The sequence below is a fragment of the Ursus americanus genome, chromosome 23, assembly GCF_024610735.1.
Source record: "Ursus americanus isolate L20-20 chromosome 23, mUrsAme1.1.p, whole genome shotgun sequence".
Lineage (NCBI taxonomy): Eukaryota > Metazoa > Chordata > Mammalia > Carnivora > Ursidae > Ursus > Ursus americanus.
In genome coordinates, this window is record NC_142149.1 from 5042169 (window position 1) to 5504834 (window position 462666).

General features: G+C 51.9%; 19 protein-coding genes, 5 long non-coding RNA genes, 1 other non-coding gene and 1 pseudogene across 62 annotated transcripts; 16 read left to right on the plus strand and 10 right to left on the minus strand.

Annotated features, from left to right (window-relative positions):
- Positions 1-5956: 5956 nt before the first annotated feature.
- Positions 5957-61354, plus strand: UBE2O (ubiquitin conjugating enzyme E2 O). 2 transcript variants are annotated; one of them, XM_045813943.2, is made up of 18 exons: positions 5957-6440; positions 47614-47673; positions 47777-47887; positions 49896-49993; positions 50417-50480; positions 51113-51256; positions 51686-51795; positions 51939-52089; positions 52330-52802; positions 53198-53352; positions 53609-53721; positions 53804-53932; positions 54602-54691; positions 55718-56414; positions 56675-56811; positions 58703-58906; positions 59004-59061; positions 59203-61354. In XM_045813943.2, exons 1-18 carry the CDS (start codon positions 6042-6044, stop codon positions 59871-59873), a joined length of 3864 nt encoding a protein of 1287 aa, XP_045669899.1. In that variant the 5' UTR covers positions 5957-6041; the 3' UTR covers positions 59874-61354. The 2 variants fall into 2 exon arrangements, with proteins under 2 accessions (XP_045669899.1, XP_087710199.1); XM_087854073.1 differs by having other exon boundaries at positions 51939-52014.
- Positions 61355-62255: 901 nt separating this feature from the next.
- On the minus strand, positions 62256-68014 carry SPHK1 (sphingosine kinase 1). 6 transcript variants are annotated; one of them, XM_087854074.1, is made up of 7 exons: positions 66760-66907; positions 66550-66640; positions 64515-64718; positions 64014-64166; positions 63837-63931; positions 63633-63748; positions 62256-63348 (listed from the first exon to the last, which is right to left on the minus strand). In XM_087854074.1, exons 3-7 carry the CDS (start codon positions 64522-64524, stop codon positions 62559-62561), a joined length of 1164 nt encoding a protein of 387 aa, XP_087710200.1. In that variant the 5' UTR covers positions 64525-64718; positions 66550-66640; positions 66760-66907; the 3' UTR covers positions 62256-62558. The 6 variants fall into 6 exon arrangements, with proteins under 6 accessions (XP_087710200.1, XP_045670240.1, XP_087710201.1 ...); XM_045814284.2 differs by lacking the exons at positions 66550-66640; positions 66760-66907 and adding an exon at positions 67892-68014; XM_087854075.1 differs by lacking the exons at positions 66550-66640; positions 66760-66907 and adding an exon at positions 67571-67692.
- A 32-nt stretch (positions 68015-68046) lies between these two features.
- LOC148107918 (uncharacterized) lies at positions 68047-79714 on the plus strand. Its single transcript, XR_015721236.1, has 3 exons — positions 68047-76231; positions 76648-76798; positions 78759-79714. It is a non-coding gene; the product is annotated as an uncharacterized LOC148107918 (long non-coding RNA).
- Positions 79715-91091: 11377 nt separating this feature from the next.
- On the plus strand, positions 91092-116692 carry PRPSAP1 (phosphoribosyl pyrophosphate synthetase associated protein 1). Of its 2 annotated transcripts, none has more exons than XM_045814145.2 (10): positions 91092-91433; positions 95251-95303; positions 99024-99090; positions 104706-104878; positions 106200-106315; positions 106773-106828; positions 107408-107553; positions 114423-114493; positions 115292-115438; positions 115942-116692. In XM_045814145.2, exons 1-10 carry the CDS (start codon positions 91264-91266, stop codon positions 116098-116100), a joined length of 1158 nt encoding a protein of 385 aa, XP_045670101.1. In that variant the 5' UTR covers positions 91092-91263; the 3' UTR covers positions 116101-116692. The 2 variants fall into 2 exon arrangements, with proteins under 2 accessions (XP_045670101.1, XP_087710203.1); XM_087854077.1 differs by lacking the exon at positions 91092-91433 and adding an exon at positions 91929-91999.
- On the minus strand, positions 103673-104009 carry LOC148107919 (Nuclear RNase P). The gene has a single exon (XR_015721411.1).
- Positions 116693-119185: 2493 nt separating the features above from the next.
- On the plus strand, positions 119186-153003 carry QRICH2 (glutamine rich 2). 3 transcript variants are annotated; one of them, XM_087854078.1, is made up of 27 exons: positions 119186-119710; positions 119857-119949; positions 121227-121286; positions 121655-121765; positions 134669-135725; positions 135852-136061; positions 136167-136696; positions 136997-137486; positions 137628-138086; positions 138492-139211; positions 139722-139901; positions 140562-141632; positions 142200-142285; positions 142876-142973; positions 143467-143581; positions 145482-145736; positions 146688-146810; positions 146894-146968; positions 147154-147318; positions 147420-147541; positions 148041-148106; positions 148377-148478; positions 149187-149390; positions 149687-149834; positions 150219-150306; positions 151038-151172; positions 152785-153003. In XM_087854078.1, exons 1-27 carry the CDS (start codon positions 119186-119188, stop codon positions 152952-152954), a joined length of 7458 nt encoding a protein of 2485 aa, XP_087710204.1. In that variant the 3' UTR covers positions 152955-153003. The 3 variants fall into 3 exon arrangements, with proteins under 3 accessions (XP_087710204.1, XP_087710206.1, XP_087710205.1); XM_087854080.1 differs by lacking the exons at positions 137628-138086; positions 138492-139211; positions 139722-139901 and adding an exon at positions 136932-136946 and having other exon boundaries at positions 119186-119801; positions 119834-119949; positions 134669-135742; ... (2 more) ...; positions 137067-137186; positions 139902-141632; XM_087854079.1 differs by lacking the exons at positions 135852-136061; positions 136167-136696; positions 136997-137486; positions 137628-138086 and having other exon boundaries at positions 134669-135550; positions 135677-135742; positions 138407-141632.
- Positions 131590-132712, minus strand: LOC123803139 (cytosolic 5'-nucleotidase 3A-like; annotated as a pseudogene).
- On the minus strand, positions 146427-149297 carry LOC148107920 (uncharacterized). The gene is made up of 3 exons (XR_015721237.1): positions 149162-149297; positions 148014-148315; positions 146427-147297 (listed from the first exon to the last, which is right to left on the minus strand). It is a non-coding gene; the product is annotated as an uncharacterized LOC148107920 (long non-coding RNA).
- A 2634-nt stretch (positions 153004-155637) lies between the features above and the next one.
- Positions 155638-161356, minus strand: UBALD2 (UBA like domain containing 2). The gene is made up of 3 exons (XM_045814321.2): positions 160961-161356; positions 160535-160597; positions 155638-156792 (listed from the first exon to the last, which is right to left on the minus strand). Exons 1-3 carry the CDS (start codon positions 161078-161080, stop codon positions 156475-156477), a joined length of 501 nt encoding a protein of 166 aa, XP_045670277.1. The 5' UTR covers positions 161081-161356; the 3' UTR covers positions 155638-156474.
- Positions 161357-176465: 15109 nt separating this feature from the next.
- On the plus strand, positions 176466-249472 carry RNF157 (ring finger protein 157). Of its 3 annotated transcripts, XM_087854082.1 has the most exons (20): positions 176466-176812; positions 196903-197021; positions 223553-223641; positions 226354-226500; positions 226949-227066; positions 227712-227778; positions 228045-228088; positions 228457-228504; positions 230633-230704; positions 231187-231346; positions 231493-231605; positions 234118-234356; positions 235087-235195; positions 237148-237259; positions 237704-237891; positions 238173-238238; positions 239269-239317; positions 241004-241114; positions 244806-244846; positions 246606-249472. In XM_087854082.1, exons 1-19 carry the CDS (start codon positions 176725-176727, stop codon positions 244844-244846), a joined length of 1980 nt encoding a protein of 659 aa, XP_087710208.1. In that variant the 5' UTR covers positions 176466-176724; the 3' UTR covers positions 246606-249472. The 3 variants fall into 3 exon arrangements, with proteins under 3 accessions (XP_087710208.1, XP_045669780.1, XP_087710209.1); XM_045813824.2 differs by lacking the exon at positions 244806-244846; XM_087854083.1 differs by lacking the exons at positions 176466-176812; positions 244806-244846 and adding an exon at positions 196299-196408.
- Positions 249473-250692: 1220 nt separating this feature from the next.
- On the plus strand, positions 250693-255514 carry FOXJ1 (forkhead box J1). Its single transcript, XM_045813825.2, has 3 exons — positions 250693-250790; positions 251325-251994; positions 253746-255514. Exons 2-3 carry the CDS (start codon positions 251497-251499, stop codon positions 254511-254513), a joined length of 1266 nt encoding a protein of 421 aa, XP_045669781.1. The 5' UTR covers positions 250693-250790; positions 251325-251496; the 3' UTR covers positions 254514-255514.
- Positions 255515-262836: 7322 nt separating this feature from the next.
- Positions 262837-266332, plus strand: LOC123803207 (uncharacterized). The gene is made up of 3 exons (XR_006782781.2): positions 262837-265062; positions 265443-265557; positions 265769-266332. It is a non-coding gene; the product is annotated as an uncharacterized LOC123803207 (long non-coding RNA).
- A 1923-nt stretch (positions 266333-268255) lies between these two features.
- LOC123803109 (uncharacterized) lies at positions 268256-272008 on the minus strand. Of its 2 annotated transcripts, none has more exons than XR_015721238.1 (3): positions 271787-272008; positions 269330-269475; positions 268256-268390 (listed from the first exon to the last, which is right to left on the minus strand). It is a non-coding gene; the product is annotated as an uncharacterized LOC123803109 (long non-coding RNA). The 2 variants fall into 2 exon arrangements; XR_006782751.2 differs by having other exon boundaries at positions 268287-268694.
- A 105-nt stretch (positions 272009-272113) lies between these two features.
- EXOC7 (exocyst complex component 7) lies at positions 272114-288584 on the plus strand. Of its 9 annotated transcripts, XM_087854084.1 has the most exons (22): positions 272114-272258; positions 272452-272517; positions 273842-274026; positions 274221-274326; positions 276779-277001; positions 278416-278583; positions 280972-281064; positions 281978-282046; positions 283014-283159; positions 283419-283571; positions 283823-283921; positions 284218-284280; positions 284537-284603; positions 284788-284988; positions 285304-285342; positions 286095-286160; positions 286427-286547; positions 286769-286864; positions 287590-287653; positions 287884-287925; positions 288036-288169; positions 288410-288584. In XM_087854084.1, the coding sequence occupies exons 1-22, from the start codon at positions 272199-272201 to the stop codon at positions 288510-288512; spliced, it is 2364 nt and encodes a 787-aa protein (XP_087710210.1). In that variant the 5' UTR covers positions 272114-272198; the 3' UTR covers positions 288513-288584. The 9 variants fall into 9 exon arrangements, with proteins under 9 accessions (XP_087710210.1, XP_045670146.1, XP_045670148.1 ...); XM_045814190.2 differs by lacking the exon at positions 284788-284988; XM_045814192.2 differs by lacking the exons at positions 284788-284988; positions 285304-285342.
- A 919-nt stretch (positions 288585-289503) lies between these two features.
- Positions 289504-292743, minus strand: ZACN (zinc activated ion channel). The gene is made up of 9 exons (XM_045814199.1): positions 292647-292743; positions 292440-292564; positions 292250-292294; positions 291999-292105; positions 291604-291773; positions 290760-290884; positions 290424-290634; positions 290150-290314; positions 289504-289691 (listed from the first exon to the last, which is right to left on the minus strand). The coding sequence occupies exons 1-9, from the start codon at positions 292741-292743 to the stop codon at positions 289504-289506; spliced, it is 1233 nt and encodes a 410-aa protein (XP_045670155.1).
- Positions 292744-293975: 1232 nt separating this feature from the next.
- GALR2 (galanin receptor 2) lies at positions 293976-296512 on the minus strand. The gene is made up of 2 exons (XM_045814461.2): positions 296144-296512; positions 293976-294845 (listed from the first exon to the last, which is right to left on the minus strand). Exons 1-2 carry the CDS (start codon positions 296509-296511, stop codon positions 294050-294052), a joined length of 1164 nt encoding a protein of 387 aa, XP_045670417.2. The 5' UTR covers position 296512; the 3' UTR covers positions 293976-294049.
- A 4850-nt stretch (positions 296513-301362) lies between these two features.
- On the plus strand, positions 301363-332329 carry SRP68 (signal recognition particle 68). Its single transcript, XM_045814086.2, has 16 exons — positions 301363-301546; positions 303295-303361; positions 305239-305352; positions 307535-307730; positions 309321-309403; positions 309881-309990; positions 310352-310434; positions 311953-312093; positions 320738-320836; positions 323277-323341; positions 326807-326960; positions 327612-327706; positions 328715-328844; positions 330287-330362; positions 330999-331051; positions 331523-332329. The coding sequence occupies exons 1-16, from the start codon at positions 301369-301371 to the stop codon at positions 331748-331750; spliced, it is 1872 nt and encodes a 623-aa protein (XP_045670042.2). The 5' UTR covers positions 301363-301368; the 3' UTR covers positions 331751-332329.
- A 144-nt stretch (positions 332330-332473) lies between these two features.
- On the plus strand, positions 332474-357437 carry EVPL (envoplakin). Of its 2 annotated transcripts, XM_087854085.1 has the most exons (23): positions 332474-333082; positions 337220-339145; positions 343448-343547; positions 343898-344052; positions 344156-344282; positions 345072-345197; positions 345376-345414; positions 345550-345711; positions 345799-345906; positions 346086-346181; positions 347081-347206; positions 347656-347802; positions 348012-348166; positions 348338-348435; positions 348708-348880; positions 350171-350349; positions 350444-350582; positions 350705-350898; positions 351253-351403; positions 352481-352564; positions 352672-352782; positions 352892-352984; positions 353747-357437. In XM_087854085.1, the coding sequence occupies exons 2-23, from the start codon at positions 339015-339017 to the stop codon at positions 357185-357187; spliced, it is 6135 nt and encodes a 2044-aa protein (XP_087710211.1). In that variant the 5' UTR covers positions 332474-333082; positions 337220-339014; the 3' UTR covers positions 357188-357437. The 2 variants fall into 2 exon arrangements, with proteins under 2 accessions (XP_087710211.1, XP_045670046.2); XM_045814090.2 differs by lacking the exons at positions 332474-333082; positions 337220-339145 and adding an exon at positions 339156-341144.
- A 332-nt stretch (positions 357438-357769) lies between these two features.
- CDK3 (cyclin dependent kinase 3) lies at positions 357770-361789 on the minus strand. Of its 3 annotated transcripts, XM_087854087.1 has the most exons (8): positions 361652-361789; positions 361003-361128; positions 360640-360873; positions 360437-360557; positions 360174-360344; positions 359978-360079; positions 359520-359723; positions 357770-358469 (listed from the first exon to the last, which is right to left on the minus strand). In XM_087854087.1, exons 2-8 carry the CDS (start codon positions 361116-361118, stop codon positions 358344-358346), a joined length of 1074 nt encoding a protein of 357 aa, XP_087710213.1. In that variant the 5' UTR covers positions 361119-361128; positions 361652-361789; the 3' UTR covers positions 357770-358343. The 3 variants fall into 3 exon arrangements, with proteins under 3 accessions (XP_087710213.1, XP_045670048.1, XP_045670049.1); XM_045814092.2 differs by lacking the exon at positions 361652-361789 and having other exon boundaries at positions 361003-361254; XM_045814093.2 differs by lacking the exon at positions 361652-361789 and having other exon boundaries at positions 360640-360717; positions 361003-361226.
- On the minus strand, positions 361751-382444 carry TEN1 (TEN1 subunit of CST complex). Of its 5 annotated transcripts, none has more exons than XM_045814101.2 (5): positions 382142-382434; positions 374853-374998; positions 373265-373385; positions 369816-369970; positions 361751-362152 (listed from the first exon to the last, which is right to left on the minus strand). In XM_045814101.2, exons 3-5 carry the CDS (start codon positions 373351-373353, stop codon positions 362031-362033), a joined length of 366 nt encoding a protein of 121 aa, XP_045670057.1. In that variant the 5' UTR covers positions 373354-373385; positions 374853-374998; positions 382142-382434; the 3' UTR covers positions 361751-362030. The 5 variants fall into 5 exon arrangements, with proteins under 5 accessions (XP_045670057.1, XP_087710215.1, XP_087710214.1 ...); XM_087854089.1 differs by having other exon boundaries at positions 374853-374945; positions 382142-382279; XM_087854088.1 differs by having other exon boundaries at positions 374853-375015; positions 382142-382278.
- Positions 369968-380243, plus strand: LOC123803003 (uncharacterized). 2 transcript variants are annotated; one of them, XR_006782732.2, is made up of 5 exons: positions 369968-370993; positions 374612-374733; positions 375438-375518; positions 377857-377960; positions 378671-380243. It is a non-coding gene; the product is annotated as an uncharacterized LOC123803003 (long non-coding RNA). The 2 variants fall into 2 exon arrangements; XR_015721239.1 differs by having other exon boundaries at positions 377857-380243.
- Positions 382445-382505: 61 nt separating the features above from the next.
- Positions 382506-407046, plus strand: ACOX1 (acyl-CoA oxidase 1). 4 transcript variants are annotated; one of them, XM_045814003.2, is made up of 14 exons: positions 382506-382756; positions 383039-383198; positions 387565-387725; positions 396754-396861; positions 397832-397951; positions 398097-398212; positions 398598-398767; positions 400058-400220; positions 400657-400847; positions 401323-401502; positions 401614-401719; positions 401867-402010; positions 402141-402347; positions 402993-407046. In XM_045814003.2, exons 1-14 carry the CDS (start codon positions 382648-382650, stop codon positions 403041-403043), a joined length of 1986 nt encoding a protein of 661 aa, XP_045669959.1. In that variant the 5' UTR covers positions 382506-382647; the 3' UTR covers positions 403044-407046. The 4 variants fall into 4 exon arrangements, with proteins under 4 accessions (XP_045669959.1, XP_045669958.1, XP_045669961.1 ...); XM_045814002.2 differs by lacking the exon at positions 387565-387725 and adding an exon at positions 394583-394743; XM_045814005.2 differs by lacking the exons at positions 382506-382756; positions 387565-387725 and adding exons at positions 392312-392341; positions 394583-394743 and having other exon boundaries at positions 383058-383198.
- Positions 407047-407550: 504 nt separating this feature from the next.
- FBF1 (Fas binding factor 1) lies at positions 407551-429277 on the plus strand. Of its 6 annotated transcripts, XM_045814171.2 has the most exons (31): positions 407554-407753; positions 408248-408310; positions 408840-408925; positions 409478-409505; positions 410313-410354; positions 412194-412287; positions 413271-413331; positions 413896-413946; positions 415382-415523; positions 415974-416051; positions 416598-416717; positions 417020-417158; positions 417294-417427; positions 418027-418126; positions 419207-419683; positions 420820-420918; positions 421269-421357; positions 421582-421640; positions 422392-422547; positions 422672-422772; positions 422900-423106; positions 423827-423934; positions 424020-424159; positions 424247-424365; positions 425202-425324; positions 425410-425595; positions 426028-426204; positions 426283-426420; positions 426510-426627; positions 427326-427435; positions 428075-429277. In XM_045814171.2, the coding sequence occupies exons 3-31, from the start codon at positions 408923-408925 to the stop codon at positions 428156-428158; spliced, it is 3483 nt and encodes a 1160-aa protein (XP_045670127.2). In that variant the 5' UTR covers positions 407554-407753; positions 408248-408310; positions 408840-408922; the 3' UTR covers positions 428159-429277. The 6 variants fall into 6 exon arrangements, with proteins under 6 accessions (XP_087710217.1, XP_045670124.2, XP_087710216.1 ...); XM_087854091.1 differs by lacking the exon at positions 408840-408925 and having other exon boundaries at positions 407551-407753; positions 427825-429277; XM_045814168.2 differs by lacking the exon at positions 408840-408925 and having other exon boundaries at positions 407553-407753.
- Positions 429278-431218: 1941 nt separating this feature from the next.
- On the plus strand, positions 431219-437000 carry MRPL38 (mitochondrial ribosomal protein L38). Of its 2 annotated transcripts, XM_045814322.2 has the most exons (9): positions 431219-431378; positions 431485-431664; positions 433796-433930; positions 434010-434218; positions 434737-434809; positions 434890-434935; positions 435905-436063; positions 436304-436440; positions 436638-437000. In XM_045814322.2, the coding sequence occupies exons 1-9, from the start codon at positions 431312-431314 to the stop codon at positions 436772-436774; spliced, it is 1143 nt and encodes a 380-aa protein (XP_045670278.1). In that variant the 5' UTR covers positions 431219-431311; the 3' UTR covers positions 436775-437000. The 2 variants fall into 2 exon arrangements, with proteins under 2 accessions (XP_045670278.1, XP_045670279.1); XM_045814323.2 differs by lacking the exon at positions 435905-436063.
- A 1952-nt stretch (positions 437001-438952) lies between these two features.
- TRIM65 (tripartite motif containing 65) lies at positions 438953-443294 on the plus strand. The gene is made up of 6 exons (XM_045814397.2): positions 438953-439410; positions 440673-440768; positions 441016-441249; positions 441336-441510; positions 441609-441674; positions 442147-443294. The coding sequence occupies exons 1-6, from the start codon at positions 438991-438993 to the stop codon at positions 442719-442721; spliced, it is 1566 nt and encodes a 521-aa protein (XP_045670353.2). The 5' UTR covers positions 438953-438990; the 3' UTR covers positions 442722-443294.
- Positions 443295-454413: 11119 nt separating this feature from the next.
- Positions 454414-458961, plus strand: TRIM47 (tripartite motif containing 47). The gene is made up of 6 exons (XM_045814430.2): positions 454414-455142; positions 456219-456314; positions 456603-456833; positions 457011-457209; positions 457660-457734; positions 457998-458961. The coding sequence occupies exons 1-6, from the start codon at positions 454456-454458 to the stop codon at positions 458636-458638; spliced, it is 1929 nt and encodes a 642-aa protein (XP_045670386.2). The 5' UTR covers positions 454414-454455; the 3' UTR covers positions 458639-458961.
- Positions 458962-462666: the final 3705 nt, after the last annotated feature.

Below are 462666 nucleotides of genomic sequence, written 5' to 3' on the forward strand. Positions count from 1 at the left end.
GTGAGGCACCTTTTTTCAGCCAAGGACAATCCTTGCAAAGGCACCAAAGCCATGATGCTCGGCAGCCAGTGCCTGGCAGCTGGGGGAAGGGCTCCTGGGATCGGAAGGTGGACTCGGGCTGTGCACGCAGTATCCACTGACGCCCATCTCCCCGACAGGCTTTATAAACCCCAGGAACACAGAGACCAGGTTGAAAGTGGGGCATGTGCCCCCCAGAGTAGGTGTCTATCAACTTAGGTCTTGATTCTTCTGTTGAGGAGGATGGCATTTAGCTTCTTGACTTCCTGTGGATTTATTTTGAAGTCTCATTTGCATAAAGAGCCTGGTTTCACTGCATGGCTGAGTGGCGCCCCATCCTTATTTGGGGTTCAATATCTGACATATGACACAGGCTGTTTCCTCAGGAACCTTCCAGACCTTTCTGGAACGAAGGCGTCAAAGGCAGGGAGGGATCGCCACCTCCTGGAGAAAGAAGGGACCTACGGCTCCCGGAGCATCTGGAGCCCTGCGGTCCCATAGAAAGTTCACGTGAGCCCCATAATGGGATTTTCAGTTTTGTAGTCGCCACGTGAAAAAGAGCCAAAAGAAACAGGTGAACTTGATTTTAATACTATATTTTATTTAACTTAATATATATAAAGTATTAACATTTCAACAAGTAATCGATACAAAATTAAGAAGATATTTTTAGACTCTTTTTTTTTTGCAAACAAGTCTTCAAAATTCGGTGTATATTTTACACTTACAACACGTCAATTCCGACAAGCCACATTTAAGTGCTCAAGAGCTACGCGTGGTTAGGGGTTACCACAACGGACAGCACAGAGCTAGAGGCTGGAGGCTGAGGAGAGAACCAGTGTGTGTGTGTGTGCGCGCGCGTGCACATATGTGTATGTTCCTCTCCGTATTTGGAAACACGGAGAGCAGGGGACTTGAGGAAAGACAGAGGTGTCCCGGAGACTGGCTGACACATGTTGAACCACTGGGAGAGGTTGGCTGGTTTTGTTCACTCAACGAAAACCTCCGGAGCACGCACTACGGGTCAGACCTGTGCTGGATGCTGGGGTGCAGAGGTGGAGAAGGACGCACAGAGGGGAATCAATACAACCGCGCAGGTATTACCAGGTGAGTGGGGTGAATAATCAGGGGAACGGGGTGCCTGGAGGATAAGGCAGCCCGATCTGGGTTTTGTGAGATGAAAAGGAGTTCTTTAGGTAGAAACAGGAGTTGAAGTTGAGGCATAAAAACTTCCAGGCAGATGGTGAACAAGTGAAAAGGCACCAGGCACCAAAAATTGGGGTCCTGGAGGAAGCAGCCGGGGCTGGAGCATGGGGCACATGTGCAGGGAGCAGAGCTGGAAGACAGGGTTAGAGGTAGGTATTGGGGATCAATTCTGGAAGGGCTACCTGTGTCATCCTCTGCTGGACCAGGAGAAGCCCAGAGAGATGGTAAGCCAAGAAGCTGGGTGATCCTGTTTGCATTTTCAATGTCCCTGGGAACGAGGTGGTGGATAGATTAGGCGGCAGGGGTAGGGTAAGGGGGCTACGGCGGCGGTGTGTGCGAGAGATGGGGATGAACTCATACGAGCAGGTAATGTTTATCAGGCCCCACTAACTGAACAGACCTCACGCAAAGGCACCATACATTGACCATGCCAGTTACACTGCCAACAGCCCCAGGAAGTGGGTACTATTATTACTCCTATTTCACAGAAAGGAAACTGAGTCTCAGAGACGTGAAATAGCTTGCCCAAGGTCACATAGTGAGTCAATGGTATCTCAGGCCTCAAACCCAGGTCCATCGATTCTGGACCCCCACTCCTAGCCGTGGCACCACACTACCTCCCCCTGGAATGGCCCCCAGTGGAGAAGCTCTGGACGGGGGGGCGGGGCTGGAAAGAGGGTAGAGGGGGCATGACCTGGGCTTCGATCACATGTGGAACTTCAGATCAAGGGTTAATCCTCAGGTGGCCAGCTTGGGACCCAGGTAAGTGATGCTGCCATCACCTTGGATAAGGGGTCTGGGAGAAGACATGGGTTTGGGGGAAATGGGTTTGTAACATCTGGCTGGTCATCCAGGAAGTGCCCATGAGTTGGTGCGGAGGAGAAGGCCCCGGTGATCTGGGAGTTGGTGGTGAAGAGGGCGGATGGTGGAGCGACCGCAGCGCTATTGCTCTTCAAGCTGGGCCGATGGATGAGCTGTCCCTGGCCCCCGTACCCAAAGGAAGGAGGGAAACTGGGTGCACCTGCCAAACCTGGGCTCTCACTTATTGCTCAACCTTTTCACTGGTGCCCCCAGCATAAAGTAGTCTGCCCCGTGGATTGCAACCATTCCTGAGTCAGGAGTGAGAACGGCTCAGGGCTGGCCCATCTGGGTCCTGATCCTGACTGTACTGCAGGCTGATCTTGGGCAAATCCCACGGTTCTCCCAGGGCATCAACACAAAAAGGGGTAAGGCTCCAGGGGCAAGAAGGACCCCTTTAATTCCAAAAGCCCAAGATTCTTGAGCAACTGCCAGCTGGAGGCTCAGGCAGGGGCATTTCTCCGGGCTAGCGCTAGCGATGGGGGTGTGGGACAGCTCCCCGGGGAAGCTCCCCTCCCACTCCACCTTCCTAGCTGAAGACCCCAGTGCTGAATGCACCCTAGAGCCTCCAAACACGCACTCTCTGGGTCCATCTAGGTTCTCTCCTACAGGGAAGCATGGAGAGGCCAAGCAGGCTGGGGCTCCCCCATGGGGCAGTGTGAGGCCCTGAGGCCCATGCACACTTCTTAAACCCAGTGGCCGCTTAAGATAGGGATAAGACAGGGCCTGCTTCCCAGAGATCAGGTCATGTTGCTGCCAGCCCTCTTGCCTCCTGTACCCTGCCAGCCCCTTAGCAAGGGGAGTGGCCAGACCGGCTCAGTTTCTTGCAGGCATATTTGTAAATAAGCAAAATTCCCCTGAGAAGAATCTCTATTCCCCAAGAAGGGCTGGGTGTTGGGGCCATGAGAGGAGGGGTTTCTCCACTGGGGAATGAAGGGTTTTTTTTTTTCATTCAGCAACTATGAAAATACAAACTAAGCCAATGCTCCCATCCCAGCTCACCCCACTCATCAGCTTGGATGTGCAGACTGTGGTTGGGGCTTGGGGACTGGGAAGGAGTCAAACCTCAAACCTTGACTGGAGCATCTCAGGTCTGAGTGAGGTGGGGAGGAATGTACTGAGGCTTTCTAAAAGGACTCTGATGCAGCTCAAACTGGGGGTGACAAAAAGGGCTGAGAAATAGCACGGGCAGCTCCTAGGGGGAGGACGGGAAACTGACCAAATGGAGGGACAGGAATCTCAGGCCTTCGACACCCCCTGATATGGCACATCACTGAGCATCAAGACTGGGCCAGGCTCCGTACTAGGCACTGGGGCGACACACATACCTAGAACAAAATCCGCATGCTCAAAAGGGGTTTAGTTAGTAAGGGAGAGATCAGCATTTGAAACCAAGGGCTCTTACCTATAACCTAGCAGTTTCCTGGGGGAGGGGGTCAGCACAGCGTGGGCTTCACAAAAGGGGGGCCCATACTTGCTCTCTCACAGAGGACTAATCTATGTAAAGGTGGCTAATCTATGTAAAGCACTTAGTATAGTACCTGGTATTAAGTTACAGCTCAATAACTGGTAGCTATTATTAGCCATTATTACAAGAAGCCGCAGAATAAACATGGCATATCTTCCTGGAGTGCCAATTTTACTCAACGATTAGGGAGGAAGGACATTCTTTTTATATTAAAACGAACACAGCCATAAGCTGCAGTAGAGGGCAAAACTCACTTGGACTTTTGACATCAACGATTTGGGGCCCGCATTGCCCTGCCCCTTCAGCCTACTTCCTCGCCCCCTCCCCCTATCCCTTGATAGACACAGGAACTAGAGAATCCCCTGCACTTGGAGTCAGGAAAACTGGATTCCAACTTGGCTCCGCAGGTTACCACGCTGTGAACTTAGGCACTGAATTCCCGGACCCTGTTTCCTCATTGATAGAACGGGGTTACGTACACCTGTAACAGGGGCGCCTGGCTGGCTCCGTTGGTGTAGCCTGTAACTCCTGATCTTGGGGCCATGAGTTCAAGCCCGGTAGGGCTTTTAAGCTTGCTTAAAAAACAAGCCAAAGAACAAAAAACAAACAAAAAACCGCACACCTATATCCACAATTTTGAGAACAAGATAATACATGTGAATGTGTCTGGCACAGCACCTGGTCAATAATAGGTGCTCCATAAATGTTAGGTTATCAGGACACTAAGGAGACAGGGCTAAAGGGGCATGGTAGGTGGAACCGAAGCTACTACGTTATTGCTGTTAAGCCTGCCAGGTCTTTATGGGGGAGGGAGTGGGGAACAGAGTCCCTCCCAGCAGTGATTCCGGATGGCCACTCTGCACATTGGTCTGGGATGGAAAGGCTGTGGTTTGTGAGCCCAGCTTTGCCCAGAAAGAGTATCCTAATTGCCCCTCAGCACACTTAGACACAGTTTTTTCTAGACCTTAGTATGTGAGTTTTCTAAGGCCTGGGTCCATTGACAACCACCCCAACCCCAACATTTCATCAATATTCTCGAAGTGCTTGGCTCAGGACACATTATATACTCAGGCTGCCTTCTGTGCTTCATGTATGTTCTTATGACTTTTCTGGGAGTGTAGTTTTGTAGCCTTGGCAGTCCGTAAACTACTCAAAGAACAGGGATCCCGCCTTTTTAAAAGAACCCAAATACTGTAATATGGAACCATCTTACCAATCTATCTTTGATGGTCTTGCAGAAAGATGTGGAAAAAAATGATTTTGACTGAGAAAGGTTAGGGCCATAGCCTGAGTATTCATAATTTCCTCCCTACAACCCATTATGAATCTGTCCTCTGAGAATGTTATCTAAATCTTTTGGAACTTACTTAAGGGACACGCTAGTATAATTACTTTTTATATTTTAAAATGGCAATATGGAGCAAACTGTAAGTATAACAGTTCTGTCTGTCTAGACTTTTAGTCTAGGAAGGGAGGGTTGAAATATTATAGTAATGGTTAAGCTTTATGGAGGGAACTGTATGTCAGGCACTGTTCTGTTTCTCTCAATCCTCCCAATTGCCCAATGAGACGTATATGGTATTATCACCCCTATTTTACTGATGAGAAAATTAAGGTGAAAAGAAGTTTATCAGCTTACCTACCTTTATAAGATACAGCAACAAGAATTGGAATCCATGGCTCCCACTCCTAACTACCTCACCGTCCCACCTCGCACCATGTTTACTAAGCCTCATGGAGATTTGAGCCCCTCTAGATGGTTTTAAAGCCAAACCATAGAGGCCACTAATGCTTGCTTATCTTTCTGATCTTTCTCTGGACCTCCTTCACCAACCCCTTGACCCGTCCCTGAGGGGTCATGACCTTCCAAGCTTTGCATGTAATTTCCTAATATAATACACTCTAGATATGCTCTCTCTCTCTATCTTTTATAGTCTTGCTTACAAGCTGCCTCGGAGTTGCTTTTTAGCTATTTAATATGTATATGTTTTGTCTCTCCAACTAGGTTGTAAACACCTAGAGGACAGGGACGGCATCTTGCTCTTACCCCTCCCAGTGCGTAGGACTAGGCTGGAGACGCCAAGGAGGCTCATTAAATGTTGTTGACAGTCTCCGGGCCATCCTCCGCCCCACCTCGGCCACTCCCCTTTTCCTCGGTGCCCATTGCACTTCCTCCTCCCGGGTCCCCACCCAGTCCCGCTCCCCTAACTTTTACCCCCTCTGGCCCCGCCCCTCCCTCGCGGAGTCCACTGTTCCCCCGCCCCCGGCAGCATCTCCAGCGTCCCCTAGCGACGAGGCAAGAGCTCCTAGCAACCGCATCTCGGTTCCCTGACGACGGCGGCACGCAAGGCCACGTCAGCGCGCCGTGGCCCCGCCCCCGCGCCGGCTGGCCCCGCCTCCCCGTGCCGCGTTCGCCGCCGCCGCCACCGCTGCCGCCGCCGCCGCTGCTACCGCCAGCACCGCCGCCGCCCGAGACTCGCGCAGAGCAGTTATGGCGGATCCCGCAGCGCCCGCACCCGCAGCTCCGGCTCCCGCCCAGGCCCCAGACACGGCCCCGACCCCGGACGCGGCCCCCGCCCCGGCGCCCGCCCCGGACTCGGCCTCCGGGCCGTCCTCGGACTCCGGCCCCGAAGCCGGCTCGCAGCGGCTGCTGTTCTCTCACGACCTGGTGTCGGGCCGTTACCGCGGCTCGGTGCACTTCGGGCTGGTGCGCCTCATCCACGGCGAGGACTCGGACTCGGAGGGCGAGGAGGAGGGCCGCGGGAGCTCGGGCTGCTCCGAGGCGGGGGGCGCGGGCCACGAGGAGGGCCGGGCCAGCCCGCTGCGCCGCGGCTACGTGCGCGTCCAGTGGTACCCGGAGGGCGTCAAGCAGCACGTGAAGGAGACCAAGGTGCGGCGGCGGGCCGGGGCCGGGGCGGGGGCCGGGGCGGGGGCCGGTGGCCGACGCAGGGACGGAGTTGCTGCAGGAGCCCTAGGCCTGGGAGGGGAGGCGCGCGAGGCGCTGGCCGGAATGGTGCAACTGCAGTGGGCCGAGGCGGGAGGACGAGCCTCCGCGGAGGGGACGCTCCGGTGCAAAGTCATTGCACCAGCCCCGGGCCACCGGGCCCCGGGCTTCCCCACGCGAAGGGACTTCCAAGCCTTGCGGCGCTGTGGTGTCGGCCTCAAGATTCTGTTCGTGGACCCACTACAGTGGGGAACTCCTCAGGCTCTGAGGCACACTCGGCATTACACCAGTGCGGCGTTTTGCTGACCCGCGAGGAGCTACATGCTGCATTGTGCATCCAGAAAGCAAGGCCGTGCCGGGTCCGTGCGGGGAAGGGTTGTGGGCGTTCCAAAACAAAGATAGAGGCGAAAATCTCGGGCGGCATAAGAACCCAAGAAGTTCCCTAGATGACAGAATGCGTTATTATGGGTAAAGAAACCGACCCTCCTCCCCTTTTCTTTACCTTGTTGCCTCGTTTTAATTGCTGCGGAGAACTTTGTGAGTAAAATCATTAATAATCAGGGCCGTGATATTAATAGTACGGGGTGGGGGGGATGTGACAGCTGCGACTGGGATTCATGACTCCCAAGTGCAGTTGGACTTCTGGAAAAAAAAAATACTATGGAACCATGGATGGAGAAGAGCCACCCATTTGGAAACTGAAGGTTTTTTTCCTGACCTGAGGCTGTCAAGCAAACATCAGACTCCCTTATGGTATTGGGGTGAGGCTGGTGAATATTGGCAGTTTTACAGACAAAGGGGTTTATCATCTTAAACCTGAAACCTTGAACCAAGGTTGGTTTGGTGGCTTCTTCTCCTGTCTTGTTTTCCTGAGTGTGAATTCCTATCAGTGATTCACACACACGCACACACCCCTGTATCTTTCACCCTTCTTCATCTCCTCCTCCTTCTTCCCTTCAAGAAAACATTTCTAAGCAGGAATCAGGCCTCGGCTGTTGACAGGTCTGATTTCATGGGAGGGCACTTGAGAAGTTAATCTGGGTTTCTCACACCCTGGGAGACAAAGGCCACAGAGGAATAGGGCTTCTTGCCTCCCTACAAAGGGGGTCTGTGGTAACAGCTCTGGCAGGGGAAAAGGCCCCACTCCCAGGATGAGCCTGTGATCCACTTCCTAGCGGTAGAAGTGACTTGATACCAGCAGGGTCTTTCTCCTTGCCAGTGTGCACGCATTCACAGACACAGAAATCAACATACGGAACCCCTGGCTTCCCCTCAGAGCAATGCAAATTGGGCATTAGCTGCTCTGACTCGGGAAGAAAATTGTGCAGAAGTATGTGGAAAATTGTACTTTATATAGTGGAATGCTTGTTAAAAATGACCACCGGTGGTGGTACGTCGGAAAGAGAAGAGTTTTGCTCTTTATACAGTGTTTCTGCATTGTCTTAGCTAACGAATGGTTGAGAATGTCTTTCTGTGGGTTTTTGAAAAATGTTTTCCCCCAAGCATCTTCTCCAGAGGTTGGTGACTTTTGGAATGCAGCTCATTTCACTGTGTCATGGCCTCCTGCCCTGGGACTCGGCGGGCAGGCCACGCTCCGCTGCCGGGAGCTGCCATGTTTATCAGTGGTGGTTCCTGTTCATCTTGACTTTGGTGGTTAACTTTATTTACAATTATGTTCTGTCTGCGTCCTCCCGCCGGGTGTAATTATGCCAAGTTTGACTTAAAATACCTATCTAGGAATTAAATAGAAAATAATTTTGGGGTGCCTGCGTGGCTCAGTCGGTGAAGCACCTGCCTTCGGCTTAGGTCATGGTCCCAGGGTCCTGGGATCGAGCCCTGCATGGGGCTCTCTGCTTGGTGGGGAGCCTGCTTCTCCCTCTGCCTGGCACTCTGCCTACTGGTGCTCTCTGTGTCAAATAAATAAATAAAATCTTTTTTAAAATTTAAAAAAAAATTTTAAGGCACCAGCTTGGATATATTTTGAAGCTGCTCTCTTGTGATTTGCTTCGAATTTGTTGAAATCCATTGTAGCTCCAGTGGTGGTGTTTCTTTGCCACTGGAGTGTCTGTAGCTTCGGAGCTTAGCAGAAGCTAAGGGGCATAGGAACTCTAGGAAGTGGTGGCGTGTAGTGTCCATTTGTGGCTGGCAAGACCCAGTTCTTCTTTTAGGAATTAAGAGTAGGTTCGTTTGGGGGTGTGTACCTGATAGGTAGCTGTAGGTCACCATGAACCCTAGGCACAGATGACCCCGACCAGGGTGCTGGGTGGGACTTTGCAGTTTAGGAAGTGGTGGGAAGATTTTTTTTTTCTTCTCATCTCTCACCCCTTATAAATCCGTGGAGGTGACAGTGTGTTATAAAGAAAAGACCATTAGACCAAGGCTGAGCATTTAGGCTCTGAATCCTGCTTCATCACGAATTTGGTTATGAGATTTGAGAATTCAGTTACTGATAGAATAATGTGGTGACAGGATTGAGAAACATACTTCTTTTTAAAGCTGCCACCTATTGGAATTTTTTTTAATAGTGCCCTTTTAATGTGGAGTGTTTAGTAGGCTGTGGAGTATTTTTGTAGTTTTCAGGTTAATTTGTTGGGCAATGAGTAAAGGCTTAATAGTAGTCTTTTAAGTTTTTAATGAACAAATTCATAGAGATGAAGAGACTGGCCCACAAGGTCTACCCCCTCCTGGCCACTTCACTGAAAATTATCAACAGGAATAAAAAATAAGTAGGGGCGCCGCCTGGGGGGCTCAGTCAGTTAAGCGTCTGCCTTCGTCTCAGGTCATGATCCCAGGATCCTGGGATCAAGCCTCACATCAGGCTCCCTACTCAGCGGGGAGTCTGCTTCTCCCTCTGCTGCTCGCCCTGCTTGTGCTCTCTCCCTCTCTCTCTCTGTCAAGTAAATAAATAAAATCTTTTAAAAAAGAAAGAAAATAAGTAGCTCTTCCTTGAAACTGCAGAATTTATGGTCCAGTTCCTGAGGCTTCCAGCAGGCAAAGTTAAACTTCTTTAGGACTTTAAACAAGCACGTACCTTGTGCTCCTTCCTTTCCTCAACCTCCTGTCCCCTTCAGCGTGGTAGCTAATTTACCCACTTGCAACTTTCCCCCAGGTCTTCTGTGTGACTTGCCCCTTCCCCATCAGTGGCCGTCCTCGAGTAACGTTTTGGAGTAAAGCCAAATGCCGACGGTGTCTTTGTGTTCCTGAGCGCTGGCTAGATGTGGTCGGTCCTTCCGGTCTCCACCTGTCGTGGTTGGACAGAATGGCCCCGTTAGGAAGAGAACAGACTGCTGTCTGTCAGTCCAAGTTTGGGGCTTCCTGTTTATGCTTTAGTTTTCCCATCTCTTGTGCACTGTCTTCTGCTTCAGGTTGCCACAGCATCCAGAGCCTCCTGATGTGAGATTTCATGTCCCTAAATTAAAGCTGTGTCTGTGATCACTCTGCTTTTCCGAGGCTCTGTGTGTGGCATCCCTCATGACAGGTCCCTTAGGAATTGGCTTCTCAGTTTATTTTTGGCTTTTACTCAGGCCAGCATTTCCCTGGGGAAAACTGTTTGGCTGTAGCATCATAGCATGTGAAGGTCCTTGCTTCACTTGTCCAGGTGCTGGACCCATTAAAAGCAATTGTTCTTAGTGATGTAATAGGAGGAAGTTACGTAAGGTTAACCAAGATTCAGGACCGAGTGCATCTAATTGCATTTTATTCAGATAGGATCGCAGCACTTGCAGACTCGCACAGCTGTTCTGTGATTTTATTCTTTGTCCTTTGGTTCTCCCCTTCTAACTCCTGGGACCCAGTGCTTTGATGGCGTCTCTGTCTGACTTGCCACTTCGCTCAAGGGCACTTTCACCAGGTGAGGGATGTGTGTTTGTGTCCTGTGATTGGAAGTCAAAACCCCTGGGTGCTCTTCCCAGCCGTTACCTACTCTGAATGACCTTGGCCTAGTCACTGCCTTACTTCTCTCTGCAGTACAAGACAAGCTCTGTCTTTTCTAGCCCCTGAAACGAGCCTGAACCAGAACTATGGCTGGGTGGGGTGGCCACTTGGCTCTGAGCAGCGGCCATCCTGGTGTCCGTCAGACAGAGCCAGCCCCGTCCCTTCAGGAGGTCGCTTCTGTGGGTCACGAGTGCCGCGCCTGCAGAGGCCAGAGGTGCTCCAGAGGGGTTTGTCTCAGTGGTGGAGGGATTCCTGCTAATCGATCACGTTGTTGCTCGTGATCTGGTGGGTTGTACATAGGACTTCTTACTAAGCCTGTCCTAGAAATACTCATGAACTTCCCTCCTCTGTTACTTTATGCACGTTTAAAGTAACACCTGCCAGGGGCGCCTGGGTGGCACAGTCCTTAAGCATCTGCCTTCGGCTCAGGGCGTGATCCCGGCGTTCTGGGATCGAGCCCCACATCAGGCTCCTCCGCTAGGAGCCTGCTTCTTCCTCTCCCACTCCCCCTGCTTGTGTTCCCTCTCTAGCTGGCTGTCTCTCTCTCTGTCGAATAAATAAATAAAATCTTAAAAAAAAATAAATAAATAAAGTAACACCTGCCAAAGTCCGCTAACCTCGGGGGGGGGGGCATGTGGAATGAAAACATATGTATGTGTGTGTATATTTTCCAGCATTTGGAAGAACATCTTTTTAAATTCCCAAGAGAATAAATGACAAGGATGGTAGAGTACTGCTTTTGTATTTTAAAATAATAGCAAGGACAGACATTATGTAGTGTTACTATGTGCCAGGCACTGAGTGCTCTCTGTGTATTACTCAGTGCTCCCAACAACCCTGCGGATTAGGTGCTATTATTATCCGTGTGTTTCGGAGGAGGAGACTGAGGGGCAAAGAGGTCAAATAACTTGTCCGATGTCACACTGCTAATAAGCGGAGGAACCTGACTACAAATTGAAGTAAATGTAGTTTGCTGTCACCTGAGAATGTTTAAGTTCAGAATTCATAGATCATTACTGTATCAGGCACCCTGATTAAACATGAGTCACAGACCCTGTGGTTGGCATTCATCATCCAGTCTTTAAACACTGGAAAGTCTTCGTGGAGAGGCTGTAACCACAGGTAAGGAGAGAGGAAGGAGCAGGGTGTTGGGATGGGTGGAAGGACCGGCAGATCACGCTGGGGAGCAGAATGGGAGAGACGCTAGCTTGACACTTGGCCGTGGGCTTCTGTTCTGCATCTTTTATTCCCTGACCCCGCAGTCATTCTCAAGATCATTGCCAGAAAGCACATTTTATATCTAGAGAACCTGTGAGTGCCCCTTAGATGTTGAATGAAAGCAGTCTCTGTGTGATTCAATTCCAACACTGGTTTATTCCCCCTCTCCACCCCGACCAAAAGCCCGAGGAACTGGCATTTCTCGTTGTCTTAGAAGTGGTCAGTGTTAGGAAATCCAGCTTCACCTCCTGCCCCCAAAGACCTGTCCCCTCTCTTGCTGCTGTTGTCACGCTCCCGCTGGGAATGCTGAGTCATGAGACAGGTTCAGAAGGACTCCTTGGAGAGAGGCGGAGTGCCACTCAGTTCCTTCCCCTTCGGTTGCTCCGAACTGACTGTGCTCTCCACCTTGTTTTTATTTTAGGACATTAAAGGTCCTTTTGCACCCTCCCCATCCCCACTTCGTTGTTATTCCTGCTTTTCTTTTTTCTTTTTTTTTATTTTCCCGTTCCATCTAGACAAATTTTGCTTTTTTACTGTTTTACCCAAGGGCCTCATGGAGTCCAGTGGAACCTCTGTGGGGCCAGTACTTCACGAAGGGGTGCGGTTATGGTATGTGACCTGAATCACCATCACAACAGTGCTGGGTCCAGGATTGGTGTCAGCTGCCCCTGGTGGTCCCCTCACAGTTGGATTTGGGGTGATCTCTTTTAAGAGCCATCCTGTAGTTTTAACCGGGAGGACATATCTGTGCTCCTGTTCCGTTTCCCTGCCCAGAGCTTAGCTTGCTTCTGCATGGGGGTGGGAGGGTGCTGATTGAAATGGATAATCAAAAGACGGAAATGTGCCTTTTTATTTACAGGTTGCTCTCACTTATATTTACGAGGATTTTGGTGTTTCAAAACTGTAGCTCCTTCCGAGGCCCTGCCTGTGCGGTGGCGGGCGCCGAGCTGAGAAGGTCGCGCTCTCGAGGCTGTTGCGTAGCCGATGCTTGCGGCTCTAGTGAGCAGGGCGCACATGCAGAATTGCTTCTGTCTCTGACATTTCTGCCGGCCTCAGGGGGCTGTGTCAGGAACCACCTGACATATGTGTGGTTACAGACAGGGAGGAGAAAACATTTACTGGAAATTTTTGTAGTTCAGAATAAAATTGAATCACGTTAATGGATAGCCCTCTGAATTTATCTACCCCAAGGTTATTTGCCCTTGTTTTGCTTTGAGGTTGAGGATTACCTGTCCTTCAACCCAGGGCTGACCGTGTTGAATGAATCCTTTGGTCAGTTTTGCCCACAGATATACTGTGTTCCTCTGAAGCAGGATGGTGAAAAGCATGTTTTCGATTCAAACACTAAGGCAGGGGCGCCTGGGTGGCTCAGTAGGTTAGGTGTCTGCCTTAGGCTCAGGTCACGATCCCAGGGTCCTGGGATCCAGCCCCGCGTCCCTGTCCGTTGGGGCTCCCGCCTGCTAGACAGTCTGCTTCTCCCTCTGCCCCCAGCCCATTCGTGCACTTGTGCACGGTCTCTCTCAAATATCTTTTCAAAAAATAAACATGAAGGCAAATGATACACTGTTCAGAAGTACTCAGCTAGGCAATGTGTACTGGGATAAATGGCCTTTCGGGGTTAAATCTGGTTGACTGTTTGGTCCAGGGATTTGTATATTTTGAGAATGAAACATTTAATTTTTTGTAGGTAGCTCAAAGGAATAAGACGCTAGATCACTTTTGGTTTAAATCGATAGTGGAGCTATATCTGGTGACGATTCATTCTAGCTATGGCAGTTTAAAAATTTTTAAATTTAAGAGACTGAGAAGTGCTGAAAGAAAGAAAGAAAGGGAAGAAGAAGGAAAGAAGAAGTCGTCAGTCCTATCCAGTAATAAAATGGAAGCCCGCAGCTAGCAGGAGCGCTCTCCTGCCGCCCTGAAGTGTTGTTCATTTGCGTCCTGCCCGGGAGAGCTGGGCTTGCACACCCAGCAGCTCTGGTGACGCTCTTCCACCTTGTTTCAGCGTTGATCTTTTTTGTGGGAGCTGCTGCTGTGGCGATGGTCGGTGACGCTCTTGTGACCGGCGTGTTCACAGGACGACTTGCTGGCCCTCGCAGGTGCAGGTGGGAAGGAGCAGACACACATCTGTGTCTTGCGTGGCTTCCAGGAGCATCAGGAGCAGACGTACTCCGTGCTGAAAGCATCCCCTTATTTGTCTGCTCCGTTTAATTACTTAAGGGAGTTTGAGGGCCCTGAAGGTTGATGATATCATCTTCAAGCCAAAGAAGAAAGAGCGTCTCTCCCTACGCCCAGCATGCTTTGGGGGCACCCCAGCACTCTGCCGGTCGCAAGGGGTGTCTGCTCCATTTCCTCACGACCCACAAGACCCTTCTCCTCTCCCTTGCTTCTCTCACCACTGGGTGCCAACGGCTCTCCTGAAGGTCACAGAGGACTAGTGGATTCCCGGTTACTGCATTTAGCGACGTTTCCCTAGTCCTTGTCCTCTGGGTCCTTCAGCCTTGTTGATTGTGGTCAGTCCTGCCCTTGTACCGGAAACTTTCTTCAGTTTCTTCCTTGTACCAGACGGTACTGAATTTTTCTCTTTAGCCTTTTTGTCTTTTTCCTCTCCTCTCTGTGAGACTTCTTCCCATATTATGTTCTCATTCCCCTCACCGCCCTCCTGTCGGTTCTTCAGTGCTCTTGTTCACCCGCGTGTTGCAGCCGGTCCCCACCTTCCCATGGCTTCCACACCTGCACCACGTTCCCCGCCCCTTACCTGACAGCTCCCTCCTGTCATCTAGAACTGCAGACGTTGTGGCTGTAAAGTCTCATGAGTGTAACTGCCCTTCTCACCCCCAGGTCCGTGGCATTTGAAAAAAATTCCTTTTTCCAACTTTTGATTATGAAAAATCTTCAAACATGCAGAGAAGTTGAAAGACTAGGGCAGTGAGTACTGATTACCAACCATCATGAGTCGGCAGTTACCATTCTGTCATCTGTGCTTTACCTGTACCTGTGAATGTGTGTAAGCACACTTTTTCCTGAGCCACTTGGTAAGTTAGAAGCAGACGTGGTGGCAGACACCTCTAAATACTTAAGCTGGCATCTTCTAAAATTCAGAATATTGGGGATCATCTTAAATGTGCCTTCTTGGGCCCCCATTCTCATGTAAGTGTGCGGTTCAGTGGTATTAATACGTTCATAATGTGCAGCCATCACCATCCTCTGCCTCCAGACTTCTTGTCGTCTTGTAAAACCGAACCTTGATACCCGCTAAACAAGAACGCCCTGTTTCCCCCCACGCCAGCCCCTGGCCACCACCGTTCTACTTTCTGACGCGACCTATTATTTCATTTAGTATAATATCCTCAAGGTTCATCTGCGTTGTAGTACAGGTCAGAATTTCCTCCGTTTGAAAGGCCGATGAGATTCCGTTCTGTCTGCCGCTTTTGGCGTATCCATCCATCCGTCAGCGGACACGTGGGGCGCTCTCCCATTTCAGCTGTCGTGAAAAATGCAGCTTATGAACATGGGTGTACAAGTCTCTCTTCGAGATCCTACTTTCAGTTCTCTTGGGTATATCCCCAGAAGTGGAATTGCTGGATCATATGGTAATTTTATTTTTACTTCTTTTTGAAGAACTGCGATCGTGTTTTCCACAGCAGCTGCACCACGTGCCATTCCCACCAGCAGTGCGCAAGGATCCCGGTTTCTCCACGTTCTAGCCGACGTTGGTGATTTTCTGATTTTTTTACGGTAGTCACCCTAATGGGGGTGAGGTCGTATTTCACCGTAGTTTTGATTTGCGCCTACCTAATGACGTGTGATGTTGGGCATCTCTTCAGGTGCTTCTTGGTCATTTAAATACTTTCTTTGGAGAAATGTTTAAGTCCTTTGCCCATTTTAAAATGGGGTTGTTTGGGGGTTTTTTGTTGTTAAGTTCTAGGAGCTCTCTCTAATTCTGCATATTAATCCCTTGTCAGATATTTGATTTGCAGATATTTTCTCTCATTCTGTAGGTTGCCTTTTTACTCGGTTGATAGTGTCTTTTAGTGCATTATAATGTTTTTTAACGTTCATGAGTCCAGTTTGTCTGTTCCCTTGTTGCCTGTGCCTTTGGCGTCCGGCTCGCATTCTAATTTGTCATCAAATCTTTGTTCGAATTGCCTCTTGCCTCCTCTGCATTTCCGTTCTGCAACATGGGCTCACTCTCTGATGGTCTCGTGCGTGGACTGATCTCGCCTGGTCTCCCTGCCTCTAGACCCTCCTTCAGCCCAGCACGCAGCACCACAGGCTGACCTTCCAGAAGACTGCTTGGATTGTGTCAGGACCCAGCCTCCTGACGTGCCTAGCTTGTCACTCAAGGCTCTTCGCCCTCGTTTCACACTCAGTCTCCTGCCCTTTCGGATGAGACTGCATCTCATCTGCTTCCCCCGTTCACTTGTGCCCTTCTCTGCCTCTAATGCCCCATGGCACTTCCATGACACACTTGAGTTCTCTCTCCCTGGCTTGAGAAGCTTCTTGAGAAACCAAGACAGTGACTGCTTATATTCGGTGGAAGCTTATATTCTGAATGGCTCACATGTAGTTTCATGGGAAGCATTTGAGTTAATGACCAGATCCTTCCCATTCGCCTACAGAGAGTATTCTTAGCCTTTTCCCAGACACTCCGTGGTCTGTGCTGGAGCTGTGTGGTCACCTGGCCAGCTGACACTTCCCCTTAGGATAGTAGGTAAGTTGACCATGTAATTTATTGTCCAGGCTGGGCTCTTTTGAGAGCACTATGAATAATTGCTCCAGGACTGAGACACGTGGGTGTCCCGACACTAGTAAGAGCAGATTAATCCAAGTACACCATGTTGTGTTGAGGGTTTCAGCAACTTCCGTCACGAAGCTCCCAGGCAGAGTAGGAGCCCAGTAGGCGAGGATAAAGCTAGCCAGAGCCGGTGTCTGCTGTGGCCGAAATGCAGCTGTGTCGGCGGCTAAAACGTAGCAAAAATTGAGACACTACTGGCCGCAGGCTCCCCAGGAGCCTGGGCTGGGATGAGAAGGAAGGCTGTGTCTCGTGAAGCCAGAGAAAAGTCTCCCTGGTTGGTGCCATTCTGGGTTTCCTTCAAGTCCCCAGTGCAAGCGCCGAATGATCTGGAAGAAGCACCAGTTTCACATTTAGAAGCTGTCCAAGTTCTAGCGTCCATAGTAACTTCAAGACCCACCCTCTCTGAGCCTCAGTTTCTCAGCTTATAGGATGGGGATAACGCCCATCTTTCGAGGCTCTCACGAGGAGTCCCTCTCACAACCTAGCTGAAAACACTCGCCAGACCTGCATTCACGCGTGTGAGTTCGTGAATGGAGATGGTTGAGTGTTTAGTGGGAGGCTCCTCTGCTGGAGACGGAATGCCGCCCCAGCGGCGCAGTAACCGGGTGCGTGGTTTAGGCTTTGCGCTCCGCCTGCCTCAGCGCTCTCGGGGTGCCCTGCCGACCGCAGCCTGGAGTCGGCGTGCTTATGCCTGGCCTGTTACTGGAAAGGAATCGGGCACCATCGATTTGACACTGCTCACCAGTGGTGGCGGGAGGGTGGGGAGAGCACAGATACGTGAAATCTAGACCAGCACTATGAAAGGCTAGTGTGTGTGGCCTCACCTAGGGCTCTTGTTAATGCCGGCTTCTGAAACAGGCTGGGATGGGCCTGAGAATCTGCCTGTCTCACTGTTCCCTGGGATGCTGGTTCTGCTGGCTGGGACTGACCTACAGGTCCTTCAAAAACCCAGTTAATGTCAGCAGGTTCTGTTTATGTGTGCCCCCCCCCCCCAATTTTATTGGGTGAACTGGTTTGAGGTTTTGTCTCCCCTCTGCCTTAGTCTTCTGGTAGCAGTGTTAATGCCAGAAATTTATCAAAAGTGGGGGCGACATGACGAAAGGGACATTGAGTGCCCCTAATAACCAGGTAGTGCTTTAAGATCATAGTGTTCCTGTTAGAAAGACCTGCTTCTCCCCTCCCCCCTCCACCCCATTGCCTACTGACCAATATTAATACACAGCTGCTGCTGAGAGTTTCATTGGATTTCATTTCTTAGGATGAAAATATGAGAGTTGTTCCGAGTATAGTGCAACTAGTCCAAGAGGAAAATAATTGAAATTTGCTCTTTTTTATCCATCCAGTATCAGTGGGTCCCTGCTGTGTGCCAGGCAGTGTAACACACGCTTTGCATTATCGTCTTCTTCCCTAGCGCGGCCAGTGCCCGCATTTTAGAGGGGGAGAGCCTACAACCTGGAGAATGCCTGTAACTTGCCCAAAGCCACACGGCCAGTGAGGGGCAGAGCCTGGGTGTCTGTGCTGCCGGAGCGCGGGCTCTCTCCTCGGGCTGCACAGCCACCCCCTGCCCCCGGCGGGGTGCTGTGGCCTCCAGAGAGCACCCGCACACAGGCCCTGCACCCTAGATCAGGGGCCAGCATTCTTTCTGTAAAGGGCCAGATAGTAAATATTTTAGGCTTAGCACGCTATACTGTCTCCTTCACAACCAGTCAACTCTGCCATTGTAGCGTGAAAACATTCAGAGGCAATAAGTGAGCGAACGGTCATGGCTGTGTTCCAGTAAAATCTTATTTAAAACAGGCAGCAGGCTGGATTTGGCCTGCAGGCCATAGTTTGCCATATTCTGCTCTAGAAGAGTCCTGCCCAATGGAAATAGAATGTGAGCCACATCTGTAATTTTAAACTTGACAGGAGCCACATTGGAAAAAGTAAATAGAAACAGATGAGGTTACATTCAATAAGTTGTACTCGACCCATTACATCCAAGATAGCATATCTACATGTAATCAGTGTAAAAATTACTGTTACGTTTTAAAGATTTTATTTATTTTGTTTTATTTATTTTTTAAGTAGGCTCCATGCCCGACGTGGGGCTCGAACTTACGACCCCGAGATCAAGAGTTACACGCTCTACCAAGTGAGCCAGCCAGGTGCCCCTAAAAATTATTAGTGAAATATTTGCAGTCTTCTTTCTGTAGCGGCTCATGTATTAGCTAGCGCTGCTTCAGAAACCTAGTCTGGTGGGAGAGGAAGGCCTCCCTCCAATCCCTCGCTCAGCTTTATTTTCTTCAGAGTATCTAGCATTATTTGAGATCCGATTGCTTTGTTTGCTTGTTCACCGTTTCCCTGACCAGAAGGTAAGAGGGCAGAACAGGGGCGCCTGGGTGGCTCAGTCGTTAAGCGTCTGCCTTCGGCTCAGGGCGTGATCCCAGCATTCTGGGATCGAGCCCCACATCAGGCTCCTCTGCTGGGAGCCTGCTTCTTCCTCTCCCACTCCCCCTGCTTGTGTTCCCTCTCTCGCTGGCTGTCTCTTTCTCTGTCAAATAAATAAATAAAATCTTAAAAAAAAAAAAAAAAGAGGGCAGAACAAACCGTGCACTGCTCTTCATGCCTGAACAGAGCCTGGCCCAGAGCTGGTGCCCGGGGACCCGTTTCATGGGCGAATGGGGTGCTCATGAGGCAGGAAGTGCCGAGTCCCATCTGAAGGGCACAGACAGCGTTTCTGAGGGGGTTGGTGGGAGAGAAGTAGGAAAAGCTTTCATGCAGGCAGCTTTTGAGCTAGGCCTTGAAAGGTGAGAAGAGTTTGGAACAGCAGTGGCGGGACGGAAGGGTATCCTGAGCGGGAAGGTGAACACGAGCAAAGCCAGATGCAGGATGTTTGCGTGACATTTGGGAGAAATCCTTCACTTAGGCCTTAGAACTCCTTTACACTTACCCATTATCAAAGATCCCGATGAGCTTTTATTTATATGTATCAATATTTACAGGTAAGAAATTGAAACAAAACTTAAAACCCAAGAATAAGCAAGCACTCACTGTTGCCCTCAGAGCAGTGACAGCATTACACCGGGCAGCCTCTGGGACGTTCCGGGGAGACCGGAGAGGATGAGAGCGGGAAAGGCAAATGCCATCCGGTAGGCCTGTGGAAACGTTTGACTTTGGACCTCCTGAAAGGCTCTCAGCGTCCCTGGACCACGCGTCGAGGGCTGCTGAGCTGGCGGTAGGGCACGAGGAGAAGGCGGGCGAGCGAGGGGACCAGTTAGCGGGCCTGGATCTGATCCTTGCTTGTGCCCCGCTGTGCTCTGGGCGTGTGGTAAGCACTTCACGTGGGCGGGCTCTTTAGGCCTCTCTGGGCGCACCCTGTGGAGTACGGGCTACTATTTTATGTGTCTTACAGAGGAGGCTGCCCAAGGTCACGTCCTAAGTGAAGAGTTTGGGTGAAACCCAGGCAGCCACCCCCATAGCCACGTGGTCTGCTGCCCCTTGGAGACTTCGCGTCACACTGGTTCTGTGCTGTAAAGGTCTTTGGATGACAGCCTCGGGAGTTTGGGTTTGTGTTGTTGTTGTTGTTGTTGTTGTTTTTCCACGTTTCTACTTCAGAGTTCGCAGCGCATAATCTGGCAGCAGTTCAGACGAAGGAGGAGGTGGGGGAGCTGGAAAGCCTGGGGCCAGTTAGGACGCTTTTTCAGTGCAGGCAAGTTATATCTTTTGTGATATATCTTTTGTGTAATTTGCGTGACACCACACACACCCCCACCCCCACACACACCCCCACACACGGCGCAAGAATGTTGAAAGTGCTGTGTTTTCATACAAAATGACCCCTATGTGAGGCGCCTGGGTGGCTCATTTGGTTAGGCGACTGCCTTCGGCTCAGGTCATGATCTCGGGGTCCTGGGATTGAGCCCCATGTTGGGCTCCCTGCTCAGCAGCAGGTCTGCTTCTCTCTCTCCCTCTGTGATCTCTCTCGCTCTCCCTCTCAAATAAATAATCTTAAAAAAAAAAAAAAAAAAGGCCCTACATGTGAATCAACAACTCCATCCAGTATTCGGTGGACCTTAGCAGCGACCTTCTCCAATGCCAGAGGGAAAACTGGTGTGTGGACTTAGTGATCGCTTTGAGGGGCTTTTTAAGGATAATTGTGATGATGCCCAGTTTGACCCCAGGACCTCACTCCCAAGTACAGTTAGAACCATTGAATCAGAGCAGTAATGGCACTTGGAGTTAGAGCAGTGGGATGGGGGGGGGGTTGCAGAAGGCTTCTCAGGCAGGGTGGCGGGCACAAGCCATGAGGGGCATTTGGGGAGCAAAGGGAAAGCAGGTATAACACTGAAAGGGCTGGAGCAGTGGGTGTCAGCATGCTCAGGGCTCTCGGGTGATCAGGAAGGAGTTAGGGAGCCATTATGTTTGGTTTTTATTGTAGTAAAATATACATAATAAAATTTACCATTTTCAAGTGTGCAGTTCGGTGGCACGAAGCACACTCACGCTGTTGTGCAGCCAACCCCACCATCCATCTGCAGAAGCTTTTCATCTTTCCAAACTGAAGCTCTGTCCCCATTAAACAATAACCTTTAGGAAAGTAGCCAATGGTCACTGTGGACGAGTGGTCTCCTGACGTACAGGGAGTGGGGGCGAGAAGCTGGGCAGAGACTCAGGCTTCTGGAGTGCATGCCCAGGTGATAGTCCTGCCAGTAGCAGTGTGGACAGAGAAGTGGGAGGGAGAGTCAGTTTGGGAAGCACAGTGTCTTAGATGCTTGGAATCGTCTGTGGGAAGAGAGATGCCTGCCTCGGAAATGTGTGTTCAGTCTGTCTCCCGTCTTTTTTTTTTTTTTTTTTTTTTTTAAAGATTTTATTTATTTGACAGAGATAGAGACAGCCAGTGAGAGAGGGAACACAAGCAGGGGGAGTGGGAGAGGAAGAAGCAGGCTCATAGCTGAAGAGCCCGATGTGGGGCTCGATCCCGCAACGCCGGGATCACGCCCTGAGCCGAAGGCGTTTACCGCTGTGCCACCCAGGCGCCCCTCCCGTCTTTCTTTTATTCTTATTGTTGTCCTATTTCATGCCCTCATAATTGCATTTTTAAAATGAACACTTTTTAGATTTACAGAAAAGTTGCAGAGATCCTAGTATTCCCTTTACCACCTTCCTCTAATGTTGTGGGGTTTTATTTAAATAAAGATTTTATTTATTTGAGAGAGACAGAGCATGAGCAGAGGAAGAGGGAGAAGCAGGATCCCCGCTGAGCAGGGAGCCCCACATGGGGCTCGATCTCAGGACCCTGAGATATGACAGATATGACCTGAGCCGAAGGCAGGTGCTTAACTGACCGAGCCCCCCAGGCGCCCCAGCTCCCTCTAATGTTAGCATCTTAAGTAACACAGTATGTTTGTCAAAAGTAAGAAATTCCCATTGGTTTCACTCTATAAACTGTACCGCGCACTTTTATCTGGATTAGTTCTCCACCGAAGTCCTTTTTCTGTTTTGGCATCCAATTCACTATACTACATTGCATTTCGCATAATTGCTTTTTGAATGTTGGAAAAAACCCTTCTAATTGATCTCTCACTTTATCTAATTCTCAGTTCGTCCTCTGCCCTAAGAGTTATCTTTCTGAAGAATTTTGTTAACAGCTTTGGATTCCAGAGAGTAGAGGTCAAGCAAGATGCTTTCTAAAATGAGGCAGTCAGAAGCGATCCGTAACCATGAATAGTACTCAGACTAGAGGGATGGCGGCTGGCAGCCGGAGCAGCAGGTGGACAGGCGAAGGCAGAGTGTGGGAGTGTAGGGCCCGACAGTCAGGGAAGTAGGGAAAGTCTGCAGGCTCAGGGCCTGATGATCTGACACTGAAGGAAAATTGATGGGATTATTCTCTTATTTGTCTTAGATTTATAGTTGTTGGGTGTTTCCCCTCTGATTGCAGGTTATCCGATCTGTTGCAGGTGTGACCCATCCTTGACAACCTCTGCAGGTGTTCCCTGAAACTCTTCAGGGGCTACTTGTCATTTTCCCTCACTTTGACGTTATGCTGATGCTCAAGGGCTCAGACCTAAAGAATCATTCTTGGGGGGCGCCTGGGGGGCGCAGCGGTTAAGCGTCTGCCTTCGGCTCAGGGCGTGATCCTGGCGTTATGGGATCGAGCCCCACATTAGGCTCCTCCACTAGGAGCCTGCTTCTTCCTCTCCCACTCCCCCTGCTTGTGTTCCCTCTCTCGCTGGCTGTCTCTATCCTGTCGAATAAATAAATAAAATCTTTAAAAAAAAAAAAAAAAGAATCATTCTTGGGTTGTATTTTGAAAACAGAAAATACCAGGGGCTCCTGGGTGGCTCAGTTGGTTGAGCGTCCAACTCTTGGTTTCAGCTCAGGTTGTGAGATCGAGCCCCACATCAGGTCCCACGCTGAGCAGGGAGTCTGCTTGAGATTCTGTCTCCCTCTCTCTCTGCCTCTCCCCCCTGCTCATGCACACTCGCTGTCTCTCTCTCTAATAAATAAATCTTTAAAAAGAGAGAGCACCACCAACAAAAACTCGTTTGCCCCTTGCCCTTGCTTCAGCACCAGGGTTTTTATTCTGAGCCTTCTGCTGAAGCCGCAGTAGACGTGGGGTTCAGGCCTTTGCAGCCCGGCTTTGTCTTTGTCCCGCCGAGGCAGCACTGCTGTCATCTCGCAGAGACTTGCTCAGCCCTTGGGGTCCTTTCTCCTGTTGACCAGCTCACCCGGGTACTGTCGACGTGTTCGTCGTGCTCTCTGTGCCGACTCCTGATTGTACTTGTCTGTACCTAATCGAGTGGCTTCCCTTAGTAGCAGTTTTGGTGCCACTGCCTTCGCACCTCTCAGGTGTAACGTTTGTGAAACACGCACAGATGTAGTGTGTCAGGCCAGATATGACTGCCCTGTTTCTGGAACACGCCTTTGGTCCTGTCTATGGCGTTCGTAAGTTAGATGTTCATAGGTGAAGGTGTTTCTGTGCCATAGCATTTTCATCCTATTTCAAAAAAACATTTTGGTAGCATGCTTTTTTTTTCCCCCCTTAAGATTTATTTATTTATTTTAGAGGGGGTGGGGGGTGGGAGAGAGGGTCATGGGTTTTTTTGTTCTTTTTTTAAAGATTTATTTATTCATTTGAGAGAGAGAGCCAGGGAGGGGGGCGGGCAGAGGGAGAGGGAACAGACTCCCCACAGAGCCAGATTCGAGACTAGACCCCAAGACCCCAAGACTATGACCTGAGCTGAAATCAAGAGTCAGACACTTAGCTGACTGCACCACCCAGGTGCCCCTTTGGTAGCATGCTTTTTGATGAATGCCTTTAATTCCATCAGATGGATAAACCCAAGTTTCTTCAACTAGTCTCCTCTTTTGACTAGCTAAAATGCTTCCAGATTTTCATAGCTTTAAATAATGGAACTACCATCTATACTGGATACTTTTTTATATCTTTGTCTACATTCTTTAGGTTTCTCAGGATAAATTCCTAAAAGAGAATTACTGGTCAGGGGATAGGAATACACTCTTAAGACTTTGGATTCATTTTACCAAACTGTCATCCCTCAGAGTAGTACCCATTTACACTTCCATCTTAGAATGCCTATTTTCCCAGCGTGATGGTGAGTTTTTTGGTGACTGACGCAAGAGTCCCAGCTAGTAGGCAGCGCCTGGAGGACCAGAACTCAGGTCAGCCCACTAGGCGTTTTTCTGGCTGAACTCTGCTGTTGCCAAGAAACAGGCCCTTCTTGTGGCTGGGGTGTCCCTGGGCTCTGCAGGACTGCAGGCCGGTCTGTGGTGCCTTAGCCCAGGCCTATGTTCCCCCAACAGAGGGCTGGGCCAGGGCATGGTCAATAAGCCAGGGGGGCAGGGGTGGCTCAGACATGGGCTGGCAGTTGCGGAGGTCAGACTCTAAGAGGGCCCTCTGCAGGGTCCTCAGAATCCCTGTCTCTTTCACGTGGCTCCACTGTGGCATTTCTCAGATGACACAGTCACAGTGGGACGATGACTGTCCTGTCCATCGATGCCTGAGGTATGTTGGGGTCTCCATCCTCTCCGTCTGTCCTGTAGACCCTGGCACCTCAGGCTCTCCTCTCCTGTGCTGGTGACATCAGAGGATGTGGGAGTTTCCAGTTATCAGGTGCCCAGTGAAGGCGGGGTCTTGGGCAGAGCCCCGAGATGATTGGCATTGGCTGTATACTCTGTTTGAGGGTGTGTCTGGACCCACAGTGCTGGTACGAGAAGGGAGGGTTTGATTTGACTCCTTTATTTTATAGTCCAGGAACCGAGGCCCCAGGAGGCTGAGCGGTTCAGGTTATGGTTGATGGAAGCCACAAATGGACAAAGACACTCGGACTTAGGAAGGAAAAGTTCACAGGACAACCATCTGATTTCTAGGAGTAGAAGTAGAGGGGGTTAGCAGTGCTGAGTCTAGTTTTATGATGATTTAGTTACTGTTGAGACAGGGTCTGGTATTTGATGACTTAAAAAATAAAATCTGTAATACAGAGGATACAGGGGATTTACACTGCGAGGCAGGAGACATACTCGAGAACTTTCTGCTCAAGGCCGCAGAACCAGGCCCAGTTGCTAATTGCAGCTTAACCTTAGGCTTCCCTGAAAAAAACACACACACATACACAACACCAGCTTTTTTGGGATATAATTTACATACCATAAAATTCACCCTTTAAAATTAAACAGTTCAAATAGCTTTTAGTATATTCAGAGGTTTGCGCACCCATCACTATGCAAAATTAGAACATTTTCGTCGTCTTCACCCATGAAGGACAGCCTCTACCTGTTGGCCGTCGCACTGAGTTCCCCCCACTTTCCAGCCCCCGGTAGCCACGTTCTGTGTTGGTGTGTTTGGGTTTTTGTCTTTGTGGGTTTGCCGACTCTGTATATGTCGGATGGAAACATGTAATATGTAGCCTTTTGTGTCTGGCCCCCCGTCGACGAGCACGTTTCAGGTTTCCTTCGGCTTGTGGTGCGATCTGCCCGGCACTCCTCTCTGTGGCAGCCACTGTGTGGATCGGCCACTTGTGTTGATCAGTGGACGGGCACATGGGTTGTTTCCACGTGGGGCTATTTTGAATCATGTTGCTACGAGCATTTCTGTACAGGTTTGTGGGGGGTATATTTTCGGTGCTCCTGCGTATCGTGCCCGGGAGTGGAATTGCTGGGCCGCGCGGTGGCTCGCTGTTGAACCTTGTGCGCGACTGCGGCGTGTGAGGCTTCCAGTTGCTCCTCATCGCCAGCCACACTTGCTCCGAGGTCTGCATCACAGCCGTCCTGGTGGGTGGGGAGTGGGGTAGCCCTGTGTGTGGTGGGCGTTTCCCTAACGACTGATGACCTTGAGAGTCTTTTCACGTGCTTAGTGGCCATTTGTAAATCTGCTCTGGAGAAATGTCAGTTCCAGAGATCATCTGCCCACTCTTTAATTGGCTTATCTGTTGCTTGCGTAGTAGAGCGTGCCTTTGGGTCTTCTCTCTGTCCTTCAGAGTCGGGCAGGTGGGCCCCTTGCCGTGGGAGGTGCTCTCTGTGTCACTGGGGTCTCTGCCAGGCGAGTTGAGTTACACTGAGCTCTAACTGCCTTTCCTATTTAAATATACTCTAGAGGATTTGAGATTCTTATAAACTGAAAGGGCTCTTAATTCTAGATCTTTCTAGAACTAAGTTTTAATTGTTTGACATGTGGGCCTCCCCCGTCCCCAAGAATAAGAAAGGGGCTGCTAAATTGGGCTTGCTCGGCAGTGGGGCAAGCTTTCGGACGTTTACCAGTCACGTGAACTGTGCATAGAATGCCAGTCACAGCCAAAGTCTCACAGAGGCAGGGCCTGGACCAGCTAGTCTCCCCTTCGGCTCTCTTTTGTGCGGCACGTGATGGAATGCCCCTTGCTCGGCATGAGTGTGCTTTGGTAACCAAGTCGTTTCTGTGGCCGTGGGGCAGGTCTGAGACCCGGCCGTGCCGAGGCGCACGAGCAGGTGCCGTGCGTGTGGCAGACGGCACCTGGTAACGGAGGCCGGTGAGTCTTGGCTCCTGGCACTTCACAGATCCTCCGTCCTCCGGCAGGGTGGCTGTCTGCTGAAGGGCACATGTGCTGCTATTTATGTTTTGTGACTTTCTCAGTGATTGTTTTTAGTTTAGCATTTAAGAATCTAATTTAATTTTGTAAGCGTGTGAAGTGTTGATTCCCCATGCCTGTCGCATGACATTGACAGACAGTGAGTCTCTTCCACCCAGAGCCCAGCTTTGCCCTGGATCAGGTCTACCTGTCGTGGTTGAATCCCAGCAATCTGTGCAGTTTAAAGTTTCTTGGACATTTGTAACAGAAAGCCACGTGTTTGCGCAGTGGGTGGCCCCTTCAGGAGACGGCGGGGGGGGGGGGGTGTCTGATGGAGTTGTGGTTTCTTTGCCCGCCCCACCATTGTGCATTTTAGAATAGCAGTACTGGGAGGGCCCCTCAAAAATGAACTGGTCTCTAAATTTAAAGTAGGTGAATGTTGGAACTAAGGATTTCTAATCTTTTTATTATTTTTTTGAGAGAGTCTGTGCCCCAGTGGAGGCAGGGAGAAGGAGAATCTCAAGCCGACTCTGCGCTGAGCACGGAGCCCATCATGGGGCTTGAGATCACGACCTAAGCCAAAATCAAAGAATCAGATGCTTAACTGACTGAGCCAGCCAGGCGCTCCAGATTTTTATTTTTTGAATTTGTGATTTCTTGTTTTTGTTACCTTATCATCTTTCCATCTTCAAGTATGTCCCATAGTTGTAGGTAAGTATTTTGCAAATTTAAGGTTAAAGATCTCTGGTTGACATCCTTTAGGTCAACATGGTAGGTTGATCACATGAATTTATTTCCACTTCCTCCAGAAACTCTTTTAAATGACAGTAAATGAATTTTTTTTTTTTTAAGTTTCTTTACTTAGGTAATCTCTACACCCAGCATGGGGCTTGAACTCACAACCCCGAGATCAGGGGTCTCCTGCTGTACTGACTGAGCCGGCCGGGCGCCCCAGGAAATGAATTTTTTAACTGTGTAAACCTGTGAGGACAGAGAATGGGAGGGAAGACCATAGACAAATATTTCAAGTTTTAGAAGATGGAGGGTGAACAAAGACTGAGCAGAGCAGAGGAAGCTGAGACGTTGATGCCTGTGGAGACAAAGGAGCAGCCCTGCAGAAAGTCTCAGGGATTGGAAGCACCTGATGTCGCCCCAGGCACAAGTGAGGTTTGGGCCCAAAGACAGAGGGTCATTGAAAGGTTCGCCTCTGCACCTGTGCAGACCCCGCCTGAGCCAGCAGAGCTTTGTGCTCCGGAGCCATTGAACCAGAGAGACTCTGGATTGAGATAGCGCAGACGTAGCAAAGGGCAGCATGACCCTGAGATGAAACACGTCCAGGAAGGTCTGTACACTGAAAGCGGAAGTCTCAGCCGAGTTCTCCGCCTGCTCCCTGAGTGCTGAAACCAGGCCTGAGGCGTGGGATTGGAGGATTCCTCTCTGGAGGAAAATGAAGCGTCAGAGCCAGACCTGCTGTCGGTAGGGTATGGCAGTCCCTCAGAACAAAAGCTAGATTCTATGCCAGCTAATGTGATCCTTACCAATCCAAAGCCTTGCTTGTGTTTGCAAAGCTTCCATCATCTTACTATTGAGGCAACTTTTTTTATTTTCACTTTTTATCTTGGGATAGTTAGCGTCATTCACTGGAAGTCACAAAAACGTACAGAGATGTCCCCTGCACCCTTCATCCAGTTTCCCTCGAGGTTACATCTTACCCAGCCACAGACAGTATCAGAACCAGGAAAGCGACATTGGTGCACATACGATGTGTGTGCGGTTCTCTGCCATTCTGTCACCTGAAGTTTCATGGAGCCGCCACAGCGGTCAAGATACAGACTGTTGGGGGCGCCTGGGTGGCTCCATCGGTGAAGCGTCTGCCCTCGCTCAGTTCATGATCTTGGGGTCCTGGGGTCGAGCCCTGCATTGGGCTCCCTGCTCAGCGGGGACCCTGCTTCTCCCCTTTCCTTCTGCCCCTCCCCCCGCTCATGCTCTCTCTCTCTCTCTCTCTCAAATCAATAAATAAAAATATATTTTTTTTAAAAAAGGTACAGAACTGTTCCCTCACCATAAAGATCTGTTGACTGATTTCAAATAGGAGTGGACAGCCAGGGGTCACTGAACGGATTCAAAAAGCTCCCAACATGAAGAGTAGAGGCTCTAACAAGCAAAGAGAAAGGTGCACCAGATGAAACCCTCAGAACACAGTGAATATCCTCCCAGAAATAAGAGCCAGTATTTTGTTAATGAAATAGAATGCTATAAAACTCAGAACAAGGAGGAGTTCTTGCTATTAAAAAAACATGTTAGGGGAGAGAAAAGAGTTAACAAAGACTCATAGAAAATAGAATGGAAACGTCTGACATCTAGGAGGTCTATAAAGAAAGGAAAAATGAAGGACAGAAATGTATCAAAGAAATCAGGAATGTTTCCAGAATTGATGATCACAGGGTTCCAGGATGGTGAATGGAAAAAGTTACGATTTGCACATTGTGTAATTCCAGAACACTGGGGATGAAGCTTCCAAAGAGAGAAAACAGGTCACATACAAAAGATTAGGAATGAAGATACATCTGATTTTTCAACATCATGGGAAGCCAGAAGGCAGTGGAGTGGATTTCCAGGCTCCCCTGGTAGACGGAGCTAACATAGACCCACTCCTACTCCCTCGGTAATGCCACAGCGCGTGTAATAAAGATCGTAAGTCTGGGACCAAGCTGAGAGGAGAGAGAAGGGATAGCCAGACACCAAAGTCAATGAGGGACTTTAAAACCAGAGCAGAGGAGCCTGCCGAGTTGTTGCGTCTCTGGGAAGCGTTTATTGGACCTTAAAACAGACAGTTTTAAGTAACAGAAGTTTGGATTTTAATGACCATGTATAGAACTGAAATAGAAATCCCCTCAAAGGGCTATTCCCAGGTAGAAGGAGTAAAAGGAATTCAAGAGGATCTCCACTTTGGGACCGGAGAAATGGCGAGAATGTCTGTTTGTTTGTTTATTTTTAATTTTTTTAAAGTTTTATTTATTTAAGTAATCACTATACCCAACATGGGCTTAAATTCACGACCCTGAGATCAAAAGTCACACGCTCTTCCGACCAAGCCAGCCAGGCGCCCCAGCAAGGAAGTTTATCATCGCCTCACACTCTGAGGTGTTGGGGGAGGTCTCCCATGAGCAGTTGGAACATCCAGGTTTGAATTCTGTATTTATAATCCCCCCATGTTTTAGGAATCTCCACACTAGCACCAGCCCGGCACCAGACCGTCAATACCGTTGGAGCTCCTTGCAGAAGGAAGAGCAAAACTTGTGTCGAATGACCCTTCCACCATGCAGGCCACTTGGAATCCTACCATCTCCACAAATGATGAGCTCATGCCAGGAATTTACTAAACATGCAGAAATTATAAGCAAGAGTCAGCTGCTGCAACAAACAGGATTTCCAACATTTTAAAACCCCAGTAATAGGAGAGATTACAATATAAATGTTTAAGTGAGTAAAGGGCTTAAGGAAAGCATGAGACAATATATTTAAAAGGGCTTTTTTTTTTTTTTAAGAACCCAGAAAACCTCCAGAATGAAAACTCTTTTTTTTTTTCTTTAAAGATTTTATTTATTTGTTAGAGAGAGAGACCGTCAGCGAAAGAGGGAACACAAGCAGGGGGAGTGGGAGAGCAAGAAGCAGGCTCCCAGCGGAGGAGCCTGATGCGGGCCTTGATCCCAGAACGCTGGGATCACGCCCTGAGCCAAAGGCAGACACTTAACAACTGAACCAGCCAGGTGCCCCCAGAATGAAAATTCTAATTGAATTTAAAACCCAGTGGAAGTGTTAACGAGCAAAGTAGACACACCCTAAGAGAGAATTACATGAACCGGAAAAGAGTTGTGAAGAAGTGAAGTAGAACTCCGCTCAGAGAGAGACAGTGCGCAAGGAAGAGAACTAACCGGCGAGAGCACAGGATGGGGGGCCCAACCTGTGTCTAATGGCAGTTCCCCCAGGGAGAAAGAGCACCTGAAAAGCAGCTTGGGGGGGGGGAGTACTCCCAGGGCTCAAGAGCGAGGCCCAGCAGAGGTCTAAGTAGTAGCTTAGAAGCCAGACCAGAACGTGGAATACACTTCAGCGTGCTAAGGAAAACAAGCTGTTAGTTTTCAGTAACCCCCTTTTTATTCAGTAGTGAGAACAAAATAAAGGCATTTCACAGAAAGAAAAAACAGAGTTCATTCACTCACAGACCTTCGCTGTACTTCAGGAAGAAGGAAACTAAACCCAGAGAAGGGAGGGGGCAAACAGGGAGAGGGTACAGGACAGGTGGGGGGGGGGTGCGTGGGCGGATCTAAACCAGCGTTAACTTAGGAAGCGGTGAGCATCAATGAACACGTTCTAAGTTCTTTGATCTGTTCGGGAAGAGGAGGAGGGGTTATTGGGGTGCTTCAGCCTTTCTGAGTCAAGTCGAGGTATTAAAGTATTAAGGGTAACCATTAAAAAAGTAGAAATAGGCCTGCAAGCTTTCACACCAATAGAGCCAGAATACTCAGAATTATAAAAACTAGGTCATTCCTCTAGAAGAAAGAGCAAAGAGAAAATATGGTGGGTAGAAGGCCCTAAAGGTAATAGGAATAAACCCACATGATCACAGTGAATATAAACAGAGTAAACATGCCACTTAGGACAGGTTGGAGGACAGTAGAGCAAAAGCCCTCAACATTCTGAGGGCATTCCGAATGTAGGCAGATTACCACAGCAGGGAATTTTTTTCAGGCATACAAGGACTGAAAAACAAAAAAACTGCTTCCCATGGACCCTTTCTCCGGAAGCTGGTGGGAGGTGTGCTTCACCAAAACAAGGGGGTTTTCTGGGATCTAGGAGACAAGAGATCCCTTGTTTCCTTGCTGCAAAGGGAAGTCTGTGTTGGAGAGGCAGGGTGGAACTCCGTAGGAGGACGGTCTCCAGGAGAGACGAAACCCAGAAAACACCTGATGGATTACTTGAGCGTGTTTGGAAAAGTTAGGGATAGGTTTTCGGCAGAATCACCAGTAGACACGCGGGTTGTCTGTGTTGGCAGAGTGCCCCTTGGGTCAGCTCTGAGCTCTGTTCCCTCTGCTGGCATGTCTGTACTGTTGCAGTCAGAGCAGGAGAACTGTTGAAGGACGGGTTCGAGGTCCGGGGCTGTCAGAGGGAGGGGGAGAGACGGTCTGTAGGTAATGTCTGTCGTTAACAAATTAGGAATTAGAGATGTGAGCATACTGTTTATAGATGTGGCTGAATATTCTACCCACCAAAAGTAGAAAGTGGTTCCCTCAGGGGTGCACTATTGAGACAGTAAGATGGCAGGGGGGGTGGATATTTTGTGTTTTTATGCCTTTGATACTCTTTTGTTGTTGTTTTTAGAATTTACTGATTTAAACTAACACCGTTCACTAGCAATGCAGTATAAGTTGGGGCACCTGGGGGGCTCCTTGGGTTAAGCATCCGACTCTTGATTTCAGCTCTGCGCTGGGCGTGGAGCCTGCTTGGGAATCTCTCTCCCTCTCCCTCTGCTCCTTCCCCCCTTCTCTAAAAAAAAGAAGAAATATAATATAAGCTACATATGTCATTTCAGATTGTTTTTAGTGGTCACAGTAGAAAAAGCAAAAAAGGAACAAGTGAAATTAATTTTGATGTTTTATTCAAGCTGGTGTAGATCCAGGACATCGTTTCTGCCCGCGAGGCATGTAACCTGCTCACCAGGCGGTCTGCGCTCCTCATGCTCCGTCTTGGCCTCTGTCCGTGCTCCAGCACATCTTCTCAGTGCTCCGTAGCCAAGAGCGGCCAGTGGCTGGCCTGTGGGACAGTGCAGGTCTGACCCAGGCCCGTGCTGGAGGGTAGCTCCAGACCCCGACCATCCCTCCTTCAGATTCTCCACAGACGTTTGGAGTTGTGCGTTCTCCTGGAAGTTCTGGACTCAAAGACGAATGATCCTGGGCTTCTCTTTACTGTCCTAGAATTTGTTTCCCTCTTTCCTCATAGATCCTGTTTCTAGTGCCACTCTGAATCTTCTCAAAATTCTCTAATCAGAACTGGGCTTAAAATATTGTTGACAGGCTGACAGACTCAGCGCAGTGGGGCTGCCTCATCCTTCCGGGTAGCGGCTCTTGTCATGTGGCTCTTGCCTGTTCAGCACAAGGGCTGCTTCTCAGATTGCGGTTCCCTGTGTAGTGGTTCTTTTTGTGTGGACACCCATCGGAGCTGTCCCATTAGACCAGGAGGCTGCTGGTGTGGGGGTTGGGAGCTGAGCCCTGGGCCGGGCTGATGAGCACAGGCAGTGGGCCCTGGAGCACTGCCCTCCACCAGGAGAAGGCGGCAGAGGTTACAGGAAGCAGACTCGGGGCCTGCTGTTCGGAAAGCCCAGCCTTCCGGAGGTAGCGGGGTTTCTGAACAGAGCCTCCGTGTGCGGGTGGCTGGGCTCTCGTTCCTTCGTAGACGCCGTGCTGTAGGCTGCCCCGTGGGCTCCCTCTCAGGCCTGCATCTTCAGAGTCTTCCTCCGCCGTCTCTCTGGCGGCTCCTCAGGTGCCCCCGTCCTCTACCACGCGGGTTCTTGGCACGGTGCTGGGGCTGCGGTGGGGAGCTGTGCCTGCCCTCGTGGGGTTCGTGTTCTCATGAGGCAAACAGATAGTAACAGATGCAGGGAATGGCGAGTGCTGTGGAGAAGGAGTGCGGGGGGTGTAAGGAATGTGTAGAGAGTGAGGAGGGATAAGTCCAGATGGGGCGGTCAGAGAAGGCCTTGCTGAGTAGGTGACGTCTGAGCGAGACTTGGGTGCAGCCATCTGGAGACATAAAAGCCATGGTGGTTCGCTGGGGCAGCTCCCCCGGCCCCCAGCCTGGCTCGTCAGTATGTGCCTGCCCGTGCACCTGCCTGTCGTCCCCGCCCTTCTTTTGGCTCCGCCGCCGCTGAGGCCCTCTTGTTTCCCAGTGTTGCACCGGCATCAGACGTCTGGCATCCTGGTAGGTGTTTAGTGGGTTGCACGAGTGGCTGGGTGGGGGTCTGTAGTCCATCAAGTGAGCAGGGTACCCTAACTATCAAAGGAAGCAGTCCGTCGTCAGGAGCCCAGACGTGTCTACAGGGCAGGCTCTGTCCCAGCCCGGCCCCTGCGAGAGGAGAGACAGGACTGGAGCTGCAGCCTGAGGCAAGTGGGTTAACGTTAGACGCCCCCGTCACACCTCTCCCTGTGTAGCTGATCAGCAGCTCCTGTACACCGTCTGCTGTTCGGGACGGTTCAGACTCCTGATGAGTGACGTAAACGCAGAGAAACGGTTGGGAAAGCACGGGCAGGGGGCACGAGAGGGAACTCGTTCTTGATGACTCACTAGTTGCCACCCGTGTCCTGGCGCCTCCAGTGGCTTACTCCACGTAGGGGTCTCAAAGCCACTGCGGCAGGCCTGCCTCCACGCTCCCGTGGCTTCGTTGGCCCGTGCAGGACCGTAGTGGGGCCCTTGAGATTCTTCGGCTGCCAGTCTGGTGTTGCCTTCCAGTTCTTCTTCAGATGCCCAGTCTAGCAGCCTGTTGGGCAGCTCCCAGGGCCCAGGGATTAAGGGAAAGAGCCGGCCCAGACAAGGGAGATAGGAGAGCGGAGGTCTCTATTTCGTAGAAGCTGTAACCCGTACCCCAGGAAGTCTCTAGCCCATCTGGCCCTTTGGGTTCAGCTGTGGGGCACTTGCCGCCGTGATTGTCCCCGTTCGCTGGTAGAGGGACGAAGGTGTGTTAGAAGGAAGTCTGCAGTACCCGTAGGTGTTTCCTCCTTGCCTCTTTCTCCAGTGCGTGCTGGTGAGTCCTTCCCGCTGTCCCAGCCATGCCAGTTATGGTGGATTCTGCCCAGGACCCAGCTGCTAAGTATTTGTGCTCAATTTTGTTAGAAATCCTTGCTCGGAGGCAGGCTGCCTACTTCTGGCCTGACCTAATTCTGGTAACATGGAGAGCTGAGGGACAGAAGGCTTGGTTGTCATGGTTGGCGCTGCAGTGGCGAGGCCGTGTCTGCCGCCTCCAGCAGCGGGGTCTGCCTGTCTGTGGGGCTGTCTGTGGCCGTGGCATCGATGGTGTGGATCAGGCCAGTTTGGAAGGCGGTCCGCGGTTCGGCACCATCTGGCTGTTAGGACCGTAGCTGACTGATGCAAGACCCAGCGTGCCCTCCATCCCAGGGTCTTGTGTGTCTTCCTCCCTGGCTTGCTGTGCCTTTACGAAGCTCCTGCTTCCCTGCGCGCGGGGGGATGTTTGCAGCACCCACCCCAGTTTGTCTTGGAAAGATGTCATTTTAGAATTGAGGAGAGCAGAGAACCGTCAGCGTTTGGCATAGTCATTCTGGGAAGGACCGAGAAGTCTGCCTGCCCTCCGGGATGGATTCAGCTTACCTGCTGTGGGGTGGCTCAGCTGTGTGTCTGGGGAGAGGTGGCCGGGTGGGGGTGGGGGGTGTCTGTACAGTCTTCTCGGCTCTGCACTCACAGGTAGGAAAAAAAACAAAACTCCGTGGGAAGATCGGCCACCCTGAGCCCCACACACTCCACCCCTACTTCAGTGAGAACCTGGCCCCTCAGCAAAGAATTGGCCTTGGATCAGGGCCCTGGTGGGTTATTTTTACTGCCTTTTCCTACCATATTTGCATTTTTAAAAATAGCAGTGCTGAGTGGATCCCTTTCAGTCTGAGTCTGCTTCAGAAGGTGGGGTGCATTTTGCAGAACGTGGCTGTTGATTAGCAGCTGCTTCTCAGTGTTGGGGAGCGCGGCCCGAAGGAGATGTGGCTTGTGGGTGGAGGGAAAGCTGGATGTCACAAGCCACTGTGGAAATGAGGTGTCAGCTCTTTGCTGACTGAAGATGACATCATCCGGGTGACGTCATGTTTCTGTGGGCTCCCAGGAGGGAAGGTGAAGAAAGGGAGCAGGCGCACCTCTGTAAGCTGAGGTCCGGGGGGCCGTCCTGGAGGATTTGGACCAGACAGTGACGTGCCCTTCGTGCCAGGGCAGTTCTTTCTCAGATTGGGAGCTCTTACGTGTGGGCGGGGCCACATTTTATGTACCAGCTCGTGCCCATCCAGAAACATGTCCTAAAAATCAAGTTCTCGTGGCAGCCTTCCTGCCGGGCAGTCTTGGAGGTGGCAAAACCGTGTGCCCCAGGTGTCTGAGGATGCATGCTGGCAGAGTCTGCTCTTTGCCACCTTGGTGGCAGCTGGCCTGGGTCAGGTCCCTTGTCTCTGGTCACTGGGGTTTCGTGCTAAATGCTGTCACGGAGCCTAGGGCTTTGTTCTTGGCATCGTCTGGTAACTGGCCTAGACTAGGATCTGGACCCCCTGAGCAGAGGTTGGTCAAAGGGGGGGCTGCGTTGCCTTGATGACCTGGTAACCTGTGTGTCTGTTGAAGAGCTGAACAACAAGTGTGTCAGGGCAGAGCGAGGCAAGGAGAGGTGAGCAGGCAGAATTCACTTTAATTATTTTAATCACCTTGTTTTTACATCCTCAGATTTATATGTTTAAAATATTGTTTTTTTTTTTTTTTTTAAGATTTTATTTATTTATTCGACAGAGATAGAGACAGCCAGCGAGAGAGGGAACACAAGCAGGGGGAGCGGGAGAGGAAGAAGCAGGCTCATAGTGGAGGAGCCTGATGTGGGGCTCGATCCCGTAACGCTGGGATCACGCCCTGAGCCGAAGGCAGGCGCCTAACCGCTGTGCCACCCAGGCGCCCCTAAAATATTGTTTTAATTAAAAACAGCGTCCCTAAGTCGTTGGGGCTCTATTTTGTTGTAGAAGAAAGGGAAACTTATTGGTTGGAACAGAACTATTTTAACCATACTGATTATCAGACTTACCCAGGGAATGTTAAGAAGCACATTTCTGGCTTCATCCAGAGATTTATTCAGTAGGTTTTGGGTTTAAAAAAAAAAAAAAAGGAGTGTGTGTGTCTGTGTCTGTGTGTGTGTGCGCGCGCGCATGTGTCTGTGTGTGCGCGCGTGTGTGTGTCTGTGTGCGCGCGCGTGTGTGTCTGTGTGTGCACGCCTGTGCGCGCGCGTGCGTGTGTGCGCGCGTGTGTGTCTGTGTGCACGCGCGTGTGTGTCTGTGTGCGTGTCTGTGTGCGCGTGTGTCTGTGTGTGTGCACGCGTGTGTCTGTGTGTGTGTCTGTGTGCGCGCGCGTGTGTGTGTGCGCGCGCGCGTGTGTGTGTCTGTGTGTGTGCGCGCGCGCGTGTGTGTGTCTGTGTCTGTGTGCGTGTGTGTCTGTGTGTGCGTGTGCGCGTGTGTTTATTTGGATGGGGGAGAGGCAGAGGGAGAGAGAATCCCAGGCAGGCTCCTCGCCCAGCACAGCCTGACGCAGGGCTCGATTTCACAACCCAAAGATCATGACGTGAGCCAAAGTCAAGAGTTGGGCACTTAACCAGCTGAGCCCCCGGGAGCCCAGAGTCTGTTGTAAAGAGCGCTGAGGGTTCTGATGAATACCTGCCTTAGAGCTTAGTCCTCCTCCCCAGAGACCTGCTGAGGCCGCCTCCGTCTTTCCTCTTACTCTTTTGCTATTTCAGCACTGCTAAATTAAATATCTAGACTTCCTCCACTCTATTTTTATGGGGCCATTTGTTGGTTTCCACCAGTTGCCCTTCAAAGACCAGCACGGTAGTGTGTGGTCAGCCAAAACACCACCTTGCAGCTGCTGATTGTAAGGCCTGGTGTCTAAAAGTGGGTGTCCTGTAGTGCAAATAAATCGTGATCTCTTGCTCTCAGGAAACATGTCCTCCTTCAGGTCTGTGATCATATGAATTCTGACTGAGAGAGGTCCTTCCTACGTGGAAACTAGAGGGGCCCACAGGAGGGCAAGAAGTTTCAGGCCTAATTGTACAGAAAATGTTGGGAGGCCTAGGTTCTGTGTGCTGCTGTCTGTGCAGCGTGGGTGGGGAGGCTGTTCTGTCCAGAAGATGGGACAGCTCTGTGACTAGCCCTGCACGTTTCCTGTCTGAAATGGGGAGAAGCCCTTCCCCGAGGCAGTGGGGGGGGGCGGGTGAATGAGGTCTGTGAAGCACCTAGACACGCCTTCCTCCTCTTCCAACCCCTCTCCCAGCACCCCATCCCCAGGCTGAGATGACCTCCTGCTGGACGCCCTTGGTCCAAGCAGGGCTGTTTCCTCCTGAGCGCCAGAGCCTGGGTAGCGCTATCTGCCAGTGTTAGCGCGGTCCCTGCACTCCCAGCCGAGAGCAGTCTGTCCCATAGTCTGATTCACGCTCCGCCGCATCTCTTCGTCACTGGGTGGGTGTGTCCGCACTCATTAAAAGGAGGGGAGAATTTTGACCATATGAACAAGAACGTGGTTATTTGCATACTATAAGATTTCCTGTGGGTTTTCTTGAAATCGCTCCCCAATTTATAAAAGCCAGAATGGCATCTAAATCAAGATGCACCCTTAGGTTAATTTTTGCATCTTGTTTCAGTCTCGGTAAACACCATTTCGTGTGTTGGCTTTTTCCAGCTGAGCTGTAAATTCCTCGGAGGAGAACCTGTCAGGAGCCTGGTTGAGGCTGTGCCCTGGCGCACCCGGCAGGGGGCTTTCTCAGACCGGGTGGACCAGGGACATCTCTCCATTCAGCCTGCTTCCTGGCGGGCCGCCCGTGTGACCCCTTAGCGGTGACAGCTTCGGGCAGGTGGTGGCAGCCAGGCCCCTGGAGATGTTGCAGGGCCCGAGCTCAAGCCAGAAGAGCCTGGAGCTTGTGCAGCCCAGGGCCGTCGTGGCGGATGAGGCATCTCACGCCCAGGGAGGTAAGAAGGCGTCCTCAGTGCAGGGGCTGCGGGCATGCTCTCGCTGTGACAGTAGCGGGGAGGGATTCTTCCCCCAGTCTCGGCGCTTCTGCTGTTCCGTTCCCGAGTATTTTCAGTCCCAGCTCAGTGAACTGTCCCATCCTGACATGAGTTGCTGTGGGTGAGCTTTGGGTAATTGGCGTCGGAGAGGTGGGCAGTCAAGGTTCTTCAGACTTACCAACCAAACCAAGAGGTAGCCTCAGCCCCCAGGAGCCATTCCGTCTGTGCCGGAGTTGCCAGGCCATTTGGTGCCCAGGTGATGATGTGCGGTACCCCAGGGTAGGTGTTCATTTCATCGGCCTTGAAATAGTAACCGCGGGTGCTGGGGAAACAAGCAGAGGTTGGTGTGGGTTCAGGGAGGTTGTTTCTTCCACGCCGGTTCCCTTGTAGTTGAGAGCGAGCCCAGTCTGCCCCACTGGACTCGGAGACTGTCCCTTTGAGCTACTTCTCCGCCCTTGTTGCCTTTAAGATGCCAGTTAGAATAGCCAGGTTGAGGTCGTCTTTTCAGAATGCCCTCCTGGGGACTGGACGGGGACAGGGCCCTCCCTCACTCTATCCTGATACCATCTCTGTTAAGACCCTCTGTTATGTACAAGGTACCGTGCACACAGGGCTCCCGGAGACCAGAGACTTTGTTCCCTTATGGATTCCCAGGCCTCAGGGCCAGGTGGGGCCTGAGAGTCTGCATCTCAGGGAGCTCTGGGAAGGTGGTGGGGCTGCTGTCAGAGGCCACCCTGTGAATGTCAGCACAGCTCTCATCGCTCCAGGGCTATGCCCGAGGGCCACACTGTAAGCCATGCGTGCCCAGTGAGGAAGGACAAGCTAGCAAAACCAGGGCTCTGGAGTCCTGTGGCTGGGGTGGCCTTGGGCAGCTCACCTAGCTCTGCAAGCCTCCGGACTCCTCTGTGGAGTGACAGCATGGGTAATGGTGGTGCCCCTGTGGAGGCTGTGGGGTGTGGGAGAGGCAGAGCACGTCGGCTCCTCCCTGTACCGTGTGAGTGCAGTAAAGGCCTGTCATCGTAGCCTGAGCTGACATGACACCAGAGGGTGTAAGCGGGTTGGAGGTCTAGAAGGCAGTGTTGCCCTGAGCCCTCTCTACGCCTGGACAGTGGGCCTGCTGCCTGCTTATACCTGGGATGCCCTGCGGCCCCAGCACAGCAGCCCGGCCACGAGAGCAGAACACACAGTCCTGTTTACTGTTTACTTTTCTACCTTCTAGTCCTACTTCTTGAGGAGGGAGGTTTCCTCCTAAAGCTTCGCATTTGTACCGTCCCTTCAAATCCAGGAGGCCCCGGGCTCTTTTGTCTTTTTTAAGGTCAGGTCGACAAGCCTGGGACCAAGGCGAGGGGGACAGGTTCTTTGTCCATGCCGCCTCTGGCCCCGAGTGCATGAACTGCCCCCCAAGCATCACGGCATCCGCAGAGACCCAGCTCTGCTGTCCAGGCTCCAGCTGACCTGCTGCCAGCCGCAGCTCCCCAGGCCTGCCCCCTCACTTAGCAGCATTTGGACTCTGTCCTCTTGCTCTGTCCCCTGGGGCAGGCTGTGCCTCTAGGCCATTCCAGCGAGCTGGCAGGCTGCAGCTGCATTTTCCAGGCAATGATGCAGTCATGCTGCGTTGCCCAGCCCCGACTGCAGCTTCTGGTCTATGGTGTGTGATCAGAGAGGGGGGTCCCTGGGGGCAGAGAGTACAGAGGCCTGGCCAGTTTTCATCTGAAGCCGAGGCGGTGGTGGACATCCCTTGCCTTAGTTCTCGTGCAGCCTGGCCCTTCCCGCCCTCCCGCACCTACCATCCAGAAGCAGGAACTTGTGTCTCCCCAGCCAGCTAAGCAGGACCCGTACTTGTGTACAAATGTTTTCACGTATTTTCATTTTATTCCCCCGTGTAAATGTACAATCTTCAAATACAAGGCACATTCCTACAGATTTTTCTTCTTGTCTCTTTCTGAATCTATAGGAAACACTAAAAAATTATAGAATTAATTGACCTGAGTCTACGGTTTTAGCAGAACTTCTGTTGAATGGTTCTGTACCACATGATTGACAGAATTTTCTAGTTAGGGGCACTGACCTTTGTCTTTTCTTCCATACCGCCCAGACATTTCCAGCTGTCCTCTTTCCTCCCCAGGCATGTGAGGCCCTCTGGACATTTGTGTTTTGCTGGTAAAACCTTCTATCCTCAGGTGGGCAGCTTGCTGATTGTTGTCGGGGGTTGTCAGGGCCTAGCCACATGACGGTCAACTGCTCTGAGAATGTCCTTACCCTGGCATACGCGAGAATCACTGACCAGTCATATCCCCGGACCTGATGTGAACTGGGAACTCGGGCTTAGGAAGAAGCCAGAAGAGGAGCCCAGCTTCACCCACAGTGCCACTTCCTGCCCCCTCCAGTTTTCCTGTCCTGAAAGCCACCACACTGACGTCTGTAAGTGACGCCGGGAAGAGTTCAAGGTGCCCCACCGCCACAGTGTCTATGTGTGGACACATAGATCCTGGGTTTTTTGTTTGTGTGCTTGTTTTTGGCTCCAGACCAACTTCTGTTGAGAAGTCTGTCTCCCCTTGATGTAACTGGCCAACACCCTAGCCAGAGAGCGAACCGTCAGAGCTGGGCACGGGGACTGGGCAGATAGGTAGGTAGGGCGGGGGCTCTCAGACTTCTTGAAGGTGACCCGCCGTAGAATATGCATTTTACATCCTGACCAGGGGCACATGTGCATTGTGTTGCCCGGAACAGTAAGTAGCCTTACTGTGTGTCATGCACGTAGATATTTTCCTTTTTTTTCCCCTTAGTGTTGGCCGTGACCCCCAAATGGATTTCATAACCCACTAATGGGTCACAGCCCACAGTTTGAAAAACACTGCTCTAAGGAGCTTTCCATTCTAGGATTTCCGAAACTTTTCCAGAATTCCTCACTGCGGCATAAAGCTTTCCAGTCGGCCTAAGCAGCTTCTCTGCCCACCCAGTTGCATTTGCATTGTAGGGGAGAGGGTTAGGGTCTCTGTACCAGGTCCTTGTAAATTCTTTAAAGACAGTGTGCACTCCTTATTTTATATTTGTATGTTCTTCGCTAGCCCTGAATCTTCAGGAAGCGCTAGAGAAATTAATTGACCTCAGTTCTAGGTTTCAGCAAAGTTTCTATTGAATCGTTTCATCTGTTCTCACACCCACCAAAACAGAGTCGGGCTGAGGGGCTTCTCAGCCGAAGGAGCATCTGTATGTGCGCCCACAAGCATGCCCCCCACCCCCACCTCCTCGCTTCCTACCACAGGGCTGCTGGGCTGCCCCTCCCAGTGCGGTGCAGTGCGCGCCTCGGACCGGACCCACGGGCTGCGTGGCTAGGCCGTTCAAGGCCAGGGACGGACAGTGTCAGAAGTGTCTGTGACCTCATTTGAAGGGGTGGGGGTCTGGTTAGGAGGCCCTGGAGTCTCCAACACAAGTGGAAGCCCCATTGACCTGTTTCATCTTTCTCCAGTATGTCTTGGACTCACTCCACTCAGGCCGTATGGCCGGTGGGAGGGACAGTGTTTTGCAGGTTGTTCCTACCCCTTGGGAAGTAGTAAGCCTACAGAAATTTCCAGTGCTGTTGTGACCTCATATTCCTTTCGGGACTCTCTTCTTTGAGTCCTGGCCTAGGTAAACAGCCTCCTTCCTACATGTGTCTGCTGGGCCACTTTCCCCTCCTCCCCAGGCAAAGCAGCAGGATAGCTTGTTTTTCTTTTCCAAGGAAAGATTCTGGTTTCCTTGCTGAGCACCGTGAGGCCCCTGAGAGGTCTCCCCGAGGCCTCGGGCCTGGCTCAGTCCAGCGAAGTTTAGTGAAACCTCACTCTGAATGTAAACCCAAACTGGGACCACTGTAGGCTGTCCCCAGCTTTCCCCTTGCTCACCAGGGGCACAGTGTGGGGCTGGCCATCAGCTGGTCCTTGTGAGCTGAGACTTCATGAAGCCCCCCTGGGTGTTTGGCATGACGCTGAGCCTTTTGAGTTTGAAGCTGTTCCCAGTTGTGAGTTGTAGGTCTGGTATTGAGAACATCACTAACTCCTAGGAAGGACCAGCTTTCTTCCTCTGGTGGTACTGGAGAACCATCTCTTCTGTTTGGCCTTCCCCAGAGTCCAGCAGGAGATGACATTGGTCAGGTGCATGGATTCCAGCCTTGACGCAAAGGCTTAGGCACCTTTAAGCCCCTCCTTGCCTCTTGTTGGGGACTTCCTGCCACTTCCCCTCTCACACCAGTGCTGGTGCCGCTGACCAGGCATGAAGCCACCTTTTCTCCCTAGAGCAAGTCTTGGCCTCCCCTGAGAAGGCCAGCCCTTAGGGCCCCGCAGTCCTGCAGATGTGACGTTCAGATCCACTTGAAAGTAGCTTCTTGTATCACCTTCCTTGTATTGTCAACGTATCAGTCAGCCTCAGTTGCTTTTTTCTATTGGTGAAACCTCTTTATACAGCGAATTTGAGTTCCTCCAGGTCCGTGAAGAGCTATGTTACGAGGGAGGGTCTGGACCCCGGGTTGCAGGACCCGCTCTTGTTCCTGCTCTGTTTTCCGTGGTGGGTCTCGAGACGGCAGCTCAGGGGAGCAGTGTGCACCTCGGGCGGGGGCAGGGAGAGGAGAGTGGTCCTCCCGGGCAGAGAAGAGTGCATGGAGCTGACCTGGGGGGTGATGGAAGCACCTGGCCTCGCTGCCATGTCGCCTTTTCCCGCGGTTTTATTGCTTCCCGACGACGTGAGGCACCTCAGGAGCTCTGCCTTCCGAATGCATCCAGGGGGATCCTTTTCCCTGCCGCTCTGGTCTCTGTGCCACCATTCTGGGGGCAGCCTCAGGGCTCCTCGTCGCAGCGCTGCTGGTGCTTTGGGCTGGATAATTCTTTGTCATGGTGCGGGGGGAGGGGGTGTCCTGTGCACTGTTGGGTGTTTGGCAGCTACATGCCAGAAACCCCCCTCCCCAGTGGCGACAGCCAGAAATGTGTCTGGACATGCCGAATGCCGGCTGGGGGACAAAGTTGCCCCCCCGTTGAGAACCGCTGTGCTGATTGGTCTCCCTACCCCTCTTTACGGCATGTTCTCCACACAACAGCCAGGGGATCCTTTTAACATGAGTGTCATTTGTGCTGTCTGCTCCGAGCCCTGCAGGGGCCTCCATCTCCATGACGAACCTCAAGTCCTTCCTGCCCTTCTTTCTATCTAAGGCCTGAGTGAACCAGCCTCATCTCTGACTGCTCTCCTGGCCGATCGTCAAATTCGCGGGGCATACGGGTCTTTATGGCAGCCCTCTCTCTGCTTGGAAAGCTCACTCCCATCTCATACTCAGATCTCTGGTCAGATGTCACCTTGGAGTGGCCCTTCCTGACCAGCTATTTAAAATAACTCACTCATGCTCTCCCCCATTCCGTCTCTCACCCCTGCCCGTGCGAGCACTGCCTTGTTTTTCTGAATGGCCCTTGGCGCCACCTGACCTGTGCGTGTGTGCGTGTGTGCACGCGTGTATGCTAGAATGTAAGCTTTGTGAGAGCAGGCACTGTCCCCCCGGCGCCTGGCACGTGGGGGGCACATGTCATCATTGTTCGGGTGAGTCACCTCCTCCAGAGCAGTGCCAGCATCCCTGTCCCTGGAGGCCAGAGGTGTCGGATGCTCGTTTCCAGAGCAGACAGGGGCAGCAAAGGATGGCCCACAGTCATGTCCCAAACGGTCTCAAGTAACGCAGGCCCCCTTTAAAAGCCAGCCGTAGTTCCTTCTCCCTGAGAGACACGTTAACATTTTGGTGTGGGATCTTGGTTTTTTCCGTTCAGAATCCTCGGACAGCTACACTCTCCCTCAGGAAATGTTGATAGTCGCCACCTGAGAGCCTGTTACGCATTCTAGAGCCAGTAATGACCGTTGAAATCTATCCATCCCCCACCTCAGATCCCACCCTGGTAACAGGTTTTGTTTTGTTTTGTTTTGTGTTTTACCTGCACTCAGGGTGCACCTGACAGAAAAACATGGCTTGGTTTGGGGACTAGTTGAGCTCCAGAACCTGGCGTTTTGGTGGGGCAGGCACCGCGCCCTCTAGTACTGGCCTCCGGGCCTCCGGCACCTGCTGTCTGGGTGCCTGATCGCTTCCTCCTCAGTCCCAGAGATGAACAGAGCGTTGAACGCCTTTATAACCGGGAGAGGAATCACTGTCTTTTACAACGTGTGCAGCCGCCAGCGATGTGTTTTACTCTGCTCTTACTCTGCAGCTCCGGGGAGGGACGAGCTTGTTCCGTGGTTCAGAGAATGGCCGCTGGAGCCAGACGGCCGGAGCGCAAGTCGAGGTCCACCTGTGTGGAGCTGCATGACCGCGAACAAGTTTCTTGTTTTCTCTCCGTGTCAGTTTACTTCTTGTAAAATGGGGGTGACAGTAATCGTATACTTCATAGCACCGTGGCTAAAATACACAGAGTGCTGAGAAGACTGCTGGACTCGTAATAAGCACCAGTTGCTGTAGGCAGAGGACTCCTGAGGTCGTGAGCCCCCAGGAGCACAGCGGTGCCCTCCAGAGTGGGGATATGGGGAGCCTTCGTGAGGCAGGTAGCACATGGTGGGAGCGGGGAGAGGAAGGGGCTCTTGGAAGGAACTGTGCAGCGGAGAGGCACACGGATGGGAGAGGACTGGCTTGTGGACGAAAGTGGTGCCCTGTGTGGGTGGGACATCGGGAGTTGGGAAGGAAAGTGGTGAAAGATAAGGGAAAGCCTTGCAAACTGTCCAAAGTTCTTCTAGACACTCTTTTCTCGTTTTCTGGAATTCCCAAGGGAAGGCAATATAGTCAGAAGAGTGGCCACCACACCCCTTTCTCCTTGTTGCTTCACTCTGCTCCGCTCCCAGCATTGTCAGGACTTTGGAGAAATGAAGACTTAGTAGAGCCTGAAGACCAGGCCTCGCGGTGGACTGGACTCTGGCAGAAGGCCAGGCGCAGGTCCGGAGAGTCACGTCCAGAGGACAGTGTTTGCTAACCAGGCCCTCTCTCCTGAGAACACCGTGAGCTGCTACCCTGCCTCTGGCCTTGCAGTGATGCCAGCCTTCACTAGTGCATTGTTCCTGTTTCGGCCTCAGAGCGGGAGCCTCAGTTTCCCCTGTGCACTCAGGAGCAGTGTCCCATAGCCAGGGTGCTGTGAGTCTGGGCAGTGTGCCATCCATTCAGGATCCGTGCGTGGGCCACTCCCTTCCCTGCAGCTCTGGCAGGGACCGACACAGACCCCCAGGTGGGGACACGATCTGCAGACTCAACTTGGGGCTTTTCTTAGGGACCCCTGAGCAGGCAAGGCAGCCTGTGCCTGAGACCGCAGCTCCCACCAAGGATGGCATCCCCCTGCCACGCACAGTGCAGTGCCTCTCCCATCTGATTTCCTGGCCCTGCGACTTTGGTTTCTATGGCAATTTGGAAAGACATGCAGTTGTGGGTTTTTGAAGTCGATAATGGGAGCAGAGGTTTGAGATGGGGTGGGGCAGCACTGAAAATACCATGTCCCAGACCAGAGCTTCAGGCACAGAGGGTTCCAGAATAGGAAGTTCTTCGAGTTAGAAAAGTGGCACCATCATCCTGGCAGGCCCTTAGCAGAGCTCCACGTGGCCCCTCCCAGACTCTGGGATCTTTGAGCAGAGCGAAGAAGAGCCTGAACTCGAAGGATCTCCAGCCTGTGGCCTGGGGGACAGTGGAGTCAGGTGCAGTGATCACATCTGGCATTTGCTGAGCACTTACTGTGTGCCCGGCTCTCTGGGATCATCTGTGCTTTCGTCGCCTTATTAATCCGCTCACCCGCTGCAAGATGGCTGCTCCCACCCCGTTTTGTACATGTGGGCGTAAGCGATTTGCCTGAGGTTTCAGAGCTGACACGTCTAAGTGTCTGGCGCAGGGACCCCTGAGTTTAACACCTGGGCTCACTCTTGTCTGGATCATGGGCTTATATTCCCATGCAGGAAAAGCTCTGTCACTTGTCGATGATGGCCCATTGCTTCCCCCTTTACTTTTTTGGGGATTTTTAAAGTTTTATTTATGTAAGTCGCCTCTACACCCAGCATGGGGCTTGAACTCATGACCCCAATATCAAGAGTCACATGTTCTTCTGACGAGCCCGCCGGGCACCCCTCCCCTTTAGTTTTTTGTAAGTCATATCCTCCTGATAGCAGGGTTGTCTTAGCCATCATTGCCACAATTTCGGGGACCTTGAGCCAGTGTCTTCCTTGTTAGTATCTCCGTTCTCCTTCCATGGTGGTCACCTTTCTATGCCCCAGGCCAAGTGAGGGCAGTGACCTCGAGGAGTCTTAGGTTGGCTGTTGTTTGAGAGAATGGCTCTCGCTTCCCTGTGGTGTGGGGTGTTGGAGGTGCCCGTCCAGAGGAGGTGGGCAGGCAGTGGCCCCGGTTTATGGAGCCAGCAAGGAAGACACGCTGGCCTGGTGGAGAACCGTCTTCCGCCTGGGCCGTTGGAGGGGGCCCCAGTGCCTGGCAGAGGGAGGGGACGGCTCTCGAGAGGCCCAGCTGTCCTCTCCGAGGCCACTGCTGCGGAGTGTTCGCGGAGGGATGGGTCAGGTGCTCGCCGTGCGTGTGGCTGGGCTCCAGAGCTGGCCATCCTGAGGGTTAGCCCACGCCCGCAGGCCTCTGCGGCGCGGTAGATAAGGAGCGGGCTGCCGCTGGCCAGGAAGGATAGCCCGGATTAGAAGGTCGCGTCGGGTGATAGCGGGCCTCAGGGTGACCGGCGCAGCCCCGTGTCGTGCTCCAACTCCACCCCCTGTACTCAGCGCTCAGCGGCAGGGGCCGGGCAGGCGCTTGGAGAAAGTAGAAAAAGGATTTCAGGGGCGCCTGGGTGGCGCAGTCGTTAAGCGTCTGCCTTCGGCTCAGGGCGTGATCCTGGCGTTCTGGGATCGAGTCCCACATCGGGCTCCTCCACTGGGAGCCTGCTTTTTCCTCTCCCACTCCCCCTGCTTGTGTTCCCTCTCTCGCTGGCTGTCTCTGTCAAATAAATAAATAAAATCTTAAAAAAAAAAGAAAAAAGAAAAAGGATTTCACTCTTGGCAAAGTGCTTTGCTGTATGAGGGGCTGTGGAACCGTTCGTTTAAATGAGGCCTTCTGCGAACTGCCATTTAGCCCCCCTTCTCCATGTGGTCGCAGTTACCTTCATCATCCTACTGTTTGCCTTTGGAGGGGGAGGTGGTGCCTGCAGTTCGGCCTCTCGGTCTGGGTGCGATCAGAGCGGTGTGTGGCGCTCGCCGAAGCCGCACTTGGGATTTGTGCGTTCGGCTGTATGCATGTCAACACCTGGGTAAGAAGTTGGGAGGAAAATGCAGCTTATAGCGACGTTAGAGGCTATTGTGTCACACCGTGTTCTCTTTCTCAGCTGAAACTAGAGGACCGCTCCGTGGTGCCCCGGGACGTGGTCCGGCACATGCGATCCACCGTGAGTCTTGGTGCGGGGGTGGCCTGGGGATTGTCTGGGCCGGGTCTCCCCTGCTGGCTGGCGCTGTACGCCTGCTTGGGCCTGGATGCCTTCTCCTCCCCAGGACAGTCAGTGTGGCACCGTGATAGACGTCAGCATCGACTGTGCCGTCAAGCTCATCGGCACCAACTGCATCATCTACCCCGTCAACAGCAAGGACCTGCAGCACATCTGGGTGAGCAGCCCCGCCCGCCCGCCTATTCGGATGTCCCCCCGGCTCTCCGGTGGGCGCCCGCGCACCAGTGCTGCTCCTTCCCAGCTCGCGGGCAGGCCCCAGTGGCGGCCGCGCTTGTGTGTTGCCCGAGTGGCGCCTCTTGCGAGAAGGCTACTGCGACGTGAGGTCGGGACACATTCCTGTGCGTCCAGCGTAGTTTGCTGGTGTGGTTTTCATTACCTCGCTTCCTTTCTTCTCTAATGCTCCCTTTTGAAAAACAAATTTCTTCCTTAATTTCTTTTTTAAGTGATTTCAAGCTCGGGAAAAGCTGTGAGTTCCTGTGCTCCCTGCGTCATCGGGTTCCTTGGCTGTGCGCCTTTGCCTCCATTTGCCCTGTCACCTTCCTCCTCCCTTCCCCACATTTCCTTCTCGCTCCCTGCTCTTCTCTCTGAAACACTGGGAAGCAGGCTACAGACAGACGCCCCGTGGCCCCTGAACACTACAGTGTGGACTTCCCGCAGACAGGAGCGCTCGGCCCCCAGTTTAGGAAGTCAGCACTGGTGCGCTGCTGTCCCGTCCACAGACCCTGTTCAGCTGTCCCAGCAATATCCTTTCTCCCCCTCTGATCCAGGATTCCATTCAGGAACACACTTTGCATTTCATTGTCAGCTCTTTGATTCCTCATCTGGAACGGCTCCCCAGTCTTGCTTTGTCCTCCACACCCTGGTACATTCCACTGGCTGACCCTGAGCCTGGAGCTCTGTGATGTCACCTCCCGACCAGACTCAGGCACCTGCATCCTCAGCAGGACCGCCCAGCGACACCTTGAGCCCTTCCTGGCCCGCATGTCCAGTGGCCACAGCGGGGGTGGGGGTGGGGTGGGGTTGTTCACTCTGGTCCTTGTCATGTTGGTGTCGCCACACATCCCCATGAAGTCGCCTCTCACGCCTTTGGAAGTGATTCTGCTTCGTGAGGAGATGCTCCGGGATTGCGCCAATAACCTGTCACATGTGAAACCCCGATCCGCGGGCCCAGCCTCTGTTAGCCACCCCCCGCCCCCGAGGCAGCCAGTGCTCTGACGGTCACTGAGGGCAGCTGTATGAAGCCGGTGTTCCTCGTTTTCAGGAGTCGGTGTTCTGTGTGGAGGAGCTGCTCCTTCAGTCTCATTCATTTATTCATTCATTTTTAACATCTGTGTGGACTCAGAGATTCCTGTTTTGTCCAATCGGTTATAACCCATGTGTACCATTATTTGTTTTGTTGCTTAAATTTTCCCAGATTGGGCCAGTAAGAGCCCCTTCGAGCTGACATCCGTGTCCCTTTGACATACCCCCATCTTTTTTTTTCTTTTTTCTTTTTTTCTTTTTAAGCACTTTCTTACTTTCTACCTTTCCTGACCCAGCCCTGGAATCATTTGTCCAAAGAGCCTTTGTTCTGTTCAGAGGAGAACAGTATTTTAGAAACTAAGATCCGGGTGTATGCTAGGTGTGGTCACTGCTATGGGGCCTTTCGGGACAGCACTGGGACACATGTGTGCACACACGTAGGCACATGTGCGTTTGTCAGTGCCTCTTTTAACACGTACAGGAGAATATGTGAGTTCCTCTCCTTCCGCCTTTCTGTATCAGTGAGCGCCCTCCCCAACAGCGAGGAGCTGGGCTCTCGATAGCCTCAGTTAATTAATTAGTTATCACTTTACTTATTTGTCCATTAACCACCATCCACCTGCCGCCTCCATAGCCCACTCCCACCCAAGAGTCCTGTGTCCTTGGAGGCCCCAAGGCCCCCGCACGACTCTCTCGTTGCCACGTGGCAGCCCCACGCCGCCGCCGCCTCCACCCTGGGAAAGGGAGCTGGGGTGCAGCACAGAACTCTCGGGGGAAAGCCGGTTCCTTAGGCCAGTGGCCGACTGGCCCAGGCAGGAAGCCGTCTGGATCCCTCCTCCTGTGTCTCGGGGCAGCGAGGAATGGGCGCGCTGCACACCAGTGTCACCTGCCGTCCCTCACATCCTCGTTCCGTTGGTCTGCAGCCCTTCATGTACGGGGACTACATTGCCTATGACTGCTGGCTGGGGAAGGTCTACGACTTGAAGAACCAGATCATCCTGAAGCTGTCCAACGGCGCCAGGTACGCGGCGCAGCGGACGGGGCCACGATGGGCAGGGGCCGCCTGGGGAGGGGGCCGACGACGGTGTTTTCTCCCAGGACCTGTGATGACCTGTGCTGCAGGCGCGCCGGGCCTGACCCTGGGCTGGTCTCCATTCGCCCTGGCCTCACTGAGAGTGTCTGCTAGGAAAGACACTTGTTAATGGTAGTGAGCACTCCGTATGGGTTAGGGTCTCGTTTGTTTTGGGGGAGTTGCTTGTACGAGTGCGGAGGCTGGGCTGTGGGGGGGTGGTGAGTCACCCCGTTTTCGGGCCTGCCGGCATATCGATGCCTCTGAATAACTCCTTTGGATACTGGTCAGCACCACAGTGTGTCCTGGCGGCCGCGCCTCCCCTGAGACTCTGTCATTGTGCCCAGCAAACCGAGCCCCTGTTCGCTGTTTCAGGTGCTCCATGAACACAGAAGATGGCGCCAAGCTCTACGATGTGTGCCCCCATGTCAGCGACTCTGTACGTGTGCTCCACCCAGGCAGGCTTCTTGGGGGGACAGGAAGGAGGACTGCTTAGCAAACAGCTTGGCGCCAGTGCGGGCTAAGCAAGTGCTGCTTCTCGGCAGAGTGATTTCCTCCGGTGGGGGGGGGGGGGGCACACACCAGAAGGTCTCAAAGTCTGGGTGTAAGCAGAAGGGATTAGAACTTTTGTTTGCATTTTGTTAACTTGATCTCATCCTTTAAAAAATAGCCATTCGTCAGTGTCAGAGTCTGTGCACTGTGTTGTTACACTGTGATGCTTTAGAACAGTCACGAGGGACCATTTATAATAAGTATGCGGGGTGGGGGTCACAAGGTCAAACAGGTTTGGGAACTACTGCCCTCTAGAGCCCTCGAAGTGTCACCCTAGACCAACAACACATGGCCTGAGAGTGTGTTAGAAGGAGTCAGATGTGCATTCCGCATGAGCTCTCTGGGTGATTTATATGCGCTTTCGGTTTGAGAGGCGCTGCTCTGGAGTCCTGGGGTCTGTGTCAGCGTGGGGGGGTGGGGAGCATGCAGGTGTGAGGTGAGGGAAGGGGTGGATGCAGAGAGCACCGGCCCAGGAGGCGCCACTCACAGGGACTTTTCCTCTGGCCCCAAACCCTGCAGGGTCTCTTCTTTGATGATTCCTATGGCTTCTACCCGGGCCAAGTACTCATTGGCCCTGCCAAGATCTTCTCTAGCGTCCAGTGGCTGTCAGGGGTCAAGCCTGTGCTGAGCACCAAAAGCAAATTCCGAGTGGTGGTGGAAGAGGTAGGGGCTGGGGTGGGGTCGTGTCCTCAGCCGTCACGCCCTGGAGCCGAGCTTCTGCGCACTCCTTCGTCGGCGGCTCCGAGGGCTCAGCCCTGCTCCTTAGCCCTGCTGATCTGAAAGGGCTCTGAATAAAGGGAAGCCAGGGTGTGGTCATGGGGTGACTGCTGGGCAGATGACCCCTCGCCTGACCGACCCAGACGGAGCAAGGTGGGACGGTGGGGAGGGGCAGATCCGCTGGGCCCTGATGGTGGTGATCCCTGGGGTGAGACTAGATGTCACAAGTGGAGCCTGCTCTGGGGTTGTCATCCTTGGGGCTGTGCTATGATGACCCGCTTTCTGCTCTGGAGGTCAGGTGGGCTCTGGGCAGCTGCTTAACTAAGAGAGCTGTTCGGCTGCTGACTAAGGCCCTGTCCCACCCACCATCCCCAGGTGCAGGTTGTAGAGCTAAAAGTCACATGGATCACCAAGAGTTTCTGTCCAGGGGGCACGGACAGCGTCAGCCCCCCGCCCTCTGTCATTACCCAGGAAAACCTAGGCAGGTGAGTGGCTCCAGCGTGCCCACTCCAGCAACGCCAGCGGCGTGCCCTGAGCAAGTCTCTGGGCCAGAGTCGTAGATGCGGCGGGGGGGGGGGGGGGCTGAGATCATCCTCGGCCCCGTCCCCACTTCTCCTCTCCCTCCCAGGGTGAAGCGTCTCGGATGCTTTGACCATGCTCAGCGGCAGCTTGGGGAGCGCTGTCTGTATGTCTTCCCAGCCAAGGTAGAGCCGGCCAAGATTGCCTGTGAATGTCCAGAAAAACACTGCGCCCAGGGGGAGGGCTCTATGGCCAAGAAGGTATGTCCTTGGGGTTGGGATCGGTGGGCGTTTGAGGAACTGGCCTTGAGCTATTTCCACAGCCAGGAAGGACAGTCTGTGCTTTAGGCCTTGGGGGGCAGCCCTGATCACCCTTGCAGGCCACCTAGGTGTGTATAGCTGCTCCCCTCCCCCCAGGCTGCCTGGTGTCCCACATGCCCAGGGTGGGGCCCTGGTGGCCCTGCGGCTCCACAGCCCCGGTCCTCCCTGCTCTGCCCTCAGGTGAAGCGCCTGTTGAAGAAGCAGGTTGTGAGAATCATGTCCTGCACCCCGGACACCCAGTGCTCCAAAGACCATTCCGTGGAGGACCTGGGAAAGAAAGGAGGGGCCAAAGCCAAGAGTGAAACGGGGTCTGTCAGCCCCGAGGAGACGCCCGATGGGTCCGCCAGCCCGGTGGAAATGCATGACGAGGGCTCAGAGGAGGCCCAGGACGCGGGGGAGCAGCTGCCTCCCTTCCTGCTGAAGGAAGGTGGCGACGACAGGCTGCACTCAGCAGAGCAGGACGCGGATGATGAGGCTGCTGATGACACGGATGACACCAGCTCAGTGACCTCCTCTGCCAGCTCCACCACCTCCTCCCAGAGTGGCAGCGGCACAAGTAGAAAAAAGAGCATCCCCTTGTCCATCAAGAACTTAAAGCGAAAACACAAGCGGAAGAAGAATAAAATCACTCGTGACTTTAAGCCGGGGGACAGGTAAACCCAGAGGGCACCCTTTCCCTCCTGGCCGAGTGTCCAGCTGAGGCTGTCCCTTTGGCGCCTGCACACACACAACGCACACGCACGTGCACACACGCACATGCACGCCCAATCTGCAAGCCCTCTGCAGGCTCGGGGGCACCCAGCCGAGGCGATATAGGTGCCTGGGGTTGGCCTGGGTGGGAAGGAGAGATCTGGGAGTGGGGCAGCAGGTGGCATGGTGGCACCGGCCCGAGTCTGGCCTCTGGGACCACATTCACTGAGCTCTCCCAGATGAGACCTTTCTCAGAGGCTGCCGGGCACAGAAGGTGTGGGTGAGCACATGTGGACCTGTTTCTCTTCCTTCCACCTGTTTTGTGTGGCCTGGCTGGCTGCTTGCGCCGCACCTGCAGGGTGGCCGTGGAGGTGGTGACCACCATGACCTCGGCAGACGTCATGTGGCAGGACGGCTCCGTGGAGTGCAACATTCGCTCCAACGACCTCTTTCCCGTGCATCACCTGGACAACAACGAATTTTGCCCCGGAGACTTCGTGGTGGACAAGCGAGGTAGTGCTGGCTCCAGAAGGCCGCCCGGCTGAGGGCCTGGGCCAGGCTTGGGAAGGGTGGGCCAGGGGTCTCGGGGGCAGGGAGGAGACTCCCCCTTGGAAGGTGACTCACTTGTTCCAGTCCTGGGACAGCCTTTTCTGGCCTCCCCCAGCCTCGCCACAGAGCATCGGGGTTCTGTGCCCTGCCGCGGTTGAGATGTCGGGTGGCGGGCGGCACCACCAGGGCTCCTTAGACGTTCCCTCCTCTGCTTCCCCAGTCCAGAGCTGTCCAGACCCCGCCGTCTATGGTGTGGTGCAGTCTGGGGACCACGTGGGCCGTACCTGCATGGTGAAGTGGTTCAAGCTGCGGCCAAGTGGGGATGACGTGGAGGTGAGTATGTGCGGCCCTCGCTTCTTCACGGTGGGCTGGGTGCAAGCCCCCTGGGCTCGTGACAACCCATCCTATCCCCCAGCTGATTGGAGAAGAGGAAGATGTGAGCGTCTACGACATTGCTGACCACCCTGACTTCCGGTTCCGCACAACCGACATCGTCATCCGCATTGGCAATACTGAGGATGGAGCGCCTCACAAGGAGGATGAGGTGTGGCTCCCTGCCAGTTTGGGGGGTCTCTCCCTGCTCCGCCTCCCCCCTGCACGGCCTCTCGTGCAGCATCTGCAGTCCCTGGAGATGCCACCAGGTGGCTCCAGGAGACCAGACCTGCAAGTCCTCTGGGCTCCACATCTAGCTCAAGGGCCTTCCCCGGGAGAGCTGCCTGACTGCCTCCCCAAGGGTTCGCCTGCTGGTCAGGATCAGGCTTCACATAGCTGCTCCCTGAGCCCTGGTGGCTCCATTTAGTTCAACTGTCCTGAGAGCTATAGGGCACAGGAGAGGCTTGGGGAGGTGGCATCTGAGGTGGGCCCTGGTGAGGGGATGGGAACATTGCATGGGGTCAAGCAGAGGAAGAGTAGGAAAATATGTCCCATGCAGGGACCCCATCCTGAGAGTGTCAGGAAGTCCGGTGAGAGGAGAATGCTAGGAGTAGGAAAGGAAAGGAGTTAGTAGGGGCTTGTATCCTCGACCGCCCATGTTGGAACTGGAGGGTCCCACGCTTGAGCTGCTCACCACATGTGGCCTCTGGCTGGCACCCACGTCCCTTCCCTTCTCACGGCCTCACCCTTGTCACCCATTGCCAGGGCTCCCTTTTGGAGGTGCTCTGGCCCTCACCCCTCAGCTGCTCCCTTGACCCTGTCTGTCCTGTTTGTCCTGCAGCCATCAGTCGGCCAGGTGGCCCGTGTGGACGTCAGCAGCAAGGTGGAGGTGGTGTGGGCTGACAACTCAAAGACCATCATTCTGCCCCAGGTGAGCCCCTGCCCAGACCAGTTGGCTGACAGCTGGGGCAACTGGGCTGGGAGCCATGGCCTATCCCCTGTCCCTGCTCAAGGGACAGGAGGACAGGCTCTCACATCTTCCTGGTGAGGGTGTCTTCTTTTGGGTGTTTTGATCTCAGGGAGAGCCTGAGAGGAAGGGGGTATTACATGCCAAGCTCTGGGGTGGGGGTGGGAGGCAAGAAAGCAGAGGGGCAGCCCACACTGGCCCCTAGTCTTGCCCCTCCCGGAAGGCTCCCCAGGTTGCCAGGTGTGTGCAGATTGTCACAAGCCCTCCGGGTTTGCCCGCATCCCCATCTCACTACGCTGAGAAACACAGGTTACTTCCTCTAGGAGATAGAGCCTTTCCCCTGAACACTTCTAGGAAAACTTCCCCAGATCAGGAAGAGAAAGGAGAAGAGCTGGCCCCAGTCCCAGCCCCTGCTGGTGGGTTCTGAGCAGCTAAGGTGTTCTCAGTACCATTTCTTTGCCCCCTTGTTTGAGCTGATCCTTACTTCCCAACTCCCCTCTCCTGGCCCCTTCAGGGGGTGGGGGAGGGAGTGGCTCACCCCTTGGTCCGGGCGGCCATTCCAGGAATACGGGAACAAGATGTGACGCAGGCCGGCTCTGCCGAGCCTCCCCGTCCTATCGCATGTTCTCAGCTCCCGGCGCAGCCGCACAGAGGTGGCTGACCCAAATCCTCAGGGTAGGGTTGGGTTTGCCACCAAGGGCTTATGGTGACCAGTACACATGGGGGCAGAGGAGGCTGGAACAGCCCTTGGCTGCTGGCTGGGACTTCAAGCCCTGCGGTGGGTGTGGGGCAGGCAGAGGCACCTCCCAGAGACCCAGGGGCCACCTCACACGGAGAGGCCCAGCTGCAGAGTCCAGAGCAGGAAAGGGGGAAAGGGTGGAAGGGGCCTGATGAGGCCTCAGTGCACCCCGTCACCGTCAGCTCTGAGGGTCGGGGTCTGCCCCGGAGCCCGGCAGAGCCTCTGAACCGCCTGTGCCCGTCTGCCCCCAGCACCTGTACAACATTGAGTCCGAGATCGAGGAGTCAGACTACGACTCGGTGGAAGGCAGCACCAGCGGGGCGTCCTCGGATGAGTGGGAAGATGACAGTGACAGCTGGGAGACCGACAACGGGCTGGTGGAGGAGGAGCACCCCAAGATCGAGGAGCCCCCCATCCCACCTACCGAGCAGCCGGCAGCCCCGGAAGAGGACAAGGGGGTGGTGATCAGCGAAGAGGCTGCCACGGCCGCCATTCAGGGGGCTGTGGCCATGGCTGCACCCGTGGCTGGGCTGATGGAGAAGGCTGGCAAGGACGGGCCCCCAAAGAGCTTCCGGGAGTTGAAGGAGGCCATCAAGATCCTGGAGAGCCTCAAGAACATGACCGTGGAACAGCTTCTGACAGGCTCCCCCACCTCCCCCACCGTGGAGCCTGAGAAACCCACTCGGGAGAAGAAGTTTCTAGATGACATCAAGAAACTGCAGGAAAATCTCAAGAAGACTCTGGACAATGTGGCCATTGCAGAGGAGGAGAAGATGGAGGCAATGCCGGACACAGAGCGCAAGGAGGACAAGCCCGAAGGGCAGTCACCTGTGAAGGCCGAGTGGCCCAGCGAGACCCCGGTGCTCTGTCAGCAGTGCGGCGGCAAGCCTGGAGTCACCTTCACCAGTGCAAAGGGCGAGGTCTTCTCAGTGCTGGAGTTCGCGCCCTGTGAGTTCACCTCGTCTGTGCCAGTCCCCTCCCAGCACCCAGCTGCCGTCTGAGGGGAGGAAACCATTTCCCCAGTGTGGTCACTGGGGCGGATGCCCGGCTAGTGGGTGCGAAGCGTGTGGGGTTACTCGCCTGCCTGGGGGGCGCACCCAGCAGCTGCTCCCTCCAGGCCCACGCTTCCCAAGGGCGGCAGCTGTCTTTCCAGGTAGAGCTCTCGGGTCTTGGCGTTAGGGATTGACCCTTCTTTTTTCCCCTTCTAGCAAATCACTCTTTTAAGAAAATTGAGTTCCAGCCGCCGGAAGCCAAGAAGTTCTTCAGCACAGTGCGGAAGGAGATGGCGCTGCTGGCTACCTCGTTGCCCGATGGCATCATGGTCAAGACTTTCGAGGATAGAATGGCAAGTAGCTGGGAGCGGGCTGGTGCGGGCGCTTGGTGCCCCGGAGGCAGCTGGCTTCGGGCTCCTGGAGCCCCAGGACTGAGCAGCACCTGAGAGGCCACCCACACCCCTCACAGGGCAGGAGACAGGCTCAGTCGGGGGAGGAGGAAGAGTCCCACTTCCTTTTAAAAGTTAGTTTTAAAGTACACAATTATTACCTGAGTACTCTTTTTTTGAAATATTAGAACATTACAGAAAAAGCTAACGTTGCCCTTGACCAGTCCTCACCCAGCCCCCAGGCGTCATGACTTTAGGAGTTTTGGGTCTCACAGAAGACCTGTTTTTGTAATTTCTCATTCTCCTGCGTCACCAGGAACGGTATTTTGTGTGACTTGTCTTACGTGAACAGCCCTCATTACACACGTCCTCTGTAGTTGCTTTTTTACTCAGTGGGGTCATTTTTGAGGCCTTGGTGTTGGTGCGTCTTGATCTAGTTCATTCTCTTGGCTACAGACTAGTACCCCCCCCCCACGTGGCCATGGCCCACTGCATTCTCCACTCCTCTCTCCGCGGCCTGGGGTTGAGTCATGCTGCTGGAGGCGGTGTGGGTGCTTCCTCGTTCCAGGCACAGGCCAGCCCGGTCCATCTGTCACCCATTTGGTCAACACCTCCACCGGGCCCCTGCTGTGCGCTGTGCGAGACACTGAACTGGAGTCTGACCCGGGCCCCAGCTGCAGCCCAGCCCTGGTCAGAGGGGCCACAGGACAGAAGAGAGGCGCTGCTTGGGTTCTTTTTTTTTTTTTTTCCTTTTTTAATTTAATTAATCTATTTTTTAAGATTTTATTTATTTGACAGAGAGACAGCGAGATAGGAAACACAAGCAGGGGGAGCAGGAGAGGGAGAAGCAGACTCCCCACTGAGCAGGGAGCCCAACATGGGGCTCGATCCCAGGACCCTGGCAGACGTTTAACGACTGAGCACCCAGACACCCCTCTTTATTTATTTAAATTCAGTTAACATAGAGTGCATTATTAGTTTCAGAGGTAGAGGTGAGTGATTCGTCAGTGGTATGTAACACCCAGCGCTCATTCCATCACGTGCCCTCCTTAATGCCCGTCACCCAGTTACCCCATCCCCCACCCCCCACCCCCGCTGCTCAGGGTTCTTAGTGACACTTTTGCTTTTTCTTGAGTTTTAGTAAAACTTTTGAAAATTCCAACCTGTCTCAGCTCTGCTGAGAGAAGAAGGAAATGGCATTTTTTCCAAGTCTCACTTGGAGGGACAGGGAAGTAGTACTTATCTTGAGGCCCGAGGGTGGCACCAATAAAACATGCATGAGAGGATTCCGTCCTTCCAGTCAGTCCTCTGCCCTCGCTGTTTTTACATCACGCAGTGCCACACGCATTGCTCTCAGCAGTTGATGCCACCCCCCCCCCACGCCTGATACACAGGTTTCGAACATCTGTGGGGAGTCTCCCCGATGACTTAATGACCTGAGTTTGTTTGGTGGTCTGCCAGCATTTCCACTGGAGTTCCAGATCCTCTGTCCCTCTGGTTCCCTAAAAGCGAGTGTAGCCTTGCCACCCTGGAATGTTCTTTCATCTTCTGACTAGTTGTAATTGTTACTGGCCTGGGAGGGAGTGGAGGTCAGGCAGGTGTTTTAAGGAATCAGACTTAAAAGTCATGATTTACGATGAAAAACACCTGGTAAAATAAAACCGAGTTTGGATAATTCCATTTATCCCAGGAGTTAAAAGATGCCGCGTAGGCTCACACAGAGTTGTTTCCATTTAGCTTCTCTGTAGCTGGTGTGTGTGGAATCCCTGGGTGCTGTTCTCCCCCCACCCCCCTCGGATCCACACAGCCATCATGTGCAGAAGCCCCCACCAACCCCAGCCTTCCCTCCCTGCAGGACCTCTTCTCGGCCCTAATCAAGGGCCCCACTCGCACCCCCTACGAGGATGGCCTCTACTTGTTTGACATCCAGCTCCCCAACATCTACCCGGCCGTGCCCCCCCACTTTTGCTACCTCTCCCAGTGCAGTGGCCGCCTGAACCCCAACCTGTATGACAATGGGAAGGTGTGTGTCAGCCTGCTGGGCACCTGGATTGGAAAGGTGAGTACAGTGCCAACACCCAGCCGGGGTGGAAGGACAGCTGGTCGCGGGCAGGTGTCTGGGACAGAGGTGATCGTGCTGTTTGTGTGTGTTTCAGGGGACGGAGAGGTGGACGAGCAAATCCAGCCTTCTCCAGGTGCTCATCTCCATCCAAGGTACGGTGGGCAGGGTGGGGGGCGGTGGCGGGGAGAGCTGCCGGAGGGTGCGGTGACACTGGCCTTTATGTCCTCCACGTCCCACCTGTAGGGGTCCTCAGGCCAGTCCTAATGGGCTCCCCCCATCCCCTGCCCCCCCAGGTCTAATCCTGGTGAATGAACCGTACTACAATGAAGCAGGCTTCGACAGTGACCGGGGCCTGCAGGAGGGGTACGAGAACAGTCGTTGCTACAACGAAATGGCGCTCATCCGCGTGGTGCAGTCCATGACCCAGCTGGTGCGGCGGCCCCCCGAGGTCTTCGAGCAGGAGATCCGGCAGCACTTCCGTACTGGTGGCTGGCGGCTGGTGAACCGCATCGAGTCCTGGCTGGAAACGCACGCCCTGCTGGAGAGGGCCCAGGCGCTGCCCAACGGGATCCCCAAGGACAGCAGCTCCCCGGAGCCGCCTGCTGTGGCCGAGCTCTCCGACTACGGCCGAGAAGAACCTGAGGACGGAGGGCTGGCCCCCGGAGAGGCCTCCCAGGGCTCAGACTCGGAGGGCGGTGCCCAGGGCCTGGCCTCAGCTAGCAGGGACCGCACAGACCAGACTTCGGAGGCCGCGCCAGATGCCCCGGCGCCACCCAGCGTCAAACCAAAGAAGCGGAGAAAGAGCTACCGGAGCTTCTTGCCCGAGAAGAGCGGCTACCCTGACATCGGCTTCCCTCTCTTCCCACTGTCTAAGGGTTTCATCAAGAGCATCCGGGGTGTCCTGACGCAGTTCCGAGCCGCTCTGCTGGAGGCGGGCATGCCTGAGGGCACAGAGGACAAGTAGCCGCCTGCCCTCGAGGAAGGAACATCACGTGGGGAGAGGCCAGCTGCTGCCCGCTCACTCCCTCCCCTGGAATCGCCCGTCTTCCCGTTTTCTCCTTTGTCCCCAATGCAAAGCCCCTCGTTGCCCTCTCCCCAAGGTGAGTTTGATGCTGAAGTGCAAGAAGAAGTTTCTTGAGATGCTGCCGTTTCTTTGCCGAAGCAATCTTTCAACAGGCCGGTCCCCTGTGGCGAAGAGAATCTGAAACCTGTTGCTGATTTTCCACTTGTCACCCAGGCAGAGAGTCCCAGCGCTTGCTCCCTTGCTGTCCCCATCTCGGGTCAGAGGTGGGGTCTTTCTAGGGCCTGACATGGGGGTTCTCTTTGGGCCCGCGCACCGTGCAGCCCAGCAGCAGGACGAGTGGATGTGCCTTGCATGAAGTGTGGGTTGCTCCAGCAGTTCCCCCAGTCCCTGTCAACCTCTCCAGCACCCCTGTAGCTTCCCCGTTCCCAGGCCCCCCTGCTGCCACCGCCACCGGCCCTCCCTTGTCCCCCCAGCTGGGGAGTTGTAGCTGCTGTCACCAACTCCTGGCTCTGCTCTGGACCATTTCCCACAGGATAACCCTCAGGCCTGTTGAACTTGCTCTCTAAGAGAGGTTGGGACCAGGCTGGGTTCAGGGGGACACGCAGGAGAGGTGGCGGCCCTCCCATGTGACACGGAATGAGGACCGGGGAGCTGCTGGAAAAACAGCGGTAGGTGCCTTGCTCTGGCATTCTGGCCTCGCCCGTTGGGCTGGGCCCGCCGCAGGTCCGCTCCCTGCTCAGCCCCACCACGGGGCCCCAGGAGGCCAAGCAGCAGCACGCACAAGGCCGGGGCCAGTGCTAGGGCCTCTCTCGCACACTCTGCCCCTCCCGCTATCAAATGCTAACCCCGGGAGGTGGCCCGTAGCTCACTGAACATGGAAGGAAGGCACCAGCCCCACGCGGCCTCCCGTCGCTTACAAACTCTGCAGGCTCCATCCGGGGAGAGAGAGGGGGCCGACGGGTTCTCCTCCCTCGCAGAGACAGGCCCAGAGGTTTACAAGTTTTCTAAGCTTTTGATAATGTGAAGCTCCAGGTTAAGAGGATGCTGTTGAGCACATCGCAGCTATGTAATTTTTGGTGTATGTATGTAATATTTAAGGTTGAAAGAAAATAAATCTCAAAAGCAAAGATATTAACTCTTATTAGAAAAAAAGACAAAAAAAAAAAAAGAAGCCAAAGCATGATGCGTCGTGTCCGCCTTAAGCCGGCTGCACACCTGTGCCGTGAGCACCGGCGGGCCGCAGCCGCGGGAGGGACGAGCCGCGGCACGTGGAGCCCTGAGTCCGGATCTTGTTTGAGAACCATCCAGAGTGGCTGGTGGGGCTGTGCTTCCCAGTGCGTTGTTCATGTGGAGATGTGAATGCCTACTGCTTAAGATATCTGTATAAAGTGCTGTGTGATTAAACTTTTTTTTTACTTGCATTTTTTTTGTTTGGCTCATTACAATGTACAAAACAGACTAGGTGGCGCCATTAAACCTGCCTCTGCCGTTCCTCTGGGCTCTGCTGCCTTTCTTGCCCTCCGGGGCACCTCACCGTCCCTCCGCGCTGCTGGGAAGGTTCACGGCGCCAGCACCTTCCACCCCAGCCACTCCGCGTCTGTGCCTTGCATCTACAGTCGCGGGCATCCTGGGGGCTGGGAGCCGGGCTCTCCTTCTCGGGGTGCGCGCTCTTGTTCGGGGGCAGGGCTTGTGTTCCATTCCTCCAGATGCTGGGGAGGGGGGGCCCGCATAGAAGCACCTGCCCTGGCCTTTAAGCCAAAATGGTTACCAGGTTGGGGGCCTGGTATCCGCCCCTCCCTGCTGCTTCCTTTTAACTCCCGCCCCAGGAGGACCCGGCAAGGTAGGACAGAGGAGGCTGGGGGAGCCCCAGAGCCCTCACTGCAGGGATAACAACTCCTTTCCAAGAGGGAACAACGGCCTGCCATCGTGACTTTGTTGCTTCTTGCTCATTTCCCTAATGCCCCTGAAATCAGAGACCTTTTCCCTCCTCAGTGAGACCAGCTGGCCGTGTGGCCCTAAGTAAGACATACTAGCCCTGAGTTTGTCTTCCACGTGGGGTTAGGCAGTTGGCGGAGCTCCCTGGCTTCTCCCAGGCCACAGGTGGTACAGTCATTGGGGCAGGACCCTAACCCCTGCAAAAAAAAAAAAAAAAAAAAAAGCCTGGACTAGCCCTGGTCCTGTGCTCACCACCAAAATGACACCAGAACTTAGTATCATGCATTGGCCAATCCAAGGCCCACCACTGGGCATCGCTAACCGGAAGTTGTAGAGCCCTGGCAGGAGCAAGACCCACTCCCTCCCCAACACCTAGGATAAGACCAGTAGGGTGGGAATGTCACTTTATTTGTATTAGATTCATTGGGTTGGGCTCCCAGAAACAAAGCGGGAGTGGCTTCCATAGGCAGGGAGGCCCAACCAGCAGGGCTGGCCCAGAACCTCGTTCTGGCCTTTGCTAGGCAGAGCCTGTTCTTCCAAAGCACAGCCTCCACCTTCCCACCATCTTCAGGGGTCCTCCCCCTCACCACATGAGCTGTGAACAGGCCCTCCGGTCCTGGGGGAAAATTGTGGAGGGTCCCTGAGCTCCGAGCTGACCAAGTAGGCTAAGGCACAGCAAGGCCCACGGAGTCATAAGGGCTCGCCTGGAGGTGGTCCCTGCTGAGGCTTCTGGCTGGGTGGGGGCTCCATGCAGCCACTGACCATCCAGACGTAGTCTGGGTGCACCTGGCCCTGCACAGCCTCGCTGACCATCAACTCGCCATCCACAGCAAACACACCCTTTCCGTCCTTGGGCTCCAGGCGGAAGGCAACCACAGGCACGTACACCAAGTAGGGACAGTCATAGTCCATGTGCCTCCCCTTCTCCATGGCCAGGAAGAGGCGCAGCAGCATGGCCCGAGACACGCCTGCCCGCACATAGAAGAGATGCATGGTGCCGGCCGCACATCGGCCCATGGGGGCCGCAAACATCTCGCTGCCCAGGTGGGAGTGCAGCAGCGCCAGCACGAGCACGAAGTCCTGCTCCGGGACCACAGTCCAGTGCGGGGGCACCGGCTCCTCCAGGGGTACAAGGTGGGCATCCGTGGGACCCTGCTGATCCTGGCGCTCCACGGCAGGGGGGGCGGGCACCTGGGAGACCACCCTTTCTGCAGGGAGGTAGGCCAGCGTGCCCTGGTAGACTCGCAGGGCTGCCAGGCGCAGGAAGGTGCCCAGAGTGAAGCGCATCTCCCCTAGACGCCGAAACTTCTCACTCTCCAGATCCACGTCGGCGATGAAGCCCCAAGCCAGGCTCAGCACGGAGAAGAGGCGCAGCCCTGAGGCTGTCCTCAGTGACAGCAGGTTCATGGGCGCCAGGAGGCGGCGACACAGCAGCAGCGTGCAGTTGGTCAGGAGGTCCTCATTAGTCACCTGCTCGTAGCTGCAGGGGAGAGAGGTCAGACGGAGCCGGGCAGGAGGCCTCACGCATCTGCCCCTTCCTCTGCCTGGGGACTTGTGGCAGGCAGAGTGACACTGGGTCCCTAGGGCGTCAAATGACAGATGGAGCAGCTGGAGTCACCCAGAGAGGGCCCCAGAACTGAGAGCAGAGGCTCCAGAGAAGAGGGAATAGAGGTTACGCCAGTATATGGGAACTCAGAAAAGAAAACCTGGCAGGAGAGTGGCACTGAGGGGAAACTGAGGCCCACTCTGACCCTAGGCTCTCACCCAGCATAATGGTTCAAAGAAGCTGCCAGTGCATTGCCAGAGCCAGCTGGGAGGCTACACAGGGGCTTCCGGATGGCAGTCTCCCAGTCTGGCCGCTCCATGAGCCCGTTCACCACCTGGTGGAGCACAGGGGTGGGGGTGGGGGGCTCAGCCTGGGTAGCAGGTCCCCCAGCCCCACACCCAGTCCCTCCCCGCGGGCCTCACCTCATGCATCAGCCCGTCTCCAGACATGACCACCAGCGCATCCCAGCGCCCCAGCTCCTCAACCCGCACCAGCTCCCGTGCATGGTTCCGCCGCTCTGTGGAGAGACAGGGTGGCCACAGGGGTCTGGGGGGCGCTGGCAGGGGGTGCTCCCTGCAACCCCTCGGGGAGGCACTCACCAGTTAGCATGAGCGTGAAGGAGACATCGGCTTGGACCAGCAGAGGCTGCACGTGGCTGCGGAAGAGCTGCAGCGCCTTGCCCTTGCCTCCGCGCGGGTTTAACAGGACCAGCACGCGGCAGGGCCGGGGCAGCAGGCTCCTGGCGCCGCCCGCTGGAAAAACAAGCCCCAAAGGCCGCGTCCCCAACCGGCCACTAGGGGGCCGCGGATCACAACAGGAGTACTGGGGTGGAAACGTGGGGCCTGAAATCCCCTGCTAACTGATCCAACAGAGCCTGGCAGGAGGCAGCAGCCTCCAGTGGGGAGCTCCAGGAGGTAGCACCGTGCCCTCGATACCCCGGTCTCTCTCTGGGCCAAGCCAGCTTCTGGCTTCGTCGGGAAAAGTGTTTCGAGTGTCCCAGCCCCTCTCTTCGGCCCGGCGGACTCAGCCCATTCTTCCCGGCAAGGGAGGAAGAGAACCGCCCCCAACACACAGCCCTTCCCCACCGGGAGACCACAAACCTGGATCCATAACCTCGACTCGCAGCTCCCGCTGCCAGGGCGTCCCCAGCGCTGTCGCGGAGCTGCCCGCGGCGGTGGCTCCTGCTTTCAGCTCCTTATCGGTGCTGCCCAGGCGGGCGTCGCGGTGCCGGCTGAGGGGCTCGCCCTCCCCGCCCGGAGCCGGGGCCGTGGAGGCACCCGCGTCATCCCCTGCGGCTGCGGGATCTGAGGGAGAGGAGACAGAGCTGGCGGAGTCCGGAGCGGCCCCCTGAGGTGGGGAGCGCCCAGCTAGATCCTCGGACCACGCGCGGCGACCCGCGCGCTCGGGCATCGCCTAGTCCTCCGAGAGGTCCAGAGAGCCGAGGTCTAGTGCCACCACGGGCGCTCCTGTCCTAGAACTGAGGCCCCACCCGCAGAGGCGAAGGGTCTCTTCCTGGGGGCTCTCCTCTCAGGGGCGTCGGGTTCCGGCCCGACGATGAGTCAGAGCCCCGCGGCTCTCTCGGTCGCACCAGCTTCTCACCCCCCCGGGACTGCCAGGGGGAGGGAAGGCAGTTGCGTAAAAATGCCAGAACTTGAGCGGACATCGCAGGGCACGAAGTTCGGCGCGAGCGATCGCAGCCCCGAGCCGACCCGGTGGCTGGGTCCACTACCCCGAGCTCCAGAGCGGCGGGGGTCGCCGCACGCGCCTCCCAAAGCCCGGTAGCGCTGCCGGGACGCGCGCCTCGCTTGTGGGAGCAGCGCCGGGGTCGCGCGAGGACTGAGCCCGAGTCCCGCCGCCGGCCGCCGCCTCCCTCCGAGGAGCGCCGAGTGGACGCCTAGGAGCCACGAGCCGCGAGAAGGCAGGGCGGGCGGCCCTACCCAGTCGGTCCGGTTTGCTGGGGAGGTGCCACCTCCGTTCCCTACAGTGGCCTAGGGCAGAACTCGGCTCGTCCCGGGCTCGGCCCCGCGTCTGAGCGACAACCGGAGCGCCGGACTAATGCTGACTGCACAGCCTCTCCGCCTCTGGCCTCAAACTTTTAGCTCAACTTCGCCGCCAGGAGCCGCGGTGCGGAGAGGGCGCTGTGCCTCTGCGCCCGGCCTGGCCACACCCCGCGCTCCCCGCGCTCGCGGGGGTGGAACCGGCGCCTGGCGCGGCCTGGGCCTGCCCGCCCCCGGCATCACCGCAACGCTTTTGGCACGGCCAGCGACCGCGGCTCGGCCACGCGCAGACGCTTGGCTGGGTCCCGGGACGCGGCCACGCGCGCCGCCGCTCAGACTGGGCGACCGGCGAGAAGGCGGCGCCGCCGCGGGGCCGGAGTCGGCAAGGCGCAGAGCCCCGGGTCCGGCCACCAGCGGCGTGCCGCGAGCTCAGCGTCCCCAGCGCGCGAGGGTGAACGCGCAGCGCAGGCCGCGCGCGAACTCGCCGCGGCGCCCAGAGTCGGAGGTCCCGGGTGGGGCGCCCGGCGCGCGCGGCTCAGAGCTCGGGGCAGACCCTCGGCTGCCCCTGGACGCTGCGACCTCCCGCCTCGGGGTCTTCCCCCATCGCGCGCCCCGCCCCAGCCCAACGGAATTCGAGGCCCAGACCCGCCTGGGGACCCCTCCTCTGTGCCGAGGCGTCTCTACTGCCGTGCGCGTTCTCCCCCGAAGGATTATTTTTGGCTTCCTGGCGCCGCAGCTCAGCCGCGCAGTCACCGAGCCTGAGGCAACGAGGCGCCCCCACCCCCGGGAGGGCAGGCGACCCGCCGGGGGGCTGCGGTCCAGAGGAGGGGGGCCTTGTCAAGAACCTTAAAAGTTGGATCTTTTCCTCCGAGGAAACCTTCGAGGCTCACCTGGTCGAGAGAAGCTGCCCCGCAGCAGGCGGTCCAGGCCCACGCCCCTCACCCGCCAGAGGGGAGCCTGGTCTAGGGGTCCCCGTCGGGATTAGAGAGCCACACATGGGGGAGTGGCCCGCCGCCTCCACTGGCTCAGCGGGAGGAGGGAGCCTTCACTTCGACGGAGGCAAACGGGGACGTGTGTGTCAGTGTGGGTGGGTGGGTGGGTGGGTGAGTGATATACGTGTCGGGGGCAAGGGCCTGACCTGAACGTGTCCGCGACCAACTCGAGTTAAGTCCCTGGGGGGTTGTTTGCGGAGACCCGGAGGAGGAAGTTGCCAAAGCCGACTCGGTGACCTGACCAGGTGGGGCCAAAGTTAGAAAAGACCTCACCCCCTGTAGGGGGCGGCGGTGGTCCAGGCCCAGACCTCTGCGTGCGCACGCGCCCACACCTGCCGCCACCGGCCGCTACACACCTCGCTCTTCGCAACGCCCCTGAGAACCGAGAGGAGGCAGGTCCCGCGGCGCCCGTAAGTCGGGCATGCCTCCGTGGGGTCTCTTCCGGGGGCCGCGGGCGGTCCGGCCCCGTTTCCCAGCACCTGGGGGGCGGAGCCCGAGATCCCCGGCCGGGAGGGAGGCGCGGGCTGGGACGCGCGGGCCCGGGGCCCCGCGGCTCGGCGCGCGTCTCAGTGGTGCGCGCTTCCGCCTGGTGAGGCCCCACGGCGGCCCTGGCTGGGTCCTGAGCGTCCCGAGCGCGTTCCGGGAAGGTGACTCAGCGACGCGCTCCAGGGTTGAGAAACTCCCTAAAACTAAGAACGAGGGGAAGGAGCTGGGGCGTCATCACCCTCTCGCAGCGCCGCGGCCGCGGTCTCGAACCTCCGGGGCCCCCCATCCCCACTCCCCAGGAATCCGGCACGCGGAGGGGAGGGCAGCGCTGCAGCCGCAGTGCCGTGGTCACGCGATGCGGGGACGCTAGCGGCGGCGGGAGGAGGAGGCTCCGTGCGGGAGCCAGAGGGCGGGAGCCAGCCCACTCTCCCCTCCTCCTCCGCCCCTTCTCTCTTCCCGTCCAGTGAAGGCTATGGTCGAAGCCTGGATTAAGCGCCTGGAAAATGCGGGACGCGGGGCGGTGCTCCCCGAGATCTCAGCCTTGGAGGGAGGTGGCTGCGGAAAAGGCTAGGGCAGCCTCCCCGTCTCCCCCGCGCGGGAGGGCACTTCAATCAGGCCTGAAGAGCCGCCAATTTAAATCTTGGAGTCTGGAGGGAAACTGAGGCACAGGAAAGGGAAGACCTGGCTGTGCAGGAGTCCATGGTGAGAAAGCTCGCCTGCTCCAGGGTCCCTGTCTTCCAGCGCCCCAGGCCTGAGCCCCTGGAGTCGCCGGGCCAGGCGGGGGCGGGATTGACCAGAAAGCCTCAGGGCGAGGGGAGGCGGGGCAGCCTGCTGGCTTCTTTATCCGGCCTCCGGGGGCCTAGTGGGAGGGAGGTGAAGGGCAAAGCCCTCTGGCCCCGGTTCCAGTACGCACAATGGCTCCTCTGTCCTCCGTGCTGCCTCTTCCCCTGCCCCCCTCACCTCCACGGTCTCTGCTCTGCCCCCCTCATTCTTGTCATTCACCTCCTGGTTCCCAGGCTCCTCTGTGTCTCCAGTGCCGCCCTGACTGACCTCCAGTCTCTCTCCAAAGAACCGTATCTATTTCCAGCAATTCACCCATGGGTGTCTCAGGCCCAAGAGACGGGATTGGGCAAGAACAGGATGCCTGTGGCCCTTTGACCGTTGGGGAACTGAAATCCTGGGAGGTGAAGGGTCTTGCCCAAGCTGCTGAACGAGTTCCCAACCGGGCTGAGAAGCAGACCCAGGAGTCCTGCCCCCAGCCTGGGAGACCCGGCCCACCCCAGGCTTCTCACTGATGTTTGAGTAGCTGTTGACCCGGTAGGTGGCTTGCCACAGAGCTGCCCCAATGCCCCTGCTGTGCAGGGTCTCCCAGAGAAAGAGGAAACATCTTGAAGCTCTCTCCAGGCTTCCTCCCCCAAGTCCTGATGAAGCAACTAGCCTCCGTGCCCAGCAGGCCCACCGTGGGCCTGGCCTCAGGCTTGCCAGCTCCACTTGAAGCTAATCCCTGTCTCACGGGTGAGACTGCCTTTCCGCCTCTTCCAGCCACCCCCCTCTTCCTCAAGGACAGCCCCCTCCCCAGGGAGACACACCTGAGAGCCCCTTTTCTTCTTCGGAGAAAGCAAATGGGAATTTACTGGGCCTGGCTCCAGCTCTTCAGAAACTTGGAGCCAAGGCCGCCAGATGGGAAATGACTTGCTTTTATTAGGATAGGTTCCCGCCATCCCGCGCTCCCTGAAGCAGTCCTCCCTGAGGGTTCAGCTCCCACGCGGAATTGGAGCCATCAGGCCTCCTTTGACCTTGAGTTCTTTCTGCCTGGGAGGCGGCAAGAGCAGGGAAGGGAGGTGTCCGGCCCTGCAAACTCTTCAGACTCGTGTTCTAGGTCAGCCCCAGATGTGGCTTTTCTTTCTGAGAGTTTCCTAGATGCTGGTGACCGTGCCAGGCCTTGGGGGGGGGGGTGCTACATGGGGCGATCCAGGAGGGCAGACTGGTCACACAGGATTCTTGGCTGCTCGAAGGGAGTGTTCAGAGTTTCTGTTTCTGCTGTGGCTCATCGACTCTGGGTGTGTGGGGCGGTCAGCCTCGCTCTACCTTTCGCGTGGCCTCCACGTCCTCCTGGGTGTCCTCGCTGCGGCGGGGAGCACGGGTCTTGTCTGGGATCTGCCTTCTAGCTCGCTGACGTGGTCATTAGCCTGTGGAGCCCCCTCAGTGCGGCAGCCTGTGGCCCCTGCCCACCCCACTCACTTCCGATGCCTGCCCAGCCGCTGAAGACCATTCTGATAGTTTCTTGGGGTGGTTGTAACAAAGTGCCACGAAGAGGCCCAGGTCTGAGATCAGTATGTTGGTGAGGTCAGTTCCTTCTGGGACTGTCGGGGAGGATCTGTCCCCGGCCTCTCTCCCAGCGCCGGTGGTTGGCTGGCGAACTTTGCTGTTCCTTGGGCGGACGATGCATCACCGTATCTCTGCCTTCATCGGCCCGTGGCCCTCTCCCTGTGGAAGATTTGGCTGAATTTGTTCCTTAGGGTCTGCTCGATCTGCGGGAGTGTTCTTTTGCAAACTCAAATTACTCTGGGAGAAAAAACCGAGGAGTCCTTAGGACTCTAGTGTGAACGAATGCATTACAATTTTTTTTAATGTTTCACATTTTCAGTCAAAAAATGTGCAAATACAAGGTGTCCTGAAAAAGGGACGGGATGTGCTCATGCCGGTGTTAGAAGAAAGGGGTGTGTGGAAGCCGGAACCGCCCCCCTCCCTGCGTTGTCAGGGTGCGATCTGTTGGGAGGGGTTGTTTATGTCTGCACGGGCTGCCACACTTCCTTGCACGCACAGGCTTGCACACCGCTCCCTCGACTTTCAGTTCTCGCCTCGTACCTTGACTTACGGCGTCTTTGGCTCCCTGAGAAGATGGGTTTGTTCCCCAATCCTTGGAAGAACAAAACTGAGTGGTGTGTTAGCGTTAGGTTTCCACTGATGCCCAGATTTAGTACCTGACCGCTCCAGAGGTCACCAGTTTCAAATGGATCAGCAGGGCTGCCTTGCCCCGCCTGTTCCAGTTTCTAGAGACCACCTGCATTGTTTGGCTCAGGACCCTTCATTCCAAAGCCAGCTGCACAGGGCCTCAGATCTCAGTCTGACCTCTCCTTCTGTTGTCACATCTCTGACTGACTTTCCTATCTCCCTCTTCCTCATAAGAACCCTGTGATTGCATTGGCCCCACCCAGATGATCCAAGATAATCTCACCCTTCTAGAGCCTTAATGTAGGCCTTCCTAAGCGCCCACAGAGTCCCTTTTGCCATATAAGGTAACATATTCACTGGTGCCAGGGATTATGACCTGGACACTTGGGGAGACTGTTACTCAGCCAACCACGGAGGAGGAAGAGGAGGGAAAGTCTGGGAACTGTGTCCTTTTTTGGCTACAGAGCTTCCTTTTTTAATTTTATTTTTTAAAAGACACGATCCCAGGAACCCAGAGATCATGACCGGAGCCGAAGGCAAGTGCTTAACCAACTGAGCCACCCAGGCATCCCGGCTACAGAACTTTCTGACATTCCCCACTTCCCCAGCACTACCAAGTGAACACAAACCAGGAGCTTTCCCCCCAATTAGCGTCTCTCACGCGGGGGTGAAAACCTTTTTAATGGTATCAACACGTGATTCTGTCGACTTCTGTGGGTAGAGGTCCCTACAAAGAAAACTGGTTTCCAATTTTGAAAATTACCCGAGAGAGAAATTGGCATCTTGGCGAAACACAGTAATTCCAGGATTTCAAAACCCCAACTTTTCACCTGAGGAGGGGTTGGGAAGCAGACCAACCCGTCCTCTTTCGGCCTGGCAGAATTCCCCACTCAGCTTTTCAGGAAGGGTTTGCCCCAGGGCGTGGGCCCCCTGGGTACCGAAAGGAAGCGTGTGGCCCTCTCAGCTCCTATCATGTGATCTGGCAGTCCCGCTGCTGCTGCTCCGTGGCAAGGCAGAACCAGACCAGCCATACGGAAAATCGTGGCTAGGAACATTCCACAGGCTGTCGCTGACATCAGCTCCGGTCTGGGCCTAAAGCAGCCTCTGGCCTGGTCTCCAGTGCCCAACCCCACATCCTGGATACTTGCAAGGGGAGAGAGTGTCCCTTTCTGAGGCCGCAGGCAGCCCTCCACCCCACCCGACCATGCCCACGTGCTCATTTATCCCGGTTTGGGGACCCCGGGCATCCAAGGGAAGAAGAACTGTCAAACTGCCTTAGGCAGTTCCCCAAAGGAAACCGTCTGGGAACCAGGAAGAGGGCCCCGGCACCTCCGCACGGGCGCAGGCACGCCGCCAAGCAGCATCCAGGCCAAGGGGATGGGTGTGTCCACGGCTTTCCGGGGGCTTTTGGCTGTGCACTGTTTTCCACTTTCACATCTCTCAAACGCTGAGATGTGTCCTTGGGTTGTTCCCAAAGCAAACAGACAGTGGGCTGGACACAGCCCCAAGCTGGACATCGTGTTTGCACTTAGTGGTCTGGGGCTGTTCCTCCTACCTAAGGGTGGGCCCCGTCTGCTGGGGGAAGGTGAAGTGCCTTCTCACCCAGGCCCGCAGAAGCACGCTCCGCCTCTGGGCATGCCTGCTGGAGGCACCCCACTGACCCCTGGTGGCCACCCGGGGGATGCGTCCCTCTCCTCTTACATCCAAACCCTGCAGCCACTCAGGCTTCCTCCTCGTAGATGCCATTTGGGTGGTAGAAGCTTGGGGGCAAAAGAGGGGCACAGATGCCCTACTTCGCCCAGCTGCACAAAGACACGGATGCTGGAGCGGGGCTTGCCTACCCCTGCTGCTCATTATCCACATCCTGAAAATAGAAGTGCCCCTTCCCTGGAGGCTTGCCTCTTGAAGGTCAAACCTTTCGATTCTTTTCCAGACACAACCCTGCTAATCTAAGCAATGATTATACAGGATGGGCTGGACAGCTGGGGCCGAGGAGGGGAGCTGGGGGCAAGGGGCACTGTAACCTAATTGCACACGTGTGCCCCTAAGCCTTTGTGCGTCAAGGGGAGTGATTTGGCGGATCCGATGGGAGAGCCATTTCCAGAAGCAGAGTTCCTTCTTCTCTCTGCTCACCGCCCTGAAGGCCTGGCCGCGGCCACGTGACTAGCATCTTGAGAATGAGTTAAGATGTCATTTCTCCTTCAAGGCAGCCTCAGATGATCCTGGCAGCCTTCTCTGAAACTCACTTTCAAAAGGGAGTGGGGAGCTAACCTGTCAAAGCTTACAGACTAGTTAGTGACATTGTTTCGTAAAAGCAAACCAAAACTGGATTGGGCCTGGAGAGCGCTCCTGAGCCTTGGGGAGCTTATAGGAAGCCGCAGAACACCTCTCGTCTTTTGTCTTCTTGTCTCCTTCCTAGCACTGCAGTCCCCGCGGGCCTGCACACGGAAGTCCTCCAGAAGTGCTTGCGGGCTGACCTCTCTGACCGCATCCCCCTGGCAGGTGCAGCAGAACGGCCAGAAGGGGAGCCACACCTGGGTGCCAGGTGGCCCCTGCGCTGATGCAGAGCTCCGGAAGGGCACGGTCCGACACCCCACCTCCTCCTGGCTGGGCACGGCAGGCTGACGGGTCCCGGGAGGGAGGGACAGATGGCTCCGATGCAGAGTTAAAAGGGTGCATCAGTCTTCCCGACTCGGATGGCCTAGGAAAATCCATAGCTTCGGAACTTGGCATTTGCAAACAAGCACAAAGATCCTACCATTTTAGGCTGAGTTCCAGGTGCCATGTGACAAGTATCCGTGACGACGCGGTTCTCAGATGGAGAACTGTGAGCACTTAAGGAGGGAAAACACTCAATACCTGCAAAGTCTGATTAGCATGGGATCGGGTCTGCCTCCTTCGGCTCTTGGCAGGCACCCGTGATAGTCCCAAGGGGAGAGGCATGTTGAGTCCTCAGGGGTGGCTCTCTCCGATTTGCAGCCCTCAGCGTTGCGGGAGCCACACGGGCTGGGGCAAGACTGAGTGGGAGCAGGGAGCCACAGCGAACCCCAGGACACCGAGGGCCATGTCCCTGCAGAATCAGGCATTTCTGAAATGCTGGAGACCCTGAGGGGAAAGGGGTGGGGGCTAATTCTAATTCTAGACCAAGACCCACAAGTCGCAAGTGCTCAATAAAGACTGGTGGGTCAACCATGAAAAAAATGGACCTAACAGAAGTGGGAAACAAAGCTGGGTTTACCCACCAGCCCTTGAGAAAAGGATCTTTTAAAATGAGGTTCCTCGGGGCAGCTGGGTGGCTCGGTGGGTTAAGCTCTGACTCTTGGTTTCATCTGAGGTCACAATTTCATGATCTCAGGGTCCTGAGATTGAGCCCTCTCTCTGCGCTCCGCGTGAAGTCCGCTTGTCCCTCTCCCTCCCCCGCTGCTCTTCCCCCCACTCCTCCTCAAGTGCTCTCTCTCACATACATACATAAAATCTTATATTAAAAAAAAGAATATGACATGAAAAAAGCCAGGTGCAAAGGCCACCTCTTGTACGCACAAATCCGAATCTTATTCTAAGTAGAGGTCAAACCCTGTGTGGGGCTCGAGCTCAGGACCATGAGATGAAGAGTCAAACATTCTACCAACCAAGCCAGCCAGGCACCCCACAGAATGGGCGAATCTGTAGAGACCGAAAGCAGACGGTGGCCGCCCGGGGCTGGGGTAGGAGGGACCCAGGAGTAGCTGCCTGATGGATGTGGGTTTTATTTGGGGGAAGAAGATTTTGGGAGCCAGATGGAGGTGGCCGGTGCACCGAATGCCAGCGAATTGTCCATTCTGTGTTCTGTGCATTTCACCTCCAGTTTTCTTAAATAAGAGACTTGAAAGAAAGGGCAGTGCCCCCTCTCAGGATCATTCTCAGGTGATGCACGAAACCTCCATTTTTAAAGCTGCAGCTGAAATTCTGATGCTGGCGTGTTAAGGAACACCGTGGGAGGGGAGGGGGGAGCCTGCGCAAAAGGAGAGCTCAGGTGAGCCTGATTAGATCAGGGAGAGAGTCTTGGTCAGCGAGGAAGTGCGCGAGGAAGTGCGGCGACCCTGATGTCTTCTCCAGCCAGTCCCTCCCGGGCACGGAGTCACTGGAGCCCAGTCCTTCGGGCTCATGTAACTGCCCGGGTACTTCCCTCTGCTTAGAAGGACGAGGGGTGCAGTCAGCACTGCGGTGACATTAGTGGGAGGGATTTTACCTCGTGGGAAAAGCAGTGTCACCCGCGGAGGCCCTAAGTGCTGATCTTTCGTGGACCCTCACTCCTATTTTCTTTTTACTTCTCTGTGCTTCTCCCGGTAGGTGTGCAATGCGTGTGCTGGGTTCCTTCTTGAAGTACAAATACCTACAGGAAAGTGCACAGATCATAAACATTGAACTCACGAGCCAACACACCCATGTTAGTAAAAACAAATACATCCTAGAAACTCCTCGTGCCCCCTTCCAGCCCTGCTCCCTTCAAGGATAACCACGTACTTGGTGTATTTCTATATTTGGGAAAAAAATACTTAAAATTTAACCAAAGTAAAAATACATTAGAGATGGGGAGAAAATTTTTTTAAGTAGGCTCCCCACGCAACATGGGGCTTGAACTCATGACCCCAAGATCAAGCATCACTTACTCTACTGACTGAGCCAGACAGGCACCCCTAGAGATGGAAGAATTTTAAATCCAGCCTTTTTTTGGTTTTGGTTTTGTTTTGTTTAAATCCATGAAGGCTCTACCAACTGGCACAGATGCGGCAAGTGCTGAGGTTTCTAACTGGGTTTGGCCTTGGGATATTCCTAATGGAAAACAGAGAGGAGGCAAGAGGTAATAGCCGCCAGGTCTGCTGATGGCCTGAGCTAATTACCAGTCACGCCCGGGGCACTTAGCATGGAGGCCCCCAAATGAGGCAGCACATTGGAACCCCCCTGGGGATCTCCTAATGTGTAGACAAATTTGGGAACCTCTGACAGCATAAAAGGGGGATCTGTAGCCTGTTTTCCAAGCAGGGGGGCAAGCTCAAAGAACTCGCCCATTTCTGTAAATGCCACAGAAAACTTCTTGGAGGGCATCCTGAACTGTCCCGGTCCCAGTGACTACTCATGTTTAGGGATGAATCAGGCGCAGTGCAGAAATGTTGCATACTGTCACAGTCTCTCCCCACATCCTCCCAGACGCTGGCGTGGGAATGTGGGGAGGGTGACAAAGCTGGCTGCCGCCCAGGCTCCGGGAGAAGGGGACCGGGGTCTCTGGAGCTATTACAGTCACCCCCACTAGGTGGTGTCAAAGCAGGAGCGCCCGTGCAGGAAAAAGCTCAATTAAATCTTATTTCCCCGTTGAATGGTAATACAATTTTATAAATGCTTTTTCTTCATGTCTAATTGGTATTTAATTACCAGGGGATTCTCTTCTCCCTTGTGTGTCCATGAAAGATAAGGTTACCTTCCCATTAGGAGGAGGACTTGAAGACTTCACCCCGCTGGCTAAGCCTCCGATGCCAGCTTTGAATTTCCCAGCCCCCTCCCCCTGGCCGCACAGTACTTTCCGACACGAGTCAGATTTCTAACAACCTGACCGTGTTTTGGAAGAGCAGTTTGAAATTTACGGAGGAATGGAAAGGAGGAAGACCTTGTCAGCGGGGAAGGGAAGGGAGGTGCTGAAATGCTCTCACATCAGAGGTTACTTGGCTTATGAGTTGGTAAGCTGGCACTTGGGCTTGTGTGGGTGTTTGCCTCCTGTCTTTCCACCAGCCATGCTATCCCATGTGCGTGAACCCTTCCTGGGCAATCACTAGATAGACAATTTTTCATCCAAGGAAGGAGCATATGTGTCTGAAAGCACTGATTCCCTAGGGAAGTGTTCCAGTTATCTGTGTCTGAGCAATAAATCACCCAAAAACTTAGTGGCTTGAAGCAATAATTTATTGGGTTCACCGTGGGTTGACAAGGCTCAGAGGGGTGGTTCGCACTTGGGGACTCATGTGGTTACAGGGGCAGTGGGCTAAATGTCTGAGATGGCTCTCTCATGTGGTGACAGTTGTGGCTGGCTGTCAGCGAAGTGGCCAGCTGGGGCTGTCCGCCAGAGTGGCTCCCTGCGGTCTCTCCATGTGACATGGCCACTGGGTTACAAGAGGGGTCGTCAGGAGCAATCATTCCAAGAGATCCAGGCAGAAGCTGTGAGCCTTCTTGTGCCCCAGCCTCAGAAGTCCCAGAACCTCACGTGTACCACATTCTACTGCCCAAGCAAATCACTGAGTCCTGCTCAGATTCCAGGGGAGGGGATTAGGGCCCCGCCCCATGGCGTGAGGAGCAGCATCGGTTCCCAGAGAGGGAAGGAACTGATGGCGGCCATCTTGGAGAGTCTTACCTCAGGAAGTAAGAACTGGTGCAACTTTTTTTTTTTTAAAGATTTTATTTATTTATTTGAGACAGAGAGAGGAAGGGAGGGAGCACAAGCAGGGGGAGGGGCAAAGGGAGAGGGAGAAGCAGGCAGGGAACCCCAACGCGGGGCTCGATCCCAAGACCCCGGGATCATGACCTGAGCCCAAGGCAGACGCTTCACTGACTGAGCCAGCCAGGCGCCCCAGAATTGGTGCAACTTTAGAGAACTGCTTTGCCCTTAAGGAAGCTGGTTTGTAGCTAAAGAACAGGCTTGTTAAGAGGCGCCTGGCTGGCTCAGTCAGTGGACCTCGGGACTCTTGATCTTTGGGTTGTAAGTTCAAGCCCCAAATTGGGTGTAGAGAAAACTTAAAAATAATTTTTTTTTAAGATTTTATTTATTTCTTTGCCAGAGAGAGAGAGAGCACAAGCATGGGGAGCAGCAGAGGCAGAGGGAGAAGCAGGCTCCCCCCTGAGCAAGGAGCCTGATGTGGGGCTCCAACCCAGGACCCAGGGATCATGACCTGAGCTGAAGGCAGATGCTTCACCGACTGAACCATGCAGGTATCCCTTAAAAATCTTTAAAAATCTTAAAAAAAAAAAAAAAAAAAAGAATAGACTCCTTCAAATATGTTTTCAGAAACCCGGGTGCCCTGTTAATCCAGGCCCCGGCATCCTTGATCTTTTTACTTTAACTGAAACCAGCTGTCTCTGCGTGACAACACTTATCCCTAAGCCGGCTCTCTCTGCTGGAGGCTGCTGACTTTCCACTTCCCTCTTAACACAAGTGGTTAGCCTTTATGAAGCTCTTAATTTGTGCCGGGCAGTGTGTGCTAACTTTCACTAAGGAGCCACTTTCACTAAGGAAATGCGTCTTGTTGACGTGCACGTGAGCAAAAGGTTTTATTTCTTTTTTCTAACAGCCACCCCCAGCTGCGCTCTGTCAAAATCCCCGTTCGCGATGGGCAGAGAGCTCCCCATGGCGGCCTCAGTCTGCCTTCCAGACATTTCCGGTTGTTAACACAGCCTCACTCTGGGGTTTAACACTTGTTCTTTTAAAAAGTGAAAGTTTCCTCAGATTACCCCCCTGTCCTTCCCTTCCGCAGGCCAGGCCTGAGGCCCCAGCGGGAAGCAGCAGGGATACGTATGTCTCTCGTATCGCTGCGTCCCCCTCTTCTGTGCTTGCTTCTATGAGGTTGAGGCCAAGAGGAGAGAGAGGGAAGCCAGTTGTGTTCCCTGTGGTGACTGGCGGGTGGCTGTGATGTGCTCGTCCCGGGCTCTGGGTCTTCCCTGCTGATCAAGCTCATTCTCTACAGCAGGGTTGCCCGTCCTCAGCACTATTGACATTTCTGGGGTTGGAGCATTCTTTGTCGTGGGGGCCTGGCCTGGGCGAAATTTAGCAATATCCCTGGCCTCTGCCCACTAGAAGCCGGTAGCTCCTCCCCAGCTTTGCAACCAAAAATGTCTATAGGCATTGCTGATGTCCCTTGGGGGCCAGCCGACCTGGCTCAGAACCAGTGCCCTGTAGACGTGATGTGGACAAGCGGGGCCCCCGCAGGCCTGCCCACGAGACACTCTCTCCCAAAGGGCTCCCCTGAGTTACACATTCTTGCACATCGTTGTGTGACAATATGCAGAGCTTTGCCAATCAGGAAGGCTCACCCCAGGGGCGCCTGGGTAGCGCAGTCGTTAAGCGTCTGCCTTCAGCTCAGGGCGTGATCCTGGCGTTTCGGGTCCCACATCGGGCTCTTCCGCTATGAGCCTGCTTCTTCCTCTCCCACTCCCCTGCTGTGTTCCCTCTCTCGCTGGCTGTCTCTCTGTCACATAAATAAATAAAATCTTAAAAAAAAAAAAAAAAAGGAAGGCTCACCCCAGCTTTGGGATCTAAGAGTTTTATTGGGGTTTCATTGTGTAGGCACCTTGATTAAATTATTAGCCATCGATTGAATGGTTAATAATTTATGAATAGCATACATTTATGAATAGCAGACATTCCTATCACTCGGGAAATTCCAAGGATCTAGAGGTGACCTCTCAGGACCCGGGGACAAAGGCCAGCCAAGTTCTTGATTACACAAAGGGTTTATAGTGTCAGTGCCAAGGGACACCTCCCAGCCAGCCCACCGGCTGGTAGTCTTCTGAACTGAAAATGCGGGGTGCATTTTATTCGTGGTAGTGGGGTCTGGTAATTCTTGGAAAACAGGAAAGATCCCATCGGGCACCTCCCTCCACCTTGTCATACACGTACCATCTTATAGCCCTGAGGCAGGTGTTGTCGTGGTCACTGCTTTACAGATAAAGAAACACAGGTGCAGGGGCGCCTGGGTGGCACAGCGGTTAAGCGTCTGCCTTTGGCTCAGGGCATGATCCCGGCATTATGGGATCGAGCCCCACATCAGGCTCCTCCGCTGTGAGCCTGCTTCTTCCTCTCCCACTCCCCCCTGCTTGTGTTCCCTCTCTCGCTGGCTGTCTCTATCTCTGTTGAATAAATAAATAAAATCTTAAAAAAAAATTTTTTTAAAAGAAACACAGGTGCAGGACGAGGGAGTGCTCCAGGTGAAGCTGCGGAACCAGGACTGAGTGCAGGTGCTTCGGACCCCAGAGCTGCCCCCTCACAGGCCTGACAGGCACAGCGTCCTCATCCCACCAGCTCCCCACACAGCCTCCAAAAACATCTGTCTTCCTCCTGCAAAGCCCTCCCTGCTCTGATGCTGTGCTGTGGGCATGAGACGCTCCCCCTCGTCTCATCTGGGACATCTCTGGTCTCCGGTCACAATCTTCTCAGCTCCCACTCCTTCTGAGAACGTGGAGGACCTTGGGATCTGAGAACTGGACCCCTGCCACAGTCTCTCTCTGGCCTAGAACATTCTGCGTCCTCAGCTGACCTCAGCGCCCACTCTCATGGCTGCAGCTAGACCACACCGCTTCTCACATGCTGAAGTCCATTCTGCCCATCTGTCCCGTTTTCTCCCTCCTATGGCCACACTTTCATTCAGGCCTACCTTTATTTTTTAATTTATTTTTAAAGCTTTTGTTTCTTTTAAATATCTCTACACCCGACGTGGGGCTCAAACTCATAACCCTGAGATCAAGAGGTGCATGTTTCCACCGACTGAGCCAGCCAGGTGCCCCCTGGCCTATCTTTTTTTTTTTTTTTTAAGGTTTTATTTATTTGTCAGAGAGAGAGAGCACAAGCAGGGAAAGCGGCAGGCAGAGGGAGAAGCAGGCTCCCGCTGAGCAGGGGGCCCGATGTGGGACTTGATCCCAGGACCCCGGGATCATGACCTGAGCCGAAGGTAGCCGCTTCACTGACTAAGCCAGCCAGGAGTCCTCTTTCTTTTCTTTTTCTTTCTTTCTTTCTTTCTTTCTTTCTTTCTTTCTTTCTTTCTTTCTTTCTTTTTCTTTCTTTCCCTTTCTTTCTCTTTCTTTCTTTCTTTCTTTCTTTCTTTCTTTCTTTCTTTCTTTCTTTCTTAAAGATTATTTATTTTGGGGCGCCTGGGTGGCTGTTGGTGAAGCATCAGTCTTCAGCTCAGGTCATGATCCCGGGGTCCTGGGATTGAGCCCCGCATTGGGCTCTCTGCTCGGTGGGGACCCTGCTTCTCCCTCTGCCTGCCTCTCCCTCTGCCTGCCTCTCCCCCTGCTTGTGCTCTCTCTTTCTCAAAAAAATAAATAAAATCTTTAAAAATAAATAAAAATAACGTAACAAACATGATTCCTTTTCCCGATTGCCTCCTGACAAAGAAATATGTATAAACATTTCCCACCTCCCTTCAGTTAATAGCTCATATATGCCAGACCCTGTGCTAACTGCCTGACGTGTATTAACAAGCTTACCTGTCACAATACCCTTCTAGGTAGGAATTATCATTACCGCTGCTGTATAGGAGAAAAAAGGAGGCAAAGGAAGACCTAATTATTTGCTCAAGGTCACACAGCTGATAAGAGTTGGCTCCCAGAGTCTGGCTCCCAAGACCACGCCCACTCTGTGCACCGTGCAGCCTCTCGGAGAGTCCCTGGGGCAGTAAGAGACCCCACCCCGATGATGTCCCAGTTTATGAATGGACCACAGCCATTGCTGGATATTTGTAGTGTTTGGGGGTTTTCGCTGTTGAAGAGCCGAGACCTCTTGAACCTGAAACGTGGCACACTTAAGCCAGGCACCTTGTGACTTTCTCAATTACTTGGTCTGTGACTTGTTATAACCTGTGTCCTTATTGTTCATGTCCTACCTTCTCAGGCTCTTCTGCCCCTGGCCTTTTTCTTCCTTCCATGTCTTTCTCTCTGATCCCATCTTGCCAGTGCTGCTTGAAATCTGGTGATATGGGCAAGGAATCATCTCCTCTTTGGCAGGAGCTTCTGCAGAAGCTCTAGAAGGCGTTAGAAAGCGCCAGAAGGTTTCTACTTGAACTTGTATGGATATCTGTGAGACCCTGTAATGCCTCCAAACGCCTCCAGCAAGAGTGACTGAAAACCCCATGAGAGGCGGGTTCTGTCCTACGGAGGACTCACTGTGATTCCATTTCAGGTTTTCCGGCGGCCATCCCAGCAGCTGCTCCCTACCACTGTCCTTGCTGAACTTGGGAAGGGTCACTCCCTGCGTGCTTGGCTCTGTCTGCTCAGTATTCTGCTCTTGCCCCCAGCATGGTTTCTGGTGTCCTATAGAGAGAATCAGCTCCGAGATCCAAGTTGGTATTATTTTTAGAAATAAAGATCCTTCCGTCTCAGCTTGCTGAGGCCTGTTCAGAGAAAGAAAACAGGCAAAGGCTTCCCATTTTTCCAGAGTTCAAGTTGGAGTGGTGTAATGTGGAGGCAAAACTCCTGAATCATTGCCTGAACTGTTCTCTTTTGTTCCAAAGATGACCTTGCCTTCCAAATAATTCATCCATTGGGGGACAGGGATGAGCAATCCTGAACATACCTCTCTTTGTCTTATTCAGACCCTTCTCAGACAATTCTTCCTGCCCAATCTGAACCTGCCCCCCCCCCCTTGTCTTCACGTTTTTAGAACAGAGGAGATCATGTTTCTACTGTTCCGGCTGAACGGGCAGTGCATTTAACAGCAGTATCATTGTTTCTTTAGACTTGAAGACTTGAATATGGAAAATGCCACCTTGTGCTGAGCAGAGCGGTTTCGTTCTTGCAAGAAACATTCAGCAGGTCTGCAATCTCAAGGATTAGACAGGTCTTACAGAGAAACAAAAAAATTGAAACTGGTCAGGTGAAGTCTCACTTCACACTTTGAAGAGGACATTCTTTACAAAATGAGCAGAGGGGGGCACCTGGGTGGCTCAGTGGGGTAAGCATCGGACTCTTGATTTCGGCTCCGGTCATGATCTCAGGGTTGTGAGATCAAGCCCCACATCGGGCTCCATGCTGGGTGTGGAGCCTGCTTAAGATTCTCTCTCTCCCTCTAACCTCTGCCTGCCCCCCTCCCCCGGCTCACTTTCTCTCTCTCTAAAAAAAATTTTTTTTCAAAAGAGACCCCCCTTTCTCCTAATTTCAGACCCTGTATCAGAGTTCTTTAGAGAAACAGAACCAACATTATATATAATATAAACATTATATCTGTATCGTTGTTTGTAGATAGACTTCCAAAATCTGATGGGGAAAGGCTGGCCGACTGGAGACTCGGGGAAGAGATACAGTCTGAGTCCGTGGACAGTCTGCTAGCAGAATTCCCTCTTGCTCCAGGAGGTCAATCTCTGTTCTATTCAGGCCTTTCGCTGATTAGATGTGGCCCATCCACCTTATGGGTAATCTACTCAAAATCCACCAATTTAAATGTTAATCTGATCCAAAGTGTCCGGCCGGCCCAGTTGGTGGAACGTGTGACTCTTGATCTCAGGGTTGCGAGTTTGAGCCCCGTGCTGGGTGTAAAGATTACTTAAAAATAAAATCTTAAAAAAAAAAAAAAAAACCCTTCATAGAACTATCTAGAATGATGTTTAACCAAATACCTGGGCACCATGGCCCAGCCAAGTTGATACATCAAATGAACCATTGTAGACCCCTAGGAATTTACACAAGCAAAAGAGAAATGAGCAGAAGTTTCATAGGTATAACCTCGTCTCAGCTCGAGGTCGCCCAGCAGCAGGCACCGGGACAAGAACGTGTGAGTAGTTTCCGTGGGAAGGGAAACCAGGGAGCAGCAATAGGGGAGACAGGAAGAGAAGGAAGATGGCACAGGGTGGGGGGCCGTGTGACTGAGCAGGTTATGGCCCAGGACAGCGGGGGGACTCAGAGTTATCCTAGGGAGTGGCAAGGAGCTGGGCTTTCACTCCCTGCCTCTTCTCTGGGCTGCCCTGTGACTCACTGGACCAAGGCCTGCGGGGACTGCAGTCCGAGACAGGTGCGCGAGTGGTCAGAGCGCCCAGGACGGGGCAGCGCTTGACACTGCTGCTCGAAACACGGGGGAGATCTGTCAGCTCTCACTTCATCTCCACAGAAATACGCACAGATCATTTCTCTTCTCTTTTCTTTTTTTCTTTTTTTAAAAGTAGGCTCCACACCCAGTATGGAGCCCAACGGGGGGGCTTGAACTCACGACCCAAGATCAAGACCTGAGCCGAGATGCTTAACTGACTGAGCCACGCAGGCACCCCCCACACAGATCATTTCTTTTCTTTCCTTTTTTTTTTTTAAGATTTATTTATTTTATTTTGAAGAGAGAGAGCGAGCAGGGGGAGGGGCACAGGGAGAGAGAGAATCTCCAGCAGACTCCCCACTGAGTGCGGAGCTCCACGCTGACACCAGCCTCGATCTCACGACCCTGAGACCCTGAGTCAGACCCTCAACCGACTGAGCCCCCCAGGTGGCCCCACACAGATCGTTTCTAAATCAGTTTACTTGCGGCATGGTTCAAGCCACGTTGCATGTGAGCACCGCCCAACTCATCCGGGATTCCTTAAGAAGCTGCCTTTTTGAGAGCTGCCAAATATTCCACCGCGTGGAGGTGCCGTAACTTCGGCGGCCGTTGCGTGATTAAGAGCCGTTTGGGGAGCCTCTCACTTTCCTGCGGCTAAATGGAGTAGCTGCTCTTCAGTTCTGGGTTCTCTCTCTGGGCACCGAGGAGCGGGCCGTGCGGTCACTCAGGGCAACCCCCAAAACGCTGCCGGCGGGGGGCATCGCCCCGGAGCCACACACGATGAGTACTGTGAGGTGATGTGAGCATCACCGCTCCTCAGAAGGAACGTTCCTACCTGGGAAAGAGGGGACGACAAACCAGACCAAGGCCAAGCCCGCCCGTCAGACATGCCGCCGAGGCCTGACACCCCACCGAGGGCTCGGCCTGACCATCAGCTGCCCCGAGGCATCCTGGAATTGCCGCAAAGCCCAGGCGGTGCTGGGAGATGGGTCCGCGGGAGTGCTTGGTTCTCCCCTTTCCGACAAAGCATTTATCAAACACCGTGCACCAGGGGCTCTGCCAACCCGGCAGGACCCAGTAATGGGACCACGGGGCAGCAACCTCTCAAGGAGCTCCAGCACCAGCAGGGGCACCATAGAAGGACTAACTGGTTACACCCGAGCTCTGCTCTCCCCTCTTGCTGAGCACATGGCTGCCCAGCTTGAAATGACCGTCTCCGGCCTCCTTCGCAGCTGGGCTCACCCCATGACTGAGTTCTGCTAATGGAATGTGAAGAAGGGGCGCCTGGGTGGCTCAGTCGGTGAAGGGTCTGCCTTCAGCTCCGGTCATGATCTCGGTCCTGGGATCGAGTCCTGAGTTGGGGCTCCCTGCTCAGCAGGGAGCCTGCATCGCCCTCTCCCTCTGCCCCCTGCTTGTGCTCTCTCTCAAATAAATAAAATCTTTAAAAAAACGATGGAACGTGAGGAAGATTTACGTGTGGAACTTCCCTCACAGCTATCTATCTAAAAGAAATTGCCTTGGCCTGGACTCCCCCCACTCCTCCCGAGGGATGGCAGAGGGGGCTGGGGAGCACCTGGGGAGCCACGAGCTGAGACTGGCGGGGCCACCCGCTCACCTGGATCCCTGGATGGCTTTGTGGAGCAGAGCCGGCCCGACCCTCCCGCGTGTTCCCCGAGAGACGAGAAACCCGAGTGTTCTTTAACCCCGGCCCTGTCTTCGGGGGTCCGTCTATGGCTGCAGCTCGCCGTCTGCCTTCATTAGGAAAGACTCAGGCAGGCAAACGGTTTCGATACGATGAGCCACACCGGACAGTGAGGGGGTGAGGGGAAAACGAACGTGTTACGGTCCAACTGGGAAGAGAGAAACCACTCTGAAGGTTCAAGATAGAGGGAGTGTCATGTCACCGATAGGTGACAGAGATGCAGGAAGAGGCTGAGAAGCCAACCCGGGGGCAGGGGGCAACCTGGTGCGAAGCAGCAGCCGCCGGGGATGAGGGCAGAGCCCCGGGCGCGAGGCACAGGCTTGGTGCCAAAAGCATGGAGGTCGAGTCTAATAGGCCCTGGAGACCTGGAGAAGGTGCAGCGGACGCGACGCTGAGGACCCCAGCGGAGCAGAGAGCAAGGAAAGGCGTACCCTGGCTTCTTCCTTCCTTCCACCCCCAACCTCCTGCCAGCACCTCCCACTGGCTCAAAGCTGGCACAAGCCAGCCGCCTCGGGAGCCCGGAGGGTCGGCCCTGCAGTCCTACAGAGGGTGGGGACACGAGGCCGGGGCCGGCGAAGGAAGGGAAAAGCCAAAGCAGAGTGTTCAAGCATAAGAAGGAGCTTTCCAGTTGGATAATCCCAGGAATAGGCCTTTTCAGCCCAGATGTCACGTCCAAAGACAGTCGGGACTTCTGGGTCCACCCAGGACAGAGAAGCTGGTATCAAGCCTCCACTGAACGAAAGCTGGGCAGATCTGTACATGCGAAACTCCTGTTAGTTATCCGGCCCTAGAGACCACCCAGTGAAGGGCAGGCTTGAGCTCGGTGAAGATCCGTAAGGGGAGCAAAGAAACGGAAGTTTCCAGTTCCCCGGCCTTTTCCCTGAGGGCGTCTTCACGTCCACACTGGGCGCCGGGGGCAGTCATGTCCAAGCAGAAAGCAGCGGTTTTAACTTAAACGACCGATATCAGAATCTGGGCCGCCAAAGTGACTGGGACGTTAGGGGGCAGTTTCCTGGAGAGGTCAGAGCTGCACAAATCCATGAACAAATTCTTCTCCAGGGGCTGACTGACTCCTAAATGGTGCATGTCCCTGGCCGGGCTCCACGTAACCCAGCAGAGAATAGCATGAGATACCTGGGACAGGGTGGAAAGGTCTATCGAATGTGGAAGGGAGACCCGGAAGGAGAAGACAGAATGAGACAGAAGCAATCTTTGAAGAAACTTGGCCAAGAATTTTCAAATCTGATGAGACATCAAATCATAGGCTCTGGAAACTCCGTGCACCTCAACAGAATAAATACTCGGAGGTCTCTCACCAAACGGCATTGCCTGAGAAGTCAATAATACATCACTAGAAATTGCGCCAAGTTTGAAAATCAAGCAACACACTCCTACAAACGGAACAAAAAAGAAATCACAGTGGCAATTACAAAGATTCTCAGCTACGAGAAACTACGAAACCACGTTATTTTCAATAAATGGCAGACTGCTCAGAAAGCCACAAACCCAGAGTGTGGCCCCAGGTGGGAAAGCAGGAGATGGGCCTGGAGACTTAGGCCAGATCCGGCTGACGAGTTTGGGCTCGTAGGCAGTGGAAAGCCCTGGAGGCCTTTAACCAGGGGATCTGGGCACGGATGTGGTGGGCAGGCTAAAAACAGCGGAGGAGAAGAAGGATGGAAGGTGGACGCAAGGGGACCGCTGCCCAAAATAAGAGACCGGCAGCTGTTAGCCATTCTCACTCACGGAGTCCACACATACATTCGAACACCTACTTTGTGCCAGGCCCTGGGACAGGCACTAGGGATATCTGCTCCCAGATATAATTTGGGAGCCATCCAGATGCCACATTAATTATTTACATAGAAAATAAATTCGGGGGGGACACCTGGCTGTCTCAGTTGGTGGGGTGTGTGACTCTTGATCTTGGGGTTGTGAGTTCAAGCCCCATGTTGGGCATAGGGATTACCTATGTTTTAATTTAATTTAATTTTTAATTTTTTTTTTAAAGAGAGAGTGAGCAAGCTTGCAGTGGGGGGGAAGGGCAGAGGGAGAGAGAGAATGTTAAGCAGGCTGCATGCCCAACATGGAGGCTGACACGGGGCTCAATCTCACGACCCTGAGCTCATGACCTGAGCTGAAATCAAGTGTCAGATGTTTAACCGACGGAGCCACCCAGGCCCCGAGATTACTTAAAAAAAAAAAAAAATCTTGGGGCGCCTGGGTGGTGCAGTCGTTAAGCGTCTGCCTTCGGCTCAGGGCGTGATCCCAGAGTCCTGGGATCGAGCCCCACGTCAGGCTCCTCTGCTGGGAGCCTGCTTCTTCCTCTCCCACTCCCCCTGCTTGTGTTCCCTCTCTCACTGGCTGTCTCTATCCTGTCAAATAAATAAATAAATAAAATCTTTAAAAAATAAATAAATAAAAATTCAAAATTAAAAAAATTCTTAAAGAAAAAGAAAATAATCTGGGAAAAACTTTCAACAGTATAATCCAAATGTTCGTTTTTATTTTTATTTTTTTAAAGATTTTATTTATTTATTTATTGAGAGACAGAGAGTGCGCTAGCGTGCATGAGGAGGGAGGGAGAGAGAGAATCTCCAGCAGACTCCCCAGTGAGCACGGAGCCCAATGCGGGGCTTGATCTCATGACCCTGAGATCACGACCCAAGCTGAAATCAAGAGCCAGATGTTCAACCAACTGAGCCACCCAGAGCCCAAAATGTTCGTTTTTAACCAAGCGTCGCCTTATAACAGAACATGGCTCTGCTGTTCTTGATCCCAAGCTGAGATTAACCACCTCGCCTGAGGGTGCTTCTGGTGAGAGCAGGTACCCAAACCCCAGCGTCGTCCTGGGACAGTCTGGGAGCGCCGCTGTTTCGGGTGGCCATGACAGGGCTCCCAAATGGTTATTTCAAATTCATCTTGGGTGGGAAGTTTGTAGGAACTCTGGCACTGGGGCTTTGGGAGGGCGAATACTTCCCACGTTAGGTTTTGCGATTTCTTATCAGAGACTCCTACAGTCCAGATGGGCTGGCTGCACCTGATGGATCCAGAGAGAGACCCAGTCCAGAGATAGCGATGCAAGGATGAACAGGGTCTGTCCCTGCCGTGTGGAGTTAAGTCTGGTGGGGAGATAATCACCCAACCAGTGGGGACCAGTTGGGGACAGGCTAAGCTGCTCTACCAGCCGATCTCGACCTTACCTGCGTGTGTAACAGAGCAGAGGTGGGTGGTCAAGGGCTGGCCCAGTCAGTTCGGCTTCCGGAGGTCAGCTAGCCACCCAGGTGGGGGGTTGGATCTTCCATCCTCAACACGTGGCCTCCGTCTCTGGATCCATAGTGGATGTCCCAGGGGTTGTCATTTCCTGACAGTGGAAGATCACGGGGAGGAGAGGCCTGGGCACTGCACACGTCACTTCTGTTCTCCCTCGACTGGCCAAATGTGGGCATGTGGCTGTATTAGCTGCGAGGAAGGCTGGGCCAGGCCCCCAGCTGGGCTGGTTCTAACACTAAAAGGAAGAAGGGAGAAAGGATACAGGGTCACGACTGGTGGTCTTTACAAAATATAACTTTGCAAGTGTGACCAGTGTCTAAGCGAGAAGAACATATTGCTGGGAGAGCCAATACCAGGGGACTTTCATGTGGTCAGAGAGGTCTGAGAAGGCTCTCCAGGGCTGAGGATGAATAAGAGCGGAGTGGGTGGTAAGGTGGGGAGAGAACAGCACATGCAAAAGCCCTGTGGCAGCCGGGACGAGGCCAGGGCAGAGCTAGACGACACCAGTCAGGTGACACCAACTGGACGAACAAGAGGATTAAACTGAAGACACAGGCATGGGCGAGATCACAAGGGGCTTTGTCTTTATTCTAAAAGTGACAGGAGGCACAGATAGGGTTTGAGGGGGCATCACTAACCCATCCGTATTTGTAAAGCTCGCTCTGGCTTATGTGGAGAATGCATTACGAAGTATTTTCCAAACTTGTTGAATCACAAGCATCGGAAAGAAGCATAGACTCCGATCCATCAGGTGATTCTCGTGACAGGTTAAGTGGAGGAGGTCCCGGATGAGAAAGAGATCACTGTGAAGGAACCCACAGGGAGGCCCTGCTGACCCTAGTGACAGGCCTGCGGGGCTGGGAGGGACGCCGGAGGTATTCGGAAGGTGAAAAAGACAAAGCTTGTTACCCTTCTCCAGAACCCCCTTCCTCTGCTCTCCGTTTGTGTGTGTGTGTGTGTGTGTGTGTGTGTGTGTGTGTGTGGTTTGTTCGTTTGTTTGCCGTCTGCACTAAGCAGAATAATAGCCCCCAAAGATGCTGACATCCTGTCCCCAGAACCTGTAAAGAGGTTACTTTATATGGTGATAGGGACTTTACAGATGTGAAGTGAAGGTCCTCGAGAGGGGACATTATACCGCATATCCCGTTGGGGCCAATGAGCGTCCTTATCAGAGGGAGGCAGGAGTGTCAGTGTGGGGAAGGACATGACGGAAGCACAGATCAGAGAGAGAAAGATTTGAAGATGCTGGTTTTCCAGAGGGGGGCCACGAGCAACGAATGCATATAACCTCTAGAGAGTGGAAAGGCAAGGAAACAGACTCAACCCCAGAACCTCTAGGAGGAATGCAGCCCTGCCAGCGCCTTGATTTTAGGATTCAGGACCTCCAGACTTGTGTCGTTTTAGCCCACTGTGTTTGGGGTACTTTGTTCCTGCAGCAAGAGGGAAAAATACAGCTGCTAACATACTACAAAAGTTATTCATTTATTATGTTTGTTCTTTTTTTTTTTTTTTAACTCTCTCTTCCCCTGCTAGATTGTACCCCTCCAGGGTAGGAGTTTTGTCTTTTTATTTTTTTCCTTTACTCAAGCATCCCAAACACCTAAAACAGGCCTGGCAAATAGCAGGTGTGGAGTAAATGTTAACACATGCGTAAGTGGATAGATGTAGAAAGCGAGGGAAAGAAAAGAGCGAAAGGTGATAAATCATGGGATTTATTGGCTGGGAACCTCGAGGTCATGTTCACTCACAGAGGGAATAGAGGAGGTACAGTTCAAGGAGACCTGAGAAAATGAACACGGTACGGGGGTTCTGGGGGATACAGATAGGAAAATGTGAAGGGAAGTGGTTTCCTTTTGTTTCAGAAGGCAAGAAGGCGTGGGGCGGGCGCCTGGCTGGCTCAGACCGTAGAGCGTGTGACTCTTGATCTCAGGGTTGTGAGTTTGAGCTCCACATTTGGTGTAGAGATCACTTAAAAATAAAAGCCTTTTTTTTTTTTTTAAGGTGACAAGGCTTATGGTTAAATAATTTGGGGGCAGCTAGGTGGTATAGTCGGTTAAGCGTCTGACTCTTGGTTTCGGCTCAGGTCATGATCTCAGGAATGTGGGATGGAGCCCCACATTGGGCTCTGCACTGGGTATGGAGCCTGCTTAAGATTTTCTCTCTCTCTCCCTCTGCCCCTTGCCATCCCCCTCCACTCAAGCACTCTCTCTCTAAAATAAACATATAAAATCTCTCTTAAAAATAAAAATAAAAAAATAATTTGGCTTAGGCTATTTAGCTCATGTGCTTTTTAAAATTATTTATTTATGATTATTACTTTTTTATTTAACTTGTCCAAGGGGAGGGTGGGGGTGGGTGGGGCATTCTGGATTCTGGAAAGCCAGCAGAATGTGAATCAGGCTGCTGTGGGCCCCAGGGTAGTCCAGTTTCCGAGCCCCGAAGCTTCAAGATTGTGAGCCTTCCCGAGATGATGAGTCACAATCTATTGTTCCCTCAGGCCCAAGGTCACAGCAGGCAGAGTCCCTAAAAGATATTTTCAGAAGATGGTACTGTGTGTGTTGAGAAGCACAACACCGGCCTCCCTCCCCCAATCCTGGGGCAGCTTATAACTAGTGAGCCAAAGGCTTCCCCTCCTTTCACTTCTTGGGTCTTATTCAACATGTACTGATTGCATGCGTCTGGAACCCATAACACTGCCCTAGACCCTGGGAAATCTGAACCCCAAAATAGACACAATCTTGCCTTAAGAGGGTTTACATCCTCGTTGGGAAGACAGACGGTCAATACAACACAAGCGACTCCGCATGGTACCATACATGGTACAGTCCAGGGGCGGAGGGTGCCTTACTGTGATTGAGGTGATCTCGCAAGGCTCTGCGGAGCAGATGCTACTCCGAAGTCTTTGAGGGACGGGAGCACGAGGAAGAGGAGAAAGAAGGGCTTCCATGATTGAGAGCAAAGCAATAACTGGCAGGAGTCCTTTGACCCGTTCAAGGAACTTTGCCTTAGGTGCAGATACGAGGTTAGAGTCTGTTTGGGGAATAAAGATCAGACTCAGGTCTACACATCACCTCTGGGGCATGGCAAGGAACCCGCGGAAAACAACCCCGCCTCCACTTTTCAAATCAATCCCAGCTGGGCGCTCCTCCAGTCTCGTAGGGCGCTCGGGCTGTGTCACCATAGAGGCGCAGAGCTAGAGCGTTAGCCTCCCAGGACGCAGACATTTTGGATCCTGGCAGAAAAACTGGCAACGGTTGGGACCGCTATCAAGTCAGGTCGCACCGTCCAAGAACATGAGAGCAAAAGAGCTCCTGTGGGAGCGACAAAAGCAAGCGGCGGAGAGATTCGTGAGGCTTCCCTGGGCAGGACAAACTTTAGAAGAGTTGCCCACCACCCTGCCCTCATCTGAGATGGCGGCTCCGGGGACGCTCTAGCCGGCGCCTCGCAGAGTCCCAGAGGGGGCGGTGTCCTCGCCGCCGGCTCTGAGGTGGCTGATACGCTGGTCGCAGCGAGCGTGGGTTCCGCCCCAGCCCTTGGCGGCCTCGGGTACGGGGACCGTGAGGGTCTCGGGCTTCTCCCCTCCCGTTCCTGGGGTCTCGGCGCCTTCCCTAGACGGACCCCCCAGCCTCGCGGCCGCCTCGGTCAGAGCCGCTCCGGGCGCCAGTCGGCCGTAACCGCGCCTCGGGCCGGACGATGCCCAAGAAGCTGCTGCTGCTGCCCCCGCTCTCCGCGTCCTCGACCCTCCGCGCCCCGCGAGCCCGCCCCGCCGCCCGCCCAGCCATGAACGCCGCCCGCACCGGCTACCGAGTCTTCTCGGCCAACTCCACGGCCGCCTGCACCGAGCTGGCCAAGCGCATCACCGAGTAAGAGGGCGGGGGCGGGCCCTGGCCGGGGGGCTTCCCGGCGCCCCTTCCCTCCGCGTCGCCCTGCACCCGGGCCGCGTCCTGCGGGTTCTGGGCCGGACCGACCCTTGCGGGTGGCCCTTCTCCAGCGGGGACGCGTTCGGCCGACTCTCTGACCTCTCCCCGCGCCGGGTTCCTTGCACCGCTCGCCCTCCCTCACCCCACTCCCACTTCCCGGGTGGGGGGAAGGCAGCCGTCACCCCCGGAGGGAACGCCTGGCCGGGGGAGCTCTGGGTGCGGCTCCTTGTCCCACGGTGAGAGTTGACCTCGGAGACCGGTCGTCGCCACTCCCAGGTCTCCCCGGTGGGCCCGAGGCCCGCAGGTCCAGGAGCTGTGACACGCACGACCGGGCCTGGCGGCGCCAGGGGACTACTACGGTTGGGGGGCGGCGGCACTGGGGGGGGGGGGGCGGCTGCAGGGCCTTGCCGGTGGAAGGCGCAGGAGGCACTAACGAAGCAGAGGTGGAGGGGAGGGCCGTAGAACAAGGCAGCTCCAGGGGAACAGATTGGTCTGAGTTGGTGGAAATGGTAAGTCTAACCGTTTTTCTAAAACTAAGTCGACTTTAGATTCCATCATTTGAAGTAAAGTCTTTGCCTTTCCGTGTGTTTTTAACCCAAGGAAGCCTGTGATCTCAAGTGGCTTCTGGGGTCTGACAGCTCTGAGATGCCTTCCCAGTCTTGCCCCTTACTACCCTGTGGCACTGGGCAAGAGTACTTTGATTTTCCTGCATTTCATTGGTAAGATAAGGACAGTGCTATCTACTGCACAGGAACATCGTGAGCATGAACAAAATAATGTAGATAAAGCATGTAACAGAGCAGAGGCTCACAGTGGCCCTCTGAAGAATACCTCCTTTCTAGTTGGCTCTGTTGGAGAGTCCCAGAGCTCTGATGTAAAGGAAGGGCCTTAGGAGCCCTTTCCAGATAAACTTGGGACAAATGTAAGATATAAAATGAATAGCTTGTTGTTTTTTTTTTTAACATTTGAAGTCTTTTTTTTTTAAAAAAAGATTTTATTTGCTTATTTGACAGAGAGTGCGCGAGCAGGGAGAGGGAGAAGCAGACTCCCGGCTGAGCAGGGCTCATCCCAGGACCCTGACATCATGACCTGAGGCAAAAGCAGCCGCTTAACTGAGCCACCCAGGCGCCCCAAAGTCATTTTTGTATCTTAAACAATTTACATTAGAGTTCCTCTGGATTTTTCAGAGTTGATAAATAATTGGAAGTACCTGTTTCTAGATTCTAGATGGAAATGTAGAAGAGAAAGTTTGGTCATATTTTCGTAGTAATACCTATGTTCTCTTCAGTTGGAGTTTTAAGTGAGATCAGAGGAGTAAATCCTTTTGCAATCTACTGCCTAGTTTCTGTTTCTAACCCCTGATAAATGTCTGGCTTTTTGAGGCCAACTAAAATGCTAACTTTAAATATAAAGCTCATATTTGTTTATTTTGGGTCAAATTTTTACCACAGTGACCTTGCTGAGGAAGGAGAGCACATTTAAAAGGTCAATGGTTTTGCTTTTTTAAATATTAGGTTCTTCCCTACCTTGTTCCAGAAATGTTTTAAATTACTGTAAATAATATTTGTAAATACTTCCTTTATCTGTTTCATATCTGGAGTTCCTGAGTAAGATTTTATTTGAAAAAAGGCCTTTACCACCAGGCAAATTTTGAAGGTCCCTGAGGTTGTGATATTTTATTTCCATGATTGTTTTTGGATCTGAATTTCCAAGCAGGGACTTTCAGGCTTTTTTGGTTATGCACTTTAATCAATAAAAAAGTTAGGTGGGTTCCATTCCCAGTTACACGTGTGTTAGAATTAACCTCTACTATCCTTCATCCAGCTTCAATTTAGCAGCTTTTTGTTACTCTTATTTCATTTACTTTAACCATCTCTCACCTTTTTTTGGCTGTAGTTTTGTTTTTCTAAGTAAGCTTTATACCCAACATGGGGCTTGAACTCATGACCAGGAGATCAAGAGTCACATGCTCTACTGACTGAGCCAGCCAGGCACTCCAAGGAGTTTTTTTTTTAATTATGGTAAAATATACATAAAATGTACCATTTAACCATGTTTAAGTGTATAATTCAGTGGCATTAAGTACATCTATAGTGTTGTGTAACTGTCACCAGCATCCATTTCCAGAACTTTTTCATCATGCTGAACAGAAACTCCATATCCAACTGACTCCCCAATCCCTTCCCCCCCAGTGTCTGGTAATTTCTGTTCTACTTTCTGTGTCTGAATTTGCCTATTCTAAGTACCTCTTATAAGCGGAATCATGCAATATTTGTTTTTTTTGTGTCTGACTTATTTTATTTAGAATAATTTTTCCAGGGTTCATATTATAGCATGTATCAGAATTTAATTCCTTTCTAAGGCTGAATAGTATTCCGTTGTAGGCCTGACTGGAATAAGTTTGTTTGTTTATATTGTGTACACTATTTGTTAATTGTTTATTTATCAAGAGAAATATTTCATACCCCAGGATTCATGTTTCATAGTTGGGGAACACAGGTCAGTGGCAAACTTCCATGGAACGCAACCCAAAGAAATTCTTTATGTTCCAACATCACTTTGCACTCCAAAAGACACTAGCCTTCTTTTGTTTGTTGTTGTTTTTAAGATTTTATTTATTTGTTTGACAGAGAGACAGACCCAGAGAAAGCACAAGCAGGGGGAGCAGCAGAGGGAGAGGGAGAAGCGGGCTCTTGCCTGAGCAGGGAGCCTGATGCGGGGCTTGATCCCAGGACCCTGGGATCATGACCTGAGCTGAAGGCAGCCGCTTAACCGGCTGAGCCACCCAGGTGCCCCAATACTAGCCTTCTTCATCTCAAAATCTACCATGGAATTGTGATTTCTGTAGAAATCTGCATATGTCTCTTTTTTTTGGTTCAGCCACAGCAGACTCAAGAAAGCTGCAACCCACCGGGGTACAAGAATGCTCAACAGTCTGAAATGGCAGATGCTTGGCCAGAAGGCCTTGCCTCTGAGGTGTTGTCAAAGCCTCAGTGAAAGCCACGGTAGTCCTCCATACGAGCCTCAAACCCCAAGTCCTTGCTCGCTGCTCCACTGCACACCTGGCTGGGGTATTTCTAAACAGATTCCACTCATGAAAGTGGTAATGCTAGCTGATAACTAAAAAAACCTACCACGGGGGTGCCTGGCTGGCTCAGTCCCTGGATCATGCAGCACTTGATCTCCAGGTCATGAGTTCAAGGCCCACGTTGGGTGTAGAGCTCACTTAAAAATAAAATCTTTAAAACAAAACAAAAACCTTTGATGCCGTTAATTCCTTAATATCATTTAGTATCAAGTCCTTGTTCATATTTCCCTCACTCTCTCAAAAAGGGCTTTTTATACTTGGTTTGTTCAGGATCCAAACAAGATTCACACTGCATTTGGTTAATGGCACTGAAGTCTATATGCCTCTGACGATTGAGGCCTTTACCTCTGGCTTGTGGTTTTGGAACTAGTGGTAATAACCACGTTTGTTTGGGAATGATTTTGCAAGACTGTTATGATTCAGAAAACAGTGAACTAGACCTGAAGCTTTGGCCGCGGACCCGGCAAGAGCAGTGTGTCACAGGATGCTGGGCACTTGAAGCTGCTTCTGGAGCGGTAGCCGATCCGATCCGTGGTTCTTAATGCGTTAAACTTTCTGAACTTTCTGTTTTTTGGGAAAGAATGCTGGTCTAGTTGTTTGTTAAACATATACATATGAACTGGAGGGTTTTTTGTTAAAAGAACATTCTTAATTGCCTTTTTCCTCCCCTAGGCGTCTTGGTGCTGAATTGGGGAAATCTGTGGTCTATCAAGAGACCAATGGAGGTGAGTTAAAATGGTTTCTTAAACATTCTTTGTTCTTTATGTTTAGTCAACAGACATGTTTTTAAAAGGCAGACATTACATGCAACACAGAAACATTTTTCTCTTTAACATCAGGTGTAAGTCATTTCTCTCTACTTCCTCCAAGTCTTGATTTCTTTCTTTGTTCTCTTTCTTAGTCCCCTTCCCCTTTTCCCAAGATAATGCAAACGTCCTGTCATTTTACAATGAAAAAAGGAGAGATGTAGAGAATATGTTTTTTCTTCTGTATTGGGCTACACTTGATAAATACCTTTTACATTTATCTGTCTCATTAGGTCCTCAGCTGGCTTCAAGAGCAATCTGGTACCAGGTAGTAATGACTTATTGAAAAACCATCTTTGAGTTCTTTCATCTGCAAATTTTTCTCTCAAGTCTCTTGTAGACTTTCATTCTGGGTTGATAACCCATTTTTGCTGCCGTCTGCATTTCTGTGGAAAATTGTAACATTAATGATAATGCTTGAAAGCACTTTGTTGATGGCCGGTGTCCTAGGAATGCTGCATCATCAGTCTCCCTAGTGGGGCCACGTACTTCCGATTAGAGTGCCCTGTGAAGACAACTTAATAGAAAATAATTTGGAGCTATTTTTGCAAAGTTGAAAGCCTAGGTTTATGATTCTGTGCTTCCTTTTTTCTTTCTGAGATACAACTATGATAAATTAGTAAGACATAATGATGTCCAGGGATCTAAAAAACCAAGGTATTTGAAAAGGGAAAGATAATTTAATGGATAGTTTAGTGGAAAGCACTTACGCCCAGGAGGTTATACATTCCATGCGTGTTATAAGTAGCCCCCAGATATCCTTCAGCCAGCTTCCACACTTAGTAACTTGGTTTTTGGTTGTTTTTTTTTTTTTTTCAAGTTTTCTTTCTTTCTTTCTTTTTTTTTTTTTTAAAGATTTTATTTATTTATTTGATAGAGAGAGACAGCCAGCGAGAGAGGGAACACAGGCAGGGGGAGTGGGAGAGGAAGAAGCAGGCCCCCAGCAGAGGAGCCTGATGTGGGAATCGATCCCAGGACCCCGGGATCATGCCCTGAGCCAAAGGCAGACGCCTAACGACTGAGCCACCCAGGCGCCCCTCAAGTTTCATTTCTTTAAGTAATCTCTACACCCCATGTGAGGCTCGAACTCGCGACCCCAAGATCAAGAGTCCCATGCTCCTCTGACTGAGCCAGCCACGTGTCCCCATACTTAGTAACTTTTTACTTGGTGACGTTAGAAACTTTACTGCCAAGACAGGAGGTGTTGGTATTTAAAAACCTAACGGTGGGGGCACCTGGGTGGCTCAGTCCATCAGGTATCCACTCTTGATTTCTGCTCAGGTCATGATCTCAGGGTGGTGAGATTTAGCCCCAAGTCGAGCTCGGTGGGTGGGGTCTGCTTGAGATTCTCCCTCCCTCTCTCTCTGCCTCTCCCTCTGCTCGCTCCCGCTCTCTCTCACTCAAATAAATCTTTAAAAACAAAAAACAAAACAAAAACCCTAAAGGTGAATGCAGATAGGTAAGCTAGTCTATTTAGCAATAACGATCTTAATTTATTGTGATAGCGTTTGGGAATCTCCTGAAAATAAGCACTAGAGGAGAAGGTGGTTCAATGAAGACCTTTATCAGGACGCCTGGGTGACTCAGTCAGTTTAGCCTCCCGACTCTTGGTTTTGGCTCAGGTCATGATCTCAGGGTCCTGGGATTGAACCCTGCCTCTGGCTCCGTGCTCAGCTGGGGGTCTGCTTGAAACTCTCTCTCTTCTCTCCCTATCTAGGCACATGCTCTCTCTCTAAAATAAATAAATAAATCTTTATTTAAAAAAAAAAATGAAGACCTTTTTCTCAATCCTTCCGTCACTGCTCTAGGTCTCTTCTCCCCACCCCCTCCAGCTGTTGCTGTAGCTTGCTAACAGGCCTTCCTACCTCCATTTTCAGTCTTCCTAGGTCATCCTACTCACCTCCACCAGGGTGTTTCCAAAATGGAAATGTTTTTGACTTCCACTGCTGAAATCCTGCAGGCTTAGCATTCGCACGGGCCCTCTGGGATCTGAACTCTGCCCACTCACTGCTTATCGTCCGTCCTATCTTGCATGTGTGCTGTGACTCACCAATACACCTTCAGTCTGACTGCTTCTCACACCTCCGATGCCGCCCTCTTCCGGCTTACTGTCCTTGCTTGTCGGGACTCCGTCAAAACCAACTAGGGCAGTCTCCTGCTGCCACTGTCGCCCTCCGGTTTTCTTCACTCAGCAGCCAGAGATCACACCCCCTCCCATCCTTGATTCCTCCAGTGGCTCTCCTGTCACCCTTAGAATGAAGTCCAGACTCCTACATGGTCTGGCGCCTGCTGGCCTGACCTCTCTCCTCCTTATTCCGAGCAGGTAACTGGGTAGCCCCCCGTGTGGCATGCTCTGCTCCCAATATCTCTGCATGTTCCATGCTCCCTTCCTCGTACACATTCCAGCTTGCAATGAGGCCGTTGTTCCCACCCCTTTGTTTTCTCTCCTGGTCTTTTTCTTTTTTCTTTTTTTAAGATGTATTTATTTGAGAGAGAGAGAGAATGCACAAGAGTGTGCACGAGTGGAGTGAGGGGCAAAAGGAGAGAATCCTCAAGCATATTCCACACCGAGCAGGAAGCCCAATGCAGGGCTTGATCCCACGACCCATGAGATCACAACCTGAGCCGACACCAAGAGTCAGACGTTCAACCGACTGAGCCACCCAGGCACCCCTCTTTTTGTTTTTTTTAAGTAGGCTACGCGACCACCCAACGCTGGGCTTGAACTCTTGATCGTGAGATAAAGAGCTGCCTGCTCACCCGGCTGACCCAGGCAGGTGCCCCCATCTCCTGGTCTTTTTCTGGCACATCGGCCTGAAAGTCTGCCAGCCTTTGGCATTGAGTCATCTCTCCTGAATCAGCCTTCATCCACTTGGTCCACATCCTCCCCTTTGGGATCCCAAGGACAGGGCCTGACACACAGGAGACCTCGGCATTTGTTGAAAGAAGGATGTTAACCTTTGACCTCTTTATTTGCTGTAGACTTTTCCCCAAGACTGTCATCTTTATTTTGGTGATGGATTTTATTTTTTGAAACTTGAGATTTTCTGTGGACCGGTTGGTATTACTTCTGCCTTTTGGTGTATTTTTGGCTTATTTTCCCTTTAGCTTCACATTTGTTGCATACGTACTTGTCATTCTGAGATCGACTGAGAATTTGTTTTGGTGCACCGGATGAAGTGTTGGTTTAGATTAATCTCCACTCCCTCGAAATGCTGCCTAAGTACTGTATCATGAAGTGCTTTTCTTTCTCTTTCTTTCTTTCTTTCTTTCTTTCTTTCTTTCTTTCTTTCTTTCTTTCCTTCCTTCCTTCCTTCCTTCCTTCCTTCCTTCCTTCTTTCTTTTCTTTTCTTTTCTTTTCTTTTCTTTTCTTTTCTTTTCTTTTCTTTTCTTTTCTTTTCCTTTCTTAGATTTTATTTATTTATTCGACAGAGACAGAGACAGCCAGCGAGAGAGGGAACACAAGCAGGGGGAGTGGGAGAGGAAGAAGCAGGCTCCTAGTGGAGGAGCCTGATGTGGGGCTCGATCCCAGAACGCCAGGATCACGCCCTGAGCCGAAGGCAGACGCTTAACAGCTGTGCCACCCAAGCGCCCCATGAAGTGCTTTTCTTAAACTATAGAACTTTTTTAATTTTTCAGAAACAAGAGTTGAAATAAAAGAATCTGTTCGGGGCCAAGATATTTTCATTATACAGACAATACCCAGGTAAGAGCTCTACTTAGTGTCCCTTTTCCTCTAAAAATCTTAGTGATGTAATTCACTTTGTTATCATGTGAACAGTTGAGTTTTCTTTCACTATAAATGCGTTTGCACGTTAAACTGAATCCTTCCCAGAATCCAGTTGTAGGCTTTTGACATTCCTACTCTGTCTGTCACATTTGTACTATTGATCTTCCCCTCCAAGCTTAGATCACTCCAGGGGAAAAATACCTTCCTTACCTCCAGACCCACTGGGCTCAGTCCACGTCTGCTCCGCTCTGCTAAAAAGCTTTTTGTCTTTAGATGCAGTGCATAACTGCTACTGATTTGTACCCATCAAGACAGGTTTTGCACTGTATGTATGTTTTTATTTATTTATTGTTATGTTCAATTAGCCAGCATATAGTACATCATTAGCTTTTGATTGCACTGTATTTTTTTGCACAGTGGCCCATTTCTAGCTGTATTGTAGATAGCATCTGCCACCGCTTCCCTTAGGGGAAATCCTAGCCTACCTGAGGGTGACCTTCCACGTGGGATTATCTCCTCTCATCCCCTCCCAGGGAATGGGGTAGTTAGGCTATGTGTATCTATGAAAAACGCAGACCTTCATGCCTTGGTTAATGTAGGTTCCTGAGACTGTCAGTAATAAGAATGGCGCTGAATGCCAGCAGCGTGCGCCCGCTTTCGTGTATCATCTCGTCGGTAGACCACACGGGGCTTGGAAGCTATTGTGAGCCTCAGGGACAATGTGACTTTTAAGAGGTAGTATATATGTGGGGAGCCTGGCTGGCGCAGTTGGAAGAGCGTGAAGCTCTTGATTGTGAGTTGATCCCCACTTTGGGCGTGGAGCCTACTTAAAATTTAAATTATTAATTAATTAAAAAAGAAAGAAAAATATGTATTTGGTTTTCCTTTCCTGGTGCTGAGCTCCTAAAATCCTTGGAATTTCCTAAGGGATAAGAGCAATAAGGTGTCTTTTGTTATTTAACAACCCCCGTTTCAGCCTAGATAACTGGGAGAAGGGGGCTCCACATGGGGGCTGGTTGCCAGGAACCAACCAGACCCACCAGCGGTTAAGAGGGATGGAAAGTTCAGCCCCCCCCCCCCCGGGGTGGTGGTGGTGGTGAATCGGTCATCAGTAGCCTATACAGAGGTGCCTGCGGCGAAAACCTGCACGCCTGTGCTCTTTGTCTGTGCTTAGCGGAGGTCGGAGATCCGGAGATCCGCAGGAAGATCCCAGGAAGCGGAATTGCTGGGTGTAAGTAGAAGTAGTAGTATGGGTAGGTGCGGCGCCCTCTAGTCCTCCAGCAATTTGGGTTTTGTGCTGGTTGCCTCCGGGTCACGGCATTCTTCTTGCCTCGTGCTTTGTCTGATGCTGCATCTTGGAAGTTAGGGGAAGACCTGAGGGTCTTGCCTGGGAGTAAAATGCGGGTAGTGAGGGCGCTGGGACATGCCTTGGGCCGCCCTCTGGTGTTGTGCTTACCACCCTGGCTTTTGTCCTTGGCGAAGGGTAGGGCCGCGTTGTCCTCACTCCTGTTGCTGTGCTGCCGGAGTAGCTTCGGGCCGGGCTCACCTTCCAAAACCACTCAGAGCTCGCAGCCTGTCTCTCGACCGCTGCGGTCGGTAAATTTTTGATTGTTGAGGGTGGAATTTAGTTATTTGGAAATGGCAGAAAGCCATTCTGAAGGAAGCGATTATGTTGCCTGAGTGAAATGTGATACCCGAGGAGCTTCCAATTATACTGAGCAAGGGAAGGAGGTAAAATGGATAATGAAGCTTACCAAGTGTTCCTTGAAGGACAGTTTCCCTGTTTATGTTACAAGCTCTAGCGTGTTGATGTAACGTAAGAAGGGTCACTAAAAGCACATGTGTATTTGCGGCAGATGATTAATTCTTGGGGTTGGGGGTCGGGGAAATCCTACACCATCACCGTGTGGTCGGGACTTCCATCTATGGTGTTGGCCTGTCTTTGCAGTCCTGCGTAGTTCAATTGATGTATATAGACCATGTCTGTTTCCTCACATTTGTCTTTGTCTATCAAAAATGATAGTGCTAATATGGTTTCTCTCATCTCTGGAACATAAGAACTAGGAAGATCGGTAGGAGAAGAAAGGGATAAAGAAAGGGGGGTAATCAGAGGGGGGAGTGAAGCATGAGAGACTGTGGACTCTGAGAAACAAACTGAGGGCTTTGGAGGGGAGGGGGGTGGGGGAATGGGATAGGCCGGTGAAGGGTAGTAAGGAGGGCACGCATTGCATGGTGCACTGGGTGTTATACGCAACTAATGAATCATCGAACTTTACATCAGAAACCAGGGATGTACTGTATGGTGACTAACATAATATAATAAAATATTTTTAAAAAATGACAGCACAGTAAGGGTCGAATTTAATATAGGATGTCCTTATCTTAGGGGAAAGAAAAACAAGTCAGTTGGTAAACAATTAAGATTGTCCTGCTTAGATACAAAGGCTACGAGAACTAGCCAGCTTGTACTTGGAACAGTCTTCGGGAACAGATGAACAAAGCAGAGGCTGCCAGCCAACTTCTCTTCACCCTGCTAGCCCACAGATTAACTGCCTGGTGTCCAGTTTGTCTAGTGTCGGGCACTGAATGGAGAAAGCCAATGTGACAAAGACTCTTTTGTCGCCTTCCTGACCAAAGGGGTGGGGTGTGGGAGGCTTTCCTTAGCCTTGGGCTGGAGGATGTTGAATCCCTTGGCATTGGTCATTAGGAAGAGGAAAAAGTAGAAAATGAAACCTCATATGGCAGAAATTAGTAATTAATGAAAGGAAAGTTACACTGAAATCAAGGCCCTTCCGAAATCGTTCATCTTGTTACATAACATCTTACTACCTGGGCCCACCTTGCGGTGTGCTATCAAAACCTCATTGTAGCCTGTGGTTGTGTGTTACAAATGCTGTCACAAAGCCAGCTAAAAGCCCACCACCTGGACAGATACTCTTCCAGAATCTATGAAATTAACTTCAACTCTAAATATATTGTTGCACTGAGATCTGACGTAAGAAACCACGGCCAGTGGAGCTTTTATACTGCCGCACACTGTCACACCAGTGGAAGGTTAAGAAAGCTCTGTATTTTTTTTTTTTTTAATACTTTATTTTTTTTATCTGATGGAGAGCGAGAGAAAGAGCACAAGTAGGCAGAGCAGCAGGCAAAGAAAAAGGAAGGAGCAGGCTCCGCACTGAGCAGGGAGCCCGATGTGATGCAGGGCTTCTGTCCCAGGACCCTGGGATCATGACCCGAGCCCAAGGCAGACACCAGCTGACTGAGCCACCCAGGCGCCCCGCTGATTGTATTTCTAACGTCGTCAGACAGTCTGTATGCAGAAGAGGACTTTTGCTATAGTGTGTATGATGCCCGGTGTTCAGTCCAGACATGGACTCCTGAGTTATTTACACACTGTCCTCCAGGTACTGTGCAGCCTCCCAGCTTAACATTCAGGACCTACAAGGCATCATTTTAGGTGATGTGATGGGGAGGGACACACTCCCCCCTGTGGAATCAAGTATGAAAGTCTTTGGGAGGCAGAGCATTGAGTTAGATGTGCTCCTTCTTGGGACACAGGATTACCGCAGGGGTCCAGTGTGGGTCTCTGGCATTTTCTTGAGATGTGGTCAGCCTTGTTTGCCAGTTTATCTCCACCACTTAACACAGTGCCTGATTCACATTGTTCAGTAAATATTTGTTGAGTGTATGACTAGACTAAAATTGACCAGGCATAATGAACTCCCAGGTATCTAAGAGTGTTTGCTAAGTGTTTTGTCCTGATTTTACCAGAAGATTGTGTGTCCTCTAACCTTTTGATGCCAGACTTGAGACATTATTAATTTGAGAGTATAAGGAGGAAAAATGCTCCAGTGTATTTCAGAGGAAGGAAACAACTGGAAAATAGTGTAACCTGTCAGCAGTCCGAAAGAAATGTCGTAGTTGTTTTGAAGTCAAGTCCTGAATCAATTCTATCTACCCCCCTGGGAGAAATGCTTTTATGACAGAAGCCTGAATACTTACAGAAAATCCAAATTACAAAGATGAGGTTGGGAATTCCCTGAGTTGAATTTGGACATGGAAAACACCGTCAGAGGCCAAGGAGGTCTTTGCAGTGTCTCACTCCCAGGCGCGCTAAGATGGGCAGTCTTGGAGAGAGAGAAAAACAAACCGGAGGAGACCGGGAGGAAATGGTCTCTCTGTCCTTCAGGCTAAAAAGCAATCTCATGATGAGTATTTCATTTAACTACTGAAGCATTATGAAGTCTCTGCTGTGTTGATGGCAAGCTTTCCGTTTTGCTCTAAACGAGGGCAGCACCACTGCTGCGTATCGGACAATTCAGGAACTGACAGCGAGAGTCTACCCCTCGCGTAGACAGACACCAAGACATGGGAAATGATCCTCTTCCTCAGGAAGGCAAGGGAGATCCACTCCTGGCCCAAAAGAGGGGGTGTTTGAGAACTCTTGGATAATCCAAGGAGGAGTGGGAAGAGGCTAGAGAGGGAAGGTTGAGTATTGGAACAGCATCCTGAGGGACCTCAAGACGCTCACCATTTTCTTTCTTTTTCCTCGGAGGATAGGGGAGAGTAGTCTGAATTGGGTTATGAGGCCCCCGGGCAGGGTACCTCACCGCAGTCATTGAACTCACGTCCCTGGCTGGGTGAGTCTGTTCCAAGCTTGGGCTAAGGAGGCATCTGCCAGGCCCATCCCCGAGGCGGGGTCCACTGCGTCTCCTCCCCAGTCTGCCCTCCTGAGCGAAGAGCCACATTCTCTGAAAACTCACCTCCTTGAAACTCAGGGAGGACCCTGTTAGGGCCACTTTTGGCTCTAGTCTCAGACCTTCGCAGGCGACATGGGGTAGAGTGACACAAGGCACTCAGCTCGTGGCCTCCCTGATGAGCTTCCTTCCGCCCTACGGTTTTTGCCTTTTGTAAGGGCAGAGCCCATCTTAGGCTCGATCAGCCGTGGCAAAGGGCAGCAGTCCACATTCATTAACGTCGGAAGTAGCCTTTCCTTTGAAGATCTTCCAGATTCATATTTCTTTGTCTCTCTGGGTAATCTTTGTCGGGCATCTGTGTATCTTGAGAAAAAAGGGATGAGATTTTTGAAAACTGAGTCCCAAGACCCGTCCATCCTCCCCCCTACCCTCTACCCCATGAAGAACAAAGAGAACAAATCCTTTCTGGCCCTGGCAGCTCAGGAGGAGGGCGGTGGGTTTCTCTTGGTATTCACAGGAAGCGAGGGCCTAGTGGGCTGGCCTGAGCCTGCGGTCCCAGCGACGGTGTCAGCGGGTGTTGGCTCGCCCGGGCCAGCGGCTGACGTCTGTTTCACGTACCACCCCAGTGACCGTGTCCCTGACAGAAGATCCAGGCAAAGATGAGCGTGGATAACCGGACTATGGATTTACATAACTGCGGATGAAAACCACAGCTCAAAAGAAGAGCTGATAAGCTTTCCCCTGGATTTGTGAGGTGCCATCACCAGCTGGTGTGATGACAAAGGGCCCACGATGCCCATCTTGGCAGCGCAGGTTGAAATGCTGACGTTTTAATCTTTTTTAACGGTGAATAAGTGAAACTAACCCCAATACACATTTCTACTGTTTCAGGGATGTGAATACAGCTGTGATGGAGCTACTGATCATGGCTTACGCACTGAAGACGGCCTGTGCCAGGAACATAATCGGAGTCATCCCATACTTCCCCTACAGCAAGCAAAGCAAGATGAGGAAGAGGGGTTCCATCGTGTGCAAGCTCCTGGCGTCCATGCTGGCGAAAGCAGGTGAGTGTGGACACAGGCCCTGGGGTTCCCGCCCTGTCACTTAGGACTCTGCGCGTGAGATAAGTCCCTGCCTCAGCTCATTTGGGACCTCTGTTGAAGTGTGGTTCACTAATCCCTTTCTTCCTGTTTCCTTTTGATAGTTCTGGTTAGGATATGTGAGCCAAGGTGTAAACTCTTATGTTCTCCTTTCCTCTTTGTCTTACTTGACAGTGACGTTGTCTCTTCTCTAATCCTGGACTTTGTCATCATTCTGTCCCATCTCATCTTCTCATGAAAACTTTAGCTGCGATCCTGGTGTCAGTACGGGATCTTTTGGGCCTCAGGTGTAGGTTTTCGTATTCGCCTTGTTATTAGCTAGAGTCTGTTGATGTACATAATATTAAAACTGGGTTTTTCTCTTAAAAACTGCTTCTCCAGTTTATATAATCCTCCTTTTTACCCTCCTCTGACTGTCTTTCTGTAGAGCAGCTCATTCTCATTGCTTTTATTCTGTGTTTTTGTAGCGGTAACATACTTTCTGGCCTGTGAGTCAAATGTAATAACATTTGATAATAGTTGGGATTTTATTTGCCTAGCATGTTTAAAACTCTAATATATATTCAAGTCCTGAGAAACATGTGGATTCCATTCTCTCAAAATGTGCAGTGTTTGGGGAGGAACGGGTAGTACTGGTTCTTTGCTCTGGAAGGTTTGCAGTGACCTTTGTCCATTTACAATGTTTTTATACATGTACCTTTTTTTGTTCAGCACAACTGATTATAAGAGTATGTCTTTATTGTTCTATAAGAGTACTTCTTGACTCATCGTTTTATGACGTTTAGAAATTGTTCCAAACTCTTCGATACGGATTTTTCTTCTAATACGCGTATTACTTTGCTTTTGCGTTCTAATTCCTTCTGCTGCAGCCACAGGCCTTTAACATCTCTTCCTAGATTCTTTAATCAAGGCCTTACAATATTTTACACCCATTACTTCTTCAGTGTTTATTAATTCCATATTCATATTTTTGCTTCTGCCTGATTTTTCTTAATTTTCAGGACCAAGCTAGTCATGATAGTAGGGGAGAGCACTTTTCTCTCGGCTTTAGCTCTCTGTCCATGTGGAAGGTTGTAGGCTCTTTTACATGAGGCTTGACCACATTCTTTAGCTCATTAAGTGTTGTGAAGGTTACGGATGAAGTCTGCAACTAATGTGCTTGTTCACCGTACATCCCCTGCTTTCGGTCTTCGGTTAGGAAACAGGAGTGGGCGTCTAGTTTGTGTCCACTGTAGCCATTAACTTGTAGGGGTGAACTTTGTAATTTTTTGTTTTAAAATTTCAGGTTTAACTCACATTATCACTATGGATCTTCATCAAAAGGAAATACAAGGCTTTTTCAGCTTTCCCGTGGACAACCTTAGAGCCTCACCTTTCCTGCTTCAGTATATCCAGGAAGAAGTGAGGAGCCACCAGCAAACACCCCATTGTCCTCAAAAGAGACCCTATGTAGTTTTTCTCTGGTATCAGATTTCAATATTGAAAGGCACATCGGATGATCTTTCCCTTAAGTCTCAATGCCTGAGGCAGCCAGATAGGGTCAGCATGTAGGCCTGGAGGATCATATTTTTTTAAAGACATTAAAAATGGATTTCCTTCTAAGTATCTTTAGCAATTTGCTTATGTTTTCTTAAGTGACGGTGTTAAGAAGTAATTATTTTTTGTCTTCTTGAAGTAGCAGTACTTTTGCAATGATGTTAATTGTTAAGTATTAAGTTTTAAACGTGTCCATGAAATTCTAGCGTTATTTGCTTGCTAGTATGGATCATTGTTATGAGAGGAAAAAGTGTCATACCAGCACCCAGGTGTTACTTTGTGATAACTTCTCAGTATTTTCTTATTTTCCCCTCAAATCTAGATTCCAAATTACAGGAATGCAGTCATTGTGGCTAAGTCTCCTGATGCTGCCAAAAGGTAAGTAAGTTGGACATTCATAAAAATTCCTTTTGGGTGCTTCTCAAGTCAAAATGAGCTGTTTTGGATCTCAGGGTCTGTCGTCATGTGGCCTGGAAAAGCTCATTGGCTCCAGCTTCCCCCCACGTTATTGTCCTGTTCCCCACCAGGGCTTTATCGCTAGTCTCTAAACAATACAAGGCGGTCCCTGAATTACTTGGTTTTCCTGTGGGAGAAAAGGAAGTTCTTCCTTCAGGTTCTCAGGAAAAGGAAAACAGAGGGCTATGAGCGTTTTTCAGGCAGTGGTTTTTAAGAGACCTTTTTGAACGAAGTTCCATCTTCTGAAGATGAGTGTTAAAAGTATTGGACAAAGGGTAGAACCGAAATCATCTAGAATGAGATGCTGGCCCACATCTCAACTCCTGTACCTCTTGAGGCATTTACATTCTGGCCTGGGCCTCATCTTCTAATTTGTCTAAATCATTTGCGTGTCCCTAGATGTTTGAATGATGTTTTCATTTGATGATTGATAGTGATGAGATAGCAACACTTGGGTTTTCTTCCCGTAAATTTCCCTGTTTCTTGGTGACTTTCTCATAGGGCCCAGTCATACGCTGAGAGACTCCGTCTGGGGTTAGCTGTGATCCACGGAGAAGCTCAGTGTACGGAGCTGGACATGGATGACGGTCGCCATTCTCCCCCAATGGTCAAAAATGCTACTGTCCACCCGGGTTTGGAGTTGCCGTGTAAGATGAGCTCTGTTTTTATTTCACTTGTAAATCGAAGAAAGTTTTGAATAATATGAATGGCTAGGAGTTAATACGTATATGGATATATGCTATCTTGGGTGTTTTTGTTGTTGTTTTGGGTTTTTTTTTTTTTTAAGATTTTATTTATTTATTTGCGAGAGTGGGTGAGCGAGAGAGAGCGTGAGCAAGGGGAGGAACAGTGGGAGAGGGAGAAGCAGACTCCCCGCTAAGCAGGGAGCCCAACTCGGGGCTTGATCCCAGGACTCCGGGATCATGACCTGAACTGAAGGCAGACACTTAACCAACTGAGCCACCCGGGCACCCCTTGGTATTTTTTTTTTAATTTATTTTATTTGGGGGTACCTGGTTGGCTCAGTCGTTAAGCGTCTGCCTTCAGCTCAGGGCGTGGTCCCAGGGTCCTGGAATCAAGCTCCGCATCACGCTCCCCGCTCTGCTGGGAGCCTGCATCTTCCTCTCCCCCTCCCCCTGCTGGTGTTCCCTCTCTCACTGGCTGTCTCTCTCTCTCTTTTTTTTTTTTTTTTTTAAGATTTTATTTATTTATTCGACAGAGATAGAGACAGCCAGTGAGAGAGGGAACACAAGCAGGGGGAGTGGGAGAGGAAGAAGCAGGCTCCCAGCGGAGGAGCCTGATGTGGGGCTCGATCCCAGAACGCCGGGATCACGCCCTGAGCCGAAGGCAGACGCTTAACCGCTGTGCCACCCAGGCGCCCCTGGCTGTCTCTCTCTCTCTGTCAAGTAAATAAATAAAATCTTTTTTAAAAATTTATTTTTTTAAAGATTTTTATTTTTAAGTAATCTCTACACCCAACAAGGCGGTTGAATTTACAGCCCTGAGATCAAGAGTCACATGCCCTTCCAACTGAGCCAGCCGGGCGCCCCATCTTGGTATTTTTAGATAACTGAATGGTATTACATTGATTTCCCCTTTTGTAAAAGAAGATGGCGTTACATTCGCAGACTGTTTAAGGACAATTGAACTAATCTGGGTAGCACTTAGCATTCAGAGAGTATGAAATGATTTTAGCTTTAGTGAAAAAGCTGTAGGTGTGAAATCTTAAGCTTTTATATTTTGGTAAGTTGGGCGATAGTAACCATTGATTGTATACCAGGCTTTGGTGATCCAGGTAACTTTGAGCACTTATTTTAGTAATACAACCCTTTGACCTGATACCTGGCTAAGTTATTTTCTTATTTTTTTTTAAGGTTTTATTTATTTATTTGAGAGAAAGAGCGAGAGAGAGAGGGAGAAAGAGTGTGAGTGAAGGAGCACTGGGAGGGGCAGAGGGAGAAGCAGGCTCCCCACTGAGCAGGGATTCTGTGCCCCCCCCCCCCCAACCCCCATGTGGGGCTCAATCCTGGGACTCTGGGATCATGACCTGAGCCGAAGGCAGACGCTTCACTGACTGAGCCCCCCAGGCGCCCCATGACTAAATTGTTACTAATCCAGCAGTGTGGAGGCTGTTTATTTCCATGGAGTTTGAGTGGTAACAACTGGCATTCTATACTGGAAGATGCTTTTTAGAGGAAGGAGATTATTTCTTTTTAGAATCTGTATCTATTTGCCATAGCTCGGAATCATAGAGATTAATAGGGTGGGAAAATACCAGAATGGTTATACCTCAGACAGGTTACTTGAGATAGGCGCCTGTCTAAGGTGTAAACATTCTGATTTTTTACCCTACCAAATTTCCATCACTTCTTTTCAGAGTTTTTTTACAAGGAGGTTTTTATACAAGAGAAACAAGTAATAAACTTTTAATTTAAATATTTGGTGTTGCAGCATTTTATTTTATTTGAGGATTTCATAATCAAAGTTCTTGAATAGGCAATATAGTCCCATATTTCAAAATTTAAAAAGTATGAAATTCTTTACAGTGAAAACCTTTCCTACCCCGCCTAAACTTTTCTCTCCCTACCCCCCTCCAGCTACTCTGATCCCCAGTGTAGTCGGTTTCTTATATCCACTTAGAGGCTCTATTCATATGCAAGCAAATAACGTATTTCTCTTCCTCTATTTTCACACAGCGGTAGTATATTAAACCACATTGTTCTGTCCCTTCCTTTTCTCAGGCAAGAACTCCTTCGTCTTCAGTCTTTCAGATCTCTCGGTCTCTTACAGTTTCATAAGTGTTCTATTTTTGGATAGACAATAATTTTCTCAATCAGTCCCCTGTTGATGAACATGCAGAGTTTTTCTGGTCTTTGACTATAAAAAAGCGCCAATAATGAAAACATCTTTTGAGCCCTTATTATGTGTCACGGGTCTTCTTAGCTCTGTAGCAGAACTTCAGGCTTCGTCTTCACACAATCTTGTAGGTACCTGTGTTGTCCCTCATTCTGCCAGCAAGGCAACTGAGACACAGCCAGGAGCCGGGGAAGCCAGGGGAAGTGGGGTTTGGAGTGAAGCTTTTTATTTTGAACAAATTGCTATCTTGGAGAAAAGTTGAAAGAATAATACAGAATTCCTCTCTACTCTTCAGAGGCCCCCGATTTAACATTTATATACATAGTCTTTTCTTCTGAACCGTTTTGAGATGAGTTGTAGACATAATTTTCCGTATTCCTAAATGCTTCAGTAAATATTTTAAAAACCATACTCTCTTACGTAACCACAGTGTAATTATCAGACTCAGGAAACTGACATTGTTACAATGCTATTACCTAATCTGCAGACCTTATTCATATTTTACCAGTTGTCCCACTGTGTCCTTCAGAGCAAAGGAAAATCGTTTCTTTCTGGCCCAGAACCCAGTAAAGATCACACATGGGACTCGGTTGACCTTTCTCTTTAGTCTCATTTAATCTGGAACGTATCCTCTGTTCTTGGTCTCTTACGACCTTGATACTTTTGAAGAGTACAGGCCGGTTGTTCTATAGAATAGCCCTTTACTGAGGCTTGTTTATTTCTTCATATTGGGTTGAATCAGTTATTACTGTGATCGTGATCAAGTGCTGCTGTTTCCAGTTCCCCTTCTTCCCTCTTCATTCGTTCAGTTACGTCAGAATGGCTTCATGGAGTCTTAATTTATTCAGAGTGGTCTGATCCGTTGCTGCTGTTTATTGTAACGTTCACATTGCCTTAGACTTGGCCAAAGGGAGCCCCTTCAAGCCCCTCCTGTGTTCTTTTGACATGTTCCTGTCATTTTTTGATACTTTCTTATTTCCTGGTCCAACTAGCTGTTCCATGTTTATCTTGTACTTTCCTAGCCCTGGAATCAGTCATTCCAGCGAGCGGCCCCAGTTCCTTTAGCGGAAAGTGGTATTTACAGACCAAAAAGTGGGCTTTGAAGTGTGCGCTCAGTCACCACTCGTTACTCCCTGTGACTAACCTTGACTATTGTTCTTTTGTAAGCGACTCAGTGTATTTACAGGATAAAGACTAAGAAATAAAATTACTGGGTCCAAGGTTATTTTGGTAGATACTGCCAAATTATTGTCATATTTTCTGTGGTGGCGTACGGCAGTGTGTTCCCTCACAGACATGTTGGTGTGCTTACGTTACAACTTCGACAGCTGCCGTAGGGTCATTCTCTGATTCCTTCTTACAGATTTGGCCAAGGAAATGCGTTCTAAAAATGCTAGTTTTGTGTAATTAGACTTTCCGAATGAAATATGCTTTATATTTATAGATCAGTTATGCTTCCACTATGTTTTAATAGTTTACGTCATAGTAATGAGGACGAGGGGCACCTGGGTGGCTCATTGGTTAAGCATCTGCTTTCAGCCGAGGTCATGATCCCAGGGTCCTGGGATCGAGTCCCACATCAGGTTCCCTGCTCAGCGGGGAGCCTGCTTCTCCCTCTCCCTCTGCCCCCCTCCCTGCTTGTGCTTGTACATGCGTGCTCTCTCTCTCTCTCAAATAAATAAATAAAATCCTAAAAAGAATAGTAATGAGGATGAAGAGGTTCCCCGGGTGGCTCAGTCAGTTAAGTGACCTACTCTTAGTTTTGGCTCAGGTCATGATCTCAAGGTCGTGGGATCAAGCTCCCAGTTGGTCTCCCAGCTCAGCACAGAGTCTGTTTGTGATTCTTTCCCTCTGCCCCTCCCCCTGCTTGCCCGCATGCACACGTGCACTCTCTCTCTCTCTTTCTCTCAAATCAAATAAATAGTGATGAGGATGAACATACTGGAGTGCTAGGACAGGACCAACAGTATTCACTCTCGGAATCTTGGCATTTTTTAGAAAGATGAGCTGTTTTATCTTCCCGGAACCCGTGCTTTCAGAGCAGCAGTGGTTCGCAACCAGGGTGGTTTGGCCCCACCCCTCTGAGGGTATTTCACCATGTTCAAAGGCGTTTCTGGTCTCTCCACCCGGCGGGAGGGAGGGTGCCACTGGCGTCTTGTGAGTAGACTCCAGAGAAGCTGCTGAACGTCCTTCCAGTGTAACAGAGTTACCTCGTCCAGAACGTCAGGAGCGCCAAAGTTGAGAAGCCCTGTTTCAGAGTAATTTATTGAAAGGGAAGTTGTATGACTATTTCTGTTCTATAAGATAAAATTCATTCCATCGTGATGGCAAGGGCATCTAATGAACTTGAAAGGATTACATGTCAGTGGTTCTCTAAACACTGCTCAGTGCTTGCCACAGTGGTGAAAATTAAGAGTTTGGATCGCAAAAAGGAGAGAGTCTCACCTTCTTCGGCTTGATTTTCCTGGCTTGTTAATTTTACAAATGAAGGTGTGGTTTTCACCACTAACGTGAAAACAGACATTAGCTCCTTGAGCATCTATTAAATGTCAGTTTTGACTTGCTTGCATGTGGATAGAGTCATGAGCTTGAAAATAATTTCAGTTCCAGTCCTACTGGAGGCTTTATTTTATTCTCTTTTTAATGTCAGTCTGTTGATAAAATTTGACCTTCCATTGAACTAAAAACAGCCCAAAATCAAAATGGATAAGGAATGAGTAATTCCTCTTGGTCTTTCTTGCCCTATATTCTAAGAGGGGCAGGTTTGGTTAATTCACTCTGGGGAGAGAGTAAAAGAGTGTGTAAAACTTAAGTATGGTGGTGAATGCAGCATTATTGTACGTGGAAAATGCCAACTTGAAAAGCAAACGATAATTTCCTACTTCTTTCGAGATTTGAGGTCATTTGATAAATTGACATTTGCACTATAGTAAGTTGATGTAGTTTGTGATTTCGGGCCATAAGTAATGGTGCACAATTCATTTTATTCTTAAACAGATTGGGTTTTGTTTGAGAAAATGAAGAAAGGGAACAGAATCTTAAACAGAGGGTAGTTTTAGCACTCTATCTTTATCTCCAGTACATACCTTGCTTCTACTGAAAAATGAATTTCTAGTGTTTTATTTGGGGGGCAACCTGTTAGAAAATTGGGGACTTTTTTCTTTTTAGCCTGTGAGGTACTATTCATTCCCTCAACCCTATTAATAAAATCTGTTTCTGTTTTTTAGTAGCCACCAAATTGTACGTTCGGTTTTATCCATATCCTAAAACCAGTAGTGAGCAGAGGATGGACATACTGGGAGAGATGCTTGCTTTTTAAAAGCCTTTTAAGCCTCTATCCCAGCCATGCCTGTGGTTTTTCATGCCAAACCGATAGAAGCTTTTTGGGAGAAGCAGAGTTACAGAAAAGTACACAGGAGCACTGTGACATGTTTTCCTCATCAAACCAGAGCTGAATTGTTATTGGTCTTTGTTGAGGGATACTGGCTTGCAGTCTTCTTCTCTTTTTACAAAGGGTAATGGTCAAGAAAAGGGACCACATCTCTTTGAGAAGTGGGTAGGTCAACACAGCCATCTACCCACATGGTTTAATTAATTAATTAATTTAAGAAAAAGATTTTATTTATTTGAAAGAGAGCATGAGCCAGGGGGGAAGGGGGCAGGGGGTGAGAGGGAGAAGCAGGCTCCCCGCTGAGCAGGACTTGGGGCTCGATCCCAGGACCCTGGGATCATGACCTGAGCCAAAGGCAGTCACCCAGGTGCCCCCCACATGGGTTAATTTAAGACAGAATTTAGGGAAGCCTTTTCTAATGTTGGTGGCTTATCTTCTCCCTCTTTTAGGTGACATTTACATGCAGAGCTTTTTTGACTGACCAAGTTCAAAAAATTGCCCTTGTTTCTGGGATGGGAAATCAGGAAATGTTGATTGAGTAATAAAATTCTGTTCATCATCAAAGAGGCGCCCCTCTTTACTTTTTTTTTTTTTTTTAAGATTTTATTTTTGGGGCTCCTGGGTGTCTCAGTCGGTTGAACGTCTGCCTTCAGCTCAGGGCATGATCCCAGGGTCCTGGGATCAAGCCCCACATCGGGCTCCCTGCTCAGCGGGGAGTCTGCTTCTCCCTCGGCCTGCTGCTCCCCGTTTGTGCGCGCGCGCTCTCTCGCGCTCTCTCTGACAAATAATAAGTAAAATCTTAAAAAAAAATTTTTTTTAGATTTTTAAATAGTGTCTACACCCAACAGGGGCTCTAACCCACAACCTGAGATCGAAAGTCGCTTGGTCCACTGACTGAGCCAGCCAGGCACCCCTCTTTTTACTTGTTAATGTGGCTTCTGGAAATATAAAATTTCATGGTTCACCTGTTTCCAAACAGCACTGCTCTAGACAACCTGTTTCTGAGAGACTCCAGGTTCATTTAGGAGAATTTTCTTTTTCCCTTATTTATTTATTTATTTTTTGGTGGGCAGCAAAGCAAGGTTTATTGAGCGACAGTATAGTACAAAGCTCCTGAGGAAGGAGGGGACCGGTTGCCCTTTGTTTTTCCTTGTTTTTTGGTTTTTTTAAATAATTTTTTTCCACCACTTCCAGGGAATGGGGTTGCAATTATATGTATTTAGTGACACATGACTAACTGGGCTCTTGTGGTTTGTTTTGTTTTGCTAGTGATGATGGCCAAAGAGAAGCCACCGATAACCGTAGTCGGAGATGTTGGCGGGCGCATCGCAATCATAGTGGTATGGTCATGTGTCGTCCTTTGCGTGCACAGGTGACAGTGCTGGCTCTTCGTAGGTTGTCCACGTGGGGATTTTATTTCTAGTAAAGATGATGGAGTTAAATGGATCCATCTATCCTTTTCTCACCCAAACTCCTTTAGGACAAGAGGAAATTTTTATGTAGTTGAACATAATTGGGGATTATTATAACCTACAGATGTGAAAAGAGCACAGGATCTCCCGTAAGAAAATTCAACCCCCAGTAAATAACCTTTGTCTTGAGGGGTCTAGGTTCCATCAGAGTAGCTGACCTACTCAACCTTAGCTTTAGAGCCACGAGAGGAACTAAAGATGAGCGGTTCCATTTTCACTAATGAGAGCAGGTGTCTCTTTCTTCATACTTCAACATGACCTGTTTGCTCCCAGCTCTAAATGCCTTTGCCGGGCCTGATTACAATGGCTTGCTTTATTTCTGTGTTCTTGTCCTCTCACTTTGTCTTGAAAAAAAGTAAATGGGACACCAGCTATGTCTGATTAATCAGAAATGTGGAACAGGGAAACGAGTCTTGGCAGTCCAGAACTCTAGCTGTGCATGTCACGCGTGACCGTCAGGCTCTGCAGCTCTTTGTACCAACAGCCACGCAAGGCACGGTCCACACGGTTTTGCTGCCACTGCCCGGTGTTCTTTCTTGGGCCCCGGCAGGGAGCTCTGATCTCCAGCTGGAGAGCCTCTGAAACGAAGTGCAGAGAAGAGCAGAGCGGTGTGTGTGTATAGAGATGGCGGGCAGCCCCTTACTGCTAACTCTGGTCTCTCCACAGGATGACATTATTGATGATGTGGAAAGTTTTGTTGCTGCTGCGGAGATCCTGAAAGAGAGAGGTGCTTACAAGATCTACGTCATGGCCACTCATGGTATCCTGTCTGCGGAGGCCCCCCGCCTGATCGAGGAGTCCTCCATTGACGAGGTCTGTCTGTGTTTAATGGGCCTAGAATTTGCTGCTCTCTTTTCTGTCAGTAATAAAATGGCTCCATCAATGTTGTCTAACCCCTCTCTGGAGGACCTCTGAAGTGGCCTTGGTGGCCAGCAGTGTGTTGGGACAGATGTATAGTTAGGAGTAGATGTTTGTTTTCATCTTTCAGCTTTATGTACTTGGGGATGGTTCGTATTTCAGTACAGCTCGGTACTGTGGTAGCATTTCTGTCCAGACTGGGATTCTTGGGTTCTTCCAGCTCTTACCGTTTCTGCATAAGTAGCCCATGACCTTCAGAATCTTTTGTTTTGAACCATGTAAGCTTTTTCTTGTGTAAAGTCAGTTAAGTTTAGTTTGTAAAAACTGTACTCGGTAGAATACGGTTTCATAGTTTGGAACTTGGGCTGCGGGAACTGAATGGGGGACAGACTTTTCTGGGTGACCACATTGGGGACATATCAGTAACGGTGTTTCTCTTCCGTTGCTGCAACGACTAGGTGGTGGTGACGAACACTGTCCCTCACGAGGTGCAGAAGCTGCAGTGTCCCAAGATAAAGACCGTGGATATCAGTCTGATTCTTTCTGAAGCGATTCGGAGAATCCACAATGGGGAGTCCATGGCGTACCTTTTCCGAAACATCACTGTGGATGACTAGCCGTCACCATTGCCCTGACTGTGGAACTCCTGAGGAAAACGTGTGGAGAGCAGTGCCATCAACTTGTGTGCACAGTGTTTCCTCTCCAGGGAGGACTGGAAATAGCCTGAAGTCAGATAGTCTGTCTCACCACGTTGGGGAGGTAGTCAAAGGGCAGACAGAGCTGATAGATAAATGGCCTTAAATGTCTGCCATCGTCATCCTGTTCCTTAAACAAAAGTTAGACACTTTCCTAAAAAGAATCCCCAAATTTTGTTGATACTGAAAAGGAGTTAAGGCGGATAATCTTAACTCTTTGATATTTGGGTATTTCCACCACAGGGAGATGCGTGTCAGCGTTGAACTTGGTTAGGGAAGCTGAGTGCCCTGGTACTGTTTCCATTCTAGTCGTCCTCTCCCCAGTCAGCCTCACATAAGTCTTTTGTAGAAACCCCTATTTTTATCTCTGAGAAGCTGCTGTAGCTACAGCCACTGAACAACAAAGCCTTTGTGGCATTGCCCCAGCGAGGAGGTCAGATCAGACAGTAGCACCCTACCTCTGGATACCCACGTTGCTCTTCAGTGGCAAATAAAAGAATTTGTTGTCTGGCAAGTCTGTTCGCTACATTGCAGAACCGCCCGCTCTCCTGCCTTCATGGTGGCTGGCTTCTGTCCACACAGTGCAGAAGACAATGGATACAAAATAAAGGGTGTTCCAGGTCCGTGGCTGGTCCCAAACCCTGGACACGAGTCTCCGTCTGTAGGTTCCATCCCCTTCCTAAGCATCGAAGTCAAATCCTTTTCGGAATAATGGATTTAGAAATCTAACTTTTTAAAGAACAGAACAAATTACACTTTTTCCTATGTGATAGGGGACAACGCGTATGCCATTGCTCAGGACTGCACTTGACCTTTCTACCCAGCAATTAAAATACTCTCGTTTATAGCACATTTGTCAGGTAGGCCTTTTAAATGTTCAGCCTGGTCTGTACAGGACTGAATGTAATGGGAAGGAGTAGAGCCCATCTGTTGGGCAAGGAGCTGGAATTGGTTCTGTTCCTAAGGGATAGTAAAGGACAATTCACTTCTTTGTACAATTGTATTTCTCTGCAGGGACGTTTCCTTGACATTTTTATCCCTTACCTAATGACTTGAAAAGTTCCCAAGCCACAGTCAAGACTTTGAGCACATTAGCTTTTTCAAGCACACAAGTTGCCTTCTGTTAATAGTCCAAGTAGGGGAGTTTTGAGCAAGAACTTCATTATCAGATAGCATGGTGGTGGAGGAAGAGCTGTGGACTGTTGCTCAGGAGACCTGTTTCTTACTCATAAGGTCGGGCAGATGTCTAGTTCTTTCTGGGCCTCTCATCAGTTGTAAAAACGGAGGTTTGGAACTGACAGCTGAGGGAGGTCCTTTTCAACTCCAAAATTCCATTTATACATCCAGTTTGTTTTCCTGTGTCTATAAGAACAGAGGTGTTTATATGTACTTATTAGAATATATTTCCTAGGATTAGGATTAGAATATATTCATATACGCCCTTTCCACTGGCATTTAGTGGGTCCTAATATATGCCTGCCTTGATGCCAAGTCTCAGGGCTATGCAGATGAAGTGAGGACTCAGGGAGACGACATTCTGGCCAGTGCTAGTGGAGTAGTAGCAGTAATGGGGTAACATCCTTCCGGAAAGTCACTGAACTGAGAACCAAGACGCTCACATTCCATACCCTCTAGGACAGTGGATGCCCCATCACAGGGCTTTAACTTTGTGATCCAGCCTTTTGTTTTATAGGGTAAAAGCATTAAGTGCGCAAGGCTGGAAAGAATTTGTTCTTTTGATGGTATCAGCAAGCCACTGAGTGTCAGGCGCTGGGAATATGATGGTGAACAGAAATCCCCGGGTGTTAACCCTCTTGGAGGTCCTAGACTGGTGTTTAACTCCACTCCCGGGCAACACTTGGGGACAAGGGGCATGAAGGGTGTCAGTTACATTTTACCGGCTCAGACTAAAAATTGGCATTTGAGAAGTGGTTAAAATAGGAGTCCGTGGTACAGAGTTTTGCATAGGTTTTCCTTAGCTTTCCTGACTATAAACACATTTTACATTTTCTGGAAGAATCTCGTGTAGGGAAGTCAAGCCCCAATTGCTGAGAGCACCAAATTCCTCTAGCCCTGTCTAATCCTGCCTTGTGATGAGCTGAAATGCTGGCACTTGACCAGATGAGTCTGTTTTGAGATAAACTAGGCCAGGGTGGCCCTGTGAAGGTCTTTCATCTGGTGGCTGATTGGAGCTGCCTGGGTGGTGAGGGGTGTTTTCCAAGTTACCCTCCTTCCTGATGAAGCAAAATGAGATCGGAACGGACCCCAAAAGGCCAAGGTCTCAGGACTGCATCCCTAAATAATGGAACTGAGCTCAGGACACACATGGTGTCTCAAATCTGTCCGTCCTTAGTGGCTGAGTGAATGAGAGGCCTTCCTAGGTTAAGGGGCGTCTGGAATCTAGGTGAGCCATAGGAGGCCTCCCCTCCCCAAACTGCTGTGCTCCCATAGCAGTGCCTTGACACAGCCCCATAGCCCCTTTAGGAGCGTTTACTGATGGTAACAATTTGTGGTGCCTTGGGGTATGGCCAGGTTTCCCAAGACCCCGCCAGGATGGGCTCCCCTTGCGAGTTGGAGGGGTAGCTTCGCGTGTGGGCGGTCCCGCAAAGCGCCGTGCCCCTCTGGACCGCGCCAGTTCTTTCGCAGAACCCTCGGGGCGCGCGGGGGCTCGCACAACCGGGCAGCGAACGGGGCCGTCCCTCCCGTTCCAAACGTCCACTGGCCTCCACCCGGCGCGAGGGGAGGGCGGCCCAGGGCTGTAGCTCGGAGACCGGACGACTGGACAGCGGAGGGTAGGCAGGTGTCCGGACCCCGCTGGGGAAGCGGGCGCGGGTCCCCAGAGGCAGAGAGTGGGAAGCCCGGCGGCCAGGCGCCTCCACTCCGTCCTCCAGGCGGGCTGCAGACAGTGACTGGTGCCCCGGAGAGCGCCCAGAGGCGCGGCGGGCAGTGAGAGGGACATGGGCGCCCGGCCGGCCGAGGGCGCGGACCGCCGCTGAGAGGGCGCACGATGCCGCCCGCGACGGCGGCCACCACCACGGTCTCCCTCCGGGAGCTGGCCGACCTGGCCATCGGCACCCCGGAGGTGGGCGCCGTCAACTTCACGGCTCTGCACACTCTCGTCGTGGCCATGCTCCGGAGCCTCAACCTGCAGGAGGTGCGCATCAACTTCCAGTCGCCGTCGCCGGAGCCCAGCCTCACCCTGGAGCCCCCGCAGGCCGTGCTCAGCGCCCCGCAGCTGGCCGTGTCCAAAGAGAAGCCGCGCGCCAGCTTGACCAAGCCGCCGACGGCCGCAGTGGCGCTGGAGAGCCAGGTGAAGGGCCTGGGCGGCCAGGTCCAGGACCTCAGCCGGCAGCTCAAGACCGTCACGAGCCAGGTGCAGGGCATCGTGAGCCACGTGCAGCACCTTACGGCTCCCATCAGCGAGCTGGACGCCCGGCACTGGCTGGAGGAGGAGCCGGCCACGCTGACGCCGGCCCGGGCACGAGCAAGCTCGCTGAAAATCGCGAAGGGCGAGCGGGCCACCGTCTCCCAGGTCTCCCAGGTGAGCGCGGGGCGGGGGGCGGGAGGGGGCGGAGCCCACAGGCCGCTCCTGCGGCCGGAAGGGAGGCGGTGGGAGCGGGGAGGCGCCGGCGTGGTGGGCGCGCCGGGACTGCTAACGGCCCCGTCTCCATCTTGCAGGCCATGGAGCTGCTGCGCGAGGTAGTGGAGGACGTGAAAACCCTCAAAGAAGCCCAGGAAAAGGCGCAGGAGCTCCCCGAGTCGAGCCTTGCGGTGAGGACGGCGGGGACCCCACCTCGCGGAACGCGGAGTCGCCCCTTCTCATGAAGTGCCTGTCCTCGCGACTCCACTGCCCCTTCTCTCCCCGCCCCAGGGATCCTGAACCGGCCCAGGGGGGAGCTGACGACTTCTCAGAATATTCTTTGAGCGAATTTCCTTTAAACAAGAATAAAGAAGGGAGGTGGTGGGTCTTGAAAGACAAAGTGGAGCCCGGGAGGAGGGGCTGGGATGGAGAGAGCTCTGTGGTCACCCCAGCAGGTGCGCAGGCAGCCATTTGAATCTTCGTTTTCTTGGAGAAAGGTGTAGAACCCCCTCAGATGAACAGTAGGGCCCCAAAACACTAGACAGTGGTCCTATCTCAGGCCCTCCGGGAGCCACCCAGGGGCTCAGCTCTGGAAGGAGGACGAGGGGCAGTCAGGAAGAAAAGCCCAGGGAGAGGCTGAGGGAGGCCGCGGGGGGCTTCTGACCCCATTCTGCCCCTCATCCCAGGCCTTGGGCCCCAAGCGGGACTCACTTTTGCCCGGGAAGCTTTTCTTTTCTAAGTGTGTTTTGGGGTTTTAGATTTTTTTTTTGGACTAAAGGCTTGTTTTACCTTTAGATTCCTACTTTTCGGAGGTTTGCAGAAGTCATATGGAACAACTTAAGTTGTAGCAATTTGTTTTGTTTTGTTTTAAGATGATAGTTAGTTGGGAGAGAGAGAGTGCGTGTGAACAAGGGCCCCGCTCACGCAGGGAAAATGGCAGGAAGAGGGAGAAGCAGGCTCCCCTCAGAGCGAGGAGCCGGATGTGGGACTCGATCCCAGGACTCTGGGATCATGACCTGAGCGGAAGGCCGGGTAAGCCACCCAGGCGCCCCTTGTTTGGGTTCTTTTGGGATGCTTTTCTCTTTAAACCACACACCCATTCAGACCCTTGAAGGACCTGATCATTTTTGTCCTTGAGAGGCGAAGCCAGCCTCATTCTGCAGCGCTGGAATGTTTCGTTCGTGGGTAGGATGAATTGAATCCCAAGACCAAAGGTTCCCACCCCTGTGTTAGCATTTGCTCTTGGCACATTGTCCCCCAATACCACCCCACACCTCACTTTCCTGCCTCTTGTTGGCTGGAAAGAAAACGATTTAGCTGATTTAGCAGCCCCCCTCTACTCCCTGCTCCTGTAAGATCCACACACCTTTCTTCTTCTCCCCTGTGAGTGCGTGTGTGTGTGTGTGTGTGTGTGTAGGGGCCATAGGAGAGTCTGTTTTGATCCTCCATCTCTGAACTCTTCTTCCAGAAAGCCCTCCAACGGATTGATGTACTAGAGAAGATAGTCAGAGATCGGGATGAATTCCTGGTAATGTGGGCAAGTTCTGTGACGAAGGGCCCTCAAGGGGGCAGTAGGGGCGGATGTCCAGACTCCCGGCCCAGATGTCTTTGTCCCTCCGAGGTAGGGTGATACCCTCTGCCCCTCTGGGCACTGCCCCTGGATTGAGGGGAAATCCTTCCCATCCCTGCCCGGTGTCCCACCAGGGGCCCACATGGGACAGGAAAGTGGCTGCCCAAGACTCACAGGTCATTTGAAGGACGGTGACTTCTCCTCGGGACTAGGGCAATGGATTCTGTTAGTGCAGTTCTGTTCCTAAAGCTTTCTGGGATTAAATGGGGTGTGTGTGTGTGTGTGTCTGTTTGTCTGTCTGCCTCCATGTTGTCTATTACCATCAGAATCTAGTGAGCCGGAAGATGAGTTTGATGCCTGTTGGAGAAGAAGTCACCATGGTCACCTGGGAGGAGCTGGAGCAAGCGATTACTGATGGCTGGAGGGCCTCACAAGGGGTGAACAAACTGGGGACCTGGGCACTGGTTTCGGGTGGGGCTCCCCGGACCTCTCCCTCCTTGCTACTGCACAGTAGTCCATTACGTGGATGTTCGTAATTCCAGGTTTCCTATTATGGGTGTTCTGAGTGTTTTTTCCAGTCTTACAACAAACCACGCTCCAATGTGACATTCACATTTGCAAACGTATCCGTAGGGTGCATTCCTGGAAAGGGAATGCGGGTTTGTGATTTGGCTCCCTTTTGCCAAACTGTCTTCCACAGATACGGTTCCAATTTAGACCCTCCCCAACAACGTGGGAGAGAACTTGTTTCTCGAGTCCCCACCAGCACTGTCTGTCTGAACCCAGTTTTTTCCAGTTGGAAGGAAAATGGTACCTGAGTGTAGTTTTTTTTTTTTTTTTTAAAGATTTTATTTATTTATTCGACAGAGATAGAGACAGCCAGCGAGAGAGGGAACACAAGCAGGGGGAGTGGGAGAGAAAGAAGCAGGCTCATAGCGGAAGAGCCTGATGTGGGGCTCGATCCCATAACACCGGGATCGCGCCCTGAGCCGAAGGCAGACGCTTAACCGCTGTGCCACCCAGGCGCCCCAACTGAGTGTAGTTTTGATGAGCTTTTGTAGCTTTTCAAAGCTCCTTTACAGTCTGGTCTGAAATGCCTGAGTCCCTTTATGCTTAGTGGACAAAGATGACCAACCTTAGAAATAAAATGTCTTGGGGCACCTGGGTGGCGCAGTCATTAAGCATCTGCCTTCGGCTCAGGGCGTGATCCCTGTGTTCTGGGATCCAGCCCCACATCAGGCTCCTCCGCTAGGAGCTTGCTTCTTCCTCTCCCACTCCCCCTGCTGGTGTTCCCTCTCTGTCTCTGTCTGTCAAAATAAATAAATAATATCTTTTAAAAAAAAATAAAATGTCTTAAGGGGGCCCTGCACAGGATAACTAAATCATTTTTATTTATTACTTTTTAAGATTTTATTTATGTATTTGAGAGTGAGAGGGAGGGGGAGAGAGAGAGTACGAGCATGAGCAGGGGAGGGGGCAGGGAGAAGCAGACTCCCCGCTGAGCAAGGAGCTTGATGCAGGGCTCAATCCCAGGACCCCAGGATCGTGACCTGAACCAAAGGCAGATGCTTCACCAACGAAGCCACGCAGGTGCCCTCCAAATCGTTTTTAGATCCCCACCCTTTCTCCATCTGAATAAAATGGGTATTATCAAATGGCCGTCAGGGACGAGGATCAGCTGCCCTTTTGGTCTGGATAATCACCTTCTGGCTTTGTGCCTCCGGGTTACTCCAAAAGTTTGACCCCCCAGTACCCACAGCAACAGTGGGAAGAGTGGACCTTTTGGCGCCACCAAGTGGCTCGTCGCACAGCCTCCCAGGTTTGCAGGAAAGGAGGGACTTAAATGTATTTTGACTCAAACCCGTTGGTTCAAAGATGCATATTTCCCCTCACATTTTATTGTTTTTAAAAGTTGTTTTCCCTCACGTTTTAGTGTGAAATCAGGTTGTGTCTTTGAGTGGACAGTGTTTTGTAATTAATTGCAGCATATTCCTTGTCTTGCGGGTTCAGAAATTGATGGCGCATTTTAAATGACACCACCTTAGGCTTGCTGAAAGAAGGAGAGCTGGCACGAGGCACTCTTCGGGGGGAAAGTCCTACGAGGTTGACCATCTTGAAGGTGCGAGAGTTGACAAGTCGTCTTAACATGGAGCGAGCACCTGGCATCGCTGCCCCCCAGGTCCCTGGCTTGTTGGTGCAGGGTGTGAGGACAGAGCAGCAGAGGGCTGTGTTCTGGGTTTTCCCAGCTGGAAGCGGGCTGTGCAGTTAGCGTTTGTTGTTTAGAAATCCAGCTGCGTCCGAAGCACCGTTCCTGTTAGGAGGTCAGCTCGGGCGCTCATGACTTCGGTTCCCATGATCCTCAGAAACGACGTGGGTCTCCTCTAACGCCAGTAACGGAAACAGCCAACTTTTCTAAAACCCCATTGTGCCCCTCCCCCACCCCTGTAGCCGTTATGTCCGTGTTCCTAGGATTGCAAACGTGTGTTCTGTAAAACCATGACTTTGCTTTTAGTCACCGCGGTAAGCTGAACTATGTCGGTTTACACAGAGAAGGGGACTCGCGGAGATGAAATAGTAAGGATCGTGAGATGGGGGCTGGTTCTGGATCATCTGGGTGGGCCTGGTGGTGTGATCACAAAGGTACCCGTAAGAGGGAGGAAGAAGATGCCACCGCAGAAGAGGGGAAGGCGATGCGGCCACAGAAGCAGAGACTGGAGCGACGCAGGCACAAGCCAAGGAACACCGGCCTCCCTAAGAAGCCAGAGGAAACGCGGGAGCTGGTGTGCCCAGAGCCTGTGCCTTCGCCAGCCCCGCCCGTGACCTTGACTTCGGCCCAGTGCAACTAGCTCTGGAATTCTGACCCTCTGAGCTGTTACAATGGCAAATTCATGTTGTAAGCCACTAAGCTGTGGGTACATAGCCATTGGGAACATAGTCATACAGTCCCCTTCCTCCTCTTGGAGCACCTCGTGAGTGATGGGCTGGTCTGCCAGGTTTAGCCCCACTCTCCTGCCATTTCCTGTTACTCTTGGTTCTGAGCGTTGGGCAGTAACCTGGACAGCAAGTCCACAGCAGTCGCTTCTGGGGTGCCTTTTCAGACCTGCCTTCGGCATCCTGCACGGTGTCCGTTTCCTTCCTTCCTTTTTTTGGTGGTGGGGGTTTGCAGTGGTTGATTTTCCAGTCCGGTAGGCCTTTCCGCGTGATAGTCAGAACCCTAACATGGTTGCCAAGATTCCCACCTCTGCCGTGCTCACGTAGGATCCCCTCGGCTGTGGGCGGAACCCGCAGACGGGGTGGGGCATCTCTCCCATAATTAGGTTGCTAATAGATTGACTTTGAGCTCATCAAAGGAGGGATCGGGTGGTCCCGACCTAATCAGGCGAGCCCTCCTGGAGGAAGTGAAACCAGAGGACGGCCCTATGGAGGGGGCCGTATGGCTGGGATTGCGAGTGGTCTCTAGGAGCTAAGAGCTCCAGCCTTGAGGAGCTGAGTTCTGGCGACAGCCCTGAGCCTCAGATAAGGCCACAGCTTGGCCTGGACTGCAGGCTGAGGCCCCGACAGTGAACCCAGATAAACCATGACCAGACTCGGACCCACGGAAACTGAGATGATAAACTCGTGCTGTTTCGATGTCTACGTTTGTGCTAACTTGTTCTGCAGCAGCAGAAAATGAATGTAGGACACTGCACTAGCGTGTTTGTTCAGTGGTTTGGGGCAGCTCCGCACCTCAGAGGGAAGTGCTGTGCCCCCCACCCGGGAAGACTCTGACTGGGTGAGGTCCGAAGAGGTTGCACATCTTTCCTGCTTCCTGGGATCTTGTAAGTTCTTTGTGAGTAGTAGGAAATTGCTTTGCTGACATTTCGAGGTCTTCCGGTGTCCAGGGAGTACGTGCTTACCCTGGGGCGCTGCCAGCCTCACCCTGGCCAGCATGCCCTACCAACAGCTGTGTGTTTGCATCTTTACAGAGGCTGGTCAACAGGTGTAGAGCAAGTTGCCGATGACATTTCAGATTAGCAGCACTGGGGGCACCTGGCTGGCTCAGTCAGTAGAGCATACAGCTCTTAGACCTTGGGGTTGTGAGTTGGGAGTCCCATGTTGACGGTAGAGATTACTTAAAAAAAAAAAAATCAAGGAGAAAAAAAAGATTATAATCATTGGAACCTGGATCCGGGCTAAAAAATGATTGTGATGGGGGTCACAACACAGCAGAATTAGATATGCCGGAAAGGGGGCAGTGGGGAAACTGCCAGCTGTGGCTCATGGAGAGACATTCTCCCCCCACATTGAAAAATTGACTTTAAAAAAAAGATACTTCGTTTTTAGAGTTTTAGGTTCACAGCAAAACTGAGTAGAAGGTATAGGAGTGCCTCTCTGGTTCAGTGGGTGGAGCAGTGACTATTGATCACTGCGACGTGAGTTCAAGCCCCACATTGGGCATGGAGCTTGCTTAAATAAATAAAAAATAAATTTAAAGGGGCGCCTGGGTGCCTTAGTGGGTTAAGCATCTGCCTTCAGCTCAAGTCAGGATGTGAGGGTCCTGTGATCCAGCCCCACATTGGAGCTCCCTGCTCAGTGGGGAGTCTGCTTCTCCCTCTGCCCCTCCCCCTGCTTGTGCTCTCTTTCAGTCTCTCTCTCTCAAATAAGAAAATCTTTTAAAAAAAATAAAGAAATTTAAAGAAGTTGAGTAGCAGGTATAGAGGTTTCCCACATACCTTCTTCCCATATGCACATGTGTAACCTTCGCCACTAACAACATCCCCCACCCAGAGCAGTACCTTTGTTACAGCTGGTGAACCTACATGGACACGTAATGTCACTCCAAGTCCAGAGTTTTAACCAAGTGCACTCTTGGTGTTGTACAATTTATGGGTTTGGACAGATGGGTAACGGCACGGATGCACCACCATCCTACCATACGCGGTAGTTTTGCGGCCCTAAAATCCTCTGTGCTCAGCCTCTTCATTCTCCCTCCCCGCCGGCAGCCACCGATCCCTTCCCTGTCTCCATTGTTTTGCCTTTTCCAGAATGTCCTATACTTGGAATCCTACGGTATGATGGCTTCTTTCACTTAGCACCGTGCATTTAAGTTTCCTCGACGTTCTTTCATGCTTCGATATAGCTCATTTCTTTTTAGCGCTGTATAAGATTCCATGGTTTGGGATGGACCACAATTTGTTCATCCATTCACCTACTTGCGGGGCTTCTTGGTTGCCTCTAAGTTTTGTCAGTTATGAATAAGGTTGCTGTCGGCATCTGTGTGCAGGTTTTTGTATGGACATAGGTTTCCACCTCCTTTGGCTAAATACCAAGGACTGTGATTGCTGGTGTATGGGGTGTGTCTAGTTTTGTAAGAAACTGCCAACTGTCTTCCACAGTGGCTGTACCATTTTGCATTCCTACCAACGATGAATGAGAGTTCCTGTTGCTTCAGAACCCTGTTACCATTTGCTGTTGTCAGTGTTCCAGATTTTGACCATACTAATAGGTGTGGCGTGGTATCATGTTTTAATTAGCATTTCCTTGATGACATTCCTGATGTTGGTAATTTGTGTCTCTTCTCTCTTACTCCTCATCAGCCTGTCTAGAGGTTTATCAATTATATTGATTTGCTCAAATAACTTGTTTTTCATTTCATTGAATTTCTTTGTTGTTTTCTGTCCATTGCTGTCTGCTCTGCTCTTCATCATTTCCTTTCTTCTGCTTGCTTTGGGTTTAATTTGCTCTTCTTTTGCTAGTTTCTTGAAGTGCAAGCTGAGACTCTTTTCTATTTCAGTATTGGCACTTAGTGCTATAAATATGTCCCTAAGTATTGCTCTAGCAGCAACCCTCAAGTTCTGGTATATAGTTCAAAATACTTTCTATATCCCATTGATTTCTTCTTTCATCCATGATCTATTTAGCAGGCTGTTATTTTGTTTCTAAATATTTGGGGATTTTCCAGGGATCTTTCTGTCACTAATTTCTAATTTAATTCCACTGTGATCAAAGAATATAATTTGTACAACTGGAGTCCTTTAAAATTGATGGATGTATATTTTATGGCCCAGAATATGGTCTATCTTGGTAAGTGTTTTGTGTGCCCTTGAGAACAGTGTGTCTTCTGCTCTTGGGGAAAGTATCCTGTCATTCGGGTCAAGTAGGTTAGAGTGTTGTTCAAGTTTACTGCATCGTTAGGGTGAAACTGTTTTAACTGTTAACTGTTTTAATTTCCCCGCCCCTCCCAAAAGGTGTTGAAGTCCTAAATCCCAGTACCTGTAAATGCAACCTTATTTGGAAATGGGTCTTTGCAGATGATCAAGTTAAGATGAGGTCATTAGGGTGGGCCCTAATCCAATATAAGTGAGTCTTTATAAAAAGGGGATATTTGGACAGAAAGACGGACACGTACAGAGAGAAGACGATTGTCGGTAGATGGTTGGGAGAAGACAGCCATCAGGAAATGCCTGAGGCCACCAGACGCCAGAGAGAGCATGGAGTAGATTCTCCCTCACAGCTTTAGAGGGAACCAACCCTGCCAACACCTGGATCCCAAACTTCTGGCCTCGAGAGCAGGGAGACAATACATTTCTGTTGCTTTAAGTCACCCGTTCTGTTTGTTATAGCAGCGCCAGAAAATGAATACAGTGTCCTTGCCGATTTTCTGCCTACTTGTCAATTAGCAAGAGAAAGGTATTGAAATCTCCGACTGTAACTGAGGATTTGTTCATAATTCCTTGTAGGTCTGTCAGGCTTTGCTTCACATATTTTGAAGCTCTGTTACTAGGTGCAGAGACATTTAGGATTGTTATGATCTCTTGATGAATTGATCTCCTTATGTTAAGAAATGACTTTTTTTTTTTTAAGATTTTATTTATCTGTGAGAGGGGGAGAGAGAGAGAGAGAGAGAGAGCACAAGCAGGGGAAGCTGTAGGCAGAGGGAGAAGCAGACTCCCTGCTGAGCAAGGAGCCTGATGTGGGGTCAATCCCAGGACCCTGGGATCATGACCTGATGCTTAACTGACTGAGTCACCCAGGTGTCCCAAGAAATGAACTTTTTATCCCTAGTAATATTCTTAGCTCTGAAATCTACGTTGTCTAATATTAATATAGTGATTCCAGCTTTTTTTTTCTTTTGAAAGTGTGAGCATGGTGTACCTTGTCCCATTCTTTTTTCTTTTACCTATTTGTGTCTCGCTATGTAAATTTTTTTTCTTGTAAGTGGCATGTAGTTGGTCTTGCTTTTTTACCCCATCTGACAATTTCTGATGTTTTAAAAAAAGATTTTTTTAATTTATTTGAGAGAGTGTGAGCACAAGTGGGGGGTGGGGGTTGTGCAGAGGAAGAGGGAGAGGGAGAAGCAGACTCCCCACTGAGCAGGGAGCCCAACATGGGGCTCAATCCCAGGACCCTGAGATCATGACCTGAGCTAAAGTCAGATGCTAAACCAGCTGAGCCACCCAGGCGCCCGTGACAATCTCTGCTTTTTAATCAGGCTGTTTTGATCATTTACGTTTAATGTGATTATTGATATAATTAGGGTTGAGTTTGTCATCCTGCTATTAGTTTTCTGTTTGTTCCATCTGCTTTTTGTTCCTTTTTCCTTCTTTTTCTACTTCTTTTGTATTATTTGAGTGTTTTTGTTTTTTAATCTCCTTTGTTGGCTTATTAGCTGTACATCTTTGTTATTTGAGTGGTTGCTTTAGGGTTTATAGATTTATACTTCTTTAACTTAACCACAATCCATCTTCAAGTGATATTATACCACTTCGCAAATAGTATAAGGACTTTAAAATATTTGCAGGGGCTTTTATTTCTGGAATCAGCAAAGTTTTTGTGATGGAATCAAGTAAATATTTTAGGTTTTGAGGGTCATACAGTCTTTGTCACAATTGCTCAACACCGTTGTTATTGTGTGAAAGCAACCATGAACAATACATAAATGAATGAGCTTGCCTGTGTCCCAAAAAAATGTCATTTACAAAAACATGATGATGGGCTGGATTGGCCCATGGGCCGTTGTTTACCAATGCCTGCTTTATGCTGTTGCTGTCATGCATTTTACTTTTACGTTTGTTATAAACCCTACAATACATTGTGCTTGTTTTGTTCAGTCAATTATCTTTCAAAGGGATTTGAGTCAAGAAAAACATTTCCAGTGCTTGTTACCCCTTTGTGTAGATCCAGGTTTCCATCTGGTATCATTTTCTGCCTGCCTGAAGGATTTCGCTTAACATTACCTGTAGTGTGAGTCTTGCCGTTGATGAATTTCGGCTTGTATTTATGTGTTTGAAAACATCTTTATTTTTCCTGTGCTTTTGTGTTTCATTTTGTTTTCTAGTGGCCTAACATATGGTCTGTTGTGGAAAATGTTCTGTGTGTACGCAAGAGTGTTTATTCAGATCTTGATGGGTGGAGTGTTCTACAGATGTCTGCTGGTCTAGTTGGTCTGTGGTTCAAGTCTTTTATTTTGTTGTTGATCTTCTGCCTCTTTGTTCTATCCCTGTCAAAAGTGGGGTATTAAAGTCTGCAACTATTATTGTTGAACTGTTTCTCCCTTTAATTCTGTCAGGTTTTCTTTACGTTTGTTAGGGCACTGTTGTTCGGTTCATATATGTTTTTAAAACTATTATATCTTCCTAATGAATTGACTCTTTTGTCGGTATAAAATGTCTTTCTGTGTCTCTGTTAACAATGTTGCCTGATATTTGGGGCGCCTGGGTGGCTCAGTCATTAAGCGTCTGCCTTTGGCTCAGGGCGTGATCCCGGCGTTCTGGAATGGAGGCCCGCATCGGGCTTCTCCACTGGGAGCCTGCTTCTTCCTCTTCCACTCCCCCTGCTTGTGTTCCCTCTCTCGCTGGCTGTCTCTCTCTGTCAAATAAATCAATAAAATCTTTAAAAAAAAAACACAAAAAAACAATGTTGCCTGATATTAGTACAGCCACTCCACTTCTCTCTTGTTCTTTTTTTTTTTTTTTTTTTTAAGTAATCGCTATATTCAACGTGGGGGTCAGACTCAAAACCCTGAGATCAGGGGCGCCTGGGTGGCACAGCGGTTAAGCGTCTGCCTTCGGCTCAGGGCGTGATCCTGGCGTTATGGGATCGAGCCCCACATCAGGCTCCTCCGCTATGAGCCTGCTTCTTCCTCTCCCACTCCCCCTGCTTGTGTTCCCTCTCTCTCTGGCTGTCTCTATCTCGGTCGAATAAATATAATCTTAAAAAAAAAAAAATTCCCTTTAAAAAAAAAAACAAACCCTGAGATCAAGAGTCACTCGCTCCACCAAATGAGCCAGCCAGGCACCACCCCCAGCTCTCTTTTAATTACTATTTGCATAGTTTATTTTTTCTATCCTTTCACTTTCTACCTGTTTCTTTCATTGACGCTGACGTATGTCTCTTGTAGACGGCATATAGTTGGATCATGTGTGGGTTTTGTTTTTTGGTTTTGCTTTTCATTTCATGTTTATTATCAGTGCTTCACTATAGAACATTTTGTGATGATTAGTGACATGTGGATACCAAGAGTTTTTTCAAACACCAAGTGCCATAATTTTACGGTAAATATTAATGTTCCAAAAACAAAATAATCACACATAACACAATATCAGGAGATGATTATGCCATCAGCATAATCCACCCAAATTATAAAAAGAGCAAAACTTGAAATCACGCATATCATTTCACCATTTCATAAAACTTCTTTTTAACTTCTACAAACTTTGCCAGTATAAAAAAGGCCCTGAGAAACTTTGTGGTGGGGATGCCTGGGTGGCTCAGTCAGTCAAGCATCTGCCTTCGGCTCAGGTCATGATCTCAGGGTCTTGGGATTGAGTCCCACACTGGGCTGCTTGCTCAGCAGGGAGCCTGTTTCTCCTTCTCCCTTTGCTGCTCCCCCCCATCCCCGGCTTGTGCTCTCTTTCACTCACTCAGTCTCTCAAATAAATAAAATCTTAAAAAAAAAAAAAAAAAACTTTGTGATAACATAAACTACAAAATTCATTTTTGGAAAAGTTAGAGGAGTCACTTTTCACATTTTGGCTTTAAGGTTTTTTGGTTTTTTGGCTTTTTAATCTGTCAAAAAATATGGTGAGGAGTGTATTGAGAGAGGTGAAGAAAGAGGAGCTTCCAGTTGATGGGTTCATTGTGCCTGAAGGTATTCAGTAATGCAAAGGAAAACTTCAAGGGCAAGAATATATTATAAATAAAAGTTTTTGGGCAAGATGAATGGATAGGCAGTTCGTGCATCAGTTGTACCCACAGGAAAGAGGCCTTAAAGAATGCTTGTTTACAGAGTCTTCTGTAAGACAGTGTTAGCTACCTCCAATGATTCATCTTTTACTAAAACAATATCCTAAGGGCCCATGTACTTTCCTACAAGCTCCTCTACTCTATTATTTTGCTATCCAGTTTCCAGAATGTGTTCAACATTGGCTAGTCCGTCTGCCATTCTTAAGCCTCCTTGGGAGTCTCCCCGCAGAATTTGTTACTGTCTTATAGTTGATTGAGGTGGTCTTTGTTGCTCAAAGCCCCACCAGGTTTGTTAAATTCATGGAATAGTTCTCCTTTAAGTCCTTCGAACACCCCATGTTCATCAGAATCCATGAAGTTGGTCACAACTCTGACGTTTGGATCATCAACACCAGCCCGAGGGACCCATACCAGCTGAAAATTCGAACACAGGGAGACTGCGTTGTTGAGCTTATCAAAGACATTCTCGTATCCTTCCTTGAACATACATCAGATTCTGCCACAATTTCTTTCAGTTTAGCTTTTGGCAGAGCTTGTTCAACAAGCAAACCCTGTGATTGAGGGTATTGTTTAACCATAAAAGGCTGCTTCTCTTCTGTTTTAGGAACAGGATCAATTTTAGGAGCATAATCTTTTCCCTTTAGCTGCAGTAACGCTTTTTGACCTCCATTTGTAACCAGCTTATAGTTGTCAGTGGTATTATGGCATGTTGGGTATCCTTCCCCTTTGAGGGAAAATCTACTTAGTGTCATGTTGACTCTGTTATTATCTGAAGGGTGCCAGGTCCTTCTTTGATAAGACCACAGATAACTTCCTCTCTTAGCGGGTTCTTGACATGAACTGAACTCTTTGGATTCCTGACCTCATGTGCAAACATACGGCAGGTTCTTGGTTTGGTCACTTATTGGTTATTCAGTTGCCTTAAAGGCGCTCCCAGTTCTTCTGTTCTTGATCGTCCTAGAACAACAGCACAGCGGCAGAGACCGTCAGCACCGTCCAGAGAGGCGGGGCTTGGGTACAGGCATCTCCGCCATCTTGGGCTTCTGCCTTCTGTGTCTCTTCGAGGTGACTATGTCCTGGGCCAGCACCACTCCTGCCACCAGGACACACACCCCGGTGCTTGCTACCGTGTCCTCCCTGGCCATGGCTGCCTAGTCCATGGAGAGGGGCTCATGTACCTCCAGGCTCGAAAAGAAAAGGCTGCACACAGTGAGCGTGGGGCCCCCGGATCATGTTTTTTAAATCCAGTCTTTCAGTCTCCGTCTTCTGATTGGAGTATTTAATTACTGATAAAGTAGGTTTACATCTTCCATTTGCTCTTAGCTTTCTGTTATGTCTTAGGTCTTTTCTGTACCTCCCTTGCTCAATTCTGTCTCTTTTGCGTGAAATAAGTGTATTCTAGTGTACCATTTTAATTCCCTTGTTTCTTTTACTGTATATTTTGTTTGGTTGATTTTTTAAAAAGAGATTTTTATTTGAGAGAGAGAGGTGGAGGGGGGGAGAGGCACAAACAGGGGAAGGGGAGGGAGAAACAGACTCTCCACTGAGCAGAGAGCCTGATGCGGGGGTCTGTCCCATGATCCCAGGATCATGACCTGAGCCAAAGGCAGATGCTGCACTGACTGGGCCACCCAGGCGCCCGTGGTTGATTTTTTTAGTGGGTCCATAGCAGTGTTCAGTGTAGAGCCGACTATTCTCCCCCTCTGAGGCAACACCTTTCTGAGTACTCTCCCCTGAATTGAGTTTTTTCCAGACTGGCTGATAGAAACAGGCACTGTTCCCAACCCTGTGAGAGTCTGGGCACTGTTCCCTCCAGCCTTGCAGATGGCTCTTTTCCCAACCTTGGGTAGTTTCCTCACATATACACGCTGATCATTTCTGTGCTGAACACCCAAGGAGGACCCTCTACGGGTCTCCTGAAGCCTCTCTATGTGTAGCTCCTTTTTTTTTTTTTTTTAAGATTTATTTATTTATTTATTTGAGAGAGAGAACATGAGCCAGGGAAGGAGCAGAGGGAGAGGGAGAGAGACTTCTCAAGCAGACTCCCCGTCCCTGCTGAGCATGGAGCCTGACACGGGACTCGATGCCAGGACCCTGAAATCATGACCTGAGCCAAAATCGAGAGTCAGACGCTCAACCGACTGAGCCACCCAGGCGTCCCTGTGCATCTCCTTTCTTTCTGTTACTCTGTCCCATGAGCTCTTGCTGCCTCAGTCTCCCTGAGTGTTCAGGTCTGTCCCCTCAACTCAGGGAGTCCCTCTCCTGGAACTGTAGCCTAGAAACTCTGTTGAAATGGCAGTAAGCTGAGGCAACAGTAGGGCGCCCATAGTTTGTCTCCCCATCTTGCAGGGATGGCTAGCCTTCACTAACTGATACCCAGCGTCTAGAAAACCACTATTTCATAGTTTTGGGGCTTTTGTTTTGTTTTCATTTTTGAGTCTGGTTGTTACAAACGGGAAGGTGAATCCAATTCCTGTTATTCTGCTTGGGCTAGAAATGGAAACAGTCCATAATTTTTTAACGGATTCTTAGTGTTCTATTTTGTGGGTGTGCCCCTACATATATCAGCCCCCTAGTGATAACCTGTTTTCATGAGCAGTGCTGCAGACTCTACGTATGTCCTAGAAGCCTTTCGCAAGAGTCCGTAGAGAAAAATCTTATCTGTGGAATTTCTGGGCCCAGGAGTTTGTGCATTTACATTTTGGATATATGGCTTACTTGCCCTGTGGTGATACTTTCACCATTGCCAATAGGCCAATGATGGGACAAACTTTATATTTTAAACTTAATAAATTACTCATGTCCTTTATTTGTAGGCCCAGCGATAGTTGGAGTAGATGGCTTGTATTGTGTAGTGTTCCCGCTGTCTTTTACAGGGGAATTAACATATTACGATGCCATCGGCTAACGTGCAGATTTTCAAAGCCTTGGAGACCTATCCTTCAAGAATGTCAGAGTCTTTGTGTCCAGCCTAGTTTTGGGGACCAGAGGGTGTTTTTCTCCAAAAGCCCTAAGTTATCCTAGTCAGATGTCCCAGATTTTCTTCCCTTCGTGTCTTATAGTGAGAGAGTCCTTTCTACTTGTAGTTACTGACTTCTTTCTCCCGCTTCCACCAGGGCTCAGAGACGACAACAGGACTCCCTAAACGCAAAGGGCGCACATCCTTTACATCAGATGATACGCTTCAAGGCGGAGTCCCCATCAGGCGCCCAAGTGCTGACCCGGCTCTGGATTCTCCCGGTGGTCATGGCTCAGATCAGACCTTATCAGGAATCAGTGGCATAGGAAACCCCTCTGAAGGGGTTACCAGGGAGCGAAGCAGAGGGGCCTCTGCTACTGCCTTTCCTGGTAGAGAACAGCACCCAAGAGCCCGTGATGAAGCTGGCCTGGCAAAGTCCCATCACCCGTCTATGTCCCGATTCAGAGTAGAGTCAGATCGTCGCAGGACGAGAGAGCTACCACCGCACAGCTTAGCCCATCTAAGAAAAGATGAACGAGAGGCACACCCTGGTGCAGGTCAACAGGACTTACCCTCAGCCACTGTGGCCAGAGATCAGCATCATCAGGTGTACCCAGATCAGCATGGAGGGGCGGATACAAGCCAGGGTCAAATCTATCCCAGGCCAGATCAGCATGGATTAGGACCACTTGGCACGGATCCGCTTGCATTGCGTCCTCCTAGCACTTACCCACATGGTGTGGTACCCCTCAGCACGGGTCAGCTTGCTATGATGCCGCCTGGAATGGATGTGCAGGGCTTGGTGCTACCTGGCATGGATCAGTATGGTATGGTGCCACCATTGGTACCTGGCACAGATCAGCGAGGACTGCAACTACCTAGTACAGTTCAGCCTGGTATGGTTCCACTTAGCACAAATCGGTATGGCACAGTGCTTCCCGGCATAGACCAACAGCCGGGTGTGGATCAGCATGGATTGCTACCCTTCGGTATAGACCAGCATGGATTTTTCATATCTGGCATGGATCAACAAGGATTGGTACTGCCTGGCATGGATCAACATGGATTGGTACTGCCTGGCATGAATCAGCATGGATTGGTTCCACATCTTACAGATCAACATGGTTTGGTATCGCCTGGTTTGATGCAAGTTGCTGCAGATCAGCAAGGTTTTGTGCAGCCCAGCTTGGAAACATCTGGGTTCATTCAACCTGGTACAGAGCAGCATGATGTACTCCAGCCTGGGGCAGATCATCGTGATTTGGTACTAACTGGTACAGATCAGACTGCTTTGGCCCAAACTGGGGCAGGTCAGCGTGATCTGGTCCAGCCTGGTGCAGGTCAGCGTGGTGCAGGTCAGCCTGGTTTGGTCCAGCCTAGTGCAGGTCAGCCTGGTTTGGTCCAGCCTGGTGCAGGTCAGCCTGGTTTGGTCCAGCCTAGTGCAGGTCAGCCTGGTTTGGTCCAGCCTGGTGCAGGTCAGCCTGGTTTGGTCCAGCCTAGTGCAGGTCAGCCTGGTGCAGGTCAGCCTGGTTTGGTCCAGCCTAGTGCAGGTCAGCCTGGTGCAGGTCAACCTGGTTTGGTCCAGTCTGGTGCAGGTCAACGTGGTGCAGGTCAACCTGGTTTGGTCCAGTCTGGTGCAGGTCAACGTGGTGCAGGTCAGCCTGGTTTGGTCCAGCCTGATGCAGGTCAGCCTGGTTTGGTCCAGCCTAGTGCAGGTCAGCCTGGTTTGGTCCAGCCTAGTGCAGGTCAGCCTGGTTTGGTCCAGCCTGGTGCAGGTCAGCCTGGTTTGGTCCAGCCTGGTGCAGGTCAGACTGGTTTGGTCCAGCCTGGTGCAGGTCAGCCTGGTGCAGGTCAGCCTGGTTTGGTCCAGCCTGGTGCAGGTCAGCCTGGTGCAGGTCAGCCTGGTTTGGTCCAGCCTGGTGCAGGTCAGCCTGGTGCAGGTCAGCCTGGTTTGGTCCAGCCTGGTGCAGGTCAGCCTGGTTTGGTCCAGCCTGGTGCAGGTCAGCCTGGTTTGGTCCAGCCTGGTTTGGTCCAGCCTGGTTTGGTCCAGCCTGGTTTGGTCCAGCCTGGTGCAGGTCAGCGTGATTTGGTCCGGCCTGGTGCAGGTCCGCCTGATGCAGGTCGGCCTGGTTTGGTCCAGCCTGTTGTAGATCCAAGTGGTGCTTATCTACCTGCTTGGGTACAAGCTGATGCATCTCCCAGTGGCTGGGGACAGCCTGTCGCATATCCTTTTGGTCTGGTACAACCTAATGTATATCCATCTGGTTTGGGACAATCTGGAATGGGTCAGCAAGATTCAGCCCAACTTAAAATGGATCAGTATGCTTTGGTGCAGCCTGAAATGGATCGACATGGTTTGGTCCAAGTTGGAACGGATCAGCGTAGTTTGGTTCAACCTGGTGCAGGTCAGCTTGCTATAGCGCAGCCTGGTGCGGGTCATCGTGGTTTAGTCCAACCTGGAATAGATCAGCGTGGTTTGGTGCAGCCTGGTACAGGTCAGCCTGGTTTAGTCCAACCTGGGATAGATCAGCATGGTTTGGTGCAGCCTGGTACAGGTCAGCCTGGTTTAGTCCAACCTGGAATAGATCAGCGTGGTTTGGTGCAGCCTGGTACAGGTCAGCCTGGTTTAGTCCAACCTGGAATAGATCAGCGTGGTTTGGTGCAACCTGGTGCAGGTCAGCCTGGTTTAGTACAGCCTGGAATGGATCAGCGTGGTTTGGTGCGACCTGGTGCAGGTCAGCCTGGTTTAGTACAGCCTGGAATGGATCAGCGTGATTTGGTGCAACCTGGTGCAGGTCAGCCTGGTTTAGTACAGCCTGGAATGGATCAGCGTGGTTTGGTGAGACCTGGTGCAGGTCAGCCTGGTTTAGTACAGCCTGGAATGGATCAGCGTGGTTTGGTGCGACCTGGTGCAGGTCAGCCTGGTTTAGTACAGCCTGGAATGGATCAGCATGGTTTAGTACAGCCTGGAATGGATCAGCGTGATTTGGTGCAACCTGGTGCAGGTCGGCCTGGCTTGGCACAGCCTGGAATGGATCAGCATTTTTTGGTGCAACCTGGTGCAGGTCAGCCTAGTTTGGTGCAGCCTGGAATGGATCAGCGTGGTTTGGTGCAACCTGGGGTGGGTCAGCCTGGTTTAGTCCAACCTGGAATAGATCAGCGTGGTTTGGTGCAGCCTGGTGCAGGTCAGCCTGGTTTAGTACAGCCTGGAATAGATCAGCGTGGTTTGGTGCAACCTGGTGCAGGTCAGCCTGGTTTAGTACAGCCTGGAATAGATCAGCGTGGTTTGGTGCAACCTGGTGCAGGTCAGCCTGGTTTAGTACAGCCTGGAATGGATCAGCGTGGTTTGGTGCGACCTGGTACAGGTCAGCCTGGTTTAGTACAGCCTGGAATGGATCAGCGTGGTTTGGTGAGACCTGGTGCAGGTCAGCCTGGTTTAGTACAGCCTGGAATGGATCAGCGTGGTTTGGTGCGACCTGGTGCAGGTCAGCCTGGTTTAGTACAGCCTGGAATGGATCAGCATGGTTTAGTACAGCCTGGAATGGATCAGCGTGATTTGGTGCAACCTGGTGCAGGTCGGCCTGGCTTGGCACAGCCTGGAATGGATCAGCATTTTTTGGTGCAACCTGGTGCAGGTCAGCCTAGTTTGGTGCAGCCTGGAATGGATCAGCGTGGTTTGGTGCAACCTGGGGCGGGTCAGCCTGGTTTGGTGCAACCTGGTGCAGGTCAGCCTGGCTTTGTCCAGCCTGGAATGGATCAGCGTGGTTTGGTCCAGCCTGGTGCACGTCAGCCTGGCGCAGGTCAGCCTGGCTTGGCACAGCCTGGAATGGATCAGCGTGGTTTGGTACAACCTGGTGCAGGTCAGCCTGGCTTGGTCCAACCCGGAATGGATCAGCGTGGTTTGGTCCAGCCTGGTGCAGGTCAAGCTGGCTTGGTCCAACCCAGAATGGATCAGCGTGGTTTGGTCCAGCCTGGTGCAGGTCAGGCTGGCTTGGTCCAACCCGGAATGGATCAGCGTGGTTTGGTCCAGCCTGGTGCAGGTCAGCCTGGCTTGGTCCAACCTGGAATGGATCAGCGTGGTTTGGTGCAGCCTGGTACAGGTCAGCCTGGCTTGGTCCAACCTGGAATGGATCAGCGTGGTTTGGTCCAGCCTGGTGCAGGTCAGGCTGGCTTGGTCCAACCCGGAATGGATCAGCGTGATTTGGTCCAGCCTGGTACAGGTCAGCCTGGCTTGGTCCAACCTGGAATGGATCAGCGTGGTTTGGTCCAGCCTAGTGCAGGTCAGGCTGGCTTGGTCCAACCTGGAATGGATCAGCGTGGTTTGGTCCAGCCTGGTGCAGGTCAGCCTGGCTTGGTCCAACCTGGAATGGATCAGCCTGGTTTGGTGCAATCTGGTACAGGTCAGCCTGGCTTGGTCCAACCTGGAATGGATCAGCGTGGTTTGGTCCAGCCTGGTGCAGGTCAGGCTGGCTTGGTCCAACCCGGAATGGATCAGCGTGGTTTGGTCCAGCCTGGTACAGGTCAGCCTGGCTTGGTCCAACCTGGAATGGATCGGCGTGGTTTGGTCCAGCCTGGTGCAGGTCAGGCTGGCTTGGTCCAACCCGGAATGGATCAGCGTGGTTTGGTCCAGCCTGGTGCAGGTCAGCCTGGCTTGGTCCAACCTGGAATGGATCAGCCTGGTTTGGTGCAATCTGGTACAGGTCAGCCTGGCTTGGTCCAGTCTGGAATGGATCAACGTGGTTTGGCACAGCCTGGAATGGATCAGCATGGTTTGGTGCAACCTGGTGCAGGTCAGGCTGGCTTGGTCCAACCCGGAATGGATCAGCGTGGTTTGGTCCAGCCTGGTGCAGGTCAGGCTGGCTTGGTCCAACCCAGAATGGATCAGCGTGGTTTGGTGCAACCTGGTGCAGGTCAGGCTGGCTTGGTCCAACCCAGAATGGATCAGCGTGGTTTGGTCCAGCCTGGTGCAGGTCAGGCTGGCTTGGTCCAACCCGGAATGGATCAGCGTGGTTTGGTCCAGCCTGGTGCAGGTCAGCCTGGCTTGGTCCAGCCCGAAATGGATCAGCGTGGTTTGGTGCAACCTGGTTCAAGTCAACCTGGCTTCGTCCAACCAAGAATGGATCAGCGTGGTTTGTTGCAACCTGGTACAGGTCAGCCTGGCTTCGTCCAACCAAGAATGGATCAGCATGGTTTGTTGCAACCTGGTACAGGTCAGCCTGGTTTGGCACAACCTGGAATGGATCAGCGTGGTTTGGTGCAGCCTGGTACAGGTCAGCCTGGTTTGGCACAACCTGGAATGGATCAGCGTGGTTTGGTACAACCTGGTTCAGGTCAACCTGGCTTCGTCCAACCCGGAATGGATCAGCGTGGTTTGTTGCAACCTGGTACAGGTCAGCCTGGCTTGGCGCAGCCTGGAATGGATCAGCGTGGTTTGGTGCAACCTGGTGCAGGTCAGCCTGGTTTGGTGCAACCTGGTGCAGGCCAGCCTGGTTTGGTACCTTCTGGTACAGGTCAGCCTGGTTTGCTGCAGCCTGGAATAGAACAGCATGGTTTGGCCCAACATGGTGCAGCTCAGCCTGATTCAGTGCAACCTGGAATGGATCAGCGTGGCTTGGTCCCACCTGGGGCAGGTCAGCCTAGGTTTGTACCATCTGGTACAGGTCAGCCTGATTTGGTGCAGCCTGGAATGGATCAACGTGGTTTGGCCCAACGTGGTGCAGCTCAGTCTCGTTTGGTCCCACCTGGTGCAGGTCAGCCTGGTTTGGTGCCATCTGATACAGGTCAGCCTGGGATGGATCAACGTGGTTGGGGCCAACGTGGTGCAGCACAGCCTGGTTTGGTGCAACCTGGTGCAGGTCAGCGTGGTTTGGCCCAACCTAGAATGGATCAGCATGGGTTGGTACAACCTGGTGCAGGTCAGCCTGGCTTAGGTCAGCCTGCTTTGGTCCAGCTTAGTGCAGGTCAGGGTAGTTTGGTCCCACCCGGTGCAGATCAGCTTGGTTTGGGGCAACGTGGAGTGGATCAGCGTGGTTTGGTACAGGCTGGCATAGATCCACGTGGCTTTTTTCAACCTGGTGCCTATCCACCTGGTTTGGTACAGCCTGGTGCCTATCCACCTGGTTTGGTACAGCCTGGTGCGTATCCACGTGGTTTGATCCAACCTGGTGCCTATCCAGAAGGTTTGGTCCAATCTAGTGCCTATCCACATGGTTTGGTTCCACCTGGTGCTTATGCTCGGGGTTTTGTCCAGCCTGGTACATATCCACACAGTTTCGTGCAGCCTAGTACTGATCAGCGTGGTTTGGTTCAACCTGGGATAGATCAGCATGGCTTGAGGCAACCTGGTACAGAACAACGAGGCTTGATACCAGCAGGCACAGAGCTTCGTGGCTTTCCAACATTCCACCCAGAGTTTCCAAGATTTTTATCGCGTCCGGATCAGCATGGTGTAATACCTCCTGGCGGATATCAACATGGTCAGGTGTCCCCACTCCTAATCAATCAAGGTTTGGCAGCACCAGGTATTGGCCAAGAGGGTTTATCAGAAGCTTACCAGCAAGGTTTGTTACGTCATGGCACAGACCAGCGTGGCCTAACACCATTAAGCACCCATGTGGGGTCCGCACAGCAAGATCAACAGCATTTGGTACCACCTGGCCCCGATCAGCATGGCCAGGTACAAGCAGGTACAGACCAGCATGACCGTGCATCCTCGATCCCAGAATCCCGTGACCTATTGTATCCTGGCCCTCATGGCCCGGGCGTCCTGGGGGTAGATCCGTATGTCCAGACAGGTTTGGATCCAAAACAAATATATGCCTCAGGCCAACCTGGAATTTCTGTCCGGACTGCTCCAAGCCAAGCAGCCACCTTTGCCAGGAGCACAGACTCTCTTAACTATCTCTACCGAGTCTCATCAGAAAAGAGTGATTTCCAGAGCGAAAGACACGATTCCCTGGATAAACTGGCCCCAAGCTTCCCCGTGGCAGTGGAGACATTTCGTCTGATGGGAGAGCTCTGTGGCCTCTATGCAGAGCTCAAGGAGAGCATGAAAGAGCTGGATGAGGTGCAGGCTGGCCAGAGCGACTTGGAGAAGATCCAGCACCTGCTCGGGCTCATGGGTGGGTTCCACTGGTGCGGAGGAGGGATTCAGCATCCCCAGGCCTCCTCTGGCGGCTGGGCTTCTTCTGGAGTCGCCGCAAATAGCGTGTCCCTTCTTAGCCATTGTGGGCTCTACTCTAGCCTTTGGGGTCCAAGAGATGGAATTAAACCAGTCAGAGCGAAGGCGCCTCAGGAGAGGAGTGAGGCGGTTCCGGTGCCCTGGCAGACTCTCTGGGCAGCAGCTGAGGACGGTGGGCAGGGAGGGAGGACGCCGAAGATTTCAACTTCGCCTTGGTCCATGCACAGCTGTGGGCCCAGAGAATAATTAAGATTTGAGAGATGGGTGGGAAGTGTGGGTCAGTAGTCCCAAGGCCCTTTAGGGTAGTAAGCATGAGGTGGATTTTTTAGAGGGTAAGGACACCCCTCTTTTCTTTCTTCCCATCCCCCTCTCCCCAGTCACCAGGAAAAGCAGAAGTGAGATGTCCTGCTGCTCGTTGGGGTAGCTTCACTGTGGGGGCTGGGAACGGGGATTGGGAGCCTGCTGGAGATCGAACCCTTCTGACTAATAAGGCCTCCATTTTTCACAGTCAAAAAGAGTGTACCCCCTGACCTGGAGGAGCAGCTGAAGACCTTAAAGTCCTTGACCAAAGAAGTTCGGCAGGAAAAAGCAAAAGTAAGTAAGGGCGGGTCCGCCCGCTTTGCCTTTGAGTGCCGATAGTCCCACTTTCCATTTGCATTTTGATGGATCACGCCGGCCTTGCGCTGACGTTATCATCTCATTGGATCTGTACACACCTGTCAGGTGGGCAGTGTGCCTCAGGCAGCATCATGTTCATTTCCCGGATCTAAAACCTGGTGCTCAAAGCTGTTAAGATCGGGCTGGACCAACAGGGAGGCCGGTGCTCCTTTTGTTACGTGGGGCTCATTTCCGACAGAGCCCACTGGCACCGCAGCAGCCTTGGGAGCCAAGTTTGTGGGACTCTCTGGAGCCAGTGGCCATGGCAGGGGGCTACTAGACCTTCAGCTGTTCTCTTAATGCCCGCTGTCCACACCCACGGGACGGACGGACGGACAGATGGATGGATGGACGGACGGACGGATGGATGGATGGATGTCCGGAAGGGACACATTGACACATGGTTCTCGTTAGAGGCTTGGATTAGGACTCGGACTCGGGAAAGAGGCTTGCTCGGGCTGCGGACACATATGCAGAAGGCAAAGAACTCAAGCCTAGCTGACCCTCCTCTTCCGTTGGGTTCATAGCTGGACAGGATGCAGAGGATCCTGGAAGGCAACGGGGAGCAAGGACTAGGAGAAGACACGAAGAATGGCCAGCTGGGCTTGCAGCTGGGAATCCTCAGGTGAAATGCCTCTGCCAAGAACAGCTTGTGTCTGGGCATCTCCTATCCCCAGCCCGGGAGGTGATGGCAGCCTTCAGTTCACTCCCAGTCAGAACTGGGCCCTGTCTTTGACCCAAGTTGTGTCTGCCTTTCAGGAGTAGTTCAAGTGGCTGGTGGGAGTTTCTCAGTTTCTTCGAACAGCTTAGCACCAGGGCTTGGAAGGAAAACAGCTGCCAGTCTCTGTCCCCAGTTGGAGGCTGGAGGAGAGCACTTGCCAGAGCCCCTCAGAGCCCTCTCTTGGTGGTGCCAGGTCTCACCCCCTAGAAACCTCTCAGGCCAGCATGTGGGCACCCACTCCCCGGACAAGCAGCGCCTGGGACCCCCTAGACAGAGCCTGTTGCAGGGCGGGCGGGAGAGCCATGGTGTGCATCTTCCTCTGTCCATGATGGGACTGGTGGGCCTGGGCCCTGGGGTGGGCGGCGGGGCCAGGCGATCTCTTCTGTGCATCTCTCAGAGTTACCGTGGCTGACATTGAGAAGGAACTGGCCGAGCTGAGGGAGAGCCAAGAGCGGGGCAAGGTCAGCATGGAACATTCCGTCTCCGAAGCCTCCCTCTACCTACAGGACCAGGTGAGACCAGGGCTCTTCTCAGAGTCGGCCATGGATGGTGGGGCTACTAGGCTCTTAGCTGACATACAGTTTGCTAATATTTTTGCCCATTCTGTGCGTCGTCTTTCCGCTCTCTTATTAGCGTCTGCCTTTAAGATTTTATTTATTTATTTGAGAGAGAGTGTGAGCCCAAGTGGGGGAGGAGCAGAGGGAGAGGGACAAGCAGACTCTGTGCCAAGCGTGAAACCGGACGTGGGGCTCGATCCCACGACCCTGAGCTCGTGACCAGAGGCGAAATCAAGAATCAGACGCTTAACTGACTGAGCCACCCAGGTGCCCGATAGTGTCTGCCTTTAAATCTTGAGTGATGCTATCGTTGGCCATCCCAGAACGTTCCCATGGAAGAGCATCTGGACCAGGAACAGCCCTCTCTGAGTGCTTGCAGAAAGATTGGATAGGAAAAGCCACTGGGCTAAGGGGACTCATGTCAGGAACCCCTTGGTGATAAAGGCCCCATTTTGGGGGACTCCCACATTGGCCGGGTCACTGACATGTACCATTTCTTGATGACAAAGCCGGCTGTCCAGTGTGGGGTTTGAAGAGCAGAAGATGATGTGTCCACAGCTCACATCTAAGCTTAGCAACCTCCAGGGCTGTCCCAGGGCCACACTCCCCACACAGCAGGCCCGGGCTCCTGCCACAGCCTCTTCAAGGCACCGGCCTCCTCTCTCCCGATTCCCCCGCCACCTCAGCTTCCTGCCTCTGAACACACTGCTGCTTTCCCACGCTGCTGCTTGTTCCGGAATGTCCCTGTCACCCCCACTTACCCAGTGGGCTCCTACTTATCCCTCACAACCCCACGGAAATGCCCGTGGTTTGGAGAGGCACCTTCCTTTCTTCTAGAGAGAATTAATCCATCCTTTGTATCCCACGGGCCCTCTGACAGGCTCTTATGGGCTCTTCAGAAGAGTGGGCTCTTCCAGATGCAAGCATGAGCCTCACTGAGCTCAGGCAGAAGGGAGCCTGGTTGAAAGTGCATCGGTGTGCCGGAGCTGGAAAAGGCAGAACTTCCAGGCCAAGGGGGCGGTCTGGGCGGCGCCGCTCCTTCTCTGTCTCTCCGCGTCGGTTTCTGTGTGTCCCTGTGCCTCTGTGTCCTGTCCTTATCCATTTCTCTGCAATGCTACCGCATCTCCCTCCCACCGTGCTCCCAGTCAGCTTTCCTTTCTCTCGCACGTGGCCCACAGGGGCTGCCTAGGCCCTGCCATGTCACATGCTTCCAAGAGAGGGGGTTTGGTTGGCCCAGCCCCTCTCTGAGCCTGGCAAGAGGTCACACGGCTGTGAGACTGGCTGCCCCAGAACCGGGTGTCGACCGAGGACCAGTCATGTGTGGTGACACACGGGGACTGTGGGAAACAGAAGAGGACGGGAGAGCCAGTGGAAGGCATCTGCTCCTGCCCAGACCGGGAGAGGCCCCTGTAACAGAAGTAGCACCCATCCCACTGATTTCTTGTTACTGACATGCTGGGTGGGGGAGCATGTGTGAGCCCAGCCCTCCCACCCCAGGGCCCAGAGCTGTGTCTGGGTGTCGTAAGACTCCTCTAAGTGTTTGTGGACCAATGGACATCACCACTCAAGGGTTTAGCTAGAGGAGATGTGTCCTCTCATTGAATCAGTGAGCTGGCCGGAGAAAGGTCTAGAAACCTCTGTCCTGTAAGGGTTTTTTTCAGCATCGAGGCTATACTCGCTGAGAACTGTGTTCACTATTTAACAGATGGGCTCTGGGCGCCTCCTACATGCCCTGCATTCTATGAGGCACTGGGGGGTGCAGCGACTGCCCGAATCATGTAGGCGCTGACAGTGTGAACAAAACGTGGCCATGCCTTGTTCAGTGCCCTGCACCAGCCTTCTTGCCCACCCCCAGCTTGACAAGCTCAGGACGATCATCGAGAGCATGCTGGCCTCGTCTTCCACGCTGCTGTCCATGAGCATGGCTCCTCACAAGACCCTGGCAACCTTGGAACCTGGCCAGATTGACCCTGAGGCCACGTGCCCCGCCTGCAGCCTGGACCTGAGCCATCAGGTCAGCATGCTGGTGCAGCGCTACGAGCAGCTGCAGGACATGGTCAACAATCTGGCTGCCTCCCGGCCCTCCAAGAAAGCCAAGCTCCAGAGCCAGGTGACTCCCACTGGCCCGTCTCCTGGTGCGGCCAGCCGTGCCCCACCGCGGGGAGCCGCAGCCCAGAAGCCCACAGAGCGGGGAGCAGCTGATGAGCTTTAACTCATGAAGCCCTTTACTGACCCCACAAAAGTCCCCGGTCCTTTCACTGGGCCACAGCGAGGGCAGCACCAGAGCTAGCTCTGGGGACAAGAGACCATGGGGAAGAGCTGGCTTCTTGCAGGTGGGACGGTGGGACGGCACAGCTGGCTGGGGGCGGAGCCGGGCACTCATGTGCCTCGGGGGACACTGGCATAGCTTTAGGGTTCATTGACTCCCCTTCACACCAGTCTGCCAGCCCCCTTCTCAATTCCCCCCAAAGGGCAGGCTTGCTGGTGGGGGCAGGGAGAGTCACAAGTCCCTGAGTCCTGCCTCTTGGACTCTGGAGTTCAGGTCCAGGCCAGGGCAGGTGGGAAGACTGCAGAACACATCCCAGCTCTTGGGAGCCACAGGGCAGCTCACCACTCTGGAGCCCAATTTCCTCTACTGGTCACCCTCCTGGGTGGGCCAGGTACCTCAAGGCTAGACCATGGGGAGGTGGGGGACTGAAGCTCCCATCCCGTTGGGTGAACACAGAGCAGAGAGCCTCCCCACTATCGGGGGAACTTGGGGAGAGCCAGAATGGGGTCCAAAGTTGGCCTACCTGCTGGGTGATTTTTTAAAAATTTTATTCGAGAGAGAGAGAGAGGGAGGGCGTGTACATGAACAGGGGAAGCAGCAGCAGGAGAGGGAGAAGCAGGTTCCCCACTAAACAGGGAGCCCAAACCGGGGCTCGATCCCAGGAGCCCAAGATCATGATCTGAGCCGAAGGCAGACGCTTCCCTGCCTGAGCCCCCCAGGCCCCTCCGGGTGATGTTGTAAGGGCCGATCTGTCGGGGCCCAGGGAGCCTGCCTTTGTGCCTCCCGCCGCAGGACGAAGAGCTGCTGGGCCACGTCCAGAGCGCCATTCTGCAGGTACAGGGCGACTGCGAGAAGCTCAACATCACCACCAGCAACCTCATCGAAGACCATCGGCAGAAGCAGAAGGACATTGACGTGAGGGGCCCGCAGGGCGGCTGGGGCGGGGGGCGAGGCCGTTCCCATCCTGGCTCCTCATTCTCTGCTCCCTCGCCTCCCAGGTGTTGTACCAGGGTCTAGAGAAGCTCGAGAAGGAAAAGGCCAACAGGGAACACCTGGAGATAGAGATTGGCGTGGTAAGGGCCAGGCCCAGAAGAGCCGCCCTATGTCCCACGAGGTCTTACTGGTCATTCTGTGAAAGGCCAGGAGTGGAGGAGAGCCCAGGGGCGAGCTCAGTGTCCAGGCTTGATGCCTCAGGGCAATGGGGCCCCTCCATGGCGCTCTCCCACCTGGGGGGCACCCCTCCTCTCTTTCTGGGTAGAAAGCCGATAAGAGCGCCCTGGCGGCCAAAGTGAGCCGTGTCCAGTTTGATGCCACCACGGAGCAGCTGAACCACATGATGCAAGAGCTGGTGGCGAAGATGAGCGGGCAGGAGCAGGACTGGCAGAAGATGCTGGACAAGCTCCTGGTGGAGATGGACAGCAAGGTGAGGGCCGCCGGCGGCTCCTGTCTGGATGCTGCAGACCGCCCCACCCCCCGGCTTTCCCAGCACCCACTGGTCACTGCCGCCACCCCCCCCCCCAACAGCTGGACCGCCTGGAGCTGGACCCCGTGAAGCAGTTGCTGGAAGATCGCTGGAAATCCTTGCGGCAGCAGCTCAAAGAGCGCTCTCCACTCTACCAGGCAGACGAGGCAGCGGCCATGCGGAGGTGGGGCACGGACAACAGCGGGGGTGTGGGGGGGCGTGTTGGGTCAGCTCCCACCAGCAGGTCGTGTGCTCTGGGGGAATGGCTGATCCCACCGGACCATCCCACAGTTGCAGTGACAGAATCTGAGAGCTTGAAAAGCCCTTCCAGCTTAGGCCGGTTCCTCCTATGGCGGAGAAAGGGTGGGGAGGGGGACCACCGTGACGGGGATGCGCCCACAGTGTCCAGTGCGGAGTCTGCTCCTAGGGGGCTAGTCCATGGCCGGCTTGAATCCCAGGGTTTCCATTATTGGCCACCAGAGGGCCCCCGAGGTTTACACAGGGCATCCGTCAGCGGCCCTTTGAAACCCCGCTGGCTTTGGGTTAGGACAGGTGGTGCTGGATGGGCGCCTCAAAGCTGCCTGGCGGGCAGAGGGGCCAAGGCCTTCTGCGTTCGCCCTCTCTCCCATTCCCGACCCTCGGGGCAGTGCACTCACCCTCTGCGTGTATCCCACTCCTCACAGGCAGCTCTTGGCACATTTCCACTGCCTCTCTTGTGACCGTCCCTTGGAGACAACTGTGACTGGACAGTGAGTTCACACCTGGCCAACCCCGGCTGGTGGCCATCATGAGGGCGGGCACAGCAGGGCTGTATTCCCTCCCTGCCTCAACTCTTGTCCTTCCTCGTCTCCTCTCCCCGGGGTCCATCCCTGTGTGCCTGACTGCTTGCGAGCCCTCCGTCCTCGCCTCCGCCACACCCTGGACAGCAAGGCTCCTCAGGCACGTAGACTGTGGGGTCCTGGATTTGAAAATGGAATTTCTCACTCTCCAACCCTCCTCCTCTCTCTGTCCCTGCCCAGGTTTATCCCTGTGACTCCTGTGGGCCCAGCCCTGCCTGGGCACCGTTCCGTCCGCCCCTACACTGTCTTTGAGCTGGAGCAGGTCCGGCAGCAGAGCCGCAAGTACGGGGCAGCGGGCTCCCGGGCAGGGCCTCACAGGGGAGATGGGCAGAGGCTGGAGGACAAGTGGGGGGGGTTCCTTCTCCTGGCTGGACAGTAGGGGGCACGGAGTGATTTCTGGGCTAGCTCCTCTGTTCTTCCGAGGAAGAGGAAGAGTGGAGACCTAGTTAGTAACCGTCTGCCTTTGAGTCCCCGTTGGGGGACCCAGTCACTCGGTGGGGGACATTGCCGAGGGTGCTGGCTGGCTGGGGGAGCTCCTCTTTACCTCCTCACACCCCCGGATGCTTCTGTGTCAGCAGCCCCAGCATGGGGGGAAGGGAGGGGTCCAACATCACCCAGCCAGAGGGTGGGCTCAGTGAATGTGGGGGGAGAAGGTGGGGACATGTTGCACACTCCCTCGGACTCCTGCCCTCCTCCCCGCTGCATTTCCATCTCCCAAGGATGGGGTTCGGCAGTAAGGACGGTTTCAAACTGCCGGTTGGAGCCCTCGGGGTTCCAGGTGGGCAAGGCTAAGCGTGCAGGGCTTCTTCTCCCCATTTCAGCTTCTGCCCTGCCCCATCTGTGGTCCCCCGGGGCGCTATGGGAAGGGCTCCTGCCCGCACAGCGTCCTGCTTAAAAAGGTGCAGATAAAGGGGTGGAGTGGGCCAGGGTCTGAGCGTGGGCTCAAGCTGGTGGGGCCACCTTACCCCTCCGTCTGCCTGCTCCCCACAGCCTCAAGCTGGGCGGTACTGCCTTCCCTCGGAGCGACTTGGCACACGTGGAGCGGAGCGTGGGGCGTCTGCGCACCATGCACTCCAAGATGCTGATGGACATTGAGAAGGTGCAGATCCACTTCGGAGGCTCGATCAAGGCCAGCAGCCAGATGATCCGGGAGCTGCTGCAGGCACAGTGCCTGAGCTTCCCCTGCTACAAACGGTCGGACACAGACTGGGCCCCTGGCCACGGGGCTCAGCTTCTGCCCAGCCACAGCCCCGTGAATGTCTCATCCCGTGCTGGGGAAAGCCCTGCCAAAGAGGGAGGCAGGCGGGGGTGTGTATCAGGGGTCTTCATGACGGCCCAGCGGTGTGGTTGCTCTGCTCACCCATTCCCTTGCTCCTGCCCTGGCTCCCGGAGACCCCCGACACAGCCATCCCATCTCTGGCTGGCTGGCCCCCGCCGTAGTGGGTCCCAGGTGACGCCGGCTCCCAGTGACTCTGCCGTCTTCATCGCAGGGTGCCGGAGACGGCCGACTACACGTCCTCGAGCGGGCCCCGGCGCTGTGGGGGCAGCCATACACTCACCTACCCCTACCGCCGCAGCCGTTTGCAGCACCTGTCCCAGGGCCTGTACCCCACCGAGGAGGTCCAGATCGCCATGAAGGTTGGGGGTGCTGCCTGGGAGTGAAGAGAGGGCCCTGACAGGACCCCACATTCTCAGGTCATTCTGGAAATACCACATAAGTCGCCAGAAGGGCGGATGACCAGCCCTCTGCCTGGAGGCTGTTTCTGTCGCAGTTAAAGCCTCTGGTTCTTAGGCTTTGTTGGGAAGAATGCCATCCTGGCCACCTGCCCATCCAGCACCGCCACCCCCACCGCGGGCCCTCCCTTCACCCTGGCACCGCCAGAGCCCCCGGAGGGTTCTGAGCACCGTCGGGTTCTGGGAGTCAGGAGAGGACGTCACTCGGTGCCCCCGGCCCTCGTGGAGGAAGGACCGGAGGGCACGCTCTCGGTGGCGCATGCTAATGGGTGTCCCCCACTCCCACAGCATGATGAGGTGGATATTTTGGGCCTGGATGGACATATTTACAAGGGACGGATGGATACAAGGCTGCCGGGCATCCTGACCAAAGACAGTGAGTGTCCTGGGGGCCCAGAGACTCCTCAGGCTCCTTGCTCAAGAGTCCCCGGGGGTCTGTCCAGTTCCTGGAAGGCCATGGGGCCCCTGGACCCTGGATGCCTTCTTCCTCTGCTACCTCCCTGATTCCAAACGTTCTGAAAGTCCCAGCTGGGTGTTTGCAGTTCGGGAACAGCCACCCGGTCTCAGCCAATGAGCCAGCACTTCATGGCCACATCTTTCTTGTCAGTCTTCCTCCTCGTGCTGCGTCATTGGCTTGCCTGCCTCAGCCTCTGCTCCCAGCACCACCGGGGCCGAGTCCCACCCCTCTTTCGAAACTCAAAATGTTCCTCCTGAGCCCCCCACCACTTGGTGAATTTCCCACCCCCTGATGCCCACCTCCAGTGAGCCAGACTGCATCGTTTATCAGTCCCCACCTGCTCTTCGAGTCCTCTGTGCACCTGTCCAGCCACCTGAACTGTGAGCCCGGGTCGGAACTCACCCAGCACCAGGCCCAGGGCTCATGGGCTTAGGTCCTCAGAGCGTATCTGAGCGGGTGGTGGACGGACCGACATGGGAATGAATGGAGTGCTTAGAAGGGGCATATCCATTTGTTCAGACCGGGAAGGACCTCAGCGGAGGCTGGCTGTGACCAGCGGCCCTGCAGCCCTCTCCCCATCCCCATGAGCCCCCACAGAGCTCTCACTCGGCCTCTCAGAACTGACCCTCCCCTTCACTGTCCCCCACCAGCCTCCGTCTCCGGGATGACCAAGCACAAGGCCAAGCAGTCCCGGCCCCACGTGCACAGGCAGCAGTCCCTCAGCGACAACGGCCAGCTGCCCTCGCGGCCTCAGAGTGCTCAGATGCTGGCTGGCAACAGTCCAGGTAGCTTCCCTTTGGCTGGAGCAGGCTTCCAGGTGGTCTCCCCACTGCCCCCGGGCCTCTCCTGCTTGCCCCGCCAGCCCCCTTTCCTGCCCATGGCTGGTCTCTGCCCTTATTTCCCTGGAGAGAGGAAGCGCCTGGGAGCCGAGAGATGGGATGGGAGGGAGAAGAGAGAAAAATCCATCTTTCCTGAGTTCTTGTTATGTGCCAGTGCTGGGGGGTAGGTGCCGTTACTGTCCCCACCTCCCAGAAGGGGGAATAGGGGCAGGGTTGCAGCCCAAGGCTCTGGCTCCAGGCCTGAGTCCTCCCCCAGCTCACAGGTGCTCCCTGTCCTGGGGCTTGTGCTCAGCTCTGTGCGGCAGCTGGTGGGCACAGGGCCGCAACACGGCCCCCCGAGAACCCCTCAGTCCGACCTTGTCTGCAGAGGAGCTTCTCCTCACGCCCAGGCCTAGATGGTCCCTCCAGTCCCTGTTCTCCCCTGAGGGGCTAAATCCTGCCTGAAAGTCTGGAGGCTAATTGTCCCCCAGGGTCCAGCCATATGTGGGGGCCGGAGAGCGACACTGGCCTGGAGCCACGAGGCCAGATCCCCTTCTGAGCAAGTGACTCTGAGCAAGTCTCCCCTCTTCTCCAGATGTGTTTCCTCAGCTGCCCATGAAGGGCTGCTAGATTGGTGCCGCCTGAGTCGGGGCCCCCACGAAAGGGGATCTAACGAAAGGGGCTGACCTCCTGCCTATAAAAAGTTACGTCCACACGGCACTTTGCAGATGCCTGCAGGAGGTTCAAGGGCCGCCCCCGCTTTCCCCACCCCAGTTAAAGGCCCAGCCCCAGATGCCCTTTACCACCCATTCCAGTGACAGCGCGCGGTGAGTGCCCAGAGGAAGCAGAAACAGAAGTGATAGCACTGGTCCTGACACCTCGCCTTTACTGTGGGTTCTCACCAGCCAGGCACTGTGAGGGGCTTTACATGCATGAACTAATCCACACACCAACATTAAGAGGTAGGGACCACTGTGAGCCTCACTTATGGCTGGGAAAACTGAGGCACAGAGAGGTTAAGATACTTGCCCAAGGTCACACAGCTAGGAAGCAGCAGGAGTGGAATTCAGACCTAAGTTGTCTGCCTCCGGAAGGTATGCTCCTCACAACAGGTAGCAGGCTGGGACAGCCGATTCCGTGGTGGACAGAGTGCGGGGCTGTGACTGCGCTCTTGGGGCACTCGGCTTCCTCCTCCCTGGCACTGTGTCTACTCCAAGGGCGCCTAAAATGTTAGGGGAGCAGGAGAGGGAGAGAGGGCAGGCTTAGGAACAATTCCTGCACCTGTTGGTGTGTACAGTGCCTCAGTAGCCCCTGCATTACTAGAGGACGCATTACTTAAGAGGCAGGCTCTTAGCCACCGACCGAGGGCTTGATCATTTTTAACTCCCAAAGATTAACAAGGAGCTCTGCTCAGGAGCGCCCGCGCGGGCTCGCACTGCCCACCACAGCCCTGCGGACCCCCTCTCCAGCATTCTGCCCCCCGCTCTGCCTGCACTTCGGGCAGGCTGGGGAAGGCCTGGCGGGCTGCCGTGGGTGCGAGAGGAGGGACAGAGCCACCTCAGCCCCCCATGTCTCACAGCTCCTCCTCGTCCACGGAAAGACAGACCCATGTCCTCCGAGGGGCACCTTGCGCAGCCCAACGCGGCCCACCCGCCCAGCCCCAGCGAGATGGAGATACATATGGACGTGCCCCCCGGGGAGGGGCTCGAGGAGCCCACCCGGGGCCCCCGGTCCACCACTGCTCAGTGAGCAACTTTATTAATAAACGTTTAGGAAGAAGCTTGGGGCAGCGAGGCTTCTGTGGTCCTGGCTCGGGAAGGTGGAGTGGAAGGGGGGGCCCCTGAGCGCCCACACCGCCAGCCCAGGTCCAGGTGACCGGCCTGCAATTGGAGAACAGGTCGGACTTGTAGGCTGAGAACGAGACCTCGACCCCCACCCTCCCAAGCAGGCGAAGCTACCCTCCAAGGGTGCTGGGGCTTCCGGAGAAGCAGCAGAGGCCGGACCCCAGATCTGGGCGCTGGCGGGCGGGGGTAGGACCTGCTCTCACCCCTGCCGGCTCTCTCCTGACCTCAGTGGGACCCCAAGGGTGCTGTCTGGGGAGGGTGGCCTGGGGTGTTCTGGAGAGGTTGGGGTTCGTGGCGTCCGTGCATCAGCTGTGCGTGAAGCAGAGGTGAGGGCAGCAGCTCCCCACAGTTCTGCCACCGGCTCGGGCAGCGCCAGGCTCCTGGCACGACGTCCGGGGGGAGCAGGGCCCACCGCCACCTGGGAAGGTTTCTGTTTGCTGTCCTCTGCACTTTACCCTTGAGCAGGCAAAGAGGGTCTGCCTGGCCTGGGCCAGTTCCCTGCTCCCCTCCCCCCTCCCCAGAAAGAGCAGAAGTGTGTTGGGAGAGAGTTAGCCAGGTGACTGCCATTTGCCCAGGGGCCTGGAGGCCTCGCCTTTGTTCTGCCCCAGCCGGCTTGGCTCCACTAGCCCCAAACAGACAAGAGGGCTCACTGCTGTCCTGAGTCCTTTGTGCTAAAGGTCTTGGCGGGTTTGAGGGGACAGAGGAGCGAGGGCGGGGGCTGAGCTCAGTCGGTAGAGCAACTGTATGGGGTGAGCCCTCATGCCCCACTAGAGCCCTAGGGACAAGGGAAAACTGCCCTCCCCCTGAGGCCTCTGAAGTCACAGAAGCAGCTTTTCTGTCTTCAGGTCTGTTCTCATGGGGGCCCCCACCCCCAGTCCCCATCACCCCAACATGGGAAAGGGATGTCTCACGCAAGAGGCCTGCTTTAAGGTGTGAGGGGATGGGGTGACAAATCACACATGAAAGGAAAGTGTGGCAGGAAACTGCCCAGCAAAGGGTTTCTCCCCAGTCCCGTGTGGGCAAAGGAGGGTGGGGTTGGCTGGGGTGTCATGGGGTAGGGCAGGTGCTCCCTACAGGGGGGGGGGGCTTCCCCCCTACTTTCCCCATGGGCTCAGATCCCATCCATCTTCATACAGTGATCTAATGCTCTGGCTAGACAAGAAGGGGAGTAGCTTGAACCTGGGGGCCAATAGGCAGGCCTCTCACCGGGCGCCCTTTTCTCCCGGGGCAGGAGGCAGAGCCAGCTCCAGCCCCTCTGCTCCTGCTCGGGCTTCAGTTTCTCACGCTGCCTGAGAAATGTCAGAAGGTTGCTGGCTCACTGTCCCTGGCCCAGAATCCGAACTCACCAGCTTGGCAGGGAGAAGCAGGACAGCCCAGCCCTCCACACCCAGGCCTCCCCCGCGCCCAGGAAAGGACAGGGAGTGGAGGACATTCCCCAGGCAGCACAGGCTAACCCCCATCCTGGCACCTGGGCCATGCCACCCACCGTCCCCAAGCTGTGGTCCCAGCGTGGCCGCCCACGTGCCCTCCAGGGACTTCCCCTTGCAGCCCCGGAAAGTGCAGGTGGGCTGGCTAAGGGGTGAGGACGGGAGGAGGCCCAGGGGTTTCCAACCAGGAAACAAAACTGAAAGGACTAACCCAGCCTTAAAGTAAACCATCCCTTGTGGAGAGGCTGAGGGCAGCTGGGGCCCGTTCTGCTTGGCTCTGCAGGGGCCGCCGGGTGGGCAAGCTGGAGGTGGCCGGGCTTACTACACAGGGCCCTTCTCAGGTGTCACTCCCACTTTGGGCATGAACCTCCAGCCCCTCCAGCTCCGATATACAGCGGGGTCCATATACAGGGCTCTGACTGCTGAGGAGGGAGAAAACAAGCCCCCCCCCCCGCCGTTTGAAGGGGTCTTGGGGGGCAGGGGGTGCAGGGTAGCATCCCTCCAGCATGAGGCTGGAGGAATCCCAACCCTGGGGCCAGCCACCCCCCCCCCAGCCCCACCTCCCCACCCGCACTGCAGATCATTTGAGAAAGACCCCATTGGGCCAAGAATCGCCAACACTGCCTCCGTTCTAATGGCTGGAGGCTGTGGGGAAGGTGGGAAGGGAAAGGAAGCCAGTCCCTTTGGGGACCCACCCTGTCTCTCTGGATTCTGGACAGCCTTGGTTGACTTCTGGGGGATGGCCGCTCAACACGCATTCAAGGCCAGGCTACCCCAGAAGGCTGAGGATAGGAACAGAAGGGATGGACGCAGTGGGAAGATGCCTGGGGGGCCTGGGCACGGGGGAGGGGGCTGCCATGGGCTGCCAAGTAGAGGCCTAGCTCCCCCCCGCTGCAGACAAGACAAAGGCTCCAGGGCTAAGCTCCAGCCTGTGACAGGCCACACTGCGATGGCCAAGGAGGGGAGAGGGTCACAGAAATCAGTCAGGCCCAGGCCCCCGTCTCCCTCCCATACTCAACTGGACCCAGCCAGTCCTACCAAGCCCCTGGTCTAGACACCCCCCGTCAGAACACCCAGCCCAGCCCCATGGCCATGAAGCCCCACCGTCCCCCAAGGAGCATGCGTTTCCTACCAAGACAAATAAAGGCACCGCAAACTAGGGAAGTTAGAAAAGTCTCTTTTACGTTTTTAAATTAAAATTTCACCCTGGTGAGATGACTGATTTGGGAACTAAATCCAAAGGCAAGCTCTCCACTCTGTCATCCACTCAGGCGGGACACGCAGTGGGAGAGGCAGAGTGGCCTTGGAGAATCAGGACCCCTGCCAGGCAGAGCCTGAGCCTCTGACCCAAGCAAGCTCTTTAGTTATGCACATCGGGCTGGCGACGGGTGACACCAGGAGTGACACAGAGCCGCAGGGCCACTGAGGAGCCAGCCACCAAGTCCAGGTGGGGAGAGCTTGTGATGGCAAGGGGCTTCCACACCTTCGGGCACCTGGCGCTTCTGGGAGCCCGCGCTGTGAACTCCTTGGAGTGGATCCTCGGTGGTCCTCTCGATTCCAGAAGGCGTGACCTCTGAGGGGCAGCTAGCAGACCCCTCGTGACTGCAGGATCACCCCACCAGGCTTCCATGCACCTGCCCTGGGACGAGGGGTAGAGGAAGGGGTGCTGGCCCAAGGGGACGCTCTGGCCCTTCCCTGCTGACCCCAACAGCGCAGCCCCATTCTCACATAACATTAGTTATATTTATATATTCATATATATTATAGTTATATATTAAAAAGAGAAAAAAACTTGTCTGAAGAGAAACTCCTGAAGGACCCAAGTGGCTCAGGAGTTTACTATCTCCCCCCACCCACAAAAATTCTTTTATAAAATCTTCCAGTGCGATCTTCAGGAAACCCCCACCCGCCCCGGCTCCCCCCACCCCAGCCCTCCTGTGTCCCCATGAGCCTGGACTGCCCCCCCAGCTCCAGCCCAGCGCCTGGTGGCATCCAGTCTCATCTCTGGCCATCCATGGCAGCCATGGCTTTCTGCTGGGAGCCCCCTTGCTGTGCTCCGGGGGGCCACGTGGGCTGCGGGTGGTGGAGGTGGTGGAAGCTGTGGGCCGTGGGGGAGGAGGGTGGGATCCAGGCGGCCTGGTGGCTGGGTGGGGACGAGGCCCAGAAGGGGCTGAAGTTTGCAGGGGGGGAGCAGGCCACGGCCGTCATGGGGCTGTTGCTGCTCTGCAAGCCCTCGGAGGCACGAAGCTTGGAGAACATGGCCAGTGCGTCAGGGAAGTTGGGCGGCGTGGCAGGTGTGTTGCTGGGGGTGCACATCTGCGGGGAGAGAACACAGGTGTCGGGAAGGTTACGGGCACACGCCCCCCAACTTTGAGCCATGCCCGCTGGGCCCACAGAGCCTCCGGTGGGGCTCACCCAGGCCGGCCCTTCCTCCATTGCCATTTTCCAGTCCAGGGGCAGCTTCAACAGGACAGAAGCACCCTTCTCACCCTGAGCCAATACCAACAAAAAATAAGGACAAACCCTGGCAATTTTTATCAAAACCAAAGTGTGTTTCCTGAATGCCAGGCAGGGATGCCCAGGGGAGTGTCCGCAGCAAAGGGTTAATTCCAACCAGAAGCCAGGGGTGTCAGATTCAAGCAAGGACAGGAGAGCAGCCCAGGACACCAGCGCTTAGCACCTCGGCCTGGGTCAGGAACCAGCTGGCTCCCTCAATAATCCGCCCTCAGATGTTCCGAGCTGGTTGGTCAGAGGAAGGCAGCCAGGCCCGGGGTCTCCCTCCTCTGCCGACGGAGGAGGAGCTGCGCCTTTCCAGCGTCTGGGCCCAACCCATACTCGGCCCAGCCGGCAGAGCCCCTGTCTTCCTGAGCTCACTTGTCCCAACGCCCGGGCACAGAGGAAGAAACTGAGGCCCGCGGCTCAAGTCAACAGACTGAAATACACCCGCTGCGGACTACAGGCTGCGAAGACGGGATCCCTGGGCTTGGATTCCCAGGGCGGAGATTGCCCCAGCCCTGCAATCTCCAGCCACCTCGGACTCATCTGCGCTTCACGCCTGGGCTCCCCGAGGACAAAAACCAGGGATTTGGGTTTTCTGTGTCCCCAGCATCTCCCCCATGTGTTGGCAGGATGCTGGCACAGTCTCGGCCTGTTCCGTCCCCTTGGCCCTCCTCCCGGGGGTACTTACAGACACCCCACCATCTGCTGTTTTCTGCCACTACCCTGGGAGGGAAACTCCCCAAGCTCTCCAGTATCCCCCACCCGCTCTGATCAGGGACCCCAGCCGGGAAGGGCAAGGGCTGGGGTAGGGTGCTGTACTGGGACCGGTGCTCCCCGTGTACACAGCGCCACCCCCCCCCCCAGCAGCACGGCGGGGCCAGGGGGTGCACCCAGAAGTCTCACAGGACCATGGGGAAGAGGCAGCAGAGAGCAAGGCCTACACAAAGCCTGTTCTGACCTCACAGCGGCTTCTCCCTTTCCCAGGAAGCCACCGGAGTCCTTCTTTGAATTTCTCCTAATTTTAGCAACATCAGCCCCTCCCCCAAGCACGGGGCTGGGGGAGCAAGGTTCTAGGGCTCTTCACCTCGCAGAGGGAGCTTTTCACAGCTCTGCAGTTAAATCCCAGCCAGAAACGGGGAGGGAGGCGAATGTGTCCGGTTAACTGGGCCAGCACCCCATCGGCAACTAGGGAGCTCCAACCATTGTCTTCCTCAGGGGCGGCCACAGGAGTCCCAGCAGGCCTGGCCCCACCCAGACCACTTCCCTCCTCCCTCCACTCTTCCCCGCCCCCCACCCCAGGGCTGACTTCTCGGCAGCAGGAAACAATGAATGGGGGCTGGGGGGAGAGGCCAATTGCATCATAGCATCGTGACTTCCCCAGTTGACCAAGCCAGCGAAGCCTGTCTCAACACCCACCCTGCTGCAGAGAATGGCCCGGCTCGCCGGGACCGGGAGCGTCCCGTGCCCACCAGGCTGTGTGAGCTCAGGCAAGTTCCTTAACCTCTCCGAGGTTCGCTCTACTTTGATAAAAAGCAGGGGTTTGGACCAGATGCTTGCAAAGACCCTCCAGCTCCTGGCTTCTAACAGCTATGGATAGAGCTTGCCTGCCTTGAAGCACACCCAGTGCCCGCCCACTGCACCCTGCTTCCAATCCAGTGCCTCATTTCTCAGCGCCCCCCAATTCAACCCGCCCCCCCAACTGTGTGAATGTACAGTAATTTACCGGACAATCATTTATCAGTTACTCGTGCCCTGGGGTCACTTCTGGTATTGCTATTATGCCATTACTGTTATCTCGTTTTTATTTAACTTTTTCCTTTGATTTATTCTCTCTCAAAAAATTACAGACTCCTTGAAGGCAGGAATAGCATTCTCCACTGTGCTGAAAAACTCAATACAGGGTGTACTGATGGATACGCCGATTATGATGTCTGTTACAAAACCTGCCTTGAGGGAAGCTTTAGGAGATTATAATCCCTGGGCACCTGGCTAGCTCATTGGAAGAGCATGCAACTCTGGATCTCGGGGCCCTGAGTTCCAGCCCCATGTGGGGTACAGAGATTAAATAAATTTTTTTAAAAGTAAAAAAAAAAAAAAGGAAGAAAGATTATAACCCCTTGGGATTTGCAGAGAAGGAACAACAAGGTCTAAAGGGACCACTAGTCCAAGTTCACAGCATCACAGAATGGCTGTGCTGGAAGCCCCTGGGCTTTTGAGAATGGCCACAAGTTGGTGGAGCAAACCTCAAGGCTCTTTTGAGAGATAGGAGGCAGGGTGCTCCCAGCTCCACCGCAAGGTGGGAGCCAGAGCTTTCCCATGGTCAAGTGCAGGGAAGGGTCTCCTAGAGATGACCCCTCGAGGTTTACAAGGAACCTGGCCTTAGCCGCCACAGCCCTGCAGCTCCCCCAATTCTCCCACCGTATTCCAAAACGTTTTTCTCTTCTGATTTATATACAGCATGAGCCATTCCAAGCGAAATGCTGGTTAAAATGTCTACTTGTCTTTTGCAACTAGATGAAAACAGGGCACCAAGGACAAGACACAGCCGAGGAACCATTTGCAGCTCCCCCAGGAAAGGCAGCAGCTCTGAGAAGGGAGCCATGGGCAAGGACACCAAGTGTTAAAAATGCCAAAAATGCACTCAGAAAGCCACAACAGATCTCCTGGGGAATAATGTTTTACAGTCCCTATGGTGGAGCCCAGCCCCGACTCCCCCAGCAGAGCTAATAGGTAACTAGGGGGGTGGGGGGTAGGGAGGGGAAGGCGTTCAAGCCTCTAAAGTGAAAGCGATGTTCTGTGCCCCTGAAAAGCAGGACACCCCACTGGCCAGGAGGGCAAAGGCTCAGGCCCAGGGGGCCAGCTTGGAAAAAAGAAGAAAGCAAATTCAGACCTGAACTGCTCTGTTTCCTGTACTTTCTGTATCTTTACATACTGAGATTAAATGCAAATTCTTGTCCTTATCTTGTCAAAATCCGGCCGTCCTCCACACTGAGGGCACGTCCCTTTTCCAACAACAGGAAAGAGCGAACATACCCCTCTCGGTAGAGCCTGGCTCCCTGAGGCAGGGTGGATTTATCCCTTTCCTGTTCCCTGCAGAGCTGGGTGGTTTGGACGGGGGGCTACCACTCCAACAGCAGGAGGGGGCCCCCGGTAAACCCAGACGCCCCAGCTCCCAGCGCCCTCAGGGCCCTTCACTCGGGCTCCCAGGTCCCCCAGACGAGTAGTTACCATCCGAGCCCCCTCCCCACTCCCGGCCACCCCGCCCTCGCTCCCGCTTGCCCCGGGGAGCGCGCCCCGCACCGGCCTGAGGTCGAGGATACGGCAGCCCCGGAGGCCGGGCCACGAAGTTGGCCGAGCCAGCCGGCCCCGGGAGCCGCTCTTTCCTGGAAGACATTTTGGCTCTTTGTTTACATCGCGGCGCGGCGCTCCCCGGCAACATGGCTGTCACCGCCGGCGGCTGACAGCGGCCCCCGGCCGGCGCCCTCGGCCCCCCGTGGGCTGCGGGCCGGGGAGGACGCCCCCGCTGCCCGCCCGCCCGCCGGCGCCCGCACCCACTTACCATCTGGTGGTGGTGGTGGCTGTTGGGAATGTTGGTTTCTTGGAAAAACGTGCTCAGGGCGGTCTGCGGACAAACAGCGGCAGGGCAACGGTTAACGGGGCTGGGGCGGGAAGCCCCCCCTCATCCCACCACCACCCGGCCGGCCCGGCCCCGCGAGCAGGGCTCCTCCGCGGTGTCCCCTCGGCCGGCCCATTCCGGCCCGGCCCGCGGCGCGCCAGGGGGCGACCCCGGGCCGCGCGCCGGTGGGGGGTGGGGGGTGCCGCCGGCAGGGCCCTCCGCGCCGCCCCCGGGCCCGCGCCCCACGCGAGACCGCGCGGCCGCCGATCGCCTGGCCGGGTGACAGAAATAGAGCTCCCGGTCCCCGGCGGCGCGCGGCCGGCCGCCCCCGCCTCCGCGCCTCCCGGGCCCCCAGGGCCCCCCGCGCACCTCGAACTGCCAGTGGGCCGCCTGCAGCAGCTGTTTCGCCTGGTCGGCCGCGCAGCCCGCGGCCAGCACGAACTGGTTGATCATGACCTGGTGCCGCAGCTCGTCCATGTTCACCGACATGGCTCCGGCCGCCGCGCGATCCCGTTTCGGCGGCCGCGGGAGGCCGGCCGCCCTCGGCTCGCGCTCGCCGCCGCCCGCCCGCGGCCTCCGGACCCTCGCCGCCCGCCGCCCGCCCGGCGAGTGTCCCGGTTCGGCTCCCGCGGCCACCGACACCACAAACAACGGCGCGGGGCGGGGCCGGTGTCCAACGTTCGGGGGCCGCGAGCCGCCGCCGCTGATTGGCCCGCGCCGGTCGGCCTGCGCCCGGCTCCGGTGCGGACGTTCGATTCGAATCCTGCGGCCTGCGGCCCGCACTGTTTCTCTTTTCGCCTGGCCGCGCCCATTGGCGGAGGTCGGCGCCGTGGGGCTGCTCGGCATTGGTCGGCCGCTGTGTTTTGGCTCGTCCGGGCTCCTGGTTGGCCACGGCCGGGAGTTTGGGGCGGAGCCGCGCGCGCTGATTGGCCTCCCGTGGGCCCGTTTGAACTCAACTTGAAAACCTTGAGTGTCTGCTGATTGGCCGAGGGCCCTGTGTTTGCTGTTGTAGGCTTGGGGGTGGTGCGGCCAAGTTCATTCATTACTTCATTGAAACCCAACATGCTCAGCTGGAAAAGCAAGACAGAGTGGCTTTGACTCATTTCCTCTGAAAGATGTGGTCATCTCGAGAAACAGAATGATCGCAATAGAAAACAGAGGCTTTGCAGCTGCTCAAGTCTCAAGATTGTTTATTTTTTTTAAACTTTCAAGCAGCTCCACTTTTTTTTAAGGCTTTTATTGAAATATAAGGTACCCGCTTTCGGCTTCCTTTCAGTCACCACCCCCGCAAAGCCGAACAGTCTCTTCCTAGTTTTTAGACCAAAAACTTTTCTCTTCTAAGATATAAACCAATGTTAACATCCACTAAGTGTAGTTGCAAGGGGGAAAGATTGGTGACTTTCTCAGTCATTACTATCCCAAGCTGGGAACTTCTCTTTTTCTTAAATCGCTTGACCTAGCTGAAGTTTTAATTTCTACCATCTTTTTAAAAATAGTGTTTCTTGGGGCTCCTGGGTAGGTCATTTGGTTAAGCATCTGCCTTCAGTTCGGTGATCCCGGTGATCCCGGGGTCCTGCTCAGTGGGGAGTCAGCTTCTCCCTCTGCCCCCCCCCAAATAAATAAACTCTTTAAAAAAAATAGTGTTTCTGTACCAGCATTGGCTCTCAACCCTAGCCATTTAAAAACAAGATTTGTTTATGTGTGCTCAGCTTCCATCTTCTGGGTAAGGATGTGACCTTCAGGGGCGCCTGTCCGGCTCAGTAGGAAGAGCATGTGACTCTTGATATTGGGGTTGTGAGTTCGAGCCCCACCTTGGGTGTAGAGATTACTTAAAACTAAAATCTAAAAAAAAAAAAAAAATGAGGATTTTACCTACAGGGCTGTGTCTGGGAATTGTAGGGGTGGGGAAAGAACTAGGAGTTTAAGCGGACTGAGGAAGGGGCAGAGAGGTTACGAAGGCAAATATTGCTAGGGATTCACTGTTAGAATTTCTGTTTCTGAAAAACTTAGTAAGTGTTGGATCTGAAATACCAATCACACAGTGTATTGAAATTAGTCAAGGGTCTGCAGAATAGGAGGCTAGAAGAAAACAAGCCACGGTTCTATTTTGACTTTGCCTAAAGTGAATGTCTCTAAGAAGACTTGACCATATAAAAAATAAAATGTAAATAAGGAAAAAATTACACCCGACGTTTATGTACTGATGAAAAACAGCCTCGGGCATTATAAGGAGCTTGTCCCATTTAGTCTTTTTGTTTGTTTGTTTCCTTGCTTGTTTGTTTGTTTATTTTGAAGGGGAAGGAGTCAGCGTTTTGACTGCTTCTTTTGCCCTAATGAAGTGCACATGGGCTGAGCCTGAGTGTGGCTGGAGAGTCAAGCACAGCTTGCAGCCCTTCCCTTCCAGTAACTGCAAGGTGAAAACAAAAGTGAGCAGACGGCAGCTTGTACTGCCAGGGAGCTCTGGCCACAAGCAGCCCCAGAACAAGGAAGTACTGTCATTGTGGGGCTCCAGTTTTCACAAGTACATACAGGTGTCAAGCATGCCACGGCCATGAGTAGACCTGAGCAGAGGCATTTCAGCCTGCAGGAGCCCTTGGGTCTTAATTAAGAAGTTCTCCAGGAAGACCAGCGTCCTGAAAACACCACAATTGCCAAACCCTCCTCCCCCGCCCTGCTGGCTATCAAGGCAGTTTATTCTGAAGGTTTCTTTAATGTTTACCATTTGCAGGTTTACCATGATCACAGCTGTGGGCACCTGGGCAAGGCATAGAGGACCAGGCCCCCAAGCCAGAAGGACTCCGGCTCTGTGGGCATAACGTGACTCTGGGCAGAGAGGGAGAGCAACAGAGCTCTGTCTCAGATCTGTGGCAGTGAGAGGTGGAAATGTTCGGTCAATACTTCGGCCTCTGAGAATCTGCTTGGAGATGAATGGGGGTAGGGCTTCCTCTTCCCAGGCGGGTTAACACAGGAGTGTCCCTGGCCTGGGAGCGCAGGGAGAATGAATGAGTCATGTTTGTAGAGGGCTTTGAGCTGCTGGGATGAAAGCAGCTCTCCAAGTGCGAGGTATTATTAACCGAAGGTATCATTATTTTAATCTGAGAGGACAATGTGCGGCAGGTAAAAGACAGCAATAAAAACATGCCCATTAATAACAAGTCAAACAGCAGTAGCCTCAGAAGGAAGAGAACCTTCGTTCCATCAATGGTCTGAGCTACAGAGCGAGCCGAGACCGGGAAGAGAGACGGTCTCAGCCCGTATTTCCTCCGGGCCCCCGAGAATGTTGTGAATGTACGTCGGGGAGTGGGTGCTGAGACAGCCAACAACGCGGGACCACAACAAACCGCCAACGCCTGCCAAGCACTTCCTGTGAGCCACGCAACTTTCTAAGAGTTAAATGTCAGTTAACTCATTTCGATCTTCCCAACAATCACACGCCAGGCAGGTAAGGCACACAGGAGGGGAGGAGCCTCCCCAAGGTGAGAGTAGAAAGTAGTGGAGTGAGGCATGGGCTCGGGTCTGGTTCCAGAACCCCGCTCGTGGTTATCCCTTGGGGCGCGCCGCCTTCCTTCGTGCTGGAGTAATTGCCTTTTGCACACAAGGGCTGTCAGGGCACTGGGATTTCCGCTGGGGGGACTTGAACATGAGTGAGTCCCCGATGGGGAAAAGGGGGCACCAGCTGACTTGGTACCTTCGTATTTCTTGTTTCTCTACAGCTGCTTCAAGTTGCCAGGACAGAGGGACAGGGAGGTGGCCAGGAGAAGCAGAAAGAAGTTGGGAGAAGGCAAGGGAAGATGGGAAGGATGCCCGTGCCAGGATGAGAAGGCAGCAGGAAGGCCAGCAGCACCAAGGCCCACCGGGCAGGCAGCTGGCTGAGGCTGGGAGGTCCGGCCCAGGAAGGGGGGCTCAGGTGCTGACGGATGGGATGGCTCCCTTTCCGGGTCTTGGACTTGCATTGCTACTGCTGGCTTTCGCTTGCTTGCCGCAACCTGTGTTGTGCTAGGACTTCTCCGTGAAAACTGATGCTATTTCTACTATGTATCGTGGGCTGGGTAGACCTTGCCACTTCGAAGCATTAATTTTTTTTTTTTCTACTCCTTCTCTTTGAAGAGGATGGGTGCTCGTGCAGAAACGCTCTCTCTACTCCAGGCAAATCCCAGCTCACCTCTGTGATAATTGAGATTTATGGCCAGTGAGGATGTACTATGAACCCAGCTCTGCGCTAAATCCTTTGTTTGAATTACCTTATTTCATAAGGTAATTACCTTATTAACAACCCAGGGAAGTGGGGACTGTGCCTAGCCCCAATTAGCAAGTGAGAAAAGCGGGGTTAGAGAGGTTAAGTGACTTACTCAAGGTCACTCAGCTCGGGGTGGAACTGAGCTGTGAACTCAGCTACGTGTGTTTGCCCCAAAAGCTGGTGCACTTAAATATCATAATCTACTTTCTATCCCCGTCTGCCCCCTGGCATTCACCTTATCTTCTCCCTCAGTGTTACTAGAAAGATAGAAAAGCGTGTCTGGGTTGTTGGAAGTAGCAGGAAGGTCAAAGCCATTCCGCCAGTGATGAGTTCATGCTGGTTTACACCAGATTACATTTTCACCAAATGTCACACGTCTCCCAGGGGACAAAGGCCATACCACTCCCAACACGGTTACTGGCATTTCCTAAAAGCTGCACTAGTGGTCTGCACGCTCTGTCCTGCGCCGGCCCGGTGATAAGGTGGCCCCGCCTCCCGTCGCCAGGTGTGTCTCATGGTGGACGAGTCTCTGGCAACCTTTCGAAGGGACACCAGAGGCTGGGTCTTTGCCAATGGGGAGAGAAAGGCCGGGTAGAGAGACAACTTTCTAAGGAAGGTTCTCCTGCTCTGGGGCCTTCAGTCGTCCGCTTGGACTCAGGCTCCGCCACTTTCTCTCGATGGTCTAGGAGTTGACTGGCCTGGAGCTGGGCCTCTGGAGCCTCACCCTTGCATTCAAGACATGCGAGGTCCGTTGCTGTGGGAGCTGCTGACGTCAAGTTTTGAAGCAGCTTTCCTACCTGACCCACCCCTTTGTGTGTGTGTGTGTGTGTGTGTGTGTGTGTGTGTGTGTGTGTGTGTGAAATATATCACACCAAGAGTTGTGTACAACCTATGCGCGGTTTGAGGAATAATGACCAATCACGCACGTACCCGACACAAACCCTAGGATGTCCAAGGCCAGCGCCTTTGAAAACTCACATGAGCCTCCCCAAAAGCATACCTTCCTTTCTTCCCCAGACACATAATCCTTTGCATTAATCATTCCCTTGCTTCTCTTCGTCCTTTACTCCGGTATGTACGTCTCTCTAAACAGTGCACTGTGGGTGCGACAGACTGATTCCTTGGCGTACATCATGGCTCACCCCTTCTGCCCTCCGGCCCGCTCTTCATTAACTCTGCTGGGTAAGCCCCCTGGGCCACCGCCTTACCAACATGGGTCTCTCGCAGACAGGGCTGGCTCTCTTGGTCTCTCTTCCATGACCCCGGACAGCAACTCGTAGGTGGCAAGGAGATAGGAAGGCTCCTTGGGGGAGGAAGAAGTGAAGCTGGGAAGGATTCAGGTAGATAGAAAGGAGAATGAAAGGAATTTTCAGAAGAGGGAACAGTACCAACCAAGGCACAGAGTTACTCTGAAAGCAAGTTCCTAACAAGGAGTATTCAAGGCATCTGTTGGGAGACAGTGGGGTGGGGGTGACGCTACGCTTGGGTGGGCAAGGGTTAGAGTGGACCTCCTCCGGGCAGTGGGGTGGGAGGGGGTGGTTAGTATCCTTCCTTTTATTCCCGAAAAATGACACAGGCTTTCTCAGGGTGGTGCAGAGACTCCTCAAATTCATCAGGTCGGGCTAGGCTATGTTCGGGGAAGTACAATCCTGAAGTCTTACTTCTCACCAATAGAAAGTTTGCTGCGGGGGCGCCTGGGTGGCGCAGTCGTTAAGCATCTGCCTTCGGCTCAGGGGGTGATCCCAGCGTTCTGGGATCGAGCCCCACGTCAGGCTCCTAGGCTGGGAGCCTGCTTCTTCTTCATCTCCCACTCCCCCTGCTTGTGTTCCCTCTCTCACTGGCTGTCTCTCTCTGTCAAATAAATAAATAAAACCTTTAAAAAAAAAAAAAAAGAAAAGAAAGTTTGCTGCGGTTGGTGACTCTCAGGAAGAACTGCCCTCTGGGCAATGACGTGATGACCCAGACTGTGGGAGTGTCCACGATCTTGCAGGCCCCAGTTGGTGAACTCGAGCCCTTGGGTGGCTGCCTGTTTTTATAAATAAAGTTTTATTGGAACTCAGTTACCCTTGTTTGTTTACGTATTACCTATGACTGCTTTTGTACGACAGCAGAGCTGAGTAGTTGCGGTATGCATCGCAGAGCCTAAAAGGTTTCCTATCTGTGCTTTGCCCTACGTGGAACATTCCAGCAGGCAATGGGAGTGCTGGAGAGTCGAGGCTTGGCAATTAGGTGTTTTAACCCAAAAGTAACACACCTCTGTTCACGCTTCCTTATCCAGAAGAATCACATGGCCTCTCCTAACCCAGGGGGAGGCAAGAAATAGAGCAGACCGGGGTATCGATGAGCGTAAGTACCTTCTAAACACCGCCATGTGGCTCTTCCGCAGGCACCAGGCTGCTGAGCAGTGAGGATGAGCCTATTTTCCCCTGCTTATCTCTAAATCCCGGAGACGCAGAGGGAATTGACAAGGCCTAGGACTCCGCAGAGCAGAGGGGCAATGCTGAAGAGGTCTGGAGTTTCTGATGAGATGCTGCTTGAGGTTTCAGGAATTTTCAGGAACACAGGAAGTCAGGGCAAGTCCTGGAAGAGACACGTTTGGTTAAAATAAAGTCCCTGATCTTATTTATTTATTTATTTTTTGCAAGTTTGGCAGTGATAGGTGCCCTTCTCCTCTAGGAACACAGGGCACCTGGGGGGGGGGAGGTTGGACGTGTGCTATTTCCCGACCCCAAAAGCCCAAGCCACACAGATCATTTTTTGGACCAAGCACGGGTGCTGTAAATGAACACATGGCAGTGTCTGCATAAGGAGGAAGGAAGTATTTACCGAGAACGAGAGCACTGGGTTGTACACAACAGAATTGGGAAACCACCAGATGTGCCTCATCACCAGCGGCCCCCGGGCCTAGCATGCCCCTGGGGCCCGAGAGCAGTCAGAGAAAATCCCAGGTCCTGCCCTTCGGGAGCCTCCAGATCAGAGCTGCCCCGCTGACCAGACTGTGTGCGGAGCCCAGTCATCAGAAGGGACTGCTCCAGGAGACGGGGCGTCTGTCCAGGTCCGAAGGCAGTTACGGAGCACAGGGTCCACAGAGAACCTCTGCCGGAGCTCTTGGAGAGATATTAAAGGCCAAAAATGATTTCTAGAGGCAAGAGGACATGGAGTGTCAAAGAGCTTGTTGAAAAATGGTCCTCAAGGGAGAAAAAAAAAAAGGTCCTAATTCAGATAAGGAGATGACATAGAAGGAAGTGGGTAGGATAAGGAAGACAGATTAAATATGGAGGGAGGCAAGGCAGGGCTGGGGCTGGAGGGAGGGCCCCATGCATTGCGCTTTATTACCCGTGTCTCTGCAGACAGAACCACGCTGCTCGCTCGGGGACCAGCAGGCCTGGCGCTGGGACAGGTTTCCCATGTGAGCTGGTAGGACAGGCAGGCTGTGGGGAAGACCAGGGGCTTTGGACTCGGATGAACCTCAGGCAAGCCCCTGCTCCCCACGCCTCATTGAGGGAGCTTCGGTTTCCCAGCCCAGGAAATGGGAAGAATAATAGTGCTTATCTCTTAGGGCTGTTATAAAGATTCAATGAGATAATCCATTCAAAAGTTCTTGAATGGAGTGGTTGCTCAAAATGATTATTCTTGGGGCGCCTGGGGGGCTCCGTCGGTTGAGCAAGGAAGTCTTGGTTGCAGTTCAGGTCAGGATCTTGAGCCCCGCTTGGGCTCCGTGCTCAGCGGGGAGTCTGCTCGAAACTCTCTTGCTCTCCCTCCTGCCTCCGCCCCTCCCCCACGCACACACATTCTGTCTCTCACGGTCTCTTTTTCTCAAATAAATAAATAAAAATCTTTTAAAAAAAAAGAAAAATGATTCTTGGGGCTCCTGGCTGGCTCAGTCAGTAGAGCATGCAACTCTTGATCTTGGGGTTGTGAGTTTGAGCCCCACATTGGGTGTAGAGATTCCTTTAAAATAAAAAAATTCTTAAAAAAATGATTATGCTTCATATGTATTTCAATTAGCCATGTGCACTTACATATGGGAAACAATGTATCGAGGTCTTTGGGTGGGGACCGGGGGTTTATTCAAAGAAACCTAAGATCACGCGTGGCAGGTAAACCCGCTCAGAGCCTGGGTGAAGCCCTGATGGGCCGCATTTGATGATTTCTGTGGTTTAAATAGTCTCATTACGGCCAATTTCAAGCTACCAACATAACAAATGGCTGGCAAAATTCCTGAACAGCTCTAGAGAGCAGGCCCCAACCCAATGAGGTTTCTCTCTAGTTAGCAAAGGACACCTAAGTGCAGAGTTAACAATAACGACTCACAGATACGCCCCACAGAGGGCTGATCCAGATCTTAGGAGCTAGGGGGCCATTTAGGGGTGGCAGTCCCTTTGAGTGAAGGGACTGAGGCTGTTGCATTTGAGGGAGGAAGAAGCCTGGCTTCTTCTCTGGCCATCCAGCAGCTACCCCAAGTGTGATGGGTAAGATGTGTTCCTGGCATTTTGAGTTCCAATGGGCACGGAAAGATGATATCTCAGGGGATCCAACCCCTGGGCTCTGCCTCCAGCCAGTGGGGCACCGACCTCCCTTTCACCATCTGCAGGGCCTCGAATGCACAACCTGGCCCTGAAATCCTGGAATTCTGACATAAAAAAAACCTAATTTAAGTGGTTATCACTTAAATAAACAAGCAATTAGCTGAGGAAATTCAACCACTTCACAACCACCACCAATTTTTTTCTGATTAAAAAAAAGTTTACATTTATTGAGCACCTGCTGTATTCCTCGCTGTATCTATACCTTGTCTAACTGAATGTTCAAACACCGCTTTGCTATTCTCGTGTCATTTATAGAGGAGGAAAGTCAGGCTCAGGGAGATCGAAGGACTTTCGCAGGGCACACAGACAAGAGTAGAAGAGCTGGGTTTTGAACCTTGTCCTACATGTAAGTATCAAATGAGTTCTACAGAAAATTATTCACGCCATAGAACTTCTAAGAAAGAAGAGTCAATGGTGGGCCAGGGTTCTCAGACGCGGCTTCATGGAGAGGGTGGGATTTCAGCTGAGGGGTTCAGCTGAGCACACAGGAGCAGCACCAGCAGAAAGGTTTTCCACGAGCAAACACGTGAACAGGAATGATAGCTGCATTCGGGGTATAAGTGGGTTATATGAGAAGCAGAGGGAGGAAATACCTCAAGGGTAAAACACATGTCTTGGGTAAAGTAATAGGGAGCCACTGAAGGTATATGGGCAAGGGAGCAGCATACCAGGAAAGTTAACCCAAGAGTGATTTTTATTTTTATTTTTTTTTAGATTGGGACATTGGGAGAGGGAGAAGCAGATTCCCCGCTGAGCAGGGAGCCTGACGCAGGGCTTGATCCCAACACCCTGAGACTGTGACCTGAACTGAAGGCAGACACTTTGCCAAAGGAGCCACAGCCCCCACCCTTCTTTCAGAGGCAGGACCAAGAAGCAGGAAGACCAGAGAGGAAGCTGATGAAATTGTCAGACCTCTTTTCATACGTAGATTTCATCTTGGAGTATACAAGATAAGAGTATACAACTATGCCATATAATAAATACGCACCTCATGGTGCATGATAAAGATCTCGGGCTTCTGACAGTACTGTGAGCACCACGGCAGTGGGCAGTACCTCTGTGTATTACTCGGCAGGCTCCACACAGTCTTTGAAGTGTCCTAATGAGGACGGTGGTTATCACTTAAATAAACAAGCAATTAGCTGAGGAATAAACGTGTCATTATAAATGAAGTCCCTGAATCGCTGGCCGGTGGTGGACTTGAGCTGGCACTCGGGCTTTAGCAGAGACACACACCATTAGTGCGCCTAGGACACGTTCAACCCACTCGGTAAGAATCTGATCTGATCCTCTGGGGCTGTTCTCACTCCCCTCTTCTCATCTGCGCTTTGGTTCCTGTGCCTGCAAGGAGTTAGGTGACCATCTGACCTCAGCTCCAGTTTCCCAGGAGTAGAGGGGACAGTGCAGCTGAGAGAAGCTCTTGGCTTTCTGATTCCTACTTAAATGTGGTTATGCACAACTTCCATGCAAACGCATGGCGCCCGCACTGGTTGTGTTGGGTTTCTGAGCTTTTCCGTTGAGTTGACTGGCCCTCTTACACTGGCCCTAAAAGACAGCCTACCCTGCAATAAACAGAAACCAAACCAGCAGTACGGGTTTCCCTTAGCAAGACCCAGTGCATGGAGCCTGGGATCCCTGAGTTCTGAGCCAGGCTGTAGTTATTTGTATGCCTTGGGCCAGTTCCTTGCCCTCCCCAGGCTTCAGCTGCCTCATCTGTCAGGTGAAGGGGCTGGACTCGATGACCTTTAGGCTTCTTCCAGACCTGATGCTCCAGCCAGGACACGCATCATCAAGAACCCTAGGAGAAGGAAGAGAATTCGTTCTCGTCTTCTTCCTTTTGATTCCTAAGTAACCACAGGTGATTATTGGTTGAAGAGGGTTATGGGGGCTGTCGCCGCACTGCTTCTCTCACACTCTGGTTTCTCTGGGTCGAAGGAGACAGAGGCTGGGCTTTTCGCCTGCCTGGTGTGTTTACCCGAGAAGGGCAGAAGGGGCAGCTGAGTGAAGACTGGGCTGCAATGTTAGCGGTGCATTCTTTTCACACTGACTTCATCGCACAGAATGTGCAGCCCCAGGTGGGGCTGAGCTCAAAACCAAAAGCAGGGCTGGGCAGATGAAGGCAGAAGTGAGCGTACTGAAACAAGCTTATGGGGTCTGGTATTTGATAGAACGATCTGGAAGTCAACCAAAATAGGTATGCCCGGGTGGCTCCGTTGGTGAAGAGTCTGCCTTCGGCTCAGGTCATGATCTTGGGGTCCTGGCACCGAGCCCCACATCGGGCTCCCTGCTCAGCGGGGAGTCTGCTTGTCCCTCTCCCTCTGCCCCCCACTCGTGATCTCCCTCCCTCCCTCTCTCTCTTAAATTAAAAAAAAATCTTTAATGGAAGTAAACTAAAATAAAGTGCAATAGAACGGACTCTCCCAATTTCTTTAAACTAGTCCTTGAATAGGATTAATGTCCCAGGTCCCTCATTTCTGCAGATGCCAGACGCCCAGACAGCAGGGCTAAAACTAGGGAGAGGCGGTTGAGGCGCCGGCCTGGCAGTGAGCGTGAGCGCCACGTGAAGGTCACGCACCCTAGCACCTTACTCTCCTTACCCTGGGCTCAGCCACGCAGGGCAGTGTAAGCATCGTCTTTCATTTTGGTCTTAAACGGAAAAGGAGATTAAGAAGCTACAGACCCCACTGAAGTTTGCAGCCATGTGAACAGTTGTCCTCTGTGAGCCGCACACAGCTGAGGAGGAAATTAACAATGAGGAATTCACATTTGACAAGAAGCAAAATATGAAAGCCTGCTTGCCGGCTTCCTAATGCACAAGGTTATTTTCCTCAACATAGAGCGTTAGGCTGCCCAAGGAACCATCTGCAGGGTCCGAAAGCACTTAGGCTCAGAGCCCTCTGTCAGTGTCAGCCTAGTCCACGGATCTGGAGTAGGATGTGAAATTCTCTTCTGGTTGTTTTAGCTTTAATCCACTGAAGCCATGGCCCAAGGACTGAGAGAGGGATCAGGGGTCATGTGTTGCTGATTGGGTCCTGACGTTTGGAGAGATCCTGCACTCACTCGCAACAGCCAGAGGTATAATCTTCCCATCACCCTAGCAGGGACAGAACAGCCAAGCCAACAGCAAAGAAGGGGACTGTCTTAGCCCCATCCCCTTTAGGTCCCAGAGGCATCCCTCCACCCCTTTCCCCTGCTGTCTTGGGAATGCTGTGCTACAAACAGGACGGCATCTGTCAGCTTTTCACCTGCAGGCTCTCTCCCCTTCCTGTTATAGGAATCTGTGAGAATCATTCAAATGAGAGGATGTGTCACAAAGGTGGAAAATGCACATCTGAGCTGAAATCAGGACAGCCCAAACGAACAAAATGGAAATCTCTAAGGGACGAGCTGACCTCAAAATTACTCTTCCCTGTGCTTCACCTACCCACTTCCCCTTTCTCCCTTAGACCCAAGGTTGAGAAGAGCTGGGACCTGATAAAATGTGTAGCTTTTCCCTCCCAGCCTTGAGTGGATGCTTAAAGGAAACCCGTGAGACCCTTAAATGCTGGGTTCTCTGCGGAGATTCTCCCAGGGGCTGGATGTGTAGCCTGCAAATGGAGAGGATGCTGTGAGACTATTTACACAAAAGATGCCTGGTATTTGCATGTAATTTCCCCACACACGCGGTGCCACCCCTCACCAGGCCATTTATTCAAGTTAAAAGCATTTTTATGGCTCTCTTGATGGCAATCACTTCTGGATTTTTCCTTTGTCTGTGCCGTCTGCTCCCTCAGGCCTCTCCCTGGCCCAGATCTCTTGCAAGGGAGCCAAGTGGCGCCAAGGAAGGACCAGAGAGGAATGCAGGACTGACCCCCCAGAGGAGGCTGCTCCAAGGCTTGGTTGCATATCTCTTCTTTGCCCTGGGCACGGGCTGAAGTTCTCTTTACCCAAGCAACATTATGTGATTACATTGTAGAAAGTGGGACTTGAAATCAATTCCCAGAAAGTTTCTTTGAGCTACAATTTTCTCTGAACTCTCCCCTATCCCTTTCTCTTCTGCCTCATGAGCCTAGAGGGCTGGTTATCACTCCTTTTTATTTTTAAAAATTAATTAAAAATAATTTTTTTTGAGTGGGTTCCACACCCAGCGTGGGGCTTGAACTCACAACACTGGGATCAAGAGTCACATGCTCTACCAACTAAGCCAGCCAGGCAACCCTATTGCTTCTCTTTATTTTATTTATTTATTTATTTATTTATTTATTTATTTATTTATTTATTTTTCTTATTATTTCTTTTTTAAAGATTTATTTATGTATTTATTCGAGATAGAGCAGCGCAAGCACGGCTGGGGATGGGCAGAAGGAGAGGGAGAAGCAGACTCTACTGAGCAAGGAGCCCGATGCGGGACTGGATCCCAGAACCCTGGGATCATGACCTGAGCTGAAGGCAGACGCTTCACTGTCTCAGCCACCCAGGCGTCCTCCTAAAGAGAAATTCTTTTTTTTTTTTTTTTAAGATTTTATTTATTTATTTGACAGAGATAGAGACAGCCAGCGAGAGAGGGAACACAAGCAGGGGGAGTGGGAGAGGAAGAAGCAGGCTCATAGCAGAGGAGCCTGATGTGGGGCTCAATCCCATAACGCCGGGATCACGCCCTGAGCCAAAGGCAGACGCTTAACCACTGTGCCACCCAGGCGCCCCCCTAAAGAGAAATTCTTAATAAAATAAAATAACCCAGCCCTCACTGGCTGTTGTAAAGAAGCAATGAGTGAATCAAGGCTGAGTTAAGAAGAAATAATAGGAAAAGGGGCGGCTGGGTGGCTCAGTTAGTTAAGTGTCTGCCTTTGGCTCAGGTCAGGATCTCAGGGTCCTGGAATCAGGTCCCACATTGGGCTTCTTGCTCAGTGGGGGGCTGCTTCTCTTTCTGCCTGCTGCTCCCCCTGCTTGTGTTCTCTCTCTCTCTAATAAATAAAATCTTAAAAAACAAAAAAGAATTTATCTTTAAGTAATCTCTACACCAAACATGGGGCTTGAACTCCAAAGCCCTGAGATCAAGAGGCACATGCCGTACGGACTGAGCCAGCCAGGCTCCGCAGGGCCAGGTTATTTTACAGATGAGAAGACCGAGAATTGGTAAGAGCTTCGCCCAAAGTTATGTAACTGGTTAGGGTCTTGATTTGTCCAACTCAAAGTCAGTGCCTTTTCTCTGTCTCCGTTTCTTCAATTGTAAAATGAGACTGTTAAGAGCACATACGTCATGGGGTTACTGTGAGGGATGAATGCTTTAATATGTAAAAGCGTTCAAAATAGGGCCTGGCAGAGAGAGTGTTCAACAAATGTCCACTAATATTATTGTGCTATGCCTTGTGTTTCTTTCCTATTCTAAGCATTGGATTCCTGACTCATTCGTGGGAGGAGGAACCAAGTTTATAGGCTTGGACAGTGTTATCTAAGATGAGGAATGAACCCGTTTCCTAGACTCAGAGCAGGCTGAGTTGGGACTAGAACAGATCCTTGCAGGCAACAGAACAGAGCTGCCCTGCTGAGCCACATCCCCGCCTCCCTCTGACTGAGACCCTCCAATGAGGAGAAACCCATTAAGAGGATGGTGCAGGATGTTGAGGGCAGGAAGAACAAAGGTTTCTGAGCAGAGCCCAAGATGATAAGGCAACATGTTACTCTGCAATGTGCCGAAGGCCTTCTATTTTGAGGAGGTTCTAGATTCTTCATGACGGTATTTTACGTTATTGTTACTATAAGGAACTGCTCGCAGGGAGAAGAGTATTAAGAAGGATATCAGTTCCCTCCCAGAGATATGTCTAGAAGCCATCTAGTGGTTAGGGTCAGGGGCTGGAGGGAGGGCTCTGAACTCTGCCAGGGAGCCCTGGTATTTGGGAGAAGGCTGCCCACCAACTTGTCTGGGCCAGGGACTTGCCCTCCTCACAGCATCAGTCAATATAAATAACAGAAATGTGTGACTGCCATCCTGGGGTCTCTGGAGAGAACCAAGGCAACTGGGCCTCGTGCCTTTAGCACCAGGTCTGTTGGCTGCTGCTGAAAGGAGGGCAACGAAAAATGCAAGATATAATCAGGAAAGAGCTAGACTCTATAAAAAGGTTTTGCGAACCAAATCAAGGGGACTGAACACTCCACAAACTGTACTTCAAACTTTGTGAAAAGTTGTTGAAGTCATGTTCTAGCCGTTGAAATTTCTGCTGATCTGTCCACCCTCTCAGAAAAAACCCCACCAGACCCACAAATAAAATAAAAGGTTTAAAATACAGATGTCTATAATTAAGCTTTAGAATGACGCCTTCTGCCCGTCCAAGCCTCCCACTCTCCTGTGTGTTTTCACCAAGACGGGCCCCTTGTTCTGCCTGGCCCCATTCGCGTTTCCCTGCGTTGACTTTTCGCACGCAGGCCTCCGAAGTTTCCAAAAGATGTAATCAGGGGTTGGATGTCTTGATCTTATCTCGGGCTGATGCTCTCTAAACTTCAGAGCTACAGGAGCCGCCTCGGGGACCAAAAACAGAGTGCATGGATAGAGTTCGGCGCTCTGAAAGGAGCTACGTGAGAGGGATGGCGACATCTTCCTAGCGGGTCACCAGCATTGAGTAATCTCCCCGACCCCTGGGAGATGGGATCAGCAGGGCACTTTGGGGCAGAGGCGCTGGGGGCGAGAGAGATGCTGACGCCGCGCAGTCCTCTGCTCCGAACGCACTCGGACAGCTACGGCTGGGGGCCGGGGTCGGGGGTCGGGGCCCGGGGCCGCCCCTACGCGGGCTCCGGACCGCCGGCTGGGTGATGCCAGGGGCGGGGCTGGAGCAGCCTTCCCTCCGCCGGACAGCCGCGCACCGCCTTCGGGCGCCTGGGAGAATGGCGAGCAGGCTCCTGGCCGGACTGTAGTCCGATCCCGGGTCCGCAGACCCCCAGGCCCCCGGCCGTGGCCGTGAGCCCCCAGCCGGCTCCCGTGCCGGGACCGCCGCCGCTCGTGCCGCATCCCGCCGCCCATTGGCTGGCGCCCCGCCGACGCCCCGCCCCGCCCCGCCATTGGCCGCGGCCGCCGCGGGCCCCGAGCGCGAGCGGTCGCTGACATCACGCGGCCTGAGGCGGCGGCGGCGGCGCCCCCGGCCCAGCCCGCAGCCCCCCTCGGCAGAGGCGCCGCCGCGGGGCCCAGCGGAGGATGGTGCGCGGCGCGCCGGGGGCTCCCCGCCGCCAGAGCCGCAGCGCCGAGGCGGAGCCGGCCGCGGCGGGCAGCCGACCCCCGCACCGCGCGCGGGGCGAACGGCCGCGGTGAGGCGCGAGGGCGGCGCGGGCGCAGCGCCATGGGGGCCCTGACCAGCCGGCAGCACGCGGGCGTGGAGGAGGTGGACATCCCGTCCAATTCCGTGTACCGCTACCCGCCCAAGTCCGGTGAGGGCCGGCGGGCGCGGGCCGGGCGCGCCCCGGGGCTGGGGGTGGGAGGTCTGCGGGCCGATGCGGAGGGGCCCTTGGCGAGGTCGCCGCGGTGGCCTGACGGCCCGCCGCCCGAGGACGCGAGCGGCCTGCAGGCCGTGTGCCCGGTGACAGACGCGTGCGGGGGGACTGCGGCTCCCGGGGGGCGGGGTGCGCGCGGCCCCGGCGGGGCCCTTCCTCCGCGCCCGGTGCGCCCTTTCCCCGCGGGAGCTGAGGGCTAGGGGAGGCGGGCCCAGTGTCTGGCAAGGGCGCCTGTGCCGGGGGTCCGGCCGGGGTCCGCGCATCCAGGCCTCTGGAGAGGGAGGCACGGGCGCAGGTTGGAAGTAGGTTTCTCAGGGTGAAGCTTCCAGTGCCTGCTGGAGGACGGAGGCCCAGGATGCGTTTGCTCGGCTGGCGCTTTTCAAGAGGCTGTCACAGAAGCCAAAAGAAGTGCTTAACAGAAATGTTTGAGCATCTGAGTATCAGAGTCAGCCGGGTTGTCCCTTTGCCAGAGTAGCGGCAGACCTGGTTTTTGGAATGGGGATAGCTTGGGGACAGGGCACAGGTATTTAAAATGTGTAGGAGTATTACGTTTGTGTTCAGAATCATTAAAAAGGTGAATGTATCCAGCCTCTAGGTTGTGGCATAAGCGTCGGAGGTGGAGGAGGATTTTGACAGCAAAGGATAGAGGATCACAAGTGGATTGAGCACCGGCCACTTCTGAACGGCTGGTGCATGACCTAACTCTGTGCTCTTTATTTTTCATTGCTTTTTTCAAGACTTCTCGGGGACCGGTGGCTACCATCTTCTCTTTGGCCTAGGACCTGATGAGGATTTTGGTGATCTTGGAGAGGTGTCTGAATTGGAGCCTTAGAATAAAGACATGCTAATGAGATGAGCTGGTTTCCCAGCAGTGTGTCCAGTCTGTGCCAGGTGGAAGCAGGGACCAGACAATGGACCTGCACCCTGCAGAGTGTCTGCGAGAGCTGTGTTTCTCGAAGCTTTTGTGCCAAAGCATGAATCCTTGCCGAGATGAAGATGATTAAGAGCTGTTTAAAAACAGTCTGAGAGAAAGCTGCGTATCTTTAGCGTTTTAATAAAACTCTAGCTAATTACGGCTATATGAAACCAATGCTAAAAGAAGCATGCACTTTGCTTTTTAATAGACAAAAGTATGCACAGGTATCTGGGGGTGGGTTCCCCCCCCCCCCGAAATCACTTAGCTTTTATCGATCAGAATGTGGAGCATGTTTTGCTGAGCTTGGAGATTTGGGTGGAGTTTGCAGTCTCAGAAGAGGAGTCACCCTCCCTTCACGTGTGGGAATTAGTATAGGTATATCTCTAGAAGGCTGTTCTCAAAAGGATAGTAATACAGGTATGAATCTTGATTGATGATCTTAAAAGGATCAAAAGGCCAAGCTAAAACTTTTCTTAACCAACACACTCAGTGCTGACTGTCCAAAATAATTCTCTCCACTTCATCCTTGTTTTATAAAAGTGTTAACTAGTTGTAAATCATTTCTAATTGGAAGTTATATATGTGAGAAATCTTTACAGCAAGGGGACCACATTATTTATGTTGAAGATAAAACACAAAAAATAAGAATCAGGGGCACCTGGGTGGCTCAGTCGGTTAGGCGTCTGACTTCGACTCAGGTCATGATGGGGCTCCCTGCTCGACAGGGAGTCTGCTTTCTTCCTCTTTGTAACCCCCCACGTTCTCTCTCTCTCTCAAACAAATAAAATCTTAAAAAAAAAAATAAGAATCAGAACATTCGGGTCCCAGTCAGCAAACCTTTGTGTACTTGAGAATTTCCCCAAACTTATACATGCTCCAGTCAGGAGGCATCTCCTACCCTTCATCTGATCTTTAAATTGACTTTTTTGTAGGATGATAGTATTGTAGACCTAAAAGGAACCTTTGAGAGAATTTGGCCCAAGATCCCTTCATCTTGACCGGTAAGAAAATGGAAGTCCAGAGAAACAAATTAGTATAGGCAGGGTCACCCAGTTCGTGCTCTTCTTTCTAAGCCATCAGCCTCTGCCTTTCACAAGGAATTGGACTTGTTGTGATGATTTGCGGAAAGGAGGCTGTTTTGTGTCAGGACTGAGCCAAAACTCAAAGGCCTGTCCTTGTTGAGGAATCAGACTGGGTTGATTTTGAGAAGTCTTCTTATCTTCAGTACTGATAAAACAAGTAGCAGAGTCTGCTTCCTTCAGGTGACCATCTGAGCTGAGACCTCTGGCTCTCTGGAAAGTCTCAGGCTCTGCTGCCTGTGGAATAGTTTCAAAAAGCAGCTCTGTTGGGGCGCCTGGGTGGCCCAGTCGGTGAATCGTCTGCCTTTGGCTCAGGTCATGATCCTAGAGTGCTGGGATTGAGCCCCACATCAGGCTCCCTGCTCAGCGGGGAGTCTGCTTCTCCCTCTGCCCTTCACCCCACTCGTGCTCTCTCTCTCAAATGAATAAATAAAATCTTAAAAAAAAAAAAAAAAGCAGCTCTGTCATCCGTCCCTGTCGTGATGCTCCCAGTGACCAGCAGAATTGCTTTCCTTATTTTGTACTTTTAGAGGAACTCCTTAGTTTTATATGCAAATTGAAATGGAAATATTTAGAAATTATTGAGAACAACAGATTTCATGTTGAGACTTAGGTTTCTTTTTTTAGAGATGGATGGAAATAAAATAGCCTAAATTTTTTATGATTATTTATTTTTGGGGGGCGCCTGGGTAGCCCAGTCAGTTAATCATCTGACTCTTGATCTCAGCTCAGGTCTTGATCTCAGGGTCGTGATTTCAAGCCCTGCATTGGACTCCACACTGGGTGTGGAGCCTACTTTAAAAAAATTATTATTTTTTTGAATAAGTAATATAAATTACATGATTCAAAAAAAATTTTTTTTAAGATTTTGTTTATTTAGAGAGAGAGCATAAGTGGGGGCAGGGGGGACAGAGGGAGAGGGAGAGAAAGAATCTCCAGCAGACTCAGCAGATCCAGAGGCGGGACTCGATCCCACAACCTCGAGATCATGATCTGATCCAAAAACAAGAGTTGGACGCTAAACCAACTGAGCCACCCAGGCCCCCCCATGTTTCAAAGTTTAACAGAACGAAAAGTCATACGGTGAAAATTTTGTTCTCACTGCACTGTTCATCCACCCAGTTTCTCCCCATACTCCTCCCATTCCTGTGTAGCCACTTTTGGTTTCTTTGGAATTCTTCCAGAGTTTCTTGTGCAGATATAAGCATAACATGCTATTATTTAGACTGTTCTGCACCTTTCCCCCCACTTTTTAAGAAAAAGATTTTATATTTTTAAGTAATCTCTATGCCCAGTGTGGGTCTTGAACCCACAACCCTGAGATCAAGAGACACACGCTCTACCGACTGAGCCAGCCAAGCATCCTTTTTTATTTTCACTTTTAGATATATTGGAGATCTTTTTACATTATTTCCATATTAGACAATATCTTTGTTTTTTTTAACAGCTGTATAAAACTCCTTTGTATGCTAATGCCCTGTTTTAACACAGTCTTCTATTGATGAACATTTGGGATGTTTTGTGGGTTTGGTTTTTTTTTCCGATTTTTTACTGTTGTAAACAGTGCAGCAACGATTAATGTTATACATATGTTCTTAGGTGATATTTAGCTTTGTTAATAAAGACATGATTATTAGTCTTTTAACAAGGCATGGTAGGAGCCCATTTCTTTCTTTTTTTTTTTTTAAAGATTTTATTTATTTATTCGACAGAGATAGAGACAGCCAGCGAGAGAGGGAACACAAGCAGGGGGAGTGGGAGAGGAAAAAGCAGGCTCATAGCGGAGGAGCCTGATGTGGGGCTCAATCCCACAACGCCGGGATCACGCCCTGAGCTGAAGGCAGACGCTTAACCGCTGTGCCACCCAGGTGCCCCTAAGGAGCCCATTTCTATATAGTATTTCTGCATTAGCATAGAAAGCTATTTATAGCACTGTTCTGCATTTGGTTGTACCTTTGTAATTTTTGAGTTAGAAGCTATGCCTGCATTGAATTCCTTCTCTAAGAGCTTCGCTTCTTTAAAAGCCCATGATCATTTGTTTAGCAAAGGTATGGCTTTGCTGAGGTGGTTGTTTTTATGCATGTGTGCTCCTCTTTTGAAAGGGGTATCCACATTGATAAAAGTCATTAGGCCTGTTTTCTCTATCCCGCAAGAAATGAGCATACTTAATTCATTGTAATTCAACACCTAATGAATCTAGTTTATTTCTACATATTTGAGTAAATTGGAAAACAAGAGTAATTCATTTTTCTCAGGTTATTAAGAGCTAAACCTATCAGAAAAATTCAGAATGGTAGAGTCCTGAGCAGCTAGGATCATTATTCTCCAAATTTTTGTTATACTGGAGTACCTATATGTTTCTCATGTGAGTCTGTCCTATGGCAAGAGCAGTTTTTAAAGCACGAGTAATGTCTTCGTCCATCAAATAATTGTAAAAGTTTCTCTTAGCTTTTAGGAACATTAATATCAGTTTTGAAACCAAGGACTTAGAAATCTGGAACTCACTACAGAATAAAGAATTGTTTGGTTCTGGCACAGTTTGATTGATACCGCAAAATTAAGTAAGTTCCTGAAATTCATAGTAAATACGTTTAATACTGTAAAAAAAAACCTTAATGTTGCTCCATTTAATGCTGAGGTCATCAAGATCAAGAGTTCAAATGCCAGTATTATTATTACTATTTTTTTTTTTTGAGAGAGAGAGAGAGAGCACATGCACACGTGTGGAGGGGAGGGGCACGGGGAGAGGGAGAGAGAGAATCTTAAGCAGGATCCACACCCAGTGCAGAGCCTGATGTGGCTCCGTCTCGTGACCCTGAGGGTCATGACCTGAGCCAAAGGCAGATGCTTAACCAACTGAGCTACCCAGACACCCACTTCTTGAAACCTCTAATATTGTTGCTTTATTTGTACTTCACTTCATTATTAACAGACTGACTTCACTTCTTGATTTTGTCCTCAGACGTAGGGCCTTTGATTTCCTTACATGATGGTGGTTATGTTCTTTTGTTCTTCAGCATCTCTTTTCTCTTTCTGTTTATTACCATCAGTGTACACTATTGAGCACCTGCTATGCACCAGGATATAAATTCTGAGCCTTGTGCTTAATGATTTGAGTCCTGTGGCAGGCAGCGGGATAGCTCTCAAATCAACTTTGTAAATCAGAATATGGGTCACAGAAGGGTATTAACAGTGCAAGCTATTTGGTGGCAGAATCATTTAGGATTCTCCAAGAAACAGAATCAATAGGAGATCTATGCATATTTTTAAAATATATGTATATTCCTTAAAATGAAAAGATTTATTTTAAGGAATTGGCTCCTGTGATTGTGGGGGCTGGCAAGTCTAAAATATTTAGGGCCCGCCAGCAAGCTGGAAACTCAGACAAGACTTGATGTCGTCTTGAATCTGAACTCTGTAGAGCAAGCTGGCAGACTGGAAGCTCAGGCAGGGTTTCTGTATTAGAGTCTTAAGACAGAATTCGTTCTTTTGTGGGGAATCTCGGTTTTTGCTCTTACAGTCTTCAACTGACTTGATGAAGCCCATCTACATCCTCAAGGGTAATCTCTTTTACTTAAAGTCAACTAATTGAGATGTTAATCACGTCCATAAAGTACCCTCGCAGCAACATCTAAATTACTGTTTGGACAAACAGCTGGGCCCCATAGCCCAGCCAAGCTGACACATTTAAATTTGACGATTATAGTGGCTTCCTATTTTAACTAATTATTCTTTTTTTTTTAAGATTTTATTTATTAGAGAGAGAGAGAGCACAAGCACGGGGAGCAGAGGCAGAGGGAGAAGCAGACTCCCCGCCGAGCAGGGAGCCTGATGTGAGGCTCCCAGGACCGGGGATCATGACCCGAGCCAAAGGCAGACGCTTAACCGACTGAACCACCCAGGTGCCCCTTAACTAATTATTCTTGCAAACTAGGTGCTAAGCTCAAGGTTTTAGTTGCTGAAAGAGTGCTTGTGCTATGAAAACATTTTTTAATCTAAAAATTATAGCTATTAAAAATAATTATTTAAAAATTATGCTCTTTCCAGAATTTCAGTGCTTATCATCTAGTATCAGAGGTAGAATGCAGGCATACAGAGGTAAATAAGAACACAGACTGTACCATAACCAAATGGGGTGTGTCCTGAGAGTGCAGGGTTGATTTGATATCTGAATCTATGTTAATATTTTATATATCAGTTTTTCATATCAATCAATGTACATGTATTATTGTAGTAGAATAAAGAATAAAACCCACATAATCATTCCAATAAGCGGAGATAAAACATTTGATAAAACCAACCTTTTCAAGATTAAGAACACTCAGCAAACTAGGAATAGAAGGGAACTTCCTCAGCCTGATAAAAGGCATCTATGAAAAGCCCGTGGCTAATATCATACTTAATGGTGAAATACAGAATGCTTTCCTGCTAAGATCAGGAACAAGGCAAGGATGTCTGCTTTTGCCATTCAGTGTTGATGGGAGATTCTAACTGGTATGGCAAAATAAATAAACACACATTTGCGTGTAAAAAAATATCTTTAAGGTATCCAGATTGCAAAGGAAGAAGTAAAACTGTATTCACAGATGACATGATCCCGTATGTAGAAAATACCAAGGATTCCACAAAAATACTATTACAATTAATAAATGATCTTGCACATCCAAGATCAACATACAAAAATCAATTCTATTTTTACACACAAGCAGTAATCTGAAAATGAAATTAAGAAAGCAGTTCATTCCCAATAGCATCAAAAAGAATAAAATTCTTAGGAATGAATTTAACATAAGAAGTATAAGACTTGGACACTGAAAATTCTAAAATGTTCCTGAGATTGATGCTTTAACTAAAGAAGTTTAAAAAGATCTAAGTAATTAACTATTGCACGTTGGAAAACTCAGTATTGTCAAGATGCCAGTGTTTTCCAAATTGATCTAAAAATTGACTCAAAATCCCAACAGACTTTTTTTTTTAAAGAAATTGACCAGCCGATTCTTAAATTTATGTGCACATGCAAAGGATTTAGAATATCTAGAACAGTTTTGAAAAGGAAGAATACGGGCTTCTGGCTGGCTCAGTTGGTTAAGTGTCTGACTTCAGCTCAGGTCATGATCTTGGGGTCCTGGGAACGAGCCCTGCATCTAGCCCCAGTGGGCTCTGAGTTCAGTGGGGAGTCTGCTTCTCCCTCTCCCTTTGCCCCTTACCCCACTCATGCTCTCTGTCTCTCTCTCAAATAAATAAATAAAATCTTGAAAAAAAAAGTACCAAGATATTTCAACAGGAAAAGAATAGTTTTTCTTTTTGTTTTCCAAAAAATGGTGTTGGGGCATTTGGATAATAACAATAAGCCAAAAAAAAAAAAAAGAAGAAGAAGAAGAACTTAAACTCTTTCTTTACGTCACCAAAAATTAACTCAGAATGGATCATAGAATGGAAACACAAGTCACAGAATGGGAGAAAATATTTGCAAATCGTATATATGATAAGGGATTTGTATCAAGAATATACAAAGAATTTGTGCAATTCAATAAGAAAAAGACAACCCAACTAGAAAAGGAACAATGGCCTTGAATAGACCTTTCTCCATAAAAGGTATACAAATGGACAATAAGCATATGAAAAGATGCGCGCTGTCATTAGCCATTAGGGAAATGCAAATCAAAGCTACAATTAGATACCACTTCACACCCACTAGAATGGCTATAATCAATATAACAACTAATAACAAGTTTAGTAAGGATGTAGAGAAACTGAAACTCTGGTACCCTGCTGGTAGAAATGTAAAATAGTGCCGTCGTTTTGGAAAACTGACAGTTCCTTAAATGACTCAGTAATTCCGCTTCTAGGTATATACACCCCCAAGAAAAATGGGAAAAAATGAATCCACACCAAAATGTGTACATGAATGTTCATAGTAGCATTTTTCGTAATAGCTAAAAGGTGGAAATAACCCATATATCCATCAACTGGCGAATGGAATAGCTGATAAAATGTGATAAGTCCATACAATGGAACATTATTCAGCAATAACAGGGACAAGTATTGGTATTTGCTTCACCATGGATGAACCTTGAAAACAACGTTAAGTGAAAGAAGCCAGATGCAAAATGCTATACATTGTATAATCCTGAATGTTCGTGAGAGACAAATCCGTTGAGACAGAAAGTAGATTAGCAAGTGTCAGTGGCTGGGGGGAGGGGGAAATAAGTGACTGCTAATGGGTTTCTTTTTGGGATAATGAAAATGTCCTAAAATTAGTGCTGAATAGTTGCATAACTCTGTGAATATACTAAAAAACTGCTGGATAGTACACTTTAAATAGGTGAATTGTGTGGTGTGTGAATTATGTACCAATAAAGCTGTTTAAAAAAAAACAGACCTAAATGTAAAAATGAAAACTATAAAACCCCTGAAAGAAGATATAGGAGAAAATATTTATTTGATTCAGATTAGACAAAAAGTTCTTTGGTATATCATCAAAAGCACAGTCCAGAAAAGAAAAAACTGATAAATTGGATTTCTTCAAAATTAAGAATGTTTCTGCTTCAAAAGACAATCAGCAGATGAAAAAACAAGGCACCTTCTGAATGAAAATATTTGCAAAACACATGGAGAAAGGATTTGCATCCAGAGTATACCAAGAACTTTAACAACTCAGTGTTAACAAGACAACCCAATTTAAAAATGGGCAAAAGAGGGGCGCCTGCATGGCTCAGTTGATTAAGCATCAGACTGTTGATCTCAGCTCAGGTCTTGATCTCAGGGTCGTGAATTCAAGCCCCGCGTTGGGCTCTACACTGGGCATGGAGCCTACTTAAAAAAAAAATACATAAAAATGGACAAAAGAGTTGAATAGAGATATCACCAAAGAAGATACAAGAATGGCTAATAAACCCATGGAGAGATGCTCAACACCGGTAGTTGTTAAGGAAATACAATTAAAACCACAATGAGGTCGTACTTCACAACCAAGAGGATAGCTACATTAAAAAAGACTGTCAGGTGTTGGTGAAAATGTAGGGAAATTGGAATCCTTGTGCATTGCTGTTGGGAATGTAAAATGGTAACAGCCACTTTGGAAGAGTTTGGGACAGTTAGAAAGTTAAACATAAATTTACATAAATTTACCCTCTGATCTAGCAATTCCGCTCCCATGAATCTGTCCATCAGATTTACACACAGACATATACGCATATGTCCATAGCAGCATTGTTCATAATAGCCAAAAAATGGGAAATAATCCAAATGTTCATCAGCTGGTGAATGGATTAATGAAATGAGATATATTCATAAATGAAATGCTCTTCAGCAACTTAAAGCGATACAGCTGCACTACACAGATTAACCTCAAAAACATGGTGTTACGTGCAAGAAACCAGATGTAAGACTGTATATCATATGAGTCCATTTCTACGAAATGGCTAGAAAAGGCAAATTTATAGAGACAGAAAACAGCAAAGTTTGCCTAAGGCTGGGGAAGGGCGTGGGAATTAGTTGTAAACAGGCATGAAGGAACATTTTGGGGTAGTGGAAGTGTTTTTAACTGGATCTTGGTGATAGTTACCAAAGTCATTGAATTGTACGATAGATGAATCTTATGCTGTGTATAGTTAAAAGTAACAGTACAGAGGGCTTTATGCCAATTGAATAAAATACGGAGAAGAGCTTAATCAATAAGGGTAAAGTTCTTGGGAGCAATGGCTCCTCTCACCATGTGGAAGGACTCCCAAAGAGTCCAAGGTGGAGAATGGTATTTGTAATGGCCTGGAGGTTGCCGGTGCGCTTTCTAAAAATTTTTCTTTTTAAGTTTTTATTTTAATTTTTAAAGATTATTTATTTATTTATTTATTTTTATGTAATCTCTACACCCAACTCAGGGCTTGAACTCACAACCCCAAGATCAAGAGACACATGCCCTCCAGACTCAGCCAGCCAGGCACCCCTTTTAAGTTTTTATTTTAATTACAGTTAGCACACAGTGTTACATTAGTTTGAGGTGTCCTTTCCAATATTCTTGATGGATTTAGAGAATAACAAATAGTTGGCTGAGGCAGAGAATTCTAGAAGGTAGTGAGAAATAAAATTTGGGAAGTGGGTAGGAGCCAAAAGAGAAGAACCAGATGGTATTCTAAGGAAGATTTATCTGTTAGAGGCATAGGTTGTAGGGAGAAAAAGACTAGAAGCGTAGAGATTTGCTAGGGAACTATAACCTGATAATCCACTGTCATCGAACTTGGAAAGGGCTGAGGTCTTGACAGGGATGCTTTGCACAAAAGCACACATTCACCGTTTGTGTGGTCTTGATGACTCTGACATTTTTTACCCGGGTGACCAGAGAAGTAAAGCACTATTGACAGAAATTGGGACTCTGGGGCAGAAACTGCTCTTAAAGTGAGTCCCAAACGTCAGCCAGGGCTTTCCTGCTCCCCAAGATCTAGGCAAATTAGACAGAAACTCACCCACTCCCCCAAATTATAGAGTACAGACTTCTCATCCTCCTTCCAAGATTTCTGTGGTTCCCAAATAACCAATGGCACAACCATGTTGGCTCCTGAGCTCCAGCTTGTTGTCTCTGCCCCACAGTAAATGTGACTTCAGTCCATTCTTCAGTTTCTCCAAAAAATTCCATTCACATAAAGTATTCAAAGTGTAGATTCTACTAAAGATTTGTGGAGGATGATGAAGTTGGGGTTTACATTGCAGGAATACAAAGGAGTAGTAAGCATCATCACTCTCAACTCTACTGCAGGGAGAGTTTCACGGACTCTTCAGTTCACCAGCCTGAGCCTTCATCCTAACATGTCTTTCCTCTTACCTCTCCTTTTTTGACTCTCCTCCTTACCCTTTCCTCTGAGAAGAAAAATTACAAAGCAGTTCGAGTTGCAACAAGCAACACATGTACCCGTGCCCTTGGTGTGTTGCTCTCCATTCTAAGTAGCTCATTAAGGTACATTCCAAAAAAGATCACGCCTTTGCTAAGAGGAGTTCTGGTGACAGCTCTTAAGATCAAATGCTCTTTATTCCCCCTCTCCCAGGAAAAAAAAAAAAAGGTTATTCATTGAATTTGAAGCAAAGATGGGATATCTAGATGGAAAGATACGGCAGGTGGTTAAAGATTTGGACTGAAACTCCAAAGAAAAATCAGGGGAAAATGTTCGGGAGTATGGGAACAGAGAAGCCAATGTGTGTTAATTACCCACTGGGCCTAATAACAATCCTTTGAAAGAGGTGTTACTATCCATTTTACAGATAAAGAAACCAAAAAAGTTAAATAACTTGTCCTAGGTCACACAGTGGTGGGAGGCAGCACCGGGATCAAATTCAGCTCTGTCTTAAATCAGAGCCTCTGCTTTGATTCTATGAGGAGGAGAGAGAGGGGGAAAGAATGAAAGAAAAGGAGAGACCTGAGCTCTCGAAGACACATCCATGTTTGTGGGCTGCACGAAAGCATGGAACAAGTGGTAGGTGGGAAGAGACTCAAAAACATGAGGATTTTGGAAGCCAAGGGAAGAGAGCCTCAGAAATGAGCGTGGAAGTCTTCTGAGCATTCTTAAGGTGAGTGAAGCATGAGAATACACTTAGCCTGCTGGGTGTTCCAGGGAAGAATTTCAGTAGAGTGGTGGAAAGCACTGTAAAGGCTTGAGGAGTCATTGGTTGTGGGTGGGAGCAGACAGGAATGACAGATCGGTGGCCAGTGGGCGGATTTTAAGGCATGGCACATGGAACTCTTTTTGTAGACCAGAATATGCTTGCAAGCTCGAGGCAAGTAAAAAGCCAATGGAAAGAGGAATAGAAACATTAAGAAAGAGGGAGGTTGTTGATGAAGTCTCAAGAAGGTAGAGGCAGTTCGGGATGGAACTCAAGTGGAAAAGTTAACTTTGGAATGGGCAGAGAAGGACTACCTTCCTGAGACCGGAAGAAAGTATGGATAGAACTATAGGGAAGTTGTAAGGTGTTGGAACTTGTGTGACGTTGAAGGGTTTTCAGGGAATGTCACAAAGTAGAAGGAAGACAGGTAGAGGGGTCAGGGTCGGGACCTTGAGAACGCGGGGAAGGTTTGGATCTGTTGAAGTGTGCCTTCAAATACTGTAAAGCTACAGTTGTTATAACTATATGTACTCAAACTTCACTGTGCTCATTCAGAATAGAATAGAGTCCAGAGCTAGGTATATATAGCATGATAAAAATAGATTTTCAATTTAGTGGGGGAAATGGAACATTCAATAAATGGTGTTAGTAAAGTTTCCTATTTGGAAAAAAATGATTAACGCCTTATCCCACACAGTCCATAAGGACAAATTCCAGATGTAAAAACAATCAGATAGTAACAATAATACCACCCAGGAGGGAAAAAAGCAAGCAGGTAATGTAAACTAGAGAGTAGGGAATGTTCATCAGTAGGCAGCCGGTTAATTAAATCTGGGCGTGCAATGGGAATACAGTGTAATGGACGGAGTACACATAGGCATTCTGGAATAAAAATAGATGGATTTGGGACCTGACACTGCCTCTTAGTAGCTGTGTGACCTTGGATAAATTACTTAACTTTCTCTGTGTGTTTATCATCAGTTCTGTAAAATAAAAAAAATTGTATCACCCACCTGATAGGGTTGTTGTGAGGAATAACCTATTTCGTACCTGTTAGTACAGTGCTGGTACAGAGTAAGTACTCAGTATGAGGTTATTGTTATGTAGCCATTAGGAATAATGAGATTGAGGGGTACCCGGGTGGCTCAGTCATTAAGCGTCTACCTTCGGCTCAGGGCCTGATCCCAGGGAGCTGGGATCGAGCCCCGCATTGGGCTCTCTGCTCTGCTGGGAGCCTACTTCTTCCTCTCCCACTCCCCCTGCTTGTGTTCCCTCTCTCGCTGGCTGTCTCTCACTGTCAAATAAATAAATAAAATCTTAAAAAAAAAAAAGGAATAATGAGTTCAATCCATAAGTGTGAACATGGAAGGATGCCTATGGTACATTAGGCAAAAAAAAAAAAAAAAAAGTAACTTGCGGATCAATATGTGTAGTATCCCAATTAAGTTAAAAAAGAAAACAGAAAACCCGAATGTGTTTATATATGTGTAGGAAAATCTGGAAGGCCACAAACCAGTTAATAGTGGAGTTACTTCTCACAGAGTAGTGTTGGGTTATCACTTTTAAATTACATACTTCTCTTTTTTTTATTTTTTGCAAAATGCATGTTTTATCTGTGTAATTTTTTAAAAGATTTTATTTCTTTATTAGAGCACAAGCAGGGGGGCGGCATAGAGGGAGAGGGAAAAGCAGATTCCCTGCTGAGCAGGGAGCTTGATGCAGGACTCCATCCCAGAAACCTGGAATCATGACCTAAGCTGAAGGCTGACGCTTAACGGACTGAGCCACACAGGTGCCCTAGGTGAAGATTTTTCAAATACATGAAAACCTAATAGGATTCCCATGGCCAATTTTCTCATATTTTAATTTTGTATAAAATTATTTTTAAATACAGTTCCATTTCCTGCAGTAATTGAGTACATAGCTCCATTAGTTCAAAAGCAAATAATTGAAGATCAATATTTATCACTTACAGGCAGGATATTTGTTTGTTTTACTGTGACATCAGTAAAAACACAAAAAGAAGGGAAGATTACTTCCCTATAAAATGCCATCAATATTTTTCACAGAGCTGGACCAAATAATCCTAAAATTTCTATGGAACCAGAAGAAACCCTAAATAACCAAAGGAAAGTTGAAAAAGAAAACCAAAGCCGGTGGCATCACAATTCCAGACATCAAGCTATACTACAAAGCTGTAATCATCAAGAGGGTATGGTACTGATAGAAAAACAGACACATAGATCAGTGGAACAGAATAGAGAACCCAGAAATGGACCCTCAACTCTATAGTCAACTAATCTTCGACAAACCAGGAAAGAACATCCAATGGAAAACAGTCTCTCCAACAAACGGTGTTGGGGAAATTGGACAGCCACATGCAGAAGAATGAAACTGGACCATTTACTTACACCATACACAAAAACGGACTCAAAATGGGTGAAAGACTTAAATGTGAGACAGGAGTCTATCAAAATCCTGGAAGAGAACACAGGCAACAACCTCTATGACCTTGGCCGCAGCAACTTCCGGCTAGACACGTTTCCAAAGGCAAGGGAAACAAAGGCAAAAATGAACTATTGGGACTTCATCAAGATAGAAAGCTTTTGCACAGCAGAGGAAATAGTCAACAAAACCAAAAGACAACTGACAGAACGGGAGAAGGTTTTTGCAAATGTTTTATCTGATAAAGGGTTAGTATCCAAAATCTATAAAGAACTCAACACCCAAAGAACAAATAATCCAGTCAAGAAATGGGGAGAAGACATGAACAGATATTTCTCTGAAGAAGATATACAAATGGCCAACAGACACATAACAAAATGCTTAACATTATTTGGCATCAGGGAAATACAAATCAAAGCTCCAGTGAGATACCACCTCACACCAGTCAGAATGGCTAAAATTAAGTCAGGAAACAACAAATGTTGGTGAGGATACAGAGAAAGGGGATCCCTCTTACACTGTTGGTGGGAATGCAAGCTGGTGCAGCCACTCTGGAAAACAGTATGGAGATTCCTCAAAAAGTTAAAAATAGAGCTACCCTATGCCCCAGCAATTGCATTACTAGGTATATACCCCAAAGATACAAATGTAGTGATCTGAAGGGGCACCTGCACCCCAATGTTTATGGCAGCAATGTCCACAATAGCGAAACTATGGAAAGAGCCCAGTTGTCCATCGACATGAATGGATAAAGAAGATGTGGTGTGTGTGTGTGTGTGTGTGTGTGTAATGGAGTATTACTCAGCCATCAAAAAATGAAATCTTGCCTTTGCAATGACATAGATGGAACTAGAGGGTATTATGCTAAGCAAAGTAAGTCAGTCAGAAAGACAATTATCATATGATTTCACTCATAGTGGAATTTAAGAAACAAAACAGAAGCATAGAGGAAGGGAGGGAAAAATAAAACAAGATATAATCAGACAGGGAGACAAACCATAAGAGACTCTTAACCATAGGAAAGAAACTGAGGGTTGCTGGAGGGGGTGGGGTGGGGGATGGGTAACTGGGTGATGGGCATTAAGGAGGGCATGTGATGTAATGAGCACTGGGTGTTATATGCAACTGATGAATCACTGAACTCTACCTCTGAAACCAGTAATACACTCCATGTTAATTAATTGAATTTAAAATTTAAAAAAAAGAAGATTGTTTATAGGTCTTGCAATAAAAACTTCTACTTAGCATAAGATAGTGGCTAAAATCCCAAATACATTTTACTTTATCATTTAATCCATGCAAATTATCAAAATTTTTTGCTTGCTCAACATTTTTGTTTTAGTTTTACAAAACATAAAGTTTCCATGACTTAAAAAGTTTAAAATCTTTGATTTGCAATTGTGTCATGACAGTAAATAAACTGCTGTTACTTAGAGGCCTAAACAGTTTTTTTTTCCCCTAAGCGTGTCTCTATAGGCAGATACACTTCAGTAATTTTACAGATTTAGAAAGAAAAGTTGCTTTTTTAATTAGAATTTTTGTTGACATGTAGGGAACCCATAAATTTTAAGGTGTACAATGTGATGATTTAATATATGTATGTCTTGTAAAAGGCATACAGAGTTGTAGAAGAATGGGAAATGGGTTTAATTGTCCTTTATTGTGTGATGTTATAGTTCGTAGCAGTTTGGTGGCAAATGTCAGATTATGTCATTGGGCCAGATGTAAATTATGGGATCGACTGAGCAATATTTAATTTCACTGTGATGTTAGGAATATGCCCTAAGAGCTTACATTCATTGGGTAAATTATTTAAGACAGTGAAATTTTTTTTTTTTTTTTACGATTTTAAGTCACCTCTACACCCAACGTGAGACTTGAACCCACACCCCAAGATCAAGAGTCGCATGCTCTGCCGACTGAGCCAGCCGGGTGCTCCAAGATGGTGAATCCTAACTGAGATTTTTCTTGTTGTTCACATGATGAGGAACAAATAGTTGTATTTTTCTTTGTGGGCAGTTGAAGTCAATTTATTGATTTGGACTCTTGGTTCAAAAGCTGTCCTTGGTAGGGTAGGATTCCTTCAGTACAAGTTCTCTTGGAGTTGCTCTGACGTTTCTGTAGAGCCAGAAAGTATTGATAGTGACTGAGATTAAATCAGGGGGTGAGTAGTGGCTGGAGCATGCTCTCTACTGTAGCCACCAGCCTCATGTGGCCATAGGACACTTAAAATGTGGCTAGTCCCAATTGAGATGGGTTGTAAACAGCGGAAAATATGCACCAGATTTTGAAGACTCCATGCTTTAAAAAAAAAAAAAAGAATGTAAATAGCTTCTTAATAATTTTTATATTGATTGCATGTTGATAGAATATTTTGGATATTTTGGGATAGTGGGACATCCAATATTGAGGTAAATAAAATATATTAAAATTAATTTTGCTTTTTTAAATGTGGCTATTAGATAATTTAAAATTATGTATGGGGCTTGCATTTTTGGCTCATGTTACGTTTTTATTGGACAGCCCTGATCTGGAGAAGCGGCCCTAGTGGAATTTTCTTCCCTTATAAGTAATTTGACTTTTTGCCTGGATGCCTTTTTTTTCTTTAATACTTTTTTCCCTTTAATACTGACCTTGATTAGTGTTGGACATTGTGGACCAAACCTCGTGTTTCTTTTCTTTATTTCTTTTTATTGTAGTGAAAAATATGTAACATTAAATTTATTACCTTACCATTTTTAAGCATACAGTTCAGGAGTGTTAAGATCTGTAGAACTTTTTCTTCTTGCAAAACGGAAACTCTATACCCATTAAACACTAATTCCCCTTTCGCCCTCCCACTCATATCTTATGTTTTAAATATAACTTTGGAGATCTGTGTATGATGTGTGTTCTTTTTTTCCCCTTCCCTGAGATATGATTGACATATAACATTGTGTAACTTCAAAGTGTACAATGTGATGATATGATATATGTCTGTCTTGTAAAATGATTACCACAAGATGTGTCTTCTTAAATCGCACAAAGAAATTGAATATGAATTTTGGTAAAGAAATTATAGCTAACGGGGCACCTGGGTGGCTCAGTCGGTTAAGCATCCGACTCTTGATTTTGGCTCAGGTCATGATTTCAGGGTCATGAGACTGAGCTCTACGTTGGGCTTGGTGCTAGGTGTGGAGCCTGCTTAGGATTCTCTCTCTCCCTCTCCCCCTCCCCCTCCCTCCTCCTCTCAAAAAAGTAAATAAATAAGAAATTATAGCTAACTAATAATGAAAAACTTGCATCTTATCCATTAGTCATATATGTCCCTATTAGCACGCAGGCAGAGTATTGTAGTATAGCTCTTTTTTCCCCCCACCATTTCTGATTTTAGAGCATGGTTCACGCTAAGAAGTAAAAATGTGCACGAGCTGTCCGAAAGGCATTTTTTTCAGGGACTGTTAGTGTGTTCGGTGTTACTATCTGCTGATATGGTAGCTGTATGTGACTCTGCACTGGGGCAAATAGACAGGAAGCTTTATCCAGGCTGCAGATGGCGGGTTTGTTCTGTCTCGCTAGTCTAAGTAGGGCAAGTTATTAGAGGGCTCCATTTCAAAGAAAGCAGCACGCAAACTTTTGGTTGCCTTAAGCTTATTTTTTCTTTAAACTGATAAGGTATTTGTATTTTAAGTGCACCAAGGGAGATCATCTTTTTAAAGGAATTTTGCACCGACTCCGCTACTGAAATGAAAAATCCTTTTTTCATCTCTCAAATATCGACCCTAATTTTAAATTTTTGTATATTTGTGTTCTTAATTTTTAATGTAAGGCAAAACTACAATTAACTTTACACTACTTTCTTGATAATTTCTTCTCTTTTAATATTATGGGAAAAAAAGAGAGGTACTTCCAATGGAACCCTTTCACCATCTTTAACCCTGTGCCCCCCAAGCCATTAGTGCTCTCCTCTTGCTAGGATCAATCAGTACCACCTGTAAGTTGATTATCTGGATTTCATTGTCCCTTCATCCCTCACCTGACTGTTCACAGGGGCTAGAAACTCCGCATGTCCTATAGTGAGCTGAACCATATAGTTCCAGACACCAAACCTGCTTCTGTCCATTCTTTATTTATGACTTGGGCAAGCCATCCATCAATGTAAAAATCTTTATTTTATTTTATTTTAGTAATTTCTATCCCCAAGGAGGGACTCGAGCTCACGACCTGGAAATCAAGAGTCACACGCTCTACCGAAATTTCAGCTAATGTATAATAAATATATAATCTCTGTTGTATAGAAAATATGTTTTGGTAAGATTCAACAGTAAATGACTTAAATTATTTGAGATGGCTGCTTCTACTTAAGGCAACTGGGCACCTCCCCCCTCTATAAATTATGCACTTGGAAAATAGGGCTTGCAAGTGCTAGACATAAATAATTGATAATTAAGCTTTCCTAAATGCTGGATTTCACTGTTGTATCACCACAGATGGCCGCTGTTTGTATTTTTCAGTTTTGGTGGGTAACTTTCACGAGTTCCTCAGTGATTGATTTTGACTGCTTTTACTCTCAAATGATGTTTTCCTACTTGTTGTTTAATTAAAGAATTGCCTCACTTTGTGGTGAGCGATTTTATCCACATTGCTTTATGTAATAAGTGTCTCTAGACTAAAGCTCCCCATGAAGAAAACCCAGAAATGAATAGTTGGTTCAGTTTTTCTGTTAGAATTTTCTTCTCTCTTCCTTCCTATGGCTTTTTCACAGGCTGAAAGTGCTGAATCTCATTGTTTTTAATTTGTTGTAAACTTTCAACAAAAGTTGAAATTGGTTTAGAAAACGTATCTATACCCTCGCTGTGTGACAGGTGACGATGAAGCCTCTCACTGCTTCCTAAGCTTTTTGTGTTAATCCAGGAGCTGGGGTATGTGAGGAGAGCCTTGAGAAGGCGTGTTGTGGTCTAAGCCCTTCCCTTGCGATGGCTTACCTTCCTGGGAGTATTTAGATTGTAGAAATTTGGGTTAAGAGGCATTCGTTGAATCATCTAGGTTGGAAAATATTCCCAGATGGAATTTGCAGCGTTACCTAAGCCTCCGGTGGTGACTTATCAGTGCCGTCATATCCTGGCACAGCTCCTCGTCTGTCTGGACGAGGCAGATGGGGATTCTGACCCCTGACTGCTGATCGCCTCTAGGTATTGTGGTGTTAAAAATATCCCTGTCTCCTGGCTAGTCAAGGTGGAGCAAAGAGCTCCTGCCGTGGCTGACATCCCCGAAACACTGGCCATTCGCAGTTAGTGAATTGAGACAGTGTGTGTGTGTGTGTGTGTGTGTGTGTGTGTGTGTACATGTGTGTGTATCTTTTCATAGCACTGAACTATTGTCTTGTTAAACTCCGTAATCTGTGTGGTAATTGGTAGGTAAAGCCAAGGGCAGCTGTACTATTTACATTTATATTTTCCTGTTAACAGTCATTTTGAAGCGAATATGAGGAAGGAAGAGCCTTCGTTGTAGAGGGTTATAGAGGTATGTATGTAGTGATAGGCAGGTACTGAGACTTCTGTGTATAGGTACGAGCTGGCTTAGGAAAATTTAGGCAAAGAAATGTATGTGTGTATACAGGCTGATACCTGTGGTTAAGATTCCTGAATATACAGAGGATAGAAAGTAACCACTTCAAGTTTAAGGAAAAAAATTAGGAACAAAATACATGTATATGTTCATTAATGTGCATTGTGGGGCCTTCTGGTCTTTTGGCTGATGGTATTACAGACAGATCACGATAAGGATTCAATTAATAATGTTAAAAGGAAAATTGATCTATTGATGTTAGGTATCTTGGGTTCTCGCTGCTGATTTTGCTGATTTTGTGCCACTGTCCCAAATTCAGAGACAATTCTCTTGGGGTTAACAGTTGTGCTAATTATTTGTTTGAAGGGTTAACATTTTTTTTGAGTTGGCTTTCCTACTGGTTTAGTTTGACTGGTTTCTGTTTGATGCTTCTGTCTCTCCCTGTCTAGGAAGCTATTTTGCCAGCCACTTCATTATGGGAGGAGAGAAGTTTGACTCCACGCACCCTGAAGGTTACCTCTTTGGAGAGAACAGTGATCTGAACTTTCTGGGGAACAGACCAGTAACGGTATGGTTATAACCTGTTTACTTCCATGCCGGGCTTCGGTGGCCGATTCGAACAGTCTTATAAGAGTAAGTTTGTGATCACTGGCTCAGCAGTGTCTCTGACTTGATGTGAGTTGAGAGGGGGCCGGGGAGCCAGACCACAGCCCCTTTGCTGGCAGTGGGTCTCTTGTCACTAGAGGCTGACCCGTGGAAAGGCTGCCGGAGTCTGCCTAAGGGTGAGGACGTCTCACATTCTCTGGCTGTCCTAAGGATTCTTGTCTCTGCCTACATGCCACCTCCACAGACAGCCCTTTCCCAGCTCTGCTAGCACAACCTCACCTTGCTGTTTTCCTTCTTGTAGCACTTAACACCATATAGGCTTTTATTTCTGTCTCGCCCTCTGTCTGTTATCGGCCCTCTCTTTTAGAATGTAAATTTCACAGGGTCAGGAACTGTTTTTACTGGTGCATCCCAGCACCTAGAACAAAGCCTGGTACATACTGACTAGCCCTTAAAGATTCATTGAGTGGATGACTGAGAAGTTTTCCCTTGATATCTGAACTGAGAGATTATGTCTCTGTTCATTCAACTCATTCCATAAACTTACCTTACGGAGCATCTTCTCTACACCCAGCATGAGGCTTTGGAAGAATGGCTGCCATATGGCGAGCGAGTAGGCGCTGTGTGCCCAGGAAGGTCCTCGAGACTTTTCAGTATTATTCTTAATCTTCGTAAGGACGTACCTGACAGTTATCATTATTCTTTTTTTTTTTTTTTTTTGAAGCAAGCTCTATGCCTAACGTGTGACACTTGAACTCACTACCCCGAGGTCAAGAGTCTCGTTCTCGGGTATTAAGGAGGGCACTTGTGACAAGCGCTGGGTGTTGCATGTAAGTGGTGAATCACGAAATCCTACACAAACTAATATTACACTGTATGTTAGCTAACTGGGATTTAGATAAAAACTTGAAAAAAAGAAAGAAAAAAGAGTCGTGTGCTCTACCGACCGATCCAGCTAGGCACCCCAGAACATTTACTATTAACCCCATTTTCTAAGAGGGAGAACCGAGGTTCTAAGAAACGAGAAATGACAATACTAGCGTTTGCGAAGTGCGTGCTATGTTCCAGGCACTGTTCTAAGTGTTTACATGAAGTTTTCCCGAAGCCAAATAACCAGGTCTGCCTGGCCGCAGATCTATAACCTTTCCACTGCTTCTCATTGCTTCAACATAGCCTGCCTTCCTCCAGAAGCTCCCAGTGTGTGGGGTAAACGAAACATAGGAACAGGAAATACATGAACAGCAGTGGAGGTCCGAAGTGACCGGATGCTGCAGGGCGCGAGAGCGGGAGAGAGGACGGCAAGCGCTGCTGTTAAGAAGAGGTGGAGAGTGTTGAGCAAGGCTTTGGAGATGCCTGGCTTTTCACCAGCAGGGTGGGGAAGGGACTTCCCAGGAGAGAGGTGCAGAGTACGGGCCTAAAAGCGATCCCATTGTTGCTGAATCAGCAAACGTTTACCGAGCAACTGCTGTGTGCCGGGTACTGTGATAGGCGCTGGGGATACAAAGCTGAAATGAGCATGGTTTGTTCCTCCCTGGAGCAAATAAGAAAGCCAGTCTGGCGGGAGCGGACGTGTCCTGACGGCGAAACAGGATCGGAAAGGTAGGTGGGGGCTCTGTTACCTCCAGAGGTTCTTGACTCTTTCTTATAGGCCATGGCAAATATTGAAGATTTTTAGGTAGGTAAGTGACCTGGAGGGTTTTTTTGTTTTGTTTTGTTTTTGTTTTTTTTGGTGATTGGTGTCCATTGTTTACTTCCTTTGTATCTGGAGTGATCCCCTCCTCTAATTCACAGGCCAGGTGTGCTTTCAAAATGCCCCATCCTTTCTGCTTCACATTTAGTCCTGCCAACTAATGCTCATCAAATGTCTTCTCTTTGATTTTGTTACTCTGCCTTAGCAATTAGAGTAGAAGGATCTTTCTTTTTTGATAGAGCCAGTAAGAATTTTGCCTCCCTCCGCAGAAATCAGCTCATGCTTGGAAAACGGCCCTTTCTTCTTATGGGGACTTGCCATTTGCATCTGTTACTCCCTTTCTGTTTCCTTCCCTCTGGTGTCAGAATAGGGATCTTGTTTGTTTGTTTGTTTGTTTGTTTTTAATTTTGAACTTTTTGAGCTATAGAGATTATTTAAAACCAAATAAATGCTTCTCTGGGGTCATTTGGAGGTTTGTGCTGGCTGGCACACCTTCCCAGTTCAGTTGCCTCGTTGATACTTCTCTGTGAATCCGTGAGGACTGAGCTCCTCCGGAAGCCCTGGAGAGTAGCCTTGACCTTGACCTTACGCTTGAGACTTTTTCCAAAGGAGCATCAACATTGGACTTTTTGTTGTTGTTTCTATGTAGTCATCATTAAATATGCTTGATGTACTAAGCAAATGTTTCCAAAAGACATCAAATCAGAGTAACTTCAAATAGGGAGCTCGAACTATAGTATACAGAATGGTAACAGCTAACATTTCGTGAACACTTCCTGTTTGCCCCGCCTCGTTGTTCTAAGCTCTTCATATGTGTCCTCACACCCTGATGAGGAAGGTCCCTATTGGACAGATGAGGAACATGGGCACAAGGAATTTAAACAGGGGTCAGCAAGCCTGTAAGTGGCTGAATCAGGATTTGAACCTCGCAGTCCAGCTCCAGAGTCTGAAGCCCCCTGCTGTTGTTGCCCCTCAGGGCTCGTGTGCTCAGAATCTCTGCCCACATCACGTCGGCGCGTCTGTCCGAGTAGGTCATCAGGTGCCAGTTGTGAGATGCGCAGAGATCTAAAAGTAGACCTGGTGGCAGGGACATGTTCTCTTGGAGTGTCTCTTGCGAGAGCTGTTATGTGGTGTGTAATTCCATCTGCTGCTCTGACCTCTGTGTTTTGCTGTTACTGCATATCACGCCTGGTTAGGAGACAGCGCAGAGACTGAGGATGGACTTGTAGCTTGAGTTCTGAGGAATTGACTTCTACTCTCTAGAAACATGTCCCCAGGGTCAGTAACTGGGCATCCGGTTGCAAAGGAAAAAGAACAGCCTTTTAAAGGCATCAAGCAGCTCCTCGATCCAGAGAGAATGAAGATGGGGAGTAGAAGATGTTGAAATAAATTGTTACATAAAATATAGATACCATAGACTTCCTGGCTCGTGGGACTTGTGGTCTTTCCCGTCATTTCTGACTGATCAGACTAAAAAGTATCTCCTGCAAACATATCACTGGGCCTGGAGTTTGTACCGGAGCCCTGCTGATCTACCACTTACCGTAATCTGTCAAAGTCGAATTTAGTATCAGGTCCTCAGGGTCAGATTTGAAGAACGAGAGTGTGCATACACCTAGAAGGATGGTGGAAGAGAGGCGGGAATCAAGATTTCAGGTTTTGTTTACATCTTACCGTTAAGCCCTTTGCAACCTTGGCAAGTCTATCACTAAGGCTCTCAAGTTACCCAGTGTAAACGGGGGGAGTTCTAACTTTGTAGGAATGTGATACTTGAAAAATGCCTGGGAATTGCTGGGTAACAAGAAGCCCTGAGCAGTGTGGCTACACTGCTGCCCCTTAGGTTGGTTATTCATGCAGCTACTGGTAGTTTTGGGTGGAGAGAATATTCACTGGCTTTGAAGTAACTGTCTTAAGTAGTGCATGGGGCTTCTGAAGGTCTTTCTGCTCTGATCCCTGTATCTAGAGGAGCTAAGATCTCCATGTTTGTGCATCACGGTTACAAAATGTTAAATCAAGGCCATCCTTCCCCTTCCTAGGTAGTGGACGAGCCAGGGCTGATTTTTTGCACCTTTACTGAGCTAGGTCTTCTTTTGTCAAGGTAACTTACTGCTAGAACTCTAAGTTATTTAGAGGCTCAGTGAACTGAGCATTATCAGAGAATCAAGTGATACCTTGACCCTACCTGAGTTCAAACGTATGCTCTCACCTTTGAGGAAAGTAGTTGAGTTTTAGTCGAGCCCCCGGTAGTCCTCATCATCTTGTGTGTTCTGTCCCTGGGCGGCTGGGACTCAGCCTCTTCCTCCTTGTGCTGCCTGCAGCCAGGGCGGCACAGCTGGCCTTGAGAACCAAGGTGCACACAGGTGGGCCCTCCTTCTATCACCTAATAGAGATGCACCCAATCAAGACTCTGTAGATTGAGCCCTTTTATTCACATGTGTGCAGGGAGAGTGAGTTACTTTTTTTATTATTATTATTTTATTTGAGAGAGAGCAACAGTGAAAGAGATCACAGAGAGAGAGGGGGAAGCAGACTCCCCGCTGAGCAGGGAGCCTGAAGCAGGGCTCGATCCCAGGACCCCAAGATTGTGACCTGAGCTGAAGGCAGATGCTTCACCAGCTGAGCCACCCAGGCGCCCTGAGAGCAAGTTGTTCAAAGAAACGTGACAGCATGTCCATTTGTGAAGGAGAGTTTTGTGCACGTAGAGCTTTGTGTCAGTCGTGGTGCCATTCGTTCCTTCAGTAAGGATTTGCAGGTCACATACTGTGCTGGCACCCGCGAGTGCAAAGACTTGGCCCCGCCCCGAGGCTCATGGTATGACCGCCCGCAGGTTGCCCCTGACTGTGACGGGTTCTGGTAAGTTCTATGTGACTGTGTGAGAGACAGGGCCAGAGTACTGTGAGAGCAGAGAGGGGTGAGAATGCTTTCCACCCAGGGCACTGGCTCTGAGAGAGGATTCCTTGGACTGGGCAGGACAAGCAGCATTTCCCAGGTGGATACTGGAAAGATTATTGAGGCAGAATTAACAAGCAATGTGAGGAAGCAGCAAAGATGCAGACGTGCCTGTTGGGTTTCCAGAATGGTAAGTAGGCTGGAAGGATGGGATCATGAGGGATGTTGGCAGGAGGGGAGGCTGGAAAGACAAATTGGGCCCATGTTTGAAGGGTCATGAGGATTGTACTGAGAAGTTTATGCCTTTCTTTGTAAGGCAGTAAAGAAGGTCATAGTCATGGGTTGGTTTGCCACTGACTAGCTTCGTGGTGTTGGCTAAGGTATTGGCCGTGAGTGCGCCTCAGTTTCCCCATCTATAAAAATACCTATCTTGCAGATACATTTTAAGGATTCAAAAAATGACAGCTATTATGATTTGATTGACCTTTCAGAAAGTTAATTCTTTAAGTCCCCTCACGGTGTAGAGAGTACATTGGAAAGACGAGATGAGGGACCAGTTAGGTGGTGGTTTGTTTTAGTTAAGGAAGAAGTTACAGGGGCGCCTGGGTGGCTCAGTTGGTGAAGTGTCTGCCTTCAGCTCAGGTCACAGTCTCGGGGTCCTGGGATCGAGTCCCGCATCGGGCTCCCTGCTCAGTGGGGAGCCTGCTTCTTCCTCTCCCTCTGCGGATCTCCCTGCTTGTCCTCTCTCTCTGTCAAATAAATAAAATCTTAAAAAGAAGAAGAAGAAGAAGAAGAAGAAGAAGAAGAGGAAGAAGAAGAAGAAGATGATGATGATACAAAGTGCCTGAGCTAGAATTGTGGCGGTAACAATAAAGATGGAGCAGGTTCAAGCGTGTGGGCAGTGTGAGTTGAAGGCAGGGAGTGTTAGGGGCGTGAGGAGCCGCCTCTGTGGGGCAGCTAACGTTTAAACCGGATGCTGTGTGTGGGTTTTATCTGCAGTTTGGTTTGTGCCCGGACCCTGGCATCGTCAGGCGGTTGGTGACAATGCAGGCACCCTGCCGTGTATTCCCTGAGCGCCTGTGTGGGTCTGCCCAGGCTGCTGAAACAAAACACCATAAACTAGCGGCCTAGACAACAGGTATTCATTCATAGCTCAAAGTTCTGGAGGCCAGGAAGGCCATGATCAAGGTGCTGGCCGATTTAGTCCTGGTGAGGGCCTTCGTGCAAGTGACCGTCTTCTTGCTGGGTCATCACATGCTGGGAGGGGGGTGCTCTCTCCCTCTTCGTCTCCTTTTAAGGGCACTAATCCCATCTTGAGAGGCCCACCATTCTGACCCCATCTAACCCGAATTACCTCCCAAAGCCTCATCTCTGAATACAATCCCATTGGGGGTTAGGCCTTCAACGTATGAATTTTTGGGAGGATGTACAAGAGCCCATGGCATGAACATGCCTCTTTTCTGTGGGGATGTGGGGATGCCTTGTAGATTGAGTTATTTGCCTTTTGCATGCTATCATCTTTCTTCCTTCTTTAATAAATTGTCCTACAACTGTGTTTGGCGTTTAGTTTGGCAGTATGCACATTTTTTGGTTATGCATACCCTTTGGTCAAGCGACTTCATTTCTCTGAATCTCTGTATAAAGGAGAAACACACTCCTTTATGTTCTGCTGCAACACTGATTCACTTTTGACACCAGAGACGTGGGCGGTGCACGCATGAGGCAGGAATTGTTAAATAAATTATAGTGTGTCTACACTAAGAACTGGTATTCAGCCAAAAATAAAGTAGGTTTGTACCCACTGAGATGAAAATACGTCCGTGACCACATGGTTTGCTGAAAAAAGCAAGCTGTTATGTATAATGCGGAATCTGATTCCATTTCTGATCAAAATAACAGTGTCACAATGTACGTATGTCTGTGTATTTACATTTGTAGATGCATAAAGTACGTCCAAAACCATTGCGTTTTACTCTATGACAGTGGTAACTCTTGGGGTGAATCAGCGAGGGGACGTGCTCGCCTCTGCCTTTGTATTTTTCTATATGAATATGTATTTGAATTTGAACTTTTCCTAATGAGCACACTTTTATTTTTAAAACAGAAGCATTTACATTTTCTGTAAAAATAGGGAAAGGGACTACTGCTGAACAGGGGAGGAGACAGTTCTAGGAAAATACAGGGAGTAGGAAAGTTAAGGAAATCCCTAAAATAATGGCTTAACTGTTATGTGAACTACAGGCAGGGTGTGGCCTGCGGTGTGGGGTTGGGGGCTTGTGGAGAGTAACAAGATCAGAGTCGGCATGGTGAGGGCTGGAGCCCGGTAGCTTCGTCCCAGTCCCATTCGTGTCAATATGCAGTCATTTACCTTTAGAAACATTCGGTTCAGGGACCCTGGGTGGCTCAGTCGGTGAAGCGTCTGCCTTCAGTTCAGTTCACGATCTTGGGGTTTGGGATCGAGCCCTACGTCTGGCTCTCCACTCAGCGGCGAGTCTGCTTCTCCAGCTCCCTCTGTGATCTCTCTCACTTTCGCTCTCTCTCAAATAAATTAAGAAAAAATAATAACTCGCTCTCCCTGCACACATGTGAGTAAAACTTAGAAAATTATGTAAATGAAATCATTATAGGTCTTCAGTTTTGAAATTTAATCTGTTGTTATGTTCTTGCCAAAAACTTAATCCATTTATATTACTTTTTATTCTTAATAAAGATGAAGAAATTATTTCAAACGCCTTCTTTAGGGAAAGTTGCTTCCTGCCACATAGTGAATAAATGCTGACTATGTAAACAAACAACCGTTTTGCAGTGTGAAGGTAATATAGTCATATTTCCAAATACCAAGAGAGTATAATCAAATTGTAGATTTTATCCTAGATGGAGTTTTATTTGTTTGGTTAGTAAACTCTACGCCCAACATGGAGCTTGAACTCAGGATACAAGGGTATGAAGAGTCACATGCTCTACCAAGGGGGCCAGGTATCCACCCCTCAAGAGTTAGTTTCAACTCTCTCTTGATTCCAGAGATAACAAGAAAAAAGCTGGTTCCTTTAAATGGAGAGCAGGAGAGATTTTTTTTTTTTTGGTAGGTAAATAAGAGCTTAAAATGAGACTCAGCAGTATGTGAAAAGTCAGCTATACCTCTGGAAAATAACTTATAGCATCAAAAAGACAACTTCAGAAGCTAGTTGGGTCCAAGAATTTGCTACTTAGCTCTGAAAAGGCCATTTTTGTTCTTCTGGGAGTTTTCTGACCTGACACCTCTGTTTTACGGAGTTGGGTTTCTATAGCAGGTGAATCATCGGATGGACAGGGGTCCTGTGGCTGTGGGGAGGCAGCAGTGTGACAGAGGCCAAGCGAGCCTCGTCACTGAGTGCAGCTATACTTGACGACCCTAAGGTCCCCAGTGACAAGGACTCAGGAGGAGTTGCTGCAAAAGAAGTCAGGTCCTTTGATACGGCTGTTCCTGCCCTCCGGTTCTTTTTTTTTTTTTTTTTTTTTTTAACTTTCTTTTTTTAAAAACAACTCCTTTTAACTTACTTTCTATTGTTTTTCTTCTCACTTTTTTATTGTGAATTGTGAAATATATATATGTAAGTAGATGAACCATGTATCTACAGTTTGAAGAAACTGTAAACAAACAGCCTATACCCACCACCCAGATCGTTGCCAGCACCTCGGAAGTTCTCCCTGTGCCTGACCCTGATTGCGTCTGTATTACTTTGTTAAATAACAGCTTTATGGGGATAGAATTCACCATGTGTTTCTCCATGGTAGAGTTACCATCTTTCTCTTTGTTGCTAATAAGTATCTTGGGGAAGATAGTTTGAAACTACTGCTTAGATTTCTTTTTTTAATGCAAAAAGCATCAGCTGAGTTTGCTTCTTCCTTTAGCTAAATATGCTGCATTGGCCACTCCCCTGCTTGGGCTCTGTCTCTAGTGAAATAGGGCGTTCCATATTAGATCTACTGCCTCTCATTGAGATGCAAGACCGGGATCGTGGTTTTCTCTCTGCTGTGTAAACTTCAGGGTAAAATTTTATGGATAGAAGTTATAGAAAGGGGGGTGCCTGTGTGGCTCAGTTGGTGAAATGTCTGCCTTCGGCTCAGGTCATGATCTCAGGGTCCTGGAGTCAAGCCCTGCATCAGGCTCCCTCTCCCTCTGCCGCTCCCCCTGCTTGTGCTCTCTCTCTTTCTGTCAAATAAGTAAATAAAATCTTTGGAAGGAAGGAAGGAAGGAAGGAAGGAAGGGAGGGAGGGAGGGAGGGAGGGAGGGAGGGAGGGAAGGAAGGAAGGAAGGAAAGGAAGGAAGGAGAAGGGAAAAGAAGGGGAGGGGAGGGGAGGGGAGGGGAGGGGAGGGAAGGAAAGGAAAGGAAAGGAAAGGAAAGGAAAGGAAAGGAAAGGAAAGGAAAGGAAAGGAAAGGAAAGGAAAGGAAAGGAAGTTGCAATGTAACCTGAAATGATGACGGAGAGGAGAGAAATTCTCTGGAGAAGAACGTTTACTGGAGATGAATGAGGAACAGGAGGAGTTTTTAGTAGCTGTTGGCCTCTAGTGGGTTACCTTCTCTGTATAAGAATTTCAAAATCAGTTTGGATTATAAGAGAGAAAGAATTATAAAAGGGAGAAGAAAGTAGAGGCGGAGAAGGAGGCAATAGTTACTTTTCTGTTCTTACCTTTAATTTGGCGTCTCTGCTGGCTAAGTAGATGGTTTTCTTTACTAATCATTAGGCTGTGCCCGCTGTGGGTATTTTTCCCCTCCCCATTACACAAATCGCTGATTGATTGACTCAGTCATTCCTACATTCATTTAGCATTTTTAAAAAAGATTTATTTATTTTTAGAGAGAGAGCACAAGCAGAAGGGGCAGAGAGAGAAGCCCAAGCAGATTCCATGCTGAGCACAGAACCCGACGTGGGGCTCAATCTCATGACCCTGAGATCAGGACCTGAGCGGAAGTCAAGAGTCTGACGCCCAACTGACTGTGCCTCCCAGGCGCCCCTCATTTACCATTTTATTGAACACCTGTGATATTCCAGGCCAGTATTAAACACTAGAGACACAAAGGCAGATAAAATACAGTCCCTGAACTAAAGAACTTCTCCAATAGTTGGGAAACGAGAACATCTTGGAGGAGGGGCTGAGGAGCAAAGGCAAAGAGGCAGCTAAACGAGATGAGGGCTGTGTGCTCCAGATGATTCCCTCTAACAGGAGCTTAGCATCCAGTGGAGCCAGGCCTAGCTGGAGGGGCCTCGTACGCCTTCCTGCAGGCTTTGGACTTCTCTCTTGTAGGCATGGGGAACCACTAGTGGGTTTTAACCTGGGAGTCCTATAATACACATTCTGAAAGATCACTCAGATGACAGTATAGAGGATGGATTAGAGGGTCGTGGGGACAGGTAAAGGGGAACCAGATGTCTACCTGAGATTCGATGGAAGTCTCATCTCAGGTTGCAGTGGGAGTGAAGAGGATGGCCCTGATTCGTGAGGCAGGATTTACGTTGGTAACCAACATAAGCAGCAGAGTCTCAGCTTTGGTAATCGGACTGACTTCCAGCCCCCCGCCCCCCCCCCCCACACACAAAGGACATGGCCAGCTAGCGCGTTTTCCCGTTCTGTGTGGCAGACCCAGCCTAGCATGCCTACTCCTTTAAGACTTTTGACCTTTTCTTCCAACAACTGCTGTGCCAGATTCTGGAATCCATTAATGTGGTCCGTTGCTTTTCTAAGCTCCCATGAGGCCACCTTCCCCAGCCCATGTTAGACCCAGGGCCCTTGCAAGGTATTAGTTCTGTCTCCATACCAGCAGGCTCTCCCTCATCCAGCTTTATATTCCACAACACCCCTTGACCCAGCACCTCAGACCACTCCCACATACGTTGTTCTGACCTGTGCCTGTGTTAGCCTGGGCCTGCATATTTCTGGCATAATAACTCCCCCTCTCTTAGCAGGCCTAGCAGGCCCCAGGTGAGTAATACTCAGATTTGACCCTAATTATGGCCTATGGCCAGGAGAGAAGATGGGGCAGCTCCTTTGTAGGGCAAGCACTGTCTTGTAAGGTGCTTCTCTTGTCTGAGACCGCTGTGTCATCTTCAAGCAAAGGGGATTCCCCTATCTTCCAAGGAGAGGGAGCCAGCCACTTTGCAGGCCCAGGGAATCTGGAGTTCATGGTTCTCAAGCGAATGTACGTAGACATCCCCTTTCAAGCCTTGGAGTCCACTCTTTCCTCATCAGGGCCCCAACTTTGACTTCATAGACTTGACTCGGGCTGAGAGCTCAGCCTTCTTTTTGGTTCGGCTACTCCTTAAAATTAGGTCCCATGCCTGTAGGAGATGACTGTCTTTAAAATATGCTGCAGGAGGCTGACTGACTGTCATACTTGACCTTAAATTGCTGATCGCTATATCTGGACTGGCTTTTTCCCTTTTCGATGAATGGATGGCTCTTAATAACAGCCGCCCACTTCTACAGTTTTACTGTCATCATTTCTCCTGTACTTCCTGTACCAGAGACCGTAAACCAGCCAGCGCATCCCCTGCCCTGTGTCGCACCACCGCGACACGCCAGGGACCATCTGGGCGGGTGGGTCCTCACTGCCATCTGGCTGGGGGGTAACCTACCCCCAAATTCCACCCACAGAGCCCACGTCCTTCGGCAGCTGCTGATACCACTTCTCTAGAAACAAACCTGAGATGGAGATCTTTGTGAGAGCTGTTTATTGAAGGAAGGCTCTCCTGGGAATGGGGATAGCAGAAGCCAGATGGGGCAGGGGAGCAGAACTGAACAACGATGTGGTCTTGGCAGAGATTCGCTTCAGCCTGGTCCCTCGGGAAAGCTTTGGAGTACGACTTGTACCACAGAGTCGCCCTATCTTGAGGCAGGGGGCCTGGCCTTTTGTACGCCCTTGCCCATGTCTCCCTGGCTGCTGACGGCCCTGTGGTGGTATGATGAAGGAGAAATCGGGGCATTTTCTTGGGCCAGGAGGCTTCGGTTCCTAATTGCTGGAGAAGGAGCAGCTATGGGCTGTTTGTGGCCAACATTCTCAGCAGCTGGAGAACGGGAACACGGTGAGGGGGTGGAGACGGGCTGCGAGAGCATCACTGCACAGCCGTTCTCACTTCTGCTCTTGCGTTTTTTCTCCCCTTGCTTTTTAAGTGACTAGCATATCTTGGAGATCATTCTAGATCTGTTTACAGAGAGCTGGCTTGTCCTTTTTAAAAATGATACTGAAGTATAACAGATACACCGAAAGGTAACAAATTGTACACTTGATTTTCACGAAGCAAACACACCTTTATGACCGGTGTCCAGATCAAGAACTAGAACATGGCCAGCCCCCTAGAAGCTCCCCTGGTCCCCCTTTCTGTCACGACCTCTGACTCAGGGTAACCGCTATCCCGTCTTCTCTCCTGATTTGATCTTTATATAAGTGGAACCATACACACGTGCCCATTTACGTCTGGTTCCTTTCATGTAGAACGCGTGTGAGATTTGCTTATCTCCGTGCGTGGAGTGATTGTTTATTCTCATTGTGCATGTGCTGCACGTGTGAGTGTCCCACAGTTCATTCACATGATGGTGTATCGCATTTGGCATTCTGTTGTGTGGGGCTATGATGAATAGTGCTGCTGTGACCATCCCATTGCACGTATCTTGTGGGGCGTAGGTACGCATGTCTGTTCCGAGTGCACCCGGGACTGGCATTGCCTCGGCATGGGGTATGCTGTTGCAGACACTGCCGAACGGTTTTCCAGTGCAACTGCACCAACTGCCCTCCAACCAGCATGGGTTAGAGTCCCCAGGACCTAGTATTTTCTATCCTTTTCATCCTGGTGGGTGTGTAGGATTAATTTTCATTTTCCCGATGATTCATGAGGTCAAGCACCTTTACATATGTTTACTGGCCATCCGGATTCCCCTTCTGCGAACTGTCAGTTCAAATCTTTTCTATTAGCTTGTTCTTTCTTGGTAAGGAAATACTAAGAAAATAGGAGTCCTTTCTCAGATAAATATATTGCAAATGTCTTTTCCCAGTCTCTGCTTGCCTTTCACTCTTTTTCTTTGAATGTATGTATTTTTATTGAGATATAATTGACATATAACATTGTATAAGTTTCAGATATACAGTGCGTTGGTCTGATGTATTTATGTATTACAGTATAATTGTAGTCTTGGCTAACAGCTCCCTCAGGTCACAGAGTAGAGAACCCTAACCCTAACCCTAGCCCAAGGCCAGCATAGCTCTTGAGTGCTTCCTGCAGGATTCAGTACAACTTCGGTATTTTGTGAGGCCCGAGTAACTCAATGTGAGGTCAAGCCGCATCTGACAGCAAGAACATCCTATTGAAACTCAAGTTTTTAGCTTTTAACAGAATTTTCATATTCATCTATATTCGGTTCCAGCTATAGAAATTCATGTTTTCCTTCAACCTCAGAAGTTCCTCTAAACTGGAAGGAAGTCTAGTTCTGGCTAGTGCTGTACCGTCGTGGGAGAGCAGACTGGGATGTTTACGCAGGGTCGATTTAAAATGAAGCCTTTGTTTTTGGACTTTAAAGAGCTGCTCCCCATCTCACCAGGATGTGTCCTGCTTTCAGTAGGGGCTGTATAGGCATCTCAAGCTGCAGTGAATTTTGTTGCCCTTCATACCCCTCAAGCCCTGGCTTCTCCCCCTTCCTAACATACATGAGAGGCTCGTGGGGCAACGGAGCACACAGTTTTGTGTGCAAGCTAAAAGAGGCCTTTGGGTATTTTATGTAAGCATTGTAAAGAATGTGTCTTGTCATTCTGGAAAGGGTAAAACTATAGGGATAGAAAACAGATCAGTGGTTGCCAGGGACTGGGGTGCAGGGAGGGGTTGCCTACAGAAGGACATGAAGGAATGTGTAGGGGTGATGGAAATGTTCTGTATCTTGATTATGATGGTGGTTACACAGCTGTATGTATTTGTCAAAATTCAAAGAACTGTACACATAAAAGGGTGAATTTTGCTTTTGATGTAAATTAGATCTCAATAAGCCTAACTTAAAAAAAAAAAAAAGAATATGTCTTAGAAAGGACGAGTCAGGGGCACCTGGGTGGCTCAGTCCGTTAAGCTTCTGCCTTTGGCTCAGGTCATGATCCTGGAGTCCCGGGATCAAGCCCCACATCGGGCTCCCTGCTCAGCGGGGAGTCTGCTTCTCCCTCTGCCCCTCACCCCACTCTCATTCTCACTCTTTCAAATAAATCATAAAAATAAAATCTTTTTTTAAAAAAAGAAAGGAAGAAAGAGTGGTTCATAGACATACCAGTGCTGTCTCTGAGGCCTGGTCTCCACGTCGCTCAGGGAGCCCCTGTTCGTGAGCAGGCACCACAGAGAGAGGTGCAGAGCTGGGGGTGCAGGGGGTGCTGGAAGGAGTGACAGGGCAGCCTGGCTTCTGCATCGGCAGCCCTCAGCCGCAGTTGTTAATCCCCGCTCCCCGGCAGCGGGTGCGTATGTCTCCCTGCAGGACAGAACCTGGTCGTCTCAGACCTGTGCTTGGTTTTCTTCATTGGCTCATGATTGTTTGGGGTCATGCTGCAGAAGTCCTGTTTGTTAGACCGCCAGGGCCACAAGGGGGGCTTGCTTACCTCCTGTTTACAGAGCATCTCCCATTGCCTTCCAGTCATAAGCTGAGAACCTCAAAGAACCTTCCAGTCACCATGGTAGGAATTTATGTCTCCCCAAGAGCCTGCTTTCCCGAGAGGTTAAATTCCAATGGAGCATGTGGCAGATTTGCAGTAACTCTCCTGGGTCACAACAAAGTGAGATACATCCTAATGGTATTTACTCCAAGTGCTTTGGGATTCATAGATAAGAGATATTTATCAAACTGCTGACCTTTCATTCATACGTTCATTTTCCTAAGTATAGGCATACCTGTTCCATGGCGCTTCACTTTATTGGGCTTGGCAGATGTTGAGTGTTTTACAGATTGAAGGCTTGTGGCAATATTGTGTTGGGCAAGTTCCAACAGCATTTGTTCACTTCATGTCTCGTGTTGCATGTTGGTAATTCTTATGCTATTTCAAACTTCTTTATTATGTTTGTTATGGTGATCTGAGGTAAGTGATGATGACTGACTTGCTGAAAGCTCAGATGATGGTTAGCATCTTTTAGCAATAAAATCTATTTTTTAAGGGCACCTGGGTAGCTCAGTTGGTTAAGTGACTGCCTTCGACTCAGGTCATGATCCTAGAGTCCCTGGATTGAGTCCCGCATGGGGCTCCCTGCTCAGCGGGGGTCTGCTTCTCCCTCCCCCGTCTCGTGCTCTCTTTCTCTTAAATAAATAAATAAAAACTTCCAAATATAAAATAAAATATATTTTTAAAGATTTAAAGATTTTATTTATTTATTTATTTATTTATTTATTTATTTGAGAGAGAGACAAAGAGCACAAGCAGGAGGAAGGGCAGAGGGAGAAGGAAAAGCAGACTCACCACTGAGTGGAACCCAACACAGGGCTTGATCCCAGGACCCCAGGACCCTGAGATCATGACCTCAGCCAAAGGCAGATGCTTAACTGACTGAGCCACCTAGGCGCCCCTCCACATCGTTCTTTTCACATAATGAATGCTATTACACACTCGATAGACCACAGCATAGTGTGAACATAACTTTTATAGGCACTGGGAAACTGAAACATTCATTTGACTTGCTTTCTTGCACGGGTCTGGACCTGAACCCACGGTATCTGAGGTATGCCTGCATTCACAACTGTATTACAGGTAGATTTCTTTAAAGAAGACAGTATTATCGGGGCGCCTGGGTGGCTCAGTCGGTTGAGTGTCTGATTCAGTTTCAGCTCAGGTCGTGATCTCAGGGTCCTGAGATCGAGCCCCACATTGGGCTCGGTGCTCAGCACTGAAACTGCTTGTCCCTCTCCCTCTGCTCCTCCCCCTACTCTCTCTCTCTCTCATAAATAAATAAAATCTTTAAAATAAAAAGAAGATAGTATTATCACTAATGATAATCACAAATGATCACCAATATTTCCATAGCACTGTATGATCTTTGAAACATTTCTTATTTGATTTTAATCACCCTAGGAGACAGACAAGGGCTGTAAATCCCATTTTACAGAGAAGGAGACTGATGCCCAGAGACGATAAATTACTCACCCAAGGTCTCACTTATCAGTAAGTGCAAGAACTGAGGCCCGAAACTGGGTCTTCTAGCTCCTGGTGTTGCCATCACTTTATTAAATAATCCCATTTACGTTCTCTGGACCCACATGCAGTTCAGTGGCAGGACCAGAGGGTCTTAGCTCCTAGTTAAACTTGATAAATATTGACGCACAAAGCCTTTATAAAAAAACACTTGGGAGTGTGTGTTTTCCACTTATCTTGTGAACATCTTTGTGCCAGCCTGCCATTTAGCCCGAGGGGTAAATACTCAGAATCCTGAGAGTCATTATGGGCAATGCTACGCTCTTCTGAAGATCTTATTCATGCATTCGTATCTAATTCTGTCTTCTGCACGCTCTGGCCTAATCACTCTGGGTGATACGAAGACAACTCTCACATGGATTTTCCCCTCAAGCTTACAGTCTTGCAGGAAGATCAGACGTATACACACAGGGGAGGACATGATACTTGAGTTGTACGGTTTCACAGAAGCTCTGAGAAAGGACCTTTATGACCTAAGTTTTGCTGACTTGGAAAGTGCCACTAAAACACTTGAACTTGTGGTTTGTTGGTGAATGCTGTTTCTTAACAAACCAGCACACGAAGATCTGCTGTGGTATTCAGCAGTGAAACCAAAGCATCTGTGTTGTAGGAATTTCCTCGAAATTTCTTTGAAACACACTGAAGCTAAACGTACACACTCTCACTCTGTTTCCTGTTGTCATCGGACATACCACCTTACGGGAAACTATGATGATTGCTGTTGCATTTCAAAGAAAAATTTGGTTAATTTTTTCAGCTTTTAAAGAGATACACAGTGGCCTTAATTTGTAGTGAAACTGTTCTACAAATTCTATAAAGTCAAGGACTTCTGAGTCCAATAACAGTTCGCTACATGTGCAGAATAGCATCCCAGAGAGCACTCTCCTTGTAGTCTCTACATGGTCTTGCCAGGCCCATCGGGTAAGATAGCAGCACCCTTGATTACAGAAGCCAATCAGACGTGTGCTTGATCTTTCCAAGGCAGTGCTGATACATGAGCTTTGCAGTAAAGGTTGCTATAAGAAAAGAAGAGAATGTAGTCCCTGGCCATTTTTCTATTTATTAAAATTTTAAATGCTGGAAACACCACAAGCGTATATCCTCAGCTAACCCATACCTTAAAATACGTTTACAAGAAAGAGGGGAGCATGTGGTTGGCCTGAGCACTTCATAGAAGGAGTGATAGGAGTAAGTGGCAGTGGGCAGAGGTGATGGTCTACGAAGTAGTTTCACAATTAATAGCTAAGCCATTGTCTCCTGGCCTCTAACCTCCCCCGATGCTGGGGCTGGGGTCCAGGGGTCGCATTCCTCCATCGCCCTCTGCTCTGGGTCAGGCTCTGCCAACAGAGGGTACTGGAAGGGCTGGAGGAGGAGAAGGGCCCACCTCAGAAGTCCAATAGGGACTGCACTAAATCTGTAGATTGCTGTGGGTAATATGGCCATTGTAACAATATTAATTCTTCCAATCCATGAGCATGGAATATTTGTCTTTCCATTTGTCTGTGTCATCTTCAATTTCTTTCTATCAACTATAGTCAAAAAGAAGAGGAATTCTGAGACCCAGGTTCAGCGGGCCCATGGGATCTGATAATGCCCACCTCTCCCCTCTGTTCCCTCAGCCCAAAGGGGACGGAGCTGCTTCCTGAGGTCACTCTCTGTCAGCTCAGTGTCCCCTTCTCATGTTTTAGTTCTCTAATGCCTGTTTAACCAGTGCCTTATAGTAAATTCTCTCTATTAAAATAACGGTGTGGTTTCTGTTTTCCTAAATGGACCTTGATTAATACAGCCCTTAATCTCACAAATTATGAGATGGCTAATAGTAAGCATATTTTACTGGTAAGGAAGTGGGGACCGAGTGAGGTACAATGATTGGTCTGAAATTATACGACCAGCGGTACCAGGGCCAAGACCTACACCTTCTGCTTTGAGATCCTGTGCTTTCCATTGCGTCTTAGCATTTCTCTCACTGAATAACCTCTTACACAACCATGGTACATTTATCCAAATTAAAAATTAGCATAGGTGCAGGACTATTTTTTAAAACTACAGACTTTACTCAGCTTTCTTTTCACAAAAAACCCAAACCCAAAAAAAAACCCAAAAACCACTACAGACTTTCTTAGCACCACACTAGTTTTTCCACTCATGTCTCTTTTTCATTCCTGAATCTAATCCAGGATGCCACATCACCTTTGCTTGTCACATCTCCTCATCTCCTTTAATCTGTGGGAGTTTCCCGGTTTTTCCTTATTTTTCACGATCTTGACAATTCTGAGATGTACTGGTTAGGCACTTTGTGGAGCTTCCCTTGGTTTAGGTTTTTGGGTGTTTTCTTATGATTAGACCAGGGTTACGGATGTGGGGGAAGAATACCAGGAGGTAAGTGCTCCCCACATTGCATCACCGCAGAGGTACACGGTAGCTCGTCTTAGTACTGCCAATGGTGACCTTGATCACTTGGTCAAGGTGGTGTCTGTCAGGTTTACTCACTATACATCTTTACTTTTCCATAATTTATTTGTTAGAAGCCAGTCACTAACTCCTTGTTGAACTTTTGACTTCCCACCTATTTAGGGAGCTATGGTTTCTTAACAGATTATTAACTAGAGTTTAAAGAATCTCTGTATTAACGGCCAAGAATTACAAACCTAGGAGTCAGAGTGACGATGTTAGGAGATGTGACCATGTATTGCTTCTTGGGGAATTATTATCCATTGTACCATCATTGTTTTGTACCATGTTTAAACTTGGAACTTGGCTATTTTTAGCCTCAAAAAGCTTATGTTTAATGCCAGGACACTATTTATTTGTGATGAACTGGAATCACCCCGGCAAGCCCTGAACGGTGATCAGAAGCTCAGGGTCTTGACAGCATGCGGGAAATCAGCAAAAAGGGGAAGAGCCATAGAGACACAGTTGCTGAGAAGAGGAACATTGGAGGTGTTAAAGGATGTGGCTGAAGGAGTGGAGATTTGTAAGAATGCGCTGAGAGGTGACAGGTGACAGACATGGAGAGAGGCGGAGGTCTCAAGTAGGAGGCCAAGGAAGGGATGGGGATGGAACACAGGATGAGAGGGAAGCCAGTGACAAAAATCGATTTTGGAGTTGGACTCTGCACATGGTATATTGTAATGTATGCATTTTGTCTCTGAGATTCACCATCTAGGACGTGAAGGTTATGGTTCTAGCTGCTAGATTTCACTGTACACAATACTTAAATGAGCTTGGGCTTTCATATGAGCCAAATAAAGTAGTTCAGTTGGGTTATATAACCTTGGGTATTCACGGCTGTTAAAGAATAATCAGAGCTCTCAAAGCTTTTGAAAGTTTAGCAGGGCAAAGTGGAGCAAACGTCACCTTGTTAAATTAGCTGCAGAATACAGACCGTAATATTAATAATTTAGAAATTAAACGAGACATATGCTATAGGTTTTTATTGTATGCTAATTATATGGGACTTCCAGATCTCATGGTTAGCTGAAGAAAATAAAATCTCAATAGGGTTACTGATTCAGAGTAATGGCTTACTTCCTAGGGCTGTACCTACAAATAGATAGCTTAGCCAAAGTCACCAGACCTGACCAGGGCTGAGAATCCTGTCATTGATTGGCTCGTAAACGGAACCAATTCTGTACTTCATACTGTTACTCTTTTTCTCAAGCCAGAGCATATTTTCTTTGCAGGAATATGAGAGGAGACTTGACAACTCTTGTCATTAATCTTGGACCTTATTTATGTTGTGTTAGAGCCAGTATGTTTTCAGTGGGAGCACAGAAAGACAGCTGGGGGGTTTTCAACTGGAAGACCAGCTTAACGGTTTTCTGTTTTTGAAGTATGGAACGAAGAAGACTTTGTTCCTCTTGCCCGACTTGGTAACTGGCCTGTTGAAAAATGACTGGAAAGCTAACAATTGGTGGCATTAGAACATTCATACGCTTCTTTGGGAAAAGAAAAAAATATGTGTGGTGTATTTTAAAATACGTGTTCCGACTAATACCGGTGCCCGTCTCTCTGGGCACGCTCTTTACGTACAGCGTCAGGCATCTCAAAATCTCTTGCTTAAAAGTGAGCTTGTATTTGTGAGCTGGGTTATGAGCCTTCCAACCAGATGAAATCCGGAAGTCAGGCGTCTAGAACGGAGAGCTTGTCTGAAAGGAGTAGTTTCTCTGACCATTAGTCATTATTTACCAACTTGCTGGAGGGAAAAGATGACTGTGTGTGCTTCAATAAAAGCACTTCTTTTTTCCCATTTAATCCCCCTTAAAATGATCTGGTGTTAGGCAAAAAAGCCTTTATATCTAAAAACAGCTCATCTTCAGGAAGGTACTTTTATTTTAGAAGCACAGGATGAGTGGGTTGTGCTTTATCTGGGTCCTGTTGGGGGTGAGGTGTCTTGGTGAGAGCTTTCTATCAGTGGGGAACTGAAAGTCGGGTAGGTTTCACTTGTCACCAAAGAGGTACATAGCCGTGGTCATTGACCCAGATCTGTGTGGTTTTATGGTGGATGCTTTACTCCGCAGTGGATTTTTCATGCTTTTCTTATCACCTGTTAGGGTGATTGGAGAGAATTGGTTACTTGGGCGTAATCTCATCCTAGCATTTAAATATTTTGGAAAAGGTCAGCATGAGATATGATGTCACATAGCCATGACATTGGTCCTGTGTGCTTCCTGCCAGGGGGCCTTGCAGAGGAGTTAGCAGACTATAAATAGAATGCCTTCTTGGATTGATTCCTTTGGTAACCAAACCTGGACACCGAGCACCTTTGTGTTAAGGTCACCTTGTGACACCCTCTCAGTGTCTCCCTCACATTTTCGATACAAGTGAGAAGAGTGTGCATGTTGTCAGCTTTGTGGTCACCAGTCTTTCTACACCAGTGATTGACTCCCCACGAGGATTGGATGGGAAATTAGTGAAAAGGGGTTTTACTGCTGTAAATATAGCTCATTTGATGTTCTGGTCTACAGCACGCACAATACAGTCTGTCTCGGCGCTGCAGCTGGTTAAATAGGCAAATTTGTATTCATTTCACAGCGTTCAAGCCGAGACTAAACTGTTCTCCCCCGACACTGATTTAAGAAAATGTTCTAAAGCATCACCAGTCTAAAAATACCCACTGGTAAGTCTTGGACACACAACACATCTGAGAAGAGGGGAAGTAGAGAAAGCTGAGAAAATAAGCAGACATCAAATAAAAAGGAACTGAAATTTAAAGATAAGAGCCCTAAAATCTGTAAAAGAAAGCGTTCATGTAGTGCTGTAAATGAGTTATTCATATGACCCCAGATGTTGGTTTCCATAGTAACTATTATTTGACTCTTTGGCACAAATATTACATATCTGCTAATATATAAATTGAGTACTTTTCTATTTTAATTATAGATTGTCTAAAATAATATCCTTTCTCTTTGGAAGCAGGGTTTTGGCATTTGAAGCATTTTCTTTGCTAAATAAAAACTGAATTAGTGCATTTTAATTTGTTTTTCTCCCCCACCCTTCTTTTTCCCCTATTTTTCAGCCTTTTTTCCTATTAAGATTCCTTTTAAGGAATGTTCATGGCATCATTGTTTGTAAATAGCGAAAACTAGAAACAGATCAAGTGTTCCTTAGCGAAAGATTAGTAAGTACATAATGGTATGAAGTAGACTTTTCTAGAAAAATCAGGACTCTTTGGAGACATGATCAATTCCAGGGTTCGGAGAAACACATAAGATTAACCTGGAGTATCTTGTGGTGCTAGCAAGTAAGGAAGAGCTCACAAAATGACGGAGGCATTGTCCAAGGACAGAGTAGCCAACCGATGGAGCCCCCAGCGGCCACATCTGGGCTGCTGTATGCATATGACCAGGCCCGAAGCTAATAGCAAATGTTAGCAAATTATGTATTTTTAAAAAAAACCAACCTTTTTAGTGAAGTTAATTAATTATTCTTCTGAATGACTGTAGTCCTTTTTATAGACTACTGGGAATTGCCCAATAGTTTACAACTAAAATAAGATATCTTATCACCTCATAGGCACTGTGACCATATTTTCTACAACAAGATCTGAGTGCATCTGTTGGGGTAGTTTAACAAAATATTTGAAATTAGAATGGTTTAAAAAATCTAGGACGGGGCGCCTGGGTGGCTCAGTCGGTGAAGGATCTGCCTTTGGCTCAGGTCATGATCCCAGGGTCATGGGCTCTAGCCCCATGTCAGGCTGTCTGCTCAGAGGGAAGTCTGCTTCTTCCTCTCCCTCTGCCTGCTGCTTCCCCTACTTGTGCTCTCTCTCTCTCTGTCAAATAAATAAATAAAATCTTTTTTAAAAAATCTAGGATATATGTTTGATATCCACAGACACACACACACAAAGACTCATTCAGCCGCACACACTTCTTCCGTTCAGTCTAAACTGGCAGTTCCTCATTTGGTCACTAGGTGGCACTTGTCCAGTGTCAGGCGAGCGTAGCAGGAAACTGATGAACACTAGGATAAAAGGCCGAGGAGGAACTCACTTGCTCAGTGTTCGCACAGAACTGGATGGGCAGCCCCCTGGGGTCCATTGAAAGAGTTCCTTTGGCTGAGCGTGTACTATACTCCTGTCCTGGACTTGAAGTGCTCGGTATTTAAATGATTCTGAGATTTGGGCTAATTTCAGCAGAGACACAGCAGGCCAGTCCTGGGAGGGTGCTGGACCAGATGCAAGTTGTCACAGCTCTGGGCCCCCTACAGATAGAACCAAGAGAGGGGTGCCTGGTCCCTCACCGAATCCCAGGCCCAGCACGGGACTCAGGGCGAAGTGAGAGTGTTGAATGGAGGGGTACACATCTTTGTTCTTTAAAAATAGTTTTGAGGAGAAACCACTGTGTTCTAGAAATATCTATCAGCGCCACGCTTTTGAGCAGCTCGGGCAGGAGGTGAGCAGTGGCTGCCTCTGCTGCTGGCAGTGTTCTCTGGCGCCGCTGTACCCTGAATGTACCTTCGTGTCTTCTGCAGGTGCTCTTAGATCTTACAAACGAAAGGATTTTGTCATGCTGTGCTCCAAGAAAGCTTTTCTCTAAGACCTTTGATACTCCTGTTAAAATTTAAAAGGAGTATGGCATTAGGTGTGCTTTTGTATGTACTGCTGGCTAAGCATAAGGATGTAATCCAGAGTTTCGACCAGCTTCCAGAACCTGAACAGGATTTGGTATCTTTGCAGTGAATGTTTAAGTGTCAGACTCTCTACACGCTACTCAGGCTCGTAGAGAACACTCGGATCAGAGCCACGCGCCCTGCACTAGCTCAGGTAGCTGCAATGGAACGAATGTGGCTTTGGAGTCAGTTCCTGGTTGTGGGTTCAAATCCTGATGCCGCTACTCATTAGCCCTGTATCTTCAGTAATTACACAAATCTTTTGAATTCAGTTTCTGTATCTGCAAAATGAGGGTGTTAATACTGACGTTCTTCATTTATCTAATCAACCAACGTATTCTTGAGTTCCTCGAGAACCTGACAATCTGGTGTGCATGGCAGACGTGTCTCTTAGTGTTGAGCACATTAAATAAGAATGTATTTTTTTAATTTATTTTTATTTTTAAAACTATTTTATTTATTTAAGTATTTGAGAGAGAGAGAGGAGAGAGCACACAAGCAGAAGGAGAGGGAGAAGCAGGCTTCCTGCTGAGTAGGGAGCCCGACTCGGAGCTCGATCCCAAGACCCGGGGATCATGACCTGAGCTGAAGGCAAACACTTCACGGACTGAGCCACCAAGTTGCCCCAAATAAGAGTGTATTTAAACTGGAGGGGTTGGTGGTGTTGGTAGCATGACAGGTAAATATACTTTAGATCACTAAACTGTGTGCTTTAAATGGTGAAGGTGAACATTTTCATATTATGGCTATTTTACCACAATTAAATAAAGTAAAATGAAAAAATATGTATCTAAAGAACCCAGCCGGATCCTGGCACAAAGTGGATACTCAGTAAGCTTCCACTGAGTTGGGGAGTGAATGGTGACAAGGAAGGACCAAATGGAGTTGTTTCTCTCAGATACAAATACCTTGGCACAAGTAGGCCAGTCAAGGGGAAGAAATGGCCTTTTTGATCTTGTACAAAACATGCCACCAGGCCCACAGATGGAGGAAGACTGCCAGGCCTTCTGTAAGGCCGGTCCTGACTTCTTGCCTCAAGGTCAAGATGGCCTGATGGGAACGCCTTCCCATTTCTCAGACACCATTCCGGAGTACAGAAACTGAACGGCTTCGTGAAGGATACCTAACTGCAGTTTCTGGAATTCTGTTTCACTTTTCAGAATGAAGACAGGCTTTAGGTGAAGACTAGTGGGCAAAGAATAAGGTTTGGTCTGCTCAGGGACTAGTGGACCGAACCTTCGAGGTCAGTACCTTTCTGACAGAGAATTGAAGCTCCGGGATTATTCTAAGTGGAAGACGAAGACCACTCGTCTTTCTTTTTCCCTTTCCTTTTGTTTTTCTTTTCTGGGGGAGAAATGGGTGAAGAATGAAAGAAGAGTTGCACTTTTTTTTAAAACTCAGGTAGGAGTTATGGGTAACTCCCAAGTACCTGTGCAAATGAATATGATTAACTTGCTACTCCAGAAAAAAATTTTAATCCCAAAGTCATTTATTTTGGCTTTAGAATAGACTAGCATTTGTGTCGGATTTTCTTGCCTAATTACTTTTTGCTGAAGCTTATTTTAAAATTGTTTTAAATTCCTTTAGTGTGACAGGCTAGGGAAATGGGGGGTGGGGGAACGGGCACAGAGAGGGTCTGAACTAGAACCGCGCTTTCCTATAGAAAAGCCTCCTCATATGCTGCCAGTGGGAGAGCACAACTGGAATCAGCTTTCTGGAGAACAATTTGGCAAAATATTTTTTAAAGTCTTAAAAATATGCTTACTCTTTGATCCAGTAATTCCACTTCTAAGAATTTGTCCTAAGGAAGTAATCCAGCATGTAGAAATGTAGGAACAAGGCACTCACCACAACATTTGTATCGCAAAAAAATAAAAAAAGAAGAAGAAGAAGAAAGAGTGAAATCAATGGAAAACGTTGAATGCTATGGAATTGATTAAATAAAATATGTCCCTTTCTCCAATGTGTGTTGTACTCATGTCTGATTATAGACTTTTGAAACATTTACCACATCTTTCTAAGTGAAAAAGAGAATAAAATAGTGGGCACAGTTTGAAACCGGGCCTCGACACAGGGAAGGGTAGGTGAGTAGACGGATGGATGGGGATGGACGCCTGTCTGGAGAGATTCGTTCTGCAGTGTTAACTTTGGTATTGCTGAGCGGTGAAAATGTAGCCGATTCTGTGTTTTTGTGTGTGTTTTTCAGATTTTCTGCTTGAGCATGTATTGCTTTGTAATTAGAAAAACCAATAGTCCTACGTTTTAAAAGAATATATGTTTCATATATCAATGATCAAGTTCAGTGTTTCTGTAGATTACCCACAAAGTGGGTAATCTGCATGCGCATAAAGTAGACTGAATGTATTTACTTCAGGGTCACATTCGCACAAGTGAATTATCACCAATCATACTGAATACATGAAATCAGATGTGCCGTAGGTTAAGTTACGTTTCCCAAGAAAAGGAACCACGTTCAGCAAAAATCTGTGAAGCTGCCATTAGAGCATCATGTGGGTGTCCTATTTTCCGATCCCAGCACTAGGAGGTAGACGATCCTTTTTTTTTTTTTTTTAAGATTTTATTTATTTATTTGACAGAGAGAGACAGCGAGAGAGGGAACACAAGCGAGGGGAGTGTGAGAGGGAGAAGCAGGCTTCCCGCTGAGCAGGGAGCCCGATGCGGGGCTCGATCCCAGGATCTTAGGATCATGACCTGAGCCGAAGGCAGACACTCAATGGCTGAGCCACCCAGGCACCCTGGAGACAGACAGGTGTAGAGCTAGGAGTACCACAGTTTTGCCAAGCAAGCTACAGAGACTGGTGGTGGGTTTTCTGTGAATTATGTGTAAAAAATGTTTATTGTCCAGAAAACACTAGAACAATACTGGCAGCATTTACAATCATTCTTAATTGTCTGAAAGCAAACCCCACTTAAATTTTCTACTGTGTCCCCTTCCTTATCTCATTAGCATCATGCAGAGTGCCACTTCTCAATGGGGAACGAGTGAAAGCATAAGGTAAATGACAGACAACCAGAAACCTTTGATGACCCCGAAATAGCCCCTGGCTCACATTTTCAAGAGCTCTGCTTTATATAACCAGCTGCAGGGAAGGTGTGCTCCTCACTGCTTGCAGCCCCAGCTCTGCACACAGGATGGGGTGCTCTTTTATTTGCAGTTCCTAAATTCCGAAGACACCATGTGGCTTCACTGAAGGAAAAACCTTGCGGGTCTGGCTCCCTGTTGTCTCAGGTCAGATGGAAAAGCCTTTTGTGATTAACTCGGCCACGGTGTGTCCTTTGGTATTTGGAACTTCAGTAGGAGTTTTTATTAGTTATCCACATTTTGAATGCTGACTCAAATAAGCTGCCTACAATGGAAAAAGCAGATAAATCTAGACCTTTTGACGCCAAATCGAATCCCCGTTCTTCCCACTGGCTGTGACCTTGAGCAAGTTCACTTAACATGTCGGGTCTCCGTGTCCTCACCGAGTTAGGAGAGTGGCGCCTTCCCATCTCACCTCGAAAGGCTGTTCTTTGTCAGCCTTGAAGCTTTGTGCCAGTGGGGGACAGTTACAGGTCTGTCTAAACACACTGCCTTCTCCCACTTTGTTTCTGACACAGTTTCCTTATGCTGCCCCACCTCCCCAAGAGCCCGTGAAGACTCTAAGAAGCCTGGTCAACATCCGGAAGGACACACTAAGACTCGTAAAGTAAGTTCCCCCTGGGGTGGGGCTCAGGCCTGTTTGAGGTGCAGTGCAGCCCACTCCCCCCAGAGGCTTGGGAAGCAGTTCCTGCCAGACCCAGAGCCTGATCCCCCGGGGCTCGGGGATGTGAACCGCCCTGGCACTGACCAGGCAGTCCCCGTCCACGGAGATTAGGTCTTCCTGTATCTAGATTGTTCAGAACTTGGCATCTGTGTTTGTGAAGGACTTTTCCCTTTCCTGGAGGCAGTCCTTATTATCCTTGTTTTATGATTTTTTTTAAAAAAAAGAATTATTGAGGGAAAAAGTGAATTTTGCAGATGCTTCAGCAAGCCTAGGGAAAAATGGGGTATTTGAAGTTGGAATATAAAATCCTTATTTTATTGCTAAAATTTACTCTTCATCTCATGTGTCCCTCCTCCGAGGAGCTCGTAGTGCCCTCGGCTGGTTGGTTCATCATCATCATCAATATTAATTATCACCCACACTTGCCCTCTCTGTGCGATCGCTAAGATAGTGTAATTTTTGCACTGACAGAGAGCATGCCAGTCTGCTAATGCGCCCACTGGTCCCCTGGGAAGACAGATTTGGCAAGGGCAAATCAAGGGTCCCAGAGTTTTCTAAAAGGGCAAGGAAGATGACTCCGAGGCCATTTTATGCCTGTACAGGTCAGTCCTGTTAGCATTAGGAAGTTTATTTCTCTCAGATAATTGTTTTAATATAACAGCTTGATTAAGATATAACACATGCTGTACAGTTCATCCGTTTAAAGTGTAAAATCCCGTGGTTTTTAGTATCTTCAGAGTGGTGCAATCATCACTACCATCGAATTTTAGAACATTTTCATCACCCCCAAAAGAGACCCTGAACTCACTAGTGGTGACTCCACATATCCCCCCGAAACCCTCTTCCAGACCTAAGCAACCACTAATTTACTTGCTGTCTTTCTCTCTTCATTTTTGTATTTCATTTGTCCCTGAAGTTTTGGCTCCTTCCCCAACCATTCCCCCAGCCCTGGAGTCCGCTCTGGGGACCGGGCAGCCGCGGAGGGACGTGCTCTGCCGGGGAGCAGCCTGCATCTGGGCGCTCGCCTCCCTGGGGCCCTTCGCCCTCCCTGGGGCAGTGCCCGCGGCAGCAGAATGGATCGAGGCTCCTGAGGCCTCCCTCTGCACTTTGTTTCTCTCTATCACACGAGCCTGTGGCTCAAGGGCCAGGGCTCGGCAGAGTGCAGTGCCGGGCGACGCTGGCAGAACCCCGCCTGGAAGCCGAAGACCAGGTCGCTTCCCAGCTCCGCGAGCACCCAGGACCATGCTCACCTGAGTCCCTGAGCTTCAGGTTTTCCATCGTAGAGAGCAACCCCACACTTTACCTTTCACAGCTCTTGTCAGGATTCAACAAGATGATAGGAGGAAAGACACCTGCTATTCGATAACTGCTAGGGTTGCTCTGTTTTTCCGAGATTACGAGAATAGGGTAGGTTTTGATTCAGATTTCCAGGTAAAGATGGAGGATTGAACATCTTTTGCTTCCAGTCAGAATTCACTAATAAGAGTATTTTTTAAAAGCATTAATCCAGAAGACCTGTGGGGATGGGAAAGGAGCAACAGCAGTGCAGTTTAAGGACTAGAACAAAGGCAGGTGTTAAATAACTTAGCAGGCCTGGGAGATCAGAATCCTGAGTGAGCAGAAGCAAAAGCTGAGAATCACCCAGTTAAACTGTTACCCCCAAAGGCTTAGGAATTGGCAGTAACCCCTGGACGCCGAGGTGGAAGGCGAAATGAAGCGGATTGGTGGGAAGCCTGCTGAAGAGGCCGTCAGATCCCCTCCTTTATGCCGCACAGCCAGAGCTGCCCTCCCCACACCCCGGCGGAAGGCTGGCAGACCATTCTCAATGGAAAAGTTAAAACAGAGACTCTGGACTCAGGGGACCCAGGCACAGCTAAGGTTGAATTCAGTACTAAAAATGGGGGTTAAGTGAATTTAGGTACACTGGATGTTGAACCCTCCAGCCTGCTCGCCTCATACATTCTGCCCCCAGGCCCTCGTCCAAAGAGAGAAACACTGTCTCTGAGGAAAAAATGATGCAGGAAAAGACAAATGATCAACGATTACTCTGTGGCGAAGCTGGAGTCATGTTCATATAATCAGTAATGCAGACAGGAAGGTGCTGAGCTTCCAGAAGCATGACGTACACACTGAGGGGCAGGCGTACTCATATGGGGCAGCGCAAGGAAAGAGAAAGAAATCCTGGCTCCCATGGAAGGAAGGCCATGGATGATGCCTGAAACTGAAAAGTCAAGAGTCATGCAAGCATGTTCTATAGAAACATGCAGGTAAATGACAAAATGATCAGCTAGAAGAGGCAGAGATCCTCTCTGAAGAGGAGGAAGGGGAAGGGGTGGGGCCTGCTGCTTTTGTGACAAGCCTTGTGGAAACTACGTAAACTATGGGTAGTAACTTCGATTACAGTAAAAACCTAAAAAAAAAAAAAAAAGGTCTGGCCAATGCCCAAGTGTTCACCGTAGCACTGTGAAGTAGCAGACACCACCGAAATGCCCCCCCGTAGTGGGCATGAGCCGTCATTCAGAATAAAGACGTAGGCCTAAGTCTATGGCCATAGAGAGAAGCTCACAGTGTATTAAGTTTAAAAAAAAAAAAAAAGATAAATTTAAAAATACTGATTTGCCATCCCCAAAATGCTGAGTCTTTGTGGTTTTCCAGGTGTGCAGAGGAGGTGAAGACCCCTGGAGAAGAGGCCGGCAGAGCTAAAGTCCACTACAACGTGGAGTTCACCTTTGACACTGATGCTCGGGTGGCCATCACCATCTACTATCAGGCCACGGAAGAGTTCCAGAATGGGATTGCCAGGTGAGAACGAGAGACCAAGTGAGCTGTGTCCTTCCCAGATGGGCGGTGTTCTCGCCTTCCGCACTCGCCCATGGAAGGAAACCTTTTGCAACCGCCAGGCGAGATCTGGCTCCGGAATTTGGATTTTCTTCCCCAGAGCCCCACCTCTTTAGCTTTTCCCTGCACATTGTGCCACCGTGTGCAGTGGCATGTGGCAGCGGAAACTTTCGTTTCATCAAGATGCTGTTAAACATCAGTTAAGCTACCTTTCTGTGGATGGGTGGGTTCAATGGATAAGTTCAGCAGCGTGACCAAGCAAGAGCAAAGGAAACGGTTTATTAAGGAAATATTTTCTCTCCTTTTCTTTTCTGTACCTGTTGACGTTGAGACCAGACATGGGACAGGGGAAACGGCCCCTCCGTCTGGGCTAGATTCTGACTTTCGCTTTGCTTCCCTCTTTGCTCGACAGCTACATCCCCAAAGACAACAGCCTGCAGTCGGAGACGGTGCATTACAAGCGGGGCGTGTGTCAGCAGTTCTGCCTGCCTTCCCACACCGTGGACCCCTCCGAGTGGGCGGAGGAGGAGGTGAGCTGCCTCTGGACCAGGCGACAGGCTGCCGGGCGAAGGGCAGGTTCCTCACGTGGACCCAGAGGGGCCTAGGGCCTCGTCAGGACTGCGGCCAGCGGTGCCCAGGCTGCCCGGATGCTCGGAGGCCACGCCGTCCTTCAACCCTGTGACTCCTTCATGCCCTAATGATACACCGAATGCCATTAAGTTCTCTGTTCCAAAGTAGCCCATTCACCTCGGATACTTGGAGAAAGCCGCGCTCAAAGAAAAGAACCTGCAAGTTAGAGGGCTTTATAGCCACGAGGCTTTAGAGACAAACAGTGGCCTTCCATGGAACAGACTTAGGGGGTCACGAGGTTGATGAACCAGAGCAGAGATGAAGTTAATGCTTCTTTTTTTTTGAGATTTTATTTAGTTTTTTGACAGAGAGGGGGAGAGAGAGCACGAGCAAGGGGAGGGGCAGAGGGAGAAGCAGGCTCCTTGCTGAGCAGGGAGCCCGACTCAGGGCTCGATCCCAGGACCCTGGGATCATGACCTGAGCCAAAGGCAGACGCTTAACCGACTGAGCCACACAGGCGCCCGAAGCTAATGCTTCTTGACGACACCTCCCTCCCTAATGAATTACTGTGCCATTTCAACATGTTCCCTTTTCTCTCCCTTTAGCTTGGCTTCGATCTGGACCGAGAGGTTTACCCTTTAGTGGTCCACGCCGTGGTGGATGAAGGAGACGGTAATGGGCACTTTCTTCTTTCACTGTGCGCCCTGCTCTTTTTCGTGCACGAACAGCACGCCCTCTCCACGGGCATCAGGCAGGCGGTCTCTGTGTCCCCGTGCGCTCCTCAGGCGGACGAGAGCAGCACTGGGTTACAGAATGCGCCCTTTCGCCTCATGGCCTAGAGCATTGGTTTGCCAGTTGCGGGGAATCGGGGAAGGTAGATGGGCATCAAAGTGTGTTGTTGGGCTTTCTTCCTCATCCATGTGCCTTTCTCTTTTCAGAGTATTTTGGCCATTGCCATGTACTGCTGGGCACTTTCGAAAAGGTGAGTAGGGCCTCACTTTGTTGTGTTTACCTGGCTTTCGTGCGGGGTCGCGGGCAGCCCTGTCTGCCGGCTGCCTGAAGCAGCAGGATGGGTCCGGCTCGGAAGCTGTGGTCGAGCCGAAGGAGCCCCACACTGGGTGCTACCCTGGGGTCTAGTTCCAGCCCTGCTGCCAGCTTGCTGCATGACCTGCAGCTCCCGAGGCCTCCGTTCCCTTTTCTTAAAATGGGAAGGTCAGATTGGATACTTGGAAGGCCCTGCGGGGGTGAGGCGTCTGTAATCACACGCATGTATAATCGAGAGCAGTAACCAAGAACACCTGGTGCCTTCTTGCCCTCCTTCCAGGTCATAACTGTCCTCTTTCATTCCAGCACACGGATGGGACTTTCTGCGTCAAGCCCCTCAAACAGAAACAAGTGGTAAGTATTTGATGGCCAGGGGTCCTTGGTGTCCCCCACCCTTTTTTCTTTTCATCTCTCTCTCCTTCTCTTTTTTTCTCTTTTGCTAGGCACCCTTCTTCCCCCCCTCTTTTTTTAATCAAAGAAAAGTAAAAAGGGAGTACTTTTGTGTGTTAGAAACTCCTTGGGTGGCCTGAAAGGAATATTGATCTTGGGTGTCTTTATTGTTCCAGAATTGTTGGTGGTAAGGCGGCCATTATCTGAGCAAGGACTTGAGAAGTGAAAGGACAAGATTTGTCTCTTGACATTAGGCTTAGGGAGAGCTCTTTTTATTCAAAATGCCAGGGTGAGAGACCTTCCAAGCTAAAGGATAAAGTGTTGGGGTCCAATTCAGAGCCAATTAGGGCCCTTGGCTTAATTCATCCCACCACTGCTTTTCTAATATCCCGAGTTTACTGGCCATCTGCCCCTTCCAGAATGACCGGCAAGTTACACGTACATCTGCTCCTAACCCCCGCCGGGTGCCAGCACATTCTTTTCCACTTTTGCCAGAATGGGAGCAGAGACAGAGACAGTGAGGAGGGGAGAGTGGTTCCAGGGGCATTGGCAGGCCCCCCTGCAGATGGGTGATAGATGTCTGAAATTCTGCACTATTCATTGTTGGGGGTTAAGTGTTCTCCCCTCTTCATGAGGTCAATAGCAGTCAGTAACACCTGAGTATAAATTTGTTGATAATATCCTTTCCAATTTAATGAATCAGTAGGTTGAAACAAGTTTTAAAAGGCAGAGGAGAAAACAGATCCTGAGCCCAAGGTACTGCCTGGGAAGGCCAGGCCTTGGTGAGTTGTCTCATGGGAAGGCCTCATTCTCCAGGACATCTAGGGAGGATGGAAAGGCTAGGGTAGCTCAAGGTAAATGGTTTATCTATTTTCCTATTGGTAGCTTGACATTAGCAAAAGACTCTGTCAAACTGGAGAGTGGGTTATGAAGTCAGCGACTGGCTAGGTCTTAGAGGAGGGGATCAGTGGGACAGAGGTGAAGCAGAGGGAGGAGTGAGCTCACATAGAGAAACAAGGGAAGGGCCTGCTTTGGCACTAACATGGCTCAGGCTAGGGGAAGTGGGCATGGAAGTTGAGGTTTTAAGGAATAGGGCCCAGAGGCTCATTGGCCATGTGGGTGGCAGGTGGCTCATGCAGGTACAGGGCCTCAATCGGCCTCCCTTCAAGGTCCTACTGTCTCTCTGTCTCTCTTCTCATGTTTTCCCTTCCGCTCCACCCCTTGCCTGTTTCTCCTCTCTTTCTTTCTCTGTTCCATTCCTTTATTATTTTTTTCTAAGATTTATTTATTTATGGGGTGCCAGAGTGGCTCAGTGGGTTAAGCATCCGACTCTGGATTTCAGCTCAGGTCATGATCTCAGGGTCGTGGGACTGAACCCCACATTGGGCTCCATGCTCAACAGGGAGTCTGGTGGAGAGTCTCCCTCTCCCTTTCCCTCTACCCCTCCCTGCTTGTACGCTCTCTCTCTCTCTAATTAAATAAATTCATCTTTAGAAAAATAAAATCCTTTTTAAAAAAGATTTATTTATTTTAGAGAGAGAGGGTGTGAGGTGGGGAGGGAGAGAGAAACTTCAGCAGACTTTGTGCTCAGCACAGAGCCCCATGCAGAGCTCGGTCTTGCCACCCTGAGATCATGACCTGAGCCAAAACCAAGAGGCGGATGCTTAACTGACTGCGCCACCCAGGCACCTCTGCATTCCTTTATTTTTATGATGCCTACATGTCACTTCTATTACTAGCTAATGCTTTTATTTCGATGCATATCCTTCCACCCTTTTGCTAGTCTGTGCTTTGCTTAACTCTGCTTTCCTGACTGTCTGCAGCAGTGAGCTGCAGCACACGCGTTAGCGTCGCCTTCGTGAACTTTCATGTTCCCTGTTGGGCATAATGGTGGATGAATTAAACATTTGATTTTCTTTTCCCTGGCAAAGAGAAAAACATAAGTAAATAAAAGCATCCTTTGCTTGTCTAGGCCTTTGATTTTTTTCATTGTGAATCAGTAGTCCTTGGTTACCAGAGAAGGTTGAGGGGCGAGTTCCCCCTTCTCTCCGTGGAGCCAGCCTGCCGTTGAACTTTGCTGTTTGCTCTCCAGGTAGATGGGGTCAGCTACCTCCTTCAGGAGATCTATGGAATCGAAAACAAGTACAACACACAAGATTCTAAGGCAAGTTCTGTGCAAAATTCTGAATGTACTTTTCCCAGGAGGCAAAGGGAGAAATGCTCTGATAAAGCTAGGCTATAGGTATGTAGCGTGCCGAACTCTGAAATCAGTCTGGTCCGAGGAGGGTGTTTGCTTATATCACCTTGGAAATGAAAAGCATCAGCAGGTTTGGATGAGTTCCTCTGCAGAGCTCTGGCCACTCAGTGACCTGGCTACCCCCCAGTGTCCCACATGGCCCCCGCCCTTCCCTGTGTGGTCTCCTAACCTCTCCAGCCCGACAGTCTGAGCCCCTAGGATGGCTAGAGAGAAACAGCTCCGAAAATAAGTGAAACCCAGTAAGCGAAGGCACTTGCTGAACTATAAAGTCCAGAGTCAATGTAAGATTTTGTTCTTACTCGTCTCAGCTCTTCAGGCAAGCTGCTTGTAAAGAAAACAGGACACGAAGGTCTTTGTGTCACTGGCTACGTTTCTGTCTCCTGGGACAGGTGGCTGAGGACGAAGTAAGCGATAACAGTGCTGAGTGTGTGGTGTGTCTCTCAGATGTCCGGGACACCTTGATTCTGCCCTGTCGCCACCTTTGCCTGTGTAACACGTGTGCCGACACCCTTCGCTACCAGGCCAACAACTGCCCCATCTGCCGACTGCGTGAGTCCCAGAGCCGTAAGCCGAGACCAGACAGCAGGCTCTGCAAACTGACCGCCGCTGGGAGGGGGCACTGGGGTTTCTGCCCGGGCTCCTGTTCATCCTGACTCCTGCATCAGGGTGGCTGACGACAGCCTGTTTCCTTCTAGCCTTCCGGGCGCTGCTTCAGATCCGGGCCATGAGGAAAAAATTGGGCCCCTTGTCCCCCACCAGCTTTAACCCCATCATCTCGTCCCAGACGTCTGACTCAGAAGAGCATTCGGTGAGTGGGGCTGGGCACCAGGACCACCCGGGAAGCGAGCGTTCTGGTCTCCTTGCTGGCTCTTTGCACCTTTCATCCTTCTTTACCTGACTTTGCAACAAGTAATTAAACCTTGGCACACTGCAGTATTTAGTAAGCTGGCTGAGGTCACGTTGTATTAAAACCAACCAGTATTACAACGGAAAATTGGATACTGATCGTTAAATCCCCCTTTTCCTCCCTGGGAACTCGGCATCCAGTTAATATTTACCGTGCCTGGTCGGCTTGCAGCCGCACCCCAGTCGGGAGCTCCCCCTAAGCAGGAACAAGGGCATGATTGTTTTGCATTTGAATACAATTTACTAGGTTTATCTGGGGCCTCCAAGGAGGTGACTGTTTTTCTTTATCCCGTTCCATGGCTCCAGCACCTGGGAGCCAAGTGGATGGCATACTTCACTTCCGTGTCACGGTGCAAGTAGCTGGCGCGCGAGCGCAGCCTCAGAGCTGTGTGGTCCTAGCAGAGGCCGTCTCCACATTCACACACGAGTGGAGGAGAGCCACCCTCCAGTACGTGGTATTAGGATAATTAGTTAGCTATTTAGGGAGGAAAAATCAGCTTAGCACTTCAGTCCTTACCAGATTAACAAATGAATTCCAGACAGAGTAACTAGTTAACTATATTAAAGCAAACCAAAGCAAACCAAACATTAAAGACTGAGAATACATTCTAGCTGATTCTTTAGTTGACTTTGAATGGGAGAGGACTCTCTAAGCTTAAAAGCAGAGGAATGCTACAGGAAAGTGTAGATTTTACCACATAAAAAAATTAAAAGCTCAGATGTGAGAAGATGTGTAAAGGATTACAATTAAAAATCAAACAATGAATCATTTAATGTCTTCACAACATTTCTATCAGAGAGAAGCCTAATATATTTGCCATGGCTCCTATAAATCAAACAAAATAAACGGACAAAGGATATTTTTTAAAATTCTCAGAAGAGGAAAAAAAATTAAAATTAAAGTAAAAAAAAATAAAATTCTCAGAAGAGGATGCTTAGCTGGTTAAGCATCTTTTTTTTTTTTAAGTTAACCACATTAAATATCCACAATATTCAAATCAAAATGAGATACCATTTTTCACCTTTCAGATTCGAAAGCTTTTTGAAAGAGACTCCATGGGGGGCACCTGGGGGGCACAGTCAGTCAAGTGGGGTTAAGCATTTGTTTCAGGTCAAGAGCTTACAGTCCTGAGACTGAGCCCGCATTGAACTCAGTGCTGAGTGAGGAAAGAGTCTGCTTCAGATTCTCTTTCCTTCTCCTTCCCCCTCTGCTCCTCCCCGTGCTCGCTTGCACCCCACATGCACTTGTGTGCACTCTCAAATAAATAAATAAATAGATAAGTAAGGGGCACCTGGGTGGCTCAGTCAGTTAAGCATCTGCCTTCGGGTCAGGTCATGATCCCAGGGTCCTGGGATCGAGCCCCACATCGGGCTCCCTGCTCAGCGGGGAGTCTGCTTCTCTCTCTCCCCCTGCCTGCTGCTCCCCCTGCTTGTGCTCTCTCTCTCTCTCTCTCACTCTCTCTGTCAAATAAATAAATAAAATCCGAAAGAAAGAAAGAAAGAAAGAAAGAAAGAAAGAAAGAAAGAAAGAAAGAAAGAAAGAAAACCATTTAAATTAATTAATTACATCTTTAAAAAAGGAGAAAGACTCCATGCTGGCAGAGAAGCAGTTAAAGTAGGCTCTCTGTACCGCTTATAGGAGTGCGACTGGAAGGATCATCGAAGAAACAAAACAGAATAGCTGTATGCATCAAGAGCCTTAAAAACATTTCTATCTGGTAGTCTAAGATTCAGAATTTAATACCAAGAAAACAATCTGGAAAAAAAAAAAAGAGGTTTGTGGGAACATCTCTCTAATTGCTCGCTTAATAAAACCAATTGGATCTTCAAAAAAATAAAGATTTGTGCACAGGGGTGTTCCTCAAAAAGTGGTTTACAGTAGGAAATGTTGGACACAGCTAAATCCCCAGCATGAGTAGAAGGGGTAGGAAACGTAGACTCTGTGAAAAGGGGACGTATATGAAGGGAAATATTTATGTTTGCTGACATAAGCGGGATATAAAATTGTTATTTACAGAGTGTAACTGTGTAAACCATACAGAGAAAAAGAATTGGAAGAAAATATACCAGAATGGTAATAAAAGTTTTATTTTGGGCGATTTGATTACTGATACGTCCCCCCACCACCACCTTTTTTTTTTTTACCTTTATATGTTTTCCAAATTTCCTATAATGCACATATATTTCCATTATAATTTAAAAAATAAACATTACCGAAAAGTTAATCTACAAGTGGAATCTAGGAATATGGGTTTCTGTGACATTTTATCTTTCTTTAGCCTCTTCTGCAGAAGCTCTTCTTGCCAGACCAGATGTAAAAGAAAACATTTTTTCAGTGTAGAGCAAGAAACATGATCCTGCCATAAAACAAAGAGTACTTAATTAATTTTTCAACCTGCCTCTGATTCCCCTAGTCCTCAGAGAACATTCCACCTGGCTATGAAGTGGTGTCTCTTCTGGAAGCCCTCAATGGGCCCCTCACCCCATCCCCAGCGGTCCCTGCCCTCCACGTGCTTGGAGATGGCCACCTGTCAGGAATGCTGCCCTCCTACGGCAGCGATGGCCACCTGCCCCCTGTCAGGACGCTCTCCCCGCTCGACCGCCTGTCTGACTGCAGCAGCCAAGGGATCAAGCTCAAAAAGAGTCTCTCCAAGTGAGTGGTTGGTGCTCAACAGTGTTGACCCTAGGGTCCCTGCTGATAGGCCTTCATTGCATCTTTCCCCTCCTCAGTACTAGCTCACGTCCTGGGTCCCCGGGGCAGTGTAGACCCTTTGGGCTGTTCCCAGAGCTCTTCGCTGCACGGGAGACGTGGGGCTAACACTCTGGTAGAAGGTTATCTCACTCCTTAGGGGGCAGAAGTAAGGCGGCAGGTGGGGACTTAGGAGAATCCAGACAGGCAAATCTCGTGTGTTTTTGGTGGGCAGCTGGGGTATGGGGAAGAGGACATCCCTAGGGTCATTGATACTCCCACGGGGAGCATCGCTTAGTCTAAAGACTGGAGGGAACTGTGATCTGTTTCTGTACCTCTTCAGCATTTAAACCCGACTGGGCACAGCCATGAGAAGCCTTCTGTGGCAGAGTCAAAGAGCACATTTTATAGATAAAAATATTGAGATCCTAAAAATGTCAGTGGTTTTTCCCCGGCTCAGACACAAGTTATTGAAGGAGTTAAAGGTAAAGCGGAGATTTTCTGACACCCAGAAGAGCTCTCAGTCCCTCCTGAGTGGTCTTTCCCACCTCCGTCCTTTTCCTTAAGATCTGGGTTTCCCTCCGCTTCCCCTCTGGGCCCTCTTCTTCCTGTGGAGTCCGGCTAACGGGAGTGCAGGCCAGTCTGTTTTTCATGCGGGTGCTGGCTTCAGGAGCTCCTCTCCGGACTTCTGCAGGTCTGTTTCCCAGAACTCTTCCGTGCTGCATGAAGAGGAAGATGAGCGTTCTTGCAGCGACTCAGAGACCCAGCTCTCTCAGCGGCCGTCAGCCCAGCATCTGGAAGAGGTAATCTCATTCTCCGTTTCTTGGACGTTGGCCTGCAGGTGCTTTCGTCCCACCGGCCTCTCCAGGTCCATCCACTTTCATTCACTCCTCAGGCACCTTGGAACACTCTTTGAGACAGCAGCCAAGGTTTCTTTCCACTTATTCTTTCAACGATGTATTGAGCCTGTGTTACGTGCCTGGAACAATAGCAATATGGAGATGACAAAAGTCCTCACCTTTGTGGCACTGAGAGTCTTGATATTGGGGTTGGGATGGACCCCCAGGCAGTAAAAACTGACTGTGTCAGACGGTGCTGTGGATCAGATGGGGAGAGAGGGAGCTCGAGGCTAGAGGTGGGGGTTGCTGTCTTTAAGGGGTAGTCTGTGGACGGAGAATGAAGGACATGAGAAAGTGTGTGCAAATGTCTGAGGAAATCAGGTTCTAGGCATAGGGACAGCGGCCGAAGAGCCCGGCACAGGGGCGCTGGGAGCCCGATGCAGTGCTGCCCGTGAGCGCCGCGGGCTCTGTTTAGCAGGCGTATGACACCTGCTGTCTATACGGCAGTGAGCTGGGGAAACTGCAACAATCAAAGAGGATAAAGTGGCCCCTGACCTTGGGTGCTCGGGGTCTAGCTGGGGACCGGACATGCACACAGGTTACGGTGCTACATCTCGCACATAGTTGTTCAGTACATATTTTTTGGGTGGATGAATGATGCTTTTGCTTTCAAGATTTATTTATTTACTTGTGAGAGAGACAGAGAGAGCGGGTGCATGTGTTCAAGTAGGAGGAGGAGCCGAGGGAGAGAATCTCGAGCAGACTCCCTGCTGAGCGTGGAGCCTGACACGGCACCCATTCCACGGCCCATGAGATCATGACCTGACCTGAAACCAAGAGTCGGATGCCTAACTGCCTGAGCCACCCAGGTGCCCCTGAATGAATGAATCCTAGCTATAGAGAATGAATGAATCTTAACTATAGAGATCTCCCCCCATAACAGGGACAGTACTGTCCTGTGGCAGAGACACAAGAGATTATGTTAAGTGGAGAAGACCAGGGAAGTGTGCTGGAGGAATCATGTGAGCTGGATCTTGGCATTTTTTTAGACTCGTAGAGAAAGGCAAGAGAAGCATTCCAGTTGGTGGGGCAGTCCATGCAAACGCCCAGAGCCAAAGCTGGGGTGCTGAGCAAGCCAGGGTTACGTGAGAGCGTGGCCCACAAAGGCCCCCCTCTGCAGCTGCAGACCAGGCTCCCAGAGAGCAGCGGAGCCCTCGGGAGGACTCCCTGGCTCAGGCAGGACAGAGTGCCTGAACTCCAGGAAAAACAGAACTCCTTCGGGTGCCTGGCTGGCTCAGTTGGTGGAGCTCGTGACACTTGATCTCAGGGTCGTGAGTTCGAGCCCCATGTTGGGCATGGAGCCTACTTTAAAAAACAAAAAAAACACAGAACTCGTGGAGAAAAGGGGATGGGGACAGAATCCCCATGTGCCTGGGACGGGGTGAGGGTACTGGCCCAGGTGGCTGGTAGCTGGGTGTCAGGAGTGGGTCAGGAGGCAAAGGTAGCATTTGTGTGAGGTCGGTAGAGCTAGAACTAACCCGATATCCAAGTGGGGCCACCTCGCAGGTAGTGAGGCCTCTGCTGGTTTTGTGTTCTCCTTCAGAAGGAAAGCGGTTTCTAATCCTGGGAAACCCGGGTGTTCCCGTGTCACAGCTGCTGGGTGACCTGTGTCACCTGAGCTCCAGTCTTTGCATGGCCCGAGCAGATGCTGAGCCCCAGGCAGGGTGTGCTGACTGAAGTTGGCATCTCCCCTGGGAGGCAGCCCTTCCAGCCCAGGGCTGCAGGGGAGTGAGGACAAAAGAAAAACCGCCCCTGCTCTGCACGTAGTCTCCTGACGCTGGGGCCCTCGGGCCTCCCGGTGTCCCCCTCCTTCCCCGGGCCCCTGGCCCTCACACGCTTCCTCTCTTTCCCCCCAGGAATGTGGTGTAACCCCAGAAAGTGAGAATCTTACCCTGTCATCCTCGGGAGCTATTGACCAGTCGTCTTGCACAGGGACGCCTCTCTCTTCCACGATCTCCTCCCCAGAAGGTACACGAGGGAGTGGGAGTAATTGCACGTTCTTCTTCTCAGCCCAGTCCTCGGCGCTCCTGACAGCCCCTCCAGAGGGCCTCAGGGCCGGCAGGTTGATACCTAAGCTGCATGAAAACCAGGCCCCTCTCAGAGGCCGGGGGGTCCTGCTGACAGCTGCGGGGAGGGCTCATCTCACCCCCGGCCCTGCCATCATGGGCTCCTTGAACGCTGAGTCAGGGACAAGCGGATCCTTGCTCCCTGGGTTGAGTTCTGAGCTCGAAAATGTGAAGGAGCAGAACCTCGGAACACCTGAAACCTACACCTTTGTGGGCAAGGGTGTGGCAAGGCCACCGTGGTCCCCCACTGGCCGCGCGAGCACCGGGAGGCCGCTCGGCTCCTCAGTCAGCAACCAGAAGCCGTGCCTGACCTCCAGTCTCCTTCCTTCCACCCCTGTCTCTACAGACCCTGCCAGCAGCAGTCTGGCCCAGTCGGTCATGTCCATGGTGTCCTCCCAGAGCCAGCACTCCCAGATCAGCACCGACACGGTCTCCTCCATGTCCGGCTCCTACATCGCCCCGGGCACTGAGGAAGAGGGAGAGGCTCTCCCTTCGCCCCGGGCCGCCAGCGGGGCGCCCTCAGAAGAAGGAGAGGTAAGGGAGGAGCCCGGGGAGCATCTTTGCTGCTCTGTGCTCTGCACACGCGTCCAGAGTAGCTCAGGCCAGGGTCTGCCAGGGATGCCTGCCAGTCGCCCGCTGTGCTGGGAAGGAGTGCCATGGACAGCAAGGTAGGGCCATGGAATCAAAGACCCCCACGCCTGATTCTTCCATCTGGTGTCACTTCCGCCCCGAGGACTTGGTTTCAGTCCACGGCCCTGCGGGCGGGGTAGGAGAACCGTGGCATCTGTGCCTTGATGTCTGTCGCTCTTTGGCAGGTGATGCCGTCCTCATCTCCAGACAGCAACTTCGTCGGCCTCGCCGCTGAAGAGCAGGACGCCGAGGTACCGCCGATGGCAGGCAGCAGGGCTCCCTCCCATCAGAGGGACTGTTGGCGCTGGCGGGGGATGCAGTAGGATGGGGGCTGTTCTGGAAGAAACCTTCTGAGGTGGCATATCTGGCTCAGTTAGGGGTGGGAGTGGTGTAGAGGGAAGAGCAGCCACGCTGGTCAGTGGACTGTCCCTTACTTAGCTCAGCGCACTGGTCGCTGTGTAAGAGGCGTGGGGTGAGTCCTGGAGGGAACCCTTCCCGGCCAGACCCTAGACCTGAGGATGTGTTCGTCCTTCGTTCACTTAGTATTTACCCAGAATGACTGTGTCGCAGGCACCTCCTGGCACTGGAAGACATAAAGACCCCAGTGACCTGGTTTTAGCCTCCCCCATCCCCTCCACCCCCAACTATATATCCTCATCCAGAGGTGCCTGGCTGGCTCAGCAACTCTTGATCTCAGGGTCATAAGTTCGAGCCCCATGTTGGGTATAGAGACTACAAAAAACTAAATCAACTATGTACTCATCCAGGAGCCCCATGGCAGGTGGTGGGGACAGGATTACAATTCAGCACAGAATGCCCTGACAGAGGTGTTCAGGAAGTGCTGAAACACCCAGGTCACAGTGAGGTCACTAGAACTTTTTCTTGAGCCAGATGCTCTCACAGGAGTATCCGGATACGGCTTGGGGTCCTCAGGAATTTCTGGAAGTTTTAGGATCTTACTATTTGCTTTTTCATTTGACAGCATTTATTTCCACCTTCAAGAGACAGTATGAGCTAAACTGTTACCAAGGTTCTTCCTGACATTCCCTGGGTCCATCTGTAACGGGCCTCAGACCTGGTCCCCACGGGCAGACCATGCCTTTCCCAAACAAAATCTGTCTCTGCCCAGGCTCCTAGGTTCCTCAGACATGATGGGAGATGTATACTGTTGATGAGGGCCCTGCAGTGAGATACCATTAGGCCAGTTACTTCTGTCTTCAGCTGATCAATATATTCATTTTACTGCTATTATAGACTCATAGCGCCTTCCTTCTGTCCTAGGGAAATGATGTCATAGAGGAAGAGGACGGATCGCCCACACAAGAAGATGGTAAAAGACCTGGTCTTTTGCTCCCTCTTATTAGATTTCTTTCCTGGGTCTTCTTTAAAGGGTACAGAAAGGGGCACTGGTAGGACTCGGCGGCTCTCCTCAGTTGTGCGGCTCTTGGGGAAAGCTTGTCTTATTGATGAAATATCAGAGCCAACAGGGTGTTTGAGGACCGCGGCGGTCTTCTTGGCTCTTTCCAGGCCTCAGCACCAAGGGCGTCAGGACAGAGCTGCTGCAGAAAGGACATGGGAACTCTGTATTTGCGGGGACTAGGTTCTGAAGCTTCTTGGGCAGCCCCATCACCTCCCTCGCCACTTCCGCTTTTCGGCCGAGCCCCACAGAGCTGCTCTGGCGGCCCTCCACTTGGGAGAAAGGACTGTTAGGCAGTTGGTTTGGTCTTGCTTTAGTGAAGAAGCTGGCCGACGTTGCGGTAGCAGAGGGACCTGAGGGGCCAGCGGGCACAGAGAAGGTGTGAGAAAGAGTCTGACACCAGCAGCTCAGTGTGGGCAAGTATTGGTAGGCTTTACTCAGGCCTGCATTATATCCTCAGATGGAAGCATTTTGTGTCCAGGAAGGCTGGGAGAGAAGGAATGGTCTACAGAGCAAGGAAGTGGGAAGAGGAGGTGGGGCTGGGAGAATTCCCCTGGGAATGGAATTCCGCCAGCTCCGGGAGCCAACATTTGTGCCCTGGGCTGCTCTGAGGGGCCTGCTGCAGAAGGGGGCACTTCCAAAGCAGACCCGGACCCCAGCCTGGACAGATGTCATCCTAGTTGCTTCTGCTTTAGCGTTGGCCATTGCTTGGGGGGTCCAGGGGTGTGCATGCTGGCCTGACCACTCCGCCTGAGCCAGTCGCCCCAAAGGAGGGCCTGGCCGCCAAGGCTGTGCCTCCGCCGCACTTGCACGCCAGCCCAAGACAGGGTCGGGCGCTTCATCGACTCGGTGGATGCCTTCAGTGCTCGGGGTTCCCAAGTCACCCTCTGCCATCGCTTCCCCCCCCTAGAATGTTCGCTTCTGAAAAATGCCGGGTGGCGGGCGGTTTCCGCCTGACATTCCATAGCCCACACGATGGATTTATGTTTTTTCCTCTCCCTTTCATCAAGAGAAAACCGGAGGCGTGGGGGAAGCTAGAAAAAATAACATCTGAAACCTTCCCCTTCCCTTTACACGTCCGTACGTTTCTGCTCAGACCCTTAAAACACACTCAAAATAACAAACTAAGTTTCATAGGAAAATAAAACATAATTTTGTGAATGTGGTGATCCTGACTAATATGCAAAATTATGGAACCTGCGACCTTTAGTTTTTGTTTTATGTATTTATCATCTTACAGAGCCTTGTGGTCATAAACACCGATGCGCCCCAACAGACACAGGCAAGAGCGGGGGCAGCCTCTCTCCACGCCCCCGTGCGGCTCTCTGTGGAGCCCACATCCCACAGCCCTCCCCAGTGGTCTCCACACCGGCTGGGAAGGGGCCAGTTCGGGAGACAGGGCAGGACAGAGCCAAAACACAGACAGGCCCACAGAGTTTGATTCCTTTATTGTCCACTCTTTACCCACTTAATTACTGTCTTTTTTTTAACATATGATTTGATTTTTTTTGTCTCCATCCTTAAGACTTTTTTTTAAGGACAGCAAAGCAGAGAAAAAATACAGCCAGGCCCTCTCTAACTGCGTTAACTCCGTTACAGGCCAGAGGACATGCGCATTTCTAGGTATGGAGTGTGACAATAACAATGACTTTGGCATCGCCAGCGTGAAAGCACTGGACAATAAGCTGTGCCCTGAGGTCTGCTTACCCGGTGAGTGGCCGTCTGCTGGACATGAACTTGGTGGGAGACGCTCCCCTGCTCGCACCCCTGCTCTCACCCTGGGACACCCAGCTCCTGCCCTGCCCTTCCAGCAAGAAGTCCTGGGCCGTGCTAGGATGCTGGAAGCCAGATGCTGGAAGGAAGTGAGGAGGCCTCAGGAGAGTCCTTGAACTTTGTGCTCAGAGCAGACCCTGCTCTGAGCAAGACTGTTAGGACAGAAAGACAGGAGTAAAACCCCCTCTCCTTCTGAATTGGCCTGACCACAGCCCTCCACCCCGATCCTGGGGGTCCCACGGCAGGTGGCCTGGTCTTGTTTTCATCAACAGGAAGTCTGAGGCAGACCCTGCCTCTCTGAGAAGGTCTTGGAAAGCTAGCCTGAGTCCTTGAAAAGGGGATCCGATCATCCGATCCCTTGCTCCTCGGAAGGAGTTTGTTTCGTTAGGAACAGGGAGGAATTGGAAAGCTGATGTGGTTTCGATTAGCACGTGGCTCTCTGAGCCAGTGAGCTTTGGGTTACCAGTCTCATTGTGCCTATTAGACTTGGATCCCAGAGGAGAGGTCAGGGGTCGAGGGTGACTGTGCTCCCTGGAGCCCTAACTTTAAATTTGGCCAGGGCTATCCACATGCCCCTTGTCCCTTCTCCTGATACTAAGCCGAACCTGGGATGACTTCTTACGCAGGAACCGTGCTAGTCACACCGTGAGCCCTCACCTCCTTCTAGTCTGTGTGCTCACTCGGGGACTCCATGAACCGCTTCCCTGAAGCCAAGTCTTGCCCAGGTGGACGAGGTCAAAACCGGCCTCCTGATTTCACGGCAGAGATCACCCTCCATGTTGTGGTGTTTGTAAGCTCTTCGACATCCCCTGAAACGAAGACTTACTTGAACTTCAGGACAGCCACGTCACATCACGGGTCCAGTGCTTTACTCGCTCAGCGAAGCGTCTAGAGGCGTTGGAGCAGCGCAGCCTCCTATGGCGGCCGCTGTCCGTCAGCCCGTGAGAGACACCGGGCCTCGCATGCCCGGCCCCACACAGGCTGGTGGCCAGGAAGCCGTAATTCCCAGAACATGCTTTCTCCAGCCTTTCAAAGGCCTCTCTCTGGTTGTTTTCTATTTAGTGTGTCCTGAAGATACTGCCCAGGACGCTTCACGTTCCCTGAGGCCAAAAGATGCCATGTCAATCCTGCTGCTTCTCCCGCCTGCCGGCGGAGGAGGGAGCGTGGACCCAGTCAGGCCTGGACTGGAGCTGTGGGGCCCGGGCACACGTCACCTCCTGCCTTCCCACTCCTTACCTCGCTTCCGTCTGTCCATTTGTTTTTCACGTCTTTTTGCCAAACGTAAATCTGTCTGTCTGGTTTGTTTCTTTTGAAGCTCATTTCTGTTACGTAGCCTTCGTGTGGAAGTTCATGTTCACTGCGCCAGCCCTGTCCCTGCCCCCTGGCCACGCTGTGTCCAACACCGCGCTTGCCGGGCGTGCGCACGTCCCAGAGGCTCCTGCTTACGTTGCCAGTCCTGACTGGCAAGGGCCTGCATTCGATAGGTTCTCTGAGAAAAAATATTTGCAAAGGTATATTAATCCCTGCTCCACGAAATACGGGGATGCTTCTGTGGCAGGCGTAATGAGGAGGATTTGATTTGGCTTTCCTGTGTCATTAGTCGGGAAAGATGACATCTCTGTCCTCTCTGCCCTGTGTCTGTGGCCGCTCCATAGCAGCCATCCTTTGGCTAGGCTCCTGCCTCCCTCGAGGGGCGCCCCCACCCACTGGTCAGAGGATTTGGTCAGAGGGAGCTGCTGGGAACAGTTTTAGCCAACCGTGCTGGTGGAAATGGAGCTTGTTCCTTCTGCTTCCTCCTCCTCCTGACCCCCTCCGGCCAGCCTGCTTGGTGATATTTATTCCACTTACGGGATTGCTTGCAGGAAGAGGAGGGAACCCCTGGGGTTCCTTACGGTGCTCTCAGCCAATGGGCTGAGATGAAACTAGGTCCACAGTCCAGGCCAGTCGTGCAACCCAATGCCTGTGACGCCTGTCGGGAGAGCGACTCAGGTAGAAGCACTTGAGTGTCCCCTTGTACCCTCCCCAGAGGTCCCAAGGGCTCTTGCGGGAGAGGGAAAGCACGTCTGCTTTCTTGGTAAAAGGTTTGTCTGCTTCTGGTCTTAGCACCACACTGGTAGCAACGGGACGGGGAACTCTCCAGAAGCCTCTGTTGGGTTAGTGGCAGGAGTAGCCACTTTGATAGTCCCGTGGAATAAATAGGCCTCTTCACGCTCAGCTGTAAGCTCAAACTTCCATCCTGTGACTGAGACACCCGCGGGCTGACTCGGCTCCATGTTCTGCGGCCGTCAGGACAACTTCTCAGGCACTTGGTCTCTGCTTGAGTGTTGTTTCCCTCCAAGTGGCGCCGCTCCCTTCACGGAGGGCTGAGGAGAAGCAGGGCCACGGGGAGCATCCCACACTCTCCCCTGTGCCACATGCCGCCCTCCCCATGCTCACACGCGCTCTGCCGGGAGACCGAGCTGATGACAAAGACTACGCGGGTCCCCATCCTCACCACTCTCATCACACTCATGGGAGTGTCACTGAGAGGGCACCTGTGTCCTGCCAGCCCTTCTTCCCCTAAGAAGCTTCTGAGCCTTCTTGGGCCCCAAGACCAAGGGGGTGGCGTGTTCTGAGATTGTTCTCCAAGGTCTCAAAGGGAGGAAGTCGAAGTTGACGGATGCAGGTGGTGAGCAGGTTAGAGTCGTGACGCCAGGCTGAGTAGATGTGGTTCCAGGGAGTTGGGTGGACTATCACGCAGGTGGCAGCAGAGTGACCAGGGGACCAGTGATGAGTCTGTGAACAGGTTCTGCGTAGTGTATGTGATGGGGGGGGGGGGAAGCAAAAATCATTTGGGTTTGTTGGTGGAAATAGAAATATATTTTTAAATGACCTCATTGTGCAGGAGTGGACATTACCCATGAAACCTAACAGTACCTACAGAAACCTGCAGTTCAGCTCACGCCTCTCTTCAAGCCCGTAACCCGAGGCGGATCTGCTGCTAGGAAAGTTTACGCTTCATAGACATGAAGGGAAAATCTGAATTCGGTTTCTCTTTCCACTGGAAACTCTTTGAGACAATCAGACTATTCTAGCGCTTACATCGAGCTTGGTAGAGGCAGGAAAAGGGTGTGCGGAATTCCCCTAAATATGCTCCCCAAGTCTACCTCTAGAGGTCTCTCTGCTCTCCCATTTCTCCTACTGTAGATGGGAGTCCAAGGGAAGGCACCTTGATCCGTCTCCAGTTCAGTCACCACCTCCGGATGTGTGGCTGGAGGGCTGGACGTGGCGGCCGGCAGCAGCAGCAGGGCTTTGCTGAGGGCCCATCAGCCCCCTTGCCGGGGGCAGGGCACCTCATTACCGCTGCTCGACCTCCCCCTTGCCACCGAGTGAGCCAAGAAGCCAGGGAGCACAGATGCGTGAGCTCTGAGTCTTGAGGCTGTTCCGGAGGAACGGTTCTCCACCCTGGCTGAGGGTTCTCGAGTGGTGGAGTTGGTAGCAGGGCCTCACGTGAACTGAGTCAGGACAGCCCATCGGTCGGCGTCTCGTGGCGTGCTGGTCGGCGGCGGCGACGTGGATTGTGATGTGTGCGTGCGTGCGTGTCTTCTCTCTTGTTCACCGTTTGCTTTTGGTCTCTCCCACCAAACAGCCGCCGTTCCGGAGTCCTGCCCCATAAACATTGAGGACTAGGTATGAGATCTACCAAATTCTATAAGTGAACGAACAACTCATTGCATTTTGGGGGTTCCTAACCTAAAGGGCGATCTTGCCTTCTCTTCGTCCTGTCACACTTGAGTCCCACCCTTAGAGGAGAAAGCACTTTTGACCCATATCCCAGACTCCAGGGAAGAGAAACCTCCAAATTCCATCTGGGTGTGAGAGATACCTACGAATGTTCTGTTTTGCCCACTTCTCTTCCCTGGGGCCACCTCCACAGACTATTAGAGCCTAAGGATGGATTATCATGCCAGGACCCTTATGGGAAGTAAGCAGTTTATACCCACTTAATCCTAGCGTTTGGACCATTAGAGGGTCTCGGGCTGGCCCTAGCATGAGGCTGACCCCGGACGTTGGAGCACAGCCCCCTCGAACATGAGCGCAGTGAGCCTCGGACCCTCCCTGTGCAGCCGGGCAGCCCGGTCTGTCCCCCTCCTGAGTCGTCCGAGGGGCCAGGCCTGCCCAGGGAGAGGGCAGGGGTTCCTGGTTCCTTCGCAGTGAGAGAGGCAGTGTGACATGCGCACTGCAGCATCGGGACAGGCTGGGGGGCACCGTGGAGCAAGCCCGCCTCACCGGGCTGGGGGGCCTCATGAAAGCGGGCCACGGGGAGGGGAAGGCTGCGGGGAGGGCCGCGGGGCCCCGTGGAGTGAGGTCTTCACCCGGAGCCTCTGTCTGTGGGGGAGGTTCGCGCTGCCCTGGAGGGAACGGATTGGATGAGCTGGTCTGGGCCAGGAGGACAGTTGAGGGGAGACCCCTGGAGAGAGAAGGGTGGCCTGAACAACGCACGGGGGCTAGTTGTTGGGCACACCCTGCGAGTCAGTCCTGGGAGGAGAGCACTCGGCCCCCATTTGATGGGTGGGAGAACCACGGTTCCCGGGGACGTGAGCTGCCCAGGAGCGCGCAGCCAGTCAGTCAGGACCTGGGAGTGAAGCCCGGGTTTTCTGACCACAGGCGGATGAACGGGAGGCAGCGAGGGATTAAATCCAAAGCACCAAGCACAGGGGAGCCAAACGGCATTCCGGCCCCAGCAGCCGGTGCTCCGTGCTCGTGCAGGAGCGGCGGCGGATCTGGGGGAGGACGAGAAGTTTAATGGGTGCTGCCTGGGGCATCCCAGGGCTCTTGGGCTGCTGTCTTCCAGGGTTGATGGTGACCTCAGCGGGCAGCTCGGGGCAGGAGGGGATGAAGAGCAGCAGGTGTGCAAGAGGGGTGCTGCCGGCATCACACCAGCTCCCCCCTTGCCTTTCTGTCCCTGGCACCCTGCTGGGCTACCAGCCCCTTCCTGCCCCGCCCCAGCCCCCACAGCAAACACTGACACCGGACCCACATTAACACGCTCTTCTCACTCCCCTCCACTGCTTCCTGCGAAAACCTCAGCTAGACCTGGTTTCTTTGTCCTGTCCACCATAACATGCAGACAAACTTCAAAACAAATAAACACAGAGAAGTGGATCGCAGGGCAAGTTCACAGAACAAGAGTTACCCTGCATGTTCCTCTCCGTCAGTAGTCTCCACGGCGGCCGTGACTGTACCTAGCGCATGAGGACAGGAGCCGTCCCCTGCCCCCAAGGCGCCCACTGCGCCCGGTTCTCTCTCCCTCACTGTGGCCCGCACACACATGGGAGTTTCAGCTAACACGCATCCTGCTAGCCTCCGTGCCCAATTCCTGGGCTGTCCTGCTGGAGAGGCCATCTGGACCCATCGGCTCCCATACGCTTCCTTCTCTCCTCTCCAGGCACCTGGCAGGCCGATGACAACGTTGTCAGTCGTCGGAACACACAGCGCCGGCGCTTATCATCCGGCAGCCTGGACGACCCCGAGGACAGGCCCTGCGTGTGGGGTCCTTTGGCCGTCTGAGAGCCCCAGCCCGTGCACCTGGGCTCCCTCCTGCCCGCACCTTCCATCCTGGCCTCTCTGGACTGCTGGCCTCCTGGGCGTCCTCAGCGAGACCATGAAGACTGCATCCAGATGAAAGCTGGACGTGGAGGTCCACCTGCTCCTGCTCCCAGTCCGGTCTCCTCCAGAACCATGACCCCTCCCCTCCCAGAAGGAACTAGAAGCCTCCTCTCTTCTTGTGGGCTGGAGCCTCTCCATGAACTGCAGCTCATGAGACCCTTTGCAGAGACTCTCTGGGATGTGGCCACCCTATCTTGATGTGCAGGCGGAGCCCAGGTCCACAGGCTGGTTTTTCTCATCTTTTTCTCTTTAGGGGGCAAACCAAGAGGACCTGGAGTTTTGGCAGCTTCATTACAAACACCCATCTGGCATTTTCTGGTCTCTGGAACATCATAAGCAATTTGAACCCTCCACTTTGGGGTAGGGTTGGGGGGTGGCTCCTGTGAGAAGGGAAAGCCAGTTTTCACTCTAAGCCAAGTTTCCCTCAGAAAGCATTAGGAGCTCCTTTCTCACAGATGAGAAACAGTGGCAACCAAAAGGTTGACTGGAAAACAGTTCTTGCTTCTGGTCACAGAGCTAGTGTCCTGGGCCTCGTGTGTCTGTCTGCTTAGGAAGGAGGCCTCAGATCTGAGAATCCTCCGGTTACGTGATTACATTAGGAGGGTTATTTATGGTCAGGTGCATTCATGAAGGCCTGGGACGCCATCCTCAGGTGACTTTTCAAAGAGCACATTATCGGCCACCTCTATGTGCCAGGCACTGTGTTAGCTGTCCTATATTCTCACATTTCATCACTGCACCCCGTCAGGTGACATTCTTATACCTGTTGTCCCTGTCTCCACCCCTTCTTGTTAGTAGTTAAATAGCTGAGGGAGGGGGTGGAACAGCGATTCTCAAATTGGTGCCCAGGAGGCCTAAGGGAAGTGGCAGAGCACGCTGCGAGCTGGGGCTAGCGGGGATGGGGGCCTCCCCACCCCACGGGTTTTCCTCCCCGGCCTTCCAGATCTGCTGAGCCTGGCTGGGGGGTGGGGAGATGGGGAGGTACTCCTTCCCCAGGCTCTTTAGAGATATGTTCAAATCCCGTGCCCCCCACCCTCAGCCTGGGGGAAGGCATGTGGACAAAAGGCTGAAGCAGCAAGGCCAGGCTGTAAGCTGGTGGGAGTTCTTCCTCTCTCAGCACTGGTGTCGCCAGTGGGTTCCGCCTAGTTCTTGGACAGATGGGCTGTCGACTGGCTTTGGGAAAGGTGGTCTTTCCGTGGAGCATGAGATCGGGAAGCAAGGTCAGATACAGCCATTCGTGAGGCTGAGATGTGGTGGGGCCTTCGGCTCTGCCCATCGTGATGGCCTATCTTCATATTTGGAATTGTTACCCTGACAGAGTTTTTCAGGGCTGTTTCCGGCACCCCAAAGAGAGCCCAGTGCCCAGGGAATCCTTCGCACCTTCTGTGTGGCTTCTTTGTACCGTCAGGCGGTGGTTACCCTTGCCGGGCCTAGTGGTTGTAGCTCAGGTCCTGCCCTGGTTGGGGGAAGGCCTGTTGCCCTGACAGACGTGACAGGAACCAAGCCTGAAGAGAAGCTTCTGTCCTGAGTCCCCTGTCCCCCTCTCCAAGGTCCTGCTGTGGACTCTGCTGCTTCAGGCCCCACTCCTTATCCTTTCTTTCCCCCAACATTCTTAAGGCCCCTTTTGTGTTTGAGATCCGAGCAATAACCCCACTTCCTGATTTCCTTGAAGTTTCAGCCCCAGGGAATGGGGGACTTCCCTCCGCCTGGGGGGGTGGCACACAGCTCCCCTCCCCTCCTGGCAGGTCATATTCACAGTGTGGTGTCACCAGAGATGAAGGAGATGCAGGTAAACAGTAGCCACAGTGGCCGGGAACCCTCAGAGTAGCCATTATCACCCTCTTCTGAGGAGGACCTGCCTGTGCCCTTCCTCATAGCACATGCTGGCTCTTCCCCCAGCAAGAGGCTCGCAGAGATTCTTCAAGGCCTTGGTTCCATAATGAAGACAGGCCTGGGTTAGAAACCGCCCTTTCACTCCTGTTTCTCAGACTGATCCTTCCATCTCTCTCTCTCTCTCCTCCCCCCTCTTTGTTCTTATTTGGCTCTTAGGCAAGCAGAACTATCCCAACCAAGGGAGCTGTCTTTAGTCAGCCTGATCAGGGAACAGGGCAGCTGCCAACCCTACTGCCCCGATCAATCATCTGGAGACAGTCATGTTCCGAGCAATTGACCCAGAGAGAATGGGACGGGACCTGGCTCTTCACTAGGGGGCACAGAACACCTGGAGGCCTGCGGCTTCTCCCGCTGACTCCGGTCAGAGGGCTGAGCTCTCCAGTGGCCTCCAGGTGGTGTGGTGATCCCGGCCTCACAGAGCCTTTTTCCCTTCCTCACCCAGTTCCACCCGCCAGAGTTTAGGCCCACATTGGGGCATCTCCTGGGCACAGACCCACACACTTTGAGCCGTCTCACCCGGGGAGAGTTAGTGTCCTGCCCGCCTGAACTCGGCATGCTGGTCGATCACTTCGCTTTAGGACCTGCACACCTGGTGTGTGTGAGTGTGTGTGTACTGTTGGTGCCATCCGTGTACCCTCTCGCTCCCTGGAGTACACTCACGGGCACACTACAGTGGGGACATCGAGGATGCAATATTTATGGATTGCTGCATGATTCTTAAAAACGAATAAAACTGTTTACAAGGGAAGGAGAGCTGTTAACTGTGCCCTTGGCTTATTTGTGAAAGACTTTGTCCAGCGCTCAAATATTTTTACTCAAGAGAATCTGGAAGTGGAGGAGTGGGAGAGGGCGAGGGGTAGGGAAAGACATGCTCCGGGGTGGGAGGTGGGAGTTGACGTGCCACCCGGTGCGCACAGGCTTCCCACCTATGCCCTCCTGCTTCTGGGCAGAGGCCTGAGTAAGAAGCCCTCGCCTCGCCTCGCCTCACCCTCGCCCTTAAACCGAACTGCCGCCCCTGCAGCTCCTCAGTAATTGAAGAGCAGGAAAGCTGGCGGCAGGAGGGAAGCCAGGGGAACGGATGAGGAAGCCCCTGGTGTCACCCCACCCCTAGTCCCTACCACTTAAAAGTTGGTGACACTACGGGGCAAATGACCCTGCGAGGAGAATTCGGCGAGTCCGTGGCTTCTCTGAGTTTCACTCACCGGGTCCGTTTCCTCAGCTATCTGAAAAGAAGGGAGAGCCCTTCCGCAGAAGCCTCTGGAAAGTCAGCTTCCGGGAACCTGGCTGAGTACAGGGGTGGGGAGGGAGCCGCTTGCCGGGAAAACCTACCCGCCTCGGGGCGCCTGAGATAGGTGCAGCCCCGGCTGCGGACCTGAGCGGCAGGCGGCATGGGAGAGTCGGACCTGCCTGCGGGCACCGTGACGATGCTCAGGGTCGGGAGGGTTGGAAAGGGCACGGAAACATGAGCCCGGAGGAGAGGAAAGGAAACCCCAAGCGCACGGTGGCCGAGCCCGTTCTCAGCCTGGGCCCCCGCGCCCCTGGCTCGGTCCGCGGAGCCGCCGACGCCCCGGAGCATTTGGGACGGGAAGGGAGCGAGGGCGGGAGAGCAGCGGCGGGGCGAACGGCTCTCGGGCGTGCCCGGGGCCTCGGGCGGGGGCCGCGCGCTTCTCCGAGCCGGGCGCGGGGCCCTCGGGCGGGAATGCGCGGAGCCGGGACTCCGCGGCGGGTAGGGGGCTGGGTGGCGCGAGAGAGGGCGGCAGAAGGAGGGAGTTCCAGGAGAGTTACCGCCGGAGAGAGTGGCTAGAGCCCGCGGTCTCCTTGGAAACTTGCTGACCAATAGCAGCAGCGGAAGCTGTTTATGGGGGCGGAGCGTCGCCATGGCAGCAGAAGAAGCCTTTGCAGCGGCTACTTAATGCCGGTCCGGGGGCCACGGGCGCTCAGAGAGGCGCCGTCGGGCGGGGGGGCGACAAGAGGCTCTGGCGGGGCCCTCGAGCTGGGGACAGAGAGCCGCGGGGGGTGGGAGGAACTTCTTCCAGAACCTTCCTTTGGCCCGGGCTGCGCTCTGAGCCAGGTAAGGGACTGAGACGGCTGCGGGAAGGGAGGGTGTCCGTACCAGCCCGCTCTCCCATCCGTCCTCGACGGAACTGGTGGACCCGGGAATGACATCTGAGTTTGGGGGACACTTACTTCTCGCCCTCCTATAACTCCTATCCTGTTTCCTTCCTTCTCCGTTATCTCCCATCCTAATATCTCTTTTCAAAGATCAGACGACCTCCCCCTCTGCCGCCCGGTGATACTGCCCTCCTGGGCTCCTTCGCCCCATTTCCACTTGTTGCGGGGGGAGGGGCTGATTTCCCGCTTTTGGGGAGAAGGCCTCTACCCACCTCCCTCCTTTAGCTAATAAAGTCTCTTCTAAAACCTCTGAGAGGAAGAAAGACGGACCCAGCGGGGGTCGGACCCCCGGGCACAGCTTCTGTTTCCCCGACCTCGGCCAGAAAAGATCCTCCTCAGCAGCGGGGACGATTTTAGAGGAGCTTCCCCCTCGCACACACACTCCCCTCGGGGGTGGGGGAAAGTGCTCAGTTCCCGCTGTGGTCCTCCCCAGCAGGTACCACATTCGTATTCGGAGGAGGCGACCCCCTGGTCGCGGGATGGAAGCGCGCGTCCGGGAGGCCCTGTAACCGAAGCCGCGGGAGTCAGCGGGCTAGAGAGCGCGGCGGGCTACCCCCGGCTCAGCCCGTGGATGTTGACCGCCCCCTTGGAGAGTCCCCGCAGACATGGCGGAGAGCTGGCTACGCCTCTCGGGTGCAGGGGCGGCGGAGGAGGCCGGGCCGGAGAGCGGCCTGGAGGAGCCCGACGTCCTGGATGACAGCCTGACCAGCCTGCAGTGGCTGCAGGAATTCTCCATTCTCAACGCCAAGGCCCCCACCCTGCCTCCGGGGGGCACCGACCCCCACGGCTACCACCAGGTGCCAGGCTTGGCCGCGCCTGGGTCCCCCCTGGCGGCCGATCCCGCCTGCCTGGGGCAGCCGCACACTCCGGGTAAGCCCACGTCCTCGTGCACGTCGCGGAGCGCGCCCCCGGGGTTGCAGGCCCCGCCCCCCGACGACGTGGACTACGCCACCAACCCGAACGTGAAGCCGCCTTACTCTTACGCCACGCTCATCTGCATGGCCATGCAGGCCAGCAAGGCCACCAAGATCACCCTGTCGGCCATCTACAAGTGGATCACGGACAACTTCTGCTACTTCCGCCACGCCGATCCCACCTGGCAGGTAGGGGAGGCGCGGGTGGCGGCCGCTCCCTCCCCGCTCCCCTCCTCCCTCCCCACACCAGGGTGGACTGGACTCAGGTCGCAGGTCCTCATGCCAAGTAGGCTGGGTGCAGCCAGCGCCCCAGGGGAGGAAGGCCATCGAGGAAAGACCTCAAGGGAGTCTAGTGCCTGGAATTGTCCCTCCGACTTCAGAGAGGGAGGAGGGAAGATGTTTAAAGGGCTTTAGAAAGGGTGCAGACCCCAAAATTCATGGGGAAAGCACCTGTCACTCATCCAGTAGACCCAGCCCAGAGACCAGGGCCACACTGTGTGTGGACATGGTCCCCTAAGAGAGGATGATGGAGTAAGGGACACATTTTTGTCCCAAGTGCTAGAATTCCTAGACACCACCCTGCCGAAGGACACTTGTCAAGGCCCGACTCAGAATCGGATGCTGGAGCATTGCCCCTGCCAGGCCCTGCATCCTGTCTTGTTTCAGTTGGCTGGTGGAGTTCGGGGCTGGGGGAGGGCAATGGGGTGTGAAGGCCAGCTGTGTCCCAGTAGTGGGGCTCTGGGGCCTTCCTAAAGTAAAGCTGCTGGCCCAGCCCTTCACCCAACCCCTCCCCAGTTTCCTGCCTCCTGTCCTCCCCCTCTTCTCAGTCAGCCTCCCTAGGGGGACAATTACCTGAGCCAGGTGCTTTCCACAGGGGCTCAGCCTGCCGCACTGGCTTCATGTTCCAAGTCTCTGGAACCTGGCACAGAGCAGCCAAGGGGCCCAAGCCTCCATGTAAACATCCCAGCTTTGCCAGGGGGCACGACCCACCCACCCACCCTGCCTTCTGGGCCCTAAACCCCTGTCCCCCAGCATGGTTTGGACAAGACGACACACCTAGGAATGAACAAGGCAGGATGGTGACTTGAGGCCAGGCAGACACGAGTCTGCCACCATCAGGATCAGGGGCTACTTAGGGGCTGAGGCCCCAGAATGTCCAGCCTTTTCCCTGGGGGCACCCGCAGGGTGGAGCAGGTGGGAGAATCCCAGTCCCAAACTACTCCACATTTGCATGGGCCCTGACTCTGGGGCAGGTAGCATTTGCACCGTCAGTGAGACAGCAGAGAGACCCCCACCCCCGACCCTCCCCAAGCCTGTGAAGCTCAGGCTGCCGGAAACGGGCCTCGGGAATGAGCACCATGCTCTAGGCTGGATAATAATCAACTGAGGCCTCCTAGCCTGGGCGGGAGGAGGGGGCCATGGCGGGTGAGGACCCAGGCCAGCAGCCGGCTCAACAAACAAGGAAAGTCATCAGATCCCCCCACACTTCATCCCTACCCGCTCAGAACACACACCCTCACACCCTGACTAGCCCAGCTCCCCCACCCCTGCCTCAACCCACCCACTCACTTCACAAACAGAGGGCCAGCCAGGCCCAGGCGGAGTGAGATGGCTGTCCAGGCCCTGGGGGAGCTGCGGCCTTTGGCCAGAGGCCGCAAGCGGTGGGGTGAGGGAGGGAGGGCAGGACGGGGTGGCACTGCGAGCCACCCTGCGGCTCAGGGCTCGGATGACTGAGCAGGCAGATATCCCGGCAACAGGGAACAAAAGCCCCCGACAGCACTCCTGGCTCCGGGTGCCCAGTGGCTGGTGTCCCAGAGCCACCGGTCGGAGCAGTGCGTCCGTCCCTCCTCCCGTGTGGGCAGGAGCTCTCGTTGCCCCCCACCGCCGGCCCTTCCCACTCACCCAGCCGACCTCTTTCTCTCCTCTCCTCCCGTGCCCAGAATTCCATCCGCCACAACCTGTCGCTGAACAAATGCTTCATCAAAGTGCCTCGGGAGAAGGACGAGCCCGGCAAGGGGGGCTTCTGGCGCATCGACCCCCAGTACGCCGAGCGGCTGCTGAGCGGGGCCTTCAAGAAGCGGCGGCTGCCCCCGGTCCACATCCACCCGGCCTTTGCCCGCCAGGCCTCGCAGGAGCCCAGCGCCGCCCCGTGGGCCGGGCCGCTGACCGTCAACACCGAGGCCCAGCAGCTGCTGCGGGAGTTCGAGGAGGCCACCGGGGAGGCGGGCTGGGGTGCGGGCGAGGGCAGGCTCGGCCATAAGCGCAAACAGCCGCTGCCCAAACGGGTGGCCAAGGTCCCGCGGGCCCCCAGCAGCCTGCTGCTGACGCAGGAGGAGCAAGGCGAGCTGGAGCCCCTCAAGGGCAACTTTGACTGGGAGGCTATCTTTGAGGCTGGCACTCTGGGCGGCGAGCTGGGCGCGCTGGAGGCCCTGGAGCTGAGCCCGCCGCTGAGCCCCGCCTCGCACGGGGACGTGGACCTCACGGTCCACGGCCGACACATCGACTGCCCCGCCACCTGGGGGCCTCCGGGGGAGCAGGCTGCCGACAGCCTGGACTTCGACGAGACCTTCCTGGCCACGTCCTTCCTGCAGCACCCCTGGGACGAGAGCGGCAGTGGCTGCCTGCCCCCGGAGCCCCTCTTCGAGGCCGGGGATGCCACCCTGGCCGCCGACCTGCAGGACTGGGCCAGTGTGGGCGCCTTCTTGTAAGAGGCCGGGCCCCGCCCCACCTCCGGACAGTGCCCGTCAGGGCCCAGACTGCCCCCCAGCACAGGCCCTTGGACAACCTGTCGCCCAGGCAGGGGCTGGGCCAGGTCTCCCGAGGCTGGCCCCACGAGGCCTCACAGCCCCCAGCCCAGGCTGCCCTCAGATTCCGGCCCAGGAGGCTGAGAACGGGGGCCCAGGTCCAGAACGGCTGCCTCCCTGGCCCCCCCACCCCATACACAGTGTTTCACCGATCCTCCTCTCGCCAGCCCCGGGCCCTGCACTGTGGGAGCTGCACCTGGAGCGGCCCTGGCCAAGCTGGCGAGCAACAGTACAGGGCCCACCCCAGGGCACCTCAGCTTCGACACCTCTCCCTCTCCCGCCATCCTCCCCAGGTCTCTATCCAGAGAAAGTTCCCAGGTACAACAAATGCTAATTAGGTGACAGCAAATTAACCCCCTGGGGGCCTCTCCCGGCAAAGCCTCCCTGGGGCTGGGGAAGGGTGGGGGAGGGGTGGGGTTGGGGGGAGGGGGCAGAGGGCAGAGACAGAATAAGGTCAGGGAGCCTGGTGGGCAAGGAGGTTTCGAAGGCCTCTGGGGTCTTCTCCTGGTCCCATCCCTAGAGGTGGGGCAGGGAGCGTAAATCCCTTCTCTTTGAGCCCGACCTGAGGCAGAGCGCAGCAGGGAGTTGGGGTTCTGGGGGGTTGGGGGCAGGGGCAGCTGAGCTGCAGTGGGGAGGAGGACAGACTAATGTAGCAAGTGTAGTGATAGCTGAGGCTTAACAGGGAAGGGTGCAGAGCTTGCTAGAACCTTGGGGACCGGGAAGGCAGGGATCGCCCGCATGCCCGCCTGTACTTGCGAGGGGGCGGGGGTGGGGGTGGGGTGGGGAGTGTCTCGCTCTACCCAGAGTCCCTCTGTCTGCGTCCCGCATCCACCCTCCTGCCCTATGGGGGCAATTTAACCTTTTTCATGGAAAGTTATTTACAATAAAAAAAATTTTTAAATGTTAAAAAATCTGAAAAATGGACCTGCTTGCAACTTTAGGAAAAGGCAAGGGCCGGTTTGGGAGGAGGGGGTCTTTCTCTTCAGTGCCGGAGGGGGAATGGCTGGAAGGAGGATGGGAGGCACTGAAGGCCTCAAGAGTGCCCCTTGATGAACTCCCCATGACCTCGGTGTCCCCAGGGAGAAAGGGGCTGAGAGGCAGCCTCCAGGGGTCCCCTCCAGCCTGGGGCCTCAGCACCTCCATCTGCACAATGGGGAGAATGGCACCCTCAGCCCCGGGAGTGGGCGACGAAGGAGACACAGCCCCTTCCCTGGTCCTCGGGACTCACAGGGGCCGAGCACACCCAGGGCTCCGCTCATGTGTGCCTGACCACCAGGGCCTGCCCAGGCTCGCCTGCCTGTGTCTGAGGTCCCAGCCCGGGCCTGTCTCCAGCACCACCCTCCCTCAGTCCTCTCCTGGAGGGACAGGGTGTGAGGCCAGAGGGCCCGAGCCTGGCGCGTGCTCACGAAGCCTGGCACCTTCCCTCCCAGGCCCAGTGCGGGCTGGAGGAGGAGCAGGAAGGCCTCCGGGGAAGTCAAGGTGCCCGGGCCTTGCTTCCCCACTCACTCACACCAGCAGGTGCGCTCCACGAGGGACCTGCCTACCAGAGTCCTGAGGGGGAAACTGAGGCACAGGAAATGTGTATGGGGGTGACACACAGCGCCACCTTTCTCTCCTGTCACTCCAGCTTTGTCTGGAGCCCACCTCTCCACCCGGCCCCCTCCCACACACGGGGCACAAACGGGCACTGTCTCGCACAATCCTGCCCAGCCTCCAGGGACCCCTTTCTCCCGAAGCCCCTTTCTTTCCCTTCTCTCAAGTCTGGCGCTGGGCCAACCTGGCATTCCCAATGCTAACTTGCTGCTTTCACTTGCTAATTATTCCAAATATTTCTGGAGGGCACACACACTGCGGGGCCAGCGGGGTTGGGGCCTTACTGAGCCCCAAGCCAGCCCCCCCCGCCCCCCCCAGCAGGCTGAGGAGGCCTGCCCTCCACTAAGACTCTCTACAACCCCCCCAAGCGACTCCTCTCCCCTCTCCCCACCACCCACCAGCCTTCCTCTCCACAGTCCCCAGTAGAGGCCTTCTCCAGGGACCTCCAGGGTCAGCCTCCAGCCCTGGCCAAGGGGGGTACAAGACAGGTGGGGTGGGGCCCGGGCATGAGCATGTTTAAGGGTCCCCAGATGCTTCCGACGTGTAGCCAAAGCGGGGAGGCGGCTCTGAAGGGGCTGGGCCCCGGGCTTCACAGGCACACGCTCTCAGGCAGCATCAGGGAGTGGGGAGAAAGCCTGCACCCCCGCTTATCCCCCATCCGTCCCTGCCCCGGCCCTTGGCGGGGCGGCTTCTTAACAAAGGTGTTCATTTACCTCGTATTTATTTATAAATTCAGTGTAATCCCAATCTAAATAGATTTCACACCATTTGCCGGTAAGTTGCAGACCTGACACCCGTTGGCACTCGACACCTGAGCGCGTAGTCCTTACAACAAGGATACTCCCCTGTAGGCCTCGCACCAGCGCCACAGCAGGGAGACTGACGCAGATGGGGGATCCCTCTAACCGCAGACCCCCCCGGCAGATTTTGCAGACTGCCCCACCCCCAGGCTCCCACATTGTACTGAGCGGTCCGATCTCTTTGTGGCTTTGCACCCGTGACCCGAGCTCTCCAAGCAGGCTCCTCATGTCCTCTGATCCCCATCTTTGAGTTGAGAAGCCCCCAAAACCACTTCATGCTTGAGTGTGGAGACAGTGCCTTCCCAAAGCAAGGAACCAGCCTTCGGCCTCCAGACATGCCACATGCCACATGCCCCCGGAGGGCAGAAAAGAACTTTTCTGCCCTCCTCCCCCAAAGTGTCCCCCAGCCGGGAATGTGATGGGGGATGGGTAGGAGCTCGGACTTCAGGAGCCCTCCACTCCCTGCCTCTGTACACCCTGTTCCACAGGTCAGGCCCCCCACACACACACTCTAGTGACTCTGGGTGTCTGGAGGACCCCGGGATTCCCCAAGCCCCACTCTCTCTGCCCACCTGGAGCGAATAGGCCAGGCCCCCTACAGCGCTGAGGGCGGGGCTGGCTCTCCACCCCACCCCCCCTCCGGCAAACAGGCCTGCAGAAGGAGGGTGAGCTGGAGCATTGGCAAGAAGGAAGGCAGGAGGTGGGGGAGAGGTGGGCAGGAGTCAGGCGCACTTCCATCCTGGGCTGAGGCCCAAACGTAAACAGGTGTATTTGGACTCCTGGCAGGAGGCAGTGGGCTGGCCGCATGGGGCAGGCCTGGGCCTGTCCAGGGTGGGGTTGTGGCGGGAGGCCTGCGTTAACAATGGGGTGGCCGAGTGGCCCCAGGTCCTGCTGACACGGTCTTGTTTGATGAGGAGGAAAACACAGGTGACAAGGGAGCAGAGAACCCTGGGGTAGGGGACAGGACTTTGTGAGGCCATACGTGCTGGAGGTGCCCCAACACTTGTGTGGCAGCCCTGGAGGAAGGCGAGTCACCTTCCTCCTGAGGCACAGGTGTCTGTCCTGTCCCAGTCTGTGGCTCCCAGGTGGGCCCCCTCAGAGCCACCACGACGGCGGCGGTGCTGGGGCCTGGACTTGCCGTGTGTGTCGGGAGCAGGCAGGGACCAGCGGGAGGGCACTGTCCCCCAGAAGCCAACAGGCCTGAGTGGCAGGGCGGTGAGGTGGGTGCACATTAACCAGAGGTAGCGACAGGGCCGGAGCGGTCTCTGTTGCCCCCACCGCCCCCGCCCCTCCACAACCCCCGCCCCCAGTCCATCACCCTGCCTGAGGCTGCTGGCAGTCCAGACCCTCTTTCCCTTTGAAGGAAGCTAAGCTCCCCAAAAGCAAGAGCTCCAGGAAGTGAGGAGGGCAGGCTCCCTGCCTACAGCCAACCCAGCCCAGGCCCCCCCGGAGGCCTCTGAAGGACTCCCCAGGCCCTTCCAGCCGATGTTCTGTTCGCTGTTCGCCCAGGGAATGGAGCTGGGGCCCAGAGGCTGCCCAGTCTTCTCTGCTCTTGGCCCAGCCACCACCGCCCTGTCAGCCGCCCCGTTCCCACCCAGGCCACGCTGCCCCCCTTCCTGCCTCACTCTGGGCACTGAGCCCCCCACATCTTCACCCCAGAGGGCACCCCGGTTCCCTTGAACTTGCTCACCTTGAATTGTGAGCTCTTCATTGGCGGGGGCGGGCAGGGGTGCTGCCTCGGTGTTCAGCCTCTGAACCCAGAGTCTAGACCCCCCGGGGGCAGAATGTCACCCCTATATTCACAGGGTCAAAGACAGTGGGCTGCTTCTTAAGCACTGAATGAATGCATGCATGAATGCATGAAGGAGCCGGCAGGTGGATGGGTAGGAAGTAGAAAAACATCCAAGTGGCCTTGGCAAGATGCCGCTGCAGACAGTGAACATGAAGGGGCTCTCCAGTGGCAGACGCTGGGGTTGAGAAAGTTCTGGAAGCCCCCAGGGTACGGTGGGGGGTGGAGGTGAAAGCACTCCAGCCAAGGGAATCTTTGAGAAAAGCCCCAGGCCACCCTGTCTGGAAACAAGTAAGAGGCCCCTTTGCTGACCCTGTGGGAGGGACTGGGGTAATAAAAAGCACAGTGGGGTCCTGAACGCCAGTAAGGCGGAGTGGGAGGTGTGGCAGCTGTGAGCCAGGCGGGAGAGGGCGCCCTTGCAGGAGGAAGGAGTAGAGGGAAGTAGAAGAGGCCCGGCCTTCCTCCTTCTCCTCCGCCTCAACCCCTCCCCCACCAGGGGGCCCAGGTCCTGGGAAGGAGAATCTCAGGGGGCCAAGCGTCGGGGCTGGTGTGGACAAACTGGTACGGCACTCAGGGCTCTCCCACATCTTTCCTTACCCCACCCAAACCCACGGTGCGGGCAAACGGGCCAGCGACGAGGTCACCAGAACAGAGCAGGGCCCGGCTCCGCTATCCCAGCGGTCCCTGTGCGCTAGGACGGCCCTGGGGCCGCTGAGCCCGAGGCCGCTGGAGTCAGGCTACTCCGGCTCTAAGTGGAGGCCAGGAGCTCTGTGAGGAGGCTGGGGGCCCCAGAGCCTGTGTTTCGCTAAAGATTAACCCTGGCCTGGTGGGAACTGCCTGGGAGGCTGGGCCAGGAACAGACACTGTCCCACAAGGCCAGACAGGCCCGTTTGGGAGAGAGGGAGTGGGGCGTCGGAGGCTGAGAGGGTGGAGCTCACAGAGGGCCGGGACTCAACCCCCAACCACATTCCCTGGGTCTCTCTAGGCTCCCTGCTTCCTGTGTGGGTTTATTGGGAAGGAAGGACATTGAGCCCCTGATGCCAGACTCGATCCTACAACGCCGGGATCACGCCCTGAGCCAAAGGCAGACGCTTAACGACTGAGCCACCCAGGCGCCCCTAAATATTTTATTTTTGAGTAATCTCTACACCCAGCACGGAGTAAACTCACAACCCCGAGATCAAGAGCCGCATGCTCTATAGACTGAGCCAGCCAGGCACCCCTTAAAAATCAGACTTATTACGGGGGGCGCCTGGCTGGCTCAGTCAGAAGAACAGGCAACTCTCGGGACGCCTGGGTGGCTCTGTCGGTGAAGCGTCTGCCTTCAGCTCAGGTCGTGATCTCAGTGTCCTGGGATCGACTCCTGCATCCGGCTCCCTGCTCAGCGGGGAGCCTGCTTCTCCCTCTGCCCGCTGCTCCCCCTGCTTGTGCTCTATCTCTGACAAATAAATAAAATCTTTAAAAATAAAAAGAGAAAAAAAAGAACATGCAACTCTCCATCTCAGGGTTGTGAGTTCAAACCTCAAGTGGGCATGGAGCCAGTACTTTAAAAAGTATTTTTAAAGATTTGGATATGTCAATTGTATCTCAATAAAATTGAAAAAATAAATAAATAAAACTTATTGTGTACAGGGGCACCTGGGTGGCACAGCGGTTAAGCGTCTGCCTTCGGCTCAGGGCGTGATCCCGGCGTTCTGGGATCGAGCCCCACATCAGGCTCCTCTGCTGGGAGCCTGCTTCTTCCTCTCCCACTCCCCCTGCTTGTGTTCCCTCTCTCGCTGGCTGTCTCTCTCTCTGTCAAATAAATGAATAAAATCTTTAAAAAAAAAAAACTTATTGTGTACAAACAACAAAAATTCTCCTGTCCTTCAAGCCAATCCCCAGAAGTAACCGTGACTTTTTTTTTAAAGATTTCATTTATTTATTTGTTTGTTTGAGAGAGAGAGAGACCGTGCCCACGAGTTGGGGGGGCAGAGGGAGAAGCAGACTCCCTGATGAGCAGGGAGGGGGATGCGGGGTTGATCCCAGGACAGAGCCACCCCGGCACCCCTACTGTGACCACTTTCAACTCTTTCGGTTGCTCAGCGCTGGGTTTTCAGTTTATCTGCACTTGTGCCCTGGCTTCCCTCCGTAGAGGACCAAGATGGAGCTTGTCTCCATCGTCCCACTGGGGTGAGGTTTTTGGTTAAGCCAGGGACCTGATTTGAGGATGTCCTGCATACGGCTCCCTGCCGAGCTGCAAGTATCCTGTGAATGTGTCCTTTTCATGTAGGACGCAGGAGGTCACACGTGGCCCGTTTCTGGTCATTTACCTGCTTTTCTGCGTATTTATGGCTAATTCCTCACAAACCAGGAGTTGGATGCTTAACCGACTGTGGACTGTGCCGCCTCAGCGCCCCTAACCTGAGTTGATTCTTAAGAGTAGGCCTGGGTAGGGCCCCCTGAGTGGCAGACCTAGGCTCAAGTCTGGTCTGAGGGATCTGCAGGCCCAGACTCCTGGGTGGGGGTGGGGTGGGTGGAGGGCGAGGCTGGTCTGTTTGTCCTCTCTGTGGCAGGCTGGGGGCAGCTGGACCGGTCCTCTGTCATAGAGGCATGGGCCCCTAGTCTTAGGAGCCTTCTAGTATCACCTACAGGTAAGGAAACTGAGGCACACAGCAAGAAACAGGTCTAAGGATATCAGCACAGGTAAGGGTGGCTTTTCTTGGGCTCCATTAGCTAGGGGACCCAACTGAACATCTGTCACCTGTCCATTCACTGCGCCCCCCGCGTGCCCCTTTATTTCACCGCGTTGCCAGTGTGCGTGCCTCTCCTGCTGGATGGGGAGCTCCAGGAGCGCAGCAGGACGGATGGAGGGGGCGGGCAGGGTGCACCCCAATTCTCCCACGGACTTACCAGGACAGCTAGGTCCGGCAGCCAGGGCTCTGAGCTGGGAAGACAGTGCAGAGCCAGGAGAAGATAGCTCGGGTCTGTCCTCCCTGCCCTCAGGAACCCTTGGCCTTGCCTCCCAGCCCAGCCCTCCTTGGCCTTATTAACGAGGCCCTGCGGAAGATGCAATTGTGTGTGGTGTCTGGCAGGTAAAGGGCACTGAGAAACAGGGACGCTGTTCACTGGCTTCCCTCTGCTCATTCATTCATGCATTCATTCAACGGATCCAGACAGAGAGGAAGACCCTTCCATGGGTGTGGGGGACACGCACAAACAGAAGACCAAATGCTCAGAGCAAGAGCATGTGGGCCCCAAGAGTGCACTGGGGACTCCCAAGGCAGGGTCATCTCATTCAGTCCCCTGCCTCAGGGCAGCTACTGTGTCAGGGAAGGAGACCTCCTGGTTTCCCACCACAGGGCAGGATCCATCAGTCCTTAGCATCAGGGAAAGACCTGGCCCTCAGCCAGCTCCAGGCAGGAATTCCCCGTGTCCCCTCCGCCCCGGCTAACAGCTGTAGAGTCCCCTCTGTGCTCCACCACCAGAACCAGGCCACTTTCTCTCATTGCTGTCTCCTGAATCCTCTCCAGGTATCGTCCAGATCAGTGCGGTGACCCACTCACCTGTGTCCCTGCCTCAGGCCACCCCTTAAAAGCACCTCACCAAATACAATCCACCCTTAGCTGATTTGGTCCCCAAGGCCACCCTCCTTCCCCTCCCAACCAAACTCAGCTCTCCTCTCTGGACACCCCTTCCTGGCTTCCCAGCTGCTATAAGGCTAGCCCCTCTTCCTCGGGTCCCTCTTCCCAACTTCAAACACACACGTGTGCGGCCCAAAGCCTCCCAGATCTGCCGGGGGCGGGGGGGGGGGGTAGGCGGGCTGTGATTTCGCTTCCCCAGCCTGTATCCCACAGGCTCGCAGTGCACCCTAAATTCCCAAATGTTTCCAAGAGGGCAATCTTCTTATCTCCGAACTTAGCCAGCAGGAGGGGTGGGGCGCACCCTGAGCAGGCTGTCAGCCCCCTGAGGCAGGCCGCCCTCTCTCTGCTGCCTACAGTAGGTTCTCGATCAGCGCCCTTGAGTTCATGCTCCAGTGACTGAACCTGCCCTCCGCCCAGAAAGATCCACCCTGCTTATAGGGAGGGCACGTGTGGGGGCATTTCCGGGCCCCTGCCCCAGGAAGAGGGAGGCAGAGGCCCTGCACTCCACTGGGGTCTCCGCTCTGCTGAGCCCGCGGGCGGCCGGGGAGTAGCCGGAAAGCGCTGAGTCACGTTCAGGGCATGGGGCCCCGGGGGAGCCCGGCTTTCCGGGCGCGGGGCTGTGGGAGCGCGCGGGCCGCCCGGGAGTTTGGGGCTGCGGGGGCGCGCCCCAGGGCGGTTGGGTGCAGGGGGCGGGGAGCGCTCCCGGGGTGGAAGGTGTAGGGGACAAGGAGCGCGCCCGGGGTGGAAGGTGTAGGGGGCGGGGGCGCGCCCGGGAAGGGCAGGGGACGGAGAGCGCGCGGGCCGCCTGGGGGTTCGGGGCTGCGGGTGGGTGCAGGGGGCACAGCAGTATCCGGGCTAGGGGGTACAGGGGGCGGGGAGCGCGCGGGGGCCGCCCGGGGTGGGTGGCGGGGGCGCGCCTTGGGGGGGTGTTCGCCCATCACCCCCGCCGAAGGCAGCCGGGCTGCCGGCGTCCTCGGTTGCCAGGAGCCGCGGGACCGAAATGCGGCGGGTGCCGGCGGCTGACGTCACCGCGCCTGCTGGCCCGGATCACCCTCCGCGAGCCCCCGCCCCCCCAGCGGCCGCCTTGGCCGCCCCGCTTCTGCCCCCACCCCCGTGTCCTCCCGAGCGTTCCTCATTTGCTGGCTTCGTCTCCAAGTTGCTGTCTTCAGGGGCCCCTCTCGCCCCACTTCTCTTCCACCCATCCACCTGCCCTTGGCCGCTCTCTTCCTTTCCTTGCACCCCCTGGACATTCTGGCAGGTTCCAGTTCCCGGGAGCCGCGGAGAGGTCCGTGGGTGTCGGGCGCCCCCTCGCGGCCCCCTGCGCCCGGCCTCGGGCGTGGGAGGAGACCGGGCACTCGCCCCCCAGCACCCCTACCCGCCCGGCTCTGGAGTGCAACTCCTGGGTGGGCGGGGGTCGCGCGCCTCCCAGCGGCCCGCGTTCGCAGGGTCCTGGAAAGCTGAAGATGCCCCAGGGAGAGCAGGCTGGAGAGGGGCAGGTGTTGCTCCAAGCAGAGAGAGAGGGAAGGCCTGTCTCCCATTTCTTCACACGGTTTTCTGTGGAGCCTGCTGGGAAGTCCGTGGTCTGACATGAAGGGGAGGGGAAAAGGGGTGAGAGTGAGTTGTGGCCGGGACAGAAATGGGGAATTGAGTCTGCAGTAAAGGGACAGGGAGTGGCCTGCTAACCCTGGAGGCTCTGTAGCCACGACGAATCACCGGGCCTTTGGGGACTGGGCTCCCCAGGTGGCTTCCTGCCAGGCCCTCACCCTGCCTTCGGAAGCACACCCCTGCCTTCTCCAAGCAGGACTGACTGGGAGCTTGAGTTTGAAAAGCTAATAGGAAATTTCCCTCAAGTGTTGGTTGTCCTCCAGATCCACACAGTGGAGAGCCTCTTGCCTGGTGGCCAGTGACAGAGCCAGCAGCCAGTGGAGGGCTCTCCCGTGTCCTGGAGGCAGAAGTTCCCCGGGCCCAGGGACAACACAGGGACCCTGGCATGTCCTGGGTGCCTCTTTGATGCACTCTCCCACTTTGGGATCTAAAAGGCCCCTGGCCAAACTGACTTCTTCAGGATCTCACCAGCAACCCTGGCGGTTAGGGCCTCCAGGCGTATCATCTAGCCAGGATGTGGGACTGCGCTCGTGGCCCTGGCCTGTCCAGCTGGTCCCAGGAAGGTCATTCCCATGTTTCTGTGTGAGCCAGCCTGTAACGTCTTGAGAGACAAAATGGAGGGTCTGCTTTCCAGGCCTGAGTCTGGCATCTTCTAGACACTTCCGGACCTTCCAGACACTTGGTTTCCCCTTCCTTAAGGGCAGCAACACCACTTCTCCCCCATACACATCCGGGTTGTTGTGAGGACTCCAGGAGTAACCGTTAGGAAGGCTCAACGTGGTGCTAGGCACAGGGTGGTACTCGTGCCACAGGCCTACTTCCTAGACTGTGAATGTGGGAAGTGTCACTCACATGTCCCCTCAGCCAGGACCTGTGGCTCCTGCTCTTTAAACAACCCATCCAGCGTTTGGCGCGCACCACCTGGTTGATTTCGTCAGCCTTTCCTCGATCTTGAAGAACGACCTCAGCCAGGCCGAGGCACCAGCCAGGCTGCTCCGGGTGCTGTCAGTGACTCAGGACTGGTTTGGGGCAGACAGAAGGAGGTAGGGGCTTCCCAAGGTTCTGGATGAACCAACAATTTGGAAGTCAGAACACATTCCTTTTGTCCCCCCGCCCCCCGGCTTTATTGAGATTTAGGACACGTTTCTAGCAGTGGTAGCTGCAAACACCGATATGGCTCCTACCAGACCCCATATATAGCCAGAAAGCTCAGTGAAGAGCTGGGGTGGGCACTGCGGAGCATTGCTTGAGCACCTACTGTATGCCGGGCCCTTTATATATGCCGAGTCGCTTCATGCCCACGGCGTGTTGGTCAGCAGGGCCTTCCCTTCGCAGCACCAGCGAGTGGCTGGCAGGGCTGGGAGCAGGCCAGGCCCTCTCGCCTCACAGCCCGGCTCTCACTCCCCGCTCTGTGCCGTCGTAGCACCGGCTGGGATTTCAGCAGGACCAGCCACCTCACGGAGCATACGCCTTTGAGACGATGTGTCCAGAGCCGGACTCCCACCTGCTCCACAGACCTCTCCGGGGACCCGCTCTGGGTAAGGTGACAAGGCCGGCGGGGTGGAAAGCCGGGGTGGGGGGAGGGTCTAAAGAAGGGCGGGAGGGGGGTAGCAGTTCTTCTGGCCACATCCCTGCGGGTGTTTCTGCTCCTTGTGAGTATGTCGCTGTGCTTCTGAGGGCAGCGAGGCTCACAGTTGCCTCCGGAGACGCCCCCGACCTCTTTCCCCTCGGCTCCCCGCTCTGAGACAGGTACCCACGAGCTTAGCTCGCCGCTTTGTCTCTCTCCGTGCCCCGGTCCTCCCTGGCCCTCCTGCCTGGAGCCGTCCTGCACCGTCTACTGGCTCAGCAGACATTTGTCTCTGTGTCGGACCGGGCTGGCGCTGGGGAGGCGGCCCGTTAGAAGGCCCGCGGGGGCCTTCCTGTCACCCGCGTGACTCCATCAGCTTCCCTCTGGCTTTTGTCACTCGACTGTGAGGACCAGTTGCTTCTTGCCTGCGTTTGATCTGCCCTCCAACGGGGCTCCCTGGGGCCTGGCCACTCCTCGGCTCCAGCTCTTGCCTCTGCGGCTCTTCCTGGAAGCGAATCCAGCTCTCTGCTGGTCACTGGACGGGCTCCACCAGGAGGACCCTGGTCCAGCTTTCCGGACCCCCTTTCCGAAGTCACACTTTGCCTCCATCCCTCAAGGGGGCAAGGTCCCAGGCTCTTTGAAGACCTGAATTCAAACCAGTTTACTCAGGGGACATTCAATTTGCAATTGTGACAATGATTTTAAAGTCCACCTACAAATGAATAAATAAATAAAACAGAGACTGACTAGAAACTTTTGGGGTTTTTTTTTTGAGAAGACAAAAAAAAAAAAGAAAAGGTCAAGAAGGAAGTATGCAACATTACACGTATTCAGCAGTAAAAGTTATGTTGCTGTAACTGGTCTGATCCTGGTACTGAAATAGGGAAAAGTAGTTCAGTGGAACAGAATATACTCCCCCAAAATAGGTCCAAATATATACGGAACTTATTTATGATACAGGTACCATCTCAAACTAGTGATTGAATCATGAATTATTGAAGACATAGTATTGGGACCACTGTCTATCCATCTGGGAAAAATCCAGATGGCTCAATGATGTAAACATAAATATGTGTGTGTGTGTGTGTGTGTGTGTGTGCGTGTGTGTGTGTGTGCGTGTGCGTGTGTGTGTGTGTGTGTGTGTGTGTTTCTTCAGCTGGATTTAGTTTTAGGGTGATGCTGACCTCATAGAATAGGTTTGGAAGTATCTCCTGCTTCTCTTTCTGAAAGGGAGTATAGAGAACTGGTATCATTTCTTCCTTAAATCTTTGGTAGAATTCATCAGTGAAATTATCTGGACTTGGTGCTTTCTGTTTTGGAAGTTTATTAATTACTGATTAAATTTCTTTACTAGATATAGTCCTATTCAGATTCTTTACTTCTTTTTGTGTGGGTTTTAGTAGGTTGTGTCTTTCAGTAAATTGGTCTGTTTCACCTAAGTTATCAAATTCCAGGCATAGAGCTGTTCATAATAATCCTTATTATTCTCTTAATGCCCATGGGATCAGTAATGATGACCCCTGTTTCATTTCTGATATTAGTAATTTGTGTCTTCTTTTTTCTTGATTAGTCTGAGTAGAAGTTATCAGTTTTATTGATCTTTTTAAAAGAACCAACTTTTGATTTCCTTGATTTTCTCTATTAATGTCCTGTTTTCAATTTCACTGATTTTTTTAAGATTTTATTTATTTATTTGACAGAGATAGAGACAGCCAGCGAGAGAGGGAACACAAGCAGGGGGAGTGGGAGAGGAAGAAGCAGGCTCATAGCGGAGGAGCCTGACGTGGGGCTCGATCCCAGAACACCAGGATCACGCCCTGAGCCGAAGGCAGACGCTTAACCGCTGTGCCACCCAGGTGCCCCTCACTGATTTTTAATGCCTATTATTTCTAATATTCTGCTTATTTTGGTTTTCATTTTTTTCCCTAACTTCCTAAGGCTGAAGCTTAGATTTACTGATTTCTAGATTTTTTTTTCTCTAACGTATCCATTCAATGTTACAAATTTCCCTTCAAGTACTGTTTTCACTGCATCCCACAACTTTTTAAAAAATATTTTTTTATTTATTTATTTATTTGAGAGAGAGAAAGAGCGCGCGTGCACATGAGCACGGGGGTGGTGGTGATGGGGAGGATCAGAGGGCAAAGGAGAGGGAGAGGCAGACTCCCTGCTGAGCAGGGAGCCCAACAAGGGGCTCTATCCCAGAACCCCGAGATCATGAACCGAGCTGAAGACAGACGTTTAACTGAGCCACCCAGGTGCTCCCGCATCCCAGAACTTTGGATAAATTCTTTTTTCCTTTTCATTTAGTTCAAAATTAGACATGAGATGCATTTTCTCATCTCTCAGATTGGCAAAAATGTTAAAGATTGATAATACTTAGTGTGGGTTTAGGCGTGGGGAAAGAGGCACGTTGTACATTGGTATTGGAAGTATAGACTAGTTCAGCCATATTGGATGGCAATTTATACATCTCTATACAGAATTTAAAAGTATATATTTTTTTAAAGATTTTATTTATTTATTCGACAGAGATAGAGACAGCTAGCGAGAGAGGGAACACAAGCAGGGGGAGTGGGAGGGGAAGAAGCAGGTTCATAGCGGAGGAGCCTGATGTGGGGCTCGATCCCATAACGCCAGGATCACGCCCTGAGCCGAAGGCTGATGCTTAACCGCTGCACCACCCAGGCGCCCCTAAAAGTAGATGTTTTAATTGAAGAATGTATAGCTGTCCAGACAGGGGTGGTCTGCGCAGGAGGTACCAGCCATCTGTGCGTAGGGGTGGAGTTTCCAACAGCAAAAACCTGGAAATAACCCAAGAGTCCGTTAATGAAGGACGGCGTTGCTCTATTGTATGTCTTCCGTGAAACACCGTGCAAAGGAGGCAGGAGATCTCTGATACTGATCTTGAAAGATGATCAAGGTACAGGGGGCACCTGGGTGGCTCAGTTGGGTAAGCGGCTGCCTTCTGCTTGGGTCATGATCCCAGGGTCCTGGGATGGAGTCCTGCATCGGGCTCCCTGCTCAGTGGGGAGACTGCTTCTCCCCTGCCTGCTGCTCCCCCTGCTTGTTCTCTCTCTCGCGCTGTCTCTGATAAATAAATAAAATCTTTAAAAAAAAAGAAAGTATTCTGTTAGGACGCAGGCCACAGGAAAGGATGTTTACTGTGATGACATTTGTGTTAAAAACAAAACAAGAGCTTATTCTGTGTATAACATGTTTGGATTTGTCCAAACACATCGGGAAAGTGGTAATTCTGGACAAAGGGGCTTGGGGCTCAGCGGGGAGGAGGGCTGAAAACCTTCTGTTTTTCATCTTATACCCTCTTTCCAGTTTGAATTTTTAACCTTGAATAAGAATTACATTGAAAAATAGTTTTAAAACCAAACTGCAGGTTCGGGCCCACAGGTGTCTCAAAGCACGCTAACCGGATCCTTTGCACTCTCTTCCTTATAAGAAAGCATATGAAAGGCTGCCCACCCCTGGGCTCTGGATACCTTGGTCCTTTCTCTCACTTTATGTCTGAGAGGATTTCAAAGAAAAGAAAAAAACCCCCCTCCTGATCACTCTGTTGGATGGCACTGTTGATGGCCGGTGGTTTCTCAATGAGCAAGACAGGCAATTTTTGATCATTACCGAAAAAAAAGAAAATGTGTCTCCTTAGAAGGGTTTTAATGGAAGGTAATTTAAACTCCTTATGTTTAGAAACTAGAGCAACTGAATCATCCATCTACTGTACTTACTGTTTTAGTATTTTGTGTTTTCTTTTTTTGCAGTGCGTCAACCATATTTCCAACGGCTGTCATCCAGCCATAGGTGTGTGATCTGGCATGCACAATGCCAGTCTTGTGCCAGGCCCAGGAAACATTCATTTGGAGGAATTATATACCTGGTTCCTCGGGAAGAGCATAAAGTCTGGAATTAGGAAGCTACCAAACTAATGAACAAACTGTTGGGGGACAGAGTGCATCCACCCTCCTTTCCTCTGGGAAGAGAAGCTCTGTGAGCGGGCAGTGGGGGGCCTGGCGATGATGGCCACCTTTGTGCCACACAAGTGTCCGAATGAAACACCGTTTTTGCTAAGGCAGCTTGTGCTGAGTATAGCTGGGGACAGCGTTTACGGAATTAGCGTCTACTTGTCAATACATGCCTGACGTTGGGTTGAGAATAATTTATTTTTTTTTAAAGCAGACTCCCCGGTGAGCAGGGAGCCCGATGCGATGTGGGGCTCGATCCCAGGACCCTGAGATCATGACCTGAGCCGAAGGCAGACACTTAACCGGCTGAGCCACCCAGGCACCCCATTTTTAAAAAAGATTTTATTAGGGTGCCTGTTTCTCCCTCTGCCTGCTGCTCCCCCACTTGTGCTCTCTCTCTCCCTCTTTCTCAAATAAATTTTAATGAATTTATTTGAGAGAGAGGAGAATACTTTAAACTCATCTTTCATTCTGTTTACCTTTTACTAGGTATGATTGTCATAAATATAACCTGCTTTTTACAATGGATTTTCTTGAAAATCAGATTGGTGGTTTTGCATAGCAACAAACAGCACTCCTGAGTCACCCAGCATGGGGAGGCGGGGCGCAGCCTCAGGTCTGTCCTCTCCCCGCCAGCTGTGTTGACTTAGTGCCCCTGAGCTCTCTGAGCCTGAGCTTCCTCATCTGCAGAAGGGAGACAACAGCTGTGCCTGACTTGTAAGTTTATTGTGAGGATTAGACAAGATAACGAGTAAGGATGGTGTTTGTAACAGAGATGGACAAACAGAAGGCTCTCAATATAGGATAGCTGGCTACCAAATTACACTCAGTGAAGGAATTTGAGAAAATACAAAAAAGCACACGGCTATGTAGTTTATTTGCAAAAAATGCAATGATATTGTGCCAAGTTCAAAGTATTTGTCCATGAGCGTAGGGACCCTAAGACTTACAGAGCAAGACGTTATCAATATTTTTCTTGAGCATCTACTGTGGGCTAGGTGCTGTTCAGAGAGGCAGGCTCTCTGGGCTGCTCCCCCGACTCCAGAGTCCCTTTACCGTGGCCCTCCAGGCCCTCACTCTGTACTGTGGCACCTAACTGTTTAAGCTTTCCCCTTAGTTCTCAAGACTGCATAGACTTCCCAGTGAGATCATCCCATGTGCCCTCCCACAACGACTCTGCCTTTTTATCTCCATCATCTGCAACAGGGCTGCACTTGGAGATTTCCTTCAATCCCACTTTCCTGGCCACCCACCAGATCTGAGATTGTTGCCCTGCCCCAGCAGAAGAGCTGCCCAATCCCTCTCCAGGCTCCGGGTCCCATTTCTTCCTCCTCTTGGATGTGGTGGGTCCTGCAGGGGCCTTGGGAACACTGGGGCTTGGTACCCCAAAATATTGTCCCCCACCAGCACACACCTGTTGTCTATCCCTTTCTGCTTGGATGCCATATCCACAGAGCAACTGAGCAAAGCCACTTAGCTATTCACCTCTCCAAGGACTAGGGCTGCAGGCAGGGTGGGCAGGGAAAGGATGGAGGAAGGAGTGACATTAGGTTTTGCAGGAGCTGAGTCTTGGGGTGAGAGCTGAACATCCAGGCCTGCAGGAACCTTGATCCAGGAGTGTCCCCACTGGAGTTGTGGTTAGAGGAGGCTCTGGGCAGAGGAGTTAATTCTGTTTTGGAACTCTGGAGAAGGGGCCCTGCCAGCCCCCCAAGCCTTTCTGATTGCCCCAAAGCCTCTATGAGAAATGCTCCCTGTGTGTCTAAAGCGGGGCAGACAGGGAACCATCTCTTTAACTGACAATAGTTAAGGGTCTGGGCCCAATCCTTCATACAGGTTTGAGGTCTTTCAGCCTTCCCCTTGCACCTTTTCCAGATCTAGGTGAGCTCCCAGCAGAAGACACTTCACCAGCAGCCAGGTTCTCACCCCCAACAAATAAAACCACAGAGCTCTCTCCAAGACAGACGCTCTAGGGTGACTCTTGGACAGCACGCTCCAAGCCCCCCGGGGACCGATGCTCCCAGGACGCCGCCAGCCAGCCCCGGGACTTTGGCTGGGCTCTACCCAAGCCAGGTTCATGGTTACGGATGCCACCGGGGCCATGGGCGACCACTGTCCCCATCCCCCAGCTCGGGGCTTGCACACAAGGCCCGCCCCATACTTTTGCGTAATGCAGGGCAGAAGGACGAAGCGACTACACAAGCCCCTGGTTCATCAAATGACCACCTGTTCAGCGCCTGTTCAGCGTGTGACACGCTCTGTGCTGAGGTCTGCGGGGAACGCGACATCCGACATCCGTGCCTGGACACAAAATGCAAACTAGGGAAACAAACTTGCGGCCTTCTCCAGCAGCCTTTGTCAAAACGGTCGGCCTTCACACGAAGACCGCAAGTGAACTCCAGCCGTCCCGCCGAGGGAGCTGTGAACCTTCTCTGACAAGGCAGAGCTCCCGCACTGACCACACCCAACATGGCCACCTGCCCAGGCCCATTATTCAGCTCCGCTTGCCACTCCCAATATGGCACCACTAGCGCGCTACGGGGCGGGGCCAAGGGCGGAAGTGGGTGTGGCAGGGACGGGAACCGAGAGGGCACCCAGAGACAAGGCACAGGGCAGTGGAAGCCGCTGGGCCGAGGCGATGATTCCCCCGCAGGAGGCGTCCGCCCGGCGGCGGGAGATCGAGGACAAGCTGAAGCAGGTGAGGCTGAGGATGGAGAGCAGGTGAGGGAAGGGGCCGAGATGCGGGCCAGGGCATTTACTTAGGGAGGAGGCAGGGCTGGGAGGGAGCACTCCCTGCGAAGAGATAGGGTTGGGGGCGAGGCCGTGGGGCTGGGACGCGATGTTCTTTAGCCTCCAGCTTTTTGTGATATGCTCCCCTCTGCTTCCCCCAGGAGGAGGAGACGCTGTCCTTCATCCGAGACAGCCTGGAGAAGAGCGACCAGCTCACCAAAAACATGGTGAGTAACCCCTCAGGTGGGAGGGGCAGACAGGCCTCCAGACTGGAGGAGAGCCCTTTTTACATAAAGCCAGGGGTTCGAGCCTGGGTCCTGATGGTGGTAATGTGTAGGTTTCTCTAGCAGCAGTGTGGGGTGTCTCTTCTGTGGCTCCCTTCCCCTTTTTTGCCCCTTCACTGAGGATGCCGCAGCCTCTGCTGGCACAGACATTCAGCTTTCTGTCCAAGCTCTCCATTCTTCATTCTCTCCTTCCGCAGACATTTAGCAAGACTGACAGGTGGGCTGGGTACTGGTCGTGTGTCATCCTCAATTCAGGTGATGATCAGAGGACAAGGGTGACCTGAGATTTTGAGATTACTGAGGGCAGGGAAGACTCAGCCTTCACCTCAGAAGGCTTTAGGCGTAAAAGGAGCTTTGGAATCCGAGCTGGGATCTGGTCCTCGCCCCTCCACTTATTTCTGAGTGGCTCCTGACTGGTAACACTGAGCTTCAGTCTACTGAAACAGGCAATGCCAACCTCCCAGCACGGCTGCGAGGTCATAGGAGCCAATGCGTGGGAATGCATCTTGCACCTGGTCTACAACAGGTGCTCAGCAAATAGGAGTTTCCTTCCCAATTTCTAGAGGAGACTGGAAAAGCTCGTATTGAGTAGATACAAACTTTGGGTATGTGTTTAGGAACACAGCCTTAAAGTCCTAGTCCTTATTTAATGAGATTCGGCCTTAGAGAGGGTTTTGAGGGTACTGGCAACGCATTTGAGGTTACCCTGTGTGAAACTACTTCTTGTTCAGTCTAGGAAAGCTTCAGAGAGAAGTGAAATTGAGATTTGGCTTCAGAGGGTGGAAGGGAAGCTATCCTGGGGTGATTATCTTAGAAGGAGTTCATTTGATGCATGGTTTGCCTTCAAGTCAAACTTCGTCCAGTATATTTGGACCACCTCCTATGTGCTGTCCACATGGTAGGTGCTAGGGATACAGTGGCGAACACATCTCTTTCTCATGGACTTTACTATCTAAAAAATCAGAGGAGAGGCGCCTGGGTGGCTCATTCGGTTGGGCATCTGCCTTCGGCTCAGGTCATGATCCTAGGGTCCTGGGATCGAGCCCCGCACTGGGCTCCCTCCTCAGCGAGGGGCCTGCTTCTCCCTCTCCCACTCCTGCTGTTTGTGTTCTCTTTCTCTCTCTGTCAAAATAAATAAATAAAATCTTTTTTAAAATAAAGGAAGGAAGAAAACCAGAGGAAAGGCAGCAAATGTCAAAGACCTCGTGGGTGGGTGGAAGCAGTCCTAGGACAACCGTGAGTCCTGAGACTGGGCTGTCCCCTGCAGGTGTCTATTCTGTCATCCTTTGAGAGCCGCCTTATGAAGCTGGAGAACTCTATCATCCCTGTGCACAAGCAGACAGAGAACCTGCAGCGGCTGCAGGAGAATGTTGAGAAGACTCTCTCCTGCCTGGACCATGTCATCAGCTATTACCATGTGGCCAGTGACACTGAGAAAATCATCAGGGAGGGGTGAGCTAAGGCCAGAGGCTCACACTGCTAACACCTCTTCGGCCAGCGACGCTAGACTTCAGATGGGAGGGTTTGAACGTATTTGAGCCTGGAGTCCCCTGTGTTAACGCTCTTCTCTTCCAAACACCGTTCTCGTGGTCCTTCATCTTCATCTTCCATCTGCCCCGGGGTGACGCAGCTCTTTTCCTTCACAGCCCCGCAGGCAGGCTGGAGGAGTACCTGGGGAGCATGGCCAAGATCCAGAAGGCTGTGGAGTATTTCCAGGACAATAGCCCAGACAGCCCAGAGCTCAACAAAGTGGTGAGGGGCCAGCGGGCTAATGTGGGAGGTTTGGAGACACCAGTCCCCGCCCTGGTCTCATGAGGGACACTGGACCAGCTTAACGGAGAACATGGTGGAAGAAACGGTAGTACATAATACAGTGTGCGTACTGTAGGCACTAAGAGTCCTGCCTCAGAAATTATAGCTGTGCATTCTTAATACATTTTTCTAATTTAAACTATGAATTACATATCAAATATAAATCTAACATTTGATTTTTATACATATGTTTGTGTTTTTTTCTGTTGTGGTAAAAAATCCGTAATATGAAATTTATCATTTTAACCATTTTTAAGTGAACAGTCCAGAGGCATTAAGTACATTCATGTTGTGCGCCTGCTACCACCATCCGTCTCCAGAACTCTTTCCATCTTCCCGGAATGAAACTCTTACCCACTAAACACTAACTTATTCCTCCCTTCCCCCAGCCCCTGGCAACCATCTTTCTCCTTTCTATCTCTATGAATTTGACTCCTCTAGAAACATGCATTCGTGTTTTCATGTTTGGTTTTTTTGTTTTCTCTTTGTGTTTAAGTATTAGAGGCTGTAGGTGACCAGAGCAAGATGGGGTAATGCTGGGAAGTGAGGTTTACTCAAGGCACCGAGGGAAGGGGAGAATACAGACAGGAGAAATGGTGGGAGCAGAGCCCCAGACATCCCAGACCGGGAAGAATATTAGAGGAAGGGCCAGCTTGGACCCAGTCACCTGGCATGCCTTCCTGGTGGCACCACAGTTCTCGCCCTGAGTGCGTGTCTCGCCCAGAAGAGGGAGTAAGCTGAGAAACGGAAGATGGGAACCTGGCCTTTCTCGAACCTGGAAGCTTTTGCTTAGAGCAGCACTTCCCAGTGTTTCTCCCATCAGGGTCTGTGATGGAAATGAAGACATTCATATGTCACACTGGGTTGAACTGGTAACCAGCCAGTGGTCTCTAGCCACCCAAGGCCCAGCCTCCTTGCCTGGAGGACCGATGGGATCAATATCTTGGCATACCAGTCACCAGTGGGGACACACCAGTGTCGTCAGTGCACTGCAGCCCGTGGGTGGGGGGCCTGTCTTGAGATTGGGGTGTCAGGGATCTTTGTTTTGGGGGTCACGGCCAAGTTTGGGTCGTAGAGTGAGGAGCTGTACTAGAACTTGGGTGTGGGGGTGGGGTGGAGACAGAGAATGCAGAAGACGTGAGCCATAGATCTCCCCAAGAGGACATCCTCCTCTTTCAAGCAGGGACACTCCAACTCCTTGCTCTCTCGTCTTCGAAACATCTTGGTTGCTATTTAATTCACATTCCATAACATTTACTCACTTCTAGTACAATCACAGAGTTGCACAATATCACCGGAACCGATTTGAGAATACTTTCATCACCCAAACAAGAACTCCGGCAAAAAAAAAAAAGAACCCCGAACCCATTGACAGCCACTCCCCTCAGCAGCTCTCCCCAATCACGCAGCCTCTGCTAGTCACTGGTCTACACTCTGTTTCTCCAGATCTGTCTATTCCGGGCTTCTCATAGGAATGGAATCATATAATATGTGACCTTTTATGTCCGCCTTCTTTTGCTTCACATAATGCTTTGAAGGTTCGGGCACGTGGTGGTTCGTGTCAGTTCTTCATTGGTGGTGTGGCTGAGGAATGTCCAGTTGTGTGGATGGACCACGTTTGCCACTTGATGGACGTTCCACTTTTTGCCAGTTACGAATAATGCTGCTGTGAACCTTCTCGTGTACTCTTGTGTGGATGGATGTTTCCTGTTCTCTTGTATGTTCTGTCTGTCTCTTATCAGGTGTATAATTTTTGGATGTTTTCTCTCATCCTGTGGGTTGTCTTCTTACTTTTTTGATGGTGTCATTTGCAGGACAGAAGCTTTTCATTTGACATAGTTCCATTTATCTGGGTTTTTTCTTCTGCAAGCCTTTTTTCTTTTTCTCTTTTTTTAAATTTTTTTATGTAGTGTTCCATGATTCATTGTTTGTGTATAACACCCAGTGCTCCATGCCATGCGTGCCCTCCTTAATACCCTTCACCGGGCTAGCCCATCCCCCCACCTCCCTCCCTTCTGAAACCCTCAGTTTGTTTCCCGGAGTCCATAGTCTCTCATGGTTCGTCTCCCCCACTGATTTACCCCCGCTTCATTTTTCCCTTCCTTCTTCTAATGTCCTCCCTGCTATTCTGCAAACCCTTTTCTAGCAAGAAGACACAGTGGTGGCCCAGTGGGAAAATCATTGGCCAATATTTGTGAAGCACCCGCTTCTTATAAAACTTTGAGGTGCACCTGTGAACATATATTTTGAGGAAACATGAGGCAAAGACATAAGCAGAGAGCGCTTCTTGGTGTTTCTTCTCCTGGTTAAAGGAGGTGAAGGCAGAGGAGGGGCCGGCTGGATGCTGAAGCAGCCGAACCCTCTCCCTTCCTTCCTCCCGTCGTCCCCGTAGAAGCTGCTGTTCGAGCGCGGGAAGGAGTCGCTGGAGTCCGAGTTCCGCAGCCTGATGACCAGGCACAGCAAGGTCGTGTCCCCCGTGCTCATCCTGGACCTGATCAGCGGCGAGGACGAGCTGGAGGCGCAGGAGGAGGTGCCCCTGGAGCACCTGCCCGAGGGGGTGCTCCAGGACGTGACCCGCATCTCCCGCTGGCTGGTGGAGTACGGCCGCAACCAAGGTGAGAGGCCCCAGGTGGCAGGGCCAGACCGAGTGGGGGCTTTCCCCCCTTTATTTCTTTAATCCACCTAGATTTCTTTTCATAAAGAGACGTTTAATAGGAAATGATATACGAGAAATCAATCTGTGGCTTACAGGACTGTGTGACCATGTCCACGGCTCCTCAGCTGCACTTTGGGGGGCTTTGGGCTCAGCAGGAAATTTTTAGAGAGAAGACGGAGGCCAGTGGGCAGCCTCCAGATCCCTGGGCTTTGGCCCATTTTTTACACTGGGGCTCCTTGCAACACATCGGTTGGGAAGTGCTGAAATGCAGTGTTTTCTTGCCCGTTTGCATTGTTGGATTATCCGTTCTCCAGTATTGATAGAAAGTGCTGCAGTGAGCGTACTTATGTGGTTGCGTTCCTTATGTAGGGAGTTCTTTGAGTGTTTTCTCAAAGATGCCACTATCAGGTAGAAGTGTCCAAACAGCTTTGTCCCTTTCTGCCTTTGCAAGCTCCTCTCCAGGTGGGTGGGGCCAGTCCAAAGAGCCATTAACGGTCCCATGGCTCTTTCTTCTTCATTAATTTTATTTATCTTAGGGCTGTCACGGTCCTTTTGTAGAAAAGTTGCATGTCACGAATGGCTAAAGATGTAGTGTGTTTTTCATTCACTGACATTCATTGTCTCTTTACCTCTAAATTGCTCACATCCTTTGATCCCTTACCAAGGTGAACCTCGATGTTAATTTTATTTATTTATTTTTAAAAAGATGTTATTTATTCATTTGAGAGAGAGAGAGAGTGTGTGCATGCAGGGGGGAGGGGCAGAGGGAGAGTCATAAGCAGATTCCCCGCTGTGTGTGGAGCCCGACGCAGGGCTCGATCTCACAACGCATGAGATCATGCCCTGAGCTGAAACCAAGAGTCGGACATTCAACCGACTGAGCCACCGAGGTGCCCCCTAATTTTATTTTATTATTATTATTTTTAAAGATTTTATTTATTTATTTCTCAGAGAGACAGCCAGCGAGAGAGGGAACACAAGCAGGGGGAGTGGGAGAGGAAGAAGCAGGCTTCCCAGCGGAGCAGGGAGCCTGATGCGGGTCTCGATCCCAGAACGCCGGGATCACGCCCTGAGCCGAAGGCAGACGCTTAACGACTGAGCCACCCAGGCGCCCCCCTAATCTTATATTTTTTATCGAAAAGAACCTTTACCTACAAAACTTACTTAGCAGTTCTGTTGGGGGATATTTTCCCTTTTAAGATGGCTTGATTTGGGACCAGGCTCTGTGGGTGGCTGGGAGCCATAGCCGATGCTAGGAACGAGTTAGCAAACTGAAAGAGTGGGTTCTACTGCTGCTCTGCCCACTGCCTCTAGAGGGGACAGAGAGGCAGGGACCCCAGCTGCCACAGCTCTGTCACCCCCTCTCTCCTCAGATTTCATGAATGTCTACTACCAGATTCGCTCCAGCCAGCTAGACCGCTCCATCAAGGGCCTGAAGGAACATTTCCGGAAGAGCAGTTCTTCCTCTGGGGTTCCCTACTCCCCTGCTATCCCCAACAAGAGGAAAGACACGCCCACCAAGAAGCCCATCAAGAGGCCAGGTGAGCCCCCACCCCGGCCCAGTAAGCCCCAGCCAGAAAGCTGTGGGACCTGCGTGGCCTTTGGCACCTTGGGGTTAGCAGCGTCGGCCCCTCCAGAGCTTGTCTTCACGGTGACCCCCGACTGTAGGTACAGAGGACAGAAAGCAGGTGTCTCCCCATCTAGCAAGGCCCCATCTACTGAGGCTCCATGCTCCAGGTGAAATGTCCTTGCACGTCAGCGCAGCCTGGCTGTCCCGGGCTGCCAAGCGACACTGTCTTCAGCTGAAGGAGAGGCTAGGATGTTGCAGGGCGAGGGGCCGCCAGGAGCCGCGCCAGGGAGAGAAAGCTCGAGAGCCAGGGGCCGCTTCCACCATCACCCACAGTGCCGAGCTGTGGCTGCAGGGACTTGCCCAGCAGGGCCTGTGGGACCCACCCCTGTGACAGCAGGCTGTGTGTCGCGTGTTTCTTGCCTGTGCCCCTCAGAGAACACTTGCTCCTGCTCAGGCCTTTCACTGGGGTTTGGAAAAAGGGCAGCGTAGAGGCTGCCCTCAGGGGCCCAGGCGAGCAGAGGACTGGTGGCCCCTGCAGGAGGCGCACCGCCTCCTCCCCTCCAGTGCGGATCTCCTGGCCGTCACCCAAAAACCTGCTCCTAACAGTGACTGTGCCGAGCCTGGGCCGCAGCTGCCGGCTCTCGGTCTGTCCCTGTGCCTCTGTGCGTTGGGCAGGGGCTGTCTCCCTGTGAGGCTATGAGGCTGCCTCCCTCTGCTGGTCTGGGCTCTCTTCCCCATCTCTAATCTGACAGGCCGACGGTGGGAGGGCCCACACCCGGTCTGCACCACCCCCGGAGTGCTGGCTGGCCATGGCGGGGCTCATGGTGGGCCTAGTCCGTCTTTGGCTTATGGGCCCCAGAGGGAGACTCAGGCGGTGAGGATCCCTGTGGTTGCTGCAGAGTTTCAAGAGTTGTCAGCAGCCGGGGGTCAGGACCGATGGGAACTAGGGAGCCAGGTCCCTGGTACATCTGCTCCTGGCTCGGGGGAGAGGAACAGGGAGGGCTCAGTTGGTCGGTAATTTAATACCAATCTCAGCGTCTCCGAGGTCATTGGGCACCTGATGTTTCTGACGGCTGCCCGATCAGTGTCCCCGGTCCCCATCCCCACCAGCATGCCCGTGTGTGGGCTCATCTGCTGCTGGTCGGCTGCGGGGCAGGAATCCGATTCACTCATTAGCAGGACAGCTCACTGAACGGGGAGAACACAGGGAGACAGATGCTGCGCCGGGGCCCTGAACTTGGTCATTAGTAGCTAATTGTCACATGGGCCAAACAGAAAGAAAGGAGTCACTCCAGACCTTGTCCCTTCTCCCCCAGCTTTTTGGGGGGCTGCCAGAACCCAGGCAGCCTCACTGTGTTCAGAGACACGGCTGGGGCTGAGGGACGCAGGAGTCTCCAGGGAAGACGGACCAGAGTTACGTGGGGGGGCCTCCTCCCTGCTCCCGGTGCATTTTATTAACAAGGCAGCTGTCCTCGTCTATTTTAAATGCTATTTTATTTCCCCCATTTTCTGCCCTGAGATGTCTCATTCCCACAGAGGTGGCTGACCCCGGAGGCTGTAGGCGCTGTGGTTTTGTTTTTGTTGATTTCATGTGTGATACTAACTGTTGTTTTTTTCCTCCATGCTGAGAGCATGCCCCTGTCTCCCGTCCTGCCTCCGGCTCTGTGTGGTGGCTTCTATTAACCCCCGACCGAGCTTCTGAGTTTTCTCCAATTGCTTTGGGGGTTCAGGTGGCTTTGGTGCACGGGGCCAGGCTGCCTCAGGGTCTCCAAGCCTTCTATCTTGGGCACCCCTCTCCCAGGAAGCTCAGTCCTGTCTCACCAACTCCCAGCCTCTGCTTTCCGTCGACCTCCGTGTGTCCACTTCCCAGCACTGAGCATGCCCGGAACTCTGCCTCCTAGTGTTTTGGGCCTCAGGGGTCCCCAGACTCCGCCAGCCAGGCTGTGCCCTCTGGGTGTGAGAGCTTCATCGCCAGCGCCTCCATCCTGAGCCCTGGTCTGTTCCGACTTAAATGCCACTCAGTAGTGTTTTTTGGTTTTGGCTTCTCCTGATGGATCTTTGCCCATCTCATCTCCTTCACCCGCTGCACTTCCTAAAGAGAATTCAAATCCAGAACAATGAGGGTCAGGAGCAGAATCAGGAGCCCTGTGTGGGGCACGCCCCATGCCCGTTCCTTCCTGTCCATCCGCAGCACCTCCGGGGGTCCTGGAAGGGGCCTGCTGGAGAGATGGCGTGTGGGCATGCTCACTGTTGGGGGGCCGGGTGTGGGGCTTGGGGGGGCAGGTGGAGGCCCGCTGCTGTTTTCTCTCACTCATTTCCTAGGTCTTCTTGTCTCCTCTCTGTGTGGCTCTGGTGACAGGGACGATCCGTAAGGCTCAGAACCTTCTGAAACAGTATTCCCAGCATGGTCTAGATGGGAAAAAGGGGGGTTCTAACCTCATTCCTCTGGAAGGTAATCACCCTGTGTTCTTCTCCTGTTCCCTCCTCCTCCACCATGTGTCCACTCTCGTGGCAGGGCAGAGCCTCCAAGCCCCCAGGAGGGCCGTGGGAGAGTCCGTGAGAGGGGAGCAGGGGTGGGGGCAGCAGGTCCCCAGTGCCACTCACTCCAGCTGGCACAGGGCAGGTGTCGTGGCCTTGGCCTGGTCCTGTCTGGCTGACGGCAGCTCTGCCCTCCCTGAGGCCTCCTACTCCCTCCCTCACTGTCTCTGTCCTCATGTCCTGTTTGAACTCGGAGAAAGTTCTTTGTCACGGGCAGCCCTTTCACGCTCAGACCAGCAGTGGCAGGACCAAGCTGGCCTAGGCCTCCGGGCCACCCCTCCTCCTCCAGCTTTAGAAAGGGGAGTGTGTGCCTCGAGGGGGATGGGCAGCCTGTAGGCCACGTCCCTCCTTGCCTCCTGTCAGAGGAAGGGCAGCCCTGCCCTGGTGGACCTGACCCTTCTTCCAAAGAATAACCCCGGGGAGCCAAAGGAGGCTGTCCCGTACACTCAGCAGTGACATTTCTCTAACTGCGAGTCTCCCAAATATGGTGAGGTGGGCAAGCCCCCTGGGGCCAAGCATCAGACCCTCCGCAGCTGCCGGAAGCTCTCCAGAACCCTCCTTGGTCGTCCCTCAGGCTTTCTCTTAGCCTCGGGCTTGGAGAACCAGCTCTTGAGGTCTGGGGCACTGCAAGTCAGGCTTGAAATGGCTGTTCCCAAGGTGGTCTGCGGCAGAGGAGGGGCTCAGAACCCTCTCTGGTGCCCCTTTCCCTGCCCTCCCATCTCACGTCCCCTCCTGGAGACCGAGGGCTTCTTCCCTGTCCCCAAGGGGCAGCCCGCCCGGCCCCTGGATAAACGCTGCTTGTGTCTGTACGGCCGACGTCTCGCTAGGTCACGAGCATGATTTCCGAGTTAAGCACCTGTCCGAGGCCCTGAACGACAAGCACGGGCCGCTGGCTGGTGAGTACCGCAGCCCAGCCCGAGGGCAGCTGCCGCTGCCTTGGCCGCGGTCCCCAGAGGGCTTTGCTCTGAGGATGAGCCAGGCCTGTTTGCCTCTCTCTCTCAAGTCTCTCTTTTGGGCACTAGGTCTCCTTGCCTCTCTCCAGATGGGAGTGTGTGCCTGGCTCTCAGGGCCTGGGCCAAGGGGAGAAGCTGCCGCCACTTCAAGGTGGCTCCCTGGAGGGCAGGGAGCCCTGACATCTGACTCCAACAACAGCTCCAAAGCTCTGACTCGGAGCCCGTTCCTTTGCTTATGGGACCAGGTTGCCTGCGGGCGCCCCTTGCCCCAGCCTCCGCTGGTGGGACCCGGGTCTCCTGGGGCAGCTGACCAGCAGGAAGCCCTACCTTTCTGGGACTCATCGCCCCTTCTCAAAGTTTGACCCCATGCCAGTTAGCCTCCTAGGCCATTGCCCACTGCCTTCTTAGACATTCCAGAAGGTCTGGAGGGGCTGAGAACTGCCTTCGGTGGCCCGGCATTTTCTCAGATGGGTGACCACGGTGCCTGCCTCCTTGAGGTGGGCACTGCCATTCACCTACCCCAGCCGCCCTCCTTCTGGTACAATTCAGAATCCTCAGTCCCGGGGACAGGTACACTGTAGCCAGGAAGCCGGTTTAGGGCCCTCCCCTCTTTATCCGTTCATCCGTCTCCCCACCGCCTCTAGTACCTGATGTCTGGGACATAAACATGGTCTGGCAGAGCTGAGAACGAAGCCGGGACAAAGGCTGGGTTCAGCGCCGTGTTTTCCCTTCAAAGCGGTCGGGCTCGCTGGAATCCTCTAAGCTTTCTGCCAGAACAGTTGGCCTCCTCCCCATCTGCTGCCGGCCTGGGCTACAGGCCAGGAGCTGGGGAGACCCAATGCCCCCCCCCCCCGGCAGGGAGCGTGGCTGCCTCCAGACCAGCCACTCAGGGACACTGCTGTCCCCCCAGGGAGAGACGACACGCTGGACGTGGAGACCGACGCCTACATTCACTGCGTCAGTGCCTTCGTCAAGCTGGCCCAGAGCGAGTACCAGCTGCTGATGGACGTCATCCCCGAGCACCATCAGAAAAAGACCTTTGACTCCCTGATCCAGGTCCTGCCCCGCCCCGCCCTGTTTCTGGGCCCCAACCAGATGCCCCCGCAAAAGCTGCTGCTGCAGAAGCTGGAGCTCGGGCCAGACCTGCCGTCCAGTAGCCTTCAGCTAGAGCCACTGCCTCCACTGTGGGGGGGGGGCTCCCCACTGCCGTCCCCCGCTGAGGCATGGTGCTTCCCCCAGCCCCTGACCGTCCCTGGGAGGCAGCTGTCACCACTCTGCCCCCTCTGTGAGCCGCGTCCTCGCTCTGCTCTCTCAGGATGCGCTGGACGGGCTGATGCTCGAAGGGGAGAACATTGTGTCTGCTGCCCGGAAGGCCATCATTCGGCACGACTTCTCCGCCGTGCTCACTGTCTTCCCCATCCTGCGTCACCTGAAGCAGACCAAGCCTGAGTTTGACCAGGTGCTCCAGGTATGTGGATGGGGGAGACCCTTAGAGACCCAGGGAGGGAGACCTGTGCTGCCTGGCCTGGCCTCTCAAGGGAAGCACCTTCTCCGCCCTCACAGCTCTGCTCTGAAGGTGAACGGAAGCAGCTTCTGCAGGGCCTTGGGCAAGGGGACCCACTCGCGGGGTGACGGAACAGGAGGGGAGGCCCTGCAGGGAGGGGCAGGGGAGCAGCTGGCAAGGAGCGGGGTCCGCTCTGCAGCTGTGTGCTTCCTTAGGGTACGGCCGCCAGCACCAAGAACAAGCTGCCGGGCCTCATCACCTCCATGGAGACCGTTGGAGCCAAGGCCCTGGAGGACTTTGCCGACAACATCAAGGTGCTCTCCCTCTCTCCGGGGCCACCTGCGGCCCTAGGAGCTGTGGGCAGGACCGCCAGGGACCTGTCTCAGGAGCTCCTGCAGAGGGCAGGCCACCAAGAGGGGCTGCTAGTCTCCTGTCAGTACCCACTGGCCTCCCTTTCTTTCCCAGGGGCTGCGGAACCCCCAGGGGGTGACGCTCCTGCCCCATTTTCCTGTTCTGTCTCACTGGCCTGCGTGCCTGAGGGCCCTGACCCCCGTCTGCCAGGAGGCGGCACCAAGAGCAGGTTCTGGAAGCGGGGCTGTTCTTTCCACAGAATGATCCGGACAAGGAATACAACATGCCCAAGGATGGCACTGTGCATGAGCTCACAAGCAACGTAGGTGCTGCCCAAGGTCTCCTGGGGAGGGAAGGGGGCCCGGCGTGGCCCAGAGCTGGCATGCTGGTGGCGGGACGGATGGCAAAGTACTTAGTGTCTCCAGTAGGGCAGGAAGCTTGCCACCACCCTTTTCACGGGACAGACTCCTGGCCCTGCACTTGCCCGGGAATGGTCCAAGGGGGTGCGTTTGGGAGGAGATCTGATCTTAAGGTCCTGCCTTTGACCTTCTTCCTGGACCTGTTTTCTCCCCACACAGGCCATCCTCTTCCTACAGCAGCTCCTGGACTTCCAGGAGACGGCAGGGGCCATGCTGGCCTCCCAAGGTACTTGGCATCTCCCAGTGGGGCCCCCTTCCCGTCCCCCACTACTCCCTCTTGTCTGGAGACATGGGGTGACTGGCCACTTCTGGGAGAGATCCCCTCCAGCCCTGTGGAGTGGGGTTTGACTGTGCCTTTCCTGACCCGACCTCCCTCCCTTCTTGCTCCTTCCACCGTCCTCGCTCTGGAGAGTGGCACTCCCTGGTTCGAAGATGCCCTGCCTGCCTCGCCCCTCCTTCCGCATTTCTCCACCTGCTCTTGTGTTCGCCTGTCCTCCCGATTAGTCTCACACAGCTGACCGTTCCGTGGGCTGGCGTCTCAGGGCCAGCCTGGTGTCTTCCCACTGACCGCTGCCCTGTCACTGGAGCTGGGGAGGTTGGCATGGAAGGAGGTTGGCATTTCTGAGCACTGAGACCCAACCCAATTTGTTGGGGCCCCCGGGCCCTCCCCCTCCCTCCATTCTGGGGGTGAGGGAGCCAGGAGCGGCCTCTGGCCTGCAGTTCTCCAGATCCCCACTTGGCTGTGTGCTCCCTCACCTTCAAGGGTCCAGCCGGGGTGTGTCCTGCTGTCTGTGTTCTGGCTGTCGCGGGGAGGGGTCTGCTTGACTCGGGGGACACGGTTTCTAACCTGTGTTTGCACTTTGCGTCTTTCTCCCTTCTTTGTCTCTCCCCCTTTCCCTCTGAGTGCACTGCCTTTCACTCCGTAGTTCTTGGGGACACATACAATATTCCTTTAGACCCCCGAGGTAAGCAGCAGGGCTCTGCAGCCCCATCCTACCCCTCTGAAACCCCATGGGTGATGTTCCTTGGGCCGGAGGCATCTGGACAGACTCAGGACATACTGGGAAGTGGGGGTCAGGGGAGACATGGGCTTTTTCGGGGTACTCCCAACTCTCTCATCTCCCTGCAGGGCCACTTTCTGTCCCTAAGCTTATCCAGGCGGCACCCTGGGTGCACCCTCCAGGCTAGCCCAGCACCTGCCTGCCCCCTCCCTCCCTATACACCGCCGCCCCCACCCCGGCCTCCCGCTTGTTCAGAGGGGCCTGGTAGAGGAGGTTGTGGGAAGTTGGGGAGAAGGGGGAGAGGCCGTGGGGAGCCCACTCTAAGACCCTGCTGTTCACAAAAGGGATAAGTGGGCCTTGTAGTAGATAGCACCCAGCATGAGTCGGGGCTGGGAGGGGGGCAGGCTTCCCACTCCTGTCCTGCCTGCCTTCCTGCCGATCACGGGCCAGCTCGTTAACCTGGCCAGCCGTCACCACAGAGGGGCTTGCCCTGCTTCCAGGACAGGGCTGAGAGAGCTCCCTGCGGCAGGCGGGAGCCCAGCAGCTCGGCACACAGCCGCCCACCCCCACCGCCTGAGCGCCTCTGCGTCCAATCTGCCTGAGGAAGGCTCAGGGGCCCCCCCAGGGTTTCCGCAGCCGCTCCTGGGGCTGAGGGAAGGCCAGAGAGGGTCCTGGCTGCTTCCTCAGCTGCAGTAACAGGCCTTCTCTCCTCCCAGAGACCAGCTCCTCCGCCACCAGCTACAGCTCCGAGTTCAGCAAGCGTCTGCTGAGCACGTACATCTGTGAGTGCCGCCCCCAGCGCCCAGCTCCCTGCCTTTTCCCTTCCTTCCTTTGCGCCCTCCCGCTACTTCCGGTCTACTCCTGACCTCGGAAATTGTGACCTAACTTCCAGTTTAGGGGCCGAGCGGGGCTGGGCAGAGGGCTCCTGAGATGGGTGGAGTCCGGAGTCAGGAGGGACAAGGGCAGGGCTTGGAGTTGGTTCGCAGGCCAGGGATTGGGTCGTTTAGGTCAGGGTGCCCGTGGATGTAGCCGCACCCTCCCTGTGCAGGTAAGGTCCTGGGCAACCTGCAGCTCAACCTCCTGAGCAAGTCCAAGGTGTACGAGGACCCGGCCCTGAGCGCCATCTTCCTGCATAACAACTACAACTACATCCTCAAGGCCCTGGAGAAGTGAGTGGCTCCCACCTGCCCCCACCCGCCCGCCCTCCCTCCCGGGGCTGCCTATGCCCTCTGCCTGGCCAGGCGGGGAGGGCAGCGCTTTACCCCTTGGAGTCCCAGGACCTGGGGCGGTGTAGGGCAGGCCCCACGGTGCTGCTGCAGAGACCAGCAACCTTTGGGCCCCCAGAGCCAGTTCGGTCCTCCTCTGCTCCCTCCCTACCCCCCCCCCCCAGGTCTGAGCTGATCCAACTGGTGGCTGTGACCCAGAAGACTGCTGAGCGCTCCTACCGGGAGCACATTGAGCAGCAGATCCAGACCTACCAGCGCAGGTGGGCCCCCACCGCGTCCTCCCCGTCACCCCCACACTCGTATCCATCACTCACTCTTCCTGCCTGAGCTTCAGTCAGAGTGGGGTCAGTAACGGGGAAGTGCTCCCCTGTGGGCCCAGTGCTCCCTTGGCTGTTTAACCACACGGACAGGGTGGAAAGGGAAGCCCCCACCGTCCACCACCGGCTGCTAGGGGCTGCTGTTGCCAGCCTCTCCGGAGGCTGGGTGCCAAGGCTGCCTGACAGAAGTGTGGGAACGTGAGGCCAAGCGAAGAGCAAGGCTGCAGCAGCACTTGGACTTGCTGGGTCTTGCTCTGCAGTGCTCCCACTGCTCCTCATCCTCGTTTCTCCTTGGCTTGTGTGTCTCCCTTTGTGTGTTTCTTTCTGGGATTGGTCTCCGTCCTCCTTGCTTTGTCTGTCCTCTGCTCCCTCCTTCCTTTCTCATCTGCTTCTCTGGCTTTATTCTCCAGGAGATCGACGTGAAATGCAGCTGCTAGTATTTGTTCAATTTATTGAATTCCGTTTCCTCTTCTTAATTTTAAAAGCCACCAGCTTGAACATTTTCTTTTCCCAAGGGAAAAATCTCAGTTGTGCTTCTTAGTTGTGACCCCGATCGATTGCCAAGCTTCCCCTCCCCTAGTAGATCAAGAGATTTAAAAAACAAAACAAACCAGCCTGTCCCTGAGGCTGTCCCTCTTCTGCCTTCTGCTTCTCTCCCCACCTGGCAGCTGGTTAAAGGTGACTGACTACATCGCCGAGAAGAACCTACCTGTGTTCCAACCAGGAGTCAAGGTGGGCAGAAGGCCTGGGCTGGGAAGGGGTGTCTAGCAGATGTGATACTTTTCATCACGTCTCCGGGAAAAAATGGACAAGCATCCCGCTGGGATGAGCCAAGGATGCTTGTGGTCATCAGGGCAGCAGGAGGAAGGGCTGGGCTCAGGTGTTTGCGGGGAAGGAGCCAGTGGCCGGGCGGTTCTGCTCTGAGGAACACTTTCTCTGCCCTTTCTCCCCCCCCCCCCCAGCTGAGGGACAAGGAGCGGCAGATGATCAAGGAGCGGTTCAAGGTGAGTTGGGGTCCTCCCCCCTCCACTGCTCCCTGCGGCTGTTGCAGGGACACGGGCCCAGAGTCTTTGTCTTTGGGTCACTTCTGTATCCACCTATTTTTGGTGGCCAGGGTTTCAATGATGGCCTTGAAGAATTATGCAAGATCCAGAAGGCCTGGGCTATTCCTGACATGGAGCAGAGAGACAAGATTCGCCAAGCTCAGAAAAACATTGTCAGGGAGACCTACGGGGCCTTTCTGCACAGGTGAGCCCTCTGTCTCCACCTCCCCAGCCCTGTGCCCCTCACTTCCACTGCTGGGTCTCTGCTCTGTTCCTCTTGAAGGAAACACGGACGGGCGTGTGGGTGTGGGTGGCAGGGCCAGTGTCCTGGGCTTCGCTGTGGGGCCAGACAGGGCCGTCACTCAGGGGCACCCTGTCAGGAGCGCCCTAGGCTGAGGTGGCGCCGGGGGCTGCTAGCCTGGCCCTGACCTCAGCGCCTGGTCAGGTATGGCAGCGTGCCCTTCACCAAGAACCCGGAGAAGTACATCAAGTACCGCGTGGAACAGGTGGGCGACATGATCGATCGCCTCTTCGACACGTCTGCCTGAGCCCGCTGCTGTCCCAGCCTGGGTCTGCCAGATCAGCCATGTTCTTGCACAGATAAATCAGTGTTACCTTGCCTCTGGGCCTGGTGAGTTTGACGTCCTTTGGGACAGGGACCTTTTTCCATCCCTTCTCCAGCCCGGAGCCCTGTCCCCGAGCCCTCGAGTCCTGATCTGCGTTTCTTCCTGGAGCCCCCAGACCAGCACTCTGCCAGAATACTGGGGTTCCTTCCCGCCTTAGGTCTCCTGACCCTGAGCCTGCATGGGCCACATGATGGCTTCCAGACAGGAAGGGACAGAAGAAAGACAAAGGGCCTGTGCCCACAGCTCCCTCATGTATACGAGCGGGAGGGCAAACAGCCCACCTCCAGCCCAGAAACGTGGGTAGGGCCCAGAGGGGCAGGCCACAGAGCAGCCAGCGGGCATGGAGAAAAAGCAAGCGGGATTGTCCCGCTCATGGATTTAGTGCAGAAAATGTATTCCCCGTCACCCACGGTCCTGAAAGTCAGGCGTGTTCTACCTCTCATCATCCCCCACGTGGCTGGAGCAGGAGTGCCCTCTCCCCTCACCCTCTGGGGTCCAGCACACTGTAAAAGAAGTTCTGAGAAGCTCTGGCCACCCTGTGTGGCCCCTCTCTCCTGGTGCCCAGTGCCCCCGGGCCCGGGCCGAGCAGCAATAGTTGCAGAAACGGGGACCAGATGACTGGTGCACAGTGGTGGTGACAAGTTCAGGGGCGTAGTGGGGGTTGAGCGCAAAGTGGCGGCCCCACCTACTTAGGACAAGAGCGGATAGCTGAGCTCAGCGAAGACAGACCCTTGAGGCGCAGGCGCACGGCACCGGGGTGATGGGTTTATTTCACGCTCTGCTTGCCTGCTATCAGAAGGGAGAACTCAGGGTGGCCTGGGATCCTCCAGGCTTGGGGAAGAGAACGTCCTCCCTCCTCCTCTCTCCAGAGACCCTGTCATGGCCCTCCCCCTGCAGCCTCGGCCCGGCCCTGTTACAGCCTGGGCTGCCCGCCGTGGGGTATGGCCTTGCCAGGGGCTGGGTCAGACTTGCACGTCGCCCACATCCAGAATCCAACGAAGAAGAATTGGCTACACACTACCCCCACCACATACACCAGGAAGAAGATGCAGTCAGCAGCCTCAGCCCAGCTCCTTCTTGACCCCTTCACTCCGGGAGCTTCTGGTGGGGGAAGAGGCAGGCAGTTTTTCAGGGCTCACCCAACATGCTGGCCCAGAACAGGAGGGCGACCCCCGGGGGCCGTCAACCTGTAGCTCTCCTTGCTTAGATTTATGACCAATGAATGTTGGGGTCTGGCCCATTCCAGGCCATGTTGAGCTGAAGAAGCACCCTTGTAGAGAGGCTCCAAGGGGCATAGGGTTATCTCAGGGAGTCTGAAGTCACCTGGGCCCTTAGGGAAGCTACCCTTGCTCCCTGCGCCATCCCTGCATCTTCCAAGGACAGACACGGTGGAGCCCAGGGGCACTGGAATGAGCAGAGTGAATGCAGGGAGCCCCCAACTAGCCTAGTGCCCCCTGGCCTCAGCCGAAGTGGGCAGCCTGCCAGCTCTGCCCTGATCAGACCTGCTCTTAGCCTTATTCCTCCCTCTACCCCCGCTCCAGGAAGGGGCCCCTGCCCACCTTCAGGATGTGGCCCCGGGTCCCCACGATCTTGCCGCTCCCTTCTCGGGGCCGGGCTGAGGCTGCTCTCGGCCCTGAGGTTGCCCCGGGCCAGCAGCGCGGCCAGCAGCACCGTCTCCGTGGTGCTGACGAACAGCAGCAGCAGCAGCACGGTGAAGTAGTAAACTGGGGACGGGGTGGGGTGGGGAGGTCAGGGCCAGGCCTGCACCCCTCGTGCCTGGAGCTGAGCAGTGCTCCCCCCACCCCAGGCCCAGGGGAGGGGCGCACAACTCACTGAGCAGCGGGTTGCAGGAGGAGGAGCTGGGCAGGGCCTGCACCAGGGAGGAGTGGAAGACAAGGTAGCCCAGCAGCAGCGTCACCTTGTAGGCGATGCGCTCGGTGGCCCGGAGGGGCAGCAGCCCCCCGCACAGGTCGGCCAACAGCAGCGCCTCCCCGGGGACCAGCAGAGCTATGATGGCCTTCAGCGCGGTGTTCTGCAGGCGCAACTGGAAGGGAGGAAATCGGGCTCTGTGGGGGGGTGCGCGGGCTGGGCAGCTGGAAGTGGCAGCGTGGCCTCCGACCGCAAGCTTCACGCCCCCATCAGCCCTCCATCAGCCACGTCCTGACTCACCGTCACCTGGAAACAGGGCACCAGTTGCTGGGGTGGGACTTGGGTCTTCAAATCCCGCACTACGTATTCCCTCTTGACACTCACGATCTCGTTCACCGCGCGGGCCCGGAACTCCAGCTCTAGCACTGAAGGGGCAAGGAGAGCGGGCAAGGGGAGCGGGCAGTAGGAAGGAGGTGCCCCTGGCCCTGACTCTCTCTTGGGAGTACGCGGCAGGGACTAGCCAGCCTCCAGGGCTCGTGGAGACTTCTGATGGTGGCTGGGGCAGCCCGGGAGGTGAACACGCTCTGGGCATGGGCTAGGCAACACCCCACATTCTCTGCAGCCAGGGGAAGGGCCTTCTCAGATTCAGAGGTGAATTTTCGTTGTGAAACTAAATGCACTTGGCCACACTTCTTGGAGGGGGCATAGTCTGGACTCATCCACCAGGATATCCTCTCATACCTGCAATATTGGCCCCAGGGGGGCAGCAGCTGTACTATTTCCCCGGGGGAGGGGCGGGGTGAGGCAAGGGTGAGGGTTCTGGGCCAAGCTGGACATCACCCATGGGTCTGTGGGATATTTACTGGGTGGCTGCAGTAACCTCAGCCTCTGGGCTTGACAAAAGCGTCCCAGACATTGCGGTTTCGCCCTGGCCGTGGAGGGCAGCTGCCGTGGGGGAGCTGCAGCCTGGGGCGGGGGTGAGCCAGGAGGTTGGCTGCCGTTTGAGTGGGAGGTCCGTCTGAGAAGCACACTCTGTTCCAGGATCTTTTCAGCTCCCCTAAGCCTGGGGTGAACTAGTATGTCTGCTGGAGGCCGGAGGCTTCCCCTCCTCTCCCCTCCTCCCCAGCTCCTGTCAGGTCAGTACCCGTATTGCTGAGAGCGTAGAAGCTGAGGTTGCAGTCGCTCTGGTCCCTGGGGAAGTGGAGGAGCTCAAAGTCACAGTTGGTCTCCGTGGTGAGGGCCAAATACAGGTCGACGTGGCCGTTGGAGTCCACTCGGGCCCGCGGGCTCTGGTCCTGCCAGTCCACCCAGAGCCTGTTGGTGGGAGGAGATAGCACAGCTGGAGGCTCGGTTGCTTCTCAGAAGGGGGAGGAGGGGGAGACCACAGCCTAGCCCAGCTGCCCTCTACTGCCATCCAGGTTCCGGAAGGGTGAGGAGAACACGAGGCAGTGGGGTGTGCCTGTGGTCTGGTAGGGCCACCAGGGAGGGGGACAGTCATTAAGGAGGGCCTCCTGGCACAAGAACTCTCGCCTCACTTACGCCTCCTGAATAGTGAGTCCCGGAGTCCAGAGTGAGTCCCAGGGCAGTGTGACTGCATGCTGTGGGCTGACACTTGTGTTCCAGGCCAGGCGAGTGTCCAGCCAGGACTGGGGACACAAAGAAGCCACTAAGCCTCCCGCTCCCATATATATACAAGCCACTTGGCTTCCCAGTTTGACGAAGGCTGGTACTTCTGAGCTGGATGAAGAGAAGTTTCTCCCATCCCACCTTCCCCGCCCCCGGGTGCTCACCAGCCGAAGCAGCAGCGTGGAGGACACTGTGTACCGCAGGATGTCCTGAGGAAGGGGGCAGTGTGTCACCCGGGGGTGGGCGCTATGGGACACAGGAAGGCAGGAGCACCCACCACTGGCTGGGGCTGTCCTGGCCCATCCCCAGCTCAGCACCTGGGCCCTGCTCCCTCTGTGGCCAGAGGACACTTACCACGTTAAATACGTTGGACACGAACACCTGCACATCCATGAGCAGGGGCGCACTCCCATTTTTCGGAATCTGGATGGTTTCCTGAACCTCCTGGCACCGGGTGAAGTCAAAGAAGGATGGCCAGGCTGAAGGATGGAGGTCAAGGTCATTTGGGTGGGTGCCCTGGGGTCCAAATCCTAAAGCTTAAGGACTTTACACTCTACCTACCAACTGTTGGCAAGCGAAAGCCATGCCCCTGGACCAAGGGCCCGGTGGTGCCCAGCCCGAGGAAGGCCAAATGGAGCAGCGGGAGCTGCAGGGCCATCATCAGTGGCTGCATGGAAGGCTGGATGGAGCCACAGAGCCTACACTGTTTCCGTTGCTTTTCTGGCGGACTGGGCAGCTAGAAGCAGGTGCTCTATGCAAGGGCTCCGGGGCCTTGGAGCTGACATCCGGCCGGGGTTCCGCAAACACCTGAAGACAAAGCACAGGACCCAGCCCCGCCCACCCTGCACCTGCCTAGGCTTCCCTGCCCCGCTCCATTTCCACCACCTGGAATCAGTTGCCCCATTCAGAGACTGCCAAGGGGACCGGGCAAGCACAGACTCCCCCCCCCCCCACCACAACACACACACCTTTCCCAACTCGATGCTTCCAGTCTGTGCAGATGCCACAGGCCTTCCCTGTGTTTCTGCAGTGGGTGCCTGCCTGGTTAAATACTCAAGCCCTTGCCAGAGTGCCCTGCGCTCAACATCGTGATGAGATCCGTAAGCCCTTGAGAGTTTTCCTGCCTCTCCTCAAACCCTGAACTGATTCCATGTAAAAAGCCTTGAAAGGCTCAAGAGCTTCAGGAGTGGGGCAAACCCGGGGCAGGTAGAAGCTAGCTCATGAGCAAAGCCCTGTAACATTCCGGCTCCAGCACCAGATTCTCAGCCTGCTCCAGCCCAGCGGTGCCTTAGAACCGTTCCTGGGTGCCCTGGAGGAGTACTGGTGGGGGTGCGGGGGCGACTTTCCTAGCCCCGCAGAAATGGAGACCTGACCCCCACAGAGGTAGCACACCTGTAGCGAGGGAAGGAAACCCCAAGGCTGAAAGTGGGTGGGCATAGATTGGGCTGCAGACACTCAGAAGGGGCCCCAGAGAGCTGGGAGCAGGGAGGGACCTGCACCTCGCTGGCGCACGAACGTTACTAGGGACACACATAGTGTGTGCGCCTAGCCATCGACCCACTTATCGAGCGCGCTTGAACACTCTGCCTGCCTTTGTCACACGCAGAGGTAGCTACTGGTTGCGGATCTGTATATACCGGGCGCCTCTGGATGGCCACAGCGGAGCGCCTTGGTCGTCCTGCTCTTTCCCTTCTCAGGGATTTCTGCGGGGACTTTAACGTGGCTGCCTTCGGTGCGGACCGCCCTCTTTCCCTGTGGACCACCCTGCACCCATTCACCCAGAGCTCCCCTGCGACCCAGAGGCTTCAGACCACGGAGCCTCGTAACCATGAGACATGCCGAGACACAGTGCGTTGATTGCACGTGAAAAGGTTTGCGTAGTTTATTAACCGATGAAATTCCCTCCCGATCCCCCGACCTCTGACTCCAATCCTTTAACACCAAAGCATACTCGCTAAGTGTCCTCAGGTCGCATTAACTGTCGGGATGCCGCTGGGGGCATTTTGGTCCCGCCAGGACGCGCCGGGTACCAGGCTCAAGGCCGGGCTGCTGAGAGTCGCCAGCACAGGGGCGGAGGTCCCTGCCGCCTCGCTCACGTGCGTCAGGTCGGTGGACTCGCGCTCCAGCACGCTGCTGCCGCGGGTGCCGGGCGCCGCGATGCACACGCGGCCTGAGGCTCTCCGTGGGGCACGGCGCAGCAGACCCGTGCAGATCTTGCGGAAGCCCTTGCGGAAGTGCTTGGAGACCAGCGCGTAGACGATGGGGTTGACACAGGAGTTGGCGTAGGAGACCAGGTGTGAGAGGATGCGCAGCGCGTAGGTGGCAGGCGTAAGCGGGAAGCGGCCGAACCACACGCAGAGGATAAGCGCGTGGTGAGGCATCCAACAGAGGCAGAAGAGCGCGGCCACGATGATGATCATGCGCGTCACCTTGCGCTTGGCGCGCCGGGCGCTGGAGCCGGCGGCCACCGGGTCAACCGCGCGCCAGAGGTAGCGCAGGGTGCGCGCGTAGGTCAGGCCGAGCACCAGCATGGGCAGCAGGTAGCTGAAGACAAAGGTGCAGAGGTCCATGGCGCGGCGACGAGGCGCGCTCCACGCCGGGTGGCACACAGTCAGGTTGGCCAACTGCGACTGGCGGTAGTAACTCAGGTAGGGCCCGGAGAAGAGCAGCGACAGCCCCCAGATGAGCCCGATGGCAGCCAGCGCGTTGCGCGGCGTGCGCAGCTCGCGGGAGTGCAGCGGATAGCGGATGGCCAGATACCTGTGGGTCAGGCCGGGAAGGGAGACGGGTGAACAGGTGGATTCGCGGGGGTAGGGCCAGACCCTTACACCTCGAACCCCTCACCCTCTCTCGAGGAAGGTCCCCTAGCGCACGGTCGCAGCGCACTCGCCGGCAGCAGCCCACACCTTCTCAGCTGCTTTGAGATGTGGGGCGGGACCCGGCAGCACGAAAGGCGCGGGTGTAGGCCACTCATCTGCTCTTCCCGGGACTGTGACCACAGTCACACTCCCCCCGGGAAGGTACCCCAAGGTTGGCCCGGGTTTGGGGCTCCGGGAGGCTGTGATTACCCACCAGTGCCGGTGCCCGGAGAGGTAGGTCCCAGGCGCCTTGAGGCTCTAGCAGACAGCCTGGAGACACCGCGAGGTACCGCGAGGTACAGCGAGGGAATTCTTTAGAGAAGCCGACCCTCTATGGGTCCCACCAGCGCTTTCGGAACCGACACACTCCGCGCTCAGTGGAACTGGGAGGTATATGGGGGAGGTGGCTTCACCTCGCTGCCTGTCCAGGGGAGGTCAAGAGGATTTGGGGATAGAGGGGGACCGGGGAGATACTGGAGTAGGACCCAGATTTTCTCCCCAGCAATCATCCAGGTGTCCTTCCAAGCTCCAGCGGGGAGGATAGAGGAGACCCTCCCGCGCTTTCCTCTCTCTGGGCCTGGAGGTAGGGGGAGGGGTGGCGGGAGTTGGGTTTAGGGACCCTCGGGCGTGTTCGCTTGAACTTTGACGTGGGCCCTGGCGAAGGACCCAGATTCCGCAGTCCGGACCACTGCGCCGAGCAAACCGTGGCTTCGAGGCTACCGAGGTGGAGGCGCCTGAGTTTGACGCCAGGAGACAGACCGTTGGCTTCACGCACACGATTACTGGATGGGAGACTCCGAACAAGTCACTTCTGAGCTCCATCTCATCTGTAAATTGGGCACAGTAATCCCTCCCGTCCCACCTTTACAGGGGCACTGAGCTCAAGCGAGACGAAGCACGCAAAATCCGCAATGTGCCCGGAAACGGTGCGCTTTGTCAGGCGCCGGCGGCGCTGGAGAGCTGAGGTCTGCAGCGTGGAGCCGCGAGGTCGCACCTAACGGAGGGACATCACAGTCCCCTATTCTTATTCCCCTCTTTCCTTCTCAACTCCAGCTTGTCTTTCATTCTCTCCCGGTCCCTTTGCCTTCTTAGTGTCCTTTTCTACTCTCCGTGCGCCCCTCCTTGAGCCTCGAGTCTCGCTCTCTTCTCCAGCCCGCACCTGGGTGCCTGACCCCCGGGGCCGCCAGGGCGCAGGCTCACCTGTCCAGGGAGACGGCGGCCAGCGTGAAGCTGCTGGCGTACATGGTGAGGAAGATGAGGAAGTGCACGGCCTTGCAGAGCAGCGAGCCGAACACCCAGCCGTCCAGGGTGTAGATCGTGGCCTGGAAGGGCACGCAGCACACGATGAAACACAGGTCGGCCACGCCCAGGTTGAGGATGAACAGATTGGTGGTGCTGACCGCCTGGCCGCCGCGCAGCAGCACGGCCAGCACCAGTGCGTTGCCCACGGTGCCCACCAAGAAGATGAGCGCGAACAGCATGGGCACGATAACGGCCTCGGGCTGCCAGCTGTCCCTGCCGCCCGCCTCACTCGCGTCCTCGGCCCCGGGGCCACCCGAGCCATTCATGGCGCCCCCGAACCCGAGGCTGCCCGGGCTCCTGGCGCCGTCTGGGCTCTGGCGAGCGCGCAGCTCCCGCGGCTCCAGCCGCTGCTGCGCCCAGCGCGAGTCGCCAGAGCCGCGGGCGGAGCGAGGCTCGCCCGGCTGGGGCGGGAGGTGGGGGTGCGCCGGGGTCAGGGGGAGGAGCGAGCAGCCGGAGGGGTGGGATGGGCCCCGTGGCAGCCGGCCGCGCGGGGGGAAGGGCTGTGGGGTGGCCCACCCCGGGGACAGGGCCCGCGCTGGTGCCTGCTCCCCCGCCCGCCCGCGCGCGTCGTCGACGCGCCCCAGCACCCAGAGCCGGTCTGCGCCGCGACCTCCGTGTGCGCCGCGGCGCCGGGAGTGCCCGCCTGGGACCACGCATACCTCTCCCGGGCCTCTCGGCGCTGGCTTGGGGGCGTCCTCGGAAGATTTACGGGCGGCCCCTCAGGGGTGGCGGGGAGGTGACAAGGCGCGGAGGTGGACGGAGGGACCGCGGCTTTCCATCCCCGGCTAGGGGGACGGCACTACCGTGTGCTCCGCGAGCCTCTTGTGTGCCAGTCTCTGTCCTTGGCGCTGGGCCTCAGTTTCTTCAGTACTGTGGGATCAGAGTACCTTCTGGGAGGTACTAGTGAGTATGGAATGAGATACGTGGCCTGAAGCCAGTTAGTCGAATCTCAGTGAATCAAATTCCTGTCTCCTTGCCCTAGTCAGAGATCCAAAAAGGGAAAACATTAAGGAAATACAAAATAGCAGAGTTCCATGCACCAGGAGCATTTTCCTGCATGGCCAGGAGGATGTCTAGGTTGCAATAAAACTGAAATAATTGTTTCTAATTTTGACATATTAAGCATCAAACGCTTGTGACTAGGAATCATTGCTGTTTCTATAGAATGGCCCACATACCCCCTCCTGGTTCACCGGGTCTGAAAATCACCACCTTCTGCCACTGTAGCTCGATCTCTGCTTCACCTTTCCCTGCCTTGTTCCCTGCCCAGTGTGGAACATTCTTGTTCCTCTCCACCTCCACCCCCACCCCAGGATTTCAGCCCTGAAGCCCTGCTTTTCTTCCTTTAAACACAACTCAAATAAGTTATTCACCTATTACAAATTGATAAGTATTTGCAGGAAAAATAGATCAGGGTGAGGGAATTGGGAGTACCGTGGTGATGGTGATGGTGCAATTTAAAATACGGTGGCCAGAGGCACTGGGGTGGCTCAGTCAGTTGAGCATCTGACACTTGATTTCAGCTCAGGTCTTAATATCAGGGTAGTGAGTTCAAGCCCCACACCGGGCTCCATGCTGGGCATTGAGCCTACTAAAATTAAATTTAAATTAAATTAAATTAAATTAAATTAAATTAAGTTAAATTAAAAAGGTGGCCAGACAAACCTCATTAGGAAGGTGCTTTTTGAACAAAGACTTGAAGGAGATGAGGAACGTAGAGTAGCAGATATCTAGGGGAAGAGCATTCCAGAGAGAGCAGTCAGTGCAGAGACTGCAAAGCAGGAGTGTGCCTGTCTCCCTAAATATGGAAGCTCCTATGGCTTGAGTTGATTAATAGGAAGGAGATTGTCAGGAGAGGAGGTGACAGGCATGACATGCAGGGCTCTTTCCATTGCAAGGAACGTGACTTCTAGTCTGAGTGAAAGGAGGAACCACTGCAGAGTTTTGACTACAGGACTGACACCACCTGACTTACTTGTTACAAAAAAAAAATCTTTAGTGAAATATAATCCCCATATCATACAATTTACCCCATTAAAGGGTGCATTTGGTTTTTAATACAGTCACTGAGTTACACAGCTATCACCACAATGAATTTTAGAATGTTCTTCCCCAAAAAACTCCTGCCCTTTAGCCATAGATCCCCAATCTCCACCCGCACCCCCAGCCCCAGGCAACCACTTTCTGTCTCTATGGATTTACCTGTTCTGGACATTTCATATATATTATTTTATTTTGTTTTCTTAAGATTTTATTTTATTTTTTAAAAGTTTATTTACTTATTTAAGTAATCTCTACACCCAGCATGGGGCTCAAACCCATGACCTTGAGATCAAGAGTCAGTTGCTCTACCAACTGAGCCTGCCAGGTGTCGCTGGACATTTCCTATAAATGGAATAACACAATATGTGGTCCTTTGAGCAGCTTTATTCACTTAGCATAATATTTTCAGGATTCATCTGCTTTGAGGCATGTATTAGTACTTCACTGCTTTTTATGGCCAAATAATATTCCATTGTATGGTTATACCAATTCTATTTATCCACTTATATGTAGATGAACGTTTGGGAGACTTATTTTTTTTTAAAGATTTTACTTTATTTGTTTATATTTTAAAGATTTTATTTATTTATCAGAGAGAGAGAGAGAGCACAAGCAGGGGGAACGGCAGGTAGAGAGAGAAGCAGACTCCCTGCTGAGCAAAGAGCTATTTTATTTTTTTTTTAGTTATCTCTACACCCAACATGGGGCTCGAACCCACAACTCTGAGATCGAGAGCCTCACACTCCACTGAGTGAGCCAGCCAGGTGCCCTGAGACTTATTCAAGATTTATTTTTCATTGTGGTGAAATACACAAAACACACAATTTGCCATCTCGGACATTTTAAAGTGTACAATTCAGTAATATTAAGTACATGCAAGGGCACCTGGGTGGCTCAGTTGGTTGAGTGTTCAACTCTTGGTTTTGGCTCAGGTCATGATTTCTGGGTCGTGGGATGGAGCCTCGTGTCCAGCTCTGCACTCAGCAGGGAGTCTGCTGGAGATTCTCTCTCTTTCCCTCTCCCTCTGCCCTCCCCTTGCTTGCACGCTTTCTCTCTGAAAATAAATAAATTCCCCCCAAAAAGGTATATTCATATTGTTGTGTAACCAATCTCCAAGACTCTTTAATCCTGCAAAATTGAAACTCTGTATCTGTTAAACAATCACTCCCCATTTCTCCTGTCTCCGGCTCCTGGTAGCCACCATTGTACTTTCTATGAATTTGACTACAGTAGATACCTCATATAAATGGAATCATACCATATTAGTCTTTTTGTGACGGGCTTACTTCATTTTGCACAATATTTTCAAGCTCCAGCCATGTTGGAGCTTGTGTCAGAATTTCCTTCCTTTTTAAGGCTTAATATTATTCTATTGTATGGTCATACCACTTTCTGTTTATCCCTTGAGGGCCACTGGGTTGCTTCCACCTGTTGGTTATTGTGAATAATGCTTCTATGAATGAGAATGTACAAATACCTCTTGGAGACCCTGCTTTCAATTCTTGCGGATATACACCCAGAAATGGAATTGCTAGATCAAATCATAATTCTTCAATTTTCCAAAGAACATAATTCTTCAGTTTTTCACAGTGGCTGCACCATTTTACATTTGCACCAAAAGCACACCAAGGTTCTGATTTCTCCATATCCTCACCAATACATGTTGTTGTTGTTGTTGTTGTTGTTGTTATTATTATTTAAATAGTAACCATCCAGGGGCACTGGGTAGCTCATTTGGTGGAGAGTATGATTTCTGCTCAGCATGATCTCAGGGTCCTGGGATTGGCTGGGGTCACAGACAGGTTCTCTGCTCAGTAGGAGTCTGCTTCTCTCTCTCCCTCTGCCCCTATCCCTACTTGTGGGCTCTCTCTCTCTCAAATAAATAAATAAATAAATAAATAAATAAAAAAAATCTTTTTAAAAAATAGTAACCATCCAAAAATTAAAAAAAATAGTAATCATCCTAATGGGTATGATAATTCATTGTGGCTTTGATTTGCATTTCCCTAATGATTAGTGATACTGAGTACAGACTTTAAATTGCGTCATTTTTCTTCTTTAAAAGATTTTATTTCTTTGAGAGACAGCATGTGCGCCCATGAGCAGGAAGAGGGACAGAGGGAGAGGGCGAAGCGGACTCCCCGCTGAGCAGAGAGCCCATCTCTGACGCTGGCAGATCCCAGGACCCTGAGATCATGACCTGAAAAGAAGGCAGACACTTAACTCCTGAGCCACCCTGGTGCCCCTGAATTGCCTCATTTCATCTTCATAAAAACCGTCTTAGTTGGTCATCCTCATTTCACAAAGTAGGGAAAAGGTTTAGAGCGAGACTATGTTCTTTGCCTAACATCTCCCAACCAGTAAGAGTGGAGCCAGGATTGGAGAAGCAGGACTCAGACTCCAGAGCCCACAGTGCCATATTGCAGAGCAACTGAGTCTCCCTCGCCTCCACAGTTCTCCATCCTGAACTGCTGGACTGCTCACTCCAAAGTCCGAAGACATAGGTCCCCAGCAGTCCCAGAAGTTCCTACACCGAGTCTCCGCTTGCTGACCCCTGACCCCGCCAGCGCTTCCTCTGGCCGTGGCTTTCTCAGGGTGGGTCCCAGAGGAGAGCACAGAGGCGATTCCCTCACAGGTGGAGTGCTTCATTCGGGTAGCATGGGAACCACATCTCCCCAGTATCCAGGGAGGTAGACACCCCGAAACCCAAAATCCTTAGCCAACCGCCCCCGCCCTCTGCGCTTAGGAAGTGAGCCAGATCCCCCGTGCAGGGATGCAGGAGGTGGAGGGAGGAGGCATCTCCGAGTCTTCTGCCCTCGATGGACCAGAGGAAGGGTTGCCCGGAAAAGATCTCAATAGCTCTGCTCTCCCCGAGTGAGCAAGCCCTCAGCCCCGCCCGCCACGACTCAGGAACCCGAGACCACGCGCAGGCGCGCTCCAAGTGGCTCGTGCCTGCTGGCCGGGCCGTCGGCGGCGGAGTCCGCCACTATCCCGTCAGGCCGTCGAGGCGGGTCTCGCTCTCTTCCGCCTCCGTCGTCCCGCCTCCTCTATCCCGTCTGCCTCTGCGGCGCTGGGGCAAGATGGCTGCCGAGAAACAGGTTCCCGGTGGCGGCGGCGGCGGCGGCGGCGGCGGCGGGGGCGGCGGCGGCGGTAGCGGCGGCGGACGCGGTGCCGGAGGCGAGGAAAATAAGGAAAACGAACGGCCTTCAGCTGGATCGAAGGCAAACAAAGAATTCGGGGATAGCCTGAGTTTGGAGAGTATCCTAGAGTAATCGGGCCTAACTCGCAATGACTACGTGTCGATATGCGGGCCGGGGGCGGGAGAGGCGGCGGGTCCGGCACTCCCGGGCAGGAGAGGCTGAGGGTTGCAGTTTCTCTTGCCTTTACTTTCTGGCACTCAAGAGTTACAGGGTCTGTATTTCGACCGGTCTTTTGTCGCTTCTCATTCGCTTTCCAGGCTGGGGAACGTTCTCTTCTCTCAAGGGGCACCGGGATACTAGGCAGATTTCTGCAGTTCCCCCGCAGTTGCCCGTTTGGAGGGCTGGTGACGGGGATGACACTGTGGCCACCCCAGTGACCTGCTGTCTTAGCATCTTGAGTCCCTGAACTGAAGAGAGGAAACTGCAGTATTGACGTTTTAGCTTACTTTGTTTGACAGCCGTCGGAGAATGGATAGTAAAAATTACAGTTTGATGCTCTCAGTGGAGGCAAAGATGATTGCTCCGAGGAAGAGCTTGTTGCCCATTTTGAATATACACGTAGCTTAACATCACTTGTATAGCTTTCTTAACAGGTCTGTAGGCATTTTTTCTTGTTGAGAGTAATTTAGTTGATCTGGTGGAATGGGTCTGTAGTTTTCATCAGAGTGTTTCACAACTGAGTGCCTGAGACACTAGTTTGTGGCTTTTGTGAAATGAATAACAAACGGAGAAAATGTAGGTGAATTTCTGAAATAACACATTTATTTATTTTTTTAAAGATTTTATTTATTTATTTGACAGAGACAGCCAGCGAGAGAGGGAACACAAGCAGGGGGAGTGGGAGAGGAAGAAGCAGGCTTCCCGCGGAGCAGGGAGTCTGATATAGGGCTCGATCCCAGGACCCTGGAGTCATGACCTGAGCTGAAGGCAGACGCTTGACGCTGAGCCACCCAGGCACCCCTGAAATAACACATTTAGCTTAATGTAGTTTTCAGGGGATTGGAGTTTTACTTTTTGAACTGGTGGTCTAGTTCCAAATCGATATTAGAATGCCTTGATTTTTTACTAACCTTATAGCTTCTCATTCCTTTTAGTTTTTGAAATAGTCCTTTTAGTGTTCAATATTTTAACAGAAGTCTGTAAAGGAGCATTGAGGAAACTTTAAAAGAGAACTAAAATTGTAAATAAAGGTCACTGGACCTCCTAAAGTTTGGTACATAATCTTAAAATATTTTAAGATTCTTAAAATGGAGAGTTTGGTCAGGGCTTTTTCTTTAAAAGAAACACTAATATTTTTATGCAAGCTGTGGCCTAGTTTGGTTGGCATGTGCTAACCACAGGCTCATGCAGCATCACAGCTGTTAAGGAAAGTTAGATTTGGCAGATGTAGGAAGTTATGCAAGTAGAGGAGTAGTACACGTCATTTATAACCTGAATCTGCTTGAATGAGTAAAATACTGGGTCCAGGTGTAAATCAGTGGGAACTACCCCAGTTATAATCAATAGTTAGAATCCAGCAACTTTATTTAAGCTGTTGGATTTCAGTAATCCTCAATGGCTAATAACACCCTCCTTTTTTAGTTTGGAAGTAACAGTTCAGGCCATCAGTTTTTCTATTTGCTTTGCCCAGTCCTATGACAAGATACCTATTGAAAAAGAATACGAGAGATTTCAGTAGTTAATGTACTAAGCATTTCAGAAATGTTTAACGTGCTATGGTTTGATACAAATATAGACTAAATGGGAATATGTTTTGATTTATTTGGATTCTTACCGTTGTAAGCTTTTCCTTAATCTTGGCTCTAGTTCTTCAGATTATTAAGGAATCCCAGCAGCAGCATGGTTTACGGCATGGAGATTTTCAGAGGTATAGGTTAGTATCATGTGTAAGAAGTATGGAAATTATTGCAGAATTTTCAAGCTTGGTTTGCTTTTGTTAATATCCTACTTATTTTGCTCTGTCAGAAAGTATACTTGGAAAGTCTGACTCTGAACTTACATTGAGTCCTCAAAATGTACTTTTCAAATTTAAAATTTGACTGAATAAAAGGAGCCAACTTTTTTTATCCATTTTGCCTCACAATATTGCAGATACATTGGAGGCTTCTGCTGAAAATAGCAAGCAGTTATGGTAATAATTTTTTAAAACTTAACCATATTGTCAGAGTCTTGGTTAAATGCAAAGTTTTTCAGTTATTTCTTTATTTATTTTAAAGTAAGCTTAATGTCCAGTGTGGGGCTTGAACTCACAACCCCAAGATTAAGAGCTGCATGCTCCACCGACTGAGCCAGCCGGGCGCCCCATATAAGGGGAATTTCTATGATATCATTATAACTTATTGGTAAACTTTGTAATAGCCTTCAAGTTAGAAAACATATTTAATATGACTCTTAAAAATAGAATAGATTCCTGATGTATAATCCAGTACTTTGAAAGCAGAAATAGCCAACCATTTTATATTGAAGATACAGGCTTTGCGGGGGAGCGGCAGGGGGAGAGGGAGAAGCAGATTCCCAGCTGAGTAGAGCCCAGTGTGGGGCTGGATCTCAGGAGCCTGGGATCATGGCCTCAGCCTAAGGCAGAAGAAGCTCAACTGACTGAGCCACCCAGGCGCCCCTGGCTACCGGACTTTTAAAAGTGCTGCTGAACAAAACACTCTACAGATTCTAAGGAGTGAGCCATGTCATAAATGGTCCACAGCACTGGGGTGACGTGGGCAAGGTGGGGAGTGGTAGAAGATGGAGAAATTAGTGGGGCCAGAATGGGTAGAGTCCTGTAAGCCAGGGTAACTCATTCAGATGTTAATGTAGGCGTGATGGGAAGCTATGGAAAAGTTTAAATTGGAGACTCTTATAACTTGAGGTTTTTTTTTTTAATTATTAAGGAAATTTTCAATAACAGATGTAGAGATGATATTACAGTGAATCCATCACTCACATTATTACAGTAATCAGCTTTCTGCTCTTTATTTTATCTGTTCCCTTTTTTCTTTTTAAGTTAGGCTCCACACCCAACATAGAGCCCAGTGTGGGTCTTGAACTCACAAGATCTGAGCCGAGATCGAGAATCGGACACTTAACTGCCTGAGCCACCTAGGTGCCCCTGTTCCCTTTCCTTTTTTTTTTTTTAAAGATTTTATTTATTTATTAGAGATAGAGACAGCCAGCGAGAGAGGGAACACAAGCAGGGGGAGTGGGAGAGGAAGAAGCAGGCTCACAGCGGAAGAGCCTGACGTGGGGCTCGATCCCATAACGCCGGGATCACGCCCTGAGCCAAAGGCAGACGCTTAACCGCTGTGCCACCCAGGAGCCCCTGTTCCCTTTCCTTTTTTTAAAAAAAAATACTTTTTTATTGAAGGATTTTTTTTTTTTTTTTTTTACTATTCTGTTGCAGTGTAATTTATATTCAGAAAAGTATACAGAAAGAGATGACTTTTTCACAGCCTGTAACCAGCAGACATTACCAGCATCTCAGAAGACCCCCTTTGGTTCTTCTAATCACAAACCCTTCCCTTCAAAGTTCACCCCAGTCATGACGTCTGACACCTTCGATTAGGTTTGAAATATGTTCCCAGTGACACCAGTCGTACCATCCTGAAGGTTTTAGTTCACTAAATGTTTGCAAGATGATGTGTAGTGTCTGTGGTAACCATAAGTAGAACACCTCAAACCTTTGTTCTACTTTATTATAGAATCTGCTATTGAAAGTACTATCAGCTTGCCCGAATTAATTGTTCTTTTTTCTTTCAGGGGCTACTGTTCCCGTAGACAAAGACGTCTTCGGAAAACACTCAACTTCAAGATGGGGAACAGACATAAATTTACAGGGAAAAAAGTGACTGAAGATCTTCTGACTGATAACAGGTATTGACTGCTCTGTGCTAACTGTTAAATACTTCTTGCTAATACGTTTATTGAACAATTATGTGTTAGACACTGTGCCAGAACTCTTTAAATACCGAGGTGATTCTTCTAGCAGCTCTCTGGAATAGACACATTTACTATTCTTAAGTTATGGGATGAGGAGACTGTGCTCAGAGAGGTTCAGTAACCTTTTCAGGAGCTTTGTCGGAGTGCTAAATGCTGAGTCTGTGATTAGAACCTGATGGGGTATTGGGTAAGGGTTCTGGAATGCAAGTTTCAGTGTATAAGTGCTTACTTAAATCCATATATCTTAAATAAAATCTGCTGTGTGTGAATTACTTCAGAAGAGTTTTATGTTTCAGTGCTGAATGCAGCCATGCTTACATTTGCAGAGGATCAGTCAGGCAACATGTATTAAAGGCCTCTAGGCCAGTTCCTCAAATTTCACCCCATGGGCCAAATTGGTTCTTTTGCCACCTGTTTTTATAGTGTTTTGTTTGTTTTTGTCTTTTTTTTTTTTTTTTTTAAGAGAGCAAGCACTCACGTGCGTGCACACACACACAAGAGGCGGAAGGGGCAAAGGGAGAGGGAGAAGCAGACTCCCCACTGGGCAGGAAGCCCGATGGATGCCAGGCTCAATCCCAGGACCCTGGGATCATGACCTGAGCTGAAGGTAGACGCTGGGTAGACTGAGCCACCCAGGCGCCCCTTGTTTTGTTTTTTTAAGTAATCTCTACACCCAACATGGGGCTTGAACTCACAACCCAGAGATCCAGAGTTGCATTCTCTACTGACTGAGCCAGCCAGGCGCCCCAGGAGGTTTTTGATAGGGAAACCAGGAAGCCTGCATTGAGGAGGCTGGACCTTGAGGGGTTTCTGAGAGGAAAGAACATTCTGTGTGAGGGGAAACAGTATGCCTTGGTATCTGAATGTACTTCAGGAATTAGGGTGCTCTGAGCAGTTAGCTGCTGCTCGGGCAGCAGAGAGGCTGGGAGCTTGGTGTATGGAGACTCAGGAAACTAGAGCAGAGAGCCCATGGTGGGATTCAGCCAAAGGTATTGGTTAAATCTGATGAGGACAGGTTAGGAAGGGTCTCTGTGATGATGAGATCCTTCATTTTGAAGAGATAAGATTAAGCTAATGTTTAAGGAAGATTAATCAAGGCAGTAGCTGAACAAAAGATTCTCCATTATAATAATAAAGTGGCTAATTTATTCAGCCCTTAGTAAGTGCCAGACTCTGGTTTAAGTGTGTTATATACATTGCTACACGGGAGACTGAGGCAAAGAAAGATTAGTACTTTGTCCAGTGTCACATAGCTAGTGACAGATGGCACTGAGATTCCAACCCTGACTCTAGAGCCTTTTTCTTAACCACTTCAATATAATGTCTCTTCAGTACTTGGTTTTCAGCTGGGTTGGGATGGAGGAGGTGTTGATTCAAAGATGATGCCAGATTGTGTGCCTGGACTGCCTCTTTGCTAAAATTGGGGAAGAGTAAGTCTGCATTTGCCAAGTTTGCGGTGGTAGCGGGTGTTTTTAGTGAGATGTGTCTGGTGGGCGGTTAGAAACTTGAGGTGGAGCCTGATCATAGGTACTGGTTGGGTGCCGTGATTGATAATGTGAAAAGAGTAGAGTTTTGGGTTTGGTTTTTTTTAATATTTTTTAAAAATTTTAGAGGTTAAGGGGCGCCTGGGTGGCTCAGTCGTTAAGCGTCTGCCTTCGGCTCACGGCGTGATCCCGGAGTTCTGGGATTGAGCCCCACATTGGGCTCCCTGCTCAGCGGGAAGCCTGCTTCTCCCTCTTCCACTCCCCCTGCTTGTATTCCCTCCCTCGCTGCCCCTCTCTCTGTCAAATGAATAAATAAAATCTTTAAAAAAAAATTTTTTAGAGCCTGAGTGGGAGGGGCAGAGGGAGAAAGAATCTCAAGTAGACTCCACGCTGACCGCACAGCCCAGGGCGGGGCTCGAACTCACAGCTCTGAAGTCATGACCTGAGCTGAAACCAAGCGTCAGACACTTAACCGATTGTGCCACCGAGGTGCCCCGAGAAGAGTAGTTCTGAGGAGGAAGCCAGCGAGGGCGTAGGGAGAAGTTGAGAGGCTGAAGGTTGTGCCTTGGGGAATATCAAAGTCTGATGCTCCTGGCATTCATTGTTCAGGTTGCCTATTCTCTCTCATTTAGGTATTTGCTTCTGGTTCTGATGGATGCTGAGCGAGCCTGGAGTTATGCCATGCAGCTGAAACAGGAAGCCAACACTGAACCCCGGAAACGGTTCCACTTGTTGTCTCGCCTGCGCAAAGCCGTGAAGCACGCGGAGGAATTGGAACGCTTGTGTGAGAGCAATCGCGTGGATGCCAAGACCAAGTTAGAGGCTCAGGTTAGTGTCTTAACTTCAGCTTTGCTTTATTGCGGAGATTAGAGACGTGACTTTATAGTTAAACAGAGCAGTTTCTTAATGTTATAAATTGAGAGGAGAGGAAATAACATAGTGTTGCTTTCTCAAGGCGAAGCTGACATCTCTTATTTTTTTTTGAGCTCTTGGTTTATTTTCTTCCCCCCTAACTTTAAGTATGTATGTATGTGTGTAATCTCTGCACCCAGTGTGGGCCTTGAACTCATGACCCCAAAATCAAGAGTCATACCAACTGAGCCAGCTAGGTGCCCTGAGCTCTTTGTTATTTAATAATTAGCTTTAACTTTAAAAAAAAAAAGTTCACACATCTCTTGAAATGGAGCTAGAAAGCTTGACTCTTAGATCTGGGAAGTTCACAAAATAAGAATTTTTTTCCCAGGGCTGTCTGCATTTTTAAATTTTATTTAAATTCAGAAAAAAACAGATTCAGTTAACATATAGTGTATTATTAGTTTCAGAGAAATGAGAATTTCTTGAAACGCATTTTTTTTTTTAAAGATTTTATTTATTTATTTGACAGATAGAGAGCCAGCAAGAGTGGGTACACAAGCAGGGGGAGTGGGAGAGGAAGAAGCAGGCTCCCAGCAGAGGAGGGAGCCTGATGCGGGGCTCGATCCCATGACCCTGGGATCACGACCTGAGCTAAAGGCAGACGCTTAACGACTGAACCGCCCAGGCGCCCCTTTAAAGATTTATTTATTGGAGCGTGTGCACAGACGAGCAGGGCAGAAGGACAGAGGGAGAGGGAGAAGCCGACTTCCTGCTGAGCAGGGAGCCTGGTGTGGGGCTTGATCCCAGGACCCCGAGAGCATGACCTGAGCCGAAGGCAGATGCTTAACCAACTGAGCCACCCAGGCACCTCTGAAATGAATTTTTAGAAAGAGATACTGCTAATTTGCATTCAGCTTCTGATACCGAATGTTATATCCTGGAAACTAATTGTTAAGTCACATGAAGAAAACAGATTTTTTTTTTTTTTTTTTTTTTTTTTTTTTACATTCTCTCCTAGGCAGTAAATGAATTATGGTGAATTATCTTTGTATCACATTTTATTACGTAAAGTTCTCTCTCTCTCTTTTTTTTTTTAAGATTTATTTATTTTTAAGAGCGAGAGTACGTGTGCCACAGGGAGGGCAGAGAGAGTCTTCAGCAGACTCTGTTCTCTGAGCACGGAGCCCGATGTGGGCTCAGTCCCATGACCCTGAGATGATGGCCTGAGCTGAAACCAAGAGCTGGACGCTCCGCTGACTGCGCCATCTGGGCGCCCCAATAAGTTTTCTCTTTTAAAATCACCCTGAAATAGGGGTGTCTGGGTGGCCCAGTTGGTTGAGTGTCTGACTCTTGATCTCAGTTTGGGTCTTGATCTTAGGGTTGAGTTCAAGCCCCATGTTGGGCTCCAGGCTGGGCTTGAAGCCTTCTTAAAAGTAAATAAAATAAAATCACCCCGATGGATATCTCTGTATTCCTGGTGTCAAAGCTGAAAGCAGGTGGAGGAGATTGAGCGGTGGCATTGGCTCTTGGGTGTTGAAGCAGTTCCCTTCTCCCCCTTTCCAGGCTTACACCGCTTACCTCTCAGGAATGCTGCGTTTTGAACATCAAGAATGGAAAGCTGCGATTGAGGCTTTTAACAAATGCAAGTAAGTCCTCTGGTTCAAAAGACACGGCCAGTTTCGATCGTACATAGTCCCGTTCGAGCTGCAGATCACCTGATGATTTTTTCTACAGTAGTACAGTTATTTATTTAGTTAAATTTTATTTATTTTAGAGCGTGCACGTGGGAGAGAGCACACGGTGGGGAGGGGCAGAGGGAGAATCCGAAGCAGACTCCCTGCTGAGCAAGGAGCCTGACATGGGGCTTGATCTCATGACCCCAAGATCATGACCTGAGCCGAAATTGAGAGTTGGACACCCAGTTGACTGAGCAAGCCCCACTTATTTATTTTTTTTCCTTCTCTTTAGGAATATTGATTATTCTCGGTCATCCTTAGAACCATGCCAGTTCTCATAGTTGGTAGAAGGGTCTCAAAGTGCCGTGTTTTGTTTTTAGCCATTGTGTTCCTTTTTATTTTCTTGAAGTAAGGCTGCTGTGAAAGCTGGTGTTTCTTTCCTCGCAGAACTATCTATGAGAAACTAGCCAGTGCTTTCACAGAAGAGCAGGCTGTGCTGTACAACCAGCGTGTGGAAGAGATCTCCCCCAATATCCGCTACTGTGCATATAACATTGGTGAGCAGGGGCTGAGTCGAGCGCAGATGGGTGGGTTGGTGCTGGTTCATCTCAGAGAGCCTAGAGGATTTGTTTAACTTCCGTGCTTTCCTTGTCCCTGCGTCCGTTCTTGGCACGGGTTTCGGCTGATGAGAAAAGTAGAGCTGTTGAAGTCAGCCCAGCTTAAAGTCACAGAAGGCAGTTCTTTTGCTTTATTTCCATCCTGCCCACTTCTGTACTCCTCAAGAGCTTTGTGAAAGGATTTGGGGTTCACTGAAATGTGCTCATTGCAAGGGGATGGGCTCGGAGTTGAACCTAGTGGTTCTTGAGAGATCAGACCAGACCCTTGAAGATGTCGACTCAACAGCTCTCTCTTTCTCAGGGGACCAGTCAGCTATCAATGAACTCATGCAGATGAGATTGAGGTCTGGGGGCACTGAAGGTCTTCTGGCTGAAAAATTGGAGGTAATCTAGTCTGTATGTTTTTGTGAAGTCTTTGGTTTGAAAAAGTCCAGAAAAAGAAGTAATCCATAATCTCATAGTCATTGTAATTGCTGTTAATATATGCGTGTTTATATCCCTGTATTTTTAACAAAAAGCTTTTTTCATCTAATATTTTAAAGTATTCATTTTTTTATCTCATTTATTTTCTAAGCAAGTAATGTAGGCAAGTAGGAAAAGTGGGAAATACGAAAGATGGGGGAAAACTAAAATCACATGGTAAAATCAGAGGTAACCACTACTAATAGCATGATGAATAACTTACAGATTTTTGTGTATGTAGGAAAGAAAGGCATATATATATACATATTTTTTTAAATTTTTTTAAGATTTTATTTATTTAGAGGGAGAAAGAGCCCGGGTGAGAAGAGAGGGAGAGGGGAGAGAGAATCCCAAGCAGATTGGCTGCTGAGTGCAGAGCCTGACGCAGGGCTTGATCCCATGACCCCAAGACCACAATCTAAGCTGAAACCAAGAGTCAGACGCCCAGCTGACTGAACCACACAGTTGCCCGAAAAAGGCATATATATATATATATATTTTTTAAAGATTTTATTTATTTATTCGACAGAGATAGAGACAGCCAGCGAGAGAGGGAACACAAGCAGGGGGAGTGGGAGAGGAAGAAACAGGCTCATAGTGGAAGAGCCTGATGTGGGGCTCGATCCCAGAACGCCAGGATCATGCCCTGAGCCGAAGGCAGACGCTTAACCGCTGTGCCACCCAGGTGCCCCAATCACAGGCATATATTTTTAAAATGGGATCTCAGTATATACTGTTTAGTAACGTGCTTTTTAAATATAACGTCTCAAGTGTTCTTTTTTTTTTCACTTCAGTAAATATTCTTACAGTGTCATGTTTTGTTAGCCACAGGGTGCTCTGTCGTACCGAGCTCTGCTTCACGTGAGCACTTCACTGTTGTTGATTATGTGATAAATAGTATTACCATGAGTATCCATGGTTTTGTACACATTCTTAGTTCTTTCCTTAGGATCCACTCCTAAACATGGGATTGAATATTTTGGAACCTTTTGATTCATATTGACAAAAGCTTTAAGTTTCTACTAGTTTACGTTTTTGCTTACAGCACATACAGATAACGTTTCTCTCCTACGCCATTACCGAAACTTATTGTTGGTCTTTTTAATTTTTTCAAGTTTTTAAAAAAAATTTTATCATTATTCTAAGTAGGCTCCACATCCAATGTGGAGCTTGAACTTACTACCCCGAGGCCAAGAGTCACATGGTCTACCGACTGAGCCAACCAGACGCCCCATTGTTACTCTTTCTAACCTTCTGTTATGTCCTTTTAATGTTTGAGTTTCTATAAGCTAAGATAGATGATACCAAGGAGGAATTTAAATACAATTTATGTAGTACTTCGTAAGGCATAATATGTTAGTTATACAGAGACAACTAATAGTTCTTTCTTCCTTTCACCACCAGAAATTAAAGCTTTGACTTTTGAAAACTACTTTCCAGGCGTTGATCACTCAGACTCGGGCCAAACAGGCAGCCACCATGAGCGAAGTGGAATGGAGAGGGAGAACGGTCCCAGTGAAGATCGACAAAGTGAGGATCTTTTTATTGGGATTGGCTGATAATGAAGCAGCCGTTGCCCAGGTGAGAAGCAGCTGCCTGTTCTCTTCCGTGCGTGTCTGAAGTTGTCCTTGTGTGTTTACGCTGTAGGTGGCTGCTTATTTCTCACAAAACAAAAATTTGTCTTAACTCTAATTGGGATTTGGTCACCAAGTTATTGTAAAAGCTGAGCTCGCAGTAGAGTTCTTGCATTGGGAGGGCAAAGAAATGGGCAGTGGCAGTCCTGGACGCGGACATGGAAATGGGAGCGGTGAGAGGCTGGCTTAATGCAGGGGGTCCCGTCCGGCCCAGCAGGTGGTGCCGCAGCCTAACTTGTGTCTGTCTGACCTCTTGTCCTAGCCTTCTAAAGGGGCCCCTCTCATTCCTGAGCCTTTTCAGGAGAGTCTGGCTAAGCCAGAATGTGTCGTTTTACATGTGGCATTTATGCCATGTTCCTGCAGAGCGGCACTACTTGATGTTGCTTACGGACATAATTGTTACCTGTTTGTGAGTATGAACAACTGAACAAGCTCCAGAAGATGAAAGATCCTGGTGATCTTGGTTTGTACGAAGTAGATAGCGATGAGGGCACTTTGTGGATCTCTTCCTCCATGAGGTGAAGAGCATCTAAAAAGAAAAAACACCCAGCTGCTGAGCATGTCTGCAGCCTGCCCCAGGGGCGTTTCCTGCCACTTTGCAGTAAGCCATGCACCCTGAATAATTCGTACGTGGGAGTGCTTTGTTAGTTGTGCTTATGAGTTGTCTTAGCGTCCAAACTTTTCAGTGACTTGTTTCAAAGTAGCTACTCTGGGTTGAGGACAGCTTTCCACGGTGAGAGAACTTTGTGCCTCTGTCTGGATTGTGTATTGCTACTCTCGTTTCTCTTCCATTTGCTTAAAGGGCAGAAGACGAGAGCAATACTAGTAAGTTGATTTGTTCTTTAAAAGATCGAGAAGCTTGGGGCGCCTGGGTGGCACAGCGGTTAAGTGTCTGCCTTCGGCTCAGGGCGTGATCCCGGTGTTATGGGATCGAGCCCCACGTCAGGCTTCTCCGCTATGAGCCTGCTTCTTCCTCTCCTACTCCCCCTGCTTGTGTTCCCTCTCTCGCTGGCTGTCTCTATCTCTGTTGAATAAATAAATAAAAATCTTAAAAAAAAAAAAAAAAAGACCGAGAAGCTTTTCTGGAGAGCATTTCATCAGCACTGTTGTATGATAGTGTCTCTTCTGGACTACGATTCTTGTAGCAGCCCTTGAGCTTTTTGGTTGGGTTAATTCTTTGGCTTCAAAGTGGTATGTTCTGGAAGAGAAGAGCGGCCATCAGTGACAGTGGGGCAGGAGTTCTGGCTGTGGTCGGGTTTGGGGGAAGCCCACGGGGCAGATTAAAGGGGAGGGAGCTCCTTGGGAATGGGGCCACAGACATATATTAGGTAAAGGACAAGGAAAGCTAACGTTTATTAATTTTAAATTTATTTAGCTTAAAGTTTAGAAAAATTAAGTGTTTTTAAGTCCCACTTCCCATATACCTTCATTGATGTGGCGTTATGCTCATAAAAAGGCCAACACTTTGTTTCCTTTTAGTCTTTTTCATGTTCATGAGCGATGTTATGTGTTTTTTTACTTGTTGAAACCATACTGCGATCTCATTTTGAGTCCTGTTTTTCTTAGCGTATTGTAAGGATTTTCCGTGGTCTTATGTATCAGTTCACAAAATTTAAAAATACACGGTGGTCACCTGGACAGAGACACCACGGAGATGAGCAAAGGAGGGTAACAGTCCTCCTTAATGTCCCAGATGCGCTGTTTAAAGCTTTCATGTTTTTACCTTTTTAATCATATTGGTGGGTGTTTACTCTCATTGTACAGATGGGAAAACAGATCTGAGAGAGACCATATAACTTGTCCACAGCCATACACGTTTGATAGAAGGGAGTGCTTGCCTGTAAACCATGCCCTTTTGACTCCAAAACTTGTGTTCTTGAACTTTTCCACATATCAGGAAGGCTAGTAACAGCATCATTTCACTTGGGTTTGGTGAATAGCTAATGTAATCTTAATAAAACCCACGTGGGGGAGATCTTTTTGCCTTATTCATGAAATCAGCTTGAGCTAAATTAGATGACGAGGTAAAAGCATTTTACAACTGCTTGTGAAGCCATTTCTTTTAAAACTGAGAATCATTTCAGTCATGTGATGACTAGTTGAGCTTTGTACATTTTTAAAAGCATTACTCTCAGATTCAAGTGTTAGCATATTTAAAGGGTTGACTTCTGGGTCTTCAGGTCGTAGTTGCTCCATTTTTTTTTTTTTTTTTAAGGATTTATTTATTAGAGAGTGTGCTCTCCAGGAGGAGGGGCAGAGGGAGAGGGAGAGAGAATCTCAAGCTGACTCCTTACTGAGTAAGGAGTCCAACACAGGGGCTCAGTCTTATGACCCTGGACCCTGAGATCAGGACCTGGGCTGAAACCAAGAGTTGGATGCCCAACTGACTGAGCCACCCAGGCGCCCCATAGCTGCTCCTTCTAAAGTTGTTCAAGATTGGCCAAAATTTTGGTAGTATTGGCAAGAAAAAAACAGCAGTGTTGGGGTACCTGGCTGTCTCAGTCGGTGGCACGTGCAACTCTTGATCTCAGGGTCCTGAATTCAAGATCTGTGTTGGGCGTGGAGCCTACTTAAAACAAAAAAAAAACAGAACAGCAATGTTACTCCAACATTGAATAGATTAAAAAAAAATACAGTTGACTCTTGAACAACACAGGTTTGAATTGTGCACGTCCACTTATAGGTGGACATTCTTTTGATAAATATAATACAGTGCTGTGAATGTATTTTCCATATGATTTTCTACATGTTTTCTCTTCTCTAGGATACTTTATTATAGGAATACAGTATATAACATAGATTATAATATATAGAATCTAGGATATACCAGAGAGGAGGTGGGTGGGCAGGATGGGAAAAGAGTACACTGATGAAAAAAATTATAAAATCATTAAAAAAAATACTCAAGGCCCCACTCCCCAGAGATTTTGATTTAGTAAGTCTGTGTTGGGGCCCAAGAATTTCCTTCTTTTGTAAGTTCCCATATGATGCTAATTCTGCTGGTCCCAGGACCATGCTTTGAATAGCTCTACAAATCTTTTTCTTTTCTCTTCTTCTTCTTCTTCTTTTTTTTTTTTTTTTTTAAGATTTTGTTTGAGAGCGCTTGGCAAGAGCAAGCACGAGCAGGGGGAGGGGCAGAGGGAGAAGCAGACTCCCCGCTGAGCAGGGAGCCCAGTGTGGGACTTGATCCCAGGACTCTGGGATCATGACCTGAGCCGAACACAGACGCTTAACTGACTGAGCCACCCCAGTGCCCCTGAATAGCTCTACAAATCTTAATGATTTATCAGACATTTATGAAGAGATGAAAGAAAATTAAGAGGCTTTGGCAAGCGGGAATAGCGTATGGGTGTGTAATTGCTGTTCATGGAATACAGTGGAGTGTGTGAAGGCTGTAAGAAAGCAAAGGGTTAGAAGGAGCCATAATGAGGACAGTTTCACATCTTTCAGTTTGAGAGTAAAGGCTGAAGAGGGAGGAATATTTGAAGGCTATTAACGTGAATTACTTTGATTAATTTTCAGTGTTAAATCTTGTATATCTGAGGTAATCCCACTTGGTTATGGTATATCATAGTACTTTTTAGACATCGCTAGGTTTCATTTGTTAATATTTAAGAATTTTGCATCTATTTTTATGAGGAAGTGGCTTATAATTTTCTATAATGTCTTTTTTCTGGATTTGGTATCAGGGTTATACATACCTCATAAAACGAGTTTAGAGATCTTCCTTGTTTCTGAAAGAATTTATGTAATATCAGTGTTTTTCTTTCTCAGATGTTTATTGTAATTCACCAGCGAAACTATTGGGCCTAGAGTTTTTTTTTGTATGAAGGGTTTTTTCTTTTTTGGAATTGGATATAACTGACATAAAACATTAGTTTCAGGTGTATAACAGTGATTTGATATTTACAGGAAGGTTCTTAAAATTTGTTTTTGCTTTTTTTTTTTTTTAAGATTTTATTTATTTATTTGACAGAGAGAGAGAGACAGGCAGTAAGAGAGGGAACACAAGCAGGGGGAGTGGGAGAGGAAGAAGCAGGCTCCCAGCAGAGGAGCCCAATGTGGGGCTCGATCCCAGAACGCCGGGATCATGTGCTGAGCCGAAGGCAGATGCCCAACAACTGAGCCACCCAGGCGCCCCTGTTTTTGCTTGTTTTAAACAAATATAATTCCTTTATGAGATAAAGAGCTACTCAGATTTTCTGTTTCATCTTGTGTCCTTTGGGTGAGTGTTACTTTTAAAAGGCATTTATTAATTTCATGTACATTGTTGACTTTATTGACAAAGTTTAGAGTATTTCCTTATCATTTCAGGGTTTGTAGGATGTGTGGTGTTAGCCTCTATTAAGTGCCTAGTTAGTGTGCTGATTGCAGTGAATACAGTTCTGTCTGGCTGTTGAGGATCTTACGGTGCATTAGGGTCACTTCTGAGTATCAGAGGTCTTTAAGTAATGTGGTAGACGTAGAAGGTGTAGATCAAACAAAATGTGTGTCAATCCCAGGGAACCCCGGTAAGGTTTTAACATTGAAACAGTTCAGTGCCTACTGTTCTACGTACACATGTATATCAGGTCTACTGGTAAGTAAAATAATTCAAGTACAGTATGAGATAAAGTTCAGTTAAATCCTTAGAAGTCGGTCCAGCACTGTAGCTGATTAAATGTCTGTTGAATTGAATCAAGCATGGATTATTAACTAGGGAAAATGCCCTCTGGCCATTTGAAGTTAATCCCAGGAAGAACCATGTGCCCCTTGGTGCCACTACCAGATTATTTGGCCGGATGTCACACAGGTCTTCTCCACCTTGCCCATTCTCATTATATGGCGTTGTTTCCTCCCCTGGGAACCAAGAGCTGTGCCTTGGAGATGCAGGGCTCTTGGTTTCAATGTTTCTTTTTTTCTTCTTAAAGATTTTATTTTTAAGTAATGTCCACACCCAACTTGGGGTTCGAACCCATAACCGAGAGATCAAGAGTAGCGTGTTCCACCGACTGAGCCGGTCAGGTGCCCCTTCATGTATCTTCACCTAGCTGGTGTTGGTATTGCCTCCCCTGTAGGGACTGGAATGCAAGAATTTGGTAGGCCCAGTATATGCGTGCTTGTAGACGTTTTATGACATTTAAATACTAGAACAGCAGTTTACTGAAAAGCATAGAAGGAAGAAATAATTCAGGGAGATAAAGTGTTAGACTGAAAAGACTGAAGCAGGGAATTAATCTGCTGCCAAAATCCAGTTGCAAAATTCTTGGTCTCCTGAGCCAGGTTTTATGTCTTCAAGGGCTAAGTAATTGCCTTACTTTATAATTTGTTTCTATTTTGCTTTATTAACACTTGATTATTCCTAACTTGTCACTGGTGGTTGATTGTGCGGATGTTGTCAGGCAGCTCTTTCGGAGAAGATGGCAGGTTTGATGAATTTTATCCTTGGGTTATGGTTAATACTTCAATGCGTGAGTGAAAGGGAGACCATTCGTCCTTCTCTATTAAAAAAAAAAAGAGAGAGAGAAAAGAAAAAGAAAAGAAAAGCTGTTCTTAAGTGAGGTTTGTATTCTCCTTTACCAGATGTCCATGTGTTGTTTTCTGGACCTTAGTGTCCTGGGGAAGGCTTGATTCCCATTCCCTTGGTTCTCCTACGGGTGTGGTGGAGAATGTGGTCAGACTCGCCTTGTCTGTCTGTTAGTCACACCGCCACCTTCCAGCAGTCTTTGTAGACAAGTGAAAACAATCTGGAAAGGCTTTTGAACAGCAGGGGGTCTCTACCTCAGGAAACACAGCAGCTGGTTTTCTTCTGTACAGGTCCTTGAGACACGTCTTGAGGCTGTCACAAAGCACGTCCTGGAGTGTTCCAAGTTTTATAAAAATTGATCTAGAATTTGTTTTTATTTATTAGGTCCAAGTAACACATTACTTCCGGGCTGAAGATTTCTCTGTCTCATAGGCACACCTGGAAAAAAGTGCAGGCAGACCACAAATTCTTACGCAGGGAGTTTGCCACATGGGTTGAGGAGCACATTCTTGTCGGTTCCGTGGCTGACTTGGGAGGTCTGCGTGTAGATGCTGAGGAATCCTGCCTCTGCATGTAGAGAGGTGTTCTTATTCCATTTTATTTTCAGGATGATTTTAGCCTCCAAGATAGGTATGTAAATACTAGTGAAAGCACAGTACATTTCAGGCTCCCTGTTTGGAGACATTTTGTCCAGCCCAGGGAGAACTCTGAGAAGTTCTGCTGCAAAAATGAGTGATCTCTGAGTCACTGGGCAGTGTGGGTGGCAGAAAACCCAACTGACCGAGGCCTTTCCCTTCTGATGGGCTTTTTCCTGTGGTGTGGGTTCAGTCTTCGATAAAGATCCCAGTGGAACTTAGACTTCTGTGGAAGCAGAGGGAAAGTTTGCTTATGTTCAGCACCTTGATGCCGAGATGACCTTATTCCAAGGAAATGAGAGTAATAATGGCAGTAAAGAGGTTTAGCATTTTGCATCATTTTAGGGTTTTTTTATTTGAGCTGCACTCTCTACAGGAAAGCAGACAAATCCCGTGTAGCTGGTGAAATGAGGTTTACTCTTCTCTTATTCTATGTACCCCTTGCTCCAAACGTCGAACCGCACCCTTCTTAAAGTGGTGTTGGTGGCATATCTGCTGGATTGCATGACATCAGAACTGATGCATGAGCTTATCCTGCCTGCTAACAGCGTGGACGCGCGCGCGCGTGTGTGTGTGTGTGTGTGTGTGTGTGCGCGCGCGCGCGTGCACGCACCTGCTGCTGCGTCTATTCACAGATCCGATTCCAGCTGTTAACTGTTTCATGGCTGTTTCAATAGTCCACAGGATTTGTACTTCAGAACATTGGCCGGCAAGTTTGACTTGGGAGTTATCACAAACAGTCTTGCTGACTTGAAGTGCTGCTTAACGGTGTGTTATGGGAAGCGTTTCTCTGCGCTGTTGAGTACACTAGACACATGAACATCTGTGGCTGCTGATGCTTAAATTAATGAAAATTTCACGTGCTCAGTAGCCACATGTGGCCGATGACTGCTCTGCTGGACAGGGCAGCTAGAGAGTGTTTCCATCATCACAGAAAGTTCTTTTTTTTTTTTAATAAGGATTTTATTTTATTATTATTTTTTAAAGATTTTATTTATTTGAGAGAATGAGTGGTGGGGAGGGGCAGAGGCAGAGGGAGAAGCAGACTCCCCGCTGAGCCGGGAGCCCGATGCAGGGCTCTATCCCGAGAGCATGACCTGAGCTGAAGGCAGATGCTTCACCGACTGAGCCACCCAGGCGCCCCAAAGATTTTATTTTTAAGTAATGTCTACACCCAGTGTGTGGCTTAAACTCACAACCTGGAGATGGAGAGTCTCATGTTTCCCTGGGTTGAGCCAGCCAGGCGCCCTGTCACAGAGAGTTCTGTTGGACAGTGCTGTTTAGGTTTCGGTAAATTAATAGTGGTGGTGTTTGCCTTGAGAGATTTATAGAATGACCGTGCCCTTGATTTTTTCCTAAGTTAGTGAGCAACAGAAAAGTCAATATAAGTAGAAAAGTGTGTTAGATTTATATTGGGTAATGTACAAGGAAGTTTTTTCCCCCCACACTGGGAAAACTAGGAAAAACATAAGAGTTCTTAAGAGAAGAAAAGGTTTTTTTTTAAGCCACTACCAGCCTCTTAAAGGAGTGGGCAGTAATGGGTTTTCTTTTGGGCTGTCTTAGAGGTCAGTTGAATGTCAAGAGATCAGATTGGATGTTTGTCAAATATAATAATGGAGTGTTGATGTCTTAATGTCACAGTGGGTCTGCCGGCAACACAAGTTCATCTCCTTTCTGCCTCTAATCCACTCCTACCAGCTCAGTCAGATTCTTTAGAATTGTAATGTGGTTTGGCAGGTACTCCGTTAATGAATCACTTTTCCCTTTTCCCAGCTGGCTAGCAGAGGGGCGATGCCCTGGAACTTGTGCAGAGACTGTCACGGAGTGCTTGTCAACCTCAGCGTAGCCACAGGAAATATCTTAAGTGCACAATCTGTGGTGAAGGGAGTTTTGTATGATCCTTAGCAGAAATATATTTTTGACTTGGTATTGGTTAATAACATTACTCACTCGCTTGGACCTAAAGGAAATCCAGGATCTGCACGTCTTTGGGGTTACGTTTGTGAGGGTAACTGCTGGCACACCGTACGGCTTGAGACCATTTGTTCTCATGTGCTCTTTCAGGGATGTCAGGGGCAGGTCCTGAGCAGAGGCAGAAATGGTGGAGGAAAGTGGTAGAAAGTTCTATGATGGGAAAAAATTTAAAGCATCTGTTGTTTGACAGATAGATTCAGACCAGTTATGCAGATTCTTTTTCAGTGTGTTCACTTTATATTTATACATACGTGTGTATATATATCATCTGTTTCCGTATGAATAACGAATAAGACTATAAGAAAAATCTTACCTGGTGGAGACTAGTGACAGTTGAAACGATCTCTGATTTGGGGTGTTTCTGGCTGGATGTGTGTGTTTGTGTATAATGGGGGGAATCAAGGTACAGTTATGCCCTCCTCGCATTAAAATACTATGGCTTATTGAGAGGAAAATTTTTTTCTGCCTTTGTTTAGGCTGAAAGTGAGGAAACCAAGGAGCGTCTGTTTGAATCCATGCTCAGTGAGTGTCGGGACGCCATCCAGGCCGTTCGGGAAGAGCTCAAGCCGGATCAGGTAGGATTGTCAGCTGGGCCACCAGCTCTTGCTCCAGGCTGAAGTCCTTCTCAGTCTGTGTCTTGTTCTTAGGGCGGCGGGCCGGGGCGGGGGGGCAGGCGGGCCCAGTGGTCTGAGTGCACAGACTCTTAGCCACAGTATTTTTAGATCTAGTGATGGGCTGACAAACAGAAGCCTCTGAACTCCATCAGGTTGAGAAATATTCTCCATCCTGTTCTTCCTAATGGGTTCATTTATTACCTGTTAAGCCTTTGGTCGCAAATTCATGGCTCCAGGTGGACTTTTCCAGTGCTCTCTTTTTTTAATGTCCCTATGATTCATTCGGGCATCTAGGCTGAAAACCTCGGGACTGTCTTTGTTTCCTTCTTCCCTACCACCAGAAACCCTACTAGCTCTCCCTTTGACTTCTCTACTTTTCTGTCCCTTGCCCCTGCCCTGTTTCTGATTAGCCTTTTGTCCTATGTCTGGACTGCCACAGAGGTCTGATGGCTTTTCCCATCTTGGTCTGGGTTCAGTTCTCCAGGTCTTTCCTGCCAGCAGCAAACAGGTCTAGAGCAGGGAGCGCCAAACTTTCATGGTAATGCACTCCACAAGTAAAATTGAGCATGTACCTCTGATACGTTTATTTGTATGTTATCTACTTTATACATTTAATAGAAATGAGAACATAGAAGTTCTAATTTTCTTCTTATACCACACTCTTTGGGTCGTGTGCACCCTGCTTGAGAGCCCATTGGCTTAGCAAGTGCAGTTCCAACTCCATGAGCTGATGTCTGTTTCCAGATCATACTTTGCTGCTCCCCTCTGGGTCCTCTGCCTCAAGCTGCTATACTCACCGTCTTGTTAGTATGCCTTTCCCACCCCAGTGCACTAACTATACTGTTCTCCTTTCCCTCCTCATACCTGACTTGTCGTTCCCCTCCCTCTTCACCTGTCCAGACCCTGTCTGGTGTTCAGCGTCCAGCTCATAGTTCATCTCTGAGACGCCTGCAGGCACCGTCCTAGCCCAGCATCTCCCCGTGTGCTAAATATCTGGTACTCGTGGCTGTAATTTTTGTTTGGTAGTTAATGAAGAATTGCTTTTTAACATTTTGTGTATGGTTTTATATTTATTTTTCTGTTATGTATATTTTTTCAAGATTATAAGCATATTAAAAGCGGATATATAGTTTAGCATCTGCCCATGGTGCCTCGAGTATAAAACGTTCAATAAATACTTGTTAAACTGTAGTCCCATTTCCTTTTCCCATTAAGCTACTTTGTATATTATACTTTCCTTCATCCACTTAACGGGTAGGTACAGAGTTGCTGTCCATCATTCACCTTGAACTCAACAGTAGTTGCAGGGACACCTCACAGAATGTAATGAAGATGATGAGACCAAGGTGTCTTAATTTCTCCTATGGCTGCTATAACATTGCCACAAACTTAGTGACTTTAAACAGCACAAATGGATTGTCTCACAGCTCTGGGTGGTGGTTCATCTAAAAAAGGTTCATAGGGCTGCATTCCTTTGGAATGGTTTCTGTGGTTTTGTTTTTGTTTTTTTAAGATTTTTATTTATTTTATGGGGGGAGAGCGTGAGCAGGGGGAGGGGCTGAGGGAGAGGGAAAGAATCTCAAGCAGACTCCGTGCTAAGCCTGGAGCCCCACTCCGGGCTGGATCCCATGACCCTGAGATCATGACCTGAGCCAAAACCAAGAGTCGGACTGAACAACCCAGGCACCCCCCCTTTGGAAGTTCTAAGGGAGGAATCCATTTGTAGCATTCCAGAGAATGATTTTCCAACTTCTAGAGGCCACCTACCCTTCTTGCCTTGTGGCCAGCAGCTTAGCACCTTCACTTCTCTCTGACCTCTGCTTCCGTTCCAATACCTTCTCTCTGTTACCGGCCCTCCTGCCTGCCTCTTAGAAGGAACCTGTAATTATACTGGTCCCACCTGGATGATCCAGGCTAATTAAGAGATCCTTAACTTCATCCCGTCTCTTACCGTGTGAGGTAACACCTTCACAAGTCCTGCAATTAGGACATATGCATCTTTAGGAGCCATTGTTCAGCCAACCTCAAAAGGCTGAGCTGACAGCCTAAGGGGTTGGATCTTAGAATATGGGTCTAAGGTACAAACTCTAAAGTGGCGCCGTGGGCCGTGGACTGTCTGCTGTTCCTGCTTTGGGTCTGGACATGGGAGCAGTGGAAGGAAGCCTGGCTGGCTGTTACTCTGAACTCTCCTACTTAAGTCCAGTTTTTAGACGCTGGTGACAACTGAGTGGCCTTGTTTTTCTAGAATATGCCCAGGAGATCTTTGATATTTCAGGACCCCTCATTTACTAGAGCCCGTGCCTGTGTTCCCAGGCGCTTTGGGGCCCACACCACGGAATGAGGTGGTCAGAGCCAAGGGCAGGATCATCTGTTTGATCTTTACCTTCATTGCTTTCCACAGAAACAGAGAGATTATACCCTTGATGGGGAGTCGGGGAAGGTATCTAATCTTCAATACCTGCACAGGTAAGGGCTATAATTTTTTTTTTAACACTGTAGTAAAATATGTTCTTGGAATGAAAGAGTATGTATAATGTTCATACGTTTTAATTTCTGATTTATTGTATAGCAAATAATACTAATGTACATATGCATGTTTTTCTTATACAGGAGTATATATATTGCGCTTGTATAGTATTCTTTTGCACGTATAATTTTAAATCTTATACAGGAAGAATGAGAATAAAACCAGCAACTTCGAAGCTCCCTGTGGCCCCACCCTGGTTATTCCTCTCTCTCCTAGCGGTTACTGCTCTCCTTGTGCCAGGCTCCGGAAGTTACTCTCGTCTGTGTTCCATGTGTTCTCTGCCATCCCTTTTAAATTTAAGTTCAGTTCCCACTCCCATTTGATTCTCTCTGGAGTTTATTTTTGAGCGTGGTGTAAGGATCTGTTTCACCTTTTTGAACGAGGATGATGGATTGTTCCGGTGCAGTTTACTCACTACACCATCCTTTCCCTACTCACCTGCAGTGCCAGTTCCATCTGGCATGCAGCCCATTTTCTCCTCGCGTGCTCTTTTCTGGACGCTCCTCTGCTGATTTACGTCCTGTACTTGCACCAGCGCAGTGGATGCCTGTGACTCGAGTCTTCATGTCTGGTGGAGCAAGTCCCCCACCAGGTTTTTCCTAAGACATAGCTGGACTCTTTCTGTCCCTTTGCTCTTTGATATACTTTTTTAAATCACCTTGTCAAGTTTCATTTTGTTTTAAAGGTATGGATCATTCTGTTCACCCTGAGGAGGGGTGGAAGGAAGAGGGACAGTTTTGGAACTTTGAGGGGAGAAGTAAAATGGCTTGGGAAAACTGCACTTCTCATCAGATTCTCTAACCCGTGTGACCTTGAACTCTTCATTGTTAGTTACTGCTTGTAACTTTTTTCCTGAACCTGGCACTATTTTCAGCCATTCCCCTAACCCTTCCCTTTTTTGTAAAATCACCTCCCCGTACCTTAATCTACATTAGGGAATTCAATATTATATGAATGTCAAATTGAGTGCCAGATGAGTCCAAGGGGTATCAAACAACAACGACTGTTTGATGTCTTATATTCAGCAGTCCTGTGAGAAAGCCGAGGCCCAGGAGGTTAAGGGACGTGTTTGTAGTTAACAGGCACAGAGTCAGAATCAGGAATCGACCCACTTCCTAACCTGGAAAAGACTCTGAGAGCTGTAACAGGGCTCAGAAAACTTTCAGATTGTGATGCCCCCATGTCCTCAGATCCATCCTCCCACCATCACATCTGGCTGGCGTCAGGATCGTGGATTTCAGTTAGGAACTGGAGCCCAGGGGTGCCTGGGTGGCTCAGTCAGTTAAGTATCTGCCTTTGGCTCAGGTCATGATCCCGGGGTCCTGGGATCGAGCCCCGCATCAGCCTGCTACTCCGCCTGCTTTTGCTCGCTCGCTTGCTCACTCCCTGTCAGATAAGTAAATAAACAATCTTTGGGCGCCTGGGTGGCTCAGTTGGTTGGGTAACTGTCTTCGGCTCAGGTCATGATCCCAGGAACCTGGGATCAAGCCTCACGTCGGGCTCCCTGCTCAGTGGGGAGCCCGCTTCTCCATCTTCCTTTGCCTGCCCCTCTGCCTGCTTCTGCTCTCTCTGTCAAATAAATAGATCTTAAAAAAAAAAAAAAAATCTTAACAAAAAAAATAAAAGAACTAGAGCCCAGCTTTGATAACAGGAGTCAGGTAGCTCTTGTATTTTAATAAAACTTTTTAAAGAGGTATCTGCATTCTTCTGCCACTCTGAATAATACTTGGAGAATCTTCTTTTCCTGAAAAGCTTTAGGAAAATCCATTTCTTGACTTTTCTCTCCCATTTCTCAGAAGCAGCCCCTTTTAATTCTTTAAACAAATATTCTTGGTATTTACCTCTATGTGTCCAAATGACGTGTGTGTTGCTACTTACTGATTTTTGGATTTAGGTGTTTTGTACCACTTCCCAGGATAGCCCTCGCTTCTCCTGCGCTCCTACTCTCCACCCTGACTCTTCCTGACCTCCCAGCTGACTTCCTTATAGGCCTTCTCACTTCATGTACCATTTTAATTTCTAAGGGCTTGTGCGTGTTCTTTGAATATTGATTTTTTTTTTTTAAGATTTTATTAGAGGAAGACAGTGCAAGCAGGGGTGGGTGGAGGGGCAGAGGGAGAAGCAGACTCCCCGCTGAGCAGGGAGCCTGATGTGGGGCTTGATCCCAGTACCCTGGGATCATGACCTGAGCCAAAGGCAGATACTTAACCGACTGAGCCACCCAGGCGCCCTTGAATATTGATTTTGTAAAATAGTTTCTCATTCTAAGCTTATGACCAGAAAGTCTTCCCTCTCTGAGGTTATTAATAATAGTTTTCTGAAATTTTCTTATTGCAAAATCTGATTCTTCAAGTTGCTTCCACACCCACCCCCTGGTTTTGGTCTCTTTGGTCTTGTTAGATGTTTTTTTAACTGGTGATTCATCGACATCTACTCCTGTTAAAGAATATGGCTTATGTGGTGGGAACTCTGCACTGCTGCGTGGGGCTCATCAGCTGTGGGCTTCTCTGAAGGTGTTCTGGTTCTGCTCTTCTCCCAGGACCCTGACTCCAAAATTTTGGAGGGCCCTTTCTTGGGTGGGTCAGATCCCCAGAGTGTACCAGCAGCTCTTGTTCTAGAAGCCGTGTGGGAGAAGGCTAGGGGGCCAGTACCTAGGACTTGACAGTCTCTGAATCCCCGGTGTTCGCTGTGGAGCCCTGACCTTCACCGTGCATGTATGGCTGTCCCCAGGCTGTATCTTCTCCCAAGGATGCCTCCAGTCTTCCACCAGAGTAGGATGGAGATCTAGAGCCCTAAGTACTGTCCCCCTAAATGCTTTTTAAACAGACTTTTCAGTTGTTACTGTATTTTTATCCCCAGATATTAAAAGAGATTTTCCAGGTGGTACAGCTAAAATAAGCAGGCATAGTCTCCAGTATATGCAGGTGTTCAGTACGCATAACCATCCAAAGAGACCGTCCCCTAGTACCTCCTGAGACGAGAAGGTCAGCAGATGAGTAGGAGCAGCTGTTGTGCAAGCTCGGTGTCCTTGTAGTGTGGGCCAGCCAGTTAACAGATCCTTGTTCAGGAACGGACTTGCCATTCATGCATCATCTCAAGCACTGACAGTGACCTCTGAAGTCAGTAGCTTTGTGGCTCTTTAAGACAGAAACAGAGGATATAATTCCAACTAAAATCAGATTTCGTCATAAGGTCTCATACCAGCCCCCTGCAGATCTGCCACCTAATAGCAGCCAGAATTGAGGGCCCCTTGAGCTTGAGGCCCAAGTCAAATGGCCCTGCTGAGTGACACGCCCTCGCCCCCACGCCCTTCCCCTAGGTCAGTCCCAACTTGTGGTCCAGTGCTCTTCTCAGAACACCAGCTTCCCTGAGCATAACCTGAGCTGACGTGTGGTACATTCCAGCTACCTGACTTACATCAAGCTGTCAACGGCCATCAGGCGGAACGAGAACATGGCTAAGGGGCTGCAGAAGGCGCTACAGCAGCAGCCGGAAGACGACAGCAAGCGCTCCCCGCGGCCCCAGGACCTCATCCGGCTCTATGACATCATTCTGCAGGTGACCCTCGAGGACTGGGGAAGCCACGGCCTGTCCTTTGCATGTGTTGGATACGGAATGACTTAGCTTTGCGTAGCGAAGGGGCTGTGAGCAGCAGCCGCTGGTAGTGGCTCGGGAGGAGAGACGGTGTTCTCGCTCAGCAGTGTGGGAGCCCCGACACACGACGTGTTGATGTATGGAGGCCAGCAAGCCCTCAGGTGTTCCCTGAGCGCTTCGCCTGTGCCAGATCCTCTCCCACGTGCTGTGGGACTTCCTGAGACCACACTGTCTTGGCCCACTGGGAGTTGGTCAGTGAGTAAGATTGAGAGACATGTGCACACCATCCAGGCATCTATGGGAGATGCCAAACGGAGGGCCACTCTGAAATGAAAGATCAGACCAAGAGATTCCCCGGTAGCTGACCTGGTCTGAGAAGTCTCGGAAGGAGGTGAGGTGTGAGCGGAGTCGTAAGGGACAAATAGGCTTTCAGTAGCAGAGAGGGGGTGGCGGTGACATCAGGTGTGGCTGCTGCCAAGCCACTCCTCACAGACCTTCCCGTTATTTCTGGCCTGGAGTCTCTTTTTGCCTGTGTGTGTTTTTACAAGGTCTCCTGTCAAAAACCCAGTCTGAGGCCTGCTCTTCATGAGTTTTCTTGTTACGTCTCTTATGCAGAATCTGGTGGAATTGCTCCAGCTTCCTGGCTTAGAGGAGGACCGAGCCTTCCAGAAAGAGATAGGCCTCAAGACGCTGGTGTTTAAGGCTTACAGGTAAGGTCCCATGAGGCGGATGGGGCTCTCCTGTGCTGCCCACTGGCTCTGTAAGCCTTGGGAGCATGGACCAGACTCCAGAAGATTGGGTCGTTGACTGTATGGTTACCTTGCTGATGGTCAGAACAGTCAGCCCAGCATGTCCAAGGGAAGTCTTTATTAAAGGTACTGGCTGGGAGTTTCCGGTCTACCTCATTTGCTCTTTGGATAGGGTGGAGGAGGTGAGGGAGCACACGTTAAAGGTCTTCTCCCTCCTCTTCCCTCCTTCCTCCCGGTGGAAAAGGAACGAGTGTAGGAGAAGGTGTTAGTTAACAGAACCAGAGTGGAACCGAACTGAATTAGGAGAAAGCTAAGCCTCTGTTTTTTGTTTTTGTTTTGAAATGAATTGTGGTCTTTGTAACTTGGAGGTGGGCAGTGTGGAGCAAGAGAAGGGTGTGCACAGAATGGCAGAATAGAGCCAGGTGTGTAATTGCCCACCCCCCACCCCCTGGCCCTCACACCCCAGCGCTCTCTGACTGTCCGGCATGCTCCGTCTTCGTTCTTGTTAACCCTCCTCCTGGCCCATGTCCTGTCAGGGACCAGCAGCCTTCAGGCTCTGTTGACCCCAGTGGAATAGTTTCCATTAGGAAGAGGATTCTTGGGTTTGGTTTTTGAGAAAGGTGAGCAGGCATGAGTGAGCTGGCTGCACTTGTGGGCAGTGGGATTCATATTTGGGCCAGGCCTCGTTCCTCCTTCCTGCCTGTCCCGTCTTCCACCATGTGCCTTTGGGAGCCACAGAGACAGTAAGTGGAAGACAGCGGGTCTTTACAGTGTGGGACCTGCCCAGTGCAGGAAGACTGGAAGGTAGCCTGGCAGGCTGCGGCACGGCAAACATTGGGATCTTCCTGCATGATCCTGAGGTTAAGAAGCCTCTTTCCAAATCTAAAATTGAGCCTGAACTTGAAGGAAGGCCTTGATCTTGGGTAATTGTTGCTCTAGAATACTCTGGCTCTTTCCCTTCCACGCCAGGTGTTTTTTCATTGCTCAGTCCTACGTGTTGGTGAAGAAGTGGAGCGAAGCCCTTGTCCTGTATGACCGAGTCCTGAAGTATGCAAACGAAGTAAATTCTGACGCCGGGGCCTTCAGGAACAGCTTAAAGGTGCGCCTCTGCTCCTTGCCCGCAAGCCCAGGGAAGCTGTGCAGCAAGGCCTCCTCAGGCCCGTCCTCCCTGGCCAGCTGCGGGTGCCGTGCGGCCCTAAGCGCTCCAGGCCTCAGATGGACTCAGGGACTAAGAAGGGAAGCCTTTCCTCCGGTTAAAATATACCTGAAGTACTGGTCTCAGATTCAGCTATGTGTTTTAGTCACCTGGGAAGATTTTTAAAAGATGACTGAGTCCCACTTCCCCGAGATTCTGGTTCTAATCCCTGTGGGGTCTGGGGTGCGCACTGGGATTTTGTTAAGCCCCTCGGTGATTGGGCTATGCAGCCAGGTTGAGAACCACTGATGAAGCCTTGCCCCACAAAGTGTGCCCGCACCGGCAGCATTTGGGAGCTTGCTAGAAATGCAGACTCCCAGGCCCTACTCCGGGCCTGCTGATCGAAAGTACCTGGTGGTTTGGTTCATTTTACTGCTTGTTGAATGACAGCTGGCTTTTTAAGCTGTGGCCTGCTGTGATGATGTAGGGATCGAAGCACCAGCTGGTCCGAGGAATCCAGGCAGATTTATTAGTAGAGACCGTTTAGAAAGGCAAGCTGGGATTGCCCTGGTCAGGCCAGCGTGGGAGCCGCTGCTCTCTGGGCGTTCGCCTGATCCCTCAGAACAGCACTGGGTTCTGGGGTAAATACCAGGCTTCTGCCTTCAGAGAGCGAATGGTTCTGTTGAGCCACAGAGTCGTGTGCGGGAAGGAGGCGGTCCTCCAGTGAAGGTGGAGATGGGAAGGAGTGGGTGAGGGGGTGTGTGAATAGCATGGCGGCAGCGTAATGATGGGGTGTCCTTGGCCCCAGGATGTCGAGGTAGGCAGTGTGGATGGTTATCCCAGGAGGCAGGAAGAGGCGGGAGGGGTTCAGATCTTTCCGGATTTTGCTAGGTGAGAGACTGCAGCCTGCCACAGGGCCTCTTTGTGCTTCAGTCTCCTCCTCTGTAAAGCAGAGTACAGATTAATTCAGGATTATTACGAAAATGTAATTAGCAACTGTGTGAACGGCTCAGAAGGCGCCTGGCCCATCGTGCATGTAGCGTGTGTTACACTTACTCACTAATAGTTATCCTCACTGCTGTCTCCAGGCATTATTACTTAAGCCAAGGCATCGCTTTCTCTGTCTGAAACAGAGTTAGTGCTTTCTTTGTTTTTCTAAGTCGGCTCCACGCCCACCGTGGGGCTTGACCTCATGACCCTGAGATTAAGAGTCAACACGCTGTATCCACAGAGATAGCCAGGTGCCCCAAGCTAGCAGGGTTTTTTTTTGTTTGTTTTTTTAATAGGGTAAACCGTTTATAAAGTCTAAAATCCTATGAAAATACCGGTGGGATTGCTTAGCTCGGGTTAGTTTGACGCACTTGTCTGGCTCGGCTCTAGCTCGTATGTTTTCTGAATTGTTACAGGACCTGCCCGACGTGCAAGAGCTCATCACGCAAGTGAGGTCAGAAAAGTGTTCTCTGCAGGCGGCAGCAATCCTGGGTGAGCCCCGTGCCTGTTCTTTGCTGACTGTGTTCCCGAATTTCCTTCGCTGCTATCCCTCCTCTCTCCCACCCCCTACACTCCCGTTCTGGTTAATCTGTAAGATTTTTATTTTTTTCTGCCATTCTGTCACATGAAGGCATCAAACTGTGTGGAAGAATTCATTTATTTACTGATTTTTAAGATTACTTATTTGAGAGAGAGACCGAGAGAGTGAGCACAAGCAGAGAGAGGGGTAGAGGGAGAAGTAGGCTCCCCACCGAGCAGAGAGCCCGATGCGGGGTTCGATCCCAGGACTCCGGGATCATAACCTGAGCCGAAGGCAGATGCTTGACCAACTGAGCCACCCGGGCGCCCCTGTGTGAAAGAATTTAGAGAACCAGTTACGCGGTCCCTTCTCCCTAACAGTATTTTTCGTGCGATCGTTGGGGCGCCACTGGCCTGACAACATTGCTTCTGGGGTTTATCGTGTTTGTCTGCACTGCTAAGCAGACTTCAGCCCAGGAAGGAAGCACTAACTTCCCCACATGTTGTTACTTTTGCTTTTGGGATTTAGAACCCATACATGGGACAGGTGTCGTTTGTGATGGTGCGTGTTAAGTCCCTGTTCTTACTGAATCCCTCTGCATCTTTCAGATGCAAGTGACTCCCACCAAACGGAGACTTCCTCCCAAGTCAAGGACAGCAAGGTATGTCTGGGTTGTGGCTTTTGAGGAATAAAGAGTAGAATTCATAACTCATTAGAAATGTGTGCTCAGTTGTAGAACAGAGAGCCCTTCATTTCTAAGTAAACACCCTGCTTGCCTTGCTGCTTTTACTCAGAGACCTCCGAGCTCCTTGTGTAAGGTTTGTTCGTGTCAGCTAGATGGTCCCGGATAAGGAGCTTAGGAACACGCGCTGTGCAGCGCAGCTGGCTAGGAACTTGGCCTGGGGCAGCCAGTACTCCTGCCCCAGTCCCGGCCCACGCCTCTCTCACCCTCTCTAGGTTTCAGTGACTCTCAGCTATGAGGTGGGGACGTGACGGCGCCCTCGTGGTAGATTTGTGGGGGTCAAGCGAGATAGCCCTTACAGGCTCCGAACTGGGTGCTCAGCACGTAGCGAATGTTCCACTGGTGGTCTGTGATTAACTCCTGGGTTCCTCCCTTTGGTTTGACTCCCAGCCTCTGGTCGAACGGTTTGAGACATTCTGCCTGGACCCTTCCCTCGTCACCAAGCAGGCCAACCTCGTACACTTCCCGCCTGGATTCCAGCCCATCCCTTGCAAGCCTTTGTTCTTTGACCTGGCCCTCAACCACGTGGCTTTCCCACCTCTTGAGGACAAGTTGGAGCAGAAGACCAAGAGCGGCCTCACTGGATACATCAAGGGCATCTTTGGGTTCAGGAGCTAACCAGGCTCTTCCTGGGGGCAAGGGGAGATTCTCACTCTTCGTCTGTGTTGTGAGAACCCCAGCAAGTTCCATGATATTAAATCCAGGTCTGCATTGGCCCAGGGCAGGAGAGTAACACCCTCAGCCCCGCGTCCCTGTGTCTCGTGTGTTTGTGCACTTGCCATTCTTACCGGTGTGCTAGAGCGGGGCCCTGCCGTCTTCGGGTGGATGTGTGCGGGGTCCTTCCGTCCGCACCTCCTGGGGGAAGGCCTGCTGCCATCTGGCCGCATGGCCTGTGGGAGCCGTGCTCGGGTGGGTCCACGCCAGGCATGGATGGGAGCTCGGAACTTTCTGTCGTGTTTCTTCAGTACCATGGATTTGAAATGGACTCCTCCTCGCTGTGAGCACCCAGAGTCCCGTGACGAGTCTGACCAGGAACCACTGGCAGCGTCGCCCCACAACTACAGTCAGCCTTATGCCCTGTCACCTCCAAGTGGAAGTTCAGTTTCAGAACAAGCAAAGAGCTCTATTTTTAGAAGAAATGTGTTACACTCAGAAATGATGAAAACAAATCTTATATTAAAAGGCAAAGATGCTGGAGACTGTGCCCATTTTTTACATGCTCTTGCTCACATCTGGTCCCAGTGCCCTCGTAGGGGCCTTGTCGCTCGATCCTGTCCTGTCAGGTGTCCCCTGACTTCTGGCAGCTCGGGTGTGTCTGAGGCCAGTTAAGGGAGTGTTAGAGGCACTTTCTAAATCTGAAATTTTTAGATGCCATAGGTTATATTTAAACCAATTTCCTTTTTTTTTTTTTTTAAGTAAGCTCTTCACCTAATGTGGGACTCAAAATCATGCCCCCGAGATCAAGAGTCACGTGCTCTATAGACTGAGCCAGCCAGGTGCCCCCAATTTCCCTTTTTCTTTTTAAAGTTTTTATTCATGAGAGAGAGAGCACAAGCAAGGGGGAGAGGGAGAAGCGGACTCCCTGCTGAGCTGGGAGATTGATGGGGGGCTGGATCCCAGGACCTGGAGACCATGACCTGAGCCAAAGGCAAACGCTTCACCCTCTGAGCCACCAAGGTGCCCCTCCCCCGATTTCCTTTTTAAGTTTTTCCTTAGTGAGTCTTTTTCTATTTCTGTCATAGCATCGATAATAGAAGTCCCAAAAGCAGTGAAGGAAAACAAGGAATAAAAGTGATTTAGACATGAGATGTATCTGAAACCTCTGTATCCCTTTGGAGATGGAAACGCGCTTTCCTGAAGTGTGGCACACACCTGGAGCTCACGAGAGCAGCTTGAAGGGAAGCCTGCGTGGTTAAAGACCTGAGAGCATTGTTTCAAGCTGGACCCATGGTGGGTACAGCCGTGCTTCTTGTTTTCCCAGGGTACTGCAGGGGGCTTGCCAGAAGTTAGAAGACAGGAAGACAAAATCAGTCTTTGTTAGAATTGAATGTTGTCGAGGACTCCAGAGGCTCAGATTGTAATCTGTCTCCCTCCCAGGATTTGCTTTGGGTCAAAGAGCCTTAGGAAGCTGATTTTATTTCTATTTTATTTATTTTTCAGAAGATTTTATTTATTTGAGAGAGAGAGAGTACACGAGCAGGGGGAGCAGTGTAGGGAGAGGGAGAAGCAGGCTCCCTGCTGAGCAGGGAGCCCAATGCAGAGCTCGATCCCAGGACCCTGGGATCATGTCCTGAACCGAAGGCAGACGCTTAACCAACTGAGCCATCCAGGTGCCCCCAGATTTTGTTTTTAAATAGAAAGTTTTATCGTCTGTGCCATACACGTCAGGGTTTATCCTCCCGCCCTCTGAAGATACAACACAGATGACCTGAGCATGAGGTCTTGGATTTTGGTCCCAAAAGCTTAGGACTGTGTCCCTCATGGGCTGAGAGAGCCCTGGGGGTCTTTATCCTTTTCCTCGTCCTCCTTTCGGCTCCCCAGCTTGGCAGCAGCAGGCTGTGAACTAAGTTCTGTGCTTCCCTCGCCCCATTCTCTGTGCCCATCGGCTGCAGCCACAGCTGGGCCAGGCCCCCCACTGCAGGCCCCCGGGCGGGCAGCCCTCCAGCTTGAGCCGGTGTCCCCTCCTGCCCTCATCTGGGAAGACATCCCTTTGTCTTGCTCATGGCCCTTCCCACCCCTCCTGCTCTCTTGTGAGTGCTGGCATCACTGGGGAGGTGGAATCTGGAGTCGGTCATTCTGATTGACCTTTTCTAAGCTTTTCCTTTCTTGTGGCCACACTAGAAATTCCCTTCCTCCTGGTGTCTCTGGCAGCTGCTCTGAGGAGTAGTGGCTGTGGTCAGCCAGTGAGGCCATAACAAGACATGGTTAGTATTAAGAGCACGTGTTTACATAAGAAGACAGCCCTGGCAGGGCCAAGGTCTCTGGTTAGCTTGCTCATCCCTTCACATAGGATCCCTGGACATTAAACAGGCTGTCATGGGAGACTGTGCCAAAAGCAGGACCCCATCGTGTCCTCAGGCCAGGAAGCATCTCTCACGGCACTCAGTTCAGAGTCCGAGCCCCGGGCCACTCCTTGGGCCAGCACATTTTGCTGGCTAGATTCACAGACCGAGATGCCAGCAGCCACACAGTCCGTCCTTTCCAGGGAACAAGAGTGAGGTCTCGAGGTGTAAGGGGTGGATGCAGGTACCTGCATTTCTTCCCCTGCTCGTTCTGGCAGTTGGAGCTCCCATTCCTCCCCAGGAAGAGCTGTGGTTGCTCAGGAGGCTTGGACCCTGCGAGAGGCCTCTCTCTCCCCAGATCCAGAGAGGAGGAGAAGCTTGCGTCGGGTTGTGCCTCACCGTGGCTGTGCTACTGGTTCTTACTGGCTGTTGAGTGGTGGTGGTCTTGACTTGCGGAAACATGAGTGGTGAAAAGCTAACTTTAGTTACCAGGAGGTAATGCTGAACATCAGATTGTTAAGACATAATTTGGCCAGGTTTGTGGCCTCTAACCCTGTTGGTTCTGTTTGGAAAAACAGAGCGTTGAGGCAGCCGGGGCTGGAGGGGCCCTGACCGCTCAGTTTCCTGGGTGCTTTCTCCTCTCTGCGTTGTTTCAAGCCACTCTCTATTTTTACTTTAAGCTGAGAATTCTTGGATTCCCCTGTTGGAAATGAAATACTGCCAGGCTTTCTCTGGTGGCAGCCTGAGCCTTTCACCATGGCCGGGAGGTGACAGCCTGTGGTGGCAGTGCGCCCCTGCCTGTACTGTGGCTGGAGACCATCCTGATCTCTCCTCCCACTGAGGCCATGGCCTCACCCCCTCTAGAGGGACACTTGACTCGGGGACTGCGGGGGTAGGGGCTGCGCTCTGCCTGGTCGCCGTCACTGCTGTGGCAGTGCTGGTCTTGCACACCTGGCATCGTTAATACCCAGAGCTAGCCGATCGCAGACTTCTGAACAGCATGTTGCTGTCCACAGCCTTCACAAGCTTGGACCCTTCAGAGGTCTAGGAAAACACCCAAAGATAGCAAAAATATGTGTTGGTTCTAATTTTATTTTTAAGACAGTTGTTGCTACAGAAGAGACGGAAACCAGGTTTAGCTGTAAAATTTATCGATGTTCCAAAGCAGAGAGACAGATTGGACGCTGCCTGCATCCTGACAGCACCAGCTGGAAGAATCTAGCCTGTTGGTCTGCAGCATGTCAGAGGCGGGGCGCGGGCAGGACTGCACGAGTGGCAAGCAAGCCCCCCCCCCCCCCGGTGCAGGGCAGCTCTGTGGTGTTGGCCGTGTTATTAGTTGATATAAGTTAGATGAAATGTGATCTCAGATGACGAATACTGATGGAGTACTTGAGAGAACATTTTGTCTGACCTTGCTGAGCTGTTAAGGGACCGTGATCTCAGGTTCTAAGGTGTGGTTTTTATTTTTGCTTTGGGGCAGGATTGTGACAGCCCGTCAGTCTGATGGGCTGCTTGCTCTGTGCTGGTACCGAGCCCTACGGGAAATGCCGAGCGGACAGGGCCCTGCCATGCCCTCGGCCATACCTTCTGCGGGGATTTTCATGGCGTTGGAGAGGGACCCTGGCTTCTCCGTAGTCCCCGTTTTCGGCAGATGGTTTCTTCACCTCCACTAACTGCAGTATGTGTCCTCCTGCTCAGTCTGTGATTCAGTGACTCCTCACACTTGGAAAAGAACCACATCCCTTCTATTCGGCTGAACTTTTCCCAGGGGTCTTCTGGCAAGAGGCAGTGCAGTTACGACAGGCAGGTGACCGGTCCCCAAAAGCTGTGATGTTCGTCAGCTCTGGCTCGTCTGTGGAATGGAGAGGGCGTGGGGGTCCTCACCTGGAAAAGAAGGGCATCTGCTTCTCTGACTGAGAAGGAAAATGTGCGAAGGGCTTACTTAGTACCCAAGAGGCACTTGACAAATAGGAATTTCCTCCACCCCCACCCCCCGCCTCGCCTGGACGGCGCCAGCATTAGAACACGGGCTTCTCCCTCCAGTGCTGCCTGTAGCCTGCACGCCACCCTGGCTGGGACCTGGGGCCTCACGGGAGGAGCCCCCGCCTGGCTAGGACTGAGCTAGGAAAGTCTCTTCTCCTGACTGTAGCCCTGCAGTGAGCAGCTCTCCCCGGGGACAGTGGGAGCCCAGTGTCCCGGAGGTGGGGCTGCTGTGCGGGGAGTTGGTGGGGCCCCTTCCACTGACACCTGCCCTTCCCCCTTCCCTCAGTGCGCCCCCACAGCCTTGCTCTGCCGCGTGCCCCTAGCCAGGCCCCTCTCCCCGCTCGGTCTAAACAGTGTCACCAGGACAACGAGCGAGTGCACTGAGCTGCCCTGTGTGCTTCCAATTTCCTGGCCGTAAAGACTAATTAGGAAAGGTTGCTTCTCAGCTACGGAGACTGTTATTCTTTTTGTTTTGTTTTATAAACCTTTTCCTTCTTCAGACCAGTGACCGGGGCTCAGTGCAGGTTAGCCAGTGCCGCTTTGGTGCGGCCAGGGTGACTCCCGCTGCTGAGCTCGAGAGCGCCACGATTGCCTGGTCACCGCCGGCAGACCTGAACTTCACAGGAGGGCCCGGAGCCCTTGGGCACCTGGGGAGAGCAACTGGGGAGAGCTGGAGGCCCAGCAGCTCCTGAGAGCATGGGCAGCTGCAGACTTCGGGAATGTAGGGCTTGCTCACGCAACAACAGGCTATGCTGTGGTCCAGAGACATAGCTGTCCCGGCACTGGTCCCGTGCCTGGACTAGGCCGGCCGCCGTGGCCCAAGGCTAAGGAAAGGGAGTCAGTCCTAGAGGGGAACAGCCTTGGCCTTGTCCTCTGAGGCAGACTTGGGACTTGAGGACTCCTGAGGTCACCCCTTATCCTCTGTCTCGTCGTCTAGTATGGGGGACCCTGATCTCCCGACAGGTAGGGTGGGTTGGTTGGTAGGTTTGAATTGCTTCCTCTAGACTCTCCCCGTAAAAGGCCCAGAAGGAATAACCAGCTCCTTTTCCTGCCTGTTCTGCTCTAGCTGGGCAAGTGATAGTCACCTTCTGCTTCTCTCCAGGCGGACCTTCAGCACCGTTTTTCGCAGGCTCATCGGGCACACTCTCAGCCAAGAGAGCCTCCTCCAGGGCACTCTGCAGATTCCTGGGGCCACGGCTCTGCCTCCCTTGGCGCCTGCAGACAGAGGGAGACTCAGCGCTAGCTCCCCTCCTCACCAGCCCTCGTCTTCTCTAGGCCCAGCTGGTGGAGGCACCTTTGCTCCCCGGCAGGCCAAGCAAGTATGAGGCAGGAGTGGTTATCAGCCAGCTTGGCTCCAAGGGTGTGGTGGCAGAGCTTTTGTACAAACAGAGGGTAATTTCCTGAGATGGCAAAGCTTGTCCTGATCGAGGAGCATATGGGAGCTTGGCAGGTTATGGCTTCCAGGGCAAAGTCAGGAATCGCCACCATCTGCTTCAGCAGGGAGAAGAATGTCCCCTGCAGGAGCCCCAAGAGCTGGAGGAGAGAACGGGTAGCTTAAGCCCTGGCACACTATCCAAGCTGCTGCCCCCGTTGCCTAGCTGCATGCGTGCACGGCGGCCTTGGAGCTGGAAGCTTGGCGGCTTTCAGTTCTGATCAGCTCACCCGCTCTGGCCTCCCACCCATGAGCTGTGAGGGGCCCGCGTCGGCCTGCCTGCCAGCTCCAGGCTAGGGGATGTGAGAAGCTGCTACTTGAAGTCCTAGCTGGCACGGTTCTGGGGGGAGACCCCGGGCCAGTGGGCCTCAACCTCTCAATCCACAGAGGAGGAAGCAAGTGCCAGGCGAGGGGAGGCCCTGGGGGCGGGACAGGGAGCCAGTCCTGGGCTTCGTGCCTTGTTCAAAAGGAGGAGATGTGGCAGGGTGAGGTCTGGGAAGCCTGAAAGTTGTTGTCCTGTCCAGCTTCTAGGCCACGGCTGTTTGGCACAGTTGTCAGTTAACCCTTGAAAAGCATGGGTTTGTACTGCACAGGTCCACTTATATGGGGCGCTTTTTTTTTTTTTTCTATAAATACAGTCCAGTACTGTAAGTATATTTTCTCTTCCTTACGATTTTCTTAAAGACATCTTTTCTCTAGCTTTCTTCATTGTGGGAATACAGTATATAATACGTCTCTCACACAAGAGGTGTATCGATCGACCATTTCTGTTACCAGTAAGGCTTCCGGTCAACAGTAGGCTGGTAGCAGTTAAGTTTTGGGGGAGTCAAAAGTTATACAGAGATTTTCAACTGCGCGGGGGGCGGGAGGGGGGTCGGCATCTCTAACCCCCACGTTGCTCAGGGGTCAACTTAATGTGAGCCACAAATGCAAGCCACATGTGTAATTTTAAGTTTTCTAGTAGCCACATTTTAAAAAAGTAAAAAGCAACAGATGAAACTGATTTTTGAAAGTACATTTCATTTAACACAGTATATCCAAAATCTTGTGGCTTTAATCAAGATAAAAAATTATTGATGAGATATTTCACATCTTTTTTTCACACTGAGTCTTTGAAATCCAGTGGCTGAAATCTTGTGGCTGCCGTGTGGGACAGTGCAGGTCTCCACGAAGGCTCTGTCCCGTCCTGGCCTTCTAAATGACTCTTGTCTTTCTCACGTATTTAAAACCCGGTCTTTGTCTCTGTCCCTTCTCCTGTGCTTTGGTCTTGGGGTTCAGAGTCACGGCCGTCTGACTAGGAGCACCTCTAAGGCCAGGCTGTTCTTGCCGGCTGCATGTCAGCCCCAATCTGGGGAGCCGGGGGCTGATTTGATTTGGCATTAGACAGTCACGCCAGGAATTCAGCTCTTGTTTTTCTTGCAGTGAATCAGTTAGCCTTAATCTCTGGGGCGTGTGAGAGCCTCCTATGGTGCTCATTTATTTCCAGGAGAGCTTCTGCAGACAGGAGACAAAGCTCAACCATTGCAAATCTCAGCCTGGCCGCCTTTTGCCTCCTGCCATCGGCAGCTGGGGTCTGCATCCCTCTCCCCTGTCCAGGTTGGTGTGTGTGTGTGTGCTCCCCTGGCTGCTTCTGCTCCCAGGGCTGGAGTCTAGACATCTTTTCCCCCTGGGCCCCCTACCTCCAATGACTACCACCTCCCAGGAAGGGGCCCAGAGTCTTCGGGGAGGCAGGCCAGTGGGCTGAGGGCTGCAATCTCCTGCCTCCCATCTTGGCTCTCCTGGGCATTGCCATCACTTATCCAATCTCAAAGATAAGGAAGTGGGCTCTCCGGTTGGAGATGAGAGGCTGGCGTTCAGGGCTGGCTCCTGGATCCTGCGGTCCTTTAAACAATGGCCCCTTTCTGAGGACAGTAGATTGCAGGCCTGCTAGTAGTGGTTCAAAGAAAATTGTCACCCAGCAATAACGTGGAGGAGGGGCAGGGGCTGCGTGGCCTCTGGGCCTGGCCTTCCATCTGTGGCTCCAGCTCACAATCAGCATCCAGGAGCCGAACTTTGGAGACACTCTGCTTCCCTGTTGCTACTTTTTCTCAAGGCCCCCTGGTGCCCTCCCCACCCCTGCCAGGATGGGTGACTCCTGTCCCCTCTCTAGGACCAGGTTCGGTGACTTGTCCATGAGACGCAGGGAAAAGGGACTTCAGCCTCTTTCGTCCCACTGGGGCCTGTGGCCAGTCTCAGTTCTTGCCCTGCCCTCTCTAGCTGGAGGGATCCATCCTTATATCTTCTCTGTTTTCTACCCCCAGCTGGGCCTGCCAGGATGTCCCCGTGCTCTAAAGCCAGCACAGCCACATCCCTCCCCGTTGCTACTCATCCAGCCCGCCCCCAACCAACACTGTAATGGTTCCAGGGAGTGCCTCTCGAGCTGTAGCATTCTTCGAGGTGGGACAGTGAAGGGAGGGCCTGGATATAGGGGGCACTGCAGGAGAAGGCAGCTACCAAGATGGCCTCCCTGGCACTTAAGGCAAGGAAGAGGCCGATAAGCTGGCACCACGGTCCACCACCCCATCTGACTCTATCAGGGCCACCTCTGGGGGACTGGGTGAGGAGAGGCAGGCAGAAAAACCCCAGTACAGTGGTTCCCAGGGGGGCTCAGCCAGACCCTAGGGTCAGCAGCACCTGGAGGCTAATGCTGGGGGTCCTGGGGCGAGGGGTACAGGGGCGTCCCAGCCCCTCTGGCACTGGTCCGAAACTCTTTGGAGGATCCCAGAGCCACAGACAGACAGGATGACACTGAGCCAGCCAGGAAGATCAGGCAGTGGGACCGTGAGGTTGTCCTCTGGGGAGCCGACTGAGTGGTGGCCACTTTTAAAATGTACCTTGTGCCAGTTGTCTGGGGTGAATGCCCCCTGGCTGCCCCATAGTGGTGGTGGAGGAGCGGCCCCACCTCTGCTGGGGTCGGGTGAGAGCTGTGGGTGGGGGTACGCCTGATAGCCTGATAGCCGGGTGCCCTGGGCTGCCTGGAAGTGTTTAGTCACCCCCAGCCCTAGCTCTGAGGCCGGGCCTCTGTCCCTGAGCCTGTGCGAGCATCTGTCTGTCTGCAGCCCTGTCCCTCCTGGGCCTGGCTATTTCCCCGTCTGGGTGTGATCTCTGCCGGTTCCCTCTGGGTATGTGGGTGTAACAAGTCCAGACCTTCTCTGGGAGCCGGGCAGGCTCGGGCGCCCCGCCCTCTGGGCCGTGCCCTTTCCTCCCAAACTGGTTGTGCAGGAGCAGCCGAGTGTGGGCAGTGTGGGTGCATGCGTGGCAGCTCCAGCCCGCGCTCGCTTGCTGCCTCACCTGCGGGGAGGGGCCTCCCAGAAACTGCCTGCGCAGTGCCCGGCCACCCCACCTCACCAGAGCCCAGCTAAACAGCCAGCGAGGACGCACGCCTGCCGCCCGCCTGCCACCCACCACCTGCCTGCACCGGCCGAGCCCAGCCTGAGCCGGCACCTGCCTTTACGACCATGTTCAAGGGTCTGAGCAAAGGCTCCCAAGGGAAGGGGTCCCCTAAGAGCTCCCCAGCCAAGGGCTCTCCGAAGGGCTCCCCCAGCAAGCACAGCCGGTGAGCGGGGCCTGGGACAGTGGGCTGGGGTGGGGGTGGTGCCAGGCCCAGGTGCTCTAGCTTCCTGGAGATGGCAGCCCAGAATTCAGGACTAGCCCAGTACTGGCATTTAGTGTCCCGAGGCCAGAAATCTGGGGGTGGTGGTGGGGTGGACTCACTCCCAAGCCCAGACCGAGTTCCAGCCCTGGCAGGAGGCCAGGGCTGGCCTGGGGCTCCCGCATTGTCCAGGGGACCTGAGGGCTATGGGTAGGGGTTCTCTGCAGGAGACGCACTGAAGGGGGAGGGCCCTGGGGGCTGGGAGACTGGATTGCTTGGCTCTCTCTCTGTGGCTCTGCCCTGGAGGCTCTGCTTGGGCTGGGCTGACCCTTGGAACCTGGGCCCAGGGTGGGCAGAAGGACTGAGGCCAGGAGGAGGTGGGGTGCCAGGTGCAGGGAGGCAGGGCTGTGCCACAGAGCCCAAGCTGCAGCTTTCCTCACAAGGCTCTCCCCTCGGGCCTGGAGTTTTGTTACAGTGTTGGGGTGATTCTTGCACCGTGTGGGTATGAGGAGAGGGTGCTGCAGGGAAAGAGGAGAGCCCGCAGGCCAGTTCATCCTCAGAGCCTCCTCTGCTCCCCCAGCTCCCCGCCGGACCCAGCCTGGCTCTCGGCAGCCACATGGTCCGAAGACAGACTTGGCTGCTTCCCTCCTGTTCTTCCTTCTCACTGGCCTGTGCAGAGTGGAGGTGGCAGATGGGAGCGGAGATGAAAGGCTCATTACCCCGATAGGGATCGGATTGGGGCGATGACACGGAGGCTGGGCTTCTGGGCAGACAGGAAAGACAGCAGTTAAGACTCTCGCTGGAGTGACCTGTCCTCCCTGGCACTCCTCGGCCCTGCCCAGGGTGGAGTGTGCGCCTCCCGGTGGGAGCAGCCCTCCCAGGAGGCCAGGCCTGGGGACAGGTCACCGGGGGGTCAGGACCCACGGCTCCCTGCTCCCATATAGGCTCCTGGGCAGTGCTCTCGTAACCTGGGACTGCCCAGTCGGCTCTGGCTGTGGCCCCCCAAACAGGGCTCACTGGTCCCCTGCTGTGCGGTCCATTCATTTAACATACCTTTATTGAGCACCTACTGTGTGCCAGGACTGTTCTAGGCACTGAGGATGTCACCTTGCACAGAACCAACAGGTCCTTGCCCTCATGGAGCTTACTCCCTAGTGAAATCAACACCAGCATGCACGGGATGCTGACTCACGCAGGCTGTGCACTGCGTGCTTCCAATGGGCCATGCTCCTAACACAGTAGCACTGTGATGTACGTGTTATTAAAGCTCCACTCTACAAGCGAGGAACCTTGGGCACAGAGAGTTTAGGTAACTTGCCCAAGGCCACACAGCAGTAGTGCTAGAGAATGATCTAACTCAGCCTGTTTGGCCAGAGATCTTTCAGACTGAGTCTGTCCTGGCACTGCCCCTCTGCCCAGGCAGGGGGTGGGGTGGGGGGTGGGCTCATCCTTTCACCCCTAGTTCAAGGCCCAGCTCAGTGTGCCTTCCCCTTGCCCAGGACTGTAACTTCATAGGGTGCTGTGCTTATGAGCCTTGGACCAATCCACTTTTATTAGGTCTGCTTGGGCCTCTAGGCCCCAGAGAGTGAGCTCAGCACACAGCAGGTGCCCCGTAGAAAGGACCCTGGGGAGTCAGATCAGGCTGGCTCTGCTCTTTGCTGTGTGACCTGGAACATGCCAGGTCCCAATCTGGGCTTAATCCTTAAATCTGGGCACTGTCGGGGCGTCCCAACAATCTCTTGGCTTCCCCCTGCCCCAGTGCTGTGCAGCTCCTCCAAAGGCTTGTTGGCCTGGGCACAGGCAAAGCCTGGGGTGGTGAGGGGCAGGCAGGGCTGGGGTGGGAGGAGGTTGGGGTGGGGGACAGCCAGCGCAACTGCCCCCCCCCCAAAGTCCAGCCTTGCTGTTTCGGGTATCAGGGGCTGAGGCATGATTCACTCCCAAGGAAGTGGCAGGAGCTGGGTGGGGTTGAGAGCTCACTGCCAGGACAGTGATGTTGGCCTGCTCCATGGTGCCGGGCACACCAGAGACCCCCACTTTCTGAACCCTCATGTGAGGACAGTGCTCCCCCACCTTCAGGGCTGGTTATCTCACAGAGTCTCCTATAGAGAGAGACCAGAGCTCCCCAGGTCCTAGATGCCTCCCTCCCGGGCAGTTAGCCCAGCTGAAGGGCAGGACAGGGCAGAGGGAGACAAGGGGCCCCATGCAGGTGGAACAGAGGGGTCTTTTCCAACCATGCTGGCTCTGTTCCCCTCCCCCCTGCACCCCAGGGCTGCCGCCCCGGAGTTGGCCCTGCTCATCTCCCGCATGCAGGCCAATGCTGACCAGGTGGAGAGGGACATCCTGGAGACCCAGAAGAGACTGCAGCAGGTAAGGCCTCAGGGGCAAGCGGCGGGGCATGGGGGCACTGGAGGCTCACTAAAGCTCCAGAGTGCCCACTGGGGATGGCTAAAGTGGGGCAGACAACCCTTGTCCTTTATGGTCTTTCCCCAAACACAGTGGGAGAGAGGGCTCAGCTCTCCTTTTCTGTTGGACTCCCAACTTGGGGGCTTGGGGAGGGGGACCCAGGTCACCCCTGTGTCCCTGCACCCACCCCACAGATGCCCTAGGCCTGGCCCTCTGCCAGCGTGGGCCCCGAGGTTGTCTGTGCAGCCTGGGGAACTCAGGGTGGGGCCCAGGCGGCGATGAGGGGCCGCAGGGATGTCGTCCCCCACCTACAGGACCGTCTGCACGGCGAGCAGAGCCAGGCCCTGCAGCACCGGCAGGAGGTGGGCCGCAGCTTGAAGGAGGCCGAGGTGCTGCTGAAGGACCTCTTCCTGGATGTGGACAAGGCCCGGCGGCTCAAGCACCCACAGGCTGAGGAGATCGAGAAGGAGTAAGTGGGGTGGCAGCCAGGGCTGGAGCCCTAGGGACAGAGATGCTGGGGTTCCAGGGGAACCCCAGGCCCGGCCCTGACCTGCTGGCCTCCTCCTTGGCAGCATCAAGCAGCTGCATGAGCGGGTGACCCAGGAGTGTGCCGAGTACCGTGCCCTGTACGAGAAGATAGTGCTGCCGCCAGACATGGGGCCCAGGGTCGACTGGTCACGCGTGCTGGAGCAAAAACAGGTCAGCGCTGTCCTCCATGTCAGAGACACCGCCAGGAGCTCAGAATCACACCTGGCACAATCAGAGAGCAAAACAGAGCTGTCATCAGGGGCCTGTTGGTATGCTTGCACCTGTGGGAGGCTCTGGTCAGGGAGAGAGCAGAGGGGACAGTGCAGTCAGGGAAGGCTTCCTGTAGGAAGGGGCATATAAAGAGGCCTCAGAGAGGTGGGAGAGCTTAGTTAGGCTGGGGCGAAATGGTGAGGAGAGGACATTCCAGAAGAAGAAACAGAGGCTCCAGCCTAGAGTATGGTGGGAAGTGGGGTTTTCTGGGCAGGCAGGCAAAGCCAGGTCACAGGCACCCTGAACATCAGGTGAGGAATTGTGCTTTGATGCCACAACAGAAGGGGTGCTGTGATGACAATGAAGGGACAGTGGGGAGGGCATGGGCAGAGGAGGGTGTCACAGGGTCCCAGAGGCTACCAAGAGGTCTCTAGGCAGGAGGTGCCGAGGCCAGGGAGGTAAGGAGGCATGGGAAGAGTAGGAAGATGTTTTAGAGGCTGAGCCCTACGTTCTGGGGACCAGTAGGAGTCAGGGACTGCAGTCATGAAGATGCTTGGGCCTCAGCCAGGCCCCTGGAGAATAGTATGTCCCCCAGGGTGAGTGGCTGCCATTCCCTGAGGCCGCTCAGCTGGCCCGTCCGCCCTCTGCCCAAACGACCAATTCCACTCCTCCATATGGGGACGTGGGGAGGGCAAGCGAGGGCCGCCACCCCAGCCCGGTGGCTGAGCTGAGTGGCCGGCTGTCCTGCAGAAGCAGGTGCGCGAGGGTCGGTACGGGCCGGGCACGGCAGAGCTGGAGCAGCAGATCGCTGAGCACAACATCCTGCAGAAGGAGATCGAGGCCTACGGGCAGCAGCTCCGGAACCTCATCGGGCCGGTGCGTGACGTCCATCCCTGCCTGGCCCTCCAGCCCTACCCCCGCTATCTCTCCCATCAGATCCTGTGCAGCCCAGGGGTCCGGGTGGGGGCACAGTCGGCCTGGGGTGTGGGCTGCCATCTACCCTGCACCCCGCCTCTCACTGAGCCTGCTCTGTCCCCCCCATTGGTCAAGGCAGGATGCAGCTACCATCAGGAGCCAATACCGGGACCTCCTGGTGAGCAGCGGAAGGGCTGGGAATGGGGCAGGGCCCAGCTACCTGCACCCTTGGGTGGGGGGGGCAGCGTTTCCGGACACATGCTGACGACACCCCCTGCTCCCCCTTCTCCCTCCCACGTCTCGCCAAGCACAGAAGGCAGCCTCGTGGCGCAGGCAGAGCCTGGGCAGCCTGTACACACACCTGCAGGGCTGCACGCGCCTGCTGAGCGCCCTGGCCCAGCAGCAGCAGGGCATCCTGCAGCAGGACTGGAGCGACCTCCTGGTGGACCCCGAGGGCGTGCGGCGGGAGTACGAGGTGGGTGTGGGAGACTGGGGCTGGGAGGGGGGACTGGCCATCCTCACCCTGTCCTCTCCTCACCCGTGCTCCGGACGCTCCCCCCAGCACTTCAAGCAGCACGAGCTGCTGAGCCAGGAGCAGAGCGTGAACCAGCTGGAGGACGACGGAGAGCGCATGGTGGAGCTGGGGCACCCGGCCGTGGGGCCCATCCAGGTGCGAAGGACAGATCCTGCCTGTTGTCGCAGGGACACCTGCTCCCTCAGTCGGTGGAGGGGCAGAGGAGGGGCTTCCGGGGGAGGCTGGGGAGAGGGATACATGGCCCAGGTCTGGGCAGCCGACGGGGCACAGGTCTGGGCGGGCATGGTCCGAGGGCTCGGTGCCGCTGTCCACAGACCCACCAGGAGGCCCTGAAGACGGAGTGGCAGAACTTCCTGAATCTGTGCATCTGCCAGGAGAGCCAGCTGCAGCACGTGGACGCCTACCGCCGGGTGAGTCCGCGGGCGGCGGGGTGCGGGGCCTGGGGAACGCCACAGGACGCATGCGCGGTGGGGGACAGGGCGCCTCTGAGAAGTGGCAGAGCCGTGTCCTGTGACTAGGTCCCAGAGGAGAACAATGTCACACGAACATTCGCGGCCGGGTGGTGCTGCTGCCAGGAGGCTTGGTTCTTAAGGGGGGAAAGAAACTTCCTCTTCTTATGCATAAATCACCAGTATCCATCCCGGAAGGATATAGAGCATATCTGTAGCATTACAATTTTATAGGGATGGTAGCGAGATTAAGGAGAAGATGTCCAAAAATTCTCCTTAGAAGGGATGACAACGAAAAGAGGGTTGAGAAACATTGACAGAACACACAACAGGAACTTCTTTTTCTTTTTTCCTTTCCTTTTTTTTTTTTTTTTGGTAACTTCCTCCCAAAATGTTTCATAGGCTTTGAGAGGGACAAAAGCCAACGAGTTTTTTTCTTCCTTTTTAAAAAAATATTTTCCTACGCAACCACCATACCATTATCACGCCCGGGGACAGGAATTCCGCAGCATCACCCAGCCGCAGGGTGTTTCTTTAGAGCCCAATCCCAGCTCCCACTCCAGCCCCGACGCCCTGGCCCCCACCCCCGGTCCCAGCCAGGACGACTGCAGGAGCTGGAGTGAGCAGGAGAGCCCCGCCTCCACCTGGGCAGGACGGACAGAAGCCAAGGTGTTTTATAACACTGAAGCAAGTCCACTGAGCCCAAGATGCGCCATTTGCAGAGTGCCCCAGTGGAAAAGGCCCCATAGCCTGGAAAGCCGCCAGTGCCAGGGCCTGGGACAATGTGCGTTTAGCTGGCTTGCAGGGTTGGTGGACAGTGGGCTGCCCCAGGCTCTGCCCCTGACTGCCCACCACCTCAGTTCCAGGAAGAGGCCAACTCAATCAGCCAAACCCTGGCAAAGCTGGACTCCAGCCTGGACACCCAGTACAGCCCCGCCCCTGGGGCGCCCCCTGGTGCCCCCACAGAGCTGCTGCAGCAGCTGGAGGTGAGGTGGGGGGGGTTGCTCCCCAGCCCAGGCCACCTGCCTTCCACTCCAGGAATTGGGGCTGGCCCCTGTGTCTGGGCCTCACCCTTCCCAGGGGCTTAGTCCTGCCCTGAGCCCATCCTGGGAGGAGGGCAGGAGAAGAGGGTCTGCTCCAGTAAGAGGGGCTGCCCTGTTAACCACCTTCCCCACCCTGGACCTGTTTCCTCACCTGTAATGTGACAGGGACCACCCAGAAGAGCTCTGAGCCCCTCCCCAGGCCCCACTCTAGAGGCCTGAGTGATGCTAGGTAGCCCCCCTGTCCCAACCAGCAGATTCCAGAATCCTGGGCCTGCTGGAGAGGCTTCTTTTACTTTCCTGACTTAGAGACCCTGACTCCATGAAGACCAGACCCCTGGCTCTCATGGGGGGTGGTATGGGGCAGGCCTCAAGGGCAGCCTGGGACCCCACAGGCAGAGAAGCAGCAGCTGGCTGTCGCTGAGAAGACCATTAGGGACCTACAGCGGCGGAGCCAGCAGGTGGCCCCTCTGCAGCAGCGCAGGACCCCACCCCAGCAGCCCCTGCATGTGGACAGCATCTGCGACTGGGACTCAGGAGAAGTACGGGCTCAGCCCGCCCAGCCCCGGCCCTGCCCCCTCTAGTCCCACCATCGCCCCACTCCTACCCATCCCCACCCTGCCCCAGCGCTACCCCTCTCTAAGCCCTGCCCTGCCTCTGGCCCATCCCCACCCCTACCCCATCTTGGCCCTCGTTCCTACCTTATTCCCTGCCCTGATTCTCCGTGAGCCCCTCCCCGCCTGTCCCCCAGGTGCAGCTGCTGCGGGGTGAGCGGTATTTGCTGATGGACAACACTGACCAGCACACCTGGGTCATTCAAGGCCCAGGTGGGGAGACCAAACGTGCCCCAGCCGCCTGCTTCTGCATCCCAGCTCCGGACCCTGAAGCCGAGGCCAGGGCCTCCAAGTGGGTTTGCCTGGGGATCCTCAGGGGTAGGAGGCAGGCTGTGGGACCAGACCCGGTCCTGTGGTGTTTGAGGCCATTGCCTGGCCTTCTCCTGGACCCATGACTCCTGGGGTGGGGTGGGGGGCTCGGAGAGAGAGGAGACATCCTTGTCTGGTCTCTTCCTTGTTCTAGGCTGGCCTCAGAGCTTCAGGCCCTGAAGCAGAAATTGGCCACAGTCCAGAGTCACGTGACGGCCAGCACTGCGCAGCCCTTACAGACTGGCCAGCAGGGTAGTGAGGGCTGGCCGGGGACTTGGGGGGGTTCTTGGCCACGGGGTGGGGGGGCGGTTGTGATGGGTAGGGAGTGGCCCTGGATTAGGGACTTTTGCTAGGGGATTCCATCTCTTGGGTTGGCAAGCCCCAAGCATTGCCCCTCCCCTGGTTAGGCCCTGCCTGCTCTCCCCCTTCCTTCCTACCCCACACTGGATGCTCTGGGGGCACCCAGGGAAGAGCTGCTCCTCAGGCAGATGGGCCTGGACCCTCACAGCACCCTATGCCCCCAGCTCCCACTGGCTCAGCCCCAGTAGACCCACAGGCCCAGAAGCTCCTGACACAGATGACCCGGCTGGACGGAGACCTGAAGCAGATAGAGAGGCAGCTTCTGGCCTGGGCCCGGGCCCCGCTGAGCCGGGCAAATCCACTGGGGGACCTGGAGGGCCGCATCCAAAGCCACAAGGTGGGTGGGTGAGTGAGGACAGCGGAATAAGAAACAGTCCCGTGCTGGGGGTGCATGAACTAAGGATGAAGCAAGTGTGGGAGCAGTCGCAGGGACCCAAGGCAGAGGAAGGGAGTGGACAGTCCAGGGCTCAAGACAAGCTGGTTCCCGTCCTGGCTCCTCCACTGAACAGCTGTGTGATCTGGGGAAGTCACTTTACCTCTCTGCGCCTTGGTTTCCTCAACACCGAAAACAGGCACGATGATACCCAGCTCATCTGGAGGAAGTGTACTAAGGCCCGGGAAGGTTCTGGAAGGGCAGGGCCCACAGTAAAGGCCCTGTGCCCAGCACTGGGGAGGCGTTCTGGCGAGGGTCCTGAGAGCAGCAAGGACGCCTCCCTGGTGAGGCTGCAGTGTGTCAACACTGTCACAAGGAACTCATCCACTGGGCGCCGTAGTGCACGCCGTCCCTCCCACACCTGGGGGTGCAGTTGGTTCTGTCTTTCCCAACTGGTTTCTAGTCAAATATATCCTTTGGGTTTGGTTTTTAAATTTCTGAGTCTTGTCCTTACACATTGTCGCGCAGCTTGTTGTCCACTCCATCTTGTACCGTAGGGAGGACGTAGCATTTCCCAGGTCAGAGGGCCGGGGCCAGATGTGCGCGAGGTGCTGCAGGTCCGGTCTCCACTCTGAGCTGGCCTGCTGGGTGTTTCTGCGGGAGTGTCGTGGGGAGGAGACCAGGGGGCGGAGGCCGGGGCAGAAGGAGGCTGAGGGCAATAGCACAGCAGACACCACCACTGCCCGAGGCTCTGCGTCAGCCGTGTGTGCAAGTCATGGGCAAGTCACTGATTATGACTGCACAGGGACCTGGCAGACCCCAAGTACATCCTTGAGTCTTGAAGTCAGCGCATCTCCCACATCAGGATGGGGCCACAGTGAGGCGGCCCGATGACTTACGGATGGGATGAGAGAATGATGAGGAACAGGAACCCCACATGCCACGTGGACAGAGCTAGGGCTTTGCTGTCTGGCCTGGGGTGACGGGGCAGGGAACTGACGTTTTGTGCAGGGCACGGTGGCATGGGATCACACTGCCTCCTCCCTCCAGTCATTCAGCAGATGAGGAGACGGGCTCAGCCAGGCTGACTGGCCCAAGGTCATCCACATGGGGACTCTCGGGGCCAGGACTGTCCCCGGGTCTCTGGCCTGCGCCCAGGCTCATACACACCATACTCTGAGGCCTGGTGGGCAGGGTCTGCCCCCCACCCCCACCCAGGAAGGAGACCTCTGACCCTGCCCCTCCCTGCCTCAGGGCACAGCCCAGCGGCTGCAGGGCCTGGGAGCAGAGAAAGAGGCGGCCCAGCGGGAGTGTGAGGTGTTTCTGTCCAGCCGGCTGGTGGGCCCCGCCACCCTGCACCTGCCCGTGGCCCTCAACAGTGTCAAGAACAAGTACAGCGATGTGCAGCTTCTCTGCAGCCTCTACGGGGAGAAGTGAGTGCTCTGGGGCCCAGGGAAGGGGGACAGCTGGGTGGCACCTCTGGGGTGTGGCTGACGGAGTGCCTGACCTTGGGCCCCCTCGAGATAGAGCCAGAGCTGCCCTGGGTCTGGAGCACCAGATCCAGGACGTGGACAGAGTCATCCGAGGCTTCGAGTCCTCCGTGGCGCAGGAGGCCCCCATCCCTGCCGGCCTGGGCGCGCTGCAAGAGAGGGTCAGCGAGCTGCAGGTGAGGGGTTGGTCAGCCTCCTGGTGGGAGGGGGCCTCACCAAGTATTAACTAGCAAGTGGGGTCACATGGCGACTCGTGGAACCACGAGGGTTCATGGCACCATGTCCCCTCCTCTCCCAGTGCCTGCGGAGGGAGCTGCTGGAACGGCAGGCCTGCGTGCTGGGGCTGCACCGGGAGCTGAAGGCCACTGAGCATGCGTGCAGCGCCCTGCAGAACAACTTCCATGAGTTCTGCCAAGACCTGCCTCGCCAGCAGCGCCAGGCGAGGGCCCTCACCGACCGCTACCACGCTGTGGGGGACCAGCTGGACCTGCGGTGAGTGGCTGGGCCATCAGGGCTCCGGGCACGCCCCCATGGTGCACGGCAGCTGCCGCCGCTAAGCTGTGTGACCTCAGACTGGTGACTTCACCTCTCTGAGGCTAGTTTCCTCTGCTCTAAGCTGGCATAATAACAGTACCTATCTCCCTGGCTGAGACGGTCTGGTCCATCCCTGAATGCCCAGCTCCAACACAGGGCCAGAGTGAGGGGATCAGCCTGGTGGGTCACTCGGGCCTTCTGACTCATCCCGGGGAGGGAGGCACCCACCAGCCTCCTCCGTGCACCCCTCACCCATCCCCAGAGGGCAGCGCTCACCTCTGCTCCGGGCCTGCTCCGGGTCTTCTCCTGCAGGGAGAAGATGCTGCAGGATGTCGGCCTCACCTACCAGCAGTTCAAGAACTGCAGGGACAACCTGAGCTTCTGGCTGGAGCACCTGCCCCGCAACCAGGTGCGGCCCAGCGACGGGCCCAGCCAGCTGGCCTACAAGCTGCAGGCGCAGAAGGTGAGGCTGGGGCTGCAGGCCACCTGCAGGCAGATGGGCCGGGGCCTCCCCACAGGTACAGCCGCCTGGGCGCGTGGGGCCCCCTAGTGGCCAGTGTTCTAAGAGCCCTCAAAGCTCAGACCACAGGCCTTGGGGAGACCACCACCCACCCACCCCCACCCTCCATGCTCCACCTGGCCCACAGAAACGGCAAGGCCGTCTCCATCTGGTCTGAGGTGGGCAGCGTGGGGGTTCCAACTCCTACCGCGTCCTCCTCCTCCTTGCCAATCCCCGGCCATGTACTGGCGATGAACCAGAGGCTGTGGGTACAGCCAGCTCTCAGACAGCCCACAGTCTGGTGGGAGAGGCCGGTGCATTGCCGGCCATGATGCTGGTAAGTGCTCTGGGGGAGAGCCCACGGCAGGACACGTCAGGGGCAGGGTAAGTGGTCTGGAAGGCAAGGGCCTGGGGCCGCAGGAGGATGACAGTGTCTATGAGTGTGAGAGGGTAACGCCAGGAAGCTGGCTTGGGACAGAGATTCTTAGACCTGGCTGCAGATTAGAATCATCTAGGGGGCTTTTAAAACATCCCTGTACCAGAGCCCCACTCCAGACTGATTAAATTGGAATCACTGGGACCAGAGCACCCGTACTTTTTTTAAAGTTCCCCAAGTGAATAAAAGGGGCAGCCAGGCTTAAGAGCAATTGGGACAGAGCAGTGGTTCTTAGAGGGTGGTCCCGGGACCAGCAGCACCAGCATCGTGGAGACCGGAGACATGCAAATTCTCAGGCCCCAACCCAGATCTGCCCGGACACTCTGGGGGTGGGGCCTTCAATCTCTGTTTTAACAAGCTCTCTAGGTGGTTGTGATGCACTGGGTGAGAACTTTCCTGCTAGAACAGGAGTCTAAGGGGTAAGACAGAAGGAAGGGACTCTGCCAAAGAGACGAAGGAAGAATTCCTGGAGAGAATCGTGCCTGGAAAGGCAGTTCCTCAGGCGACCTCCCACCCCCGTGGCGTGCGCAACCGAGGCCCCTGCAGGGGAGACTGGGAGAGTAGTGTTCACTGACCTCCCCTGACTCTCACTTCCTCCCTCGCAGAGGCTGCAGGAGGAGGTCCAGGGCCGAGAGCAGGACAGGGCCATGGTGTCCCGCCTCTCCCAGGACCTGCAGGCAGCTCTCCAGGTGAGCACTTTCCTACCTCTCCCCTCCTTCCTCTGCCAGTCCCCCGCTCTCCCATCCCTAGCGGCCCCCACTGACCAAGAGCCTGTTGTTCTTCCCTTCCTGCTCAGGACTATGAGTTGCAGGCAGACACCTATCGCTGCTCCCTGGAGACCACCCAGGCCGGGTCAGCCCCCAAGAGACCCCGAGTGGCTCCCCTGCAGGAGAGCATCCAGGCGCAGGTGAGATGGGACAGACCCGGTGGGGCTCGGTGTCCCCGCACACCAGCTCTGCAGGCGCTACGGCTGGAGCTGACCCTGCCCTCCCTCCGCCTCCCCTTGGCCTCTCTAGGAGAAGAGCCTGACAAAGGCCTACACTGAGGTCGCAGCTGCACACCAGCAGCAGCTGCACCAGCTGGAGTTTGCCAGAAGGATGCTGGAGAAGGTATGGTGACAACACCCCCTCTGTCCCGGTGCCAGGCAGCCTGGGCTGCTTGTTAACCTGGCCCCCACTTCCCTTCTTCCTCGCCCTGCAGCCTGCAGCCCCCGGGCAGGCTCCGTGGCCTGAGAGGGCCAGCTCCCCACCTCCCCCCTCTGCCCTCCTCCCAGCAGCTCTTCCAGGCTGGTACCCATCTCAGAGTCAGGCCCTGGAGATGTCGTTCAGTGCAGTCACAGTGTCACCACTGGGCAGTCCACTGGTGGGAACAGGAGAAAGATCCCCACAATATCTTCAGCCTTAGGACCAGCCACAAGGGTCAAGAGACCACCTGAGTTTCCACACCTGGGGGACCAGGAGACAGAAGCCCTCTGTGACTCTTGATGTCTGGCTGAGGGACTTGCCAGGTTTCCTCTACCCAGAGGAGTACCCCAGCATCCCCCAGAGGAGCGTGGGCCCATATCTGGGAGCCTGGATGGAAGGCAAGGGGGAAAGGTTTGGAAAGGAGACCTGTCCTGTTTGCACGTTCTAGTGCAAACTCCACCCGAACACTGCCTTGCATCCTAACATCGTGGGGCTGAGGGGTCCTCTCGAAATCCTGCATCCAAGCACCTCAGGTCTGCAGCTCCCGCTCCCAGGACCTACCGGAAGTCTCAGGAAGCAGGGAGGGGTCTTCGATCTCAGGGTAGGGGTGGGGCCGGTGGAAATGGGGCTCTTCCCTTTCCTCCCCCTCCGCTCCAGTACTCTTCCCTTCTTCCTCTCACTCTGCAGAAGGAGCTCAGTGAGGATATCCAGGTGACCCATGACACCCGGCAGGGGTCTGAGGGCCCAGCCAGAGCAGGGAGGGAGTCAGAGGCCCTGAAGTCCCAGTTGGAGGAGGAGAGGAAGCGGGTTGCCCAGGTGCAGCAGGAGCTGGAGGAGCAGAGGAACCAGCTGCTGAAGCTGAGGACGCAGCGACCCTTGGAGAGGCTGGAAGAGAAGGAGGTGGTGGAGTTCTACCGCGACCCCCAGCTGGAGAACAGCCTGGCCAGGGCCAAGTCCCAGGTGGAGGATGAAGGCAAGAAGCGGGCCCGCCTGCAGGCAGACCTGGAGGCGGTGGCCCAGAAGGTCGTCCAGCTGGAGAGCAAGAGGAGGGCCATGCAGCCTCACCTGCTGACCAAGGAGGTCACCCAGATCGAGAGGGATCCCGGCTTGGATAGCCAGGCGGCCCAGCTCAGTGGCGAGATCCAGCACCTGCGGGGGGAGAACGCCACTGTCTCGGCCCAGCTAGAGACCCTAAAGAAGGAGCTGCTGGCCCTGGAGCAGAAGGCGCCGAACGTGAAGGAGAAGGTGGTGGTGAAAGAAGTGGTCAAGGTGGAGAAGGACCTGGAAATGCTCAAGGCAGCCCAGGCCCTGAGGAGGCAGTTGGAGGAGGACACGGGGCGGAGGAAGGCGGCGGTGGAGGCCGCCGCCAAGCTGCAGGCTCGCATGGAAGAACTAGAGCGTGCGATCGGCGCCGTGGAGCCCAAGGTGATCGTGAAGGAGGTGAAGAAGGTGGAGCAGGACCCAGGCCTTCTCGAAGAGGCGTCCAGGCTGAGGAGCCTCCTGGAGGAGGCCAGGAGCAAGAACGCACTGCTGGCGCGGGAGCTGGAGGACCTGCGTGGCAAGTACAGCGTGGTGGAGAAGCAGAAGCCCAAGGTGGAGCTCCAGGAGCGCGTCCACGAGACCTTCCAGGTGGCTCCGGAGACGCAGCAGGAGATGGTACGGCTCAGGGCCCAGCTGCAGGAGACGGCCAGCAAGAGGAGCCGCGTGGAGCAGGAGGTGGAGGGGCTGCTGCCCGACCTGGCCGCCCTCCGGGCCCAGAAGCCGGCGGTGGAGTACAAGGAGGTGACGCAGGAGGTGGTGAAGCACGAGAGGAGCCCCGAGGTACTGCGGGAGATCGACCGCCTGAAGGCCCAGCTCAACGAGCTGGTCAACGGCAGCGGGCGCGCCCAGGAGCAGCTCATCCGGCTGCAGGGGGAGCGCGATGAGTGGAAGCGGGAGCGGTCCAAGGTGGAGACCAAGACCGTGAACAAGGAGGTGGTGCGCCACGAGAAGGACCCGGTGCTGGAGAAGGAGGCCGAGCGGCTGCGCCAGGAGGTGCGAGAAGCCGCACAGAAGAGGCGGGCTGCCGAGGACCTGGTCCACGAGCTGCAGAACAGGTACCTGCTGCTGGAGAGGAGGCGGCCCGAGGAGAAGGTGGTGCTGCAGGAGGTGGTGGTCACCCAGAAGGACCCGAAGCTCCGCGAGGACCACAGCCGGCTGAGCCGGAGCCTGGACGAGGAGGCGGGCCGGCGGCGGCAGCTGGAGCGGGAGGTGCAGCAGCTCCGGGCCGGCGTGCAGGAGAAGGAGAGCCTGCTCAGCTTCCAGGAGGACCGGAGCAAGAAGCTGGCCGTGGAGAGGGAGCTGCGGCAGCTGACCTTGAGGATTCAAGAGCTCGAGAAGCGGCCTCCCGTGGTGCAGGAGAAGATCATCGTGGAGGAGGTGGTCAAGCTGGAGAAGGACCCGGCTCTGGAGAAGTCCACGGAAGCCCTGCGGCAGGACCTGGACCGGGAGAAGTCCCAGGTGACGGAGTTGCATCGGGAGTGCAAGAACCTGCAGGTGCAGATCGATGTCCTCCAGAGCACCAAATCGCACGAGAAGACCGTCTACAAGGAAGTGATCAGGGTGGAGAAGGACCGGGTGCTGGAGGGCGAGCGGTCCCGGGCGTGGGAGGTGCTCAACAGGGAGCGCTCGGCCCGGCAGAGCCGGGAGGAGGAGGTGCGGCACCTCCGGGAGCGGCTGGACAGGGCCGAGGCGCTGGGGAGGACCTGGGCCCGGGAGGAGGCCGAGCTCCAGAAGGCCCGGGACCAGGCAGACCGGGAGTGCCGGCAGCTGCAGCAGGAGCTGCGGGAGCTGGAGAGGCAGAAGCAGCAGAAAGTGCTGCAGCTGCAGGAGGAGGCGAAGCTGCTCGGCCAGAAGACGGAGAGCGAGCGGCAGAAGGCCGCCCAGCGGGGCCAGGAGCTCTCACAGCTCGAGGCGGCCATCCTCCGTGAGAAGGACCAGATCTATGAGAAGGAGAGGACCCTCCGGGACCTGCACGCCAAAGTGAGCAGGGAGGAGCTCAACCAGGAGACCCAGACTCGAGAGACCAACCTTTCCACCAAGATCTCCATCCTCGAACCTGAGACAGGGAAGGACATGTCCCCGTACGAGGCCTACAAGAGGGGCATCATCGATCGAGGCCAGTACCTCCAGCTGCAGGAGCTCGAGTGCGACTGGGAGGAGGTCACCACCTCGGGCCCCTGCGGCGAGGAGTCCGTGCTCCTGGACCGCAAGAGCGGGAAGCAGTACTCCATCGAGGCCGCCCTGCGCTGCCGGCGCATCTCCAAGGAGGAGTACCATCTCTACAAGGACGGCCACCTCCCCATCTCCGAGTTCGCGCTGCTCGTGGCCGGGGAGACCAAGCCCTGCTCCTCGCTCTCCATCGGCTCCATCATCTCCAAGTCCCCGCTCACCTCCCCAGCCCCCCAGGGCCCCGGCTTCTTCTCTCCGGGAGTCTCGCTCGGGCTCGGCGATGACAGTTTTCCCATTGCTGGCATCTATGACACAACCACAGACAACAAATGCACCATCAAGACGGCCGTGGCCAAGAACATGCTGGACCCCATCACGGGGCAGAAGCTGCTGGAGGCCCAGGCGGCCACGGGGGGCATCGTGGACCTCCTCAGCCGGGAGCGCTACTCCGTGCACAAGGCTATGGAGAGGGGACTGATCGAGAACACTTCAATGCAGAGGCTGCTCAACGCCCAGAAGGCCTTCACGGGCATTGAGGATCCCGTCACCAAGAAGAGGCTGTCGGTGGGTGAGGCCATCCAGAAGGGCTGGATGCCGCAGGAGAGCGTGCTCCCCCACCTGCAAGTGCAGCACCTGACCGGGGGGCTCATCGACCCCAAGAGGACTGGCCGCATCCCTGTCCCTCAGGCCGTGCTGTCCGGAATGATCAGTGAAGAGCTGGCCCAGCTCCTGCAGGACGAGTCCAGCTACGAGAAGGATTTGACAGACCCCATCTCCAAGGAGCGGGTGAGCTACAAGGAGGCCATGGGGCGCTGCCGGAGAGACCCCCTGAGCGGCCTGCTGCTGCTCCCAGCCACGCTGGAGGGGTACCACTGCTACCGCTCTGCCTCCCCCCGGGTGCTGCGCCCACTGTGCTGATGGGGCCAAGTAGTCATGGGGAGCAGCGTGAGCGGGTGGGTGGGACGCAGGCACCCTCACCCCCAGCACAGCCTAGTCCGAGGGGCTGGGTCTTCCCTCTGATCGCGGTGCTATTACTCAAAAGTTTGCGGTGTTGGACCCCCTCCCCTAACTCTGGTGCCCAGTCCATCCCCAGACCCTGAGATCAGCACATCTGTTTTTCCAAACCCCTCCCCCACCCAGTGCTTCCAATAAACAACTTCTCCCGGCGTCTAGTTCGTCTAGTTCATGTTTGGAAAGGCGGAATCGATTTGTCTGAGCCGTGAGCGCAAGGGGCAGCGTGGCTGGAGGCCCTTCCCGGGTGGGAAGTGGACATGCCCAGCCAGCCCTGCCAAGGGAACAGGTGCTTCCAAGGGCTTCGGGTCCCTTGACTCGGGGGGGGGGGTATGTTGGCAGGTCACGGAAAGATCATGAACAGCCCCTCCCCACCACCTCTGTCCTGGGTATCTCAGATCAGGCCAGGAACGGTCTCCAGCCCTCTGTCCACCTCCCCCTTGGCAGCAAGTCCCTGGTAACCCCTTGAGGAGAAAAACACTGGAAAACTCAGGAATATATCACTTTTATTTCCTGTTCTTAAAACCAGAGGCAAACGAACACAAGCATATCGTAAGTACAAGACAACTACTCAGAACTGCCACACACACCCTCACCCTCTCTGGGATCAGGAAAATGTCCTCTCTCCCACTTGCCCCGCTTCCTGTTTAACTTGGACTCTTCACTGGAATGCTACTCTTCCCTAGAAAACATTTTAAAGCCATAAACACCAGCAGGGGGCACCCTTTCACTGGGGGTCTGGCTCCGCCTTGCCGCCAGCGGGGGGGCAGGCTTCGCGCTCTCCTTGGCGGCTGTAGTTCCAGTGCCAGGGGACGCAGTCTCCACCGCACCACGTACCCCCTGGCGCACGGAGCTTCCGTGCCCCCATCTCGAAACAGCATCGTCAAGCCCAACCAACAACACCGCAACTTGCTAACCTGCAGGCAGAACTAACTCAAACGCAGCCCTCTGGAGGCTGAGGCCAAGCTCCTCTGAGCTTTGCTCTCTCCCAGATACTTCTGGGGAAGTGCGTGGGGAGGCAGCGGGGGCGGTGGCTGGAGAGAGGCCTGCAAGCTTGGCCCGCTCAGCGGCAGTACCGCTCCAGCACGCACTGGTGGGGGGCCCGGGGGGTGTCGGTGGACGAGAAGTACGGATGCACGAGGGCAGCCTTGGCTGAGATCCGCCGGCTGGGGTCGTACTGCAAGAGTTGCTGTGGAGGAAGGGGGAGGAGGAAAGAGCCTGAGCCTTGGTGTGGCCAGGCCCGGAGTGGAGTTACCCTCCAGGCCCAGGTGCCCGGCCCCAGGCCCCAGAGCAGCTGCCTTCAAACCAGAACAGGGCACAACCACGACCTCCGGGCTCGAGAGCCAGTTCTGGCCACTCCCAGAATCTGGGGACAAAGAACTAGTTCTAGGCCGGCCTGGGAAGTCATCCCCATCTCCTTCAGACTAGAGGCTGAGTCCACCTGTCCTCTTCCTACCTGAGGTTCCCAGGCCTCAGCCTACTTCGGGTTGGGACAGATTTCTCCCCCTGTATCAGGAAGGAGAGGGCCAAACCTGTCTGGGGAGCATACTTGCGGGTGGAGCAGGAATGCAGAGTCCCAAAGCCCCACCTAGGCTGTGGAGGAACCCCGCGCCAGGGAGTAGCCAGGACGGCGTGCTAAGAGCCTTGGCTGGAGGCATACACCATCCTGCTGGCACTGGGTGGGTCGACATGCACAGGCCTCTGTGTATGAATGATGAAAATACTGCCCTGCCTTCCTCTGGCCCAACACCAGATTAAAGAGACAGATGTGGCTCTGAATCTTTGTGGGCAATGGATGGCTCTGCCCGAGGGCTCCCAGTCAAGTCTGGCCTGGGTCAGCCCGACTGGTCAGGATGATGCAATAGGACAGGTGAGCACAGACTGTGGCAGGGGCTCAGACAGCAGGGAACAGCCTCACGTGAGGAGCAACTACATGGAGGAGGCATGCTCCCTGCCTGCGAAAGTTTACAGAAAAAGGGTAAGTATCGGGCACTTGGGTGTTTGCCTTTGGGTCCTGGGATCGAGTCTCATGTTGCTGGACTTATGAGGGGAAGGGCCTCCAGGCTGAACGATCAAGATGCACAGGGATAGGGACAAGCTAGTTGTGTTCAGGTGTCAGAAAAGCGACCAGCTGGACTCAGGAGGAGCAAGGGTGACACAAGGGGCTGGCTGACGAAGAGACACTTCCGGTGGGAGCAGCAGTCTTTCTTACCCTCCGCTGCGTCCCACCAGTACCTACCATGAGCAGGTCCTTGCCCTCTGGTTCCAGACCGGGCACAATCTCCTCCAGCCCCTTCCTGGTCCACTTGGGGAAACTGCCCTTGTAGTCAGGCAGCTGGGTGACCCCCGGCCACATGGCTTCACTGGGTGTCCCCAGGGTCCGAAAGATTCGGAAGAGCTGGTCAATCTCAGAGTCACCGGGAAACAGGGCTCTGCGGGTCACCTGAAATGAGGAAGAGGAGGTGTGGGGGTCCAGTCCCCTCCCGTGTCCTACAGAATCCAATCCCAGCTAAGATATCCTTCCCAGGGCTGTGCTAAGAATCCTGGCCTTTTCTGGAACAAGGTTTGCTTCCTTAGTCCCGTAGCCAGTCCCAAACACCCCTGAATCCACCTCTCACAGGAGAATCAGATCCCACTCCCACCCCAGCAGGACCCGGCCTGTGGCCTCCCCGTGGCCACGTTTGTCCCTCCTTCTACCATCTCGGCAAAGATGCAGCCAATGCTCCAGACATCCACAGCTGTGGAATAGAACTTGCTGCCCAAGAGGATCTCAGGGGCGCGATACCAGAGTGTCACCACCTGTGAGGGCAAGGAGACCGCGTCCTTCAGGGTGGCTGAGTGCTCGGGGGACGTCGCTTCAGCGGTCCTCCGTCTCCCCTCGGTCCTGCAGTACCTCGTGGGTGTAGGTGCGCAGGGGCACCCCGAAGGCTCGAGCCAGTCCGAAGTCAGCCAGCTTGATGGCGCCCAGCTCATTGATGAGCAGATTCTGGGGCTTCAGGTCTCGGTGGATGACCCGATGAGAGTGGCAGAAATTCACCCCCTGCAGCAGCTGGAGGAGGTAGCTCTGCCCTCCGAGCGGAAAGAGGAGCCGGGTGAGCGCGAGGCGGGCTGGCGGAGCGGGGCGTTCGCGGGCCTTCCCCGACCTTCCCTCGCTACCTTGACCAAGTGCAGGGGCAGCTCGGAGGCCGGGGCGGAGTCCATGTACTTCTTCAGGTCCTGGCTGAGGAACTCAAACACCAGGTAAAGCTTCTTCTCACTGTGCACCACGTCCAGCAGCCTGGCCAGGGGACACCCGTCACCCCACGGCTCCCAGCGGGGCCGCGACAGGCCCAGCTTCCCCCCTCCTTCCCCCACCTCACCTGACAATGTTGGGGTGCTTCAGCTCTTTGAGCAGGGAGATCTCCCTGATGGCCGTGCTTGGGACTCCCTCCGTCTCCCTGCAGGAAAGGGGGGTACAGCAGTGGCGGCAGGGAGCCAAGAAGGGGGCTTCGGGCCCGACGGAGTCACCTGCGTGTTCCGTGTTCCGAACCAGCGGCCTGGCCCCGGCAGCAGGGCACTGCGCTCCCCAGCGCGTCCTTACACCGCCCAGGGCCCTGGGCAAAGCCGGAATGGGGGCAGTGAGGCGCCCGGCACACTCACTAGTGCTGGGGGTAAAGCCCGGAGGTGGGGGCAGGGGTCGCCCCCGGGCGGGGTGTCTCAGGGGCCGTGGCGGCAGCACTCACAGATCCAGCCTGATCTTCTTGAGGGCCACAAGCTGCCCTGTCTCCTTGTTCTTGGCCTTATACACCACCCCATAGGTGCCCTCTCCGACCTTCTCTACCTTCTGGAACACGTCCATAGCCGCAGAGCTGCCCAGGAAACAGAGCGCGCCTGGGGCATTCGCCGCCACACCCAGCACTCCCGCTGCCCCTCCGGCCCCCACAGAACCCCCTGTCCAGCCCCCACCCAGGCCCAGGCCCGCCACTGCCCCTCCCTCATCCCCAGGAACCCGCCCAACCCAGGCCTCTCCCCCCTCCCCAGGCAGGAAGGTGCCTGGCTACGGAGCGCAGGAGGGCCCAAACTCCTCAGCAGAGCCCCCACCTCAGCCCCTCAGGGCCCAGGCTCTGGGGGCCAAGGCTACCCAGAAGGGTGGCCTAGGGGGCTGCAGTCAGCCCCGGGGCAGAAGTCAGGGGTCGGGAAGGGTTTCTGGAGCCACAGTCCTGCCCTAGGCCGCACGGCCAGGGTGAGGGGCTGTGCCCCAACTGTCTGGGGACGCTCGGCCTCCTCTGAGGGCAGAACTTCGGTGGGGGCAGCCCCCCTGTGTCCTGAGCCCGCCACCCGGGCCCTGGGGGCCCCTAGCACCCCTCCCACAAACCCCAGCCCAGAAATCACCAGAAACCCTGTGCTCCTGGGGCCTCCCTGCTGGCAGACTGCCTGCGCCGCGGCTCCCCCTCCTGGTCCCCGCCGGCGCTGCACCACGTGCACACAAGGCAAGGTCTCCCCCACTGGGGCCTTTATTCATGAGGACCTTCCAGAACCCTCCATATTCCCACTCGAGGCTCAGCCCCCACACCCCACAGCGCAGCCTCCCGCAGGCTCCTGGTGGGGCGACAGGGTGTCTGGAACAATCCAAATTGGCAACCCCTCCTCTCCGGCTGCAGACAAAGGCTGTCACTCTGGGAAAGGTCCCGCGTCTTCTCAGCTCAGGCATCTCCAGTGGGCTTGGCCTCGGGAGCAGGTTGGGGGGAACGGTTGCAGGAACTGCCATTTGCTACTGGCTGCTGACCCTCTCTTGCTGGTACCGCCTCTGCTCCCGGACGGCTTGCTCGAACAGGGGCAGATTCATTCCTTCCACACAAGTCAGCACCCGGGCCTTGACCACGGAGCCTCCGTCTGAAAGACACAAGCGCGAGGCACTAGCAGTGACTGACCCCTGTGCCAGCAGCACACCTCACGGACGCATTCGGCTGTCTCCCCGGGACTCGCTCTCGGGCTGAGTTTGAAGGACGGCATTCGGGATACCGGTAATCTTTCCTACTTGGGCTTCGGAATGGTGGGCCCAGCGCACACTATCACATGTGTCTGGAACTCAGGGGATAGCCTGAAAGTCCCACTTCTCCACGGAGGGAGGGCCAGAGAGATGGATCCTCTACCTCCATCCTTTGTCATCTTAATTCCTGCCACCTGTAGGCCCCAAGTGCCCGGGGTTGAGGAGGGGTCTCAGTCACCATCCCAGTTTTCCATGTGTACTAAAGGAAGGGCCCTCTTGGCATACTGGGCCCCACCGGCATTGGAAACTGGGGCAAAGAGAACCTCATAATTAGTAAATCCAAGGGGAGGGCTTGGCCTTGTAGGGCAAGTCATGCCACCCTGGAGAGGGCCTGGGAGGTGCTTCTAGCACATGCTGTGTTGACCTGATGGAAAGATTTGTCAATGCGCAGGTGACATCGAGCAGGAAAGGCATCTGGGCCTGCCCTAGCAGGTTGGTTGTTGGGTTGTTGTTTTTTTGTAAGTTGGCTCCACGTAAGTTGACAGCGCAACTCAACTCACAGCCCTGAGATCAAGACCTGAGCTGAGATCAAGAGTCAGACGCTCAACCAACGGAGCCACCCAGGTGCCCTGATTTTTCTTTTCTTTTTTTCGTCCACGTTCTTTACGCTCCCTGGTCATGTCAATGAACACATTCAATGTTCGAGGACATCCTGTTTCCTTCTGATGCGGTTTTGAGATACAGGCTCTCTGGTTAGATAGGTCATGCCTTGCCTTCCTCCTAGTCTAGACCACTTTCTTTCCTTCCTTCCTTCCTCCCTCCCTTCTTCTTTTTTTTAAAGTAGGCTCCACACCCAACGTGGGGCTTGACCTCATGACCTCGAGATCAAGAGTTGCACACTCTACTGACCGAGCCAGCCAGGCGCCCCATTTTTTCGATTTAACATAGTGCGGGGGCAGAATTCAGAGTGTCAGACTGTCTAGATTCCAGCCTTCAACACAGGCAGATGAACTTGTTTGAAACAGGAGGTGGCCTCTGCGTGCTCAGGTGGTTGGCCCCGGTGCTGGGCTGCAGAAACTGTGCGGCCTACAGAGGAGTGGGTGTGTGAGGCTACCTTGATCCATCCACCTATCCAGCAGTGTAGACTGTTGACTCTTTCTGGAGCCCTGAGGCAGGCTCCTCACTCAGCAGGGAGTCTGCTTGAGTTCTCTCTCTCCCCCTGCCCCCCTGCCCTCTTTAAAAAGAGAAACTTCCTTTGACTTAATTGCACAGAACTTTTTTTTTTTTTTAAGATTTATTTATTTTGGGGGCACCTGGGTGGCTCAGTCGGTTATGCGGCTGACTTCAGCTCAGGTCATGATCCCAGCGTCCTGGGATCGAGCTGCACGTTGGACTCCCCACTCAGTGGGGGGTCTGCGTGTCGCTCTGCCCTTTCCCCTGCTCGCGCTCGCTCTCTCTCTCGCAAAAATAAATTTAAAAATCTTTAAAAGAAGATTTCTTTATTTTAAAGATTTTCTTTATTTTAGAGAGACAGAGCACACACGAGGGAGAAGCAGAGGGAGAGGGAGAGAGAACCTGAAGCAGACTCTGCACTGAGCGCAGAGCCCCGCGCCAGGCTCGATCTCATGACCGCGAGATGATGGCCTGAGCCAAAACCAAGAGTCAGACGCTTAACTAAGCCCCCCAGGCGCCCTGCACAAAACTTCCCTTACATGACGCCCCGTCAGCTCTTTCCTCCCGCCAGCCTGGGGAAACCCACCCGCCTAGATCCATACTGAGGAACATACTGTTTCTCTCTGTAAATGAAAAACATTATTAAACATGGAAGTGACCTTAAGAATATGATTATCGCAAGGGACGAACCAGGCAATTCTGTCAGTCCATCTGCAGGTCCTTGTAACTGGGATGCAAGGAACAGGGTGTGAAGAAACACTGCAGGCAGGGGAGAACAGATTCTACAGACAAGACAGCTAGCGTCCTTTAGGGGAATTTCTTTCAAGTTCAACAAACCCGGAGCACCCGAGGGCCTGAATGACAAGGACGGTGGGAATGCAACGGGTGGAGGCGCAGGCAGGAGAGAGGGAAGGGGTGATAGGGAAGAACAGATCTTCTTTTAGGGCACCCGCCCCAGCGGGGGAGGAGAGTCATAGCGAAGTGGGGACACAGGGCAGAAGATGATGACACTGTTACTGTTATTATCTTAATATAGGAGAAGCTTGAGTGATTTCTACGCTGAGAAGGAAGAGGCAGTGGTAACAGGTTAAGGACTCAGTTGAGAGGGCAAAGTCCCCGTGGGGGCCAGGCCGTGAGTCACAGCACAGGGAAGACCGGCCCCTCTGCCTCCCAGACAGGAAGAAAGGAGCCACTGGCAGGTGTGGACACAGGTAATTTTAGGAGGGGCTGCTGCTGCGGCCTCCGTTGGACCTGGGACGTAGGAAGTGAGGCAGTCACTTATGCTGAAAGGGGCAGGGGTCTCCTGTGACAGGTGAGTCCCAAAAACAGCTGTTGCCGATGGTGGGAGAGGGTGGACCGGGACCCGTGGAGGGCCCCAGCGCAACGAGAGGCCTTGAAATCATGCCAGGAACCCACCGAGCGCGTGAGCCTTCTCCATCAGCAGTCGGTGGGACCTGCGAGGGCGGAGGGTGGGGCTTTGTCAGGCAGCGGTGATGGAAGGCAAGGGCGGGGACCGTCCGCCAGGAAAGGGGTTGCCGTGGCATGAGGCCTGGCTGGAGCGGGGGAAAGTGAACAGGAGAGAAGGCGGGAGAAAAAGGAGGAGCCCCAAGTGCACAGGCTGAAGAGCAGGGAGGTACAGGAGTCACGGCTGTAGTTGCAGGTGGCAGAGGTGTGGCCGTGGCTGTGGCTGGCAGAAGTGGGACAGAACCGGTTGGCCGCAGAGGACAAAGGTGTGAATGGCAAACCCGAGCAGCTAGCAGGCTGCTGGCCCCACCTCTGGGCCCTGTGGCGTGTGTGACCTGGGAGACTGACCAAACTCCACCGGGAACTGCTGTCCTGGGAAAGAGCCAGGTTTCAGGCACGTCCCGGTGAAGGTGAGGGCGTAAAAAGGAGCCTTTCAGGGAGGAGTGAAGTTTCCAGAAGACAGAACAGGAAGCCTTGCGAGGGCTGGGAAGAGCAGTCAGCTAGGAGAAAACCAGGCAGGGAGGATTTATGGGATTTATGGCAAGGGCTCGAGGGTAGCCTCTCGCTGTAGGCAAGGTCACCTGCAGCGTGGGAATTCTCCTAGGGACTCTGGAGCAGAACTGAGGAAAGGCTGCGTCCCAACACCTCCACCCTGGGCAGGAAGCCCTCAGGCTCTTGGATGGTGCCCCAAGCACGTGTCAGAGCCAGTGGGTTTCTGACATGGCAGCCATTTCTTCACGTTTTTGGCCTCCTCGGCTCACTCTGTGCACAAATTTCAGGACGGTGACTTTGTTTACTTTTCTTTTTAAGTTTTATCTATTTAAGTCATCCCTACGCCCAACGTGGGGCTCGAACACACGACCCCGAGATCAAGAATCACATGCTCTTATGACCGAGCCAGCCAGGTGCCCCAGAAAGGTGACTTTGGGTGGCCTCTTGTCTGTCCTCAGAGCTGCTAACCTTGCCACCTGACAGACCCATGTCTAGTTGCTGTCTGTGTCCCACGGGACTCGCGACCTGATGGGGACGGACGCACAGAGGTTTGGAAGCAGCCGGGCAGGAGCGTCGCAGACTAGGGACGGGGAGCGGCCTGCATGCTCAGCCCACACTCTGCCCCTCCCTCCTCATCGTTCTTTCCTTCCGTGTGTCAGTTTCAAACGATGAGCACATCTTATTGAGAAATTAGAAATTTAGGGGGAAATTTTTTCTTTTAAGAAAGAAAAAACACATAGATTGTGATGAAAAGGAGAAGCAGTCAGGTAGCCAGAGGCCCCGGAGAATGCTGCCGGGCCTGAGGCTCGATCATTCAGGCTCGGGTCTGGGGGACGGAGGCAAGGACACTTGTGAGTGTCACTGCCTGTGCCTTCCAGGTGCCTTGGGGCTGACACATCTGCTTCTACAGTGTGGCCTTTGGGGCAGGCCCAGGTGTTGCTGGCTGACCCGGGCTGTGCTGCGTTCCTGCCGTGCTTTCAGGGACCACGGAGCGATGCGAGCAGCCAGTGATAACTATCGTTGCCTGGATTCATGATTTTATCAGGACTTTTAAGGAGGTGCCTTTCGACATTTCCTGCATTTAGGCACTGTGATTCTTCTCTGAAGAACTTTCCCTCCTCACCTGTGAGCTGTCCCTGAACTATAATCCATTCAGAAAAAGGCAGGGGAAAGATGTTTTAATGCAACCAGGAGGAAGCAATCGGCCAATTCCAGACCCGAGCTCTCTAATAAATGGCATTAAAAAAAAAAAGGTGGAGGACAGAACTGTCCCAGAGACTTGGGGTATGGAAGCCAAATCCAATAAATGGATCTGAACTAACCAATTTTAAAAAGTCATGGAGGGAAGGCAGTGAACACGGACGAGGTATTCGATTCTATCAAGGGACAGCTATTTTGTTGGGTCTGATTGTGGCAATGGTAGAGGCGTATGAGGTGTTTACGGGGAAATGAAATGATGTCAGATTTGTTCCAAAAGACACTAGCAAAATAAATAAATAAATGCAGGCGGTGGAGACTCGGCAACAGCAGACGGAGGGTCCGTGCTGAATCTGGGTGATGGCTACAGGGAGGTCCACTCTACCATTCCACTTTTGTGCTCATTTGACTCAAAAATAGTAAATGAAAAAAATTACATGTGTTGAACTTACAAAGTTTTTCTTCCGTTTTTCTCCCCACCAGGAATTCTAAATGTCCACTCCAGGTCCTGTTCTTGTCCTGGCCTGCTGTCCCACCTTAGTTTCAACGCCCCTTTCTATATTTGCAATCGGACCTTAGCATCCTGGACACTGGGCAGTGGGCTGCTGGGACCTCCCAGGATTCACTGCAGGGCTGCGGGTACAGGTGACCTGGGCTCGAGTCAAAGTGGAAATCATTTGTGCAAAGGTCCTTTGTACCCATTCCTACCCCTGTTCCGGACGCCTCTCTCAAATGAATATGAGGGCAGGTACTCTGTGAACTAACTCAAAGGCTTAAGCCTGAATAAAGATTAATTTTTATTAAACCAGAGATAATTAAAGTAAGCACCATCTAATAACATTTTTTCTAGCACATTTCATCCAGAGTTAAAAACCATCACGACTTTTAGAAAGGACGTTAGCGGTATAAAGTAAGAAACATAAATGTTTGCATCCTTCGATAGAGCAATTCTATTTTTAGGAAACTATCCTGAAGAAATAATCAGAAAATGGACAAAGATAGCACATGAGGATATTAATCGTAGCATTTTTACTATATATCGAGGTAGATAGATAGTTTTATTAAATCTTTTACTTTTTTTTTTTTTTTGTAAGTAGGCTCCATGCCCAGCGTGGGGCCCAATGCAGGGCTTGAACTCATGACACTGAGATCAAGACCTGAGCTGAGATCAAGAGCCAGACGCTTAACCGACTGAGCCACCCAGGTGCCCCGACAGATAGATTTTTTTTAAGATGTTTTTCTCCTCTGGCTATAAAAGCAATACATTTTCATTATAAAATGCTAATAAAATACAAAAAAATCCCACAGTCCCACCACCCAGAAATAACTCCTATTAATATTTCGGTGAATATCTTTCAAACTTCTGTGTATATAAAAATATGTATATTGGGGTGCTGGCTGGCTCAGTCCATACAGCATGCGACTCTTGATCTTGGGGTTGTAAGTTCAAGCCACACATTGGGTATAGAGATTACTTAAAAATAAAGTCTTTTAAAAAATGGGATCATACGATACATACTATATTGTAAACTGATTGTTCTTAGTAAGATATTATGAACATCGGGGCGCCTGGGTGGCTCAGCTGGTGGAGCACCCGACTCTTGATTTCGGCTCAGGTCATGACCTCAGAGTCGTGGGACGGAGCCCTGCATTGGGCTCTGCACCGGGCATGGAGACTGCTTGGGATTCTCCTCTCCTTCCCCCGCTTCCTGCTTCCCCCCCGCCCCCTCCTCCTCCCAATGCTCTCATGCTCTCTCCTCTCAAAAAAAAGGGGGGGGGGCGCCTTGGTGGCTCAGTTGATGAAGCATCTGCCTTCAGCGCCGGTCATGATCTCAGGTTCCTGGGATCCAGACCGAGTCAGGCTCTCTGCTCAGCAGGGAGTCTGCTTCTCTAACTCTCCCTCTGTGCTCTCCCTCTGTCTCTCTCAAATAAATAGAAAAAAAACTTAAAAAAAAAAGAAGATACTGTGAACATCTCTTCATGTCAACCAATATAAATTTACACCATTTTTAATGGCTGCATAATATCCTAATGGCTGCATAATATCCTACTGACTGAATATACAATAATTTCTTTATCCAGTAAATGTACACTGTAAGAGCAAAAAATGGAAATAATATAAATGTGCATGGTCTTGTGAATTGATACACATTTAATCTATAAAATATTATATAGCCATAAAACACTATTATATCTAAAAAATTTTAAAAACATGGAGAAATGTTCACAATATAATGTGAGGACTAAACAACCAGATACAACATTACATAGTATGTATAACACGAACCACGTAAGGGAAGGTGACGCCCAGATAGGGAGGCAAAGAATTCATTCAAGTACCTCGGTTTTAAAAAGCAACATTCGGGGGCGCCTGGGTGGCGCAGTCATTAAGCGTCTGCCTTCGGCTCAGGACGTGATCCCAGCGCTCTGGGATCGAGCCCCACATCGGGCTCCTCTGCTGGGAGCCTGCTTCTTCCTCTCCCACTCCCCCTGCTTGTGTTCCCTCTCTGGCTGGCCGTCTCTCTCTGTTAAATAAATAAAAATCTTAAAAAAAAAAATGTTTAAAAAAAGAAAAAAAGCAACCTTCAACTTTTTTTTTTTTTTTAAGATCTTATTCATTTATTTGAGATAGCGAGAGAGAGAGCACTAGTGGGGTGCGGGAATCAGAGGGAGAGGGAGAAGCAGACTCCCCACTGAGCAGGGAGCCTGATGTGGGGCTCGATCCCAAGACCCTGGGATCATGACCTGAGCCGAAGGCAGACGCTTCTCTGACTGAGCCACCCGGTGCCCTGCAACCTTCAACTCTTCATGCCAGAGAGCTTCTCCCAGGTTGTTGGGATTCCTTCCTTTCTATTTCTCTTACCCTGACTTCCTGGCCTGTTTTTCCAGCCCCATCCTCTCCTTGCCTTAGTTTTCTCATCTATGGAACAGCGACAATGGGACTCAGTTTAAGACCTGGTGGGCAAATTCAAAAAGACCGAAGCAAGCCGTGTACTACCAGGCCTGGCATGAGGCAAGCCTTCAGAAATTAATGATTTCTCTCCCCTCTCACTTCCCTAGAGCAGGTCCACTGGGCCGATCACATCCGTTTCCATGAGTCTTTGAACTTGTGGACTGATGTGGAAGGGAAGCTAGCCCCAGTGAGGGTCTCCTGTTGGGGCAGAAGCCAGGCCCAGTCCTCACTGAAGACTGCCCCGCCCCGGACCCAGCGTGAAAGGGGACTGTGAAGCCACGGCTTACCCTGGTGCTGGAGCTCTCCGAGGACAAGGTACAGGGAGTCCACGTGGGCTTGGAAGGGCTCCACCAACTTCGTGCAGACCAGAATCTGGTGCTCGTCAGATCCGTGCTGAGCTCTCAGGGTCACCCGGGATTGGGTCACGTCATAGAGGCACAACCTGCAGGTTGGGGAAAGTGCGATCATTTCTGTCCACACACGGAACCACACGAAAAGCTCAAAAGGTTCTGGGAGGCCGATAAACGCAGGGGCCTCTGACCAGAGAAATAAAAACGGCAGCAACAAGTCGGAAACAGTGTTTTCAGTCTATACTGTGAAGGTACAAATGATATGCGGTACAAGCACCTGGTTAAGGAGTGTGGCCGAAAGTATACGCTGAGGTAACAGCACCCCGATTAAGATGTGGCCCATTTCTGGGGCGCCTGGGTGGCTCAGTCGTTAAGTGTCTGCCTTTGGCTCAGGGCGTGATCCCAGAGTCCTGGGATCGAGCCCCACATCAGGCTCCTCTGCTGAGAGCCTGCTTCTTCCTCCCCCATACCTCCTGCTTGTGTTCCCTCTCTCGCTGGCTGTCTCTCTCTCTCCGTCAAATAAATAAATAAATAAAATATTAAAAAAAAAAAAAAAAGATGTGGCCCATTTCCATCACCCCCAAAAGTTCCCTTGTGCCACTACTCTGAAGTCAATCTCCGCATCTCCCATGCCAGCCAACCCCTGATCTGCCTTGGTCCCTGCAGGGGCGTTTTCCTGCTCGGGCACCTCCTAGAAAGATCACAACAGCGTGTATCCTTGCGTGTGCAGCTTCTTGCGGTCCGCATAATGGTTTCGAGATTCGTTTGTGCTGTTGGGTAAATCCGATCCCTTCTGTCGTTCAATTTCACTCTGCTGAAATTATTGAAAATAATTTGTGTATCCATTCGTCAGACTGTTTGGTTTGCTTCTAGTGTTGGGCTATTAGGAATAAACAGGTATGAACTTTGGTAGACAAATCGCTTTGCTGACACATGTTTTCATTTCTCTTAGGTAGGTACCCAAGCAGGAGTGCAGGGTCCTAAGGTCAACCTGCCTGTTAACCTCTCAAAGAAACTGCCGAACTGTTTTTCAAAGTGGTTGTGCTGTTGTACACTCCCAGCAGCGATGTGTGCGGGGTTCCGGTGACTCCACAGCCCGGCCGGTACTTGCTATGGTCAGTCTTTTTATTTTAGCCATCCTAGTGTCCTAGGGGGCATGACAATACCATAGCACTGTGGTGTGTGTGTTTTTTTAAAGATTTTATTTATTTTGGCTATTATTTATTTTATTTTATTTTATTTTATTTTATTTTATTTTGGGCGCCTGGGTGGCTCAGTCATTAAGCATCTGCCTTCGGCTCAGGTTGTGATCCCAGGGTCCTGGGATCGAGCCCCACCTCAGGTTTCCTGCTCAGTGGGGGGTCTGCTTCTTCCTCTCGCTCTGCCTGCTGCTCCCCCTACTTGTGCGCGCTCTCTCTGTATCAAATAAATACATAAAATCTTTAAAAACACACACACAAAAGATTTTATGTATTTATTTGAGAGAGTGCGAGAGAGAGCGAGCACGAGCACAAGTGGGAGGGAAGGGCGGAGGGAGAGGCAGGCTCCTTGCTGAGCGCGGAACCCAATGCGGGGCTCGATCCCAGGACCCTGGGATCCCGCCCTGAGCCGAAGGCAGACGCCCAACTGACTGAGCTACTCAGGCGCCCTCGCTGTGGTTTTAATTTGCATTTCCCTGTGACTAACGATGTTGAGCATCTTTCCATGTGCTCATTACCCATTCGTGTGTGTGTACATGTATGTATTGTTGTTTACTTTTCATATGACTGCGAAGTGTTATGTATATGCTCTTTTGTGAAGTGTCTGTTCAAGTCTTTTGCCCCCTCCTTTTTAACATTCCGTAACATGCTTTTCCCCTTGGTTTTACTTAGGTGTAACTGAAATATAATAAGCTGTACATATTTAAGGTACACAACTTGACATCTGACATTGGACACACTTGAGCAACTGTCCACATAATCAGTAATGAACATACGGTTTCATCACCCTGAAAAGTTCCCTCCGGCATTTTCACAATCCCCCAACATGTCACACCCAGGCATCCTTGCAGGCAACTGGCCTGCTTTTTTTTCACTACAGATTTTTTTTGCATTTTCTAAACTTTTACATAAATGGAGCCATACAACATGTAATTTTGGGGGGCCTGGTTTCTTTTCTTTTCTTTTTCTTAATTTTTTTTAATTTTTTTTTTTTAAGATTTTATTTATTTACTTGACAGAGAGAGAGACAGCCAGCGAGAGAGGGAACACAAGCAGGGGGAGTGGGAGAGGAAGAAGCAGGCTCATAGCGGAGGAGCCTGATGTGGGGCTCGATCCCACAACGCCGAGATCACGCCCTGAGCCGAAGGCAGACGCTTAACCGCTGTGCCACCCAGGTCCCCCTCTTTTCTTTTTTTTAAAGATTTTATTTTTTTAAAGTAATCTCTATACCCAACGTGGAGCTCAAACTCACAACCCTGAGATGGAGAGTCGCATGTTGTACTGACTGAGCCCACCAGGGGCCGCATTAGATGTTTAGCTTTTAAAGACACTGCAGGTGGTTTTCCAAAATCATTGCGCCATTTTAGATCTTCCCCGGAAGTGTACAGGAGTTCCAGTTGCTCCACACCGTCACTGGCATTCGGTTTCATCAGTCTCTCTGAATTCCGCCACTCCAGTGGGCATATATAGAGCAGTATCTCGTTGTGGTTTTAGTTTGCATTTCCCTAACGATGCTATACACATGGGGTGTGATCACACACCCAACCACATACTCATCTACGCCCCCACACACGAGCGCGTCTAAATTAACTGCCAAGGTTAGCAGTGGCTGTCTAGACACTGAGATTACAGGTGATTTTTGCTTGCTTTCTTTTTCAATCACGTGTTTTTCAATCCACTTCTATGGATTGTCTACATTTTTTCCAATGAACAAATATTAATGTTTTAGCATTTAAAAAATAAGTTGAGGGCGCCTGGGTGGCTCAGTGGGTTAAGCGTCTGCCTTTGGCTCAGGTCACGATCCCAAGAGATCGAGTCCTGCATCGGGCTCCTGCTCAGCGGGGAGCCTGCTTTTCCCTCTCCCTCCACCCTTCCCCCCTGCTCATGCTTGCTTCTTCTGCGCACTCTCTCTCTCTGTGTCAAATAAATAAATAATTTTTTTTTTTTAAGTTGACAAGGGATGCCCAGCTGGCTCAGTCAGGGGTTCGTGCGACTCTTGATCTTGGGGTCATGAGTTCAAGCCCCACCATGGGTACAGAGATTACTTGAATAAATAAAACTTAAAAAAAAACAAAAACCAAACTAGACAAACTTATAATAACACCATTTTAATTGTTTTTTTCTGGCGGGTGTGTGTGTGGGAGGCACTTACACATCCCCCCACCATGTGAAAAAAACCATTCTCACCTGCCGAATGTTCTCAGTGTGCCCCCATCAGGAACTTGGCCGGCACTGACTTCCCAGGGGAAGTAGTAGATTCCAGGTTTGGGCAGCATCTCAAAGAGCTGAGAGGGATTTCTGAAGATTCCTGACAAACCAAGCAGACCCCAAGACTGAGATTAGCAGATACTGGAGACCAGTGACACCTACAAGGCTAGTTCTAGTGGTAGTTTAATATTTGAAGATATTTAAGAGTGGTAGTTTAATATTTTAAAATACTTTTTGATTAGTAATGCATTCACTAATTTAAAAAAGCAAAACGATATAAAAAAAAATCTGGGGCACCTGGGAGGCTCAGTCCGTTGGGTGTGGGACTCTTGGGTTTCAGCTTGGGTCGTGATCTCGGGTGCTGAGATTGAGCTCCTTGTCGGGTTCCTTGCTCTGCACGGAGCCTGCTTGGGACTCTCTCTCCCTCTGCCCCACGAGTAGCCCCCCATGCATACGCGCGCTTTCTCTCTCAAATAAATAAATCTTAAAAAAAAAAATCTACATGGAGAACTGTCGTCCCACTCAACCCCTCTGCAATCCATTCCTACCCTGATGCCCCGAAGAAGGGTCTATAAAAGGGCAGACGGTAACTCACCATCTGTCACAACTGTTCAACACGCCGTTGTTCCTTAAGCTTTATTTACAAAAACATGCAATGAGCTGGATCTGATCTGTGATGAAGTTTGCCAACCCTGGTCCTTAAAGAAAATCATTTTTATTCATTTCTTATGTAACCTTCCAGGGTTTCGTTATGCAAATAATAACAAAGACACGATATTTAATTCCCCTCTATACTATAAATTTCTTTTTTTTTTTTTAAGATTTTATTTATTTATTTGAGAGAGAGAGAGCAGGAGCAGGGGTGGGGGGGAGAGAAAGAGGGAGAATCTCCATACCCATCACGCAGCGTGGAGCCGGACTTGGGGCTCAATCTCATGATCCTGAAATCATGACCTGAGCCGACATCAAAAGTAGGATCCTTAACCAACTATGCCACCAGGTGCCCAGCCCCTTCCCTCAATACTATATATGCTGTTCTGTATTTTGATTTTTTTTCCATTTAACACTTTTTTAAAAGATTTTATTTATTTATTTATTAGAGAGAGAGAGCGCGCACAAGCAGGGAGAGCCACAGGCAGAGGGAGAAACAGGCTCCCTACTGAGCAAGGAGCCTGATGCGGGACTCGATCCCAGGAACCTGGGATCATGACCTGAGCCAAAGGCAGACGCTTAACCGACTGAGCCACCCAGGCGCCCCAATGTATTTTGACATTCTTTCACAATTGTACATAAAGTGAGTCTCCCTTTTTTCTTCTTTTTTTTTAGTAGGCTCTACACGCAGCACAGAGCCCAGTGTGGGGCCTGAACCAACAGTCCTGAGATCAAGAGCCGAGCTGAGATCAAGAGTCAGACACCCAACTGACCGAGCCACACGGATGCCTCTACAGGTTTGTTTTTGTTTTTTTAATATAAATCTAAAACTACTCTAAAGTAAAAAGTTTATTTTGAAAAAAAAAGAAAAAGAATTTTAATTTTTTTTTTTTTTTAAATGAAGACCCCGACGCACCTGGGGAGCTCAGTTGGTTGGGCGTCCAACTCTTGATCTCAGCTCAGGTCTTGATCTCGGGGTCGTGAGATCAAGCTGCTTGCAGGGCTCCCCCTGGGCATGGAGACTGCTTAAGATTCTCTTCCTCCCTCTGCCTCTGCCCACCTCTAAAAAACAGCCAAACCTGTAAAGATGGTACATCATACCCGGTTTTCCCTATAATTAACATCTTACATTAACAGGACACATTCGTCACAATTAATGAACCTGTACTGACAGGTTATTAACCCGACGTCGCACTTCATTTGGATTTCCTCAGTTTTTTCCCTGATGTCCCTCTTCGCTCCATAGACCCTTCCAGAATACCACACTACACTCAGTTGTCTCTTGAGACTCCTCTGTGCTGCGACAGTTTCTCAGACTTTCCTTGTTTTTTACCCCTGAGAGTTTTGAGGTGTCCTACTCAGGTATTTTGTAGAATGACGTTCCGTCTGGGTTTGTCTGGTGTCCTTCTCAAGGTTAGACTAGGGTTATGAGGTTTTGTTAGTAATTTTAAAAAGAGAAAGAAAACACTGGTTCAATAAGTCTTGTGGTAACGATGCACAGGACACTTGGCGGGCTTCTTATGATGAGGCATTGTATGCGGTCATGTGGCAAGATCTCCAAGACAGACCATCAGGAAAAAAGGTAAGGAGCAGGCATGTACATATGAAATGTACATCTGTGTATGCGTGAAAGAACACTCCAGAACATGGGGATCCACGTGTAGACAATGTTCGAGAAGTGGGGATTCAGGAGTAATTATTCAATGACAAAGGGACCCTGAAGGTGACAGGCTTCAACTGTTCAAGAGGATAAGCCAAGGGGCGACAGAAAGACAGGAAATGGCAATGAAATCGTCCCAAGTGAGATCCCTGCAGAAGCCGGATGACATAGCTTTAGCACAAAAGCTTAATGTTAGGGCTGCCTGGGTGGCTCAGCCGGTCAAGTGTCTGACTCTTGATCTCAGCACATGTCTTGATGTCAGGGTCGTGAGTTCAAGCCCCACGGTGGGCTCTGCACTGGGCATGGAGCCGACTTAAAAAAAAAAAGAAACTTAATGTTACCTAGAACCTTGCACAACTGGCTTCGGTATCGTCTAATGAGGAGGTCATAGGGCAGTGTCACTGACCAATTTTCAAAGATCATTTCAAGACCGTGTGTACAGAACAACAGCACAGGGGCAACTGGCCCAGGGCCAGTCCTACTGCAGATACTCTATGTCCCTGCGACCAGGGAGCAGAGCCGTTCCTGTCCCCAGAAATGAGAGAGCCCTCAAATCATCTCTGGCATGAGAGAAAGAAGCAAAAAAAAAACAAAAACAAAAACAAACCACAAAGCAAAATAAAAAATCAGTCAAGAGAAGAAAAAAATGTATTGGTTCCTGTTTTGGGATAATGGGGACAGTTCTGTCCGATCTAGTAAAAAGGTGAAAATTTAGACCCTTTTTTAAGAGTAATTTTTCTAGGGGCGCCTGGGTGGTTTAGTCAGTTAAGTGGTTTCAGCTCGAGTCGTGTGTGATCTCAGGGTCCTGGGCTCGAGCCCTGCGTTGGGCTCCCTGCTCAGTGGACAGTCTACTTGAGGATTCTCTCTCTCTTCGCCTCTAAAATAAATAAACCTTAATTTTTCTACTCTCTAGTACCACATATACTATAAGCTACGCTGTAAGTAACTATGTCATTAAATATTTTTTTAATTATCATACAGAATTGACTCTTTGGAGTGGTATATGCTTTTGCAAATTTTAAATAAACAAGTTTATTTATTTAAGTAATCGCTATACCCACATGGGGCTCAAACCCATGACCCCGAGATAAAGAGTAGCATACTCTTGGGGTGCCTGGGTGGCTCAGTCGTTAAGCGTCTGCCTTTGGCTCAGGTCATGATCCCAGGGTCCTGGGATCGAGCCCTGCATCAGGCTCCCTGCTCAGGGGGAAGCCTGCTTCTCCTTCTCCAACTCCCCCTGCTTGTGTTCCCTCTCTCGCTGCCTGTCTCTCTGTCAAATAAACAAATAAAATCTTAAAAAAAAAAAAAAAAAGAGTAGCATACTCTTCTGACTGAACCAGCCGGGCACCCATCATTGATTATTCATTCATTTCTTTATTTTTAAAGATTTTATTTATTTATTTGAGAGAGAAAGCACGCATAAGTGGGGTGAGGAGCAGAGGGAGAGGGAGAAGCAGACTCCCCACTGAGCAGGGAGCCCGATGTAGGGCTCGATCCCAAGGCCCTGGGATCATGACCTGACCCAAAGGCAGACCCGTCACCGACTGAGCCACCCAGGTGCCCCAATTTTTTATTTTATTAATTTTTTAAAGATTTATTTATTTATTTATTTTGGGGGGGTGAGGGGCAGAGGGAGAGAATCATCAAGCAGACTCCCCGTGAGGGCAGAGCCCTACGCAGCGCTCGATCCTACAGCCCATGAGATCACAACCTGAGCTGAACCCAAGAATCAGACACCCATCCAGCTGAGCCACCAGGCGCCCCACCCGATTTTTTTTCCAAACAAAAGTTGCTATGTGTTTATTAAGACATTTCTGTTAATTTCCATAAGCACAGCTGGCTCAGTAAATCATTATCCATATGTCATCAGACATGCAAGAAATTTTGTGAGAAGTATTATCAAGACTGGCTTTTCTTACGGCTTAGCCGGGTTTCACGTACAGTCTTTGCAAATCTGAGTAATGGTGTAAGCTACATGGCAGAGCCTTGCCCTTTTCATTGCCCAAGGCAAAACTTTCACTGCTGGGAGAAAAACCCACAGCATGAACAAGAGAGACAGTCTTCTTTTTTTAACGACTGGGAAATCTGAAAATACCGTAGAGGAAGGATGGGAATGATGGAGACGGGGTCTGACTGCTGCTTTCTTTTTTTTCTGAAGCAATCGGTAAGATTTCTGTAGTAGGACTGAGTCAGAAAAATAATACCTGTCACTAAGTTCCTGATAGCTTTTATCAGCTTTGGGTTTCTTTCTTGGAGATAGGAATCTTGATTGTGTATGCTAACTACTCCACAACTAAAACAGATTACCAGTTTATTATAAAAGGATGAAAGGAACAGCCAGACGGAAGAGATGCGTGGAGCAAGGTATGTGGGAAGGGGCGTGGACCTTCTCCCTCGGAGCACACCTCAGTCCCAGCACCTCCTCCTCTTCACCAGCCCGGAAGCAACTCAGAAATGTTTTGTGTGTGTGTGTGTGTGTGTTTTTAAAGATTTTATGTATTTGAGAGAGAAAGTGAGAGAGAGCATGAGCGGAGACAGAGGGGCAGAGGAAGAGGGAGAAGCAGACTCCCTGCTGAGCAGGGAGCCTGCTCTGGGGGCTCCATCCCAGGACCCCGGGATCATGACCTGAGCCAAAGGCAGATGTGTAACCGACTAAGCCACCCAGGCGTCCCTCATAAATGTTTGCAAAGCTACAATTCTTTATCAGCTTATATTGCACAATGAATCTTCAACATTACAAGGCAAGTTACAACACAAGACTTGAACTTTGGCCTCAAAAGATTCTATCACATGGAGATTCTTACTATTTATTTATTTATTTATTTGAGAGAGAGAGAGAGAGAGTGCATGAGCAGGGGGGAGGAGGCAGAGGGAGAGGGAGAAGCAGACTCCCTGATGAGCAGGGAGCCTGACTCGGGGCTCGATCCCAGGACCCTGACATCACGACCTGAGCCAAAGGCAGACGGTTAACCAACTGAGCCACACAGGCGCCCCAATTACTACAAATTTTAAAATTTAATCTCAACTTCATGAATTTTACCAAATAAAAAGATTGTTTTACTATGTCTTGATAGGTTTTGCAATCACCAGAGTAAAAAATATATTCAGGGAAGAATCATCAATGGATGTTACACGTACTGGGTAAAAAAGTCTGACGAGGAATAGGATATTTACATGGTTTCAACATATCTGCCCATGGACTGCCTATTAATTACAAAGAGAAAAATGATCCACTTCACAGTCACGGAAGTTAGCAAATACAGCCTTCGTGTACTGCCTGGGTATAATGCACTGAGACAGACACATTGTTTTTGTGGTATTCCTGCAAAAAATGCATCATCTGAATCTAATCATGAAGAAATAGTACACATCTGAATTGAGGGATGGTCTATAAAACAACTGGCTTATCTACTTTGAACATGTCAGTCACAGAAGACAAACTGCTCCAGTTAAAAGAGATTAAGATGAAGGCAGGCGTCAGAGTGGTGTGTATAGAAACCGGGCACAGCACCGACTGCCAGCAAAGTGCCGGAAGCTGAGAGAGGCAAGGAGCAGCTCTCCCTCACAGTCTCGCAAGGATCCAAAGCTGTCGAGGTCTTGGACTTCTAACCTCCACAACCATGAGATAATAAATGTCTGTTACTTAAGCCACCCAGCTGGGGGTTGTTTGCTACAGAGACGCTAGGAAACGAACACAACAAAATAGAATTCATGTTGCTGGACTGGATCTGGGTTGCAGGAGAAAATTGTCATAAAGGACATTGTTGGACAATTATAAATTCATGAAAAGGTTTGTAGATTAGATAACAGTATTGTATCAATAGTATTGTATTTCTTTCATTTGATAATCGCTGTTCCCCTGTTCTCTTTGTCCATTTCCATGGGTCCTGAAAAGGAGAGGAAATAGGCACAGGTGGGTGGGTGATGTTTTAACCAGAACCAAGTCCTATGGCTCTAATATGACCTCTATGTCGCCCCTCTCTGTCCCTGGCCGCACCACTGTCTCCCATCCGCTCAAGCCTACCAGTCACTCTTGATGCCTTCCTATTCTCATGGTCTCATCTGACCCGTCACGAATTTCTGTCAATTCTACTTCAAAATACATACTGGGTGGCTCAGTCGGTTAAGCACCTGCCTTCAGCTCAGGTCATGATCCCAGGGTATTGGGATTGAATCCCGCATGGGGCTCCCTGCTCAGCAAAGAGTCCACTTCTCCCTCTGCCCCTCCGCGCCCCCTCCCCCCGCTCTCTCTCTCTCTCTCTCTCTCAAAATAAATAAATAAAATCTCTAAAAAATACATATGAATCTATGCACTTCACTCCCTCCAAGCCACCACAGTCCAAGCTTTCATCAGCTTTAAAACTGATCTCGGCTTCCACTATTTTCCTTCTATTGCTCACTCTCTTCATAACAACCATAGTGATATTTTAAAAGGAAACTGCCAAAGGGAGTATTTTCTGCCAGAACCTCAAGTCTGAATCTAACAATGCCTCTAGATACAACCAACAGCTTACAGAAAATACAGAAACAGAGGAACATATCAAAGATATCACCGAGATTGGTAAAATCCAGATTGTGGGGAAATTCAATGCGAAAGATGACCTACCTTTTTCCTCTCTTTCTTTCCTTATTTTTTTTTTTTTTTTTAAGGTCATGCTGGTCGTGACCCTGAGATCAAGACCTGAGTTTAAGACCTGAGCCACCCAGGTGCCACTTGACCTAGCTTTTTCAAATAACTTGAAGAAAAAAATTGTAGAGTGGAAACCGATACATTAAAAGAGGCTTAAGATTCTTATCAATCTGCAACTGCAACGTGTAGACTTTGTTTGGACCCTGATTTGAACAAACTGTATAGAGAATTTTTTATGAAACATTTGAATATTGGTTGTAATGACCACAAGAAATTTTTGTTAACATTTCCAATTGTGATAATGGTATTGGGATTGTGTTAAAAATAGTTTAAAGATACATACTAAAAGTCTTTATGGACATGATATCAGATTTGCTTAAAATTAACATGGAGGGGAACTGGGTAGAGGTACAGTGGATAATTATTGGACCTGGCTGAAAAGCAGATGGGGTTTATTGTATTATTCCTTCTACCTTTGTACATGTTGGAACATTTCCACAATTAATATTAAAAAAATGTGAATCAGGTCACAAAACCCCACTGAAAATCGATTAAAGACTTCCTATTATAAATTCCTATTAAAATTGAAAGTCTGTGTCGGCTCACAGTGCCACACGGGGTCTGCACCTGGCCTACCTCTCGGCTCTCACGTTTGCTATCACACTTCCTCCAGCTGACCCTCACCCTCAGGCCCTGCACACTTGCTTTCCTCAGACTTGAGCAGTCTTCCCCAGACCTTCACATAACTGGTTCTCTTTCCCTGTTTAGGTCCCAGTTCATCCTCCCCCTCTTCAGCAAGGCCTTCCCTGTCCACCCTACCTAAATCAGCATTCTCCACCACCCCCAGTCCCTCTATCCCCTCAGCTTGATTTATTTTCTTCATTTAATTTACTAAGTAATAGAATTTCAAAAACTGTGATTTGTTTACTTGTTTAATGCCTCTGTCTCCCACTAGATTATCAGCTCCATGAGGGCATTATTATTAATTAATTAGTAATTAATTAATCAGTAGCAATGCCTTGTCCTGATATATTAAGAGTCTGGGGCAAAAGGAAAAATCAATAATAATGATCTTGTCTGTATTAATCTTGATTAGTGCTCCCATAAATTATATCAGAGGTGAGTGCACTTACCTTACCCTATTCCCAGTACTGTTACTAAAAACTGATGCAATAAATAACAGCATGAAGTGCATAGTTTTAAAAAACAGGGGATTAGTATGTTGTTTGAAGTTAGAAGGGTATATTAGGGAGAGATAAAGGAGATGGTTTAGTGTGCTCTATCTTCATTACAGTGGTATGAAGTCAAAAGGTAACTAAAACGAACAAATCAAGAGCTAGCAAGTATTTTAGGTAGCGATTTTTTCGAAATCAGAGTTAAAAAAACACAACAGGTTAAAAGTGGCTGCCTCTGAGAATGGGGAGCTTTTGCTTTTCACTACAAATTCTCCGACATTAGGTTTCCTAAACAAAGATATCTATTACTTTGATGACGACGGTGGTAACTGTGAAAGCAGAAAAGTCTGGATTCCAAGACCTCTCAACCGCCAGCTGGGTCACATTCTGGTCCACACCCACCCACACAAGGGGAGGAGGGCCCCAGTCCCACACCCAGCTCCCGGAAGCCAACGCTTCTGGCAGCAAGGATGCCATTATCTTAACAAAAGATAACTGGAGGCCTCCTCCCAGGGCGACTTTTGTCCTCCAATCTGGGAGGGTGTGGGGAAACCCTACGACAACCCTCCCGAGCAACGCCGCGTGGCCCAGAGGCTCAAACCACCCCCACCCCCCGGCCCCCATCAAGGACCTTCAGCCCTCGGAAGACCTCTACACTCGGACCCGGAAGCGGCGGGACGGACAAGTCCCAAGGCGCAAGCGCACTCCTCCTCAGCCGCGTTGTCCCGCCCCTTCCCTACCTCCTCGCCAACCGGTCGGGGCGTCGCGGCGGCCTCGGGTTCCCTCTTTCCGCTCCGCGCGATCGCGTGACGAGGGAGGGGCGGGTTACCAGGAGCGCCTGGCCTTCCTCCCTCCCCGCCCCCAGGGCAATTTCTTGACCGTCTTCCGGGGTTTCCGCCCCGGGGGGCCGCTCTAGGGCTCCCCTGGACCAGAGCGGACAACTCGCCCGCCCCACTGCGGATACGGTCACCGCGCCCACGCCGGCGCCGTGTCCGCCTCGGCCGCGGTCGAGAGCGCGCCCACCCGCGGCGGTGAAGGAGAAGGGGCGGGCCGGGGCGGGCTGGGGCGGGCCGGGGCGGGCCCAGGCGAGCGGGGGCGGGCCCAGGCGAGCGGGGGCGGGGCCTCGCGCCGGCCTGGGGCTGCTCTTAGGGCAGGGCCGGGCCGGAGCTGGGGACACCCGTCGCCGCTGCCGCCGCTGCCGCCGCCAGCGCTTCGACCTCTGCCTCCGCCGCTCCGTGTCGCCACCATGAACCAAGATCTTCGCAGGGAGCGGGAAGCCGCCAGCTTCAACCCGGAGCTGCTCACGCACGTCCTGGACGGTAGCCCCGAGAACACCCGGCGCCGCCGAGAGATCGGTGAGGGCGGAGGGCCAGTCCTCCCTCCTTCCCCGAGCGCGGCTCCAGACTCGCTCGATGAGGAGTCGCGGGGCTCTGTGGAGCATAGGCCGCAGTGCCTGGCTCGGCTTTGGGGGAGCCGGGACCCCCACTCCCGGGGCCGGCCTGTGGCGGGGTGAGGGGTGTCGTCCCTCCCGAGGGGGGCATCTGTGCCCGCGCTCCCCAAACCCGCTGGGATTGAAGGAGGTGTCCCGGAGCCCTGCATGTCTGTCTTCCTCTTGATGCCCTCTCGCTCCCTTCCAGAGAACCTGATTCTGAAGGACCCAGACTTCCAGCACGAGGACTTGAATTTCCTCACTCGCAGCCAGCGTTACGAGGTGGCTGTTAGGAAGAGTGCCAACATGGTGAAGAAGATGAGGGAGTTTGGCATCGCAGACCCAGAGGAAATCATGTGGTTTAAAAAGTAGGTATGCCTTAGCCTAGACGAAGTCCCCAAGCCCAAGCCTTAATTTATAAAAACGCACAGCCCGTCGTGTCCTTTTTCATCGTGCTCGGCGTTGGAAGACGCACACTGCGTATTTTCACCCCACTTTCAAGTGATATGTGTGAAAACTAGTGTTTACTTTTGTATTTAAGGCTTTTAAAGGGATGACGTTTGTAAAATGGTGATCGCGAAGGGAGAGGCTGCGGTTTTCATTCTCAGGCATCAGTACCAATTCCTTTGGCCCAGACATCTCAGTGTAGAGTGATTTAAATTGCAGATTTGCCTTTGCTCTTTGTAACAAGGAGTTCTGCTAAATTTAGAGGCTGAATTCGATTTTTAGTTGCAAGACCAAACAATATTTTGGAGCAATAACAGATTGTATGTCCATATGAGAGTGTAGAGCTTGAGTTTAAACTGATGCAATGTGGGGTACAGGAAGAAAATGAGTCAAACTTCAGAGTGACTATAAAATATTTTAAGAACCTAGCATTCTTAAATCTGGTGGCAGTGTTATTTAAATGGCTCTCCCAGCATAAGAGACCTCCTAAAGCCATGCCTTGGTCCTAGTGCTGGAAAGAGTATGTACTTTTTCTTTTTCCAGACCGTCCGTTTTTTATCGTGTTTTGTTTCTTAATTAGAAATAAAATAAGCACTTTTTTTTCCCTTGCCTTTATCTGAATGAACACTCACTCTAATTACATGATCTGAGTACAAGATTTCTTTGGCCTGTATCCTCTCTTACACTTCTCATTCATTCCTGGGCACTTCCTTTTTTGGGGGGTTTCAACATTTTAGAAGAATTCCATTATTTTCATCAGTAAAGATGAAATGATACGAATGGTGTGTATTCAAGAGCCAGAAAAAGGGAACGTGTTACAAGTTCTGCCTTAATGTAGTGGTAGAGATTTCTCCTTTATTCTACTGCCTCTAGTATGTTTGGTATCTGAAGTTTTTCAGTCTGACCTGGTTACTACTGTTAAGGATGAAATCATTTACTCTGGCCCTTCAGACTGCCCTGAGAATTCCTTTCCCTTTTAGTCATAAAATTATGATTTGCTTATTTTTAGTGGCCCAAATCGAAGTATTTACCAACTTCCAAATGTTCTTTTTTACTTTTAAAATTTGTAACTCACGGCTGTGAGAATATTCAGCTAGAGTACCTCCTAGAAGATCATGTTTCTGAATCACCTGAGTTGGGTTTTAGGTAAACTTCAAAAGTGTAAGATTTTATCCTTTTTTAAACAACCCCAAAAAAGAGGGTTGTTTTGTTTTACTTTTAAGTGGTTGATGCAGTGTGTTTCAGAATTGATTAGATTTCATAATCAGTGGTGGTTAGAGTGTAAGCAGAGTTGAGTGAAGTCACAATGAAATAGAGCAAATTCCTTTATGTGGCCCAGGACACGAGCCAGTTGTTTTACCTATCCTTTTTAATGCTACAGACCTTGCTGTTTGGGGAATATAGAGTACAAAGGTGTTTTGGTTTTGGTTTTTAAAGATTTTACATATTTATTTGACAGAGAGCACAAGTAGCGGGAGCAACAGGCAGAGGGAGAGGGAGAAGCAGGCTCCCGGCAAACCGGGACCCAGGGATCATGACCTGAGCCAAAGGCAGCTGCTTAGTGACTGAACCACCCAGGTGCCCATAGAGGACAAAGTTTAACACACTTTTTTTTTTTTTTTAAAGATTTTATTTATTTATTCGACAGAGATAGAGACAGCCAGCGAGAGAGGGAACACAAGCAGGGGGAGTGGGAGAGGAAGAAGCAGGCTCCTAGCGGAGGAGCCTGATGTGGGGCTCGATCCCATAACGCCGGGATCACGCCCTGAGCCAAAGGCAGACGCTTAACCGCTATGCCACCCAGGCGCCCCTTAACACACCTTTTGACATCCTTCCAGGATCTCTAGGATAGGATAGGACAGGGGGATCAATTTACGTAAGAGAAAGGGATTGAAAATTAGTCTTGGCAGTTACTGAATGCCATTGAATCCAAGCCCACCAATGATTGTGGCTCACACTTGGGTTTCACGTACCACTAAGAGAGAAAAAGTGCTGCCAGCTAACTATGACATCCTGTTATTTGTGAGATGCACCTGATTTCTTAAATGCTGAGATGGGCGGGGGGTGACGCCGGAACTGGTGATAGAGTAATATTTCTCTTTCAGGGGATTTTGAGCATTTACTGGTTTCTTCATAATTATTTCTCCTATCTCAAAATTCATGTATGGGAATATCTTGAAGTTGATGGAATATTAGTGAGATACTGTGCGTTTTCTCAACTTGAGCAGTAGAAGAACTGTTCTCTCCAGGACTTGTTGAAAAAACCTTGCTGTTTGGGGAATGTAAAAGTTGTTTTCCTAATCTCTCCTGTAATTTTGTCTTTTAACTATCCTGTTTACTATGAAAAGAAAACTCTAAAGTATTTTTAAAAGTAATATAAAATTCTAATGAGGATCAGCCATGGTTTTTGTTACCCTCCTTAGGTTTTTAAAGCTGATTCCTTGAAAAGCATCTGCAGGAGGTATTAAACATAATTTAGAAACAAGCATTGAGATTTTGTTCATGAGTTGATTTTCAAGTATCCTCAAAAGAATCTCAGTATGTTTATTAACATAAATATTCGACAGTCTTTGTTTTCTGTCTTCTATTTTTCCCTCTGAGTTTCCTAGGATTATATTGTGTCGGTATTGTTATTTCAGATAACCCCACAGTCTCCTCACTTCCCTTACGGGGAATAAGAGTCTTATGTGGCCACCATTTTTGACGCCTAAACTACGGCTTCTCTTCCTCAGAAATTCTTGGAAGTTCGTTTCCTCTTGTAGTGAAATATAACTGTTAGGAAATGCTGTGGGGCTCTTGCCTTTGAAAAAATGCTGTCCACATTTCTCTACCTCATCAGGCTTCTGACTCCGACGTCAGTGAGGCTGGGCGTTACTTCTCTACCGTCCAACAGCAGTAAACTCCTGTTGACCCAAGTTACTTGGAAGCTAACTCACTTCTGTTCATACCCCTCCTTTCTCCTGTTGCTCCCTCCATTCAGTTTAAATGGACATTCAAGGGGCGCCTGGGTGGCTCAGTCGGTTGGGCATCTGCCTTCGGCTCCGGGCGTGATCCCAGGGTTCTGGGATCGAGCCCCGTGTCGGGCTTCCTGCTCTGCTGGCACCCTGCTTCTTCCTCTCCCACTCCCCTGCTCGTGTTCCCTCTCTCACTGGTGCGCGCGCGCTCTCTCTCTCTCTGTCAAATAAATAAATAAAATCTTTTTTATAAATAAATAAATTGACGTTTGATATTGGCGTAAAAATTATGGAACCTCTGGGTTAAAAAGGCGTTTTTGATGTTCCTTGGTTGCAGGCATTCCTTAGATGTTTCAGTCTGCCCCCAGCACCCCTGAAAGGTGATCTTTGAACCTAAAGGTGGTAGGATTGGTTTTAGGGCCACCCTAAAAGTGAATTGGCAGTCTTCCCCCGCTTTCTTTTAATTCAGGCTGTGCTTACTGGACAGACCAAGACAAACTGGTGACACTGCTTCCTGTTCTTTCCTTGAGGAGTCGTGAAGGTCACTTAGGTGATACTTCCTTTGTACTCCGAGCTCTTTATGGAGATAGAACAAAACAGACACCCGCAAGGTATTTCACAGTGTAGCCAAGGCTGACTAGTGAATGTGATTTGTATTTTAACTATTTCACAGATTGTGTTTCATGAGAAAATAGTTGAGGACAGAATTTCAGTGTGATTGGAGTTCCGTAACCTGGAGTGAGTATCAGAGACATCAGAGATAAATGTTTAACATTCTCATGTTTCTACTTACCCATCTGTGAACTCTGAAGACTTGCTGAGATCTGTGGTTTGGCCCTGGAATGTATTTACTAACCTGGATGTTTGCTTTGGTGTTATCTAGGGAAAGATTCAACTATTCTTTAGAAGTTTTGTTAAAAGCTCTACAAATAAGTGTTCTGTGGAGTTCCTTTTGATTTTCAAAACAAATAAAACTTGAAAATAAAGCAAACACACATACTCCAAAGAATCCAATAAAACCGACAGATGACACCAACAAAACCAGAACAACCAAAAGGGATTTTTAGGCTACAACTTGGGTGGAGTTTGCTTCCTTGATGAAGTGTCGAGTTAAAGAATTCGGGCCCTGAATTGACTTGGGTGGGGAGGGGATAGATGCCACTGGATTTGGCCTTCCAGGTGGGAAAATGGTTAATTTTACATTTAATTTCTTAAGAGAAGGGTTGAAGTTTTCCCAGTCTCAATCCTGAGGGCCATGGTTGTGTGGCAAGAATGGATGGTAGAATGCAGTTTCTAGAGTAAGGCTGAGATCCTTTTTTTTTCTCTCCTGTAGAATGCATTTGGTCAATTTTGTGGAACCTGTGGGCCTCAATTTCTCCATGTTTATTCCCACCTTGCTGAATCAGGGCACCACTGCTCAGCAAGAGAAATGGCTGCCTTCATCCAAAGGACTCCAGATAATTGGCACCTACGCCCAGACGGAAATGGGCCACGGTTAGTCCACATTTGAGGGTCAGTGGGTAACCCACCTCAGGACTTAAACTGATAAATGACTCCTGATGTTTGGTTTTTCCTGCTGCTACACTTTTGGAATTTTGTCTTTCAGTTGTTAAGCCTTAAATAAAATTCAGCTTCTCATTTTCTCATAGGTCATTTCCCCATGCACTGATCCAAGACTCTAGCCTGAAACATCCTTCATTGTTGCTTCTAAAAGCCTTTTTGCCCTTGCCACATAGATCCCATTTGAATGGCTGTCGAGCAGTTTGGGAAGATGGGATTGAAAATGTGGCAAAATTGTGTTGGTGTCTAATTATAAAAAGAGACCTTGTTGGAAATTCTTTTTTTTTTTTTTTTTTTTTAAAGATTTTATTCATTCATTCGACAGGGAGAGAGACAGCCAGCGAGAGAAGGAACACAAGCAGGGGGAGTGGGAGAGGAAGAAGCAGGCTCTCAGCAGAAGAGCCTGACGTGGGGCTCGATCTCACATCGCTGGGATCACGCCCTGAGCCGAAGGCAGACGCCCAACCGCTGTGCCACCCAGGCGCCCCCTTGTTGGAAATTCTTGACAGCGTTAATGCCTTAGCAATATCTGGAAGTTGCTTCTCTGCTTTAATGAAGGGAAAGATAAGGATTTTAAGGGGGGTAGAGGGTTAAAGCATTTAAGTGTCTTTTTCTTTTGTTGCTGCCTAGCCGGCTTGTGAGGCAGTTCATGATTCTCTTCATTTCTTGACAGCAGTCTTTTTATTATACTTTTTTTTTTTTTTTTTTTTTTTACATATTTTGGACTTTGTATTGCCAGTCATTCTTGGTTAAATTGTTCATAAAAATGGGGCACCTGGGTGGCTCAGTTAAGTGTCCAACTGAGGTCTTGATCTCAGGGTCGTGAGTTTGAGCCCTGCGATGGGCTCCATGCTGGGCGTGGTTTCTACTTCAATTGTTTATAAATGGCCAGCTCCTTTCAAAAAGCTTTGTGTTTCGTCTTTTTTTTTTTTTTTTTAAGATTTTATTTATCTATTTGACAGAGAGAGACAGCCAGCGAGAGAGGGAACACAAGCAGGGGGAGTGGGAGAGGAAGAAGCAGGCTCCTACTGGAGGAGCCTGATGTGGGGCTCGATCCCAGAACACTGGGATCACGCCCTGAGCCGAAGGCAGACGGTTAACAACTGCGCCACCCAGGCGCCCCTGTGTTTGGTCTTAATGTGAAGGAGGTTTGTTTTCATAGACAAGGCCTTTGGCAGGTTTGGGGGTTTTAATTTGAGCTGCCCAGTCTCATTCCCTAATTTATCGTAAGGCTTCCATTATGTAAATAATAAGGAAAAGAGGAAGAGATGCAAATAGCATGAAAACTTCATTTTTGTATTTGATTTGGTGCTTTTGATTGGTGAAGTGGTTTAAGAAAATGCTCTTTATCATAATCCCCATGAGAACTGCAGATTCTGGCTGTAATGTCTTATGAACACCCTGCCAAAACGTCCAAGACTTGCACTTCGGGGTGGCCAGTGCTGAAATAAGCAGCCCGAAGAAAGGTTTCCTAAGGGAAGAAATTTAACAGTCATAGAGGTCTTCCTGTCTGGGGGAGGGAGGGAGGGAGAAAGTGTGTGTGTGTGTGTGTGCGCGCGTGCTTTGTAATCTTGAAATAGCTTTGTGGTACACAACCCTCCTTTTGTTTAAGTATGCATCAGTGTGGAATTTACTTGACTACAGTCAGTGCTATTCATAGGAGGCATAAAGATGTAAATTATTCTGAGGCTAAATGTGTTTGATATGTATGTCTCACTGGTCTAACCCTTCTGCTTCTATAAAGTACATTGTAAATGTATATTTGCCCTAAATTTTGAAAGAGGAAGAAACGAGGACTTGAAGTTTCTGGTCTAAGGAGCCCAGAAATTGGACTGAGGTCCTGTGTTGTTCTGGGTGAGTTTGCCTTTTTGTTAGTTTTCTTTCCCTTATTGCTTCTCTTTTTCAGATATTTTCTTGTTTTTGAACCAACTTTGTCTTAATCTCTGTATTTTAGAGAACAGAGTTGTCAGATTAGGTCTCGTTTCTCACTAGAGTCTTGTCCGTTCCTGTTGGTGTTTGTTGTGCTTCGTCCACTGCTGTTCTTTTCTGGGGCACCAGTTTGTCGGTTAATTCGCATCCTGTGACAGTATAGCCTTGTGTAGAATAGTAAGTCCTTCGACATCAAAGAGACTGGAAATAGAGTGACTTGTGCAGATGGAGGTTTGACGGTTCAATCTGGAAACTTCGGGATGTTGACTGGCCCACAATGATTGTCTCAAGTGTCACGGAAGCACCTATAACTTTGAGTTCGGGATTCTTTCAGCTCTAGGTAGCTGCTGAGAAGTGAGGAGACAGCATTGCTCAGGCTCCTTCCAGGATCCTGAAGAGTCTTGAAATTCAGTGCCCTGCACGAAGTCTCCATCACCTGTCTTCTGTCTTCCCTCCTCTAAATACTCGCCTGTCTGTAGAGGCATACACAATCCGCACGCATTTGGTCTGTGGGTCTGTGAGCCTTATTTATTCAAGGGCAGAGGTCTGGGCTGTGGGGCTCACCCTCTCCCGGGGGTTCTGGTGTTGAAGGGACCATCTGTGGAACGTGGTCCAGCAATAATAATCCTCACCGTACATTGGTCCGCCTCCCAAAGCAGGTGGTATGTTTGGTCTTCACAGATACTTGGTCACTTCAGGTTCTGGCCACTTTATAGCAATTCTCCTTCCTTTGTTTTCTGCTGCTGTTGTTCAGGAAAATAGAGCTTATACAATACGCATTTACCATCCTTGAAGATTGGTGCAGTGCCTGCGCCGTCCCATCACCAATACTCAAATATGAACTGAAGCACTTCTCTTCCTTTGAAACTTGAGAAATAGATGGTAAACATGATTGTGTAAGTCCCTAGTCTCTCTCCCCTGTATTTGCACTCCCTGTCTCCTGTCTCTTTCTTCCAAGTGAGTCTCTTCCCTGTTGGACTTCCCATAAGACTTGCTCCGTAGGTTTTGGGCTATACTGATTTCCCGCTATGATTATTATTAACAGTATTTCTTTGCAAAATCTATGCCCTTTGGGGTTATGCCTTTGGAATATCTTTCTCAGAAGTAAATTACTGCGTTGAAAGTAGTGAACATTTTATAGCTTTTGTTGCAAAGTTTAAGGCTTCTTGAAACACAGAACAAGTCTATAGTATATTCAGTGAATTATTAGTGTACCATGTCTCCATAAACCCCATCAGTGTGGTTACTTTAATTTTTTTTTTTTTTTGCTACTTTAATATATATCTAAGAGTTAAAGTTTTAATTTTCCAATGCCAGTGAGCCTGGATGTTTTGGCTTACTCTCTGTATTTCCTATATATAAACTGGGTTTTACTCCTTTGTGTATTGATTGACTAGAATCTGTACATTGATCTTATATGATTATGTTGTATCCTTCAAGTATTTTTTTTTAATTGACTTCTGTTTTGTTAAACGTTTTGGCCTTATGTGTTGATTGCATCCTTCTCTGAATAGGTATACATTTTTTTCCCCATATCTTGGATAATTACTCTCTATTTTCTTCCAGCTTTTTTTGTTTGATTTATGTTTAATGTTTTGACTTGTATATGATAGAGAACAATGAATGAATCCCATACTGTTTTTATGTTTAACTAGTAGTTTTTCCCCATTGTTCTTTCCAGTTCTTAGAGTTTTATTAATAGTTTCAATTTATTTCTGGAACCTTAAAATATGTTCTATTGATTAGTCCCTTTGTTTTTCTCCTAATGTCATAAACATTGGTTCGTTTTTGTTTTGTTTTTTTTAAGATTTATTTATTTATTTATTTGACAGAGACAGAGACAGCCAGCGAGAGAGGGAACACAAGCAGGGGGAATGGGAGAGGAAGAAGCAGGCTCATAGCGGAGGAGCCTGATGTGGGGCTCGATCCCGTAACGCCGGGATCAGGCCCTGAGCCGAAGGCAGACGCTTAACGACTGCGCCACCCAGGCGCCCCTTGTTGTTGTTTTGTAAGATATTTAAAAATCTGATGGGATAAGCAGATAAGCCTGCTGCTTATCCCATTTTAAGACCTAAATATTTGGTGTTCTTGTACACTTACTCTTCTAGGCGAATTCCGATCTTAGTCAAATTCTAAATTACATTCTGCAGGAATTTCAAATCCGTGTTACATTAAGTCCTTGTATTTCTTGGGAAGTATTATCTTTATAATGATAAAGGACTGACTTCTCCATCGGGAATTAGCAATTTCGTTCCCGTTAAGTATAACTTCTTGTATTCATCCTATTAGGTATTGATATTTTTTCTTAGTTAAATCTTTAATATCCTGAGCTAAGTTACTTAACAAATTTTAAATATTTTGTTGTGTTTGTAAATTGCTTTTCTTTTTACTGAGGTTTTTGTTTTAAGCGCCCTAATGGATAAGAATGCAGTGATTTTTTTTTTCCTTAGAGCCTACAGCTTTTCTAAATTCAGTTTTATTGATGATATTTTGTTGTTAATTTCTTAGGATTATAATCATGCTGTCCATGGAGGTGCTATTTTAAGTCCTTTGTTTCTTATGTATTATTAATCTAATCATTTTGTCCTCAGCATTGGCTGCCAGCCCTGTGTCATATAGAGGTAGGCACTGGGAAGGCCTTTTGGTGTTATGGTTTTAAAAGAATTGACTGTAGCACTCACCAAAGTAAAATGTTGGCGCTTTGTAATTTTAAAATTAATGATTTAAAAATAATATATAATCTTTATCATGCATATATAACCAACTTTTTGCAATGAATACCTGATTTAAGTAAAAAAAAAAAAAAAAAAAAAAAAAAAACAACCTGTCCAGGTCACTTTCTCCTTGTAACATGTCTAAATTTCATCCACTTGTGAATGATCCTTACCCTAGTCACAAGAGACCTCTTTCTCCTAAAAACATTCTTCAGTCTCAAAATGGTTTCTGATTTCAGTGGTTTACCCCTGCCCTACTCAGTGTATTTTGTGGTAACCCTGGCGTGTGTTATTCGGTGACCCAGCACACAGCTGCAGACCCCTCCTGAGAGTCTGATGGGCTGCTTCAGAGTGGCCCGTCCCCCCGCAGGAATTGCTCTGGGTTCTGGTAACGCCCAATACTCTTTCAGCGCTAAAAGTGGCTGGTCCCGTGCCACAGGGTTCAGTCCTGGTTCCGCTAGTTGCCTTCTCTCGGGTCCCAGGTGTACATTGATTTTTCTTCCCGGCACCGTTCTTTTAAAAGCTAGAGGCAGTGGCATTCCTGTTTGTGAGGTAAAAGCACTCTCTCATCACGCCAGTGTGTTTTTCTGGAGGATTTCCACTATTTTTTTTAACTTTTTATTTTGAAATGATTATAAATTCATAGAAAGTTGCAGAAATAGCACAGAGAGGTTCCATGGATCTCTCTACGCAGTTTCCACCGGTGCTAATGTGTTACAGGGGGTTTCCCTTTGCCACTTCCAAGGAGAGCTGCTCTAGTTTCGGCCTCTCTCCTTGGTCTCTCTGGTGTCCTCCTCATTGTGCTCAGTCCCGGTTGCACTTGTACGAGAATTTCCCCAGCCAGAAGATGTGATTAGGTGGTGGGATTCTTGTCCTCGTTGTGCCATTATCTTCCTGACCTGAAAGCGCTTAACTCACCTCAGCCTAATTTCTTTATAAAATGAGGAAGTGGGTCAGTCTTTGGTTTTTCTGTGATTGGGTAACAGCACAACCATGCAGTCAGAAGACGTAGCCGATCAGCCCTCACTGCGTGCCCTGGTTATTTTCCTCCTTACCCTCTGGACAAACTGAGAGATTTCAAAACTGAAATGTTGAGTAGGCTAATTTCTCAGATAATTAAAGAGAATAATAAGAGCAATACAGAGTCAGTTAAGTTAAAGCTGGAAGTTCAGTGGGATGCCAGTGATGTGTAACAATAACGAAGGCGTATCAGTCTACTTTCTATTAGAAATTCACACAGAAGTCTAAGGCGTCTGCAAATTTAAAGTGGAAAAGAATGGCTTTAGAAAGTGGATTCAGGGGCACCTGTCTGGCTCAGTGGTAAAAAAAGTAAATGGATTCAGACTTACTACAACTAAGATGTTTCTTATCATTAGTGACTATTCACGTGTAATCGGCTTGTTATGCATGAATCTATTGTTTGTAATGATTATTATGGTCTTTACTAAAAATTGCATGTCTTTTTTATTTCTGGTATTAATCATTGGGTGAAGAGTGCTGTCAATTTTTGTATTACATTGTTTCAGTAGGGCATGGCTGGATATTTGTGACGAATCTGAATGAAATAACCAGATTTAAAAAAAAAAACAGATTTATGTAAGGAATGGGGGTCTGTGCTGGATGTTTTATGGACAAACATGAACGATTCCAGCCTAGAAGCATTATTGAAATTGCTTCTAGGAAAGCCTTTTGTCCAGGAGATACTTTGTCTGTCTGAGAGAACAAAGTTCTCTTGCCTCACCTTCTCATCAGAATCAGTCATTGTGCAACTTAAATTCTCCATCCCATACAACCTCTTCAAATTTTTTATTCCCTTTGATTTAATTGCAAGGCTGGACTCCACTGCCTGCCTCGCATGTTTGTGCTGCACAGGCTTTGGAATCGGTAGCCAGTCCTCGCCAAGACCGATGAAGCGCTGAGGAGCGTAAGAAAAAACTTCCCACCAACTTAAGAAAAATGAACTTAGCCAAGAGTTTATTAAAGTAATACAGAAAGGGGCAGTGCTCCCACCCATGATAACGCCCACCCAACTAATTCATACTTAAGAAGGTTTTTTTTTTCTCCTTCCCCTTACTCTGTTCACATTGCTGAATCTCTCACACCTGATGACTCTTCTCTCAAATGCCCATCCTTGGTGTTTCTTCGAAGTTTTGTGCACCGAGGGCGCCCTGAGCCTCTGGATCTCCACTTGGGCATGTTCTTGCCTACTTTACTTCACCAGGCAACCGCAGAGCAGCAGGAGCGCTTCTTCATGCCCGCCTGGAACTTGGAGATCATTGGCACTTATGCCCAGACAGAGATGGGCCATGGTATGGTGCGTTCAGTCTACCTTCTGGGTTGGGCGGGGCTCTGCAAGCTTAGCCTACGTGGAGAGCCCACCGCGTGTTAGCAAGGGCATATCCACGTACCGTGGTCTTTCCGCAGAAGCCAGGTTTTTCACATACACAAGTCTTGGCATAGACATCGCTTTGGTCAGTGGAAATAAAGTTTATCACAGAGATATGCTGATTGTTCTTTCTCATGATTCCCCTTCAGTGGGTCAAGAATTACAAGTCAGGATTTATTTTACTGCGTGGTTTGTCAAGTTCATTGGCGTTGTGTAGAATTTGTGTGCATGTGGAATCTGAGCCCATCTTTCTTTCTTCAGTACTATTTGATTACCTTTCCTACGGATACCTTCATGAACTTGCACAAATTCCAGAAGGAACAGATTGGTAGTACAAGTGCTCTCCGACTTGCTTGAGGGAAATGAGTGGCTTGTATAACCATAATGTGAGCATTTTATACTTTGATCTTTTTTGTGCCTCAATTCAGTAAATTCAGTCAAGGTCTGAAGGTAGCTTGGCCAAAGATTATGAAAAAAAAAAAAAAAGATAAGTCGTATTTCCAGGCAGTCGGTTTTGGAGGGAGTGGCTGTCCCTGTTAATCTGGTCTGAATTGGTGTCTCTATTTGCTGTTCATTTCCATCTGTCTTTTCTTTTCCTGCTTCAGGGTTTCAGAACCACTGATCTAATGTATATTTGCAGTGTGCTCCTCATTTCTGTGCAACTCTATCTTAATTTTATAGCTAATTTGGCTCTTGGTGCTAAGTTGTATTTTACAGGATTTTCACAAGACCCAGGGTGGAGTATTGTTTGGTTCCATTGTGCATTTGCAAATATTTTGTCATTATCTGTTCTGTTACTTCTTTTCCTGTAACAAACGTCTTTGGTGAAAGTGCCTGTCTCCTTGATTCTCACACGTGCTCAAGAAGGTTGTGGATCACACATGAAGTGGCCATTTCTGTTCCTCAACTTGGAAGTTTCTAAATGTTTCAAAGTTTAAGTGTTTAATGAGGTCTGGAATTATCTGAGAAGTTCGGGAAAAGGTTCTCAGCATTTGCTTCAGGATTGTATTATTAGAGGGAGTGTCTCATAGAACATTTTTCCATAACTGTTTTCAAAGAACTTTGGCATATTCATATTAGGATATAAAGCATGAATCTTTGTCCATCTCCAGTAAACATGACACTGGGAACTCTTCCTTGTCACGGTAACGAACCAGCCAGCATCAAAGTTAAGGCCTGGCCTTGGAAATCGCAGCGTGCACTGGGACCTTATTACCGGAACTTTAGAAATTTTTTTAAAAAGTCACTGTTCCGGGTCTTTTTCTCCATAGTAGTGATATCTTTTTAAAGTCTTGTTTTCCATTCTACCAGTCACTCTGAAATAAGTCTTCAATTTATAAGAACTTTGGCTGGAGTCTCTTTCTGTCCCGTTATCTTAGTCTTTGTGACTAGAGAAGCCCGAAACATTGAACTGGTGTGTAGACGCCATACACGAGTTGAAATTGGCACACTTTAACTTAGAGGTGTTATTTTAAAAGGGCAGTTACCTTCCCTGTTATTTTCCTATCCTATGATCTTGTGAAAATACGATTGTAAACTGCCTTTACATTTTCTTTTGGTTGATCTCAATAGAGGTGCGTTAATTAAAGTATAGAAACAGAACATATGCTTGACATCTATATTTTCCCTCGATAGGAACTGCCTGGTTTGAGGATAGGAAATGATGGGGCCCCTGGTTCAGTGGGTAGAGCCTGTAACTCTTGATCACGGGGTCATGAGTTCGAGCCCCATGTTGGGTTTACTTTAAAATATATACATAAGGAATTATGTATCTTGGTTATTACCTATCTGTAGCACGTCTACAAATGTGGTGTTGCCATTAGGTTTTGTTGTTCTCTGAGATACTAGAGCTGAAAGGATAGGGCAGGAGATTTTACCCTGTGCCTGTTTGTTCCCGTAGTTTATCCAAGGTGAATGTAACTTATTTCCTTAGGAACTCATCTCCGAGGCTTGGAAACCACAGCCACTTACGACCCTGAAACTCAGGAGTTCATTCTCAACAGCCCTACTGTGACCTCCATCAAGTGGTGGCCTGGTGGACGTATGTGAATTTTTTAGCATTTATTGGATGTTTTGAAGAGTCACTGCGAGATTGTGTTGGGGTGTGGAGCTTATATGAGAGTATCGGTTTGAAATACAGGAAACACTCTGGAGGCTTAGACTCCCCTCAGCTGGTGACAGTGTCTTGCAGTGCCTGCTCTCTTGTAGACCTTCCTCCATTCACAAGGCACAGAAAGGATGGCTGTCTTACTCTCTCAAGTTTTCATCTGAACATTCCCATCACTAGCACAGTTTCCTTAGTCACCATTTAAAGCAGCTTAGTATTCCCCGTGTGGTTATAAGTAATTTAAATGTAAATAGCCACATGTGGCTAGTGGTCACTGTTTTGGAAAGCACTTCGTTAAGGGAGAAAAAGGAAATAAATTAATGTTCTTATGGTTATCCTAAAAAAAATTTTATGTAAATGAATGAGAAATAAGTAGAAGAGAAAGTAAAGTCTTTTTTTTATTTTTTTACTTATTTTTTTTTAGTAAAGTCTTTTTTAAAATGAAGGATTACTATCAAATCAACAATACCTTAAACTCACAAATATTATAGGTCAATAATATCTCAATAAAATGTGTATAAAAGCTTACATATATATACATATATATTATAGGTCAATAATATCTCAATAAAATGTGTATAAAAGCTTACATATATATATACACACATATATTATAGGTCAATAATATCTCAATAAAATGTGTATAAAAGCTTACATATACACATATATATATATTTGGGACGAAGGATTGCTTAGGCAAAACACAGTAAATTTTAGTGACTATCAGCTTATGTGAATTTCTTTCTGAAAACTGTGTGTGGTACTGTCATTAAGTCTCTTGGGTACACTTTATTGATGGAGGCTGGTATTTAACATATGGTTTTTCCCCATCTTTTATTTCTGTCCTTTGAAAGTGTTAAGAAAGTTTGCTCACTGCTCTCTCCTGTTCTCTTCGATGTTACAGTTGGCAAGACTTCAAATCATGCAATAGTTCTTGCCCAACTCATCACTAAGGGGAAATGCTACGGATTACATGCCTTCATCGCACCTATTCGTGAAATTGGGACCCATAAGCCTTTACCAGGTTAGAATTGTTCGTCTGCTGTTAAGATGAAAAACTAAACCGTCGCTTTCTTCTGCAAAAACTGTAGCACACCACGAAAGAGGCCAGGGCAAGCCAGGAATTGCTGAACATAACCACCTTATGACTTTCCTTTCATCTGTGGTAGGCATTACTGTGGGAGATATCGGCCCCAAGTTTGGCTATGATGAGATGGATAATGGCTACCTGAAGATGGACAATTACCGTATTCCCAGAGAGAACATGCTGATGAAGTACGCCCAGGTATAGTGAGAGGAGCAGAGGTGTCAAATATGGGGGTTTTGGGGGCTGTTGATAACCACGGGGTTGCAAGGGTGTGTTCTTTTAGAAGGTAATAACATATTTTTACTTCTGATACTTCTTTTATTAATGACAGTGAAATCAAAAGCAGTTGGCAGATACAAGGAACATATTCTAGTTTGCTAAACCAATAGGTCTCAAACTTTAGCATGCGTTAGAATCACCTGGAGGGCTGTGTAAAGTAGATCAGGGTGGAGATGAGATTTTGTATTTTAAGCAAGTTCCCAGGAGATGCTGCCATTCTGGGGACCACCCTCTGAGAATCATGAGCACAGGCTGCCACTTGGGTTTAACAGAAGTTAGCATCAGTCCCATGTTCTTTGTCCAGGTGAAGCCTGATGGCACATACGTGAAACCTGTGAGTAACAAGCTGACCTACGGGACCATGGTGTTTGTCAGGTCCTTCCTCGTAGGAGAAGCTGCTCGGTGTCTGTCCAAGGCTTGCACCATTGCCATCCGATACAGCGCTGTGAGGCACCAGTCTGAAATCAAGCTGGGGTAAGGGAGTCATCTGAGATGGGCTCAGTGCTTAAGAATACCTTTGACCCCATTCAAATATCAAAATTCCCAAATGTGGTCTCGAGACGATGCATTGGCTATGCAAAATCAGTTAAGGTGGCAGTGTGCTGGGTCTGCTACTTAGAAACTAGACTTCCTTTCTTAAGTAGAAAGATGAGGGTAGCCACCTTATTTTTTTTTTTTTAAGATTTTTATTCATTAATTTGACAGAGAGAGACATCCAGCGAGAGAGGGAACACAAGCAGGGGGAGTGGGAGAGGAAGAAGCAGGCTCCTAGCGGAGGAGCCTGATGCGGGGCTCGATCCCAGAACGCTGGGATCACGCCCTGAGCCAAAGGCAGACGCTTAACGACTGTACCACCCAGGCGCCCCAACCACCTTATTATTTTTAACCTAAGAAAAAAAGAGTAATGTTATTTGAGCTCTGTAAATGAAATGTTCAGGGGCGCCTGGGTGGCTCAGTTCGTTAAACGTCTGCCTTCATGTCGGACTCTGGGCTAGTGGGGATCCTGCTTCTCCCTTTCCCGCTGCTCATGCTCGCTCGCTCGCTCTCTCACTTTCTCTCTCTCTCAAATAAATAAATAAAACCTTTTTTGAAAAGATAAATTAAATGTTTAGAACACTAAAGGCAGTTTGAAAATCCTAATTCCTCCTAACAACTATGAAATGGGTATGATGGGGGTGGCATGACCGGGACTCCCTGTCGTGTTCATAGCCATAATTTAGTCTTACTGCTTTTTACTTAAGTGTGACTCCCTGATGACCTTTTTAACTCCTGTAGAAGGAATAAAGAAATCAATAAGAGCTGACCATCTAAGATGTCAGATAATTAACCCTGTCCATGGGGTCTTCTCCAAAATTGTGGTGAAAATAGTTTATCCAGCCATCTAGTGTGTTAGACTTTATCATTGCCTTCCTTCTGTGAATTTAACTTTGATTTTTTATGTTGCTATGAGATACAGTTTCCTCAGTCACACTGCGAAGACTAAGATAGACACGAATTTCACAGCTAGAAAATTCTGTCCGCCTAAGGGGTTCAACACGGTGGAGAACATGGTTTTTCCGTGGCCAAACAGCCTAGATTTCAGTTGAGTGAGGATCTGCCACATATTTGCTGTGTGACCCCAGGCAGGTTCTTAACCTCTTGTTTTCTCCTCTGTGAAATGGGGGAGAATGAGAACTATCCAGTATGTCAGAGTATTTAGACCAGAATCTGGTGCATGTTAAGTTTTATGTAAGTGTTTACTTTTGTTCCTTCTGTGTCCTTTAGTGAACCAGAACCACAGATTCTGGATTTTCAGACCCAGCAGTATAAACTCTTCCCCCTCCTGGCCACGGCCTATGCCTTCCAGTTTGTCGGTGCGTACATGAAGGAGACCTACCACCGGATTAACGAGGACATTGGCCAAGGGGATCTGAGTGAACTGCCCGAGGTATGTGTTTACTGCTCCGCCCTTGGGCACCCTTCTGTTTGATATTTGCCTGTTGAATTACGTCCAAAGAAAACTACATGTGGGGATTTCTTGAGAAGAATCCATGTACTCTCAAAAGATACAGCCATTTTTTTAATTGAAAGTGAATCTGATATGAAGATATGTGGGTTTTGTTTTTAAGTTTCCGAAGTACTATACCGTGTGGATCATTTATTAATCAAGGGAATGTAAGTCGTGACTTTTTTGTCAAGTGGAACAGTGTGGAAGGGAGCGTGGGAACAGTATGAATTCAGGCCACTGAGGTGACCGTGCTTCGGTTTGCGTGCGTGGCAAGTGATGTGGTGAGTGGCCAACGCTGTTAGGTGAGGAAGAGAGGGCTTCCTGTGGCGGCTCAGACCGTCGGCGCCACCCTGACAGCCTGTGCTCGCGCCTCCAGCTCCACGCCCTCACTGCCGGCCTGAAGGCTTTCACCTCCTGGACAACTAATGCTGCTATCGAAGCCTGTCGGATGGCGTGCGGCGGACATGGCTACTCTCACTGCAGTGGCCTTCCGAATATCTATGTCAATTTTACCCCCACCTGCACCTTTGAGGGAGAGAACACCGTCATGATGCTGCAGACGGCTAGGTGAGAACCTGATGTGTGCTTTATCCGTTGTTACAACGTTTGAGGGGCGCCCTGGTGGCCCAGTCCGTTAGGCATCCGACTCTTGGTTTTGGCCCGGGTCGTGATCTCAGGGTCCTGGGATCAAGCCCGGCATCGGGCTCCACACCCAGTGTAGAGTCTGCCTGGGATTCTCTCTCCCCTCTCCCTCTACCTCTTTCCCCCACCCGTGCGCATGCGCTCTCTCGCTCTGTCTCTCAAATAAATTAAAAAAAGAACATTGAGTCCTCTTCATAGTTCCTATTCCGATGTTTGCTCTTCATGTTACATTTGTTCTGAGAGATGTGGTTTTGCCTCCCATCCCAACCCTCTGGTTTTATCTTGTGGTTGACCCAGCAAGTACAAAACACCTCTCACATTGCTTAAAGTCATTGTAAGAGTTTATCTCCATGTCATGAGAAGCGTAGTTACTGAAAGCATGTGCACTGGTCATTTTTAGGTTCCTGATGAAAAGTTACGACCAGGTGCACTCAGGGAAGTTGGTGTGCGGCATGGTGTCCTACTTGAACGACCTGCCCACCCAGCGCATCCAGCCGCAGCAGGTGGCGGTGTGGCCGACCGTGGTGGACATCGACAGCCCTGACAGCCTAACGGAAGCGTACAAACTTCGTGCAGCCAGGTTAGCCCCCCTCGGAAGCTGAAGTAGGTAGCTGGGAGGGCTCTCGGGGCTGGGGCCTGAGCACTGCTCGGCATTTTCTGCAAGCTCCAGTTTTCTTTCATTTCTTAACAGATTGGTAGAAATTGCTGCCAAAAACCTTCAAAATGAAGTGATTCACAGAGAAAGCAAGGAGGTAGCATGGAACCTAACTTCCGTTGACCTTGTTCAAGCAAGCGAGGTCAGTGACAGTTCTCCCTTTTTCTCTCTTCTTCCCTCTCCATCCTTCATGCTGCCCCAACCCATTTTCTTAGTGCAGAAATCCTTGTTGCAGTGCAGTGAATCTTTTGCAAAGGTTCTCTCACTCTCATGTTTTCTTTTTATCTAGGCACATTGCCACTATGTGGTAGTTAAGCTCTTCTCAGAAAAACTCCTCAAAATTCAAGATAAATCTGTCCACGCTGTTTTAAGGAATTTATGTCTCCTGTATTGTCTATATGGAATCAGTCAGAAGGCAGGGGATTTTCTTCAGGTGAGTATTTTCTGAATTTAAGTCCTTTTTTTTTTTTTTGGTAGAAAAATCTTTGTGGTCTACTTTCTAGTTGTGTGTGTGCGCGTATATGTGTCCGTATACATTTGTTCGCTTGTTTTCTCTCTTCTAGGGAAGCATCATGACAGAATCTCAAATTACCCAAGTAAATCAACGTATAAAGGAGTTGCTGACTGCGGTTCGCCCAGATGCTGTTGCTTTGGTGGATGCATTTGATTTTCAGGATGTGACACTCGGCTCCGTGCTTGGCCGTTATGATGGGAACGTGTATGAAAATTTGTTTGAGTGGGCCAGGAAGTCCCCACTGAACAAATCAGAGGTACGAAAAACAATGTCTTTTCACCTTTTGAAATTCTTCATTTGAATATTAAGGCAGGAAAGACCTCAGAGGTGACTCCTCTGAAAGTTTTGGTGGCTCCTGTGGCCTCTTCGGACAGTCACTTTGAGTAGCACATTCAGAAGGAAACTGGCTTGTTCCCACAGTACGCAGATCTTTCGTCTTCTTGACTACTTAATAACTAGTGGACACGTTCAAACAGGTACAAACACAGAGTACCACAGTACACCCCCCTGTACCCTTTGTCACACGCCAGTGACTAATCTCATGGTCATTGTGTTTCACCTGAACACCCCTCCCCCCACCAGCTCCCCTGGGCATTATGGTGAAACACCCAAGATAGCAGATAACTTTATCCATGGATATTTCACTGTGTATCTCGAAAAGATAAGGACTTTTTAAAACCTGACCACAGTGCCATTCTCCCACCTAAACAAGAATCATATCGTGAACTACCCAGTCAGTGTCCACATCCCCCAGTTGACTCCGTTGTTTTTTTTTATTTTTCCCCCCTTCAGTGTTTTGGATCACGATCCAAATAAGGCTCCGGTACCTTCTCAGTTAAAAGTATGCTCGTTCACGCTGCGGGCTCCTCATCAGTCATTCTTTCTTTCTCCCTGCCCGCAGGTCCATGAGTCGTACCGCAAGTACCTGAAACCACTGCAGTCCAAGCTGTGAAGGGTCATGGTGACAAGGTTCATCCGCTCCAGAAAGCAGCTGACTCAGCACCCCTCGCACTTGTCACACAGATCTGCTCGGAACCTTTACCAAACTCAGAGAGCTATAGAGCAAATGATAAATTGAGCCCTTTCCTCTTTCTATAAATGAAGAAAAAAAAAATGAACAGATTTCAGAGATTAAATGAAAAAAACAGATGTGTTTTAAGTGCAATTAACACTGCCGGAGACCTGCCAGGCATCAGAAGGAGCTTTACGAGCTGCAGCGTGACTTCCATCCATAGTGCTGCTGACCCCAGTAGGCCAGGACTTTGGATAACTCGTAGAATTTAACTACTGAGTAGTTAATTATTTTCACCTCTTAATTGCTAATCACTGGATATATAAGTGTTTTTAAGCAAAGGTATTTTTTAAGGGGGGTAAAGCCCTTCCCACCTTTTCTGCTAAATGTTCTACCACTCCTGCCATGGGCCCTGGCTAAGAAGCAGGACTCAAGAGAAGGGATTCGGGGAAAGGAACAAATCAGGAAACTTAGCTGAGTGAAATGTGTGTCTGACACAGTGACACGACTTCCGCCTGTTTGCCCCTCTTGGCCGACCAAATAGTTGTTTCCACCTAACTGTTCACAGTAGCACCTTCCCGGCAGGAGTTCTTCAGCACAGGCCTAGCCCAGGCTCACTGTCCCGTGTCATTAGGAATTAATCTTCCTTTCGAAGGATCCCTAAATCATCGGTGCGGTAACACAACAACTCAGTCCCAAACTTCTTGGGAAAGGGCAAGAAGCAAAATTATCTCTGCATTTGACTTTTGGCCACTGACGGCACCTCCATCAATGATAATTCATCTCTCTCCCCCTCTCCCTGTCCTGAAAGAGATGCTAAGAAAGGAGAAGGGGTCACAGTTCCTTCGTAGTAGAATTGAGTATAGGGAGAGCTCTTAGTTCGGTTACTGTGACTGTGGTGGCCCTACCCACTGGATATTCTGGAACAATCCAGATTTTCTGTATTCTGCCATTTGTCATAAGCCGTTAACAATGCTTGGAGGTCACCGTGTCTGGCAGTACAAAGATAGAAGCATCACTCACGCCACCTCTTCTGCCCAGGAGTACCCCAGGAAACTCTTGACAAACCATGTCTTCTGGGTTTTGGATATAAATCATAGAATCAGTATAATCATCGAAACTGACTAATGGATAAATGCAAGTTCCATAGACTTACTTATTGTACATTGGCTTTATTTTCAGTCTGTTTCTAAGAGCTTGATCTGAATTGTGACATCGTCCTTTGAGCTGAACCTAATTTACACAATCATTCTACATTTAAAGGTTAAACACGTACTTCCTAATGACGTTTTTTCTTAAAATCTATGTAAAACAGCATCACTTGATTTTTTTTTTTTTTCTTTTTAACCTGTTAACTGTATCTGTGACATCTGTCTCATGAAACCAATTCTAGAATCAGTCTTGAGAATGTAGTCTAATTCAAGGGAAGTGTTATTCCTACCTTGGGACCCAACGTAAAGTCTATCCCACTGAAACCAGTTATATGAGACTTTCCTGGCCAGCAGAAGTACTGTCTGTTGACACAAGCCTTAACCCTTCCCCCAAGAGAGGAACTTGCTTTAAGCTTGATGTTAACAAGCACTCTGTTAATTTCTTCAGGATATATCTTGACAGTAATTCAGATTCTTGGAAATAACAGAGTAAATTGCTTAATATTGACCTGTTAAATGTAGAATTGCTTCAGAATTAGTGGTTAAATACCTTATTCACAGATGACCATCTGTAATTGGGATCTGAGCGGGTTTGAACTAACACCCACCTAATCCAACAGCATAGATCTGGGATCTCTCCAGGCAGGTTTGAGCAAGTTGTAGACACTATAGAGCCCCCTTCAGTCCAGCGCCTTGAGTATTATTTACAAGTGAATTATCTGATATTTGATACTTTTTTATTAACATTGGGATTTTTGTCTTGTACTTTATTCACTGTAACCTAGAAATCCAGTAAAACCGCCCTAATTTGTAATATCACGAGGAAAAGAGAATGCCACATAATTAAACATGAGTTTAAGTCACGAAGAATCTTAAGGTCCAGGTTTATGAGGTTATCAGGTGCAGGTAACACTAAGAACAAGACAAAGCGCGCTCTCCCCAGCGGAGAAACGCATACTTGTCTCAGCGCTCAGAGCTGCAGATCCAGTTTGCTCTCCCGAAGAAGCCAGGTCTCTGCTACAGATAAGGTTGGTTCTTTTGCGAGCCGTTTTCACAAGTACAAAGATAAATTTCAACCTACTATTCTCTAAAATGAGAAGTGATAAGAGAATTAATGATAGAAGCCTTTTTTTCCCTAAATACTATGAACCAAACTCAAAATTGGAATTTTGAGGCTTAATACAATTTTGCTATTTGTAGTGGATGAAGGTTGAGTCTTCCTGAAGTGTCCGGAGCTCTACTTTGTGCTCTACTAGTTATATAAAGAGGACTATTTCAGTGTTTGAACATTAGTGGCCTCAAAGCACAGTTGGTTCCAAAGCCTTTGGGGCCTTCATATTCTTGGCTTAAGAACATAGCAGTGCTAAGTATCAGCTTATCTTCAGAACATTGACTTAATTGCTACATTAACTATATTCACATGCCTTCGGAGAACACCATGTGTGTGATTTCAGATTTCATAGACCTGGAGGCATTTTATAGATCCTAAACATGCTAGGTCTTAATTCTTGGGTTTTCTTCAGTGCAGGGCTTTGGTTGGACAAGCATGACCAGTTCAAATTCATGGGGAACAGAAATTGTTTAGATGGCTGTGACTCTCCATCCCTCTCGCCCTTCTGAGCCCCTTCCGTCTTATTAGGAAGGAAGAGATGAGGTGCAGGTGTGCACACCTGCTAATCTTTATAAATGTGGTAGGTGTGCTCGGGATCATAGGTTGCCTTCAAGCAGGACATGGGTGGTTCTACCTGAGACCAAGAGTCTCTTATTGATTCTCCTTACTCAGATAAAGATTTTGATCATTTTCATGAAATAATTGCAAAGGTCATTTCAGCTACGTATTTACTACTCTGTTCTTGGAGGATTCGACCAAGTCACACTGTAAATGACTGAAATGACTTTTTTTTTTAAATACCAATAGACTTTTGCTCTTAGCTATACACACTAAATTCTCACTACCTATTCCTGTGCTCCATGATGGTAAACAGAAACATGAGGAATCCTTAGAGTTACCAGGTGTTAGCTGTTGCAGACCCGCAAATTCCTAGGTTCCAAGGGTTTTTTGTTCCGTTTTTATTTTGCTTCAAATTTATTTGGGCCACTGGTACCTGCATGGCTCAGTTGGCTAAGGGTTTGCCTTCGCCTCAGGTCATGATCCTGGGGTCCTTGGATCGTGCCCCAAGTCAGGCACCCTGCTCAACCGGAAGTCTGCTTCTCCCTCTAACCCTCCTCCCTGCTTGTACTCTCTCTCTCTCTCAAATGAGTAAGTTTTAAAATGAATACATTTAACTGGGCCATTGATTATCTTAGGAAGATCATGAAAAATTGAGGAGTGATTATAAGAATTCTGAACCAAAATAGGTGGTTTTGCCACAATACTGTTGACTGGGTCATGGTTTCGGTAGCAAACATATAACCTTCCACATAATGTTCAGACTGCTGACTACTTTGTAAAACACCATTTTATTTCCAATTGCTGTAGATTCAAGGAAATTACTTGTATTCTTCAGAGTGTATAATTCCTTGCTACCTTTTCCTTTTTACTGTTAGGGTTTGCGTTTGGTTCCCACCCCCACAAGATGCATTTAGCATGTATTGTTACCCATCCCTGGCTGGACCTGTCAGTGGAAGTGTGAGTACCGAGGAGGTGCACGGGTCCAGAACTTCTGAACCATGATTGGACATCTGTGACCCGCCAGCCCTGCTTGGCTTGGGCTGCGAGTTAGCCAAACCATTACCCCCTTTTTCCTTTGTAAAATTGAAAAAATCCTTAATAAAACCTGTGGTTAACAACGTGTTACGTGCCTTTATTGGGTGGCAGTGTCGGATTCCATTCTGGCTCTGCAGCTTTGATTTTCCTTTCTTTTTTTTCATTTCTTTTCTTTCATTATTTATTTGAGAGAGAGCATAAGCAGGGGGTGGGGGTAGAGGGAAAGAAGCCGACCCCGCTGAGCAGGAAGCCCATGATGCAGAACTTGATCTGAGGACCCTGGGATCATAACCTGAACCGAAGGCAGATGCGTAACCGACTGAGCCACCCAGACGTAGCAGCTTTGATTTCCCCAATTGAGCCGGTAGGTCACGGCCACTTCCTTAAGCTTTGGAGTGTAGGACACATACATAATGTTCACGGTTTCACACGTCAATTTAATACATTTCTCATGCCCCGCCACCTGGCCACGAGTCAGCGCTCAGAGGAATTCCTGGAACCCAAGTCCCGGCAGTCCCCGGGGAGGGCGAGAGGAAGAAGCCCAACGGCCTCGGAGCCGGCCGCCCTCCTCCGCGTGGAGGCAGCTCCTAGCAACGCGCCAGCCGCGAACAGAGGTTAACGGCCACGGCGCGGTACTCTGGGAAATGTAGCTTATCTCGGCGTTCCCTGTTCTCTTGATTCTGGTCAATGACCGGACCGAGGACTACAACTCCCAGCATGCCTCGCGCCACGGCTTTCTTTCGAACTCCGAGCGACTGAGAGATTGGTGTCCGCGGGGCTCCGGCGCGGGAGGTTAGAGCGAGTTGGGCTCGAGTGGGGTCCCGACCAGCATCTATGGCTAGTGGCTGCGCCTCCGCGGGGAATGGCGCGTAACCCGGGAGATTTCAGGGGCTGGGAGGAGAGGAGGCCGCGCTCGGGGTTGAGCGGGGATGGGCGCGCGGAGCGGGTGACGCAGGGAGGGCCGCGGAGTCTCCAGACCTAGGGGGTGACCGGAAGGGCCCTTGCTAAGGATTTTTCAATGCCTGGCACGGAGTTGGCGGAGCAGATACGATGACGCGGTGGTACTCTGTGGCACTTCTAGCCGTTGCAAACTTCTCAGAGATTCCCTGGTCTGGGAGGCTAGGACGAAATCCCTAGGAGATGGCAGAAGCTCTCGGATGTGATATGAGACAAAACGTGTTTGGACTTGTAGGTCGTGCAAATTGCCATTACAAAGAAAGAGAAACACAAACATTCAGAGTGGCCCCTGTGAATAATCCCAGATGAATTTTGCATTCTGTTAACAGGACCTGCAACACCGACAAATAGAGATGACCCCCTCTGACTCCTTTCTTCCAAGGCATGGGAAGGTCGGTCTTGGTAATGCTCAGGAGGGGTAATGCTCAGAGAGTGACAATCTGAGTCAAACACTTCGCTGTTAATGGATTAAATCAGATTTACAGTTAGCGTGAAGGGAAAAATTTCCAGCGTTGGTGAAAATAGTTTCAAAGAGTAAAACCAGTGCTCACATCGACTCCTTGTGCTGAATGCACAAATGTAGTCATGGGTGTTGCCTGGGAATGCTTATTGGCCATAGTGCCAGGCACCCACCTCCTTTCTGAGATGGGTACCTACCATCTCTTGCATCCTCTTTCAGGAGAAGAGATGAGGACCACTGCACTTTGTGTGAGTCATCTTCAGGCCTCAGAAAGCTCCTTAAGTCACCCAGAGCACTTTGCTTCTCATCTAAGTAGCTCTCCCTATAAGGAATTTTTAATTTATGGAACTAGATTTTAACCTCTTGAATGGGTAAAGTGAGAGAAACCTTGATGGGCCTTGGACCCAAGCACTGTGAAAGCTACATCATTTTTAAGCAACCACTCGAATTTTCCTCATTAGGGAGGATGAGCCTGATGTGGGCAGAATTCAAATGAGCCGGACAGCGCTGTGAACCAGCTACAGGCAGCTCCCAGAGCCTTGAGATGGTAGGCAGAATGCAGACTCTTACCCCTGCTTCCACCCCCCAGATCTTGACTGCCTGGAGAACTTTAGGGTTTGGGTGACAAGGACCAGGATATGGTCCCCAGAGACCAGGTAGAATTGAGACCAAACTTATTAAGAGATGAGCAAGCCTTCTGAGCCTCTGGATGGCCAGCCAGAAGCATTTTTAAGTGTCCCTTGTTGGTGTTGAGAAGTCAGGGACGCAGAAGAGGGGAAAACCTTCCCAGTCGTGTTACATCCTGCCTGGGAGGGTTCACATGTGGCATCGGAAATCAGGGAAAAGGAGAGACTTCTGCCCACCGAATGGCACCCACAGTGGTGTCCATTGCTGGTTAGTGGCGGCTGCTTCCATGCTCTGAATGAGTCTATTCTCAGAAACCCTGGGAAAGTATAAAGAGCTTCTGTCTCTAAATGCCATTGCTGCTCCTTTTCCTCTGGTGACTTGGCAAAAGGCAAAACAATTTATTCTGTATTCTTGGTTTCAGCCACGTTCACTGTTTTGATTTTGTTAATGTGATTTGTTTTTCCAATGGTAGGCACCAAAAACCAAGAAGGGATTGAAAGGTAAGTGGAAAAATAGAACATCACCCTTAAGGCAAAAATAATTCCCCACCTTTCATCCAAAAATAACATAGACGTGTCTGTATCTAAATGTTCTTGACATGAGTCTTGCCGGTTTCCCCATAATTGCACAGGAAAGCATTGGTCTTTATGGGGGACTCCCTGTGGTGCCTATTGGCCCTCAGAGTAATCCAGAAATAAATGGACAGGGGTGGGGCTTGGGGAAAAAGTCCCTCCTGTCAAGCTCTGTATTGGAAAGTATACAGTTGGCATTAAGGGCGGTAAAGGCACTTCAGCTGGGTACAAGAACTAGTTCAGTACGTGTACGTTGGGTTTCCCCCCACATACCCCCTCGGAAAGTGGCCAAGGGGGTGTGCCCCCAGACCAGTGCTGGGGGAGGGGGAGATCTCAGACGGAAGCGCACGAGGAAGCTGTTGGCGTGAAAGAGGCTTATGTGTGCCTAGAAATCTTGGACGCTTTTCCCAAAGAGGCACACGGGGCTTTATTCAGAGTCTGTTGGCCAGTGTGTCCTGTAGAATGCAGGCTCTCCTGAAAATGCTCGCCATCATCCTTTGAGGGAGTTCTTTTCGATTTCTACCCTGGGGTCCTTCAACAAGGCATTGTGATCTGTTGTCAGAGAGTTAGGAAACATCTCGTGGCCGTTGAAGAGAGAGCTGGGTCCCCGGCCCCAGCATCTGAGCCCTCTGGTGGTGAAGAGTCTGGAATTGGGACGAGGTCTCAAGACGTGAGGCTTCTTAAGGACATCGTTTTCTCCTGAAGTCTTGACCATTCCTTTTCTATTTGTTCTAGGCTCCATTGATGATGTCCTTGGTGACCTCTTAGGGGATGACAGTAAGTGCCCCTTTTGCAGAACCCCCTGTTTTTAGCTTGTTCTTTTTTTTTTTTTTTTAAGATTTATCTATTTGAGAGCGAGAGAGTGGGGGGGAGGGTAGCAGAGGGAGAGGAAGAGAGAGAATCCCAAGCAGACCCCCCACACACACTGAGCACGGAGCCTGTGGCAGGGCTCTATCTCATGACCCCAAGATCATGACCTGAACGGAAATCAAGAGTCGAACGCTTCACCAACTGAGCCACCCAGGCGCCCCTCTTTTTTTTTTTTTTAATTGAAATCTTATTCACAGAAAATTCACTCTTTTCAAGTGTACAATTCACTGGTTTTTAGTGTGTTCCCAAAGTTACGTAATTATCACCACAATCTAACTCCAGAGCACTTTCATAAAGAAACTCCACGTCCATTAGCAGTCACTCCTACTCTCCCTTCCCCCCAACCCTACACAGCCACTTACTCACTTTCCTTCCCTGTGGGTTTGCCTGTTCCAGACCTGTTGTATAAAATGGAATCACATCGTGCTTGCCTTTTGCATCTGGCTTTGTTCGCCCACACTGAGCCGTTCCCGTTTGCAGTCCTCCCTATGGCTGGACGGTGTTCCAGTGTGTGGATGGACCGTGTTTTGCTGGTCCACCCATCGTGGGTGGTGGACACCACGTTGGGGCGGGGCTAGGATGAATGATGCGCTTAGGAACACCCAGGTACACGTTTTTGTGTGGCCATATGTTTTCAGTTCTTTGGGGGCGTATCCTAAGGAAGGGAACTGCTTACATGGTAACTGTGTTTAACTCGTCGAGGCACCACCAGACTGTTTCCCACGGCAGCCGCGCCATTTTGCATTCCCGCCAGCAGCATGTGAGGGTTCTAGTTTCTCCACATCCCTGCGAACACTTGCTAATTTTCTGTCTTTTTGGTTATGCTCATCTTAGCCCTATACAGTTGCATCTCATTGTGCGGGTTTTTTTTTTTCATCTTTTTAAATTTAAATTCAATGAATTAACAGAGTATTTTTCACGTAGAGGTGGAGTTGAGTGACTCATCAGTCTTATGTAATACCCAGCGCTCATTCCATCACGCGCTCCCCTTAATGCCCGTTACCCTGTTACCCCTTCCCCCCACCCCCCTCCCCTCTCATGGTGTTGGTATTTATTTATTTGACAGAGAGGCAGTGAGAGAGGGAACACCAGCAGGGGAAGTGGAAGAGGGAGAACCAGGCTTCCCGCCGAGCAGGGAGCCTGATGCGGGGCTCGATGCCAGAACGCTGGGATCATGACCCGAGCCGAAGGCAGACGCTTAACGACTGTGCCACCCAGGCGCCCCTCTCATGGTGGTTTTAACGTGCATTTCCCTAATGACTAATGACATTGAACATCTTTTTCATGGGTTTATTGGCCATTTGTGTATCTTCTTTGGAGAAAGGTCTCTTCGGATCCTTTTTTTAAATTGGGTTGTCTTTTTACGATTGAGTTGTAAGAGTTTCTTATATATTCCGGATATCGTGTGTGCCCACCTCTGCCGTCTTGAAAAGCAGGGCTTCAGGGGCCATGGAGAGCTCACTGAGGGCAGCCAGGCTGAGGCTCCCCCGACCTGGCCCAGAAGAACCCACGGAGCCCAAGCCTTGTGTTCCAGCCGAGAGCTCTGGGGGGTGGAAGTGCATCGTTCTTCCTGTGCTTTATGGGGTGCAGTGGGGTTGGGCTCTTCATTTGGCCTCAGTTGGCATTTAGGGTGAACTTCCTGGGAGAAGGTTTTTCTGGGAGTGCTTGGTGGGGAACTTCCAGTCTTTTTCATCTGACTCCAGTTCACCTGCCAAATGGTATCATTTCTGTTCTCTTTTTTTCCAGTGACACTACCTGAAGAGCCTGTTAAACTAGCTTCGAGTGCCCGAGACGCCACAGCTGTTGCCCAGGCGCTGCCTTCTTCCAGGGCTAGAACGAAGTGAGAGCGGGACTGGCCTGCGTGACTGTCACCCCTTCAGTCCAGATGCTGTTGCCTCCTCACCCTCCTGCTTTTCTCCCACTTGTTGTGCACCCCGCTGCTGCTGTCCCTTACTCCTCCCTTTCCTCCCTTCCCTCCGTTAAAGGACCCTGAGGAGTGGGAGGCTAACTGACCGGGGTCGGGAGTCCTGGCTGCCAGTCCCGCCCATGACACTTACTGTGTGATCGTGGGTGATTCCTGAACCTCTGGGCCCTCAGTGTTCTCACCCCCAGAATAAGAGAATTGGCCTGGATCAGGGGCTTTCAGGTCGTTCTTCCAAAGTGCTCCTGACAATGGAGGGATAGGAGCGAGTTTTGTGAGCTGTCCACCCTCCACCTTCATCTTAGCCGACGCAGTTCTGTTTCTCTCCCTCTCTCTCTCTTTTTTTTTTTTTTTTTTTGAAGATTTTATTTATTTGTCAGAGAGAGAGCACACACGGGGGAGCAGCAGGCAGGGGGAGAAGCAGGCTCCCTGCCAAGCAAGGAGCCCAATGTGGGACTCGATCCCAGGACCCTGGGATCATGACCTGAGCCGAAGGCAGATGTTTAACTGACTGAGCCACCCAGGAGCCCCTCCGTTTTTCTCTCTTATCTGTTGTTTTTAACTGTTGTTTTCCCATCTCGTGGCTTTTTTTTTTTTTTTTTTTTGAAGTACAGTTGATACCCAGTGTGAAAATAGTCTCGAGCGTACCACATAGCAATCGGACAGGTCTATACGCTGTGCTCGTCACAGGTGTTTAACAGATTGGTTTTAAAGGGGCTGTACCGCTTTAGAAAAATGGAAAATCTCTGCATTCGGTGGCCTGTGACATTTCTTTAAGCAACTCTGTCGCGTTCTCCTGGAGCAGCCCCCAGTTTCAGCGGGGCTCTCTGAGCCGCCTTCCTTTCTCAGAATCAGTCAGTACCCTGGCGATGCAAGTGGGTGCTGATTGCACCTCTTTGCAGATCCCTCCTGGAAGACCGTGCCTTCAGCACCACGGCGGGCCTCCTGGGACCTGATGCCGAGGTGAGCCTGGCCCACGCTACTCCCCATCCTCTCTACTTATCCCCAGAAGCAATGAACTGGGGGTGACAGCTGGGAGGTTGCTCACACAAAGGTTTAGAAGTTTCTGCAAAGCCGGTGTGTTCTCAAAATAATACCCAAGGGCTGCCAAGCGGACCCACATGTGAACCCCGCAGGCTTTTCCTTCCTACCAGTGAGATGAGCTAGAAAGCAGAGCTCCCACCAAGTGTTGGATCTCGGATCTTGCCCCTTACAACTGTGTTTCCCATAATCTCCCCGGCTATCCGGTTACACAGTTGGGAAGTGGCATAGTGATGCCCTGTGATGGAGGGATTCTTTCCAGTGAGGAGGGGCAGAAAGTGGCACCTCTTTCTGGGTCTCCACACCTGGGCAGGTTTGACTTCTGAGGACACTTCTGTCCCAGGGGAAGGCAGGACCTCCTGCTGGTGCCCCACTGGCCGAGCTCTGCCCCTGCTGAGCCGTCTGCCCTCACAGTAGCAAGGCAACAGGAGCCAGAGCTTTATGCGGCCTCGGCCAACGTGTGTCCTTACTCTTCCGTGGACTTAGGTGTCAGATGTCTCCGATGCAGACCCGCAGACTTTGCTTCAGGCGATGAAGGTACCGAACTGGCTTGCACAGTTCTGGGAGTGGGGCGGGGGGAGGGGGGAGGGGCAGGCGGTAGGAACGTTCTGTGCCAAGCCTTCCTTCTCCCTCACATTTTTCCCTTTACAATTTGTGTTCCTGAGCCCTTCCTAGTCAAAATGGAGCTCATCTGTGAGCTGCTGCCCTTTGAGTGTCTCTGGATAGAAATCCATTTTCCTGCTGTCTAGAGATTCGTCCACCAGGAGACACAGTCCTGTACCAAGCCCCTCGTGCACTGGGGCTGGCTCCCACCCAGAGACACCACCCCCATTGGGGGAGAGAAGGAGAGACTCTCCTCTAAGGCTCCTTCTTAAGTGTTCTTTGTGTTTCTCTCCACATTCCCTGCCAAGGCCCCTTCAGTCCAGCTGTGCTCTCATTGGATCAAGCCCCAAGCTAAGCTTGGGAATGGAATTTTAAGACGTAAATTCTGTACAGTTTTTAAGATAATCCCCCAGGGCTCAGGTGGACTAGCCAGGGTCTGACACCTTAGGTCACCTTGGCTTTCCCACCCGTCCGTCCCGCAGCCCCGTCCCGCCTGACGTCCTGCCTCTCATCCCTCTTGCTAACCTAGCGTCCCAGGCCAAGGCCAAGTGCTTGCTTTCAGCCTTGGGGGGAAGGGAGGGCTAAAAAATTGGAGTCTGTCCCTTTCTTGGCTCCATATTCAGCCTCTTTAACCTCATCTTGAAATCACTCTTGCCCAGGGCCCGCCCACTGGCAGCCCTGGCCACAGCCCTCCAGTCCTCTGACTCAGCTGCTGGTGGTGACTTCGAGTCTCACTCCAGAACCATGAGCTGGGTCCCTACCCCCCAACTCACTCTGCTTCCCCGTGATCCAGTTTTCCTTCCCAACTCCTCTTTTTCTTGCATAGTTTCCCCTTTTCCCTGTGTTCCTCACACCTCTGCCCCTGGGGTGCCAAGCGTCCTCCCGGAGAAAGTCTTCCTCCCCTTATGGGAGTCAGCATGTGGCGAGTCTGTGCGGGGGGCAGTGGTGGCGGAGGCCCTGACTGCCTTCCTCTGCTGGCCGGGTACCTGGCCCCTTCTCACAGCCTGGCAGCAGTCCCTCTGGGAGTCTTCAGTCCCGGGATCCTGCTGTTTGGTTCCCACCGTAAAGAGAGTTCCATCCACTGCTTACTAGGCCTGTGCGAGAAGCTGGGGCAACAGGTGCTAGTAGGGGGTCTCAGAGGTGCCCCCTGAGACGGGGCTTACCTGAGACTGAGCCGGTGAAGACCTTGTGCTTCGGCCTGGCCTCTCACCAGTTCTGTAACTCAGGGTCAGTTCCCCAAACCAGGTCCCCATTTGTCCCCCCACGGAATGTGGAGGCCGTATCACCACCAGGCTGCTCAGAGCACAGGGCCACACAGTACCCCGGCTGAGCACCGGTGAGGATTCCTCCCTCCCTCCCGCTTTTCCAGGATCTGGACGACATGGATGCCGATCTCTTCGGTCTGAAGAGGTCTAATCTGGCCTCTGACAAAAGAGCTGCCAGGGGTCCTGGGAAAGAAGAACTGCCTCGTCATCCCAAACCCGCCGGCCCGCTGACAGCCAGGGAGAAAGGTGAGCGTGGGTGTGCCTGGGATCTAGGGACGCTCTGGGCATAGGAGGGCACGCAGCTCTCATTCCCGTGGGCTTTCTCTGTGGTTGGGGAGGGGGCGGCTTCCTCCCTTCCCAGTGTGCTTCCAGGCCCTCTAGGTGCAACATGGCCAACTCCATGGGAGTTAAGTTGGGGAGTTTGTTGGGAGCCTGTGTGCCTCCCAAGTCCATGACTCTGTTTGGAGTGACCTGTGACTGGGGGACAGGAAGTGGCTCCAGACCACATTTCCCCGGCAGAAGCCTGTGTGAGAACCAGCGAGGTGTGGACCCAGCCCACCGCTGTCTCCACACCCATGAGCCCTCAGCCCCCCACAGAGAAGGGCACGCCGTCCCAGGGTCCCCGTCATGGTGTGGCAGGACCGTGGCTGGGAGAGGGCCAGGCCTATGACCTTGCCTTCTGTTTGCTTCTTACAGGGGACGCCATTCCCGCCAAGAAGCCCCCTCCCTCTCCCAGCAGCTTTGGGCATCAGGACAGAAAGTTTTCCTTCGAAGGTACCACAGGCCCCGCGGTCATGCTTCCGGGGCACTTTGGTTTTGAGAGTGGAGGAGACTGGGTGGTGCTCACGTGCTTGCCCAGCGGCAAGTTGCCATGTGTGTCAGAGGAGGAGCAGACAGCCGGGGCCACCGGTTCAGCTCCTCAGGAAGTCAGGGAGGGACTGATGGGGTTGTATTGGGGGGAGATTTGGGTCACGTATTTGCCAGACTTTGAAGCCAGACATCAGCCTGAAGGTTTTATAAAGCGTAAGAACTCCCCTCCCTTTTCCAAATGCACACGAATGTTTTACTTCGCTTCTGATGCCTGGGGGATGTTTCCAGAAGGCTGTGCAGACAGCAGAGCCTCGGGGCACACAGGCAGGCCCCGGGCCGCTCCCTGGCTCCCTGCCGAGGCTGATGTGTGTCCTCTGGGCACTGAGTGGCCGTTCATGTATTAGAGCAGCTAGAAATCCCCCCTGGAGTGATCGGCCCCCAACACAGTGCGAGGCTTGTTTTCCTGAAGAAAGGGTGCAGACTGATCTGTGCTTTCCTTCTGGCCGTGAGACTTGGAAGACCCATTGGCAGGACTTCTGTCCGACAATGAGGAAGGAATCACCAAGAAGCCCCCTGGGGCAGAGAGTAAAATGGCTTCCGAAAAGAGCCCAGCCCCCGTCAGAGATCAAGGTAAGGAGGGTGGGCTTGTTGCTTGTCCTGGGCAGGTAGAGTTGGCTCAACCAGAGACTCTACCGGGCCGGGACCACAGGTCTCAGATCCCAGACCAAGAGATTATCAGTGTCTCTGAACAGGGAGGTGGGACGCATGAGCCTGCGGTGGGGCGGGGGCGTCGGTCCTGTGTGCAGACCAGACACATGGGATGCCTGCAGCCACACCCAGAGGTCCGGGTCTCAGAGAAGCGCCCCCCTTCAGACACCAGGGTTGAGGGCATGGTGGGCCGTGGGCACTGTGCCCTGTGTTCTGTCCTCTAGGTCCATCTATTCCGCTAACTCCTGGGGACACCCCGGTCCGAAAGAAAGAAGAAGTGCTATTTGATGAGGAGGACGACATTGTGGCCACCCTGGGGTTTGCAGACAGCCCCACAGCAGAAAGGAGGCAGACGGGTGACCAGTAAGGGTCCTTAGGAACAGAGGAACCCTGCCCGTAGAGCTGCCTCAGGCCCAGGGAAAAGCCGGAGGGCCGGCACGGTGCAGGCCCCCAGGCACACCTGCGTTGACGTGTACCTGTGTGTGTCCTGTCCTGCAGGGAAGGGCCCCGTCCTGCTCGCTCCAGGCTGGATGAGCTGCTGGGTCGGGGCACTGCCACCAAACTCCTGGCCCGCCCGGGCACTGGGGAGCACAGGGAATTCAAGCTGGACAAGAAGTACCAGAGGCCCCAGGGTGAGCAACCTTGCAGGGCAGGGGAGGCAAGGTGGGGGGCTCCCAGACCACACTTGTACCACAACCCATAACGAGAAATAAGCTTACATCGCAACACATGTTATCATAACTGAGACAAAAGCGTCACGGAATGATAATTACCACGTTCAGTATTCTGTTATTTTTTATTTATACACTATCTGAGTTATAAATACGTTGGTTGTGACTCATGAAATTGGTTTCTTGACCTGCGGATAGGTAGCAGCTCACAGTGTGAGAAAGATAGCTCTAGACCAATGTTTCTCGAAGTGTCGGCCCACGGGCTGTCTGTTAAGAATCATTCTCATGGCACAGGCAGCCCAGCGGGCCTCATCTGAAGGGTGCCTGGGGCAGGACGCCGCCGGTGCCTTGTTCACGGCTCCCAGGTGATGCCCGGCGTGCGGGATGCTGAGACCTCGAGCTCATAACCAGTGCCGCACCCCTGCCTCCCGTACAGCAGCTTCACCTCTGCTCACTTGCTGACATGACAAGCTACCAGTTCAGTTTTTTTAAACAGAGGTCTGCAGCCACAGAAGCGTCTGATTGCCTTGCTCGAGATCACAGGCTTCTTCATCTTACAGACAAGGAAGGTCCCTGGGGTGATGAGGACTTCACCTTTGGGGCCTATCAGCCCACCGTGGGCTCCTGCGAGGGCCGCCAGTCTCGCCGGCAGTCGGTCAGGTAAGCGGGGCCTGCGGGGAGCGTGACCTTGGGGACAGGTGCCTACCAGGAAGGAGGAGGTGGCCCAGCCTCCCCCTCCTGCCGACAGTCTTGTTGAGGACCACGGCGTACGAGGCCCGGGGTGGCACCCTGCAGGTGCCAAAGGAGGAGGGGCGTTGCCCAGTCCTGCCCATCCAGGCCCATTTGCTTCCAGCCTCCTTGGAAGGAAAAGGAGAAGGTGGCCCCAACACCGCCTGGAACCCTTAAAGCCATAAACATCTGAGGTCAGCCAATCTCCCTGAGGAATGTTCAGTCCCAGGGTAGCGAGACCGCGAACAGTGGCTTCTCACGCCCCGCTCCCAGGACCAGCCCTGGGGTCCACCGTGACGCCTGGCCGCGGTCTCATCCCCGTGTGTGGCAAAACATTACGTTAGTGGGGAGACTTTTTTGAATTTGGAGTTTTTCTCCCAGGATACATTTTCCACTTTATATCTGGAAATAATTTCAAACTGACAGAAAAGTTGTAAGAATGGCACAAAGCACTCCCTCCCGCGCCTCGGCCAGAGTCAGCAGTGGTTGATACTGTGCCATGTTGGCTTTACCAGCCTCTTTCTCTCTAAATAACCCTACACACACGTTGACATTTCTCCCAGTCCCAGTATGTTCTTAGACCTTGGAACCTGCTGCCAGGGGCCAGTAACGCTTCTAGACAGTGGCCAAACAAACAGGTGACATTGTCGATGGAAAACCTAAAACCACTTGATCTAACTCATTTTTCTCTGGACGTGCTTCCCCATGGTTGTCACTTGGTGCTGCTTGTTACGGATAGAATTGTCCCCTGTTCACGTGATGGAATTCAAGACGTCTGTGTTCGAGGGCGTTCTACTAACAGCTCTCAGCTGGCTGCTGCTCTGCCGCCCGAGCTGGTGTGGGCACTGTGCTCGCTGGGCATCGGGCTGGCTGCGCAGAGCCCCAGGCACCTCTAACTCCTTAATGTGGGCCTCAGAGTCACCCCCGAGCCGTGGAGGGAAAGGCTGGTCAGGGGGCTCTTAGGATGGACTGCTTGCCCTGCCTTAGACCCCCCTCCTCTCTGTCTTGAAGTAGGTTCTTAGCAGAAGATGGCACAGACACCAAGGGGGAACCAGGCTCCAAACCAAGCACTCCAGCGGCCTCCAGCCCCATCCACCCCAGGAAGGGAGGAGCTGACTGGTTGGGCCTCAAGGATGACGACCTGTTCCCTCCCTCTCCCACCAGAGAGGCTCAGAGGGGAGGCTCAGCGCTCTCCACTCCTTCCGTGCTCCCTCCCAGGAGCCAGCCCTCAGCCCCAGGCCGGCACTCGGCCCCAGGCGGACTGCCCTCCTCCTCTTTGGGGCCAAAGCCACCAGCTGAGGGGGCAGGTTTCCCTGCCAAAGCCAGCCAGCCTTCCCAGCTGGGAGCGTCTGAGGAGAAAGAGGAAGAGGATTGGCTGAGCCAGGCCTTGTCTCGGAAGAAGTCCCAAGGTCTGGCCAGAGAGGAGCACACTGAGGCCTCTAAGGGCCAGAATCTGGTGGGGGCAGTAGGCAGTGCCCCTTCCAGCAGGTACAGGCTTGGGCTGCTATCTAGGGGAGGGAGGGCTGGGCAGGGGCGTGGGGGGGCCAACCTTGCCCATCTTGGTGTGTCAGTCAGGAGTGCCGGCCTCTTGGCTGTGCCTCTGCTTCTCTGGACACTACAGAGAGAGCGTCTGGCTCCCCATCCTTGCCTGCGTGCAGACCAGAGGGGGTCAGGAGGCTGTCAACACTCACGCCCTAACTGTCATGTGGACAAGGGCTGACTTGATCAGGCGGGGACAGAGGGTACCCTGATGTGACAAAGGCACAGCCATCCTGGTGCCTCTGAGCAAGGGCCCTGCCCACAGTGCCCTTGGGGTCCCGAAAGACCCAGTGTCCAAATTATTGGTGCCTCTGCTGGCCTGAGCTAAGGGACATGACACGTGCTCATGCTTCAGGGGAGTGTCAGAGAAGACAGTGGCTAAGGGGCAATTCCTGGGGAATGTCACCGAGTGGGACAGGACAGCGAGTGACCTCTGAGCAGTGGCAAATCCTGTGGGACAGGACAGCGAGTGACCTCTGAGGGCAAGAGGGCAAGACTGGGATCTTCCAGAGGAAGTGGCAAGATGGCGTGTGGCCAGAGCGAGGAAGAGGTGAAGCAGGCAATTGTGTGACAGTCCAGGGACATAACCCAGCCCCAGGGTTGGTGTGAACGAGGCAGGTAGCTTTGACCTCCGTCTGAAACGAAGGGAAAAGCTTCCCTTTGGCCCCGAGAGCTAACCAAGGTGGGTGGAAACCACGGCAGGAGGAGAGGAGCCCAGTGGGAGCTGGGTGGCAGGACAGTGAACAGAGCCCCAGGCTAACTCAGCAAAGTTGTGTGTGCCAGAACAAGGCCTTGAACTTGAACTTAACTCTGGTGTCTCTAACGTGTGCGTTGTTTTCCTTGGACCATCAACAGATGGTCAGCGCCCGTCCACTGTGCCCTAGAGGGCCCTGGGGCCAAGAAGGGGTACTGGAAGGCCAGGGGCTCAGACTTGGGAGGAGAATTCCCAAGATGGGATGATGGAACAAGAGGGGCGCTGAGGGGACGAGTGGCCAACAGCTTCATGCTCAGACTTGTCCCCACCCAGCCACGTCCAGCCTAAATGGAACCTTCTGCCACATTTGCTGTAACATTTACTTCCTCAGCCAACCTGTTCCCAGCACTCAAGGGTTCGAGCAAGCAGCTGCTGGAGGGCCCTCAGGAACAGCGGCAAAGAAGCCACCAATAAGGCCTGCCACCTCGGGGTAGGTCCGCAGGGGGCTGGGGGTGTGAGAGGCTGGGTTGGTCCTGCATGGGCCTCCTACCTTAGAGATGATGGGCAGCCATGCTGGGCTCTGACTTGGTTGGTTTGGCATACGGTATCTGCTACCTTGTATCGGGCCCGCTGACTAAGGGGACCCGAAGCCGGGCCCCGTCTCCTTTACCCAACCAAGACCTCACTCTTAGTAAACTGCCAGCCACCAGGCCTTTCCAGTCCACTCTCTGAACCTGTTTGCCTTCACTGCCCGTGCCAGCCCTCTTCTTGTCTCCCTGTCTTCTACACAGTAGGCTGTTCACCTTGACCACTGACCCCCCCAAATCTCTATGTCCTTAGGTCCCCTGTGACTTGGAACCAGACTGCCTTGACCCTCCCTGGAGGTGACCCAAAGAGGGGAACAGCCCTCGGAGACCTCTCCAGCATTGGTTTGTTTTCTGCTTTGTTTAGTGCTTTACTTCTGGGTGGGGAAGAGGCACTTTGAGCTTCCTTTAGGGTCCGGGAAGACAAGTAGAGCTGGACTCACACACGCACACACGCACACGAGTCGGGAAGACAAGTAGAGCTGGACTCACACACACGCGCACACACGCACACGCGACCTCCGGGCCTCTGTGGGCCTCCTGCTCATTTCTCTGCTGTTGATTTTCAGAGCCCGCAGCTTGTTTCCCGAGCTCCCAGGAACCCTCAGGGCCTTCTGTGCCGGTCCAGGTAGGCAGGGCGGACCCGCAGGAACAGGCCTCCGGCCGTAGCGCAGCTCCCGTGCCCAGAGGCAGCGGCTGTGGTTTGAGCCGACAGCCTGCGGGGAATCGTGTGTCAGGAGATCTGACGGCACTCCCCCAGTGCTTCCCTCAACCTCTAGCCTCGCCGCTCTCCGGCAGCGCTGGCCGCTACTTTGCCAACTGCAGGAGAGAGGTCGATGTGGCGTCTGTGCGGGGACAGCCAGGAATACTCCAGTCAGAAAGCAGGGCTGCGGGTGTCCCGTTGTTCCATCTAGAAGGCCGCCTCCATGGCTGCCATCCTCCCGCCGCTGCTCCACCTGCTTCCCAGGTGTGGGAAGTGGTCACCTCTGAGCCCGGCCGTGAGGAGACCCCAGAGACCTATCCCCAGGAACCCAGAAGCACCTCCGGAGGTGGTGGGTGGTGGGCAACCTTCAGGAAGTAGAGAGGCGCTCAACATCTGGCCTTAGGGCCTGGCAGAAGGAAGCCTCTGTCATCGCTGAGACGCTGCTGGGGCTCAGCTGCTTGTCTAGGAACCTGGAACACCTGCTGGGGAGGACGTTGTGCTGAGGGAGGAGGGGAGGGACGATGACCGCACAACTCCAAGGCCTCGGCCTCCCGGTGTCACGTCTCTGTCCTCATCGTCAGCCACAGATGAGGCGCAGGGCCTGGGATGGCCAGAGGTAGCTGAGCTCAGCTGAGTCCCTGTCCCCCCCCGAACCATCTCCCACCCTCCCCTACAGTCCCTGCTCCCGGAGTCCCTGGCGCGGAGCCTGTCGCCGGGCCCAGAATACCAGCGGCAGCTCGTGGCCGCACAGGCGCAGCTGCAGAGCAGCCCTGCCGAGCTCCAGGCTGACCTTCTGCAGAGTCAGGCCCGGCTGGCAGAGCTGGAGGCCCAGGTGAAGGACAGAGGCACCCTGGGCTGGGGGGGCAAGGCTGTGACGGGCAGGTCTCCCTCCCAGGGCTGGAAGGCTTCCCCAGGTGGCGCAGGGAGCCCACCTCCCCCTCTCCTGCCATCTCCAGGTGCGGAGGCTGGAGCTGGAGCGGGCCCAGCACCAGCTGTTGCTCGAGAGCTTGCAGCAGCGGCACCAGGCCGACCTGGAGCTCATCGAGAGTGCTCACAGGTACCCGCTGCTCCTCCTGCGCCGGCTTCCCAAGCCTCAGGGCCGGCCGTAGCCGACGTGCTCGGAGAGGCTCTTTGAGTGTCCACCCTCACCCTCTGAGCCCCACAGCTGTGTGTTTTGTTGGCAGAAGCCGTGTAAAGGTGCTAGAAACATCGTACCAGCAAAGGGAAGAGCGGCTGCGGAGGGAGCACGAGGAGCTGTCAGCCCGGTATCTGTCGCACTGCCAAGAAGCCGAGCAGGCCCGCGCCGAGCTCGCAGCCCAGTACCAGCGGCGTTTGGCGGCCGCCATGCAAGAGAAGGACCAGGAGATGGAGCGGCTCCGGGAGCTGCAGAGGTGAGCACAAGGCCCAGGGTGGGCAGGCAGGGGGAGCTGGCTTCGAGGATGGCCAGAGGAAGTCCATTCCCCGGAGACCCCAAGCTGTGGCTCAGCAGCTGAGGCTTGACCCCTTCCCTTCCACGTGAGGACCAAGGCCAGGCACACTGACCCATCACCCCCTTTGAGTGGAGGGCCCACCACTTTTCCAGCAGTGGGTCAGGGGTCCCTGCAGGGCCTGAGGGGTCGTGGTAGCAGCAGGCAACCCGAGGACCTAGCTCAGCACAGGTCAAGCCCCTCGCCTGCTGGTGCTCTCGAGTCTGGTGACTAGATGGACCCCGGAAGAGGTTTGCAGTCTTGTGCCTGGTGTGTCCATCCGGTTGCCTTTCTAGATGAGAACAAAACTAAGAAAAGGTACATGAGGGAGCTGGTTGATGTGGGCAGAGCAGGGTTTTCAACACTTCTTGGATTGGCCAGACAAGGAAAGGCTACCCACACGCCTATCTTTTCTCCTGTATGAAGTGTCCTTTGCTAAGTAACAGAAGGAGTCTCCCATTAGAGGGGATGTGGCATTGAGGCCCCAAGACATGTAAGGATAAGGAGCGAAGGAGGCAGAGGCCGTGCCTGGAGGAGCAGGGGAGGACGTGTACGAGGAGGAAAGATGCCAGGAGCACTGACTGCCGAGCCCTCTGGTGCAGCTCGGCGCGCGTGCTCACCACCCAGCCCCCCACTCCCCCTCAGGGCCTCCATCCTGGAGATGCGCCAGGACCACGAGGAACAGCTGCAGCGGCTGAAGGTGCTGAAAGACCGAGAAATTGACGCGGTCACCAGCGCCACCTCCCACACACGGTGGGTGCGCCATCCGGGCCCTGCTCGCTCATGGGGCAGGGCTGGGGCCCGGGGCTGGGCTGACCCAGTCCGCCCCCCGCCCCAGGTCCCTGAACGGCATCATCGAGCAGATGGAGAAGTTCTCCAGCAGCCTGCACGAGCTGTCCTCCCGCGTGGAGGCCTCGCACCTCACCACCACCCAGGAGCGGGAGCTGGGGCTCCGGCAGCACGACCAGCAGCTCCGAGGTACCACCGGGTGGGCCACAGGTCCCCCCCCGCACCCAGATCCCGCTGGGATGGCGGGCAGGCGCTGAGCGCCCTGTGGCCCCCCAGCACTGCAGGAGAGGCTGGGCCAGCAGCGGCGGGACATGGAGGAGGAGAGGAGCCACCTCCAGGAGGTCATTGGGAAGATGGAGGCGCGCCTGAATGAGCAGAGCAGGCTGCTGGAGCAGGTGGGCTGCCCTCCCACCGGCAGGGCCTGTGTTCCCAGCACCCCAGGGATGCTGCCAGCACTCCCCTTCCTGCCCTTCCTCCCTTCCTGCCTACCTCGCCCAGGTCCATCACGTTCATCCGTCCACAGAAGCCTGTGCCCCCTGAGCTCTAAGAGGCGCATTTTTGAACCCCTGCATATCTTTTGTATAGAAGAGCAAGCTTGATTCTCTAAAAAAATACCTTTTCTTTTCTTTGTGCCAGGTTTTAACATGATACATTATACTAAAAAAGTTAAAATATAGTTAGGAATACAGAAGAAAATCAAAATTACCCAAAGCCCCTAGACTCACCAACATTAGATATAGGTGTGTTTGTGTCGTGAACCATATGTATTCAGTTCTCATCTGGTACCTTTCTTAAGCCCCTGTCTCGGGCCAGGCACGGTCAAGTTCCTAAGCTTCTGCTCATATGGCCCTGGTCCCCTGGCGTACACCGTGTCCCACCTACCGTGGCAAGTTGACTGCATTGTGGACGGAGACAGGCAGGCAGAGTGCAGCAACTGGCATTTCGGGGAGCAGGGCTGTGGCTGTTCTTCGGCCCTGTGGAGTGGCCCCCGTGCCTGTGGGTCGTTCCGGAGCCTCTAGGCCTTGGTGCAGTTCGTTCCAGCGGCTAGGCCCCGGCAGCCCTGCTCGACACCTCTCCTTCCGTACCTCTCTGGAGGTGTTTGTGGCATAGCGTGGGAGAGGTGGGTGGGGGTTGCACAGCTCCCTGGGCGCAGTCAGGCCTGACGGGTGGGCGGAGGGGACGGGCAGAGTGTCCAGGGAACGCGTGTCCTCAGCCCTCACCTGGCCCCCAGGAGCGATGGCGGGTGACTGCCGAGCAGTCCAAGGCGGAGTCCTCGCAGCGCGCTCTGGAAGAGCAGAGGAAGGTCATGGTCCAGCAGATCTCCATGGAGCGGGAGGAGCTGGAGAAGGCCAAGGTGAGTGCAGCCACGCCATGTACAGCTGTGACCCCTGCCCTAAGTGTAAGGATGCTCACCCCGTGGCCTGGCCCCCTTGTCCCAGAGCGCCTTGCTGGAGGAGCAGAAGTCCGTCATGCACAAGTGTGGGGAGGAGCGGCGGCGCCTCGCGGCCGAGTGGGCCGAGTTCTATGCACAGCAGAAGCTGAGTAAGGAGCGGGCCGAGCGCGAGGCAGAGAGGGCGCTGCAGATGGACAGCCAGCGGGAGGGCACCCTCGTCAGCCTGGCCAAGGTAGGGCCCGGGGCCTCCAGGGCAGCCCGGAGCTCAGCAACCCTGCCGTTTTCTTCCCCGGCCCTCACTCCTCCAGCGGGGTACATCCGCTAGCAGACAGCCTAGAGACAGCAAGAACGTGGACATGAAAATAACAATTGTAATAATCTCTTCCTTTGATTGACCTAGGTGCTTTATACACATTCTCTGCTTCAGTCGTCATCACGTCCCCCTGACTTAACTATTCTAGAAATGAGGAGGCTGGGGTTCAGAAAAGTTGAGCCCCAGGGTGAGGGGCAGCCCTGAGGCTTGGCCCCAGGCCTCTGACGGATCCTTGGACCCCTTGCCCTCCTGCCTCCCCCAGAGTCAGGGTGGGTCGGAGCCATGGAAACAAGGGGGGGGGGTAGTTTGCTCCAGAGGGGGGGAATGCAGCCAAGGCCTTGCCGTCTCCAGGAGCAAGCCGAGCTAAAGATCAGGGCCAGTGAGCTCCGAGCCAAGGAGGAGCAGCTGGCGGCCGAGAGGGAGGCCCTGGAGCGGGAGCGACAGGAGCTGCAGCTGGAGAAGGAGAGGGTCAGCGCCGCTGCCCTGCGCACCAGGCTCCGCGCCCAGGAGGTGGAGAGCATGAGCCAGGTGACCGGCAGCTGGGCTCCGGGGGGCGTGGCCGGGCACCCACACAGCCCGCCCCGCTGACCCCCGGCCTCCCCGCAGGTGGCCTCCGAGAAGTTCGAGGAGGGGCAGCGGGCGCTGCGCGAGGCCTGGCAGGTACAGCAGGAGCAGCAGGCTCGGCTGCAGCTGGTACAGCGGCAGCAGGAGCGGCTCCGGGAGCAGGAGCAGCGCGTGCAGCAGGCAAGGCTCCGCCCCGCTCCGGTCGCGCCCGCAACCCCCCCAATCTCCCACCCTCACAGCCATGTCCTTCTCTCTGGGGCTGGGCACAGGAGCATCTGAGTCTGGCCCAGCAGAGGCTGCGGCTGGGCCACGTCCCACAGGACCTGCCCTCCAGCCCCGTGGCCCTGCTCCCCATGACCCAGGGGCCAGCAGCCGCCAGCCTGAGTGGTGAGTAGCTTCCAAAGGACACGACCTGGGCTGAGCGGGAGCGCTGGGGGGCAGCGCCAGCAACGCTTCCCTCCACTGGAGTTAGGGGCGGGTTAAAGTCCGTTGCTAGTCCCTTGTCATGCAAGCAATGTGTGCGGTAGGGAAAACTAAGAGATAAGAGGAAAGCTGCTTTGTAAAAGGTTACCCTCAACCTCACTCTCAAGAGAGAAGCACCTTTAACATTTTGGTGTCTAGCATTCTACACTGTGCGTGTGTTTAAAAAAAAAAAATTGAGATCATCTCAGTTGTTTTCTACCTTGATTTCTTTCATTCGGAAACATACATATGGAACGTGTTTTCCTATCAGTAATTAAACATTTAACCATAATTCTTAATCAGCATTGTCCATTATGTTCCATGTTTTTATTGATTCCCTACTGAGTGGTTTTTTGTCACTAAGAAACATCTCAGTGGATGTGTTTGTATATACATCTCTGCACCTTTGCCTGATTATTTCCTATGAATAAATTCCCAGAATTGAACTTGCCAGGTTAGGTCCCATGAGCATTTTCAAAGGCTTCTGAGAGTCAGTGGCAGCGCCCAGAAGGTTGGCCCGGTTGCTGCCACCCACAGTGGGGAAGGGCCCCAGGGATCGAGCTGTGGCTGTTCTGCTGTCCCCCCTATGCCACAGCCCCTGACCTCCTCCTCGACCTTTTCAGCCATTGTGGCCCCTGCACCCAGCACGCCCCAGCGCGGCCAGCCGCCCACCGGCCTGGGCGCCTCGCACCTGCACGCCAGGCTGGTGCTGCTGAAGCACACGGCTGAGCAGGTGAGTGTCCCGAGCGGAAGGCGGCCCCGGCCTGAGCCACTCACTTCCCCCGGGCCCAGGGCTCCTCTGTTCACACTGGTGGGAGGCAGGAAGGAACATACCCTGGCCCCAAGGAGGGCCAAGCACCCCCTACCCCCGAAAAATAGTGCACAGTGCCCACTGAGCATCTCTGAGACGCGTCCTCCGGGCCTGGTTCTGTGGGACGCAGCTTGCGTCCATCATCTTAGCTGAACCTCACGGTAACCCTGTGATCGGAACGATAGGAGCTCTCACTTATGGAGCGTTTCCTGCGTGCCAGGCTCCGTGCTGAAAGCTGTATGTGCAGTGCGAGGCTCTCCCCACCCCCCCAGCCCTACAGGCAGGTAATGTTATTATTATCCTCGGTTTAGAGACAGGCGTACTGAGGTGAAGTCATGTGCCGACAAGGGGCCTCTCCATGACTGAGACCTGCTCGGTCTCACTTCCGTGCCCCCACCGCCCCTGCCGCGACCCAGAGCCAGGGAGTTAAGTGGAGAGAGGGCCGCCGAGTGAGGACTGGCTCCACCTTGCTCTCAGCTCACCTGCGAGCCAGCGTCCCTGTTCAAAGTGGTTATAGGAGGGAGCCAGGGCGCGGACTGCTCACCCAGCTCTGCCTTTCAGGACCGTGACTTCTTGGAGAATGAACAGTTCTTTCTGGAAACCCTGAAGAAAGCCTCCTACAATATGACATCCCATTCAACCTGAAGGGCGCCAGAGGCCTCCAGCCCTGGAAGTCTCTCCCACCGCCCCCCTGGCTGCCGGCTCCGGCTCCGAGGCCGGAGTGCCCAGGGCCTGATTACAGCTCCTCCTCGGGACAGGGTGTGAGCACATTCTCTCTGCATGCTCCAGCCTCTGGGGCTTGGGGAACAGTGGCCTCTGGGGAGATGTGATGCCGAGGGTGTCTGAGCCCACGACCCTGCCAGCCACAGCCTCGGTTCTTCTCCCCCAGACTTCCAGCTCAGATCCAGGGGCTCACTGGGCTCTGTGGACCCCTCCCCTCCTCAGCAGGCAGATGGTTGGGGGCTAGTGTCACCTGGGCCTCTTCTGAGGCAGGCGAGTCTTCTTGAGAGATGCCACGGGCAGCCTCCTGTCCTCCCTGTCTGAGAGGCCAACAGAGACAGCGCGGGCTCTCCTCCCTAACTGGGCCATAGAGTCAGAGCACGTGTTTCGAAGCGCCTTCTGTCCTCCCGACCGCGGAGGTGGGCGGTGTTGAGGGGGCAGGGAAGGTGCTGTGCCCAGCCAGGTTTTACCTCGAAGTCTTGATGTGCTCTCAGGTTGGCTGGCACAAAGTCCCCGCCTCGTTCCCAGCTGCCTAAGTCACTGACGAACGCTGTCCCTTCTTATAATTAGGGCTTCCCAGAGGCAGGACTGGGAGTGACAGTGGGGTGTGGTGAGGGACCCGTAGAGAGGCCTCTCTGTCCTGTTCACCTGCTACCAAACCACCACAGGTGGGAGCGAAGACAAGGGAGCGGGGCCCCTGCCACAGCTGGGAGGGTCCAGAGCGCCGGGGACCCCCACAGGGCCTTACCCAGGCTGCCGGCCCTGGGAGGGCGCCTTTGCCCTTCTCCCTGCAGGGGCGCCAGAATGGGGGTAGCGGCTTAGCAGTGGTCCCAGCAGATCCGAGGAGGGATAGACACCACTAACATAACCACGGTCACTCCTGAAGCGGCTTCCCTCAGCCAGTGACTGGCTACCTTCCACTGGAGGACAAAGGGTGAAGGGGTATCAGAACAGCGTTCAGAAGGATCTTCATTTACCAGCAATTTCCAGCCTTCATCTTGGACCCATTAAATTGCTCTATTCTTTATGACTGGATTGTTAGAATTTGCCATGACTCCTGAGAGTTTATACTTCGTTCTTAGAAGTGTTCCCTCTGTAGCACTGTTCCTTGCCATAAAGCTGGCTGGCACTGGCACCTTCCTGAATCTATACATTCACTGGCTGCCTCACGACGAGGAGAAGAGTGTGCCGATCAGCCCTACCTCACACAGGAAGGGACAGGGGCTCAGGGAGATTAAATTATCTGCCCAAGGTGACAGCAAATAGCAGAGCCTTCTCCTTGGGCAGATTCCAAAGCCCCGGGGTCTCAGCCACCTCATTCCACTGACTCCTTCTAGAAGAGCGTGCTGCACAGTGCTGTTGTGGAGTACGAGCTCTCCAGGCTGCTGCTCGGGTTCGTGCCTGCACTGAGGAGGGAAGCATCGGTGTCCCATTAGAAACCTCATGAAGCTTGGAACTCGGTCCTTCTCTCCACAGACACCTAAACGAGTTGCCACCTGTGTGAAGAGCTGCAGGGCTGTAAGCACGGGCACAGCCTGGGAGCAGCTGGCATTGACTTAGTCCCCTGACAGACGGAATCACCCAGCAGGGAGACCCACAGGGGCGAGCTTGGCCTTCAAGACAAAGAGAAATGAGTGTAGAATGAGGAAGCAGGTCTGTATGGCCTTGTTTATCTTCAGGGCAGTGGGTACGTACTCACTGTTTTAAATTGTGAGACTACATTTGTCCTTTTTTTTTTAAGATTTTATTTATTTAGGCGTGCCTGGGTGGGCTCAGTCGTTAAGCATCTGCCTTCGGCTCAGGGCATGATCTAGGCATTCCTCTGCTGGGAGCCTGCTTCTTCCTCTCCCACTCCCCCTGCTTGTGTTCCCTCTCTCGCTGACTGTCTCTCTCTGTCAAATAAATAAAATCTTTAAAAAAAAAAGTTTTATTTATTAGAGAGAGCATGAACTGGGGGGAGGGGCAGAGGGAGAGGGAGAAGCAGACATCCTGCTGAGCAGTGACCCAGATGATGGGCTCCATTCAAGGACCCTCAGATCATAACCTAAGCTGAAGGCAAATGCCCAACCGAGAGCCACCCAGGTGCCCTATATTTGCGCTTTAGAAACTGCACGGTGGCTGTGGAGTGAACACACTGGAGGGGACGGGGTTGGAGACTGCTTGCAGTGGTGCGGGGGAGACTGAGGACAGCACTACCTGATGTGGCAGTGAGGGATCATGAAAAAGTGACCCCACTGGACCTGATGCCTGACTTGGAGGGTCAGGAAGGAAGACGTGTGAAGGATCCCCAGGTTTCTGGCTTGGGCAACTGGGTGCTGTCACTTGAAACAGCCACGTAGAGATGCTCCACTGCCCTTGGGTTGTAATGATACTTTACTCAGTGCCTGTAACTGCTCCGTATCACTGCCCCTGGCATTAAGGTGCGGAGGCAGCTTGCTTCTCCCCTTCCATCAACTTTTACCCCAGGTCACAGACAGCAGAGGGCCACACAGCTGTGTACCTGCTGGTCCTTTTCCCAGTGCTGGGGGCGGGGGGGGGGCACATTACTTCCACTTCAGGACTCATCCGTGTTTGTTATTTGCCTCTAGTTGATACATGTGGGAATCCGTGCTACGCCTTTCAAACAGTTAAATTCCAAGTGAGCCCATTCTTGGAGCGTTCTAGGACCGTGAGAGAACAAGTGTTTCTTAAAAGTAAGGACTGTCGGAGAAAACCAAGCCAGCGGGGGTCATCGGCTAGCATGCCGCTTGCCGCTGTGCCCCGAGATCCTCGGTGTCCGCTGCAGAGGGGCAGGCCGCGGTGTATGCCGCCTCCTGGTGGTCGACAGCGGCCAGGGGCCCGACCGCCCACAGCTCCGCCGCCGGCCACCGGGCACTTCCGGAGACCGCCGCCCCCGCCCGACGGGAGGAAGCAGCTCGTGCCTCCCAGGAAGGAGGGATCTGGAGCCCGGGTGGGGGCGTGGCTCGCAGGACGCGAGCCCGGGGGCGGGGCTTGGCGGGGCGCTCAGGCGCTGCTCCGGCCACCTCTGCGGGGTCCTAGGCGGCGGCAGCGGCGGAGGGGCCGCTGTCCTGGGGAAAGATGGCGGCGCCCTGGTGGCGAGCTGCGCTGTATGGAAGTCGGAGGTGGCGGGGCTTCAGCACCTCTGGTGAGGGTTCTGAGGTGGGGGGCTCTTGGAGGTCCCCGTATAGCCCGAGCCCGGGGGCTCGAGACAGCGTCTGCCCCTGGCCTCACGTCCCGCTGTCTGCCCGCAGCCACCCTCGGCCGCCGAACCGCCCCTCTGGGGCCGATGCCCAACGAGGACATCGATGTGACCAACCTGGAGCGGCTGGAGAAATACCGCAGCTTCGACCGCTACCGGCGCCGGGCGGAGCAGGAGGCGCGGAAACCGCACTGGTGGCGGACCTACCGGGAGCACTTCGTGGAGGAGTCAGGTCCGGAGCGGGCGCTGTGAGCCCCGGCCTCGCGACCAGGGGGCGGGGGGGCAGCCGGCCTCCTCCCCGAGCACTAGCGGAGGGGGCCTGTCAGCGCCCACGTGCGCACCGTGGGCCGTTTAGTCCCACCAGGATTTTTCACACCTTTGGTTCTTCTACTTGGAAAATTCCCTTCCCCCGCTGTTAAGAGTTCCATCTTATACTCCTAAAATCCTTTCCAGACTTCTCCCCACCCTCCCATTCCGTGTTAGAAAGTCCATTTGTGCTCCTAAAATCCCGTGTGTAGCCCTGGCCACACCCTATCCTGACTTTCTTTTCACTGGCCCTCTCCCTGGAGTGGGATCCCTAAGGACTGGGATCTTGCCTGCCTTGACCGCTATTTGATCCTCGCACCCGCGTAGTGCTTGGCACATAGGTGTGCAGCTCTTTCCTGAATGAGATTGAAAGCTCTAGGCAAAGTGACCCGGGGATCCTGCCCTTGAGCGACCTACTTCCTGTGTACATCCTTTTGGAAAGCATTTAGGGAGGCAGTTTTATGATGGTTGAAGACACAGGGATAGAATCCACATTACTGATTTAAACCCAAGTCAGCTTCTTAGGAGTTGATGCTGGCAGGCCAGGTCCAGGGACCTAGAGAAGGATCCTTGATGCACGCAGGATAAAAATCAAACTTGAGCCAGCAGAAGGTGAAAGCAGAGTTTATGGAAGGTATAGAAAGAGTGCAGGTACAGACAGTGTGTTTGGGAGATTCGGAAAGGAGGGAGTCTCCTCTTTGCTTGGGGCTTGGGGGTTTTTGCTTGAGGATTGTGGTCTGGTGCACATGACCTCTCAGGCATCCAGGAACCAGTTAGAACAAAGATAAGGGCGCAAGTGTTATTCCTTGGAGCCAGGGTGTCTTGGCATTGAGATGTCTGGAGCTGGTGGTCTGGAACACACTACTGTGGCTTTGTGCGGTCATTCTCACCTGGTCCTTCCTTAGATGTTATCTGTTCTTTTTTTTTTTTTTTAAGACTTTATTTATTTATTTGAGAGAGAGCATAAGCAGAGGAGAGGGGCAAAGGGAGAGGGAGAAGCAGACTTCTTGCTGAGCAGGGAGCCCAGGACCCCAGGATCATGACCTCAGACCCTTAACTGACTGAGCCACCCAGGCGCCCCTAGATGATATTTCTTCTAAAGAAATCATTAATTCCTTGTTCTTACAAGAGGTATTAAGAGGCATCTGTAAAGTGGGGCTGTGGGTCCTAGCAAAAACAGAAACAGGAAGGGGTGTGTGGCTGGCTCGGTTGGCAGAACATGCACCTCTTGATTTCAGGGTTGTGAGTTCAAGCCGCATGTTGGGCATGGAGTTTACTTAAAAAAAGAAGCAGGAAAAGGAGCAAAAAGCGTATTTTTATGGAGTCCTTCAGTTTCCCTGTCTCAGAGTGACTTGCCTGAATTTCAGTTTCCTCAGTGTAAAATAACTGTGTCTGTCACGAAATTGTTGTATTAAAGGCTGCAGTCCATTGGATTTTTTTTAGACAAATGCATCTTTGATGAGGGTTCAACGCATCTTACTTATTGTTAGCGTCTAATGTAAATGGAAAAAGTATTGGAGCAAAAATCTTCCTGGGCCTTGTTACTCAAAGTGTGTTCTGAGACTAGCAGCACAGGCATTACCTAGGAGCTTGTTAGGAATGCAGAATCTCAGGCCCCACACTGACCTGCTGATTCAGAATCTGAATTTTAACAAATTTCCCAGGTGACTTGTATGGTGAGTCCATTAAAGTATGAGAAATGCTTCTTTTAAGTCTTTATAGCTTCAGCTAATTCTACCAAGGACTCACATGGATGTCCATGGCCAGGTGTGAACAGGCTTGAAGGTCATCCCAACCATAATTGAGATGATCGTCTATCCACCTGTATTTGACCTAGACGGTGTGACTTGGTTTAGGGATCAGAAAATGCAATCTCAAGTCGAATCCAGTTTGCTTAGCAGTTGGACCCTGTCTGGGTTTGTGAAGCAGACTGCACAGTAGGGTTTAGTTTTGTGAATTAAAGGGTAAGCTTTACCAGCAGAACTTGGGCAAGTGAGAGGACTAGGTAGGGACTGGCAGCTTGATCCCACTTTCTCCAACATATCTTCCCTCCCCAGATCCCAAAGACAAGATTGACATTGGGCTGCCACCACCCAAGGTCTGCTGGGCCCACCAGCTGCTGGAGCGAAAACGTGTCCTCCGGGAGCTGCGTGCCAACTCAGAGGAGGAGCGAGCTGCCCGCCTCCGCACAGGTAAGCCCTCTCAGGGGAGCCCCCCCCCCCCATGTCCCTGCCCCCACCCTGCATCCTAACCGGCATCATTCCTTACCAGCACGCATCCCGCTGGAGGCTGTGCGGGCCGAGTGGGAGAAGACCTGTGGCCCCTACCACAAGCAGCGCCTGGCTGAGTACTATGGCCTCTATCGAGACCTGTTCCGTGGCGCCACCTTCGTGCCCCGAGTCCCCCTGCATGTGGCCTATGCTGTGGGTGACGATGACTTGGTGCCCGTGTACCACGGCAATGAGGTCACTCCAACGGAGGTAACTGCTCACTTGTGCCCCTCCCCGCACTGCATGTACAGACACACTCCACCACGGGACCACACACAGCTCCTTTTTGAAAGCTCTTACAGAGGTGGTTTTTATGGTGGTTAAGGGCGTAAGCATGGTACCTGTGTAGGCTGGTTTGGGGTTCGTTCTCCATCTCCCCCTTTTGGTTTCCTGGTAAACAACACCATGGTAATTACAAAGGAAGGACTATAAGATGAAAGAAAAAGAAGCTCCATCTTGACATACTCCTGCCACTAGCCCCTGTCATCAGAGTCCTCCTAGCCCGTCCATTGATGTGAGGGCCACCTTGTGGTTCAGATAGCGAGCTGGCCAGGCACCTCTGCAGGGTTCCTTCTATAAGCTTCTCTTTGCTGACCTGCCCCTCAAAGGACCGTCAAGCACATTTGGATCAGAGTGGGCTCTCCCTTCTCCAAAGCTCCCTCAGACTCCTGCCCGCCAGAAGGTCTATTTACCTGGGGGTGACACCTTCCCTGTTGTCTCCCCACCAGGCTGCACAGGCCCCAGAGGTGACCTATGAGGCAGACAAGGGCTCCATGTGGACACTGCTGCTCACCAACTTGGGTAGGTGTCTGGGGAGCTGGGGCGGGGCCCGGCGGGAAGGGCAGCGGGGCCGGCAGTTAGTGGGGTCTGTTTGTGTGCAGATGGACACCTGCTGGAGCCGGATGCTGAATACGTCCACTGGCTGGTGTGAGTACCTGGGCTGGGGGAAAGGGTCAGAGGCATGTGAGGAGGCCCTGGTATCCTGGAAAGAACTCCACCATGGATTCACTGTGCAACTTTGGATTATTAACCTCCCACCCCAGGGAGTGGCCCTTCACCTCTGCTTCCTGATGCTGTGAAGAGCTCTGTGATCCATTGGCTGAAGACAGGTCCAGAAGAAAAAGCAGGCAGTAGGCCTTGGCTGTTCCCACAGGCCTCTTGGTCTCCCTGAACTCATTTCCTCATCTGTAAATCTAGGTTGATGCCACCCCATGCCTTAGCCACGCTGAGGGGCTCTGTGACAGTCAGATGGGAAAAGGATGGTGAGAGGCCTCTGGCAGCTGTGACTGCCCAAGCTGTGCTGCATTTGTTTTCTCAGTGGCCTTGGGCTGTGGCGCCAGGGTGGCAGAGGTCAGGCAGCTGACCCCAGCTGTAGGACTTCTGGATCATTGGGGCTAGTGACTGGGAGGCTGGTTTCTATCATCTTTAGTCAGCTGCAGTTACCAGTCTGTGCAGCAGGACCTTCTGGGGAGTTCTATGTGGGGCAGGTACAGTGGCCATCCTGGTGTCGGGTTGGGCAAACGCTCCCTGACAAACCCTACGGCCTTCAGGAACCAGATGCAGCCCAGAGGTGGTGTGGCTCTCTAGCCTGAATGGCCATGGTGGCCCCGCCGACTCCCCACGGCCTAGTAAATGGGCTGCTAGACATCACTTTCTCCCTGCCCATCTCTAGGACCCCTGCCCCCAGCCTCTGAGCCCCTCCTGTTCCCTTCCCCAGCCTCTGAGCCCCTCCTGTCCGAGGGTTTGCAGAGGGGTGCCTCCTGCGTAACTGTTGGATGAAGACCATTTTAGGGTGTGTCCTCCCAGGGGATGCGTCCCTCTCTAGGGAGTATGCAGATGGCAGTGCTGCCGCTGCCGCCTTCCTTGATAATTCATGGATACTCTTCCTCCCGCCAGAACCAACATCCCAGGCAACAGCGTGGCTGAAGGACAGGAGACTTGTCCCTACCTGCCCCCATTCCCTGCCCGAGGCTCTGGCTTCCACCGCTTTGCCTTCCTGCTCTTCAAGCAGGATAAGCCGATTGACTTCTCTGGGGACACCCGGCCCTCACCCTGGTAATCTGCGCCCCCCCGTCACCCCCCATACACATTCCCTCTCCCCTCTTACGCCACATTCCCCGGAATGTTCTGTCCTGCTCAGTTCTCCTGTCTCAACTTAGGCTTGAGATGGGCAGGAAGGTAGTTGTGCTAGGTAGATCCTAAGCGGCTTCTCAGGATTGCTTGTGGGGCTAGAGGAGGGGTGTGGGGCTCTGATGCCCTATTCCCTGCTCTTAAGTGCTCCCCATCTTCTTATAGCTACCAGCTTGCCCAGCGGACCTTCCACACTTTTGATTTCTACAAGAAGCACCAGGAAGCCATGACACCAGCTGGCCTGGCCTTTTTCCAGTGCCGCTGGGATGATTCGGTCACCCACATCTTCCACCAGCTTCTGGGTAAGGCCAGAGTGTGCTGGGGGCAGGGCAGGGGCGGCTGGCCCGAGCTCACAGACCTCTTCTGACCTACCAGGGAGAAGTGCCACTGGGAGGCATGCCACTCTTGGGTGGGCTGGCTAGGCAGTCCCAGGCTAACAGATGAGGGAAAGGGGGCTCAGTCCAGCATCAGTCCAAACCCATACCCCCTCTTCCTGCAGACATGCAGGAGCCCGTGTTTGAATTTGTGCGGCCACCCTCTTACCACCCCAAGCAGAAGCGCTTCCCCCACCGGCAGCCCCTGCGCTACCTGGACCGGTACAGGGACAGTCACGAACCCACCTATGGCATCTACTAAGTGGCCAGAGTGCTACCCACCTCAGAAAGTGAACCGGGCCTCTCAGGCTCCACCAGCAGGAACAATAAAGACACAGCTCCACTGGTCCGGGCTGTGGGCTTCTAGGCCCTGCCTGAGGCAGTCCCTTTGTGGTCCTCCCAGCAAGCCCAGGGTTTGAGAATGAAAAGAGCTCTCTGAGGGTGGTGGCAGGGGTAGAAGATGTGAATAAAGATGATTTTTTGCTGTAGCTGGTCTGGGTCTGTGTTCTGGGAGCGCTCCAACCCCACGATGGATCTGTAATCCTTCATGGATGGAAAGAGAACTGCCTTCTGCCTCAGGAGGTGACCCCCTCAACTCTGCCTCTGAAGGGTGTCGGGCCCTGAGATCAAGTGTCGAGACAGGTCCAGAAGAAAGGCAGTGGGACTTGGCTGCTTGCATAGATCTCTTGAAAGAGCGTTGCCAGCTCTGAGCGTTGGCCCCTTGCTGGATATTCACAGCATGGTTGGTGGCAGGCTCCTGGCAATGGGCTGGGGTGCTCTGAATGAGAAGCAGGTCTGAGACCTCTGGGCCCAGGAAGCTCCTCTACCCTTGCTGGGTGGTTAGAGTATTATTTCTCGTCTCTGTGTAGCCAGTCAAGAGAAGACCTTCCTCTCCCAGGAAGAGGAGCTTCCCGTATTATTACAACAAAGAAGACGGAATGTTGCATTGCAGTGAGAGGGTACTCTGTCTCAAAATTAGGCCAGGTTGGTTAGAAAAACAAGGAGAACTAACCCTCCATCAACTCACTTTGGCCAGCACACTGGCCCATGGCAGGTGGGTTAGAGTAAGGACCCTTCCCCTCTGCTAATCCTCTATAAAAAGTGAGGTTCCAGGGGCGCCTGGGTGGCACAGCGGTTAAGCGCCTGCCTTCGGCTCAGGGCGTGATCCCGGCGTTACGGGATCGAGCCCCACATCAGGCTCCTCCGCTGTGAGCCTGCTTCTTCCTCTCCCATTCCCCCTGCTTGTGTTCCCTCTCTCGCTGGCTGTCTCTATCTCTGTCGAATAAATAAAATCTTTAAAAAAAAAAAAAAAAGTGAGGTTCCAGGGGTACCTGCGTGGCTCAGTTGGTTAAGTGTCTGCCTTTGGCTCAGGTCATGATCCTGGGGTCCTGGGATCAAGCCCTGCATTGGGCTCCCTGCTTTGCGGGGAGTCTGCTTTTCCCTCTCCCTCTGACACTTCCCCGCCCCTTGTGTGCTCTCTCTCTCTGCTCTCTCTTTCAAATAAATAAATAAAATCTTTAAAAAAAAAAAAGAGTTTCACGAAGAGCTCCCGCCTGCAAACAAGGAACTTCCCAGCAGGGGGCGCACACGGAGAGTGGATTCGAAAAGCAGTTGAATCGTTGCTTTGGGTTTCCACTAAAGTGGGGTTATGAAAAAAACACTGTCGATTGGTCTCTGTGTTGGTGACCAGAAATTTCCACCTCACTGTTTACTTTAAAAGCACCAAAATTTGGCGTAGCTTAGAGAAAGGAGACACCCCAATCTGGCAAATGCCTGAAACAGCTCAAGGAAAAGGGCAGCAGAGAATCTTCTGGCAGGAGATCCTATAAGGAGCATGAGCTGTGTGCCCAGTGCTCTTACTGACCGGCGCAACCTCGTGCAGTCTCATTTAATCACCAAAACTGCTGGGAAATAGCTGCTGTTGTCCAGGTTTACAGATGAGGGGCCCAGAAGGGGTTCCGCGGGGGCCCTCAGCCAGGAAGAGGCTCCGAGGCCCAACGGGTTTCCCAAAGGTTCTGCACCCTGGAGGCGGGGGGCCGCTCCCCTACACAGGAGCTGCTTAACGAGGGTTTGGGGGAAAGGTATGGAACTCCCTGGGTGGGACCACCGAGAACCAGACCCCAACTCCCATCCTGGGGCGGCGTTTGGCAGCAAGGGTGGCTCGGAGCCTGCGCAGGGGGGAGAAGGTGGGAGCAGCGGGGGCCCACGTACTCTTGGTGGGGGAGGCAAGACCTGCTCTGCTACAGCTAGCCCGGCCCTCGCTCCTCCCCGTCCCCACCGCGCCTCGTACCTCCCACCCTCTCTCGGAGGCCTCGCCCCCGCCCCGCACCTCACCGCCCGCACCCCCGGAGGGCCCGCCCCGAGCCGCCCCGCCCATTCCTGTAGGCCCCGCCCCCGAGCCGCGCCCCGCACCGCCCATTTTCGGAGGTACCGTCCTCCTGCGCCGCCGCCGCCGCCGCCGCCGCCGCCGCCGCCGCCATGGCCGCGTTGCCGCTGGAGGACGAGTTGACCTGTTCCATCTGCCTGGGGCTCTACCAGGAGCCGGTGACGCTGTCCTGCGGCCACAACTTCTGCGGGGCGTGCATCCGGGACTGGGGGCGCCGCTGCGACAAGGCGTGCCCCGAGTGCCGGAAGCCCTTCCCCGAGGGCGCCGAGCTGCGCCGCAATGTGGCGCTCAGCGCCGTTCTCCAGGCGATGCGGGCCGGACCCGCCCCGACCCCCGACCCCGACCCTGCCCGGGCACCTGGCTCCGCCCTGGGTGCGCGCTGCCCCCGGCATGGGCGGCCACTCGACCTCTTCTGTCGCACCGAGGGTCGCTGCATATGCAGCGCGTGCACCGTGAACGAGTGTCGCCTCCACGAGCGGGCGCTGGTGGACGCCGAGCGTCGGGAGCGCGAGGTGACACCGGGGTGCCCTGCCCTGTCTCTCGGCTCCCGGGCTGGGGTGGGCAGCTTAAGCAGGAGGCGGCTTTGGGATGTTTTTGTGTATTCCCGAATAAAAGGAGAAAACAGGTGCTTGGAATAGAGATTTCGGAGCTGGTGACAGGCCCAGGGTGAGACCCCAGGACTGAGTGGCTGAAATGGAGTGAAGGAAAAGGTTCTGCAGGTGAGGATGTCAAGGAGCCGAGAGCCAGTGTCGGAGGATACCCCTGTGGCTTCAGAAGTCACAGAATGAGGATGAGATGTTACTGCTGAGAATCTGAGCATGAAAGTGGGTGGTGCCGGCCGGCAGGTGACAGCAACAAGGAGGGAAGGAGTGGCAGGCAAAGTGATTTGGGGTGTGAGAGGACAGAGGCGCATCCCTGGGGGACAGTCAGGAGGAACTAGGGGAGACTGCCCCCTCCACACTTCCTGCCTGTGGCACATTGTACAACGCTGGAGACCATGGGGCCTGGACAAAGACATTGGGCTTAGGAAGATCTGATGGCTTTGGCCAGGTTATCAATTTCTCTGTCCTGTTTTCTCATCTGTGAAGTGGGGATCGTGATGGCCCGTGCCTCATAAAGTGTGGCCTGGAGAAGCAGAAGGAAAACAGGCTGTTGACCAGGGGCCGTGAATGATGCTTTGTCCTGCTCCCACAAAAGCACAACATCCTGACCCTCAGGGGTACAGAGGAGTCACAAATAGGGGTGCCCTCGTCTCCCCCATGCCCAGAGCTGGGGCTGAGGGCTGGCCAGGCATTTGGAAGAACCCACCCTGTACATGTACCACACTGCCCACTGGTCAAATAGCTTTGGTGCTTTGACTTGTCACCCCTTCCCTGCAAGGCTGCCGAAGCCAGAAGTGTCACTTCCACCATTTAATGACCCGGGGTAGTGCAGGGTGGAATTTCAGCCCAGAGATGGTGGGTGCTCTCCTCCAGGTTCTCAGCCTGCAAGAGGAACTGGAGGTCAGGGTTAAAGCCCAAGGCCTCCGCTCTGCCTGTGTACCTCCCTGCTCCAGGTTGGGAACGGGCTTTGTCTGTGTCTCCCTGGGACTCTGACCCAGTTCACCCGGGCTCCGACCAAGGCCCATGTTCTGTGTGTGGGCCCACGGGTCAGCCTTGCCTGGGGTGGCACGAGGAGGGGATGCCCCACATCTCAGCTGTTTGTTGATTGAGGGGAGGACTTCAGAGCCATCCCTGGTCCCCTCTTGTCTCTTGTTCCCTGGTGTGCACCACAGGCCCAGCTGAGAGCCATGCTGGAGGTCAGCCAGCAGCAGGTCACCCAGGCTGAGAGGCAGCTGAAGGAACTGCAGCAGCAAAGCAGCCAGATCCAGGTACGTGGCCTGTCTGTCCTACCCCACCTCATCCTCATGCTGTGACCTTCAGGCAGCCACCAGTCACTGCCTGGGACCCTGGGTAGTAGGTATGACCTACCTTGAAAATGCCTCTGGGCAGCAGGGAGGGAGGGACTGAGCAGGGTGCAGGGAAAGGTTCCAGGGACCCTGGCTCCCCACATCCCCCACCCTCAGCCCAGTGGCCAGCCTTGGCCCTGGCCACCCTAAGCCACTCCTTCACCCACAGAGCTCAGCCCGCACCCTGGCTTCCATGATCTCTGGCAAGTTCAGCGGCCTGCTGCAGGCCCTGGAGATGCGACGGGCCTTGGCACTGAAAGACATCAAGGTGGCCGAGACCCAGGTGCTAGCACAGGCCCAGGATGGAGAACAGCGACTGCGGGACCACCTGGAGGCCCTGACTCGTTATGACTGCAGGGTCCGGGACCTCCTGGAGCAGCTGGATGACCAGACCTTCCTCCAGGTACCAGGCCTCAGGGCAGCAGGTTGGGGGAACCATCGTCCTGCACCTGGCGCACAGGCTCACTACAACTGTTCCCTGGGGCTCAGGAATCGCAGCTCCTGGCACCCCCGGGGCCTCTCGGGCCTCTGACTCCTCTGCAGTGGGACGAAGATCAGCAGCTGGCTGGCCTGAAGGAGTCACTGAGCCGGCTGTGTGGTCTCCTCCTGGATGAGGGGGCCCACCCCAGGGCACCAGCTGAGGCTGCCGATTTGGGCCCCGTGGGTAAGGCTGACCCCACCGCAGGTGGGAAGGGGGGTCAGGACTCTGCCCCCCACGAGCTCCCCTCCCCATCACTGCCCTAATGCTTCTTTGCCTCCTAGAGGCCCCAGGTCCCCTGGCACCAGGCCCAAGCCCGGTTTGTCCACTGAGGAGGAAGCTCTGGCAGAGTAAGGAGACCGGCCCGTGTGTGTGCATATGCGTGTGTGCATTGTGCGTTCGTGTGCACACTGTGGCTGGGGGTGTACCTGTGGGGGGGCACGTGCTGTGACTGCCCTGCCCAGGATGTCTGCTCCACACACACCCCCCCCCACCGCACATCTGTCGTAGGATGTCAGCCTCTTACACGTGGAACCAATACAGCGAGTAAGGAGATTCTGGGCCCGCAAACCTGGGATCGGTTATGATTCTGCCACTTGTTGCCAAGTTAGGTTACCTCGGGGAGCATCAGTTTCTTCATCTTTGAAGTGAGGTGAAGGGAAGGTTCCACTCGCAGGCTGCCTGCTGTGCTGACGGCACCGCTTGCTGACAGATGAGTGGCTTTGTGCTGGCGGAGCTCCAGTGGCCTCTCCCGCTGGGGACGGGACGGTGGACATGTACGGGTGCCTGCCCGCTCACCTTCCGTCTGTCTGTCCCTGACAGATTACCGCAATCTGACTTTCGATCCGGACAGTGCCAATTGCCACCTGTACCTGTCTCGGCAGGACCAGCAGGTGAAGCACCGTCACAAGCCCCGGGACCTGGCCGGACCAAGCAGCTTCGAGCTCTGGCAGGTGCGGTGTGCCCAGAGCTTCCAGAACGGGCGACACTACTGGGAGGTGCGTGCATCTAACCACTCAGTGACCCTGGGCGTCGCCTATGCAGACCTGACACGGCACAAGCGGGGGCCCCACACAGACAACATCGGGCGCGGGCCAAGCTCCTGGGGGCTCTGTGTTCAGGAAGACAGGGTGCAGGCTTGGCACAACGGGGAGGCCCAGCTCCTCCCAGGGGTGTCAGGGCGGCTCCTGGGCATGGACTTGGACGTGGCCTCTGGCTGCCTCACCTTCTACAGTCTGGAGCCCCAGGCCCAGCCCCTGCATACCTTCCATGCCGTCTTCACTCGGCCCCTCTACCCTGTCTTCTGGCTCCTGGAGGGTAGGACCCTGACCCTGTGCCACCAGCCTGAGGCCACACTCCCTCCGGAGCTCCAGGAAGAGGCATCGGGGCCCAGCTGAGGAAGACACAGGGTAGAGCTCGGGGCCAGGAACGTGTGCCACCGCACCTGTGCGCCCAAAAGCTGCCCAGCCCCTAACTTGGGGACCTGAGGCCACAGCTATCATGGGACCAGAAAATCGACTCAGAACTAGGCTGCGCCACTTGGAAAGAGAGGTGGGAGGGAGCCCTCAAACTGGAGTTCACCCTTCCAGCGTCGTTGAAGGGCACGGGGACTAGGAAGAGACTGAACCGGGAGGACCCCGCCCGAGCAGAGCCCACTTCGAGGCGCTGCCTGGCCGGTGAGGCTGATGCAGCGCCCGTGGGCTCCTGGCCCTGCGGGAGAGCGTGCACAGCTCGGGCCTCACCACACAGAGTGTGGTTCCACGGCCGGCCTCCCGTGAGGGTGACGTAGATCAAAGGACGGGCGGCGGGGGAGGGGCACGAAGCACAGACAGTTCCTGGAGAAAGCCTAGAGAAAAGTGATTGTTTATCTCCTTCTTCCCTCTTTTTTTTTTTTCCTTAACATTTTGGTATATTTTAGTTTCTCTGTATATCCTTGTGATCGCATTTTATAAACACTTGTGTCTTTTGCATTTTTTTGTTTGGCATAACCGTTTTTCATGGTATTAATATTTTCTCCTGAGTGATGACCTTATAAGCAGTCTTTCTAATGACTGTCAGAATTTATTTCCCTAATACAGGTATCCTCCCCTTTCCAAAAGTTCAAGTTCTGCCACTTCGCCTTCGTAAAAGACCTACATTAGCATGGTTTTGGATTTCTTTTGGTGAGTGCAGACAGGTACCAATGGAGGTCTTTTGTAAAGCAAAGTGGCAGAACCCCAAACTTTTGAAAGCCCAGGGTACTCTCCCCTGTGTGCCCTTTCTGCTTTTGAAAGATTGCACAGGGACGCTCTGCTTGTGGATCGCCCAGGGCAACCCGTATTGGACATTGGAATTATTTTATTTGGGGCTGTAAAAATTTCACCTCGATAAATATTTTCGAGCAGGAAGCTTTGGCCATATCCATGGCTACGTATGTAGGCCGGATTCCCAGCGGAGTCACTCAACACAAAAATAATAAGGGGCACCTGGGTGGCGCAGTCAGTTGGGCATCTGACTCTTGGTTTCTGCCCAGGTCGTGGTCTCAGGGTCATGATGCCAGGGTCTGCTTAAGACCCTTTCTCCCTCTCCCTGTCCCCCCTTAAATAAATCACAAAAGCTATTAAAAATAATAAAAATAATAAGCACTTGAAGATTTTATTTTTATACAAACGGCCAAAGTGAAGCAACTTTGAGGCAGGCGGACCCTTCCCCCCCCCCGCCCCCACCAGCCAGCGGAGCTGGGCACAGCCTCAGCCCCCGCCCCCCACCCCGGGCGCGGAGATTCAGTGCCGTGATGGGCACAGGTGCTCCAACAGTGCTGCCTTCCTTTGTTTTTGTTTTTCCTACTGAGAAGCCGCTTTCCTGGTAGTCCCTGGACATACCGTGTGCTAGTGTTTCTGGAAGTGGGTGCTGGCGCCTAGAGCAGCTGTAATTTTGTTACTTAAAACCTTCCACTTCTTGGGAATGGGATACGGGTAGTAAGGAGGGCACGTATTGCATGGTGCCCTGGGTGTTATACGCAACTAATGAATCATCGAACTTTACATCAGAAACCAGGGATGTACTGTATGGTGACTAACAGAATATAATAAAAAATCATTTAAAAAAATAATAAAAAATAAAAAACATGAACACCTAAAAAAAAAAAAAAAGAACTTTCCATTTCTTGATCTGGGTGGTAGTTACGAGGATGTTGGCTTTATAACTATTTATGCTGTACATGTATGTTTTATATACTCATGAATAATTGTTTTATGGTATTTTTTTTAAAGGATAACACATGCAAAAACACATACTCCAAAAAAAAACCCAAAATATTTTTGTATTTGTGAAAAATACATCTCCCTCCCACGTTGTAACATGGCCCCAGCCGCAGCCAGGGCTGCGCGCTCTGTCCCCCAGCCCGTGGCTCTCTGTTCAGGGCGGGGCCCGGCCTCTGATTGGTAAGGCCTGGGCACCGAACTCCTTTGGGGACTCCCCAAGCATGGGGACGGGGCTCTCACACCAGGCAGTCACCTTGCTATGCAGCTGGGTTGACAGTTGCTGAGAGACCCAGCAGGGGAGGAAGCAGGATTGGGCTGGTCAAGTGGCTGACATTGCCGGCATCCCCATGTACAGATTCTAACCATCACCACCAACAACCCCCCATCCCAAAGCCCCAGCATGCATGTCCGACAGGCTGCGCCCACGCTCTAAAAGGGGGAGAGAAAGGAAGAACAGCCCCATTCTGCCTCTGTGGTGGGAAGGGTTTAGGGTCTTCATTCTATGATATTACTTTTTATCAGGACTGTTTGTCCTTTCCGTATTGTTCTGTGGGAATGTTCCTTGTTGTGACCATTCACTTTTATTTACGTGTGATGGGATGCCACTGCTGTCTTTGTAGACTGTGCTTTTCAAGTAGGTGTGGGGCAAGCGTTTGCAAATTGTTGGAAAGCTGTTCCAAGTGAAGTGCCCTCAATCGACCTGACTCTGACAGAAGTCTGTCTCCTCTCTCCGGGAAAAAATGCCTTGGGAGAGAGGGGGAAAGAGCATGGACTTTGGGGTGTAACGTTTGTAAGGGGGACACATTTGATGAGCCTGTGGGTGTTTCCAGCATATCTGCCCCACTCCTCTAGTATCTGGGCTTCTGTGAGGCAGAATCGGGAGGATGGGCACACAGGCAGGCCATGGCAGGGCAGGGGGACAGGAGAGATTTTAAAAGACAGGGGAGTTGAGGGAGTTGGGTTGGAGGCTGCTGTTCCCCAGGCAGGAAGGGATAGGAGGAAACAGCATGGCGACTGTCGGAGATGTGGCTTCTAGTAACATGGGACTGGAAGCTAGAAGACAGTGGAGCCAGGCTTTCTGAGGGCAAAGGATCTCCATTCTAGAATTCCATACCCAGCCAAACATTCAGTGTTGGAGCCTGAACAAAGACCTTTGCAGGCACGTTCACACCCATTCTCAGGAAGGCCCCAGAAGATGTGCTCTTCCAAAGTAAAGAAGTTAAGTCAATGAAGGGGAAGGAAGACCTGGGACCCAAGCAACAGGGAATTTAACACACTAGAGAAGTTATAGAGAATGGAAGTCTCCAGAAACTCGACCATGAACATCCATTCAGATGTTCAAGGTTTATGAGCACGTGCTTTACAGATGAGGCGGTAAATGCTAAAAGAAACAGTGAAGATGTTGAAACGGGCAGTCATGGGAGCAAGCATCTGGAGTACGTGGGACACAGAACTGCCAGCTTTTGTTATAAGCCTCATTAAACTGTTTACTTTTTGGAAAAAGAACAGCAAAGAACGCCAGGCCCCAGCAGGAAGAGAGAATAAAGATTAGAGCAGAAACCAATGAAATAGGAGCCAAAAGAACGGTAGAACAGATCAACAAAACTAGGAACTGGTTCTTGGAAAGAATAAGATCGATAAACCCCTGGCCAGACTTATCAAAAAGAAAAGAGAAAGGACCCAAATAAATAAAATCATGAATGAAAGAGGAGAGATCACAACCAACACCGAGGAAATACAAACAATTATAATAACATATTATGAGCAACTATATGCCAACAAATTAGGCAATCTGGAAGAAACAGATGCATTCCGAGAAACTAAACTACCGGAACTGAAACAGGAAGAAATAAAAAACCCGAACAGACCCATAACCAGCAAGGAAATTGAAGCAGTCATCAAAAATCTCCCAACAAACAAGAGTCCTGAGCGAGATGGCTGCCCAGGGGAATTCTACCAAACATTGAAAGAAGAATTAATACCTATTCTTCTGAGGTGGTTTCAAAAAAAACAGAAATGGAAGGAAAACTTCCAGACTCTTTCTATGAGGCCAGCATTACCTTGATCCCAAAACCAGACAAAAATCAGACCTTGATCCCAAGCCCCACCAAAATGGAGAGTTACAAACGAATATTCTTGATGAACATGGATGCAAAAATTCTCACCAAGATACTAGCCAATAGGATCCAGCAGTACATTAAAAAGATTATTCACCAGGACCAAGTGGGATTTATTCCTGGGCTGCAGGTGTGGTTCAACATCCACAACTCAACCAATCTGTTACACGACATTAATAAAAGGACAAGAACCATATGATCCTCTCAATAGATGCAGAAAAAGGATTTGACAAAGTACAGCATCCTTTCTTGATTAAAACTCTTCACAGTGTAGGGATAGAGGGAACATACTTCAATATCATAAAAGCCATATACAAAAAGCCCACAGAGGGGCGTCTGGGTGGCTCAGCCGGTTAAGCGTCTGCCTTTGGCTCAGTCATGATCCCAGGGTCCCAGGATCGAGTCCCACACCAGGCTCTCTGCTCGGCAGGGAGTCTGCTTCTCCTTCTGCCCCTGCCCCCTAATCATGCTCCCCCCTCCTCAAATAAATAAATAAAATCTTAAAAAAAAAATAGCCCACAGAGAATATCATTGTCAATGGGAAAAAACTGAGAGCTTTTCCCCTAAGGTCGGGAACAGGACAGGGATGTTCACTCTCACCTCTAGCCTCAGCAATCCTAGCCTCAGAAATCAGACAATAAAAAGAAATAAAAGGCATCCGAATTGGCAAAGAAGAAGTCAGACTCTCACTCTGCGCAGATGACATGATACTCTATGTGGAAAACCCAAAAGACTCCACCCCAGAATTGCTAGAACTCATACAGGAGTTCAGCGCAGGGGCGGTAGGTAAAGTCAATGAACAGAAATCAGTTGCATTTCTATACACTAACAATAAGACAGAAAAAGAGAGAAATTAAGGAGTTGATCCCATTTACAATTGCACCAAAAACTCTAAGATACCTAGGAATAAACCTAACCAAAGAAGCAAAGGACCTGTACTCTGAAAGCTATAGAACAGTCATGAAAGAAATTGAAGAAGACACAAAGAAATGGAAAAACTTTCCATGCTCATGGATTGGAAGAATAAATATTGTTAAAATGTCTATGCTACCTAGAGCAATCTATACATTCAGTGCAATCCCTATCAAAATACCATCAACATTTTTTACAGAGCTGGAACAAATAATCCTAAAATTTGTATGGCACCAGAAAAGACCCCGGATAGCCACAGGAATGTCGAAAAAGAAAAGCAAAGCTGGTGGCATCACAATTCCGGACTTCAAGCTCTATTACAAAGCTGTGATCATCAAGACAGTATGGCACTGGCACAAAAACAAACACATAGATCAATGGAACAGAATAGAGAACCCAGAAATGGACCCTCGGGTCTACGGTCAACTAATCTTCGACAAAGCAGGAAAGAGGTTAGGGTAGTGAAAAAAAGACAGTCTCTTCAACAAATGGTGTTGGGAAAATTGGACAGCCACACGCAGAAGAATGAAACTGGACCATTTTCTTACACCATACATAAAAATAGACTCAAAATGGATGAAAGACCTAAATGTGAGACAGGAGTCTATCAAAATCCTAGAGGACAACACAGGCAGCAACCTCTGTGACCTCGGCCGCAGCAACTTCTGGCTAGACACGTCTCCAAAGGCAAGGGAAACAAGGGCAAACATGAACTACTGGGTCTTCGCCAAGATAAAAAGCTTTTGCACAGGGGCACCTGGGTGGCACAGCGGTTAAGCGTCTGCCTTCGGCTCAGGGCATGATCTCGGCGCTGCGGGATCGAGTCCCACATCGGGCTCCTCTGCTATGAGCCTGCTTCTCCCTCTCCCACTCCCCCTGCTGTGTTCCTCTCTCGCTGGCTGTCTCTCTCTCTCTGCCAAATAAATAAATAAAATCTTTAAAAAAAAAAAAAAGCTTTTGCACAGCAAAGGAAACAGTCAACAAAACCAAAAGACAACTGACAGAACGGGAGAAGATATTTGCAAATGCCTTATCAGATAAAGGGTGAGTATCCAAAATCACACTCAACACCCAAAGAACAAATAATCCAGTCAAGAAATGGGCAGAAGACATGACAGACATTTCTCCAAAGAAGACATGCAAATGGCCAACAGACACATGAGAAAATGTTCCACATCACTCAGCATCAGGGAAATACAGATCAAAACCACACTGAGATACAGCCTCACACCAGTCAGAATGGCTCAAATTAACAAGTTGGGAAACGACAGATGTTGGGGAGGATGCAGAGAAAGGGGAACCCTCCTACACTGTTGGTGGAAATGCAAGCTGGTACAGCCACTCTGGACAACAGTATGGAGGTTCCTCAAAAAGCTGAAAATAGAGCTACCCTACGACCCAGCAATGGCACTACTAGGTATATACCCCAAAGATACAAATGTAGTGATCTGAAGGGGCACCTGCACCCCAATGTTTATGGCAGCAATGTCCACAATAGCCAAACTATGGAAAGAGCCCAGAGGTCCGTTGACAGATGAATGGCTAAAGAGGAAGTGGTGTACATATACAATGGAATATTAGCCATCAAAAAAAAAAAAAGAAAGAAAGAAAAAAGAAACCTTGCCATTTGCAATGAGGTGGATGGAACTAGAGGGTATTATGTTAAGTGAAATAATTCAATCAGAGAAAGACAATTAATATGATTTCACATGTGGAATTAAGAGACAGAACAGAGGAGCATAGGGAAAAGGAGGGAAAAATAGAACAAGATGAAATCAGAGAGGGAGACAAACCATAAGAGACTCTTAATGATAGGGAACACACTGAAGTTGCTAGAAGGGAGGAGGGTGGGTGAATGGGGTAACTGGGTGATGGGCATTAAGGAGGGCCTGTGATGCAATGAGCACTGGGTGTTATATACAAGTGATGAATCACTGAACTCTACCTCTGAAACTAATAATACACGCACTACATGTTAATTAATTGAATTTAAATAAAAAATTTTAATTGTTTACTTTTAAATTCTATTTTGAAATGGATACAAATCAAAAATTTTAAAGTACATCAGGGGCGCCTGGGTGGCACAGCGGTTAAGCATCTGCCTTCGGCTCAGGGCGTGAGCCCGGCGATCTGGGATCGAGCCCCACGTCAGGCTCTTCTGCTATGAGCCTGCTTCTTCCTCTCCCACTCCCCCTGCTTGTGTTCCCTCTCTCACTGGCTGTCTCTATCTCTGTCGAATAAATAAATAAAATCTTTAAAAAAAAATTTTTTTTTAAGTACATCAAAAGGGGGTGCCTGGCTGTAGGTCGGAAGAATGTGCAACTCTTGATCTTGGGGTCATGAGTTCAAGCCCCATGTTGGGTGTAGGCATTACTAAAAAAATAATAAACTTAAAAAAAAGTACATCAGGGGGCGCCTGGGTGGCGCAGTCGTTAAGCGTCTGCCTTCTGCTCAGGGCGTGATCCTGGCGTTATGGGATCGAGACCCACATCAGGCTCCTCCACTAGGAGCCTGCTTCTTCCTCTCCCACTCCCCTGCTGTGTTCCCTCTCTCGCTGGCTGTCTCTCTGTCACATAAATAAATAAAATTAAAAAAAAAAAAAAAGTACATCGAAACCATCCAGTGCTACCGTGGGACATGGCTTGTGTCCCATTGCAATTTCACAGATGCAGGAGAGGCTGGGAACGGCTTGCTCATTACTCCCATTTGGTGAATTGCTTTTGCTTGTTTTTGCTACCTTTGTTTTGATCTTTCTTCTTTTCCTTTCAAGCAATACTGCAGCCCTGCAGGCAGGTTCATATATGAGGTTTAGGATTATTTTCAGGTTGCACTTTCTGGGTTTAAATTCTGCGTCCTCTGCTGGACGAGTTGCGTGACCTCTGGCAAGATACGCAACCTGTCGGAATTCCATTTCTCATCCTTCACGATGTAGTTCTTGCAAGGGTAGAGTGAGGTGCAGGCATGAGCATGTTCTTACAGACCTCGAAGTGCCAGTTACCTTTTCCCCTTAAGAGCCAATTCATTTCAAAAAAGAATTAATACGTAGGGCAACCTTAAAGCTACGATAATGGAAACGAAGTATTAGAACACCACCATGTGGACAAGTCACACCTCCGTGCTTTCCTAGGGAAGCAGATCTTCCTGAGCAGGCTTTGGGCTAGGAAGCAGGAGGCCAGCAGGCACTTGTCCATGAACACACCCCAACCCAAGCGGCCCCCCTCACCCCTCCAGAACCAGGCATGTCTGTGGTCTCAGCAAGCCCGGGCATCCTGGCTGCCAAGCCTTGGAGCAGGGTGGCACTGATGCCTGAGCCTCCGAACTGTTCCTGGGTCTTGGCAAACAAGCGACAGCCATGATCAAGTAAGTAGTGATCCCTGTGGAAACTAACGTATGGAACTCATTACCCCCGCCTTCCCGCCAAACTGGGCACACCCAGGCCGGTTCCCTCTGCTACTCCTCTCCTGGGAGATCTTTTCCCGCCCCAGTTTCTGCACGCTTGCATCCTAGCAACCTGTGAAAGCCCAGCTCAGATGCTACTTCCTCCACACAGCCCTCCAGGATCCACCCCCTCTTCCTGTGAGTCCCCCCGGATTGCATCCCTCCTTTAATATTTCATAGATCTTGGTTTTCTTCTCTCCTTCCAGGAAAAGACAAAAGGAGGCTCTGCAGAGTGTTTTCCTAAATTAGACATTCTGAAGCTGGGGGCCTTGGCTGAAAATTCTCTGTAGTTTCACTCTTCTCTAAACTGAAATTTTGGGGCGCCTGGGTGGCGCAGCGGTTGGGCATCTGCCTTTGGCTCAGGGCGTGATCCCAGCATTCTGGGTTCGAGCCCCACATCAGGCTCTTCCACTAAGAGCCTGCTTCTTCCTCTCCCACTCCCCCTGCTTGTGCTCCCTCTCTCGCTGGCTGTCTCTCTCTGTCAAATAAAAAAAAAAAATCTTTAAACTGAAATTTTGCATTTCTTTCTATTGCAAATGGAGAGAACATACCACAGTGGAGTTAGCAATTCTATGACTTGTCACCAGTAGAAATTACGGATAGTTTCATAGCACATTATGTGGTGACGCAGAACCTGAAATACCACTTACATTCATCATTATTTCAAATATACATTATTAGGCCTCCAACGGATATTGTTATTTATTGTGTTAAAGAAACACAGATATCACACATGTATTTTCTTTTTTTTTTTTTAAGATTTTATTTATTTATTCGACAGAGATAGAGACAGCCAGCGAGAGAGGGAACACAGCAGGGGGAGTGGGAGAGGAAGAAGCAGGCTCCTAGTGGAGGAGCCTGATGTGGGGCTTGATCCCGTGACGCTGGGATCACGCCCTGAGCCGAAGGCAGACGCTTAACCGCTGTGCCACCCAGGCGCCCCACAAATGTACTTTCTTAATATTTGGTACCTATATGTCGATGTAATTGGTTTCCATGAAATCCTATGCATTTTGTTTTGTACATGTAAAAGCATTACTTTGGAAAGGGCTGCACCTGGCTTCGACAGGGGGGCCCTGGCAATGAGAAAGGTTAAGCCCCACATCTGGATGGAACACCCCCCCTCTCCCTTTTATTCCTTCCTCTTTGGACTCTCATCAGCAGGAGGCCTGGCAGGCAAGAAAGAATTGTCTCAATTATTCTATACTTTTAAATGAACTTGTAATTTTAGAATAGTTGTAAACCTACAAAAAGGTGCAGAGATAACTCAGAGTCCCCAGATACCTCTCTCCTAATTCCCCCTTTTGTTAACAGCTTGCATGATTATGGTGCATTTGTCCTAATTAAGAGCCAATATTGATACATTTTATTAACACTAGCCCGTAATTTATTCAAATCTCCCTAGGTTTTCCCTAACATCCGTTTTCTCTCTCCGGAGCGCATTCAGAATACACATAACATTTACTTCTCACATCTCCCGAGGCTCCTCATGGCTGGGACAGTTTCTCAGACTGACCCCCTACTTTTCTTTTCTTTTCTTTTCTTTTCTTTTCTTTTCTTTTCTTTTCTTTTTTTTTTTTTTTTTTTTTTTTGCCCCTTTTGTTGATGATCTTGAAGGTTTTGAGGAGTATTGTTCAGGTATTCTGTACACTGTCCCTCCACTGGGATTTGTGTGGTTTTATTTTATTTTATTTTTTTTAAGATTGTACGTATTTATTTGTCAGAGAGAGACAGCACAGGCAGGGGGAGCCGCAGGCAGAAGGAGAAGCCGACTCCCCGCTGAGCAGGGGAGGACTCCGTCCCAGGGATCAGGACCCAAGCCCAAGGCAGACGACCAAATGACTGAGCCACCCAGGCGGCCCTGTGTGGTGTTCTAATCATGACTGGATTATGGGTTTGGGGGAGGAAGACCGTATCATCCTGGGTACTTACTGTCAACGTGACCTATCACTGTGGACGGTGACCTTGATCACCAGGCTGGGGTCTCGCTTGCCAGGCTTCAACACGGTAAAGTGACTCTTTTGCTCCCTTTGGAAGAAAGTCGCTGTGCACGGCCCGCATTTAAGGAGTGGAAAACCAGGCTCCCTCCCAGAGTATCTGCAGTTATGTTGCGTTCTTCTGAATGGGACACTGGCCTATGCTTCATTTATTTACATCAGTATGCACTCATGCGTGTTTGTTTTATACTTTGGGTTACAAGCCAATGCTACTTTATTTTGTTGCCATTTAATTTATTTTTAAATTATTTTTTAAAGATTTTATTTATTTATTTGACACAGAGAGAGAGAGCACAAGTAGGGGGAGCGGCAGGCAGCGGGAGAGGGAGGAGGCTCCCTGCTGATCAAGGAGCCTGCGGTGGGGCTGGATCCCAGGACACCGGCATCACCACCTGAACGGAAGGCAGACGCTTAACCGACTAAGCCACCCAGGCGCCCCTAATTCTTTTTTATTTTTTGAAGATTTTGTTTATTTATTTGAGAGGGAACACGCTAGAGAGCGAGCGCGGGCGAGCGACGGCGGCAAGCATGAGCAGAGGGGAGGAGCAGAGGGAGAGGAAGAAGCCGACTCCCGCCTAGCGGGAGGGGGCGGGGAGAGAGCCCGATGGGGGCTGGATCCCAGGACCCTGGGATCGTGACCTGAGCCGAAGGCAGACATTCACCGGCTGAGCACCCCAGAGGGCCCGCCATGTTATTCTTTTAAACAACAGTATTAAGTGCATGTCTGGATGAGCCTTAAATGCCTCCATTTGGGGAACCCACACCCCTATCCCCAGGCACACCGCAAGTGCCTGGGGGTGGGGTGAGGGATCCGTGGAGGGGAACTGAATTCCCTCAGACAAGGGACTTGGAAGGTGACGTCAACTCCCCATTTCAGGGTTAGAAAAGCCCAAGTTCCCCCACGAGGGGTAAACAGAATCGCTAACTGGCAAAAACACGCGCACATCAGCGGTTAATTCCCTCCGCAGTCAGCAACTCAGAAGCTTCGCTGACAAGTGCCCGGGACAGGTCCGCAGGGCGAAGGGACTGGCGAGGCCGGCGGGGAACGGTGGGAACGCCCGGCCGCTCTGGAGTCCGGGGCCTGGCCATGGGGGGAGCTGAGGGTAATGGAGGGGTGAACTCCATCTCAGCTTCCTTCCAGTGTGCCCCCCTCGCACTCTCTGCCCTCCGCCCTCCCCTTGGACCAGGAGGGTCGGTCGTCCAGGAGCCCCTCAGGGTCGCACGGGGCCGGAGACCGGCCGCGCAGTCTGAGCCGGCGCCGGGTATACCCGGACCCGCAGGCGGGTCTGCGGCGCTGGGGGGCGGTCCGAGCCGGGGGCGGAAGGGGGCTGGACCCTTGGCCTCGGTCCCAGGGGGCGGCGCCGCGGCGCGAGCGGGCAGGGTCCCTCCCAGGGCGGGAGCAGAACAGGCGGTGCCCGCGGAGCTATGGACGGCAGCGGGCCCTTCAGCTGCCCCATCTGCCTGGAGCCGCTCCGGGAGCCGGTGACGCTGCCCTGCGGCCACAACTTCTGCCTGGCCTGCCTGAGTGCGCTGTGGCCGCACCGCGGCACGGGTGGCAGCGGCGGACCCGGAGGCGCGGCCCGCTGCCCGCTGTGCCAGGAGCCCTTCCCCGACGGCCTGCAGCTCCGCAAGAACCACACGCTGTCCGAGCTGCTGCAGCTCCGCCAGGGCTCGGGCTCCGCGCCCGGGCCCGGCCCGGCCCCGGCCCCGGCCCCAGCGCCGGCCCCGGAGCCCACGCCGCCCAGCGCGCCGCCTAGCGCCCCGGAGCCTTCGGCTCCCTGCGCGCCCGAGCCCTGGCCCGGCGGCGAAGAGCCGGTGCGATGCGACGCGTGCCCCGAGGGCGCCGCCCTGCCTGCGGCGCTCTCCTGCCTTTCCTGCCTCGCCTCGTTCTGCCCCGCACACTTGGGCCCGCATGAGCGCAGCCCGGCGCTGCGCGGACACCGCCTAGTGCCGCCGCTGCGCCGGCTGGAGGAAAGCCTGTGCCCGCGCCACCTGCGGCCGCTCGAGCGCTACTGTCGTGCGGAGCGCGTGTGCCTGTGCGAGGCCTGCGCCGCCCAGGAGCACCGGGGCCACGAGCTCGTGCCGCTGGAACAGGAGCGCGCGCTCCAGGAGGTGGGCGCGGGTACCGTGGGGGGCGCCCGGGCGGGTGAGGGCCGCGCGGGGCAGCCGAGGGCCGGGGATCCCAGCCCCCGCCCCTTTCCCTGATAGGGTCCTAATGTCCTCCTCTAACCTGAGGCTCTCAACTGTCCTTTCCAATACTGACAATGTCATCCATCCACTCGCTGTGGGACGTTCTGCTCGAGATTGGAATGGGGGTTGGAGGAACCCAGGGAGAACTCGAAAAGGACTGGAAGGGCAAGCAGGGGGCCTGAAGCCCGGTCGGGCCCTATGGGGGTCTAAGGCAAGGGGGAGCAGAGTCAGGCCCGCGGGTTCCGGCTTGGCTGATTCTGGCAGCGCGGCTGCCAGGCCGGGTTCTTGCCGGACCCAGCGCAGATTTGGCCTGGGCTGAGGGAGGCACCGGGTTGAAATGGGTGTGGCAGGCGACAGGCGTGTGGCAGAGGGTGGACGGAGCATACAGACAGCTCTTGTCCAGCTGTTCCCGGGCCTGTGGTGGGAGCATGTGCTCGCAGTCCTTCAGCTACCTCCGCCCCCAGTTTCCTTTGGCCTCCAGCCCGGTCTTGGCGCCTCTGGCCTTGGGATTTTCCGTCTCTCCTGCCTGGAGCAGTGACTCACAAGACCCAGGGGACTTGCCCGGAATCCCCATTTTTCAGGCCTGGACTGGGGACACAGACTCTTTGGGGACAGGGATCCCCGAGACAGCTGAATGCCCTCTGTGCAGCGCCTACCCCACTCTCTCTGCCTCTTCCTCACCGAAGGAAGCTCTCCAGTGAGTGTGAGTGACAGTGAGAGGCATCGATGCGCCTGTACTTGCCCACTGGTCAGAAAGGGGAGACCAACAACCCCCAAGCCAGCCAGCCTCTGCTCCCCCCAGGCATTTGGGAATGGCACCCGCCTGGCCTCGAGGCCCCTCTGGCGTATTACGGGACATCATGGCCCTTCCCAGTCCCACCTATGCACAGACAACACTTCCGGGTCATCCCTCCTCTTCCCCTTGCTGTGGCCTGGTAGACCAGTGTAGGGCTGTGGCCTCTGCTGGGCCCCAGGCTAATTAACGGTGTCACCCACAGGCAGAGCAGTCCAAAGTCCTGAGCGCCGTGGAAGACCGCATGGACGAGCTGGGCGCTGGCATTGCACAGTCCCGGCGCACAGTGGCCCTCATCAAGGTCGGACCCCACGCTAACCCCGCCCCCGTGCCGTCCTGCAACAGGCTTCTGGCAATGGGAGCTTGCAGCTTGCTATGGTCCACTCCAAAGAAGCTTGTGCTCCGGGCACGGCCTGGCCCCACTGAGCACGAGCGGCTGGCTACCTTGACCTGGCGTGGGTCCAGGACAGCTGTGCCTGGTCCCTCTGTCCCCCGCAAGAGGGCAGGGTGGGAAGGTGGGGTCTGGAAAGAATGGGGCCGGCATAACGCTGTTTTTGCCCTCACCTCTGTCCCGTGTTGTCCCGTGCAGAGCGCAGCCTTGGCAGAGCGGGAGAGGGTGAGCCGGCTCTTCGCTGAGGCTGCAGCCATCCTGCAGGGGTTCCAATCAGAGGTGCTGGGCTTCATCGAGGAGGGGGAGGCCACCATGCTGGGCCGCTCCCAGGGTGACCTGCGGCGGCAGGAGGAGCAGCGCGATAGGCTAAGCCGGGCCCGCCACAACCTCGGTCAGGTCCCTGAGGCTGACTCAGTCAGCTTCCTGCAGGTAAGTGCGGCCCTTAGTGGCCAGAGAGGGCACAGAAGGGGGACAGGCAAGGAATGGAGAGAGAAGGCAGCGGGTTCCTGGCCCCCCGGGGCTGTGCCATCCTCCCGGCTGAGCTCTCTCCCCCTAGCCCGTGGAGCTGGAGCCCGCAAGGCCTTAACAGTCATTTATCGGGCGCAGGAGCTGCTGGCGCTGAGGCTGGCCCTGGAGGAGGGGTGCGGCCCTGGGCCCGGTCCCCCGAGGGAGCTCAGCTTCACCAAGTCCTCCCAAGCTGTGCGGGCGGTGAGAGACGCACTGACTGCGGCCTGTGCCAGCCAGTGGGAGCAGCTGCGGGGGCTGGGCGGCGATGAGGAGGAGCTGCAGAAGCTGGGCACGGAAGGTGGGCGCCCCACCAAGTGACTAACCCTTCCCCAGTCTCCCCACACAGGCCCCCAGGCCTGGGACCCGTGCGGGAGTGGGAGATGGAAACCGCGTGCCTGGCGCAGGGTGGGACCCAACTCCTACCAGTGAGCGGAGCCACCACTCAGTAATGACCAGACCAGCCCCTTCGGCCACAGCGTAGGGAGTCGAGGGGGCTTCCCCTGCCCTGCCCTCTAGCTTCAGAGGGGCTGAGCAGTCAGAAGGTGGAGCAGGGGCGGAACCGGAGGACCAGGACTGCATGTGAAGGCAGGGTGCCATATTTGGGTGTGTGCCCATCTCCGGGGATAGGCTGGGAGGAAGCAGGAGGAGAGGGATTTTGGTCACAGGTTCATAGGAGGAGGGAGCTCCTTGTGCCGCTGCCCAGCCACGGGCCGCTGGAGAGCATCGCTCCCCACTGTCTCTTCTGCAGCCGATGCCGAGTCGCAAGACCCCGATAGCACCAACAACCTCGAGAGTGAGGCTCCCAGGGATTACTTCCTCAAGTGTAAGTGGACACGTGGGCTCTCCCCTCTGCTCGCCCCGGCGCTCCCACGGCTGCTGGGCTGAGCCCTAACACGAGCAGGCTTGGATTCCTCTCATCCTTAGGGTGAACTGGGTCAGTTCACAGGGTGCTCTCCAGTGGGGCTGAGTCGTGCTGGTCGCTAAGGAGGGGAGAGGCTGCGTTTGGGGAGGTGGGCACCTAGGGGAGGGGCTGTCCCACCTGTGCCTGGCCCCGACCCCATGTCTCTCTCCCATCCTCGGGAACAGTTGCCTACATCGTGGACCTGGACAGCGACACGGCAGACAAGTACTTGCAGCTGTTTGGGACCAAAGGTGTAAAGAGGGTGCTGTGTCCCATCAACTACCCCGAGTCACCCACCCGCTTCACCCACTGCGAGCAGGTGCTAGGCGAGGGTGCCTTGGACCGGGGCACCTACTACTGGGAGGTGGAGATCATCGAGGGCTGGGTCAGCGTGGGGGTCATGGCCGAAGACTTCTCCCCGCAAGAGCCCTATGACCGGGGCCGGCTGGGCCGCAACGCCCACTCCTGCTGCCTGCAGTGGAACGGACGGAGCTTCTCCGTCTGGTTCCATGGGCTCGAGGCGCCCCTGCCCCATCCCTTCTCGCCCACTGTCGGGATCTGCCTAGAATATGCCGACCGAGCCCTGGCCTTCTATGCCGTGCGGGACGGCAAGATGAGTCTTCTTCGGAGGTTGAAGGCCTCCCGGGCCCGCCGAAGCAGCACCCTGGCCTCCCCCATCGAACCCTTCCAGAGCCGCCTGGACAGCCATTTTGCGGGACTCTTCTCTCGCAGGCTCAAGCCTGCCTTCTTCCTGGAGAGTGTGGATGCCCATCTGCAGATCGGGCCCCTCAAGAAGTCCTGCATTTCCGTGCTGAAAAGGAGGTGATGCTGGAGGGGCATCTCGGCTCCTGGGAAGCATGCTTCTCTGTGCCCCCATCTTGCCCCCCGGAAGGCACCTTGGAGCCCCCCACCTCCCCAGGCTTATTCCTGGAGGCTTCCACCTTCCAAATACTTGGCCTTCCACCTCTCAAGGAGCAGGCTACCAGACCCCTTGAAGTGCCCCTCAGATCCTGTCCCCCTGTAGGCCTTTTTTCTGGGAGAGAAAGCCAGAGCTGGGGCAGATCCAGGCTACCCCAGCTCCTCCTTTTCCAGGTTCCTGGGACAGTGCCTGGCACATAGGAGGGGCTGAATAAATGTTTGCTGAATGAATGACTCCTTTTTCTATCCTTCTCTCCACCCACCAACAATTCTCATCTTTGGAGAGCTGGTCTTGAAAGGCAGGAGGTCCCAGGATTCCTGGGGAGGGGGCTGAAAAGAGGCGCCTGCCCTTTGGGGCAGCCCTGCTCCCTGGTTCTGGGCAGGGGCAGCTGGAGGTGGCTTCTCCCAAGGGGGGCCAGCCCCCCAGTCTTCCCAGCTGCCTGAGCGTTTGCCTCGTGGCCTGTCCCCGTGAGCTATTTTCATCCTTGGTGCCGCAAACCGATTCTGGACCTGCCTTCTGGTGTCTGTGCCCCGGGCTAAATGCAGACCGCACACCCCCCAGAACAGGACACCACTCCTGGGTGTGGGCAAGAGGGTTTGAGAGCTCCCACTTCTTTCACACACACACCTTCTCAGTCCGGGAGGGTTGTGCCCCAGAAGGCCCCAGGGTGTGGCTGGAGGCGAAAATATCTCCCAGAAAGGGGTCTGTGTCCTCCTCTGGAGCCCGCCTCACCGTCTCCACACCCAGCCGCGCAGCTGGACCAGGGCTCCGGGCTGGGGAGACCAAGGCCCTGCATCCCAGCAGAGCCCTTGCTTCTCTCCCAGGAAGGCCTGGCGCCCCCTGCTGCTTGAGCCCCCGCAGCCTGGCCCGGGATCCTGGGGTGCCCACCCCTGGGGTCAGCTTGCCCCGCGCCCCCAGGCTACACAGCCAGTGTGTTTCCAGGCCAGCCCTGGGTTCCCTGTGGCCCAGGTGCCCCGTAGAGAGGGTCCAGGCCTGGAGGACCGAGACAGACAGAGGCCTCTCAGGCGCTAGCCCAAGGTCAGACGGGACAATGGGTGAGTTATGCAGCCAGACAGCAAGGCCATACAAGTCCTGCCCTGCCTCGGCGGCTAAAAATAGCCCCTCCTCAGAGCTCTGCCTTTGCCCCAGCAGCCAGGATGTTGTTTTTCCGGGTGGGGCCTCCTCGTTCCTGGGGCTTCGTGTTTTCAAAACGGTTTCCTTGGCAGCCAGGGCCCCCAGCTCACCAGAATGGGGAAGGCTGCTCCTGTCACCATCACACACATGGACCGATGGGGACTTGCTACCAAGCCACACACTCCCTTTGCAAAGAAGCCTCAGGTCCCTGACTTTGCAGGAACATGAGCTAGACAGAGGGAGCCGCTGGTTGGAATTTGGGCCTGACTAACCGAGTCTGCAGCCACAGCAGTCCCTGCCACTTGCAGAGTGACGCCCAACTTCCAGAACTCATGGAACCTTGTGCATCGTAACGCCAAATCCCAGCGTTTACCGCTTTACAGCTCAGAGCAGGAGACTGGCTCTTCCGGGCTGCACAGCTAGCAAGGGGCTGTCTGGGCCGGACTCCAGCTTTCAGTGATATCCCCAGTCTGGAGTGTTCTCTGCAACCCGCACTTCCTCAGCGACTCTGGGATAATGCTAGAGCGGGAGGGATGGCGCATGTGAGAGATGCGCCGAGAGGATCTCAAGCTCCGAGGAGGTACACTGAGGCAGGACGGGCTCGCAGAGCCAGAGGAGCCAGCCAGGAGGGCCAGCCCCTCGCTGCCCCTGCAGACACTTTAATCAGCGCAGCTGGTACAGGCTTCATCCAGATTGCTTGAAAAAGGGAAAGTGTTCAAAAGAAAAAAATGTTAGAAAACCACCCATCTAGTCCAAACCTTCTACCACTATCATTTCCAGATGAAGAAACTGAGGCACGGGGCCAGGCAGGCGCCCACCCAGTCCGGGACACCAGCTCCACGGTCCATGGCTTACGTACGTCCTGTGCTTAGAAATCTAAACACACACACACACACCCTGCTTCCCAGCAGTGTCGCCTGTGTAAGACCTGCCCTCCACCGCACCCCAGTTCCCACGGCCAGCCGAGCCCTTGGCAGCCTGCGGTCTCCCAGCCCCCGCCTGAGCCCCCGCCTGAGCCCCCACTCGGCGCACACAATGGTGGAGAGCAGAGAGTGTGAAGGGTCTTCTGAGGCTGTTTCTATTAGCTGAATCTGGCTCCTCTGGGCCAGGCCGGGAGCCAACCTCCCCTTGAGCATTGTTTCTGTGGGAAAATGAGCTCCAGAGTTCCAGACCACGGATTGAGCCGTGGCCTTGAACACTGCTCTGTCTTGGCAGCCCCGGTCCTATATCCTCATGTGTTTGCATTTGCCCCCCACCCACACTCCAAAGGAAAGTGGCCACCATCCTCTCCCCTCCCTTCTCGTCCCCCGCCTCTGTCCCCTCCCAAGGAACACACTCACAGACGGGCCTTCCTTCACACTCCCCTCCTCCCAGGCTCAGGGTGAGGCTGGACCCAGACTGTGGCCAAGCGGGGAGGGCCCGGCCAGGAAGGCAGGGCTGCACTGGGCAGGGTTGAAGCCTGCAGATGGCCCCGCTGGGCTGGTGCTGGGGACTCTGCAGGGGGGAAAGTGGCATCTAGTTGCCAGGTGTGCGTCCCGTTCAGCCCCACACGCGACACACGCATTCCCATTGGGTGCTACCATGCAACACATGGAACGTAGGTCACTCCCTTGCTACACAGTCACATCTTCCAGAAGATGCGTAGGCGCTTCAGAAGCCCCTTAGGAGGTCGTCATGGGCTTCCCCTGGGGTGCAACCCTCCACCTCCTTCCCCAGGGCCCTCGGAGGAGCTGGGTGACACGGGCTCAGAGATCCATAGCACAGAGCCCCGAGGCAGGCAGGAAATAGGCTTTGGTATCTGATGTTACTTAATCTTTAAAAGACAGTCAAATTGAATTTTACTCCATAAGAGCTCCCATTTTGCTTTAATATAAAAAGCACCGCTTTTCTGCCCCAGCAGTAGAGAATGTTTTCGGGTGTGAGTTTTGGAATCAGAAAGCTTTGGCTAAAAATTCCCCTTCCACCATTTCCTGACCGTAGGCTTTGGGCAAACTGAGCCCCTCCACGCCTGGGTTTCCCCACTCGCGAAACAAGATAAGAGTGGAACCGTATAGCATTATTTTGAAGATTGAAAGAGATAATTTTTTTTTAAGATTTTTTTTTTTTTTAATTTATGTGACAGAGACACAGCCAGAGAGAGAGGGAACACAAGCAGGGGGAGTGGGAGAGGAAGAAGCAGGCTCCCAGCCGAAGGCAGACGCTTAACGACTGCGCTACCCAAGCGCCCCTGAAAGAGATAATTTAGGTGACATGGTTGGCACAGGTCCTGGCACAGAATGAACTTTTTTTTTTTTAAGATTTTATTTATTTATTTATTTGACACAGAGAGAGAGAAAGACAGAGAGAGCACAAGCAAGGGGAGCAGCAGAGGGAGAGGGAGAAGCAGGCTCCCCGCTGAACAGGGAGCCTGAAACAGGGCTCAATCCCAGGACCCCAGGATCATGACCTGAGCTGAAGGCAGACGCTTCACCAACTGAGCCCCCCAGGCGCCCCCAGAGTGAGCTTTCAATAAGTGTTGTTGTTATTATCATTTCTCAGACTGAGTAAAATCAATACTCTTGGGGGATTTGTCAATCCTTGGGGGGCTCCGCAGATCTGTTCTTCAGGAGCTAAAGATGAGCCCAGACCTTCGTTTGTCAGGACACTACATTACGTCCCCCCCGATAAGATTGGAAACTTTTGCTCACGCATTTAACCCTATTTACTCAGCGTGGGGCACCGTGCTCGGTGCTAGGGAGATAGGCGTGAGTGACCTAAACACGGATGCCCTGCCCTCAGGGGACCTCACAAAGGGTTACGCG

Coding starts and splice junctions, on each gene's coding strand:
- EXOC7 (XM_087854084.1), top strand. CDS start 272,199: ATGATTCCCCCGCAGGAGGCGTCCGCCCGGCGGCGGGAGATCGAGGAC. Junction 283,160..283,418: donor CCTTTGACTCCCTGATCCAG/GTCCTGCCCCGC, acceptor CTGCTCTCTCAG/GATGCGCTGGACGGGCTGAT. Junction 284,989..285,303: donor GGAGGTTGGCATGGAAGGAG/GTTGGCATTTCT, acceptor TTCACTCCGTAG/TTCTTGGGGACACATACAAT.
- RNF157 (XM_045813824.2), top strand. CDS start 176,725: ATGGGGGCCCTGACCAGCCGGCAGCACGCGGGCGTGGAGGAGGTGGAC. Junction 176,813..196,902: donor CCGCTACCCGCCCAAGTCCG/GTGAGGGCCGGC, acceptor CTCCCTGTCTAG/GAAGCTATTTTGCCAGCCAC. Junction 237,892..238,172: donor CGCCCTCAGAAGAAGGAGAG/GTAAGGGAGGAG, acceptor GCTCTTTGGCAG/GTGATGCCGTCCTCATCTCC.
- UBE2O (XM_045813943.2), top strand. CDS start 6,042: ATGGCGGATCCCGCAGCGCCCGCACCCGCAGCTCCGGCTCCCGCCCAG. Junction 52,090..52,329: donor AGGGCTCTATGGCCAAGAAG/GTATGTCCTTGG, acceptor CTCTGCCCTCAG/GTGAAGCGCCTGTTGAAGAA. Junction 53,933..54,601: donor CGCCTCACAAGGAGGATGAG/GTGTGGCTCCCT, acceptor TTTGTCCTGCAG/CCATCAGTCGGCCAGGTGGC.
- GALR2 (XM_045814461.2), bottom strand. CDS start 296,511: ATGAATGGCTCGGGTGGCCCCGGGGCCGAGGACGCGAGTGAGGCGGGC. Junction 294,846..296,143: donor GCCGCCGTCTCCCTGGACAG/GTGAGCCTGCGC, acceptor CCTGACCCACAG/GTATCTGGCCATCCGCTATC.
- TRIM47 (XM_045814430.2), top strand. CDS start 454,456: ATGGACGGCAGCGGGCCCTTCAGCTGCCCCATCTGCCTGGAGCCGCTC. Junction 456,315..456,602: donor GCACAGTGGCCCTCATCAAG/GTCGGACCCCAC, acceptor TGTCCCGTGCAG/AGCGCAGCCTTGGCAGAGCG. Junction 457,735..457,997: donor CAGGGATTACTTCCTCAAGT/GTAAGTGGACAC, acceptor CCTCGGGAACAG/TTGCCTACATCGTGGACCTG.
- ACOX1 (XM_045814003.2), top strand. CDS start 382,648: ATGAACCAAGATCTTCGCAGGGAGCGGGAAGCCGCCAGCTTCAACCCG. Junction 383,199..387,564: donor GAAATCATGTGGTTTAAAAA/GTAGGTATGCCT, acceptor TCTCTCCTGTAG/AATGCATTTGGTCAATTTTG. Junction 400,848..401,322: donor ATGATGCTGCAGACGGCTAG/GTGAGAACCTGA, acceptor GGTCATTTTTAG/GTTCCTGATGAAAAGTTACG.
- FBF1 (XM_045814168.2), top strand. CDS start 408,272: ATGACCCCCTCTGACTCCTTTCTTCCAAGGCATGGGAAG. Junction 420,919..421,268: donor ATAAGGCCTGCCACCTCGGG/GTAGGTCCGCAG, acceptor CTATGTCCTTAG/GTCCCCTGTGACTTGGAACC. Junction 426,205..426,282: donor AGGTGGAGAGCATGAGCCAG/GTGACCGGCAGC, acceptor GCCTCCCCGCAG/GTGGCCTCCGAGAAGTTCGA.
- UBALD2 (XM_045814321.2), bottom strand. CDS start 161,080: ATGTCGGTGAACATGGACGAGCTGCGGCACCAGGTCATGATCAACCAG. Junction 160,598..160,960: donor CGGCCCACTGGCAGTTCGAG/GTGCGCGGGGGG, acceptor GTTTGTCCGCAG/ACCGCCCTGAGCACGTTTTT. Junction 156,793..160,534: donor GCCACCACCACCACCAGATG/GTAAGTGGGTGC, acceptor CTCTCCCCGCAG/ATGTGCACCCCCAGCAACAC.
- SRP68 (XM_045814086.2), top strand. CDS start 301,369: ATGGCTGCCGAGAAACAGGTTCCCGGTGGCGGCGGCGGCGGCGGCGGC. Junction 312,094..320,737: donor ATGAAGCAGCCGTTGCCCAG/GTGAGAAGCAGC, acceptor GCCTTTGTTTAG/GCTGAAAGTGAGGAAACCAA. Junction 326,961..327,611: donor TCTATGACATCATTCTGCAG/GTGACCCTCGAG, acceptor TCTCTTATGCAG/AATCTGGTGGAATTGCTCCA.
- QRICH2 (XM_087854078.1), top strand. CDS start 119,186: ATGCCGCCCGCGACGGCGGCCACCACCACGGTCTCCCTCCGGGAGCTG. Junction 119,950..121,226: donor TCCCCGAGTCGAGCCTTGCG/GTGAGGACGGCG, acceptor CTCTTCTTCCAG/AAAGCCCTCCAACGGATTGA. Junction 149,835..150,218: donor AGGTCCAGATCGCCATGAAG/GTTGGGGGTGCT, acceptor CCACTCCCACAG/CATGATGAGGTGGATATTTT.
- EVPL (XM_087854085.1), top strand. CDS start 339,015: ATGGTGCTCATTTATTTCCAGGAGAGCTTCTGCAGACAGGAGACAAAG. Junction 339,146..343,447: donor CATCCCTCTCCCCTGTCCAG/GTTGGTGTGTGT, acceptor CCTGCACCCCAG/GGCTGCCGCCCCGGAGTTGG. Junction 345,712..345,798: donor GCGTGCGGCGGGAGTACGAG/GTGGGTGTGGGA, acceptor CGCTCCCCCCAG/CACTTCAAGCAGCACGAGCT.
- ZACN (XM_045814199.1), bottom strand. CDS start 292,743: ATGGCCCTGCAGCTCCCGCTGCTCCATTTGGCCTTCCTCGGGCTGGGC. Junction 292,106..292,249: donor CCACGCTGCTGCTTCGGCTG/GTGAGCACCCGG, acceptor TTGTGTCCCCAG/TCCTGGCTGGACACTCGCCT. Junction 291,774..291,998: donor GGACTCACTATTCAGGAGGC/GTAAGTGAGGCG, acceptor TCCCACCAACAG/GCTCTGGGTGGACTGGCAGG.
- FOXJ1 (XM_045813825.2), top strand. CDS start 251,497: ATGGCGGAGAGCTGGCTACGCCTCTCGGGTGCAGGGGCGGCGGAGGAG. Junction 251,995..253,745: donor ACGCCGATCCCACCTGGCAG/GTAGGGGAGGCG, acceptor TCCCGTGCCCAG/AATTCCATCCGCCACAACCT.
- MRPL38 (XM_045814322.2), top strand. CDS start 431,312: ATGGCGGCGCCCTGGTGGCGAGCTGCGCTGTATGGAAGTCGGAGGTGG. Junction 431,665..433,795: donor GCACTTCGTGGAGGAGTCAG/GTCCGGAGCGGG, acceptor TTCCCTCCCCAG/ATCCCAAAGACAAGATTGAC. Junction 434,810..434,889: donor ACTGCTGCTCACCAACTTGG/GTAGGTGTCTGG, acceptor GTTTGTGTGCAG/ATGGACACCTGCTGGAGCCG.
- CDK3 (XM_087854087.1), bottom strand. CDS start 361,118: ATGGACGTGTTCCAGAAGGTAGAGAAGGTCGGAGAGGGCACCTATGGG. Junction 359,724..359,977: donor GCTGCATCTTTGCCGAGATG/GTAGAAGGAGGG, acceptor TCCTCATTTCAG/GTGACCCGCAGAGCCCTGTT. Junction 358,470..359,519: donor AGGGCAAGGACCTGCTCATG/GTAGGTACTGGT, acceptor CTTCCTCCACAG/CAACTCTTGCAGTACGACCC.
- TEN1 (XM_045814100.2), bottom strand. CDS start 373,353: ATGCTGCCCAAACCTGGAATCTACTACTTCCCCTGGGAAGTCAGTGCC. Junction 369,971..373,264: donor ACACTGAGAACATTCGGCAG/GTGAGAATGGTT, acceptor CCCAACCTGCAG/GTTGTGCCTCTATGACGTGA. Junction 362,153..369,815: donor CGGAGAGCTCCAGCACCAGG/GTAAGCCGTGGC, acceptor TGTGTCTTTCAG/ACGGAGGCTCCGTGGTCAAG.
- TRIM65 (XM_045814397.2), top strand. CDS start 438,991: ATGGCCGCGTTGCCGCTGGAGGACGAGTTGACCTGTTCCATCTGCCTG. Junction 441,511..441,608: donor TGCCGATTTGGGCCCCGTGG/GTAAGGCTGACC, acceptor TTTGCCTCCTAG/AGGCCCCAGGTCCCCTGGCA. Junction 441,675..442,146: donor GAGGAGGAAGCTCTGGCAGA/GTAAGGAGACCG, acceptor TGTCCCTGACAG/ATTACCGCAATCTGACTTTC.
- SPHK1 (XM_045814283.2), bottom strand. CDS start 64,824: ATGCCCGAGCGCGCGGGTCGCCGCGCGTGGTCCGAGGATCTAGCTGGG. Junction 63,749..63,836: donor GAGACGGGCTGATGCATGAG/GTGAGGCCCGCG, acceptor GTGCTCCACCAG/GTGGTGAACGGGCTCATGGA. Junction 63,349..63,632: donor TCTTTGAACCATTATGCTGG/GTGAGAGCCTAG, acceptor TCTCCCCTGCAG/CTACGAGCAGGTGACTAATG.
- PRPSAP1 (XM_045814145.2), top strand. CDS start 91,264: ATGCCCAAGAAGCTGCTGCTGCTGCCCCCGCTCTCCGCGTCCTCGACC. Junction 91,434..95,250: donor CTGGCCAAGCGCATCACCGA/GTAAGAGGGCGG, acceptor TTCCTCCCCTAG/GCGTCTTGGTGCTGAATTGG. Junction 107,554..114,422: donor CCCGGGTTTGGAGTTGCCGT/GTAAGATGAGCT, acceptor TTGTTTTGCTAG/TGATGATGGCCAAAGAGAAG.